Raw genomic sequence first — 542,891 nt, forward strand, 5'->3', positions numbered from 1 at the left:
ACTGATCTATTAGGAGCCTAGGAAATTTGGGACTGTGGTTGGTATTGTAACAATTCAAAGTGATTATTATCAGTTCAGTTAGACAAAAATGTAATCACTTCTATTGTAAGTTTTTCCAAAAGGCTAACATTTAGTGAAAGCTAAAATATAAACAGTTGAGTTAATGTATGAAAAATTTTTATTTTGGGATTCAGTGATTAAAATTGTATATACTAAAAAACCAATGAATTAAATTATTAGAAAGATTTTTTCATAATTCAGGTAAAGAATGTGAAGACTTTAGGCATTTTTCCATCGACGATGGCATAATGGTGTCTACTTTGGTAGAAGACAGGATATTCACAGACCTGTAAGCTACAAACATGTAATTAAAATAGCTAATGGCATTTTATTTTTGTTTCTTGATTTTAAAAGATGGTTTTCATACTATAGTCCTTCCTGATATTTCTGAATCTCCAATTGCTATTTACTTCCTTAGACTTTGAAACTAAAGAGTGCACTTTGTGAATAAACTGTCTTTGATTTCCTTGGCCTCAAATGTATTCATGGGCTTGTATTTCAGAAACACAGAATTGGAGCCTTTTCCTGGGGCCAAGGATAATGTTCTAGTTGAAATGGAAATAAAGTTGAATTAGTAAGTAGCTTTCAGTCAGTCTCTGCCTTATTTAAGAAATGGAATGACAATTAATGGAGCCTGAAGTTTAAAAAATTATCTTAAAGCAGAGGTCAGCAAAGCTGGATTGTCAACAGAAACCTAGTTGTCCCTTTAGCTTCATTCTATACTGTTCACTTGTTTGTGGGTTGCTGTTTCAGATAAACAGCCATTTTTAAATTAAGGCGTTTGAACCAAAACCACACTGATGACAGGATTCAGTCTGTAACTGTGTAAGTGGGGTGGAAATTAAAGTGCTGAGAGTTGCAAACTGAAGGGTGAAGAAAGACTTGATGGTGGAAAGATTACCTTTTTAGTCAGAGTCAGTAGACAGGTGTGACTAGTAAGCCTGGGTGAAGCAAGGCGAAAAGCAGATGGTGTCACCCAAGATGGCGTATCAGAGGAGTGGGTTTTTACATGAAGATGGAAGCGTGTAGTGATGCTGGAAGCAGCATTAGAGGCAGAGAGGATTCCTGACTCTCCTGACCCAAAGGAGCAGGAGTTCTATAGACAAACTAGAGAATAAACCCATCAGTTCTTAGCTTTTGACATTTCAAAAGCTATGATTTATGTGTGAATCAGATTTGGGAAAATATGTGACTATCTCTCTAGCAGCCTGCTCACTCTCATCCCCACCTCCCCAGTCTATGAGAGAACTAAGAACAGTGGCTGAGGACCAAGAAGAGGAGCCACCGAGACAGAACAGACACTGGTGAGTGTCTGAGAGGTGACCTGCACCTTGCCCCCCACCTGCCGCAGGCTGGGCACAGAAGTTAGGAGTGCAGAATTTGCCATACCATGTGAATATTGACATGCTGTGAGGAGAGTTCTTTTGCACTTTCCAGTTAAACTGTAGATTCTTTGAAGGCAGTGAACCTACTTGGTATCTTACACATCACTTTGTATAAAATAAGCCCTCAATTGCATTTAATTGAATTGATGCCTTAAAATGCTGCCAATTATCTTTGGCCCACAACTCAGGGCGATTCTTTTGGACACTAAATACCTTATCCGTCTAACATGCCACCACATCACGTTCTGTTTAATCAATTCAATCCGAAACTTACAGCACTGGCCCTCTTAACACCTGTGAACCGCACTGGGCGACCCAGCCCGGCGGGCGCCGCCCTGTGACGTCACAAGGAGGAGCCTGGCCGCAACCGTGAGGCCGTTCCCTCCACAACGGCTGTGAGAGGCCCCCATCACCCGACTTCGGCTGTGAGAGCCCCCCATCACCCGACTTCTGAGTGTCCCCTCAGGTCTAGTGTTGTCAGCTCTGTGAGGGCAAGGCGTGGGTGGCCTCTGAATTGACGCTATGTTGGAAGGAAGAGGCGACAACTTCGACGGTGTGAGCACCGACCGTCTTAAATTGGAGTTACCGGAAGAAATGCACCTGAGGTGAGTTGGGGACCGGCGCGCGCTCCCGCCGGGTGTGGGGGTCACGGCCACGCCGCCAACGCGAAGGCCGGCGTCTGTGGGGGTCCAGGGCTCAAGGTCGAAGCCCCTGAGGCCGATGTGACAGCTGCAGGGTCACTGATACCCGGGCAGAGCTGGTGCCATCTGAAAACAGTATAGATTCATTGACCTCGTACATTTGGTGTCAAAGAGGCAGGTTTCGAACTGCCTTCAGGATCAAGTCAAATGGCGTGTGCTGTGTGCATATGCTCTAATACTAAAATGTGTGTGCGCTTTTGATGGTCCAGTAGGTTCAGGGTTTCTGTTTCGGGTGCCAGACATTTTGTTCAGTTACTATACTGCTGTTTCATCCCTTGAGAAGCACTTAAGAATTGGTGACATTTTGTAAAAATGAAGCCCCTCCTATATATATACTTCTTAAAGTACCCCATATAAGTATTCTTACTAAAACTTTGGAACATTTTAAGCAGTTTTTGTTTTGTTTTGTTTTTTAAGGTTCCCCTGTCCCCACCAGTAGGCCACAGGAGGGTAGACTCGCCTGTGGAAGCAGTGGTCTTTATAGCTTCCTTTGATTTCCTCTCTTAACAGCTCCAAACACACTGTTTTAGTTGCTCAGGCATTTCTTGGTCTGATAATAAGCTGTAAGCCCTCTGAGGACGGGTTCTGTAGTCCCTGAAACAGTAGAGTATAGCTACCAGTACTTTAGAGGAATCCTGCACAAATTCAAATCCCAGCACTCTTCACTCAGCAACTACATGATCTTGGGCAAGTTAATGAACCTCTAAGCCGCAGTTTTCTCAAATCTAAGACTGTAGTAGAAATGTTTATCTCACACATCATGTGGTTGTTACCAGGACTAAATGTTTGTAAAGCACTTAGCATTGGCTTGTGATAAACATTCAGTGGAAGTTGGCTGCTGCATATTGCTGTTCTTACTGGGTGTATCTTCTGCACTTATCACAATGCCTCTAACATAATAGGCATTCAAAAATATGTATTGAATAACTGATTCTATTATATTTTGAGAACTACTATGCTTATTGATGTCCTAAATAGATTATCTCTGTAGTGTTATGTATGTATGTATTTTTTTTTTTTAGTGCTTCTTTTTTTCTGTTTATATCAGGTTGCCAGTTGTTACCTGTTGTCCTAGCTATTCCTTTCTATAGTAATTTGCAGCTCATCTGTTGGGCTTTGAGAAACAAGATAACCAAAAACTGTCAGACTTTTTGGGGTCAACTTTAAGAATAAAGAGTGTTAAGTGGTTACATGGAGAGCTTTGACCTTTAGTGCATTTGAGTGTCCTTCTGGACACAGATTATCAGAAGCCTGCGTTTTTTTCTTGATTCCTTATTCCTTATTCTTGATTCCTTACCAGACCATCAATGACTGATATTTCATAGTATGGTGTTTCTGAAGTAGTGAGTTACCATGTGTTATTCTTTTCATGTTATTTTTAATTGAGTCATAATCAACTAAATGTGTTCAATAATAGGGATATAGTGAAACTCTCAGTGCTTAAAATAAGACACAAGATTGCAGAACTGGAAACCAAACTCAATACTGATGATGAAGGTATATAAGTAAATATTTTTATGTATGACTCCTATATAGTTACTGTTCATTGTACTAAGATAGCTATAGTACATTACATATTTGGAATAATAGTGCCCAAATTATAGTGTTGCTTTTTGGCAGCATTAATAATAATTTAATATAGAGGCTTTAAAAATTGATTTTTGGAGTGTCAAACCTGTTATTTTATAATTATCAACTTATGAGTTCAAAATGTTCAATCTTCAATTAGAAGAACCTTTGTTTTGTGAAATCAATTCATTATTTCCTTGATAAATAAAAAATATATTTTTATTATATACAAATTAATATATAATATATATTATCAAGGAAATATTTAATAACATATTTATTAATAAATATTGATAAAGTTATTAGACAATATCTGATATGATTTATTACAACATACTAATATTTAATTATATTAATAATAAATATTTGTTTAAATATCACAAAGTTTTCTACATAATTTGAGTAATAACTTTTATACCTTAACTGCTAAAGTTGAGGTGTAACCTTAAAATCCTTATCTAGTTTTTGACTATTTGTGTTGGAAGAATGGGGGAGGAGCAGGCAAGAGTTGCATGCATATGGCACACCTAATACACAGGCATCCATATGTCCTTAAAATTTGTAATATATGTAAGATGTTAATTTGTTATACAAATATTGATTGAGATCCTGCCATATGTCAACACTTTGAATGGAGGACCTTCCTTTTCCCTTTTCTAAAGAGGTTCACTGACTGTTGGGAGGAAGTGTCAAATTAAAATATGAACATGACAAGTAATGTAAATTCTGCATAAGGAAAAATGGCACCTCAGGTAAGGGCAACCAAACACAACCTGCATGAGGGAAGGGGCAGTCTTGAACTGAATACTAGAGAACAGTAGGAGCTTATTAGGGTTATAGGGGTGGGCTTTGGTTCTTAAACCTGCTCATGCTGCTCTTTTCTATTGGGGAAGCTGTAAACAAAATGGATTAGCAGCCATATGACAAATATAATGCCACTTTTCATAATGCCCAGTGCTCTGTTAGAGCTTGGTTGGAGAACACTACTTTATCCCAAGGCTGAAGTAGCTTCCTCTGCCTCCCTGTCCTTAATGAAGCTGGCTCCATGGGTGCAGAATGTTGAGTACACTTACTGAGTACTTGCACTGTCAAGGCTGGCTGGAATTTCCTCATCCAGCTAATTACAGACAAAACAGGTCATGCTCACAGGTACACACACAATGCAATAACTTTGACCACTGGTAAAAAGTACGCCCAACAAGTTGTATTACCAACAGCTCTTCTCACGGGGAATAGCTGATTTGTGGGTATAAAGAGAAAAGGTAAAATGATAGGTGAGAAAGTTCTTTCCTCAGTAGGCCGAGCTAAAGCCTAAGATGGAAGGTGGAAACCTTTATGCCTTCTTCGGTATCAACTAAGGCCAGGAACTGTGTCAGCAGGGGTGACTATTATCCCCATTTAGGGAAAAATGAAGTTCAGGAATTTAAGTCGTTTGCTAAGATCACATAGCCAGGGAGCGGCAGAACCGTGACTTTATCCTAAATCACCTATCTACCACTACTGCCATTACCATGATGACTGCTGTCTCCCTGGTCAGTGCTCAACAGTTCTGGTTATCTGCTGTTGCACAGCCAATCACCCTGTGATCTGGGGGCCTAAATAACGTCTCTCTCACAAGCCTGTGGATTGACTGTCTTCATCTAGGATGTTCCTAATTGGGGTCTCTTGTGTGATTGCAGTCAGATGTAGTCTGGCACTCAGTCATCTGTAAGTTCAGTGGGGTTAGACATTCCCAGATGATTCACTCACATGGCTGGCATCTCATCCTGGGTGTTGGTTGGGAGCCCAGCTGGGACAGCCCATCAGAAGTGCCTGCTCTTGGCTGTGTAGCTTTTGCTTTTCATAACACGGCACCTGGGTTCCAACAGGCTGTACCCAAAAGCAAGCATTCTAAAAGGAGCAAGGACAGAAACTGCCAGGCTAGTTAAGGGCTACTCCTGAAATTGACAGTGTCATTTCCACTGTATTCTATTGGTCAAAACAATCATAGATTTGAGAGAATGGAGAAAATCTGTTTGTCAAGGTCACATTGCACAAGGTCAGGTGAGATGAGATAGATTCTTGCAGTCATCTTTGGAAAATGCAGTCTGCCATGAGTGAAGTTGCTCAGTCGTGTCTGACTCTTTGTGACCCTGTGGACTGTAGCCTACCAGTCTGCCATAGGGAGCATTAAATGTCTTTTGAGAACTCTAAAGTAACTGATGACGGAACATAGATTGTGACGAGAACGTGGCAGGAGATGAGATTAAGGTTTATGAAGAAGAGGAAGAATAATCTTTAATATGATGCTGATGTATTTTTATTTATCCTGAAGAAGTGAAGTGAAAGTTGGTCCAACTCTTTGTGACCCCATGGAATTCTCCAGGCCGGAATACTGGGGTGGATAGCCTATCCCTTCTCCAGCAGATCTTCCCGACCCAGAGATTAAACCCAGGTCTCCCACATTGCAGGTGAATTCTTTACCAACTGAGCTATGAGGAAAGCCCTTTTATCCTGAAGGCAATGGAATGATTAAAGGAGTTTTAAAAATAAATTCATTATTGCTCAACATTATAAAAGAAATACATGCACAAGTGATGACCATGATACATCTGTTTAGGTAATTCTTTCACACTTCCCCCTCCTCAAATCTTGTCACCTCTGTCTCCATTCTCACTCTCAGCTAGTGAGCTTACCTTTCTCTTCCAAAACAAGATAAGAAACAGAAGAGAATTTCCAAGTGTTTCTACTGAGAAGGCTACCCACTTACCTGCATCTTTACTGTGTGTTCTGTGTTCCTCTTATTTAAGATTAATCCCTCCACTTGTGCAGCAGATCTGGTCTACCCTCACCTCCTCCAGGATATAACTTCAACAATTGATCATCTTTTTTCTTTCCTGCACCATCTGTTTTCGCTGCTCCATTGGCTCATCCCCAACAGCACACAGACATGCCGACTTTATTTTATCTAAAAAACAAATAGCAACCCTCCTTTGGCCTCACATTTTGCTTTCTACCATTATCCCCTTTCCCCTTTCACTGCTCCATGTATAGCAAAACTCTTCAATTTTTTTTTTTAATTTCCACTCTTAACTCTTTATTCCTATTTAATCATTTAATCTACTTGGTTTGTGACAGGATTAACTTTTGGGCAAAATGGCCAACACAATGAACTTCAAAGGGATTCACATATTTTAGTGGCCTTTTGAAGCCCTTTAGGATTCATAGGAAACTATATGCAAAAAAGTGGTTTATGTTTGAAGTAAATCTGAATTTCACCATCTTAAAACTTGGCCACAAGGCAAGGAACAGGAAAAAAAATATCCAGGAGACTTAAGAAGTGAGAAGAGTCATATTGGTGTAGGGAGTTTGAGTACATTTTAAAAAATTAAAACCTCACAACTACCCTTTAAAAAATGTATCACCTCATTTTATAAATGAAAAACAGACTTGGGAATTTTCAATGGCTTTTTCAAGGCTGCAGAGGTGAGGAGGGACAGATCTGCAATTTGGATCCAGGCATTCTGGCATCAGTGCCCAAACTCAGCCTCTACTTCTTTCCACTGAAGTTTCTTAAGTTTGCTTCTCAAGTTTTTTTCATCTGGAGAAGAGAACCTTGATTTACTGAGGCTCTGGGACATTGATAATCTAGGCATAAAAATGGGCTGAATTTGCCCAGCACAAGCACAGTTTTCTCATTCTCTCTTGGACTTGATCATTCCAATCAGAAGTTTAACCTCTAATCTCCTGAAACTGTTCTTAGCAAGGTCATCAATGACTGTCAGTTTGCAAAATCCAGTGTCACCTCTCAGTCCTCATCTTGACTTGTTAACAGCCTTGCCACAGCTGATCACGTTCATCCTTGAAACCCTTTGCTTGTCTTCTGGGATGCCACATTCCCTTGGTTATCTTCATATCTACTGGCTACTCCTCACTTCTCTTCATCTACATGAGTTCTAAAAACTTGGAGTGCCTCTGTTCTCTGACTTTTCTCTGATGTATGCTTGCACTACTTAGGGGATCTCCTCTGGTCATATGGTATTAAATGCCATCTGTGTACAACACACAGACATATCTCCATCCCAGACCTCTCCTTTGAACTCCTTTTTTGTCTTCATTTATAGGCTGGTTTCTAGTTTAAAACTCTTTGGTTATTAAGTAAAATATTGGTAAATCAAAAAGTTTTTACAACTCATCTCAGTAAATGCTAAAATATGTTTTTAATAAAATTAATCTTCCTTATTAAAAGATATTTCTGTTTATCTTGATCAGGCATAATACTTAATGATGGAATGCTAGAGGCATCCTCATTCCTGGAAAAAAAGCAAAGATGCCACCTGCCACCATTAAAATTTAATGGTGTTAAATTTAATGGTATTAGAGAAGACTAGAGTCCCTTGAACTGCAGGAGATTCAACCAGTCCATCCTAAAGGAAATCAGTCCTGGGTGTTCTGGAAGGTGTCCTGGAAGGACTAATGTTGAAGCTGAAACTCAATACTTTGGTCACCTGATGTGAAGAGCTGACTACTACGAAAAGACCCTGATGCTGGGAAAGACTGAGGGCAGGAGAAGGGGACGACAAAGGATGAGATGGTTGGATGGCATCACTGACTCAATGGACATGGGTTTGGGTGGACTCCGGGTGTTGGTGATGGACAGGGAGGCCTGGCATGCTGCGGTTCATGGGGTTACAAAGAATTGGACATGACTGAGCAACTGAACTCAACTGAAGGTTCCAGTCAAGCAATAAAGTATGAAACAGAAATAAGAGTTATCGCTATTAGATAGGAAGAGATAAAATTATTATAATTTTAAACTTTTATAATTTGATATCTATAACTTTCCAGAGGATCAATGGAAAACTAGTACATTAGTGAAAAATTAGAAAATGGTTGAATACAATAGTGGAAGAAATTTTTATTAAAAACATTTTGTGTAGCAGTAACCAGCTGGAAAATAGTTTTTTAATATTGCACAACAGTTCCAGCCTAAATCATCAAATATCTGATAATATCCTTGATAAGAAATATTCAGGATCCATATGAAGAGAAAAAAGAAGACTGTGACTATAGTGAGGTAATAGCCATTCAGCAAGAATTCTCACTTATTTAACATGAGAAATTTAATACTGGAGAGAAACCCTAAAATAAAATGTAATTGGAGAAGTTATTAATGAGGTTTTATAAGAAGGATATAGACTTTTTCTATGTCAGAGAATTGGATTTTATAAATGTGCTCATTCTCATCAAATTAATTTACTCTTATTAAAACACCGAGCTGTTTTTTCTTAACTTCAATAACTGACTCTAAAGTTAATTAGGTGCATAAATAGACATGGATAACTGATAAGTATTTGTGTAGTGGGTGTCGACTGAAAAAAAGGTGTACAACTTGAGAGTTGTGAGTTAAGTTTATTTGGGGCAAAATGAGGACTGCAGCCCAGGAGGCAGCATCTCAGATAGCTCTGAGAGACTGATCCAAAACAGCAGTGGGGGAAAGTCAACATACAAGGTTTTGGTGAAGGGGAATTCAGTGCCATGAAGCACTCATTTTACAAAAGGTTTTTGTTAGTCATGAGGATCTGATGTCACCATGAAGGGATTTAGTGCTTCTCTAGATATGAGGAGATGCAAGGATTGAGATCATAAAAGTGAGTGAAGTCGCTCAGTCGTGTCTGACTCTTTGCGACCTCATGGACTAGTAGCCTCCAGGCAAGAGTACTGGAGTGGGTTGCCATTTCCTTCTCCAGGGGATCTTCCAGACCCAGGGATAGAACCCGGATCGCCCGCATTCGGGCTCCCGCATTCGGGCTCCTGCATTTGGGCTCCCGCATTTGGGCTCCCGCATTCCAGGCAGACACTTTAACCTCTGAGCCACCGGGGAAGCCCCAACAGAAATCATAAAATCTGTTCCTAAAAACATCCAACTATCTAAAGACCTGTCCCACGAGATTCCCTGGAGCACAGAGTGCCTCACTCCACTCTGAACTCCCTCAGGGCTTGTTGAATAAAGGTCAACAGCTATGGCAGCATGGGTTCAATCTCTGTAGAGGCAGATGGCAAATGCCTTTGTTCTTCTCTCGTTGGCAGTGCTCTTGGTAAGTGCCAATTTGTAGTTGACACGGGGTTGGGGGACTCCTGTAAAATAAAATAAAGCTATAATGACTAAAACTAGAAACAAATCAGTAGAACAGAATAGATAGTGTACCAGTTTGCTAAAGCTTCCATAGCAAAGTACTGCGGACTGGTTTATTTTCTCACAGTTCTAGATACTGGAAATCCAAGATCATGATACTGGCAGAGTTGGTTTCTTCTGAGATCTCCCTTCTTGGCTTGTATTCTCTGCAGTTTCAGTTAGAAAACACTGAAGTCCCAGTGGATAAATACAAGTAGAACATAGAGACAACTCATAAATATAGAAAAGGACCCAAATTGTTTTTAAGTTAAAGAAATGTGTTGCCTATCAAAAAAGTAGTTTTTTTGTGTTAAGTGAAATAGGAATGTTATACTGTACTGATAGCAATGTAGTACTACCCTTTGGGAAAATAATTTTGCAGCAAATTTCTAATGATAAAAATGATAGTAACAAAACCAGCTAACTTCTATAGCAATTTCTGTGTGTGCTGCACTGTCTTAAGAATTTCACATTTAATTAATCCTCTCAATACTCAAGAGGGTAGGGTCTTTAATTATCCTCATTTTACAGATGAGAAATTGAGGCACGGGAAAGATAACTTCCTCAGGATCACAGAAAGACACTAGTAAATGGTGGAGACATGACTTAAACCCACTAGTCCTTTGGAGATGTTTTTCCTTATGGAGTCTCTTGAAAATTTGGTTAGGGGGACAACTTTACCCAAAGGAGATACTCTTTGCACCATACTTCCCATTGGGACATATTGGTATTTTTATTCATGTAATTCTCACTGTTTGAATATTCTTATTCTCTGGCTTAGAATGGATGTCATTTCCCTCAAGAAGCATTTTCTGACCCTCTTCAATCTTGATCTCATTTCTCATTCCCTTCTGCCACCTTCCAGGTTGCATGTCCTTCTCTGTGTTCCATTACATCCAATTAACCGAAGACTCTCACAAATATTCTGGCTGTATGTCTCTCTACTCTCCATGCTTCCTAACTGTCCTACTGCTGATTGACAGCAGAGACTATGTCTATTTTAGTTTTGTATTCCTCGTGCCTTGTATAGTGCCACATAGTAAGCTCTTACCTTCCCTTGTTAACATTTTCTTATTTTACAGAGTTTTTTCAAGTTAATATAACTCCATCACTGTAATAAATATAGTGAACAACACAGACATGAAAGTGTATGTAGGGTCAAGTTTCAATTTAACTATGTTCTTTTTAACAATTAAAATATTTGGCATTGTTGTTTAGTTGGGCTTTGTTTGTTTTGTTAACATGCTATCTCTCTTTGGGGGAAAAAAAAAAAGTCCATATTGGAAAGGTAGGCCTCCACCTAATATTGTCTTGCTTTATGAACTTCCTCCTTTAACGTCAATTTTGACCATAAATCAAATTTCCAGTATTTTTCAATTTTTGGTGTGATTTTGCTTTTCACTGTAGTGATTCTAGCCAAGATCCCTCTTGAGATTACAAAGCAGTTTGATTTTTCCCCTCCAAAGTACAGTGCTTGTTTTTTCTTTGAGTTTAGAGTTACCATAAAGGCAATGGTTTCATGGAATTATTACTCAGGGTTCTTTTTCTCCCAAGAGACACAGATGTTTCTGCTAACCTTTTATCCTCATAATCTGTATTTTAATAATGACTTGTTATGGGTTCATCTTAGGCCTTGATAGGTTGGCTGCTGTTGTGCTCAAGGTCATGGATCATCTTTTTTGGAGTCATGTTTGTTGTGATTGTTTAATGACACCACCACATCTCTTATCTGGGCTGTTTTCAGATGGCTCTGGATGTTCCTTAGTATCAAGATTATTTCCAAAATTTGCCGTCTTGAATTGTTAATCTTATTCCCAGTCGAGAGCATAATTTAAATAGTATTGCATTTTAAAGACAGATGAAGACTTATTTTTCAAGAAATTTTGCAAAAACATTGCAAACCTCAGTATATTCAATACTTTTGGCTTATCACAGAACAAAATGTGGTAGGGAAAATAAAACTCAGTGTGCTCATTTTTTTCAGAAAAGTAAAACAGTTGATAGTAGGAAATTGACCAGATATTGGGGGTGAGGGCGGCAATACTGTTATGTAGCAAGAAAGCAAAAAAGTTGTTAATTTCCGGTCTTGCGGACCTCCATCCACTTGTTGAGTATTTGGATTAATGACTTTGGACTTGGGTATGGGAGGACATTCCTTCCCCATCTCCTTGTAGACTACATTTGCTTAGAGATGAGGGTGAGGGCAGGGTTGTGCAGCGTTGAAGACATTGGCAGTGATGTGAGCTAATGTCTTTCTGCTTAGACTCCTCCATCAACTATTGTGTAGCAGAAATTGCCTCATATATGTAAAGAACATTTAAAGTTTAGAAACAAGCTATTTTTTTCTCTCTTTTACAAAGTATGACTTTCCAGACTCAAAAACAAAAAAAAATTAGCTTTGAGCCTTAAAGCTGAAAAGGAGCATTGTGTATGTATGTGTGTACTTCTATTTTTTAAGTATTTTAATATTTTCTTGAAAAATTTTAAATCTCATTCATATCTTATTTTTTAAATCTTTGGTTTATTTTTTTAAATTTTTAAAAATTTATATATTTTAAATGAAATAAGGATGAATATTTTTAATGGTAAAAGATACAATTCACAAAGAAGATAGACATCATGAAAAGGAGCTTCTGATTCTAGGCTGTATCCTCCTCCTCTGCCTAGAGCAATAGGACAAATAGATGTATTGGCCTCAATAGCCAAAGGAATTTAAAGAAAACTGCTTACAGATAAGAAAAGATGCTTAAACAGGTGGTTAGATATATAAGTAGTGTTACCATAGCACAGAGGTTAAGAGGACACACTTTCAAGTCAGAACAAACTGGGTTGAAACCCCAGTTCCTCATTTATCAGCTTTGTCACCTTAAAATGTTATTTGACATCTCTGAGCCTGTTTTCCTTATCTGTTGAATGGATAACTAAATGTTTGTAACTAAGGATTGAATCTGTTAATATATATAAGGCACTGTGTGCTTTTAACACAGCAAACACATAATTTGTAGTTGTTAAATGGACTCAGAATTCTTTTGCAAAGAAAAAAAAAAGAATATTAGATTGGATGAGAGGCTAGTACTTTTTAGGCTGTAGCACTGGGTTTGGCGAAAAAGTTTGTTCGAGTTTTCCATAACATCTTATGGAAAAACCCAAACTTTTTCAGCCAACTGAATTATAGTTATTTCAAGTTCTGAGGAAAGAAACGTGGTGCTGATATTTCCTCTAATAGAATTCCTTATAAATATACACAAAGAATTCAAAGAACATAAGAGGGCGGAGAGTGAGCAGACTAGGAATCACAGCATAGTGTGAGGTCCAGGCCAATGGGAACCTGCGAGTCTGCCGTCTACACAGATCCTGTCTAACAGAGAGTCCCTCCTTAGACGTTAGTTCACTCTGGTGCGTCTGTGTTACAAATAAAGCCCAGTATAGTGACAGAGTCAGGCTGAACTGATTAATGTCGTTTTCATGAATAATGAGAGATGGTGAGGTGATCTTGATCCTGCCCCCCTTTTCACTCAGGTGGTGAATGAAAAACTCATTAGGAGACACAACTTGAACTAAATTATCAACTAGAAAAGCAAATTGTTTCTCTCAAAGAGAAAATGGAAAAAAATTGTGGAAGTCCTTCAGATATGGAAGCAACTATACATATGTATGTTTCATAAGTTGAGTAAAAACTGATAAAAGATCAATTACTTAAATTTGCTTTGTTGTAGACAGGCTGTCTTCTATTTGAGTCTATGAACAGATACCAGTGGTGAGTAAAAGATGGTTAAATAAAAGGAATAATAGAAGGAAATTATGTATATTTCCTGCCCCCAGGCAGATTCTACACAAAATTGTAAAGGTCCAAATAAAATACTTTGTTCAGTGGAGCTTTTCCTAGGATGTAAGGAATCCTATACATATGGCCTTGATCTCTCCCTTATAAACTTGAACAGAGATTCTGTTGCAAGTACAAACAAAATGGAAGTGAAAGGATCTCAGTGGTCAGGCTGGGGGGGAAACTTGAGTGTGTCTATTCCTTGCAATCTAAAGTGCCTGTGTGCTGTGTGCTAAATCACTTCACTCATATCCAACTCTTTGTGACCCTATGAACTATAGCCTGCCAGACTCTTCTGTCCATGGGATTCTCCAGGCAAGAATACTGGAGTGGATTCCATTTCCTCTTCCAGGCATTGAACCTCTCCCAGGGATTGAACCACGTCTCTTCATGTCTTCTGCATTGTCAGATGGATTCTTTACCACTAGCGCGAACTGGAAATAGCTCTCTTCGTACCCATCAGTTCCATCCTAGTTCCTCTAGAACACACACACACACAGACACACAGACACACACACACACACACACAATGTATAAAATCTAACAAAGAACCCATTCAGTTACCTTACTGGGCTGCTTTACCTACTTCGTTTGTTGGTTGCCTAGTGACATTGTTTTTCCTTTGAGAGTTAATTTTCAGTTTAGTTCAGTAGCTCAGTCATGTCTGACTCTTTGTGACCCCATGGACTGCAGCATGCCAGGCTTCCCTGTCCATCACCAACTCCCTGAGTTTACTCAAAGTCATGGCAATTGAGTCAGTGATACTATCCAACCATCTCATCTCCTTTGCCGTCCCCTTTTGCTCCTGCCTTCAATCTTTCCCAGCATCAGGGTCTTTTCTAATGAGTCAGTTCTTTGCATCAGGTGGCCAAAGGATTGGAGTTTCAGCTTTGGCATCAGTCCTTCCAATTCAGGACTGATTTCCTTTAGGATGGACTGATTGGCTCTCCTAATTTTAATCCCTGATAAATGAATTTATGTTTTATACTTTATGGAGCATATTCATTTGCATTTCATTCATTTAAATATTTTTGAATATTTGTTTAAAATGTAGAGGAGGCCCATAACATGACTTATGTTGAACTCTTGCTGTTTTTATTGCAAGAATACTCAGAGAAACATGAAAACCTTGTAAATAAATCAAGGGTACTGTGCATAAAGATGAAGATACAATACTCAACTAAATTGGCAGGACTTAACATTACTCTTAATAGTAATAATAATTTGTCCTTAATTAAACATATGTATATAATATGCAAATTAATTTCATATGCATTATTTCTGTCTTGCAACAAACCCCATGTTATAAAATTTACTATTGTTATTTTAATATATGTGATTCTAAGCTTAAAGAGTTTGATTTACCCAGTTTCACACATCTGGAAATGTGGATTCAAATTCTCTTACTCTTAAACCCATGCCATTTAACTCTGCTGTACCAACAGCCCTGTGATACTGCTGATCAGAAGCAATGTGTGTTTTAGTACCTGTGGTAAGGCACTAAGTGCCTGCTGTATTCCTGGGCATTTATGGAGAGTACTCTGAATAACTGCAAACCTTTAGCGAAAGGTATAGAAAAATCGTCTACTTTTGTTAATGAATTTAGGGATAAAGTAACTTTTTTTGCAAACCTGTTATGTGCAATCCAGAAATACCATTGTGACTGTGTTTTAGAAAGTCAGGAAAATAACATGATTTTTTTTGTTTGTTCTTGTTTTTTATTGTTGGAAAAGTGGCCAAGTTGTTTTCCTCTGCCATGGAGTCATAGCTCCATCTTGTGGTATTTAGAAATTGCTGCAAGGGCTGTTTTAAGTTTAGTGTTTCTTAACTGTCGGTAGAATTTTACTACTGCCTACAGAATATAAAATATCAAGTACTGCCTACAGAATATAAAACGTTCTGGCTTCCTTCTTCTAGCTAACCCACCCCTAGTCCTAGCTCAAGAAAAGAGGGCATCTAGCATTATGGGAGTTAGCAACAAAGTGCTGGTGTGACATGAGAGAAGCCTGCAGCACATCCAGGAGGGTTTCAGCAGCCTCCTCATTGCCACCCCAGACTCTGTGACATACTCATGTTCACGAAAAATGCATCTATTTCCCTTGATGAATTGCTATTCTTGAAGAAAATGTCATTCTCTAAGAAACAGAGAATTATATTTATCTTCAAAAGAACAAAAAAATGTTAGAACCAAGAGTGGGGCCACATACTAAGTAGAAAGGAAAGATAATAAAAGTTCAGGCTGTGAAGGAACTGACGCTCTCTATCCTCTGGGTAGGTACCCTGAGTATTCTGGTCTTCTTACACAGTGGAATTCAGGAGGGGTTTGTCTAAAGAGGTGGGATTAGGAATCTAGCCAGGGAGCTGGTGCTGGAAGTAGCCAGTGAAAATGAAAGTCGCTCAATCGGTTCCGACTCTTGGTGAATTCTCCAGGTCAGAATACTGGAGTGAGTAGCCTTCCCTTCTCCAGGAGATCTTCCCAACGCAGGGATCAAACCCAGGTCTCCCGCATTGCAGGTGGATTCTTTAACAGCTGAGCAAGGGAAGCTGAACAAAGGAAGCCCAAGAACACTGGAGTGGATAGTCTACCCTTCTCCAGCGGATATTCCCCACCCAGAAATTGAACTGGGGGTCTCCTGCATTGTGGGCAGATTCTTTACCAACTGAGCTATGAGGGAAGTTGGAAGTAGCCAACTGCTAAGCAAAAAAACTTGGGATCCTAGAATCCTGCATCCAGTCAAGAAATCTCTCTTTTCCAAGGACAGAAGAGATATTGTCTTTTTATTTTATTTATTTATTTATTTTTTAACATGAACCCCCCTCCCACCTCCCTCCCCATAACATCTCTCTGGGTCATCACCGTGCACCAGCCCCAAGCATGCTGTATCCTGCGTCAGACATAGACTGGCGATTTGATTCTTACATGATAGTATACATGTTACAATGCCATTCTCCCAAATCATCCCACCCTTTCCCTCTCCCTCTGAGTCCAAAAGTCTGTTATACACATCTGTGTCTTTTTTGCTGTCTTGCATATAGGGTCGTCATTGCCATCTTTCTAAATTCCATATATATGTGTTAGTATACTGTATTGGTGTTTTTCTTTCTGGCTTACTTCACTCTGTATAATCGGCTCCAGTTTCATCCATCTCATCAGAACTGATTCAAATGTATTCTTTTTAACGGCTGAGTAATACTCCATCGTGTATATGTACCACAGCTTTCTTATCCATTCATCTGCTGATGGACATCTGGGTTGTTTCCATGTCCTGGCTATTATAAACAGTGCTGTGATGAACATTGGGGTACATGTGTCTCTTTCAATTCTGGTTTCCTCGGTGTGTATGCCCAGCAGTGGGATTGCTGGGTCATAAGGTTGTTCTATTTGCAATTTTTTAAGGAATCTCCACACTGTTCTCCAAAGTGGCTGTACTAGTTGCATCCCCACCAGCAGTGTAGGAGGGTTCCCTTTTCTCCACACCCTCTCCAGCATTTATTGCTTGCAGATTTTTGGATCGCAGCCATTCTGACTGGTGTGAAGTGGTACCTCATTGTGGTTTTGATTTGCATTTCTCTAATAATGAGTGATGTTGAGCATCTTTTCATGTGTTTGTTAGCCATCCGTATGTCTTCTTTGGAGAAATGTCTATTTAGTTCTTTGGCCCATTTTTTGATTGGGTCATTTATTTTTCTGGACTTGAGCTGCATAAGTTGCTTGTATATTTTTGAGATTAGTTGTTTGTCAGTTGCTTCATTTGCTATTATTTTCTCCGATTCAGAAGGCTGTCTTTTCACCTTGCTTATATTTTCCTTTGTTGTGCAGAAGCTTTATTTATTTATTTATTTATTTATTTATAATTTTAAAATCTTTAATTCTTACATGCGTTCCCAAACATGAACCCCCCTCCCACCTCCCTCCCCATAACATCTCTCTGGGTCATCCCCATGCACCAGCCCCAAGCATGCTGAATCCTGCGTCAGACATAGACTGGCGATTCGATTCTTACATGATAGTATACATGTTACAATGCCATTCTCCCAAATCATCCCACCCTCTCCCTCTGAGTCCAAAAGTCCGTTATACACATCTGTGTCTTTTTTGCTGTCTTGCATATAGGGTCGTCATTGCCATCTTTCTAAATTCCATATATATGTGTTAGTATACTGTATTGGTGTTTTTCTTTCTGGCTTACTTCACTCTGTATAATCGGCTCCAGTTTCATCCATCTCATCAGAACTGATTCAAATGTATTCTTTTTAACGGCTGAGTAATACTCCATCGTGTATATGTGCCACAGCTTTCTTATCCATTCATCTGCTGATGGACATCTGGGTTGTTTCCATGTCCTGGCTATTATAAACAGTGCTGCGATGAACATTGGGGTACATGTGTCTCTTTCAATTCTGGTTTCCTCGGTGTGTATGCCCAGCAGTGGGATTGCTGGGTCATAAGGTAGTTCTATTTGCAATTTTTTAAGGAATCTCCACACTGTTCTCCATAGTGGCTGTACTAGTTTGCATCCCCACCAGCAGTGTAGGAGGGTTCCCTTTTCTCCACACCCTCTCCAGCATTTATTGCTTGCAGATTTTTGGATCGCAGCCATTCTGACTGGTGTGAAGTGGTACCTCATTGTGGTTTTGATTTGCATTTCTCTAATAATGAGTGATGTTGAGCATCTTTTCATGTGTTTGTTAGCCATCCGTATGTCTTCTTTGGAGAAATGTCTATTTAGTTCTTTGGCCCATTTTTTGATGGAGTCGTTTATTTTTCTGGACTTGAGCTGCATAAGTTGCTTGTATATTTTTGAGATTAGTTGTTTGTCAGTTGCTTAATTTGCTATTATTTTCTCCGATTCAGAAGGCTGTCTTTTCACCTTGCTTATGTTTTCCTTTGTTGTGCAGAAGCTTTTAATTTTAATTAGATCCCATTTGTTTATTTTTGCTTTTATTTCCAGTATCATAGAGGATCCTGCTGAGATATTGTCTTATTCTTTATATAAAAAGTAATATTTGTGAGGATCAGACATGTACCATTTGTGTAATGCAAACATTTTGGTTTTATGTTAATATTAGGTTGATAATCAGAGAAAAGGGCTTAAACTAGTTGTTTTTGTTTGTAAATTTACAGACACTTTATCCTTGTTGTAGATTGCTTAGTCTTTTGGAGTAACCTATACATGCATGCTTAAGAAACTGATGTTTCTTAGTTTGAATACTGATTTTGAGTAACATCAAATTGCAAGTTTGCTTATGAGCAACAAAAGGATGAACGCTGCTTTTGTCGTGAAGGCTACTAGAGATACATAAAACCAGTACACATAGTGCCTGACAGAGTGAGCTGCATGTTAGTTCCCTTCCTTCCTTCCTTTGATAAAAGAGAAGTATAATTTCATTGAAGCAAGTCTGTTGTGAAATTAACCTTGATCCACTTGAAGGAATAAGGGCGAGGGCAAAGCCCAGAGATGTGCAATCTGACTTACTAAGCTCTGCTGTCATACAAGTTATGAATCTTCTGGTACCTTCTTAAAGCTCTGGTAGAATTCTGTGGTTTTTTGTACCTGTCCAGATAGCAGGGACCTCTGTAGGAATTTAATGCTTCAGATAAAAAGTGTAGAACCTTTACTCCTCTTGGGCTAGCTGGGTTATACATTTTCTAGCCCCTTTTGTTTGCATCCACTGGAAACAGAACCTAGAGCCTCCCTAATGTTCCAAGAATTTTCAGGTGTGTCCCACAAAGATCTGCAGCCTTTCCCTGGAAAGCTAGAATCTGTTTTAAGTGTACCAAACAACTAAATGTTAAGGCTAATTAGGCTGTTTCACCTCTGATGAGCAGTAGCTAGTTCTCAGGTTCTGACCTGGCGCTCTGGGTTTCTTCATTAATCTCATTTAGGTAGGTTATGGAGCTGAGGATGCACTATGCTCTTTCTCAGAGCTTGATGACCTCCTCTATGCAGCCCCACAGATGGTTCCCCAGCAGTATGCTGAGCAATCTTTCAGTGCTTTACGGTCATGACTAACATTTGGCAATGCATGCCTTCTTTCCTAGGTTAGCTTCCTTAGGCCAAGTCAAGCTTAGTACCCATGACACTGCGCCACACACAGAAAGAAGATTGGCTCCTCTGCTTCCCAGCGTCCCTTTACTGACCAGCACTGCCACATCCTTAAGCTGCTAGCCAGTCTATCAAGTTGTGTTCTTTAAGTTTCAAACTCTGTAAGAATCACATGGATAATGTATTGAAAGTTTACGTTTTGGGGTTTACTCTAAGAGATCCTCGTTTCATAGGTCTAGGGTAAGCCCTGAACACTAGTATTTTTAGCAAGCATTTCAATAGGTTCTATTGCAGAGCACAATTTGAAGGAAAAATAAAAAAGATTTGGGGAATTTATATCCCTCAGAGAAAGAGCAAGACAGCCTGTCTTGTGACAAGAGTTACTATAAAGTTTTTATCACCAAGTTTCGCCATTTCCCTATGGCCCGCTCTACTGCAAAGTGGAAGTCCTAGTCCTGACACATTTGGAATCATGAAATCAATGATCCCTTATCTCAGTCTGGGCTGCTATAAAAAAAAAAAAAAACCCCACAAAATGAGTGGTTTTTAAGCAGCAGAAATTTATCTGTCACAGTTCTGGAGGCTGAGAAGTCCAGGATGATGATGCCAGTGGATTCAGTGTTTGCTGAGGGCTCACTTTCTGGTTCATAGATGACACCACCTTGTTGTGTCCTCACATGGTGCAAGGGGTGAAGGAGATCTGGGGCGGGGGGGTCTATTTCATAAGAGCATTAAGCCTGTGCATGAGGGCTCCACTCTCATAAGCTAAGCATTTCCCAAAGGCCCCCATCTCCTGACACCACCACATGAGGCATTAAGATTTCAGTGTATGAGTTTGGGAGAGGGACATTCAGACTGTAGCTCCCCTATTTCTCTCTGTTTATAATTTTCCCCCACTGTCCTCTCCTTTATTTTCCACTACATCCAAACAACTCGGACCCTTCAAGGAAACCTCTTGCCAACACATGTGTCTGTCAATCAGATGGTTAGAACACAGGAGATTCTGTTCCTAAAGCCAACAAGACGGACTGGTGGTGTGAGGCACAAGGAAGGGGGTGTAGAAACAGAAAAAAACATTCTTTAGGAAAATATTTGGTCCACCTCAGGTGTTCTCTGCAGGACTCTTGGTCAGTCTGTAGAAAATCAATTCATAGAAAGACAATTTGCCAAAATCCAAATCCTTATAATTTGTTCTATCTTAAGGCATTTTCAGGAAGGTTCAATTTGTTGAAAATGGTCTGTAGAATCAATATGAGGTATTCTGTCACAGACGTCACCAGATTTGTGTTCTCCCCAAAGATCAGAATGGTTAATTTGGAGACAAATGTAACCTCAAATCAGAAAAGTTATAACAAATTTTATATGTAAATCTATTGTAATAACAACGTTGTCCACCGGGGGGCGCATGACACTTAAGCGTGCAGAGCGCTGTGTTCATTGTTAACAATTGCCTTCCTTGAGAAGTACGGCATATCTACAAGTTGTAATTAACTGTTTTCTTAGGGTTTTCTCTTGTAAACATTCAATAGAGTGATTTTTCAAGCTTGTAGTTTTTACATGTTCTTTAGTATAGCAATTACCATTATTTAGAAAAATAGGTGGTTAATACTTTGGCCACCTGATGTGAAGAACTGACTCATTTGAAAAGACCGTGATTCTGGGAAAGATTGAAGGCAGGAGGAGAAGGGGACGACAGGGGCTCAGATTGTTACATGGCATCACGGACTCAATGGACATGAGTTTGAGTAAACTTCAGGAGTTGGTGATGGACAGGGAGGCCTGGAGTGCTGCAGTCCATGGGGTCACAAAGAGTCAGACATGACTGAGTGACTGAAATGAGTTGAGGTGGCTAACAGAGCCTCTTTTCTACTTGGGATAAAGGAAACGGACATGAGAAAAATCTAAGTATGTTTGATTTCAGGTGTGTAAATATACCCTGAAATTTCTTATTCTTACCCATTGTTTCAGTCTTCTGTTAGAAGGTGACTTTTTACAAACAGATTAAGACATGAATATAGGTGACGTATGATATTGCTTGCAATGCTAAGAACTGACTAGTTTCAAAAATAAAACAAAACAGCTCTTCCATAATAGGAGTAGAATTAATTGTGTGTGTGTGTGTGTGAGATTGGGGGGAGGTGGGGAAGGGGCATAATTTCTAGTGGAGTCTTCAGTTTAGCTGTAGCTTTAGTGTATCTTTCCAAGCTGCAGTTTTCTAGCATGTGACCACTGATTGTATAATCAGATAAAACCAGCTCTTTGGGAAGACCAAGAACTTGTGAGTATTCCAGTGATTTGGATGTGATGCAGTAAGAGACTGTGTGCCTTTGATAAAATTATTTTTAAATACTAGTTTATTTTGAAGTCAGTAAAATAAAGAATCAAAATCTAGAATGAACCTTAACATTATTGTAGTATGACTTTATAATTTTTAAAGGATTTCCAATGTGTATAATAATTTTATAAATGGAATCGCAAATGTCTTGCATTTAGTGGTCCATGACTAATGTAGTTTTCAGAAAATCCAGTATTTGTCCTCATTTTCTCAGCTCACTTCCCCTTGCTCTACTCACAGAAAACCAGCAGCCAGGATTACTCCTCACAGCATAGGAAATTGGGGGGTTCTTCAGTTGAGAAACTAAAATGCCCTTAAGAAAAGCAGTCAGTGTGTCCACCCAGAGAATGTATCTCACAGACTTCCCAGCACAGGGAGGTTCACTGACTGAGGACCCTTGGTGTTGGGCTTCGAAGTCCATCACTGCTTTTCATCAAGACCACACCTCCCACTGTTCCTACCGCATGGTCAGATGCAGGGGGGATACCAACGCAGACGTATTCCTGGGAAACACAGTTACCCCATTGTTGGTAACTTTGCCAGACTTTGCTTAGGCGGCTGCCAGCCTGGGCTGCTTCCGCTTTCTCCTGACCTCTCTTTCTCCCGTTCACGGGGGCTCACACTTGCATTACAATTGACTGCTTTCCCAGCCCTCTCCTGCCCCTTTCCTGTTTCCTTTCACACAGGCATTTCTAATAATGGATCATTTTCACATCTAATCCCATCTTGGTGTCTGCTTCTTAGAAGACCACATCTACAGCTAGTGGTACTGGGGGTGCTATGAGAAAACAGGGGTAACATGAGATTTGGGCCTGGCTCACTTACTGTGTGACAGCCAGAAGGTGTTGTCCTGATTAGTAGGTTGGCGCCAATGGGGCCTGGCTCAGTGTGGCCATTCAGTTGCTAAGGACTTCGCCGATGGCAACCATGGAAAATGTTCTTGTGGAGGAAAATACTGTGAAAGAAGCCATGATGCAGGCATTTGGAAAATACAGGATTATTACCAAGTTGCATTTTCATCCTTCATAAGGATAATGAGTGTCTGAGAATAGTTAGTAAGCCCTTAATACCTAACAATGAGAAGCAGAGAGCCTTGGTGTGGTTTTGTCTGAAAGAGGCTGTCTATACAGTAGTGAAAGGGCAGCCACAATAGAACAGCAGGGCTGTCCAAGCAGGCCTGCTGGGAGGGGCAGGGCCCTGATGGGAAGAGCCATGGATCCTAAACCTGTGGCAGGACATCTGGATGACTGCCCACCACGACTCTATCCCTCCACCCGACTGGGTGAGCAGAGGCAGAGGCGGCCCACCTCTAGCTCTGGGAAGGGCTGGAGCACTCATAGTCCTGGAAGCTGCTGCACAGGCCTCTCGCCAACAGGGCGACCATCTTCCCACTCTGGAGCTGTCCCCACCTCTTCTCCTGGCTGCCAAGACAATCAGCGAGGGTGTTGTTCAACATCAATAATTTTTAAAATTAAAAAGCTAAGAACAGAGGAGTGGAGGCTGAGGACAGTTAGCCTAGTGAAAAGCATGAGTCTTTCCTTATTTCCCAGAGCTGAACCAATTTTTAGATCCAGAAATCACCGACCAAAGAAGCGGCTGGGTTGCTAGAAGGAAGGACCCTGCAGTAGCAGTCCAAGTACGTATCATGACAGTATCTCCAGTCTGCCCCTCAAGAGACCTCTAACCACGTGCCCAAGTGGCTGTACACTGCAGGAAAGGAAATACCCAGGATGGGGGTCTAAGCCTGAAGTCCAAATCACAGTGGGCCATGTGCCCACAGACTCACCTAACCCCACAGTGATGATTTTCTCAGTCCCTGAATACCTAATGAAATACATGTACTTGGCAGTTGAAGCTAACCTTCCATCACGCCCTCATCTCTGAAGTAAAAGCTATCATGGTGCAGAAAACCAAATAGAAATGTGGGAAATGGTGCCTTCCCCTACCCAGGCCAAAATTGCCAAACAAAAATAATTTCTTATCCCAGGGAAGACAGCAGAGGGCTTAACATAGCTCTGTTTAATTTGCCAGTCTGACCTCTGTAAACCCTGGGTGTATCTTAGAGAAAGACTGTAGGTTACTGCAGACTCAACCAGTTAGTAGCCCCATCTGTTTTGCCAGGTGTGGTATCACTGCTCGAGCAGACTAGCAGTCCTTCAGTGTAGGGTGTGCAGCCACTGCTTGGAGAGTATACTCTCCATTCTGACTAGAAAAGGGAGTCAAGACCAATTTGTGGCTTCTGGTTTCAGTTCCAGTTATGTCTAGTGCTTGGAAGTCATCGATCTTGTCACCACAACAGCAGCAAAGATGGGTAACCTGAAAATCAGTGACTCTTCTTTACTCATTAAAAAACTGAATTTGCAGAGCAAATTCCCACCCTGAAATCTGTATAAACAGACAAATCCAGACAGGCATTGAGATCTGCTTAGCCTAGTATACAAACTGATAGGAACACTTAAATGGTAATTGTGATGCATTACTGGAGGAAGTATAGGTGCATCCATTATGAAAGTTGGAGACTTAACACCCCCCTGTCAGTAATTGATAATCAAAAAGGCAGAAAAATCAATAAAGATACTCAATAGCTTATCTGAATAGCACTATCAGTCAACTCAATCTGTTGACATTTATAGAATGTTCCATCCCACTACAGCAGAATACAGATTCTCCTCAAGCTTGGGTGTAACATTCACCAGTGTAAAGCACATTCTAGGCACCCTATTAGACTCTGAGCTTCATGAGATTAGGGTCTGAGTTTGTCAGTCTCACTGTGGAATCCCCCGCACAATGCCTGACACACAGGAGGTGCTTGATGAATATTTTTTTGCATAAAGGAATGAATTGTAAAATTGGGAGACAAGACAAGAAATCAGATCATCATGGGAATAGCACCAAGATACAGTCTTAACACAGAGAAAGCAGATGGAAAATATTTAAGCCTCAAAGGTTAAAACTGCAAACCCACACTGACAAATAACAGAAATCATCCTTTTATTGTAGAAACAACCACTTGATTAATATTCCTAAACCCCTGCTTTCATCATATCACTTCTTTAATAACTTTCAATAGCTCTGGTGTTTCGACTCCTGAACCTAGCATCCTAAGCCTTCTCTAACCAGGACCTTGCCCAGTTATCTTACCTTGCCTCTTATTAATTGCTCAGATATTTTGCTTCAGCTCTTGAATTTATCTATTTCCTATCTACATTTCTTGTATGAGCTTCTAGAGTTTTGGACCGTATCTCATTCATATCTCATTAATATGAAAATAATTTGTGTTCCATTTGTTTATTTGTAAATTAATTTCTTTCAGTATTTCAAGTGCATTTTTTCCATTGACTCAGTATTAAAAATGATTAGATTCTATTTACATCTCTAAAAATGTATTAACAAATGATGTAAGTGAAGCGTCTTACTACAGAAAGCCAAGCTGGGAATCCTTGGAGCAAGGGTCTATGTAGCAAAATTTTGGACTACATCCATCACTCCCTGATTGTCCCTTCAAAAACTCTTATTTTGGAGCATTGGTTTACTTCATAAGGGTTTAATTTTCTATAGAGAACTCAGTGCATTTATGCTCTTCTACTGATAGGGTTTTCATTGATTTTCTTCTGGAGCAAGTTTGTGTTTGGAGGCATGTATGTATGTGTGCATGCTCAGTCGTGTCCATCTCTTGCGACCCCATGGACTGCAGCCCGCCAGTCTCCTCTGTCCATGGGGTTTTCCAGGCAGGACTATTGGAGTGGGCTGCCATTTCCTCCTCCAGGGGGTCTTCCCAATCCAGGGATCGAACCCGAGTCTCCTGCAATCCAGGCAGATGCTTTGCCGCTGAGCCACCAGGGAAGCCTGTATTTAGAGGTGGGGGATTGGAAACCACTTAGGACACCAGTGCATAAGTTTTGAAGACAAGTAATGGCTGCCTGAGGAACACCACTGACCATGTTTAACAGAGGTAGTCAGCAAACAGTGGAGAATTGCCACTTCCAAAGGATTTGTTTCAGCATCACTGCTATTTTTAGATGCTAGAACTTGTCCTGTTACAGCTGACCTAATTATTCCCATTAATACAATTTGTTTACACTTCTAATAATTACCAGCAAGTATCTAAGGGAAAATCAGTAAGTTTTTAGAGAATGAGCTGAATTTCAGGAGGTGGGTATGAGCTCTAAAGTAACTTGCAGTTTTGCTTTGTGGCGATTTAAATCAGCTGCTTCCATTTTTATTTGAATGTTTCTTTTAATAGATTCGGTGACCCAGATCATGACCAGCAAGAGCTGTGTAGAATTCGACTTGGAGATTTTTAAATTTAATGTGTCAGAATATGAGAAATAATGGGAGTTATTGGGAAAGATCAGTTATTAGTTTAGGAATTAACATTCTAAACCCAATCTGTGTAATGCATTATTGTTCTGGTGCTTGGCTAACCCTTTTCTCCTCTATGCTGTTCACCTATTTGTGGTGATGGGTTGATGTCGTGGTTTCCAGAACTATTCTACTCTGCCATATTTTCACAGTTCCCTTGATTATCAACTTTACTGCCTGTTCTTTTTATTTATTTATTTATGGCTGTCCTGGGTCTTCATTGCTGTGTGGGCTTCCCCTAGCTGCACCAAGTGGGAGCTTCTGTTGTTGTGGAGCATGGGCTCCTGAGGGCCCTGGCTTCAGTAGCTGCAGCATGTGGGCTCCACAGTTCCGGATCCCGGGTTCTCGAGCACAGGCTCAGTAGTTGTGGCACAAAGGCTTAGCTGCTCCATGGCATGTGGGATCTTCCCAGAGCAGGAATCAAACCCATGTCTCCTGCATTTGCAGGCAGATTCTCTGCCACTGAGCCACCAGGAAAACCCCTACTGCCTGTTCTAACACTGTACTTTAGTTACCCTGATAGCAATTGTATGAATACACACATACAGTAATCATTTAGTGTGTATTGTCTTTGGAGTCAGATTACCTGGATTCTAGCTCTTCCATTTACTAGCTCTGTGCCTTTGGGCGAGTTATTTAAGCTCTATCAGATGCAGTTTTCTCAACAGTAAAATGAATATATTAGCCATCTCCATGGCTATAATAAGGATTAAATAATCTGTGGAAAGCATTTAGCACAGTACATGTATTATTGCTGAAAAGGTACATATTATAGACTTTTGAAGTCACAGAATGATATGGAATAGAAGGAATTTGCCAAGGAAGAAATTGGTGGTCCTAATATTATTTAAAATGTGAGTGCATGTAAAAATACTGTTTATACTTTCAGAAATCCTGAAATGCGTTACTTAAACAATTAGAGAAAAAAGGAATCTTGAAAATCAAGTGAAAGACTATGCACTGAGACTGGAACAAGAGTCAAAGGTTTGTTTTTATTCTATGCTAAGAAATTCCTTTGGAACTGCCATGATTTTTGGTATGTTATTAGAAACATACTATATAATTTTCCAGTATACTTACAAAACTATTTTGTATACTATTTTTAAAAAATAGAGACATAAGTTAGCAGTGGTCTTGCTAGTATTGTAAATCTTCTTTGATACCAGTTTCTTTACTTTTATATCTTTCACATAAGCTTGCCACAGGACCAACAATGAGCACTGTACATACCTTGCTAAAATGTCTCAGGTAACTTTTGTTTCTTTACCTTCAGTTTTTAAGAGGTACTATAAATTATGTTTTTCACTTTTCTAGGTTTTTTGATTGGTTTGGTTTAGTAGAGAAGCAGCTGTTCGAATTAAAGGAGGAAAAGTACCAAGTTTCTTTATATGGAAGGTGAAAAAGAAAATATAGAACTTTTATAAAAAGGTAAAAATAAGATATATGTTTCCCAAATCAAGTTTATATTTTGTGTGCTTGTTTCTTTAGTTGTTCCTTTAGTTTGATTTGTAATTACTAGAATTCAAACAAGTAGCTCTCACTCCTCTGTCATGAAAGTCAAGGCATTACTGCTATTGCTAGAAAGTGTGTACTTACAAGCGGCAGGACAGGGAAGTGATCAATGAATTATGAAAGACACTGCACATACTTTCCACAGTTTTTCATTTCCTTTTCCATTTTATTTATGATGTTGTTGGTATATAGAGTTTTTGTTTAGATGTTGTCAGAGCTATCTTTTATTTATGGCTTCTTATGTCATATTTTAAAAGACTGTCTTTGTCTCAGAATTTCATAACATTCATCACATCTCTTTAGTACTTATATGGCTTAGTATTTGATATTTAGATATTTAATCCTTATTAACTATTTGATATATGTTTTCAGGTTAGGATGCAAATTCAGTTTTCAATGTGCATCGTTTGAATGGAAGTGTCCAAAAAGGGATAGGATGTATGAATCTAAGAGAAAAAAATAAAAGATCAGGATTGAAGCAATGGATTTAGAACTTATTAGCATATAGATAGTAAATGACCCCATGTGAATGAATCAGATGCATCAGGGAGCATACACAGGGTGAAGAGATAGTCTGAGATACAGCCCTGAAGAGTTTCAGCAGTGATAGCCCGGGAAGAAGAGCCAAAAAGAAGGTCAGTGTCCTCAAGACAGGTACATGAGACACTGAGGTAGAGGATCTTGAGGACTGGTTTTGACATAAAAGTAATCAGCTGACCACTGATTTGGTGTTTCCAGAGGCTCAATGAAGGGACTGGAAGGAAGGGAGTTAGTTTTGGGAATTGGAATCGAGAATGGGATGCACAGAACAACTTGAGAATGAAAGTCAGGGTGAGGGGTGAAGGCAAGCTTGGACTTCTAGTGCCAACGAAGGTAAGTAAGAAATTGAGACAAAATTATGGTCTCTTACCCATGAAATGGACAGTCAGTCCACCTTTTTTAGTCCTGAATGCTTGGCTAGAAGCCCTGCTTCCTCCTGCTGCACCGCCATCCAGGGGCCTTTCCTCAGACCACACACTCTATCTTCTCAGAATATGCTGTTTCTCCTACATTCCAGTTCTGCCTCCTTTAAGGTGTAGCAAAATGCCCTCTCCTTTATGAGTCCATGATATGATGAGAGGTCACAGACTTTGGAGTCACTGCAAACTGGACTCGAATCCCAGATTTGTACCTACTGTGGTGTGACCTTTGGGGGCCTCAATTTCTTTCCTCCTCTGTAAAAGGGAAGTAGTTGGAGTATCCTGCCATGGATTTGTGAGGGTCTGGAGATATGATGTATATAAAGTGCTGAGTGAAATGCCTGGCGCATAATTGGTTCTAAATTCCAATAAACAGTGAATATTATTTTCCTGTTTTTCTTTCTGATCTCCCTAGCCCCTCCCTCTGTGACAGGGGCATCAGCATTTCTACTTGCCTTAGCCATCCTCCTTTAGCTTTGTTTATCTGAAAAAAAAATCATTTGGGTGGAATAACTCCTACTCTGATTATACAGGATCACTGAAATACAATCAAAGCCTATTTTAACAGCTTCCCAGGAAGATGTTAATCCTGTTTCCCTGTATAAATGTTAATAAGGATTTTTCACTCCAGAGTGAATTGTTAATCTTTATAGTCAACGATCGTTCTGACTATGTGGATACTATAGTGACTGGAAAGGTCAATGAATGATTTGCCATTCTTTCCATGCTGAATACATAAATAATTGATTCTTTAGTAGATAACTAGAGCTGTTTGCTGAGTCTGCTATTTATATTTCTGCTGGCTTCACAGTTTTGGCTGAAACTGAGTTTCCACATCTTAGGATTCTTCCAATTTATACCATATATGGACAGTAGGGACATTGCTTTTTAAGAATATACAGGCAATCTAGCCAATATTTTATAGTAACTATACAGTATAAAGCAAAATGAAGTGAAAGTATTAGTCATTCAGTTGTGTCTGACTCTTTGCAACCCCATGGACTGTAGCCCGCCAGGCTCCTCTGTCCATGGAATTCTCCAGGCAAGAATACTGGAGTGGGTTGCCATTCCCTTCTCCAGGGAATCTTCCTGACCCAGGGATCAAACCCAGGTCTCTTGCATTGCAGGCAGGTTCTTTACCATCTGAGCCACCAGAGAAGCCCCCCAAATGCAGTATAACCTGTAAAAATTGTCAATCACTGTATTATACACCAGTACAAGAAAGAAAGGAGAAGAAAAGATATACAGGCATACCTAGGAGATACTGCAGGTTTGATTCTTGATCATCACAATAAAGTAAAACAAATATTACAATAAAGTGAGTCACATGAATTTTTTGGTTTCTAGTCCATATTAAATTTTTTTTACACTGTAATGTACAGCAGCATTATATCTAAAATACGGTATCCATACCTGGTTAGGAAAGAGTTAGTTGAGAATTGACTATTCCTCAGGACTTCCCTGGTGGCTCAGATGGTAGTGTCTGTTTACAATGCGGGAGACCCGGGTTGAGTCCCTGGGTTGGGAAGATCACCAGGAGAAGGAAATGGCAATCCACTCCAGTACTGTTGCTGGAAAATCCCATGGACAGAGGAGCCTGGTAGGCTACAGTCCATGGGGTCGCAAAGAGTCGGACACGACTGAGTGACTTCACTTTCACACTTTCACTTTCCCTTATCTCTGAAAGCAATCAAGAAATAAGAGGATAAATGCTCAACTATTTGTATTTCAGATCTCTGGCTCCTACCAAGTTTCTCAAAGGAAACAGATGGATCAACTGTATAAAATGAAAGAGAAGCTAGTGAAAACGTGAGTCTAGATCTTTCCTTTCTAATTAATTACATTCAAATGTGAATGGTACTCACGAAACAGGTGTCCATTATATTTTGGAAACTTAACTTTTATAGCAACAATGTAAAATAGCAGATGGTAAGATAACTTAGAGAAGTTTGTATTCTCCATTTACTATTTATATATATCTGGTAGGTTCCAGAAATATTGTTCATCATCAAACATGATATTTTTTTCTAAGCTAAAATGATACTGTTCCCAAGTAGAGCTTAGAACTACACCATTAACAACAAATCCAATTTAATGATCTGCCTTAACCTTTTAGTTGTACTACTGTGGGTGAGAATTCCTTAGATGAAATGGAGTAGCCCTCATAGTCAACAAAAGAGTCCGAAATGCAGTACTTGGATGCAGTCTCAAAAATGACAGAATGATCTCTGTTCATTTCCAAGGCAAACCATTCAGTATCATGGTAATCCAAGTCTATGCCCTGTCCAGTAATGCTGAAGAGGCTGAAGTTGAATGGTTCTATGAAGACCTACAAGACCTTTTAGAACTAACATCCTCAAAAGATATCCTTTTCATTATAGGGGACTGGAATGCAGAAGTAGGAAGTCAAGAAACACCTGGGGTAACAGGCAAATTTGGCCCTGGAGTACAGAATGAAGCAGGGCAAAGGCTCATAGAGTTTTGCCAAGAGAATGCACTGGTCATAGCAAACACCCTCTTCCAACAACACAAGAGAAGACTACACATGGACATCACCAGATGGTCAACACTGAAATCAGATTGATTATATTCTTTGCAGTCAAAGATAGAGAAGCTCTATACAGTCAGCAAAAACAAGACTGGGAACTGACTGTGGCTCAGGTCATGAACTCCTTATTGACAAATTCAGACTTAAATTGAAGAAAGTAGGGAAAACCACTGGACCATTCAGGTATGACCTAAATAAAATCCCTTACTATTATACAGGGAAAGTGGGAAATAGATTTAAGGGACTAGATCTGATAGAGTGACTGATGAACTATGGATGGAGGTTTGTGACATTGTACGGGAGACAGGGATCAAGACCATCCTCAAGAAAAAGAAATGCAAAAAAGCAAAATGGCTGTTTGAGGAGGCCTTAAAAATAGCTGTGAAAAGAAGAGAAGAGAAAAACAAAGGAGAAAAGGAAAGATACACCCATTTGAATGCAGAGTTCCAAAGAATAGCAAGGAGAGATAAGAAAGCCTTCCTCAATGATCAGTGCAAAGAAATAGAGGAAAACAATAGAATGGGAAAGACTAGAGATCTCTTCAAGGAAATTAGATACACCAAGGGAACATTTCATGCTAAGATGGGCTCGATAAAGGACAGAAATGGTATGGACCTAAAAGCAGCAGAAAATACTAAGAAGAGGTGGCAAGAATACACAGAAGTACTGTACCAAAAAGATCTTCACGACCCAGATGATCACGATAGTGTGATCACTCACCAGACATCCTGGAATGTGAAGTCAAGTGGGCCTTAGGAAGCATCACTATGAACAAAGCTAGTGGAGGTGATGGAATTCCAGTTGAGCTATTTCAAATCCTAAAAGATGATGCTGTAAAAGTGCTGCACTCAATATGCCAGCAAATTTGGAAAACTCAGCAGTGCCCACAGGACTAGAAAAGGTCAGTTTTCATTCCAATCCCAAAGAAAGGCAATGCCAAAGAATGTTCAAACTCCTGCACAATTGCACTCATCTCACACGCTAGCAAAGTAATGCTCAAAATTCCCCAAACCAGGCTTCAACAGAACACGAACCATGAACTTCCAGATGTTCAAGTTGGTTTTAGAAAAGGCAGAGGAACCAGAGATCAAATTGCCAACATCCGCTGGATCATGGAAAAAGCAAGAGAGTTCCAGAAAAACATCTATTTCTGCTTTATTGACTATGCCAAAGCCTTTGACTGTGTGGATCACCACAAACTATGGAAAATTCTGAAAGAGATGGGAATACCAGACCACCTGACCTGCCTCTTGAGGAATCTGTATGCAGGTCAGGAAGCAACAGTTAGAACTGGACATGGAACAACAGACTGGGTTCCAAATAGGAAAAGGAGTACGTCAAGGGTGTATATTGTCATCCTGCTTATTTAACTTATATACAGGGTACATCATGAGAAACGCTGGGCTGGATGAAGCAGAAGCTGGAATCAAGATTGCCGGGATAAATGTCAAGATATGCAGATGACACCATCCTTATGGCAGAAAGTGAAGAAGAACTTAAAGAGGCTCTTGATGAAATTGAAAGAGGAGAGTGAAAAAGTTGACTTAAAACTCAACATTGAGAAAACTAAGATCATGGCCTCCAGTCCCATCACTTCATGGCAAATAGATGGGGAAACAGTGGAAACAGTGGCAGACTTTATTTTTTTGAGCTCCAAAATCACTGCAGATGGTGACTGCAGCCATGAAATTAAAAGACGCTTACTCCTTGGAAGGAAAGTTATGACCAACCTACACAGCATATTAAAAAGCAGAGACATTACTTTGCCAACAAAGGTCTGTCTAGTCAAGGCTATGGTTTTTCCAGTAGTCATGTATGGATGTGAGAGTTGGACTATGAAGAAACCTGAGTGCAGAAGAATTGATGCTTTTGAACTGTGGTGTTGGAAAAGGCTTTGAGAATCCCTTGGACTGCAAGGAGATCCAACCAGTCCATCCTAAAGGAGATCAGTCCTGAGTATTCATTGGATGGACTTTTGTTGAAGCTGAAACTCCAATACTTTGGCCATGTGATGCAAAGAACTGATTCATTAGAAAAGACCCTGATGCTGGGAAAGATTGAAGGTGGGAGGAGAAGGCGATGACATAGGATGAGATGGTTGAATGGCATCACCAACTCAATGGACATGAGTTTGGGTAAACTCTAGGAGTTGGCGATCTATAGGGAGGCCTGGAGTGCTACAGTCATGGGGTCACAGAGAATTGGACATGACTGAGTGACTGAACTGAAGTGAACCTTTTAGTGAGCAAGTATGGACACTGAAATAAATGTAGGCATCAATGCAGTTTAAACTATGTTTTCGTATGTGAGTAAAAAATAATTTAGGATGAATGAAGAACAGAGGAATATTTTAGGAGTTTAGGAGGTTATATATCTACACATGCTTTTCTCTGGTCCGGTACTAAGTACAGAAGAAATACTCAGGCAATTCTTGTCTTCTATAACCTTATCTCATGCAGATAATATATTCATATATAACTTAACAGTATTAAAATTATAAGCAAAGATATAAATTATCTATAGATCAGAATTCTTTTCAAACACAGGCACTCAAAGTACACGTAGTATAATAGGTTTCTTTGGTGGAAATTCATAGAATAGCAACGTTCTGTTCAGTATTTGGCTAGATGGATAAGAATTATTTATTCTTCCTTGAGTAATCATAAATACTTGAAGTGTACAAGATAATGAATAATCAATGGAAATACAATGGAGTTAAAGCATTTAAGTAAATTGTAGAAAAGGACTTCCTTCTGAAAAATGCTGCACTTCTGTGTTGAGAGGACCCCAAGATGACTCCCGTGTTCAGCGGTTCACTAGAACGACTCACAGGACTCAGCATCTATTTGTGCACACAGCTAAGATTTATTACAGTAAGAGGATACAAGCAAAACCATCAAAAGAAAGAGGTGTGTGAGATGAAGTTTGGAGGGAACCAGGCACAAGCTTCTAAAAGTTCCCCCAGTGAAGTTTCACAGAAACAGTTCCAGCAATGAGCTGTGAAGGTTGATTCCAGGGGCCCACATTAGATATTTAGTGCCCATATATTTGCTGGCTATCTGTATATCTTTTTTGGAGAAATAGCTATTCAAGTCCTTTGCCCATTTTAAAAAGCTAATGTTTGTGTTATTTTTGTTGCATTATAAGAGTTCTTTATGTTTCTGGTTATTGGACCTAATCAGATAAGTGATTTGCAGATATTTTCTCCTATTTATTGGTTTTTTTCCCATTCTTGATGATGTTCTTTGAAGAAGACAGTTTTGATTTTGATGAAGTCCAATTGATACTGGCTTCCTAGGATTTATTTTCTCAGTTGCTTGTGTTTCAGGTATCATATCTAATAAATCATTGCCTAATCTGAGAACGTACAAATTTATACATATTTTCATCTAAGAGATTTATAGTGTTAGCTCTTTTTCAATCCATTTTGAGTTAATATTTGTAGAGGATGTGAGATATATCTAATTTTAGTCTTTTGCATGTGTCTATTCAATTATTCTAGCATCATTTGCTGAAAAGACTATTCTTACTGAGTTGATTGCCTTGGCATCCTTCTAAAAATTAGCCATAAACATATAAATTTATTTCTAGGCTCTCAGATCTATTCCACTGATCTGAAAGTCTGTCCTTCTGCCAGTACCATTCTGTCTTGATGACTATAACTTTTCATAGTTTTGAAATCAATGAGTGAGTTCTTTAACTTTAATCTTTTTCAAGATTGTTTTGGTTGTTCAGAGTCCCTTTATTTTCCATATACATTTTAGGATTAGTTTGTCAGTTTCATCATAGGAATTTCACCACAGAGCTGAGGAAAGAGTGGAGTAGGGCAAGTAAAATAGCTACAGAGTTTAGTATTCTTACTGGATTTTGCCATGGGGGTGTGTGGGGGGGGGGTGTGTATGTATTAAATTCTCCAGGATTGCTGCAAGCCTTTAGTTAATTTCTAGAGTTCTAAAAACTTGCTTCTGAACATTTTTTTTTGTAAATTGTCTCATTTTTTTAAGGAGGAAATTATTTTGGGGGGGGTTCCTATTCTGTCATTTTAGCTGACATCACTCCCTGAGTAAAATATTTTTAAGCACCTGCAGGGAATTAAAGGTGGCTCTTACTTTATCAAGTGAGCACATGGGGAAGTTGTCCTTATAAAGACATATAAGTCAATGAGGGAAAGACAGTCTTGTGGAAATCCAAGAACAGGAATTCCAAAATAAAACTGGATCCACAGATACTAGAAGTTGAATTCAGAGAAGCCTTAAAGATCTCAGCAGATATTCATGGATCATCACTTTAGTGGTTTGCCATATTGGATAGTAATTCAAGGCACAGACTTTGAACTTTGACTTCATGGATTCAAATTCCAGATCTACTTACTTACTATATAACCTGTTTCTGTCTTCTGTCAGAGCTAACAGAGCTAATGATAGTATCTGTATCATAGAGATTTTGTGAAGTTGATAGTGAGTAAATAAATAAAATTTAGAACAGTCCTTGACTCTGATTATGAGCTCTAAGAATGTTGCTAGTATTATTTGTAGTATAATAGACCACTAGTTTATTCTCTACTTCATTTTTCTTCTCATTACCAACTGCCAATTTTACTTTCTACACTTTTACATTATAGACTCTAGTATATATCATAGTTTCAGTTTTATTGTAATTTTAGGTCACGCATCTTTGGCTTACTCATGGATTCTTATTTCCATCTTGTCCATGCTCTACCTCATGGATTGTATTTTCTTAGCTTTAACTCACATTTCCAGAGACAAGCATCAGATTGGTCCATCTCATCCCTCTTTGGACAAAACTTTCCACATTAGGCTACCTCATGGGCTACTTCTAGGCCTTTGGATTATTTGCCCTTGAAGGAGTTGTCTCTGTAACTTGACAAGATAATATGATATGCTGTAACATATGGCTGTTTAGGATTATACAGTAAACAGAAAATCTGCATAGAGAGATTTCTCTGTGAAGGACTGTGGGCTGGGGGAACTAGGAGAACTAGGTAGTTCACCCCATGTGACATACTAGTGTTTTTGTTGCACACAATGGTAACTGAAAAATCATGATTAATGCTTATCTTATTTCAGGGTAAGATGTAATTCAGTGACTCAGAAGACAATGAATGCCATGAGAGGACCAGTAAAAAAGATTTCAAGATCAAGCCATCTTTCAAAACTCAATCTGTAATTCCTGAACTGGATAGTTTATATTTCTTCCCTTTTTTCATTTTAATATTTAACTTGTGAAGTTAATGTTTCACATACTTTTCAGGGAATGAAATAGATAAGAAAGAGCTATCAATCTTATCTTTAGCTTTCCTTCTAGAAGTTTGTTCTTTTGTCTGTATGAAAGTAATTTTCTCAGGTGACTATAAACCATCTAATAGCATTCTTATGATTTTTAAAATATCCTAGTAAGCCTTAAGGTTGGCATCATTACACTTGCTTTTAATGATATACTCATGATCTGTTCTGATAGTAACATTGCTATTTTATTTGGATTCTAGTTAGCTGTTAGCTGAAAATGTGAGTTCATCAGAACGTTTTTGCTATTTTAGGCTATATCATGTTCAGCTTTTTAAAACTCAAGGTTTAAACAAAGCTGGAAATCAAATACATTTTAAACTTTAATTTGAACTATCATGGTGTTGTGGAAATAGCCTTCAATCAGGAATCAGCTTGGGTATAGTTACCACCCTGCTGTGAGCTTAAGAGATCTGGGGCAAATTCTTTCACCTCATCTTCATTTCCCACATCTGTAACTGAAGCAAACTATACAATTTCTAAGGTTTCTTATCATTCTGGAAAGCCAGTACTTATTCAACTGCAAATCCTGCCACTTAACACATGGCAGTTTAAGTCATTCTATAACGTGTATTAATTTATGGGGATGGCCTAGTTCTTCGGGCCATACTTTGGCCAAGTGTTCACAATACTCAAGTCTAGAGTGGAAATAGAACAGGGTATGAGAAGTGTTCTTTTAAGGCATTAAAAAAATTTATGAATTTTCTTATTTATATTTAGATTGTTTTCTTACTGTCACCTATGTCTGGAAGATACATATGATTTATTCCCCCTGCTTAATAAGTTAAATTATTGGATTTTATAGAAATCATTCAGAGGTAAGTATAGTTTCTGGTATTCTTACCTTATATCTGGTACCAAAACCTAAATTATATTCAGTATCACCAATAATGGATGCCGAATGCTTTTCTCTAACTATTTATAGATATTCACTTTCTTTAAATTAGAATACATACATTTCATATAGACAAATAATTATTCTATGTGACTTTAAAAAGTAATGCAGGGAAACATAAAGTAACTTCCTGTAAATTATTCCAAATAGAAACCATTTGGAAATATTTTCACCCGTGTTTAAGCTAGCTACAGATATATCAGGTACCATGACTCATTTTATGAAATAATTACTAGATACTACATTTTTATTTATTTACTTCTGTATACACTATTTCTAAAAAGGATTGTGTTACCTTTTACTAAATATAGAGATATATCTATAAATTGAAACAAGACCCATAAGATGAAAGACAAAAATAAAAGTTAATTTTGCTAGATTCCCAACTAAGAAAAAGCTCTATTTTAAGCTTCCTAGTAATCAGCACAAAGAAAGAGTGAATTACACACCTCTCTCTCTCGTTTTTTTTTAATGGAAGGGAAAAACAAGTTGAGAAAAAGTTATACTTAATTCTGAGCTCTGAAGATAATTTGTCAATGTGAAGCTTTATACAAAGTTGCAATTATTTACTGAAATAATCAGTATAAAATTTATACTTTGGGGTCTTTATTTAATTTAATATTGAAGTATGTATTAATATCAGTATTGATGTTTTTTTGAAGTGGTCACAATTCCTGAAGCAAAATATCAGTAAACAATGTTTATTTCAAAAATTTTAGCACCTATAAATGTATTACAAAATGTTAAAAAGTACCATTTATTTAAAAAAATGTTGCTGTAATTAAAAAGACAGATATAATGAGTAATAATGAGGATGTGGAGGAACTGGAACCCTCACACACTGGCCAAGTGTTCATAGTACTCAAGTCTAGAGTGGAAATAGAACAAGAGTATGAGAAGTGTTCTTTTAAGGCATTAAAAAAATTTACATCCCCTCATGGGGATGTAAAACTGCACCACTGCTCTGAAAAGAGTCTGTCAGTTCCTCAGAAGGTTAAACATAGAGTTACCATGTCACCCAGCATTTCTACTCCTCTGGATACACCCCAGACAAATGAAAACCAAGGTGCACATACAAATGTGTACACAAGTATTTATAGCACTCATCTACATAATAAATACCCATCAGCCAATGAATGAATAAATAGATTCTGGTATATCCAAAGAATGGAATAGTATTCAGCAGTAAAAGGAATGGAGTACAACATGGATGGACCTTGAAAACATTATCCTGAGTGAACAAAGCCAGTCACGAGAGATCACATATTATATAATTCCATTTATATGAAATGTCCAGAATAGACAAATCTGTATGGACAGACAGTAGATTAATAAGTTGCTGAAGGCTGATGGGGCTTCAGCATAAGCTGAAGGGGAGGGTGGGTAATGGAGAAGAACTGCTAATGTGTATAGGGTTTCTTTGGTGGCTGATGCAGATGTTCTAAAATTAATCATGGTGATGGTTGTACAACTTCATGAATGAAGTAAAAAATACTGAAAGCACTTTACATGCGTGAATTGCATGTAGTGTTATTTATACTTTAATAAAACTATTATTAAAAAACAATTAAACATATGTTAACCTTTTAATATAAATTGGCAGATGAATTTTAATAGGATTTTATTTGATCTTAGAAAATATGATCTTAAACATTAAAATGGGGTCACTAAGAGTCGGACACGACTGAGTGACTTCACTTTCACTTTTCACTTTCATGCACTGGAGAAGGAAATGGCAACCCACTCCAGTACTCTTGCCTGGAGAATCCCAGGGACGGGGGAGCCTGGTGGGCTGCCGTCTGTGGGGTCGCACAGAGTCGGACACGACTGAAGTGACTCAGCAGCAGCAGCAAACATTAAAATGCATTGTCATTAGTGCCATTGCTGAGTCAAGAGTATATTTTACCATAATTTTCGAATGAAGAAGCTCTTTCAGATATTACACTAGTCAGAAGGACAATGAAGCTTATATACTACTTCCTTGACTTCTTTTGAATAATCCTATCTTGTTTGATAACCTTGTAGAAATATTAATAAAGCATCTTTTGACATTTGACTAGGGTTAGGTTTTTCCCCCCTAATTTATAGAGAGCTATATAGGTTTTGTTTCAAAGACATTTTCTAGTTTTCATCATCTTCGTTAGTTTTATCATGTATAGCTGGAGATTCCAATGTGAAGTTACCTATATCAATTTTAGTACTGTGATGGTCATAATCCACTGCAGAAGAAATTATTTTGGACTAAGAATTATGTCTTGCAACAGAAGCTTAACACTTTTTGCTTTGTGTACCAAGTGAGGGCCTGTCTAGACCGTATATAACATGTCATTTCTTGGATAAATTGAGTAATTGAATAACAGTTATTTCAATGTGTAAATAATATACAGATTTTTTATTTTTAAATAGCAGAATAATAGACTTGTGACAACAAAGATACTGCGATTTTGGTATTTAAAGAGAGTAAGCATACCAGAATACTGAAAGCTGCTATTAAAATCACTGTGTGATTGAGATATGAAAGTATCTTTAAAATATAATATAGGACTTCCCATGGCTCAGACAGTAAAGATCTGCTTGCAGTGCAAGACACCTGAGTATAATCTTTGGGTCGAGAAGATCCCTTGGAGAAAGGAATGGCTACCTATTGCAGTACTCTTGCCTGGAGAATTCCGTGGCCAGAGAAGCCTGGAGGGCTATAGTCCATGGGGTTGCAGAGTTGGACACAACTGAGTGACTAACATTTAAATAATAAAGGTGTATTTAAATGCAAGATCATACCATTTTGACAGTAGAACACTATTTTTAAAACAAGTTAACATATTAATCCAACTTATGAATTAGAAAAAAATCTTGAATTTATAGAGCATCCTTTTAACATTATAAAGCAATTTCATGTTTCTGTATCAATTACAGAGAGCGTGTTACTATCCAGAGAGCTACCCAACAGTGAGTTTATTATCATCATTGAAATTGTTCATGCAGTGGCTAGGTGTCCCTTTGTCAGGGATGTTACAGAAAGGACTCTGCAGTTGGATGAATTTGATGACTGCCAGTGTTGCCTGGCAGATCCCATGGACAGAGGAGCCCTGGAAGGCTGCAGTTCATGGGGTCGCAAAGAGTCAGACACGACTGAGCGACTTCACTTCCATGCATTGGAGAAGGAAATGACAACCCATTCCAGTGTTCTTGCCTGGAGAATCCCAGGGACGGGGTAGCCTGGTGGGCTGCCATCTCTGGGGTCGCACAGAGTCGGAAACGACTGAAGCGACTTAGCAGCAGCAGCAGTATCCCTTCTGCTAAGATACTCTGATTCCCTGTCTATTCAGTCAGTTCAGTTCAGTTCAGTTCAGTCGCTCAGTCATGTCCGACTCTTTGCAACCCCGTGGACTGCAGCTTGCCAGGCTTCTCTGTCCATCACCAACTCCCGGAGCTTACTCAAACTCATTTCCATCAAGTTGGTGATGCCATTCAACCATCCCATCGTCTGTCATCTCCTTTTCCTCCTGCCTTCAGTCTTGCCCAGCATCAGGGTCTTTTCCATTGACTTAGTTCTTCACATCAGGTGGCCAAAGTATTGGAGTTTCAGCATTAGCATCAGTTCTTCCAATGAATATTCAGGAGTGATTTCCTTTAGGATGGCCTGATTAGATCTCCTTACAGTCCAAGGGACTATCAAGAGTCTTTTCCAACACCACAGTTCAAAATCATCAGTTCTTTGATGGTCAGCTTTCTTTATAGTCCAGCTCTCACATCCATACACGACTACTGGAAAAATCATAGCTTTGACCAGATGGACCTTTGTTGCCAAAGTAATGTCCTGCTAATTTTAATATGCTGTGTAGACTGATCATAGCTTTTCTTCCAAGGAGCAAGCATCTTTTAATTTCATGGCTGCAGGCACCATCTGCAGTGATATGGAGCCCCAAAAAATAGTCTGTCACTGTTTCCATTGTTTCCCCATCTATCTGCCATGAAGTGATGGAACTGGATGCCATGATCTTAGTTTTCTGAATGTTGAGTTTTAAGTCAACTTTTTCACTCTCCTCTTTCACTTTCATCAAGAGGCTCTTTAATTCCTCTTCACTTTCTGCCATAAGGGTGATGTCATCTGCATATCTGAGGTTATTGATATTTCTCCCAGCCATACTGATTTCAGCTGTGCTTCATGCAGCCTGGCATTTCTCATGATGTACTCTGCATAGAAGTTAAATAAGCAGGGTGACAATATACAGCCTTGACCTACTCCTTTCCCGATTTGGAACCAGTCTGTTGTTCCATATCCAGTTCTAACTGTTGCTTCTTGACCTGCATACAGATTTCTCAGGAGGCAGGTCAGGTGGTCTGGTATTCCCATCTCTTTCAGAATTTTCCACAGTTTGTTGTGATCCACACAGTCAAAGGCTTTGGCGTAGCCAATAAAGCAGAAATAGATGTTTTTTCTGGTATTCTCTTGCTTTTTCGATGATCCAATGGATGTTGGCAGTTTGATTTCTGGTTCCTCTGGCCTTTCTAAATCCAGCTTGAACATTTTGAAGTTCACAGTTCATTTTCTGCTGAAGCCTGGTTTAGAGAATTTTCAGCATTACTTTGCTAGCATGTGAGATGAGTGCAATTGTGTGGTAGTTTGAGCACTCCTTGGCATTGCCTTTCTTTGGGATTGGAATGAAAACTGACCTTTTCCAGTCCTGTGGGCACTGCTGAGTTTTCCAAATTTGCTGGCATATTGAGTGCAGCACTTTAACAACATCATCTTTTAGGCTTTGAAAGAGCTCAGCTGTAATTCTATCACCTCCACTAACTTTGTTGATAGAAATGCTTCTTAAGGTCCACTTGACTTCACACTCCAGAATGTCTGGCTCTAGGTGAGTGATCACACCATCATGGTTATCTGGGTCATTAAGATCTTTTTTGTATAGTTCTTCTGTATATTCTTGCCATTTCTTCTTAATATCTTCTGCTTCTGTTAGGTCCATACCATTTCTGCCCTTTATTGAGCCCATCTTTGCATGAAATATTCCCTTGGTATCTCTAATTTTCTTGAAGAGATTTATAGTCTTTCCCATTCTATTGTTTTTATCTATTTCTCTGCATCCCTGTCCATTATCAGACCCAAAAATGGCTTCTGAAAATATATGTTAATTGTGTCTTATAGGTTGTGTATCTGTAGACTGTAAATATGGACTTTCAAAAATGTTGTTGCTTTACCAGTATCCAAAACTAGCAAAATTAGGAGTAATATTATTATTGTCCATTCATTAAATGTAAACTAAAATTAGATACCATTTTTCATCTATAAAATAAACAGTGATTTTCAAAAAGACAATTTTCAGTGCTAATAGAGCTGAAGTTAAGAAGTTCTTAGCTTCCCTGGTGGCTCAGAGGTTAAAGTGTCTGCCTGCAATGCGGGAGACCTGGGTTTGACCCCTGGGTTGGGAAGATCCCCTGGAGAAGGAAATGGCAACCCACTCCAGTATTCTTGCCTGGAGAATCTCATGGACGGAGGAGCTTGGTGGGCTACAGTCCATGGGGTCGCAAAGAGTTGGACACGACTGAGTGACTTCACTTTCCTTTTCCTTTAAGAAGTTCTAATACACTGCATTTGGGAATATAAATTCATATAATTCTTTTGAAAGACAATGTTATATTGACTTAATGTTTGTATTTCTGGTAATCAAGTCTAATGAAAAATCCTGCACACAGAAAATATACAAGGACAATTACTGTATCAGTATTGTTTGTCATACCAAAAAATGCACAATTAAAGGGAAATGCATAAGCGGACTGTGCTTCTTGCACATGGTTAAATATTCTGCATTGGTTAGTATTTGCTATCTTATATTAAAATTATTTCTTCTCATATATCTCCATTCTGACGTACTTCATTGTACTTTATCTCCAGCACTTTAATATAATGAACTCTTTTATTCATCATTTGTCACCAGTTAGCTTATTACCTAGTATATGTGTATGCCTAGTACAGGCACACGATACATTTTGTTTGATTTCAATGGAGTTTGCAAAACAGATCATGAGAGGACTTAACGTTAGAAAGTTAACACAGTGATGCAAAGTCATACATAAAATATGATTTTAATTATTGGAAAATATAGGAGAGACTACAAAAATGGGGCTTTAGTCTACTGAAAGTGCCAAAAATGTGTTCTGTTACACAAATTTACTGTCCAGCTCTACAGAGGAAGATGAGGTAGGCTCCAAGTGATGATTCAGAAATAGGTGAAGAGGGAGAGTGCCTTGTGGAGTACTAGAAGGGAGCATGTTTTAACAATCTGTTTAACTTAGGAAAGTTTACATAACTTTCCTGTCTTAAGTGTCTTCTCTGCAGAATGAAGATGGAGCTAATTGATTTCACAAGAAAAATTGCTAAATTGGACAGGATGCTGGGGGCAAACCGCCCATAAACTAGGACTATCACAGTCACCTTACTTATTATCCCAGAATCTCTAAAACTTCCTTGTATCATTTCTCTGTGTCCTTCATTTTCCAACTTCCTATTCTTGGGTCAGTTATTTTACATTTTCAACCTTTGGGACATTTATTTCCATATTTTTAAATATGTGCAAACTGTTCTCTTGATTAAGTTTTAAAACATTATCGATTGACTTTGTTATTATAGTACATAAAAATTTATTTTCTCTTTTTATCCTTTTGCTACTCCCCAATATAAAAATCACAATTTTGCATAAATCTTGAAAAAAAAAAATAATGGATTTCAAAGGTACCTTTATGAGTATGTGATAGGAAAGAGGAATTTGAGACAATTTGAGACAATTCTGATATCTTAATGTGGTAGAAGTACTGAAATCATGTAGCAAATCCATTTCTCTTACCTTGCTAGCTCTCATTTGATTATGGGGTACATGGAAAGTAAATCTTTCTGTGAGTGAGTGACTATGTGAAATTACTGAGATTTGGATTTTACTTGTTCAAGCAGCCTGTGCTCACTAATATAGTATCAAACAATATTTTTAGTAAAGCTTACAAGTCTTTGGATATTGTTTTCAGCAGATAATGATATCTTTCTTTGAAACTACTTAAAATAAATTCAGCCTTTTATTGATAGTGATGGCCCCTGGCCTGCCTGCATCATTGAGTCGGATTCTAGAATTTCAGTTGGTATTTTTAAAGCGATTCTAACTCAGTGTATTTTCTAGTCCACTGAACAGACCAAAATAATTTTCTTTCTTTTTTTTCACTAAACAGAATCTCTTGCTCTTTCATCCATTGGTTTCTAGGATACTGCTCTTTAAGGGAAGGTTGCTTAGTCATGTCTGACACTTTGTGACCCCATGGACTATATAGTCCATGGAATTCTTCAGGCCAGAATACTAGAGTGGGTATCCTTTCCCTTCTCCAGGAGATCTTCCCAACCCAGGGATCAAACCCAGGTCTCCTGCATTGCAGGCAGATTCTTTACCAGCTAAGCCACAAGGGAGGCTCTTTAAAGCCTTGTGCAAGTGCCAAATACAGGTTGGACCCAAACAACCGTGGAATATAGCAATCTGTGTCTGAGGGGAACCCATAAGCACTTCCACTCAGAAAAGAAGACCGCACACCATCTCTGATCCATAACATTCATGGAACATTCCATTTATGGACTCCTATTAATGGGGTAGGTTCCTGGATCAGGCTGTGATTCCGCTTCCTGATAGGAGTATCCTTGTTTATTTTTCTCAACGGCCTCTAACTCTACTCCCTGAAAGATTCTTCCCTTTCAATCTTCTTGTTCATATTTGAAGTGGGCTTTGGGGGTTAGACACCCCATTTGGAGATGCACAGCTTTTAGAGCTCATTTTCTGTTAGAACAAACTTGGGTTCCCATAGACAGTGGCTTCTTAGTTCAAGTAGTCAAAAGCCTTTTAGTCCACGTTCATGGTTTCTTGGATAATATAGCTCTATTAAAATAGTAGTCAATTCCATGTATAATAATGACAGTTTTAGAGCAAGATTTGTTTCGTTGGCCTGTATCTCTCTACCTACCAGATGGCAGTTACCTTGCATCTATGGTTGGGCACAAGTTAATACCCACAGTCTAATCTTTGCCATAGGCTGTCCTGGTGACCTCTTGTTGCATACAACCATTCTAGGTCTTATTTCTTGTTTTTTAGGTCTAAAAGTAGTTGGCCTTTCCAACCCTTTCATGCCCCCAAATTTCTGGGCTCTCCTTGAGACACTCTCTATACCCTGTTCCTTGCAAACTGGGTGATGATATCCCAAGCTCATTTTTTCCTTCTGCCTGGTCAAAGGCAGCCAGTAACATCAGGCATGCATCATTATTAGTTTTCCCATCTTTTTTCCTTCACCCACAGCTTTGGAAAGCACTTAATCTGCTGTGTATAATAGGGGTCCCCAGACTTGGTGTCCCTCCCTCCCACTGTTACTGCTACTGCTAAGTTGCTTCAGTCGTGTCCGACTCTGTGCGACCCCATAGACGGCAGCCCACCTGGCTCTCCCGTCCCTGGGATTCTCCAGGCAAGAATACTGGAGTGGGTTGCCAGACCTGCTAAGTTAATGCCATGCCAGTTGTTTTAGTATTAATATTTTGTTAATATAGCACTTAATTTCAAGTTATCAATATCTGCATTATGACTATAAGAAACAACTCTAGACCTCAGGGGCTTCACACAGAGGCTTATTTTTCTCTCAGTACAATCCATTCAGGTTTCAGCAGTTAAAAAAAAAAAGATAAATAATATTTATATCTTGAAAGACAAAGGAGACCAGGAATGGGAGAGGCACTTCAAAGACTTCAGAATTATTGAGTGTCTGTTAGGTTGGGTGGTAGGTGCATATACACTCATATACTTTATGTTGTACATCTATTACATACATATATGTATGAAATTTTTCATAATAAATAAAAATTTCTCCAGCTGACTTTAACTCCTGTTAGTATACATGTAAGTATTTACAAGGAACGTGTGAACATCACTTTTTTCTCCTTCACCTCATCAGCCACCTTCACAATACCAGAGACTTCTTTAAGATTGTCTAGTATGTTTGTGATGTAGAAATTCCACAGGACTTTAAGTCCGCAGTCTTTGTGGCTTAGAGGAGGCTGTGTGGCTTTGTAACTACTGATCTCCTCAATAAAGCCATAATCAATGACTCCAGGGAAGCTGCTGTTAATGGTTCTGCTGTGTGGTTACCTGGAGGGACGCCCTCAGAACTATCACTGTGGCAGTGCCTACCCTCACTCTGGACCTTGAATGACGCAGTCCCCCTCATCCATAGTTAGAGTATCACTTTGGTTTAGCTCCACATTTCCTAGTAAAGACTTGTTCCATAAAACTAAATTCTGTTGTTAAAAGTATATTGGTATACTGGACGATGAGAAAACTGTCACATCTTAGTGTTATCGGCTGCAAGGCATCATTAAAAGTTGATTCTATTCTTTGACCTTCATCACTGCCTAAGAGCAATGGTTCTTAATTCACTGGGGAAAACATATTTACTGATCACCCTCTATATGCTGCATGCTAGAATACCAAGTGTAGTAAAGAAATGGCAACTCACTCCAGTACTCTTGCCAGGAAGGTCCCATGGATGGAGGAGCCTGGTAGGCTGCAGTCCATGGGATCGCTAGGAGTTGGACATGACTTCACTTTCACTTTTAACTTTCATGCATAGGAGAAGGAAATGGCAGCCCACTCCAGTGTTCTTGCCTGGAGAATCCCAGGGACGGGAGAGCCAGGTGGGCTGCCGTCTATGGGGTCGCACAGAGTCAGACACGACTGAAGTGACTTAGCAGCAGCAGCAGAATACCAAGTGTAGTAAAGAAATCTCTGTGAATAACTATTCACAATAAAGTCAAAGTGTGTTATTTTATATGTATAACTGGACCACTTTGCTGTACACCTGAAACTAACACATTGTTAAACAACACCAGTATAAAATTTAAATTAAAAGTTATTTTAAAGTTACTTTGTATTATAAAGATTATTTTTTTGCTTTTTCCTCCTAGCATTTCAGTGGCTTAGGCAAATACCAAAGCTTTTTAAAATTGATTTTTATTGGAGTATAGTCGATTTACAGTATTATGTTAGTTTCTGTTGTAAGCAAATCAAGTGAATCAGTTATACGTATACAGTTATTCTTTCGCAGATAACCATTATTTCCTGTGTTCTTAATGATTATTTTTTATCATATTATTTAAAGGAATGTTATTTTAAAGCATATACTATTACAGCTGAAATTTAAGCAAAATTAGGAAAAGAAGCAAAATGAACTGTTTTGCACCCAAACAAGACAATCTCTGCCTTATCATGCTGCTTAACAATGAATTTTAATTTTTGAAGCAGAGATGTCCGACAAAGTCGGGAATACCTTGGGAATTTTCCTGTTGTCTTCCCAAATTAACCACCAAAGGGAAGTTTGAGACAGAGAGTAGCATGGCAGAGCCCCCAAGCCAGGATGAATGAGAATGTTCAGGGGTAAGTGTACTAATAAACTTTACACTATGCAGTTGTCGGAGATGAGCCTTCAGGTTGGGAGAACCAAGTGAGCTAAACAAAGGCGGCATGGGAACAGAAAGGGTCCTAGCCTCTTTGACATAGGGATAACAGGGAGAGGTTTTTAGGCTGAAATCAGAACCAACGGATAAATGAGTCAGCAGCTGAGAAGGGTCAGAAGAGATATCCAGCATGGTGTCTAAATCAGTGAACTTGGTTCACAGTGGTCACTGGCCAACGTTGTTCTGTCCTTTGAAGGTGGCTCTGGGCTTCTCTAGGCTTCAGGTGATTCATCCCTTCAGCACTGTAGTCTCAAGAAAGAGGCCACTTTGTCTGGTTGTGGGGATCCTATGCTGGGGAGAATCCCAAGACACTGTCAGGGAATCCTGTTCACTTTAGTTTAATCTAGTTGACTTGATTAAAAGCTGAATCTTGAAAGCCAGATAGGGGCAAGAGAATGTGTGCCCTAGTGCCTCACTGAGGAATAAGAAGTTAATTTGATAAGCAGAGGAGCCTTGCCCACTTTAAATGAGGAAGGGATGAGATTAGAACTGACCTATCCACATTTCCTGTGCCACCACCAACACAACTGATACCAGGCCAACTTTGAGATACCAAGCTTGTCATTTTGGCACCTGCAGTATTTTTTTCCTTTCCTCTAAACCTTGTCTTTTTCTTTCCATGATGAAATGAGTGGCATTATGAAATAAAGGATAGGTTGTAGACTTGGAGGCAGAAAGACTGGAGTCCAAGTCAGTGTATACCAATCAACTACTGAAATGACTTTCATTCATTCATTCACATATTTAGTGCCTGCTATACAGAGCCAGGCATTTTTCTAGGCCAAGGTGATAATAGTGAATGATACAAATTTCCTCTTCCAGAGAGGGGAGAAAAACAAGTAAAAACATATATATGCTGTATAACATTAGAAAAATTTTATAAAGAAAAATGGAGGGGTTAGATTCTAATTGGAGTATCCACAGAGATGACATCATAACAGAAATCTACATGAAATGGAGAAAACCTGGGGAAGAGCATTCCAAGCAGAAGGATGACAAGGGCAAAATATTCTAGCTTTGCACTTACCTGGTATTTTAGAAAGAAGAGGTCATGAGAGGTCCTAGGAATTTTAAGAGATAAGGTTAATGGAGTCGGATGATATAAAGCCTTGTTAGACTTGGAAAATAATTTAAAAAATTTTTCTGACAGAAGGGTTTTGAGAAAGACTTAATACTCTGACTTTTATTTTAAAAGATTATTCTAGCTATTCTATGATGAACTGCCTGAAAGGAGATGGGGGAAAATGGCCAAAGTGGAAGCAAAGGTCACCTTCCTTAGTTACCAGTATAAAAATACCCTTGTTTACAATTCTGTAATGGAACTTAACAGTCAAGTTATGGTACACTCTTGGATTCAATATTCCAAAATATTGCAGGCACAGTGTTTAAAAGTATATGTATTTTAAAAGTGAATTTAGTGCATCTTGGAAGGAAAGTTATGACCAACCTAGATTGCATATTCAAAAGCAGAGGCATTACTTTGCCAACAAAGGTTTGCCTAGTCAAGGCTATGGTTTTTCCAGTAGTCATGTATGGATGTGAGAGTAGGACTGTGAAGAAAGCTGAGCACCGAAGAATTGATGCTTTTGAAGTGTGGTGTTGGAGAAGACTCTTGAGAGTCCCTTGGACTGCAAGGAGATCCAACCAGTCCATTCTAAAGGAGATCAGTCCTGGGTGTTCTTTGGAAGGAATGATGCTGAAGCTGAAACTCCAGTACTTTGGCCACCTCATGCAAAGAGTTGACTCATTGGAAAAGACTCTGATGCTGGGAGGGATTGGGGGCAGGAGGAGAAGGGGACGACCGAGGATGAGATGGCTGGATGACATTGCTGACTTGATGGACGTGAGTCTGAGTGAACTCCTGGAGTTGGTGATGGACAGGGAGGCCTGGCGTGCTGCGATTCATGGGGTTGCAAAGAGTCGGACACGACTAAGCAATTGAACTTAAGTATAAAAAAATATTAGTAAAAATGATTGAAATCAGTTAAGTCTCTGGCTTTCAATCTCTGTGGTTACAATCCTAGCTATTTAGGAGAGCATTCTTTGGGCCTCAGCATCTTTAAACAGAAAGGACAATCAGGTAATCCCTAGGTTCCTATCAAATTCTAGATTTCTCTGATTCTGAGAACAAGCCAAGTATAGAACAGTTTCTAGAAAATATCTGGATGGAAAATTTCCAAATATTTTAAGAATAGATTCTTCACGAGTTCATTTGAGGAGACCATGTGTACTGTACTACCTACAAACCTATTTATAATTTGAATATTGTGAGAAATACATAATTATAATTTAGTTTGGGTGGAAATAATGTAATGCATATAGCATATGAATGCTAATAATTTTAAATGATTGGAAAACTATTTTCTAAGGGGAATTTGAATTGTTAATTTTGAGTATGTTTTAAAATATATTTCTCTATATAGAATTATTCTATTATTTTTTGTATATTTTATAATTCTTGGTATTCAGCTTTCCATCAAGAATATGACTAGCATATTGTTACTCTAGGGGACCATAGGAAGAGTTCGTCTGTCCATTTATCTCTAGTAGTAAAAATGAGTATGATTCAAGAATGTTAATGGTGAAAAAGAAGTTAAATGGTTTAAAATTCTGTGTTATAATTCAGAAGGTTTATAGTAGAGCCTCTCAACCTCAATGCTAATGACATTTGGGGCCAGATAATTAATTCTCTGTTCTGGGAGGCTGTTCTGTGCACTGTATGACGTTTAGCAGTATTCCTGATGTCTGCTCATTAGATGCTAGTTGTGACAATGAAAAAAAAAATATCTCTAGATGTTGACAACTGTTTCTTGAGAGACAAAAATTGCCCCCAGGGAGTGTCATTTCGTTTCCATAGATGCCTGGTCATTTACAGAGTAAGCTTCTTTCTTTTAGGCTATTGGAAACTTCTCAAATATCTAAATTCATTCTTATGGAACCTGGATTCTTGTATTCTTGGTACTGAAGAGTTTTATCACCTTTTTGCTTCCTCCAACACAGGAAATGATTACTTCCTCTTGTCATCATCCACTCAAATTTTTTAAAAAAGCAATGACTGTGTCAGTTTCCACAATAGTTTCATCACTATTAGCATCAGACTTGCTAATCTAGACCTTTAGGTCAATGATAAACTTGATTACCAGACTGGGGAAGGTGCTTAATGGTGTCTCAATTCACCCCTACCTCAATGCCTGGGGATGAATTCACCTGTGTTATTATTGGGCAAGCTAACTGCTTCACAAATGTTTAGCTGAACACTCTTAGTTCCTGATTAATTGGAAAAACAATAGAGCCAAAATTCAGTTCAGTTCAGTCACTCAGTGTTGTCCAACTCTTTGAAACCCCATGGACTATAGCATACCAGGCTTCCCTGTCCATCACCAACTCCTGGACCTTGCTCAAACTCTTGTCCATTGAGACAGTGAGGTCATCCAACCATCTCATCCTCTGTTGTCCCCCTCTCCTCCTACCTTCAATCTTTCCCAGCATCAAGGTCTTTTCCAATGAGTCAGTACTTCTCATCAGGTGCCCAAAGTATTGGAGTTTCAGTGTCAGGATCGGTCCTTTCAATGAATATTCAGGACTGATTTCCTTTAGGACTGACTGGTTGGATCTCCTTGCAGTCCAAGGGACTCTCAAGAGTTTCCTCCAACACCACAGTTCAAAGGCATCAATTCTTTGGTCCTCAGCTTTCTTTATGGTCCATTTACAGCTTTCTTAGTATCTATTGAAACTATCTTCCAAAAATAATGCAGAATGATCCCATCAGAAATTTGTCTGCATTTTCTTTGCACGAAAATCATGGGCAACCACTGTTATATTTTTGCTCGCTGTCATGATCTAAATCAGAACCCCTCCAACATCTGCTCAGGAAACAATAGGCTTGCCCAGAGATGGGAGGTGGTGGGTCAAGTCGAGCACGTGTGTATTATGTGTTCAAGTAAGATCAAGGGTCTAGCCAAATACAAAGTGACATTCCCCCCACCCCCAACTTTTTAGCAATGAAAGAAACCAATAACAGTGATAAAGACAAGAGGAAGGATCCCTCAGGGGTCGGGGCACTCAGTGGATCTCAATAAAATATCTAGCAAGGCTGAACAAAGCAGGTTTCATAGCAGCCACCACCTGGAGATTTCTTGCTTGAGAAACGAGGATGATATTTGTTGTTGACTCACAGGACGTTTCTTAGCAGGTTGGAAAGAAAGCACCATAGTCAGTCTTCACCATCCCTATCCTTGGAATACTATAGGGATCCACCATCCCTTGGTCTTGGAAAAAGAAAAATCCAGTTGCTAATTCCTGATATTTAAACTTGAAAGCATTTCCATAAGACACTGAAGACTTTTTAGACATGTCCTTGCCCCAGGCCTGAGCTGTGTGAGGTTCCGGGGGAAAGGAATGGAACTTTTGGTGGGCTGCCTTAGTGACAGGGTCTCCTGAGGGCCCGCAGGGCACCTTGGGGCGGCCCATCGCCATCCCCCCCCCGGTTTCCCGGAAGTACCCCTCCCACTCCGACCTGGTCCTGCCGAGACTTGGAGCCAGGACGGGCGGCGGGGCCACTTTAAGGGCGGGCCGGGGGCGGGCGCCCCGCCGCTGGGGGCCCAGAGCCATTGGCGCGGGGCAGGCGGCTAACGAGGCAGGCTGGCTGCCAAGCTCCTCCCGCGGTGAGGCTGCTCCAGGACTCGCACGTGCGCAACGGGCCATGGCGGCCTCAATTACCGGCCCGGAGTTCGGCCAAACCCCAGGGCAGGTAAGAGGCTTAGGAGGAAGGGGAGGCAGCTGCGTTTATAACGGCGCGTCAGCAGGCGTGGGGCCCGTCGGGCGGTACAGCCCCGCTGGGTGCAGGCGAGCTCGTCGCGGGGACGGCCCGGGGGCCTTTGCGCGGCGCGAGCCAGTCCAGGACGCCTCCCTGGCAACCCGGCCGGCTCCTGCCCACCTCGAGGTCGAGGACGCGCTCGGTCACCTCAGGAGCGGAGGCCCGAGGAGGGAAGGGGACCAGGCCGTGTTGTCGTCACAGAGTCACCCCCTCGAGCTCTCGACGCTCGCCCATCACACTCATTTTCGGGGCCCCGGACCGCCGGTGGGGCGACCCAAAGGCGAGACGTCTTGGGCTAGTGACCAGATAAAACGGGAAAGGCAGTTTTTATGTTGATTCCACACGTTTCAGTTTGGATATGGAGACTTTTAGTCACCATCTTGATTACGGGAAAGTTTATCTTCAGGTCTCTAGTCTGCACAACTCGGGTGCCTTCTTTTTTCTTTCACTTTGCTCACTGGCTGGGTGGCCGGAGTGTCCTTGCACGCCCCCGACCCCCAAACCGGCTGACGCCTGTCGAGACCGTTGCCATTGGTGGGAAAAGACGGCTGCCCTCTTTCCAACGTCCTCCCACCATCCTCCCACCCTATTCACAAATCTGCCCCTACCCTGGCCTCGGTGGGGCCGGGGGCGCACCTTATTTACCATATCCTCGGCAGAAATGCAGAATCATTTTTGTGACTCATTTTCGATAGTAATGAAAGGCGATTAGCACCAGGAAGGAAGCATAAGCTAAACCCCACCCCACCCTAGGAAGCAAGGCTATCTGGCGTTGACTCTCTTCTATTTCACGTCTTGATAAATGTGAGAGGGAAACCTGGGCGGTGTCGAGTTTTGTACCCCTGAGAGTGTTATGCATACTCCAGTCTCTTCACTCCTTGAGAACAAGCTTTTGAACCGAATTACTACCACTTGGAAGTGGACCGTGTTTAAGAGGTTTCTGTAACTTTTTCAAAATGGAAGCATCTATCGGGCTTCCCTCGTAGTCTAGTCGGTAAAGAATCTGCCTACGATGCAGAAGACCGGCGTTCGATTCTTGGGTCGGGAAGATCCTCTGAAGAAGGAAGTGGCAACACATTCCAGTATTCTTGTCTGGCAGGCTACAGTCCATGGGGTTGCAAAGAGTCGGATACGACTTAGCAACTAAAGAGAGATTTAAACTCAGGAAAAACAGTATTTTGGGGGTGTGTGATTCGGCAGAGCTGCACACAATGGAATTCTGAATAAAATATCTGATGCCCAAGTAGTTAGTACATAGATAATTGTGGCTTTCCACCCTTAAGAGACCCCGAAGCCGCAACTGCACCCTTTGAGCAGCTTGCTCATTTCTCCAGCTGCTGTTGCTGCTAAGTCGCTTCAGTCGTGTCCGACTCTGTGCGACCCCATAGATGGCAGCCCACTTATCTGTCCCTGGGATTCTCCTGGCAAGAACACTGGAGTGGGTTGCCATTTCCTTCAATGCATGAAAGTGAAAAGTGAAAGTAAAGTCGCTCAGTCGTGCCCGACTCTTAGCGACCCCATGGATTGCAGCCTACCAGGCTACTCCGTCCATGGGATTTTCCAGGCAAGAGTACTGGAGTGGGTTGCCATTGCCTTCTCCGATTTCTCCAGCTAGAGCTGCTTAAAGCCCTGACTTCTGGGGAAACTGGTGGCCAGCAAGCGCCCTAGTCAGGGCATGAGCCCGCCCAGTTCCTGCTGATTGTCAGCGCTGCTTCCAGTGATAAGAGTGACATAAATAACAGCTCACTAAAATGCAGGAGCCGTTTGCTTTAAGCACTTAAGCACCTGCTGTTACTAATTAAGGGTTTAGCCTGCCACAGATTGCAAATGGAAATCCAGTGTTTTAAAAATGGCAGAGACTGGCGTGCCCTGCCTGTTACCCTGATCTCAGTAATCAGAGTGGATGAAGAGCGTGGGTGATGATGGTGTGGCATTGTAAAAAACTGCCCACACTTAAGGGAGCTACACCAAGGTGTTTATCCCTGAGTGCTGGAATTAAATGCTTTTTATTTTCTCTTTGAATTTTCCAACCTCCCACAATGAATATGTATTGCTTTTGTTAAAGGAGTGCAGTAAACAATTCAGATAGGAAAAAAAAAAATTCCACCAAATGAAGCCCAGCATCAGTTCAGGTTGTAATGCTCACAGGTGAAAATCTTAGAGATACTAAAGGCAGTTTTCCAGAGCTGAATATATGAGAACGTTTTCTTCATTTTCCTTTTATTCTTATCAGTGGATTCTTCTCATCACCTGTGCTCATATTACACCATCAACAAGATATTTTTAACTGTATAAATATTCAAATTTAAGTTGATTAGAAGCTCTTCAGTTAATATGAGTTACTTGGGGACAGTGGGGCAGTATTCTGATCTGATTTAGGAACGTGCTGATTTTGTAGGGCAGAGACGGAAGCTTTTGGCAGGAGAGCGAATCGGTTCTTCTCAGTACGGGTTTATTTCCTGCCCCTCTGTGTCCTGTTACAAGTTACAGAAGGGCCCATGAGGGGTACTTTGCTTCCTCATCTCTTTCAGAATCTCTTTCTACCTCTCCTCAGTTTTGCCCCAGTACCTGGGTTCTGCCCATCAAACCTCGCTCTTGACTTTTCTCCACAAGACTAGCTGAGGAATTCTAGATAACTTAGAACTGAGCCTTTGAGCAGAATATTGCGGTGAGAAGCATTAGAGCTAGCCAAGAAAGGGTTCACGTTAGTAACTGATACACATTGTTCAAAACTTAACTTGCATTACCTGTGGCTTAAGTAATGAAGACAGCAGTTTGGTTTAGGGCTATTTTCACTGCCTGATGTAGACACATTTTCCTTCTAATTCTACTCTCCCCTTCCCATCTCCTTGATTTGATGAGTTCCATGTGCTCAAATTTGGTGTTACTTGGGATCATAGGGCAGTACTACCACCTGCAGGGCATTGTACAAACATTTCTCCTTAACAACAATCCTGTGATTTAAGTATTATTACCCTCCCGGCCAGATGAGGACTGCATAGGTATATTACTCAGAGATGCTAGTTAGTGACTGAACAAGGCAATGGATGCTGTTATACCTACTATGAAAGCCTTTGCTGCAAACTATCAAGATATTAAAAAAAAATGTTGTATATTAACACATATATATGAAATCTAGGAAAATGGTACTGATGAACCTATTTGCAGGGCTGGAATAGAGATGCAGTCGCAGAGAACCCATTTGTGGACACACTGAGGGAAGTAGAACATGGGATGAATTGAGAGAGTAGCATTGACTTGTTTACACTATCATGTGTGAAATAGCTAGCTAGTGGGAAGCTGCTGTACAGCACAGGGCGCTGAGCTCAGTGCTCCAGTGGGGTGGGGTGGGGGGTGGGAGGGAGGACCGAGAGGCAGGGGATATATGTGTGCAGACAGCTGACTCACATTGTTGTACAGTAGAAACTAACACAACATTGTTAAGCAGTTATACTCTAATTTTTTTTTTAAAGGATCAGTAACAGCTTTAGTAGAACTGATCTTCCACTATTTGCCCTGTGTTGCAAGGATTAAAAGCCATTCTTTCTTAATAGCGAAAAGAGAAAAAAAAGATTCCTAGGATGTAAGAGAGCTGGTCTGTCTGTTCACCTTGAATTCCGTAGGGACTCAGGAAATACCAATGGTGAGAGTACTTGGACATCAACTATATTTAAGCAAATACAATAAAAGTGGCAGGAGGTCTTAAAGGAGAAAAGAAACTTTACTACTAGAAAGGTCTGCAGGTGGTTCATAGCCCAGGACATCCTAGTTGATATGTGTTTTTTAGTGTAATTAATAGCACCCCCTTTGTTCTCATGAGTGTCAGTTTGGAAGGTAAATTAAATGGTCACCCCATATGTAGCAGGCACGTTACTTTTGGACATTCATAGGTTGCTTCAGTTAACCTGGTTAATTGAAAAATGAAAATCTAGTTACTCATTTTAGGACCCCTTGTTAATGATTGTTTCACTGCTTGGCATTTGGTTCACAAGGGATTGTAATGGTATAAAAGAAACCCTGTGTCCCAGTGGAGATTCACAAATAACTCTTCACTCAAAAGCATCATGGTGGCTTAGAGTCCCACTTCCTCCAAGTATTAATGGAAATGAAGAATGTTGACAAAATTAAAAGGAAACACTCTAAAAGGGTCCTGATACTCTCTACTGTAGAAATTCTAGATTTCAGAATTCACTTAAGAGTGTTAATGCTGTCTTCTTAGAATGTAGGAGGACATGAAGCTGGTGACATGAGTTGATATTAGGCTATGAAATGCCTAATATCAAATAATAATATTGAATTGTTACTCTGTTTAAAATAGAGTGGGGCAGGAGAGTGGGATTGGCTCATGATGATCAATTAAGCACACCTATCGACATTCCGGCCTCCCCAGTCTACCTGGCAAGAGTTGCTTAACAGTGTGCTGATACCTTTAGCAAGTAAATATTGAAAAGACAAAAAAAAGCAGAGGTGGTATTCTAAATTAGAAGTCCGTGGAGACATATATTCAGTTCATTTCAGTTCAGTCGCTCAGTTGTGTCTGACTCTGTGACCCCATGAACTGCAGCATAGCAGTCTTCCCTGTCCATCACCAACTCCCAGAGCTTGCTCAAACTCATGTCCGTCAAGTCGGTGATGCCATCCAACCGTCTCGTCCTCTGTTGTCCCATTCTCTTCCAGCCTGCAGTCTTTCCCAGCATCAGGGTCTTTTCCAAGGAGTCAGTTCTTCGTATCAGGTGGCCAAAGGATTGGAGCTTTACCTTCAGCATCAGTCCTTCCAATGAATATTCAGGACTGATTTCCTTTAGGATTGACTGGTTCAATCTCCTTGAAGTCCAAGGGACTCTCAAGAGTCTTCTCCAACACCACAGTTTAAAAGCATCAATTCTTCAGCACTCTGCTTTCTTTATAGTTCAACTCTCACATCCATACATGACTACAGGAAAAACCATAGCTTTGACGAGATGGACCTTTGTCAGCAAAGTAATGTCTCTGCTTTTTAATAAGCTGTCTAGATTGGTCATAACTTTTCTTCCAAGGAGCAAGCATCTTTTAATTTCATGGCTGCAATCACCATATGCAGTGATTTCGGAACCCCCCCCCAAAAAAAGTCTGTCACTGTTTCCATTGTTTCCCCATCTATTTGCCATGGAGTGATGGGGCTGGATGCCATGATCTTAGTTTTCTGAATGTTGAGTTTTAGTCAACTTTTTCACTTTCTTTCACTTTCGTCAAGACGCTCTTTAGTTCTTTGTTTTCTGCCATAAATGTGATGTCACCTGCGTATCTGAGGTTATTGATATTTCTCCCGGCAATCTTGATCCAGTTTGTGCTTCATGCAGCCTGGCATTTCTCATGATGTACCCTGCATATACCTTAAATAAGCAGAGTGACAATATGCATCCTTGACGTACTCCTTTCCTGATTTGGAACCAGTCTGTTGTTCCATGTCCAGTTCTAACTGTTGCTTCTTGACCTGCATGCAGATTTCTCAGGAGGCAGGTCAGGTGGTCTGGTATTCCCATCTCTTGAAGAGTTTTCCACATTTTGTTGTGATCTACACAAAGGTTTTGGCGTAGTCAATAAAGCGGAGGTATACTTTTTTTTGGTATTCTCTTACTTTTTTGACGATCTAACGGATGTTGGCAATTTGATCTCTGGTTCCTCTGGCTTTTCTAAATCCAGCTTGAACATCTGGAAGTTCACAGTTCATGTGCTGTTAAGGCCTGGCTTGGAGAATTTTGACCCAAGCTTGCCCGTGAGTGTCCAGGAGTCTCTGGTGGAAGCGTGGGAGGGTGCTGGCCTGCTGCAGGGTTGGGGGCACTGAGTATATAGCACTGCCTGCATGGGACCTTGTGAAAGAGGTCGCCATTATCTTCATTACCTCCACCATAGTTTGGCCTCAGGTCAGATAACACAGGAGACCCAGTTTCGATCCCTGGGTTGGGAAGATCCCCTGGAGAAGGAAATGGCAACTGGACTCTAGTATCCTTGCCTGGAAAATCCCATGGAGCTTGGTGGGCTACAGTCCATGAGGTCTCAAAGAGACAAGACTGAGTGATTTCACTTCTTCACTTCAAATAACTGGGAGGGAACACAGACCCACCCTTCAGCTGAAAATTGGATTAAAGATTTACTGTGGGTGGCCCCACCCATCAGAACAAGACCCAGTTTCCCCCTCAGTCAGTCTTTCCCATCAAGAAGCTTCCATAAGCCTCTTATCCTTCTCCATCAGAGGGCAGACACACTGAAAACCACAATCACAGAAAACTAACCAATCTGATCACATGGACCACAGCCTTGTCTAACTCAGTGAAACTATGAGCCATGCAGTGTAGGGCCACCCAAGATGGATGGGTCATGGTGGAGAGTTCTGACAAAACGTGGTCCACTGGAGAAGGGAATGGCAAACCACTTCAGTATTCTTGCCTTGAGAACCCCATGAGCAATATGAAAAGGCAAAAAGATAATGACACTGAAAAATGAAGTCCTCAGGTCAGTAGGTGCCCAATATGCTATTGGAGATCAGTGGAAAACTCCAGAAAGAATGAAGAGATGGAACCAAAGCAAAAACAACACCCAGTTATGGATGTGACTGGTGATAGAAGTAAAGTCCAATGCTGTGAAGAACAGTATTGCATAGGAACCTGGAATGTAAGGTACATGAAGTGAAGTGAAGTGAAGTCACTCAGTCGTGTCTGACTCTTTGCGGCCCCATGGACTATAGCCTATCAGGCTCCTCTGTCTATGGGATTTTCCAGGCAAGAATACTGGAGTAGGTTGCCATTTCCTTCTCCAGGGATCTTCCCTACCCAGGGATCGAACCCGGGTCTCCCACGTTGTAGGCGGACGCTTTACCATCTGAGCCACCAGGACAGGTAAGATACATGAATCAAGGCTAATTGAAAGTGGTCAAACAGGAGATGGCAAGAGTGAATGTTGACATTTTGGAATCAGCAAACTAAAATGGACTGGAATAGATTCAACTCAGATGAGCATTATATCTACTACTGTGGGCAAGAATCCCTTAGAAGAAATGGAGTAGCCCTCATAGTCAACAAGAGAGTCCAAAATGCAGTACTTGGATACAATCTCAAAAATGACAGAATGACCTCTGTTCATTTCCAAGGCAAACCATTCAATATCACAGTAATAATGCTGAATAAGCTGAAGTTGGACGGTTCTATGAAGACCTACAAGACCTTCTAGAACTAACACCCAAAAAAGATGTCCTTTTCATTGTGGGGTACTGGAATGCAAAAGTAGGAAGTCAAGAAATACCTGGAGTAACGGGCAAATTTGGCCTTAGAGTACAGAATGAAGCAGGGAAAAGGCTAATAGAGTTTTGCCAAGAGAACTCACTGGTCATAGCAAACACCCTCTTCCAACAACACAAGAGAAGACTCTACACATGGACATCACCAGATGGTCAATACCAAAATCAGATTGATTATATTCTTTGCACCCAAAGATGGAGAAGCTCTATATAATCAGCAAAAATAAGACTGGGAGCTGACTGTGGCTCAGACATATATTAATAACAACCAAATGCAGTGCTTTGTCCTTAATGGGATCTTGATTTGAAGAGGATCTGAACATTAAAAAAAAAAAAAAATCTGCAGGAAAGCTTGAAATTTAGAAAGCAGATGGAATCAAATTACTACTAAAACAAAAGTAGAAAAAAACCCCACAGCTTAAAAGACATGGAGAAGAGAAATAAAGCCCAGGTAAAACAATTCTAGTGACAGTCCAGGCCGAATGTTTGCAGAAAGGAACATGAAATGGGCCCAAGGGCACTTCCCTGGTAAAGAATTAGCCGTCTGCAGATCCCTGGGCCAACTGGGACCCTGGAGTTCTTTACTCGGGACTCCCCCTTCATTCCTACTACAGCCAGAACATGGGGCTTACAAGCCAAGAGCCAAACCCAGGCACTGCTTTTTCTAAAGAAAATGAACTCTATCTGAGTCATGGGCTCCTGGTATTGGTAGTTTCCAGATGTCTACAGCTGACAAGAATGGAAGGAAAGCCAGCTCTCTCTACCCCGGAGGGGAAAAAAAAACCAAAGTGCTTGGTTTTTAGAGTAAAGCCCGCCTTTATTTAGACAAATAGCCAGTCCCAGTCTCGTTGCTGTCCAGCCTTTCTTCCACCATCCCTCCCACTCACATCAAGCCCACAGTCGGTGGTTCCTTTAAAAGAAATAGTAACTGGGGAAGCAGACCACCCCACCTTCAGAGAAAACTGCTCACACTGTTTCAACTGAGTCCTTGATTCATATTTATGTTTGGGTAACCAAGAATGGCAGACAGCTGTTCCAGGTATAGGTGATAAAGGTGGTAGGAAAAACTTTTAAAATTTATAATTTGTATCTTTAGAGGGGATATCATATCCTAAAAATTTCAAACTATGATCAATTATCAAAGGAAAAAAATATTAGAAATGAGCAATTCACATTAAATCTGGTAAAAATCTTTAGAATAGGATTAAAGCTTGAGCTACTAATATGAACAATAAACTTAAGTCTCTCAGAAGCTGAGACATGAAAGATCAATTTAGGATGCCCAGCATCTAACAGACTGTTCCTAAGGACAGAGACAACAGGAGGAAATGACCAAAGAAATAATAGAAGGAACTTTCTAGAGCTGAAGATCCATTGAGTGCCAAGGGAGCTGAGTAAGGCCCATACCCAGACACATCCTAGAAAACAATCAGAGTCCACAGCATGAGAGGAAAGCACTAAAAGGAAAACAAGGCAGCCTTTTCTTTTCATTAGCAACTCTGGATGCAAGAAGGCAATGACCCAGTATCTTCAGAGTTCAGAGATAAAGAGATTCTAACTTGTTAGAGTATTTTGATTAGAAAACTAGCATTGAATTGTGAGCCCTAATGCCACCAAAGAACATAAATAAGAAGTTTTAACTCTTAACATTGTAGGAGCAACAGGAGGGAAAAGGAAAATTTGCTCAGCCTAACAGAAAGCTTGGGGAAAGAGAAACAAAATTATAGTGAATGGAAAACCTGAGATAACAAATGAATAAGACCATTTCATGTTAAGTTATAAATGTTTTGCAGTTAATTAGTCAGTTAATTAATTACATTATATTGATTACCTTAATTAATGTTCATTAACTAGTGCCATTAATGTAATTACTTATTAAAAACTTAGTAATTATATATAAAAAACAAATCTGATGGAAAAAACAAAAATTCAAATATATGTTACTTGCAAAATTCATACAAAATCAAAATGATAAGGAAAGCCTCAAAATAAGGGGTGCAAAAAACTAACTGCTGAATATCAGAAAAAAATAAAATTTCAGATGAAAAGCATTAAAAAAATAGATATATTTTATATATAGTTTATTCTCAATATAATTAGCAATATATGATAGTTATATGTTAATACATACTGAATAAACATAGATCACTATATAGTATATATGAAGTATTACAGTTATGTATTTGTATGAATATATGACATTATTAGGAACTTTTATGTACCTAATCCATAGTTATACACAGAGTCCATAGTTATACAGAGTCTATAGTTAGAGAAATCGATGAATTGACAAACCATATTTAGAGAGGGACAATTTATACATCTGCTTCATAAACTGAAAAATCAAATAGACCTAAAGTAAATGAGACAGCAATGAACAAGTTTAATCTGAAAGCTATGTAAAGACTATATGTCCAACGGAAGTATGCAGTTTTTTTCAAGTATCCATGTAACATTGCTGCTGCTGCTGCTATCCATGTAACATTAAGCATCGTATATTAAGTCACAGAGAAAATACCAACCAGTTCTAAAAAGAAGTCATGTTGGGTACATCCACTGATGACAATGCATTGAAACAAGAAATGAGTCCATAGCCCCCAAAATTAAAAAAAAAACAAACCACTAACCACCTGACAATAACTTTGTTATACAGGTGTTTAAAATAACACTTATTTTACTAGTAAGCAGTAAGGAACAGGAAAGGCAGTCTAAAACTTAACTTTATGAAGTGACTTCAAGTCGAGATTTCACAGACAAGTTTTACCCAAACTTTAAAGTGATAATTTCTTCTTTTATAAAATATTCAAGACCATGGAACAGTTTTGAAGCTTTCGATTTCTTCAAGGCTGGCATAACCTTGATTCCCAAGCCAGATAAGTCAGTACCATAAAACAAAATTATATCCACTTTTACTTATGAACATAGATGCAAAAATCTAAAATAAAATAAAGGAATCTGTTTGCATTAAGCATAGGTTTATCCCAGTAATTCAATGATGACTTGACATTAGGAAATCTATTAATGTAATTCACTAATGGATGACAGGAGAAAAAAATACAATCATGTTGATACTGAAAAAGCTGTTGATAAATTTTAACACCCATTTCCGATTTAAAATTCTTAGCCTCCAAATAGAGAACTATTTAACTTGGCAGAGGGTATTGACCTTCAGTAGTGGTAAAAACATTTGAAATATTCCCATTATAGAAAGTCAGGAACAAGACAAGCATGCTCAGTTCACTACTGCTATTTACTGTTGTTTTGAATGTCCTGTGTGTGAGTGTTAAGTCGCTTCAGTTGTGTCCAACTCTTTGCAATCCTATGGACTGGAGCCCTCTTGGCTCTTCTGTCCATGGGATTCTCCAGGCAAGAATACTGGAGTGGGTTGCCATGCCCTCCAGGGGATCTTCCGAATCCAGGGATCAAACCCACATCTTTTACCACTGCTGCCTGGAAAGCCACCTGGAAAGCCCTTTGAATGTCCTAGCCATGCTTTAAGATCAATAAGTAAAAGACATAAATTCTGGAGACAGGGATAAAGATGTCATTTTTAAAAACTATATGATAACCTATCAAGGAAATCGAAGAATCAGCTAAAAAATATTGGAACTAAATGGAGAGTACCTTAAAATACTTGAAGCAAATTCCTTATACAGAAATTGATAGTGCTTCTCTCTGTCAGGTATAATCAATCAGGAAGTATAGTGAGAAAATATATCTCTCTTACGTTGATTCTGAATCTGGGAATCAATGTGTGAAGACACTTGAAAAATCTATGTGAAGATAACTAGAAAAGTGAAGCTCCAATATTTTGACCATCTGATGTGATGAGCCGACTCATTGGAAAAGACCCTGATGCAGGAAGAGACTGAATCCAGGAGAAGACTGTCCTAGAAGATGAGATGGTTAGATGGCATCACCGACTCAACGAACATGAGTTTGAGCAAACTGAGAGATGGTGAAGGACCGGAAATCTTGGCGTGCTGTAGTCCGTGGGGTTGCAGAGTCAGACATGACTTAGCCACTGAGCAATAACAACAAGAAAAATGAACAGCATAAGACCGGATTTCTCTGAGTCATACTTCCTAAATAGGGAGATGTAATACCATAATGATAGTCCCTAATTAATCTTAAAAATAAATGCCAACCTTAATCAAAATTTAACAGGACTCCTTATGGAACTTGACAAGCTGATGATAAAATTCTGTAGGAAGAAACATTGTGAGAAAATATCTAAGGACAAAATAGAAAAATAGTAAAGAGGCAACCATATGCTCTAGCAAATATAAAACATAAAGAGCTAGTAATTAGTGTGCTGTTAACCAGGAATAGGCAAATAGACCAATGCATCAGGATGAAGTCCCCCCAAATCTACATACATACATACTTATATAATACATATATATGGCATTTGAACTATTAAGAGAAGTTTAGCTTATTCATTAATGCTGTTCTTTGACATTTTAACTGGGTTGTATTTAATGTCTGTATAGAATAAAGCACAGAAATGAAAGGTGAAGATGGAAATTCTATTTTTTCTAACTAAATGTGCTTGAAAATATCCCCAAATGAAAATAAAGAACATTTTTTATTCCTAATCTTGGAATTTGAATAGCATGTATATTCCATTCAAAGAAAGGATTTGGTTTGAGTATTTCTTAGAATTGGGGGATTTAAATCTTTCTCTGTTCTTTGACATGTGTGTTTCATCAAAATCAATGATACATTCCAATTAAACTGTTTTAAATGAAAAAAAAAATCATATTTTCTCAACAGCATGACTGCAAAGGCCATGCTATTTGCTAAACTATCTTTCTGGAACCTTTGATGAAGTATTAATTTTCTATCTAAAAACATTTTGTTTTCTACTAATAACTTTAATTTAGATGTCCTCTAAATAGTAATCATTTAAAATAAGCATATAAACTTGTATAAACAAGCAAGAAAGTAGTATTAAGAGAGAAACAAATAGCTAAGCACCTAATAAATGCTTTCATCCAGGACATTCAACATCTTCAAGTAAAAATTTTGTGGCGAGTTCTTTCTCAAATATGAAACTTGTACATTGTAATCACTCTGTTAAATAAAAGCACATTTTGTACATATATACATGTATATACATATGTATATATATATCTATGCGTGCACATGCACACACACACACACACACATATATATACACACACATACACACATAAATCATGTGGAAGAGGCACCAGCATGGTTCTCTCATTAATAAACAGGTTTTCCAGCAGGGTGGACAACTGGATAACTGGACCAAAAGAATCTTATCTGTTGTTAATAGGATGAGAAAGAGACTTGTAGGACAACCAGAGTAGAATGGTATTTGCAAGCAAAACTTTTAAAAATAGCATGACTTTCAAATCTGTTCAATACCTAGGTTCTAAGGACATGAGATGAATAGCTTCTGCCCTTGATGTATGCTTATAGTTGGCCATTCAGTCCAGCTGAATAGTCAGTCATTGGCTGTTTGTAACCTTTATTTATTTTCTCGTACATGGTGACTTGTTCTCTATGCCTAGACATTGTGTGTCTGGTTTTTTTCCTTCTCTTTCAGGCAAATATAGACCTCTTATTAGTGGGCGATGTCACAGTTCATTACCTGGCTGATACTGTACAGAAATTATTTTCAAATATAGCAGAAGTCACCATCATCATTAGTGATGTGAAGAGGGCAGCAGCACTTGTGGATGACTGCACATTTGACATGGTTTTCCTGAAGCTGACTTCTCCACCAACTGCTGAGGAGCTGGAAGTGGTCAAATTACTTAGGTAAAATCTTGACTCTATATCTTTAGAATAGTTTTTATTAAAACTTGCTTCTATAAAAATCCTTAGAAGATGATACTATTCTACTTTAATTTTTAAGGTGAGAGATATTTTCAAGGGCAAAATCTCTATATATGCCTTTGTTTTTACGGCCAGTTTGGCATACTATTATAAGAATTGTCATTTTAACTTCAAAAGTAATAGGTGAGGGTATAAGAATTAATTGGTCATAGAGATTTATTTGGTATATAATGCTTCCCTTAATTTGATAGGCACTCCGTTTTAATAATGATGTCATTAGCATGGCATATCTTTTCAGAGTTCATGAATTGTTATAGCAGATACTAAAGCAGATGACCACTCTGGGTCATGATGGCTGTGGGCTGAAGGTGTCTCTTTCAAGAAATGTCCTGATGTGAAAGAGCCATGAGGCTCTCTGTATCCACTGAGTCCAAGTCAATACCGATTCCATTACTCTTGTTTCATCCAGCAGGTCCATAGATGTTCTTCTGTTTGACCCACTTCTATCTGGAGTCTAGAGGTGAAGAGTTAGGTTCTTCCTTGCCTGATTACATACGATTTTGAGTCATTTAGGATGTTTTTAAATAGGGTTAGGTGAGATTGAATGTGTTTCCCTTCTGTGAGAAGACTCAATGAAGAGTAATTGCAAATAAGATTGATATATGTTTAGGGACTTCTCATCATTACAGGAGAGGTCTTTCTAGACCAAAGAAGAAAGTTCAGAGCAATACTGTAATCCCAGAATGAAAAGGGGCAAGAATATTACATTAGGAGAAAAGAAAGATGGGACTGGGAAAAAGCCAGAGCCACTGGTTACTTGTTAAAGACAAGACAGAAGACAGACCCTGCTCCTGGGGTCTTGGAACTTTTGATCTTACGAATTTCGTTGGCTTTCTACTCAGAATATGAACTAAACAAACCAGGCAAATTACCTCAAATAGGATTTCACTTCCAAAACATAGTGTGTACAATCTTCTTTCTGAAGATATGCCTATTTTACTAATACATCTTTTCAAAAAGGCTCCTAAACATAGAGTACCTCTCATTGAAGGTGCATAGTAATATCTCACTTATATAGCATTTTAAGGAATTTACAACAGCTTTATGACAGCAGGGCTTCATCCTTCCTACTCAGCAGATTAGAAACCTGAGGCTGAAGTGACTTTCATGAGACCACATGGCTTGTGTTCACACAACTCGGACTAGAATTCTTTATTCTTCCCTTCCCTTTCTTTCTTCTAAAAGTCTGTAATGATCTGGCTGTTTACACCTCTGAGATACTGTAAATGCCAAACTTACTCTAAACTAAACATATTCTGGAAGAGCAGTGGACCAGCTGGGTGGCTGACCTTGCTTCATTCCAGGGGCCAGAGTCTAGCCGTGCTCCCCCAAAGGTGGTAAAGGCCTCATGTATGCGCATGATTGAGGCTACATTTTGAACAGGATAAGATTAAAGTTACGTTGAAGAACAGGCTTTACATCTAGTCACAGTTGTTAAAAGCTTCAGGGACAGAGGAGAGAGCCTCTGTGTGATCCTTCCCTCTGTGGATTCTTTCTCTGCTCTGAATAGCATAGCTTAAGATGTGTTAGCAGAGAGAAGAAGGCAGATAAAGGAACTATATATATAGACATGTATATGATAGTTCGGCTATTTTGCTGTAAAATCATTTTTTTTGAAAAAAAAAAAAGATAATTTGTCGAGTACACTTGAATTTGGTTTTCTCTCTCTTTTTTGGTCTCATTATGTTATTCTCAATATTCAGTTTAGGTATTGACTAATACTAGGTATTCCGTATTTTGCTCTAGGTATGGTGTGTGAGCATACCTCAGAAGGACCATGAGTCCTAACTTTTGTGTTCCTCTTTGAAAAAGGGACAAAGCCTTCTTTATGGAAGCTTTGTGTTTCCTGATACTGACCTCAGCAGCTGGAAATGTCTCTGAAATTCCCTTTCTTGTCCTCAGAACTGTTATGACTTTATGACTTATTTATACCCTTATGGACCATGTTTATATTTTTGAGGCTATACATTTTCTTAGGATAATGAGTCTCATGAACATCTTGCCCCATTTATAAGGCATTAAATCTTTATCTTTCCTAGAACACTTTATCTCATGAGTTTTGGGCTAACGTTAAGTGACTAAGCCAAGATAAAGGGTTTCAGCTTAGCTTTTATATGCTGTATTTTGGATTTTTCCCCTTAGAGCTTTGTTGTTGTTCTGTTATATCTCAAAATCTGGATAGGTTCAGGAAAATGTAGAAGTATTTACCTTACTCATCTCTCTTTGGGCACTTACGTGCCCTGCCAGTAAGTAAAGAACGGGTCCATGTGTATTTTCAGTGTCAGAGCACATGATCACAAATGTATGTATATCTATAATACATATCAATGTCTATTGAAAATAAGATTGAATGTACTCTGTTAGCTATATAAACTTCTTTTAGGATAAAATGCAAGCCAGCTCATTAAAAAGATTTTAAAATTTATTCTTACAGAAGAACTGTGGTTTTGGCCTGGGACTAATCATGAAACAGTTTTAAATATTCATAAAAATAATAGTACTTTATACCCTGACATCCTCAAGAATGATGGCACGTCTCGATTATAGGTTGACATTCCTAGTTGAGTTCAGTTAAGTCAGTCGTGTCCGACTCTTTGCAACCCCACGGACTGCAGCACGCCAGTCTTCCCTGTCCATCACCAACTCCCGGAGCTTGCTCAAACTCATGTTCGTTGAGTCGGTGATGCCATCCAACCATCTCATCCTCTGTCATCCCCTTCTCCTGCCTTCAATCTTTCCCAGCATCAGGGTCTTTTCCAATGAGTCGGCTCTTCACATCAGGTGGCCAAAGTATGAGAGCTTCAGCTTTAGCATCAGTCCTTCCAGTGAATATTCAGGGCTGATTTCCTTTAGGATGGACTGGTTGGATCTCCTTGCAGTCCAAGGGATTCTCAAGAGTCTTCTCTAACACCACAGTTCAAAAGCATCAATTCCTTGGTGCTCAGCTTTCTTTATAGTCCAACTCTCACATCTGTACATGTCTACTGGAAAAACCATAGCTTTGACTAGACGGACCTTTGCTGGCAAAGTAATGTCTCTGCTTTTTAATATACTGTCTAGGTTGGTCATAGCTTTTCTTCCAAGGAGCAAGCATCTTTTACTTTCATGGCTGCAGTCACCATCTGCAGTGATTTTGGAGTCCCCCCCAAAATAAAGTCTGTCACTGTTTACCCATCTATTTGCCATGAAGTGATGGGACTGGATGCCACAATCTTAGTTTTCTGAATGTTGAGTTTTAAGTCAACTTATTCACTCTCCTCTTTCATTAAGAGGCTCCTTAATTATTCTTTTTGATCTTGATGTCATTTCATGAATACATTCTTATTGAGCCAGATGAACTCAGATACCACCCAGTGGTAAAGTATTTTAAGATGATCTCAAGATTCATATTCTTGGTTCCAGAATTTCAGGAGTGTTTGACCCTTGGCACAGGTCAGTTCTCAAAACTGAGCCAAATTCAGAAGGCAGACACTTGGTAATTCAGATGCATCCAGACACTCTGTCTTACAAAGGCCAGGGCAGAACATCAGCGTATGTTGCAGACTCATCCACTGTGCTTGCATCCATTTTGGCATTGTGATATTCCAGTCCATGAACTCTCTGAGGTCCTTCAAACTCTTGTGATTCTTGTGAGCTCAGAGCAGTACAGCAATAGGGAGGGAACACAAAATGTGCTTCCATCTGCTCAGTCAGCAAATCAAGTTTGATTCTGTTTCATTTTTTCCCGTATAGATCCAGTTGTCTGATCAGTTAACTTATTACTTCATTTAGGAAACCCAATCTCGTGAGCCACAGGTTGTCCTGTTATGTTCCCAAATTCCAGGACATCCTTAACTTGTCAGTGCTGCTCAGAAAATCCGATTAGCCAGTCTGCATGACCTGAATTCTTGACAGTAAACACTGTAACAACAAAACATCTAAGTAGTTTTTCTGAAAGCATTATTCATAAACATAAAGTCATAGAATAAAAATTAAAAAAAAAAAAACATCCTATAAGAACTGGGGAACATTCTAGATGTTTATTGTTTCTAGCATCATGTCATCTGGTGAACCTGACTTAGGGTTGCAGCAGAAATTCTTCTGACAAAAAGCACACTTGTGAGCAGGGAACACCAGCCTTCACTATTGACTGGAAGAAATCATTGCATTTAATCACAGGAGCCCTATTAGTAGCAAGTAAACTCACAGTTTTCATATTTATAGAAAAACTCTTAATTTTCTCACAAAAATGCTTGTTGTTTTAATTAATTAATAAAGGGTATTACTTGTTACAAAGACCAAACTAGACCATGCCAGGTTAATTTGATTTCATTGGGCCCACAGGCAGCATAATGGAAACAGTTCCCAGAGAGGCTGCTCCTCAAAAATGACACTGGCTTTTGTCTTTTGAAATCCTTGTGCTATAAAGGAAGTGCATTTTAAAATGTCCGCTGGCTTCATATGGACTTAAAAGAACCTTTTGGTTCTCCTATTAGACGATAGATTTCAGAGGCCAGCTGGGCTTTCCTGAGGTTCTTCGATCATCAGAGTGTACAACTCAGCTCAAAACACCTTTGTATGATCTTTTTATTTTTTTGTTCCAGCTACCAGGGACTGGACTTGGAGATGGGGACCAGACTGGGGTGGGCACTGCTTCAGGGTGAGCTTATAGCAGCCTCCAATTGCAGAGATTGCTGGAGATGGACGTGTAGGGATGGACACTAGAACATCAACAGCCAGTCTTGTGTACAGAGGAAGCATCATGTCATTTCAGCAGCGTATGTGGTGAAACCAGGGGAAATAAAGTATCCCCAGCAAGCTGCAGATGTTTAAAATCTCAGGAGACCTCAACTGAGAAAGTGTTCGTAAGGTCTCAGAACCTGCAATTTGGCTTTGGCAAGTGAAAGAAGTGGTATCAGTTGAGGTGGAGGAAGGAGATTTTTGTTGTATTTTGGTGTTGCTTAGTTTTGCATTAAGGAACATTCATTTAGTGGAAAGAGGACCTTTTTTGGTGACCCTGGATACTAGAAACTCTTTCAGCTTATTGATTTGTACAGAATGTGATTGAGAAGCTGATCTGTGGACCAGAGTGTTGGATTCTGGGAACTCTATTGATTGCTGGAGTTCCTGTACAATTAGGGCTCCACCGGCAGGGGAAGTGTTTGGGTTGGTAATTGATTCTGTTCTCTTGACAAATCCAGGAATTCCAACTCCGTTTGTAAAGCTTGAAATTCATCAGGGCATAAAAATCCATATATCCAAATCTGACCTGTTTTCTAGTCAGTAAAATCAATTGAAAAGTAGAAACAGGATTATTTCTAAAAGGAGAGAATCTGCTTTTTAAAACTTCTCTAATTCTAGAATATTTTAACTTACCATCATGTATTTTTTCATGAACCTGGAAAGTATTTTTTATTTCAAAAGTTGGCCTAAACTACCCACTAAGTTTCTATCTGTTCAGTCCGTTTGTGCCTCCCACCTCATCCTGTTAGCCATACCCCTGGTATACTCTACACTTTTTCATCACTTACAAAATAGATATGAACAACTTACATCATGGCAGGGGTTATTCTCTCCTCCTCACCCCCACCGTACACACTGCTCCCCGCTGTCCACACCATGCCCCCGCCGTCCACACCGCTCCCCGCCGTCCACAGCACACTGTGTGCTAATGGGCCTTTCTTAGTGTCACGTCAGTCTGTGGTCAAATTCTACCTTCCGTCCCACACTTGCCTGTTTTGACAGTAGAACAACTTAGCTTTTCATTTCCTCATAGAAACCATATTAAGTTTCCTCTCTTCTTTCCTCTCTTCTCTTTCAGCCCACATTCTCTTTCAGAATTCATAGCAAAGAGTCAACCCTGAATAGATCTCAGTAGCGTGATTGTCACATTTTAGCAATATCCTACTTGTTTGACATAATTGACTTAGTAAATATTCTGAATCATTTAAAGAAAGTTTTTAGTATGTCTCAATAATTTTTTCTGTCAACTCTTGCCTGGATAGCTTACACTGTGGTCTCTCAGATGTATTCTGTGCCACCTTCTGTCAGTTCACCCCATTGTAGGCAGAGTGGTCTCCCAAAAATGCAAAGATAATCATGTTACTCCCAAGCTTAACAGTTTCCATTGTCCATCTTATTTTACTTTTTGCTCATTTTAATGAAATACTGTATCTTTAACTTGGCCTAAAAGGCCTGTTATAATCAGACTCCAGCTCTGCCTCCCTGTCTAGTCTTGTCTTAAGTGTTTGTCCTTCAGAAGCTCTGTACTAGAGCCATCCTGGACTTCTTTTACTTTCTGGAATTCACTTGCTCGTTGCACTCCCGGGCACATCTGCTGTTCCCTTTCCAGAATGCACTTTGCTGCTTGTCTGCTTCCCACTCTCCCGCAGCCCCTGCCTTTCATGTGGTTGCTCCTAGCCAGCTGGGGTTTCCCTGCCTGAAGCTGCAGAGCAGGTTGGTGCCCAGGCCTTGCTCCCCTCAGACCCCACGGCTTTCCTTTGCAGCACTGGGCACAGAGTCGCCACTGAATTACTCAGTTACAGGCATTTGCTCAGTGTCTGTCCTCCCCAAAAAAGTGTTGACTCCACAAGGACAGGGACTGGTCTTTCTGTCTGTTCATGGTATCCCCCAGAGCCAGCACAGAATTTGGCACACAGTAGGTTCCCAGTATGTATGGCTTAGATCTATATTCTATGTGTAATGTAATTTGGAATGTAGAATAGAGTATGTTTACTTTCAAATGCAGATATAAGATGACCAAATATTATTTATTGGGGGTTCTTCCAGGTCTTGTTTTAAGGAATAAATAATAACCATATATATGGCCATATACTAATAAATGATGCTTTACATATTTAAGAATACTTTGTCTTCAACAGTTTTAGCTGTTCTCTTTAAAGTCAGGTTCACAGTATTATTCTTCATGGGAAATCATTTTCTTTTAGCTAATATCAGTATCCACCAAAATATCAGAATTCCACCTTACTGAATTCCTAAGTATAATTAACAATAATGCCACAATTAAAAAAAAAAATCATGTTGGAAATCTTCAAGTGTATTAGAGAGAATAGTACAGTGAACTTCCAAGTGCCCATAATATTAATAGTTATCAATATACAGCCAATCTTGTTTCATACCTACCCTCTCCTACACCTCCTTCTCCAGCCTCCCATCCCTACTCACTGGTAGGTTATTTTAAAGGCAAGGTGGATAATTTTAAAGCAAATCTAAGACATCATTTCCTTTTATCCATAAGAACTTGAATATGTACCTGTCTAAGATAAGGGATCTTTAAAAAGCAATACCAATAATCACACCTAAAAAATTAATAACAGTTCCTTAGTATTGTCAAAAAGCCAGCTGGTGTTCAAATTTCTCTTGTTTATCTTATGATTTCTTTTTTAAACTGTGAGTTTTATACAAATGGAGATTCAATTTTCCTTTCCTTTTGATTTTTTTCTTTTTATCTTCTCTCTATGTGTTTTATAAAGGGGCCGTTTGTCTTATAAATTTCCCACATTCTGATATCATCCCCATAGCATCTTAAAAAAGATTCCTCTTTTTTTTTTTTTTTTAAATGTCTTGTAAACTTGTAGTTAGATCAAGAATCTGGATAAGGTTTTGGCTCTTTTTTTTTTTTTAAGTGAGAATAAAAGTGGTCCATGTTGCAGTCTACCTAGTACATGAGTGGTATTTTCAAATACCTGAGCTGTATTCCCCAAACTATCCAGATCATCAAAAACAAAAGTCAGCAAAACTGCCACAGTGCAAAGTAGCCCAAGTAGCCTGATCACTAAATGTAGTGTAGGATGCTGGATAGGATCCTGGCATAGGAAAAATAAGTACATTAGGAAAAACTAAGGAAATTGGAATAAAGAATGAGCTTAAATTAATAATAATGTATTGATGTTGGCTCATTAATTGTAAGAAATTTGCAAAACTAATGTAAGGTGTTTGCAGTATGGAAAATTGGGTTTAGAGTATATGGAAAATCTGTTTTCATATTTTTTTCTGTAAATGTAAAATTGTTCTAAAGTTAAAGGTTTATTTTTAAAAAGTCACCTCTCTCTCACTTACCCCTTGCCCAGTTTTAAACAGCCTGGCATTAGTGGTTGCTATAGAAATGAACTGTAAAAAGACTATTCTTATTAACAGAGTGAACTCCTGCTTGGAGAAGCCAGGGTTTTGACTAATGACTCAGAATTTGGATTTTCTTGCCCATTAAAAGGAAACAGAGAGGCTAAAGCATCTATTATATATAAAACTTTAAACAGAGCAAGCATGAGTTTCAGAATATCCCCTTCCCTTGTATTTTTCAAATAATCTGTAACTCTACTGCCCACCTCAGCCACACACTGCAGAGCCCTCTTCATACAATTGCATGAAATCAAAATGCAACATCTTGTAAATTGAAAGAAAAAATCCTTCTTATCAGTAGGGCTTCCCTGGTGTCTGAGGGGTAAGAATCCATCTGCACAGGAGATGCAGGAGACTCGGGTTTGATCCCTGGGTCAGAGAGATCCCTTGGAGAAGAAAATGGCAACCCACTCCAGTATTCTTGCCTGGAAGATCCCATGGACAGAGGAGCTTGGCGAGCTATAGCCCATGGGATAGCAAAGAGTCTAAACATGACTTTGCAACTGAACAACAGCAGTCTTTTCCCTCACTGATTTAAGATGCTGCTGTCAGTAAATTTCCATATTAACATCACCATTTTAAATTCTGATGAAATAAAGAAAATCACCCTAGTGTAGTTACTTCCTAATAAGCTAAATGTATGAATGCCAAGTTTTTTAATGTTGATTTTGCTTCATTTTAAACTTCTTTTTTCCCTTTCAGATTTGGTGAGGAAAAAAATACACATTTGCTGTTTGTTTTTATAATCCCTGAGAATTTTAAAGGTATGTCCCTGTTGGGTATATTATTTGTTTTTCCTCCAAGTAGAAATCATAAGGTCAATATTTAATACAAAGATTCTTAGGTTGTGTTTCAGGGCACGGAGCTGATATTGCTTTAACCGAACCACTAACAATGGAAAAAATGAGTGTTGTGTTGAAATACTGGAAAACATATTTCTCACGTACTGGTGAGTGGAAAACAAGTTTCCAAAGGTTTGAAAACTTGTAATTAAAATTCTATGAGAACTGTTTTTATACATTTGGTTTTCCACTGATACCTTTTAAATGTTGACAATTAACTGCATTCTCTATAGTATAAGGACCTATAATCCTTGTTTATCATAGTCTGAAGAAAACAACACACAAGAGACAACACTATACATGGGCATCACAGATGGTCAACACCAAAATTAGATTGATTATATCCTTTGCAGCTGAAGATGGAGAAGCTTTATACAGTCAGCAAAAACAAGACTGGGAGCTGACTGTGGCTCAGATCATGAACTCTTATTGCAAAGTTCAGACTTAAATTGAAGAAAGTAGGGAAAACTACTAGACCATTTAGGTATGACCCAAATCAAATCCCTTAAGATTATACAGTGGAAGTGACAAATAGATTCAAGGGATTAGATCTGATAAACAGAGTGCCTGAAGAACTACAGATGGAGGTTGGTAACATTGTACAGGAGGCAGTGATCAAGATCATCCCTAAGAAAAAGAAATGCAAAAAGGCAAAATGGTTGTCTGAAGAGGTCTTACAAAAAGCTGAAAAAAGAGAAGTGAAAGGCAAAGGAGAAAAGGAAAGATACACCCATCTGAATGCAGAGTTCCAAAGAATAGCAAGGAGAGATAAGAAAGCCTTCCTAAGTGATCAATGCGAAGAAATAGAGGAAAACAATAGAATGAGAAAGACTAGAGATCTCTTCAAGAAAATTAGAGATACCAAGGGAACATTTCATGCAAAGATAGGCACAGTAAAGGACAGAAATGGTGTGGACTTAACAGAAGCAGAAGATATTAAGAAGAAACGGCAAGAATACACAGAAAACTATACAAAAAAGACCTTCATGACCCAGATAACCACAATGGTGTGATCGCTCACCTAGAGCCAGACATCCTGGAATGCAAAGTCAAGTGGGCCTTAGGAAGCATCACTAAGAACAAAGCTAGTGGAGGTGATAAAATCCAGCTGAGCTATATCAAATCCTAAAAGATGATGCTGTGAAAGTGCTGCACTCAATATGCCAGCAGATTTGGAAAACCCAGCGGTGGCCACAGGATAGGAAAAGGTCAGTTTTCATTCCAGTCCCAAAGAAGGGCACTGCCAAAGAATATTCAAACTACCACACAATTGACCTCATCTCACACACTAGCAACATAATGCTCAAAATTCCCCAAGCGAGGCTTCAATAGTATGTGAACCAAGAACTTCCAGGTGTTCAAGCTGGATTTAGAAAAGGCAGAGGAACCAGAGATCAAATTGCCAGCATCTGTTGGATCATAGAAAAAGCAAGACAATTCCAGAGAAACATCTACTTCTGCTTCATTGACTACGCCAAAACCTTTGACTGTGTGGATCACAACAAACTGGAAAATTCTGAAAGAGATGGGAATACCAGACCACCTGACCTGCCTCCTGAAAAACTTATAAGCAGGTCAAGAAGCAACAATTAGACCTGGACATGGAACAACAGACCGGTTCCAAATTGGGAAAGGCTGTATATTGTTACCCTGCTCATTTAACTTCTATGCAGAGTATATCATGCAAGATGCCAGGATGGATGAAGCACAAGCTGGAATCAAGATTGCTGGGAGAAATATCAATAACCTCAGATATGCAGGTAACACCACCCTTATGGCAGAAAGCAAAGAAGAACTAAAGAGCCTCTTAATGAAAGTGAAAGAGGAGAGTGAAAAAGTTGGCTTAAAACTCAACATTCAGAAAACGAAGACCATGGCATCCGGTGCCATCACTTTATGGCAGACAGATGGGGAAGCAATGGAAACAGAGACTTTATTTTTGGGGGCTCCAAAATCACTGCAGATGGTGACTACAGCCATGAAATTAAGGCACTTGCTTCTTGGAAGAAAAGCTATGACCAACCCTAGATAACATATTGAAAAGCAGAAACGTTACTTTGCCAACAAAGGTCCATCTGGTCAAAGCTATGGTTTTTCCAGTAGTCATGTATGGATGTGAGAGTTGGACCATAAAAAAGGCTCAGTGCCAAAGAACTGATGGTTTTAAATGGTGGTGTTGGAGAAGACTCTTAAGAGTCCCTTGGACTGCAAGGAGATCCAACTAGTCAATCCTAAAGGGAATCAGTCCTGAGTATTCATTGGAAGGACTGATGCTGAAGCTGAAGCTCCAGTACTTTGGCCACCTGATATGAAGAACTGACTCACTAGAAAAGATGCTGAGAAAGATTGAAGGCAGAAGGAGAAGGGAACGACAGAGGATGAAAATGGTTGGATGGCATCACTGACTCAATGGACATGAGTTTGAGCAAGGTCTGGGAGTTGGTAATGGACAGGGAAGCCTGGCATGCTGCAGTCCATGGGCTTGCTAAGAGTCAGATACCACTGAACTAAACTGAACAGAACTGCAGAAAACAAGTGTGAATAAAATAAAGGGAAACATATGTTCTCTACCTGTGGAGAAAGTTTGTCTTCAAAGGTTTAAAGTGTGTTGCATAAGGACAAATGCAATGTTGTAGTTAAGCACAGGGTATTTTTTTTGTTTGTTGTTTGTTTTAGTAGCTGCTAAATCATTCCTTAGTCATTTAAATGGACTTATTCATGCTTTGTCATTGTATGATTAGGTAAAAACGAGTGCCATTAACCTTGAGTCTTGTGCTTTGGTAAACACTTGTATATTAATTATTTTACTTCTTTAAGTTGATAGAGTGGTTATCCTTTCTGTTTTAGATTTTTATTGTGTGTTACTTTCTTTTTTGTTTCTGTTTTTTTTTTTTTTTGATTTTTATATACAGATAATTGGTGTCAGTGCTTCAGTGAGACCTTACATTTCTAAATTCTTCATCTATACTGTATTATGTGTATTTCCAGCATCTGAACACTTAAGATAATTAAATTAGTTTTAATATGGCTTGTAAAAGGGCAGACTCCAATTTCTGAAATTAAATTCCACTGGAATCATTGTTGATCAGTGACTGTTTATGGTTTTTCAAAGCCTGGGTTACAAGCAGGAATCTATTTAAATTAAGGTATTTTTCTTCAAATGGATCTGGAAGACACTTTTGGGATTGCGATGGATAAGCTCATACTCCAGATGATACAAGATTCAGTACACCTCTCATTTTTTTTTTTAATGTTCTTCATTATGGAGGGAAGATGAGTGAGTCTGTTTTGTAACATTCTAATGGCTCCCAGCCACTGCAAGTGTCAGAGTTCTTCCTTGGAGAGAAATGGTAACCCTTCTGGACCAGGGTCCTTTGGTAATCTCTTCTCATTTTGGTTCTCATTGGAAATAGAACAGCTGCTCATCTCCACTTGTCTAGCACATTCCTATTGGTCATAACCACATCTCACCAGTCATCTCATCTCTGCTCTGAGGATAAGCAGCTGCAAGACAGCAAAAAAAGAATAACCCCCAAACCAAAAAACAACACAACCATCAGATGCTTTATTTTGACAATGTAGCTGCTTGCTGAAGACTCATATGCATTTTCTGCCTCTGACATTTACCTGTAAATAATAAATAAGCTCAGTTGAATGCATTTTAAGCACACCTATCACTAATTAGTAAAATCTGGTTAAAGGAGGCTGCTGTGGAGTAAGCTTTATGTAGTGTTGTAATTTTGCTTTCTCACCCGAGTTGTTCCATGCTTAACAGGCTGAAATCTATAAATTACTTTTTATTTTAAAAGCACTGCTTTGTAAAATCTATTGAGTGAAACATGGCAACTGTTTTTGATTAGAGCTTGCATGTGTGATTAACATCATCCCCGCCAGTGATTTTATAATTAAAATGGTTCCTTTTTTTAATTTGCAGTTAAGAATGAAATTTCTGTGAAGCCTGAACAACCTGAGTTGCCTCTGCAGAAGTCCTGCAGTGAACACCTGGGATATTTTTCTACTAATGTATTTGCTTGGTTAGTTTTTTTTTTTTTCCTTCACTTTTTCCTAATAGCAATTTTTACTGTGTACATTTCATTAAAAAACGTTTCTGGAGGGTTTATTGATTGTGGAGCAGCAGCTCCAGTACTGGGGTTGATGCAAAACAAAGTATCTGTTTTGTGGAAGAAGGATACAGCTTGTTCTGTATTTCAGAATCCTGAGCTGGCACTGAGGGTGCATGTTAAAGAAATATCCATCTCAGTATAAGGAAGCATTCCACCACCACAGGGGAGCAGGTTGAATTGTCAGATAGTAACTTACCCATCGGGCTTCACTGATAGCTCAGTTGGTAGCTCAGTTGGTAGCTCAGTTGGTAAAGAATCTGCCTGCAGTGCAGGAGATCCTGGGTTGGGAAGATCCACTGGAGAAGGGATAGACTACCCACTCCCATCACTGGACATGTTCAGCTAGAGACTGGGTTAAATAAAAGCAGTGATGTTCAGACTTTTAAAACAATGGAATCCTGAGCTGTTATCCATCTGCTGCTATGCTTTTCCCCAATGTCTTTTCCTGAACTATCACCCTGTTTATTGAAAATGACCCTTTAAAGACAGTCTCTCTGTCTGTGTCCCTCTGGGATATTAGAACTAGCCTTCAAACCTGCAGAGGCTAGGCCATTGAACTGAGGGCCATGTAAAACCCTTTCAGTTCTAACATTGAATGCTTATAAAAATTCTATATGCGTGAATTTCTTTGTTTCGCTTGAAGCTGATTTCCAAGGCGATTTTTAAATAGAGCATTTGACTATAAAGAATGGACAAAAGTGCTGAGGATTATGGGTGATGGCAGTAAGAAGTCTGAGTCACTTCCAGAATTTGTAGAATGTGACCATCTACTATTTTGTACAAGGAGGAGACTTGGCAACCAGTAAGTGTGGTTAAACCAGGGATACACTTACTTCAGTAGTGCAGAGTTAACAGCAGCTTTCTTTATCTTACTTAAGATTTTAACCTCAAAAAAAAAAAAAAAAAAAGATTTTAACCTCAAAGAAATTTTCTGTGTTAAACTTTTTTCTGAGAGTTGAGGTTGGGAAGGGTTTTGGAAGGCTTGTGTTACTTAAAACTGCTTTTTGAGCCCTCCTCATCTTGTATCTTTGTTTTTCCTCACAAGCCTATAAAAGTAAATTTTCAAATGAAGTCATTTGAAAGTCATTTTTTCATCTTCAAATGAAGAAGATAATATTAATTTGTAAGTTTCTTAGGGAAATATATTTTTTAAATCAATTAAAATCAAATCTAGAAAAATGGTAGAGCCAGAAAATATCCATTAAATGATGCATTTTTACATGGAGGGAAACTGCAGCAGTTGCTGATCAAGCTGGAATAGTGTATCTTGGCCTTCTCCTCCTCTGTGCTGTTTTCCTGCAGTGCACCTTTAGATACAGTCATGTAATTTGGAATACAGTGAGGTTAGAATATTTTAGTACTGTTTGTATCTGTTATTAATCGGTATCTTTTAGAATTTTGGATTGAATTTATGATAATCTTAATAATAAATTCTTTTGAAATAAGATATTCTGTACCAGTTACATAAGGTAAAATGCTTTGATAATTAATGCTATCAAAGCATTTACCATTTGGTTAATGCTTTGGTGATTATTTTACAATTGCCTCATAATTTTCCTTTTAAATATATGGTACAATTTGTCTCTTGTTTCTAGCTCTGAATCTCTAAGAAACAACATTGGATTTGATTTAAAGGCTCCATTGTCAAATTTTGAGAAAAGGAAAAAGATTTCTCTTCTTCATTCAAGCAAGGAAAAGCTGAGAAGGTAAATTTTGATACAGCCTCCCCCCCTTTTTTTTTTTTTTAGCATTATTCCTTTGTAGGAAGAAATTACTTTCATGAATTTCATAGTTTTTTATAGCATTGTTAAAAGTTAGTGTGAAGACTTCTCTTATGGTCCAGTGATTAACAATCCGCCTGCCAGTGCAGGGTACGTGGGTTTGATCCCAGTCCGGGAAGATTCTGTGTGCTTCGGAGCTACTAAATCCACGCACCACAACTACTGAAGCCCGCATGCCTAGAGCCCATGCTCCATAACAAGAGAAGCCCGGGCACCAGAAACTAGAGAGTAGCCCCCACTTGCTGCAACTACAGAAAAGCCTGCAGGCAGCAACAAAGGTGCAGCATGGCCAAAGAAAAAAGTCGTCACTGTGAAACTAGTTTATCTGGCAACGGAAGATATGCTGCTCACTCATTCTACTCATTTAGCCATTCAGCAAGTAGGTGTGAGTGTAATGTGCCAGAATATGATTGGAGAATTGAGATAAGAAATAAATTGTTGCCTTCAAGGAGGTCTTAGCCTAGTGCTCAGACAGACGTCTAACAAAAATATTTAGGAACAAAAATGCATAAAATACATGTGATATCTGTACAGTGGTCACTCAAGATATTGCTATGATAAACTAAAAACCTAAGTCTTGCATTATATATAATTATGAATTAAACTATTTATGTTATTAAGACATCAGTCCTCACTAAACTGAAATACAATTCAAATCTAGATAATATGAGTAGTTTTTTGTGTTTTTTTTTGGGAAAAAGTTGACAATCTAATTCAAAACTGTATGGAAAGGGCTCTGAATATAAAAGGCCTTAGAATAAAGCTATCTTGAAAACATCTAACAAAATTGGAGTGTGTAAGCTACCTGGCCTTAAGACCTAGTATACAGCTACATTTATCAATTATTTTACTAAAGTGAAGATGGACTGATAGATAATATAACACAATAGCCCAGTATTAGACCCACATATTTTGGTCTTTTGATTTTCAGCAAATTACCAGAGCAAACAGCTTGGGGAACAAAAGTCTTTTCTGTAAATGTTGCTGGAACAACTGGACATCCATATGAAACAAATGATGAAACTGGACCGCTTACTCATAGCATGTGAAAACTAATTCAGCATGGAGTATAGACAGGGCTACTGTATAAAGCTAGAGCTGTAAAGCTTCTAGAATAGGACTGTTCAGTAGAACTTTCTGCAGTGTTAGAAATGGCCTGTATCTGCTGTCCAGGAAGGTAACTGCAAGTCATATTATTGAGTATTTGAAATGTGAATATTGCAACTTAGGAAATGAATTCAAATTTTTATTAATTTTTTATGAATTTATATTTAAATAGATTAATGTGGCTCATAGGTAATGAACTGAAAGCTACAGTTCTAGAAGAAAATAAAGGTTAATGTTTTCACTAGCTGAGGGTAGGCGATTGTTCCTTATGACACAGAAAGCAATAACCACAAAAGAAACAGAATTAGGACTCCTCAAAATTTACAACTTTTGGTTTCGTAAGACCCCACTCAGAAAATAAATATGCAGACTACAGACAGGGAGAAAAGATTTGCAAAACAAATATATTGATAAAATACTGATACTAGAATATATGGAGAACTCCTAAAGTTCAATAATAAAATGACCTGCATAGGTAAAGTATTTGAACAGACACTTCACAAAGGAAGATAAAGTGTCTAATAAGCAGTGGAAAAAAATGCTGAATGTAATTTGTCATCATGGAAATGCACATTATAAAGCATGAGATACTACCACATATACCTCAGAAAGTCCAATATTTTAAAACTAAAACTGACAATGTTAAATGTTGTCATAGATTTAGAACAACAGGGATTCTCATACACTGATGGTAGGAGTGTAAAATGGTAGAATTTGGGGGAAAATTCTGCCAGTTTCTTCTAAATTTATAAAATAGCCCATTGATTCAATTTCTATACATTTACTAAGAGAAATAAAAATGTGCATTCACAAAAAGATGTATAGAAGATCTAGTAGTTTTATTCCTAATGATCAAAAATTGGAAATAGTGGAAGTGCTGATTAAAAAGAGCCTGAATAAATAAATTGTGGCATATTTATACTTTGAAATGCTATTAATAAAAAGCAACAAATTACTGACATAACAGATTATCTTGGATAAATCTCAAAAACATTATGTAAGTAAGAGAAACCTTACATAAAAATACACATGTGAAGTTAAAAGAGAGGCAAAAATTAATGTGAGAGGGAAAAATATCAGAAATGTGGTTGCCTTTTACGGGGGATGAGACTGACTAAGAAGGGACAGAAGGAACTTTCTGGAGTCATGAGAATGTTAATGAGGTGGTTTGTGTCACACAGCTTTGTGCATTATCAAAACTCATAGAATGGCACCCTTAAGATGGGTGCATTTTATGTGACTTTTACCTGAAAATAAAATAATTTTAACTGTAGCTCATAATGTGTTTAGGGGTTTAGTGTACTGAAGTCTGTAATTTACTTTGAAATACTTCAGTGTAATGAAATGGATTGATGTCTGGCCAGTGGGATAATTCATATATGACAAAGCATGGACAGTAACTGTTCACTGTGGACTCCAGGTTATAGGTATTTAAGCGTTCCCTGTACAAATTCTTAATTCTTTCAGCTTTTAAAGAATAAGAATTTTTAATTCTCTCAGTCTCCCTGTATGTTTGAACATTTTCCTAATGGAAGAAATGTTTAATATGATTCTTCACTATAAAAGTGATATGTGCCCCACAGATGCTTGGGAAATGTAGAAAATAAAAGGAAGAAATAATATGTTCTATAGTCCAACACTCTAGAAATAATGACTAATTGACACTATTGTCTCTTTTGGCCCTAATGGCTGTAATCATATTTTATATGCTTCTTCTATCTTCTACTTATAGCCTATAGAAATGCCCTATTTTTTCCCAGTAAGCTTTATATCCTTTCCACGTCCAGATAATATTCTGCTGAACTAATATCCTCTAGCTTACTTAAGCATCCACTTATTTTGTGTCTTTAGATTGGTTTACCTATTTTACTGAAAAGGAAAGTGAAGTTGCTTAGTCATGTCCAACTCTTTGCAACCCCATAGAGTGTAGCCCTACCAGGCTCCTCCGTCCACGGGATTTTCCAGGCAAGAATACTGGAGTGGGTTGCCATTTCCTTCTCGAGGAGATCTTCCTGACCCAGCGATTGAACCCGGGTCTCCTGCATTGTAGGCAGATGCTTTACCATCTGAGCCACAGGGAAGTCATTTTACTGAAAGGCTACCATAATGGATATCATTCTACAGGAAGTTTATTCTGTGTTTGTGATCCTTATAAGTGAAAGTACCCTATGGAAGGGTGTATGACCTTTCAAAGCCCTTCATCCATGTGTCAAATTGTTGACACTTCCAACCCTTTTACAGAAGCATCCCTGATACATTTCCACGGAACCCCCAAAGCTTAAAGTCCAATTAAAATACCACCCACTGGTCTGGAATATTTGAGTTATTCACTGGCTATATGTCAAAGTGGATTTTTTAATCCATTTATTTTTGTCATTCTGAGGTTCAGAAAGGTTTAGTAACTTGCCTATATCCCAGCTAGAAATTGGCAAAGCTACCCTTTGATCCCACTTATTGTCAGTATGGCAGTATTCAGCACAAAACATGCTTAAGAATGTTTATTAAATGAAAACATGGATAACTGAAGGTTCCAAAGGCTTCGGTCAATTTGGTGTTACATTTCCTATGTATTTCCCTTCAGAACTATGAAATACTTAGGTTGGTTTCTTTCTGGTATGAGCCTGGATGTCGTTCTCATTTGCATATCAGTTTATTTGTTTTGCTCATGTGCCCGCCTTGTGTAAAGGAAGCAGGCTTTTGATTTTCCTTTCAGAACATAGGTAAAGCCCATGTATTTCAGGATGCTTGTTGTGTGTTGTTGGAAATGTGGTCCGGATCAGAGTGACGGGACTATCCCAGGGACTCTGTCTTCCAGTTGTCTCTCGTGTGGTCACAAAAGGATTTACCTGTGTGGTGTGTGAGTCTCTCCTCTGAGGGTTGCGTCGCCTGTGGGTTTCCATAGGCAGAGGGGGTGTTCTCTGGTGTCCTCAGTGTCCGGGCATCCTGCACACCCACAGGGATGAGTGAGCTGGGTTGCCATCAGCACAGACACTGTACTTTGCAGCATGTGAGCTGGTGCCCCATGAAGCTGGGATTCCAGGGGCCATGGAGGGGCCTGCTGGCTTGTGGGGACATGGTCTTTCTCTGAATCGGACACCAGAAAGGGAGAGACTGGTTCCTTTATAAACAGACCCAGGAGGAAGACTGTTTGTCCTTGTGACAGGAAGAAAGTAGACTTATTATTCCTTACTTGTCGCACTTCTCTGCTCAGAGAACGAATCAAGTATTGCTGTGAGCAGCTGCGTACCCTGCTGCCGTATATGAGGGGGAGAAAGAATGATGCAGCTTCCGTCCTCGAGGCCACAGTTGATTACGTGAAGTTTGTCCGGGAGAAAATCCCTCCAGCCGTCATGGGCCAGGTATGCAACTCTCAAGCCCTTGAATTTTATCCTCGTAGACAATGCTTTAATGCTGCAGTTTCCTTTCTTTCTGTTTTATAATTGGAAATGTATGTCTGTTTGTATATTTTGAAAAACATCTATAGCTATGTATTGATAAAGTAGGTCTCTGTCTGTCTGTTTCTTAGATTACAGAAGTACTTCAGAGCAATAGGAGGTTTTGTAAGAAACAACAAATGCCCATCCAGCTATCCATCCCAGGCACGATCATGGCACAGAGGTATGACAGTCTGAATCTTGTGAATCCAAAGTTGCCTTGTTATTTTTCTCTGATATTAATGCTAGAAATAACACAGGCACTGAACCCACCCATACTGAGAACTCGGGCATCTACTAAGAATCAGTGAACTTTTCCCTTTGTTGATGTGCATCATTGAATTATAGTGGATGAAATATATAATAGTCTCAGGCCTGGGATCCCTTCATGACTTGACTCACTCTTAACTTCTTTTGTTGTTTCTTTAAACCAGACTTCACAAGTAGTGCCTGTGGTGACTGACAATGTATTTGTGGCATGATAGATTCTAGCATTCCTCTGTGACCAGGGCAATCCAGCCTCATTTTTTTTCAGTTAGGAGTCTTTAAAGAAGTTTCTAGTGTAAAAGGTGGTGTGCCAAATGAATGCTTCCTAATTTAAATTGATTAGAATATGTAATCCAAGAAGAACTCTTAACAAGGAAAAGTAAACCTTTCCTTCATGTCCTAAATACCCATCCTGAGTCCTAGTCTATGCTTTGCTCTAATATTTAATACAGAGTTTATCTCTGTGCCTTTTAGAACTTGAATGACAGAAGAGCAGTTCAACTCAACAGTGTTCATATCCTCCTCTTTGAGAAATGCCTAAGGAATGTTTTTTGTCTTCTCAGGGAAAACAGTGCGCTGAGCAGCACTCACTCACCTGCGTCAGGCATCAGAGTCCTGACTGATGAGCGCTTGAATGTGTACTCTGCTCCTGCCTCCCAGGACGCTGTGGATGAAGCTGTGAGAGGTGAGCTCTGCCCGCTGCTCTGCAGCTGTAGTATATGGGGGCTTCGGGGCGTCTCCTGCTCAGCCGGGGCTCCTGTGCAGCCACTGCCATAACCAAGGGATGAGCTGTAGCTGGAAGATTGCACCCGGGGTCCTCTGGTGCTGTCCGCTGGAAGGACACAGCTGGCCACAGGCATTGAATAGTGTTACCCCAGAGGGTGGGCTGAAAACTGACTGTCATCACCAGAAAGTTCATGTTGCTCACAGATGACGAGCACACTGGTGACTGTGTGTATTATGTGAGTAGAATCTAAAGCGAGGGAAGTATTCATGTTAATTCAGTGCTAAGAGTGTATAGGCAGACCGCAGATATATTGTGAGTTCTCTTCCAGGCCACTGAAATAAAATGAGCTTCGCAGTAGAGTCACACGTTGTTTGATTTCTCAGTGCATATAAACATTATGTTTGCACCATACCATAGTCTGTTAAGTACATGATAGCATATGTCTAAAAAAGTCATATGCAGGCCTTAATTTTAAAAAGTTTCATTGGTTTAAAATGCTAACTGTCATCTGAGTTTTCAGTGAATACTAGTAGTGATAGTAAAGATATGACACTGTCATTGAGGTTGTGTACATATTATGGGGACATAATGGAGACCACAGGAACAAATGGGGTTACTGGGATTGATGTCAAAAGTCAAAGGAGAAAGGGGCCCAAAATAGGACACAGCTCTCCTTGCTCATGTATCAGCCTCAGGGTGTTTGTTAGTCCTTTTAGACTTCTTTTTCCTGACATAGTAAGGAGGGAAGGAGAGAAGGAAAAAGTAGCCATGAGCCATGGATAAACTGCTTAGAGTAGCTCTGGCTGAATGTCACAAAGAGTGATTAAATCAGCCCAGATTAGATCAGAGAGGGGCCAGGCCACAGGCACATGCCTGTCAGTGTTACTTCTTACACAGACAGTACTTCTGCATTTTCACTCTTCATATCCTGCAGAATCTCTGAAACACTATCCTCATGCTGTGCGTTCAGGCCTTTCTGTGCCCCTGGATCTCTTGGTTTTGTATCACCTAAAGTAACTGGTCCAAGAAGAAACAAATCCACTAGGACCATAGGCTTATGTCAGGTTCAGGCTGGAGGAGACCTTGAAGGTCATTGAACCAAACCCCTCATTCTGATTTTATTTATATACATTTTTCTATTTGAAAGCAGTATTAGTCCTTTACTAAAAACCCGCTAGTAGTAGTCATGTACAGATGTGAGAATGGGACCATAAAGAAGACTGAGAACCGAAGAATTGATGCCTTCAAATTGTGGTGCTAGAGAAGATTCTTGAGAGTCCTTTGGACTGCAAGGAGGTCAAACCAGTCAATCCTAAAGGAAATCAACCCAGAATATTCATTGTAAAGACTAATGCTGAAGCTCCAATATTTTGACCACCTGATGTGAGGAGCCAACTCTTTGGAAAAGACCCTGATACTGGGAAAGATTGACAGCAGGAGGAGAAGGAGGTGACAGAGGACGAGATGGTCAGATAGCATCACCAACTCAATGGACATGAGTTTGACCAAACTCCGGGAGACAGTGAAGGACAGGGGAACCTGAGGTACTGCAGTCCATGGGGTTGCAAACAGTTGGACATGACTTAGCAACTGAACAACAAAACCCAGCTAACATAATAACTTCATTTTTTAATGTATTTCTTTCAAGTCTTTATATATATGTTTATGTGTATATATATATATTATATATATATATATATATTTTTGGTAGTAGTACTATAGTAGTAATCTTCTATAGTATTGGTCTTCCCAGTGGTCATGTATGATTGTGAGAGCTGGACCGTAAAGAAGGCAACATGCCGAAGAATCAATGCCTTTGAACTGTGGTACTGGAGAAGACTCCTGAAAGTTCCCTGGACAGCAAGGAGATCAAACCAGTCAGTCTTAAGGGAAATCAACCCTGAATACTCATTGGAAGGACTGATGCTGAAGCTGAAGCGCCAGTATTTTGGTCATCTGGTGCAAACATCTGTCTTATTGGCAAAGTTCCTGATGCTGGGAAAGATCAAGGGCAGAAGGAGAAGAGGGCGTCAGGGGCTGAGATGCCTGGATGGCATCATTGATGCAATGGACATGAACTTGGGCAAACTCTGGGAGATGCTGAGGGACAGGGAAGCCTGGCCTGCTGCAGTCCATGGGGTCACAAAGAGTTGTACACGATGGGGCAACTGAACAACAACAACATAGTAGTAATCATATCGGACCTCCAATTTTGTCTCTGACTTTTTTACTTAACATTGTGTCCTATACGCTTGGATTTTGTATTATGCAGCCTTTATCACCAGTTTAATGGTTTTAGTAGTTTATCCAATGATTTAGAGAATAGTTTTCTTGCTACATTTAGTGTTTCCAGGTTTGTGGGGAAAGTGATTTTATACATAGCATTTCAGAAAATGCATCCCTGTATATGGATTTTTCTCTATTTTGGACTTTGCCTTGGGCTGGACATGTGTACCTGGCCATGCATGTTGCAAAATGGTTTTTGAAAGACAAATGAAACAGTTGGAATCAGTTAAGTCTTTCAAATTGCACTTTCACCACTTAGGCCAGTAAATTGAAGGTTAGAGAAGTTAAGTGGCCACCTATGATCCCCTGCTTTCTGTGATAAATCTGACCTGTAAACCAGAAGTGCTGATCTTAGTCAGCGTTTAGACTTCATTAAGTAGCTTTTACTTGTCCTTTTCCATAAATTTATGTACACTTTTGCTGAAATGATTTTTTTTCACAAATATTCCAGGTCCATTTGTATTTAAAGTCGATATAAAATTATATTCCTTTATTTTCATTTCTGTTAGTGTCCAGAAGAAAATAAATATTCACAGCATACGGACTACATTGTTAACATTCACTATATATTAAACATTTTTTTCTGCCTTCTAGTTACTGTACAGAAGAGAGCGATACAGCAGTATAACCCACTCACTGATGGAAAAATCAGTGACCAAACTATTTGTGGCTGAATGGAGTTTTTCTTTCCAACATTCTTCCTTGCTTCATAGAAATGGTCACTTTTTATGATGAAAGACACACACAGGCATACACAGGCAGAGAGAGCTGATGTGTCTCTAAAATCTCTGTCTTTGAATGACAAGTGAACACTAATTTATAGTGTTTGTATTACACTAAATGTCACTACCAAAAAGTTTACTTTGTGTTTTCATCAGCATTTGAGTGTAGCAGCATCTTAAGTTTGTACCGTGGGGAAATGAAATAGAGGGTGATTTATTTCAGATATAGTAGGTCAGAGTTACCAATTTGCATATACTGATGGATACTCTCTTTTATTAAAGGTCAGTCCAGCTCTGCATCAGAGAACGCTATCGGTGATGTGTATAAAACCCGAATCCCCAGCACAGCTCTGTCTCTTAATTCCTTCCATGCTGTCAGATACTATTCTAAAGTGGTCCCTTCCTATGACGCAGCTGCCGTAACAAATCAGAACACTTCAGTGCGTTTCCCAACAGCTGTAGCCAAAGTCTCCAAGTTTCTTCCTCAGCACTGCAATTCTGTGTTGGGCCAGGCGTGCACAGCACACCCCAACTGTCTGGTAAGTTTCTTGGGGTCTGTGGGTCAGACCGGGCTCTTTCATTCCAGCCCACAGGGGCCCCTGACCTGCGTTTTGTTGCTGATGCTCTGGGTTAGAAATCTCTCGGACTGGGACCATGGGAGGCAGCCCAGGCACCGGTGCTGCACAATGGCTCTCTAGATACCCACAGTCAGTCTGGATGTGGCCCTGCTGCTCTCACCGGAAGTGACCTAATGGAACCTAATCTCCTTTAGCACCCCTCCTCACTGCTCCCCACCCCACCAGCCTCATCCTCTACTGGTCCCATGGCTGGGTTCTGCTTTATCTCTAGGCCCCAGTCACTTACACTTTATGAAAACCTGTTCTTGAAATGCCAACCAGGCTGGTTTCACATCCCAGGTGTCTGCATACCACAGATATTTATTGAGCACCTACTGTGTTCCAGCATTCTGCTAACCACCGAGAATGGAGTGTCTAGACCACGATCCCTGGGTTGCTGAAGCTGAGTCTCATAGGGTGCAAACATGGAAGCAGACAGTGGTGATGTGCATCGGAGCATGTAGAGGGAGACCCCAGTGTACACAGTGGGACGCAGATGCGGGCAGGGTTAAGGACAGCATGTCCCTGGAGGGAGTACTGACTACGCTGAGATCTGAAGAGTGAGAATTAGCCCAGGAGAGCAGTTAGGAATTGTGAGTGAGGAAGGGAAAAGCATTCCAGGCAGATGGTTCAGCATATATAAACAGTGGTATCTTCATTTTGGGCAAGAATTGTCCAATTCCAGAGAAAGACCCAAACCAGACTTGCCTGCTTAAAATAGACTCTCATAACCTTAATATAACTATCAGTACTTTTGCATATTAATAATAATTTGAGCACTCAGTAAGTAATGTGTCAAATACCGTACATGTTAATGTGGGTTATCTGATGAACCTGTGACAGTCATTTGAGGTAGGGACATTATTTCCATATGACATCTATAGAGTGGGAATAATAGTGACTTTCCCAAAAAATATTTATAAGAAAACTATTCTAGAGAGCATTAGACATTTTAAAACATGAAGTATCTACAGATATAATACTGTTGCTAATAATCATTAGTATACCAGTCCAAAAACTAGAGTAAATTAAAAAAAAAAAAGGGTTGCAACATTATTTTTTTAAATTGTGACCTACACTTAACTGTATGAAGTTTTTGTTGGAGAATTGTTTAGTAACTATGAATAATACGTATTTTAAAACCTGCAGGCATATTCACCTAAAGAGTTCATGGTTTTACAAATTATTTCCTAATGCTTGAGGACATAGAACACACATTTGTGTCATTATGAGTAAGAACAGGCCAGTATTCAATTAATGTGTTTTTTGTTTTTTCACCTTTGCAGCAACAGTTTTGGGCGTATTAATAGCACATGTTTGAAATTCACTCTAGACCACCTATTGGGTGCCGTTTGACAATACAGGAAGAATGGAACAAAGAATGATCTTGAAAGCTACACCCAGAGACCTAATATCAAAAGGGTTTGCATTGTATGGCTTCTTATAAATGTGCTAAAAGCTTCTGCAGGTAGAAAGACAGGCAGCAAGAGTGCTAGCTAGCCATAGGCTTTTATTAATACTTAGCTTCATACACACTTGGATCTCCCCCAACCAAGGTGCTCTAAGAACAAATGGCCTAGGTGACCTGGACACTTTTCATTCTCAAAACACATTCCACAATTTATGCAAAAAGTACATTATAAAGAAGATCCACAATTTATGCAAAAAGTACGTTATAAAGAAGATCCACATAGTGCATTGATGTTGCTAAGTATAGATAATGCAACTTGATTCTTATTTTTAGTATCACTGTGAGTTACTGTCACTTATTTCTAGGTGGTATCTTTTCCAAATTTGGCATTTTAGAGCACTTCCTTCATTATTCACACTAAGATACCTTAACTTGAGAGATGTGTTTACCTCCTGACTTGACTACTAATGAATAAACTGACGTGTTTATTTTTGCATTTCACCTTCCCTTGAGTGAAATGAGAACTAACATCTTTCTGGATCTTTAGTTTCAGATTACAGATTAGCAGATTTTCCTTTGTTTTCCATCTCCTTCTCCCTGTGGGCATTAGAAAAGATCGTTGGAAATAAGGGGAGAAAAATGTTTGTTTTATATTTCACTGAAATGTTCTTATGCATAAGTTTTATTATTAAAGGAAATATTCAGTTCTGATACTGAAAATGATAACCGGTTTTTGTTCTGTTTAATAAATATGTTCCCTCTTTTAGTAGTGCTGTGTAGGGAAATTAATTTTACTGGAGTTTTGAGCAGTTTAAAAATTAGGCATAGCCTACATTTCATGTTAAAATGTATGACTTTTCTTTGAGGATGGCAAGATGATGGAATTTGTAGATATTTGGCAAACTTGATAAAGGAACTAGAAGTTTCGAACTAAGATTCTGTGCTTTTAATTATAAACGTGTGCTTGACTCTTGCTGTTGGGAATAGTAATGGCTTTGACACTGTAGGAGAACCTGTTGAGCTGTTTTGAGCACTGGGATGACTTCCTGTGTTCACAGATGGTCTTAGTTTATACTGGGACTTGTTCTTTGCATCAGCATTTCCCTCAATACATGCATGGACCATGAGACACAGCTGTGGCTTGGAATTCTATAATACCTAGAAGGGTGACACACACATCCTATCCACCTGTGGTTGGCAGTCCCCCTTTTTTTTCTCTTTCTACATGAAGAAGAGGCTGCCAGATTCCTTTTTTTCAGTGCTGGTCCCCATGATCCTTCATGCAAGTGTCCAAAATCACTTCCAATACATGAGTTTTATTTTTAATAAATTATGCTCTTCTGACTAAATTCAGCTGTCAGCTGGGGTGGAAAGGTTAGTTGGGCCTCAGCTTGTAAAACTAGAACATGATTTTCCTTTGTAAAGTCAGGATGACTGGTCATGAGACAGTTGCAATGTTGTTTTCACAATGAAAAAGGGGCAGAGAGTTTGCTGAGAAAAAGTGGCAGCGTGCAGGTTCACACTGATGGTTACAGCAGTCCCTTCCCCAGATAGGGATTGGGGCAGAAGCAAATGTTTACTGAGCCCTTTCTGTGGCCCAGGCAGTTTAGGAGATACACCTTTGAGGAGAGGGACTTAGCTGTGCTAGTCTCTAGACCCTCCATGTCAGCCATCTGGCTGGTTAGATGGATGGATGCGCAGGTACTTGGATGGCTACCTGGGGGAAGGAGGAGCCAAGAGGAAGGAGGCATCTGAACATGGGTGATGATCCTGAGAAAGGAAAGCAGAAGACATGGTCAGGCACTTAGGGACCCACTTGAAGTCAAAAGAGAAGGAAGAGTAGAAGTAGATGCTTAGCCATCCGACGGTATAGCTTTTACAGAGAGTGTATCGCTACTCTGTTTACACTTATTTCCTGCCCCTCAGCCATGCTTTTCTAATAGATGAGTTGGATGGTCTCCCAGCTTACAGACATGGCAGTAATGGGGAGGGTTTTCAAACAAACTTGTCTGTTCAATGGAGAACAGTCAGATGTTGAACAACTCAAAAATCATTCCATTATTTATTAACTTTATTTATTTGGTAGACTTTGTCTTTTTTTTTTTTTTTAAGACTTCTTTTTTTTTTAATGTGGACCATTTTTTAAAGCCTTTATTGATTTGATACAATATTGATTCTGTTTTATGTTTTGGGATTTTTTGGGCCCCGAGGCATGTGGGATCATAGCTCCCAGCCCAGGAATTGAACCCACACCTCCTGCATTGGAAAGCAAAGTCTTAACCACTGGACTGCCAGGGAAGTCCCATGATAGGCATTGTCTTATATGCTGAGAAAACTATATAAGGCATTGTCTTTTTTTGTGTTCTATATATAGGCATTTAGAATCTGCTGGGAGGGACAGGTTGGCTGGAACTGCAGTAGAGTTTAGTGAGTGCTATGCAGGGGGAAATTATGAAGGTCTCAGAAGCATCGCACACAGCATTCTGGGGATTCACAAGAGGCTATGGAGGTGGTGATGTCTGTGAGTGTGTGCTAGGTTGCTCCAGTCATGTCAGACTCTGTGCAACGCTGTGGACTGCAGCCTGTCAGTCTGTGCTCTCCTTTAAAACTGGTAGTGAGTGACATGACCTATCTCTTGAGCTTGTTGTGAAAATTAAATGATAAAATATGTGAAAGCTCTTAGAACAGTGCCTGGCACATAGTAAGCATTTAATACATATTAATTCATCATATGATTGTCATCACCACAATTATAACAGTGATTAAGCTAAGATTTTAAGGGCCTGTAGGCATAAACTAAGCCAAGCCATGGAGATTTGGGGACTGGTTCAGGAGATGAGTTTTTAGGCAGAGAGAACCTCATTTGTGAAGGAACAAAGGAAAAAACAGTGTAACATGCCTGGAGAAGTGAAGGCGATTCTGTGTGGCAGTGAAGAGAGTTCAGGCGTGGGATCGAGGAAGAATGGAGCAGGGAGAGACAGGCAAGGGCCATTTGACGTTGCCCTGTTTGCACTCTGACTAGTCCTCATTGTTGTCATGGTATTGATGTCATCAGATTTGCATTTTAGGGTGACCATTCCGGTTTTGGTGAGTTAAGGCCAGAATGAATCAAAGCGGGGCTAAAACCAACTTGGCAGGGGAAGGACTGGCCTTCAGACAAGAGATGGCCTGAAATAAGTCACTGGCAATGGGAATGAAAAGAAGAGGCAAATTTGGTTGATATTAAGAAGGAAGAATTAGTAAGAGGTGGTAGATCATCCGATATAGAGGTTGTGAAGGAGGGCAAAGTAGTAAGAATAACACCCAGGTCCCGGGCTTTGGTTGCTGGACAGATCACACTGAGCTCACTGGGGGGACACAGGGAAACGAGCATTTGGAGGGATGGCGTTGGATGATGACAGTTTCATCTGGGAATGTGCTATGTTGGGTGCGTATATGGTATCCTAATGGAGGTGGCCAAAAAACACTCAGATCTGCGCACACAGAGAGGCAGGGATTAGAGTGAGAGATGGTTTAGGGTGTCTTCATCCTGAGGTGGGAAAATGTGGCCGGGGGTGGGGATTCAGTCGTTAAATGGTGGCCTGGGTGATGAACGAGGGCCTTCTAACCCTGCAATTCTATTACAGTTCATCATAAGAAGTCACTCGGTCAGGCCCCAAGTGTCGCATGACACTGCAAGTTACCAGTTTTGAGACATGGGTAGAACTCTAAGGCAGAGGGTACAACTTGCTTGTGGTGGCTGTGTTTACTGTTTTATTTATTTTTTCTTCTAGTTTTATGGAGGTGTAATTGACATATAACACTGTATAAGTGTAAGGTGTACAGCATAATGACTTACATACATCATGAAATGATGAGGACAGTAAGTTTAGGGAACATCCATCTTCTCATATAGATATGAAGTGAAAAAACAGTTTTCCTTGCAATAATGACTCTTAGGATTGACTCTCTTAACAACTTTGATATATAACATACATCAGGGTTATTTATATTAATCATGCTGTGCATTATATCCCTAGTGCTTATTTATCTTATAAGTTTGTACCTTTTGAAACCACCTTCATCCAATTCCCCCCTCCCCAACCCCAGTGAGAAATTAAATTTCTCTGAATTTCTGGCTTCTGAAAAATTCAAAACATAGGCAATACTGGATGTATTTCTGCTTTGGCAAACTAGCAGCACATTGCTCAGGTAAGTAGTACCTGGCCCTTTATATTGGGCATCAGGTTCCTTCTAGTCACATCTCACCCAGCTTGCTTCCTTCATTGAAATGGCTTGCCCAGTCCCTATGGGTATTCCAGTTTGTCCCCCACACTTGCGGGATGGAGAGTGGCAGCACATTAAAATATATATTCCCAGGCAGCGTATCCCACGGTCAGATTGGCAAGCTTGGTCATGGCAGTACCAAGGAATTCATATTATAACAACACTGCTCAAGATGTTGCCGGCATATGATTATCCTCCTTAAAAACACCCAGGGCACACAAACGGATGCAGATACCCAGAGGGGACATGAAACAGAATGTAAAAAGTGAAAGTGTTAGTTGCTCAGTCATGTCCAACTCTGTGACACCATAAACAAGATTCCTCTGTCCATGGGATTCTCCAGACAAGAATGCTGGAGTGGGTTGCCATGCCTTTCTCCAGGGGATCTTCCCAACCCCGAGACCAAACCCTGAGTCTCCTGCACTGCAGGCAGATTCTTTACCATATGAGCCACCAGGGAAACAGAATAGACATAGTAAAACGTCATCAACTTCTAAACCTGAAGCACTTGTGGATTTATGGAAACCATGCATCTGGGGGCTCCTGTCTCAGAGACTCTGGTTCCATAATTCTGGAACAGGGCCCAGTAATCAGCATAGAATGATTCTGATGCACTGCCAGGTTTGAGGGCCACTGTTAGATTTATTAGTCGGTTTTCCTTCTCTAGGGGATCTTCCTGACCTAGGGATCGAAGCCAGATCTCCTACACTGCAGGCAGATTCTTTACCAACTGAGCTATGAGGGAAGCCCGCTCTTAGATTTATAATGTGCTAGTGAAGTGTCGAGAGCAGATGTCAAGGAACGAAGCAGGAAGAACACAGCCTCCCAATTTCTGAAGCTCATGGGAGAGGATCATTACTGCCTCACTGGGTGATAGAAAAAGGTTTGCTAAGGAGATGAGTTTCAGAAACTGCTTTGGTAAGTTAAAATGATGATCAGGTCAGAGCATAGCTATGGGGCAATTCAAAGTCTCCGGGAGAGGACCCAGGGATGTTTCAGTAGAAATAACTAAGAAGAGTGAAAACCACGAAAGTGAGGTCTGCTTGGCTCACTTGCGCTTATCTTGATTGCATAAAAATTTGTATGAAGGGAGGTGCTTTCTCAAGTTTATTAAATGTTTATGCTTGTAAAAGTACAGGGATTGTTAAAAGCAGAAAGTCGCCTTTTCAATATAACTAACACCAGGAAACATCTCATGTCTCTGGATACTTATTATCACAAAATCCCTGAGACCAGATCTGAGCCTTCGCAATTTTCTATCCCTGGTGTTTTCCCCTTTGCCTATCTCCCTATTACATGGAATGAGGAAACAGGAAGCCCTTGGTTAATCAGGTATCAAGAGCTGCTTTCATCGCTATGGAAACGTGACACCCCTGTGCAAGACAGAGAAACCTCTTACCTCTGTTTTTCAAGGGGGATTTTTAACATCCCAGAATAATATCCTTTCTGAAAACAAAAAACAGGAAGATACACACACACAAACACAAAACTGCATTACATAATATGTTGTATGCTGCTGAATTTTACTCATCAAACTCAAGAAAAAAGCATTTTTCATTTTTGCTCAAAGCAAACATTTGTTTGAAGAAGAGGTCAGACTGTAAACTAGGTGGGCTTGAGTACTGCAGTGAAATAGACTTCTAATGTGCACAGATAACACTGGTTCTGAAAAGATGTCTGCTAAACCTTCTATCCCAAGAAGTCTTTGCAGACAGAAATTCCTTTCCACTTCTCACTTCCCCAGATAGGCTATGTGAGGGTGTTGGCAGTGGTGTGTTTTCTAAAACACTGAATTCCCCCTCCTGTATCCTGTCTCAAGCTATTTTCTTGTGTTCTTCAAAATAACCAAAGTTTTAAAAATTCTGTGACTTAGGACTTATGAGACTCCACACCATTTTTAAATCTCCAATAACAGGTCTCAACTTGGCAAATACCATGAAAACTCCTTGCAGGTTATTTTCTCCGTAAACCTAAAGTTAATCTCAGTTTTGGGCTGAAAACCATGGGGAAGTGGGAAATCTCTTCCACAGCCATGTATATATTAGGACAGGTTCACAGAAATAAGAATAAACTCACCCCCGCCTCCGTCTCCGCCATCTATTGGTTTGGACTAATACTAGTTATCTCATGTTCTGGTATTCTAACATTCCCAAATCTGTTGTTTCTAAAGCATTAAGAGTGGGAAAATCCATAGGAGTTTCCCTGTGGGATTACTAGTTTTAATACTTAAAAGATTTTATTTACTATAATAAAAAGGTGGCCAAGCGTGGTTGAAGCATTGATTTTCGTCACCTACTGGAGCACTGTGACTGAACTATCCTTCATGACATTTAACTAGTGAAATAATGCTTTAAGTTGCTAGGAATTCCCTGGCAGGCCAAGAGTTGGGATTCCATGCTTCCAGTGCGGGGGGCTTGGGTTCTGTCCCTGATCAGGGAACTAGGATCCCACATGCCGAGTATGGCCAAAAAGAAAAAAATGCTAAAGGATTTCAGTGTGAAAAGAAGTTAAACTCATACTGGGTTAGTGAGTCAGGACCTGGACAAAAATGCCTCAAAGCCATTGATAAAAGTTAAGAGAAAGAGTGAGATACCAATTTTTTTCTTTAGAAAAATCAGTTTTTGAAAAGTTTAATTATGAAAATATCCTCTTGGCATTATTGTTCTTACTGTTTAGTCACTAAGTTGTGTCTGACTCTTTTGTGACCCCATGGACTGTAGCCTCTACCAGGCTCCTCTGTCCATGGGATTTTTCAGGCAAGAATACTGGAGTGGGTTGCCATTTCTTTCTCCAGGGGATCTGCCTGACCCAGGAATCAGACCTGGGTCTCCTGCATTGGCAGGCAGATGCTTTACTGCTGAACCACCTGGGAAGTCCGTCTTGGCATAAAAAAGACTTTTTAAAGGGTTAATCCTAATCTTAGGCAACCAAGAAACCACTGCAGAATTTACTTTGAGCTCCAAATACTCCCCAGCTTTCTTGAGACGGGTGAGAAGTGTCGTATGCGGAGAAGGGAATTCCTTTCTTGACCACCCATGCCCTCACGCTGTGAAGCAAGAGCTGAGTTTCAACATAAATATTATTGCTGGCCAGGTCCTTTTAAAAAACCTCCCCACAGAATCTGACTGGCAGAGAATGTGTTTATTCTTAGCCTCAGCTATCAATTCTCCCTAAAATGGAGAACCTACAACAAAAGGGGCAATAAAAACTCAGCTCTCAGGGGCGGGATTCCGTCAGCTCCAGAAGCCGGTCCAGGGAGATCACGTGAAGGGATCTGCCCTTGGCCCTGGTCCAGTGAGGCTGGGAAAAGGCTCCCACTTCTCCAGCCCAGCCGCCGGTGATGTAAATTAACTCCTCCGGCCTGGTTTCTGGGAGGGGAGTGTGAGGGTGCTTGTAGAAATGATTTGCTTATCGGAGGCCCAAAGTAGTTTGCGAAAAGAAGGTGCCTGACTGCCTTAGAGAAAGAGAGTGAAAAACGTTAAGTCTCCGCTACTAGGATTGGCTTTGTGTCATTTGGGTATTTCGTTCAAACGCTAATCAGAGTTCAAAAACGCTAATCAGATCCCATTCGCCAGGCCAGGTCAGGCTTCCAGCTGAAAATTGTTTTTCACTGTCTACACACAGACATTGTGCTCCCAGTTAGACAAAGGCACAGCTGAACGCTGGTGATTGCGATCCTCCCCTGGCCGGGCCAGGCTCCCGAAACACAACCCTCCTGCTGCCATCTTCCTGGTCCTTATGGCCTCCTCCTCCACGCCTGATGCCCTGGCATGCTCGTTGGCTCCGGGCACTGGGCACCTACACGTGGGCCCCTCGGCCACCCAGAGAGAGCGCTTGGCGTCCTGGGAAGAGCACGCAGTTAGACGTGCGAGCCACGTGATCCTAGCGCAGTTCCACCTCTTCTTAGCTGCGTGTATTTACATAAATTACCTCTTCGGTAAAATAGAGGTAGCGGTAATCCTTGGGAGGATGGAAGATAATGTTTATCAGGTTCCTGGCCCACAGGAGAGCTCAGCCGCCCCTGCCTGCAGCCTCCGCCCACCAGGACGGCATGCCCAGAAGGAGGAGAATCAGCTTTCTCCACGTGTTGCAGAGCATCCTTCCCAGCTGTGCGGGACGCTAAACACGAAGGATGCTGGGCTTCCTCTGAGCTGTGGGGCTCCTTTGGCCCCTGACCTGTGACATATGAGGTCCTGACTCTGGGGCAGGATCTTCCCCTGCCAGCCTCAGGTGGAGCAATATAGAAGCAGGAAGGGAATAAGAGTTCATGTGGCTTCTCCTTAGGCTGCTGAGCCCGAACCAGCATTGGGGATCTCCAGACCCCAATTGCCCTTCCGTCACCCCAGCCACAGGGGCTGGCCTGCGTGAGAAGCAGCAATAGATCTGAATTGGCACCAAGGCTTCTGGGCTTTACTCAGGGATCCTGAGAAATCATTTTCCTCATCCTACAGAGGAGAGGTTGCCTGACCTCTGGGATCTAATGCCTGATGATCTGAGGTGGAGCTGATGTAATAACAGTAGAAATAAAGTGCACAGTCAATGGAATGCCCTTGAATCATCCCAAACCATCCCCAGCCCCCGCTTCTGAAACCAGTCCCTGTTGCCAAAAAGGTTGGGGACCACTGCTCTAGAGCTAATACCTAACTTGCCTAAGCCAGTTAGGCAAGAGCTAGAGCCCTAGAGCTAATACCTAAGTTTGTTCTGAGGATTTGAGAAAAGGCATGGGACCTGTCACTAAGGATAGCACCTTTCCCGTGGTCAGAGCTCAGCAAATAAAATGTCTGTTTCATCAGCCTTGCGGGTCCTAGTCCACAGGCTGTGCTGTGTCCCAATTTGCTGAAAGCTTGCGTCTCCCCTGGTGCATCTCCCCCCCTAACTTTCACTTCCCTGCCTCTTCCACAAACACCAGCAACAAACATTCATCAACGGTTTCTTTTGAAATAATATGTTAATTTGTGATAAAGTGGTTTGGGTTTATAAAATCTAAACCAAAACTATATAAAACAGTAAAAAATCCCTCTCCCTTCTTTTGAAATCCTACTCTTTGGAGGTAATCCCCCTTGACAAATCGGTGTTTCCTTCCAGACTTACAGAAAAACGTGAGCTGTGCGAATGGAGAAACCTTGAGATTTATAGGATTATGATCATATTCTCTTGTTCTGCACTCCTCCCCACCCCCTCAACTCATTTGTGGACATTTTCATGTCAGGATATCAAGACTTCCATCCTTTTTAATACTTGACACTTTATAGTCTGTGTTTCAGACTACCTCAAAATATATTTAATTTCCCAATGACATGAATTTAGGGGGTTTTCCCCCCATATTTAATTTTTACAAACATGTCAATTGTGTCTTTGCAGAATTATGAAAATATATTTGCATGATACATTCAGCCAACAAATATTTCTCAAGTACCCTCTGTGTAACAGACCCTGTTCTAGCAAACTCCCTAACTTCAAGAAGCTTAGGTTCTGGCTGGGGCGGGGGTAGGGGAATGCATAAAATAAAATGCCACATGTCAGTTGGCTGTGATACATACCTGAAGGAAGGAAGGAAGCTGGGGCAGGGTATAGCTGGAATGCTATTTCAGACAGGGAGGACACAGGAGACTCTGAGAAGCTGGCATCACTTGGAAGATGAGCAACCCGTTCTATGATCTGAGATGAGAGCATTTAAGGTAGAAGGCACCGGGACCACTAAGGCTCCAGGTGGGAACAGGCTTGTGTGTGAAGAGCAACAAAGGAGGCCCATGAGGCTGGCATGGAGCGAAGGAGGGGTGGGTGGAGAGCAACACGGTGTCCATCCTCAAAGTCCACTGTTAGGACTTTGGTTTCTTCCCAAAGGAAGGGAAAGCAGAGGAGGTATGGAACCCAGTGTGCATTATGAAAGGACCAGTCTGAGCACTGGGCAGAGCAGGGACCAGGAACAAAAGCCAGAGAAGATCAGTGAGATACGCTTTAGGCAAGTGAGGATGGTGCTTGATCTTGGGTGGTGAAAAGTAGTTAATGAAAATCCTGCTTTGGGAGGTCTGGTGAGCACAGAAGCTGGATTGGGGTGGTGGTTCATGGTTTTAGTCACTCAGTTGTATCCAACATTTTGCAACCCTGTGGACTGTAGCCCATGAAGCTCCTCTGTCCATGGGTTTCTCTAGGTAAGAATACTGGAGTGGGTTGCTATTTCCTTCTCCAGGGGATCTTCCCTCAGTCAGTCAGTTCACTCACTCAGTTGTGTGCAAATCCTTGTGACCCCATCGACTGCAGCACCCCAGGCCTCCCTGTCTATCTTTAGTTCCTGGAGCTTACTCAAACTCATGTCCATCACATCAGCGATGCCATCCAACAATCTCATCCTCTGTGGTCCCCTTCTCCTCCCACCTTCAATCTTTCCCAGCATCAGGGTCTTTTCCAATGAGTCAGTTCTTTGCATCAGGTGGCCAAAGTATTGGAGTTTCAGCTTCAGCATCAGTTCTTCCAATGAACACCCAGGACTGATTTCCTTTCGGACGGACTGGTTGGATCTCCTTGCTGTCCAAGGGACTCTCAAGAGTCTTCTTCAGCACCACAGTTCAAAAGCATCAATTCAAGGATTTGAAAGATGGTGGACGACGTGGACCAGCAACAAACTACCAACACTGTGGAAGAGCCCCTGGATCTCATCAGGCTCAGCCTGGATGAGCAAGTCTATGTGAAGATGAGAAATGACAGAGAGCTTTGAGGCAGGTTACATGCTTATGATCAGCATTTAAATATGATATTGGGAGATGTGGAAGAAACTGTGACAACTATAGAAATTGATGAAGAAACATATGAAGAGATATATAAATCAACAAAATGGAATATTCTGATGCTCTTTGTTTGGGGAGACAATGTTGTGCTAGTTGCCCCGCTGTTGAGAGTTGACTGATAAAAGAGTTTATCATGTGGAAAATGAGCGATACTGTGTGATTGCCTCTTTGAATGTGAAAGATACTCAAAAGAGATATTGATGCACATTTTGATAGTAAGAAATAACTAAGAATTCTTCCACTCCTGAAATAAGTTGATTTGTAGATAACTCAGATTCTTCAGCTAAACAGCGTTTTTATTTTTCTCCAACCCTTCCAATAAATGTGATCACCGTGATACAGAGCTTTTTCAGGAGTTGATTTGCTCCACTGTTTTTTGGACAATTTCTGGGTTTCTTCCTTTAAATTAAATTTGTCATTTTCTTTTTTCGTTTTTTGTGTTTTTTTTAAGCATCAATTCTTCAGTGCTCAGCTTTCTTTATAGTCCAGCTCTCACATCCATACTTGACTACTGGATAAAACCATACCTTTGACTAGGCAGACCTTTGTTGGTCAAGTAAAGTCTCTGCTTTTTAATATGCTGTCTAGATTGGTCATAGCTTTTCTTCCAAGGAATGAGCATCTTTTAATTTCATGGCTGCAGTCACCATCTGCAGATCTTCCCTACCCAGGGATTGAACCCGGGTCTCCTGCATTGCAGACAGATTCTTTACTGCTGAGCCACCTGGGGAACCCCGGGATGAGAGGGTTCCATGAGAAAATGGGAAGATGGAGAGAAGACAAGAGCAGACAGCTCTCCAAAGTGGGTGTTGAGGCCTGGAGTGGTTGCTGGGCACGTGTGGAGTTAGAATAGGGTTTTTTAAGGCAGGAGAATTTTTTTAATTTATTTTTAATTGGAAGATAATTGCTTTACAGTGTTGTGTTTCTGCTGCACAACAGCGTGAATCAGCTGTATGTATACATATACCCTCCTCCCTCTTGAGCCTCCCTTCCCACCCACCCCCCAAACAGGAGGAATTTTTGCATGACCATATGCCGATAGAAATGATCCTATAAAGGATGAAAGATTTATACGGAAGAGAAATGAAGGGTAATTGCTAGAGCAAATGTTCTGGAGTGGCCAGAGGGTGGTTCAGCTGATAGCAGTGCAGCCAGTGGTGGGTGATAGAGGGGAGGCTGCCCTCTGCGCTCTGGTGCAGGAGTGATTACAGATGTGATGGTGGGAGTCATGGAAGGTTGAGAGGAGAGGAGGGAGTTTGAAGTGATTTTCCAGGAGAGCAGGAGAGGGAATAAACCCTGCAGCGTGGGGTTGCTGTGCATGCAAGGGTTCACTTGAGGAACACAGTCGTGAATCTAAAGTAAGACCAGTCAGCATGTGTTTGTGTGTTGTTCTCCAAGCGGATCTAGCTACCTGGTGGCTATCTGAGTTGGCAGAGATATAACTGGAGAGTTGCACTGAGCAACAGAGAAGGTGGGGGCTGCGGAGTGGAAGGAACATGCCAGAATCACTCAGACAACGAACTAGAGAATTTTGGCCAGGAAGGAGGACGGGAAGTATACCTTAACAGGACCCATGCGTCGAGGTCTTGGTCCTGTCTGGTTAAAAAATCACTGGAACCTGGCACCAGATAGAGCAGTAAGACTAAGGGTAAGGTAATAGTGAGAGCAGGTCTAGTAGAGGTGAGAGAGGGGTTACTCAGGGTCCTGAGTGGGGAAAGGGTGCTATTACTGGTGTAATGACAAGAGTACTTTCTCGTTTGTGGGAAAGTCAGGTGTGATTATGAAAGGTTATTGAGAGAACACACACACCAATAACTGCAAGACCTCAGTTCTCCAGCCTTGGCAGCAATTGAGAATCCCATTCATATGAACCTTCCAGAAAGCAAATATGTAAAACATGTTTTATTTTAATAATTCTGATGGGATTCTTTCTAATGGCCAGTTAACTGAGTAGCTTCAGTCATGTTGCTGAGGGATGTTGTATTCAGTACTTGAATAGAATATGGGCAGGGAGCGAGAGACAGAGAGGGTGAGATAGAGAATGCGTGAGCACATAAAGGAGTAATTTACCATCAGCCAATATTCTCAAAAACCAGCCATTTCCAGGAAGTTAATAAAGTTTTCACAAGGTAAAAATGTTATTTTAATAAATGTAGGAAGAGGACTCAATTATTCGCTGATCTTGTTTACTTCCACTCAATAGCAATAAGCAGAAACTAATGTCTGAAAGATCCTGAAACACAGTAAGAGACTCAGATTAATGTAACCCCAGATTTAGAGCTCAGAGCCAAGGAGTCAGTGCCAAGTCGTGTATGCGCCAAGAAGGAGGGAGGGAAGTCCTTAGGTTGATAGCCTGTGACTGGATCCAGATGAGCCTCCTCTAGAACTGAGTGGTGAGTGCTCTCAAAATCAGGGAGGATAAAGTCGGCATTTCAAGGATGTTACGGGAAAGCAGATTATCCCAGAAATAATGATGGGCCCACTGCTAGCTCTCTGGGAGGAAAAAAACAGCACTAAAGCTTTATTCCTACTTCACTCAGCAAAAGTAATTCCTAATAAAGATTTAGGAATTTAAAAACTGAACCCAAAAGTCATTAAAGAAAACAGATGAATGTTTTTGTAAACTTGAAGTGATGACTTCTTTGTTTTTTTATCTTATTGTTAATTGGATGATAATTGCTTTACAATGTTGTATTGGTTTCTGCTGTAGTGATGACTTATTTTAAAGAATAGCAATGAGGTCCAGACCCATGTGATTAAACACACACACATACACTGTATAATTTTTCATGTTTCTTGAACACTGTAAATTTTCAATTATGAGTCACAAGTGGCAGGTTTCCCTAAAATAAAACAAAATAAAATAAGCACCTCTTTAAATCAATAAGGAGAATACAAGTAGAGAAAAATGGGCAAAAGTCATGTACAGCATTTCATAAAGATGAAACATAAAGGAGGTGAATATATGAACAGATGTTTTCACTAGTCATAGATAACAGTGAGCTATTTCTCACCTACAAGATTTAGCAAAGATTATAAACATTAACACAGTGTTGTCAAGAGGGTGGGAGAAAACTGTCCTAGGTGTGGAAAGGAGCTTGAATTTGCATCACTTCTTTGGCAATGTCCATCAAAATTTCAAATGTACATGCTTTTAATCACACAGTTCTATATCTAGGAATGCATTGTAAGTTCAAGACTTTCTTCTCCTCCAGATGGGCCATACAGGACATGAGAAGGGCACAAAAATACAATTTTCTTCCTCCTATTACAACACAGAATTGCCCCTTCTCTATAAATTGAAACCAACTCCTAAAGAGAGGTAATAATCTCTCCCACTTTTCCATGTCATTTAATACAGTTACCACCAGAAGTCTAAGCTTCCCATGTTCCTTTCCCACCGTTTTGACATCCCCAATGGGGACCCGGGCACTCCCTTACCCTGAACCCAGGCTCCTCTTAATAGAATTCAGTCATTGTCTGATCCTTTGTACTCTAGTGTGCTGCTTTCTAGACTCACCTTCTACTCCAGTCCTGGGTCTCATCCCCTCTCGATGAGGATGAGAGGCTAAGTCCCTTTAGCAAGTACCCCCTCCCTCTTGAACACTGGAGAGTCCTTCAGACAGGGTAGATCCCATAGCACAGTGAACATATCTCTCATTTTAACAAACCAACTCAAAAAATCTTTTGGCTTGACCTCACATTCTTTCAGTTAGTGCTCCATTTCTCTATCTCTGTTAGAGTAAAGCTTCTTGAAAGAACTGTTTCATGCTTTCCATCTTCACTTCCTCACCTCCTATTCTCTCTCTGGCAACTGTCTTTTTTTTTCTTTTTGGCCTCGCCATACATCATGTGGTGTCTTAGTTCCCAGACCAGGGATCAAACCTTCGCCCTCTGCAGTGGAAGTGCAGAGTCTTACTGGACCACCAGAGAAGTCCCTCTCTGGCATGTATTTTTACTGAAGTATAGTTAATCTACTGGGAGGTGCACACAGAGGAAGTATACAACTCAATGAATTATCATAAAGTGAACACACTACGTACAGACCCCCTGAGCAAGAAATAGAACACTGTGCGCATGTCGGAAATCTTGTTCCCTTTTCTTCTCACTCCTCCAAAATAACTACTATTCCCTCCTCCTCCAAAATAACTACTATTATTATTTTTAACACATGGTTTTGCCTGTTTTTGAGAAAGTGTTTTGCAGTAATGCCATGCGTATTTCTTTGCCATGTTTTCTTTTGACCAACATTGTATATGTGAGATTCACTCAAGCCTTGGAGTCGAGGTTAGTTAGATCACATAGGGCTTAAGAAATCCAGGTAAGAATTTTCAAAAAATATTTTTTTTCCAAAGGGAAATGAAGCCCTTGGAAGGTTTTAATAGAGGAGTGACATGATATGATGTTTGCACAAGAAGGTTCACTTAACTTCTACCCTAAGAACAGACTGTGGGCTGTAGGGTGAATGTGAAACCAGAGACACTGGTTAGGAAAGCTGTTGCAACAACCCAATCACACTATTAAATTCTTCAGCTTTAAAAATAAAAGGCATTTTAGGTCAGTCCCTCAGAGGAGCTAAATCAAAGCAGTAATAAACGGAGCTCAGTGTTGGACCTGCAATAATGAGGCCAGCTATCACAGTTTAGGCCCAGAAAATAATTAACACCTTCACAACAAAAGTAGCCACTGGAAGCAACTGTAATTTTCAAAATTAAAATAGGATAATTTATGGCTGAGAATAAATAGAAGCATTGATATTTTGAAACTGTGGGTCTTAAAAGTAAATACTTCATCAAACATAGAAATCAAACCCAAGGCTAGAAAAATCAATCTAATTTCAACTCCAAGGGGGAAGGATGGTATAGTAATGACTCATCAAAAGCTAATTGATAGGCAGTATTAAAGCTATGGATTGCTTAAACATACATAATTGGAGATACAGTAACACCCTGTCCAGCTGTAAGGTTTTGCATATGATTTACATTTATTCTTGCTATTCTCAGCACTTATGGTATCACAAAGATTTGTCTTCTAGGTACTTGTTTTCAAATGACTCAGTTGAAATCAGGGATTACCTGTGGCTGGATTCTCAGCTATAACTGCACATTTTTCTTGGTCCTGATAATCCTCATCTTTTGAAATGGAAGCTTTAACATTTTTACTTAGATTGAAATATTTGGTTCTGTGTTGGTTTTCACAGCACTCTGGGCAGAAAATGGGACTGGTCTTTGTCAGTTTCAAATCTAGGAACATGACAGACCCCTATCTTAAACTTATACAAAATACTCAAAATGCATTAAAGACTTGAACATAAGACCTGACACTGTAACACCCTGGCAGATACGTACGGATGAGCAACTCAATACTGGTTTTTGCTCTGAGCTTTTGGATTTGACAACAAAAGCTGTGATAAACAAATGGGATTACATCAAACTAAAAAGCTTCTGCACAGCAGAGAGAACCATCAGTTAACTGAAAAGGCAACCAATGGAATGGGAGAAAATATTCCCAAACCATATCTGATAATGGGTAATGTCCAAAATATAAAAGGAACTCAAAGCTCAATAGCAAATAAACAAATACCCCAATTAAAAGATGGTCAAAGTATCCCAAGGAAGATATACAGAAATGGTCAGGTACGCGAAAGAAATGTTCCAGATCACCAATCATAAGGGAAATGCAGGTCAAAACCACAGTGAGATATATACTTACACCGGTGAGGATACCCATTATCAAAAAGACAAGAGATAACAAATGCTGGCAAAGATGTGGAGAAAAGGGAATCCATGTGCACTCGGAAAACCACCTGTGGTTCCTCAGAAACTTAACACTTGGACCACCAAGTGATCCAGCACCCCCGCTTCTAGGTGTACGTCCAAAGGAAATTCATTCATTGAAGGAGATATCTGTATTCCCATATTCCTTTCAGAATCATTTACAATAACCAAGGTGTAGAAACAGCCTAAGTGTCTAAGTGTCAACAGTGAAGAGATGCAGAAAATATGAAATATTTTCTTGTTGTTCAGTCACTAAGTCGTGTCCAACTCTGTGACCCCACGGACTGTAGCCCCCAGGCTCCTCTGTCCATAGGGTTTTCCAGGCAAGAATACTGGAGTGGGTTGCCATTTCCTTCTCCAGGGGGTCTTCCCAGGGGAAGATCATCCCAGGGATCAAACTGGCATCTCCTGCATTGGCAGGTGAATTCTTTATCACTGAGCCATCAGGGAAGCCCTGTGTATATCACCATATTTTATAACTGAAATTTGCTAAGAGAGAACTTAAAACTTCTCTCTAAAACAAAGGTAAATATGTTAAAATCTAGGAACATGACAGATAATACCAGACCATTTCTCTGTCCACTGCAGATAATCTGTCTGGAGTAGTAGCACCAAGATTTATTTTTGTGGGGCAGCCTGGGTGCCTGCCTCATATATCAACATTAAAGATTAGAATTGTACCAAATGTAGTTTTCTCACTCATCTACCTATTAAAGACTTATTTCTAATGCATATATCTGGGCATTTTACTTTCCGCTTCTACCACCTGTGAGGAAATGCTCCCCTTTGAGGCAAAACTCTTTAAAAATGTTTTACTTTTTGTCCCAAATTTCTCTCTTGAATTCTCTCTTAAACACGCTTCTGCCCCCCAGAATGGTCTTGTCAAAGTAACCAAGAGCCTCAGTGTTGCTGTCTCTATAGCAACTGCTCAGAATATTTATTTTTTCTACCCACCTACTGAAGACAATTCCTTTGCCTGTATCTTCTTATAAGAAGAGTGATTCAGACAAGAGTCTGAAGCCAGGCTGCATGTGAAATCCAGCCTCCATTATTTCCTGGTGGGGGACTATGAACAGGTTACACTTCCCTCTCTGTCTTGGCTTCCTGATCTGTGAAAGTGAGGAGTTCGGAGAACCAGTCTCTCAAGGTTGTGGTGAAGTTAAATGAGAAGACAGGCCTGGCAGACAGGAACTGGGCATTATATGTTAGCTATATCATTATTGGTGGTGGTGATGATGCTATCGTTGTTCTCATCTGAGGCCAGTGGGCGCAAAGAAGATCTGTACCAATAGATTCCTGCCCGTGAACCCTTCCAGTTGAGCCGCTGCCACTGCTTCTTCTGCAGGCTGCTTTGTCCCATTCCTTGCACCCAATAACTGTGGGCACCAATCAATACCTGTGTGTGAGATGAGGGCACCAATCAATAACTGTGTGTGAGATGAGGCAGGGGAAAGTGGCTTTAAGAGGGGGAGGGTAATCACTGAAAAATGCTACCATTAGATTGGCCTATCGTTTGGAATCTCTAGGAACATTTTAAGCTTTGCAAAGGCAGTGAGGGTGCCCTGTATTTCTTCTGAGCCCCTGCACACCGCTGTCCTTAGGCAGCTAAGTCAGCAACCCTCAATCTCTTTTCTGTCAAATCACACAATGGCTGCCGTGCACGTCGGCTCTCAAGGGGATACTCAAGATTCATTGAAATTCCCAACACTGGAGCGAGTGGTAATTTCATCCTGTACTCTTGCTATGAGAGTGACAATAAGATAGGACAGGTTAGTTGGCTCCAATTCACTTTTTTTAAAAATAGATAGTACGCAAGCCTACCTTCACTGTTCGTAATAAGTTACTTTGGACAGTCCGCACTGACCACCTCCACCATTTTAACAAGCAACTTTCTGGGTACGATCTGATGGAACAGTGATGCCAGGGAGCTACAAGGAGAGCAGAGGAGGAGAGTGATGTTTATTCATGTTTCCCAGCAAGTCTTACGGGTCCTTTCTTTCCAGCTTGACCCTCCTGCAGGACCAAAAATTTCGTGCCAAAAAGGGCTTAAAGGTCTTGGTCTGTCTCTTTAATAGATTACAGCTGCATAGAAGACAATGTTCAGGTGAGAGCAGTGCTCTCAGTGGCTGGAGTCCAAGATAGAGAATAGTCCCAATGTCTTCATGATGCCAACTTTTGAAAATAATGTTGGACAAAATTTTCCTGCATAATTGGGATATGAAGCAGATGCAGAATAATTATGAAAGGGGGAGGTTTGGGGGAAGGAGCTGTATCAAGCCAAAGGAGAAGATGGTGAAAGGGGTTGAAGATCAATGAATATACTGTGCAAAAGAACATAGGCCTAAAGAGAGGATTCAGGGTTAAAGCAAAACAAAAGTTCAACTCTTTTTTTCTTTTACGTTATGGTTTATTACAAGATATAAACTATACAATAGGACCTTGCATATCTATCTTACATGTAGTGGTTTGTAACTGTTCATACCAAATTGCTAATTTATCCCTCCCCTCAGCCCTTTCCCCCTTTTGGTAGCTGTTTTCTATGTCAATGACTCCCTTTCTGATTTGTAGCTCTTCCCTGCTGGCTCAGATGGTAAAGAATCTGCCTTCAATGTGGGAGATCCAGGTTCAATCCCTGAGTCAGGAAGATCCCCTGGAGAAGGGAATGACAACCCACTCCAATATCCTTGCCTGGAGAATCTCATGAACAGAGGAGCCTGGTGGCCTACAGTCCACGGGGTCGCAGAGTCAGCAACTAACATTTTCACTTTCTGATTTGTAGATAGGTTCATTTGTATCATATTTTAGATTCCACATGTAAGTGACATCATATGGTATCTGTCTTTCTCTGTTTGACTTACTTCACTCAGGATGATGAGATGATCTCTAGGTCCATCCATGTTGCTGCAAATGGCATTATTTCTTTCTCTTTTATAGCAGGTTAATGTCCCATTGTATGTATGTACCACATCTTCTTTATCCTCTCCTCTATTGCTGGACTCTTAGGTTACAAAAGCTGAACTCACCAACCATTCCTCTTCCTCTCTCCAGTTCAGTTCAGTTCAGTCGCTCAGTTGTGTCCGACTCTTTGCAACCCTGTGAATCGCAGCACGCCAAGCCTCCCTGTCCATCATCAGTTCCTGGAGTTCACCCAAACTCATGTGCATCGAGTCAGTGATGCCATCCAGCCATCTCATCCTCTGTCCCCTTCTCCTCCTGCCCCCAATCCCTCCCAGCATCAGGGTCTTTTCCAATGAGTCAACTCTTCGCCATGAGGTGGCCAAAGTATTGGAGTTTCAGCTTCAGCATCAGTCCTTCCAATGAACACCCAGGGCTGATCTCTTTTAGGATGGACTGGTTGGATCTCCTTGCAGTCCAAGGGACTCATAAGAGTCTTCTCCAGCACCACAGTTCAAAAGCATCAATTCTTCGGCACTCAGCTTTCTTCACAGTCCAACTCTCACATCCATACATGACCACAGGGAAAACCATAGCCTTGACTAGATGGACTTTTGTTGGCAAAGTAATATCTCTGCTTTTCAATATGCTATCTAGGTTGGTCATAACTTTCCTTCCAAGGAGTAAGTGTCTTTTAATTGCATGGCTGCAGTCACCATCTGCAGTGATTTTGGAGCCCCCAAAAATAAAGTCTGACACTGTTTCCATTGTTTCCCCATCTATTTCCCATGAAGTGATGGGACCAGATGCCATGATCTTAGTTTTCTGAATGTTGAGCTTTAAGCCAACTTTCTCACTCTCCTCTTTCACTTTCATCAAGAGGCTTTTTAGTTCCTCTTCACTTTCTGCCATAAGGGTGGTGTCATCTGCATTTCTGAGGTTATTGATATTTCTCCCAGCAATCTAGATTCCAGCTTGTGCTTCTTCCAGCCCCGCGTTTCTCACGATGTACTCTGCATACCAAGCCAGAAAATGCGGTCATCCCTGACTTCTCTTTCTCTCATACCTCTGAGTTTCACAAGCTTACTAGAACCTGACCACTTCACCCCAGCTCCCCTGCACCCATCATGGTCCAGTCACCAGTATCTCTCACCTGGGTTATTGCAACCAGCCTTCTAACTGGTCTCCCTGCTTCTGCTCATGTCTCCCTACAATCTGTTTTTTTTTTTTTCATAGAATAGCCAGATGACCTTGTAAATATTTAAATCAGATGTCATCCCTTTGCAAACATCCAATAGCTTCTCATCTCATTCAGTAAAAACCAAAGGCTTTATCTCGAGTCTGAGAGACCTTGTGTAACTGTGGTCCTTGTACCCTTTCCAACATCCTCTTGGACAACTCTTCCTCTCTATCACTCTGTTCCAGTCTCAGTGGTCACCTGGATGTTCCTTGAACAAGCCCACCACAGGAACTCCGTGTTTCTAGTTGTTTTTGAATGAAGTGTTTTATTCCCCAGATTTGCTTGGCTAACATTTCATTCAGGTCTCTGCTCAAAAGTTCCATCACCAAAGAGTGCTGGCCCTTCTTTATGGGTGCCTTGATCCTAGGCATTCCTTCAGCAGCCAATGCCTGTGAGAAAATTGGCAATATCAAAATTTCTAGAAGGTGTTTTATCAGCACCTAAAATGGAAAGCTTCTGTCTCAGAGATTGAAGATAAAATATTTGCTCATTGTCATCAGTAAGTACATTGTTCCTTCTCTGCTTCAACTTCCTTCTTCATGGTTTTAAAGAAAGGTAATTTGGGAAATTAACTAGGGAAATTTGGAATTTAAATCCACTTTTTCACATAGCTATGTATTCTTGTAACTAAGGTCTTCCACACTGGCCCTGATTGTATTTTTATCCACTCTTAGTTCCAGAGACCTTTAATTACAAAAGTTACCCAGGGAAGCACAAGGTGAAGGTGATTGTATTGACGAGAAAGAAAACAGCAAATTAATAGAGCTAATGATTTGGAGTCTAAGATATTCAAGAAGGTTTTTTTTCCTCCCCACTTTAAAAACATAGGTAGGTGTAATGTTATGTGGAGTCGGGAAAGTCTTAACTTATTCTTACAGTTTAAACTCCCAGGGCTATTTATTTATGAGGCTTTAGACATTTTGTATGCACCTCACTCAATCACGTGGTGAAAATTATGCTCGGGTGTGAATATCTGCATGACCACGCATCCCCTTCTTGTGTTCTCACAGACCTTTTGCGTCTCAAGGGAGATGAGCAGCTGTTGCGGAGTCTGATGAGCCCAGATCTGGGTGAAAAGAGCCCCGAAGAGGCCCTGGTGGGGACAGAGGGAAGGCACAGAGGCTGTTTCCACATGGGAGCCTGGGGGAAAGCGTAGCACATGGTCATTGCAGCGCCTCCCACCGCTGGGGTGTGGCTCCCTGGCATGCTCCCTGGCAATGCTCAGTGCTCTGCTGGGGGCAGGGAGGAAGTGTGACCCTTCTAATGTGTCATGCCCTCTGCCCTTGGGCCTGACAGCCAGGCTCCCAGCCCTCCCATTCCCCCACCATTAATATTAATATTAAGTTCATTGTCCAGGTGTGAGGCACATGACCCAGCTCTCCAAGCAGCCTGTGAATCTACTGGAGATTCCCTTCACAGTCTGCTTTTGTATCTAGAAATCCATTAATGGTTATTAAAGTCGTAGGTTCAATTCCTGCCCCTGGGCAGGGGAGAGTATTGTAGCTCAGTCAACCAGTGCTCCAGGCTTCCCTGGTGGCTCAGACAGTAAAGGATCCGCTTGCAATGTGGGAGACCTGGGTTCGATCCCTGGGTTGGGAAGATCCTAGAAAAGGAAATGGCAAACCACTCCAGTATTTGTGCCTGAGGAATCCCATGGACAGAGGATCCTGGAAGGCTAAAGTCCATGGGGTTGCAAAGGGTCGGATATGACTGAGCGACTAAGCACAGCACAAAACAGTGGTCCAAGCAAGAATCATTTCTTTCTCTGCCCCCCGGGCGGTAGTATCATTCTCTCTTTTTGTTTTCCCGAACAAGGAGGCTATGACAGAGTACGACTGTAGTGGCTAGGGGAGACTTCCATGTTAGTTACTACCAACAGGTTGAATGCCAGCAATCTTCAGCTTCCTCAGTTGTAAAGAAAGAAAGAAAGAAAGTGAAGTCGCTCAGTTGTATCCAACTCTTTGTGACCCCATTTTGCATACTGGAGTGGGTTGCAATTTCCTTCTCCAGGGAATCTTCCCGAACTAGGGATCAAACCCAGGTCTCCCGCACTGGAGGCAGACGCTTTTACTGTCTGAGCCACCAGGGTAGTCATCAGTTTTAAAGGAAACATTTAAATAAGTTGTTGAAGTTTGAGTCCCTTTCTGAACACCTACCAAATTACAAAAATTGAGGAAGTTTCTCAGACTGAGATCAGTAGCAATTCCATCTGCAGTTTCCAAACAGCAGTGTCCTCTTCAATGTCAGGGAAAATTAACTGTGGTCGATTTGGCAGGTATCTATCTATTTTGGTAAAAATTTTCCCATCTTTTTTTTCCCCCCCCGTTAAGTATTTTCCACGCATTTTTCTTATGTAAGCTTAAAACAGCTGTGTGAGAAGTATTATCACTTTCATTTCAGAAATGAGACAAAACAAGATTCCTATAAGTTTTCCAAAATTTTAGCACCAGTGAGTCTGGTATTTGAACGCATTCTATGTGTAATTGACACTGGATAGGTTTAGTTCTTATTCAGGATCAGAATTCGTTATCTAATGGACTGTCCATACTTAGTCCATCTTCAGACTTTTATTCACTTTTCAGTTTGAGGATTTGACTCTTTTATAGATGATTGGAGGTATCAAAGTATACCATTTTAAATTGGCAGACAAAATAATAAAAGGTTAAACAGGAGAAAAGGGAGATTAATGGCACTGGAAATGATAAAAATGCAAAATGCCTACTAGAACAAAAATTTAGATCTTTCAAAACACCAAAAGTAGCATTTAAAAGAAGCAAGGAAGACACACCACATAAAGAATAGAGCAAGGTGAATATAACATAACACACATAAAAATAATATAACAGAATTGAGATCCAATGAATCAATCAATAAATATGAGTGGGTTTAACTTACCTATTAAAAGAAAAAAATTCAAATTGGCTCCTAAAGCAGAGCCCAACACTATACTATTTATAAGGAACATAAAGAAATGGCAACCCACTCCAGTGTTCTTGCCTGGAGAATCCCAGGGATGGGGGAGCCTGGTGGGCTGCCGTCTCTGGGGTCACACAGTCGGACATGACTGAAGCGACTTAGCAGCAGCAGCAGTAGCAGCAGCTAGAGCACCTATGTTTTAAGCCAAACTTATGGACTGGTCTGTTTAGACTCCACTCATTATGATGGTCTCTTGTAGAATTACTCAAACGGAAGTTTGCAGGTCCCCAAACAAACAGATGGGAATACCAGACCACCTGACCTGCCTCTTGAGAAACCTATATGCAGGTCAGGAAGCAACAGTTAGAACTGGACATGGAACAACAGACTGGTTCCAAATAGGAAAAGGAGTATGTCAAGGCTGTATATTTTCACCCTGCTTATTTAACTTATATGCAGAGTACATCATGAGAAACGCTGGGCTGGAAGAAGCACAAGCTGGAATCAAGATTGCTGGGAGAAATATCAATAACCTCAGAAATGCAGATGACACCACCCTTATGGCAGAAAGTGAAGAGGAACTAAAAAGCCTCTTGATGAAAGTGAAAGAGGAGAGTGAGAAAGTTGGCTTAAAGCTCAACATTCAGAAAACTAAGATCATGGCATCTGGTCCCATCACTTCATGGGAAATAGATGGGGAAACAATGGAAACAGTGTCAGACTTTATTTTTGGGGGCTCCAAAATCACTGCAGATGGTGACTGCAGCCATGCAATTAAAAGACACTTACTCCTTGGAAGGAAAGTTATGACCAACCTAGATAGCATATTGAAAAGCAGAGATATTACTTTGCCAACAAAAGTCCATCTAGTCAAGGCTATGGTCTTTCCTGTGGTCATGTATGGATGTGAGAGTTGGACTGTGAAGAAAGCTGAGTGCCGAAGAATTGATGCTTTTGAACTGTGGTGCTGGAGAAGACTCTTATGAGTCCCTTGGACTGCAAGGAGATCCAACCAGTCCATCCTAAAAGAGATCAGCCCTGGGTGTTCATTGGAAGGACTGATGCTGAAGCTGAAACTCCAATACTTTGGCCACCTCATGGCGAAGAGTTGACTCATTGGAAAAGACCCTGATGCTGGGAGGGACTGGGGGCAGGAGGAGAAGGGGACAGAGGATGAGATGGCTGGATGGCATCACTGACTCGATGGACATGAGTTTGAGTGAACCCTGGGAGTTGGTGATGGACAGGGAGGCTTGGCGTGCTGCGATTCATGGGGTCGCAAAGAGTCGGACATGACTGAGCGACTGAATTGAAACATACTACTGCTGCTGCTGCTAAGTTGTTTCAGTCGTGTCCGACTCTGTGCAACCCCATAGATGGCAGCCCACCAGGCTCCCCCGTCCCTGGGATTCTCCAGGCAAGAACATTGGAGTGGGTTGCCATTTCCTTTTCCAATGCATGAAAGTGGAAAGTGAAAATTGAAAGTGAAGTTGCTCAGTTGTGTCCAACTCTTAGTGACCCCATGGACTGCAGCCTATCAGGCTCCTCTGTCCATGGGATTTTCCAGGCAAGAGTACTGGAGTGGGGTGCCATTGCCTTCTCCATCTATGACCCCTAGATCCTCTCTGCCCAAACATACTGAGAGATGCTGAAATATCCTGTGGTATTTATTGCAGCATTTCCTAGAAATATTTAAGACTTTTAAAAATCCTACAGTATCCTTAATACAGAGCACCATGGGGGACATTCCTACCTTGCTTTTATTCTCAGAATAATTTTATGTTTTTTGAGTAATGTGTTAGTTTTCATCTTACAGTTAAGCATGACTCCTGGGAAGCTTGGCCACAAGTATCTCCATTGGAAACAAATGCATGTCATTATTTTATTGTTTTAGCCTCACCACTATTTTATTTTACATTATCACCTATGCTTTTCTTTCATAATTACCAGCTCTAATTTTTTTTTAATTGAAACAGAATTGACCTACAACATTATGTTAGTTCCAGATGAGCAGCATAGTAATTCATTATTTCTATACATTACAAATTGATGACCATGGTAAGTCTAGTTACCATCTGTCACCATAGAAAATTATTACAATGTCACTGACTGTCTTCCCCATGCTGTACACTTCGTCCTTGCGACTCATTTATTGCATAACTGAAAGTCTGTATCTCTTAATCTCCCCCAGCTATCTCACTCATCTTCCCACCCCTCTCCCCTTTGGGAACCACTTGTTTTTCTCTGTGATTCTCCTTCTGTTATGTTTGTTCATTTGTGTTCTTTCTTAGATTCCACATCTGATGGAAATCATACGGTATTTGTCTTTTTCTGTCTACTTACTTCACAGCATAATCCCTCAAAGTCCATCGCTATTGTTGCAAACGGCAAGATTTCATTCTTTTTACAACTGAATAGAATTCCATTGGTGTGAAGTTTTCTTTCTTTTTGACGCTTTGTCAGACAGAAATTGGTATAGAGTGATGCTGGTCTCTAGATTGAGTTGGGAATTATTCCCTTCTCTTCAATTTTCTGGTAGAGTTTGTATAGTATTAGTATTATTTCTTCTTTATCTGGTATAATACACCAGTGAAGCCATCTAGGTCTGGAGTTTCTTTGTGGAAAGTTTTTAAAGTACAAATTCCATTTCCCTCATAGGTAAAGGGCTATTTAAGTTATCTATTCTTGACAAAGCTTTGGTAGTTTATGTCTTTATTGTCCTTCTGTTCTAAACTGCAGGCTTTGTGGACATAAAGTTGTTAGTAATAGTCCCTTTTTATTTCTACAGTACCTGTAAAGTCCTTATTGCTATAACCTTTTGCATTCCTGATAGTGGTAATTTGTATGTATCTTCTCCCTTTTTTCTCATGGTTTCTTTAGATGTTTACCATTTTATTGATCTTCCTAAAGAACCAGCTCTGGTTTCATTGATTTTCTCTATTGTTTTGATTTTCTATTTTATTAAAAATAAATAAATAAACTTTATTTCTATTAATTTTCTAATCTTCATTATTTATTTCCTTAGGTTTTATTTTGGGAACCTAGTTAGAAAGACCAGGGGTATCTTATGTAGAATTTATAATGAAAATTAATTCCTTTTGTGTATATAGTTTTAGGAATAAAATTGACTTCTTAGAGAATAGGGCTATTTGCTACTTTATTAATTGCTATATTGAGAAGAAATGACAAGAAGAAGCATAGTATTGCAGTTTGTATAGCTTGTTCTAGAGTTGTATAAAGGCTATGCATACCTTCCAGATTTAGCATCTTGAATCTTTAGAGCTGCCTTTTACCAATGTGATGAATTATATAATTTCTACAATAGCTGATACTAAGAAAAAAGGAAATAAAGAACAAATTGCTTTCAGGGTTTTGGTAATTTCTTTACAAATACAATAACCGTTGTAGGAAAAATTATTTGTCATGCTGACATATTAGTTCAATTCTAGCTGTGAATTATTACATTATGTGACTCCACCCTTGAGAACATTTCTTTTTTGTTTTTCCTACCCACTTGCTTTTTATTCACCCTTCCTGAACTGCATTTGCTTTCTAAGTATTTTCTAGGCTTAATGGTTTAGTAGAAGGAACTCTGACTTTTGAGACAGATTTGCTCCCAAATCCTTAATCTGCCACCTTATAATTATGAGAACTTTGGAAAGTTATTTTATTTCATAATGAGTCCAATTTTCTTAATAAGTAAAAATGGAACTGAAAAGCTTATGTCAAAAGAATTGTTGTGAGGATTAAACGGTAGAATACATATTAAGTGGTTGTCATATAGTAGATTCTTACTAAATGCAATGCTTTTTTTCATTGTGTAATGATGAAAATACATTAATACAATGTTTTGATTTGAAGCTATGATATAATATATTTAGAAGCTTGGATTTACTCTTTTCTAATAAATGTAGCTTCCGTCATTACATGTCAATGCTTTTGTAAATTTCAACCTAATTTCAATCTCTTTGAAACTGATAATTCACACTTAAAGTTGAAATCCTGAGATGGTTCCTCATACTTGTTGCAAAGAAAGAATTTAATGTGTAAGTAGACTGATATGAAGCCAATACAGTTGGTGAACTATGCCTTCCTAATTGTATTTGTACAGTTATATCGAATATGAAAAAATAGAAAGGGGGAACATGACATTTACTTTTATATTACATGCTCCATAACTGGGAGGTAGAATGGTAGAATGGAATTAGAACATACTCTTTTGTCAGTCCTTCACTCTTGCTTCCTGTGGTCACTTCCCAAATAACTTTAAACCTAAATTCTAACTATTACATCATTTCAGTTGTCTTCATCCATCCTTTATTGAGCATCTGCATTAGACACCCAAGCCACCGGAAATCTTGTACTTCCCATCTCTTATTGTAGCTATTTTGTTGACAGTGAGTTACAAGCTCACGGGTTTTGGCAGAACATTTCCTGTGGTTACATGAAGTACATATTTTCTTGCTAGCATGTGACTGGGGACCACTCTCAACTTTGGAAAACCACAGTTCTTTGCAGTGTGGATCCACAGGTAATTCACAGCACGGCTATTTGCTTTGTTCCGGGCTGGTAGGAGAGCCCTGCTGAAGCTCTAGGTCTCTTTGACTTCTGTCTATGACTTCTCAAAGTCAAAGTGTTAGTCACTCAGTCACGTCCAACTCTAGGTGATCCCATGGACTGTAGTCCAGGCTTCTCACTGTATGGGGTTTTCTAGGCAAGCATACTGGAGTGGGTTGCTATTCCCTTCTCCAGGGGATCTTCCCAACCAAGGGATCGAACCTGAATCTCCCCCCGTTGCAGGTAGATTCTTTACCGCCTGAGCCACCACAGAAGCCTGTCTATGACCCCTGCTGCTGCTGCTAAGTTGCTTCAGTCCTGTCCGACTCTGTGCGACCCCAGAGATGGCAGCCCACCAGGCTCCCCCGTCCCTGGGATTCTCCAGGCAAGAACACTGGAGTGGGTTGCCATTTCCTTCTCCAATGCATGAAAGTGAAAAGTGAAAGTGAAGTCGCTTAGTCGTGTCCAACTCTTAGCCACCCCATGGACTGCAGCCTACCAGGCTCCTCCATCCATGGGATTTTCCAGGCAAGAGTACTGGAGTGGGGTGCCATTGCCTTCTCCATCTATGACCCCTAGATCCTCTTTAAAAGGAACCTAACTGATTAGGTCAAGCCAACCCACACTCAACAAGTGGGGATTATATTGAGTGTGTACACAGAGAAGCAGAAATCTTGAGTGGCATCTGAGAATTTTTCCTAGCAGAAGTTCTTATATTTATCTTTTAAAAAACTTATGTTGGTTTTATTTTGTTGTTTTCTTTTTAATATCTGATATTAGATGTTTAGTTCACTGGTTTTCTAATGTGTTTTCTAAGTGAGTGTTAGTTGCTCAGTCATGTAAAACTCTTTGCAACCCCATGAACGGTAGCCCAACAGGCTCCTCTGTCCATGGAATTCTCCAGGCAAGGATACTGGAGTGGGTTTCCATTTCCTTCTCCAGGGGATCATCCCAACGCATAGATTGAACTCAGATGTTCTGCATTGCAGGCAGATTCTTTACCATCTGAGCCACCAGGGAAGCCCCTGTCTTTTCTAAAATCCATAAATTTTTTTATTTGAACAGTGTATTATTGAAAGTATATTTGACAAGTTTTAAATGTATGGATTTTTAAAATTAATTTCCCTATAATAACTCATTTCTGTCTTAAATGCATTATAGGAGAGAATAGTGACTATATGACATCAATACTTGGGAATTTGTGAATTTTTTCCATTTTCTTATTATAATTCTGTCAATTCTTGACTTATATCATTGAGATCATATTTTGTTCATACCAACTCACAACGAATGTATGTTCTTGATCAATTGAGTCTTCATCACTAGAAGTTTTTAGCTAAAATATTTTCATCAGTGACCAACATATAATCTTATTTTATATATGTTTGTGTTAAAATATACCTTATTTAATGCATATTGTTGAAGCATTAACATTGAACTCAAGCCAACAGCACTGTAATCCAGGACTGAATGAAGCTTCCTTAACATGTGGATTTTCTCCAAAGGCACATCACGGCCTTCGTGCTCTTAGGGACACTAGACAGCACTTAGGCGCTAAGCTTGGGGGACATTTTCAATAGCAAAATCACCAGCAAAAAGCACAAAAATGGGGAAAATGTGGTACTAAATAGACTGTGAAAGGACACATGTTTAGACTGAGAGCTGAAATTTGATGGAGGGTCATTATACTTGACCTCAGCTGGGAACATCTGTGCAGAAACTCAGATATTTTGCCATTCTGTGCATGGCCATGAGGATTACAAATAGATTTTAGGCGGTAGGCAAATTTGCAAATATGAATTCATGAACATTGAGGATCAACTGTCGTTGGTCTTCTTTTTTGGTTTACGTGTGGATTTAGTTTAAGTTTTTGACACTGTTGGCTTCATAAATCTGGGCTTAATGTCTCTAATCAGTTCTTCAAAAAGCTAAGCCCTATCTTCTGCCGTACAGACATATCTGCCATATTGGCAGAGGATAAGATGATTAGATAGCATAACTGATTCAATAGACATGAATTTGAGCAAACTGCAGGAGCTAGTAGAGGCCAGAGGAGCCTGGCATGCTACAACCCATGAGGTTGCAAACAGTCAGCCATAACTTAGCAACTAAACAACAACAATAACAAAATATCTTCTTTGGATATTCCTTTTCCCATTCTCTTCTGAGACTCTATTTAGATGTTTTTTCTTTAAACTTTTTACTAAATTATTATTTATAACTCAACTATTACTTAGTATCTTTTGTCTCTTCATTTCTCTGTGTTGCATTGTGAGCAATTCTTTGGATCTCATTTCCAGTTTGTTAAATCTTTCTGTAGTTGTACAAATTTGCTAACCAAGCTGTTGCTCAGTTGTTAATTTCAGTTATTTTATTTATAATTTTCACAACCTGTTTTAGTACTTTTTTTCAAATACTCTTGGTCATTTTTTAATAATACCCCACTCTTTGCTTGCAAGCTGTATCCTTTCTTCTACATATATATATTTATATAACCCATTTAGATAATTACTTTGATTCTGTCAGAAATCATTTTGATTCTGATTCTATTTTTTTCTTCTTTTTCTAGTTCATACTCACGATGCCTTCTTAACTGATATATTTTGTGATTTTTCTTTTAACCCTAAGCCTATATTCTTTGAAGTTTATCAGTGGTGATCTTTGAGGCTGACGTTGAAGTTGGATTTCTTCAATGAAGATCTAGTCTGCTTCTCCTAAGTGCCTGGGCACCATTTTTAATTGAGAACTCGAAGGCTTTGGTGGCCCTAGGAAATTTGACTTTAGGCCACAAATCTACATGAGACCCAGCTTGTGTATCTAAATTCTTAGAAAATTGTTTCCTCCCCCGTCCTTGGCCCATCTCTTGCTCCTTGAACAAGCCGCTTCCCACTCAATTTTCAAAAGACTATTTCTTCTTGGAATCAGTCTTCCACTTGTTACTGGGTAACTTCAGGTCTCTTCTTAAATGTTACTTCCTCAGGGAAGAGATGCTCTCTCTCAAGCTTTTTGTTCTTTTCCCTCATGGTACTTAGCAATATTGGAATTAAAGAATTATTTGTGTAAGGGGTACATACCATCCTACTCGCTAGAGACTCAAGGTCATGGGCGGGGGACTTGCAAATGTACCTTGTGGTTGTACTGCTCCTTCCTAGCACAGTGTCTGGTACATTGAAGACACTCAAAAATTATTTATTGAATGAATGGATGAAGGAATGGAAACTTGTGAGTGATTTACAGTGATATCCATAGATATCCAGGATCTCAAAGTATCAACAGAGTCAAGGATATAATCCTAAATATAAAAATGTGAATTTCAGCCATCACCAGTTCTCTAGATACTTATTTGCTGTAGAGAACATATTCTTCTTTGCTGTAGCTAATGCAGCCTGCTGTGACCATGATCTGTTGAAAGCTTTTATCCACACAAGAGGAGGATGTTGGTGTGGTATTGATCAGGTTGACGGGAGGCTGGAGGGGTCACTGGCGTGTGATGGTGACATAATGTGTCTGGAAGGATCCCGCTCAACAGGTTAGAAAGGTGGATCCAATACAACACACAGTTTAACAAGGAAGATACAGAGCACTGGACTTAGGCCCTGTGAATCTAACTGAACAAATACGAATTGAGGGCCCTTAATTTTGGGCTCCAAAATCACTGCAGATGGTGACTGCAGCCATGAAATTAAAAGACACTTACTCCTTGGAAGAAAAGTTATGACCAACCTAGATAGCATATTCAAGAGCAGAGACTACTTTGCCGACTAAGGTCCATTTAGTCAAGGCTGTGGTTTTTCCTGTGGTCATGTACGGATGTGAGAGTTGGACTGTGAAGAAGCCTGAGCGCCGAAGAATTGATGCTTTTGAACTGTGGTGTTGGGGAAGACTCTTGAGAGTCCCCTGGACTGCAAGGAGATCCAACCAGTCCATTCTGAAGGAAATCAACCCTGGGATTTCTTTGGAAGGAATGATGCTAAAGCTGTAACTCCAGTACTTTGGCCACCTCATGCGAAGAGTTGACTCATTGGAAAAAACTCTGATGCTGGGAGGGACTGGGGGCAGGAGGAGAAGGGGACAGAGGATGAGATGGCTGGATGGCATCACTGACTCGATGCACATGAGTTTGGGTGAACTCCAGGAATTGGTGATGGACAGGGAGGCCTGGCGTGCTGCAATTCATGGGGTTGCAAAAAGTCGAACACGACTGAACGACTGAACTGAACTGAACTGAACTGAAGAGCCAAGCATGTGAGACACACGGAGATCTTAATTAACTGGGTGAGTCAACAGTGCAGCACGCCTGCAGGCACACTCATGTGGTCTTTGGCTGCTTTAACAGAAGCAGCGTGCAAAGGACAGTTGAAGTCGTGGCAGACGCCCATCACCATCCGGGTCCAGAGGCAGGTGTCGAGGGAGGTCCTGACAGCTGCCCACCACTGATGCTTCCAAGCCATGTCATCTGGGAAACAGTTGAGGGGCTCTGGGTTCCTAGTGAAAGTGGAGCAGAACTTGGTAGAATACAGTAGGGCTGCCAAGGAGAGGCAGGGCCCATTAGATCTGTCCTCTGTAGATCCAAAGAGAAGAGCCAGAACCACCAGGCAAATTTGAGGGAAGCGATTCTAGGTTTTAACTTGAGGCTCTGCCGACAGGGGAGTGGGTTGTGCTTAGCACCCCGTTCCTAAAGGAAATCACATCGGAAAGTGGGATGTGAGCTTTGGGAGGCTCTCTGTCCCCTTTGGGAGGGCCTCTTGGGGTGGCAGAGTCCCTGGCTCCTTTGTACTGGTCCAGAACTTGTGTAGTTTGGACCCATATCATCATGTCTGACGTGCCAAGCCAGAGAGAAACGGCCAGTTAAAAAACGTGTTAGAGATTTTTGTCCATCATATCTAGAATCCCCTGATCTATCCTAACTCTCAGAGGAGGACCTCATTTCTCTTCTGAATGTGCCATGTTCAGAAGCAGCCGAAGGGAGGCTGAAAGGCCCCTTGTGGTGGCAGGGATTCATGCGCAGGGTGGTGAAAACCAGACTGGCTGCCACAAGGCCCCTCATCAGGGAGTTGCTTTCATTCAGGAAGAAGGCAGAAGTAAGTGTTCTGTAATTAGAGGCGATTAGGGAACGCTGTGGGAAAGGCCATAAAGAGCCTTTACCAGATGGGAAGAAATACAAAGGACACTTAAAACGACGATCATATTCTACAAAACTATTTCCCACTGTTGTGGTGGGCACTGAATATGCTGGGTATCCCAACCCAGGAGCATGGCATGTCCCAGAGGACATGTAGAGGGCTGCATGGTCCCAGAGGAGGACTGAAGAGAGATGATGAACAGGGCAGAGTAAATTCCCCCTCCTAGAGGGAAAAACAGGAAGTGCGTCTTATTGCTAATATCCCTTATTCTGTAAACCTCTTTGAATCTGCATGATTAAGCACATTTTCTATGAAGAAGCCAATAAAAGGTATCTGAAAAAAGAAGTGTCAACTAAAAATTATTATTCTTTAGTTCTCTTTATCTTTCATAGCCTCACCTGAAAACTTAATTTCAAGAAAGAAAATGAAAAAGCACATTTAGATCAGATTGTCCATCAACTTTGTGAACAAGCATGAAGGGCAAATGTTCTCATGAAAAGTCTTGCTCAGAGAGGACAAGCTGATGGTACCCATCACTACAGAAAGCAGTGTTCATGAAAGCAAGAGTTGTTCTCGCTCTGTTACGAAATAATAAATCCATTGGTTAAAAAATTGCATTTTTCCAGAAGAGATTACACTTCATATTAGAATTTGGGATTGCTTTATAGGCCATAGCGATTGGAAAATTGACTTGAATCTTAAACACAGGAATTTTTTAAAAATGGAGTTGGACTTGAGATTTATTAGCTACATGACTTTGGGCAAATGAAGTAACCTCCCTCTGCCTAAATTCCTTCATCTCTTAGATGAGGATAGTAACGCCTACCTTGAATGGTTCTTAGGAGGATGGAAGAAGAAAATGTACAAAAGTCCCCCAGCACAGCAAAAAGCAAGCACTCAATTAAGAGGTGCCATCGACAAAACAATGTCCAAGCCATCATCATCTTGTGGGGTGCAGCTCTGTAGCTGGTCAGAGCAGCAGCTGGGGTACACAGCTTGAACAGCGTTAGTTTTAGGGAGTTTCAATGAGATCTCTGTTGCCTTCAGATTTTCATGGAGAAAAGGATGGATTGATTCCAGTCATGTCTTTGATCAGTACCCTGGTGATGTATAGAAAGTAACATCGGTTTTTGAAAATTATTTGAACAATGAGTTTCCTGGGTTAAATTTCATTTCAATCAGGAATTATTATTGAATAGGAGTTAGATATGCCACACTGGAATAATTTAGGCACTTCTATAGTTACCTGGGGGCTTCCCGGGTGACACTAGCAGTAAAGAACCTGCCTTCTGATGCAGGGGACACAAGAGACATGGGTTCGATCTCTGGGTCAGGAAGATCCCCTGGAGGAGGCCATAGCAACCCACTCCAGTTCTTGCCTAGAGAATCCCATGGACAGAGGAGCCTGGTTGGCTAGGTTGCTGCAGAGTCAGACATGACTAAAGCGACTTAGGATGCAAGCAAACCGTCTTCAGTGGGTTTTTTGTCTGGAGAATCCCCTGGACAGAGAAGCATGGCAGGCTAGTCTGTGGGGTTGCAAGAGTCAGACACGACTGCGTGACTAAGCACAGCACACATAGCTACTTCCATTAGGTTACTGGCTACCATTTAGTGCCAGCCTGCTATCCTGACTAAATGATATGACCAAAGTATAGTGGCTGATGGGTACTATTCAGTGTGCCCATCTATTTACTTATCAGTTACCCTTTGGTGTTGTGAAAGGGTTAATAATGCTCAACAGTTTCTAGTGAGAGCACATTACAACTGAGAGGATCAAACTCAAAGGTGTTTCTTTGGACATTATCTGCATATCCCAGGTTGAAGAGCTAGGAAAGAGGAAAGATATGGTTGAATTACTTAAAGTGCTTAACAAATGACCCTGACAGAATACCCATAGGGGTTAGGAGAGGGAATATATTTCTTGGTTTAGCATTTTGGCAGAAATCACTTGGCATCTGCCATTGGAAAGATAAACAGAAACTCTTATTTCCCTTCTCATAATACACTTGGCTCCTTACTTTCTTCACACTTACCCCTTGGCCTCGTTTTGATTAGAATTTGAAGGAGCAGTCTCAGTACTTTGCATGTAGTTAATTTAGTGAGTTTATTGTATTCATCCCTGGGCTATTCAGAAGTTCAAAAATAAATATGCAGCACTTGTTGAATATGTAACATGCATCTCATTTGAGCTGCATTTTATAACAAATGGTAATTATTTAGTATTTACATAATACTTCGAAAGTAATTCAGAATAGCTCTTATTAATAATAACTAGTCAAATATACATAATGGGCTCAGCTGACAGAAAAAAAATTGATTTTCCATTAAAAGGTGTAAGCTCAGGAAGAGAGAGAAATACCTGTGTATTTGTGTATGTGTGAGTACTTGGGACAAATACACGTCTCAAGGGGCTTCCCAGGTGGTGCTAGTGGTAACCTGCCTGCCAAAGCAGGAGGTATAAGAGACCCAGGTTCAATCCCTGGGTTGGAAAGATTCCCTGGAAGAGGACAGGACAACCCACTCCAGTATTCTTGCCTGGAGAATCACATGGACAGAGGAGTCTGGTGGGCTACAGTCCAGGGGGGTGGTATAGAGTCGGACATGACTGAAGTGACTTAGCTCACACACACGCACACGTCTCAGGGGACATGGCCCACAGTCAGGAGATTAACTGGACCTGAATTCAGGAAGCCCACTGAACCAGGCTAAGGTTTCACGGAAGTCTGCGACCTGATCCCACTCCTTGGACTTTTGTGCAAAATCTGGAGGAGGCTGTGAGCAGTCTGGGCTCTGAGAACATTCCTGCTCCGGGAGGGAAGGCTTATCTGAGTTCATGGGGCTTTCCAGCGCTGACCACCAACCTTGGCAGCCACGAGGTGTCCAGTAGCGAAACTTGGCCTCTAAGTTATCAAAGGCCTGCTGTGACATATTCAGCTCCAAGCAGAGGTCACAGTTTCAAGGATGACTCAAGTCCCGGGTTCCAGTGGAGTTGATGGGTGGGATCTATGCGCAGATCTGGCCCTTCCCAATTAGGGGGCCTGAGGGTGACACTCGTGTCTGTAGGTAGGGAGGGTCTGGGGATGGTCCTCGTGAGAGATGCTGCATGGATGTATCCTGGGTGAGAACTGATGACAAGGCCATCACGTTGGCTTCCACAGTTCTGGGAATGGCGTCAAACCATGAGGTCACTTAGAAGTGTGTGTACCCTGAGGGGAGAAATGCCCCTCCTCCCCCGACGCCCGGCCTGCCCTGAGGAGGGCACACCTCACGTCTCCGCCGTGCACGTTTCCCGGTTCAGACCCGGTCCACGTTCTCTCTCCCTGTCCCCAGGTCCACCACCGACCGCCCCCTGTCTCCAGACACCCACTCTCGGGGCCCGGGAGGTCAGGGCGTTTGTCCAGCCAGACGCACCGAGGTCGCGGGGGCAGGCTAGGGCGCGGGAGGCGGGGGCCCGGGGCGCAGCCGTGGTGGGTGCGCCGGGCCTGGAGGGGCGGGGGCGCGGGGCGCGCGCGCGGAGGAGGAGGAGGAGGAGCGGGGCGGGCGAGCGAGTGAGCCACAAGAAAAGGGAGCGCGCCCGCCGCCGCCGCCGCCCTCCTCCGGAGAGAGGCAGGAGTGAGGCTGTGCGAAGCGCCGCATTTCAATGAGGACCGGCCGAGGCGCGTCCCTGCTCTAGCGGCTGCAGCCCGGACGCCCGCGCTCCTGCCGCCGCCGCCCAGCCCCGGCCCCGCAGCCCCGCGGCCCGGCCGCGCCCAGCCCGGCGAGGACAGCGCACGAGGCGGCCCGAGCGCGGCCACAAAGACCCCCGGCGGCGTCTCTCCGCGGACCGGTGCGTGGTTTGCCTTCGCCCGGGGAAGGGAGCAGTGGGGAGGGCCGGCCGGGGCCGGGCCGAGCCTGCTCCTCCCGCAGCCGCGGGACACCGGGGGAGCGCGGGCACGGGGGGCCGGTGGGCGCCCCCTCGGCCGCCGCCGCCCCGCCCGCCCTCCTTTCCTCGAAAGGCGCTGCCCGGTCCTGCCCCGGCCGGGGGCGCTGTGTGCGGGCGGCCCCCGGGCCGCGGGCACCTGCCTCTTTTGTCTGGTGCCACCGCCGCGCTGGAAACGCGAGTCGGGCGAGCGGGGCTCCCGGCCGCCGCGTTGTTAGTGGAGAACCAGGGCGAAGGGCCGGGCGAGGTGTTGGTCATTGTCAGAACTGGCCGCGGAACCGGGACCAAGTCTGCGCCCAGAAGGAGTGGCCGGGCCAGGCCTCTTATTGTGTGTGCGCTCTCCCGTGGGCCCGGAGGGTGGAGGACGAGGGTCCGTGCATGGTGGTGGGGGAGCAGGGTGGATGTAGCAAGTACATTTGCGGGGTCTCAAGTTCCTTCGGGGACTGTGAGGCTGCCCCCTGTACAAATTAGTGCCCGCAGTGCTAAAAAGCCTGCGGAGAGGAAATGGCATTCTCCTAGTGGGAGCGCACGCACAGCCCCGCATTGCCCCACAAAAGGGGCGGCGGTGGAAAACCGGGTTTGCTCCGAATCACTGCTGGATTGGGCGGGGAGATGCTTGTGGGAGATGGAGCAGATGAAAGGTCTCGTTCAGACCGGCTTCCTCTCCCGGCACCTGTGAACGTGGGTCCAGATTACGGAGCACACGCGTTCAGCGGCCACGCCGCAGGGTGTTCTATGAATACGTTTTATGAATGTTCCTAAATATATCTCCTTTCCCCGGGAAAGTAGGACAGCGTTTTAAGTATGAAATGTCGCATGAATGCGGGTCAGAAAGGATTCTGAGAGGTTATGTGTAGAACATTGTGAAAGGTACGCTCGCATCCTGTGATAGAGCTGCGTCCAGGGTGGTGCATGCACTCTGAAGGTGTGTGTGCGCCTCGTATTGCACGCCTGTCCATCCCCCCCCCCCCCCCCATCCTAGTTCTACTGGCAAAATGTGCCTTGGAATTTCTAGGTCCAGCATCCATATAGATTTTATATAAATGTATTTAGAAACATTTATAAACACGGTGGTCTTTATGCCAGATTATTTCTTGGTCTGTGTGATGTGTGTGTGTGTGTGTGTGAGTGAGTGTATGAGTGTAATTTGTGAACAGGAACTCATGTGCTCATCTAGAGAAGGATGAACGCAGAGGTTCTTCATGATGGTGAGAAATCCCACAGAGAACCATCTAAAACGCTGATTTCTCAGCCTGGCAGTGTTTATAGGAAAATCTCTTGATAAGAGCCAGGCTGGGGTCTTCCCCACCCAGGCCTCTATGAGCTCCCTGGCTCAGGCCATGCGGTTACTTTCATGGTATCAGGACACACCTGTGCCCAGGCCCTTGGCCGCCTATGGTCTGTGACCATGTGGCTTAGTGCTCCTTAGCTGGCTTCCACAGAAAGCAGGGGAGCCGTGGAAGTCTGGTGAATCTTCCCCAGGTGCTCTTGATTCAAATAAATGACTAATCCATTGCTGAGCGAGGGAGAGAACACCTATTTTAATGCCACACATAATATCTGGAACAGGAGGATGTGTAGTGTGGTTTTTGACATTCATTTAGTGGTAGCTGTAGCCTTCAGAATGATTTCACTGGGAGTGTGGTTTTTCTTTGTCACCAACATCATTGCTTACTTTGGAGCAGGCTCAGTGAAGGGAAGTAAAAGATCTTGGCCCTGCTGTGGTTGAATGCCTGATCCACTTTGGGAAATGTACAAATAAAACAAAATCAACTTTTCTGTTCTAAATCGATGTTTTTTTTTGTGTGGGGGGGTCTGGTGTGGAATTCTTGGTTCTAGAAGCCTTTCCCTCAAGAGGATTCCAACAATTGCTAAATCATTTGACCCTTGCCAATTACAAATCAACAAGAGCCCCTTGGAATTAGATTTGCACTCTGGCAACACAATTGTACCATCCTTTCCGCATGTCCTGTGTATTTCAGTTTATTTGGATTTGAGACGAAACGCCTAGGGTAGGAAGAATTTTTTTTTTTTTTAGTTGCTAAGTCATGTCTGACTCTTTGGGACCCTGTGGGCTGTAGCCTGCCAGGCTCCTCTGTCTGTGGGATTTCCCAGACAAGAATACTGGAGTGGGTTGCCATTTCCTCCTCCAGGGGATCTTCCCGACCCAGGGATCGAACCCACGTCTCCTGTGTTGGCAGGCAGTTTCTTCACCGCTGAGCCACCAGGGAAGCCCCAGAAAGAACTATCACTGCCTTTAAAAATAAAATCTTCAACCACCAATCTGGCCTTTATACTTCACGAAGTTTGAGGAACCTAGTGGATTGGTATGACTGTTTGAGTACTGGCAGCGTCATTGCCCCAACACACACTCCCTTTTGGAAGACAAAAGAACGTCTTTAAAAACAAATAATTAATAAGCGTAGGAGCAGTTATGATATCATCGGCAAAATATTTGTTCTGTTTACTCAGTTACTAGCTATCTGAAGGATTGGATAGCAACTGATACTTGTTTTGAAGTTATCTAACTTCAGAATCAGTGAAACCAGTTCATACTTACATATGGCAAATATTTTTCTGGAAAATGCAAATTTATTTTTATTTTAATAAAGTTATTTTATTATTATTATTGTTAATTAATTTATTGGCCTTGCCTCACTGCATGTGTCATCTCAGTTCCTTGACCAGGGATTGAACCCTTGCCCCCCTGCATTGAAAGTGCAGAGTCTTAACCACTGGACCACCAGGGAAGTCCCTGGAAAATGCCAGTTTAGGCTGTCTGGGGTATTAAGTGGCATGGGGTAGTTTTCATGTCTGGAGGAAAAACGTGCTCTGAACTCCTCACTCCGGATTGAATTCCACTGCGATGCTCTTCCCCCCGCCCCGCCTCGGGGTGCGCAGCTGGAGACGTTGGAGGCCAATGACCTGCCTGGTCTCAAGCACACGGAGTCTCTCTGGCAGTGTAAGTGGTCTGACCAAGAGGAGCAAAGGCTTTCAAAAGCCTGCTTTACATGTGATGAGCAGCCGCTGGCAGGGGTCTAGGCCACTAGAACACAGAGCTCGGGTCAGAAAGGAGGCGGCGGGGGTGCCAGCTTCAGAGTCAGCTAGAGTACATCCGGGTTCAAGTCCCAAGGCCCTCAGTTAGGACTTTGGCACATGGATACAGCCCATACTCACCCTCAGTCACAATAACATCCCATCCCTCACTGGACTGTTGTGAGGTCTAGAGGGCATTTTTAGCATGTTGCATAGCAATTGATCGCCACTTAACAGTGTCAGGCACATCACAGACATCCGATAAATGTGAGCTTTTTCCACTCCATGCATTTCAGAAGTGCACAGTCTCTGGCAGCGCATGAAGCTTTTGAGCACGAATTTTTAGTTGCTCTGAGTGGATCAGAGGTCAGTTTATGGAGGGTGAAGAAAAGGTCAGGGAGGCTTGGCAGGGCTTTGGCATTTGGGTTGGTTTGGATTGACCTTCAGAACGGCGACATCGTCGTCATGGTGGGGTTTGGGGGGCACTGATAAAGTTCTAACTCCAGGAGGCGGTGGAGGACAGGGAATCCTGGTGTGCTGCAGTCCATGGGGTCGCAGAGTCAGACACGACAGAGTGATGGAACAACAACATAAAGTTCTTGCCCCCAGTTTTCATTTCCCTTATATTCTGTTTCAATGTGCCTGAAATTTTGTCATTAAGACTTCTTTCTTTGAATGCTGAGGTTTTCCAATCTTCTAGATTGTCCTATTAAAACACAGATCACCTGTGAAGGGCAATAGCACGAGCCTTCGTCAGCTAACCCCTGAGCAGGGGTGAAATAATCCCACGGGCAGCCTGCCCATGACCCAGCTCTGTCCAAAGTCAGATGGAACTGTGGGGGCACAGGTGTGCCTTCCAGAAGGTCCTGACGTGGAAATGCTGGAGGGTCAGGGGTGGGCACTCATTCGGATCCCCCCTTGCTGGAAAGGGGAGATTCTCTTCCTAGTAGTTCTTCCCGTGACAGAGTCAGGAACAGAAAAGCAAATTTTATTAATTAAAAATATAGTCTAGACATTACCCCAAGTGTTTCATGTGTATTCAGTTATTTAATAGCTGATATTAACTGTGAGGTAGGTACTATTGAGTTTCCCATGTGTGACGGAGGAAACCGGGGCTTAATGATGCTGAACAAGTAGATTTCTCCGGGTTACATACTTTGTTCTGGATCAAGTCTGGATCAGCGTCTTTAAGCCTCTGTTTCCTCCACACAAAGACAGAGAGAGTCTTAGTGGAAAGAAGGGCCAAGTGCCCCAAAGAAGAAGTAACTTTGATCCCTTTTTGGTTTTATTTTGTTGTTGCTTTTCCTTTTCTTTCTCCTCTTCCATCCCTCCCTCCTTCCCTTTCTCCCCATCTCTTCCTTTTTTCGCCCCTTTTTTAAAATCCACCTTATCTGAAGCATTAAGTATAAGTAAATGAGTTACTGTGAGTCAACTTTTCAAATAGATTTCAATTGACTATGTAGGAAATTCCCAGGTGGTACAGTGGTAAAGAATCTGCCTGCGATGCAGGAGAAACCAGTTCAGTCCCTGGGTCGGGAAGATCCCCCGGAGAAGGCCTTGGCAACCCACTCCAGTATTCTTGCCTGGAGAATTCCATGGACAGAGGAGCCTGGTGGGCTACATTCCATGGGGTTGCAAGAGTTGGACACGACTTGGCGACTAAATCACCATGTAGGAAAATCGCTTTTAAACCTATAGATATTTTTGCTCTTGGTCTGGTCATGGAGACTACAAACACTGGGTAAAATGTTTACAATCTGACTTTTTTAAAAAAATATTCATTCATTTATTTTTTGCAATATCAGGTCCTAGCTGCGGTGTGGGGGATCTTCCTTGCAGCCTGCAGGCTTCTCTCTAGTGGCGCACGGCACCTGGAGCCCGTGGGCTCTTTAGTTGCTGCATGTGAGCCTAGTTGCTCCCCAGTTTGTGGGATCTTAATTCCCTGACCAGGTATCGAACCCGCATCTCCTGCATTGGAAGGTGGATTCACAACCACTGGACCACCAGGGAAGTCCCTAAAATCTGACTGTTAAATGTTACCTTTCCTCTTTTGCAGAGAAGGCAATGGGACCCCACTCCGGTACTCTTGCCTGGAAAATCCCATGGGCAGAGGAGCCTGGTAGGCTGTGGTCCATGGGGTCGCTAAGAGTTGGACATGACTGAGTGACTTCACTTTCACTTTTCACTTTCATGCATTGAAGAAGGAAATGGCAACCCACTCCAGTGTTCTTGCCTGGAGAATTCCAGGGACAGGGGAGCCTGGTGGGCTGCCGTCTATGGGGTCGCACGGAGTCAGACACGACTGAAGCGACTTAGCAGCAGCAGCAGCCCTCTTTTGATTCCTGGTCCACCCCCACTGCTGTATGTTTTATATTTAGCCCTGGACTGATGTGAAGGCTCTTGTGCTACCTACCATCAGGATTAACCTGCAGGGAGCCTTGGAGTCAGACAAACCTGGGTCAGAGTTCTTGGTTCAAGCATTTCTCAACTATATTATTTGGAGAAATTTGGGAGAAATTTTTCTGTGCCTCAGTTTCTTTATCTGTGTATGGGGTTAATAATAAATAAACTTTGAAAGGTTTGTTGTGACTATCAGAAATAAGAGCGGTTCAAAGCCGGACGTTCTAGGTGGTCAACACATACCAGCCGTATTTTAACAAAACTGGGGTTGATTAGTACTCTGTTTCCACTGCGTCTGCCTTTCCTAAATATTTGTCTTTTCTCTCCCAAGTTGATCACTCGTATGAAGCATATCATCTGTTATAGCAGTGTTCCCATTGGCTGTTCTCAAGCTGAGCCTTCCCAGTCTGGATGCTAAAATAACACCTGTGTGTGGCTGTTTGTGTTTCTGTGCCTCCCAGGTTCAGCTCTAACCGCAGTCATGTCCTTCGGCAGAGACATGGAGCTGGAGCATTTTGACGAGCGGGACAAGGCCCAGAGGTACAGCCGAGGGTCGCGGGTGAACGGGCTGCCCAGCCCCACGCACAGTGCCCACTGCAGCTTCTACCGCACCCGCACACTGCAGACCCTCAGCTCCGAGAAGAAGGCCAAGAAAGTGCGTTTCTATCGAAACGGAGATCGCTACTTCAAAGGGATTGTGTATGCCATCTCCCCAGACCGGTTCCGATCTTTTGAGGCCCTGCTGGCTGATTTGACCCGAACTCTGTCGGATAATGTGAATTTGCCCCAGGGAGTGAGAACAATCTACACCATTGATGGACTCAAGAAGATTTCCAGCCTGGACCAGCTGCTGGAAGGTGAGCGCGGGGAGAGGCCTCCCAAGGGACCCTGGAGGGTATGGCCTCGGTTCCCCAAAGTTTGTATTATTCTCAGCATTTCTTGTTTGAACTCCAAGAGCTAACATCTAGTCTTGTGGGTGTGGTCCTTGTATGTTACACATTTGGAAGTTCACATGGCTGTACAGTAGTGTAAAACAAAACAAAACCTAGTAACATTAGATCAGGTAACTTATATAATGGACTGATGGAAAAACTGTCTTAATTCTATAGCATCCTCTCTATTTTATCTCATACCCATGCTACATTAATTTTAAAAGTCCATTTTTTGTATCTTTATTCAAATGGTTCATATTCATTGCTAGCTGCAAATTGAACTTTTGCTCCCACATGTCTGCCAATGCGTGAACTGAAAATAACTAATGATTCATGAAAATTTTGAGTTGAAAGGAATCTTAGATAGATATCAGAACTATTCATTTTGATCACTGTAGACCAAGGCCTGAAAATTCAAGTGATATATGTCTATGGTTACATGATAAGATAGTGGTGATGTTGGATCAAAAAATTAGGTTTGTTGGCTATTCTTTCCAGTATGATACATTTACATTTTAAAATTATTCTGAGGTTTGACTAATTCTAAATTTAAAGGATTGTTGTCTTTCGATGGTATTTGAGGAATTAATCTGCTCAGTTTATTTTTATTAAGTTTAACTGAGGTTAACAGTCATTATCTGTTTTAGACATTTCAAGTGGAAATAAGTCTTCCCAGGTGGCTCAGTGGTAAAGAACCCACCAGCCAGTGCAGGAGGCATGAGTTCCATTCCTGGATCAGGAAGATCCCCTGGAGGAGGGTGTGGCAACCCACTTCAGTATTCTTGCCTGGAAAATCCCAAGGACAGAGGAGCCTGACGGGCTACAGTCCTGGGGTCACAAGGAGCTGGACACGACTTAGTGACTGAGCACTCCCCAGTGAGAAGAGGACTGTCTGGGCCCACAGATGAGACCTGGTGTCTTATGCAAGCAGAGCAGGTTTCCTTCTCTGGAGTAGTCTATTTCAGGACTGATCCCATTTGAACTGGGCGGGAAGTCTCTGATCACCTTAGAAATCATAAGTGAAGCAAAATAATTTGGAGAGAAATACTGGGATTAAATTCATGCTGAGAGGTAAACGATCCTCTTTGGAGAGTAGATTTTTCTAAGTTGAAGTCTCAAGGTCCTGATGAAGTAATAGCACACAGGAACACGGAAAAGGACGTTGAGAAGGTGGGGAGAGCTTGATTTCACCCTGAGTTTATCCCTACTCCAGGTATATTTGCCAGGCCCTGTGGTCTGTCTGGACCCTGGACGAGTGCCATGCCCTGACTGCGCACAGGCAAGCACTCTGGTCCTCCTTTGAAACCAGAATTTGTATGTGATTCAAGGCTCAGGGCTTCCTCTGTCTTGCTCCCATTTCTCTTCCCTTGATCCCATGGCAGAGGTGCCAGTCCACTCACAGTTTGACTGCACTTGAGAGAAGCCTGGGTTTGGTGTATTTATTTTGTGGGAATTCACTTCTCTTTTCGATGACTCGTCACCCTGCCAAGATGCCTGCAGACTTGGCCTTTTTCCTTCTATTCAGATGCTGGAACTTCCAGTAAATTAAAGGGGAAGAATGAACATAAAACCTTTCTGTTATCAGCTTTGATTTTTGTGCCCTGTCCTTTTCATGACCTTGGAAAAGGCAGAATAAATAATACAGTGAGATATTTCAGGGGATCTGGATAAAGATCAACTGCAAAGTCAGGTGTGTGCCCAGTCACCTAAAGCGTCACTTTTAGGGCTGATGGTGTTGTAGGGAAGATATGCCAGAATCTCAGAGCACCTTCTTAGATATCCTGGGCTTGGCAGCCTCTGGTCTAGAGTCACTGGTGCAGCATTTCCTGGGAGGGGGTACCTCAGTCAGTTTATCACCAAGGATTGATCTGTACTCAGAAGTAGCAAAGATATTCCCATGATTCCCATCGACCAGGGAGAGGGTATGAGAGGTGGGACATGACAGTACTTCTTATCCGGGGGACCAGCAGGATCATGACATGTTGCTACCATCTTCTTGGTCAGTTTTTTAGTACAAAAGAATGCCTGCCCCAAGAGACTGCTGTCCTGAGCGGTGATACTAATGATCGCTCACAGATACGGAGCATGAGTATGGCGTATGTGAACCTATTTCATTCTTACAGTGAGCCTAGGAGGTAGGCACTGTTCATCACCCTCATCGTAACAGATGAGAAGAATGAGGCACAGTGTGCTTAAGTGATCTGTCAGGGCCACACAGCAAGAACGAATTGGGATTTGAACTCAAGAAGGCCGATGCCAGAGTCTGATCTCTTAACTGCCACTGACATAAGATACCGAGTAGGGTATTCTTCAGTTCAGTTCAGTTCAGTCGCTCAGTCGTGTCCTGTAGTGGCCTTTTAAAATTGAAGTACAGTTGATTTACAATATTGTGTTAGTTTCTGGTGTACAGAAAGCTGATTGTTACATATATATGTGTGTGTATGTGTACATATATATACATATAAAATAGTCTCAGTGGCTCTTAAATGAAATATTATTGTATTGGCTTCTTCTTGAAAACAAATGTTTTTTAACCTTGACTTAATTCCAAGAGTAGCAGATACTGCTCCCAGAAACACTTTAATATTCTCATTTGCCTCCAAACACTTTTCTCCTCAATCAATTTGAAGTAACTGCAGATGGAATAATCTGATGTTAAAAATTCCTTTTTGGAAAAAAATACTTTTCTGATTAAATAAATGGTAACATCAGTAAAGTAGGTAAGTTTGCTTATTGGCTGCATTTAAAATTTTTTTCAGTTTTAATGCGTTTTTTTCATCTATAATACTGACAATTAGCAGGCAGCTGCACTTAGTGTTGAAATAGCTGGAAATTCATTTAGATTTGCCTCTTTGTCAATTACGTTTTTGCTTACTCTGATAAAATGCAAGCCATTGCTTCATATTCATCGTTAGGTTCCTAGCTCCCACTTTACATACTAATTTTATGTAAAAGTCAATGCATGTTATTAGCGTCTCATTTCTCCTTCCATTATAATGATGTTTTAAATTAAATCATTTTAGTGGGAGCAGTGACAAGTATATTTGACTTGTAATTGTCTTTTGTAAGTTTGTTTGTTCTCACTTATCTCAGACTAGAAATCCTGACAATGACATATGTGAGTTTCTTTATTTATAATGGCTAATAGTCAGTTTCACTATTTAACTATTATTGTGCTTAAAAAAATGCCTAAGTTTAGCCAGCCAGGAATGAGCTGGCTCTTAGGCTGAAGTATGATTATATGAGTAAGGGTATGTGTGTGTGTTTGTGTGTGTGTGTGTGTGCGCGTGTGTATGTGTATGAGTAAGGGTGTGTGTATGCATGAATGCAGGATTGTGTATCTATTTGTGCATGTATGTTTATGTATGCACACATGCACACACATACACTTCAGGGTAGAACAGAGATGACACTCCTAATTGTTTGCTTTCAACATTGCCTTTATATGTTTGAAAAAAATCGTGATGCTCAATAAGGAAAGTTGAATTGCAGGTCTATTCCTGCAAGTGATTCAATATTGCCTCTTTCTACCCAGTTTTACAGTGTTTATATTCCACTGTAGGTGTGAGGATGTTGTAAGGATAAATGAAGGAGGAACATTTAAAACCTTTGAACTCTTAGGAGAAAGATGTAATATTATATACAACATGATACATAAATCCCAAGCACTGATTGATTGACTGTTCTTTATCTGATGCTCAAGCATCAGGGATGTGTGCTGAAGAATAGGTGCTCCCCTCCCCCACACTTTTAAATAGACTTTTATTATTAGTGCAGTTTTAAGTTGGGGGCAAAATTGAGCAGAAAGTACAGAGTTTTCCCATATCCTGGGGAACTCCCTGGTAACCTCAGCTGGTAAAGAATCCACCTGGAATGCAGGAGACCCTGGTTCAATTCCTGGGTTGGGAAGATCCCCTGGAGAAGGGAAAGGCTCCCCACTCCAGTATTCTGGCCTGGAGAATTGCATGGACTGTGGAGTCTCTGCTGCTGCTGCTGCTAAGCTGCTTCAGTCGTGTCCGACTCTGTGTGACCCCATAGACGGCAGCCCACCAGGCTCCCCCTTCCCTGGGATTCTCCAGGCAAGAACACTGGAGTGGGTTGCCATTTCCTTCTCCGATGCATGAAAGTGAAAAGTGAAAGTGAAGTCACTCAGTCGTGTCCAATTCCTAGTGACCCCATGGACTGCAGCCCACCAGGCTCCTCCATCCATGGGATTTGCCAGGCAAGAGTACTGGAGTGGGGTGCCATTTCCTTCTTCCTGTATAGTCTATGGGGTTGTAAAGAATCGGACACGACTGAGCAGCTTTCCCTTCCCATATCCCCCTGCATCCACCCATAAACAGCCTTTCCCATTATCACCAGAGGGGTATGTTTGTTACAGTCGATGAGCCTACATTGACAGGTCATTATCATCCCAAGTCCATAGTTTACACAAGGGCTCACTCTTGGTGTTGTACATTCTGTGGGTTTGGAAAAGGAATAATGATGTGTATCCATGAGTGTGGTATCATACAGGATAGTTTCACTGCCCTAAAAATCCTCTCTAATCTGCTTATTCATCCCTCCATGCCTCAATCCCTGGCATCCATTGACCTTTCTACTGTCTCAGTAACATCCTTTAATATCCTGTGTGAATGAAGAGCCAGAGTTTCCTTTAAGCAATAGGGTAGAAACACGCAAGTGTGCTGTCTTCTGGATACGAGTAAGTTAATATGTACATGACATCTGCACGTATTAGAAACAAGTCCCTGGGTTCCTGGGCTCCCAAACTGTGACATGCTGTGACATGCCCCCCACGCCCCTTCCCTCCCCCACCACACCATGGGCACAGCTTGATTCCAAATCCCCAGCCTAAGGGCTTTTCCCAAGTCCCCATCAGAATTAATCTCTCAGGAATAAACCCATACTTCACCCCAAAGTCAGGGAATCTCTCCAGTCGTGATTTCCAGGGCCCCCACCTCTCTTGGCAACTTTCCCCCGACATGTTGTTATCATCTATCAGTACTTTTCCCCTCTAATTTTCTACCTGACTCTATGCCTCTCTCTGCTCTATTTAAAGATTTTTTAAATTTAAGTTTTGAAAAACTGTAAAACATGCCTGTCTAAAATCCCCCTGTGGCCAGTAGTTAACTAGTTTTTTGAATTTCCATCCTCTCAGAGACACCAGTGTTTGTCAAGAATATGCATATCATTTGCCTATAAGTTAACGTTCCTTGCTCACATGTTGGCACTGTGCTTTACACGCTTAACCATATACCCTAACATGAGTCTAGAGCCACTGCAGTCTTTTTCCTAACCTCAGAGTATCCCTCACACAATGTGCCATTTTTTAATTTAACCAGTCTTTTAGCTATGGGCCTCTAGGTTGTATCCGAACCTTTGTTATTAGAAACAGTTTTGACGGGAATATCCTTGGATGTTAAATTTTCCACTCACGTAGGGGAATATGCTGTTGCTGCTGCTAAGTCACTTCAGTCGTGTCCGACTCTGTGTGACCCCATGGACGGCAGCCCAGCAGGCTCCCCTGTTCCTGGGATTCTCGAGGCAAGAACACTGGAGTGGGTTGCCATTTCCTTCTCCAATGTATGAAAGTGAAAAGTGAAAGGGAAGTTGCTCAGTCGTGTCTGTCTCTTCGCGACCCCATGGACTGCAGCCCACCAGGCTCCTCTGTCCATGGGATTTTCCAGGCAAGAGTACTGGAGTGGGGTCCCATCGCCTCCTCCAATATCCGGAATAGGGAAGTCTACAGGGACAGAAAGTAGATGCACAGGCTCAATTCCTAGAAGTAACATGGCTGGAGAGAGAAGTACAGGCATTAAATGTTTAAGAGCTATTGGAAAATTTCTCTTCATAGAAGTGGTACCAGTTTGTCCTCCCTATTAGTAATGTATGAGAGTGGCTGTTTTCCTATGAGACAGTGTGTTACCAAATGTTTTGTCATTTGCCAATCTGTTAAGAAAAGCATGTACCCTCTTATAGTTTTAAATTTCATCTTTCCCTGTCTATTTTTTTCTCCATAGCTTTTGTCCATTTTTTCTACCAGGTTGGGGTCTTTTGTTTTTATCTAATTGACTTCTAGAATTTTTTTTTATTTTTAAGATATTAGCCCTTTGTGATACTAATTTCAAGTATGTGTTTTTCCAGATTGTCCTGTAGTGATTTTGTTTATTGTGGGTTTTTTTTTGTGGGGGGGGCAGATTTAACAAAATTATATAATCAAAATGGATCAGTCTTTTCATTTATGGCTTGAATTTCATGCTTCTTGTCCTCTGGATTCAGATTATAAGATTGTTGCTCTCCTTTTCTTCTAATGTTTTTATGTTTTCATTAAAAATATTCTCATGGAAGTTGTATTAGTATACTATTTGAAGAAAGGCTTCAGTTTTACTTTTTGCAGGATGCCTGCCTCATTTTTAAGAGTTTTAGTTTTGAAATTAATTTGGACTCAATAGAAGTGTCACGGAGATGGCAGGTCAGCATATACCCTTGACCCAGCTTCCCACGAGGGACCATCTTGCACAGCCAAGGCACAATTATCAAAGTAAAAACTAACTTGAGAACAATCCTGGCAACTAAACTATGGGCTTTATTTGGCTTTCATTAGTTTCTCCATTGGCCTTTTGTTGTTGCCGTTTCAGAATCACACATTGCATTTATCTTTATTATTTTTTTTTTGAAAAATCTTAAAATTTTTTTTTACTGGAGTATAGTTGCTTTACCGTGCTGTGTTAGTTTCTGCTGTGCAGCAAAGTGAGTCAGCTCCATGTTCACACATATCCCCTCTTTTTTGAGTTTCCAAACATTGCGTTTAGCTATCCTGCCTCCTCCATCTCCTCCAAGCTCCGGCAGTTCTTAAGTTTCTGTCCTTAATGACTTGACAGTTGGAAGAGTACTGGTCAGTTATTTTGTAAAGTGTCCCTCAACTTGGGGGTATTTACCTGGCGTTTAGGTTGAAGTTACACATTTGTGGCAAGGATGCCCCAGAAGTGAAGCTGTGTCCTCCTTGGGGCATCGTTTCAGGAGTGCATGACGTGGCCTTGCCTTGTTGCTGGTGAGGTTAATCTGTTGGTTAAGGAGTGTCTGCCAGTTATTTTCACTCTAAAGTTACTCTTTTCCTCTTTGTAATTAATAAATATTTTGAGGAGGAACTTTGTGGCTTTTAAAATAACTTTTGCCTCTGAATGTTGGTGTTTCTTGCTGGGTTTTGTCTGTACCAATGATTATTAAGGTGTTCAAAGAGTGACTTTCTGTTTCCCTCTCGACTTGCCTCACCTTTAAACACTTCCTTCACTTTCCTGTCTTTGCATTATCTGCTGTGACATCATCAATTCCATCATTTTTACCACTCTTTTAAGGCCAGTTAGGAGAAGGCAATGGCACCCCGCTCCAGTACTCTTGCCTGGAAAATCCCATGGACGGAAGAGCCTGGTGGGCTGCAGTCCATGGGGTCGCAAAGAGTCGGACACGACTGAGCGACTTCACTTTTCACTTTCATGCATTGGAGAAGGAAATGGCAACCCACTCCAGTGTTCTTGCCTGGAGAATCCCAGGGACAGAGGAGCCTGGTGGGCTGCCGTCTATGGGGTCACACAGAGTCGGACACGACAAGCGACTTAGCAGCAGCAGCAGCAGTCCCAGATCAGACCTTTCTTCATCACTTCAGTTACCTGGATATATTCACCCTCTTTGTGGTGGTTCTGTAGCTATGTCCTGCCGGATTTTTTGCAACCCCATTGACTGCAGCACGCCAGGCTTCCCTGTCCTTCACTGTCTCCCAGCGTTTGTTCAGACTCATGTCTGTTGAGTCGATGATGCCATCCAACCATCTCATCCTCTGTCGTCTCCTTCTCCTGCCTTCAGTCTTTCCCAGCATCAGGGTCTTTTCCAGTGCGTCGGCTCTGCGTTAGGTGGCCCTCTCATCCTGAGTCCTTTCATCTTGTCACATACAGATGTAATCCCATTCTTTAAGATTATTCAGAATCGCACCTTCTTCTCATCTCTGGATCCTGTTAAATGGTGTCACCATCTGACTCAACATCACCCTTGGCTTCTCCTTTTCTTCATCCCACAGATCCAAGCTGTCGCCATTTACTGTTCATCCTTAAGACGCCTCTTCAGTTTGCTTGTTCCTTTTTTACCACCATTATTATATTTTTGAGTTCTCAATACTGTTTTTAAAATGTACTTTTTTTTTTAACTGATGGAGTAACACATTTTTATGCAGTGAGCATTATAGAAAGCTTTGGAAGATGCAGAAGTTTTTTAAAAAGTAAGTAATAACTCCTCATATTCCTGCCACTGACTTCTGTCATCTCTTCCCTGTACTGTTAGGCCCCTAAGCTAAAAGCATACACCGTAGTTTTTCTTTTTCAGTTTGTTTTCTCTTTTCTTTTGATAGCATCTGCATTTGCCCCTGCTTTCCATTACTATTACAACCTCTGTTTTTTCTTGGAGAATAATTGCTTTACAGTGTTAGTTTCTGCTGTACAACAGAGTGAATCACACACACACACACACACACACACACACACACACACACTCACACACACGCACACACATATCCCCTCTCTCTTGAGCCTCCCTCCCACCCCTCTATCCGAACCCTCTGGGTCATCACAGAGCCTGGAGCTGAGTTCCCTATGCTATACAGCAGCGTCCTGCTGGCTATCTCTTTTACACATGGTTGTGTGCGTATGTTAATCCTAATCTCCCAGTTTGCCCCTCCCTCCCATTTCCCCTCTGTGTCCACGTCCTTTCTCTGTGTCTGCGCCTCTATTCCTGCCCTGTAGACAGGTTTATCGGTATCATTTCCCTAGATTCCACATGTATGCGTTCATATACAATATTTGGTTCTCTCTTCCTGACTGACTTCACTCTGTATGAGTCTCTAATTCTATCTGCACCTCTGCAAATGACCCAATTTTGTGCACTTTTATGGCTGAGAAATATTGCACTGTATGTAGGTACCACATCTTCTTTATCCATCTTAGGCGAGGTCCTTTAGGACACGTGTCCCACACAGCAGGCTTCAAGCCAGTTTTCTTGCCGAGACGCCAGGCTACAGGCGAAGCATTTTCTGTCGCACTTTGCTTCGTGTCCACAGAGGATACAGCCCACGATCTTTATCATGTTTCTCTCTGTGGCTCCTGAGCTTCTGTCTGTTCTGGCCTGTCTCCCGTGACCCACTGATCTGGGCTCCGCTGCTCTCTTTCCTCCTGCTCCCCCACCTCTGGGCCTCCCCACTCTTGGTGAGGACGGCACTGGTGGGTGCCCTCCTGTGGGTGCACGGCCGTGCCATGGTTAAGCTGGGAGTGGCCCTGAGCAAACTGCCTTGCTCCTTGTGCGTCCGTGCGCCCTGGGAGAAGAGGTCTATTCGTTCTTAGCTCATCGAGTCATGGTGAGGATTGCAGGTCGCATCGCATGGGTTTCAGCAGGATCTGCTGATGGCAAACACTCAACCTGTTCTGCTATTAGCATCTCCCCGCTCGACCCCTCAGCCAGCAGACCTGCAAGTCTCTCACAGTCTGAACAATCCTTGGCTTCGTCCTGCTTACCTCTCAACCACAAGCTCTCCTCCATAGGGAATATTTGCATTTGCTGTCTCTACTTCCTCAACTTCCAGTCATACCTCAGCTCCTTAGTTAGCATCATTACACTTACTTGTCTTGTATCGGTGTTTCTGGACATCAGGGAGCTTGTTGGAGGCCTCGGTGTTAGCATGGTAGTGGCAAGAATGCAATAAATATCACTGAAAAAAAGAGGAAAGAGAGGCCGAATGGATGAATAAATGAGTGAGAGCAACCTGGCATCACTGCCCAGCTGAAGTGGCCGTTAGGAGGCCACACATGGCTTCCTCGTGGCCCGGCCGGTGGTCTGTTAGGAAACTTCGTTTTCTCCGCTGTTGCTGGAGCGTCAGATGCTGATGTCTGGGTCCCTCCCATCCGCGTCCTCACCTCCCCCTTACTCGCCATGGCCCCAGGTATCTGATCTCTCAGCTCCCTTCAACGGCCCCTCCGTCTCTGGGTGCTCTCTCAGTGCTGACGTTGCCCTGGACTTCACCCTGGCCAGCTGGGTGGGGTCTCTCTGAACATTTTCTTTAGTTCCCATAACTGCAGCTACCCCATGCATCCCCTTCTCATACCCTGGATCTATATTTTTAACTTCTTGCTGGAAAATCTCCAACCAGTTGGCTCCTAGGAACTTCACGTTCGATTTGTGCACAACCAAATTCATTTTATTCCTTACCGTCTAACCCAGACGTGTTTCCCTTCTCATTTGATCTATTGTAATATATGGAGAGTTGGCCAAAATAGAAGTTTCAGTGGCATCAATTCAGTGTTATCTTTGACTCTATTCCCATGAGGCTAGCATCCAGTCACTTGCCAATTCTTCAATTATAAGTTGATTCTGTCTGCTAAGTACTCCTCATAGCAGCCGTTCCTCTCTGTTCCTAATGGGGATGTGTAAAGTTTAGCTCTCCAGCTTCTTGCTTGGGCTATTAGAATAACTTTCTAACAGGCATCTTGACTTCTATCTTCCCATGTCCTGCTTGCAGCCCTGCCTTCACAGGACAGCCAGTGTGGTCTTTCTAAAAAGCTGGGTCTGGGGGACTTTCTGGAGGTCCAGTGGTTAGGACTTGGCCTTCCAGTCCAGGCGTGCAGGTTCTATCCCTGATAGAACATAAACAACAGAACCAATATCGTAACAAATTCAGTAAAGACTTTAAAATAAAATAAATAAAATAAAATAAAACCTCAATTCTGATCATGCATAAAAACTTTGGTGCTATAGCCTACTGCAGTCGTAGCCTAACTTGTTTGTCCCTGGAATGATTTTTATAGTTTTTGAGAAAGACAGGTTAATATCCAACAGACGATCCCCTTTACTGTACTGTTCAGCAGAGCGTATTATTATTTTATTTTTATCTGAAGTGCTGTCTTCTGCTAATGAGAATCTCACCCTCACTTCCAGGGCCAGCATGAATTCCATTTTTTCTTTATTGATCACACAGTGGGAAGTGGGAAATGATTTCTTTCTCTTCTGGATTAGGGTTGCCTGGACCACTTCTTTACCAATTATCACTTATTGTCTTGTGGTGGAATCTTTTCATATGCACATCTTGCTCGCAAAGCTCTTTGAAGATAAGGTTATGACTTAAAATTCTTTTCAGGTATTATGCCCATCATTGAGAATTTAGGAGGTTGCTTAAATTTTTTTTGATGTCATGGCTAATGCTGCTTGGATTTGTTGCAGTGTTGCTATTTGTTGCTCTGTTATTTACTTAGGAAAAAGTTTTAGCGATGTGAATATTTTCATGGTTCCAAATATAGTTTGCCATGTTGCTTTCCAAAAGGGTTGATATCAATTTATAGTGTCCCTAGTGGCATTTTCTATATTTTGTTTTTATTCTTTGTCATATATTTTAGTACCTAGTATTTTTGTAAATTATAAAAGGCTGTGCATACCATATTAACCCACTGTTGTATGATAGGTCATCCGTTTGTTTCCCTTTTTATTTTAGCTTCTCTAGTTTTCAGTTATATCAGTATTAAATTAAAAAATGTGTCCCTCAGTTTTTCCTTTATGTTATATTTTTTGCTGCTTTATATTTGAGGAGTTGACATTTTCCATAGACCTGATATACACATTCACATTTTATTTTCAGTAAGCTTATCTTTATGTACTACCATATTATGAAAGACTTCCATGGAAGAATGGTCTGTAAGTGCCTTTGGGAATCTTTTCTCTTGCCTTTGATAGCTCCGTCAAAATCATCTTCTTAAACCAGCACCTTCCAGATAGATTATGAAATGTTTTTGTGTACATCTGAGATAGGTTTATAAAATATAATATCCAGAAGGTACTTTATGATATTTTATTTCATAAATTATGTATTTCATGTAATTTAACTCAGTTCAGCTTTGGAGATTTCAATATACAGTTGAATCTGTCCCAGATTTTACTGTAACTCACAATAGTGAATTTTAATTTCCAGAGTTTTCAATAAGGAAGTTTTTACTCTGGAAAAATGGCATGCGTTACCCAAAGCCCTCACTTAAGATACTTTTGAACATGCCACATTCGAAAGTGGCATCCTAAAGGAGGTGGCAAGCAGCTTCAATAATGTGAAAAATGAAGATTAGGTCATTTTCAGACTGAGGTCGAGTGATGTCATAGTTGAAATTTACAAGTCTCAACCCTGAGCCTGTGAAAAACCTCTACCAATAAGGAAAAACAGGGCAAACATCTAGTATCTCCTAATATGGACTCTTACGGAGAAAGACCTTCCTAGCTGACTTCATAGGTCTGGTTACCCATATTACTGTAAGTTGTCCATAATGACTTTGAGAATTTCTCTTATGTGCAAATTCTTTAATCTTATAATGGGAGCCAGTGGCCAAGCAGCATTAACTTTGCAGATGTTTTACTAATAAATTTTGTTAGAGAAAATTTATTTCCATACTTTAAAGAATAGCAAAATATAATAATTTTAAAACGCATGTGTGATTTTTTTTTTTTTGAAAACAAACAATGACTCTTTGGTACTTTTGCAATAATCTAATATGCTTACACAGAAATTATTCTCTTTTCCAAGGTCCGAAAATACTTAAGACTTTCCAGGAAAGGTTACTGTGTTCTGATATTTTAGGAGTTATTGGTCAGATCCAAACATAATTTAATGCTTCATTTCCTTACCTTTTTTTTGCTTAACTGTTATTTTCTTTCTTTCTTTGGTTAACAGAAAATATTTGTTCTTTGGGCCTTTAAAAATACCATAGCTGTTCAGATGGATGCTGCTTCTGCAGTTCCCTTATGTTTATCACCAAATACTGAGTAGAGTTCTCTGTACTACACAGTAGGTCCTTGTTGGTTGTTCGTTTTATATATAGTAAAAGGTCAGTTTTCATTCCAATCCCAAAGAAAGGCAATGCCAAAGAATGCTCAAACTACCACACAATTGCACTCATCTCACATGCTAGTAAAGTAACGCTCAAAATTCTCCAAGCCAGGCTTCAGCAATATGTGAACTGTGAACTTCCTGATGTTCAAGCTGGTTTTAGAAAAGGCAGAGGAACCAGAGATCAAATTGCCAACATCCGTTGGATCATGGAAAAAGCAAGAGAGTTCCAGAAAAATATCTATTTCTGCTTTATTGACTATGCCAAAGCCTTTTACTGTTTGGATCACAATAAACTATGGAAAATTCTGAAAGAGATGGGAATACCTGCCTCTTGAGGAATCTGTATGCAGGTCAGGAAGCAACAGTTAGAACTGGACATGGAACAACAGACTGGTTCCAAATAGGAAAAGGAGTACGTCAAGGCTGTATATTGTCACCCTGCTTCTTTAACTTATATGCAGAGTACATCATGAGAAACGCTGGGCTGGAAGAAGCACAAGCTGGACTCAAGATTGCCGGGAGCCTTATCAATAACCTTAGATATGCAGAAACACCACTCTTAAGGCAGAAAGTGAAGAGGAACTGAAAGCCTCTTGATGAAAGTGAAAGAGGAGAGTGAAAAAGTTGGCTTAAAGCTCAACATTCAGAAAACTAAGATCATGGCATCCGGTCCCATCACTCCATGGGAAATAGATGGGGAAACAGTGGAAACAGTGTCAGACTTTATCTTTGGGGGCTCCAAAATCACTGCAGATGGTGACTGCAGCCATGCAATTAAAAGACGCTTACTCCTTGGAAGGAAAGTTATGACCAACCTAGATAGCATATTCGAAAGCAGAGACATTACTTTGCCGACTAAGGTCTGTCTAGTCAAGGCTATGGTTTTTCCAGTAGTCATGTATGGATGTGAGAGTTGGACTGTGAAGAAGGCTGAGCCCTGAAGAATTGATGCTTTTGAACTGTGGTGTTGGAGAAGACTCTTGAGAGTCCCTTGGACTACAAGGAGATCCAGCCAGTCCATTCTGAAGGAGATCAGCCCTGGGATTTCTTTGGAAGGAATGATGCTAAAGCTGAAGCTCCAGTACTTTGGCCACCTCATGCGAAGAGCTGACTCATTGGAAAAGACTCTGATGCTGGGAGGGATTGGGGGCAGGAGGAGAAGGGGACGACCGAGGATGAGATGGCTGGATGGCATCACTGACTCGATGGACGTGAGTCTGAGTGAACTCCGGGAGATGGTGATGGACAGGGAGGCCTGGCGTGCTGCAATTCATGGGGTCGCAAAGAGTCGGACATGACTGAGCGACTGAACCGAACTGAACTGAATGTGTGTATGTTGATGTTCACTCTTGCCGCCTCCTGTTTGACCACTTCTAATTTACCTTGATTCATGGACCTAACATTCCAGGTTCCTATGCAATAATGCTCTTTATAGCCTCGGACTTTACTTCCATCACCAGTCACATCCACACCTAGGCGCTGTTTTTGCTTTGGCTCTGTCTCTTCATTCTTTCTGGAGTTATTTTCGCACTTTTCTCCAGTAGCGTGTTTGGTACGTACCAACTTGGGAAGTTCCTCTTTCAGTGTCCTGTCTTTTTGCCTTTTCATACTGTTCTGTCTTTTTGCCTTTTCATACTGTTCATGGGCTTCTCAAGGCAAGAATACTGAAGTGGTTTGCCATTCCCTCTCCAGTGGACCACATTTTGTCAGAACTCTCCACCATGACCAGTCTGTCTTGGGTGGCCCTACAAGACATGGCTCATAGTTTCGTTGAGTTAGACAAGGCTGTGGTCCATCTAATCAGTTTGACAAGTTTTCTGTGATTGTGGTTTCCTTTCTGTCCATTCTCTGATGGATAAGGATAAGAGGCTTATGGAAACCGGGAGAGACTGACTGAGGGGGACACTGGGTCTGATGGGTGGGGCCATGCTCAGTAAATCTTTAATCCAATTTTCTGGTGATGGGCGGAGCTATGTTCCCTCCCTGTTGTTTGACCTCAGACCCAACTATGTTGGAGGTGATGAAGACAATGGTGACCTCCTTCAAAAGGTCCCATGAGGGCACTGCTACACTCAGCGCCCCCGACCCTGCAGCAGGCCACTGCCAACCCATGCCTCCACCAGAGACTCCTGTATACTCACAGGCAAGTCTAGGTCAGTCTCTTGTGGGGTCACTGCTCTTATATCTACTACTGTGGGCAAGAGTCTCTTAGAAGAAATGGAGTGGCCCTCATAGTCAACAAAAGAGTCCAAAATGCAGTACTTGGGTGCAGTCTCAAAAATGACAGAATGATCTGTTCATGTCCGAGGCAAACCATTCAGTATCACAGTAATCCAAGTCTGTGTCCCAACCAGTAATGCCAAAGAAGCTGACTTTGAATGGTTCTGTTATGACCTACAAGACCTTCTAGAACTAACACCAAAAAAAGATCTTTTTCATCATAGGGGACTGGAATGCAAAATTAGGAGGTCAAGAAACACCTGGAGTAACAGGCAAGTTTGGTCTTGGAGTACAGAATGAAGAAGGGCAAAGGCTAATAGAGTTTTGCCAAGAGAACCCACTGGTCATAGCAAAGACCTCTTCCAACAACACAAGAGAAGATTCTACACATGGACATCACCAGATGGTCAATACCAATATCAAATTGATTTTGCAGCCAAAGATGGAGAAGCTCTATACAGTCAGCAAAAACAAGACTGGGAGCTGACTGTGGCTCAGATCATGAACTCCTTGTTATGCAATTCATACTTAAATTGAAGAAAGTAGGGAAAACCACTAGACCATTCAGGTATGACCTGAATCAAATCCCTTATGATTATACAGTGGGAGTGACAATAGATTCAAGGGATTAGATCTGATAGACAGAGTGCCTGAAGAACTATGGACGGAGGTTCCTGACATTGTACAGGAGACAGGGATCAAAGACCATCCCCAAGAAAAAGAAATGCAAAAAGGCCAAATGGTTGTCTGAGGAAGGCCTCACAAATAGCTGAGAAAAGAAGAGAAGTGAAAGGCAAAGGAGAAAAGGAAAGATACACCCATCTGAATGCAGAGTTCCAAAGAATAGCAAGGAGAGATAAGAAAGCCTTCCTCAGTGATCAATGCAAAGAAATAGAGGAAAACAATAGAATGGGAAAGACTAGAGATCTCTTCAAGAAAATTAGAGATACCAAGGGAACATTTCATGCAAAGATGGGCTCAATAAAGGACAGAAATGGTATGGACCTAACAGAAGTAGAAGGTATTAAGAAGAGGTGGCAAGAATACATGGAAGAACTGCTCAAAAAAGAGCTTCATGATCCAGATAACCACGATGGTACGATCGCTCACCTAGAGCCAGACATCCTGGAATGTGAAGTCAAGTGGGCCTTAGGAAGTATCACTACAAACAAAGCTAGTGAAAGTGATGGAATTCCAGTTGAGCTATTTCATATCCTAAAAGATGATGCTATGAAAGTGTTGCACTCAATATGCCAGCAAATTTGGAAACCTCAGCAGTGGCCACAGGACTGGAAAAGGTCAGTTTTCATTGCAATCCCAAAGAAAGGCAATGCCAATGAATGGTCAAACTATTGCACAGTTGCACTCATCCTACACGCTAGCAAAGTAATGCTCAAAATTCTCCAAGTCTGACTTCAACAGTACGTGAACTATGAACTTCCAGATATTCAAGCTGGATTTGGAAAAGGCAGATGAACCAGAGATCAAATTGCCAACATCACAGAAAAAGCAAGAGAATTCCAGAAAAACGTGTACTTCTGCTTTATTGATTTTCAAAGCCTTTGACTGTGTGGATCACAACAAACTGTGGAAAATTCTGAAAGAGATGGGAATACCAGACCACCTGACCTGCCTCCTGAGAAATCTGTATTCAGGTCAAGAAGCAATAGCTAGAACTGGACATAGAACAACAGGTGGTTCCAAATTGGGAAGGATGTACATGAAAGCTGTATATTGTCACCCTGCTTATTTAGCTTCTATGCAGAGTACATCGTGCAAAATACCAGGCTGGATGAAGCACAAGCTGGAATCAGGATTGCCGGGAGAAATATCAATAACCTCAGATACGCAGATGGTACCATCCTTATGGCAGAAAGTGAAGAGGAACTGAAAAGCCTCTTGATGAAATGAAAGAGGAGAGTGAAAAAGCTTGCCTAAAACTCAACATTCAAAAAACAGATCATGGAATCTGGTCCCATCACTTCATGGCAAATAGATGAGGAAAATAGAAACAGTGAGAGACTTTATTTTTGGGGGCTCCAAAATCACTGCAGATGGTGACTGCACCATGAAATTAAAAGACACTTGCTCCTTGGAAGAAAAGCTATGACTAACCTAGACAGCATGTTAATAAGCAGAGACGTTATTACTTTGCCATCAAAGGTCCATCTAGTCAAAGCTATGGTTTTTCCAGTAGTCATGTATGAATGTGAGAGTTGGACTATAAAGAAAACTGAGGGCCAAAGAATTAATGCTTTTGAACTGTGGTGTTGGAGAAGATTCTTGAGAGTCCCTTGGACTGCAAGGAAATCAAACCAGTCAATCCTAAAGGAAATCAGTCCTGAATATTTATTGGAAGGACTGATGCTAAAGCTGAAGCTCCAATACTTTGGCCACCTGATGCGAAGAACTGACTCATTAGAGAAGACCCTGATGCCGGGAAAGATTGAAGGTGGGAGGAGAAGGGGACAACAGAGGATGAGATGGTTCTATAGCATCACCAACTTGATGGACATGAGTTTGAGCAAGGTCCAGGAGTTAGTGATGGACAGGGAAGCCTGGCGTGCTGCAGTCCATGTGATCGCTAAGAGTTAGACACAACTGAGCCCCTGAACTGAATGTGTGTATGTGTTAATCCCAAACTCCTAATTTAGCCCTCCCTACCTCTTTCTGCCTTGATAATAACAAGTTTCTTTTTGATATCTGTGCTTCTATTTCTGTTTTGTATTTAACTTCATTTGTATCTTTTTTTTTTTTTTTTTTAGATTTCATATATAAGTGGTATGATATGATATGTGTCTTTTTCTCTCTGGGGCTTTTCTGGTGGCTCACCTACCTGCAGTGCAGGAGACCCAGGTTTGATCCCTGACTCAGAAAGATTCCCTGGAGAAGGAAATGGCTACCCACTCCAATTTTCTTCCTGGAAAATTCCTTGGCCACAGGAGCCTGGCAGGCTACAGTCTGTGGGGCCACAAAGAGTTGGTCGTGACTCAGCAACTAACATTTTGTCTCTCTGGCTTACTTAGTGTGATAATCTCTATGTCCATTCATGTCGCTGCAGATAGCATTATTTCATTCTTTTGGGTAAATATACTACATTTGTTTTAATTCATTCATCTGTTGATGGACATTTAGTTTGCTTCCTTGTCTTGGCTGTTGTAAATGGTGCTGCCACTATCGTTGAGGTGTATGTATCCCATTCCTGGGATACAGTCAGAGAAAACCATAATTCAAAAAGATACATACACCCCAATATCTTGCTATTTTTGAATGGCCTTTAACACACATACCTTATGTTAGGTCTTAAACTAAAGCTGTTGATGATTCTGTAATCAAGAAATATAATCTTGACTCTATTCCCAGTTAAGGAAGAGATTAAACCCTGGCTATCCAAAGCCATTTAATCAAATCAAGACTGTTTTGCCTATTCAGAACCATTGCATTTGTTAATTTCCCATTATCAATGATATTAATACATTAATTAAAAAGCTTTTTTTTTTTAATACAAAATCAGAAGGCACACTCAAACTTAATTTAACTGCATTGTGACAGAGGCTATGTCTTCTATTGGGGAGAAGTTTGGAGTTATGATTAAAATAAAAGGAGCCAAAATGAGAGTCAAGGAAATTTAATATAAATCTATTTGTATAATGTAATGGAAGCTTATTAATACACAGAAACCCATCTTGGCATTTCCTGGATTCCTGAATCGTGAAATAGATTCTAAATGGCATCGCTGGATACTGTGTGACTTTGAGTTTGGTGCTCACTCCTTTCCCTCCCTTTAGCTGTCACTTTCTTCTTTCGTCTTTGTTCTTGTCTCACACACTTTCCCAAGATTTTATTCCAGTCTTTGATGAGCCAGAGAAGCCCCAGAGTGACAGCACCGGTTAAACACAAGTTTCCTCTCAATGTTGTTACTTGAACCAAGCCAACATTACTTTCTTTAAAATTTTTTTTGTTTTACAATGTTGTGTTGGTTTCCTCCATAAAGCAGCGCAAAGCAGCCATAGTTTTACATACATCCTGTCCTTCCCTAGCCTCCCTCCTCTCCCCCTTCCTGTCCTTCTAGGTCGTCAGAGACTGGGCTCCCTGTGCTCTACAGCAGCTTCTCACCAGCCGTCCATCTTACACCTGAGAGTGTGTGTGTCGATGCTACTGTCTCCATTCACCCCACTGTCTCCCTCCCGGACAAATCCATTCTCTGCATCTGCATCTGCCTTCCTTCAGCATTACCTTCTCAAAGTTGCCATGCTTTCAGAAATTTTCCAAGTGCTTTAAGAAGGTGTAAAAAAAAAAAGTATTTCTCTTTCAAAACATCCATTCCATACTATTATGTGAATACTTTAAAATTCCTCCCTTTTAACATTTTTTTATCCTAAAGTTAAAAATTATCCTTTGGTGAAATGTAAACCATTCCATGTTTTTGTTTTGATTTTTTTTTTTTTTTAATTTGACTGCACTGTATGGTATGTGGTATCTTAGTTCCCCTGGCGGGGATCAAACCTGTAGCCCCTGCATTGGAAGAGCAGAGTCCTAACCACTGGACCACCAAGGAAGTCCTCTTTTGTTTTGATTTTAATTATTAGCTTAATACATGAACCTACAAACAATCAGATAATTTCATATCTCCAATTAGCACAGAATTCTTGCAAAGACTGATTTTGTAAGCTGAGGCCTGTGTGCCTTGTTGGGGTACCCTTGGGGCATCCTCACACTGAGATGGCTCGCAGGCTGTGTCTACTGGTGACCATAGCAACAACGAACACCGTACAGTATAAGACCTGCTTCCTGCACAGTCAGTGTAGCGCAGCCTCGGGTGATCTCACTTGTGTAGCAGTCTTGCATTTGAGGTCACTTTGACCTTTCCTATCTAACTTGATTGTCACTAAAACCTGGTGAGATGAAAGTGGCCACTAGCATAGCCTTCACCTGCCTGGTGGACAGGTTCCCGCTGAGAAGACTAGGGGACGCACATGCCCGAGTCACATGCTGGGAGGCCAGGTCCCCAGCCTAGAGTTCCAGTTCCCTTCCCAGCGTGACATTCACGGTGTCTCTCCACCAAGCCTGCAGAAACAGTGCTCTTGTTGCAGCCTCCATGGAGGTGGTGTTGATAGCCACGTCATTGTTGTTTTAGTTGCTAAGTTGTGTCCGACTCTTTGTGCCCCCATGAGCTGTAGTCAGCCAGGTTCCTCTGTCCATGAGATTTCCCAGGTAAGAATACTGGACTGGTTTACCATCTCCTTCTCCATGATATCCACATAGATTTTGAGAAGAGCATAGTTGGAGCCAGTAACAATCGACTCAGTGACTGCTGCTGCTGCTGCTAAGTCGCTTCAGTTGTGTCCGACTCTGTGCAACCCCAGAGACAGCAGCCCCCCAGGCTCCCCCGGCCCTGAGATTCTCCAGGCAAGAACACTGGAGGGGGTTCCCATATCCTTCTCTAATACATGAAAGTGAAAAGTGAAAGTGAAGTCGCATCAGTCATGTCTGACTCTTAGTGACCCCATGGACTGCAGCCCACCAGGCTCCCCCATCCCTGGGATTCTCCAGGCAAGAACGCTGGAGTGGGTTGCCATTGCCTTCTCCAGTGCTCAGTGGCTAGAAACGTGGTTTACTAAATTTGTACTATTTGTACCACTACTAGTGAGACATAATGCATAAACACATATTGGAGCAAAGTAAATGTTTGATAACATGCATAATTGTGCTTTTCTATTTTTGAAACACTGGTTCAGTTATTTTTACGTGAATACCTATTCCATGGCCTTGGATGCTTGCACTGTTAATTTAAAAATAGGACAAGGATTTAGATAAAAGTAAATGGGCTGTGTAGGATTAGTCCTAGCTTACTTTACCTGCAATTATGAAGGCTTTTTAGCATTTTTACATATTCCCAGGTACAAAGACTTATCCAGAAAAAAGGCCATTTTAATTTCAAAATGCTTTGACCTAAGTTTATGAAAATATATGTAGAATTAGTCATTTTATAATTTGGTCATTGCTTGGTATGTGTGTTAACTTTTTATGTGATCCATATCTATTTAATAGTCTGAGTGTCCATAGTTCTTTTATTCATTAAGCAAACATCGGGTACCCCAAGGTGCCAGGCACTGGTCTGTCCTGTGTGCTGTGTATATATTAGCAGACAAGGCAGTAGAAGACCCTGCCAAAAAAAAAAAAAAAGTTTGAGTATCTTCATTAAACGAGTCTCTGTTAAGGAATAATTTTTAATAAAAATTTAACTTTATACATTTATTTTTTCAGCTTTGTTGGGTTATGATTGACAAAATTGTAAGATATATACAGTGTACCTTATGACAGTTTTACACATGTGTGTGTGTATATATATATATCAATTATATATACACACATATGTGCATATATATATATATGAAGGATTCCTCCTATCTAATTGACACATTCGTCACCTCAAATATTTTTCTTAGTGTGAACTTTGAAGTTCTATTCTCTTATTGAATTTTGATTGTATTATACGGTGTTGAGGCTTCCCTGGTAGCTCACCTGGTAAAGAATCCACCCACAATGCAGGAGACCCCGATTCGATTCCTGGGTCAGGAAGATCCGTTGGAGGAAGAATAGGCTACCCACTCCAGTGTTCTTGAGCTTTCCTGATGCCTTGGCTGCTAAAGAATCCACCTGCAGTGCAGGAGACCTGGGTTCGATCCCCGGGCTGGGAAAATCCCCTGGAGAAGGGAACGGCTACCCACTCCAGTATTCTGGCCTGGAGAATTCCATGGACTGTATAGTCCGTGGGTTTGCAAAGTGTTATCAAGTGCAGTCACCATGCTGTACGTTAGATCCTCAGATCTTTTTCATCTTCTATAATTATTTTAAAATCACTTTATAAAGCTTGTATGTTGACCACCCTCAAAATGTTTTATCTGTAAACAAGTATGACATGTGTGTGGATCACTGCGCATGGCTCTGTGAAGATGGAAGAAAAGGAACGGAGATGTTCTGCTTGTTATTGGAATTTTACTTAACTTTACAAAATGTTAAGCAAACACTCCCATCAAACTTATAAATTACACAGCTATTTTTAGAAGCAGTTTTCTGATCCATTTTCTGTTTTTAAATGATCTCAGGTGGCAAATGTCGGTTCCTCTGATTTTGACGCTTTCTCCTAATATAAATTTACCTAAATCCCCCCAAATACTTTCTATCTTGAATTCAATTTCATGTGTCTCCAAGGTCTATTCAACATCGATATTTCTGTCACCAAACTGAAGATGAAGAGAGGGAGAAAAGATAATTTCTCCCCCTTGAATACCAATCTGTTGCTGACTGAGCTAGATTAGAAGTCAGAAATCCTTTTTCATTAATTATTAATCATGCTCCCATTGTTTAAAAAGTCCCAAGTCATGATCACTTCCAAGTATCAAGAGAACAGGAAAATTCAGAGTGGGACAAAGGGAAAGAGTTTAGCTGAGTGTAAATTTCAATATGTCCCTCTCCTCCTTAGGAGAGAGTTATGTGTGTGGCTCAATCGAACCCTTCAAGAAGCTGGAATACACCAAGAACGTGAACCCCAACTGGTCGGTGAATGTCAAGACCACCTCGGCTTCGCGGGCGGTGTCCTCTCTGGCCACTGCCAAAGGGAGCCCTTCGGAGGTGCGGGAGAATAAGGATTTCATTCGGCCCAAGCTGGTCACCATCATCAGAAGTGGGGTGAAGCCACGGAAAGCCGTCCGGATTCTCCTCAACAAGAAGACCGCTCACTCCTTTGAGCAGGTTCTTACCGACATCACTGACGCCATCAAGCTGGACTCGGGAGTCGTGAAACGTCTCTACACCCTGGATGGGAAGCAGGTAAGTGGTGGTGGGGGGGCGACAGTGGTATGGCCTTGACTTTATGGGCAAGAACCAGGGAGTTGGGGGGTTTCTGTGGCATCGAGTGGGGACTCGAGATGTACATTCTACTGATATTGATGGGCTTGAGTCATCTAGTCAGCAGATACATAGCTGTTGTCCTCCAGCCAGTTCAAGGATAGAGTTAACACAGGATTACCTTAGTAATCAAGTACAAATATAGACCTCCGAAGCTTAAATGGTTACTCAGAGATTTCTACTTTTCCTATTATTAATTGCTTAACTTGGTGGTGCTTTCTCAGCCATCTGTGTTCAGTTCGGTGTGTAGTCATGTCTTTATCATCACTGCGAGTAGGACTGAAGTGTAGAGGTGAACTCTGACCAGTAGAGAAAAGCCCAAGTCCTTTCTGGGACCTCAACGATATTTCATAGTTTTATGTTTCAGTAATGTTCATAAGCAAGATTTATTTACAGTTTATATATTTCTGGGTACATATCTAAGGAATGAAATATTTCCATCTGGATGGCTCTTAAGAGGCATATTTCTAGAATATTATACATCTTTTATTGAAAACATACTTTCTGGATTCAAATGAAAGAGGGGTTTCTTTAGCTGTGGAATGTACATCGGTCGATTTGGGTGAATGGACATGTTAATGTGCATTGTTCAGATGAACTTAAAGGAAGGCTTGTGTGGACTTTTGCAAGGATTTAACAGAACCGTGATGGTGAGCTGAATAAAGAACACTGATATATGACATACGCACCGAGAAATTTGTTGATCGTTCAAAGTTTACCAGTGTCTTTTTGTTTCAGATTACAATTTTCAGTACACTGTCTTTACTTGAAATTTAGTTTTTATCATGGATCTGTCCACATGCATTTTATAAATTGAGATATAATTAAAATGATTTGTATAAAGAGTACATAGTAAAAGTCAAAACTAGATTCATAAATTAGAAGATTGATCTTATTAAATAGACTCTTCCAAGTTCTTGAAGGCGAACACATTCAAACTTGATGAATTAGAAATAGATGCAAATACTAGAGAGTGTTAGTCATGAAGAAATTACTCCCCTAGGGATCCATTCAAATGCTCTAAATTATAAATTCATTAGGAGAAAAAGGAAGATCTGCCAGTTGTTCATTTATATGCACCAGTCTTCTGCTTGTCTCATAAAACTTACCCCACGTGTCATGTGGGTAAGGAATCTTAGAAAATCTCCAGTCGTCTAGATCTAGGTGGGTGTAGCCTGAATGCCGCCATATATCAGGGATCAAGAAGTCCGTGGCTGCCTTGTAAATTACAGCAGCAGTAAGATGGCAAGGTTCACATTTAAACCCTTCATCCCTTCCCTTTGTAATGAATTACTCAGCTGTCTTGAAGATCTGCATTTTGGTGATTTTTTTCAACATTGGAGTTTACCTGTTTTCATAAAAATAAAATTTACAACAAAGAATACATAACTGATAAATCTTTCTCCTCTCCTCCTGCTTCAGAACTTTTGGGTTCCAATTTGTTACACACTGAGTCAAAAAAATCAGCTTTAATTATTTATGCTAAATTTTGCCATCAACTGAGCATTTATTCCAAGAATGAATTCCTAGAAGAGATATCATGATGTTCTCATTAGCCTTCATCTTTTTAGGATTTTTTATCTGGTGTCTGTATTTTGTAATAGATATTTTGTTAATGCACCAAATGTAGGTCTGATCTCCCGATGTGAAGCAAAGACGATCTACTGACACCAGCTTGTGGTGAAGGGAAGTGTAGCGTTTATTTCAGGGCAAAGCGAGGAGAATAGGCAGCTCATGCTCAAAAGACCCCAATGCCCTCATGGCTTTTAGGGAAGTGTTTTTAAAGGCAAAGTAAGGGAGAGGTTCTCAGGGTGTGTGATCAGCTCCTGTACACCCCTCTAATTGGTTGGTGGTAAGTAACAAGTTGGTATTTTGGAAGCTAATGTCATCAACTTTCTGGTTGCAATTGGTCTGGGGTCTATGTGCTGGTGGTAGGTTTGCAGGTAACTTCTTCAATTAGGTGGGATCTTTAGTGTCTGCAAACCAACTCAGGAATATGGTTTAGGGTATTATCTATAGTCTTTGAAGAGGGATTAAAGGTTTATGACATTGTTTTACGGCTAAATTATTCTTCTTTTGTCTTGCATGACTGCTTTCCTTTGTTTCTGCGTTTTGTCACTTCTCTGATTAAATTCTGTTTGGAAACTTGGGGAGGACCTAAGAGACTAAAGCTTTTCTAAAAGCAAGAGGCAGGGGACATGGGAGTCTCTTCCTGGAAGGCCTTGCTGGGTCCTGCTGGGTTTCAGTTTTTGCTTTAGTTTACATGTAAATAATGGGAAAGAATCCAAAGTTTAATGTTAAAAGACCAGAATTCAAATCCTGGTTCAGCCACAGATTTTTTTAGCAAATCACTTAACTCAGCCTCACTATATTCATCAGTAAAACATGGATAAAAGGATCACCTCTGTTTCACAGAGTGCTGGTGGGATCAACTCTGATAAATAAGTGAAAGCTGTTTTGAACTATAGTAATAACATGTATGCATGCTCAGTCATGTCCAACTCTTTGCAACCCTGTGGACTGTAGCCCTCCAGGCTCCTGTCCATGAGATTTTCCAGGAGAGAATAGTGAAGTGAGTTGCCATTTCCTTCTCCAGGGGAATCTTCCCGACCCAGGATTCAAACCCACATCTCCTGCATTGCAGGTGGATTCTTTCCCACTGGGCCACTTGGGAAGCCCATCAGAATAGCAACCCTAGTTTTATTGAACATTGTTCTAAATGCTTTGCATGCATTTGGCATGTTTACTGCTAACAACTCAGTTATTATCCCCATTTAACAGATTAGGCCATTAAGGCACAAAACTTGTTAATAAAAAACAGGTCCAAGACCGGACAGATATAAATGGTAGAGCTGGGATTTGAACTAGTTTCTCTCCAGAGCTTGCCCTCATGGCCACCGAAGCACAGCAGATGATAGTAAAACCAGAGATGCAAGTGTACTGAAAACGAATTTCCAAGTGAGTAATCTGTACAAGGGATATCATCTGAAAGTTTTCTGTTACGAATTTTCCCCGCTTCAGTCGTCCTGCTGACTGTCGTATCTAGCTCTTTTCTCGCAGGGCTGATTCCGGTCACCATTGTGGCCTTGCCTCTGTTGAGGCATGTTCTCTTCAAAGCAGGAGCAGTGAAAAGCTGCAAAGGAATCGGATGATAAAGTGGAAAGAGTGAAAGAGTATAAAGACTTTGTGCTTGGGTTCCCAGTAGGAACAAAGCTTCCTTCCTCATGGACCCTAGGAGTCTTTAGAATCTTTTTTGTTCAAAAGAGAATCTGCCCCCGCAAGCAGATCTCCCCCCTCCCTTTGTGGGAGGGATTCTTTAACAGCCAAGGCTGTGACCATGGCTTGATAAGCCTCTGAGAAAAAAAGCACTTCCCTCCAAGCCTTCCTGTGACGTGACGCTCTGACACAGTAGGGTGGCACCCTGTGCTGCCAGGGTCTCACCCTGCCCACCGTGGCATTGGGGACCACATGCTGTCCATGGGGCATCACCCTTAAGATCGCTTGTCTGCCTTTTTTTTAAATAGTATTGGGTTTTGTATCAAAACCCAATGCCCAGTAAAGCTTTTAAAGGTTTTTTTTTTTCTTTTTTTTTGTAGCAAGGAAATAGAATTGTTTAAATAATTAATACTTTGAGTGCTTTGGATAATGGGTAGAGGGGAAGATACACAAGCAGGAATGGCTTTTCAGATTGCCGTCAGGCAGCCTACAAGTGAATTTGTGGGAAGGGAACTGGGGACTTTGGGATTTCTGACTGTGGAACGGGGGAGCCCGTGCCGGCTGGTACGCAGGGATGGGCACTGACAGGTGTGGACCACGTGGCCTTCTCACTTGATCTCCTTGCACATCAGCCTCTTGGCTTTGCTTTAAGCCCTAGCCTATGAGTTCATTGGCTCAGACAGTAAAGAATCTGCCTACAATGCAGGAGACCGGGGTTCGATCCCTGGGTTGGGAAGATCCCCCGGAGAAGGGAATGGCTACCCATACCAGTATTCTTGCCTGGAGAATTCCATGGATGGAGGAGCCTGGTGGGGCTACAGTCTATGGGGATGCAAAGAGTCGAAAACAGCTGTGAGACTTAAACACTTTCATTTTTCATGAGTTCACTGTGCAGTGCTTTTTTGAGGTTTTTTGGCTGAGATCAGGAGATCAGCATATTGGAAATGCTGTCCTGTGTAGAAGGCATTCTGCAGAGAGCTGCAGTTTCCCTGGGTGGCTGTTGTGGTTCACGAGCAGCCTGTTTGTGAGTGAACCTTTTCTAATTATTTCAGCTCCATTCTTTATCCAGAGGCGTAGAAGCTCCAATTAAAGGTCCCCACAACCTCACCACCCCCTCCACACACCTTTTAGGGGGTCTCTGCTCACCAGGTGATCAGGCACTTTTTCTGGCATAGCTGGGGAGGTCAGAGATGGTGTTGCATCTTACTTTCAGTCATGCCTTATTGATCTGGGCATTGATTAAGGGCTCCCAAAGAAGGTCGGAGGGCATTTTCTAGTTGAAGGTTAAAATCACATCCCTTTTCTCCATATTCAGGCTGCAAGAGTCTTGCAGGGTCTGGATGTTGGGATTCTTCCGTGGGTTATTCTCTCACCCTGCTGGGCAGCTACTTCCAGAGGTCATTTGTGTGTTGTGTGCTAGGTTGCTTCAGTTGTGTCCGACTCTTTGTGACCAGATGGAACTGTAGCCCGCCAGGCTCCTCTGTCCATGGGATTCTCCAGGCAAGAATCCTGGAGTGTGTTGCCATGCCCTCCCCCAGGGGATCTTCCCAACCCAGAGATTGAACCCGTGTTTCATGTCACCTGGATTGGCAGGCGGGTTCTTTACCGCTAGAGCCAAGTGGGAAGCCAGAGGTCGTTTGAAGTGTGACTAATTTTTAAGTGATTAAAATAAGCCCGAAACGTACATGCTTTGCTGCAAAGATGTACTTGCATGTCTCCCTATTCCTTTCTTGGAACAGCTAATCAGGCTGTCTTGAACTGCTAAGTCTTCGACATCTGTGATTACTGGATTCTGGCTTAGAAACGTAAACAACTGAGAGGCTTGGAACAGCTAGTGCCTAAGCAGCAATTTATCCTGTACAGATCATAGATAAGGCTCTTCCCAGTGATCTCCTCTCCCCACTGAAATATGGTCATGAGAAACCAGATTGCTCTTTAAGTAGGAGATATATGCACATTCCCATCTTATCTACTCTTTGACATTGAAGATCTACATAGAATAGCAATATAATTTAGTATCAGAGGAAAAATTTACTCAGGGATATTGTATTTTTATCTTATAGGCGTTTCACATAGGTCATGCACTTTGTAAAATCCGCCATTGCTGGAGTGAGCAAATAACTTATTTTTCTCCTAATATGGAAAACACTGGACCAGCAGCTGAAGCAGAGGTGCTCATAAACCGATTTAGATGGTAAGCTGAGAGCAGACATCGTAGCTCCTCTTTTAGTCCATTAGGGCTGTGATAACCGGATGCCACGGACTGGATGGCCTCTATACAGAATAAGTCTATTTCTCCCAGTCTTGCAGGCTGAAAGTCCAGTGTCAAGGTGCCAGCATGTTTGTTCTGATAGGAGCTACTTTTCTGGTTTTGCAGTGCTCTCATATGTTTTAAAGGGGCTGAGAGCTCTGTGGGGCCCTTTCATAAAAGGGCGCTGATCCAGTTCATGAGGGTTTCTGCCACAGGACCTAATCACCTCCCCAAGCATTTCCCCTCCCAGTTGAATCACCTTAGTGGTTAAATTTCAATGTATGAATTGACTGGGGTCAGGGTGGACCCAAGTATTCTACCCAAAGCCTTGTAAAGGAAATCCCAGTTGCTGTCAATAATGTGTCTTTTCTGCATCTTTTGATCATTTATCCCCTCACCTGCTACAAATGTAAAGCCCCAAAGATGCTTATAAAGTCATAACATTCACTGCCATTTATTTTAGGTAGTTAGTATATGAGTTTATTGGCATTCAGGAAATGGTAATGTCATCAATAAGAATCGATCAGTTAGAAATTCCACAGTGGTCTTTGTGTGTGTGTTTTTTTTCCTTTTGGTTTTTTAATACCTAATTCTAATCTGAAGGGAAAAATATTTGATTCACTCTTGAGTTTAGAGACTTAGAATAGTTCTTCTCTGCACAAGTCACTAGTGAGAGAGCGGCGTGCATTATTAGCGCCTCTGACCTTGGCTGTAGCATCTAATGAGCCTAGAAGATGTGAAGACCAAAGGTTTCTGAATGAAAAGCACCAAACTTAGGACGTGAAAGGATCTGGTTGGACTGGAAACGGAGATTCATCTGGTGTTGTTTATGATAGCAATTTTTTTTTTCTCTTCTAAGTTAAAACTTCTGTGACAGCTCTAAGTTTCTTAAGCATATTTAAACCCTCATCCTTGATATATAGATTTTTTTTACTGTGATGATTTGGTATGTTATCCGTGGTATGAAAGTGAAGTTGCTCAGTCGTGTCCGACTCTTTGCGACCTCATGGACTGTAGCCTGCCAGGCTCCTCTGTCCATGGGATTTTCCAGGCAAGAGTTCTGGAGTGGTTTGCCATTTCCTTCTCCAGGGGATCTTCCCATCCCAGGGATCAAACCCAGGTCTCCCGCATTGTAGGCAGATGCTTTACCATCTGAACCACCAGGAAAGATGCCATCTGTGGCATGAAAGTAAATGTAATACCTTTTAGTATTTTGTTTCCACAAATGATGTTAAAAAAAAAAAACAGTTGATACAAATATTTTAGCTTATTACAATGTCAAATTAAAATTTCCTGTAAAAAGTCAGAGCACGCATTGAGACATCCTTATGACTTGGCAGAGGTCTGAACTGCTGGAAAATCTTAACTGTTTTCACAGAAAAAGGAGCTTAAGAATCATTGTGATACTTCATTAGGGAATTAAAGTGTTCAGAATGGAGTGTGCTTTTTTTTAGGCTCCATACCTTTTGTTGATTTTCCAGTATTCTTGCCTGGAGAATCCCATGGACAGAGGAGCCTGGCGGGCTGCAGTCCATGGGTTTGCAAGAGTCGGACACGACTGAGTGATTTGGACTTCACTTACTTTACAGGATTTATAAGCTACATCTCTCCTTGTGTAGCTTTTAGTTCCCCCAAGTTGGAAAGAGTTAAGTCCTTGTCTTCCATTCTTAGCTGCTCTGATGGTGTAATTAATTACGGGTGCCTGCTGTGGTGTATATTTTAAGGCTTCAGTTGGTCTGGGCAAAAGTCAGTTTTCTGGAAACAGAATTCCAGTTTGCTGTCAAATGAATTCCAGTTCCCCAGTGGCCCCCTGTTGAACTGAAGATGTGCTGAAGCCCTCCCTCCCGTGGGGGTGCTGGGCATGTTGGGGGCACTTTGGCAAGTTGGGGAGGGGCCTTTGGGATCACCTATGCTGACTTCTGCTTTTGCAATGTCTGGGAGTCTGAGTTGGCCAGTGAGCTTCCTCAGCCCTGAGGGAGCATGTTGGAATGAGGGAAGGCACTTGGATTTTCACATCAGCTGGGCCTGAGCTCAGATTTCAGTCTGAAAAATCCAGCTTGATCCAGTTTCTCATGCAGGCTTGGAAACCTTCCTTCCAGGCCTAGATGAGAAACTTAAGTGGTTAGTTAAAAATCCTGTAGTATATATTGAATTTACTTGTAATAAGGGAATTTGCTTGCATATTGCATATGTCATAGAAGTGTAGATATATGCAGTGATATAATATAGAAGAGAAACATTAGTTTTTATAGACTCATATCAAACACACAGTTCTAAACTGACCGTCTTGTGGTCAGGTCTGCCTTGTACTGCTGGTCACAGTGAAATATGCCCTCCCACTGGGAAGTTTAATTCTCTGATACTCCTCCGTTTTCTCATCTGCATAACGGGACTGATGGTAATGCCTGCTGTATAAGTTATTGTGAGGATTAAATGAAATAATGTGTGACAAGGTTAGCATTGCCTTAGGTACTCCACTAGTGGTAGTTTATAACCCTGAAAAGCTAAAGGTAAATTGTTTTTTGTTTTTGGAAAACAATTACATTTTGAATGTGTTGAGGGAACTCATTATTTAAAATTACCGTTTAGGGACTTCCCTGGTGGTCCGGGACCTACAACTCTGTACAGGGGGCCCAGATTCCATCCTTGGTCAGATAACTAGATCCCACATGCCACAATTGAGAGCTCGAACACTGCAACTAAAAAGGGTCCCACAGGCCACGGCTAGGACCTGGTGCTGCCAAATAAATGAATAAATAAATATTTGAGAAATAACAAAGAAAAACTTGCTTTAAGAAATAAAATTACCCTTTAATAATAATTACTTATTATATCTACCTTTGTAAATGTGTCTGTTCGCATGAAGATGCTCCATGGTGTTGGCCAAAAAGTTCCTTTGGTTTTTAAGTAAAAATAAAAACACATTTTTCATTTTCACCAAGAACTTTATGGAACAACGTATTCACCATTTTGTTCCACTACCTTCTGCCATTTTTCAGGCTACTTCATAATTCCATCTTCCCAAAACTTTTTCTTTTTGAGCAAAGACCTGTTCCAGGTTCCTTTTTACAGTCTTCCAGGGAATTGAATTTTTTTCCATATAAGAGAATTCTGTAAAGACCGAAATAAGTGGAAATCCAAAGGTGCAATGTCTGGTGAATATGGTGGAAGAATCAGAACTTCCCAGCCAAGCTGTGACAGTTTTTGCCTGGTTGTCAAAGAAACATGCGGTCTTGGTTATCCTGATGGGAGATTATGCATTTTTTGTTGACTAATTCCAGACGCTTTTCATTGAGTGCTGCTTTCAGTTAGGCTAATTGGGAGCGGTACTTGTTGGAATAAATCCTTTGGTTTTTCTAGAAGGAGCTCGTATTACAGGACTCTCTTCCAGTCCACCCTATGCACAACATCGCCTTTTCTGGATGGCCTTTGGTGTGGTTGTTGGTGGTTCATTTTGCTTGCCCCACCATCTCTTCCATTCCATTTTATTGTACAGTTTACACTTTTCATTGCCCATCACAATTTGTTTTTAAAACAGAACATTCTTGTTACATTTCAGTAGAGAATATCACATGCAAAATATGTGTTTTTTTTTTCTGCTTAACTTATGTGGAATCAAAATATCAAAGAGATTAACATACCCAAGCTGATGCAAGTGATTTTCTGTGCTTGTTTTGGATATTTTGAGTATATTGGCTATCTCCCACATAGTATAACGTTGATTGTTCTAATTTAATGTCTCAATTGGATTGTCGTCAGATTCCACTGGTCTATGCAACTGGAGCATCGTCCATCGAGAAATCTCCAGCAAGAAACTTGGCCAACCACTTTTGACATGTTCATCAGTCACAGCATCTTCTCCAGACACTGCACAAATCTTTTTGCATTTCAGTTGCGTTTTTACCTTTCTTAAAATAATAAAGCATGCTATGCTGAAAATGTTGCTTTTTTTCTTCCATCTTCAATATTCAAATGGCTACGCAAAAATTCACCAATTCTGATAATATTTTTTAAAATTCATGCCTATATGACAGCTGCCATAGTACAATCTAAAAAATTGTTTTGAATGAAGTTAAAGACAACTAAGCTTCCCTGGTAGCTCAGATAGTAAAGAGTCCGCCTGCCTGCAGTGTGGGAGACCCAGATTTGACCCCTGGGTTGGGGAGATCCCCTGGAGGAGGAAATGGAGACCCACTCCAGTCGTCTTGCCTGGAGAGAATTAATTCCATGGACAGAGGAGCCCGGGGGGGCTGTAGTCCACGGGGTTTGCAAAGAGTTGGACACTACTGAATGACTAACACTTTCACTTGACAAGTGCTGCTAAAGCCATCTTATGGATGAAAACATAAGGAACTTTTTGGTCAACCCAATATAAAGAAAAGAGCATAGAATTTGAATTGAGATGCTTGTAAGATCCAATCCTGACTTTACCATGCATTACCTGTGTGGCCTTTGTCAAGTCAATTAAACTCTCAGAATCTCAATTTGCTCTTTAAAATGGCAATAAAAACAGCATGCCTCATAATATTGGTGGGATAATTGAGAAATAGGTATTAATATATAAAGCCCTAGCTTGACATAAGGTAAGTCCTATATAACTATTAATATTTAGCCCTTCTGCCTGCTGTCTTCAAATTCCAGGCTTTCTTAAAAGCACAGGACACTTACAGTTGTATAATATTGTTGATGTAGAATTGATGATTTTGCATTGTTTCCATTATTTGTGCTGTAACTAAACTACTAACTGTTCTATTTTTATCCTTCCATTTATTGTCAATCAATTGTGAGTGTAGCCTAGATATTATATTCTTCCCTTTCTTTTTAATTGTGCATTATTAAACTTACTCACAAACCACTACACTCATGCAGTAATATTTGCATTATTATTGCTGTCATTGGCTGAACACCTTCCCCATGCCCAGTGCCATGGGCTACTTGTTGCATGTCTGTCCATCACATTGAATCATCACCACAGCTCTGAAAAGCAAGAACCTGATTATTTCTCAAGATTATTTCAAAGGCGGCCTTGTCTAAACATTTCCTGATTTCCCCATGTAGAACTGACAGCTCCCGCTCCAGGGGCTCCATCAGTCCATTGTAGACAGCTCCACAATTCTTGATGACACTGTCCTGTTGGCAGTTGAGGTGCCCACCTCTCATTTCAGAACTTATAGGATGAGGGTAGGGAAGGTGCCCTGTCAGCCTCTGAATCTCTAGGGCCTGCCCTGGTAAATGCTTGTTCAAGAAATGACTGAATGACTAGACCTTTGGCCAGTTTGCCATGACGTACCCCTTTGGTGTTAGCTCATTGCATCCAGTGTTCTGCAGGGCACAGATCCTGGCCATTTAGGACCTGATCGCTCACCCGGGCTGTGCTTCTGTTTGGCACTCAAGGTTGGTGCTGCCGTCTGCACTGAAACCACAGATTGTAAGGGGCTCATCACGGCTCTTGTTTTCTAGCTCCGACACCTGCTTCATTAAAGACTCTAGGATAATTAGACAAAAACTCATCTGCTAATTTTAGAGCGTTTTCTCTATTGAAAGGACTTTTATTACATGGGGAAACAATAGATACTCTGCTCAAAAATGTTCACCGTCTGAGTCTGGAAAATTGCTTGAAATCTTCCTGACATCGCCTTGTCCGTCCAGAGCATAGAGAGAAGAGCTAATCAATACATTCTGTGGATTTCAGAGTTGGTGATAGGCCAATAAGAGACTGGCTTGAAGAGCATCTGGCCCAATTACTGCACAGACGCAAACCTGCAGTGTTCAAGGGCATTCGCGGGGCTGAGTACAATATGTCGCAGCAGATTTTTCTGATTAGTTTAAATCCTGGAAACTAAATTAAATAAAAGGAGACAGTTTCAGAAATTAAATGGAACTTTAAAAATCTGATTTTAAATATGAACTGTGTTGTAAACAACATGCCATGGAAACAAAAGGACAGATGGGAGATTTATGTTCTAATTGGCTTTTTTCCATGGTAAGATCAAGGTACGATTGTTGTAAAGAATTTTGGAGCAAGTGGGAAAATATTAAGATAAATTAAAACGACCTACAGTCTCATTGACAAGATGGCTCTTGTTGAAAATTTGTCGTGATTTTTGCTTTTTCCTTAAAATATAATTCAGTTCCTTCCCCGAATCCAATTTGGTGTCTTTTATTTGTGTACATTCATGTGAGAAGGTGTCTTGAACCCGTTCCTCCTCTAACTGTGGTATTTTCGTGCCCAGTGTAAGATCCTTGGAAGGCGAGTTCTCCACGGTGCTTTCTTCTCTGGTAATTCATCAGCAGACCGTCTCCCAGCTGGGTTCTGACTTACGGCCGAGTTACAGGGTTCCAAAGTCAGACTGAGAGGCAGACATTCTATGGAGTCGTGACTCTGGAGTTGTTGTTCAGTGTAATTGGTCATTGGAGGTTAAAGTATCTCAGAATCCAGCCGCCCTGCCTAGACACTTCTTGGAAAAAAACTTATCATCACATTTCAAAACCTGTCTGATTAAAAAAGTGTCCTGTTGTTTCATAAATATGAGATCATTCAGGCTTTTTAGGTCAGTTGGAGCTCAGTCACCAGGATCCTTTACGAGTGTCTCCCTGAGGGAACAATACCAGAAATTCTCTGCCTGTGTTCCATCTGCTTGTGTTACAGATCTGAGCTTGGGTGAGACCAGAGCGTCCTGGAGAAAGGAGACAGTGCCGCCCTTTTAGTTGCGGTTCAGTCGCTCAGTCATGTCCAACTCTTTGCGACCCCGTGGACTGCAGCATGCTACCCTTATTAGATGCTTAATGTTTATGAAATGATGTTTCTTGATTTTAGCTCATGGCTCACATTCTGGTACGTAGAATCACATAATTATAGGACTAAGAGTGTCCCTATGAGAGATCTTCCTATTCTCTCTTTTTCTCTCCTTGGAAAACCATAAACTAAACTTATTTTAGCAAGGTAGAAAGATAAAATCAATGTTTTATTTAAAATAAGTCTCCTAGAAAGAAAACAATTCAAGGTAAGCATTATCTTGAAAAAAAAAAGAGAGAGGGGAGACTGATGGTGTTTCACAGTAATACTGTGGGAGCTAGTAACTAGTTATACAAAAGAACAGGCTGTAGAGAGTCCTTCTGTCTCCTCAGTTGTATGCCCCGTGTGTCAGTCACTCAGTCATGTCCTACTCTTTGTGACCCCGCCAGCCTCCTCTGGCCATGGGGTTCTCCAGGCAAGAAACTGGAGTGGGGTGCCATACCTCCTCCAGGGGGATCTGACCCAGGGATCGAACCCACGTCACTGGTGTTGCTTGTGTTCTTTAAAACCTTGTTACCAGGAGTGTTTAGAGGATGGCAGCAGCAATGCCACCAGAGAGCCTGTAGAAATGCAAACACTCAGGCCCCATCCAAGACCTACTGCTGAATCGAAACAGTATCCTCATGGGACTCACAGTCACATGAAAGCTGGAAGGACATGGCTCAGGTGACCGGACAGTATGAACAAAGCATCCGAATCTGAAGACCTAAAGCTGAAAAACCCAGGCTATTACTCAGTAGATAGACATTCATTTTAGCTGACTTAGCAGTTTTATTTGCATCCTCTCAGTGTCAGTATTAACATCAGGTGGCAAGGTATGATTGCCATCAGCAGAGTTCTGGGTAGCAGCCAGTCCATTTGTGAAGTGAGTGCCCCCTGCAGTCTTGCCTCGGTGGGCTGCCTGCCTGTGTGTGGACGATGGATGACTTCCTCTTTGGAGAATAAATGAGTTAAGAGATGCAGGGGAGACTGAATGATCACCATGGAAATGCAGATCCTGATGGAGGGTTTAATGTACATGGTTGCTGCAGAGTCCCTATGTGTGCTTCTCTTCATGGGTTGAACACATTTAATATTTTCCTCATGGTCCTTCTGGATAGCTTCCATGGGGATGCTTGGAAGTCATTAAGTGATGTCAGGGTGAGTCCCTACACATGAGAAATTTCTCAATATGGAAAATGTCCAGAAGAATACAGGGACATTTTTAATGCATGCCGGAAATGGAGGGACAACTTTTGGAAATAATTTCTAGCTAGCATACCTAGGAATTTAGTGGCCAAGGGTCTTTGGTATCACAGACCCAGCTGTTGAGAACCACCACAATGGATGGGGTAAGCTGGTGTGAAGTGCTCACCTAGTAATCAGAACTGGAGTCGTTTTCTTCCAATGCAGCCTGGGAGGCCAAGAGACTGGGGAGACATATTTTACTTAATTCATCTGTCAGCTGCCCTTGACTGCACACCACTTAGGGCAGACGTGGCTCTGCGAACAGCCGCACAACATCCAGGGAGCCCATCATCAGGAAACTTTTTTGAACGGGAACGTCAACTCTTATCTCTGGAGTTAAAGCTCCAAATGGGGAAAGAAAATAATAAGCTCTGGAAATAAGTGGGCCACGGAGAAGCAGTACAGATTCGTTTTTGTCACTGGTTGATGCTGTGGCCCATGGAAGAAATAAAATTGTGTATTTCTCAGGCCTTTTCAGGGATTGGTATGCTGGGAAAGGAAAAGAGGGCATGTTGGCCATTTTTTTTTTTTTTTTTTTTGGTTGGAAACGTCGTTTTCTTTTACAGCAAAAATGTTTTCCACTTTGTTTGCATTTCATCTCAAATTGGCAGATTCAGCCACTGTGTATTTAAAAAGTATGTTCATGTATTAAACTTTGTTTTTTTGCAGTTGGCAACAGTTATTTAATTTTATAGGACAAGAGAAAATCTAACGATATTGTATATTGATGCCTCTGAGATACTTTCAAGTGGAGGAAGTCGAACCAAATCCCATTATTTTATTGCATGGTGCCCGTGATTGATCGTTGTCATAGAAACAGAAGTCTGTGCCAGTGTCTGTTAGATGGGTAGGCTATCCACAGAGTCGCTTTGGATTTTGCCAAACTGGACCAAGAGTTTCACGTGGATTCTATTGAAATGGTCCTGCTTTAACTGTTTAATTCAAATGCCCTCTCATATTGAGAATATCCAAGTTCTCATAGATTTGTTAGATTAGCAGACATCCATGGAGCATGGGCTTGTGCCAGGAGTTGGGACGATGTCAGTTTTCTCCTGTTGGGTGGTGAGGTGGGGGAAGACTTGGAAGAATTCCTCACAATGGAGTCCTAAGCAGAAGGATCCCTTTAGGACCCCCTCAATTCACTGCTAGAGAAAGTTGCTTTCTTATGTTTGTATGTTCATAGTAAGTGTTCGGAGAAGGCGATGGCACCCCACTCCAGTACTCTTGCCTGGAAAATGCCATGGACTGAGGAGCCTGGTAGGCTGCAGTCCATGGGGTCGTGAAGAGTCGGACACGACTGAGCGACTTCTCGTTCATGCATTGGAGAAGGAAATGGCAACCCACTCCAGTGTTCTTGCCTGGAGAATCCCAGGGACGGCGGAGCCTGGTGGGCTGCTGTCTCTGGGGTCGCACAGAGTCGGACACGACTGAAGCGACTTAGCAGCAGCAGGAAGTGTGCTCAGTCGTGCCCAACTCTTTGCAGCCCTATGTACTGCAGCCCACCAGGCTCCTCTGTCCATGAGATTTTCCAGGCAAGGATACTGGAGTGGGTTGCCATTTCCTTCTCCATGTATGTTCATAAGTAGGTGTTGATTGGTACAGGTAACCTTGCTTAAGGATGTCCTTGCATTGTTTGGAAATATGACTGTTGAGACACTCTTAAGCAGCAATGGCTTTATATTTTAAATAGCCGAAAGACATGTTCTACTTTGTTCTTTAATTAATAACACTTCTAGCACATTCAGAATATGAATAATGTTGAAAGCCTACTTCTGTGTACCAGTGTACCAGTAAATCGCTTTACATTTATTATTATTATTATTATTTTTTTAATTTTAAAATCTTTAATTCTTACATGTGTTCTCAAACATGAACCCCCCTCCCACCTCCCTCCCCATAACATCTCTGTGGGTCATCCCCATGCACCAGCCCCAAGCATGCTGTATCCTGCGTCCCTGTCCTCAAAGCTTGTGGCATATTTTAGAAGCTTTGAAAATAAATGGTAAATGAGCTAGCCCTCAGTTTCAGTAGCTGGCACTTTCCCAGGGAGGTGCACTGGCAATCAGATCTGTAAACTGACCATTCCTTTCCTTACTTCAGTTGACGTGAGAGGGGAGCTATTTCCAAGATTTTACAAGAATATCACAATGTATGAGAACCGATTTGGGCTATTTTTACTCCACATGTGCATACTCGGGGGCATAAAATAATGAAGAGAAGGACTAGAGGAAAGGTTGACGTGGTTTTGAGGGTCAGCAACAGTAATGACACCTTTTTTTTTTTTTTCCCAAGGCCTTAAAATTACTTTTTTCAGAGAGAAAAATGAAGCCTTATCCCGTGTATTTAAGTTAATGCATGTCTCTATTTCCGACGCTCCATCCTCTGCAAGGACCTCACTGTAATGACTCCACTGTAAATGGATTCTGCTCATTTGACTTTTTCTTTGTCCTCTTTGCCTAATAATTTGGTGTAACGCAAATCGAAGAGAAAGTGTCAGACCAGTCGGGAATGTTAGCACCAGCTCTGTGCCAGTTTATGAGTGATAATGCATTGTGTAATGAATCACAAGTTGGAAGATATTTGCTATTGCAACAGCTGGAAAGGGTTGGCATGAGCATTGCTGAGTAATTGGGTTTCCAGGAAGGTAAAGAGTTAGAGCTGTCCCTGGGTGTGAGACTTTGTAGAAAAGAGAATAAAATCATCTCTATATTGGCCCTAACTCAGGGGTAATAACATCAGCAAGAACACAACAGCAGCTAGCATTTCTTGAATGTTTACGCCAAGCACTAACTAAGAGAGTTCCCTTTTACCACATTGACAGTATTATATGATAGACGCTATTGTTATCTCCAGTTCACAGATACTGAAACAAGGGAAATAACTGGTCAACCCAACTAATTAGTATGTGATTGACAGTCTTCATCAGAGTGCCATTTTTGGGTTTATTATGGTGTTTTGATGTTTTAAGTATATAAAATTCATGTTTATTCATTTTTGTGTGTGTATATAAGAACACTCATGATTCATTGCTCTGTTTTATCTACTTTACTCGCTGGAGTATAAAATTGCTTTTCTTCTGAAATTACCAAATTCCAGGGATCTGTCAACATTGTAGTTTGAATGGGTTGCCAAAAGCATAGTAACTGTTGTGAAAGTTACTACTGAAATGCCTAGCTATGATTTCTTCTAAGTTTTTCATGCTATTTTGATTGTTATAAAATTGCTTTGAATAATTTTAAAAAGCACCTGCTGCTGCTGCTGCTAAGTTGCTTCAGTCGTGTCTGACTCTGCATGACCCCATAGACGGCAGCCCACCAGGCTTGAATTTTGAAACATGTCAACTTAAAGAAAAGTTTGTAACTTTATTAAGGCATAATTTGCATACATAAAATGTACCTGCTTCAAGTGTAGCAGTTAGTGATTTCATACATTTATACAGCTGTGCAGCCATCGCACAATCCAGTGTTAGGACGCTTTCACCACAGAAGGTTCCCTAGTGCTCATCTGCAGTCATTCCCCGCTGGCCCCAAGACCGGGAACCACTGAGCTCCTTTTGTTGTGGTTGTTTAGCTCTTTCATGATATTTGCAAATGTTTTTTTTAATTAATTAATTTTAACTAGAGGCTAATTACTTTACAATATTGTAGTGCTGTGTGCCACACATTGACATGAATCTGCCATGGGTGTACATGTGTCCCCATCCTGAACCTCCCTCCCACCTCCCTCCCCATCCCATCCCTCAGGGTCATCCCAGTGCACCAGCCCTGAGCGCCCTATCTCATGCATTGAACCTGGACTTGCAATCTATTTCACATATGGTAATATACATGTTTCAATGCTGTTCTCTCAAATCATCCCACCCTCGCCTTCTCCCAGAGTCCAAAAGTCTGTTCTTTATATCTGTCTCTTTTGCTGTCTTGGATATAGGGTCATTGTTACCATCTTTCTGAATTCCATATATATGCGTTAATAGACTATATTGGTGTTTTTCTTTCTGACTTACTTCACTCTGTATAGTAGGCTCCCGTTTCATCCACCCCATTAGAACTGATTCAAATGTGTTCTTTTTTAATAGCTGAATAATACTCCATTGTGTATATGTACCACAGCTTTCTTATCCATTCATCTGCTGATGGACATCTAGGTTGCTTCCATGTCCTGGCTATTATAAACAGTGCTGTGATGAACATTGGGGTACACCTGTCTCTTTCAGTTCTGGTTTCCTCACTGTGTATACCCAGCAGTGGGATTGCTGGGTCATATAGCAGTTCTATTTCCAGTTTTTTAAGGAATCTCCATACTGTTCTCCATAGTGGCTGCACTAGTTTGCATTCCCACCAACAGTGTAAGAGAGTTCCCTTTTCTCCACACCCTCTCCAGCATTTATGGCTTGTAGACTTTTGGATGGCAGCCATTCTGACCGGCGTGAGATGGTACCTCATTGTGGTTTTGATTTGCATTTCTCTGATAATGAGTGATGTTGAGCATCTTTTCATGTGTTTGTCAGCCATCTGTATGTCTTCTTTGGAGAAATGTCTGTTTAGTTCTTTGGCCCATTTTTTTATTGGGTCATTTACTTTTCTGAAATTGAGCTGCAGGTGTTGCCTGTATATTTTTGAGATTAATTCTTTGTCAGTTGCTTCATTTGCTATTATTTTCTCCCATTCTGAAGGCTGTCTTTTCACGTTGCTTATAGTTTCCTTCATTGTGAAGAAGCTTTTAAGTGTAAATAAGTCCTATTTTTTAATTTTTTGCTTTTATTTCCATTGCTCTGGGGAGTGGATCATAGAGGATCCTGCTGTGATTTATGTCAGAGAGTGTTTTGCCTATGTTTTCCTTTAAGAATTTTATAGTTTCTAGTCTTACATTTAGATCTTTAATCCATTTTGATCTGCTTTTTAATTGCATCAACCTTGAAATGCTGACCCCGTCCTTCTGTGGGCTTCCCAGGTGGCACTAGTGGTAAAGAACCCACCTGCCAGTGCAGGTGACGTAAGAGACGTAGATGCGATCCCTGGGTCGGGATGATCCCCTGGAAGAGGGCATGGACCCCCACTCCAGCATTCTTGCCTGGAGAATCCTATGGACAGAGGAGCCTGGCAGACTACAGTCCATAAAGGTCACAAATGGTGGGACACGACTGAAGTGATGCCACACAGCACATCCTTCTATATGCATTTAAAGGAAAGACTTTTTTCCATCTTTGAAGTAGTTTGTGCAATTATGGGCTTACTAAATACATCATTTTTTAGCCTTTATTATGATCGTTCTCCTCTCCAGCTGAATGGCACTGGGGCTTATGAGGGTTTTATAAGTAACTTGTAGCAGAGAAGATGCTTCAGTCTGTTTCAATGCAGTGAACTGCTTATTGTCTTTGCACTTTCTGCACATATGGGATTTCTGAATTACTTCCAAACTTAGACAACTAGGAAAAGCATTTAGCGTTCATGGCAGGATGGAATAACAATTATCGTCCTCTGATGCCCCAGGGGCGCTCCCCAGACATCTCTTCTTCACTCCTGCTTCTCTCTGCTCCGTTTGGAGGTGCTTTCTCTGCTTCAGTCCAAAATACCATTTAGAGGCTGATTAGATTTCAAATTATATTAACATATTTTAAGCTGTATATCTTTTTGCTTTTTCATGGCTAAAATATGCTTTCCATGTGCTTTGTCTGTTTTTTTGGGTGAGATCCAATTATTTTGTAATCTCTCTCTCCCCTTCTCAAGGCGGTTTTCCCACTTGTCCTTTCATCACTTTACTATTCAAGCTCTTTGAGGACTTTATTATTATTATTATTATTATTATCCATTTCTTTCTTCTCAAGGAAGAGGACTTCATTGTGAATTTCAATATCCTGCTGTACAGTACAGCTGCACCTGGGGAAACTGTGCATTGAGCCATCATTGAGTGCCTTTGTAATTCAGTGTTCAGATACTGCTGGCTTTTGGATTCCAGAGAAATTTGTGTGTTCATTATCTATATCTATGTCTGTATCTATTTATGTCTGTGTATCCCTTTTCTTTATGTTCAAGGCCATCTCTAAGCCGAAAACAATGCTTGGTTTCCTCTGTGAGGCTTCTTACGGGGTGAGGAGATGAAGCTGGTCCCTGGCCAAGACCCATCTGAAAGCTGTGGGCTTCCTTCTAGGCACAGTGCTGAGGCTGATGAAATGCTGAGATTGCTATCGGTTCTCGCTTTCTTGTCTCCTTCTTGGTGATCTGTTCATCCACAAAACCAAGGATTGATGCTTTGCTGAGAATCATGTATAGAAGACCCTTTTTAAAACCAGTGGAACCAGTTGGCAGTTTTTAAAGCTCCCCATTTTGGCTGGTGTCTCACATACTAAAGCGAATATGAAAGTTGCTCAGTTGTGTCTGACTTCTTTGTGATCCCATGGACTGTAGCCCACCAGGCTCCTCTGCCCATGAAATTCTCCAGGCCAGAACCCTGAAGTGGGTTGCCATTTCCTTCACCAGGGGATCTTCCCAACCAGGGATTGAACCTAGGTCCCCTGCATTGCAGGCAGATTCTTTACCGTCTGAGCCACCAGGGATGTTGCTGAATGGTTTTTATCGTGATTTCCTTTAGCTAAAGCTGACAACTGAGAATAATAATAACAAAATGGAAAAAAGTATTGATTCCAGTGATTTAAAGTGAATCAAAACCCTGTATCTCTTTTGAATAGATATTTTATTTTTGAAAAAGTATTTGTATTTATTTCTTTGGCTTCATTGGGTCTTAGTTGCAGCATGTGGGCAGCTTGGTGACGTGTGGGTTCCAGAGCATGCAGGCTCTGTAGTTGCCCCACGGCAGCCCCCAGTCGGGGATGGAGCCTGTGTCCTCTGCACTGCAAGGGGCATTCTTAATAACTGGACCACCACTGAAGTCCCTGGACCCTGGACCTTCAACTGAAGTTTTCTTGTTTTAGCTCCAACATGCATGCTAAGTCACTTGATCATGACTGACTCTTTGTGACCCAATGGACTGTAGCCCGCCAGACTCCTCTGTCCGTGGGATTCTCCAGGCAAGGATACTGGAGTGAGTGGCCATGCCCTCCTCCAAGGGCTGTTCCCGACCCAGGGATTGAACCCACATCTCTTATGTCTCCTGCATTGGCAGGCGGGTTCTTTAGCTCTAACAGTGGCTCTTAAATCTGGGGGATCATATTCTCCTTTGAGACTCTTATGAGTGTTGTGATCCAGGGAAGCTGTCCCCAGGAGAGTTACACTTCACAGGTGAGCTAACACTCCCTTTTTCTATTATGTGCTCATCAGTGTTCCATCTTTTTATTCTTGTGTCCTTTTGAAGGGAATTTATACATCCTTGATATTTACTCATCAAGTGACAGAAATGAAATCTTTAGACCTCTTAGTTTGCTGGCGTTTAGTAGTGATTTTCTTGAAGCAACCTGAAGAGTGAGCCCAGAAAGAGAGATTCGAGGGTCAGTTCTGCCACCTGTGTCCTCTCATGCCTTTGATTACCAAAAGAAATTTCTGGTTCTTAACAAAACATTTCCCATGCATAATTAATTATTCAGTTCAGTTGGACATGGGAATTTGCTTTCTTTTACTTGTTTCTTTCTCAGAATAAGAGTCTGGTGCTTCTGTACAAAGGAAGCCACAAACACACGGTCCTTGTTCGGATCACCCTTGCTTCCTTTTTTCTCCTCCTTCCTTTCCTTTACACCTCAATTTTTACCTCCTTAATTTGAGCTTTTAGTTTATGTGAGGTAATTTCATTTTTCTTCTCATTTTTTTTTCACTTTTAGAAAATCATATTCCTGGCATTAAATTCTCCCTTCTTCTTCATCATGTTGGCCTGGCCAGTACATTTTCAAAATGGTAGAATGCTTCCAGCTGATGATTCTGGAGCCCCTAGCATACCCATGAGTGTGTCCCAGTGGTGGCATTTGTCTTATTATCTTGAAAAAAAGACTACAAATACAGGAACTTCCCTGGTGGTCCAGTGATTAAGACTGTGATCTCGGAGTGCAGGGCCACGGGTCCCATCCCTGGTGGGGAAACTTAAGACCCTCCTTGCTAAACAAACAAAACAGAAACAGCAAATACCCCCACCCAAAACTAGAAATCTAACTGTTGCTCAAGTGTTTTTCCCCTTAAACAGGAATCAGAGATAACCTGAGTGTATATCAAGCAGCCACCTTTGGCGGTTAGTGGAGATCAGGCCCCATGACCCATTTCTCGGCTGGCCTGTCATTCAGCGGAACACCACAGGCTTTAACATGATTTTGATTATTATGCATCTTTAAACTGATTTTGTTCTCAGCCATATATTGTTCAATTTATATTCATAATGAACTATTGGTTAAATATAGGAAATTAATAAGGGGCAGAATACTGCCACTTTTTATTTAGGTGTTTCTGGTACTTAAAAAATAATAGTAACAAAATATAATGATAATTTTTATCAAACTTAGTTTTTAATGACTCCTCACTTAGACTGTTGTTAATAAACAAGGTGGTTTTGGTGCAAAGTGTACCTCAGGTCACAAAAAGCAATTATTTTTTACATTAAAACATGTATTTTGATTTGTTTACATTTTAATATATATTTGATGATAATACTACATAATATATAGTCATTTAAAAATTTTTTCATGATCAATCATGTATTTACCTTATACATTAAAATTACTTGAAGATATATAACATAGGTTGATTGGGAAGAACAGACTTCATCTTTATACTTCATAAGTATTATCCAAGTTCTATTTATGTCGTTTCCAATTTAAATGGAAACGTTTCATTTAAAATAGCTATTGTTCAAAATGTCGAAATTATTTAAGAATTCCTCAGGATGTTCAGGAGTTTGAATAGTGCTATGAAGAGATTCTTGGAGAAAAATTGGAAGCCTGGGTACCTGAATTATGGAGGGGTGATTGAGGTTGGGGAGCAGACAAGAAGTTTGGGAATATCTTGGATCAAAGTGCCCTTAATAACATGGTAGTTGAATTTTGTCAGGCATTTGGTAAATGTTTGTTCTTTTAAGGTGTTTCCATTAAAGATATTTATTTATTTGGATGCCTCAGGTCTTAATTGTGTCACTTGGTATCTTTCGTTTTGGTGGCGAGACTCAATAGTTTTGGCACACGGGTTCAGTTACTCCAGGGATGTGGGGTCTTAATTCCCCAACCAGGGATCGAACCCCATTCCCCTGCATTGCAAGGTGAATTCTTAACCGCTGGCCCACCAGGGAAGTCCCAGGAGTTTACATTTCATATATGGTAGTTTACTCATTTAGCGTTGTTTTCATTTAAAAAATGGAAGTCCTCGTACAGTATATGGAAACTTTAGCTGATAACTTGTAGCTGCTATGGAACCCTCCTCCTGGAGATTCATTATAGGAAGATACTCCTTCCCCAATCCTGGGACCTAGTGTTACTGAAGGAAGTGTTGCTTTTACCCGCATAGTTTTTCACTTAGACTGACAGAAGTCACTATGCGATCCATTCCAAATAAGGTACATGTTGCTGACTCCTCCAGTCTTTCAAACAGTAGGTAATACATAAACCAGTTACATGTTTCAGGTTAGATACAGAAGAAGGAGTTTCAAAGACAGCTCACGCCCCATTGTGTTGGTGGTCTGGAGCACCACACTTGCTTCTGTTACTCAGGGGGGCCCAGTTATCGAGGATGTGAGGGCTCCTCTGGCGGCTCAGATGGTAAAGATTCTGCCTGCAGTGCAGGAGACACAGATTCCATCCCTGGGTTGGGAAGATCCCCTGGAGAAGGGAATGGCTACCCACTCCAGTATTCTTGCCTGGAGAATCCCATGGCAGAGCCTGGTGGGCTACACAGTCCGTGGGTTCTCAAAGAGTTGGATACAGCTAAGCAACTAACACACACACGTATCAATGATGTGAACCATGCCTTCCTCTCTAAAGCCACTTTTTCTCTTGACGTGTCTTATTTTCAAGGTCCCTTTTATTTAGTTCATGTGTATTTTGTCTGGTCTGGACTCTTGACCAGTAGACATGGGATACTTAGAAGGCAGAATTTGTAGAATTCGTTGTCTGTTTGGATGTGGGAAGGAGAAGCAAAAGTGAAGAAAATGCAAGGGAAAGAAGAGGTGTCTTAGATGCAGGAGGCATGTGTTTGGGCTGTAATGTGGGGAGTGGTGAGATTAAATGTTAAATAATACAATCTGCATAAAAACTGTGGACATATCCTCAACAATTTTTGTATGTTGATTACCTTATATGCATTTTAAAATGTATTCCCCTACCAGCCTTTTGAGGTAAATTCTGTTTTTTTTTTTCTCTTATAGATGAGGAAACAGATTTAGAGCGATTGTGTAATATGTTCAAAATAACCCAGCTAGAAAATAATTCAAAGGCCAGAACTTGATTACACTATTGCCTTCCAGTGGGAAAAATGAAGCGAGTTTGGAGTTGTATATAGTCGACAGTATCACATGCTGCTAAGCACATCACACTGTTTTCTTTATCTGCCTTGACTCATATATGTATTTATACCTCTGGGGAAAGAAATTGTGCAGACTAACTTTATAAACATACAGAGAAGCAAGCAGATGCTGCTGCTTTGAAGTTTGGGTTGTCATTTTTCTGCTTGCGGCCAAATGTAGATTGAAAGTTGAAGGTCAGGCGGTTGTCACAGGACAAGACATCGTGTGCCAGCCATTGAGGTTACAAAGATGAGTAAGGTCCTGTTCTGCCCTGAGACGCTCCCAGAACAAGGCAGGAGACCAGCCTTCCAAGGATGGGTTACAGTGCCGTATGCTAAGTGCTGAGTCCCATTACTGCAGAAGAGGGGGCCACCCATTGGTTTGGGGCAGTAAGGAGGCGGAGAAGCAAGACAGATATGATCACAATATCCTTATTCCCCTCCTCTGCTGTGTCGCAAAGTTTCCCTTTGTCTCATTAGAAACCCGAGCATCATCCAGACACCTTCCCTTTCTCTGCACTGTCCCCATATCCAGCGAGACCTTCAGGGTGCCCCCAGGAATGCTCTGAGAATCCAGTTCCCCGCCTCCAGGCTCCCACACTTGGCCTGGCCCTTCTCTGAAGTTCCCTCAGTTCAGTTCAGTTCAGTCGCTCAGTTGTGTCCAACTCTGCATCCCCATGGACTGCAGCACGCCAGGCTTCCCTGTCCATCACCAACTCCTGGAACTTACTCAAACTCATGTCCATCGAGTCAGTAATGCCATCCAACCATCTCATCCTCTGTCATCCCCTTCTCCTTTTGCCTTCAATCTTTCCCAGTATCAGGCTCTTTTCCAAGGAGTCAGTTCTTTGCATCATGTGGCCAAAGGATTGGAGTTTCAGCTTCAGCATCAGTCCTTCTAATGAATATTCAGAACTGATCTCCTTTAGGATGGACTAGTTGGATCTCCTTGCAGTCCAAGGGACTCTCAAGAGCCTTCTCCAACACCACAGTTCAAAAGCATCAATTCTTCGGCACTCAGCTTTCTTTACAGTCCAACACTCACATCCATACATGACTACTGGGAAAACCATACCTTTGACTAGATGGACCTTTTTAGGCAAAGTAATATCTCTGCTTTTTAATATACTGTCTAGATTGGTCATAGCTTTTCTTCCAAGAAGCAGGTGTCTTTTAATTTTATGGCTGCAGTCACCATCTGCAGTGATTTTGAAGCCCAAGAAAATAAGTTTGTCACTGTTTCCATTGTTTCCCCATCTATTTGCCATGAAGTGATGGGACCGGATGCCATGGAGCTTTTTGAATGTTGAGTTTTAAGCCAGCTTTTTCACTCTCTCCTTTTATTTTCATCATGAGGTTCTTTAGTTCCTCTTCACTTTCTGCCAAAATGGCTGTGTCATCTGCATATCTGAGATTATTGATATATCTCCCAGCAATCTTGATTCCAGCTTGGGCTTCATCCAGCCTGGCCTTTTGCATGATGTACTCTGCATATAAGTTAAATAAGTGGTGTGACAATATATAGCCTTGACATATTCCTTTTCCAATTTGGAACAAGTCCAGTGTGTCCGGTTCTAACTGTTGCTTCTTGGCCTGCATACAGGTTTCTCAGGAGGCAGGTAAGGCGGTCTGGTATTTCCATATGTTTAAGAATTTTCCACAGAAATTCCCTGGCTGATCTCTGCTTCCTGCCTCTGTCCCCTCCACACTCTCCTCCGTGTTGCCTCCAGAGGGCGCTCTCTAAGACACAGAGCCAATGAGGTCATCACTCCCCCTATTTTTGTCGGAACACAGCCAGTAAAACTCCAAGTTGTGGACTCGTTTTCCCTGTCCACCCTCATTTCTTGCCATTTCCCCAGGCGCACCCTAAGTCTCAGTTCCCCAGACAGCTTGTGTTTCTAACCTCCAGTTTTTGTAGTCCCATTCCCTCTGTCTGCCTGATATGCCTTCAGTCTGGTTTTTCTGGGGCTCCTCTCATAAGGCAGTTTTTTTGCAGCATTCAGGTACTTTCCCTGCCAGTGGAGAAGGAGCAGCCCCATCAGGCCAGAGGTCCAGCATCTTAGTGCTGTGAGAATTTTCCTCTAGAAAGCCCTGAATGTTCAGACCTCAAGATAAGTATTTTCCTTTTTTGTCTATATCCTTCACCAGACCAAGAAATATTGACTGATTTTTCTTACTACAACAGTAAACCCACAACTGTTAATGTCACCCCATTCTGAGATAAAGCCTGCTTTATAGCGCATTGCCAGATACCTGACTGTTTACAAAAAGTGCAATAAATTTTAAACATAGTAGTAGATGGTCAGCCTAATGTCTGCTCCTGCCAAGCACGTGGCACATTCAGGGACTCTCGTGGTTGAAATCTCGATCACTAACATGTGTTAACCTCCCCAGTTGACCTCAGTCATGATTCATCACTGGCAGAATGGAAAGCTTTGGTCCTCTCGTGTTGCCAAGTGGAGAAAAAAGCTCGTACCAGAGGAAACAAGACTCTTTCTTGTTTCTATCAGACACAAACTGGGCTAAACATTATTGGAGTGAGGCAAGAGTCAACGCCCCCCCAAAACAAAAAAGGTAGTTAGGGAAATTCGGTGACCAAAACTACCTGTTGTAGGTATTTTTGTGCAGAGAACAAATTTTTTAAAAAAGATAATTAAAATACAATTAAAAAAAAGGATATCTTTGCCAGAGAGTTGAGGTGGAAAGAGGAGGTGGAGGATATGGGGTTTGGAGCAAATAAGAACCTTTGACAAATGGACAACCCTGGCTTCCTGTTGGAAGACAGTCCTGCAGAGAAGGTGTTGAGAGCTGGGAAGCATTGAGAATGTGCTGGGAAGAAATGTATGCAGACTGACTAGGAACCAGATTCTGTTTCTGAAAGTCGTTAGAGATCTACGAACTGCATTAAGCATGCGGGCGTCCCCAGGCATTGGGCCTGTCCTGCTGGGTTTATAATGTAAAGTTTTCTGGTCGAGCAGGGGAGAGCTTTACCTGTTATTTATAAGTGTGTGAGATAACACCAAGGAGAAGCAATTTGAAGCAGGCCAGAAATCAGGCCTATTGAAGATTTTGGTAAAATTAAAACCAGTTCTTCTAGCATGGGCATCCCCGGTAACGCAGTGGTAAAGAATCCACCTGCCAATGCAGGAGATGCGGGTTCCATCCCTGGGTAAGGAAGATCCCCTGGAAAAAGAAATAGCAACTCACTCCAGTGTTCTTGCCTGGGAAATCCCATGGATGGAGGCTTCTGGCAGGTACATAGGGTCTCAAAAGAGTCAAACCCAAGTCAGCAATTAAACGGCAACATGAAGCATAAGGCTGATTTTGGTAAAAGCCATTTTAAAATGATTTCAGACCCCATCCCCCCCACAGGAAACTTGTGTTTATAAATAGCCCCAGTGATAGTCAGTAGATTGAGAGTGTTCTTGAAAACTATAGAATAAAAATGTATTTCTTTGATTGATTATTGATATTTCATCAATTTTTTTACTGGTTATTGATGTCTCGTCAGCTTTTTTAAAGTATTCGCAAACATTACAATCCATAGGAACCTTGAAATAGAGAGTAGAGGTGGGAAGGAATGTGATGTGCTGAGCAAATGGCTGCACTAGGAAAAAGTAAGGCTAAGAATAGTGAGCATTCTCGAGCTATTATGAGCTAAGACATAAATGGAAATGTGGTTGTCATGGGGCGTCTTAGCAGTGGGAGAAAGGAGTTGGCTTTGTCGAGAGGGACAGATACTTTCCTAGCACTGATGTTTCAGATTCTGCTGCCTCAGGATCTCCAGGGCCTCTGGGAAGTCCTGCATGTCCGGCAGCCCCCCACTCAGCTGGCCTGGGGGCGGCTGGGGCACCGATGCTGCCCACCCCCCTGCAGGGCACACTCCCCCGTCTGTCTTCCCACCTCTTTCCCGGGCTGTGTCTCCCTGCCCTGCACCACTTCCCCACACAACGTGGAAAACAGCTGGCCTTTCATTCTTCACAGCACAACTCAGGCCAAAAATGATATTTAACAAAAGTTTCCAGATGCCTTTTACATTAAAAAAAATTTTTTTTGGAAAAGCTGGTCTTGAAGGCCAGGGTCAAGTTCGTCTCTGGCGCGTGGTAGCTGCCAGCTCATCTGCTCATGATGGGGGTGCTCATCTTTGGATCTGGTCATCCCCCCTGGACTCCAGCCTCAGCCCTGAGAGCCAACTCTCTAAGCTGGATCAGCCTGCAGAGGTGAATTTGAGTCTTCAGTTATGAAGAAACAGGAAAACTCCATGAAACTGTACCATTTTCCCACATCATGGTTTTTTGTTTTTTTTTTTTTTTAAAAAGAAAACAACACTGTTGTTTGGATCCAGCTAAAGCATCCTTAATAAACGGGCACTCCAGTACTGCCCAAGGGCTCCCTTAAATTTTGTGCTAAAAGCCGAAAATGCAGGTTAGGTGTTTCTTGCTCTCTGGCCTCTGCCCCCCTTCACCGTCCTCTCCTTATCTCCTGGGGGAAGTTGGTCATCACTCCTGACAGAGTCCTGGGACAGGGTGTGCCCCCAACAGTATGGGGATCTCTGGTATTTACCCTTGCCTCCGCCAGCCCAGCCCCTGCCCAAAGGCAGTGAGGAGGAGACAGGAGCAAACATCATCTACCAGGAAGCTCCGCAGTGGAATAGAGATATCAGGATCCTTGGGCAGGCCCCGTGTGCCCGCATCTGCGTGGCCTCGCCTTCCAGCCCCATCTTTGTGTGTCTGTATCTGCCATTAAGCTACAGGTTTCTTGTAATCAGAGGACAGATCTTATCACGTGTCTGTGCCCACCAACGTATGTCTCTTGGAGGTGCTCAGAACTGATTATCAGCGTAATGTCCTAACACCTCCTGATTCTGTTAATCGCAACGTGGTAATCACAGGTCCCTTTATAAAGGCTTGTGTTTCTTGTGGCAACACCTTTGCTGAAGATCAGTGCCTTCTTTGGTTGCAAGCTTGGCATCCCACTTACAGAAACATGCAAACACACTCTGTCCCTCAGCATGTTTCAGAAGCTGAAGTAGAAGGCATTCAGGTCATCCTACGTAGACCTCTCTGGCAGCTGATCCTCTCTCCCCACGTGCTTTCTTTGGACTCCTGAGTTTAGGTGAGGTGTTCTAGAGCCCAGGGGATTAAGGGTTGTACAGAAGTGTGCTCCAGAGGGCTAGTGCAGGGAGTGTTTCAAGGCAGAGAAACAGCGCCTGGCACTGACATGGTCTGTTCAAGAAGCTAACTAAGTAATGCTGATAATTGCCAAATAGTGCTGTCCGATGAGTAAACAGTGTCACTGGTTGCTGAGTTTAATGGGGAAGATGATCTGATTGGAGCTGATGAAGGGAGAGCATTTAATACCTTGCATAGAGCAATAGTAGAATTTTCTTACTAAAAGCATCCAGCCTTGTGCTAAGTGCCATGAGATTTGGTTTGGGTAGAAATTTTTCTTGAAGTATTTCTTCAAACAAGTAATGCATTTTATTACTGGATAGCTAATTGAAAATACATGCTTGCATGCATCGACTGTTTGTGACCCCACGGACCATAGCCCTCCAGGCTCCTCTGTCCATGGGATTCTCCAGGCAAGAATACTGGAGTGGGTTGCCATTTCTTCCTCCAGGGGAATCTTCCTGACTCAGGGATCAAACCTGCATCTGGTATGTCTCCTGCATTGGCAGGTGGATTTTTTTTACCACTAGCGCCACTTGGGAACCTCCCAACAATATGCGAATGAAATATTCTCTTTTAGGTTCCTATCTGTCTATTCAAAGTTGCCCAAACACCAGGATAATAGGAATCCAAAGGAAGAGTGAAGGGAAGGAGAGCTTCAGGAGTCTGTGCCATAGTGCCCTTGAGATGTCCATCATGTATCTCTCTCTCTGGTTTGCCCTTTTCAAATCTTCTCTAGCAGCTGGCAAGCTTACTGTGCTTAATGGCAGACTGTAGTTTTCTTGGTTTATCCCAACTGTAATTTCACTTGATAACATCAGGATATTGATAGTTGTTTCCTCAGTTTTAAAGGATAATTTAGGGACTTATTTTTGATGAACGATGGTAGGGTAAATACAGAAAACATGAGCAGGCATGGGAACTTTATGGTTGAAGCTTTAAAGATAATTATAGATGGACTCTTGTCTCTTCGGAGCACTGGTACAGAGCTGGCTTCTGCCCTTTGTTTACCCTTAGTAATTTTTTCCTTTGTTAAAGCAATTTGCAAAATATGTACAGTATGGTTTCCTTCATACTTAAAAAGTTTAGGAAACACCACAGCAAATTGATGATATGTTACCTGTAAGAGAGAGGGTGGGATTGGACTCTAAAGCAGTGGTTCCCAACCTTTATGGCACGCAGGACTGGTTTCATGGAAGAGTTTTTCCACAGACTGGGGTGGGGATGGTTTGGGGATGATTCAAGGACATTGCATTTATCGTGTACTTTATTTCTATTATTATTAAATCAGCTCCACCTTAGATCATGAGGCATTAGATCCCGGATGCTAGGGACCCCTGCACGGATTCATTTGCTTTGTATCATTTGATTTGTTCACAATGTAAACCTACTGTAAGTATAAAGATAAAAGTATCCAAAGACAACTTTTACAGTGTGTAGTCTTCTGTTTCAAGCTCCTCCTAGGGAGGGAAATCAGTAGAATTTATTTATATAATTTTGAGATAAAAACCACATTATTTAAAAATTTTGATAAAAAATATTACTTTGGGAGCCCTCAGGCATATTAATATAGTATCCAAGTTTCTCTCAAAATGGATACTTAAAAATTCAGTTATTAAGAGTTTATCTTTGGCAATAAGGTGATAATTAAACATTTATTTTCCTCCATAGATGATATCTATTTGAAGGTTTGTTTTCAAACTCTTACCTTTTTTCCTAAATGTGAACCATTTTAAGTCTTTATTGAATTTGTTACAATATTACTTCTGTCTTTTTATGTTTTGGGTTTTTAGCCCCATGGCATGTGAGATCTTAGCTCTCTGAGGGGTTGAACCCATACTCCCTGCATTGCAAGGCAAACTCTTAACCACTGGACCACCAATGACATCCCTCAAAGTCTGATCTTGATTTATGCAATCATATGACATTTTTGTGGAGAAGCAATGGTACCCCACTCCAGTACTCTTGCCTGGAAAATCCCATGGACGGAGGAGCCTGGTGGGCTGCAGTCCATGGGGTCGCTAAGAGTTGGACACAACTGAGCAACTTCACTTTCACTTTTCACTTTCATGCATTGGAGAAGGAAATGGCAACCCACTCCAGTGTTCTTGCGTGAAGAATCCCAGGGACGGAGGAGCCTGGTGGGCTGCCGTCTATGGGGCCGCATGGAGTCGGACACGACTGAAGCAACTTAGTAGTAGCAGCAGCATGACATTTTTGAAAAGGGAATGATAATTTTTAATGGGAAAGCTATATATGTATGTCTATCCAAGGAAAAGATTTTAAAAAACAAAAGTAGATTCCATGTAACAGTAGTAGGGAAGACCACTTTGCATTGGCTTGTTGTTAATCTCACATTGGTTTTCACAGCTTATTTGGTTTTCATTTTTCTTAACGTGACATACTAATGGCTTGCAGGTAGTCTTTGTAATATTGATTTAGTGGGAACATAGAGAATAATAGCTGAATGGTTGTAGCTTTCATGAGTGTAATTAGCTTCTTATAAAAGTATAGTTCTTCAGAAAAGATCTGGATATAGAGTAACTATTTCCAGATTTGGGCTTTTATCCCTTGCCTTTTGTAAGTTCCTTCTACTTCTGTGCTTTCCGCTTAGTGATTCTTCTAAGATTTCTGAAGCTTCAGGTTTGTTTCCTGTCTCTCCCTTTTAGCTGTAACTCTCAGCAGACTATGGAGATATAGGTGCATAATTTCAAAAATTTCAGAAATTTTGAAAGACTTCTGTAAGATTTAACTGCTGTGCCCAGTGATGCATATCAGTCATTAGAAAAACCTGACATCCTGCTGCTGTCCCTTGTTGTCCAGTTTTAAACCAAGAATCACTAACTGTCTAGGGAGAAAGGCAATGGAGAAGATGCATCTAGCGACTGTATGGTGACCCTTGCATCTTGCCTTTTTCCTCACTCTTCATTCTGCCAGAGAACTCTCATTCATGGATGTTTACTGACATTTCTGTGTATGTTTGTAATGCCGCAAGGATTACCTGACTTTTCCTTTGTGATAGTCTAACCCTGCATGTCCATCTGCCCTTGTCTATTTTTAATGTCAGGGGACAAATAAGTTTAGTTTTCTTCCTTTCGAAAAAACAGTTGTTTGAGAAGTCTCGGTTGGACCCATCTCTGTGCTTTTCTTGAACATCCTAATTATGTTGCAAAAATAATAACAGCACAGAAACTTCAAAATCCAGGAGGAAATGAACCCATTGACTTGGAGATACATATATATGTAGGTATAGATATTTGTACACACACACACACACACATATGATCACTTAGAGGATCGGGGGTAGAGATAAGAAGCTGCACTATGAAGTACCACAGCAGATGGCTCATAGTACATTCTTATTAAATATTTGTTGAATTAAAAAAAGAGAGAATGAGAAAATTCAAGGGAAAATGTTGTTTCTGAAGGGGTTCTGTGTATCATTTATTTGTTATATGGTGACCTTACAGATTAAATGAGATGTGGACAACGCAACTGTATGTTTCTTAGAATCTGTTCCATGTCTGATCTTGGTGAGTCACGTCTGTGATGTTTACAGCATCTACATTTTAATGATTTCAAGGGTATTAACTGACAGCACAGGCAGCAGGCTTTTATTACCATTTACAACTTCATTATTGTCATCTGGATGGCGAATGCTGCCACTGTAGGCTGATCTTCCAGACCAGGGGCTGGAGTTGAGCTGACAAGGGACCCCACAGAGTCATCATAAAATGGAGAAGTTGCAGAGACTCAAATCCATGCGTTAGTTAAAAACAAGCTAGAAATTCCCAGCATATTTTAGAGAACTTCCTAGCCGTTTGACATCACTGACTGACACATTAAGTGTCTGACAGAGACCATTTAGGGCTTAAGGCCACCATCTTGATCTGTTAAGATGACGTAGTGTTTTCCTCCTTAAATGAGATCCTTTCTTCTTATGTCCGAATAAAGAATAGATTCTTTACTCTTCGAACTGCCCTTTCACAAGGACTTTTAAAATATCAGTTTGGAACGTGTCAGTCCGTTGTTTAACACTGAATGGATGGCTGGGGAGTTCAACTGAGATTTTAGAGATTCTTAGGCTCAAAGGATTAAAAAAATTTTGTTTGTGTGTGGTCAGAGCCTATTCCTTGTAACTGTAACTTTGATTCATCAGATTCTGAGCAGCTGAGGCAACTCTTGCCTTTTTTCTGATGGTGGCCATCTGCTATATTCCCTTCTTATCTGTGGGACCAAGAAAGCAAAGTGAGAGACGCAGAAGAGAAAATGCTAGATCGGTAGCTGGGGCTCATCTAGCTCAGGTGTTTGTCTAGTTCAGTGCATGGATTTCACTTTTTTAAATTTTAACTTCTTAAAGTTTATTTGTCTGCACCGAGACCAGCTGTGGCATGCAGGATCCAGTTCCCTGACCAGGGATCAAACCCTGGCCCCCTGTATTGGGATAGCAGAGTCTTAGCCGCTGGAGCACCAGGGAAGTCCTGGATTTGGCTATTTTTTTATATGGAAATATTTAAGTAACTTTAGTGCTTTCTGTCGACTTTGTTTCAGTGATATTGGGAAACTCTGCTCTCATAGGGTGGTTGAACCAAGAACTGTAACTGTTCTGCTGATATTTCAGGAGAGGAGGCCTTTGGAGAGTCCGTCAGGCCGTCTTGATGCAATATGTCTGGGAAAGTGGCTCCTTAGTACATGTCTTAGTCATTGTTAAAATAGCAACGCTGGAGATAAGGTTTTCTCAAGAGGACAGGTTGCATGCTCTCTGCGCTCTGTCCTCCCGAGTTAATGCTGAGCCAGAGCCCGATGCCAGTGGATCCTCCCAGTTCTCCAAATCATTTAGGTCTGAAGGCATTGCAGTTCCTCACTCCAGGTGACTGGAGCACCTGGAATGTTCAAGGAAAGAAAGCTTTCACTCAAGAGTGCCTGTGTAAATCAGCTTCTCTGCTTCATTTCTACAGTCTTTCTACTGAAGTTGAGTGCATGTTTGATTTTTCCTGGAAGAAGCAAGAGAGGACATTCAAGCAATGGCTCGACATGCTCCCGTGTTGTTGGTCGTGCCTTTGTGTGCCTTCGAGGTCTAGGTGGACGCAGGAGGTAGAGATGGCGGTTGGATTCCAGTGCTTTCCACCCAGGCACACAGGGTATAATTCCGGAACAATGAAATGTTCCAAGAATGCCGTTTCTGTGAAGTGAGTACCTGCTTTTTAAGACCTCATTTTCTGAATAGGACTCTGAAATTGGAACCAAGAAAATCTGCACTTCAATGCCACCCATTAGCCGCCCTCTATTCTTTTGAACTGTGGGTGGCCTTCTTAAGTGTATTTCAGCATACTTTTCTTTTTTAATATGTGACTTTGAATTTTGTTCTGCTTCATTACATCTTTTTTTATAATCTGACCAAAATGTTACTTAATTATGTGCCAAGTAATGGGATTGTGTCTTCAAAACTCACATTGTTTTTGTAAGGCTTTATAATATTAGACTATATTAATGAGATGCTAGGAAATATTTTTGGGGAAAATATACTTACATCAAATTAAATTCTTAGCTTCATTATGTTAATAATCATTTAATTCTGATTTTTTTTCTCTTAAAAGTTACTTTGATTTTAACTTTTTAATTACTGTTATACTAAATTTTGCTCAGTTGTGTCCGACTCTTTGCGAACCCATGGACTGTAGCCTACCAGGCTTCTCCGTCCATGGGATTTTCCAGGCAAGAGTACTGGAGTGGGTTGCCATTGCCTTCTCCAGGGGATCTTCCAGACCCAGGGATTAAACCCGGATCTCCGGCATTGCAGGCAGACGCTTTACCCTCTGAGCCACCAGGGAAGCTAGCCTAAATTCCTTATGCACCAAAATGGTGATTTTGTGATGAGTGAGGTCAAACTTCTCTCAAAAGTCTATAATTATTTAAAGCATGATTTTCAGCCTTGCACTTTTGACATTTGGGGTCACATAACTCTTTTTTGGGGGTTTCCCTGGTGGCTCAGATGGTAAAGAATCTGCCTGCAATGCAGGAGACCTGGGTTTGATCCCTGGGTTAGGAAGATGCCATTGAGAAGGGAATGGCTATCCACTCTAGTATTCTTGCCTGGAGAATCCCATGGACAGGGGAGGAGCGTTTCTGTGCACTGTGTTTGGGAGCAAATTTTAATTTTCCTTCCTTTGGGCAACAGAATATTTCTAATAGTCTTGTTGGATGTTGAGTACTCCAGTCTGTAAAACATGAAGTTGGACTGATGTCTCCTTTTCTCTGCTTCTCTTTGCCCTTGAATTCCTCATGCTTTCCTGGTCTTCATGCATACGACCTGCAATACTCCATGACCATAGTCTTGATGCTACATCACTGCCATTTTTCACAGGAAAGGGTATCATACCCTTTCCTCCATCAGGGACTTGTTGCAGCTCCACAGAGTGAGATTCTAGGCACTTCAACAGTTGCCCTCACGTGGCCTCATCTCTGCCCATGGATTTTGTTAACCAGAATGGGCTTTTCTGCTTCAGTGAGGCACATAGGCCACTTCATGCCATGTGTTTTGACACCCTGTCCTGTTCCTTTGTTTGCTTTCTCTCCCTGAGTGCCCCTTTCCTCAGAATGGTTGTCCATCATTGTCTGCTGTTTCATCTTCTCCAAATAACCTTCCGAAATGCAATGCGTCACATTTTGTAGAAGGGATATGTTCCTGAAGACCTAGGAAAAATTCAAAATTCACAAAGTCCAATCTTGATTTTTCTCTTAGGAAATGATTCACATTATGTAAAATTGTATGCACAAAATGACAGCCTTATTAATGTTTTATACCACAGCCTTTCACGTTAAAGTAAGGCCATTTGGGAACCCTACCTAAAGCTAACCTGAGTTCGTGTTTCTATCAGCACTTTGCCTACAGTTTGTGGTTTTTACCAGCCATTTGCTCCAAAACATTCTGAAAACTTTTCAGTATATCCAACTTGTAGGCTATTTGTATTAATAATTTGATTTAAAAAATCATGGTTTTCTCATGGCCAAGATAAAAGGCTAGTGGGAGAGTTCTGCATGGTTGAAAAGAAGCTACTGCAGATAACAGATTATTGCCAAGTTGGAGGAACTTCAGTTGCATACCCCAAGTCCTGATCCTATGAGCATCATTAAGATGCTTTTAACACACTTTGATCTGTGTATTAGAAGACATAAGGGGTAGACCTAATGTCTTGGTGAGTTTGGACTGTTGTAACAAGACATGACAGACTGGGTGACTTCAGCAGCAAACATTTATTTCTCACAGTTCTGGAGGCTGGGAAGTCCAAGACCAAGGTGCCACAAATTGAGGTGTGGTTGTTACTGTTCAGTCACTCAGTCGTGTCTGACTCTTTGTGACCCCCATGAACTGCAGCACGCCAGGCTTCCCTGTCCTTCACCATCTCCCAGAGTTTGCTCATCCTCATGTCTGTTGAGTCGTGATGCCATCCACCCATCTCATCCTCTGTCGCCCCTTCTCCTCCTGCCCTCAGTCTTTCTCAGCATCAGGGTCTTTTCCAGCGCCTCAGCTATTTGTACCAGGTGGCCAAAGTACTGGAGCTTCAGCTTCAGCATCAGTCCTTGCAATGAATATTTAGGATTGATTTCTTTTAGGATTGACTGGTTTGATCCTGCTGTCCAAGGGACTCTCGAAAGTCTTCTCTAGCACCCCAGTTTGAAAGCATTAGTTCCTCTTCGATACTCAGCCATCTTTATGGTCCAACTCTCACATCTGTACATGACTGCTGGAAAAACATAACTTTCACTATATTGACCTTTGTCGGCAAAGCAATGTCTCTGTTTTTTAATATACTGTCTAGGTTTGTCATAGATTTTCTTCCAAGGAGCAAGTGTCTTTTAATTTCGTGGCTGCAGTCACCATGGGGAGCCTGCTTTTTGTCTCCCAGATGTAAACTTTCTCCCTGTACCATCACCTGGCAGAGGGGGGGAAGCTCTGGGATCTCTTCATCATCATATTTTGGGGGCACTAATCCTATCATGGGGATTCCACCTTCATGACCTTGTCTGAACCCAGTTACCTCCCAAAAGCTCTACCTCAACAGTAGGGATTAGGGTTTCAACATATGCATATTGGGGAGGCGCAACGTTCAATCCATAGGACCTATTTACTAATGCACTGGTTGGTGAGAGAATCTGATGGTTATGATTTACTAAAATAATTGATCAGAGCTCATATAGTCATGGTAGAGTTTGTGGCTTTGCTAGTTCTCCATTTTTTCCCAATGTCAGTTATGTGATTATTGGCTCAAATTACAAACCAGTAATTCTGAAGGAAATCAACCCTGAATATTCATTGGAAGGACTAATGCTGAAGCCGAAGTCCCAATACTGTGGCAACTTGATGTGAAGAGCTGATTCACTGAAAAGTACCCTGATGCTGGGAGAGATTGAAGGCAAAAGGAAAGGGGGCGGCAGAGGATGAATGGTCTGATAGCATCCCTGACTCCATGGACATGAATTTGAGTAAATTCTGGGAGATCGTGAAGGACAGAGGAGCCCGGTGTGCTGCAGTTCATAGGGTCGCAAAGAGTCAGACATGACTTAGCGACGGAACAACAGCAAAATTATTAGCTGGGCCAATAACTTGATGGTATTGATTCATGGGAAAATGACATGGGTTTTGTTAAACAAATTGAGCCAACCAAGTATTAGGACTTGTTAAAGCCAACATAGAACAGGGACACATGTAACAAGATGTATGGTCCTCCTGGTGGGGGTGTCGGGGGTGGCAGTTTGGGGAAGAGATTGCATTCCTCCAAGTGGCCAGTCTGTGTTTGCAATGCTGGCCCCGTCTGGCCCTCCTTCTACTTTCTTTCATTATACCTTGCTTGTGCCTTTAGTATAGTAATCTTTTTATTGTTATTTTTCTGTTTCTGTGTGTGTGTGTGTGTGTGTGTGTGTGTATGTGTGTGGTAATAGACTTTTTAGCTGCCAGAGAACAAGGACTGTCTGTTCATTTCTACCCTCTCCAGTGGTTGACACTTAACATTCTGAGAGTAAACATTTAGTACATTGTCTCAGTGACCCATTTCTAAGGGGTTGTTGGCAAACCAGCATGCATCCAGAGGGGGACAAGCAGATTGCTGTGTATTCTTGAATCCCTTTTACACGAGGAGCTGATGAAGCTGGAGTTGTTTAGGTTGAAAAATAGTGGCGTTTGCGTTTTGTAGTCCAGATTGGACCACACAGAGCAAAGCATTGTGGTTAAGAATTAAAAGCAGTGCGACCTTTGGCAGGTCTCGGTGTAAATTTTGAAAAATCAGAACAGGGTGAGTCCCTCCTTGGCTGGTCGAGAAGCGCTGGCAACTGGCAAGGTGCTGCTCCAAAGTGCTGAGGCAGCAGCCACTCTCTGCTTTACTCTCCTCCTTCCTCTCGCTTTCTCCCCTTCACCCCCACCTCCCGCCCTCCATGGAGGGCCTTCCAGGAGGATCTTACCTATCTTATAGACATGGAAGATAAGGTTAGAGGGTTAAGTGGTTTGTTTGAGATTTCTTAGGAAGATGTGAAAGAAGGAACTGGATCTGGGTGTCTGTCCATTATTCTTTTTTGGACAGGATAATTGTCTTCAGACATTTGAGAGGGTGTCATGTAGGAGATGGAGGAGACTCAGAGAGCATCACTAAGTCTGTGTGTATTTGCACAGTCGTGTCGGACTCTTTGCGACCCCGTGGACTATATAGTCCATGGAATTCTCCAGGCCAGAATACCAGCCTTGCCCTTCTCCAGGGGATCTTCCCAGTCCAGGGATCAAACCCAGGTCCTTTACCAGCTGAGCCACATCGCATCACAGGGCAAAACCAGGGCTGATGGGTAGACATTAGCCATGTGAAGTGGAAACAGCAGAGGCGATCTGAACTTCTAACATTGGAGCTGCTTTTGGAATCAGCAGTTTCTCATTATTAGGAAAGTGTTCCTGCAGAAACTGAGGGATCAGAATAATAGCCAAAGGGGCTGGAACAAGGGGATTTCCTCGCTGGGAGAGAGAATTGTACAAGATGTCTCTAAGTCTCTTCCAAATTTAAAATCACATTATTCTTGTGTCTCTTTCCTTTCCTGGGTGGAGTCAGCCAATCACTGAATTAATATAATTACTGCTGACACAGGAACGGGGAGTCTTTATATTCCACCAGAGAGAACCAGGGTTTGAAAAGTTGCTCTCCCGTTAGAATATGTGGAGGGGGAGTTGTCAGGACGACATAATCAAAGTGGTGCTTGAGAGTAGAGATGGAAGGAGAATTCAGATGCTGTCGGAGCTTTTTTAGGATTCAGCAAATGACAACCCATGTTAATTTTCAGATTTTTTTTTTTTTTTTGAGAATTGGGCAGTCAGCAGTTTTCAGGAACTGGTTTCATCCAGTAGTGCAGACTAGGGCGGTAAAGATATTTGAAATTAAGGTGTGTGATGGTTATGAATGCGCCCATAATTACTTGTGTAAGTTCTGCCTGTTCCAAGGAGACAAGAGGAAGGTGATATCTTTCACATTATTAACCTACTGAACTGTACACACATCATTCGGCATTTCTTTCTATAAATTTTGAACCGCACCTTTCTCTTTGTTAAAGGTTTTGTCTTCCTACACAATTTCTATTCATTCTGTTTACTCTTAAGAAGAAAGTAGTCTTATGGATTAAAAAAAAAGTGTAATGAAGATAAGAAATATCCTTGAAGTGAGGGGTCAATAAGACAGTCTTCACATTTATTTAACGTCTCTACTGTCTTTGACTGTTATTCATACAGTCTCATTTAATTCCTATTAATTCTGTCCACATTTTATGGAAAAGGATGTGAGGTTCACAGGTTAAATAACTCACCCCAGGCTCTGCAGTAAGGAAATGATCCATCTAAAAAGGCAGACAAATAGATATTTTTGTAGAAATGGCTTATTCACTCTCTCTAAAATCATTTAGGAACTCTAAATTATAAGGCAGTTGGTGGCATATGGCATATGCTTGATTTCCCAATATAGTCTGTCAGATGTAGCTTGTAAGTAATCCCTGTATTTTATTAGTTGTATCCTCATTTGTATTTTCCCTTCATTATGGGCTCCTATCTATTACTCCCTACACGAGAAACATGTGATATTCAGGAAGCCGTAGTAGTAACATTAAAAGAACTAATGGAAATGAACCTGGCAAACAGACCTACTTGTCTTACACAGGAATAAAATCAATAGAATTCTGCTTGTGAATTGGAAGGAATTTACACTTGGCAGATGATTCTAAAAAATATTCTTCACCTTCAAGAGCAAATCTATGTTTTAAAAACACAAGTTTTTGATGCTAGTCCTCCTTAGAATCTGAAAAAAGATACAATTCACCGCCCTTTCACAGAAAGATGCAGAGGACGAGAGATAATTCAGTGTACTTTAAAAATGAGTTTTCTTCCTTGAACATTTAAAGATAAAATATTTGCACCACATCCCTGGCAGGAATTCAGTAGCAATGATAAGAATAGAGTCACCTTCTATGTCTAACGTAGCCTTTACAATGGCTTTGTTTCATAGTTTTATAAATTGGGCTTTCTGGTTTCCTTGGCAACCCAGTTGTCGACATTGGTTGCTAAGGAGCAGCTTCGGCTGCACAAAGCAGAAGGATCTGAGTCTGCTACCGGGTGACTTCATCCCTGGCAGTGACAGGCGGTGGGGATCTTAGTGCTTGTTCAAGTGAGGCCTCCATCTTGAGTTTCCTCCTGAAGGATTCCGATGGATTTTCGTGACTTGTGTCATTCTGACAGTTACGAGGACGTAGAGGTGCTCATGGGAACTGAGAGTCGTGCAGCCTGCACAGCGTCTAAGTTCTCAGCTCTGTTTCATCAATCACCTGAGGTCAGTGACTTAGTCAACAAAAGAGAATCTATTGCTGTAGTTACAAGATACCAAATAAGCCATCCTATCTTCTTTCTCAAATGCAGCAGAGGACACTTGAGAAAGGAAGCCAACTGTTCATCTTTGCAAATCAATGTGAGAGCAGGACACTGATGTTGGATTTCAGCTAAAAGAAGTAGAGATTTTCATGAACTTGAACCATGACCAAATGGTCAGTCCAGTTAAAAATAACCCACTGTCTTGGCTATTGTAAACGGTGCTGCAGTGAACATGGGGTGCACATATTCTTCTGGACTATGTTTTTCGCCAGATATATGCAGGAGTGGGATTGCAGGATGAAATGGTAGCTCTATTTTTAGTTTTTTATGGAACCTCCATTCTGCTCTCCACAGTGGCTGATTGTCAGGCCCAGTGAAGTCAGAAAAAGGGAAATATTGTATGATACCATTTATAATGTGGAATCTAAAAAAGTGATACAAATGATCTTATTTACAAAACAGAAACAGACTCACAAACTTAGAGCAAGAACTTTTGGTTACCTGACAGGGGAAGGAAAGTTAAGGAGTTTACATGTACACCCTGCTATATTTAACATAAATAACCAACACGAACCTACTATTCAAAAAATAAATAAATGGATAACATTGGCTGTCAAAAAAAATAACTCCCAAACTGTAAACAAATTTTTCTTAATCGACAGGTAAGAGATACTGCAGTTCTTACAGAAATACTTTGCTAATTGGGTGTATGCATATTTTTGAATGTGACGTTATAAGCTGTGATCAGCATGGTAATTTGTCCATAAATCTCTGTCGTGGTCAATGTGCCCATGTTTTGGGTGCATGTTGCATGAGGACATGAGTGATGTGTGAATCTTCGAGGTTAGAGGTAGAAGGTCCTTGTGTTCAAAACAGGTGCTCAGGAAGAGTGTAAGCGCCACTTCCACAGCTCAGGTGTGAGCTCAGCGTCTGTCCTTCAAACTGTCAAGCCCGGAGGGCTGATGAGGGTTATGGGGAGTGTTAATAGAGTGAGGGAGTACCACTTCTCCCCCTTGCTTGGTTTTGGATGGTCACATTCTACAAGTTGGTCATCTGGTATTAATTATCTTTTGGAGATCTTCAAATACAGACAGTTTAGCTTTGGAAGCCCATGTAATGAAGTAGGCTGGTGATCCTCTTTGGACACGTGAGTTATGCTCTCTGAGCCTCACATTCATTATCTGTAAAGTGAGTTGGTAATAATACCACAGGCTCCTCTGTCCATGCGGATTCTCCAGGCAAAATAGTGGAGTGTGTTGCCATGCACTTCTCCAGGGGGTCTGCCCAACCCAGGGATCAAACCGGAGTCTTCTCCATCTCCTCCACTGAAGGCAGATTCTTTACCTCTGAGCTCACTGAGGAGCTTGATAACCCGATTCAGACCAAACCCTTTGTAAGAAGTTAGAGCTGATACTTAGAGCGTAAAGCATTGTGATTCTGTTTTAAGACTCATGTTCCTCTGAAAGGGCACTCACTTGATTCAGTTCAGCCATTTTATTGAGCATCTAATACGTTAGTGATTTTTCTGGATGTTGGGGGTAGGTCTGTGAAGAAGGTAGGAGTTCAGTTTCAGGTGCGCTAGGTGTGAGATCTCTGTTAGATGCTGACAAGGCAGTCGATTCAAGTCTGGAATTCAGATGAGAAATCTGGGTTGAAGATATAAATTAGGAGGACATTTGCATGGAGTGGTAGTATTTAAAACCATGAAACTGGATGAACTCACCGAGGAAATGAGTGTCAGTAGAGGAGAGTTCCGTGAACTGACCTTAATTTTGGGGTGCTCCGAAAAAAAAAAAAAACAGACCAAGGGAAAGAAAAGGCACCACGTGGAGAAGGCAATGGCACTCCACTCCAGTACTCTTGCCTGGAAAATCCCATGGACAGAGGAGCCTGGTAGGTTGCAGTCCATGGGGTCGCTAAGGGTCAGACATGACTGAGCGAATTCACTTTCACTTTTCACTTTGACGCACTGGAGAAGGAAATGGCAACCCACTCCAGTGTTCTTGCCTGGAGAATCCTAAGGATGGGGGAGCCTGGTGGGCTGCTGTCTATGGGATCGCACGGAGTCGGACACGACTGAAGTGACTTAGCAGCAGCAGCAGCAGCAGAGAGGACTGAGAAGGGATAACTGGCTTTGAGAGAAAGCCAGCAGCTTGGGATATCCTGTAAGCCAAGAGAAGGCAGAGCCAAGAGGACTGAGTGACACCTGGGCGCGCACTAAGGGAAGATATGTCCCGAGAACTGATCAAATGTACTGACCTAGAGGCCATAGGCAATCTTGACAAGAGCAGCTCAGTGGAAAAGCGGAGTCAAAACCTGATGTAGGTTTGGGCCTTTAGGGAAATAATGTGAGGGGAGAGATTGGAGCAAACATAGCCAACTCTTTCAGGAAGAAATGGGGAGGAAGCTGGTGAAAGAAGTAGGATGATAAGGATGGATGGCTTTCATCAGATATTTGAATCTGCAAACATTGGGCCTTTGGTCTATGTCCACAGATTTAATTTCTTTAGTTTCTTTGCTGTGCCTGTCGTGATAGCCCATAATCATTAGTATTTTGTTTTTTGAGTTTTGATTTGCAAGTTCTCAGTTTCTACAACAAAATTAAGATATTGTGTTCCATATGGATTATTTAACATAAATATTTCCCCTGCAATGCCAAAGCAATATAGTGTAGTGGTTAACACCATGTACTTTATGTCATTCAGCTGAAATCTGAGTCTCAGTTCTCCTTAACCATGTGAGCTGTGACATTAATTTAGTTTTCCTTAGCCTTGGTTTTGATTTTTTTTTTTTCACCTAGCAAATTGTTGTTGTTCAGTTGTAATTGTGTCTGACTCTTTGCAACCCCATGGACTGTAGCACTCCAGGCTTCTCTGTCCTTCACTATCTCCTGGAGTGTGCTCAGACTCATGTCCATTGAGTCGGTGATGCCATCCAACCATCTCATCCTCTGTGGTCCCCTTCTCCTCCTGACCTCAGTCTTTCCCAGCATCAGGGGCTTTTCCAATGAGTCAGCTCTTCGCATCAGGTAGCCACAATATTGGAGCTTCAGCATTAGTTCTTCCAGTGAATATTCAGGGTTGATTTCCTTTAGGATTGACTGGTTTGATTTCCTTACTGTCCAAGGGACTCTCAAGAGTCTTCTCCAGCACCACAATTCTGGTAGCAATTCTTCCCTCGTAGAGATGCCATGAGTCTTAAATGAGCTGTACTTGCTCATGCATGCTCAGTCATGTCTGGCTCTTTTTGACCCCATGGATTGTAGCCCACCAGACTCCTCTGTCCATGGGATTTTCTGGGTAAGAATACTAGAGTGGGTTGCCACTGCTTGCTCCATTAAATGAAGTAATACAGTTAGAACTTTTAGGTCAGCACTAATACCTATGTAAACTTCCCAGTAAAGGTTAGCTATTATTGTAGCTATTAAGTTATATTCTGACATGAAGTAACATAAGGTAGGACCAGGTGACGGCACCCCACTCCAGTACTCTTGCCTGGAAAATCCCATGGGTGGAGGAGCCTGGTAGGCTACAGTCCATGGGGTCGCAAAGAGTCAGACACGACTGAGCACCTTGACTTTTACTTTTCACTTTCATGCACTGGAGAAGGAAATGGCAACCCACTCCAGTGTTCTTGCCTGGAGGGAGGATGGTGGGCTGCCGTCTACGGGGTCACACAGAGTCGGACATGACTGAAGTGACTTAGCAGCAACATAAGGTAGGAAAAAATAAGAGGTTGGGAATTGACCATACTTGGGTTTCTACTCCATTTCATTACTGTCTATACATCTTACTTAACACTGCTAAATTTGTTTCCTTATATCTAAAATGAAGTTAATAATCCTTAACACAAAGAAAATTAAATGATATATTTATAAAATTACAGTATAACTTAAAAAGTACCATACAAATATTCATTTCATTTATTTAAAAAGAAATTCTTTTTTTAAATATATTTGATCTCTTCCATTAAATTTGTGTACTAAGAAAGAAAAAATCTTAATCCATCTTTGCAGTTTTAACTTTGTAATTTCAGGCAAAGTTTGGGTTCCAAGGAGAATGAGGGTGTCCAGTGGCAATATAAGAAGATGTGTTACCATTGTTATTTTTCATAAAAAGTTTTGAAGTGTGGAAGATACTACAAAATAGAAGAACAGAAATGGGACTCTGTTACACATATATGCAGTTATTAAATTTTTCTCCCATATGGACTGGCTCAAGTAAACTAACTTACTTGGTGCCAAGCAGGTGTCTTTTTATCTTTCTGCCAGAATACTGTGTCCTTTAGGTGTTTCTATTAAAGTGGAGAAAAATGATCTATATAACAGCTGGTAAAAAAAAAAAAACAAAGGTGAAGGGGAATGAGGTCAGCTAATCATCTAAGGAAGCTTCCAAGTAAGAATAACCTAATGGGGAAAAAATGAGGTTAGTATGACCTTGCTTGATAAAAATCTCACCTGACCTCTCACAAATTCCCTGATCATAACCGAAGTAACTCCAATCCCTTTTGAGTCCCCTTGGTCATCCCTTGGGGCTTACCTGATAGCTCAGTTGGTAAAGAATCCGCCTGCAATGCAGGAGACCCGGTTCAATTCCTGAGTCGGGAGATCCCCTGGAGAAAGGATAGGCTACCCACTCCAGTATCGTAGAATGCCTTAAGGATGTGGAGGAGCTGTAGTAACTAGTGCTGTTACTGCTAGTTTATATGTATATACTTCTCAGATCTTTAAAAACAACAAAAACAACAACACTTCCTTGAGCTTTGTTGCCTATAATTTTTAAAACAATCCCATGAGATCTGTTTTAGAACTAGTGTTACATCCACTTTAAGAAGAAACAACTGGTTTCTGTGATTGCATAACTACCTTTGGGTCAAAGCTGGAACTGAGCCGCTTTAGAAAGTTGTTGGACGAAGTATGTTTTCCCCCTCCCGTCCCCCACCCCACCTTTCAGACACTGTGCAACAAATGTGAATTGTAGAGTTCTGAGCTTCTTTTGGGTACCTGAGGATTCTATTTTAGCTTTTAAATAATACATGTGTCTTGAATCAAAATTACATCTAAACTCACTGTTTCCACCAGACACACAGTTGGTCCTTAAGAACTCTCTGTTGGCTAACCAATCACAGTATTCTGTTGCAGCATGTGGTCATCGTCTAATTTATTGTTGCTGTTGCTAAACAGAATGCGCGGCAGTTATTTTAAAGGAGTAAGAAGAAATTCTGGCATTTAAAGTTTTTCAGTTGTATGCACGGAAGGCCTCTATGAAACACACATAACGTTGCTCTGAGAGCGATGGGGAAAAGATACTAGAGGATGTCCAAGAGACAGCTAGGAGATGATCCCGCAGCGACATAAAAATAAGCATTGAGGTTGTGTGTGACATAGCCCGAGCGAATGAAAGATCATGGTGGGTAAAGGCGGCTGATTCAGGGAGAGGCTGGACCCGTCTCTTGGAGCGGAGTCCAGGTCGTTGGGTGGAGGGGGGGAAGGGCGTTTCCTGGACGGGAGCAGGGAGGACGGTATAGGGCCGGTAGAACTGGCAAAGGGAGGTGATGCCAACCTGGTGAAGGTTACACTGAAGTCCTTTTCTGTCACTTGGTGATCAGATGTCACCTTAGAACAAGCTTTGTTGCTTTCACGTGGCCTAATTCTTAGAGCCTTCGGGTAAAAACCATGACAGAATTTAACAAATTGAGTCATGTTCTCACTGAAGCAAGAGTGGTAACTAGTAGACGTCTTAATTTCCCCATTCCTTGTCTTTATTCCTGTTGCTTGTTGGCAAAGCTATTTAGCTTAATTTGAATTTAATCTAATACTTGGATTCAGGAAGAGGCTGGTGCTTTAAAAGAATCAAGATCTCTTAAAGCCTCTTTCTCCATTTAAAATATAATCCAGAATATTTCCCAAGCATTCTTTTCTGAACTCTTTTCCAACAAAACCTTTTGCTTGGTTTCTTTTTCCATCGGTGCTCAACTCCTACTCTATCTTCAGTTTCTTCATCTGGCAAATGGAAATTAATACTAAGCATCTCGTGTGATTTTATTGAGTTAGCCAAAAAGTTTGGGTTTTCCCCTAACATCTTACAGAAAAACCCAGAGGAACTTTTTTTTTTGCCAACCCTGTTAGGAACGTTAAATTACTGTGATGTAATGTGAAAACTCTATACACTGAAAGGTGCAGAAGCTACTCTAAAGTGATCTCATATTATTAAGTATGCAACTCTATAATTTGTATTTGACTAAAAAGCATAGCTTTTATCTGATGACTGTATTTGGAAATTTTAACATACATTTTATTATTTTTCCTTTTGTCTTCCCTTGTTTTCACATTATCCAGTTTTCAATTCATCCAAATTAGTTTAGTGTGATTTGAAAGACCTAGTACTTCACAGCATTCACCACTTATGCTTTTGGAAAGAAGATTTGAAATGTCTTATTTTGAAACTAGTGAAATGGATTCTTTTTTCCCTGCGGCTTTTAAAAAGCATTTCAGAAGGTTGTTATGTTTAATTTGAATCACTGTGTCTTAGGACCAGTTACAAGAAGTTTTCTTTTAAAACTTTTTCTGTTGCTCAAGTTTGCTAGTTATTAAATATTAGAGATTTCTTTGTAAAAGAATTATGAAAATTTGCATGAGAGACTGCACTCTACCAAGATGCAGACAGATAAAAAGAGTAAAAATAAGAGTAAAATAAATAATAAGTAAATTTTTAAAAAATCTGAGGATTTAATTTTTGGCCTGTAAAAACTGTATCATATTAATTTTACAGAGAAGTCATTCAAAGCTGAGTCTTAAGGTTTATTTAGAGAGGCTTGTATTCACTGACTACCAAGCAGTTCTTTTCACTGTGGCTTTGTTTAAAGAGTTTAGGATTGATTTATGTGGCCTCTTATTTATAACCTGAGACCAAGACAGTGTAGCCAGCCAAAACAATGTACAGTGTCAAAAGCATTTTAACTAAACACTGAGAAATTCATCTTTGTTGCCAGCGTGAGACTAGCCAGGTCATCCACTGCCAAAATAATAGGGACAGCATGCTTTTACAGGCTTAGCACATTTGGCTCTGTTTGTAGCCATGAGTTTTTAGGAATCACAGTATAAAATGCTGGAATCCAAAGCTGTATTGTGGATTTTAAAAACGTTCAGCACTTTGATCATGTTTTCTAATTACATTCTTCTGAATACTTAGTTTTTCTCTTCCTATACTTTAAAAATAAGAACACTTTATGGAAGCAGTTCTTTTTGGCTCCCTAACGTCTCAACTGGTGATTTTTGTTTTCCACCTAAAGCAGATGTCCAGCGCCCCTGCAGCGCATCTGGTTTAAAGAACAAAACTGATTTATTTTCTTTGTTGGGAAGGAGTGCTTCCCATTAAGATAGTGGTTTTAGAGGTGGGCTTCCCTGGTGGCTCAGATGGTAAAGAATCCGCCTGCAGTGCCGGAGACCCAGGTTTAGTCTTCTGGGTCGGGAAGATCTCCTGGAGGAGGAAATGATAACCCACTCCAGTATTCTTGCCTGGAGAGTTCCATGAACAGAGGAGCCCGGTGGGTTGCAGTCCATGGGGTCGCAGAGAGTCAGAATAACACTTTAGAGGTGAGAGTCTACGTCCTTTCGTCTCCCAGGGCAGAGGGGACGGCCCTCAGGCAGCAGATAGGAAGCCCCTTGGAAGGACAGAGCCCTGGCATCTTAGTTGCCCCACGACTACCCTGAAGGACGCTGTGTGGTACCTGGATCCACGTTCCTCAGAGCTGTTGAGTGTGTTAATTTCTGAATTAGGATGCAAAAGAGAAAGGAAAAAAGGAAGGAGGCAGGAAGAAAGGGAGGAAAAAAAGGATGGAAGGAACAAAAGAGAGGATGTGAAGACGGAAAAGAAGAGGAAAGCGGGGAGGGAGGAAGACAGAAAATACTAACAGATTCACTATTACACAGACCTCCCAGTTTGCAGTAGAGGGGTAGCTGCCTGGTTCATTTGGCCCATGCTCAGTTCATTACAGCACTTCTAAGCAAAATGGAAACTTCCAAGAGGAATGTGCTAGAAGTTACTTCAAAGGCTAGTGTGATATCTTGTTTCCTATTTTGACAAGATCCGTTTGGGAAAGTGGTGTCATTTAAACTCATCTTACAGCGCAGGAAAATAGTGTCGTTCCCAGTGATTAACACGGCAGTTGCAGCCTTGGAGCCTCAAATTCCAGGTCCCGTCTGATCCGTAGCGCCGTCAGGGAAATAACTGTGAGCTGTGTCCTGGATGGCAAAGCTCTGGGTTGGTCTTAGACGCCTCTCCTTACCTTCCACATTATTGTGGAAAAGAACTCGACCTTCCTGACATCCAGGTGCCTGGTCTGCCAGGAATGTCTTGGGTTGAACACATTTCATGAAGTTATTTGAGGTACAGGCGAGGCCATGTATGTTGGGACCGTTAAAGTGAAAGTGAAAGTGAAGTCGCTCAGTTGTGTCCGACTCTCTTCGACCCTGTGGACTGTAGCCCTCCGTCCACGGGATTCTCCAGGCAAGAATACTGGAGTGAGTTGCCATTTCCTTCTCCAGGGGACCTTCCTGACCCAGGGATCGAACCCAGGTCTCCCGCATTGCAGGCAGACTCTTTAATCTCTGAGCCACCTTAACCCTTGGCAAATTGTAAAATTCAAATTTGTGACTGAGCGACAAATTCAAATCAGGGGTGATAAGTTGTGCTTATTCTGATATCTGGGACATATCTTTTATATTGTGTGGTTTTTTTTTTTCCCTGTGCAAACACAGCATTTGCTACAAAGAGGGGAAAAAAACCCCCAGCCATAATTGCACACCTCAAATCTTTACTATTTCTGTTAGCATTTTGATAAAATATTCATATATAAATGATTAAGAATGTCTATGGATATTCTTCTATATATTCAATCTGGCATCCTCTATGCCTTTTCCTTAATATATTGGCATATATATTTTTCCATTTTACAATGTAATTTAAGTGATTATTTAATTGTTGGCAGTTTAGGCTTTGCAAAATTTTTTAAAATGTATTGTATTATCCAGCAGAGTCTTTGTTCTGCCTAATTGTCTTAAGTCTTAAAGATAGGTTCTTACAAGCTGAAGGGCCTTAAGTTTCCACATCAGTCATTGGAAAGTTGTCTTTCCAAACCATCCTTCCAGCCCTGTTTTTCATCCTTATATAGGAAGAACAACTGAAATTCTGGGTTGTAGGACTATTTGCTAACATTTATTGAGAGCTTATTCTGTGCCCACTATATGCTTAATATCTAATATCTATAATTGTAACAACAACCCTAATTTAGCTGCCATTATTCCTATTATATAGGTGAGTACACTGGGGTACACAGAGGTTAAGTAACTTACTTAAGATCACACAGTAAGTGAGTGGGGAAGCGCTGGAGTTTGGGGCTAATTTCTCAGGAAGTCCTAAGTGCTACATGACACAGAAAGCCGAGAGACCATTTATTAGCCTGTCATGATCTGCATATTTTGTTTAACTCTTCGTATTTACAGTCTGTCAGAAGTCAAGAATTCCAGAGAATGACTTTTTTTTTTCTTTTAACGGAAGATGCGAGTGTTTGCAGAACTTTTCCAGCGTTGTTTAGGAGTCTGGTGAATCATTAGCACACTACTGCCCTTGCTTATGTAATTACGTGTGAGAAGAGAGAATGAGCTTAGAGTAATGGCATTGCAATCCTTTTTCTACTTGAGAATAAATTCTGATGGAAGGAGATCGGTACCATTATTATGAAATATATATGATGGTGCTATGCAGAATTGTCATGCTTCACTTCTCTTTTCTGGTGTAATAGACTCTGTAAAGAGTAAAGGTGAGGTTACCCTTTTCCTTCTTTGTTTCTTACGTTCTTATAAACTAGAATTCAGTGGAGCTTTGTCTCATCTGTAGCTTAGTGACATCAGTGTTGAACAAAAGCACATATACGATAAATTGCTATATATATTTCCTTCTAGCCACTTGCTCTTCTGCAATACACTCAATGATGCTTAAAGCTTTGTGGATTTTCAGATTAGCAGACGCATCATTTTACCTTATTTGTTAAATCCAGATAGTGCCTTTAGTCAGAGTCCCGTTTATGGCAGGAATGTGATATATGAGCCATGTTCATCAGATTTGGTGGGACTCTTCCCCAGTGTTCTCTCTCTCTCTCTCTTTTTTTTTGTGAGAGCTGTTTGGACTACATTTATGACTTTCATTTTAGTTGATTATTACAGCTTAATTATACCTGTCAATGTGCCCAAAGCTACCCTGTAAGTCATGTTTTTAAAAATGTAATAATCTCTTTAATGGATTTATGAAACTCTTAGTAGGGATTGCTTGTTACAACATCAACTCATCGTTTCACTTAATCGTGCAGTAAATATTTACTGCCCATATTTTATGACTGTGATTTGAAAGCCCTTTTAGAAAGGTTGAATTCGTAAGTAGATACTCTGAAAAATGCATATAGATATTGTTGTTCAAGGGCACAGTTGTATTTGGCTCTTTCCACAGGTAGAGAACAGTTCTGTTAGGTTCTATTCATTTTTTTTAAAAAGGAGTAGCCATGATCTTCCTTCTTAAGGTGAAAAGTGAGAAATTCCCTCACACTGACCCTGTTTCCCTAATTCTTGTCTAGCAGGGGGTGAGTGCTCTGACTAGTGTAGTAGCTTCTGAAATATTGGGCATGCCTGACTCTTCTTAGGCCTCTTTGCCTTTTTCTTAAGTGACGGATGCCGCCGCTTCTCTAAAAATAAGAATCTGAGGGCATTGAAGTTGCTGGGAAGCAGTGTGCATATTTTTTCCTTTCGTATGTTTCAAAAATGGCCAAAGTCTAACTGAAGCCATGATCCAGTGACCTAACTTCCTACTGAGGCAGAGAAGTCATTTGAAGGACAGACGATACCAAATCCCCTCTGGTTTCTCCTTTCTCGTCTACCCTTTGGGATGTCCTGCGAACGTCTGGGCGCACTGAGTCTCTAGCTTGAGAAGGTGACATCTAGAACCTTCCAGGCTGAGTCAGATCCTAAGGCACTTCACCGTATCCAGTGACACTGCGAACCTTTCTGTTTAATTATTTTCATTATGGCTTAGATGATGGAAATCTCAATCAGTAGCAAAATCGTTTTGTTTCCATGTGCACACGTGGTACTGTATTGGCTCCAGGAAAGTCAGATTAAACAGACCAGGCCCTGTTCTCACGGGACCTCGGGCAGCCAAATGGGCAACCAGAGGACATCACATGCAAACGTCAGCCAACAAGTGCAGCAAGGCCTCACATTGCTTGTGGCCATCGGAGGAAATAGCCTCATTAAGTCTTCAGCTGACGGCTGGGTCAAGGTCATTGACCTTTTGATTTTAGCTGTCAGTGTGACCTGAACATATGAAATTGGGATATCAAATTTGAATGAGGGTTTGTATCCTCAATTTTTATTTAAGATGAATCGAGTGTAATCTCAAAGAACTTTGTGCATTGACTCCTATCTGTGGTCAGTTTTCTTCTCTGCTCTTTTTTTCTTTTTAAATCAGCACCACCAGAGTTTTCATTTACTGTTTATCGCTATCAACATTATCATCTTAACTGTTCCTTGGGTATCTTTGTATGTCAGGCAGGCGCTTTATACGACTATCTTTTAAGTTTTACAAATGCTCTGCTGTCAGGTCTGATTATTTCCATTTTAAGAATCAACCCACAGGTTTAACTTTCAAAGGGGCATGTTAAGTAAAGTTGAGGCTCAGAATGTCTGGACCCAGCACCAGGGCTTCCCGGTATTATTCTCCACTTGTTGGGTTGTGAACCTTGACTGCTCCCCTGGGAGGTTAGAGGTGATTCCTTTATTCAGTCATTTAGCAGCAGTTTACTGGGCCCTGTTCTCAGCATTGGCGATAGAGACATAACCAAGACAGCCGGTCTCTGACACCATTATGGTTTTGCACATTCTAGTGGATTCCAGGCAATAGCCAGTAAGTCGTAGGAAGGCTTGGGAAAGAGGACATGGTTTAGGGTTGTCTCAGTCTTCCTACATAGAACCGTTGACGTTGTTGTTGAGTCACAAAGTTGTGTCCAACTCTTTGTGACCCCATGGACTATAGCCCACCAGGCTCCTCTGTCCATGGGATTTCCCAGACAGGAATACTGGAGTGGGTTGCCATTTCCTTCTCCATGGAATCTTCCCATCCCGGGGATCAAACCCTTGTCTCCTGCTTTGGCAGTCAAATTCTTTTCCTACTGAGCTGTCTAGGAAGCCCAGACCTTAGGTGAGTGAAATCAGAAAACAGTTCTGTAATCCTTGGGCTTCTCAGAATGCATGCAGTGTTTCTTAAACTTCAAAGTCATTATATAAATAAATGAGGATGAAAGAACCGGTGTGTTCCCAGACAAGAATGATGTTTTATAATGACAGGGAGCTCCACTGAAGTGTGAATCACAACCAGAACGCCAGCAGAGCTGTACCTGACAGAAGCGTTCCAGATTTACAGAGTTCTCAGCGAGCTCTTAATAGATGAGAACATCTGAAAAATAGGACTTTGGGGCTTCCCAGGTGCTGTGGTGACTGACGTGGTATTTTATGGAAGATGACACTTGGGTGAGGGCATGTTGAAATTTACTACAGTATAATTCAGTGTCAGGAAAACCTCTAGCTGCTGCTTAGTTTTGAGTAGATGCTAGATAACTTGATTAAATGTTTGGTTGTTTGTGATATCAATGTGTTAGGATCACTGGAAAGCACTGAATGGAGCCAACATACATTCACACGTCGTCAGTCACTCCTGTCTGGGTTGTGGTATTTAATTTAAACAAGAAACCATTTCTGCCAATTTTTTCAGATATACTATTAATCTTATTAAGCATCTGTGGACTGCTTTACCCTACTAGAATTATTTGGGAGTCATTGTTAGTGAAAGAAGAGACGGTAGCTTAAAAAAAATTCCAAGTGGAAATTTGGGGAAAATTGGGCCTTTAAAAGGTTTTAATGATAGTTTTAGTGCGCTGTTAGGTGCCAGAAGAGAAAAAGTATATGGTGTGAACAGCTGCCTATCTGCTATCCTAATTTCAAAAGAGTGTGTTTGCTTTTCGATGTCTGTCGGCTTTAACAAAAAGACGTGTATAACAGCGTACTTGTTTTTTAATGTGCAAGGACCTGTTTTAGGATTGGATCTCACACCTGGCTGGACATAGACGAGGAGAAATTTCAGTTCTCAGTTGAGGAAAGTTGGGGTGGGATTAATTAGTTCTCCACAGCTCTGAATTCACTGTTGCTGTGAGCTGGTGACCTCAGTTTTAAGAATTCTTTCCCTCCCCATTGCCTCACATCCCTTCCATCAACACCACCATGGTTACCACGCACACAGGCTTTCTCTTGGTCTTCTGGAAGATTCCTTTTCTGAAATGTTGATTGTGTTATAATCTATCCCACATGCTTCCTCCCCCATGTGGCCTTGTGCAACTTTATACACGTCATTCCTAAGCACATGTTACATTCTTTATGACTGGCATGAAGATTGCTTCCTCATCTGGCCTAGGGACCATTTCTGCTGGTTCCTGCAGTCTCTGCTGCATCCGGGTATTTGGGGCACAGGATGCATTTTTGTGCATCTTCCTTCCTGCAGTCTCGGTTGCCTGAGTTGTGACTCAGTTCAGTTCAGTTGCTCAGTCATGTCCAACTCTTTGTGACCCCATGGACTGCAGCACCCCAGGCCTCCCTGTCTACCACCCCAACTCCCAGAGTTTACTCAAACTCATGTCCATTGAGTTGGTGATGCCATCCAACCATCTTATCCTCTGTTGTCCTCTTCTCCTCCTGCCTTCAGTCTTTCCCAGCATCAGGGTCTTTTCAAATGAGTCACTTCTTCACATCAGGTGGCCAAAGTGTTGGAGTTTCAGCTTCAGCATCAGTCCTTCTGATGAACACTCAGGACTGATTTCCTTTAGGACGGACTGGTTGGATCTCCTTGCAGTCCAAGAGACTCTCAAGAGTCTTCTCCAACACCACAGTTCAAAAGCATCAATTCTTTGGCGCTCAGCTTTCTTTATAGCCCAACTCTCACATCCGTACATGACCACAGGAAAAACCATAGCTTTGATTAGACGGACCTTTGTTGGCAAAGTAATATCTCTGCTCTACTGAAGAGGCATAATTCTCTGATTGACATTCTTTGTCTTTATAAGAGTATGTTACTCATTTTGAGGGAGAAAAATGTTTGTGGCCATCTAGTTATAAAACTAGAAATGGAAACCCACTCCAGTATTCTTGCCTGGAGAATCCCAGGGACAGAGGAGCCTGGTGGGCTTCCGTCTAGAGGGTCGCACAGAGTCGGACACGACTGATGCGACTTAGCAGCAGTTATGAAACAGACATCTTTTAAATTCTTTCAGTATTAACTATCTTTTTGGTAATTTTGTTGCTCTATGCACTTACTAAGTGTAAACTTAAGAATAAACAACAGGGTTCTTAGAAATCTGTGCCAATCAACGCATACACACCCCTATAGTATGGCTTTGGCCAGAAAGTTCGTTCAGGTTTTTCCATATCACCTTACGGAAAGCATCCCAATAGTATGTAAATCACAGTTAATGATTACATGTATTTGTTGTTGTTGTCTAAGTCACTAAGTTGTGTCTGATTCTTTGTGACCCCATGGACTGTAGCCCGCCAGGCTTCTCTGTCCATGGAATTTTCCAGGCAAGAATACCATTTCCTTCTTCCGGGAATCTTTCTGACCCAGGGATCAAACCCTACAATGGCAAGTGGATTCTTTACCACTGAGCCACCTGGGAAGCCTGATTACATGTATGCCAGCCAAGTAACATATGAAGCGTCCTCTGTGTTTGATGAACATCTAGAACTCTGTATCTGCATATTCAAGTAGGGCACGAGGACTAATTGATCTGATTATGAGGAAGATATAACAGGAAAAAGTGTACTTTCTGGTCATTATACCACTGAAAGTGAGACTTTGGTTTTTAAAAGGCAGACAGTCAACTGTAGGTCTATGACAGTAATCTGATCTGAGGAAATGATAAATAGCTGAATAAATTGTTGATTAATAGGCACTTTATTATATTCAAAATAGAATTCACCAGAAACATGTTAACACACAGATACCCCATGTGAATTGAATATTAATAATCTTTCAAAAGAGGGAATTTTGAAAAAAAATTATTGACATGTAGTTGATTTATAATACTATACATATTTCAGGTGTACAACAGTGTAATGCACAGTTGGTAAAGGTTATACTCCATTTGTAGTTATCACACACATTGGCTATATTCCCTGTGCTTTAAATCTATCCGTGTGGCTTGTTTGTTTTATACACAGTGTTTGTACCTCTTAATCCACTACTCTCAATTTTTAAGTCATCTTTATTATGGAAATCTTTATGTACTACTGTGGAACACTTCTTTGTGTGGCGTTCTACAAGTCAGAAGGGAGTAACTGGTTTTGAACGATGGATAGTTTTTCCCTTATTCCAACTCCTTGAAGTCCATCTGTTTGCTGAACCTGTGGTGAGTGGGGTTAAGATTGCACTGGTTAACCTGTCAAAACCCACCTTCAGTTCTTCCTTCACACTCAACAGTTCTTCAGGCTGTCTGTATTCTAGAGTTAAATCCCTCCAACAAAGATGAGTGGTTATTTTTTGTGTTTCAGCTTCTTTTCCCTGAAGCTGGCAGCTAGCCACTGGGGTCTAGTGGAGCAAACAGTTGCTTGGAGGAACGAAGCCACTGATTTTATTTCCAGGCCCACTGTGATGATTTCACTGAATGCTGGCTTAGAAAACACTCTTGACTTCTTGGGAGAAAGGTATTATTTAAATGCCAAGTTTCTAACACGAAGATTTCTCTCTGCAGGAATAAATAGTGTGTTTGTGTTACTGTGCAAAGGGGGAGTTGGATGACAAAGGGGTGCAGTGCTGTTGGGAATTGGACGGAGAAAGGGTTCCCAGCTTTCATCTTCATCTGACCTAAAGAATATTTCTATACAAATGAACCCAAGCGTGGTCCATGGGCAAAGCCCCTAACTTTATTTCCCTCATCAGGAAATGAAACTGGATGGCTGCACCTCCATGACTGATGGAGTTTCATGGTAGGCTTTGCAAGATGTGAGTGTGATTTGCTGTCTAGTTTGGACAGGTCAGTCCAGCCATTCTAAATCTATGGGGTGGTCTTCTTATGAAGGTCGAGATTTAGGGGTGGGAAATTTTTTTTTTTTTTGAGAAAAGTAGAGGAATCAAATGAATCTGCCAGCCATGCAGGAGACCTGGATTTGATCCCTGGGTTGGGAAGATCCCCTGGAGAAGGAAATGGCAACCCACTCCAGTAGTCTTGCCTGGAGAACCCCATGGGCAAAGGAGTCTGGCAGGCTGCAGTCCATGGAGTCACAAAGAGTCGGACTCAGCTGAGTGACTAACACTTTCACTTTCAGAGGAATCGCATACCGGGTCCCTTAGTACCTGCTTTGACCATGGGTGCTAATTGAGAAAATGAGATTTCCTAATCATGAGTAACCTATTCCTGAGAATAATAATGGAGACCTGGGCCTTATTCCTAATCTCTCCAGAGAGGTATAGCCCTGTATCTGTGACTGACTGAATTAAATCTTGGCCCGGAGGTCAAATGCAACATAAACGAAAAGGCTCGCCCAAGTTCTCTTAGTGGCCTTCCTTGTCGGTGAGGCTCTCATTCTTGTAAGCCTCAAGTCCTTGAAATGATTCTTGCGGCTTCTCGTTCTCCAAATGGCCGCTGAAATACTCAAATCTCTGTCCAATTTTATGCTCTTAAGTCTCTCCTGGCTGCAGGAACCTTATTTTAGGCATTTCTTATACCCGTGGACCTCTAACATCCTCAGCTTGTTCTCAACTTATATCTAGAATTGCTTCACCTACCTCAATTAGTGCTTCACCCCCAGACGAATTTTGGATATTAGCTTCACATTTCTTAATTTGCCTTCTGGTTGTAGTGCTCTCTCTCAGCCCTCGGTTTTGGTTCTTTTTTGGCACTGATCTCTGGTTTCATCTCTTGCTAAAATTCATTCTTGCTCCTCACACAGCCCTGCCCTTGGTTACTCTGGGAAAAGTTCCCTTTTTTTGGTCCCTCAGGCTCCCAGAACCTGGTCTTGGCTCAGACACTGTAGCCAGTGTTACAGGGAGCTTGGCTCTGTGCTGTGAAGGGAACTGGACTTTATTCCCCTCCACAGAGATGCCGCCACCCCATGTGTGCTTGTGTAAATTCCACCCTTCTTTTCAATCTACTTCAAAGCCCATTTGCTCCATTAAGCTTCTCAGTACTGCCAACCCACAGATTTTCTCTCTCTTCTGAATACTTTCTGGAACACTTACGAGCTGTCCTATTTTCTTCATATGTACTGTTATTGTGTAGGATATGTCTAGGCACAAGGGTGATCAATGGTAAAGAATCTGCCTTCAGTGCAGGAGATGCAGGTTCGATCCCTGGGTCAAGAAGATCCCCTGGAGAAGGAAGTGGCAACCTACTCCAGCATTCTTGCCTGGAGAATACCATGGACAGAGGAGTCTGGTGGGCCACGGTCCACGGGGTCATCAAGGTTGGACACGATAACGACAAAACAACAAGGCATAAGGGTGAAATGAAATTACTATTTATATATATTCATGCCTCCCCCCAAATCTATAAGCATCTGAAGGACAGCAGTCACACTATGCATTTTAGCACAGAGCTGGACATTTAACAGACAGGTATCTCTAAACCTTTCTCAAAGCCAAGAGGTCATAGGAAGAAAGATAAACTGACCCTGAACACTGAGTTTTAAAATTCTTCCCTTCTCCCCTCACCTCGCCCCAGTACTTTATTCTGTAAACTAAAAGTCCACACTGGCTGACGAGCATGGCTGTAATCCATTGCATGAATTCAGTATCCTGAATATGGTCCTCATATGAACTCTGCACAGGCTGGAAAGTGCAAATAATTTTTTTCACAAGTGCATCACATAAAGCAAGGCTTGAGCAGATTTTGATCGCTAAGGCAGAAAATCTTGCAGCTCATTTTCCCTGTCTCAGGAATTTTTAGAAATTTATACTCCTTACTTGCCAACTTGACTTAATAATTGATGTTTGCCTTATATATTGCTCATTCCCAATATATATCGTATACATACGTAAGTGTGTGGTATATGTACATTTGAGTAAGCAGTTGTAGCTTCTGTTTCAGGATTTGTCAGGAGGAGCCTGGTAGGCTGCAGTCCATGGAGTCGCTAAGGGTGGGACACGACTGAGCGACTTCACTTTCACTTTTCACTTTCATGCATTGGGGAAGGAAATGGCAACCCACTCCAGTGTTCTTGCCTGGAGAATCCCAGGAACGGGGAACCTGGTGGGCTGACGTCTCTGGGGTCGCACAGAGTTGGACTTGACCGAAGAGACTTAGCAACAGTCCTTGCTTGCTTGCTAAGTCACTTCAGTCATGTCCAACTCTGTGCAACCCCATAGATGGCAGCCCACCAGGCTCCCCATCCCTGGGATTCTCCAGGCAAGAACACTGGAGTGGGTTGCCATTTCCTTCTCCAATGAGTGAAAATGAAAAGTGAAAGTGAAGTCACTCAGGCTTGTCCGACTCTTAGTGACCCCATGGACTGCAGCCTACCAGGCTCCTCTATCCATGGGATTTTCCAGGCAAGAGTACTGGAGTGGGCTGCCATTGCCTTCTCCTTAGGTGTTTTAAAAACTTTCCCTGTTCCTATGCCTGCAGGGTTTCATTTTGTTTTGTCCTTTTAGGAAAGTGGAGATTGGAGTGAAGTTACTTGTTTGGAAGATTAGATCCTTTTGAAGTGAAGAATAAGGGGTGGGGAATGTTGTGTTGCTGTCCGTGGTTCTGATTTATGTTGCTGTTGGAAAAGACAGATTTACTTGGCAAACACACCATGACTGTGGTTTACAAAGGGATGATGATAAAAGATAACAAGAAAGAACTACTTTAAAACAATGTTAAATTTTTAAATATTGACCACGTTTCACATGTGTGTTTGTGTGAAAGAGTGAGTCCATGGTAGTGGTTCTTAAGTGGCATATTTTGATGAAAGGATAATATGCCTCAAGGATAATATGCTGCCATTTGTGTAGAAAAGGAGAACATAAGCACACACTTAACATATACATACACATCCATACACATATGTAAACGTATACACATAATTTTATTACATACTTTCAAATACATTTGAGTGTTTGAATGATGTAACTTTATTACCTATTAAACCGTTAATTTTTTAAAGTTCATACTTTCTGTTTTTAGTATTTCCTATTTTAAAAATTCTGCAAGAAACTAGAATTGTTTCAAAATAGCAATGAAAGACCTCTTACTTGGCCTTTACCCCAGTGTGGTCTGGCAAGCTCTCAAGAAGTTAGAATGAAGTTAGGTAGTCCTACAAATGACAAAAAGGGATGAAATGTGACATGGATATATGACATTGTGGTGTCTGAATTTGTTATACCTAATGTAAGTAGGGAAGATAAATCGAATACCAGTGTATTGGTATTCTTTAAAGACCCATTGAGAGTGAATACCAGTATATTGGTATTCTTTAAAGACCCATTGAGAGTGAAGCACTGGGGAAATGATGCATTTTTTCTTTTATTATTATACAGTTCAAAAAAGAAAGAAAAATGTAAAATATATTAAGAAGAAATAGACATTGATTTCACATCTCAATTCATTCAAAGAAAGGAAGCCAGTTGATTAGCATCAACCAGCACGGCATGGTCAGTTTTCTTCTGCTGGTTTTCTAATAGGGTTCAGTGGCTGCGATATAACTAGGGTCTGAAGAAGATAAAAGTAGAAATAGGGGGCCCTGGTGGCTTAGAAGGTAAAGCGTCTGCCTGCAAGGCAGGAGAACCAGGTTCAATCCCTGAGTTGGGAAGATCCCTTGGAGAAGGAAATGGCACCCCACTCCAGTACTCTTGCCTGGAAAATCCCATGGATGGAAGAGCCTGGTGGGCTACAGTCCATGGGGTTGCAAAGAGTCGGACATGACTGAGTGACTTCACCTTCACCTTCAGAGGGCAGAAGAGCAAAGTCCACGATATCTCAAACCTGACGTGAAATTTCAAAGCCAGTTCAGCTAATGCATCAAGCTTGCTGTGCAGAAATCAAATAATTATTTCTCCGTTTACCCATCCTCCCTCCAGCCTGGCCCTGCTCGTTGATCCCGTTTCTGGTAATGGTTGTTCTCCCAGCCATCCAAGCTCAAAAGCTTTAATTTCTTTCTGACCTTTCTTAGTCTTTCAAGTGAACCCAGTAGTCAGTTTCCTGAGATCTTGCTCTCGTTATCTTTCTCAGCTTCCCTATCTCTCAATCCTGCTGCACTCCCCATGGCTCTGACCCTTACCTCTTACAGACATGGGTAGCCTCTCACCCGGCTGCCACGCCAGGTAGTAGAGTGCAGCAGTTGCAGTCAGATTCCTGGGTCTGCCTCTCCACTCCACTACTCATTAGTAAGGACAGGATCTCAGTAAGATAGAGTCTCTCTAGCTTCAGTGTCCTCAGCTCTTAAATAGACATCATAGTGGCAGTCACCTCATTTTTCCCCAGGCCTCTGCTTGCATTCACCTCCTTAGAGAGGTTTTACTTGACTTCCTTCTCTGAAATAGCATCCATATCACCTTGCTTTATTTTTCTTTAAAACATTTGTGATCACCTGACATTCTATTAGATGGTTGGTTGGTTGTCTATATTCCCCCCTCGAATGTGAGTTCCATAGACACAGTAACCTAGCTTATGATTTTGTTCATGGGAATATCTCAGTGCTAAAAAATTCTTGGAGGATTATGAGATTGGCCAAAAAGTTTGTTCTTGCTTTTTGCCCCATCTTCTAGAGAAACTCAAACAGACTTTTTGGTCAAACCAATAGTAGGTGCCCGATAAGTACATGCTGAATGAATGAATAGATAAACATACAGTCTCTTGTGAGGATTAAATGATATCTTGCATCCAAGTGCCTGCCCAGGGTGTGGACTTTCACAGTCACCATCACCATTTTCTCCTCTAGTTGGTCCTAAGTCCCCACTGATAATTTGACCTTGCCAAAAATTGCTCTGCTTCAAACCCAACACTGACTTCCTGTTGCCCCTCCCTGGTTGGGTGACAGGTTCTAGCTCAGTGCCTGGCTCTCACTATGATGAAGACCCAGCTATGCTGTGAGAGTCTGAGATTTCACTCTCCTTACCCCAGATTTCATGAGAGGGCTGCTACCAAATCTTTGTCCTAGAGAGAGTTACTACGTTTATTACCTGGACCATGAGACAGATTTGCCCTGTACCTCGTAAGAGACATCACCTGTATCGTCCACGGCTATTTTGCTATACATGCATCTTTGTAAAGAGAGTTTAGGACTCACTCCGTCACAAGTAGAAACTTCTTGGGGAACTGCTCCTTAATTCTGTCTTTCTACACTTATCTTTCTGACTCTTGCATTTTCCCTGTATTACCCCAAACTGAAGCACATGTCAGTTCCCTTTGTATCATGAGCTTTCCTTGCTGTTTGCTACATGTATGCTTTTCCTTCTAAGCACCCCCAGGTAAGACCTACTCATCTTTCAGATCCATCTTTTTCTCCATGAGATGTCTGCACAGTCTCCCCATTTGCTTCCTTGGGGTCTGTGCACTTCTTAGTGAAACCTTTCTCTGATCTAAGTAGGAGCCTGGCCCCGCCCGGGAATGCCCGCCCGTTTGTCATTATCACTGCGACTTGCAGGTACTGGTTTATGGTCTGTCTGCCCCTTCTCGTATCTAAGCTCCTTGGGAGTAAAGACTTTGACTGTTTGATGTTCTCCTGCAGCCTCAGCCCCCCTAATCAGGACCTGCCACAAAGTGTATGGTAAATCACTACTGGTTGATCTTGTGAGTTAGTTTTGTATTAGAGCCCAGCCCCCGCCCAGAAAAGTCTGAGTATCTTCATTAAACGATTCTGTTGAGGAATCATTTTTATTAAAAAATTTAATATTATAAATTTATTTTCTTTTTTCAGCTGTATTGGCTTATAATTGACAAATAAAATTATATATATATATATATGTATGAAGGGTTCCTCCCATCTAATGTACACATTCATCACCTCAAATATTTTTCTCCTTTTCCTTCTTTCCAATGAGAACATTCAAGTTCTGTTCTCTTAACGAATTTCAATTATACTATATGGTGTTACCAACCGTAGAACACCATGCTGTACATTATATATAATGACTATACAACTATAGTTGTATATAATGTATACAGCTGTAGTTGTATATGACTATAGTTGTGGCTGTATAGCTATGGAGTCACCGTGGTGTACATTAGATCCTCAGATCTTATTTATCTCATATAATTGTATTTGTTTTGGAGTCAGTTTATGAAGTATTTCACTTACTCCATGGCTCTGTCCAGGCTCCCTGAGGGGAATATGGTCTTTCCATCTGCTGAACCCTAATCCTGGTTTTCTTGTCCTCTGTGATGATGCTCCTGTTCTGCCTTTTATTATAGATGTTTATTCCTGATGAGACTGATTTTGAGGAGGACAGAGCCTTTCTCTTCCTCCGGGTAGCTTCTTGCACAGTCCCGTTAATGTAGTGGACACTGAATGTGGGTGCTCTGTATTTCGTGGTGAGTGAAGACCAAGTAGCCTGGAATTCAGCACTTGTTTTGATAGTAGTTTGCTTAGTTCTGCATCTTGGGTATTTGGAAGGCACTCTTCCTTAGAATTTGGAGGAAATAAGTGGTGCCAATTGGTAGAAACTGAGAGAAGAGAGATTTTGGCTAAATATAAGGGAAAACAAGGGCTTCCCAGGTGGCTCCGGGGTAAAGAACCCACCTGTAGCGCAAGAGATGCAGATTTGATCCCTGGGTCAGGAAGATCCCCTGGAGAAGGAAATGGCAACGCAGTCCAGGATTCTTGCCTGGAGAATCCCATGGACACAGGAGCCTGCCAGGTTATAGCCCATGGAGTCGAAAAAGTCAGACACAACTGAGAGCCTAACAGCAACAAGGGAAAACTAGTGGAGTTTTACAAAGGCAGTGACCGCCTCAGAGACAGTGCACACACTCTCTGTGAATAAACTCAGTCCCAGTCCTCAGGCTGGGTGATTAATTAGCAGAAGCTTGGCAGCAGGTTCAAGTACACACAGGGTGTGGGGAGTGTGGTGTGGTTTGACTAGGGGTTCAAGGAAGTCCCTTTCACAGTATGGGTTTTATGACTTTTTAAAATAAATACTTTTATTTATTTGGCTTCCTGGGTCTTAGTTGTGGCGTGCAAACTCTTAGCTGCAGCATGTGGGATCTAGTTCCTTGACCAGGGATCGATCCTAGGCCCTCTGCATTGGGATCTCAGAGTCCTAGCCATTCGACCACCAGGGAGGTCCCCTCTGACTTTGATGTGCATGTAATCTACCCATCAATCACATAATGACATCAGGCAACATATCCTGAGCCTAAAGGTACAGTAGTTTCTTTTCCATCCTTTAAGGTAGGGCGTTAGTTCTTTTGTCCTTTAAACCCCACAACATTTGGAAACTTTTCTCCTTTTATTTCAGTATTGATTTAAAATGCCTGTCTTTCTAGGAAACTGTGTACCCATTAAGAATGGGAAGGAAGTCCAAAAGGAAGGAGATACATGTAAATGCACGGCTGATTGATTTTGCCGTACAACAGAAACTAGCACAAAGTTGTAGAGCAGCTGTACTCCGATAAAAATTAATTTAACATTTTTTTATGGAGGCTTATCTTGTTTAGATTCCCATTCCCAGTACCTGACCTAGAGTCTTAGTTGAAGTTCACTGGATTTTTGTAGAGTGAATGAATTATCAGTCTGAGGTTGATCTTTTCTATATCATTGATGGTCAGCTTGTTTGGCTCTTTTGTGTGTGTGTGTGTGTGTGTGTGTGTGTGTGTGTGTGTGTGTGTGTGTGTGTGTGCTGTCTGATGGTCAGCTTGTTTGGCTCGTGTGTGTGTGTGTGTGTGTGTGTGTGTGTGTGTGCGCTGTCTGATGGTCAGCTTGTTTGGCTCTTTTGTGTGTGTGTGTGTGTGTGTGTGCGTGTGTGTGTGTGTGCGTGTGTGTGTGTGTGCTGTCTGATGGTCAGCTTGTTTGGCTCTTTTGTGTGTGTGTGTGTGTGTGTGTGTGTGTGTGTGTGTGTGTGTGCGCGCGTGTGTGTGTGCGTGCTGTCTGTACCCTTCTGAGTGGCCCAGAAATACTGCCTTTCTTTCTCAATTGTTATCCCTACTACCTTGCCTGTTCTAAAACAAATCCATCCTTGAACCCCTGATAATGGGCTGCTGCTGCTGCTAGTATCAATGCCTATCGAAGAGAAGGACAGTTCTGTTCTCAGAACAAGCAAGGATGTTCAGGAAAAAAGCATCTCAAAGTCTATGCATGGTGGGGGGGTATTTTAAAAATTAAATAGCAGTTAACTTTGGCTCTCTCTAAAGTGATAGGAATGGAGCAGCAGGTGGAATTAATTAATTTATTTTTAATTGCAGGATAATTGGTTTACAGTATCACATTGATTTCTATCAAACATCAACATGAATCAGCCATAGGTTTACCCGTCCCCTCCGACTTGAACATCCCTCTCACTTCCCTCCCCACCCCACTCCTCTAGGTTGTTACCGAGCCCCGGGTTGAGTTCTCTGAGTCATATAGCAATTTCCCGTTGGCTATCTGGTAATGTATGTTTCCGTGTTACTCTCTTCATTTATCCCACCCGCTCTCTCCTCCCCCCAGCCATGTCCATAAGTCTGTTCTCAATATGTGTCTCCATTGCTGCTCTGCAAATTAGTTCATCAGTATCATCTTTCTAGATTCCATATATATATATGCGTGAGTATACGATATTTGTTTCTCTCTGATTCACTTCACTCTGTATAATAGGCTTTAGGTTCATCAGCGTCATTAAATGAAAGTGAAAGTGAAGTCGCTTAGTCGCGTCCGACTCTTTGCTACCTGTGGATTATAGCCCACCAAGCTCCTCTATCCATGGGATTCTCCAGGCAAGAATACTGGAGTGGGTTGCCATTTCCTTCTCCAGGGGATCTTCCTGACCCAGGGATCGAACCCAGGTCTCCCACATTGCAGGCAGATGCTTTAACCTCTGCACCACCAGGGAAGCCCTTTCCACGTCATTAGGACTGACTCAAATGTGGAATTGTGTTTCAAACCACTGGGAGCCTCAGGTTTCCTGAGAATGACACCTTTGAATTCCGTGGAGGTAACGAAACTTTCCTTAAAGGTCTTTTCCCTCTTCTGTAAGATGGAGCCACTTTTGAACAGAATCCCCTTCTAAGGTTCGTTTTTGTGTTTTTTTAATTAATCAGTAAACATAGCTCTTAGATAGCTATCGCTGTAATAAGAAAAGTATTGAAATTCAGAAAGCTGCTTTTGAGAAAAAAGAAGGCATTGTACTTTTAGTCTCAAGAAGCATGAAGGTGAATAGTACCTTAGTGTTGTTCAATCTCAACTTGATTTTTCACTTCTTTAAAGCAAGCTTACTTTTCTTCTGCTTAAATCTGAGCAATTTCAGAGGAAAAACCAGTGTTGTGTGCTTGGTTGAGATTTAGTGAATGAATGAATAGAATTAAAAGAACAGTGGATTTCAGGAAATTGTCATGATTATTGACAAATTAGAGTGCACGTGGGTTTGGGGATGGAGATTAATAGACTCTACAAAGGCTTTTATGATCTAAACTGACAGGGATCAAGTGAGACAAATGTTGTTAAAAAGAACAAACATTAGTTTATCCATAAATGGAAATAATCCTTTGCCACTTAAAGATGTGAATACGGTTGAGCAGTAAGATGATTCGAGGCTAGTAATTCAATTGGAATGATTGGTGAGTTTGGCAGTTAAGGATTCATTGTTGCTTTTCTTTCTGGTGTGTTGAAGAACTGAGAATTCTCCAGAGATGTTGATAACCAAGAAAGGCCCAAAATGAATCCACAAAGATTATGCAAACATGAGCTGGAGGGATTAGTGTAGAAGGAGAGGATATTACCTTCATTTTCTAAATTTCTTAAATAGCTATTGCTTTGTTTTGTAGTAAAGAATATGAAAGGAAATAGCTGGACTGTCCCATTATTTTATTTTATAGTAAAGAACATGGAAGGAGATAGCTTGACTGTCCCATTATTTTATTTTATTTTATTTTATAGTAAAGAATATGGAAGGAAATAGCTTAACTATCCCATTAAGCACGTTTAGCTTTTGGGTGGAGGGAAACGTGTTTCTGCTTCTAGAGCACCTTCCAGGTATCACGGTTGGAGACACCTTGTGAAGCGTTGCTGTACCAAGTCTCGGGTTTTAACTTCCTGTTTTCTTAAGTGATCCTCCTCATTCAGATGGGCTCCTACCCAGTCCACTAGACTTCCAGAGAGAAGGGTATCTGTTCCCATCATCTTTGAATCTTCAGAGTCTGACATAGTTCCTGACAGGCAGAAGACACTCAGTAAATGTGGAAATGAACTGAACTGGTTTAATCATAAGGGACAGTGGTCAAGATGGTGTGCCCCCGTGCAAATCCCATAATTTGAAGGAAAATGCAAACCTCATGCGTAATGGAGGAACGGATTAACTTAATCCTTGGGTGGAGAGGGAACGTTCATTAAAAAAACAAATGAAATAATGGAGTCTAACGCTTACATGTCAAGATTGCCTGAATGGGTAGATTTCATGGCAGATAAAGGAATTGGTACTGGGATTCTTAAAGGCTGTGAACAAGATTATTATTTTGTCATCCTCTGAGGTGGGTCAGTCAGTACTTGATGGGTTAGAAGCAGTATTAAAATTAAAATAAATTTTTTCTTGATTCTTACTCAAATTTAATTTCTGCTACATCATTGCTGGTATTTAAGTCCACCAATAATGTAATAAATCCATCGGTGAACATTAGACTTAAACTCTATGCCTGTGTTGAGACTTCTGTTCTTGGATGTGCTTATTTTCCTTGTGTCTGCTCTCCAGTAGTTTTTTTAGTAAATCAAGATATTTAAGGTTGACTAAGAAATCCTATTTTTCTCTATTCCACGGACTTAATAGTAAATGGTCAACTATTCATGGGCCAGAAGAGTTTAATGATGACATGGGATATGTGGTAAATTTTATTCAATTATATTATGAAAGTTTAACAATGCATTAAACCAGTTATGTGCTGGAGCTGGCTTAAACCAGCTTGTTAGAACTGACTTAAAATTTCAAGAGTTTTCTGAGCCAGTTGTTCAACAGATGGTAGCTTGAGATTGGTCATAGATATCATGCTGGGAATATTTACACCACAGACATCAGCAGTTGCTTCAAATCAGGACTTCCTCACAGTCCCCACCCTGAAAGCCAGTTGTTCAGTGTTCCAGCTGTCCAGTGGCAGTGAGTCTTATTTTTATTAAATGATTTTTAAGTCAAGTATAATACTTCAGGGGACTTCCCAAGTGGCTCACTGCTAAAGAATCTGCCTGCAGCGCAGGAGACATGGGTTTGATCCCTGGGTCAGGAAGATCCCCTGGCGAAGGAAGTGGCAACCCACTCCAGTATCCTCACCTGGAGAACCCTGTGGATGGAGGAGCCTGCCAGGCTGTAGTCCATGGGGGTCTCAAAAGAATTGGGCACAACTGAGTGACTAAACAACAAAAATAATATGTTCAGTCAGTTCAGTCGCTCAGTCGTGTCTGACTCTTTGTGGCCCCATGGACAGGAGCACACCAGTGACGTCCAAAATAGTATGTTCAGTTCAGTTCAGTCGCTCAGTCATGTCCAACTCTTTGTGACCCCAAGAATTGCAGCACGCCAGGCCTCCCTGTCCATCACCAACTCCCGGAGTTCACTCAGACTCACGTCCATCGAGTCTGTGATGCCGTCCAGCCATCTCATCCTCTGTCGTCCCCTTCTCTTCCTGCCCCCAATCTCTCCCAGCATCAGAGTCTTTTCCAATGATTCTACTCTTCACATGAGGTGGCCAAAGTACTGGAGTTTCAGCTTTAGCATCATTCCTTCCAAAGAACACCCAGGACTGATATCTCTTAGAATGGACTGGTTGGATCTCCTTGCAGTTCAAGGGACTCTCAAGAGTCTTCTCCAACACCACAGCACAAAAGCATCAATTCTTCGGCGCTCAGCTTTCTTCACAGTCCAACTCTCACATCTGTACATGACTATGCCAAAGCCTTTGACTGTGTGGATCACAATAAACTGTGGAAAATTCTGAAAGAGATGGGAATACCAGACCACCTGACCTGCCTCTTGAGAAATCTGTATGCAGGTCAGGAAGCAACAGTTAGAACTGGACATGGAACAACAGACTGGTTCCAAATAGGAAAAGGAATACATCAAGGCTGTATATTGTCACCCTGCTTATTTAACTTCTATGCAGAGTACATCATGAGAAACGCTGGACTGGAAGAAACACAACCTGGAATCAAGATTGCCGGGAGAAATATCAATCACCTCACATATGCAGATGACACCACCCTTATGGCAGAAAGTGAAGAGGAACTAAAAAGCCTCTTGATGAAAGTGAAAGAGGAGAGTGAGAAAGTTGGCTTAAAGCTCAACATTCAGAAAACTAAGATCATGGCATCTGGTCCCATCACTTCATGGGAAATAGATGGGGAAACGGTAGAAACAGTGTCACACTTTATTTTTTGGGTCTCCAAAATCACTGCAGATGGTGATTGCAGCCATGAAATTAAAAGACGCTTACTCCTTGGAAGGAAAGTTATGACCAACCTAGATAGCATATTGAAAAGCAGAGACGTTACTTTGCCAACAAAGGTCTGTCTAGTCAAGCCTATGGTTTTTCAGTAGTCATGTGTGGATGTGAGAGTTGGACTGTGAAGAAAGTAGTTTGTTAGAGTGATTCTTTTCCATTTTCATTATAACAGTTCTATGATTATTGCTACTTTTACTGTCTTTCCATAGGATAAAGATCTATACCTTTTTTTTTTTGAAAAATACTTCTTAAAAACTGGAAGATTTTCTTCCCATCTTTAACTTTAGATACAATTTTCATGAAATGAAATCTGTTACACACAAAAATAATGTAAAAGGTTGATAGATGATTAAGATAGGAAGACAAGAATTTTCATTTAATCTTTAAAATAGTAGCTAGCTCAGAGTTCTGGTAGGCCACATGGGAGAGCCAGGGAGCTGTGTTAAAGGACTTGGAGCATTAAAAAGTTGCCTGGACCAAGAATTGGAAAGTTTGTTTTAGAAAGTAATACTTTAATGGAAGGGCTCTAGCAACAGCCAGACTCTCACAGTGCATTCAGTGTCTCCTGAAAGTTTGCTGTAAGTGTTCAGATAATCATCTCCCCTGTCAGGTCATTAGGGCTTGGGGATAGATTGGTGAATTCTCAGAAAATAATCAGAATACGCTCATGTTTCTTAGGAGACCATGCTTGCCTGTAATGCTCAGGTGCACTACCAAACAATGGAAAATAATACGCTCAGCCTGTTCAAACCAGCATCTTGTAATCAGCCAGCCCAGACGACAAAGGCTTTCTGTTTTCTTCAGTGCTTTGTTACATTTTCTTGGGCTTACCATTGTCTTTGGAAAGTGGTGTGCAGGAGGATAAGATCCAACGTGAATGGAAGTTATGAGATAGAGCTTAAAGGGAGAGGGAAGAAGCAGGGGTAAGAGGAGATAAACAGCGAGGGGCAGGAAGTACAGAAAACTGCTCCCAGTGCCCCTTGCTTCCAGCCCAGCAGGCCTGCTGAGTAGTTTATGAAACCGGGGCGTTTCCCCAGCAGAAGGAGGCAGAGAACTGAGTCTTGCCTGCAGGTACTGTGACCCCTGGCTGAAAAATACTGGAGAATATTCCAGTCATAAATTTGAATGCCGTGGGCTTTTGACCAGACGCGGAAAAAGAGTTGATTTCCCCCAGAGCTCACAGTTGATTCTTAGTAAAGCTGAAACGAATGCTGAGATGTCTTTTATTTCCTGACTTGGTGCTACTTCTAGTGGCTAGTGCCTTGTGCTTGTAGGGCGCTGAACTGAATGTATAACCTCGTTTTAAATCTACAAATACCCTGGGGATTGAGTTGAGTGAGACATTCTACCTCATGTCTCTAGTGGGCTCAGAGCCCCACCCTTGTGAGGGAAATACAAGACTGAGAACATACATACAATCCTTAGCATCAGGGGAATGTTCTGAGATCAGATAGCTGAAACCGGAAACATGCAGAAGGAAGTATGAGCAGAATCATTCCATGTAATTGACAGCTACCCGCTACTACCTGCGTATGTTCTCAGTCACTTCAGTCCCAATAAGATGAAAATGTTATTCGCTCAGTCATGTCCAGCTCTTTGTGAACCGCTGGGGGCTAGAACTGTAGCCCACCAGGCTCCTAGGTCTATGGGATTCTCCAGGCAAGAATACTAAAGTGGGTTGCCATGCCTCCCTCCAGGGGATCTTCCCAACCCAGGGATCAAACCCGCATCTCTTACGTCTCCTGCATTGGCAGGCAGGTTCTTTACCACTAACGCCACCTGGGAAGCCCCATCCAGAGCTATGTGGGTTTTCTTGGTGACTCAGATGGTACCTCAGTTTAAAATAGAGAACTAATAAGGACCTCCGTATCACACAGGGAACTCAACTCAATATTCTGTAATGGCCATATGGGAAAAGAATCTAAAAAAGAGTAAATATATGTGTCACTGATTCACTTTGCTGTGAAACTAACATTGTAAATGAACTATACGCCAGTAAAAATTTTAAAAAATAAAGATTTACTCCACATAAAGTAAAATATTGTCTTCAGGTACTTATTAGGATGTATAATAGTTGTTGGCTCCCCAAACAGTATAAAAAGAGTATTTTATCATTTTTTTTTAGTGGTTTATTTCGTGGACCAAGATGTAAACTATTCTGGAGAACTTTGGCAGTAAAGACTTCTTCCCTGGTTAATGGTTTCCAGTTTTAGCCCATATCCAGTGCTGACTATATCAGTTGGCTCCGTGTTGGCTACCACGGAATATTTAGCCAGAGAAAGCCATGATTTCAGCCGCGGAACGTGGGGTTTAGCTGCCTTGCAGAAATGTCTGTGGTTCTGGCAGTCCCTTCTGTGGGTAGATGCAGCTGTCTTTTCATTCTGACAGCTGATTTTCATGCATGTGAGCTTTGATTTTGTTTTACTCACTAACCACCACTGCTGGCCTTTTGGTGCTGTATTTATGGGTTTGGAATTTCCAATTTCAATTTCATTCTGATGGTCTGGTCTCATTAGTCCCAGTCCTTCTCCCTGAAGTTAGTTATTGCATATAATTCAAGTCAGGCGTTTCTAAAAATAGAAAGTGAAGAATCATTAACTTGAAAGGAATGGGGTCATCACACACTCCCTCGAGGGCCCTGAGTCTTGGATTTCTCTGTTAAGAAAATTTGATGCAGCCACTTTGTAGAAACGTCCCATTTAATTTTCTTTGCCATCACCTGTTCCTCACATGCTCTATGCTGGAACGGCCATCCGATTTCAGAGCAGAGGGTTAATGAGGTTTCAAGCTGCTGATTTACTTTTTGGCTTCTTTGGGGATGTGATTTATGGATCTGGGCAGTGCCACAAAGTCATGGGAGTATTTTAAGGAATGTGCCAGATTTAGCACAGTCATAAAATTACCACTGTTCAGGCACTCTGGCTTTGTATGTTATAATTTGCATTAATTTAGGTGCTGTTGAATGATTAGAGAACCATAAAGTGCCATTAAAATTACTTAGCAATTTGCATTGTGACATTCAAGTTAGTCACATGTTTCTAGCTAAATGTTAGGCCACAGTAAAGTATGTGTTTGCTTCTGCAAGCTTACCAGGCAAGGAGGGGAAATCATTAGAAAAGAAAGTAAATATTCATCCCAACCAGTTCTAATAACTTCTTTTATCAAGCCGGCCTTTAGAATTTTGTAATGATATTTGAGGAATCTTATTTAATTACAAACTTAAGATTCATTTTTAAAAGGCCACACTGCAAAATGGACACTAGTCATCTCTTTTAGAATTGGGGTGTGTTAACCTAAACTGTGCTAAAAAAGAAGTTTCCATTTATTTTAATATGCATTTACCAGGCTCCTTTTTTGGGCAAGGAACTTGTCTCTGAGGAACAATTATTTGATAAGTTTTAAAACTGAAATGTGCAGAGTCATATATTGACTGGGAAGATTTATACTGTTTGAAATGTTTTAAACTTCCATTTTAGCCATTAATTTGCTTGATTTTTATTTCTTTTTTTTTTTTTCCTAAAAAAATGTATATGTCTACTAAAGTACTTGTACTGGTACCTGCAATCTACTTGGAAATGCATCAAAAAAGAAGATGGATCTTGGGAAGATAGAGCAATGGCTAGGTAGATAGATCTTCATGAGACAAAATATGGTGAAACGTCAGTGGCAGAACCTCAGTGCTGAGTATGCAGATTTCTTTCTTTCAACTTGACTTATATTTGAAGTTTTCCAAAATGAAATTTTAGAAAAAATAATACCCCCATTCAGTTTAGAAATAGAATACTATTTCTTTCTCTGAAGCCAGTTTAATTTTAATGTAAGGAAGATATTTCTTTTTATTTGTAACAAAGTTATAAATATAGGTGCTTAGGAATCAAATAGTAATGTAAGATTTATTACAAAGCAGAGGGTTTGTCGATCCTGCCTTTCTGTGCAAGTCCTCTTCCCTAGGCTTTCATTTTTTAAAAGCTATTTACCTCCATAAACTTTAAAAATGTGCTGATTCTTCTATTTCTTGACTTATCTTCCTTATCGTTCGCTTTATTTTCTCCCTCATCCTGAGACATCCTTATCACAAATATTTATTAAGTCAGTAGTTAACGTGTGAATTTTATTGCTGAATCAATTAGCACACAATCGTTGTTTCACTTATTATACAATCTGCTGTTTTTGCTTAGAGTTATTAATTGTTGCATTAAAAAAATGCTTTAGTTTTCTATGTATATATCCAGATGCTTCTGGGATATGTGAAACACTAATCAAATGATTTTCCATCAGAGTATGTACTAATTCTATTTCTTTTGGAAACCTTTCTTAGAAACCTCCATTCTACTCATTAGATTGGGTTGAGCTATTGTTGGCCTTCTACACGACTATCATTCCCTTCACAGTTTCCTTGGGACCCTCCTTCTGACCTTTTAACTTCTCTATGGTGAAAATTGGATGCAAAACCAACTTAACTACTTAAATATTAAATGTGGGATGCTATCCCATTTAATTTTTCTTAAAAATTTTGATCGTGCTTTGAGGCACATGGGATCTTAGTTCTCAGACCAGGAATAGAACCCTTGCCCCCTGCAGTGGAAGCTCAGAATCACCACCCCTGGACCACCAGGGAAGTCCTTCCATTTGATTTTTAAATTGATCACAGTGTAATATGAGTAACCAAATAATATGCTTCTTTGGAAGAAAGTAACTCATCTTAGTAATTGAATATTAGATGTATGTTAAATGCATTTGAATGTCTTCTCACAAGAACTAATTTACCTCATTTACCGAAGAAGCTGATGAAAATGGAGTAGTATAAACAAAACATTTTTCCTTTTTACTTCATGCTTTGACTTCATTTAAAGTGAATGAATCTGAGTTCTATTATGATCTCCTTTGCTTCTTCCAGATACAGAATGCATCAGCACAGCTTGTATGAGAGGCTTCACTAGATGCCTCCTTGAGGGCTGTTCCATAAGGGAATTCGTCCCTCTTTCACAAGGGAAGCCCCTGACTTGGCAGTGTCGTCCTTAACATTTAGTTGTGTTTTATGGGTTCCTGGCTGGTTATGCCCTTTGGTTAGCCCTGTGCACAGCATCGTTATTTGAAGGTTCTCTCTCCTCAGTGATTTACAGTCACTCTCACTGTCAGTTCTTTTCACAAGTAAAAGTTCATGCGCAGAAGAGCAATAGCTAGTGCTTGCATGGGACAGAGAGAGAGAGGTCACTGAGGCTGGGTAATCGTGATTTTCTAAGGCCAGTGGTGGTTACGGACCTGGCCACTAGTTTCTCAACTGAGTTAATAGGCAAATATCCTTTCTCTTTTTGGAGGGGTGAGGCCAGGGGTGGGGGGAACTCCCCTGATAGCTCAGTTGGTAAAGAATCCGCCTGCAATGCAGGAGACCCCGGTTTGATTCCTGGGTCGGGAAGATCCCCTGGAAAAGGGATAGGCTACCCACTCCAGTATTCTTGGGCTTTCCTCGTGGCTCAGCTGGTAAAGAATCCACCCACAATGTGGGAGACCTGGGTTCGATCCCTGGGTTGGAAAGATCCCCTGGAGAAGGGAAAGACCACCCACTCCAGTAGTCTGGCCTGGAGAATTCTATGGACTGTATAGCCCATGGGGTGGCAAAGAGTCAGACATAACTGACCAACTTTCACTTTGATTTCCTGATGGCTGAGACAGTAAAGAATCTGCGTGCAATACAGGTGACCCAGTTTCAATCCCTGGGTCGGGAAGATCCCCTGGAGAAGGAAATGGCAACCCACTTCAGTGTTCTTGCCTGGAGAATTCCACAGACCAGAGGAGCATGGGTCGCAGAGTCAGACAGGACTGAGTGATTATTACTTTTACTATCCTTTCTTTAAATCAGGTTGCAATAAAAAGAAAGGAAATGTGAAAATTATTTTATCCTCACTTTATGTTGTGAGACATAATACACGTTTCTGCAGCTATCCAGAAGTTGTTTTTGTTTAGTCACTAAAGAGGGTTCGGATGAAACCTTCCGTAAGCCAAAGCAGCAGTTAACTTTGGAATGCGTGTTGCTCATGGGTGCACAGAGTAAATCCAACAGAAGGCGCAGATGCTCACAGACACAGTTCAAAGCTACGGCGACTTGAGGCTGAGACACCGAGTGTAGTTTCCAGGAGGGAGTCTGGCGGTGCCACTGTCTTACTGCTTCGGGTGTGCACTGCCTCTGTGAGAGCTCGCTGCAGAACGAATGCAGGAACTTCCCTGGCAGTCCAGTGGCTAAGACTCTACTCCCAATTCAGGGGTCCTGGGTTCGATCCCTGGTCAGGAAACTAGATCCCACATGCCACAATTAAGGGTTTGCATGCCACAGTGAAAGCAACAAAAGATCCTGCATACTGCAACTAAAAAACGGTCCCGTGTGCCACAACTTGCAACTAAGATCTGGCACAGCCAAATAAATAAATGCTAAATATCAGCAACAGCAACAAACGCTGAAAACTACTTTACCCTTTACGTTTTCTTCATATACGTGAAAATCCTTTATGGATTTCGCTCACTTAGTGGAAACAGAAGCTACTGTAGTTCTTTTGTAAAAGCAAAGTGACGTAAAGTGAACTTTGGAGAAAAGCAGAGCATACCTGTGGTGATTGCAGCCATGAAATTAAGAGACACTTGCTCCTTGGAAGAAAAGTTATGACCAACCTAGACAGCATATTAAAAAGCAGAGACATCACTTTGCCAACAAAGGTCAGTCTAGTAGTCAAAGCTATGGTTTTTCCAGTAGTCATGTATGGATGTGAGAGTTGGACTATAAAGCTGAGCGCCACAGAATTGATGCTTTTGAACTGTGGTGTTGGAGAAGACTCTTGAGAGTCCCTTGGACTGCAAGGAGATCCAACCAGTCCATCCTAAAGAAAATCAGTCCTGATTGGAAGGACTGATGCTAAAGCTGAAACTCCAATAGTTTGGCCACCTGATGTGAAGAAGTGACTCATTTGAAAAGACCCTGATGCTGGGAAAGAGTGAAGGCAGGGGGAGAAGGGGACGACAGAGGATGAGATGGCTGGATGGCATCACCGACTCAATGGACATGAGTTTGAGTAAACTCCAGGAGTTGGTGATGGACAGAGAGGCCTGGCGTGCTGCAGTCCATGGGGTCACAAAGAGTCAGCCATGACTGAGTCAACTGAACTGAACTGAACCTGTACAGACATCCGTGCTTGAGAAATTTTGACTATGCTTGGAACTAGCTTGTGACACTGCCACACAGTAACTCTCTTCGGTAAGTATATACAACTGGTAGTCGTGGTGGTAGTGGTGGTGGTTTAGTCTCTAAGTCATGTTCAACTCTTTTGCAGCCCCGTCAACTCTTTGGCAATCCCAGGGACTGTGGTCTACCAGGCTCCACTAGGCTCCTCTGTACATGGGATTTCCCAGGCAAGACTACTGGAGTGGGTGGCCATTTTCCTCTCCAGAGGATCTTCCTGATGCAGGGATCTAACCCATGTCTCCTACATTGTGGGTGGATTCTTACCACTGAGCCACCAGGGAAGCTCCATACACACCTGGAGAGAATACCAAATGACCCATCACAAGTGACTTATACTTGTTTTGTATGTCACCAGCCCTTTAAGGACTAAAGATCTGAGCCACTGAACCAGAGCTGTGGCTTTACCCTTTGTTCACAGCCCCCATCTGTCCAGTCATTAATTTGAAGTGGAAGAAGCAGAGTAGCCAAGGTAATATTACCCTTGCTTCCATTTTAGGAAGTAGCGAAAGAAGAGTAGAGAAAATAATTAAAATCCTTATAGTTGCAATCATTTTTGAGAGAGTACATTTTATATTTATAGCGTTTCTAAAGCTTAATGCTTAAAGCTACAGTTTATCCTGCTAGAAGTTAAACTATAAAATGTTTCCACAGGTGGATTTATAGGAACGTTCATTATAGGGGTTGGATTTAAGTATAGGTGTGTGGAGGGGGCAAGGTAGGAGAAGCATGGTGGAAAAACTCCATGACCACAGAGACTAAATACAGTCTTCAAAATACTTGCACATCTAGAATAAAATATAATTCTGTTTTAAATATTCTGGAATTTAGATTAAGATAAAGCAGCTTGCTACATTTAATTTTCCTTTCTTTTTAAAGTTCAATGGATTGACAAAATGATTATTACCTGTGAAACAACCTCCCTAATAGAGAGGGGGAAACAGTATTTCTGTAAGTGACTTAGGAAGTTAGTGGAGTCTGTAAGCTTCAAAGCAGAGGAATCTGTCCGTAAGCACTGGGTGTAGTTGATGAAGTTGTTTCCCATGGGGTAGAGGTCAACAGTTCTGATGCACCTACACATATGTTCCAGAACTGAACAGTAGGGCAAATGGATGGCCAATGATAGGGGCAAGCTTTCTCACTTGTTGGACTGGAATTTTACAGATTGAACAAGTGAAGAAGACAACCCACATGTTTATAAATTAGAGTTGGAGACACCAGTATAACTCATGCTGAACTTAATATAGATTCAGTGTGTGTGTGTGTGTGTGTGTGTGTGTGTGTGTGTGTGTGTTAAGTCGCATAGTTGTGTCTGACTCTTTGCAACCCCATGGACTGTAGCCTGCCAGGCTCCTCTGTCCATGGAATTTTCCAGGCAAGAATACTGGAGTGGGTTGCCATTTCTTTCTCCAAAAGATGCAGATGGTTACATATATTTATAGATATGTGTATATAGATGGGTTAGCACACATATACGTATTTCCTTGCTCTATCAGATGAGAAGGTTGGAAGCAACAGCAACCCTGTAGCAATGATGCCTCTAGTGCTCAGATCTTGTTTTTCCATTCTCTGATAAAAGGAAATCGTGATCCTTGGAGAAATGGCTGATTTTAAGACTGGAGCAGGAAATATATATATCATGAGTCTGGGGGCATACCTTCTATTGCCAGAAAGTAAGGAAGTGCTCCAAAAAAATAAAACAAACCCACCCCCAGTGATAGAGGTATGTCAGAGGAACATGGGAGCCCATGGAAAGAACTCCCAGTGACCAAGTGACATCAATTTGAGCAACACATTAAGTAAAGTGGTATTGGGTTATAATCCAAGGTACAAAGTGAATGAATCCATAGTGATATAAGTAATTAATTGCAATAAATAAATAAATGGGAGAGAAAGGGCAAATTTTCCATGCAAAAAAATTCTGAAAAATTTGCGTAGATACTCTCAAGGATATGGAGCACCAGTCCCAGGTTCTTTCGTGTGTGTGGGCAGCACGTAGTGACTTCCTTCCACAGGGGGCAGCATGGAAAGGAGAATAAAAGCTGAACTTTGTGGTTGAGAAGCCCAACACACATCACCTCAGCCAGGTGATCCAGGGCAACATCAACCGTGATCAATCACCTTGATAGTATACACTTGTGATATGTGATGAGAATGGCACATTACCTCTGCAGTCTTCCTCCCTCAAACCCAGAGCCCCAGTCTACTGAGAGGACCATCAGTCAATAAATACCTAGGCAGTACCCATCAAAAATGTCAAAGTCATCAAAAGCAAAGACGAAGTCTAAGGAACTACCATACCCAAGAGAATCCTAAGGAGATCAAGACTAAATCGCATGTGATATCATGGATGAGATCTTGGAAGAGAAAAAGTAGTTAAAGTTAAGAAGAAGAAAAAAAGAGACTCTGAATAAAGTATGGACTTGAGTTAAAAATATTGGCTCATTCATTGTTATATAAGGCAGGGCAAAATACTATAATAATAGTAATAACATGGGTGGGTGGGTGGGTTAGTCACCTAGTCGTGTCCAGCTCTTTGCGACCCCACGAACTGTAGCCAGTCAGGCTCCTCTATCCGTGGAATTCTCCAGGCAAGAATACTGGAGTGGATTGCCAGTCCCTTCTCCAGAGGATCTTCCTGACCCAGGGATCGAACCCAGGTCTCCTGCATTGCAGGCAGATTCTTTACCCTCTGAGCTACAGGGAAGATCTCCTTGGAGATCTTGGAGAAATGGCTGATTTTAAGATTCTTTACTATCTGAGCTACAGGGAAGATAATAACATAAGATATTAACAATCAGGCAAACTGGCAGTGGAATATATAGGAACTCTGTATACTATTTTTGCGTTATTTTCTGCAAATCTAAAACTATTCAAAAAATGAAGTTTATTTTTTTAAAGGTAGGTGATTAGATATTCATAGCAAAAATCCAACCAATCAATAATAGATGTATAGGTTTAATTTACATCTGAGGCTTTTTCTCTCTCGTTTAAAACTAGAAAAAAAACTAAAAGAATATTGGGGAGTCCGGCTGCTTGCCACTCAAAAGCCAATAAAGAAGCCAGGTTGGTGGAAAGAAAAGGAAAAGACAAAAAAAAAAAATAAATAATATTGAGGAAACCCCACTAGAAATATCCCATAGATTCCAATAGGTAGGGATCCATTCTAGGTTTCTAACTGGTAGGCTGAAAGTTTTTCGTATTATATAAATGTCTGCTGCTTGGTGGGACTATCTCAGTTTTAAATTTAGGGCAAGTAATGTATGCATTGTCAGACATTATTAGGTACTGAGTTCAGAAGACATTGAGTGCATGGTTCAGTCCGTGCAGCAGTGTATTTATGGCGCTTAGTCATACCTTCCGGATTTTGTGATAAAATTAGGTCTTTGTCTAATGGAATCAAAGAGTAATTTTTGGCCCTGTAACTTGTTTTGAAGCTGGAAGGGCAGTGCGTTGGTGTGTGTACATATGTGTGTACACACATACATGCTAACCATTTCTATACAACACTGTAAACAAAACATTTTACCAAGAAAATTGACAGACATTTTAAATTAAAAAGGAATTTTGAAAGACAGTGTTTGCCCTCCTGGTTGAGCTTTAGAAGAAACCAGTGCTGGAAAAAAAAAAAAATCACCAATGTTCGCACATTTTTGAAGAGTGTGAATTTTATTCACCAATTTGCTTTTTATACCAGAGGCCAGCTGCTGCCTTTGGACGGGTGCAGCGTTTCCACCAGAATTGTCTGCAGCTCAGTATAGCTCTAATGCCAGAAGAAATCCAACCGGATTATGTCCTTTGATTTTCACAGGTTTTCTTTGGAAGATCTGGCGATGGGTTGTATTTTCACACTTCAGAAATACACGGTTGGCCAGGAGTTATTTCTGGAGTTTTCTTTTAAAGCCTTATGTGTTTGTGAGATTGTCTGTGTTCCTAAATCAATTTCCTAGTCATTCTTTACCTGAAGTGAGAAGTTTATAAATATATATGTGGTTTTTTTTTTAAGCTAAGTCACTTTTAAAGTTGAAAACTGCATTTTCTAGAACATCTGAAAAAGTTCTCTCCTCTAGGCATCCTGACTAATGAATGCTAAGTCATGTAAACTACCTTCTTCCTTCGTAGACTATGGTGCTGCCAATCATAAAATGCTGGAAATAAATTCTGCCCCCAGGGGGTTACTTCCTAAAACAGTCGACCAAGGTTTTTTGCTCTGGAGCCAGAGGAGCTTCATTCAAGTCTCAGATCTGCCACATCCTGGTTATGTGAACTCGGGCATCTTTCCCTTAGCCTCTCTTTGCCTCAGTTGCCTCATCTGCAGAGTGAAAGGGAAGAAGAGTGTCTAATGCCAGAGTTGTCTTTAGTGTTAAGCAGGATAACTTTGTACCGTATTGTCATAGCACATAGTAAAAATGAAGGAAATGTCAGCTATGTTCATTATCATGACATTGACATCAATAGAAAACACGCCAGGACCTCCCTGAATAGTGCCGCCAAGTGTCTGACTTCTGAACGATCAACTGTGCATCCGTTGCTTAGGAACACAGTGGAGGAAAGCCTCTGAGACTCTCTGATTAAAAGAAATACTGTGTGTCCCAAGAAATGCCAGTGCTTCTTTGGATCTTGACGTACAAGAAAGCTGTGTCCCTTGAGCCCTCAGTATTCCATTTCTTCCCTCTCTTCTCTGACCAGAGCTGGGCTCTAGAACTCTTGTCACCGGACTTGGATCTTGGGGTTCTCTGCCTCCTTTCTTTACCCACTTAGCACACAGGATGGAAGATTCAACCACCCCAGAGCCCCAGAGTCAGCCTCGGGAGCAGGAGTGAAGCCGTGGCATGCCATCCATCCCCTTGACTCTGGTCCCTCAGGGCACTGAGCCCTCCTCCGCCTCTCTGAGCCACGCCTAAGGGCCATAAGCTCAGCAAGCAGGGTAACCTTGGTCAAGCACTGAGCTTTTCTGGGACCAGGCTTCCTCCTTTGTAAGATGACAAAGCTGCAAGAGAGGATGTGGTGATCTCTTCCCACTTCATCATCCTCTCAGATTCAGTAAATTATTGGACTTACATTAAATAAAGATAAATTAACGTCAGCTACATTCAAAAGGCTTTTTTTGTCCATGAGAACTTCCTTTCTCTGCTGCCTCAGACTACAGGTCACTCTATCTTATAACTCAGTGTATCTGTGATACACAATTTTGTACTTTCAGTTTGTATTTCAGTTCTCTAGTTGTTTCACGGATATAAGCCATAGTTCCTCAGTAACACTGGACCTTCTTTAAAAGTGGGGGTAATACTCTTTTTTTTTTAACTCCTGTAAGGAAACTTAAGATCCCCCAGAGAAGGAAATGGCAACCCCTGCCAGTATTCTTGCCTGGAGAATTCCATGAACAGAGGAGCTTGGCAGGCTACATTCCATGGGGTTGCAAAGAGTTGGACATGAGTCAGTGAGTAACAGGTTTAAGGAAACTTAACTGAAATTATGTTCAAAATGAACTTACTGTTCACTAAAATATTAACTCTGTATGTAATATTTAACATGTATGAAGTCTGGTAGCTTAACATGTATATGAAATGTGATTTTATACACACACACAGACATACCCTTTTTGGTTCAAAAGCATATATAAAATATAAGGAATAATTGTTATAATCTGCAGCAGATGGTGAGGTAATGTTATGGAGAAAATGAAGGTATTAGATTTACCATTCAAGAATTCCAACAAAAAGTATATCCATGGAAAATAGTGTATATTTTATAATCTTGATATTTTTATATATGTTAGCATATGGCCAAGGAAAGAGAAGTTCCATAGCTTTTCTGTGTTGAAAATATTTGTTTATTTGTCTGTTCTGGGTTAGCTGTGGCATGTGGGATCTAGTTCCCTGATCAGGGATCAAGCCTGGGTCCCCTACTTTGAGAGTGCGGAGCCTTAGCCCCTAGACCACCAGAGAAGTCCCCGATCTATAGCTTTTCTATGCCACTTTCATATAGCACTTAACTCAGATTTTCCTGAAGTCTATATTTACTGTAACCCAACACTGCTTTTGTAGGAGTTAAAAGGATACATTAAAAAAAAAAGTCAGCGGCATAGCTACCAATTTCCTTTTGCAACCAAAATATAAAAGCACAGGTTGAATATTTGATGAACAACTAGATTCAGTCTTTAATTGCTTGGACCCCCAGTACGACTTAATAGCCATATCAATGGAAAATGCTGGGAGAGAAAGAACAGGAGAATTTAAAAGAAGCCAGTTATCAAGAGTTTCATGTATGGTTATGGTGAGCAGAGTAAGATTGAAGTTTCTCTCTAAGTTAAATTTTCCATCTTGGGAGGTCAATAGAGACCTGCAAAGCTTATTCAGAATATGACTTTAAAAACAGTGTCAACTCGATGTTATTAGAAAAGAAGGGAGGGACGGAGATCTAGGGGGATGTGGGTAGAAAGGAAGATTGGAAAGGAAGAGACGGAAGGAAACCTAGCGAGAGGGAGTCAGGCATAGGGACAGAAACAGAGGCTGAGAGAAAGAGAGGTAGAAAGGGAGATGAGAGTCCAGAGGTGGATAGAGGGAGAGAAAAAGGACGGATGGATGGGGAAAGAACAGGAGAGAAGGAGGGAACTGGATTCATACAGTGAGGAACACCATGAAGACAGGCAGAGATGTAGTGGGCAGACGTGGTTGAAGGTGGCAGGGTTTCACACTGCTCTGTGACATTTGGCTGATATTTTCATGGTCAAAAAGGGGAGTAGGCTTCAGCTAAAGATGAAGCTGCATGGTGTTTATATTTTAAAGTAGAACCTACAGTAATTGACTGCCAACTCTCACAGGCTCTTATATATTTATCTTGCTAATACTTCACAGTAATCCCATATAGTAGGTGTTATTTACCTCCTCTCCCATTCCCTGAAGAGTTAAGTTACTTGCTCAGAGTTACTTCAGTAGTTAAGAATAAGTGATCTAAACTGTTTCATTGCAAAGCTTAAGTTCTTAAGCCTGCCATACATTATGTGATTTTGACCTTCTTGTTACTTTGGGAAGAATGCAAAGCAGGTATTATCACTGCTTTACAGGCTAGGTTTTATAAAAGGCTTAGGGGGGCACAAGTGACTTAAAATCTGACAGCTCGAAAGGTCTTCTGGCTGCATTTCCAGAGCTCCTCCCCGGATGACCACAGTTATAAGCACAGTAACAAAATTAAAATGAGGTCATCGTGTCTGACTTTCTGTGAAACTTTAGTAGGACATTATTGGAAATTCATAACAGCTTCTTCTGGATTTAATATAGACTGTGTATAAATGTTTTTAAGTGGTTCCTATTTCAAAAGCAAGAGTGTGGACCGAGAAAGAAATCTTCAGTTGCTGTTTCCCTGCTTCAGTCATAATGGGCTTGGCACAGAAGGTGTTCTGTTCACCAGTCCTTTTGCTTCTGGGGAATACCCAGGTCTCAGCCATCCACCCTTCTTCCGTTCCTGGGCCCCAGACTCAGGGAAAAGGTGATATTTCATTTCTGTTTGTTCATTTGTTCTTATTATTAGGAAATTATTCTTAATGACTTAAAAAGTATTTTATCTCACTCAAGGAACTTTTAGTTGCCCAAGGTGACACCTTGTATTTGCAATGAAAGGCAGCAAGAAAGTAGAAAAGGGGCAAAAATGCGGAAGAAGACATCGAAAGGGCGTTTGCCGAGAGGGTGTCCATTGATTGATATGGCTATGATCCTTGAATTTCCAGGATCTCTTGCCCCACTTTCCTTTCCTGGGGCACTTCAAGGGATCACTAGAAAGGGGGATTGTCCCTCCCTGGGGGCTTGCCAAGGGCAAGTTGGAGTCCAGTTGGCCTTTCCCCATCAAAACTGGCCAGCTAATGAAAGGGTTTGGTTAGAACAACCATTTAGAGAGTCATACTGAATGTCATGCTGTGAATCTTCAGTTTTTTTTTTTTTTTTTTTTCTGATGATCAGAGTTGCAGTGAATGCTGGGGCTTAAAAGCTGATTTTTAGAAACATAACACCTCATTTCCAGTTGACAGCCCACTGTTGGCTTCTGAGCCACCCAGGGCAGTGGGAGGAAGTCTCATCAGTGGGGTGGAAGGGGTTGACCCCAACCCCCGCAGACCTGTCCCTGCCTTTTGTTTTCTGCATCTGCCTCTCCTGCTGGCTGCAGGCTAGCCTCCTGACCGACCCTTCAGTCTAACAGGTGGAGCAGGAGCTGAGGTTCTGTCAGCAGGGGAGCGCAGCCAGGCTAGGCAGAAGCAGCGTGCTGTGACAGTCACAAATTCTAACCACAACAAAAGATTGCTCTGCAGTCTCACAGCACCCAGTCACCAGCACCTCCCCCTTAACTAGCATCTGTTTGTGTCACTGTAAATAAGGCTATGGTGACAGTATTCATCTTTACAACTTAACCAATGATATCCTTAAATTGTCTAATAAGAATAAGGAGCCTCTTTATGTTATCCAATGTATTACCGAGAAATAATGTAGGGCTTAGTGGCAATTGAATTACAGGACTGATATTTTAAAAACAAATTTGATGACATATAGATAAAATACATGCTCTGTATACATGTGGTTCATAGATAGAAGTGAACGTGTTAGTCCCTCAGTCGTGTCTTAGACTCTTTGTGACCCCATGGACTTCTGTACCCCGCCAGGCTCCTCTGTCTGTGGCATTGTTCAGGGAAGAATGCTGGAGTGGGTAGCCATTCCCTTCTCCAGGGAATCTTCCTGACCCAGGGATCGAATCCCGGACTCCCACATTGTAGGCAGATTCTTTACTGTTGAGCTACCGGGGAAGCCCCAATATACATGTGTGCACACACATAAATCTGAGTGAGCCTGATCCCTTTAAAACCATCGCCACTGCAGAATTCAGGCTTTTTGCAGCCACATTGTAGAAAAGCAAAGCATTTTTGAAGCCCTTCCTGTTTTTGTGGTTGGCATTGGAGCCAGTCCGTAAGCCTCATAAGAAAATTACTCTTGTGTATTTTTATTCTTTTAGTCTTAATGGAATTATCCAGTTCAGTCAGACATATTATTTGCTAATCTGATTTTGGCTAGTTTCCAAAGTCAAACCCCAATTCAGAGAATGATGAGTCAGCACTGTGCAGGGCTTTAAGGAAATGATCCTGGACTGTGAAGGCCTAGGACTCCGGAGATGGGGTCTGAGCATTGGTGGTGGCCTTGGGGATAGTGTGGAGGTGAGGGTTTTGTATAGAAGATAGACTGTTCATGCTCAAAAGTTCTTTAGAAATAAGTTCTATGGCTTTTGCAGAACATAGAGTACCAGTTTTTCTTCTAGGTGCTAAGGGAACAGAACCTCCGAAGACATCGAGGTCCGAAATACCAAGGCACTGGTGGTGTTATAGGAAGTTTGGTGTGGTGATAGCACATGAATGGTGAATTGGTTGAGCTGATTAGGTGGTGAGGTGCCCTGAGACCTGCTCCCTTCCACAAGCAGAAGGGACCTGCGCCCCTCCACAAGCAGAAAATCTGAGAAAAGAGACATAAAGATTGTCACTCAGGGTAGTAACTTTCTGTAAGTCTGATCTACAGCAGACTGGCTGCCTGGGCTGCTTTCTGCAAAAAAGGGCTTGGTTTCCTGGACAGTTTGCTGCAGGTAGTGGGTCAGAGTTCAGTTTAGATATTCGGTTTGGCCATTGTCTGTGTATTCAGTCTTTCAGTGGAACTGTCTTACTTTTTCTCTTTTCTTTTCCAGTGTCTTGCCCTGAACCAGGCAATATTTGTTGAATGAATGTGTATGTCTAATATCCCATTACCTTAAAAATTTTATCACCAGTATGCCAAGGTAAATGACATGCTCATTTAAGGTAAATGTTAGGTTCTACTAAAATAGAAACTGTGTATTACTTTGGAGAGATAGAATCCAAATTATCTCATAGGAAAAATATAGGATAATCGGATTGAGAAGGAGCTGTTAGGAGGCACTGGCTCTGTTTAGTGAAGTCGCTTAGTCGTGTCCTACTCTTTACCCCATGGACTGTAGCCTACCAGGCTGCTCAGTCCATGAAATTTCTCCAGGCAAGAGTACTGGAGTGGGTTGCCATTTCCTTCTCCAGGGGATCTTCCCAACCCAGGGATCGAACCCAGGTCTCCCGCACTGCAGGCAGATGCTTTACTGTCTGAGCCACCAGGGAAGCTGTGAGGCCACTATATTTTGGCTGTAAGTTTATTTCCATTGTTTAAACCAATGGAAGAACAAGAGTTGCTAGATGGAATTTGTATTTCAAGTAGCATTTTAGACACTTATGTGTTTAGTGATCGCTCCGTTACGTTTTGTTTTTGGGGAAATATTACCTGAGTGCCTCCTCCATGCCGGCATCGCCATGTTCTGACCCAAATCGTTAAATTTCTTCCTGTCCCCACAATAACCTGAGAGATGAAAATGATTAAACTAGTTTTACAGATGTGATCCAGAAAGGTTAAGCAACTTGCCCAAGATAACACAGCTAGGTCTCTGTTGAACTGTGGCATTGACCCAGATCTACAAATGCAGAGGCCAAGAACTCTTTCATTGAGTTGTAGGTACTTGAAAATGGAATACATTCAAAGGAGGCTTCGCCCATTCAAAATCTTGCAAGTGTTAACTGAAGCAAAGAGTTATGGCCTACATTTTTCAATATTAAGCCTAATGTAGAAAAATAGGATGTGCTTGTCTGAACCGTACTGTCTCTCTCTGAGTTCATGTTCAAGCATTTAAGAGTTAGTAAGTAGCCCACAGTCTCCTGCTTTGTTTCTGTTTCCCATTTCTTTCAAGTGAACTGAGTGGATATTGCTTAAGTAATAGGCGCCAGTATGTTCGGTTGTTTACATTGAGGGGAAAGTACCTCTTTGGCCCAGCAATCCCACTGCTGGGCATATACCCTGAGAAAATTATAATGCAAACAGACACATATACCCCAATGCCCATTGCAGCAGTATTAATAATAGCCAGGACATGGCGCCAACATAAATGTCCATTGACAAATGAATAAAGAAGATGTGGTTCATATATATGTGTGTGTGTGTGTGTGTGTGTGTGTGTGTCTGTATATATGTATGTGTGTGTGTGTGTCTGTGTGTATATATATCAGTTCAGTTCAGTTGCTCAGTCGTGTCCGATTCTTTGCGACCCCATGAACCGCAGCATGTCAGGCCTCCCTGTCCATCACCATCTCCTATATGAATATTACTCAGCCATGTAAAGGAACAGAGTTGGGTCATTTGTAGAGACATGGAGGGACCTAGAGTCTGTCATACAGAGTGTAGTATGTCAGAAAGAGAAAAAATATCATATAACGTGTGTATGTGGAATCTGGAAAATTGGTAAAGATTAACCTATTTGCAGGGCAGGAATAGAGACACAGGCATAGAGAATGGACGTGTGGCCATGGGGTAGGAAGAAGGGGAGGATGGGACGAACTGGGAGATTAGGAGTGATATATATATATATCCTTATGTATATATATACACACACACCTTTATATATACTACCATGTGTAAAAGAGGTAGCTAGTGGGAACCTGCTGTAAAGCACAGGAAGCTCAGCTCGGTGCCCTGTGCTGACCTAGATGGGTGGGATGGGGAGGGCGGGAGGTGCAAGAAGGAGGGGATACATGCATACATATAGCTGATTCACTGCATTGTACACAGAAACTAATGCAACATTGTAAAGCAATTATATTCCAATAGAAAAGTAAATATCCAACTCCAAAGCTACCTTGTTTATCAGAGAAAACCTTTCCTTTTTTAAAAATCCTAAAACTGTCCCATTCCTCAGCCTGCCTTTAAGTTTCTGCCAAACCACAAGCGACCGTTGCTGACTCCCTTTCTATGTAGTAAACTCAGAATAAATCAGACTGGCTTTTCTCATTTGTTGGTCCTCTTCTGGATTCACACCAGACTCTGCTGTCATGGTGCTGATAATCCCTTGGGGAAAACAGTCACCCATGAAATAGTACAGATACATGCATAACTGTCTCTGTGATGGGTGTTATGAAGGTGATATACCCGGTGCTGTCAGAATGGGCAACAGAGATTTGTGACCTGACCAAGGAGGTTGGGAAGCAATCCTTGAACTGAGGATTGAAGAAAGGCTAGGAGTCCGCTGAGTGAAGACAAGGTGAAGGCTTCCTAGGACAAGGGAGAAGCATGTCCCCAGGCAGGAGAAAGCCAGGCAAATGGAGGAAGCAGTGAAGTGGCACAGCATGAGTGAAACAGGACGAGCAGGTGGCCCCCTTGTGAAACTGGCAAGGCTGACAGAGATTGGACAGTGCGGGGCCCTGAGAAGGAGCAAAGGGAAACCACTGAGCGTTTAGGCCCATGAGTGATGTGTTATATCAGCATTTCAGAGGACTTAAGTTGGAGTCCCCACTAAGTCTGTTTGGAAAATCATAGTAGAGTATCTGTCTTGAACTTAGCCAAACATTAAATAATCATTCCACCATGCGGTTGAATTTTAGAGAAATCAAACCTGAATTGCATGTGGTTTATCGATTACAAATAGCCACCTAGCTGCTATTTCTGTAGTCAGGTAAGTCCGCAAGAAATGTAAATTTCATCTTACAATAATTTAAGAAAACCTGGAGGACTGAAAGATGAGTCTTTAAAAGCATCAACTTAATTAACTTAAAAATCAGATATGAATCCATGTTACCACCATTGTCAATAGGAAGTAGGTCATTGATTGCCCCTGCTGTTGTACTAGGTAAAGAGATATTTTTCTTCACATATAGAAATGTGTGGCACTCTAAATACTTATGCACCTGTTTTCTCAATACATGGACCCCAGAATGCAGTCATCATCTTGGAGGGTCAGCAGCTGACACATTCTTTCCAAAGAGGCACCTATTGAAGCTATAAAATTTACCCACTCATCCGAAACTCTGTAATATTTTCAAGGTCATGTCTTAGCGATGCATGTCCCATTTCATTACATTTAATATTAACATGGAGAATAATGTTACACGGCAGATCTCACTATGTGAAAATAGTTTGGAGCCTTAGATATTAGCTGCTATTTAAAATTAGAAAGCCAATAAATATTTTTAATGCATCTTAAATTTTTTAATAAGTAGATTTTATATTGTTATCCTAAGAATAGATAAGTCTCTATATAAATATACCTTATTTATGGTCAGTGGAGCATGCTAGTATATTTTCTGTTATGTTATATTAATATATTATAAAGTAATGTTATTTCTGACAATCAAGTAAATTATCCTGGTTCATGATAGTAATGCCTGCAAAGCTGTTGACTAAGGAGAGTCCTGCTCATATTGAATTTTGAGGAGTTTTGTTTCCAAGGAAACTAGTTCATTGTCAGCAAAAGATGCACCTAAAGCAGTACAAATATTTCAGGTATTTGCTGAAAATAATCAGTAAATTATAAAATGGGATTTCATGTGTCTCCCACAGCCATAAAGCAACAATTAGAAGAGACTTAGGTTTCCTGCAGAAATGACTGCGTTTGATAAACTCATCATAAAATGTATTTCAAACAAACATCAACGGGATACAAAGCAAATGATTCACCTTTAGGATCTCTCCACAGTTTTGCAAATTAACATCTGAGATGTAGTGTGGATTTGCTAATAAAGAATTGATTACACTTTTGCTTTTTCTACAGATAAATTTATAATTGTATGTCATGAAATTCATGGAATTGGATGTGGGTTGAGTTATCATTTATTTTTGTATAATCTATGAAGAAAGTCTGTTGATGCAAATTTCTTGACATATTTAAATACTCTTTTGCATGCCTGGAATTCAATATTCGCTACTCAAGGCAAATTTATAAAAGGTTGAAAAAGAGCTAACAAGTGTTGGGTCATTTCCATCTTGGACAGTGCAGAGCCAACACATTATTTCCTGATCAATGTTAAAGTCATCAAAGAAAACTCAAATTACCTAGTTCACACACTCAATTCAATAGGCTTCATATTTTATCTGTTATCATATCTGTATTATGAACGTATGAATAGGTAACATGATAGTTTCATTTAAAAATGCTTAAATATAGGTAAATTAACCGATCAAATAGAATTGGTGGGAGTTTTCAAAAAGAAGATGGCATATTCCAATTCATTTCTTTTACTGTCTCCTCTCTTGACACCCTAGCTCACACCTGAATCATCTCTGACTTTTAAATTTTGACAGTTTTTCTCCATTCTCCTCCATGTTGCTGCCAGAATAATATTTTGGAAACACAGATTAGATCTCCTTAGCTTCTGACTTTTTACAAACATTTAAAAACTTTTTAGTTCTTTAGAGTAACATAGACAATGATGGTGTTTAAAGCGTACCCCCACCTGTCTTTCCCATGCCACTCCCTTCATCATCCTTGGCATGTCCTGCTCTAGCTGTAACCTAGACCAAAGATGCCAAACATTTGCCTCTTCAGGGCATTTTCATATTGATGGAATTGTAACTGAAAGTGGCCTTCTGGGTTCCTACACTTAGCATATTTTCACCATTTTCTGCGTGTTATATTCTCTATCTGTACTTCATTCCTTTTTAAGGCTGGATAATATTCCATTGAATAAATTTACCTCATCTCTTTATCCATTACTGACTTGATGGACATTTGGGAATTCCACATTTTGTCTATTAGAAATTATGCTCTGATGAACATTCATGTACACATTTTTGTAGGGCCATAGATTTTTCAGTGGGAATATACCATCATTGGTATATACCATCATTCTTTTGCATGTGGATATCCTGTTGTCCCAGAACCATTTGTTGAAAAGATTGTTATTTACTCCATTGAATTGTCTCAGCAGCCATTTGAAGATCAACTGACCATAAATGTATTTCTTTACTCTCAATTCTATTCCATTGATTTGTATGTCTCTCCTGTGTACTATTCTATCCTGATTGATGCAGCTTTGTAGTAAATTCTGAAATTGAGAAATTTGAGTCTCTACTTTTATTCTCATTTTCCAAGATTGTTTTGGCTGTTCTAGGTTCCTTGCATTTCCGTAAGAATTTTAGAATTAGTTTGGAATTTCTCCAAAATGAAGCTAGTTTTCTGGATATTGCATTGAATCTGTAAATTGATTTGAGGGATCCCTGGGTTGGGAAGATCCCCTGGAGTAGGAAATGGCAACCCACTCCAGTATTCTTGCTTGGAAAATCCCATGGACAGAGTAGCCTGGCGGGCTATAATCCATGGGGTTGCAAAAAGTCTGACATGCCTGAGCACACATACAGTCATCCTAACAATATTAAGAATTCAAATCCATGAACACAAGATGTTGTTTCACTTATTGAAGTATCCTTTAATTTCCTTCACTGATGTTTTGAAGTAGTTTTCATTGTACAAGTCTTACACTTGTACAGTTCATTTACACTTCTATGTAAAAGTATTTTCTTTTTTTCATGTTATTATAAATTGTTTCCATAGATTCATTTCTGGATTGTCTGTTGCTAGTTTAGGGAAAGACGATTGGTTTCTGATTTGTAATTTTATGTAGAATATATAAATGCATGTCATCTACAGATGGAGGTGGTTTTATTTCTTCCTTTCCAATCTGAATGGCCATCATATCTTTTTGTTGTCTAGTTGGCTACTTAGAACCTCTAGTCCAGCGCTGAATAGACATGGCAATAGCAGTTATCTTTGTCATGTTCCTGAGCTTAGTGAGAAGCCTTTCAGTCTTTCAGAAATAAGTATAGTGTTTCCAGTGGTTTCTTGGTAGATAGTTTTTTAGCAGGTTGTGAAAAAAAGTCTAATCCTATTATTTTTTCCCTAGTGGTCATGAAAGAGTGTTGAATTTTGTCAGATGCGTTTTTTTTTTCTACAGATATTTTGAGATGGTTAGGTAGGTTTGTTTCCTTTATTCTCTTAATGTGGTGTCTTATCATTTATGATATAATATGGTATTTATTGATACTTGGACATCAAATCAATCTTGCATTCCTTGACGTAATCCCAGAGGGTCATGGTGTATAATCTTTTTTATATGTTGCTGGATTTAGTTTGCTAGTATTTTCGTGAGTAGTTTTATATCTATATTCACAAAGGATATTAGCCCGTAGCTTTCTTTTCTTGTGATATCTGTGTCAGTTACACTTTTTCAGGCCTGGCATTTGAGACTATAAAGATATATTTCAGTAGAAAGGTTCATGGCTTAAGATCTCCGTGGCCAAGATATTTGAAAATTGAGTTCTGTTTTCTAAATGGGTCTGAATGTTAACAATACAGAATGGTTTGTTTTTAATCATGGGAATCATCTTATTAGGTGCTATGATAGCTAAAAGAACACAATCTGAGAAGATATTAAGGTTTTGGAGAAAATGGCAGAAATAAATTAATTCAGAGGATGTCTTTGACGTCAGTCATGGGAAAAATGCAGCTCATTTTGATGGAGTACTTAGAAAACACAAAATGAGAATAAATTTGCATACTAATTTGATAAGAAGATACGACATAGACCTAAAGATAAATCTAAAATCCAGAAATAAGCAATTGAGTCTGCAGTGTTCTGTGATGTATCCATTTGCGTACATGCTAACTGAAGTTTTACTGAAAGGAAATGCGTTCAATCAAGGTCCATATGGAAAGTTCTATAAACTATATTCTCGTTACTAAACTGAACTTGGGGAAAATTATTCAAGTTCACTTAGAATTTGGATAATGTATATGAAAGTAAACTACATAGGAACAAGAAAAAACATTTGGATGGGAAAAGAGTAAGACTTTAATTGTTTAATATTTTATAATTGTTGATAGCTTACTTTTTTTCAGCTATTCTTCCATACATTATACCATATGGGAAAACTTTCACATATGGTCATAAGAAAATGTAGTAAATTAGCATGTTTGAAACCAAAATTGAAAACAGTTGGTTGTGTATCAAAGGAAAATGTAAATTTTGATTCATGAAATTTTGTTCAGTTGTGCAGGTATCTAAAAAATAATTATAAACCTTTGACAGACTCCACCGGAGATGGCTAAAATATAATTAATAATTTTTAAATAGTCTTAGGAAAATATTTTAAACTGATTTCTTCAGAATGCTTAAAATAATGATTAGTTAAGAGTTATAGTCTCTACAAGAAAAGGATTATAAATTTTAAGCCATAAATCAATTTTATTCCCTTAAGAGAGAGAGTTTGTATCTATATTTAATTAAAGTAAAATAATATAGAATCAATAGAATAGTTACATATTGAAGGTGGTTTCCATGTAGGGGATGTGTATAAACTCAATTCTCAGGCATACATGACAAGTTAGTTGTAATTTTCTAGTCATAATTGCCTAGTGTAATCACTGGACTGGAAGAAGTGCCCTAAGGCTTTGGAGTACTTGGTCAAATGCAAGAGTTTCTCCTGTTGAATAACATAATTTCAAAACCTTTGAATAGCTGGAAACGTTGTTAAGTTTTTCTGGCAATGGCAGAACTAGTGACCAAAGATGAACCAGGCACTTCCATTATCAGTGGCAGAAAGAATAAAAGTTGCCCAAATCCTAGAGTCAACCTAGTGAACTTGGGAAACTGAATCTCCCAGTTACTAATGACTCTCCCAAGTTAGAGATACCCCTAGCAATGGGTCCACGTTTCAGATCTTTTCTTATGACAAAGGTGTGCGAGTGTGTGTGTGAGCTCTGGTACCTGGCATGGTGATCTCTTGTGATTAGTGAAAATTTGCCCTGAGTATACTGTAGCAGTAGTTTCAGGGATGGAGAATACAGTTAAATAAGTACCATAAAATGATAGGGAACAACATTTAATATTTTCATGATTCTGAGGTCATCTCTGGCTCATGGAGTACCTCAGAGTAGTTGCCAACATCAGTTATTGAGTTATATATTTTTATAGCGGCCTTGAAGAGAATTCCAGTTTACCTGAATGTTGGATATTAAACTATACACTGAACAGGATTGTATTTGATTCCAAAGGTTGTGGACTTTTCTGATTGTGTTCCATTCTGTCTTTATCCATGCAAAATGACATTCCATTCCTGATATTCCATTTTCCTGTGTCTAGCCTTGGAGTTTCATCTTTTGGTTCTCTAAGGATGTGATTACTTCCTTCTGAAATGTGGAAATCCTGACTCCATGTGTAGAACTCGTAGTTTGGAGATAGTTATAGCAAGTGGCTCCAACTTTGTATTAAAAACTGCTATGACCTATTCCAGAGACTGAGAATTCAATTAAATTCTTGTAATTAGTAGTTGTCTTCCTCCTTTTTTATTATTTCTAAAATTTGTGCTACGTTTTCAAAAGAATATATCTTTGTTTTGACCCACATTCACATGTTACTTTATCAAACTTCTCCGTATTCGCTTCCTTAAGGTACCATGCAGTTGCTGGTGTTTTTCTGTAAGGCAAAAAGAACAATCTTTCTCATTTGGTTGGATGCTCTGTTTAGAGCTGCTCTGTCTGATGTGGTAGCCAGTAGCTACATGTGGCTCTTAAACACTTAGACTGTGGCTAGTCTGAATTGAAATGTAAGTGTGAAGTAGACACTTGATGTCAAAAGCCTCACACAAAAGAATATCAAATAGTTCAGTAATTTTATATTGATTACATGTTAGAATGATAACATATTAGATATATGGGGTTCAATAAAATATATGATCAAAATTGATCTCATCAGTTTCTTTTTTATCTTTTTAATGTGGCTGCCAGAGGCTCATGGGACTTCCCTGTAGCTCAGACGGTAAAGAATCTGCATGCAATGCAGGAGATCTGGGTTCGATCCCTGGGTCGGGAAGATCCCCGGGAGTAGGAAATGGTAACCCACTTCAGTATTCTTGCCTGGAGAATCCCGTGGAGAAAGGACACTGGCGGGCTACAGTCCATGGGGTCGCAAAGAGTTGGACATGACTGAGCGACTAACACTACTGCTCGAGGCTCAGTGGTAAAGAACCCACCTGCCAATGCAAGAGACGCCTGCTCAACCCCTGGGTCCAGACGATCCCCTGGAGGAAATGGCAACATACTCGGTACTCTTGCCTGGGAAATCCCATGGACATAGGAGCCTGGTGGGCTACTGTCTATGGGGTCGCACAGAGTCAGACATGAGTTAGTGACTAAACAACGACTAGAAATAGCTTACAGCATGTTTCTAAGAATATCTCTGGTTTAGGAATAATGCAAACTCATGTACTCAGGTTTTGGGGGGGACCATGATAAAACCCATGGGTTTACCTCAATGCACTGCACTCCCCCTGACAGGCTTCTTTGGAGAGATGAATGGTAGGGAAGGGGGAGTCCTGATAAAAACATGACTTGGGTAATTATTGGTCGTGCTCTTCTTTTCTATCATTGTGCGTGTGTTCAGTTGGTTAGCCTGATCTGGCTTGTGTAATTACTGGGTTGGGGAGGCTGCTTAATAGAGGAGGGAATGGAATCACTGGGCCCGTTAGGGCCACTCTTAATGACAAACTTTTGATCTTTTAATCATTGTTAGTTGACTCGTGACTCTGGGAAGCATGATGACGAAGAGGGATACAGAGGTTAGTATTAAAATATGGCTCAGTCAACTCTGAAATGCACTACATTTTAATGTAGTATGTATAGCTTCAATTTGTAAACCTTTTCTTCAGACCCTAGGTTCCAACACAAATGCAGGTATCCATGAGTCTGAATTATATGTATGAGAGAATAGGTTGACCAGATCAGTAGTTTCCTCTATTTTAACAATGACATATGTTTAATGTGTTTTAACATGAAATCAAAAAACATGAAATATGTTAACATCAATTATATCAGTTAACATCAATTATATCAGTATATAATTGGTCTGGTTGTTTACATTAATATCTTTTGGGAAGGCATCTGAAAGAAGTAAATTGTCCATGCTTCAGGCTAACAGCTGCTATGTAGATATTACCCAAATAAATATATGAAAGCTATTCAGTGTCCTAGCTACTGAGTGATTTTCTGGTTAAATGAACATTCTGACTTCTAAACCCATTTATACAGAGATTTTCAGAAGCATGGTGGAATTTATATGGCTGTGAGGGACCATCTTCTAAACAATTGATATTTTTCATTTCTAGTCTGAGTAAATACACTGAAGGCCTGACTAGGCAGCAAGGGAGATAGAAATAGCAGTTGCATCAAAAACACTTGGAAAGTAAACTCACAGCCTTTGGGGATGAGTAACCGGGTGTGGATGAAAGACGGTTGGTAGCGTTGGCTAAAGGCTGAATGCTGGTGCCTTTTCAGACTAAATGCTGCTTTAAGGCAAGTGGGATTAGAGAATGATTTGGGACAATCTCAGAGTTAGGAATGTTGAGATCATAACATCACAGAAGCTCTGAATTGGAAGAATACTTAAAGCTCATTGAGTCCAATAATTTATGATCATACTGGTAGTTTACTATTATATTAAATCCCTTCTGTTTCCAGAGTTCTGTGCCAAGCACTGGAATCCACCATTGGGGGGAAAAATAAATAAAAATGTCTCATTTGAAGGTTCTATTTATTCCAGTACTAGCTTACTGAGGTTTTTTTGTACAGCGACCTAGGATAGTCCCTCTTTTCTTCCTCCAGCACTAAGACTTGTCAGTAAGGAAGAAGTCATACCCAGGGGGCCATTCGCCCTCCAGCTAAACAGGAAGCCTTCAGAAAACACAGGCTGCAAACACACTGCTGATGAGAGGTGGCACTTCATATGTCTAAAGAGATTTGGAGGATGTTGGAGTAATTAATCTTCATTAATGTATTGAGTCACTGTGAGATGCCAAAGACTGGGAGTGTGTTGCTGAATGAAACAGACATCACTGGTCCATGGATCACATACAGTCAAATAAAGAAGTGGATAAGTGTGGGTGTGTGTGAGTGAGAGAGAGAGAAAGAGGGAGAGAAAATAGTTGGACATTAGAACATTAGAATGTGGTAGGAAGAGGCGATGTTTGAGCCAAGATCTGAAGGATGAGAAGCTGCTCACAGATCTGTGTGATAATCTGTGGGTTACTGAAAAGGGATAAGGTTGAAAATGTGAGTTTTACTTGAAAGAAGCATCCTGATGAGTCTGCAGTTTAAATTTAAACATCCACTTAAAAAAATTAAAATCTAAACATGCCGCTATATTGAATAATTTGATTCTTTTCCTCAGTAGTGTTTGTTCTTTCTGGAAGACTAAAATTTTTGCAGGGTAGTAAAATGATTGAGAATTACAATCGGTTTATACCCGACTTACCTGCTGCTTTTTTTTTTTTTTTTTCTGACAACTCCAGGAGGATTGCAGATGCTTTACTAACATTTCTCTTACAGAGAAATTTTCTGAAAACCATTTGTCAGGATTAGGTTTTCATCTATATTAAATTTATTAGTCATTCACAGATTGTTAAGTTACAGCCCTAGGTTACAAGTATTTCAGGTGTGACAAAATGAGATAAACGGCTTTTTAAAAATTATAAATGCAGCAAAATAGTTGCTTTCTGAAATATAGCTCTGAAGAATGCAAAATAAGCTTTATTTGAATTGTGAAGTCTTGCAAATGGAAAAAATTAAATTTGTTCATTCTTTTAAGCATGCATTTTTGTTATATGATCTTTAGCTGTCTATAAATGTTGGGGAGATAATTGATGTTAAAAATAGTGTCCTGTTTGTTATTAGTTAGTTGATTGGAATTGATCAAAACTGCAATGAAGTATAATCGGAAATATTTTCATTGTCAGAAGGAACCTAAACATATACATGGGTTTTCACAAAATAATGATTTTATTAATTACTCATGAAGGATCACTTCTACAGTATAGAAGATGCAATATTTATAAATGACACTCAAAATAATTATTTCTGATTTCTTAGAAGTCAACTGAAAGTGAAAGTTGCTCAGTCGTGTCCGACTCTTTGCGACTATTCAGTCCATGGAATTCTCCTGACCAGAATACTGGAGCGGGTAGCCTTTCCCTTCTCCAGGGAATCTTCCCAACCCAGGGATCAAACCCAGGTCTCCTGCAGTGCAGGCGGATTCTTTACCAGCTGAGCTACCAAGACAGACAAAAATACACTGAATATGACATAGCTAAGTATTTTATGGAGAAGGAAATGGCAACCCACTCCAGTACTCTTGCCTGAAGAATCCTTTGGACAGAGGAGCCTGGTGGGCTACAGCCCATGGGGTCACAGAGCCGGACACGACTGAGCAACTAGCGCATACACACGAGAATTTTATTAGATTTTCTCTAACGCCAAAGTGATTGGATACGCATGCTGTTCAGAAAAAAATCCGTTTCATTAGTTATTTGAAGGTAGTAATTGCTTCTAGTTTTAAGTGTCAGTGAGTTTTTGTTGTTGTTGTTGCTTTTTCTCTCTTCAAGCATTTCTTTATCCACGAATAGTATGAGATTGGGAGAATATTCTACAGGAAACCTTACTTTAGAGAGTAGAGTATACTCAGTGCTCTTCCAAAATGGAATATACTCTAGTTCCCTTTCTGTAGCTCACCTGCCTTCATTTGCTGCCAGTAAGACTATTTAGATACTTCGAGTATCAGTGTTCATCTCTATTCACAACCCCATCATGTTACGAAGATTTGCAGAAGAAATATGGTGGGATTTTGCTGGGAACGTAGAACACGTGAATAGAGATATTGCAAATACAAGGTTGGATGATTCTACCTTCAAATATGTGTTAATGCAGCCTTGTAGCCCATGAATCATATTCTAGAATATAGAAATTACATCTGCTGGCTGAAGCTTCTGCCTGTGAAATAATAGTAAGTCTCCATTAAGATTTAGTGATAGGAAGGCACTCTTGGCATTTATGGATTTGATAGTCATGATTTCATTGTTTGGGCCTGTTCCTAAAGGTTCATGGTATATGGTAATGTGAAATTTCTCTGAGGCCCAGCTGGAATAGTGGGCAGTCAATCTGTGCTTTTACAGGGCAGCCACATGCCGCAGGGTTGACAGAGGGCACTAGCTGGATACCAGGCATCACTGTTTTCTCGATTCTCAGGTGCCCTTACTTTCCCTAAGTGGTAAAAATTTGATTTCTTTGTGTTAACTTTTCATTGAGTACAAAACTACTATGGAAGTTGAAAACAGTTGTTATGAATCTGAGCATAGGGACCAGCAACTCAGACATTTCCATATTTACAAGTAGTTAAATTTAAGAGGCGCTGAAATATATTCTTTAAATATATATAGTCTTATCTAATTCTCAGAGTATTATCATTATTCCACTTTACAGATGGAGACTTAGCTCAGAAGCTATAGATGACTTGATGGGGTGAGCTAACTTTGTGCACCCAACCCAGGTCCCCTGGCTTTAAAACTTATACTCTTTTATCTCCCTTTATACTCCTGGATCCAGGTCACTTCAGACAGAACGTTCTTTGCCCGAGAGGTTGAAAGTCAGTTTCTCAGATGACAAACTGAAGGAGTTTTTTCTCCTCGTAGGTGTCTGCTTTCGAGGCTCTGACCTTTCCTTTGCCATCTCCTGGGAAGCTCTGCCCTCCTGGGCCTTTTTCTTCCCAGGAAGCTGCAAAATGGTTTTTGCGCAGCAGGAAAAAGAAATGTGTGGAGGGCCACACATTGTTTAAAAAGGGAATGTAAGTGTATATGCAAATCTGCTAACCTGCAAATCTGCTAATGTCAGATACAATGTGTTTCTGGCTTTATTTGATAGAGTCTCACAAGTATATGTGACTCTTTGCAGTCCTTGTTTCATTTCTCAGTTTAAAAGAGGTTCCCATAGTATTTCTCTAAACTGAGTTTTTATCAGTTTGGCCCCCTTATCACTCCCACCCCTACCTTTACTGTGCTTCCCATCCTTGTTATAGCTTCCTAGACAGTGTGCTTGCCTTTGGGCATCCTTCCTGTTTCTTTGTTGTTGTTCAGTTGCTAAATCCTGAGCGACTCTTTGCGGCCCCATGGACTGCAGCATGCCAGGCTGCCCTGTCCTTCACCATCTCCTAGAGTTTTCTTAAACTCACGTCTGTTGAGTTGGTGATGCCGTCCAACATCTCATGCTCTGCTGCCCCTTTCTCTTCTCACCCTCAGTCTTTCCCAGCATCAAGGTCTCTTTCAATGAGTTGGCTCTTCACATCAGGTGGTCAAAGTATTGGATCTTCAGCTTCAGCATCAGTCCTTCCAATGAATATTGAGGGTTGATTTCCTTTACAGTTAACTGGTTTGATCTCCTTACAGTCCAGGACTGTAAGAGTCTCAAGAGTCTTCTCCAGTACCACAGTTCAAAAGCATCCATTCTTCAGTGCTCAGCCTTCATGGTCTGACTCTCACATCTGTATGTGACTGTTTCTTTAACCCATAATTTCTCTAAGCATTTCTAGATCATCCAAACTTCCTTCCCCTCCTGCAGCCACACAGGAGTGCTGCTATGTCGTGAGGGCATTTCTGCTGTTTGTTATAACTTAGCCTGTAGCACTTAACCCTTTTGTAGTTGAATTGCATGTTTTCTTGGGTTCTTTCGTAACGTTTCCAAAAGGTACTTAAACAAGTGATAGTGGATATCTTTATAAAACACCTGGCCATATTTTTTTTTTTTTTTTTTTTTTAGTTGAGGCAACATTGGTTTATGACATTATAGGTTTCGTGTGTAAGCACTGCAATTCCATTTCTGTATACACTACAGTGTGCTCAAATTCAAAGTTGAATTTCCATCCATCACCATGCAGTTGACCTAGCTTTACCCATTTTGCCCCCACCCCTGAGCCTTCCCCTTGGTAACCACTGCTCTGTTCTCAGTACCTGCCTGTTTGTTTAGCACTTTGACATCGTTTTAAAAAGAGGATTTGATCTTTGACCTTTAAGAAGTTAGTTGACATATGCTTCTTGTGCTGCAAGGTTATGTGTTGAGTTTCTTGTTTGTTCTTGTCATTATGTCAGTATCTCCTGACCTCTTTGATAGTTGCCTTTGGGAATTGCTTTTGGGAGTTCTTTTCATAAAGTTTTATATGTTATTTTTAAAATTCAGAACAAATCTCCTTTATCACAATCCTTTCATATACTTACTCTTTGCCAGTACTTTAAAATTATCATCTATTAAAATCAGCAAGCACTCCAGCATCTTGCATGGATTTTATGACACATATGAAAATTATTTGGTTTAGGGTTTCTAAATAAGTGTAGATCTTCAAATGTATATTCTGTTCTTCTGTTGGAAGGACCCTACGTGACGGTATTTCACTTCAGTCCTGTGGGATTTAACAATCTCTTTGTATTAGTTTTATGCTGGCTTTCAATAATTCAGTGCCACAGTTTTGTCTATAAAGATACTAATACTTAAAAGAGTTGTTGTGACCATTATATTAGATAAACCCAGTACCTGGTATGCAGAAGACAATAAATGATAACGTTATTACTATTAGTATTTAAAATTTATGAACAGTTTTGTTCCTCTGTATTTTCTCTTTAAGAAAACAGAAAAATTTTTCGTATCTTTTACCTTCATCTTCTATCACACCCTTTAGCCCTTCTTTTTTTTTCAGCAAATATTTATTGAGCCCCAACTCTGTGAAAAGCCCTATTTTAGGATATGGAGATTTGGCAGTGAATGATAAAGCCCCTACTTTCATAGAGCTGATATTCTAGGACCAACGTGTGTAATGTTTTCATCTTTGTAGTTTTAAAAAGTTATTTGTATAATGTACTAGAATCTATTTTGTGAAGTAGTCTGTGGAAGCCCAAAGACAATGGAAGACTTTTGTAACCATGCATGAAGTATTAGAATCAGTTCAGAAGGTGATCTTGCTTTTTAAAAGATCAGGTAATACTGAATCTCTTGCAGTAATCAAGGAAAGACACATTATTAAGGCAAAACATCAGGGTAATGTATTACTTTGTTGTTCTTGTCAGGTACATGGTTTTTCTTAGGTAAATCTTGGATTTTTTGTTGTTGTTTCTTTTCAGAGCCAATGGCATCATTTTTTAAGACTTTATTGAAGGTAGTTCGGGAGCTTGGCTTTTAGAGCACACAAAGCAGGCCGATGAAGTCGACACGAAGACTCACGTTTGGTCACTCACTACTTTCTAACGAGGAAACTTCAATTTTTAGTTTCAGAAGCAGTTGTGCTCTACTAGAAAAAAACTAGAAGCTTTAGAAACTGCAGATAGTTAAATCTTAAAAGCCATAACTACTTACATAAAATATGTTATATACTTTCAAGGTTTTCAATGCATTCTACATCTTATTTTTTAAAAAGAGTAGTGTTCACATGGTTTTGTAACTTTTTCATTTATTAATGTATTATGCAACTTTTCATGCCAACAGTCAATATTCTTAGCACAATTTTTATATGCTTTATATTTTTTATTTCAGTTCAGTTTAGTCGCTTAGTCGTGTCTGACTCTTTGCAACCCCATGTACTGCAGCACGTCGGGCTTCCCTGTCCGTCTCCAAGTCCTGGAGCTTGCTCAAACTCATGTTCATTGAGTTGGTGATGCCATCCATCTATTTTTTATATAGATATAACTTAGTTTATCAATACCCTATCGTTACCTCTTTATTTCCAGGTTTTTCTTTCTTATAAGCAATCTTGCCATGAATTCTAGTCTCCTTGCAAATATTTTGTGTATCTCCAGACACTTGCTTTTGACAAATTATTAGAGGTTAAATGATAAGCTTCTATGGTTCTTGTTTTATATCATAAAATTGCTCTCCATATAGATTTAAAAATTTTGCATTTCTCCAGCAATGTCTGAGAATATGTTTCTCCAAACCCTTAATAATTGGAGCAATGGCCAATACACACACACAGAGAAAACTGGGAATGCAGTTCTCATCATCCCCTTCCTAGTCCCATCCTTTCCTCATGGCTGTCTGTGGCAGAGCAAAAGTCTTCACGGGCGTTTTCTCCTCCCCTGATCTCCAGGGCTTAGCTCCGGGAACAGAGCTTGAAAAATTGAACTCATAGTCACCAAAGTCACCTGGCACTGATTGGAATCAGTTTGGCATTAGAAAGTTCATTCAAGAGTTTATACAAGTGGCTTTCCGACATCAAATGAGATCAGATTGTTTAGACAATCTGGGCGGATGGCTGAGGACACAGAGCTAGCCTGCCCAGCTCCCTGGACCACACCTACCTGCTTGGGTCATGGGGTCATGGGGTCATGGGGTCACGAGGCAAGGCAGTGAGTGAGCAGAGGCCAGAGCTTTTCAGGGGTCTGTCCTGGTAACTTATCCTCTACCCCTGAAGCTGGAGCTTTCCTTACACTTCGAATTGTTCCTTTCTTAATTTCTTAAGAACTGTGGATCTTTTAGAATATATAATGTATCCAGTTCATCTTCCACAGGATTTAAAACGATGGATGGTGAAATCAGGCAGTTAGTTGCTACAGGGATGTTGGACTGTTGATCAGTAAATCCTGGAAGAAAACATATGCGTGGGCACGCAGACATGCACACAAACATACATACACATGCCTGCATACGTACACACGCATTTGCAGATGAGCTAAAATACAGCATTTTTCTGCTGATCTCAGTATTTGTTTTGTAATTCTTGATTCTCCAGTGAAGGATAAGTTTCCTTGTGTGGCCCATAAAACTGCACTCAAATTTTTCATTTCTGTTTATTGCTTAAAATGTTTCATCAGAAGAAAAAAATTTTGTGTAGCTTTAGCACTTGAATAACTTTTCAAATATTGAAAAAAAATTTGTACTCTCATCTTTCAACAAGATGTTGTTGGTACTTTGAAGAATAAGCGTACCTCTACGATTATTTTAGAATGTGTTTCAAATTCATTTTATTTCCTAGCACATGTTATTCTAGCAAATATTTTTCTCTAGGCCTCACTAAAGAAATGCTTTGACTTACATTGGATGGTACCAAGTTGAAACTCAAAACTATTTAAAACATTTAAAAGTTGTTATCTCATTTGCTAAATAAAGGACAGATCTTGTAAAGACCAAAAAGCCTATGTTTTTATATCTTGATTTTTGCCTAAAGGAAGCTTTTGGCTGATCATTGCCAAGAATGAAAATTAGATTTTTTTTCCCACACATTATACTCGGCCTTGTGAGTACCCCTGTTGTCTTTCAAGAGAGTTTTCCCCCAGCCAACCTCATCATACTTCTTTCTAAAAGGGGATAAGGTAGATAATCAAAGCTAAACTGGTTCTTTGTACAACAAAAAGGCAAGAATGCATCCAACCTTCATCTAGCTGATCCTGAAAAGAAATGAAGCAAAGCTTCCAATTAGCTTGATTTATACAATGATGTGCTTTCTTTCCCAGTTAATTAAGAGGGATTCAATAAGATCCAGACCATGGGTTCTGACCTTTCGTCTTCTAAGAAAAAAAGTAAAAATTACCCCACCAAATGAAAACAAACTAAAAGGAGAGCTTTGTTTAGAAATTTTCCAGGGTGATTAATCTTATATATATATTTTTATCTTGTTTTTCTTAAAACAGTCCTTCTCTGTCTCATAACTTGGGCATTTGTAGAATACACAGCATTTTTCATGCCTCACATCTTTTCCATTAAAACCCCCCCTGTTAATGAGATGTCCCCTGGCAAACAAGGGATGTTAGCTAGAGGATCCATACAATCTAGAATGTGAGGTTGGAGAGAACCAGAAGGGGATACTGAGTCTTAGAGAAGTGACATGACCAGCACAAGATCGTTGGTACTGGAGCCTGATCTGATTCCTGTCACAGCTAGTTCTTTCCACTAAACTCTGTTGCTTTGATGTTGCTAGAAGAATTAATGTCCATTCAAAAAGGTGGCACTGTGCTTTGCTATTGGGTGTTTCTTTCAGGTTGTGTGTTGTTCTTCTAAAGCATCACTTACATATGTTTATACTTTTATAGCTATGTGTAGGGTACATAGTTAATGCATTGAAAATATGGGTTATGTGAATAAAATTCATATTCATTCAGTTAACTAACATATTGAATGTCAGCTGTGTGCTAACAGCTGGTAACACACACACACACTCACACACACACACACGAAAAAGATCCTGAGGGCTTTTTGTTCTGTTTTCTATGATAAAACATAATTTGATTAACAAGATGTGATTATTCTAGATGGCTTCATTTTATTTATGACCTCTGGATTCCTCCATAATATATTTCAGATGACCTTTAAAGACTTTGAAGTTAGCATGCTTCCAAATATAATAATTTCAGCAATGGCATACAATGGTGTGTAAATGGAGTATAATGCCAATTTACATAATGATATTTAAAGATGAGTTCTCTTTGGATATTCAGCTTGGGCGTCCTTGTCTTCATGCAGCTTTGCAAACGAGAGTTTCTACAAGCAGACGGCAGTGCTGCAGTGTTGGCAGCTACGGATGTCTGGCTTAGTCAGATCAAGCCAGAGCAGAAGCCTGGATTCCTTCATCCCCACCCTTAGGGCCACCACCACCTGGGACGGCCAGAGTCTGGGCTAGGAGCTTGGGATCCGAAGAGAGCTGACTTGTTTCTTCTCTTAAGTTGTGAAGCTTTAGGACTCCCTGGCAAAAAGAAAAGACAGTCTGTAGACATTCAGTCCAAGGAAGGTTCTCAGAGGAGGGCATCCTCCTGAGTGGGGAGAGTGGGATCCTTAATTTGGCCCTTCGGGGTGTGGGTGGCTTAAGATTCACCTTGAGGATTAAATGAAAGAACTGAGGCAGGCCAGACACTTCAAATAGAGCGATAGTAGTCAAGATTAGGTGTTTCCCTGGTGACTGAACGGTAAAGAATCCACCTGCATTGCAGGTTGGGAAGATCCACTGGAGGCAGCAATAGCAACCCATTTCCAGTATTCTTGCCTGGAAAATCCCACGGACAGAGGAACCTAATGGGCTGCGGTCCATGCGGTGGCAAAAGAGTCAGACACAACTTAGCAACTAGACAACAGCAGCAGCAACAGGTCAAGGTTAGGAGTGAAGTGGGGACAGACCTTGTTCCACGTGAGGTTAACAATTACCTAGTTTCCTTCCTCTCCCAGCCCCTTCAGGTAACTCACTTCTCTTCCCGAGATCACTGTCTCAAATGCGAAAGCTTTGCTCCCTGGAGTTTAAGGCTGTGGTAGATGGGGAGATTTCAGCAATTAGTTGTTATTTGTGTTCAGTCAGTAGCTCTGTAATCAGCAGTCTAGGACTTGCTGACCGGAGGCCCCGGCTCCCTAAGCATCACTGTTCCAGGCCGCCTCCCAAGCAGAGAGGTCTGCTTTTACCAGTTTTCTCCAAGAAGGGTTAAGTACCCAGGCATAATAACACACCAGGTGTCCATCACAAGGACAAAGGAATGCAGTTTATTTTCATACTTCTGTTTTTACATTCCAACCTCATATGGGCTCTCTGTTTATGATGAGAAAATCAAAGCCAGAGAGAATGGAAGCCCAAGGCCTCAGGATAAAGGCTCCGTCTCCTTGGTAGTGGGCAGGAGGCCCCGCTCGGTCTGGTGGAAAGAAGGCAGTTTCGTGCTGGGCCTGAGATGAAAGGGCATGTTTTTCTGTTTCAAAATGTCCTTGAAGGGAGAGACACAAAGGAAGAGAAGGGCGAAAGGCTGTGGCCACTGATATCCCACTGACTTTCACCTTAAAAATCAGTGTTGGTGATGTTTGGGAGACGTGGGAGGCCCGGGTGCAGCTCCCGGGTCAAGCCCTGGTGGCTCCGTGGTGACAGCTGTGGCCACGAGGGCCGTGGGTCGTGCTCAGAGAATGTGGTGTCCTCCAACAGTGCTAGTGTTGGTAGCAGAGATCTAGTGGGGAGATTTAAAAATCATACCAGGAAGTCAAAATCCTTTATCACTGTTAAAATGAATAGCAATCCAACTTGGGCGTCCTTGTCTTAATGTCTCACTTCCATCTATTTTGGATTTGCTGCCTACAACGTTATAAATATTCAGTACGTTTTAGTAGTAAAACCTTGGGTAATGGCAGCTTCCTTGGGTGACTGCACCTCTTTCTATAAGACACATTTGTCTCTCCTCTGGAAATAGTTTAAAAGAGAAGGATACTTTTTCTTTTGAAGCGTAAGCCCAAGGCCATTATCTTATGAAGATTTAATAGTAATCTCTCAGTTTGGGCACTGCACCTTTAATGAAAATATTAATGATTTAAAAAAAGATGAAAGATTTTCTTATAACGCTAGTTTGGTAATGTTTCACTCATTCTTTCGTTCATTCAGACCCTGCTCTGTATGAGTGGGTGCAGGCAGGGAGCCCCTCATGGTGTAATCATTGAGTTGTGACAGAGCACGTTGTAGTTCTCAAAACCTCTAGGTACTATTCTATCGCCATTTTTAATGCTCATAATTTGATGTATGCCCCACAGGGTCTTTAATCCACATCCCCAACATACACTTATTGTGACTTTATTTCAGCAGATATTTATTGACTGTCTGCCACATGCTTGGCTGGATTCTGTTGGGGGAAAATGGTAGCCTAAAGGATAAAGAGAGAAGAAAGAACTGTCTGTGTCTGTGGAAGAGAAAGGAGGATGAGGGGTGGTGAGATGTCTCTTCCTTGACCCCCCAGATTTTCAGGAAAATCTTGGATTATCACAAGAAGCTGTTGAGAAGCCAGGCAAGGAGCAGACACATCCTCTGTAGGCACCAGGAATGCGGGGTGAGGTGTGGGAAGAAATGAGGGCAGGGGACACTTGAGCCTGTCGCATGTTAGGGCCCTAGACTCAGCCCCGGTGCAGCTAGCTCGGGTGTGCGGCTCCCAGTTGATGAGGGTGAAGAAGAAGTGTTGGGGAAGCAGATTTTCAGAGGTTGAGAGGTGAAGGTGGACAGGTGGAACGGACTTGTGTGCTCTGCAGGTTTGCTGGAGAAATGGAAGGAGCTCGGGGGGCAGGGAAGTTTGAGAGGAGAGTTCTTTCTCAAAGTAAGAGAGATGTAGGCCAGTTCACTGGCCAAGGAAGAGAGAAAAGAGAAAGAGGACTCCTGATGGGAGACACCATGAATGAACATTGACACTTTCACTTTTGGAAGGTGAAGGACAGGCCGTTTTCCAAATTCAGAAAGAAGGAGAAAAGCAAGTCCAGGAAATAAACAACTCTAGGAGATTCTAGAGGGAGAGGAGGTGAGCTTGAGAAGACAGTGCTGAATGTTTATAATGGTGTCGTAGGTAGGCAATAGCTGCTGAAGAATGATTTGTTGTTGCCCAGAGACAACGCCCACGGGGGCCCAGCCAACATGCTGTTTGGTTCCCAGGTGTGCACAAGAGACCGGATCCAATTTTGGCTTCTTCCCGTAAAAATTTTTTCCAACCAAAATTTTAAGATGATGCCGTTTACCTTTAACTAGAGATTATGAAAAATAATAGGTGAGAGATTCTCTGGCTGCTATGGAAAATAGGACAGAAACGGCCAGTCATGGGCCAAACAGAAACTGTGATGAAGCCATTATTATAAGGGTAGAGGACCAGTAAAGGTCAGGACTGAGGGGGGAGGAAATATGGAAGCCTGTGGACAACGAGGATCTTGGAGCTCAGTATCTAATACGTGCGATGATTCTGAGTGATTGAAGTGGAGTGAAAGGAAGAGAGGTGGAATTAAGGAGGGTGGAGAACTGGGACCCAAGAGGTAGGAAGGCTATCCATGTGGATGCTGACCTGCTGTCATGTCAGGTGATGAGTAGGGAGGAGGGCTGGCCACTTCCAAAACCCTTTTTTTAGGATGTTGTCGGTCATTCTATTCAAAAATGCTCTCATTTTAATGACTATTAAAGTTTTTAGTATTTTATCATGGTAGGAATATATTGGGCCTTATTTTTCTACTTTATCTGAAAGAACATTTGTAGCCAACTTTTTTCCTAAGACTCCTACAATTTCATACAAATTTTAATTTTATTAAAAAATTTTTTGTAACTTTAATTCACTTAAATGCATACAAAATGTCAAAAGAGGATCAGTAACTAAAGTCACTAAGGAAGGTTCAGATGAGAGGACGATACATCAAAAGAATTTATTGAGTGATACTTCCAGAACAATGGTCTGAAGCAGTGATTGAAATAAGAGAAATTATTGACTGTACTCAGCAAGAAAATAGACTGGTCATATTTTAGATACATTTTCAGTAATAAAGCTCTTAACACAAAAAATGGTTGATGTTGGACCAGTGGACCAAACTAATGAAAACACCTTTAACCTGTGCATTTGATTAGTTGAGGCGTTTCTGTATCCTGGAACAGAATAACTTTTAGTAATTAATTCAAAAGAAGTTCGTTTTTTGGTTTGTTTTGCCTCTGAATTATAACCTTACTTGAAATTTTCTGGATGAGAAAGGATATTTTTACTCCAAATGACTCATTTTTAATTTAGTCACAAAACCTAATGAGGCCAACGCCCTCCCATGACCATTGGTATTGAAAACTACTGATAGATGTAAACATGTGATTGGCTGTTGAGCTGTTTTCTTTTGCCAGAATGAAATCAGCCCTTGAAATCAGATCCGTGTGTGTTCCATTCACCCTGGAAAAAGCCAGGACAGTGAAAAATGTCCTTTGGCCCCAAAGCAAGTTTTCAGCCTTCTGCTCTGTTATGATTTCCCAGCACCCACCCACCTCTCGCCTTTAAAAAGAGAGATGAAGGAAGAGATTAGAGGCGATCGTATTTGTCTAGGTTTTGGTTGGATTGGGGCCTATCTTCATCAATAATATAGCTCCTATTTCCTCATCATTAAAGGAACTTGATCCAGATAATATGTGTTCATCTTCAGTGGAGAGGATCATGAGGTCATTGAAAATGGACTGTCCTTGGCTTTGCATTTGTATATGGATGCATCTGATCTTGGAATTAATTTTGATTTAAAAATTTTAAATTTAAAAGCCCCCAGAGAGAGAAGCCACTCTGGAAACCAGCTGGCATTTTCCATCCCACCTTTTAATCAAAGTTCCACTAGACTCCTTTCCTAGGGAGGAGGAGACCATTTTCCCTTGTGCAAATGCAAAGAAGTGGTTACTGAGCTTTAAAGGACTTTAAATGCATGCAAAATATATAGCACAAGAATAAGTGTTCCAAAAAAAAAAAAAAAAAAAGCTCAAATACCTATATAACTTTGTGGTCAAGAGATTAAATGCTTACTCTCAATATTAAGTGTGCAAAAATAAAGTTCTGCTGTCCATACTGATGAAAGCAAGATGTGGACAGAGGACGATGCAGAGTGGATAATAACCCTTCAGGTAATCGGTGTGTTAGTCAGAGTTCCCCGGAGAACAGAACCCCTAGGATGGGTATGTATAAAGAGAAAGAGATTTATTTTAAGGAATTGGCTCATGTGATTATGGAAGCTGGTAAATCCAATATCTTCAGGATGGACTAGCAGGTTGGAAGCCCAGGGAAGTACCAATGGTGCAGGTCAGGTGTGGGGGCCATCTGCTTGCAGAATTCTCACTTGCTCAGTCTTTTGTTCTATTCAGACCTTCAGCTGATTGGATGAGGCCCACCTGCATTAGAGAGGGCAATCTGCTTTACTCTAAATTACTGATCTAAATGTTGATTCACCCAAAACACCCTCACAGAACCATCCAGAAGAGTCGTTGACCACATATCTGGCTACTGTGGCCCAGCCAAGCTGACTCAGAAAATTAACCTTCGCAGGTAGGACTAGATGGCATTGCACAAGGTACCGTTTGCACTTCTGGCACAACGGAGTGAATGCCGAGGCAGGGACGTCTTCACCTGTTTCTTCTACTTAGAGCATTGATGACTTTCTTTAAAATCAAAGTAGATGAAAAATACCGGTAGCCTTAAATTCAGGAAAGTCAATTTAGAAGATATTTTAGGCCATCTGTTTTAATCTGGTCGCTCATGTTTGAAACATTTCTGCTAGGTTTGCATTTAGAACACCAATGAGGACACACAGATTTATGGAAAATATGTATGATCTCATATACCTGGATTAATTAGTATTTTTTCAGGTTGTAGCTCACCGCTAAGAATAAGCAATCTTCTTCTGTTATTTGCCCACCTGGGATTTAGTCAGAAACGCTGATGTATTCTGTCTAATGATTTAGAAGGAGGAAAAGTTTTTGTTCTGAATGATAATTTCCTGTTAATCATTGCTGACCTTGAAGAGCCTGCCAGACTGTTCTTCAAGGTTTAAATTGGTCTCGGTGAAAGTGAAGGAAGATAAAGAAACCTATAAAAATTACAAGATTCTTATTCATTCCAGTTTTGCTGATAAAATTACCAGAATTGGTTTCTTCCTTATCTCTCCCTGAATTCTTTTCATTATCTTGTTATATTTTGGTATGTGTCTATCTCATTAAAAAAGATTATCAGCAGAAATTAACACAACATTATAAACCAACTATACTTCAATAAAAAAAGATTGTCACATATTAAAAAATTTTAAATGTATATTAGATTTAGTATAAAATGAACTTAGTTCACTCAAACATTGAGTTATTTCCCCCACTAAATCGTTTTAGACACAGGAAGCTAGGTCTTATCTTTCCAATATGATATTGGAAGAAAATGAGGGAGTATTGGCAAGTTACTGTGAGAAAGGTAATCCTTAGTAGTTGCAATTGAATGTAGAAGCTTTGTTTTCATGGTCTCATTCTTCTAGGGCAAAGGTTTAAGGAAGAAACCCTATGACTACCACGCTACCTCTGAAAACACTGGGGGAGGAAATTGCTCACAACATGCACTATTTGATAAAAAGTCAGAAATCGCTGTTCATGCTTTCTGAATTTGTAGCATATCTGCCTTTTCAAACCGAATATGCTATAGCAGCTGTAACCTGTATGCTTTTGAATGGATCTTAAAGTCAGGCTGTTTCTTCCTGCCGTCTTCTTTGTCTTTCTTTTTGCTAATTTATGTCACTTGCCTTTAGCTGCATTGTGGTTTGGGGCAGTGGATGAGATAGCAATACCATCACATGTGGCTGCTTAATGAAGCAACTGCTTGAACATTTTAAAGCCCATAATAGCTTCAGGTCAGGTTCAGAAGTTCACATACAGTTCCAGGCATTTGAAGACTGAATCAGAGCCTGAGCTCTGCCAAAATAATGCCACATTTGTCCAGCCTGGACTTGTGCAGAAGCTGCTGGTTGCCTCTTATTCATCCAAGCCAATCATTGATAATGAAGCTTGAAGAAACGTGAAACACTTTTTTCTAAAGAAACAGACAACTCCACCAGTTGGCTGCCTTCTTTTATTTTTAGTATAATTACCAGGGGCAAGCTGTCTTGAAAAATTGGTACCTTATATTAGCTGAGAGTCTGTATCCTTGTGAGCTGACACAGGGGTGTTTTATTAGTTAAGACTATGCGGCTTGAGGTCAGTTGAGCATTTTTCTTGCAAGACTTTTCTTGTGGGCTGTAATGCGATTGATGATTCCGCAGTGTGGGACGCTGACAGAGAGAGAGGCAGCTTCAGAAGAACCACTTCCCTGCTTTTACACTTGCAGTATATCTGACTAATACATGCATCAACACACAGATTTCTGCTACATGGAAAGTTCTAGAACAGCTTGGTAGCTGAAATACCTCACCCAAGCATGCAGCTGAAATTGGAAAATGTGGGTCATTCCAAAATCACCATACCCTCCATCTACCCCCACTAAGTAGCTTAGTTTGGGGTTTGTTTTTTTTTCCTTTTTTTGGAGGTGACATGCTTTTTCCCACCTCATTCCTTTTTCAAAGGGCTCGTAATACTGGTTCCAGTATCTCAAAGAAATGTTTTGCAGGTGAGAGAGAAGGACGTGTAAATAGTCTAAAATGTTGTAAGAACTTAGACCCTTTAGTGGGGTCCGTCTCTACCTCCCTGATCTCCCTGTTTTTCATACTCAGTCAGCTGTTAAAAGACATCAGTGGTGAAAGAGGGAAATGAAATATGGTGGCCTGAACACCCACCCAGTGCCTGGCTCCTGTTTCGTGAGTATTCAGAGAAGGCAACTGAATGTGCATCCTGTGATCCCTGCCCAGGTGTAGTCAGCCCGGGTCCTCATGCTGAGTCAGAAGCATCATGTGATGTGTAGTTCTGACTAGACTATGGCTAGACAGCGTTATTGTTGTTGTTGTTGTTGTTGAGTTGCTAAGTCGTATCCGAATCTTTGGACAGCACGCCAGGCTTTCCTGTCCTTTGCTCTCTCCTGGAGTTTGCTCAGACTCATGTCTGCTGAGTCGGTGATGTCATCAACCACCTCATCCTCTGTGGTCCCCTTCTCCTCCCACCTTCAATCTTTCCCAGTGTCAGGGTCTTTTCCAGTGAGTCGGCTCTTTGCATCAGGTGGCCAAAGTATTGGAGCTTCACCTTCAGCACCAGTCCTTCCAATGAATGTTCAGGGTTGATTTCCTTTAGAAGTGACTGGTTATTATTATCATTGTCAAAAGTGTTGATTAACTCTCTATGTTGTAGGACTTTGTAATTTATAACAGATTCACTTATCTGCTCCTCACAACAACCTGGTCATGAAGCAAAGGCGGGTGCTATTACCATCCTCAACCCTGTTTTACAGATGTGGAATCTAAGGATGGTAGGCTCCACTCCTCCCCTGAGGTTTCACAGTCAGCAAGTGATGAATCTGAGACAAGCTGTGCTAGGTCCCTACTTTTCCTGTATTTCTTGTTGCCTCCTGCCTGCTGTGAGCAGACTTCGGTGACTGTTGAGGACAGAGAGAATTCTAAGGTTAGGTCCTTGGTGAATGGAAGGTCACCTTGGAGAGACTGAATAGAGGCACAAAAGTGATGAAGACTGTCAGGTGGACCCTGTGAGGTGTAAATCACTGGCCCAGGGGATGCCTGCAGCGGGGCCGTCCTGTAAAAGAGGTGACTGCAGGCAGGGGACAGCAGAGAAAGCTTTAAGGAGGGAGTAGAACTTGAGCTGGGTCTTGAAAGAAGGGTAGGTCTTAGATAAGAGAATGCAGGGGTCTTCCTTGGTAGCTCAGCTGGTAAAGAATCCGCCTGCAGTGCAGTTCGATTCCTGGATTGGGAAGATCCCCTGGAGGTACACATGGTAACCCACTCCAGTATTCTTGCCTGGAGAATCCCCATGGACAGAGGAGCCTGGCAGGCTACAGTCCATGCGGTCACAAAGAGTAGGACACAACTGAGCGACTAAGCACGCACACAAGAGAACGCAGCAGGCACCTGGGCAAAGAGGTCACAAAACCAGGTGCGGGCATGGGGGCAGGCTGAGTGAGCCGTTTGTGGGACTTACATGTCCTGTAAGGAACTCATTGGAAACAAGGTTGAAAACACAACAGAAGGGCCAGAATGTTGAAGATCCTGGATGCCTGAATTTGCACTTTATCCATTAAGTTACTCAAGGACATTGAGAGTTTTAGAGCAGTAGATTCGTGTGTGTTAGTAATAAGCGCCTGGAGATCACAGGAGAGGGCATATTCCATTGGTGCAGTCAATAAAAATGGGGGAGTTGAGCTTAGGGAGTGGATGACCAAGTACCACAAAGAAAAAAGCAACGAGATTTGGTGGTGAGGGTGAAAACAGTCATTATATAGTTTATTGTCTGGCTTCCGGTGGCTCCATGGTGAAGAACCCACCTGCAGTGCAGAAGATGCAGGCTCGATCCCTGGGTCAGGAAGATCCCCTGGAGAAGGACATGGCAACCCACTCCAGTATTCTTGCCTGAGAAATTCCATGGACAGAGGAGCCTGGTGGGCTACAGTCCATGGGGTCACAAGAATCAGACATGACTGAGCAACTAAACCACGACTGATTTAGTGTCCAATCAGGAGCTCTTCCCAAGACAGATACTAAACTGGTCAAGATGCTGAGAAAATGGGCACAAACTGGGACCATCCCAGGCCACACTGGACCTGTGATCATACTGGTCTAGAGAGGAGATGCTGAGGTTCTGAGACTATGGCCATGGTGTCGCTGGCAAGGGAAGGAAAGCCAATAAGGAAACTTGATTTCCTTGAATATTTTAGAAACTTCATCCCAGATGGACTGTAAGGAACTCATCATCAGTGTCTTTGGCTTGCTGAAGCACGGCTGTGCGCATTTTTCCTACATCGAAAATGTGCAGGGGATTATTTGTCTCCTAAGTGGATTCAGCCTGCTTTGAGTTTCCAGAAAAGCAGAATTGAATGTTGGCTATCACTGAGGCTTTTAGGAGAAAGAAGTGTGGACTGAGAAGTATAAACTTGGGAACCAAATGATTATCTGTGATTCTGTTGTGCATTAGAAAGAATTTGGCCATTTGTTATCAGTAGCCTTGAGATGTCTCAGAGTGACAATTAAACCAAAATTAATTCAAGCGAGTGATATCCTGGCACAAAATTTTCATGATTAGAGGTGTGATTTAGGTTTTCATTTGACATTTCAGGTGATCTGTGCGGTGCTTTTGAGCATTTATAAAAGCTTTATCCGTGTTATGTTTAAGATCTTCTTAGCTTTCATTCCAAATAGATGAATAGCCTATTACATGAGCTTAGCATGGGGCAGGCAGTTTGAAGCTCACAGAAGGTTCTTGAACCAGACCTGGATTTTTTTCAAGGAGAAGATAGCCCGCTTGTCCATTCCAGACCTAGTTCATGAGGGAAACAGAGGTGATCACTGCCCTTCACAGAAATTTGAAAATGTCATGCTCCATAGTCAGGTTTTTATTCTCCAGGCCATGATGTCTAAGAGAAGCCATCAGCTTCTAAATAGATTGAAATGTTCAGAAATAGCTCCCTAAAAAATATTTCCCAGTGTTGGTTGTCTGTTTAAATACCAACAAAACCCACTAACATGTGAAGTCTTCACTTGGAATTCACAACAAGCTTGGAAACCATCTGCCCTGACTTAATCAGGGGTGGTCAGTGAGTGTAGACAACTCCACCCAGAAGCTGGGATAAATCCAAAGTTTTTCTTTTTTTTTTTTTTTAAAGGAATCCTGGGTTTCCACACCCAGCCTAACGTAAAACACATTTGTTGCTGTTTAATCACTAAGTTGTGTCCAACTCTTTGCAACCCCATGGACTGTAGCCTGCCAGGCTCCTCTGCCCATGGGATTCTCCAGGCAAGAATATTGGAGTGGGTTGCCATTTCCTTCTCCAGGGGATCTTCCCGACCCAGGGATTGAACCCACGTCTCCTACATTGACAGGCGGGTTCTTTATCGCTGAGCTACCAGGGAATACACGTTTACCTGAGACTATAGATTTTGTGTCTAGGAACTGGTGGTGGGTGGAAGGGAAGTGTCTGTTACAGTGAGAGCCACTGTCTGAAGTGTGAGATTAAGTTCCAACAAGGGCAGAAATGTGTGGTGGGGAAGGGCCAGGAAGAGCCTGGGGTGGAGACAGAGGCTGGGGGCCTTGTGGCTGGTGAACAGAGGGACCCTGAGAAGCCCTCCAGGCGGAGTGGCTTGCAGGGGCCAAGGAGCCAGATGCTGTTGATGTTCAGGGGCACCAGAGAGTGTCCTGTCTGTGGGAGGTGGTATATCCCCGAATCCTGGGAACTACGGAGGCTTTCTGAGGATGCTGGCCACCTTCCTGCCTGGGCCAGGTGTGAAAGGTGCTTTCTGTCTCTGTAGGAAACAAGGTCCATTTCCTTTCCTATCTGTTGCCACATGTCTTGGGTTTCTTTCAGTACTTTCAAAGGACGTTGCTGCAGTCTAAACCCCTTTCCTACTCGGAAATGGTCTCTAGCCTTGATTTATTGGCAAAACTGCTAGCTCTGGAAAATCTTAGACTGCCTATAAAAACCTAGCAGCCTTTAGCACTCTCCAGGGCAGAATGTGGAAAGAATGGTTCCACGATATGAAGAGTAGGGGCTGTTGAGCTCTGATGTTTCAAAATATAGGTAATAAACTGATACCTTAATATTCTAATAATCAGAAAATATATTACACACAGATATTAGCTCTTTAAAAGCTTATATTTTGGTATTCAATATTAGTACAGATTGTATTCTGATATTAAGTCTGTTTTTATATTCTTGAGGACAGTTGAAACATGGTTTTGAAAGAGAGACATTATTGGGAACTAGGACCATAAATGTATTTTCTATGCTTATTACAGTCTCTTTTTCAAGAGTACTGCCCTCGGATACAATTTTCGTATTTTTATTAGACATATAGAAAAGGACATAATTAAGATGGGCTACTCAAGAGTTGTGGTTTCTTTCTTTTTTTTTTAAAGTAATTTCTGACTTAGACAATCCCCTTTCCTACTACAATTATTATATCTGGTGCCTATCAATTCTCACTTGCTGAAACAGTAAAGCACCCACCTGCAATGCCGGGAGATCTGGGTTCAATCCCTGGGTGGGAAGATCCCCTGGGGGAGGGCATGGCAACCCACTCCAGTATTCTTGCCTGGAGAATCCCATGGACAGAGCAGCCTGGCGGGCTACAGGCCATGGGGTCGCAGGGAGTCGGCCACGGCTGAGTGACTGACTGGTTATCATGTATCAGTTGTTTGTTAATTTATTTGGCTGCACCCAGGTCTTAGTTGCAGTGTGTGGGATCTAGTTCCCTGACCAGGGATCAAAACCCGGGCCTCCTGTGCTGGGAGCACAGTCTTAGCCACTGGAACCTCAGGGAAATCCCTATCGGTTATTTTGTTAAGATTAAAGATTATTTTCTTCAAAGGTGAAGAATGTGAAAAAGTCCCTATAGGGTCACATTTTAAAATTTCAAAACACGTTTCTTTTACAGAAATTAAAACTCACTAACTTTTCTAGTACGCATGTACTGTAAGGGAGTCATCATTGAGAAGAGCAGGGGAAGTCAACTCAGAGAAGAGCAGTACTTAGTGGGCTTTGGAGGGGGCGAAGATACTGTACCCCAGTATCCTCTAAATCAGTCGTCCGCAACCTCCTGTTCATGGACCATGAAACCAGTCCCCGGTACCATAAAGGTTGGGGGCCGCTGCTCTTAAGTCATGGGATAATTTGTGAAGTTCCTAACTTACGTTGAAAATCCAGATTTTCATTGTGGAAGACATGCCGGCAGGAGAGAGCCAGTGCGGAATTTCCGACAGCTCTTTAAATCCCAGAGCTGGCGTCCCTCCTGGCCGGGTGCTGGTGATGCCCCGTGTGCTGTCCTGGGCGGCCGTGCTGACGCAGGCCTCCTGAAATGTTCTGGGCTGCAGCCACTTCCTCACTGCAGATGAATAATGAATGAGCCGTGGGTGAAAGCCGATGGCTCAGGATGCCATCGGAAGCTCGCTGCAGCATGGGTAATGTTCCTTTGTCATCTCCATGGCAACTGCTATTTATCAAGACACACTAGTACTTCAGAAGACAGCGAGGAGTAACCAGTTTCGGTCACTTAGGGGCAGCTGATGAAAAAAAAAAATCCACAGATTGAGACAGAACAAGCAGAGAGAAGGCCCTCTGCGGGTGGCGGGGGAAACCCTGTTAGGCCATTCCTGGGGATTTTCATAAATGGTAAAAGAAACAGGAAGCTGTGAGATGTAGGTTGAAAAATGAGTTAATAACTTTTTCCCCAAAAAACCTCTGACTTGTCATCTGGGAGGGTGGCGTGGGGCGCAGTACTCAGGCATCTCCCAGGTGTCCTTCCTGGGATGCAGGAGCAGGGCTGGCATTGGGTACCAGGATGCTGAGAGCAGCTGGCTGCACAGCACTGGTACCACACGGGCTCCCGGCCTCCTGCGTGAGCGACACACCTCGCCTGCTGCCTGGGCACCTTGTCCCCACCGCGGGTGCTGATGTTAGCCTGCTGCCATCACACTCAGGGGCCAGTTCTGTGCTACTGCTTAGATAGCACACTGGGCCAGCTGGTCTACCCATGCCCGGAGGACAGTGATGCCCCAGTCCCTCGTAGATGGAGGGAGAAACACAGAGGCTGGCTGAGCTGGGAGGTGCGGGGAGAAAGGAGAAATGATGAGAAGGGGAAGGGAGTCCCTAAAAAATGGGGCCTGGAAGTCAGTCCAGCAGAGATTGGACCTCGAGTCACCAACACAGCCGGGCCCACCTGCCTAGGGACCCCCGAGGATGGGGGATGCACTTGGCCCTAGTGGAAGAGAAGTGGGAAGCAGTGAGGGGACCATACCATAAAAGCTCTAGACATGTTGGGACATGGGAAATACATTAGAAAAGTAACTCCAGACAGTCAGCTTTTGGCCTTGGAAGCGTATAGTATTGGGTTACCTAAAATCTGCAGGAGAAGCCAGTTTTATAGACTTGGATTCCCCACTCAGCTCCCCTGCTGTGGCTTCATCACTCAGGGCCGGTGAGGCATCTCCTTTCAGCCTCTTTCCACTTCATCTCTTAAGTGCTGGGCAGCGATCCTCCTCAGGGTCATTTTTAATATGAAATGAGACGTGTAGAAGAAGATGAAGCCCAGTGTCTAGCACCTCACCGCTGTGAATAAAAACAGAAAGGCGTTTCTCTTCACCGAGATTGTCTCATAAGTCTTCCCCCTCTGCCTCCTCGGAGAAGGGGGCCAAGAGATAGAACCTCAGCTCGCTGCAGGAGGCAGACGGACCAAACTGATCCTGCGGGAACGTACTTGGCGGAGGAAGGACCGTTTGGTCTGGTGCCTTGGCGCCTGCACAACTGTGTTGCCCCTGGGCTCTGGGTGACCCGCCCAAGTCCTTCTGGGGACCTTGGCCCAGCCGCCTGGGGGCACGGGCACCTGGAAGATGCCTGTCTTCTGTGCTCAAGTGAGAGGCCATTGGTTGGCCCTCTGTGAGCACGTCCCTGGCTGACGGAGAAGTCACCATCAGTATTTTATCTTGAGCCAGCCTCAAGGTCTGACTCACCTCGTCTCTCACCCTGCTCAGTCAGTGAAAGCACAGGGGAGGGGGCAAGTCACTTTGAGATCTTTCTTTGCAAAGTATGATTAGGAAAATGGAGCTTTCTTAAAAACATTAAACCTTCTCCATGCAAACATCAATGACTTAAAACATAATTACCGTCCAGACTTTCTTTAGGCAACAGAGCCTGCCTCCCTCCCAAGTTTCCCCGTCTTCTGTAAGGCCCCCTCCACACGCCCTATGCCTGCACATGTCGAACTTGCCATCAGTGGCTAGTTTTTGTTGTTGTTGTTAAGCCACTAAGTTGTGTCCTGCTCTTTTGCAACCCCATGGACTGTAGCCTGCCAGCTCCATTCTGGAAAATGAAGGGGTGGGTTCCTTACCAGGGTAGCCTGCTGCCTCCAGAAGGATATTGGTCTGTCTCTTAAGATCAGGAAGGTCCCAGTGGTATCTGCATTTTTCCTCCCGCTCCCTCCCACATCATTTATTTCCAGAAAGGTGGTTGGTACAGGAAGCTGCTAGTGATCCACACAAGAAACCATCCTGAGAGGTGGTCTCAGATGAACAATGAAAGCTGCAGTTTTTTATGAAAGAGGTGATTGGTTCTGCATCCGTCTTCAGCTGTTACCGTTCAGTCAGTCACTCAGTCGTGTCCCACTCTTTGTGACCCCATGGACTGACTGCAGCACGCCAGGCTTCCCTGTCCTTCACCGTCTCCCAGAGCTTGCTCAAACTCGTGTCCATTGCGTTGGCAATGCCATCCAATCATCTCATCGACCCCTTCTCCTGCCTTCAGTCTTTCCCAACATCAGGGTCTTTCCCAATGAGTTGGCTCTTTGCATCAGGTGGCCAAAGTATTGGAGCTTCAGCATCAGTCCTTCCACTGAACATTCAGGACTGATTTTCTTTAGGACCATTTGATTTTAGCTGGCCATTCAGATGTGATCAAAAGAGTCTATGAAGACCAAGATATAACAATGAATGCCTACCAGATAGCTCTAAGAAAGTGTGAGGGAAATAGACTACACTAGGACTTAAGGGGTCGCTTGCTAGACTGAGTTCAGGACTAAATCCCCAACTTCTCGGCCCTCCCTCACTTCTTGTAAAATAAGGATAATGTACTTTATCAGTTTTCCAAGTGCAGCTAGACCTTATGAACTGTTGACATCTCTGATTATATTTGCATTTCTTCATGTCTTCTGAAGTCTGGAGATACACAGGAATAGTGATACTGCTGTGCTGAGGTTGTGAAGTTTCTGCACTAAAATATCTATTTCTTCCATGAGAATATATTTTTATTTGAGGCAAGTATATATTTTAGAAAACGAGCCTTTAAGGTTCTGCTAGTTGGCGTTACCACCTGGCCAGAGAGGAGGAAGGTTCTGGAAAGGGAAGACTGCAGGCCCTGTAGGAGGCAGCATGGGCTTAGTGGCCCAACCCCAGCCCCTCCTCGGCCTGCAGGCCCCAAGCCCCTCTCCCAGGGGCCAGGCTGCCCACCGCCCTCTCCTTGGATAGGTGGGTGGGGCCTTAACTGGGAGATACCAGGCAGGCCAGTAACCAGTTCTAGTCCCTCCAAAGCTGTCAGTTACCTTTCAGCCACATCCCACTTCACTGATTGCCAACTAAGGGGACCCTGCAGCTTTGCTGTCTCTCTCAGCTTCCTCTCCTTTCCTGGTATTTATATTTTAGTTCCTTTTAAATTGCATTTCACTTAAGGGTTTCTAAATACTCCCTCTTCTCTCCTTTTGTATTTTAAGTGTCCTATTTTTTTTTTTTAAGCAGAGAACAGGGATCAGTGTCAGATTTTCTAAAAGTGCCAGTGCCACACCTGCTATTGTTGATCCTCAGAACCTCAGAATCCCTAAGGATGGCTAATCCCCCTTGCAGGAGCCATTGTTTCCAGGGAGAACTGGCTTATTGGCTTTCCGCACCCTGGTTAGGAACGACGGTGGAGGAAGGGTGGAAGCGAAGTCAGCTGGCAGCAGGGCTCCATGAGTAGGTAGTCAGAAAGGTTTCCAGATCTCCCTGATTGCTGTTTTTATTTGCAGAACTTCTATTTTAAGCGTGCACACTCACATGTGGATTGACGGGCACTAGCCACAGTAATGGCTGTGTCTGTCTGTAGTGCCTGCAAACGCTCGTTGCCATGGTGATGGGAGGCACTGCAGAGACAGGGTTATGGTGCTGCTGGGACCAGGGTGCTGACACGCAGGAGCCTTCTCGAGTGTGTCTGTGTGTGTCTATGTGTGTTTGGGGTCCATCGGCAGACACAGAAGGAAGGAGCTGGGAGGTAGGATAGGTGGGCGAGGCATTAACTAGGAGAGATGCCTGGGGGAGACCAGAAAGGTGATACCTGAATCAGGGGAATTCTAGAAAACCAAAGAGGAAAGTGAGTGCAGATGGGAAAAGGGAGGGCTGCATGGAGAATTTGTCTCTTTCCCTTGAAAGGTTTATGGTGGCAGGATTATCCCACGTGGATGGGAAAGGGAGAAATCGAATTTAGCAAGCAGAGACAGAGGGCCCAGGTGGTTTGAGTGTCAGTGTTTCTGAAACTGCGGAGTCGAGGGTCTGCTGTCTTCAGTGGTCAAGACCTCCTTGATTGTGGGCAAAGGGCACAACCTCTTTGAGCCTCCACATCCTCAACTGTAAAATGGGGTGGATGCAGATCTCTGCACCATTCCTGGCATTCCGGTGATGGCTCAGATGCTCAAAATCATCGATTTTTAACAACCAGAGACTGACAGAATAATCCCAGAAAGTTCCCTTTCAGTCGCTGACCCCAAGGGTGGGCATCTCAGAGCATCAGGGAGAGGAGCTGAACTTCTCTGTCTCACCCTTGCAGGATTGGGGTGTTCTGTGAAGCCATGACTTGGTCTCCCCAACACTGAGGGGGAAACAGCCCCTAAGGCAGTACACACCCAAAGCAGCCTCATCCTGGTTACAGCGAAGGACATGAAGCAAAGGATGCTTCACGTGGGTCTCACAGGGGCATGACCCTCTGCCAGAGACTTTGAGAGGAAGTCCAAAGAATCTAGAATATTAGCATCTGTTTTGTGGACACTGACTGAAGCCATCCCCTCAGCTAAAAAGACAGACGCCCACCCTTGAGGTCAGCAACCGAAAAGGAACTTTCTGAGATTATTCTGTCAGTCTCTGGTTGTAAAAGTCAACTATTTTGAGCATTTGAGCAACAACCAGTATGCCCAAGTGGTGCAGAGGTCTGTATCCATCTCATTTTACAGCTGAGAATGTGGAGGCTCAACGAGGTTATGCCATTTGCCCACAGTCTAGGAGCTCAAGTCAAACCCAGATTTCTGGGTTGCAGCTCACTGCAGTTCACTACACTGCCTCTTTCCACTTGCAGGCAAACCCTTATCTTCCTGATGGAAGGATTCAGGGCTAGGGAATCTTCACTGAACTTGGCTCTACTCCTGGGCTTGGTCATGGAGGGTCAAAGGTTAAGAGAAAGACGAAGAGGTGGTGACCAGGCCCAGCATGAGTTTGACCATGGTTGGCTCTTTGGCTGAAGTTAACCAGAGATTCAACCACCTTTGAAAAAGAAACTCTTGGAGAGAGATCTTCCTGGGTATCCCTTGACGTGTTGATATTTGGCAGAAACCAACACAACTCTGTAAAGCAATGATCCCTCAATTAAAAAAAAGAAAAACAGTTCTGGACCCTACAGGAAGCTTGGTAGGTAAAGCAGACAAAAAAGCCATTCACTCTAATGAATGGGCTTGGGAAATCAGACACTCCTAGGGTCATTTGTCTCTCCCCTCAAGAATGTGATTTAGCAGTCTGGATTTAGACCTTGAAACGCCATGTTCCTGATCTGAAGACTTACAGAAAAGCATTCAGTTGTGGTATTTATAGTCATTTTTGGTTTGTTCTTTTGCTCTTCGCATTGTGCTCTCATCGTGGGCCTGCTCTCAATTTAGCAATTAGTGGAACTTTATGAATTCTGACGTCACTAAGCTGGAATTCATTTAAGTTGGTTGCCCTCACATTGGTGGTCAGATTCCCAGTTCCTCCTTTTCCTTGTGGAAAGAGCTGGCCAGAGCAGGCTAGGACCCCATCAGACGGGTGCACTGCCAGTCTGACCCAGCCTCCTCCCAGAGGCTGGAGGCAGTAGCCGATTTCAGTCTGGAGGAGGAAATTGCAACGTGCTCCAGTGTTCTTGCCTGGACAGTCCCATGGGCAGAGGAGCCTGGTGGGCTACAGTCCATGGGGTTGCAAAGAGTCGGACACGACTGAGGGAGCACACACATTCCTCATAGTGTGCTTTTCTTTTTAAATATTTATTTACTTATTTGGCTGTGCCGGGCCTTAGTTGCAGTACGCAGGATCTTTCGTTGTGGCGCGTGGACTCCCTAGTTGTGTCACGCAGGCTTAGTTCCTCTGCAATATGTGGGATCTTAGTTCCCGAACCCGGGATTGAACCCACGTCTCCAGCACTGCAAGAACTACTGGACCCCCAGGGAAGTCCCCAAGATACATTTCTATAACCATTCAGTATTACCACAATGCTTGATTAATTAGGGCCTTTTCATACAGATTCAACCTTGGAAAGAGGTTTAAAAGGTTCACCTCACAGCGGCTAGGATAACTAATACTAAAAAAAAAAAAAAAAGCCACACATACACACAAAACTCAACAATGGAAAATAACAAGTGTTGGCGAGAATGTGGAGAAATTGGAACCCTTGTGCACTGTTGGTGGGAATGTAAAATGGTGCAGCTGTTATGGAAAACAGTATGGTAATTACTCAAAAAATTAAAAATAGATTTACCATGTGAGTTAGCAATTATACTTCTGAATGTACACCCAGAAGAACTGAAAGCAGGGTCTCAAAGAAATATGTGCACACCAGCATTATTTCACAATAGCCCAAAGGTGAGAGCAACCCACATATCAATCAGCGGAAGAATGAATAAACAAATGGGGCATATGCATACAGTGGAATGTTCTTCAGCCTCCTAAAGGAAGGAAATTCTGACAAAGGCTGCGCTCAGGGTGAACCTTGAAGGCTTTTTGTTAAGTGAACTAGTTCAGTTCAGTCGCTCAGTTGTGTCCGACTCTTTGCAACCCCATGAACCACAGCACACCAGGCCTCCCTGTCTAAACCAGTCACAAAAAGACAAAGATTTTCCCCCCGACTTGTATGAAGTATCTAGAAGATTCAAATTTCTCGAGACAGAGAATAAGATGATGGTTGCCAGGAGGAGCAGAGAACAGGGAGTTAAGAGTCCAGGGTTTCAGTTTTTCATGACAAAAAGTTTTGGAGATGGATACACACTAATATGAATGTATTTAACACACCCAACTGCTTGACAAAGGTTAAGATGGTAAATTTTGTGTTACCGTATTTTGCCAGAAAACGGGCTTCCCAGGTGGCTCAGTGGTAAAGAATCCACCTGCCAATGCGGGAGATGCAGGTTTGATCCTTAGGTTGGGAAGATCCCCTGGAGGAGGAAATGGCACCCCACTTCAATATTCTTGCCTGGGAAATCCTGTGGACAGAGGAACCTGGTGGGCTACGACCCATGGTGTTGCAAAGAGTTGGACACAACTTAGCAACTAAACAACAAAATTTTTTTTTTTACCAGAATTAAGAAAAATAATACACCGAAAGTTTTCTGCTTATAGTCCCAAGCATATGAAACCCCATTATATTTCCGATAGCAAGCTTTCAGTTGTGATGGGGTTGAGCCAGCCTGACAAAAGGACCAGTGTGCTCTGATCCAGCTGACTTGATGCCAGAGTCGCTCAGAGTATCCTCCACGTCTGGGAGAAGGGGGCCCGACCGCCCGCACACGGAGGCCTCTGTGGAGACAAAGATCATTTTCTGCAATCCAGCAGGGAAATGCATTGCAGACACCCTCTGCTCTCCAGCTGTTAAGACTCAATGAGGTAAATGGCCATGATCGGCCTTTCACCACCAGGATTTGTTCCCGATGAATCATCATCATTTGACCAAGAAGCCAACTCAGCATCTTTGAAAAGAAGAAGAAAAAAAATCTAGTCTGTTCCCTTTTAGCCCCAAAGGCTGTGAGTCAGAGCTTTGGCACTGGGAGTGGAAAGCAGTGAGAAACGGGCAGGCCCTTAGGGATCTAACGGGAAAGGCGAACTCTGAGAACAGTGTCACTTGTGGGCTGTCTCTGACGCATCAGCCAGGCGAGGGCAGGGCCTCTTTCAGGCTCTCTGCCCCCTCACCTGTTGGCACGTTCTCTTTCTGGATGTCTCCACTCTGAGCCCCCTGTGAGGATCAGCTGGCATCCCTGTCTTCCAGGCAGCCTCAGTGATTAGCCTTGGGTCCCCTGGTGCACGGACTTCTCTGGTGGCTCAGGCGGTAAAGAATCTGCTCTCAGTGCGGGAGGCTGGGGGTCAATCCCTGGGTCTGGAAGATCCCCTGGAGGAGAAAATGGCACCCCACCCCAGCATTGTTGCCTGGAGAATCCCATGAATGCAGGATCCTGGTAGGCTAGAGTCCATAGGGTTGCAAAGAGCCGGACACGACTGAAGCGACTTAGCTCACATGCTCCTGGTTCATGGGCTGTATATTATGTGGCCTGTAACAGTCGTTGGACAGCTGCTTGACAGTTTTCAGCCCTTGCACTACTGCCTTTCCATGGATGAAGCCCGTCTCCCGCTGGACCTTAGTCCTCCAGAGATCATGGCTACTACCCCCTGCCCGCCCCCCGACCCCCCACGCCCCTGGAGCCTCAGTGCTGAGTGGAGGTTGGGCACTGTGACAGCTTGGGACGTTACTGAATTCTGGAGGACTCAGATTCCTCATTTTAAAAACAAACAGATATAACTACCATTCAAGTAAGCTAGTGCAGTAAAGCTTAGATGAGACAATATGTGTAAAGCATTTAGCACGGTATCTTGCATTCGGTAAATGCTGGTTAGTAGTTTATGCCATAGTTATATATGGTGTTTGGAAGTTAACTTGAGTTTATGACCCTTTTAGAAAACAATCCCATTATTCTTCTACTTCATGCTGTTCTCATTTTGTAATATTTTTGTATGAAATGGGGGCATTGAAAGGGAAAAAAAGATGCAGGAGTCTGATGTAATCGCTCATGCTGAATGATTTTTTTTCCTGAAGTTCTAGTGACACCTAGTGGACACATTTGTTATTACAAATTTGGCTTTTTTGTGTTTTCTCTGTCTACTGCGTAGTTAACAATGGCAAATTATTCTGCTATGTATCGTTTCCGAGGTTCTCCCCCTTAATTATAATCTTGTTTCAAGGAGTAAGGTTAAAGAATGGAAAACTGATTATAAAAAAAGTAGTAGTGCATGTCGGCTTATTGAATCAAGGGAGTGCTGAATTGCACAGAGCAAAAGATTAGTTCTTAAATGGGCGAGTGTTTTCTTCATGTATTATTTATATCATGTCAGTACAGTGATGCATTTGAAATTGACACCAATTTATACTGAATCACTGGTAACAAGACACTAAGATTTCATTAAAAGCCAATGCCACTCTGTTTCACATTCCGTGCCCCAGACTGTCAATGGGGCCAGCATTTGAACACAAACAGAATTGCTGGCCATGCGGCGTAGGCTAATTCTGTTCCCAAAATTGTTTCTGAACTTTCTTCCCACCTTGGCTTTCCTCAGAAAAGAAATGAATGCACCTCCACCATTTTTTGCACTGCTGGGGCGACCTCTGGGTGTGGTTAGTCCTTGGGGATGGATTGTACATGTGGCTTTATTGTTACTTTATTTAAAAATATTTATCTATTTGGCTGTGTTGGGTCTTAGTTGCGCCATGTGGGATCTTCACTGTGTCATGCAGGATCTTTTGTTGCTCTAGAGCCTGCAGGCTCAGTTGTTCTGAGAAATGTGGGATCTTCGTTCCCCAACCAGGGATTAAACCCATGTCCCCTGCATTGCAAGGTAGATTCTTAACCACTGGACCACAGGGAAGTCCCTATTACTGCTATAGCTGCTGAGGAGCAGGCCAGTATTGGTGAACCGGCATTGTCCGATCCCAGTCATTCGTTGTTCTCAGCCTCTCTCCTCATCATGGCAACACCCATCTCTGGCTGTGTTCTGACCTCATAGGGATTTCCTCACTCTTGTTATCCAAGGTGTCCTGGGGCAACGCAACAGACGTAGATCATCAGAACACAGCTAGTGGTCAGTATTAAATGCACAGATTTCTAGACTTTAATCAGCAACTATTTAAAAGTGGGACAGTTTAGAAAAATAGCCTCAAATAATAAGTGCTTTGCAGCACTTAAACTCATGAGTTTTAGCAAACTCCAGGAAATGGTGATGGACAAGGAAGCCTGGCATGCTGCAGTCCATGGGGTCGCAAAGAGTCAGACACGACTTAGCAACTGAACAGCAACAAAAAGTTGAGAGTTGTGTTTTATTCAGCAAAAATTTTTAGGAGTTAGGCCCGGGAAGCAGCATCTCAAGTAGCCCAGAGAGAACTGCTCTGAGGAGGCGAGGGGAGGAGCCAGGTTATATAGAAGTCTTACAACAGAAGGCTGCTGCTGCTAAGTCACTTCAGTTGTGTCCAACTCTGCGACCCCATAGACGGCAGCCCACCAGGCTCCTCCGTCCCTGGGATTGTCCAGGCAAAAACACTGGAGTGGGTTGCTATTTCCTTCTCCAATGCATGCATGCATGCATGCTAAGTCGCTTCAGTCATGTCCGACTCTGTGCGACACCATAGACGGCAGCCCATCAGGCTCCTCTGTCCCTGGGATTCCCCAGGCAAGAACACTGAAGTGGGTTGCCATTTCCTTCTCCACAACAGAGGTCAGATGGTTTCAACATCAAAGGATCATTGTTAATGAAAGAAAACCAGGTATTTCAAGTTAAGGGATTTAGCACTTTTCTATGTGTGGGAAAATGAAAGAGTCTGGGCTCGCTAAAATCATTCCTTTCCTGTGCTCCTCGGCTGTGTGTCCTGTGTTTTTCACATCCTAAGCTCCCTTGGGGCTCACTGTAGGGAATGGCTGCGGCCTCATGGCTGCTGATAGCAGGTATTCTTCTTCCTGAGTGCCCTGGAGGGCTGGACTCTCAGGTGACTGTGACATACTTGTTTACTGATATGGCAGGAAGTACTCCAGTTCTCAATGCTGAGGATGGAGAAGCTCCTGAGGGCTTTCCCGCCCCAATGCCCCCACCCCACCCTGCTCTGCTGGTCTGGCCATGCCCCTCCTGTTGCCCCCACTGGCTGGAACAGGTCAGGACTGGGCTCCGCGCCCCCTCAGCCCCCAATTGCACCCCTATGCTGCTCAGAAATGAACCTCTCCTGTGTTGCATCGTCTCATGACCTAGCCTAGAACCTTTAAGGAGACAGCTTAATTGGACAAACATTTTATGCCTAGGATGCTTGGTGTCATTGACAAGGTGGTGTCCTGGTGAAGCCAGAGGTGGTCCTCTGATGGGGACCCTGGGCTGGTGGGCATGTCCCCTCACACATTGCAGGAAGGTGTTTGCCTTGGGTTGGAGGCTGGTGGCCTACTGTGAAGTTTCCAAGTCACATTAAGGAAGTGGGTCCTGACTTTGAGAGAGGGCGGGGCTGCCTACCCTGGTGAGTTGGCACGAGAAGGGCTGAGAAAGATTGGTCCAAACGACATTCAGTGTCAAGGTTGCACTGAGTCCTTGTAGGGAACCCTTAAGGTGGTTTGGCGGTAAGTTAGGACCACGACGAAATCAACAAAAACAAACAAAAACGTAAGCAGATCTGTGTGATGCTCCAGATGAAGGTTTTGAAAATGAACTCATACCCTTACTCAGGGGCTCCAGGCCTCCGTGTGTGTGTGTGTGTGTGTGTGTGTGTGTGTGTGTGTGTGTGTGTGTGTGTTTAAACTTTGAGAACCATTTTGTACAAAGAGACAGTGTCAGAATTCTTGGTAGAAAGCGGGGCTGAGGTGGTCGAAAGCAGCTCAGGCGGTGTCCTTGGCATCACCTTTGTGCTCCTGGAGGAGGAGGGCATCCTGAGCCCTTTCACTGCCTGCCTGGGCTCGTCCACAAATGATTAGCAGCCTCTTGATGTCGTCTGCCTGCAACCCCATGTTTCTGGCGTGGCAGGCTGGTGCCATGCCCCTTAGTCTGTCCCGTGGGACAGCCCAGCACAGAGGGCTCTCCAGCCCCAGGCAGGGCAGAGTCCCTGTCTGTCTTCTCAGTCACCCCTGGCTCTCCGCTGTGGCTCATGCGTCCCTCCCTGCACACCCTGGGCCCGTTCACCTTTGTCCTCTGCTGGGTCCACACTGCGAGCCCCGCCTGCCTTCTCTGCTCTTACCCCTGGCAGCTCGGTGATGTCCGAGAAACCATTCCTCATGGGGACTGATGCCATTCAGAGCTGTGGTTTTCTATCATGATGGGGTTGAGATAAGCCCTTACCCAGTCTCCGGCCATGAAGTGCATTGGAGTTTTGGCCTCTGGAGTGAGCTTGATGGGCTCATAGGCAGGCGCCGTGTCCTTGGAGACATCACTTCCTCACTGCAGACTAAGGATGGCCACAGCAGCAGCCTCCAGGGGCTGTTGATTTCAGTGAGATCACTGGGCTCAAGTTCGTAGTACCTTGCTTGTATTATTGAGCTTGGGCAACTGTAACAGTTCCAGAGACTTGGAGGCTTAAGCAGCAGAGATTTTTTTTTTGGTCTCATAAGTCAGGAGGGGAAAAGTCCCAGATCCAGGTGTTGGTACAGAGTTCTCTCGGTTTTACGCTCCGACCGTCTTTGGAATCTGCCTTCCTGTGTCCATCGTCGCTGTATTATTCGGCATTGCAGTCTGCCCTCTGCCTCCGTGGGTTCCCTATCCTCGGTTGGTTGGAACCTTGGATGCTGAGGAACCCATGGACAGGGAGGACCGACGACACCTCCTTCCCAGTCTGTGCCACCAAAGGTGTCCCCCAACTCCTGCCACCTCCCTAAAACGCCACCTGCTCCGATCTCTGCTTTGTGTTTGTCATCCCATGGTGAGTCCACAGTGCACACCACACCAAGGCAGAGTGCCTCTGCTGGGCTGGCAAGAACCTTGTCATCTGGCCCCATCCTCATGATGTGTTTGTAAATTCATTCAGAAATGTGTGTCGAGCATGATGTGTGTGGCTCTAAGGATAAGGCGTTTGTCTTCCCCACTCCATGTCTCATGGCACATACGTGGGCTGAGCACATAGGAAGCACTTGGTTAATAGACGGGCGTGCTGAGAATCTACACTGGTGAGAGGCATGCTGCTGCCTTAGTGGAGGGCAGAGGCCGTAGAAGTAACATTTGGGAAGACAACAGATATCCAAAAGGAGATGCTCTTGGGAGTGCAGTCAGTGAAGGTCTGGAAAGGTTCAGTCCAGACTTTAGAAAGGCAGCCCATCGGGTGGCGATGATCAGTTGTTAGAAGGTAGGAGCCGGTGTACCCCTGTCCCTGTCCTGGTGCCAAATGAGAACGAAGGGCACGGATGGCCCTTCCTCCCAGGGTTGTCTCAGCGGCTCCTGAGCCCAGCGTCGGGTCCCGGGAGGGTGCCTCTGGCACAGACTCTGCCCAAGGGTGGTCTCCTGCCTCAGCTTCCAGGGAGCTGTGACAGCTCCCAGCCTCTGCTCCAGCTACGTGGCTGTCCCTCGGGCTTTCTGTGTCTGGCTCACTACCAATAGTCAGGAAATAATGGGACCTAGAGATGATCATACAAAGTGAAATCAGTCAGAAAGAGGAAGACAGATACTATGTGATATCACTTACACGTGGAATCTAAAATAGGGCACACATGAGCACATCTGAGACAGAAACACACTCACAGACACAGAACATTCTGGTGGTGGCCGAGGGGGCGGGGCTTAGCGGAAGGGAGTCTGGGGTTGGCAGATGCAGGCTAATGTGTATAGGATGGATGAAGCACAAGGTCTTACTACAGAGCGCAGGAAACTATATCAATAACCTGAACTATATCCAATTCCAACATAGACAAACTATGATGGAAATGAAAAAGAAAAAGAATATATATGTGTGTCTACAAATAAACATGTATATTTGTAGACAAGAATACTGGAGTGGGTAGCCATTCCCTTTTCCAGGAGATCTTCCCAACGCCGGGATCAAACCCACGTCTCCTGCATTGCATTGTACGCAGTTTCTTTTTCTTCTGATCCACCAGGGAAGCCATATAACTGAATCACTTTCCTGTACAGGATGAATTAACAAAACATTATAAGTCAACTATACTTCAGTAAATTTTTTAGAGCTGATGAGCTGTGGATACTGCATGGGCTGAGCAGGAATGGAACTCTTGCAGGTTCAGTTGGTCCTTTGAGCCACATGATGCTAACAGCTGGATTTGATACTTTTTTGTTGTTAAACAGAACTGAGTGTGTTCCTGGGCTGTTTGCTCTTCTTATCAAGGACGTGACCTTCATAAGAAGGCAACTTGTTGCTCTGTTCCTCTGAAGGCCCTTTCCTGGTGGGATCGTTCCTGTGGCCTCGGAGGTCCCCGTGTTGTCCCGTCTCAGTTCTGTTCTGTTCTGACATCTGACAGTAACCCTGAAATGAGGCTACTCTTCCTGCTTTCCTGCTCTGCTCATTCTCCCCTAAATATCTATGAAATTAACTGGTTTTTTGCAAAATATTAGAAGCAAGATTGTCTAGGAAAATTCTAACTTTCAAAAAGAATGCAAATACCATTAAAGGCCTGGTTCACCAAAGCAGATGGTGTCAAATGAGGGAGCTATTATTCTCATCTGATGTTATTCTCAACAACTAATTCCTGGCTGGGGCCATGGGTGAAATGTTTTAATGCCTAGGGAGAAACTCTTTTAGGGGCCTCAGGAGCCTCCATTCCCTGTTGGATCCCTGGACTCCTACTCTGTCTAATTTATTACCTGATGGCTTAGAAGAAAGAGTGGTTTCGATTTTGAGATTTAAATGGAGATGTTTCATTCCACCCCCCGCAACTATATTTTTCTGAAAAACTTACAAAACCTTGACAATTTCCCTTAGCTTAATATCTTCAAGGTTCATCCATATTGTAGCCTGGGTCAGAATTTCCTTCCTTAAGACCGAATAATACTCCATTGTGTGTCTCGACCGCATTGATTCAGTCATTCCTTCTTTGATTGACACTTGGGTGGAGTCCACCTATTGTGGATAATGCTGCTGTGAACGAGGGTGTACAAATACCCTTTTAAGTCTTTGCTCATGCTTCTGTTGAGTGTATACCCCAGAGTGAAATCGCTGGATTATATGGTAACTCTGTGTTTAAGTTTTTGAGGAACCGCCGATCTTGTTTTCCACAATGACTGCACTGTTTCATATTCTACTAGTGTTGCAGGCTTCCAACTTCCCTACCTCTTTACCAGCACATGTTATTCTCTGTTGGTGTTTCTCGAAAAATAGCCACCCCAGTGAGTATGAACCAATTTTAGGTTTGTAATGAATTGTATTTTCAGAAAGTTGTTATGCTGCTGCTAAGTCGCTTCAGTCATGTCCGACTCTGTGCGACCCCATAGACGGCAGCCCACCAGGCTCCTCCTTCCCTGGGATTCTCTAGGCAAGAACACGGGAGTGGGTTGCCATTTCCCTCTCCAGTGCATGAAAGTGAAAAGTGAAAGGGAAGTCGCTCAGTCATGTCTGACTTATAGCGACCCCATAGACTGCAGCCTACCAGGCTCCTCTGCCCATGGGGCTCTCCAGGCAAGAGCACTGGAGTGGGTTGCCATTGCCCTCTCCAAAAGTTGTTATATTCACGTTTAAATTGTCCCCTCACTTTGAGCTCTCTCTTTCTCACATACGTATTGACAAAAACAAAATTTTCCTCAATTCTATGATATTATTTCAGACATCTATGAATTTGCCCTGTGGTCCTTTCTCTTTGAAATGAGAAATTCAAATAATTTATAGTCTCCTGTTGAAAAAAAAGATATTTTTTTCATCTTTTGGTCATTCTTCCTTTTATATGGCCCTGAAGAATATTTTTAAGGTCAATGCAGACTGAAAAAAATATGTGTGATGTAAAAGTTGAGATTTCATTTTATTCTGAGCACTTTCTGAAGACTTAAGGCAGGAAGACAGCCTCTTAGATAGCTCTGAAGAGTTAAGGAAGGACCTAGGATTTATAGGAGTTTTTTCAACAAAAACCAGGTAGTCCGAACATCAAACATGGAAAGATTACTGTTAAAGAAAATCTAGACAACGCAAGTCAATGAATTTAGCACTTTTCTGTGTTTGGGAAGATGCTAGAGTCTGGGCTCATTGAACTCATTCCTTTGATCTGAGCCTCAGCTGTCTGGGGCCAGTGTCCTGTTTTTCTCCATCTTGAATCCCTTCTGGGTGCACAGCCGGGGTGGCTGCAGGGGCTGATGGGTTGATGCCCCCAAGATCCTTTGCTTACTGATACAGCAGGTGCATCCTTCATCCATGCCAGTCACAGTGCAGGAGACCACAGTTTTAACAAGAGACAGAAAGTAAAAGTAAGTTCCTTTCCGACCCCCTGCCTGCAGATGGGGCCATGAAAACAGAGAGACTAAGTGTGGCTTGATTCTCGGTGGCTTCCAGTCAGTCTTGGAAAAAAGAGAGAGTGCAGATGGTTTCTTAACTGGCCCTTAGCTGATTCCAAATGAACTTTCCTTCATGGGAGGACGTATCTAAGTTTCACTGAATATGACTTTTTTTCCTCTCTTTCTGTGCTTTTACAGCAGTGGGTAAACTGAGATCGCTTAAAAAAAGTAAATATTTTTAAACGTGGAAACATCACTTACTCAAATGAGTAAAATTTGGCTGAAAAAGAGCATGTCAGTATCAGATGGAATGAAGGCCATGTGTACACAGAACAGAAGCTCCTGCCACTCATGTGAATTCAGTTAGAGTCAGAACAGAGAAAGGGTGGAGATGGGCGTTTGCATAGACTGGTCATATGGATACAGATGGTCATTGCCTGCCTAGACTGGACCATTGGTCTGAACAGAGTACCAAGCTGTTGGCATGTATAGGAAGATTTCTGTAATGCTTGCAGAGGAAAAGTTGTGTGTATTTATTTTTTTAAAAAATTAGCATCACTAATGACACATTTGTGAAGTACCTGCCTGTTGTCACAGGACTGTAGGTTTTGAAGAGTTAACAAATTGCACCAGTGACCTAGAAACAGTGCCTTCTAGTGTGTTGATTTCATGTCAGAGCAACTCACATTAAGACTTAAATCAGAGATGAGCAAGCTTTAACTGAAAAGGGTCAGAGAGAAAATGTGTTAGGCGTCGTCATACATACTGTCTCCGCCATTGTAGTGCTAAAGCCACCGTGTGTGTGTGTGTGTGTGTGTGTACTCAGTTGCTCAGTCATGTCTGACTCTTTGTGACCCCGTGGACTGTAGCCCTCCAGGCTTCTCTGTCCATGGGATTCTCCAGGCAAGAGCACTGGAGCTGGTTGCCATTTCCTTCTTTAAGGGATCTTTCCGACACAGTAATCAAACCCATGTCTCTTGCATCTCCTGCATTGGCAGGCAGATTCTTTATCACCGAGCCACCTGGGAAGCCCCCAAAACCACCATAGACCATCCCAAAATGTGTGATCATGGCCCTGTTTCAATAAAACTTTATTCATGGACACTGAAATGTGAATTTCATATCAGTTTCATTTGACACCAAATGTTATTCTTCTTCTGGTTTTTCTCCAGTGAATTTTCAAATGTGAAAGCCATTCTTGGCTCACGGGCTGTGCAAAAACAGGCAACAGGGTCGGATTAGGCCTGCAAGTCTGTTTATGAGCCCTGTAGAAGTCAGAGCTTCCAGGATTGTTTATTTTGCTGCTGCTATCTTCATATGTGTAGAAAAACTCAGTCGCAGGCAAATTTAAGTATGTTCTATCAAGTTACTCATGAAGATTTGAAAGTAAGTATTTCTTGCCACCTACCCCAGTATAATCTGGCTGGCTGCATTTGATGGCTTCAAGAAGGCAAAGATTTAGGGAACAAAGTGAGCCTGCCAGGAGAGGATGGTGGAGGCCCTGGCATTGTCTGTGAATTTTTAAATTGTGCATGCAGACGGTTGACACATTCTTTTCCTCTTTCATGAAATGTTTGCTCCTGGAATTTTTTATTAGCGTTATCCTCAGTGAAAATTGTTTTCTTTTTTTCCCTGCTCACAACCCTATGTTACAAATTCTCAAAACCTTGCACTTCGTGGCACATCCCTTTTGAAAACCTTTACTTCTGCATATACCTTCCTATCTTCTGAATTTAATTCATTTCCTGAAGTTCTGCACAGGACTTCCCTGGCAGTCCAGTGGTTAAAACTCTGCACTTCCAATGCAAGGGGCACAGGTTCAACGCCTGGTCAGGGAAATAAGATCCCACATGTTGCATGGTGTGGCCAAGAAAAATTCTTAAAGTTTTGCACAGAAAATGAGCCCTAATAATTCACAATTATTTCCAATTATCTTGTTATCATTTAATACAAGAGGATTTTACTACATTTTAAAGAGTACTTTTAATCGCAAAACATTGTTTTTCCCAAGTTTTAGTCAGTAATACAAGAGTGATTTTTGTGTCCTGGTTCTAGAAGTATTTTTTTGTCTAGACTAAATGTTTTTGTCCCCAACGTTCTATAGTGGTACAGCAATAACTGAACTATTTCATGGTTCTACAAACAGCCTAGAGCACTGAAGTTTTAATGTTATCATTGAATAGAACACACCAAAAATTTAGTAATAACCTTTTGACATTTCAGCTTAAAATCACTTCTTGACTGTCTCAGTCTTCCCATTGACAAAACATGGGAAAAACGTGGTTTTCGGTCTACCAACACATCCAGTAAGAGCACCTAATAATTTGTACATTAATCATATCTGTCCCCACTCTCCTAACAGTGAAAGTCAAGATGCCTTTTACGCTGGCACCTCAGGCTTAGCAGGCTTGCCGGAAACGTTGGCCTCCTTGGTTTGTCTGCGTGTGTCCCTTTGTAAATCATGAAACAAACAAGCCAGAAGAGGCACTGCTTTGCCTCATTTAGTATCATCACTCATTTTAGAGTAGATCAAACTGGCTCTCAGAGGCATGAAGAGCCCACTGAGAACGATTTACGGTCAAGATTAAAAGAATCATTTCAGTACTATTTACAATAGCCAGAACTCAGAAGCAACCTGAATGTCTATTAACAGAGGAATGGGTAAAGATGTGGTACATATATATACAATGGAATATTACTCAGCCACAAAAAGGAACACATTTGAGTCAGTTCTCATGAGGTGGATGAACTTAGAGCCTATTATATAAAGAGAAGTAAGTCAGAAAGAGAAAAAAAAACAGATTTTGTAGATTAATGCATATATATATATATGTGGAATCTATTAATAGGAAGTTGGCACAGATGAACCTATTTGCAGGGCAACAGTGGAGTCGCAGACATAGAAAAAAGACTGGCGGGCACACTGGGGGAAGGAGAGAGTGGGGCAATTGAGACAGTAGCATGGAAACATATACTTACCATATATAAAGCAGATAGCCAGTGGGAATTTGCTGTGTGATGCAGGGAGCTCAGGCTGGTGCTCTGTGACAACCTAGAGGAGTCAGATGGGGTGGGAGGTGGAAGGGAGGTTTAAGAGAGAGGCGACGTATGCATACCTACAGCTGATTCACGTTGATGCATGGCAGAAACCCACACAATGTTGTTAGAGCAGTTATCCTCCAATTAAAATAAAGCAAATGCAAAAAAAAAAAAACCCCTCTAGGTTTAATAGTAATCTGGTATGTCTCACACCTTTCTTCTTATCCTTTTAGTTAAAGTGAGATGATTGTGTTCTGTGGAAAATGTGTATGTTATTCTGTATTTTCGCGTGCATGAAAGATACACACCTGTATTGGTTTGCCAGGGCCATCATAACAGAGTATGGTGAACTGAGGGCTTAAACAGCGGAAAGGTGTTGTCTTATGATTCTGGAGGCCTGAGTCTGAGATGAAGGTCACCAGCGTGGTTGCTTCTGAGGGCTGTGACGGAGACGCTGTCCCCTCCCTCTCCTCTAGCTTCTGGCCACCTGCCTGAGACATTGCCACCCCTCGGCTTATAGCAGCGCCACTGTGACCTTTGCCTTTACCTCCACATGCTGTCCTTCCTGTGTGTGTGTGTGTGTGTGTCCACATTCCCCCTTTTTAGAAGGCCAGCAGTCACCTTGGATTAGAAGCCCATTCTCCTCTAACATGACCTTATCTTAACTAATTGCATCTGCAGTTACCCTATTTCCTAACAGGGTCATTCATACTCTGAGCTACTGGGAATTTGGATTTCAGTCTGTGAATTGGTTGAGTGGGGCAGAGGAAGGGTACAGAGTTCAAATCATAACAATACCCTTCACGGAGATACTGCAAAGAAATAAGATGACTGGTGCCTCCCTGGTGGCTCAGTGGTAAGGAATCTGCCTGCCAGCGCAGGAGACGTGGGTTCCATCCCGGATTCGGGAAGATCCCATGTGCCGCGGAGCCACTGAGCCCTTGAGCCGCAACTATTGTGCCAGTCAGTGTCCTGGAGCCGGGAAGCCACAACCGCTGAAGGCCGAGTGCCCTGGGGCCCGTGCTCCACAACAACAGGAGCCACCGCAAGGAGGAGCCCACGCGTCGCAGCAAAGAGTAGCCTCCGCTCACCGCCGCTAGAGGAAAGGCCCTGCAGCAGCGAGGACCCGCACGGCCAGAAATCGATAAATAAAATTACTTGAAAAAGTAAGATAACTGATCTGTTCACTGTATGGGTTCACAGACATTTCTTGAGCTCAGAATTTTTTGATAGTTTCAGATCTTTCTTTCTTAAATTAATTCTTATTAGAGTGTAGTTGCTTTATGGGCTTCCCTGTTGGCCCAGCGGTAAGCAGTCTGCCTGCAGTGCGGGAGACCGCTTGCAATACAGAGGTCACAGGTTCGATCCCTGGGTCAGGAATATCCTCTGCAGGAGGCAATGTGTTAGTTTCTGCTGTACAGCAGAGTAAATCAGCTTTGATGAACAGTTCTTGTGTTTGAACACTGAAGGGCAGTATAGCACTGTACATAATGCAAGAAGGTTTGTGGCTCCGTGACTTTAGAAATTGAATTGTAGTGATGGTTTTGTTTAAATTCATTTTATAAGCATAGCTGTCACGTCTGGTCATCTTAACCTCATTTATATCCGATGATACCAAATATTAGAGGTGGATTTGAAACTTTAGGTTGTCTTAATGACAGGGAGAGAACCTCAATGTTGAGGTTTACAGTGAATGGTTATACCTTTTTTATGTTTCTGAAACTTTAAATGACTGCTCATTGTGGCAGTTCACACTTCAATTTCATTTCCTGTAACATCAAGGAAGTTATGACTGACATGGATGAATGTTTTGGCATGGGGAGAATGTTCACTTGTCTGCTGGTCAGGTATTTCAAAAGAACGTGATTTTTAGGGGCTCTGAGGAGCTAGCTTATATAGTTACTGCACTGTATTCTTCACATGTGGAAGAAAACTGGATGATAAACAGATGGAAAGTAAATGTTATTTTCATGTACTTGAGTTAGTGTTGATTGCAGTTCTAATGTCTTGCAGTTGCCTGAAGTCTGACAGCCATTAGATGGAATAATTTTCAGTATGAAAATAGTACAAGGGGTAGACAGATTGGAAACTTATGAGGTCTCTCGCCTTCTATGCCTTGATCGTTGGCTCTTCTGAGCATAATCTTTGAAGTGTATGCTTCACCAGCATTAGCTTAAGGGATGCACACAGTCATTTGCCTTTTGCTGAACACTTGTTCTGCCTGACACATGTCCATACATGATTTTTATCAAATTATTTCCACCATTCTGGGAGATGGATGCAATAGTATTTTCATTCTCTCTGTGAAGAAAAGGAGATATCTAAATGTTGAGTAATCGACCCAGGTCACCCAGCTAGTAATTAATGGAATTGAGTTTTAAAACGGATGTTCTCTGACTCCAGACCTGCTCTTCAAACTTTTCATAACCCATCTAAAGCTACTGTTATATGATGTTTTGTACTGGTGTTTTGTGAAATGAAAATGAGACCATAACAGGTAAACAAAAACATGTCCTCATCCAAACACTGAAAGCATCCTCTGTGCATTTATCTAAACCTGTCCTTGGTAGATGTTCCCTAGATAAAGGGACTGACCCTTTCTATACTATTAGGGACATTCAGAGAGAATCATGGGCTTCCTTGGTGTCTCAGTAGTAGAGAGTACACCTGCCTATGGAGGAAACGTGGGTTCGATCCCTGAGTTGGGAAGATCCCCTGGAGGAGGAAATGGCCACTCACTCCAGTATTCTTGCCTGGAAAATTCCATGGACAGAGGAGCCTGGTGGGCTACAGTCCGTGGAGTCGCAAAGAGTTAGACACGACTGAGCAACTAAACAACATGAGCTAATCATGACCTTGTGAGAAAAGATCGTACCGTAAGACTAGTTTCTGAAAGAAAGAAGAATCGTGTCAACTTACTCCTCACTTGTGAACTATCCAATAACTGAAAAAGCAGCCATTACAAATGACTTGTGAAAAGCTTTGATTTTTATCCTCTCACTTTGATGTCGTAGACCCCAGATCTATTTCCCCAGATGGCTGAGTCTTATTTACTCTGTTTCCTTCCAATGAGAGCTAACATTTCTAGTAGTTTTTAATCGCCTTGGTTATTTTCACATTTGGGCAGAGCAGATGTGACCAAGAAAAAATCACTGCCTATGATTGATTCTGAGTTTTAAGAGAGACCTTTCCTTTGGAAGGTGAAGCCAGCAGCTTTTCAAACCAAGATCAGCCCTTGTAACCAGGGGAAGACTTAAGGAGCTGGAGAGTGAGGCAGTATGCTTCTGGCCTCTATCGAAGGGATTTAATTGTGTTCCATCTCTACTGAGCTCATAACGTTTGCTCTGTAATTTCCTGTTATCGATTCTCTGCATCATCTGCTTCTCTCCTCTTCTCTCTCAGGAAGGGGGAGAAGAAAGTCATGATCAAAGCTCATGGGGATGAGAGGAAGGACTCAAAAAGCAATCTCAGTTGGAAAATCCACCATTTTCCCAGCACACCAGAGTAATAAGCACATGAAGATACACCCACGTGTGCCCACGCACACAAGCGCACACAGGATTGATAATACTGGGTTTTTCATGGGCTCCAGGTTCCAGAAGTGGTGGGTCTTGAGTGCAGGCTGCCCTGTCTTTAGAAATTACAGGAGTTGGAGTGTGACAGGAAGCCTGGTGGCCGCCCTGGACCTTTGGCACAGCCGTAGGGACTGGCCCTGAGCACGTGAACCACAGCTAATGGCTACTTAGTGTGGAATTCTCTCCCAGAGAGTGAAAACTGTTTCCCTGTGGGTTGAGTCCAGGACATATGTGTGTTTTATTTGGAATGTATGGTGTTTTTTATTAAAAATGAATATATTGCCAACATTTTAAAATTGGGGACTTTCAGATAAAAACCTGATTTCACTTTCTCTTAGGAAATCAATCGGTTTAGCCACAACTGGGGGAACCTTCCTGTAGGATAAATGTTAGTAGGCATCCCCTTTAGGTGAGGGGGAGGTTGTGGTTTACTACAGTTATATTTATTATAACTTCCTGTTGACTGCCTGTGTTAACTGCCATGTTTCACCCCATTTGCACTGGGTTTAATGGTGCTTGGCCCGCTTCAGAGTTTGTGTTACCTTCTGGGCCTCTGTAGGCTTTTGAAATTGCTCACACATTGTGGGGAAATGGCAGCCAGTTCCATGTTATTCACTCAAGTCTGTATGTAAATAAAAAAGAATTATAAAAGCTCTAATATACATAGTATAGGATGAAACATAGAAGAAATTTTGGTGAAGACTATTTTGGTCTCCATGTATAAATTTTTTAATGGCCACTGAATATGGAACATCTCCAAGTATGTGTTCATAGTTGTATACTTACATCAGCATTTATTTATAAAAACGAGGGATTGGGGGCAGGAGGAGAAGGGGACGACAGAGGATGAGATGGCTGGATGGCATCACTGACTCGACGGACGTGAATCTGAGTGAACTCCAGGAGTTGGTGATAGACAGGGAGGCCTGGCGTGATGCGATTCATGGGGTCGCAAATAGTCGGACCCCACTGAGCGACTGAACTGAACTGAACTGAACTGAATGTTTCGAGACCAAGCTTTCATTTTGGACTATAAAATTCCTTATCTTAACTCTTGCCAACTTTTTGTCCATTTTACTTAGATTGCAACACAGTTATGCAAGACAGTATTATTATTCAAATAATTCCAGAGATTGTTTTCATTAAACATTTTAAAAAATCAATTATCAAATATAGTTTTGGAAGAATAAGTATTTTTTTCTCCAATAATGTTTTTTAATTTTTTTAAATGTGGACCATTTTTAAAGTCTTTCTATTGAGTTTGTTACAGGATTGTTTCTGGTTTATGTTGTGGGTTTTTGGGCTGTGAGGCATGTGGGATCTTAGCTCTTCTACCAGGGATCCACCCTGCACTGGAAGGCAAGGTCTTTTTAAAAATAATTAATTAATTAATTTTACTTTACAATATTGTATTGGTTTTGCCATAACTTGACTTGAATCCGCCATGAGTGTACAGGTGTTCCCCATCCTGAACCCCCCTCCCACCTTCCTCCCCATCCCATCCCTCTGGGTCATCCCAGTGCACCAGCTCCAAGCACCCTGTATCATGCCTCAAACCTGGACTGGTGTTTCATTTCACATATGATATTTTACATGTTTCAATGCCATTCTCCCACATCATACCACCCTCACCCTCTCCCATAGAGTCCAAAAGACTGTTCAATACATCTGTGTCTCTTTTGCTGTCTTGCATGCAGGGTTATTGTTACCATCTTTCTAAATTCCATATAGATGCATTAGTATACTGTATTGGTGTTTTTCTTTCTGGCTTACTTCACTCTGTATAGGCTCCAGTTTCATCCACCTCATTAGAACTGATTCAAATGTATTCTGTTTAATGGCTGAGTAACATTCCATTGTATATATGTACCACAGCTTTCTTATCCATTCATCTGCTGATGGACATCTAGGTTGCTTCCATGTGCTGGCTGTTATAAACAGTGCTGCGATGAACATTGGGGTACACGTATCTCTTTCGATTCTGGTTTCCTTGGTGTGTATGCCCAGCAGTGGGATTGCTGGGTCATATGGCAGTTCTATTTCCAGATTTTTAAGGAATCTCCAGACTGTTCTCTATAGTGGCTGTACTAGTTTGCATTCCCACCAACAGTGTAAGAGGGTTCCCTTTTCTCCCACCCTCTCCAGCATTTACTGCTTGTAGACTTGGATGGCAGCTATTCTGACTGGCATGAAATGGTACCTCATTGTGGTTTTTATTTGCATTTCTCTGATAATGAGTGATGTTGAGCATCTTTTTATGTGTTTGTTAGCCATCTGTATGTCTTCCTTGGAGAAATGTCTGTTTAGTTCTTTGGCCCACTTTTTGATTGGCTCTTTTATTTTTCTGGACTTCAGCTGCAGGAGTTGCTTGTATGTTTTTGAGATTAATTATTTGTTAGTTGCTTCGTTTGCTATTATTTTCTCCCATCCCAAAGGCTGTCTTTTCACCTGCTTATAGTTTCCTTTGTTGTGCAGAAGCTTTTAACTAGGTCCCATTTGTTTATTTTTGCTTTTATTTCCAGTATTCTGGGAGGTGGGTCATAGAGGATCCTGCTGTGATTTATGTCGGAGAGTGTTTTGCCTAGGAGTTTAATAGTTTCTGGTCCTACGTTTAGATCTTTAATTCATTGTGAGTTTATTTGTGTGTATGGTGTTAGAAAGTGTTCCAGTTTCATTCTTTTACAAGTGGTTGACCAGTTTTCCCAGCACCACTTGTTAAAGAGATTGTCCTTTCTCCATTGTATATTCTTGCCTCCTTTGTCAAAGATAAGGTGTTCATAGGTGTGTGGATTTATCTCTGGGCTTTCTATTTTGTTCCATTGATCTATATTTCTGTCTTTGTACCAGTACCATACTGTCTTGATGACTGTGGCTTTGTAGTAGAGACTGAAGTCAGGCAAGTTGATTCCTCTAGTTCCATTCTTCTTTCTCAAGATTGCTTTGTCTATTCGAGGTTTTTTGTATTTCCATAAAAATTGTGAAATTATTTGTTTTAGTTCTCTGGAAAATACCTTTGGTAGGTTGATAGGGATTGCATTGAATCTATAGATTGCTTTGGGTAGTATACTCATTTTCACTATATTGATTCTTCTGATCCATGAACATGGTATATTTCTCCATCTATTAGTGTCCTCTTTGATTTCTTTCACCAGTGTTTTATAGTTTTCTATATATAGATCTTTAGTTTCTTTAGGTAGATATAGTCCTAAGTATTTTATTCTTTTCGTTGCAATGGTGAATGGACTTGTTTCCTTAATTTCTCTTTCTGTTTTCTCATTGTTAGTGTATAAGAGTGCAAGGGATTTCTGTGTGTTGATTTCATATCCTGCAACTTTAATATATTCATTGATTAGCTCTAGTAATTTTCTGGTGGAGTCTTTAGGGTTTTCTATGTAGAAGATCATGTCATCTGCAAACAGTGAGAGTTTTACTACTTCTTTTCCAATCTGGATTCCTTTTGTTTCTTTTTCTGCTCTGATTGCTGTGGCCAAAACTTCCAAGACTATGTTGAATAGTAGTGGTGAGAGTGGGCACCCTTGTCTTGTTCCTGACTTTAGGGGAAATGCTTTCAATTTTTCACCATTGAGGATAATGTTTGCTGACATAAGGTTTGTCATATATAGCTTTTATTATGTTGAGGTATGTTCCTTCTATTCCTGCTTTCTGGAGGGTTTTTTTTTAATCATAAATGGATGTTGAATTTTGTCAAAGGCTTTCTCTGCATCTATTGAGATAATCATATGGTTTTTATTTTTCAACTTGTTACTGTGGTGAATTACATTGATTGATTTGTGGATATTGAAGAATCCATGCATCCGTGGGATAAAGCTCACTTGGTCATGATGTATAATCTTTTTAATACGTTGTTGGATTCTGTTTGCCAGAATGTTGTTAAGGATTTTTGCATCTATGTTCATCAGTGATATTGGCCTGTAGTTTTCCTTTTTTTGTGGCATCTTTGTCAGGTTTTGGTATTAGGGTGATGGTGGCCTCATAGAATGAGTTTGGAAGTTTACCTTCCTCTGCAATTTTCTGGAAGAGTTTGAGTAGGATAGGTGTTAGTTCTTCTCTAAATTTTTGGTAGAATTCAGCTGTGAAGCCATCTGGTCCTGGGCTTTTGTTTGTTGGAAGATTTCTGATTACAGTTTCAATTTCCATGCTTGTGATGGGTCTGTTAAGATTTTCTGTTTCTTCCTGGTTCAGTTTTGGAAAGTTGTACTTTTCTAAGAATTTGTCCATTTCTTCCAAGTTGTCCATTTTATTGGCATATAGTTGCTGATAATAGTCTCTTATGATCCTTTGTATTTCTGTGTTGTCTGTTGTGATCTCTCCATTTTCATTTCTAATTTTGTTGATTTTATTTTCCTACCTTTGTTTCTTGATGAGTCTGGCTAATGGTTTGTCAATTTTATTTATCTTCTCAAAGAACCAGCTTTTGGTTTTGTTGATTTTTGCTGTGGTCTCTTTTGTTTCTTTTGCATTTATTTCTGCCCTAATTTTTGAGAGTTCTTTACTTCTTCTACTAACCTTGAGGTTCATAATTTCTTCCTTTTCAAGTAGCTTTAGGTGTAGACTTAGGTTATTTATTTGACTTTTTTCTTATTTCTTGAGGTAAGCCTGTATTGCTATGAACCTTCCCCTTAGTACTGCTTTTACAGTGTCCCATAGGTTTTGGGTTGTTGTGTTTTCATTCTCATTCATTTCTATGCATATTTTGATTTCTTTTTTGATTTCTTCTGTGATTTGTTGGTTATTCAGAAGCCTCCATATGTATGGATTTTTAATAGTTTTTCTCCTGTAATTGACATCTAATATTACTGTATTGTGGTCAGAAAAGATGGTTGGAATGATTTCAATTTTTTGGAATTTACCAAGGCTAGATTTATGGCCCAGGATGTGATCTATCCTGCAGAAGGTTCCATGTGCTCTTGAGAAAAAGGTGAAATTCATTGTTTTGGGGTAAAATGTCCCATAGATATCAATTAGGTCTAACTGGTCTATTGTATCATTTAGAGTTTGTGTTTCCTTGTTAATTTTCTGTTTAGTTGATCTATCCATAGGTGTGAGTGGGGCATTAAAGTCTCCCACTATTATTGTGTTATTGTTAGTTTCCCCTTTCATACTTGTTAGCATTTGTCTTAATATTGTGGTGCTCCTATGTTGGGTCCATATATATTTATAATTGTTGTATCTTCTTCTTGGATTGATCCTTTGATCATTATGTAATGTCCATCTTTGTCTCTTTTCACAGCCTTTGTTTTAAAGTCTATTTTATCTGATATGGTTATTGCTACTCCTGCTTTCTTTTGGTCTCTATTTGCATGGAATATGTTTTTCCAGTCCTTCACTTTCAGTCTGTATGTGTCCCCTGTTTTGAGGTGGGTCTCTTGTAGACAACATATATAGGGGTCTTGTTTTTGTATCCATTCAGCTAGTCTTTGTCTTTTGGTTGGGGCAGTCAACCCATTTACAGTTAAGGTAATTATTGATAAGTATGATCCTGTTGCCATTTGCTTTATTGTTTTGGGTTCGATATTATACACCTTTTCTGTGTTTCCTGTCTAGAGAAGATCCTTTAGCATTTGTTGGAGAGCTGGTTTGGTGGTGCTGAATTCTCTCAGCTTTTGCTTGTCTGTAAAGCTTTTGATTTCTCCTTCATATTTGAATGAGATCCTTGCTGGGTACAGTAATCTGGGCTGTAGGCTATTTTCTTTCATCACTTTAAGTATGTTCTGCCATTCCCTTCTGGCCTGAAGAGTTTCTATTGAAAGATCAGCTATTATCCTATGGGAATCCCCTTGTGTGTTATTTGTTGTTTTTCCCTTGCTGCTTTTAATATTTGTTCTTTGTGTTTGGTCTTTGTTAATTTGATTAATATGTTTCTTGCAGTGTTTCGGGAAGGCAAGGTCTTAACCGCTGGACTGCCAGGGAAATCCCTCCTATTGGAGAGACTTTATATTTTTGATATAAATGTTTATCTTAGCTGCATTTGAGTTGGGGTACAATGAAAGTAATTTGTATAATTTTAGAATGTAATTTTCAGTTGCATTTGGACTAAATATTACTGGAATCATTATTCTCAATTAGAAGTGGTTAAGCATCCACCATGCAGAACACTGACCACTGTCAAGACACAAATTTTAAAACTGTGCAGTATCTTAGGGGCACTCCCACTGTGGAAGTGGTGATGGTGGTACCAGTGGCGATGATGGCCACGGAGTTGATGGTCATGGGGCAGATGATGATGGTGGTGATAGTAACAGTCATTTTAGATCTCAGATTTATGGGAACGTCATCATTTGGGGAAAAAATGTTTACTTGAGACTAATTTGAAATGTATATAAAAAATCTTTTAATGTCAAGCTATAAATTTAGACAAGTAGATTAGAACTAGAAATAGATTGAAAGCAATCAACTCTACAGTTTAATGTCAAGTAGTTTACAAATTTCTTGGCAGAAGTGTGCTTCCATGAGTTTGGGAATATCGTTTTTTGCCTGCAACCCCAAGTGACAAGCCAGTGCACAAGAACGTAAAAGGCGGAGTCTGTGTTTTTACCCTCAAAAAGCTACCAGTTCTTTGGATTGTGATTTTCTTGCATGCCTTTAAAAAAACTCATGTTTTACCAAAGGGCACTTGTGAGAAATCAATGTAATGATGTTAGTTACAGCTCTCTTCAGGGCCTGGCACATCTCAGGCCTTTGCACTGATTTTGGGCTCCTTCTGCACTGTTGAGAGGGAGGGTCACAGCACCAATTGATTGGCATGTGCACATTGAGTTAGAAGAGTCCATAAAATTGCAAGAGAGCAGCTAGGTGCTTTAAGTACATTTTAAACTCCTGACCCAGAGAAGCTACATCTGAGGGTGCTGCCTTGCACAGGTTTTGTGGACTGGGTTTGGTCCTCTGGATTTGAAGCCCAACCTTGGCAATCTTAAGCTTCCTAATTTACCTGCTCACGAGGAAATCCGCCACAAAACATATTAAGCTACCTTTTCAGTGACACCTTTCCTTTGTCCTTAGTTTCATTTGCCTCAGATGTGCACCCTGTTCGTGGTATTTCCCAGAGTTCTGAACGCTTAGTGGAAGCATCTCAGAACATCAGCTCTTTGGCCTTCATCTGTATGTTCGCAAAAGGTGACCACGCTCTACCGCAAACACAAGTGCATAGAATAAACACGGATGAAGGAGCATACTTTCATAAATCTTTTTTCAAAGTGTAATTATTGTCAAGGAGCTTTATGTGGATGTTTCTAAATCAAAAGTTGTGTGGACTGAATCCAACCCAGAGGAGCCTTTTGTTGGTTTATGTGGTGTTACAGATATATTTTTTAATTGAAAGTGTTAGTCGCTAAGTCCTGTCTGACACTTTGAACTGTAGCCCACCAGGCTCCTCTGCCCACGGGATTCTCCAGGAGAGAATACTGGAGCAGATTGCCATGCCCTTCTCTCGGGGATCTTCCTGACCCAGGGATCGAACCTGTGTCTCCTGCATGGCAAGCGGATTCTTGACCACTGAGCCACCAGGGAAGCCCTTCCCTCATCTGTGTTCTCTACCAAAGCCAGGCTGGACCTGTGTTGTGACTCTCACCAAGGGCAATTGAGCACCTCTCAGCCTTGACAGTGAGAGCTTGAAGTGTTTTTCAGACTGGTTTGAAGCTCCCATTATGCCCAGCACCTCTGTTCAGACGTTAAGCAGACAACTAAGTATTAACTGTTGCGGCCACATTTTCCTCTTGGGGATTGTTATTCCTCATCTGCTTTGAAGTGCTCTGCATTTGTTGGCTTCGTGTATCACATACTGATTTTATTTCTTATTTTTCCAATGATCATAGTCAATGTTTCTGCCTAATTAGAAACCAAGTCACAGTCTCCACTGCCTACTTACATGGATCTTTTAGAAGATCCTCTGAGTGACAGCATATTAAGTTGAACTCTTGCTAGTCCTGAGAAGAATGACTTGAATAATAAGGTTGGTCCAATAAGCCAGTTTTGAGGCATGGCAGCCCTCAGCTTGAACATCCATTGTCTTAGCCCGTTAGGGCTGCTGTAACAAGATACTGCAGTCAGGGTGGGTCATAAACAACAGAAGTTTTACTTCTTACAGTCCTAGAGGCTGAGGAATCCAGGGTCAAGTGTCTGGTGAGAGCCTGGATGGCCGTCTTTTTGCTGTAACCTCACCTGGTAGAAGAGGTGAAGGAACCTTCTCAGGCTTCTTTTATAAGGACCCTAATCCATGACCTCATCATGTCCCAAAGGCCCTGCTCCCCAATACCATCGCCTTCGGGTTAGGATTTCAGCATAGAGATCTGGGTGGACACAGATAGGAGCAACCATCTGGGGTTGGGTGAACCGTTTGCTTCTGAGCTCAGATCAGAGATTATCTGTACCCTCTTTAAAGAGAGAACTGCGTGACACTTCCACTTTTCTTGGACTGTGCTTCCCTTCCTCAAGTGGAATGGCAAATGCCTGCGTGCATGCTCACTCGCTTCAGTCGTGTCTCTTTGTGACCTTATGGACCCTCCAGACTCCTCTGTCCATGGGATTCCCCAGGCAAGAATACTGGAGTGGGTTGTCATTTCCTCTTCCAGGAAATCTTCGCAACTCAGGAATCAAACCTGCTTCTATGTCTCCTACATTGGCAGGCAAGTTCTTTACCACTAGCACCACCTGGGAAGCTGGTGGCAAGTAGAGTAAGCTATTAATTTTTTTTTCAGTTAATATATTTTGGCCGCGCTGAGTCTTCATTGCTGCATGGGCTTTCTCTAGTTGCGGCTAGCGGGGGCTGCTAGAGAACTAGCAACTAGGCAACTAGCAACTAGGGCTGTTCCCTAGTTGTACCGTGTGGGCTTCTCCTTGCGGCGGCTTCTTTTTGCAGAGGAAGGGCTCCAGGCAGGCACAGGCTTCAGTAGTTGCTGCACGTGGGCTCAGTAGTTGCAGCTTCCAGACTCTACAGCACGGGGTCAGTACTTGTGGCCCACAGGCATAGTTGCTTCGCAGCACTTGGGATCTTCCCCAAACAGGGATCGAACCCATGTCTCTTGCATTGGCAGGTGGATTCTTTACCCCTGAGTAAGAAACCCCCAGAGTAAGCTATTATAAAGATGTGGTAGTCCACAGGGGCTATGTCTCACAGGAGCAACCAGACAGAGCAATGGGATTGAGGTTGCGTTAACTTGTCAAGAGGGCAGAATTGAAAGCCTCCAAGGTCAGCTCTGTTCTCCATACCTCTCTTTCCCAGATGTTCAAAGGTTTTAGTATTCTGTTCTTAAAAAATAGTCCCAGATTCCTCAGCAGGATGCCTGGTCCAGAGACCTGCTCTAACCAGTGCCAGCACTGACAGGAGCAGCTGCTCACCCCCTGTGCAGTCCCTGTGGGCCAGGCATGGTGCCGAGTGCTGAGAGCCCCATCTTACAGATGAAGAAACTGACACTTGAGGATACTCAATAACTGCCCAAGGTCACACATCTGTTAGGTGGCAGAGCCAGTGCACCTAGTCATTCCTGGGTACTTGTCGTTGTTCAGTCTGACTCTTTGTGACCCCATGGACTCCCCTGACCAGGAGAGTCCTGGGTCCCCTGACCTCCACTATCTCCTGGAGTTTGCTCAAATTCATGTCCACTGAGTCGGGGATGCTATCTAACCATCTCTTCCTCTGCTGCCCCATTCTCCTTTTGTCTTTAATCCTTCCGAGCATCAGAGTCTTTTCCAATGAGTCAGTTCTTTGCATCAGGTGGCCAAAGTATTAGAGCTTCAGCATCAGTCCTTCCATTGAATATTCGGGGTTGATTTCCTTTAAGATTGACTGAATTGATCTCCTTGCAGTCCAAGGAGGTATTAGATGGTCATTTTATAACTAAAAAAAAAAAAGAAGAAGAAAAAGAGATGTTAATATTAAACAAAGCAAAACAGGATATGTAATGAAAGATGAGTCATTTAGATAAGGCAACCCTGGATGAAGAATGCCTTCCTCCCTCAGAGAGGCTCCTCTGTCCATCACAAGACGTCCATGTGAGCCAGAGTCTGAGAACACACTCAAGGAATACATGCACTTTCCATTCCTTAACTGTTGGGATTTTTTCTGGTTGACCCAGCAAATTAAATTCCTTGTATTTCAAAAGAGAATTTTTTTCCCCCCATTTCTTTAACCATCAGCATGTTATTCCAATGTTAGCTCCTAGCCAACTCTGAATTTCAACAATATTATCCACTTTTCCAAAAAAAGAAAAAAAAAAGAATGTTAGAACTTCAAACTTGTAGAAAGCAGTTTGAGGATCTTTCCTTATCTGTTTGTTATTTTACTTTTATTAGAATAATTTATTACTTTTTTATTGACTATATTTTTTTCTAGGGAAGAATCAGACTTTCTTGAAAATATTTTTCTTTTTTTAGAAATGTCTAGCTAGAGGAGCAATTTTAAAATAAATCGCTATTTGCATTAAGTTTCTCATCAAAGAAATGAGGAGGTGATAAAGGGACTATACCTAACATATACTTAATAGCTGGAGATAAACTAATTGTAGACATATTTCAGAACCATAAATGTATGGAATTGCATGATTTAAAGAACAGGAAAATTCACAACGGTTGACTTACAAGGCATGTGGCGTAATGATACTAAGATATGAGGAAAGAAGCCAAGTATGGAATGAAATTGGAAGAGAAACCTTCTCAAAATTAAGTTTTGGCAAGAGGAGGGGGCCTTTGTGTGCCAGATTTTCACTGAGAGCTAATTATATTGGTCACATTGTGAATTGCGTAGAAAGGAGATTGTTGCTTCTGGTACCTTAGATACACAGGTGACTGAACTTTTTCTTTTTTTTTTTTTTAAGGTATAAGCTTTCCTTTTGGTAAAGATTACCTCATCAGAACGTAGTCAACAGAGCCTTTAAAGCTATGCTCTTTGACTGGTATCAAGAAGAATGAGGAATTATAAATATTTTTTAGGAAAATAATATTAAAACAGAAAGGATAGACCATAATCAGTGATGCCAATAAACGGACTGAATTTCTTGGCTTTTATTTTTGTAGTTGCTTGTAATTCCATTGAAAATACACTAGTGTGTCTAACACAAGCTGGTGTGGCTTCAAACGAGTAAGGCCATGGCTGCAGAGATATCCCTTATTTCATTGCTAGAGGGTGCTCTTGTAAAGAAAATCTCATCACACAAGCACTGCTGAGAATCTCGCCCAACCTGGTGATGTCAGCGTCACCATGGAGATCTCATTCCAGTGAGGGGAAGTGGATTCCACAGTCCTGCATTGGAAATGTGTAAATAGCAGATGCTTTTATTGCCTTTGTTTGAATCCTTGCCCTTGCAGAGCAATTCAAACCGGAAGCTCAGAGGAGAGGAAGTCCATATTTTCTTCAGTGTTTGTTTGTTTGTTTTTTTCTCCCCTCTGCAAGCAGCTTGGTCCCCTGTGATGAGAGTGCATGATGGCAAGTTAATGGGAAAGATATGATTTCAGATTTCACATAAAGAATGTCAGAAAACTGAATATGTTTTCCTTGAGTCAAAGAAATAATTCCAACTTGCTTTAAGATAACTTTTCATTATACACTATAGGATAACTAAGTGGTTTTATCAGCTGTAATTTATAATATGTGAATGCAAGGGTATGTGTTTCTGTGCATTTGAATAGTCTTGTTTTCCTGAAACTTGGCAGGTAAAAGCCTGCCTTTGAATTCGGACTGACCTAGTTTCAAATTCCTATTGATCTTCTGTTTAATCTGGCTAAGTTTTTCTAAATCTGTAAAGTATGGATACTGTGTGTGTGTGTGTTTGTGTGTGTGTGTGTGTGTGTGTGTGTGTGTGTGTGTGGTCAGTTGCTCAGTTGTGTCCAACTCTGCAGTCCCATGGACTTAGCCCGCTAGGCTCCTCTGTCCATGGGATTTCCCAGGCAAGAATACTGGAGTGGGTTGCCACTTCCTACTCCAGGGGCTCTTCCCAACCCAGAGATCGAGCCCAAGTCTCTTGAGTCTCCGGCATTAGCAGGCAGGTTCTTTACCACTAGAGCCACCTGGGAAACCTGGGAGGGATATTAATAGCATCTAAACTGTTAGCTGCTCAGTCGTGTCCGACTCTTTGCAGCCTCATGAACTGTAGCCTGCCAGGCTCCTCTGTTCAGGGCATTTCCCAAGCATGAATACTGGAGTGGGTTGCCATTTCTTTCTCCAAATAGCATCTAACTGTTGTCTCATAGTCTGTCTCCATAGCCAAGGGGCTTAAATGTAATAATGTATATTGACTATTAAGTGTAATAATGTATATGGAAAGGTTCTTGTTGCTCTGTCACACACACGCACACATATCTTTTCTTTATATCTTCATCACATAACTACTATGGTAAAACAGAGAACCATTAGAGAAACTGATAAGAGAACTTAGGTAACTGGCCCAAGTCTATATGACTCCCCAAATCTGTGCCCAGAATCTATGTATCATGACCTTCATTCAAAGGCTTTTTCCAGCATATCTGGCAATTACAATCATCCGTCTTTTTTGAGATATGGATATGGTATTATGCTAATCATCCCCAGGGATAACCTCAGATGTAATAAAGTGTTTCTGTTTGGGATTGGATTTTCCACCTGATGCGAAGAGCTGACTCATGGGGTCAGACTCTGATGCTGGGAAAGATTGAGGGCAGGAGGAGAAGGGGGTAACAGAGGATGAGATGGTTGGATGGCATCACCAGCTCAATGGACATGGTCGATTTTGAGTGAACTATGGGAGATAGAGAGGTACAGGGAAGCCTGGCATGCTGCAAAGAGTCGGACGCAACTTAGCAACTGAACAACAACATATATTCTTATAATAACCAAAGCATTAGGTAAGAACTGAAAATTGATTGATGGCACCTTGGGCCGTAAACTGATTACCTCCTTTATAAATTGCATATAATGCCTTTTCTAGTGTAGGGACATTTTGACAGAGGACACTTTTCTCAGAGGAATACGCATCTCCAGCTTCCACAAAAACTAAAATTTGGCCCCAAGAGTCCCTGATTAAGACAGTGGTTCATAGAACTATATATTCATGTGGTCGCTGGTGAACATATTTGCAGGTGACTTTCACAGCATCATTTCAGTGGAAATCTGGGGCGTGAACCCAACTTGCTGTCAGCAACTGCAGCTGGCTTCGTATCAGCTCCCTGATGCTAATTCAAAGTGTGCTTCGTGGGACTTCCCTGACAGTCCGGTGGCTAAGACTCGGGGCTCCCAATGCGGGGAGCCCAGCTTTGATCTCCAGTCAGGAACTAGATCCCACTGGCCCAACTAAAAAGATCCCGCATGCCACAGCTACAGATCCCACCTGTTGCAACGAAGACCTTAAGTAAATATATATTTTTAAAAGTGTGCTTTGCTCCAAAACGATTGACCCATAGGACCCCCTAGACCCAAAGTGAGAAGGGGCGCCCATATGCTACCTTTGACCCAAATCTACTTTTACAACAGAAGCCTGTTGTGCCGGGAGCTATCTGCTGCATTTTTTAAATTTATTTTTTTGTTTATATTAGTTATGCATTTGATTTGTGCTTATTTGGAAGGAAAACTGTATTGGGGCTAATAAAAATAGCTAAAATGTATTGAGGGTTTATCCTCTTCTGAGCCGCAGTCAAATTCTTAAAACAACCAAAACAATAAACAGAGGCATGAAGAAATTAACATCTGAGGGGTGGAGCTGGATTAATGCAGAACCCCGGGCTTTTACGACCGGGCTGTGCTCTTGGAGAATTGTCCCAGAGTGGACGTCCCTGTTGGGCTGCAGAATGCACTCAGGGAGGCACCATCTCTGCCCGGAGTTTAGGATCTTTAGAAACAGGGGTTTCCTGACTTGCTCGGGTCAGTGGTCATGGCAGAGCAGGAGCCGCACCCCAGCCACCTGCCTCCAGACCCGCGACAAACTGCTGGAAGGCGCTGCAGGTTCCTCTCCGCTGAATTTCCAATTCACTGCAGTGTGTTAGGAGTTCCTTGGAGTGCCAGTCTGTTCTAAGCACTGGAAATGAAGAGGTGAAGGCTGAAGGCAGTCCTGTCCTCAAGGCCTCACACAGTGGTGCCCAGAGAACGCTTATGGAATGATGACTAGGGGTTCAGAGCAGGGGTGAGTCACTTTGGGTTGGAGTGTAGATAGAAGGTAAGGCTTAGATCTTCCATGGAGGCTTGAGTCATAGAAGGGATTTGAGTAGTCAAAGAGTTAATAGAAGGGGATACCTAATGGGAAAAAAATTGTTCCAAAGCCACACACACATAAGATAGAAGAAGTCCTTTTGAAGGAGAGAAAGTAAAGCAGATAAATTGGAACGTGTTTCATGTTAGAGCATAGTACTTAAATTAATCCATCCATCTATCCATCCAACCATTCATCTATCCATCCATCCATCCACCCACCTGTCTGTCCATCCATCAATCCATCCATCCAGCCATCCCTCCATCCATCCATATCAACACTTATTGAGTATCAGGCAGCATCTCATGGCTGAAGCTACCATGAACTTGAAAGCTAGGTTTGGAGCAGATTTCGAGGATTCTGGAATGCCACGCTCAAAGATGAACTTCAGTGTGATGATAAGTCATAGGTGTTTGTGTGAGCCATGGAGAGAGAGACTGAAAGTTTACTAAGAAGAAGGAGATTAAGAGAATTAAGTAGGATCAGTGGGAGAGAAAGGAGGTGGGAGTGAGCAAAACCATGGTCCACAGGTAGGAGGCTAAGCTGTGGACTGAGGTGGTGATGGGGTTGCTGAGGAGGGGCAGGGAAGGTCTGGGTTTGGGAGACGGTGCTGGGGCAGCATCTGTGGCCATGGAGACCACAGAGATAGATGGACACTGACTGTACCACCTCTTCTGGAGGCAGGAGTGACGGTGGACAGGGACAGGCTGGACTGGACTTCCTTTTCTCAAACGTCATCTCTCTGCCTTTGCATCTTTCTTGGACCCAGTCTTGATGGATGCTTCCGATACCTGATACCTGTTGACTCGAGATTTCACAGAAGAGAAGGTCAACTGTCACTATCTCTTTGTAGCAAGGAATGTTGTTGTTGTTTTAATCCATAAATGGGACTTGTTTCTCAAAGCTGGTTACCACACTGACTTTTGAGAACCTCAGACTTCAGAAGGAATAACATTGCATAGATGTATCAAATCAGATCATTACGCACAGTATCGGTTTTACATTTCTCTATCTTTTCTAATCCTTTGATGTCAGAAAATACTATAATGCCTCAAGGAAAAATCTCCAAGTATATTGGCCTAGAAAAAAGGGTTATAAATCGTCCTCTGTTGTTAGATGGGATAGAATACATTTGTAGTTACCTCCAGCTCAGTGATCGAGAGTGAGAGCACAGACCGTCAAAGTGCATAGATTATCCTAAATCCATCTTTATTGCAACCTTGTGTTTAAGCCTCCTTTGCTATCCACTCTTTTACCAAGGCTTCTAACAGGGAGCAGTTTTCTAAATTTGAACTTGATCTACTGACCCTACCCACCTTCTCTGGGTGGGAGTTTTATAAGCAGGGAAATGGATAAATGATGCCAGAGCAGAGAGCATAGAAAACATCACAGTTTCTGACAGTTGAACAAATTCTTTGATTTCACTCACTGACGATTGAGAGGTAAATGGATACATGTTGCTTGGCATTGAAAGGACTTCTCCCTGCCTTCTTTGTGTGTGTGTGAGTGATGACAGTTACTTTTCCATAGCCATCACTGTGTTCCTTTTATGTTCTTGGAGTCCTGGAGTTGGAAACAACATCAAAAGTTCATCATGTTTCAGTTCCCACTTGGAACAGAATTCTATCTAAACCCTCCAGTTTGTATCGTTGTCGCTCTATTTTCTGAGTCTCGGGCTGGGAGGATGGTCATCTGGATGTGATGGATGGGAGTTGGCTGGCAACCTGCTCATAACGTGTTATAGTTTTGGTAGTTATTTGTTCACTTATCAGTGGCATAAAGTAGCCACCGGGAGAGAGAGGTGATCTGGTTGGCCAACTGACGTTCTGAAATGCAAATGATGGGAATATGTGGAATGAAAGGGCATTTTCTTTCTTTTGGAAAACAGTATTTTTCAACCATTGGAGCTTTGTCATCATAATGTTTGGCACAGAGCCTGGCACAGAGTAGGTCCAGCTTAAATGTTTGAATGAATTTAAAATTCTCTTCACTTAACAGCTGTCAGCATAGCCTATCCAATAAGGGAGCATACCATACAGGTGAGGAGAGTTCCAGAATCAAGGAAGTCTGGGACTGTATTTTTGTGTCTCCTCTGTGGAGTTGCAGTGTGCTTAGCACATTCAGGGTCTTGAGACGATCGGAAGGAACAAATGCAGGTGGCGCTGGTGGTAACTCACCTGCCAGTGCAGGAGACGCAAGAGACATGGGTTCGATCCCTGGGTCGAGAAGATCCCCTGGAAAAGGGAATGACAACCCACTCCAGTATTCTTGCCTGGAGAATCCCATGGACAGAGGAGCCTGGCGGGCTACAGTCCATAGGGTCGCAAAGAGTCGAACACCACTGAAGTGACACAGCACAAAACAAAGAAGTCTGTTTATGTTGGAGAAATATTTTCCAAATCTCTTTGGCCATAGGACCCTGTGGGGCACAAATTCTATTAATCATTCTCACTTTAGGAAATACTGCTTTTTAGGCTAATTGTTCACGTTTTTGCCTGAATAAGACATGGTTTCCCATTCCTACTCATTTTTATATGCCTGTGTGCTGTGTGCTAATGGACAGATAGTCGGCACAGTATGGACCTACACGAGTAAAATGACAACGGCCTGGGCGGGGTTGGTTCAGATGACTCCCGCGATGATCAGGAAAGCAGGGGTCGCGGTGCTGGGGTGCTGTGTCATGAAGATACAAATGAAGAGAGTCATGGTTGGAATCTGACAGAAAGGAGTGTAACAGAGAGTGGGTTCTCAGTTCAAAAGGCCTGTTATTAACCCAAGTAGGCGATCAAAGCTTCTGAGTGTTGAAGACCTTCCGTTCATCTTCCTGGATGATTACAGTGTCCCTCTTAAGTCACCTGTGTTTTCAAGCTTTTAGAGACAGAATAAGCACTGACCACCATGGATGTCCGTCACTCACACTTAATGCTCACTATCAAACTGTGAGAGAAGTATCATTCTGAAGACCTCAGCCGAGTGGTTATTTGTGGGGATTTTGTTGTTGTTTTTTAATTTTTATAGGAGTACAGTTGCTTTACAATGCTGTGTTAGTTTCTGCTGTACAGCAAAGTGAATCAGCTATGTGTGTTTGTGTGCGTTCCGTTGCATCTCTTTGCGACCCCCATGGACTGTAGCCCTCCAGGCTCCTCTGTCCATGGAATTTTCCAGGCCAGAATCCTGGAGTGGGCAGCGATTTCCTTCCCCAGAATCAGCTATAGTATGTCTATTTCCGCCCCCTTTTCAGACTCCCATTCCATTTGGGTCACCCCAGAGCACCGAGTAGAGCTCCTTGCGCTATACAGTAGGTTCTCATTAGTTATCTACTTCATACGTAGTAACAATAGTGTGTATATGTCAATCTCAATCTCCTAATTCGCCTCCCTTCCCCATTTGGCATCCATATGTTTGTTCTTTACATCTGTATCTCTGTTTCTGCTTTGCACATAGGTTCATCTGTACCATTTCTCTAGACTCCACATGTATGTGTTAATATATGGTATTTGTTTTTCTCTTTCTGACTTCACTCTGTCCAAGTAGTTGTTCGGGAATGAGGGATTATTGAAGAAAAACTATCTGATGCCTCCACAGCATTGCATCTGGGGCTCTGAACGATGCTATCCTTCCCCACCTCACTTCTGTAAGCGCTCCAGCATCTTTGACTTGTCAGGGTCACGTTACGGGAACTGACAAGGAGCAGAACCCCAGAACCCCAGCGGTGCTCTGCGTATGAAGTACCAGTACATAAGGGAAGGGGTTCACAGGAAGCACAGACCAAAAACCTCTCACACATCAGACACAGGAAGGCTTGTCTCTGATCCTCAAATATCCAAGGGAAAATGCAATAAATAAATACGAAAGTCTGTTTCACGCAGCTCTGAATGGTGCCTTCAAGTGACCGCTTTACAATCTGCTCCAAGTGGTCAAAAAAAATTGAAAATAGATAGAAATCAGAAGCATTTCCGGTGCCTTCTGCTGGCATCATACATACTGTGAACAACAACAGCAAAAGTATTACCCTGCACATCCACATATTCAGAGAGAGCTCAGCAAGCTCAGAATTATTCATCTGGACTACATTTACTTGAAAAGCGGCATTTAGCTTTCAAAGTTCATGTTGGAGAAGAAGTTGAATAAAATATCAAAAGGTTGTTTTAAAACTTTCCCTTTGTGTGACCACAAGCTAGGGAACCATGGGAATGTTAAAGTTCAGCTTAGCTTGAGATGAGGGATACAGTTGCTTCGTCTCTGTAGCTAAATCTCCGAAATAACTGACTTTTTCTATTATTCCTTTTATGAAGGGCACCACTTTTGCTTTAGATAGAGGTAGACGTGGTCTTGGGCTTCTCAGGTGGCTCAGTGGTAAAAGAAGCCTCCTGCCAATGCAGAAAGACGCGGGTTTGATCCCTGGGTCAGAATGATCCCCTGGAGGAGGAAATGGCAATCCACCCCGAGATTCTTGCCTGGAGGACCCCATGGACAGAGGAGCCTGGCGGGCTACAGTCCATGGGGTCACAAAGAGTCGGGCACGACTTACACAGCACAGATGGGGCCTAAAGGAGATTGTGCTATTCCTGTTAGGGTACAGATATTTTTCTCTAGTTGTTGCCCCAGCAACCATCATCATGTAACTCTGGCATCAGTTACTAGAAAACACATTTGTTGCTAAAACCAAAGGCTGACTTTTACTGCTCTCCAGGACAGTTACAATCAGAGGAGTGAAGGAGGGCTCCTTTTCTACAAGTTGCTGTGTCCAGTCTGTTGTGAAAATAAAGGGCTCCTGCCTCCTAGCCTATTGCTATGTCAGGTCATAAATGTGAGTTATCGGTTCTATGTCCCTTTTCCCGCCTTCCTGCACCACTGAAACGGAACATGTTTCTTACTAGTAACAGATGCTGGAAAACCTCCCTTTGAAATTCCTCCGGAGGAGCGGCCCTGTTGATTCCATTAGCTGGGAAGTGGCTGTATGCAGATGTCCACTGGCGGGGATGCTTTGCTGTAATTGCTGTTCTGCTGACCCCTTGCTGAATGCCACGCTTTTCTCTTGTAGGTGATGTGCCTTCAGGACTTTTTTGGTGACGATGACATTTTTATTGCATGTGGACCGGAGAAGTTCCGTTACCAGGATGATTTCTTGCTAGATGAAAGTGGTAAGGAAACAAAAAAAAAAAGTTCAAAACCAGGGGAAATTTGAGGCAGCTTTCCAAAATGAGCTGCACTCGGGCCAAGATTATGTCAACTCGAAAGCTACCAAATCAGTTTCAGATCCTCAGCCAACATGGCTTTCCCATATCTCGAATTTCTTTGATTTTTTTATAATATAGGAAACAGATGAAATGATCATTTGAAAGGTTAAATCATTTAGAAGAGTAAATTACCAGTGACTAATTTATAACCATTTTGTTAACTACATTGGTGTTCTATAGAAAAATCATGGTGCTAATGTCTACATTTTAAATTACATATTTATATCAAAACTCATAGTTGAAAGATGTGTTATCGTGAAGTTATTGAGCATATGTCTAGACTCAGCTTTCACATGGCCTCCTTTCTCCTGTAGGTCCTGAGAAAGATGGTCTTGTGTCCTTTTCCTTTAAATATGTCAGAATTTGTGTGTCATTAGGATCTGTGAAGGATCAGAAAAGAGCATCCTTCAGTTGAAAATGAAATGTGGTTTTTTTCCCCAATTGATAGAGAAGGAACCATTGATAAAGAGGGAAAGATACATCTTGGGAAATGAATGTGAAAGGTTGTAACTTCAAGAATGATGTTTTCTGATACCGTAAATCATCTCAGAATCTTAACAGCATCACAGGAAAGACGATTGCCCTGAACAGAGAGACCTTTCCTAAGTCATATGACTTCTGATTTAATTAGGGACATACTACATATTTATTGTTAATTCAAATCGTTGCTACTTGGAAGCACTTTTAGAAGTGATAATGAATTTCTTGCCTAGATAAATGCAGATAAATTAATGAGCTTTTGACTAAGTGGGTGGGAAATACTGGAGCTCCAAATATGGCTGATATACATTCACATAGAGTATCTATATTAAATGTATATGTGCATATCAGTACATGCATTTAAACACACTACAGTTATTTCATCATTTTAAAATATCTTCAGGTGTATAGGGGGGGATAAAAATAAGAGAGGTTGCCCCTTTATCATTAAAACTTTAAATGCCTAATAAAAGTTTTTGCAGCTCTATCACTTGAAGAGATTTAAGTTATTGATGTTTTGGTTGAAAAGGCTGGGAGAGTGGTTTGGTACCTCTTTCCCTCTAAATAAGTTTTCTGTAAATACTTTGCATCTTTATCTCTGACAGACTCTCCTTGGAGACAGAAATTGATGCAAATCTATCACTCATGTGAAGGCCAGGGGCGGGCTCCCCCAGCCCACCCCTTTTTCAGATGAGACAGCTTAGCTGTTGTGCAAAAGAAGTGAAGGTTAGAAGTCAGGCAGAAGAGCCGACAGCACAGTTTTGAAAAGAATAAACTGCCTTGATTTCCAATTTAAAGAAGATAGCTGTTTCTAATGGGACGGACAGAGAGACCAGATGCGTTCTGAAATGAAAGTTTGAGTCTGCTGCTTTGATAACAGAAAAGCAGCCTGTCAGGCTTGAACAGGAATCCAGCTTGGTTTCAAATCAGCAGAGCTGGCCTGGGCTTCTGCCGCCCTCCGTGTCCCCCCAGCCACCAGGGAGACTCAGGGCTTCTCCCCGACCTTGCCTCTCTTGGTGTGGCCTTGGGGCTGGACTTTCGCCCTTGACAGTGTTCTCTCAACCCAGGTGGCTTCAACCTACTCGTGTTCATCCGCTGTGATGGGCAGGCCGGTTTTCTGAAATGTTGAACAGCAAAATCCCCATGATTTCCCTGTAGAAGCCTTTCTCATGAATAAGAATGCATATATATACACGCACACTCGTGCACACGCGTGCATGCACACGCGGGAGTCGGGGGATGTTGCCCATGATGTGTGGCTTGGCCCAGTGAAGGGCTGCTTCAGACTAAAACTTGAGTGATGAAGGGAGAACTGCACATCCTTTCCTGGGATGAATATACCCCGAGCGTTTCTTGGTGTGAAGTACATCTGCTGAGTAACCGTGTACTCCCCCATATCCTCCGGGAAGCACGTGGCTTGGGGGTAGGGGTAGAGACGAAGTCTAAATTGAGATTTTTTTTTTTACTTCCTGGCATGAACCTACCCCGAGACTAAATTCACACGTTGACAACTGCAGTTTCCCTGTCGCTTGTACAGCATGTTCTGGCGCTAATGTATTAACATTTGAATCTTTTTTTTTTTTTTAAGTGCTCTGAGCATGATTTGCTGCAGCTTATCTGTACTTGCTAAACGATATTTGCACGTTGCGGCTTCCTTTGGCCCCTTCCATAGGGGCTTCCTGAAAGGAGGGGCAACGGGGAGCAGGGGAGCCAGCAGTGACTGAATTAATATTGGTGCAGAGGCTTTGCTTGATTTAATGGCACCAAGAAGCGGGCTTTTGCCACAAGGCAGCACTTTTATTTTGTCTCTTGAAATTAAGCCAGCTTGCAGTGAGTTCAGGATTAGCAAATGATACCTCCCCTGATGACTGCTGGGTAAGCTCCTGGAGATGGCTCTTAAGGTCTTTCCAGTGAGACATTGTGACTTTATAGACGTTTATCTCATGGGACTACAGTGGAGCCAGATCAATATTAGAAACTGCGAGGGGGCTTTCTTCCTCCCCCGTTTTTACAGAAAAAAATACTTTCCTTCTTCCAGCTCCAAATGTAACCATTTTAGCAATATCGTCATCAATCACTGGCTTTTTAGCACCTTCTAGTGTGGTGGATGAAGGACTATATAGAGAGACACAGGCCAGGGGATCCTTCCTCAGTCATGGCTTGCAGTCTAATTTAGAAATGATGAAACATAGTCAAGGGAAATGCCAAGTTGGAGACAGGAAGCTTCACACAGTTTCGCTTGTATGTTGAAGATAAACTGACGAATTTATAATTTGTTGCCCTTAAAAAGTGAGAGGATTTTGTTGAGAAATGCCTACCTCTACCCAGGAGGGTAAAGCAACTCCTTGGTGAGGAGCCTGTCACAGGATGTCACCTTCTGTCCACCCCTCAAAGCCAACACCCCCCTAGAGTCGCTTGGCCAGTTTCCTCACCTGCCTACTTCACCCCTGCCAGGCCTGACACCTGCTCAGGAGTTTCAACCTCACTCATCCTTTTTTTAAAAAATTAAAATTTAATATTTTTATTGAAATGAGTTGATTTACAATGTTGTGTTAATTTCTGCTATATAGCAAACTGTTTTGGTGTTACACACACAGACACACAAACACATACATATATATGTGTATGCATGTGTGTATATACACACACACACATTCCTTTTTATATTCTTTTCCATTATGGTTTATTTCAGGATTCAGGATACTGAATACACGTTGCTGTGCTATACCGTGGGGCCTTGTTTATCCATTCTGCATATACTAGTTTCCTCTGCTAACCCCACACTCCCAGTCCATCCCTCGCCTTCTCCGCCCTCCCCTTGGCAACCACAGGTCTGCTTTCTGTCCCTGAGTCTGTTTTGTAGATAAGTGCATCTGTGTCCTATTTTAAATTCCACGTAGAAGTGGTGTCATATGGTATTTGCCTTTCTCTTTCTGTTCATCTTCTCTGTTTACCAGTTCCCCTGTGCCCTTAATTCCTTAATGTTAGTAGGCATTAATGTTAATTCCTTGGTGTTAATAGGCATGACTCCAGACTTACATATTTTTGTTTGGGTGTTGTCTATCTGTCTCCTAAGGTTGCTGTAACAAAAGAGTCCTGTCTCTGGGGAATGCTGGTCCAGGTTCCTCCTGCAGTAGGCAGACCCATCTGGAGTCTAGTGTTCTTCCTGGGTATGTGATTTGAGAAGGGACGTTTCCTCAGCTTTCGGTTGTGGACCCGATGGTATCGGGTACCCAGGACCCTCTGGATACATGTTCCCAGAAGTATTCCATCCTGACCTTGGAAACAAGGACTCAGGTCCTGAATGAGGTGCAGCAGAAGCTACATCAGGCACGAGGCACCACAGCGTCCTCATTGCTTTCCCCAGCTCTGGGTGATGAGAAAATCGGGTTAGAACCCAGCACAATGGAAGCAATACTGGACAAGGTTAGGAGACAAAGGTCTGGCCCAAGCTTAGTGCCCTGCTTGCTGTGTGGTCTCTGCATCTCCAAGCCTGCTTTCCATTCTGTAAAACACCTTTCCCCCCTTTCCCGGGTTGTAATGGACCTCAAATGAGATAATAAATGTCAAAGCACGTTCAAAACTGTGTTCCTTATTACTTAGTGAATGATGTTAGTGAATGACACCTCAGCTGAAATACACCTCCTGGTGGACTGCAGCTGGACTCAGCCACATAGCTGCGTTTGCAGGGCTTAATCGGAGGCAGATGTCATCAAGATGTGCTGCCGGGGCGCTTTAGAACAAAAAAGTGACTATCTATTGCTCTTTTCCCACTCTCAACTTCTATTCCTGTGGTGGAGGTGAGAGGAGATGCAGCAACCTTTGAAGATACCCACCCTTTTCTGGAAGGAATCTCTGGAAGATTAAACCAAATGACATGTAGACCCAGTCAGATTTCTAAAACTGCTAATGTTCAGGAAGTCCCAGCCCTTAGGTCCACATTGATTTGGGTTAGAGGGATTGTAATGGATCTGCTGCTTTGTCCTGGGGCTGGTGATACCAAGAAACATCACAGGAAACAGTCCCCAAGGTCACTGGGGACACCAGAAAGATGCATAGTGTCTGCATTGACCAGACCTCCTCACACAGTGGCTTTTGAGCTACTGCCGGCAAAAGTCATTCATTCTTTCATGAGGAGCCTACCAGGCTCCTCTGTCCATGGGGATTCTCCAGGCAGGAATATTGGAGTGGGTTGTGATGTTATCCTCCAGGGGATCTTCGCAACTCAGGGACAGTCTCCTGCATTGCAGGCAGATTCTTTACCATCTGAGCTACCAGGGAAGCCCATTCTTTCATACATCCATTCATTTATTCAGTAAGCTAAGCTAACTTACCATGTGCCAGGCAGTGCGCTAGACACAAATAATTGTCGACAGTAACACTTCCATGAAATAGGACCCTCCTATGACTTTTAATATTGCTTATGTCTGAAGCTGTCAGAGGATCTTGGCTGCTGAACTTTGACTCAAAATATTAATTTTTGCTTGTATATTTTATCTCTTTGGAATAATATTGTGGTAAAATATCTGATGGGTCACAACAGACTGACAATTCTTTATAGGTTTAAATTTTAATTGGATGATGTGGCCAGTTTAAATGGAATTTGTGAGCAGATTTATTTCAGATGTGTGGTACCTGATGCTGGAATACTTGATAGGTTCAATAGATTTTGATCTTAGGAATGGACAGTTCTTATTTCAAAAAAAATTATAACTGTAGTGGTGAATAATTGCCAAGCTTCTGTGACCTTTTCTTTTTTAATAGAAAATCGGGTATGCATTTTTATTAGTTCTGAACAGAAAGCCCATTGGGTTACATGCTTTGCTCTTGTCAGTAAGTTCTCCATTGCATCTTAGCTGTAGGAAAATTGAAGGGGTTCTGGAGACTTCCTCCTCCATGGCTACATTTTAGCTCATGCATAAATATAAAGTTCCCCAGAACATAGTGGTATTTTCTCATTTGATTCGCTGCCAAGCTGTGGAGACCTATAGATACTTTGGTGACATGTAGAGACGCATTTTACTTTGGAGACAGAATCTAACTAGAGTACCAGCTAGTTCCTTTTCTATGAAAATATGATTTTTCTCCTTAGGAAAGAAAGACATTGTATTAATATAACACATCTTTTCTTTATGTTTTCTCTTCCAGTCCTCATGGGCTTCTTTTTCTTGTATTCGGTAGCAGTGACACCTGAATTGTTGACATGAAAAAACCAACAAAATATAGCATTGAGAATGGATGATATACATGAGGCGTCTTGGAAACCATGGGTTTGCAGTCCCTCCTGACAGCATTGCAACAGTTGTTCATCTATCCCCAGCCAAAACACTCTGTTTTCGCAACTTACACCTTTATAAGAAGGCCAGCTCCACTTTCCACTAGTGCTGGTTTTAAATAAGTTTTTTCTTATATTGACCCTAACTAAATCTCTCTCTGACCTATTCACAGTGGTCCTAATTCTGCCCTCCAGAGTAGTAAAAACCACCCACTGCCTTCATTTTTAGAAGATGAACTTTGCTCATAGAGCACCAGGATGATCAAAGCCAATTCACAGTAAACTATTTTGTTTCCTTGTCCTTCTAGATCAAAATGTCCCTGAACATTCACTCATTTTCTCCCCTCCTCCCATCTTTCAAAGGAAGAAGAGTCTTTCTTTGGCAATGATAACGTTCTTGACTTTGTCTTCTCTGTTCTTTGTGACCTTGCCTTTTCAGCATTCCCTTCCTGCTGTTCCTGAACATTTGTTGTTTTACCTCGGTTTTATAATCTCTTTCTTCTCAACTCATGACCATGCTTCAATTTCCCCTATCCTAAAGGAGCTGTTGATCATCTCATCACACCACAATGCCTCTCTGTCTCTGCCAAACAGCTTTAAAAATACTGTCCTTGAAACCTCCATTGCCTCATCTTGACTCACTTTTATACCTTTGGGTAAATGGTATGCTGAAAACACAAAAGTTTTTTTTTTTTTTTTTTTAATTTACAAAATTGTCCTCCACTATCTTTTAAATTTGAATGATGGTTAAAGTTCTTCTTTTGTCACTGAATGACACCTGGGAAAATCTCTCAAGACTTTTCTGTTCCCTTGGGACTTCCATGATGGTTCAGTAGTTTAGCCTCTGAGCTTCCAGTTCCGAGGGTGCTGGTTCAATCCCTGGTCCATCACCTCTTCCTAATTCACTTTTTATACCTTTGGGCAAATGGGATGCTGAAAACACAAAAGTTTTTCTTTTTTTTTTTAATTTACAAAATTGTCCTCCACTATTGCTTCGAAAAGTTATGATCAACCTAGGTAGCATATTCAAAAGCAGAGACATTACTTTGCTGACTAAGGTCTGTCTAGTCAGGGCTATGGTTTTTCCAGTCATCATGTATGGATGTGAGAGTTGGACTCACACTCAGTGAAGAAGGCTGAGCGCCGAAGAATTGATGCTTTTGAACTGTGGTGTTGGAGAAGACTCTTGAGAGTCCCTTGGACTGCGAGGAGACCCAACCAGTCCATTCTGAAGGAGATCAGCCCTGGGATTTCTTTGGAAGAAATGATGCTAAAGCTGAAACTCCAGTACTTTGGCCACCTCATGTGAAGAGTTGACTCATTGGAAAAGACTTTGATGCTGGGAGGGATTGGGGGCAGGAGGAGAAGGGGACGACAGAGGATGAGATGGCTGGATGGCATCACTGACTTGATGGACATGAGTCTGAGTGAACTCCGGGAGCTGGTGATGGACAGGGAGGCCTGGCGTGCTGTGATTCATGGGGTCACAAAAAGTCGGACACAACTGAGCGACTGAACTGAACTGATTGCTTCCAGTGCAGGGGATGCAGGTTTGATCCCTGGTCAGGGAATTAAAATTCCACATGCCTTACAGTGAAAAAAACAAAACATAAAACAGAAGGAATGTTATAACAAATTCAATTAAGACTTTAAAAATAATTATCATTATTTAAAACTTATTATTGTCAAAAAATCTGTAAAAAAAAGACTTTTCTATTCTTTCCTAAGATAGTAAAAAGTGTTATGAACTCTTCTAGCTACAAATCATCATCTCAATCCAGAAGAGGAAACATGTAGTCCTCTGTAGTAGTCACTCCAAATTGGAATGGTTTTTCCTTATGGATCCAGGGCCCAATGTAGTGAGTTCTTTCTCTGCAGGAAAACAAAAAGTGGGATTGATACCTTCTCTCCTCTTTACTCGCCACCTCTCTGCTATTGATCCTTCCAGGGTCGGAGTAGGGAAGGGGGCAGTGGAGGTGGGTGATGAGGAGCGGGTGGTGGGTCCTCATGACTGTGCTGTGGTGGCCCAGCCTCTCTGGGCATGAGAGCAGGTGCTCAGCAAAGTCTCTTGTTGAGTGTTTGCATCGGGTCCTCAGGGACTCTCACTGGGAACATTCAGCTCTTCTTCGATGTGGTCAGTTCAGTTTCTTCCAGTTTTGGCTACTTCTCCCTCAGTCCTTGTGTTCCAAAGCTCTGATTGTTGGCCTCAGATGATCCTCTTGAGAAGAATGTAAATTATCTTCATGCCAGCTCACTCCCTCAGATCTGTCACTGCATTCATATGTCTTTTGCCCCAACCACAGGCCACTCATTGCCAGCGAATCTCCTTTACTCTGCTGCCAGAGGTTCTCGGAAGAAAAACCAGACACTCAAACACCAGTCTGTTATCTCCCTCCATCCATGGATGACACTGACTGAGCTCTTCAGATCTGCCAGGGAAGCCCCAGCTGGGATGAGAGGGAGCATCTTCCCTCCTTTGGGGTTCAGAGATTCACAGCACTGCTCTTTCTAAAGAGATCTGTCTCAGAAGTCCCCTTTCTCTCTAATGAATTAAGCCTTTTATACCTTTGAAATTGGGTAAGAAGACTTAAGGCCGGCAATCAATCGTTTCTTTGCATCTACGTGGACTTTTCTAGAAGCTTATCCGTCTCACAATTCACTCTGTGTATCTGATACACATCCTTTTGGAGTTTGGATGAAAATCTCCTTTCCCCTTACATAATAGTTTCACTGAACAAGGATGATCATCACATCACTATATCCCGTATTCTCCATGTTTTTCCTTCCTGACTCCTTGGAGGTATTTGTTTTGTCTGTATTTTTTTATTGAAGTATAATTGCTTTACAATTTTGTGTTGGTTTCTGCTCTAGACAAAGTGAATCAGCCATGCCTCCACAGGTATTCCCTCCCTCTTGGAGCACCCCCACTCTCCCCACCCATCTAGGTCATCACAGAGAAGTTCCCTGTGCTACACAGCAGATTCCCGCGAGCTGTTTACATTACCCTTGGTAGATAGTGTATTTATGTCAAACCTAACCTCTTAATTCATCCCACTCTTCCCTTCCCCACCCCCCCAGCCCAGCTCCTGAATCCATGCATCCAGTCTCTACATCTGTGTCTCTACAAAGAGGTAGAGATGAACATAGTTCCAGGGCAGGAATAGGGACACATTGGACATTTTTGGTGATGCCCCTCGTCCTTCGTGGTCTGTCCTGTTCTTCTGCCCACTTCCTTGACTCTTCCTAAGATTCAAGTTTATTCTAGTGTCATATAGCCCCTCATAATTGTTTCCTAAGATTCATTCCTCAACTCTTCTTTTTTCTACTTAATTGCTGTCTGTTCCTAGCCAAATTCATCTACCTTAATGGTTTCAGCACTGATGGTTATGGTAGACAGTGACGGTGACAAATGGCAACCAGATGGTATGCAATAAGCAGAGCCTTTGAAGTATGTATAATTTTCCCAATTTTACAATTAAGGAAATTAAGGCTTTGATGATAAGCAATTTGTCCAAGGCCACACAGCTAGTTAGTGTGGAAGGCAGAGTTCAAACCCAAGTTCGTTTACGTTTGACAACACATGCTTCATCTTTGAGTGTACCTCCTCTCAAAGCTACATCTCTAACCCTGAACCATATTTCCAACTTTCTCTCATGAACTGCTTTCCGATTTTTCCACAGCCCCCTGAAATTCAGCACAGCCCGCAGCTGAGCTTATCATCTTCTTGGTCACCTGTGCTCTCCTCCTGTGTCCCCGTTCCAGTGCCTGGCCTCGGCCTTCTGCTTAACCCCAGGGTTGTCACCGTGAAGCTGCCTGCTGTTGTCCGCTCACCTTCACTCCTCCCGTCCGACAGTTTGTTCTCCTGGTTTCCGTTGTCACTGCCTTCATCTTGGGTTACTTTCTCATAATCTCTTGCTTAGACTTATAAGATTCTTCGCTTTGGTTTCCTGACGCCAGCCGTGTTTGCACACAGATTGATTCTCCTAAGTTCCCTTGACGAGCCTTCCACTGCCCAGGTCCTCCTTGGCATGCAGTTCTAGTCCTCCCATGCAGTAAGTCAGCTTCGTTGTGTCTTTGTAGAGCGTTCTCATCACTTGCCTCTTCCCGTGTCTTCCAGCCATAGTACTGCTCACTGGTCTCCCCAAAGACTTGTTTAATTTTTTGCATCTCTGCCTTTGCTCATACTGTCCCATCCATCGGGAATGTTCTTCTTCCCTTTCTCCTGTGTCACCCAAGACCCAACTCCCTTCTGTCCTTTGAGGTTTCATTCAAAAGTGGCCTTTGGCGTGTGGAACTCTGCTCCATGTTATATGGCAGCCTGGATGGGAGGGTAGTTTGGGGGAGGATGGATGCATGTGTGTGTATGGCTGAGTCCCTTTACAGTTCACCTGAAACTACCACAACATTGTTCATTGGCTCTTTGTGGTTGTAGTTTAGTCACTAAGTCATGTCTGACTCTTTGTGACCTCATGGACTACAGTGCACGAGGCTTCCCTGTCCATCACAATCTCCTGTAGTTTGCTCAAACTCATGTTCATTGAGGTGGTGATGACTACAAAGTAAAAAGTTCAGTGTTAAAAAAAAAGAGTGGCCTTTGTGTTAAAACCTCCCCCATCTACTTGGTTTCAGTCAGTTACTAATTTCTCATCCTTTTTATCCATCTTTATCTCATTTCATTCTCAGAAAAATTCTTGCCATGTGGGCCTACAATGTCATTAACAGCAGATAAGAAACTGTTCAAAATCACATACTTAATAGGTAATAGAACTGGAATAAAAGCTGGGGATCCCAGACTCCTCATTTCATCTTACTTAAGTGCAGGTGCTTCAGGCTGGTCCTGTGTGTCTTTAATCTCTATAACACAGCACCTATTGCAGTGCCCTGAATATGGTAAGTGCCCAAGAAATGCTAGTCACTCCGTCGTGTCCAACTCCTGCGCGACACCACGAATTGTAGCCTGCCAGGCTCCTCCGCCCGTGGGGATGCTCCAGGCAAGAATCCTGGAGTGGGGAGCTCTTCCCTTCTCCAGGGATGGCTGAATCCATGTAGGAGTCTGCTCCTCCTGTCAATGCTTCAGATACTTGAGGACTGAGGCCCATTACTTCCCCCAAATTTTTATCCAGGTTTCTTAGGCAAAGCTTTCTTAAGACCACCCTACTATCCCGGTGACTTTCTCTGGGTATTTTGTGGTCAGCAATATCCTTAAAATAAACCCAGCACTGAATTCTGTACTCCTTGGGAGCTTAGAACAGTATAGAGAACATGAACTTACTTAATAAAGGCATCTAGTTTGTTCACATGCAGCCTCAGAGTGACGATGACCTGTTTAAACTATTGCCCAACAACGCGGGTTCATGCTCAGCTTGTGGCCTGCTGAATTCCCTGGGGCTTCCAATAGTGATGTCAAGTCAGGTTCTCCTTTAAGTGCATATTTGAACCTCTGTCCAGGACTTTCATTGCTTTCATGCCAGCCAACATCTTATTAATGTTAGCCAATAATTCTGGCCATTTAAGAGCTTTCAACATCCGAATTCTGCCTGTGGATAAGTAATGGCAGAGAATAGAGTTGAAATGAGGTCTGCCTGGTTTGCTGGCCCCTTCTCCTGCCAACTGAGTTCTGCTGCTAGGGGCCTGTCTAGCTGAAGACCGGCAGTAACATAGCTGCCTGCAAGCTCTCAGACAAAAAGAGAAAGGCCTGAAAGGCTATAATAAACTTCATATGTTCCTCGGGGGTGACAGTGGCAGACCAGCCTCAGACTCAGTGTCCAGCTTTGGTTGGGTCATTCTCTTCCTGCATCTGGGTAACAGCCCTGCAGAGGAGGACAGCATGTCCTTTTGTCCCCCACCCTGGACCCGCCCCTGTCCCTAGTACAGTGGGGTACAGTTCGAGCTTTCTTCTTAATGTAGGTCCACAGGGCATGTGCGCTCAGGGTTTTGTTCCTGTGTGAAATCTACAGACTCAGTTCCCGCAGCAGGAGTGTTAAGAGACTTCTGTATGTCAAGGATTCTTGGAGTTTCAATAAAGTTCTGGGAAGTTAAATGTCTATTTCCTGGAAAGCAGATGAAGTCCAAATTACTAAAGAGAAATACTTGGTGTGAAGGTGATTCTAAAATCAGGTTTCAAAATTGGGTAATTATTTGATACAAGTGTGGATATAGGTTGTCTTTACAGATTTTCACTCCTGTAAGTATTTGGAATAACTGGAATATAATAAGATCCTGATATTATATGAGTCTTTGCTCCTTACAGCTAGATTTTTTCTTTCAGTGGATCTGGAAAATAAACAAATGGATAAAACTCTTAGTAAAAAAAAAAAAAAGGAGTGACTTGTCTTGTGTATCAATAAGCAAGTGAAGTGAAGTGAAGTCACTCAGTCGTGTCCAACTCTTTGCGACCCCATGGACTGTAGCCCACCAGGCTTCTCCATCCATGGGATTCTCCAGGCAAGAATACTGGAGTGGGTTGCCACTTCCTTCTCCAGGGGATCTTACCAACCCAGGGATCGAACCCAGGTCTCCCGCATTGCAGGCAGACGTGTTAACCTCTGAGCCATCAGGAATGACTTATCTTGGTGTATCAATAAGCAAGGTCATTGTGAAATCAGGAGTCTTCACTCTTTTTGGAGACCTAAACAAATCTGGGGCTTCCCTGGTGGCTCAGTGTTAAAAAAAAAAAATCTGCTTGCCAGTGCAGGAGGCATGGGTTCGAGCCCTGATTCCAGAAGATCCCACATACTGTGGAGCAACTGAGTCCATGTGCCACAACTGTTGAGCCTGCGCCCTAAAGCCCATGCGCTGCAACAAGAGAAGCAACCACAGTGAGAAGCCCGTGTGCAGCAACTAGAGAAAACCGCCTAGCACCGAAGACCCAGCACAGCCAATAAATGAATAAAATTATATTAAAAAAATATAACAGCTCTGAAGGAGTTTCTCTAAATTCATATGAATCTTATCAGATCATCAGAACAAAGTCCAAAAAACTCAGCAACCCTGTCAAGAAGTACCAGCAATAGAAATAAAAGACCCTGCATCTCTGGATGCAGAGGAGGGGATGAGTGAAGGAAAACCATGGTCCAGTGGTCAGAGGGAGAGCTAGCATTCTTCTTCTCTCAAGACAACATCAATCTCCACCTTTAGTTTAATGATCAATCTCTAGCTTTAGTACATCAGAGCCCATGGCTCAGTAATTATCTTTTGATCACTTGTAGGGTTTCCCACCAATATGACAGCTGGGTCATTTCTCTGGTAGAACCACAAAACTCCCTGCTCAACTGTTGAGAACTGAGGTGGTAAATCTTTCGAGTTGATGATCACTGGAAAAAACAAGGTCTCTCCTTTTATAAGATTGGTCCTCAACTTTAAGGACAGTTTAGCTAAACCTGTTGCTGTTGTTGTTCAGCCACTAAGTCGGGTCCAACTGTTTGCAACCCCATGGACTGCAGCATGCCAGGCTTCCCTGCCCTTCAGTATTTCCCAGAGTTTGCTCAAACTCATGTCCATTGAGTCGGTGATGCCATCCAACCATCTCATCCTCTATTGTCCCCTCCTCCTCGTGCCTTCAATCTTTCCCAGGATCAGGGTCTTTTCCAATAATTCAGCTCTTTGCATCAGGTGGCCAAAGTTGGAGCTTCAGCTTCAGCATCAGTCCTTTCAGTGAGTATTCTGTTTTAATAATTTTTGGTTGTTCATTTCACAATTGATTATCTTTCAACAGAATGATTCTGAAAATGCCATTTAAAGTCAGAAGATTAGGTGACATTAGGATTAGCTTTAAAAACCTATGGAAAAAAAAGGAGTACTGCTGTTTCTTCTTCCTCAAATGAGATATAAAATGGTACTATATACAGTGGATTTCACAAATATGAAAAGTAGGATTGATGAATATACTTTGGAGGGTTTAGAGACAGCATGAATTCAGCTTATTATGTCCAGGATTCTGATCTTATATGTGTGTATGCATATAGGTATAAATTCTACTGAATTTGACTGCTATTTAGTGAATGTCTGTTGGAGAAGGAAATGGCAACCCACTCAATACTCTTGCCTGGGAAATCCCATGGACGGAGGAGCCTGGTAGGCTGCAGTCCATGGGGTTGCTAAGATTCAAACACGACTGAGAGACTTCACTTTCACTTTTCACTTTCATGCATTGAAGAAGGAGATGGCAACCCTCTCCAGTGTTCTTGCCTGGAGAATCCCAGGGACGGGGGAGCCTGGTGGGCTGCCATCTGTGGGGTCGCACAGAGTCGGACACGACTGAAGCGACTTAGCAGCAGCAGCAGAATGTCTATGTGCCAGATCCCATTCTGAGCAGCAAGTATTTATCAGTAAACTAAAGTGAGAAAAAAACTTTTGCCCACATGGAGCTTGTATTCTGGGAGAGGAAGATATTTAATAAGCAAGCTCATAAGTAAATGGCATAAACATCAGAAGATAAGTGCAATGAAGAAGGAAGTAGGGAGGGAAGGGAGAGATGTGGGGTGGGGTGCACGGAGGTTGTGGATGGGAGTGCAGTTGTAAAAAATGCACAATTGACTGGAGCAACGTGGGACTTAGGGGCACCAACCCCACATGGTTGAAAATACATGTACTGCTTGCTCTGCCTCAAAAACAAAGACACCGATGTCTGACTCACCAAGGGTAGGACACCAAAGCAGTCTGGATAGAATCAGGGCTCAAACCCTAATTCTTTTGATTCCACCCATTGAGATCTCTGATCAAACATAGGCCACCCACACTCTGCAGTGTGATTTTCATGCACATCATCTCATTTCATCTGACTCTGCAGTTCTCTTTCCTTGCCCCACACACCTGGCTTCACATACAAACTGCAGGTTTAGGTAAGGCATAGTGTCCTTGAGATTTCAAGCATGGGAGACACTAATGCAGAATAATTCTGCATAAACTTGAGGTTCAGTGTGGTCGTACTTATCTGGTGTCTGCTTGCTTTGTTCTCAGTGCATGTATTCAAGTCTGTATACATAACCTGATCTGCCTGCAAACAGATCAGCATGATGAGAGCTATCCAAAACAACCACCAAAATACACAAAAAAGATTCTTGACTTAAAGATAATGCAGTTAATATAAAGAATGCTTTGAACAGGGAGATATGCAACTTAGACCACATTCAAATGGAGCAAGACTTTTTCTTAATCCAAGGCCCAAGAAAAGTTTTTTGTCAAACTGACTGATAGTATTATTTTGGAAATACCCTTTAGGATGTTTCTCTTTATTTGGACCAATCTTATAGACTAGTTAATAGATGGCATCATTTCTGCAGCTTGGCCTGAAAGTGGTGATAGCATTAGCATCTTTTATACAGTCCCTTAAATGCGCTGCAGCTAATTATATAATTTCTCATCTTTGGTTTGTAGCCAGCAGCAGGACTCTGAATTATTTAGAGTGATGATAATTCTCTTGCTTAACTGTCTCTTTGTTAGCAGTTTGCAAAGGAAGCTTGGCCCAGGCTGCCTGTGGCAGCGTCCCCTTGGACGAATTCTCAGTCGTCTCTCTCTCGGTTACTCCTCTGTCCAGCATATTTCTAAGGAGGACAAGAGGAGGGGTGTCTGGAGCCCATCAAGTAATCTATGAACTTGCCAGTTAGGGCAGGAAACTGATTCAGAGATTAGATGCTCACCTTTGGATCTGAATGGTGAATTATTCGCAAGCAACCATCCAAGTGCAGTGGATGATTCTAAAAAAATATTGTCTAGGGATTTCCATGGCAGTCCAGTGGTTAGGACTCTGTTCTTCCAGTGCAGGGGACATGGGTTTGATCCCTGGTTGGGGAACTAGGATCCCACATACTTGGAGGTGTGGCCAAAAATAATTTAAAATACAGTCTAAATTGGGGGTCAGCACCTTTTTCTGCAAAGAGCCGGATAGTAAATATCTTAGGCTTAGCAAACCATGTGGTCTTTGTTGCCACGCCTCAGCTCTGCTCATGCCGTGTGAAGGCAGCCTTAGATAATACGGAAGTACACAAGCAGGGATGTGTTCTAATCAAACATTTTTATCTGGCTGTGGCCTGGTTTGGCTTGCAGGCTCCAATTTGGTGAGCCCCAGTCTGAATCATTGATTTTTAATCTCCTGGGGAATATGTTCCTTCATGAGGACTTAATGAGAGGTATGGACCCTACTCCAGAGAAATAAACATTTCCATGCACAGCCACATGAACACACACATACATGCATGTGCATACACACAAGTGCCTTCAATTTCAAGAAGTTACATATCCTCAAACCTAGGATCCAGAGTAATAGCTCTTGGTCTGGGTGCATACAGGTTAAGAATTCTTGGTTTGAATGGTGCTTTCCTGACAGACTTTCTTTCTGGTGCCGTGCTGGATACCCTGTGACAGCCATCCTTTTAAAAAGAAGAGAAAGAAAAGAAAAACAGAGCTGGTTTTGTTCCTACACATCCGAAACTGCAAGACTCTGATCAGACCCTGCAGTTCATGTGGAAAAACAGAAGTCTTGCACTAGAGGGGCAGCTTGGGGCTTCATAGGGAAGCAGCCTGGACACATTGTCCAGACAGGGAAGTATATTTTTATATATACATATGTGTGTGTGTCTGTATATACACACACATTATGTATATATGCCATTTCCTTCTCCAGGGACCCCAGTATACAGTCCACTTCAGTATTCTTGCCTGGAGAATCCCATGGACATAGGAGCCTCGTGGGCTACAGTCTATGGGGTCGCAGAATTGGACACAACTGAGTGACTTAGCACATATATATTGTTGTTATTCAGTTGCTCAGTTGTGTCTGACCCTTTGCGACCCAATGGACTGCACTACGCCAGGGTTCCCTGTCCATCACCAGCTCCCTGAGTTTATGCAAACTCATGTCCATCGAGTCGGTGATGCCATCCAGCCATCTCACCCTCTGCTGTCCCCTTCTCCTCCTACCTTTGATCTTTCCCAGCATCAGGGTCTTTTCTCATAAGGTGCATGCAGTGAGGCCGTGTGACCCTGCTGAACAGGTGTCGGGGGCAAATCTCACTCATGGGGTCCCGTGTCCTGGCCACCTGGTGATGCTGTCCTCTGTAAGCCAAAGTGGCGCAGCTGTCTGTGGGAGACAGGAGGTGACGTCTGAGAGTCGATATCCCAGACAGCACTGCCGTGGGGCGGTGATGGTGCACACGTCCTCTAGCACGTGGTCCAAGCACTGGTGGGAGGAGGACCAGTCAGCTCTGCTGGGTCTGTTTCCTGAATCTGCTTGACCTCAGAGAAATGGCAAGCAGCTCGGATGCTGTTCTAGCATTCAGATGACCTGACTACCTCCACGATCAGATGGACACAGCCTCCTGGGAGCTTATCTTTGCCTTGAGGTCATCTCTTGTTATAACTCTCGGTAATTGAAAAATTGGCCCAGATGTGCATTGCGTGACTTTTAATTAATGTAAAAGTTCAGCTTCTATTAAATGATCATTGGCGGTGGTGGCTCTTTTTGCTTCTGATGATAAAACAGCGACCTTCTGCAAGTATACCTCCCTGGCCTTTTCCAAAACACCGTCTGAGGCTGTGCTTCCTGCTCACAGACTCTGACTCACTGGTGAATCAAGGGGGCTGAGCCAGCCCCCATCCTTTGTTCAGTGCCACCAGCATTGTCATTTGTCTTGTAGCCTCTGCCTCCCACTGCTCCCTCATAAACCTCCCAACACCCACATGGTTGACTCTCTCCTCCCTCGCTGTGTTTCTCAGGCCCAGGGCAGCCCACCAAGGCCTGGCCGCCCTCCCAGTGACTCAGATGCACTTTACACAGCTCAGGGGAAAGGAGGTGAGATAGTAAAGCTGGGGCATCCGCGGCACGGCCCCTGAACCAGGGCGGAGTCTGGTTTCTTTCCTGAGCCAGACTAGAGTGTGACCTCAAGCAGGTCATGGAGGGCCTCCCCCAGGAGCCCTGCACCCTGGATTCCAAGGTCCTCCTTGACTGTCCGCATGTGGGGATCTTAGTTCCCTAACCAGGGATTGAACCCTCACCCCTCGCAGCAGAAGCTCAGAGTCTTAACTCCAGTCCCTCCTTTCTTTATTCCTTACCTGAACACAGAATTGGGGGAGATCTTTCAAGCTGCCCCCCTTTCTTAGGCTCTTTTTCATTCTTTCGCTGGTTAATTTACTGGCGGATCAACCTCTCTTCATGTTCCTTAAGGTCCTAGTTGACAGCAGTTACTCCAGTTCTTTAGGATGGCAGTGGGGAAGCCCAGTCATTTTCTTTCAAAGGAAAGAGCAGTGGGCTTTCCATTTTGAGAGGCATGGTTTTCAAGCTCTGTTTCTATATGTTGGTCCAGGCGGCAGCTTTCTGGGCTTCTGCTTCTCCGGGTCCTAACCAGAGCTTCGCAGGGCCCAGTGGGAACAGCAGGGGGCTTGGAGGTCAGATATCCATTTTGGCACCAGTTGGGCCACTTGGAGCTATGTGACTTTGGGGGAGTGTCTCCCAGCACAGGCTTCCCCAGGTAGCACTAGTGGTAAATAAAGAACCTGCCTACCAAGGCAAGGGACTTAAGAGACGCAGGTGCGATCCTTGGGTGGGAAAGATCCCCCGAAAGAGGGCACGGCAGTCCACTCCAGTATTCTTGCCTGGAGAATCCCCATGGACTGAGGAGCCTGGTGGGCTGCAGTCTGTGCGGTTGCAAAGAGTCGGACCCGACTGAGTGAGTAAGCAAAGCACAGTAAGTGGTAGAGTTGGAATCAAGCCATTTAAAATCGAGTCTAGTTTTGTTTTTTTTTTTGGTCCTCCTTTCCCTAAAATATGACCAGAATCCATAGGAAGTCACTTCAAGGAGGTATAAGTACAACACTGGAAATCAAATCGACTTTTTGTGTTTCATCTAACAATTCAGTGTTTGGAGTGCTCTCTTCCGTTGCATAAGCTTAAAGACTCCCCCCCTCCCACTCACCCCCGCCGCCCACCCAGAGTTCTTCACTCCACATCCAGGTTTGAACCTGTACCATCTCCTAGACAATGGTTCTGCCAGGTGTTAGCTATCATTGTGACCACCTATAACAGTCATATGCTCCTTTTATTATAAATCTTGATGCGAATTACAAACCAAGCTGTTATCGTGATGACTCCAAATCTGTTATCCAATGCCTTTGAGAAAGAAAAATCAAGATGTTTAGAGTTGGTATGAGTTACATGAGGCTATACAGTGGATTTATTTGTTTCTGCTTGTCACTCAAAATGATCACTTCTTTGTACGCCTGTTAAGAATAAGCATAGTGTGTGTAAGAATGTTTAGGGAAGATGGTTGTGAAGATCACAGGCAGGGTTTTGGCCGTGGTCTGTGTTTGTTTTCTCATCCATCTGGCTTTAAGGGGTGCGAGCTGGCGGGGTCCCTGCACTGGCCGGGGCTGCCTCACTCTGGAAGTCCTTCGAATTCTGAAATGTGCGCGAAGCCAGTTGTGCAGTCTCCAGCCAGCTGGAGGACGCCTCCCAGCTGGCGCTCCCCACGGGAAATGCTGTGCTAATCTCTGCTGAAAATATTCTCAGGATAACTGATGACTTTAAAGATGCCACGTTACCATGGTGCTTGAAACATGTAGGTGGAGGGTCATGCCGTTGGGATTCAGTCTGAGTCTCCAGGTTATAAGCTTTCATTTTCTTTTCAGCGTGTATTTAATTTGAAACAATGAGAACACAACACTCCCAGGCTCGGCTGGCTTCCTTTTTTTGCTTTTCTTCATCTTTGCATCATTGCCCTCCACCTCCTAAATTCTTGCTGGTGTTTTGTTTGGAGTTTGGACTGGATTGTTTGAAAACCTCCACATGAGGTGTGGGCAGTTGGACTGGAAACCAAGGGCCACAGCCATGACAGAGAACCCCAACACAAACTTTGCTTCATCCAGCTGTTTCAGTTCAGTTCAGTAGCTCAGTCGTGTCCGGCTCTCTGCGACCCCATGAATCGCAGCACGCCAGGCCTCCCTGTCCATCACCAACTCCTGGAGTTCACTCAGACTCACATCCGTCGAGTCAGTGATGCCATCCAGCCATCTCATCCTCTGTCGTCCCCTTCTCCTCCTGCCCCCAATCCCTCCCAGCATCGGAGTCTTTTCCAATGAGTCAACTCTTCGCATAAGGTTATATGCAATCCAATGGTCAGTCATGTTTTAAAGGTCAGGATAGACAGATATTCAGCATCATTCAGTTGACCCTTGGAGAACATAGGTTCAAATGCCCAGGTCCACCTATACACAAATACATTGGAAACATTTTTTGGAGATTTTCAACAATTTAAAAAAACTCACAGACAAACCACAGAACCTAGAAATATTGACATATGAGAAATAGCTGTGTTGTGAATGCACTAAATATATAGCAGCTATGCCTATAACATACAAAATATGTGTTAATTGACTGTGTTCTCAGTAAGGCTTCCAGTCGTCAAGTTTTGGGGAGGGGAAGTTGTACATGGTTTCTCTATGGGGGTCAGTGCATGTGGCTCAGGGGTCACCTGTACATTTACAGTAAGCCCCCTACATACAAACCTTTGAGTTTCAAACTTTCAAAGATACAATTGTGCATCTGGTTCCAACAAGGACCCGGAACCTGTGCCATCAGGCGTGAATGAAACTGCAGCTCCCTGGTGTCTTGGAAATGTAATGTGGGCCTCCCTCTCAGCATCAGTTAACTTACATACTGAGACCTGAAGTCTTTTTGGCCAGCAATGAGCACTTCATCACCCAGAGCCTTGAAAGATAGATTTAGAGTAAAAAGTCCCTTGACCTGCAGCTCCCGGTGACTTCTGTCTTTAAAATCAAATCCCCTTGATTTGCTCGCTTGGTTACTTGTTTTAAAACACTTATTCTTCCTTGCAATGTGTATATACACATATGCCAGAGGGCTTGAGTTAGCTTTAAATAAAGGTTACCCTCGGTGTTTATTTGGTTGTAGCCTCCCTAGGTTAGTGATAAATCAAAATGTAAATAAGGTAATAACATTTCCATGAATGCATAGCTTACTTTCCTTTATGTTGCTCTTTTGCCTTTTTTATTACACAGTTGAACTTTCAGAATTTAGCTTTGAAAATGCTAACCCCAGGAGTCAAAAATAGGGGATATTGATCGGAGACCTGAAGCCTTTGTAGTTGATAATCATAAGGAGGCTATGGTTAAAGGAACCTCGGTGGATATCACTTACAAGTTATTTCCTTCAGCGTGGTTTTATTGTTGACCTCGAACTATTGAATCTCTGTGACTTTGAAAAAAAAAAAACTTTGTTTCTTCAGTCTGCAGAACAATGATGTGTTCCAAGGATTAAGAAATGAATTGCTTTAAATGCTTACTATGATACGATTATACTTAGGCTTAACTTATTTTTATGTTTTCTCATTCACTGAATAGAGCACTTAACTTCCTCATGGGAAATTTGGGGGATAATTAGTAGAGATTCCAAAGCATAATGCAACAATAAATGTTTCTTTTCAATATTTATTTGCTACTTAGGGCCTCATAAAACCATTCCTAAAATCACTGGCTCTCTCCAGTTATCTTCTTCTCATTTTTCAAGTCATCTCCTTCCTGTTTATTTGATTGAATTAAGAGATTTTACTAGTTGCCAGGCACGAAACTAGAAGCTGGGGATTCAATGATGAGTAAGCTATGACCTTGCTCTCATAGAATTTTTTTTTTTTTTTAATGAGAGAAAACTCATAATCAACTCAGAATCTGGCAGCCTCAGAAATGCTAGGCTAAGATTTTCATTAACAATCATTTTGGTAATGTACCTTTTTAGTCTCTCAATATTCCTTCCTCTTTCCTATACTGACAACACCAACTTGGAATAAAAGTAATCTAGCCTGGAGAAGGAAATGGCAGCCTACTCCAGTGTTCTTGCCTGGAGATTCCCAGGGACGGCGGAGCCTGGTGGGCTGCCGTCTGGGGTCACACAGAGTCGGACACGACTGAAGCGACTCAGCAGCAGCAGCAGCAGCAGCAGCCTGGAAATGAAGGAAAAGTAATCATCTTCTCTGGTCAGTGCCACGATCAGCTGTGTCGTATCTGGTCACCTGCCAACTGCAAGTTCAGTTCAGTGCTATGAAGTCCTTGCCAGTATATTGGGCTTTCGGTGACTCTATTTTCCTAGGTGCATGAGTGTAACTTTTTCATATTCCAAAATTTCTCAAACATCCAGTATGTATTATTAGTTAGGTAAAACCGCTTAGCAACAATTTATACGTAGAATTATATTTATCCTTTGTCTGCTTCATATTGTAAAGAGAGTCTGGGCTATCAGAGTTTGAAGAGAAGAAACGAAAAGTGACTTAGTGGGCAACTTAAAACAATAATAGCCAAGAGGCTATGCATCTAACATTTTTCTGTATATCTCCTTTAAAAATGGGCTTTCTTGGTGTCTCAGCTGGTAAAGAATCCGCCTGTAGTGCAGGAAACCTGGGTTTGGACGATCCCCTGGAGAAGGGAACAACTACCCACTCCAGTATTCTGGCCTGGAGAATTCGGGGTCCCAAAGAGGTGGACATGACTGAGCCACTTTCACTTTCTTTCCATTAAAAATAATTCATTGAGAAGATGGGTAGGGAGAGAAAGCAAAACAAATATTTTAAAACTCTTTATGGAGCAAAGGTACATACTAGACGGCCATGTGGGGAAGCGCTAGGGCATCCGTGGTTGGACACAGCTCCATGAACATACTCATGAAGATATGAAGTCAAAAGGAAATGTAGCACATGAATACTGCATCCCAAGGGGCAAAATATGTTTTATATAGGCTCTGGCGAAAGAATATGCCGTTGTTCACGGAAGAAAAATACACAGCCTTAAAGTTGTGGGTTATCTTTTATTCGGAGACCTTACTGAGGACTGTGGTCCAGGAGACAGCCTCTCAGAGAGTTCTGAGAACTGCTTCAAAGAGGTAAGGGAGGAGCCAGGATATATGCAAGTTATCTGCTAAAATAAAAACAAACATATAGTTGAACATCAAAAGATTTTATCACAAAAGCAGATATCTCTTGGGCTTCTCAGGTGGCACAAGTGGTAAAGAATCCACCTGCCAATGCAGGAGATACAAGAGATACAGTTTCGATCCCTGGGTCAGGAAGATCCCCCAGAGAAGGAAATGGCAACCCACTCCAGTATCATTGCCTGGAGAATGCCACGGACAGAGAAATTTGTAGGTAACCTCAGATATGCAGATGACACCACCCTTATGGCAGAAAGTGAAGAGGAACTAAAAAGCCTCTTGATGAAAGTGAAAGAGGAGAGTGAAAAAGTTGGCTTAAAACTCAACATTCAGAAAACGAAGATCATGGCATCTGGTCCCATCACTTCATGGGAAATAGATGAGGAAACAGTGGAAACAGTGTCAGACTTTATTTTGGGGGGCTCCAAAGTCACTGCAGATGGTGACGGCAGCCATGCAATTAAAAGACACTTACTCCTTGGAAGGAAAGTTATGACCAACCTAGACAGCATATTCAAAAGCAGAGACATTACTTTGCTGACTAAGGTTCGTCTAGTCAAGGCTATGGTTTTTCCAGTGGTCATGTGTGGATGTGAGAGTTGGACTGTGAAGAAAGCTGAGCGCCGAAGAATTGATGCTTTTGAACTGAAGAAGACTCCTGAGAGTCCCTTGGACTGCAAGGAGATCCAACAGTCTATTCTAAAGGAAATCAGCCCTGGGTGTTCTTTGGAAGTTTCAGCTAAAGTTGAAACTCCAGTACTTTGGCCACCTCATGTGAAGAGTTGACTCATTGGAAAAGACTCTGATGCTGGGAGGGATTGGGGGCAGGAGGAGAAGGGGACGACAGAGGATGAGATGGCTGGATGGCATCACCGACTTGATGGACGTGAGTCTGAGTGAACTCCGGGAGTTGGTGATGGACAGGGAGGCCTGGCGTGCTGCGATTCATGGGGTTACAAAGAGTAGGACACGACTGAGCGACTGAACTGAACTGAACTGAAAGAGGCCTACTCATGTTCGTGAGTATATGGCCCAGAAACACTGTCCAGGAGGCCAGTCTTGGAGTGAGAGCTGGATAGGGCCAGGCAGAGGGGCCGCCAGCAGCTGTGTTGTCCATCCCACAGCCTCATTTCTTTTTCCACAGCATAAAATGGCCGCTTCTTTGTGATATGGAGACTATGTGCTACATGTGCTGACTGACATTTTGTGAACATTCCTATGACCAGTGCTCGCGATGGCTCAGGAGCCTGTCTGGGCTTAGAGAGTTGCACAGACTTCTGGGAACAGGTTTTCTAATTCCCCAGGGCTGTGTAGAGGTGTGGTTTTTTTTGTTTTGTTTTTTCCAAAAGCTTTATGGTTTCTTGTGAGAGGAAATCTGTGCATCTGAATACTATCTCTTAGCACAAAATTGTAAGGAAAAGAAGTGTCTTTTTGTGTGTGCTCAGTCAACAATAGGAGTTGATTACGTGCATCCGTGCCCCCACAAATTACACCAACAGCAGGGGTGAACTGAGGAGCCTCTGTTGTCTAACCTCATTTAGTATTAGCATAATTCATCCTCTGGTTCTTTGTCCTGAACCTAACACAAAATGGCCTGTCCTGTTTGGGTAATAAGAAATCTCTCATCTTCTGTGGAGAAATAATAGTTAATATTGATTGACATTTCCTAACCCCTGTGCCTTCTTCATAATGCCTTAGATCTTCTATACTAATACCTATAACAACATTTTATTTCCTTCCACAATTTATCTGTTCTATGTTACCCATCTTCGATTAATTCAAAACTCATCAGGAAAAAGAGAAACAAAGCTTACTCCAACCATTATTCCTTCCTGATTTGTATTACAATGTCAGCACAGCCCTATTTTAAGATCCTAAGCTCAAAAGCTCATTTGTAAGGATGTGAATCTGTCTAGACTAAAATCTCAAAGCAGTCCTGGAATATAGAGGAAAAAAATTAATGTTCTTAGAGATGTTATCTTTAAACTTAAAAATAATTTATATAATATACCAACTTTAACTACAAGAGCTCCAACCGTTTTGATTTTAGGCTGTTCTTTTGGGAGAAAAAGTATTTTTCCGTAAAAACGTTAGTAGAGGTGACGGTTAGGGCCCTAGGCTCACAGAACGCTGTTTAGCCAACATGGAGCCTGAGCCCCCATCTCCGCTGAGCCCTGGCGTGGTTGGGGGCAGGAGCAGCAGGGAGTCAGATGCCTACCTGGTGTCCACAGAGCCGCCCGCCCTTCCCAGCTTCAGTTGCTGTGACCTGTCTCTTAACCGTTCCTCAGCCCACCACCAAAGGCCACATCCGTCAGTTTTTCTTCCCACCCTGCCCTGGTTATGCCACTGTGTTGCTTGAAAGTCTTCACTGAGTTTCTAGAGACAGCTGAATCGAGAGCGAGATTCTGAGTCCTACACAGCCTGTCCCAGCTCACTTTTCTCGACTTCCTCAGTAGTTTCCTCCTTGCGTCCATACCCACCTGGGCCAGCACAATTCATCAGGTGTAACTCAGGGTCGCATTCTTGGCCTTCATCTCTCTTGTCCATCCTGAGAGTCCAGCACAAATACAACCTCTGTGAAGTCTTTGCAGACCTTCAAGTCAGAGATCACCATTCTCTCCTCAGAAGCCTCGTCGACCTTTAAATATAGCTCTTGTGCATCGTTTTCATTCAGATTTGTACTCATTCAACTAAGAACACAAGGCTTTGCTGTCGTTCTTTTGTTCCATTTCAAAAAGCGGGATATTTGACCAACAAATCAAGTGAAAATTAGGGACTTCCCTGGTGATCCAGTGGCTAAGATTCTGCATTTCGAATGCAGGGGGTCCTGGGTTCCATCCCTGGTCAGGAAACTAGATCTCACATGCTGTAACTAGACCCAGCACAGCCAAATAAATAAATATTTATTGAAAAAAAAAGAAAATTGGAAAACACCTACTTCCTAAACTCATTACAGTGATTGAGTTTGTTTTGTATGAATCCCAGTTATAAAGATGAAGAAAGCAGGATGAATCTGTGTGGTTGGTGGCTGTTTTCCTCTCTGGATTATTAGGTGAGAACACTGAAGCACATCTGTGTCTGTTTGCATTTTTAAGTGAAAGTATTCTTGCTGCTGCTGCTGCTGCTAAATCGCCTCAGTCGTGTCCAACTCTGTGCGACCCCATAGACGGCAGCCCACCAGGCTTCCCCGTCCCTGGGACTCACCAGGCAAGAACACTGGAGTGGGTTGCCATTTCCTTCTCCAATGCATGAAAGTGAAAAGTGAAAGTGAAGTCGCTCAGTTATGTCTGACTCTTAGCGACCCCATGGACTGCAGCCTACCAGGCTCCTCTGTCCATGGGATTTTCCAGACAAGAGTACTGGAGTGGGTTGCCATGGATTGGGGAGGGTTAAACCTAATTGATATTGGGCTTTTCCTCGGTTAATGAAATAATACCTTGCTGGGACTTATCTTGGGAAATGAGACTTCTGGGAGGGAATGTCAGCAGTAAGGGAGTGCCACCTTGGGTAGTCTTCAAAGCAAGAGTCTGAATGAGTCCAGCAAAGTGGAGAATCCAGCAGGAACCCTGAAGTGGATTTGACCAGAGGTTAGCAAGGTCCCAAGGATGTGGCTTCCTTTCTTTGAAAAGCTCTTGACCTTGTGTGTGTGCCAGCCTTTACCTAATGGGGGCAAGATGGCTGCCAGCAGCTCTTAGGGCTCCATGTTTCCCGACTCCTGTGGAGGAAAGGGGAGGCGGGGACCGCCTCTTTCCCCAGCCATTTTAATTTTACCAAATTATATCACATATCTCTTCTCTCCGATTGCACCAAATGGTATCATATGCCCACCTCTACACTGTGCCAGGAGAAAGCTATGACTGGCTTCATCCCATCAGGTCTGGCCTCTGGGAATGCAGATGGTATTGATCCCACCCAGAAAACACAGACATCGGTGGGGCCAACAGTGTCCATTGCGGGCTGGGAGGGAGGGTAGGACTGATGGTCACTGTCCTTGTAAGCTGGGGAGAAGAGGCAGGGAGGAGGCAAGGAATTTGTCTCTCAGCAGCCTCTTATCAAGTATTGCCATGTACCAGGCATTAGTCCAAGTGCCAGGTTGCAGGGTAAACGACACAGACCAGGTCCATGCCCTCATGAAATGTAGAGTCAGTTGAGAAAGGAAATGATAAGCAAACCAAAAAATTAAGTCAATGGGATAATTTCAGATTATGACAAGTGCTGGGAAGGAAATGGTGCTGACTCACAAAAATGGAAGGAGAGTATTTGAGAAAAGATAACAAGATTTCAGAAAGAAAAAGAGGGCAAAAAACCAAACTTTGCCCTTTTGCAGTTTTACTGGGAGTGTTGACTGACTTGCCCCCAGAGAGGGTTGTCAATGCCTGAGCTGAGGTGGCCAGACCCATTTGGAAAGTCACAAAGGGAACTTCCCCCACTTCACTGGGTCTTTGAAGTCTGGCTAACCCAAATCAGCCTTTGTGCCTCCCCATTAAAGTGTCTCCCTTTCTTGGTCCAGCCTTTCTTTTGGAAGCACAGAAAAGAAGGAAAAAGAAATAGAAGAGAAGCTGAGAAACCATAATCCCCGGTCCAACCAGCACCTCCCCACCCTCTTTTTTCTTATCAAAGAAGCAAGTGCAGTGTTCAGTAGAGACTCCTGCTGAACAGAACTTTGAGATTTCCCTACCGAAGTTACTGCTTGTTGAAATTTCCTTATTCCCGGAAATGCTCTATGATATTTTGAGCCTCTTGAAAGGCCATTTTAGTAGTGTTTGGTTAAGAATATCCATAGCTTTATGATGCATTCTATACCCTCAGCACATATACACATAACTGTTCAGTTCAGTTCAGTTCAGTCGCTCAGTCGTGTCCGGCTCTTTGCGACCCCATGAATCGCAGCATGCCAGGCCTCCCTGTCCATCACCAACTCCCGGAGTTCAGACTCACGTCCATTGAGTCCGTGATGCCATCCAGCCATCTCATCCTCTGTCGTCCCCTTCTCCTCCTGCCCCCAGTCCCTCCCAGGATCAGAGTCTTTTCCAATGAGTCAACTCTTCGCATGAGGTGGCCAAAGTACTGGAGTTTCAGCTTTAGCATCATTCCTTCCAAAGAAATCCCAGGGCTGATCTCCTTCAGAATGGACTGGTTGGATCTCCTTGCAGTCCAAGGGACTCTCAAGAGTCTTCTCCAACACCACAGTTCAAAAGCATCAATTCTTCAGCACTCAGCCTTCTTCACAGTCCAACTCTCACATCCATACATGACCACTGGAAAAACAATAGCCTTGACTAGACGGACCTTAGTCGGCAAAGTAATGTCTCTGCTTTTGAATATGCTATGTAGGTTGGTCATAACTTTTCTTCCAAGGAGTAAACATCTTAACTGTAAGCTTGTCAAAAATTTGTGTGATTGAGATCCTTTCTGTGGATTTATACCTAGCAATAAAATATATAAGACCCTGTTTGATCTTTGCTTTACTGGAAATGAAACTAACCTTATGAAGAATTCTAAAGATCTAAATATTCTTTCATATATATGTAAAATTCACTAATAATGAGAAAAATTGATATTGGTAGGTCCATTGATGAACTTGAGGGATGTTTTGTTGTTTTTGTTTTTGGCAAGGGAAATCCTGGTGACTTTATGCTTTTGAATAGAAATTCTATTGTCTGTGGTGTCAGTAGTCTGTCCCAAGAGCATATTTGAAGTGTTGATATTATTTTGTTGGGCTATTAATTAAAGTTTGGCTTAGGAGGACAGTTCCCAGACATGTGTATGTGTGTATAGATAGCCTGCAATATTTTTTAGATTGAAATTAGTTCTGAGAGCATTAACTACAATATCCTGTTGCTTAGAAAATATTAAAGACTCTTTGGCTGACATTAGCCATATGGTGCCAAATAAGATCATTATAGCTTGATTTTATAACTTAACCAAGACACTCATAAAGTGGATGGCAGTGAAAGGGGAAGCGACTAGCTAAAGATTAAAAAAGAAAGGCCAAGATGAAACATTAAATGCTAAATAATAGAAAACACATCTGTTTTGAGGTTAGGAAATAGTTCAACAAGTTGCCTATCAAGGTTTGCATAAGCAGTATTCCTGCCTCTTAGTTATAACCAGACATTTTCCATGGTGTTCTGTTTAATTTGCCAAATGTGTCTGACATAATAAAACGTAAGGCACATCGTTGGGCTGATAGAAAACCTTGCATTGTTAATCTTATGCTGAAGGACAAGTGATGGAAGCAGTTCATCCAGATTCCCATTAAATAAAAACATCTTGTCATGATTAAGCACATAAAGGTTTAATAATTTAGTTTGTAGTTTTATAGAACGTCTTTCATCATTCTCAGTGAGACTCAGAAGTTGTTAAAGAGCCATTTTCTTTTCACTGCTTCCCTTCTCCTATTTAAATGGAACCTGGCACATAGGAAATCAGGTTGTTTTTTTTTTAATTTGGTGATTATTTGAATTATAGGAGAATATTTCTCCCCTTGCGAAATGATTCACAGCAGTGTCCTTTGAATCAAGACTTTGGAATGTCCTTATTGCATCTCTCCTAAAAGTGTTTGGCCAGTATCTTTTGGACATGTACCTTTAGGATCCACAGTTCCCATTGTTTGTGAGGCTGAGATCACCAGACCCATTAGGAGGTCCTGCCTTTTTCCCTCTGAACAGCCTCCTTCAGCTTTGACTGTGATGGCCTCCTTTCTCACTGTGAATGCAACACCTCTAAAATCACGTCCACAACGCTACAGCTCTGCGGCTGCTCCTTCTGTTAACAGTGCCGCTATCCCCCTAGTCACCCAGGTTTTAGCTTCTTAATCATTCTTTTTTTTTTTTTTAATATTTCACATTTTTTTGGCTGGGTTGGGTCTTACTTGTGGTGCACAGGATCTTTGTCGCGTCATGCAAAATCTTTTGTTGCGGCTCATGGGCTCAGTAGCTGGAGCTTGTGGGCTTAGTTGCCCTGCAGCATGTGGGATCCTAGTTCCCCCCACCCCCAGAGATCGAACCAGTGCCCCCTGCACTGCGAAGCAGAATCTTAACCATTGGACCACATAGGAAGCTCCTCCTTAGTCATTCTTAATGTACTTATATCCTTCCCTCCTGCTGCATTCACTCCCACGGCTGTGCTGGGGTGCTCAGGCGTGTCTGACTCTTTATAACCCCATGGACTGTAGTCTACCAGGCTCCACGTCCATGGGATTCTCAAGGCAGAAATACTGGAGTGGGTTGCCATGCCCTCCTCCAGGGGATCTTCCCGACTGAGGGATGGAACCCGGGTCTCCCACGTTGCAGGCAGATTCTTTACCATCTGAATTACCCAGGAAGCCCACTCCCATAGCTCCCAAATGATAATGGTTCTGCCAGCAGGGCATCTCAACCCTGTCTGCTTCCTTTCTCTTGGCCAGTTAGCACAGTGCACCTCAGGACACAGAAAAGTTGATTCAGGGTAGCCCCCTGGAGCCCTGTTTTCAAAAGGATCCTGAGCCATATCCATGCTCTAGGTAGGAAATTGATTAGCAATGTCTGCAGTGGTAAAGCAGTGGAGAGAATGACACGTGGGCCACACATTTGTTACAACTAATGGAGTGGATTTTGGACTTTGGAATTAAGGAGACTTCAGTTTCATCCTTGGCTCCAAAACTTGCCACTGGATCGTAGGCAAGTCACTTGTCTTCACTGGGCTTCAGTTTCCTTTGACTGATATAGATATGACAGGTTAACTTGAAGTCAATAAAATTAAACCGAACTAGTATTTGTTAAGTGTTCCCTGTTCATGAAGCAAATCTAAATGTGTTGTTGATGGTTATAAGGGATAAAAAACAGGTATTATCCTTCAAAGTTTTATGCAAAATGTAAGCAAGAGCTGTTATGTTCAGTTCTTCTGCCAATGCCCTAACATAGGCTCTCATTACCTTTCTCTTGAAGTTAACTTCCGGGCTGTTCTCCACACAAATGCTCCCTCACCGAAAAAAGACTGCTGTGTGTGATAAAGCCGGGTGTTGACCCCAGCATTTCGCCGGTTCCCAGCCTTTAGTGTGTCCCTGCTGCTCTCCTGGTAGTGATTCTCCCCTGCTTTCTAGCCTCCATCCCGACCTCCTCCACCGGCTCATGGTCCAGCCCTGGGAGGAGGATGTTGGCAGTCTGGGTTGAAGGATGCTGAGCTCGGGTTTGAGCGGAAAGAGACTTGAGAGGAAGTGAGAGTGAGGGCCAGGAGGTGCTCCTCTTTTAACTCCTGATTGGCCTGCCTCTCTTCCTTCTCAAAGTTTCACCCCATTTCCACCCCCACTGCCACCCCACCTTTGCCATCTTATACATTCTCACTTTTTGTACTTAGGTCTCCTCTATCTGATCTTTCAGTTTTCATCTCCCTATTTCAACTATAATACAGAACTGAAGTATATTTTTAAAAATTTTATGTCCTCTGTTCTCAATTTTACAAGTCAGAGAGAACATTTCCTTATTTCTTGTTTTTTTCCTCACTCTCTCAACATCTCCCTTTAAAAAAATTAAATAAAACAAACTTTGTTGAATTCTTTTTCTTTTGCTGAGTTAATTTTTTGATGTGGCTTAATAATTCTCATCAAAGAAAAAGTTTCCTATTCTCCTTTAAAATAGGGAACTTGGCTAAAGCATTTCAATTTTGACTACATTAACAGAACTTTTAATTTCTGCACCTTTCCCCACATTTATAAAGCAGTAGTTCCCAATGGGGGTCAGTTTTGTGGACGCGCGCACACACACACACAGGGACATTTGGCAATATGTGGAGATGTTTTTGCTTGTCATTATTAGTGGGAGGTAACGCTGCTGGTATCTAGTGGATAGAAGCTAAGGATGCTGCTAAACATCCTACAGTGCACAGGGCAGCCCTCAGGATAAAGACCTATCTGGCCCAAAATATCAATATTGCCAAGGTTAAGAAACCCTACTCTAGGGGCTCCTGTGGTAGTTCAGTGGCAAAGAATCCGCCTGCTAATGCAGGAGACTCAGGTTCCGTCACTGGTCCTGGAGGATTCCACGTGCCGCAGAGTAACTGAGCTCCTGCACCACAGCTATTGGGCCTGTGCTCTAGAGCCCAGGAGCTGCAACCACGGAGCTCACATGCCACAAGTCCTGAGGCCCACGCGCCCTCGAGCCTGTGCTCACAACAAGAAAGGCCCCTGCAGTAAGGAGCCTGCACTCCACAGCGAGAGGGTAGCCCCTGCTCCCTGCAGCCGAGAGAAGCCCACGCAGCAACCAAGACCCAGCACAGCCATAAATAAATGCATTTTAAAAAAGAAAAGGAACCCTGCTGTAAATTAGGATAATTCTGTACAGTGCTCATACAGGAAAATTGGTGAATAATTTCTATTAAATGTTTTTTCGTTGAACCTAAAGTCTCTTAAAGCTAAAGGAATTGGCTGATGCTGTCCCCTACATTGATATAGCCATATTATATTACCCAAGTTTTCTAGATACTTCCATCAGTAGTACTCAGTGAGCCTTTCCTATTTATATTCATATTACTTTATTTTAATTCTTGTTAAGTATTTTCCCACAATGTTGTGTTAAAATTAATGAAGAAAAATGCTTAGTAAATGTATTTATTACTATTTATTATAGAATGGGTATCTTATTTTTAGAGAAAGCATGAGGGTATTTTCAATGGCTTTTGAATTTATATTTTAAAAATACTTGTCATATTTTTTAAGGAATTTGATTATAAAATTTTCTAGATCTTTATTCTAATGCTTCCACTTTCCCTAGACTGTCAATACATCTAAAATAAATTTCATGTAGAAATAACTTGTGATATAGAACAGTGAGTGTATTTTTTTACCAATAGCCTCCTTCTTGTTCTTATTTATAGATGTCATTTTTTTTTCAAAATTATCATTACTTTAAATATTCGTTTGATTCCTTCTTCACTTTGTCATTTCACATAAGCTTCCACAATTTTAAGTTAGGAACCGATGACCATTTTAGAGGAGGATAAATTATGAAGAGATTATGAAGTTTGATTATACATTAAAGTTCAACCTTGTTAAAATGAGTACAAGTTAATCAGATACATAGTTAACAATTTACGTATTCATCACTGTGCTGCCTGGAAACTAGGGCATGTGGTACACAGCTCAGAGAAATTACTGTAATCAGTATTCTTTCTACACAGCCAAACCATGTTTTTATCAGGTTGCTTGCTTGTTATTTTTTTTTCCTATTTGCTTAGTTTGCCAGTGTCTGTAATCATTGTTGGTTGACATCTCTCTCTCTCATAGTACTGTGTACACTTAATTATTTTTTCTTTCACACACACACACACACACACACACACCCCTCTTTTTCTCATTCACACATAATTACAGGAAGCACTAGCATGCTTAAGCTGTTCCCTCTCTTGTATTATTATCTGGGGGGCTGGGAACATCAGGCATAAGGGAATGATTGGGAGATGATAGTAATCTTTTTTATCACTATTTTGATAATATAGTTGAAATCATCACTTATTTGGGAAAAAGGAGGGTGTGGACTGGAACCCAAGGTGTACCTTAGTGTCAGCCATGGTATATGTGTATCCCCTCATAACCAGGGAGTCATTTTTGGCTTATAATTTAGGAAATAAACTGTCATGTTCTAAAGCTTAAGAACTGTAGCTGTAGCTAGGCTGTGGCACACGAACAAAATGGCGCCAAGGGTCATACCAACCAAGGACTGACTGCCTTGGGCTTATTTTATTTTATGCATTGGACACATCTTAAAGCTATAATTCACAATTTATTTCAAGCCAGCCAAGCTGTATGATCTATTTTTCTTCACTGTTGTTGCAAATATACTATAATAATAAGACTACGGCCAATTTTGATTCTCTATTTACAAAGTTTTGTAGTATAGGAAATGTTTTCTGCTATTGTTTCCTCTTACTCATTAGTAAGAGCCAAGACTTCCAGACGTTTCTGTGTATACCTATACTCAAAAGACTTCTTCTCAAGAGCTTAGTAAACCAATACCTAGTAAACCAGTTCTCTAAAACGTCAAATACAGTTTTAACTGTTAACACTCTCCTTTGTCAGATGTGTATGTTTTTATAGTATTTTCTAAATCAACTTGATTGTTATTCTCAGTTTTATTTTTAAGAGGGTGATTTGGAATGCTTATGTTTCAGTTACATGGGAGGGGAAGACTTAGCCCACTGCTCACCATCACCACTAATAAAATTCCCCAACTAAATAATGATAAATGTTAGATGATATACTACTTTATTTTTTAATATTTGTCTTAATTAATGTATTTATTTGGCTGTGCCAGGTCTTAGTTGCAGCATGTGGGACCTAGTACGCTGACCAGGAATGGAACCTGAGCCCTGTGCATTGGGAACTCAGAGTTTTAGCCACTGGACCACCAGGGAAGTCCCAGATGTACTACTTTAAAAGTGTGTTTGTTTCTCATTTTCCTTTCTCTGGTTTATTAGCCTTGGATAGGAAAGAAAGGTTTCCTACAATATGCATCATCGTGACTGCCTGCCACAGCCCAAACAACGATGCCCAAGCGTTCATCCGGCACATGGGCTCATTCATCCATTCCGAATTCTCTGCTCTTACTCATACTCGCTCGCTCAGCTGTGCCCAACTCTTTGCATTGTTGTTGTTAATGTTGAGTTGCTAAGTCGTATGTGACTCTTTTGAGACCTCGTGGACTGTAGCCCACCAGGCTCCTCTGACCATGGGATGCTCCAGGCAAGAATACTGGAGTGGGTTGCCATTATTCTTTGAGTTCCTGAAAAGTCATCTTCACTTTTCCTCATCCACTATCTGATTCTAGCCAGTTTGACTCACACTTGGTCCCTGCTGTCCGTTCTTTTTTCTGTGGCTGGGTCAGGGTATTCCATATTTCTCATCCCCTGGCCGGTTTCTTATTTCCAGCCTTGCACTCCTCAATGCTAACCTTCGCATTGCATATTAATGTTCTCCCTAAAATGCAAATCAGATCAAGTCAGCCTCTTTCTTTAAAGCATTTCAGTACCTCCTTAACTGCCGCTTTCTTATTCCCTAAGGATAAAGTCTGTGCTCCTTGTAATGGTCCCAAAGACCCTGCATCATCTGGCCCTTAGTTGTTTCTCCAGACTCCTCTTCCTTCATTTTGCAGTTGTAACTGATGACTCGGTAGTAAGTGGTATAAGTGGTTTTAGTTTTCCACTTCATACACTCCGTGCTGCCTTAAGCCCTCTCCTGCCCTTGACGATGAGTTCTGGAGCCTGGGGCATCTTGTCTTGATCTGGTTTGTATCTGTAGGTTCTTCAAATTCTACTTCAATGAGCCTTCCATCCACAACCAGATGGAGTGTGTTCCTTTTCTGAGCATCCAAATCCTACACACAAGTCCCTGTCTCTGTCCCAGCACACCTGCCACTGAATGGTGAAAATGATCTGAATGGTGAAAATGTCTTTCCCTCTAGTGGGAGAATTAACCTAAACTAAGGACCATACTGCAAACCAGTCCATCTTAAAGGAAATCAGTCCTGAATATTCTTTAGAGGGACTGAAGCTGAAGCTCCAATACTTTGGCCACCTGATGAGAAGAGCTGACTCATTGGAAAAGACCCTGATGCTGGGAAAGATTGAAGGCAGGAGGAGAAAGGGACGAGAGAGGATGAGATGGTTGGATGGCATCACCGACTTGGTGGACATGAGTTTGAGCAGGCTCCAGGAGATGGTGATGGACAGGGAAGCCTGGCGTGCTGCAGTCCATGGGGTTGCAGAGTCGGACATGACTGAGAGACTGAACTGAGCTGCATGACCATACCCCCTTTGTCTCAGTGCTAGTGCTGAGCTCATGAGAGATGAAAGAGAATTCCTCTGTGGAGATTTATTGGATCCTTTGGTGAGAAGAGAATTGCTGTTTTCCATATTCTTTCAAACAAAACAGATCATTGTCACTTGTTTTTTCTCTGTATATTGGGTTCTAATAGCATATTTCTATGTATGTATTGTTTCATTTATCTTACTTTTCTTTATGGTTGCTGTATCCAGTCTAATCAAAGTCTTTCAGAAACTTGAATATTTGAGAAGCAATTTTCTACCCTGTTTCAAAATAAACCTTTGAAGTGTTCCTTTCCCTTTGGAGCAGATGTATGTTTAACCTCTCTTTCCTGAAGTTTCTCTGAATGATGATGTCAGGAGTAATGCACCATGTTTCTGTTCTTCTCAGGATGACTGGAAGCAACAGAACATCATTAGTGAAGTTATGGAGGAGGAAGAGCAGGTTTTATTAAAAGAGGTTTAAGTCTACGGGAGCTAGAAAAAATATTCATGAAAAGCTCAAGCCACCGCTAACAGTGACCTACAATTCTGATAGTCCTTTGGAATGAAGTGTCTTTCTTTTGGGTATCTGTAGAATTATTTTTAAAAATTTGAGTAGTAGATGTAATAGCCCATTTTTCATTAAAAATAATTTATCCTACTTTATCTGAAACCATATTCATTATTCTCAGTGAGTTTATCCTTAAGTTTATATAGTTTATATAGGCAACCCCTGATTTTTTTTTTTTCTGTACTATATAGATTTTTCTTGTTTCGTCATTAAGTCATGTCTGACTCTTTGGGACTCCATGAACTACAGCACTAAAGGTTTCCCTGTCCATCACTATCTCCTGGAGTTCACTCAAATTCATGTCCATTGAGTCAGTGTTGCTGTCTAACCAGCTCATCTCTGCCACCCTCTTCTCCTCTTGCCCTCAATCTTTCCCAGCATCAGGGTCTTTTCCAGTGAGTCAGTTCTTCGCATGAGGTGGCCAAAGTATTGGAGTTTCAGCTTCAACATCAGTCCTTCCAATGAATATTCAGGGTTGATTTCCTTTAGGATGGACTGGTTGGATCTCCTCGCTGTCCAGGGGACTCTCAAGAGTCTTCTCCAACACCACAGTTCAAAAGCATCCATTCTTTGGCTCTGAGCTTTCTGGTCCAGCACTTATATCCGTACATGACTACTGGCAAACCATAGATTTGACTGTACAGACCTTTGTCAGAAAAGTGATATCTTTGCTTTATAATATGCTGTCTAGGTTTGTCATAGCTTGTCGTCCAAGGATCAAGTGTCTTTTAGTTTCATGGCTGCAGTCTCCATCTGCAGTGATTTTGGAGCCCAAGAAAAGAAAGTCTGGCACTGCTTCTACTTTTTCCCCTTCTATTGGCTGTGAAGTCATGGGACCGGATGCCATGATCCTAGCTTTTGAATGTTGAGTTTTAAGGCAGCTTTTTCACTCTCCTCTTTCACCCTCATCAAGAGGCTTTTTAGTTCCTCTTCACTTTCTGCCACTAGAGTGGTATCATCTGCATATCTGAGGCTATTATTTCTTCCAGCAATCTTAATTCCAGCTGGGCATTTTGCATGATGTACTCTGCATATAAGATTGTATCTGGGACCATTTATGGGGCTTTCAGAATACTTGATAAAATTTGTGTAATTGGCCTCTTCTGATTAACATTTTCCTTAGTCTGAGGCACACAAAAAAAACCTCACCAATATATATATGGGATGGAAAAACTTGACAGTGTTTTCCAATTATGTGTTAAGGATGATTCCAAGGAATTAAATTAGTTTTAGAGATTTTTGCTCATCACTGACTCATTGCATATCTGTGCAAGAGAGAAAGACTATTTACCTTGATTTTTGACTCATACTCTGGGGGTTAAAAATTCAATGATGAAGGTAACAGTCATTCAAAGCTACTGGAAATAATATACTAATACCTGTAGTTTTATTCTCTTTATTATGTCTTAGTGAAAGGTCTTCAAGAATAAAAAGCAAAAAAAGTCTACCAGTGAATAATCATTGTAGGTATTTAGGAGACAGGCGGAAGAGATTCTGTAAGAAGTAGTGATTGTATAACTAATTGTTTAATGTGTTGGGTCACACTCCCCTCAGTAAGATGAGAGCTCATGAGAGCGTGGAAGTCCCTTAGGATGTGCCCCAGCTGGTACAAGCCAGGCTAAATTTCCTTGAATCATCCAGGGCTAACCTGGATGGCTAATCATCTGCTAACCCATATTGTGGCATATCAAGTTCTAGAGCATTGATTGACTACACTGAGGAAGAATGATAACCCCAGTGGCTAGAGGAGTAACAAGAACATAGGAGAGGAGGTCAGAAAATGCCCCTCCATCTGCCCTGGCTTCTACCCCAATTGTGAGAATTTGAAAAGAGGGCAGATCAGGGAAGGAGTCTCCAAAGATAAGCCCACTGAAAACCCATTTCCTAATGGAACTGTGTCCTAGCTGGTACAGAAGATGCTGTGAGCAGTGAGCTGACAAACCACAGTTATTTCTTTTGCACACAGCTCCACTCAAAACTCACCACATTTAATATTTCTTAGTGTTATTGAGACAGGACTCACATACCACGCAGTTAACCCACTTAAAAAGTGTACAATTCAATGGCTTCTGGGTTGTTTACAGAATTGTGCAAACCTTGACCATGATCACGGTCAGAACATTTTTGTCTCTCTAGAAATAAACCCCGTAACCCTTAACTCAGCAGTGGCCACAGGACTGGGAAGGCTCAGTTTTCATTCCAATCCCAAAGAAAGGCAATGCTGAAGAATGCTACTGCACGATTGCCCTCATCTCACACGCTAGTAAAGTAACGCTCAAAATTCTCCAAGCCAGGCTTCAGCAATACATGAACCACGAACTTCCAGATGTTCAAGCGGGTTTTAGAAAAGGCAGAGGAACCAGAGATCAAATTGCCAACATCCACTGGATCATGGATAAAGCAAGAGAGTTCCAGAAAAACATCTATTTCTGCTTTATTGACTATGCCAAAGCCTTTGACTGTGTGGATCACAAGAAACTGGAAAATTCTGAAAGAGATGGGAATACCAGAGCACCTGACCTGCCTCTTGAGAAACCTGTATGCAGGTCAGGAAGCAACAGTTAGAATTGGACACGGAACGACAGACTGGTTCCAAATAGGAAAAGGAGTACGTCAAGGCTGTATATTGTCACCCTGCTTATTTAACTTATATGCAGAGTACATCATGAGAAACGCTGGGCTGGAAGAAGCACCAGCTGGAATCAAGATTGCCAAGAGAAATGTCAATAACCTCAGATATGCAGATGACACCACCCTTATGGAAGAAAGTGAAGAGGAACTAGAAAGCCTCTTGATGAAAGTGAAAGAGGGGAGTGAAAAAGTTGGCTTAAAACTCAACATTCAGAAAACGAAGATCATGGCATCTGGTCCCATCTTTTCATGGCAAATAAATGGAGAAAGAGTGGAAACAGTGTCAGACTTTATTTTGGGGGGCTCCAAAATCACTGCAGATGGTGACTGCAGCCATGAAATTAAAAGATGCTTACTCCTTGGAAGAAAAGTTATGACCAACCTACATAGCATATTGAAAAGCAGAGACATTACTTTGTCAACAAAGGTCCATCTAGTCAAGGCTATGGTTTTTCCAGTGGTCCTGTATGGATGTGAGAGTTGGACTGTGAAGAAGGCTGAGCATGGAAGAATGGATGCTTTTGAACTGTGGTGTTGGAGAAGACTCTTGAGAGTTCCTTGGACTGCAAGGAGACCCAACCAGTCCATTCTGAAGGAGATCAGCCCTGGGATTTCTTTGGAAGGAATGATGCTAAAGCTGAAACTCCAATACTTTGGCCACCTCATGCAAAGAGTTGACTCGGAAAAGACTCTGATCCTGGGAGGGATTGGGGGCAGGAGGAGAAGGGGACGACAGAGGATGAGATGGCTGGATGGCATCACTGACTCGATGGACGTGAGCCTGAGTGAACTCTGGGAGTTGGTGATGGAGAGGGAGGCCTGACGTGCTGTGATTCATGGGGTCGCAAAGAGTCAGACACGACTGAGTGACTGAACTAAACTGAACTGAATCTGTAACAGTCCTACGGTTCATTTTTATTCAAACAGAAGGAGAAAAATCTTATATGTATAAACCTAGATTTATAATATAGTTCTTTTGTTGTACAAAAGTAATGTTAAAATTGAGGGTAAGGCAACTGTGATTGTTAAACATTTTTATTATTAGTTTTTTTTATTGTAAATTTCGACATTTTGTGCTATTTTCTTGAGACAGAACTCCAGTGTAGAGTCTACCTAAGTTATGTGCATTTTTGGTCATTTCCAGAACCTACAATGTCACTCACCTAATGAAAATGTTCCTTGAAAATACTTTGTGACCTTTTGTTTAAATTTCTTATTGGATGGGTTCTTTACAATAATTAATTCCCAGAACCTATAAAATAAAAGTTTCTCTAATTACAATGCAAAACAATTAATTATGTGAGGCAAAACACTATAAAAATGTAAAGTCAGGAGACAAATTAAAAATAGTATGTTTGTTAAACCTACCCTATAAAGGACTAAATTTTGTAGAAGAGAGAGTATTTATCAAGCAGTAAAGAAAAGGACGAACAACAAAAAATAGTTGAAGGATATGGACACGCAGTTCAGAAGCAAGAAATTTCCAATGATTTATAAATAAGGAGAAGGACATGGCAACCCACGCCAGTACTCTTGCCTGGAGAATTCCATGGACAGAGGAGCAGGACAGGCTACAGTCTATGTGATCGCAAAGAGTCGGACACGACTGCGTGACTAACTTTTTTTTTCAAGCTTTCAGTTTGCTAAGTAGTAATGAACTGAAAATGAACACAACAGTGAAACCCCATTTTTACTTAAAAGGTAAAAAAAGCGTTGGGAAAGTATGAAGGAAGACTCTCTCATGCAAAGTTGATAAGAGATTGGTGAGTGCCAGACAGTACCAGTTTGTAAAAATTTTAAAGGCATATCTGTCTTTGATCATTGATCTGGCAACTGTGTCTCTAGAAAATGTTGTGCACAGATGCACAGAAATATATTTATAAAGGTTATTGTAGTTTGTTTGTAATAACAGAAATCTAGAGAAAAAAGTAAAAGCTATCAGTCTAGCCAGATAAGTAAATGAGGATACTATGCTGTCCCTAATGAGCATTAGGTCAACCCAGATGGGCCAATATTGTAACTTGTCCAATATATATTGCTAAGTAGGAAAAAAATCAAAGTATCAATATTGTGTATTATATTCTACTTTAATACAAAAGAACACATACATACTCATTTGTACACATGTACATATTTATGTGTGCTTGAATTTTATAACAGACTACCAAGAAATTGTTATCAGTTAGCACCCCTGGGTGGGTGCTGAACTAAGATAGGAAGTGGGAGGAAATAATTTTTTATTGCATGCCCTTCTTTACTATTTAGATCCATGCTTAATATTTGAATTTTATAAAATTTCAGAACATTTTCGCATTTAAAGGGCAGCACTATGTCATACAGAAAGTTGGAAATGCAGAAAAGCATAAAGAAAAAGTTAAAAGCAATTTCTTGACCTAAGATTTGGAAAAATCATTGTTAAAGCTATTCAGAAATATTTTTAAAATATTTATTTGCATGCATGTGCACTGGAGGAGGGCATGGCAGCCCACTCCAGTGTTCTTGTCTAGAGAATCCCATGGACAGAGGAGCCTGGCGGACCACAGTCCATGGGGCTGCACAGAGTTGGACACGACTGAGCAACTGAGCACACAGGCATGCTTGCACACTATGCTCTCTTTTTTTACTGATAAACATTCCTTATCATTAAATAGTCCTTCACAGTACTTTTAAAATAAATATGTCATTATTAATTATATGGCCATGATAACGTTGTTAGTGCATTTTCTCTTCATAAATTGAAAGAAAAAATATTTGAGAGAGATTGGTAATCAAGGTGGTAAGAGGTCTGTAAAAATAAAAATGCTATAGACGAGGACTGGATGGTGAGTCAGAATCAAAAGCCAAATTCCTTTTTAAAAAACAGCATATATCATGCAATCTTAAAAAAAAAAAAGGTGAGGAAATGACTCAAAATTATAGCATGTTTTCTGCTGTATTCCTAATAAAATTGCCAAAATGTAATTTAAATAATTAAGAGGAAAATGTTAAAAATCAATAAATCATCAATCACTTTCTAATAAAGAAAGAGGAACAAATCTGGCTTATCAACTCTAAGAAGTGGTTGCCAAGGAAAAACAAAGCAGATTCTAGTGTGGCAGAGCGTGGCACAGCTCCTAACTCCTGTTTGGGATGATTTACTGCTTTCTTTTAACTTTTTTGCACTTTTAGAATTTTTATAATAGTTATAGGTCCTATTTATAAAAATAATAAATCCATCAGAAAGCATTTTTGGTAGATTATTTTCAAAGAAAAATTATGAAATTAGGCATTAAAATTTGAAATTTCTATGTATAACCATGTTTTCTCCATTAAGTGGGGTCCAGTAGACCTCTCTAGAATCCTATGGTTGCTAAGAGACCATCCTGTTAGATATCTTCTCTCCTAGCCTACAAGATGCTTTAAGTTTCTTTAAAAATAAAAATTATCAGGTACATGATGTGCCAGGAAGGATGGGGAGAACAAGCTCACTCATCTGTTTTCTAACTCGAACAGATTTTTAAAAATTATTTAAATACATTTCTGCTAATATTTTTGGAAAGGAAAAAAATCTTCTCTATGTGAAACTGAATGTCTTTAAACATGGCTTGACACTTTCCTCTCTGTTTTGGAAATAAAGAGTCAAATTCACCACAAAAATGCAAGTTTACCTTAGCTCAACATTGCAGTTTACTGAGTAAATATTTGAAGATGATAAATCTAGCCACAAAAAGCAAGTTATCTACTGAAGTGATTTAGTGAACTCCTGGGCCAGAGATAGCTACCTTGTGGACTGCAGTAATGACTTATTTGTTTGATGGCTAAGGGCCAAATGCAAAAAAATTATCTGATTTCAGGCAGCTTTCCAGCAAGTCTACCCTAATGTCTCCCTTCTAACCAGATCCCTTTCCTTGAAAGACCACAATCCCTCTAAAATCCTATATACTGTCATATTAGAAGGCTGCCTTCATGTGACTACAATATTTATTAGCTTTGAAATACTATAACCCAGGGACTTACATAAGTACTGAACAGGGAATTCATTTCAAGCTGCATTTGACCCCTTGTTTTAAAGGTGATCTTCAAATAGGTTTAAGGGGAATAAATCAAGATTTCAACCCAGAGTCTGCCTTCTCCTAATAAAACAAAAGAAAAGAGGCTTTAAATGTTTCTAACCTTTTTCTTCTTTTCTTCACTCTGGAATAGGAGATTAATCTCATCTACCCAGAGATGTAATTTAATGTCTGTCATTTGGAATAGAAGGGAAAATAGATAAATGGCTCGTGAAGGAGGTGCTTTCAAATTAAACTATACAACCAAGGATTTTATTAGGCAGTTGATGCGAAGGATACTTCTCATTAAAAGGAAAGTCAAGTAACAAGGAGACATGAGAAACGGTAATAAATATGACACTTTGGGGCAAAAGTGAGGAAAGGAAATCTTAAGTTTTCAGAGCAGAGAATTACCCAGAAGAATTAGCTCACTCTTAAAGTGTCTCCCTCATGTTGCATGAATGTGAAAGAATTTAGAAAGAAGAAATGGTTTAGAAATGTGTTTGATCCAGGAAAACTCTGCCATTCATAACTTTACATTCTCTGAGTACGTGTGGCTGAAAATTCATCCCTTTCCTATTTGTACAGATGTCAGTTCAGTTCAGTCATGCAGTCATGTCCCCTCTTTGCGACCCCATGGACTGCAGCACGCCAGGCTTCCCTGTCCATCACCAACTCCCCGAGCTTGCTCAAACTCATGTCCATCAAGTTGATGTTGCCATCCAACTATCTCATCCTCTGTCGTCCCCTTCTCCTCCTGCCTTCAGTCTTTCTCAGCATCAGGGTCTTTTCCAAGGAGTCTGTTCTTCACATCAGGTGGCCAAAGTATTGGGTTCTAGCTTCAGCATCAGTCCTTCCAATGAATATTCAGGACTGATCTCCTTTAGGATGGACTGGTTGGATCTCCTTGCAGTCCAAGGGACTCTCAAGAGTCTCCTCCAGCACCACAGTTCAAAAGCATCCATTCTTCAGCGCTCAGCTTTCTTTATGGTCCAACTCTCACATTCATACACAAGTACTGGAAAAACCATAGCTTAGGCTAGACCAACCTTTGTCGGCAAAGTAATGTCTCTGGTTTTTAATATGCTGTCTAGGTTGGTCATAGCTTTTCTTCCAAGGAGCAAGTGTCTTTTAATTTCATGGCTGCAGTCACCATCTTCAGTGATTTTGGAGCCCAAGAAAATAAAGTCTGTCACTGTTTCCATTGATCCCCCATCTATTTGCCATGAAGTGATGGGACTGGATGCCATGGTCTTAGCTTTTTGAATGTTGAGTTTTAAGCCAGTTTTTTTACTCTCCTCTTTCAGTTTCATCAAGAGGCTCTAGTTCTTGTAACTCTGTCCTAAACAAATGTCTGAGCTGTAAGAGGTCAGGGATTAAGCTATGCATACGGAGATGAGCTCCTAGGTAATAGTCTTCCCCCGGTTTGCTTAGTTAGAAACTGGCAATCTTGGTTGAAACTGTTACCAGTGGCTCCCTCTTCCCAGATCCCCTCCCATTTCCTTATCATTCTCCCCATACCACTTCTTTCTCCTGGACACTGACTCACATGAAACAAGGTGAAAGGGAAGGTTTGAGAAGTGAATACAGCATCCTTTGTGATCTGTGAGCAACCCAGATCACGCAGCCAGAAATTCAATGGGTCACAAAAACTATGGGAAATATCTTGTCTGGTTGTCCTCTTGTTTTAATGGTTCCATCCTAAATTCAGAGACCCATGTGAGCTGCTTAAAAGTGCAGGGCCAGCAACAGCTGAGAAATTCACCAGGAATGCCCATGTCATGTTGGTTCCCCCATTTTCGGGTGTTCGCCCCACCTCCTTGCTCATTCAGACAGTGTGGCACTTGGACAACCTGGAGTGTCCCCCAGGCCTTTAACATGTAGCCTTCTTAGCTGTATTTGACAAGCGTGTCCCCTACGTGATTGCTAACTGTAAAAGAGCAGGGTTTATCTACTGAAGCAAGCTCTTCACTTTGTCAAAAACAGAAGCAACAGAGCATTTCTTCTCTGTAGCCGTGTTGCAAGCTAAACGGTAGGGGAGTTGCCATCAGCTGAAAACACAGTTGCCTCCTCAGAAGGATTGCAGGGATGAAGTGGGGTGGCCCCAGAGAAGCTTAGACTCTATTAATGACCCTAGAAAGTGGAGCACCTAGAAAGATATCTCATAGTTCTATTAAACCTGTGAAACTTTGTCTCTGAGCTTTAAGTCGTTTTTATCCTATTTAATCTCTCAATGAAATAACCAGACTTGCTATTTTCCCTGAAGCCGTGGAATAGTCAAAAAGCTATTGACAGACTATAAAAGTTGCCCTGTTGTGGGCAGTGTCTATTTTCTGTACTGATTATGAAAAGATGGAAAGAATGTACTTCATCCCTGTGTCCTGGGTCTCTCATGCTGCTGATCTTCAAAGAGTACCCTGGACACCCACAGGCATAACTGATTCCCAGAAAATGAATTTCTGTGCAGCACTTAAGTTAATTTCTCCGGTGAGTCTCCCTGATGGCACTCTTGGAATACTCTTAGCAGAAAAGTGTTGCTTGTATGGTATCAATGGGGAACTTTTACTAAGAGCTTTTGTTTCTTCGGGGTAGGTACTTCCATGATACCCCTAAGAAGTCATTCATTCTAAAGCCTGCTGATGGTTAGAACAATATCTAAACCATTGTGGGAAAACCATTGGCTGCCATGCTTCTAACTATTTCCTTGGAAGGAAATAAGAGCTTTCTTAAGAACCTAGTCAACTTTTATTATCCCGGAGAAGGAAATGGCAACCCACTCCAGTATTCTTGCCTGGAGAATTTCATGGACAGAGGAGCCTGGCGGACTACAGTCCATGGGGTCACAAAGAGTCGGACACGATCGAGTGACTAACACACACACAGAGCATTTATTATCTAGCAGCTTTTCTTTATGTTCTGATTTTTTGTGTTCTGAAATGCACATGTTTCTGTTACCTGTTCCTTCCCCGAAGCAGCTGAGTTTTGTCAACCTCTGTGATTGTCCCTGTTCCTTGAAGGCAAACCCTCTAAATTAAATTCTTTCCCACTGAGACTTTGCTCGGAAGTAGATTTGAATCGTTACTCTTGAGCATCATTAGTCCCTTCATAACCATGTAACTTCAGCTTGTCATTTCTCATGACAGTCATTCTGCTGATTACTTTCTTCTGCACCAGAGTCTGAATCTTTATTCCTGGTCTTCTAGTTAAGACTTTTTCCCCCTTGGTTTCTCTGTTGATTTTTAAAAAATTTTTTCTCCTTGAGATGACAGTGCAGATTCAAAGATGATTTTGTTTGGATAATTATCTTCTCAAATCTTTACTTTGCCTTAAGACATGAAAGAGAGGTGACCCCTAAGTACCATTTACCTCATGTTGACATAGGTTTGAGTGTCTTTTCTCAGGAAGAGACTTAGCTCATTATTCCTCAAATGCAGGAACTTCTTCCTGGTGAAAAATCTCTGTTCCCAGTTAAGCCTGGTGTGTACTCCACAGAACATTTACATGAGGGTAGATGACTTTTTGGACTTACCAGGTGGCTCAGCAGTAAAGAATCCACCTGCCAGCACCGGAGATGCAGGTTGGATCCCTGGGTGGGGAAGATGCCCTGGAGGAGGAAACGGCAACTCACTCCAGTACTCTTGCCTGAAGAATCCCATGGACAGAGGAGCCTGGTGGGCTGTGACCCATGGGGTTAAAAAGAGTTGGGAACGACTGAGCATGCACGCGTGCGTGTATATGACTTTGTGGAAACTTCTTTGGTACATGAGCCCTTCCCCCCACCAAGGACCTAGTTCTTCTGCTTTAAGCAACAGGTGGTGAGCTGGCCAGGACAGGCTCGCCTCACACGATGCCCTTCGCCATTGTACCATGGATATTTCCCGCTAGAGCAGTGCACCTAAATCTCTTTCAGTGCCACCCAGGGTACTAATCAGAAATAGAAATTCCCAGATCCTCATCCTGAGTTACTGCACAAAACATCTGGGGAAGGGGTTTGGGAGGTTGTGTGTTCAACAGTGACCCCCAAGTGATACAGTACAATACTGCCCCTCAGGAAGATGCTGGACTATGTCTGTTACTTAATTCCTTCCTTGAGTTACTGATTATCATTTTTTACCATCTATGGCCTGTTTCTTAAGTTACCCTTTGAGTGTAAGAGGCATAATCATCTGAGGTGCTTGTTCAAGATGCAGATGCCTGGACTTTGAGATCAGAACCTCTAGGGCCTGGATCCAGGGAACCTGTTGTTGTTGGTTTACATGCTCCCTTTGATCAGAATAGGGCACCCCTGGATAGTTCTAGAGTGGTTCTTCTCAAGCTTTAATGTGAGTCCAGATTTCCAAGAACACTGGAAAAATGCACCTTCTGGGTCAGTAGGTCTGGAGTGGGGCCTGAGATTCTACAAGGTCTCAGGCGATGTCGAGGCTGCTGGTCCATGGACCACATCAGCACGAGATGCTAGCTGCTGCTGCTGCTAAGTTGCTTCAGTCGTGTCTGTGCGACCCCATAGATGGCAGGCTCCTCTGTCCCTGGGATTCTCCAGGCAAGAACACTGGAGTGGGTTGCCATTTCCTTCTCCAATGCATGAAAATGAGAGGTGAAAGTGAAGTCACTCAGTCGTGTCCAACTCCTAGTGACCCCATGGACTGCAGCCCACCAGGCTCCTCCATCCAAGGGATTTTCCAGGCAAGAGTACTGGAGTGGGGTGCCATTGCCTTCTCTGCAAGATGCTAGAGAATGTCCCTAAACAAGATGGCCTAAACTCTCTGACAGCACAGAGCCCGTGACTCTGTTTTGATGGGAGGAGAGTAACCCCATCTAAGCTATGACTCGTCTTGATCTCATGAAGGCGGCACAGGACAGTTCAGAACAGAACCTCACCCGTTGTGAATGGCACACGCAGCATTATCAGCGTCATCACTGTGGGCTGCCCTGTGACTCTACACCTTTCCCTTTCTCAGGGAGCCCCATGGGGACCTCCTGACCCCTGAACCACTTGGGCCTGGGCTGGAGCCACTGGACCAAAGACGTACACTTATTTCTGCAGGAGTGGGATAAAGTCAGGCATAAAAGGAGCCTTACTCTTCAGGACAGAGCTATGAAATTTTATGTCGATTCACCTTCCATGTTTTTTGTTTGTTTTTCTCTCAGAGAGATTTGTAATTCACTTTTTTCTTCCTTTTGGTCCTTAGGTAATTTGTCTGTTTCCTACCTTTCAGATCATTTCCATCTTGTAACTAATGATAATCAGGTGGTTATGAGTTGTTAATAAATGTGAACTGCGGTTCTTCTTTCAAAGTCTACTTTCGGCTGAGCCTCAGGGCGACAGTTTGTTGTTTTTGAAAATTTGAGTTAGGACCAGATCTAAGTAGTCTGGATACTTTTTGTTTTTTCAAGGCTGATTTATCCTGCTAATCTCTCTCCTCAGACTGTTAGTTTAATCCTTTGTTCCAAATGCCACATTGCACAATTACTTCAAATGCTGAGCCTCTGTATTTTTTTTTTTTAAGTGATTTTCTTTTCTGTGGACCAGAGTGGCAGAAAGTTTCTGGTCTGTGGACTGATACTATCGGGATCACCTGGGGATTTTTTTTTTTTCTTTTTAATGCTTCAGGTTCCATCTCCAGTGATTCTAATTCAGTTGGTCAAAAGAAGGACAAGAATTCTGCATTTTTAGAGTGGGAAAGTCTGTCCTTTATCCTGAAGGGGGACCATGGGCCTTGGTAAACTCCTGGTCTCTCCTGCCTTCAGCACATGAAGCCACTACGTTGTGCAGACCAGTCAGCAGGTCTCAGAAGTACAGAAGTACGCTGGACAAAGAGCGTGTAAGCAGGGGTGACCTGCCCACTCCCCACACCAACCCCACCGAGAGCCCCCTCAAGCCTGGGGCTGGACCACCACACTGTATGTGAAGTCCTCCTCGTCCGTGCATTCTATTTCCTGTGTCCTGGTCCAAGCCACCGCCCTTCCTCACCTAGGTTAGCCCCAAGGTGATAGCAGGAGGAGAAAGGGACGACAGAAGATGAGAGGCTTGGATGGCATCACCGACTCAATGGGGGTGAGTCTGAGCAAGCTCCGGGAGTTGGTGATGGACAGGGAGGCCTGGCGTGCTGCAGCCCATGGGGACGCAAAGAGTTGGACACGATTGAGCGACTGAACTGATCTTTCAGACTCGCAGGCCTGAACATTTCAACGCTTTTGTTTAAACTCCTCTGTAACTTTCTTACTTCAGTAAAATCCAGACGCCTCATTTACTCTTCCCAATCCTGACTCTCTCTGGCCCCTGCCTCCCTCTTTCCCGTAATCTACCAGTGGCTGGTTCCCTCCTGTGTTCGGAGCTCACCTTCAGTGTCCTCTACTTGCAGAGCCCTTCTCTGGCCCTGTACACACTGGCCCTGTCCCCCTGTAGAGGAACCACTCGCCCGCCACTCGCTGTCACTGTCACAGCGTCTTCTTTCCTTGACAGAGTGGTTAGAAAATCTGCTCTTGCTCTTGCTTTTGTGTTTTAAGGCCCATTTCATCTCCTACAGTATAAACTCCCACCAGAGCAGGTGCCCTGTCTCCTCATTCACTGCTGTATCCTGGCTCCTAAACAGCAGGAACTTGGTAAATATTTGAAAAATAGATGAATAGATGAACAGGGAAGGATGAGGGGAAGTGAGACAGCACAAGGGTGGAGCTGTTCCTCCTGCAGGGAAATTAGTGTTCTCTAAAGGCCAGAGGCAGGAAGACACTTAGTGTTTGTCAGAAACTGCAATAGTGTGTACAGAGGAAGGAGGAGAGAGGAGATGAGGTGGGCAGGGACCTTACAGGCTGTGCTCGGCATGTTCTCAAGGAGCAGCAATGAGTCCTAGAAGGGCTTTAGGTGGGGGAGTAACAGCAGAATCCTGACAAAAATTTTCAAGAAAGGTTTGCCCTAAAGTTGCATCACACACACTGTGGTAGGTTGAATGACCACCCAAGAATGGCAACTTGTAAATGTTCCCTTTCTTCATGGTCCATTGTAAATGGACCATGAAGAAAGCTGAGCACCAAAGAATTGATGCTTTTGAACTGTGGTGTTGGAGCAGACTCTTGAGAGTCCTTTGGACTGCAAGGAGATCCAACCAGTCCATCCTAAAGGAAATCAGCCCTGGATATTCATTGGAAGGACTGGTGCTGAAGCTGAAACTCCAATACTTTGGCCACTTGATGGGACGAGCTGACTCATTTGAAAAGACCCTGATGCTGGGAAAGATTGAAGGCAGGAGATGAAGGGGACAAGAGAGGATGAGATGGCTGGATGGCATCACCGACTCAATGGACATGAGTTTGAGCAAGCTCGGGGAGTTGGTGATGGATAGGGAAGCCTGGCGTGCTGCAGTCCATGGGGTCGCAGAGGCGGACACCACTGAGCAACTGAACTGACTGACTGACTGAAATGTTCCCTCACTTAGAAAAAGCTTCTCTGCAGATATAATTAAGTGAAGGATCTTTAGATGAGGGGATTATCTTGGATCATCCAGGCGAACCTGAAATACCAGCCTAAGAAGGAGGCAAAAGGTTTTGACACAGACACACTGAGGGGAAGTACATGTGAAGATGTGGGCAGAGGTCTCCGTGATGCGGCCGTGAGCCAGGGAACACCTGGAGCCACCAGAAAGAGGAGGAAGCAAGGCCAGGGTTCTTTTCTAGAGCCTTCGAAGGGATTGTGGTGGCTCTGTAGCACCTTGATTTCAGATTTCTTCCATTTTCCAAACTCTCAATTAAGAAGCCACGAGTGTTTCAGGGTCCCACGTCACCGTGTTCTCAGAGACAGCAAAGCAGTGCATGCTGATCTGATTTCAACAAACAGCTGGAAGACTCACAACATTGCCAGTCACGTTATCTTCATGCAGTGGATCCACAGATACCCGAAACTATGAGTCCATGTTGGCCAAATCTACGGAATGTGCAGAATGCATTGTTTGGGGGCTTCCCAGGTGGCACTAGTGGTAAAGAACCCGCCTGCCAATGCAGGAGACATAAGAGACGCAGGTTTGATCCCTAGGTTGAGAAGATTCCCTAGAGGAGGGCGTGGTCATGTTGGCCCAATCTACGGAAAGAATGTGCAAAGTGCATTGTTTAGGCCCCCATGCAGGTGGTTGTTAATAGCTTCATTAACACCCTCAAGGAAGAATTGAAGAATTTATTGAAGACCATTGGGAACATTGCTAGTGGAGAGATCCAGAAATGATTCTCAACCAGGGGCTGTGGCAACGTGTGGAGACATGTTCTGGTCGTCACAACTAGGGAGATGCTACCGGCATCTAGTGGGTAGAGAGCAGAGAGTCCACTAGCGCCCGGCACTGAACAGCTCAGCTGATGTGGGAAAAAGGAAAGACCCAGATTCGCATCAGGAAGGAAAGATCTGGTGCAGCGAGGCACGCAGCAGCCTTTCCTGTCGAGTACTCGGAAGCCTTCCTCTTTTTCTCTTTTCCCCAGGGCTGAACTTGATGATGGTGCGATGAGCGGGCTGGACTGTGCAGAGAACACTCAGGGGTGACAGACAGGACCGCAGGAGCCTGGGTTACCCGCAGTCTCCTAGAGCACCAGATACACTCAGCTGTTACGCGGGGAAAAGTGCTTTTTATTTGACTCTCAGGAGAAAAAAAGTATTTGGGGAAGAGAATCGCTCACACAGTTAAAACAGTAGATCTGAGTGGTGACTCCCGAGATGTCAGGACAGAGCATGCCAGCACAAGAAAGCCTCCTCCAGATGTTATGGAAGGGTCAGCACCCAGCCAGCAAGTGCTCCCGAGCTGATTCCTGTTAGTTTCACAGCCAGCAGCCACACAACATCACGCAGAAACACGTGTGTGCCACCTGCCATTCTGAGCTGGGGGTCCTGAGGGTTGTGGTGGGCCAGTCTAGGTGCTGGGTTTAGATACACAGAGATATATTTTTAGAAGGTGCTTTAAAAAATCTCAGTTTCTGGGACTTTATTCTCCAGTGAAGCCACTCCAGCCGGCGCCTTTGCTTCCAGTCCAATCTGCTACAGATTTTATTTTTTTAAAACATCTATGGTTTAGGGTGTTTCTGTCTCCACTGCTTTTATGCCAAGACCTGCTGCATTCGGAGCTTGGGAACGCTGGTTCCAAACCCCACCGTCAGTAGGAATGGGGGTTTTCACTGCGGTGTCAGAACTGACTCTGAACCTAAGTGGTGTGGAAAAAAGAGAATGGGCCTCAGTTCTCAGAGCCTTCATCCCCACCGGGGAAACGCAGCAGACCAGCCCTTCCTGCAGGAGCCTACTTTTGTGGAAGTTTTTGCTTGTTTGTTTTTTGCCTTGGTGTGAGGCTTTCAGGATCTTAGTTCCCCTACCAGGGACTGAACCTAAACTCTGTGGAGTCCTAACCACTTGGCCACCAGGGAGTTCCTTGGAGCCAACTAAAAGACTGCCCTGAAGTGTGAAAATTATTATTCCATAGGAAGTAAACTTGAGCTGTCAGTCACACCAGGAATGGTCTTCCAGCTCATCCACACTGAAAGCTGGAGGCTAAGCAGGATGATCAGAGCTTCAACAGCCAAAAGGCTGAGCCAGAAGGTGGTGAATACCCCAGGCACTGGAGGTACACCAGAACGATGCTGGCCAGCCCCTCACCAAGACAGGAGGGGAGGATATTCATGAATTGAGGACAGCTTTGAATGGGTAACCATTTATAACCGTGGTATTCGCAGGTAGGTCATTCCAACCCAGAGCATCTGAACATGTAAGACGTACTTTTGTTGGACAGTTAGACGCCAGAATTGGAGGTTTTCTCTTTTGGTCACTGAACTTGCGCCATATTTGTCAAAAGTCTCTAGAACTAAATGGGCTCCCTGACTCTCTGGCATGTAGCCATGAAGAGGAAGTAAAAGAAAGTGAAAGTCACTCAGTCCTGTCCGACTCTTTGTGACCCCACGGCCTGTATAGAATACTGGAGTGGGTGGCCGTTCCCTTCTCCAGGGGATCTTCCCGACCCAGGAATTGAAGCGGGGTCTCCTGCGTTGCAGGTGGGTTCTTTACCGCCTGAGTTATGCGGTTCCATTTGGAAGCTTTGTACCTTTGCCAGGTTAGTGGGGAGCCTGTCTTTGCTATCAGGATGGGCAAGAACGCACAGAGCATCTACTGCTGGTCTGCTGGTAACAGATGCTTCGAGATGGGCGTGCCCATCTCATGAGTAGCTCAGGACAACTGAATTTAGAGTAGTGATCACTGAGAGGTCTCTGCCTGACAGCGATTTTATTCCGCTGGCTTTACAAAGAGATTAGAGGAGTAAAGAAATCTCTTGTTTAGAGGGTATTCTCTAGCCAGCTTGCAGCATGTCCCTAAGGCTGCTTAGGCATTGAGGGGACATCACCTTGTCCTTCAAGGTTTTCCAAAAGATACTATCAGGCTCTGTTGAATGCGTGAGCGTCTCGGCTGTGTGAGCTCAGGTGAGCTGCCGATGCCGGTGATGGAGTTCTGGAATTGTTCCTGCTCTCTGGCACCTTTCATTACACATCAGCCTACACTTCCCAACTATTTCTGAGTTGGGGAGAATCTGCTCTAATGGGGCAGGGTTGGGGGGAGGTGGTTCTCATGCCACTGGGAACGGGGCCGAAGGGTGTATCCTTCTCCAGTTTCCTCCCTCTGCGTTCACAACCTGGCTGTCTAAATCTGGCCGTCACAGAGCACCTGTTTCATGAGTCGGGGTCCAGGGTGAAGGTGGGAAACGTCCTAACTTCTCTTTTACCAGATTATGAGAACATCTGTAAAGCTAACATTAGTACAGACCATATGGAGAATGGTACTCTCCCCCTCGCAGAGCTATGATTATAGGGACTTTCTGAAGCAGAGATTTAATCAGACTTTGCTTGCTTACTTGCTTGCTATGGGAGGTCCAGTCATAGAGACCCAGTTAATGTATTTCATCTGATTTTCTGTACTTGGGTAAGGTGTGACCATCAGTGGCAAGAGAAATTACTGTCCTGAAGCTTCTTTCAAGTGGCTTACTACCTACAGCCCTTCAATCTCATCTTCCTCAAGAAGTGTCCCCACAGCCAAAGGAAATGCATCCCTCTTAATAGGAAGATGCCAAAAATATCAGAATAAAGTGATTGACTCCAAAGGCAAATGACTCCAGCAGAGAGGGGAGGGTGCTCTTTGCTTCCTTGCCAGACACTGTGAAATGGCCTTCGTGAGAACAAATAAGGTTTTGTACTTTACTGGCCATTTAGATCACATTAGTCACAAGCTTTCTAAATTGTGCTTTTAAGCTGACAGAAATTTTGGCATTCTCTCCAAAGTAATGAAGCATTTGTCCTTCTCCACGGCATCTTTCACCATCATAAAATACCATTTCCATTTAAAGTAATTAAAATCTAAACTGTACTGGGAAAAATGATTGGAGTCCTTTGTTTTTTGTTTTTTTTTTTTTTTCTCTCTAATTTATGGCTATGCTGCAGGTGTCTTCACTTGCTTTTATTTTGACCCTGGGTGGTGGCAGGGGCGGAGGGTGCCGTTATTGTTGCGTGTCTGTTTTCTGTTATTCAATCCTAGCCTTTCAGGACTATGCTAATCTCCCTGTATGACTCATGAAGCTTCAGTCTTATCCTGAAGGCAAGTGGCATGAGATGTGTAATTATCTTTCGGACTCCATGATCTCCCAAACGATTATTTCCTATAATTCCATTTTTGAAAGAGAGTTCCTTGTTTCTTTTTTCTTCTGATGCAGTAAGTGTGCTGATAGACTCACTTGATAAGACTTGACCGACTTGATAATTTGAATTTAGTATTTAAATTTTAATTTACTGATTATGAGAATGGGTTGCTTGCCTTCCCTTGCATTATACACCACCACCCACTTGTCTATCTGCCCCGCCCATGGTCACTGATAATTGCCAGTCTTTACTCACAATGGAACAGGCCACCGCACCAGATCCTGGGGATGTGAGGATCCGAGAGGCTGGGATTCCATTGCAGACCATTTAGCCTCTGAGAGTCTCATTTGCCTTATCTGTAAAATGAGAGGTTGGATCATTCTAGCAAATAATAGTTAAGAGTTCACACAGGCGGTAACAAGATGAGTAACAATGTGGGCCAGTATTTATTGAGCAACTATTATGCGCTTTTAAATATTCCAGGACTAGGTGGTACCCAGTTCAGTCAGTAAAGAATCTGCCTGCAGTGCAGGAGACCTGGGTTCGATCCCTGGGTCGGGAAGATCCCCTGGAAAAGGAAATGGCAACCCACCCTAGTATTCTTGCCTGGAGAATCCCATGGACGGAGGAGCCTGGTGGGCTACAGTCCATGGGTTTGCAGGAGTCAGATACAGCTTAGCGACTAAACCACCACCAAGGGCGTTGGGGATGGGGAGGCAGATGAATAAATGAATCCTTTTGATGGATTAATAATATGGTGAAAAATGAGTTCAAGAGGAGCCATAGGCGCTGTAGAAGCACAGCATGAGTCCACAAGGTTTTTCCAGTACTCCAAAAATCAAACAGAACGCCTACATTAGCTCTGGTAAGACTGAGCCGCCTGACAAAAATACCCAGTTTCTTTCTGGTGGCTGGAAACATGTCAACTTAGTGTGGTAACAGCGGTTCTATTATGCTGCTCCAGAACCCTAGCTGGTAGGTGGAGCCCAGAACTAGCAATTTCTGGCACCTGTGGCAAACAGCATGCGACAGACCCCAAAATCAACTTTTTAATTCACTTTGCGGCTCACAGATGGGTGTTATTACCAGTGTGCACCATCTGGTAGCTTTCTATTTTAACCATTCATCCCTGCTAACTAGATGCCGGGCTTTTTTAAATTATTATTTTAAATTCATGTGACCTCTAAATGTTCACGACCTAGGGAAAAAAAATCCTAGTTAACCTGCCCCCCTTGTAGTCCTGGTTTTGATTTACAGTGAGAAATGTATTATTATTTTGTGCAATTTGTTTCATAAGCCAACATTTTTTCAAATATGAGGCCCACCAAAGAAAAACTAGCCCTCACTGGTTAAAAGATTCTTACCAGGTGGTTGGTGTTTCTGGTTCCAAAATCACGTGTGTTCTCCACCAGGCCTGAAGAGCTCACTGCCTGGCATGGAGCGAACACTTGGGTAAAAATGTCACTGGAAGCATGCCAGTGGACAGGCAGCATTATATCTGTCCGATCTTGTTCCTAATGTACTTCTGAGAGGCCAGACCAATGTCTGTAGGCTGGGACAGACTCCAGGAGGTGTTGTCAGTGGTGTGGACAGAGCCTTGGGCCAAGTGGATGTCCTTGTCACATGGTGGAAAGATCTGTTTTGTGAATTATGTGGCTTTCATGTGGCTCAGACAGTAAAGAATCTGCCCCCAGTGGAGACCCAGGTTCGATTCCTGAGTCAGGAAGATCCCTGGGAAGGGAGGGCATGGCAACCTACTCTGTTATTCTTGCCTGGAAAATCCCAAGGACAGAGGAGCCTAGTGGGTTACAGTCCATGGTGTCGCAAAGGGTTGACACAACTGAGTGACTGACACTTTACTCTCTTAAAGAATCATAGTTTATGCATTTTTTTTAAGTGTCTCTGTGTGTGCATATATATTTTTTTTTCCTTTTTTTTTTTTTTTTTTTGGCCACACTGGGTCTTAGTTGCAACATGTGGGATTTAGTTCCCTGACCAGGAGTGAGCCTGGGTCCCCTGCATTGGGAGTGGGAAGTCTTAGCCACTGAACCATGAGGGAAGTCCCCTGTTTTGTGAATTAAAACCTCGAGACACACTCTCAGTCATTATTAATATGGTGGTTCTGATCGTATCTTCTAATATTGTTTCTTGCTTGTGTCTACCTTTTAATTTGTGCTGATATGTTTTATGCACTCTTGTCGATCTTTAAGAAATGGGAATCTCCTGCAGGGCCACCTGGCCAGGCCAGAGCAACCACTGGGGGTGGTGGTTCAGGGCGGGTGGTTCTGGAACCAGATCCCCGTGAATACAGACGGACAACTGCATTTAGCTCGATGTCTAAGATGTCCACTGTGCCCTTTCTGGTCTTCGTCTTGGTTCTGTTGTCATAGACATGCGCTGAGCTGTCAGGAAGCACGTGTGACCGAGGAGGGCTGTATATTTCTGATTCCAAGTTTATCATACATTTCAAATGGTACGCGCTGTGCCCCTCTACTGACATGCGGCCTTTCTTCTTTCCCCAGAATGTCGAGTGGTGAAGTCCACTTCCTACACCAAAATAGCTTCATCATCCCGCAGGAGCACCACCAAGAGCCCAGGGCCTTCCCGGCGCAGCAAATCTCCGGCATCCACCAGCTCAGGTAAGGCCGCGGAGGAGCCCGGAGCGACTGCTTTGTTTGTGACGCATGCTGAGCAGAAGGTGTGTGAAAGCCCAGAGCGTGAGGTTTCAACGGAGTGCAGATTCCGGTTTATAATTTTAGAACATGGTAAGCTGGGGGAACAGATTTGCCAGAGTCTAGCATGTTGGCTGTAAGAAAAAACATCGGGTTCAGGAAAACTTAATGAAAGATTCGGAAAACCCAGACTTGCCCACAAAATAGGAGTACGCTCCTGACTTGCATCATTTCTGCTCAAAATAAAAGAAGTATTTTTTAGGCTCAGGGGCCCCGACTCCAGAAACCTCCATTAAAGCTTCTGTTCCACTTGTGACTGGCTGGTGAGGAGGCTGCTGTTTGTGTCACGGAGTCTTGATCAGCACACTCTCACTGTGGCCCCAGCACAGCCCTGGGGCCACAGGAACTGCAGTGACTCCGGGCCTGGCTCCTGTCTGTCCTGCGCTCTAGTGCAGTGCTGGAGCAGGATGTGGACTCATAGGATGAGCGCCTCAGCTCTGCCCTGTCTTTCTTGGGCCTTAAACTGACACAAACTAGTTTGTCTGTCTGTGTCTTAGGTAGAAGATCTATTTCACGGTGGTAGGTGATTATTTACTAAGTGCTCTAAACTGTTGAATGTGAATTATTAAATGATACATCCATCAGAGTTATCGTCACCTGATTTCACAAAGGCAGGCAGGGAAGCTCTTATAAATAGAGACCAAGACCTTTAGGGTCTACACGGAGGCCTTCTTATACTCAGCAGTGTGGTCCCAGAGGGATGTGAGAAGATCTCTAGGCGGGGGCTACAGGACCTCCCTCAGGCATGACTGCCCAGTGTGAGTTACAGCTTCCCTGTTTAAAAGTGGAGACGCTGTAATCTTTTTTTTTTTCCTAATTAAAACGGAAACTTCTGAAACGAGTCTTAGAAGAAGGGACTCTTAGTTGGCTGGAGCGGGACCATGTGGTCCACCTTGGTTCTCTAAGAGGTGCTTTTCCCTGGGGGCTTTGCTGCATGCCACAGTCCATAGGGTTGCAAAGAGTCAGATGCGACTGAAGCGACTTTGCATGCACGCACGCACACTCTTCCCTAGCAGGTCCTCCAAGACCTTCTTCTCACTTTGTCCCCTCCCCACAGCATGGTTACAGCATCTCACAACACAGCTGGCCCTTGAGGTGGGCTGAGTGTGCCTCACCTATTTTCCGATGGACTCGGAGCTCCTCCCTTATTGTGTCGTTAAGCTCACCTAGACTGGACGGAACACTGATGTCAGGCTTTGTTAAAGAGTAAGGTGATGAGCTGGCTTAAAGCTCAACATTCAAAAAGCTAAGATCATGGCATCTGGTCCCATCACTTCATGGGAAATAGATGGGGAAACAGTGGCTGACTTTATTTTTTGGGGCTCCAAAATCACTGCAGGTGGTGATTGCAGCCATGAAATTAAAAGACGCTTACTCCTTGGAAGGAAAGTTATGACCAACCTAGATAGCATATTCAAAAGCAGAGACATTACTTTGCCGACTAAGGTCCGTCTAGTCAAGGCTATGGTTTTTCCAGTAGTCATGAATGGATGTGAGAGTTGGACTGTGAAGAAAGCTGATGCCGAAGAATGGATGCTTTTGAACTGTGGTGTTGGAGAAGACTCTTGAGAGTCCCTTGGACTGCAAGGAGATCCAACCAGTCCATTCTAAAGGAGACCAGTTCTGGGTGTTCATTGGAAGGACTGGTGCTAAAGCTGAAACTCCAATACTTTGGCCACCTCATGCAAAGAGTTGACTCATTGGAAAAGACTCTGATGCTGGGAGGGATTGGGGGCAGGAGGAGAAGGGGACGACAGAGGATGAGATAGCTGGATGGCATCAGTGACTCGATGGACGTGAGTTTGAGTGAGCTCCGGGAGTTGGTGATGGACAGGGAGGCCTGGCGTGCTGCAATTCATGGGGTCGCAAAGAGTTGGACACGACTGAGTGACTGAACTGAACTGAACTGAAGGTGATGAGACTCAAAAGTTTAAAGTTCATGAGAGTCATTTGGGAACTTGGTATAGAGTTTGCCATTCTTACCCCCAAACTCTCTAGATTCTGACAAAGACAAAAGCCTGTTTTACCCGGTATTCCAGGCAGTTCTGATCGGGTGATCCCGGTCCCAGATTTAGGAGGACAGACAGGTAAGGAAGTGGTTTCCAGAGTGTGGTTCCTGCTGCATCACCATCCCCTGAACTGGGGCCCAGCAGTCTGGGTTCTCACAAGCCTTCCAGGTTATTCTGATGTTCACCTAAGTTTAAGAACCCCTGGATTGTGGGTAACAAAAGGAGAGATAAATATGGGGAGTCACTGACTCTGGACCGTCAAGGGTGGAAGACGAGGCCTGCTCGTCTTCATCTGTTGGCATAACAGAGACTTCCTTCCTTCCTGCCCCCCCTGCTTGCCTCCGGGCAGCAGTGTCCGTCTTTAGCCCTCGTAACCCGGCGCTGTGGCGTTTAGCAGTGCGCAGAGGAGAGTGGCCGGTGCCAGTCTCCTTTTCTGCCTCCTCATAATGACCTGCTTTCAGAGAGCCAGTCCCCGGGGAGAAGAGAGAGCTTCTGTCTGAAGATCCCCTCTTCTCTGGAAGTTGATACTGGAGAAAGGCTCTCCCTTCCGGGGAGATGCCACCTACCTGCAGATATAGACTGTAAGAATGGTGGGGTGATGACAGAAAAGCTGCTGGTGAAAGCTCCCCTCAGGAGTGGGAGCTTGTTATTAGTCAGCCGACAGGTTCCAGTGGGGCCCTTTGGAGGATGATCAGTCTTGACCAAAGAGCAGTCCTCATTTTTTCCAATCAGACCCACCTGGGCTGCAGGATGAAGTCCCACAGAGCAGGAAGGAAGAGGAGGTGATGGGCCTAGCCAGCCTGTTTTCCCTAAAATTGTGGCTATTTGGTACAATCGTGAAAAGCTGTAGAGAAACAGGCCTCACATTAGTTGGAATGTTAATCAATACCACTAAAAAAAAGTCTATATTGAAAAACAATATTTGTGCCCTATCCAACCCATTTTGATACTGCACAGCTTTACTTAATCTTTCCTCTCTCCTTCCTCTTAGTATACAGCATGGGGTATGGGACTTCCCTGGTGGTTCAGTGATTAAGACTCTGCCTCTATTGCAGGAGTCTTGGGTTCAATCCCTGGTTAGCAAACTAAGATCCCACATGTAGTGGGGCGAGACCAAAAAATCAAAAATTCAAAAAGTACTTTAAAAATATCAGGTTTGGTTGAGGGGGAAGTATCTAATAATGAGAATGAGAGATTAGCTGAAATCTTACGTCTCTTAATATCATAGATACTTTAAGGGAATCAATATGCACTTATTGCTATTAACTTTTTGTTATTACCTTTGGGGGTGGTGTTTTTAAGAGCTGTAGGCAGTTAGAAGCTCTTTGGTTTGGGCAAGAATTTCTCTTCTCTTTGCTTGTCTCCATAGGTCACAGAAGGTAGTGGGCAGGTCAGATTCTTGTGCGCGTGTCCAAGGACCGGCTCCTGACACCAGGAGCAGTTGTCGTCTGCAGCTCAGGTTTCCACTGCAGATGCAGAAGTGTCTTCATGCTTCTGTCTGTCTAATCGTGGCAGCCAGGACTGAACAGGGTCCTCCCATTGGTAATATAAGGCCAAAAGAAAAGGAAGAGAGAATTTTTGCAACTCAGAAAAAAATAAGCTTGTAAATAATGACGAGCCTATTTTATTTCAAAAAAGGAATCTAAAATTTCAGTTAAGGAAAAAAAAAAGAGCCATCACTCTAATCTTAAAAAGATAATTATGAATACAGGAAATTGTTTCACTTTGGAATTAACTGGTCACAGAGTCACTATTCAGCATCTCTTAAGATTATATAAATCTTATAAATGTATTTAATTTTAATCTTATAAATAAAGATGACTATATCATTTACCAAAAGTAATTCTGGAAACTCAAAAATGGAGATAGGCAAATGTATTAGATGTATTTGAATTTGTCACTGCCAACGTTTGGAACCATTCTCTTTAGAAGTTTAAAATGCATAGGATACATTACCTCAAAATCAATAGGTTGCTTCGAACAAGCATTTCTATTTTCTGCTGTTTCTCTGAATCCCTTTTCCACCAGTTAAAACCTGGTTGATTTGACCAGAAATCACCTGGAATATGTGATAGGTACACCATGCCAGGTAATTATCATTTCTATTCAGAAAGCATAATCCAATCCATCCTAAAATCAATGTATTCTTGAAAAATTAACACTTCATTCAAGGTATCTTTAAACTTCTAGGTCAAAAGTAAAGAAGAACTCATCATGTTTTAATATAAGCCTTTTATGCATATAGTTTTCAACTCCCTGCTTTTTGATTTAGAAGATATGCCATATAATCATTTCCTGGTTATATAAGAGCTTATAATATGTGATGACTGTCTCTTGATTCTGACTTGCTACCAAATCTTCCCACCTTCCTCTGGATGATTCTTATTTGAGAGGGTTTATAGAGCAGCAACACCCAGACGCACATGCATGGATTGCCTCAAGGAGCTCTTTTCCCAGGACCTAAGCCCAGGGTTTAGAAAGTTCAGAGGTGTCTCCATGTCTTTTGAGGGCAGGTGTTCTTACTGGATGTCAAGGGATCGGCTGCCTTGGTCCTCTCCACTGAACTAGCCTGAGACTCCTGCCTCTACTCAAGTTTGTCTCTTGAAAACGTGGAAGGGAGCAGTGAATTATCTCTGTATTGACTGCATCTGAACTTTCTTAAAATAGCCTGTATAATATTTTTCATAAATTATAGGACTGGAATGTGAATAACTTCCCTTTCATACTCCTGGAACATTGATGTCCCCCACAGCCCCCTTTCCACCATGAACCTGACTTTGTAACATTGAGGAATTTTTGTTTCTCCTCCTTACACATTCACCTAAAGTTTGAACTGGTTTCTCCTTCAGTTTTAAAATTTCTGCTTCCAGTATTCACCTTCCTGCCTGATACAAAGATTGGAGCATTGCATGAAGTTGAGATTTGTAGGTCCCCGTGCTATCTGTGATTGTTTTGTTGACTTTGCATTTATTTTTAAGAAGTTTTTTAATGATCTCCTTACCACTTTTAGAAGTATTTATTTATCTACAGCCGCACTGGGTCTTTGTTGCTGTGTGAGGGTTTTCTCTAGTTGTTGGGGGTGGGGTGGGGGGCTTCTCTCTGCTGCGCTGTGCAGGCTTCTCATTGTGGTGGCTTCTCTTGTTGCAGAAAAGGGACTCTTGGTGCGCAGGCTTCAATAGTTGCAATTCACTGGCGTAGTTGCTCTGCGGCACGTGGGATCTTTCTGGACCAGGGATCAAACTCATGTCTCCTGCATTGGCAGGCTGATTCTTAATCACTGGACCACCAAGGAAGCCCTGGCCTTTACATTTAAATGAAACATCTGAGTTAACATAGAACTTTAATCTCTTTATTTTTCTCTCCCAACAACAAGCAAGACAAGACATTATTCTCTGTTATATAATATATACTCTTATCTTTTAAATGAGGAAGCAGGGCCAGGGCTGGGGGAACTGCTTGGCCCAGAGTCACAGGGATAATGTGTCTGCTCAGAACAGGCAACTGGGGCTTCCGGTGCTCTGGACACAGCAGGCTGGCCATTCTTGATACCTGTTTCTTCACCTCTGCTTATTAAAATTTTGATCTTCAGGAAATAACTGATGCAGTACCTAGTTTAAGATTGAGATTTACAACATCATAACCCTTTGCAATAGAAACCCAAGTGTTAGTCCCAGGCAGGGACATTCCAGGGGGTGGAAAGACTCACTCCAACTTCATGATGTTTGCCAGTAGTAGACAGAAGTCAAATGTTAGAACAAGAATGAGACTCCTCAGTAAATCTTTTCTTTGTTCCTTACTCATTCCTCTTCTCGAGACTAGGAGAAGTTAGAGGTGATTTATTACTGTAAGGTGTTCATTTACACATTCAGAGATATCAAGTTCAATCCTGCTAGTGTCGAGCACTTGCTAGACACTAATAATGCAGAGATGAAAGAAATAGCCCCTCCGGTCAAGAAGCACACAGGTTAAGCCCCCTAACTAATTTATACATAGCGTAATTCACAGAGCTGTTGAATTATTATTAGTCTCCATAACAGAAAGGGTCCAAAGAAGGCAAATTGGAGCTGGAGAAAAAGTCTAAACAAGAATAAGGAGTCCCCAGACAATTGTGTGCTGAAACACTGAATGAGGTATCATTAAGAAATGGGGTAAACTTCTCCAGTAGTCCAGTGGTTAAGAATCGCCTGCGGATGGATGCAGGGGACATGGGTTCAATCCCTGGTCCAGAAAGACCCCACATGCTCAAGGAAACTAAACCCATGCACCACAACCACTGAGCCCTATAGCTGTGCGCTATAGCCCGATAGGTCTATGTACTAGAGACCCTGTGCTCCACAACAAGAAAAGCCACCACAGCGAGAAGCCCGCATACCATAGGGAAAAGCCGAGCACCGCAGCGAGACTAGCCCCTACCTGCCCCAACTAGAGAAAGTCCGTGAGCAGCAATGAAGACCTGGCACAGCCAAACATTAATTAGTTAAAAAAAGAAGTGGCGAAAACTGGTTTCAGTTCCTTCTTAAAGAAACAGGAATATGTAAGAGCATCATAAAGAGAGTTTCGTGTGGATTGAAGTTGTATTCATGTGTCTCTTTGGAACATAGACATCTCACAACATGTGTAATTTTAAAGGTGACTTTCTCGTCAACAAATTCCTTTATCTGCACGAGGAAATTATAACAAAGTCTGTTTCCAAATAAGAGTATTTTATGCATCCATTCAATTTCAGTAAGAATGGATAAGCTTTTGTTTTGCTTTATTTTGTTTTCTTAATGTTAAAAGTAGAAGAAAGCTATGTTTACCTATCTTGAATCATCATTGCTGCAGTCCTCCTTAAAAACTTAGAGATTTCAAACTTTTGGCCTCTTAGATCCCTTATAAGAACTTTGAGAATTTTGTTTGTTTTAGAGTTTTATTCCCAGTCAGGTGGATGGCCATTTTTCTTTCGTACATAGTGACTGCCTCTGTTTAGAAGCCAGAACAAACATAACTGAGTCCCCAGTGGATGCTTATGCTCATCAATTCAAGCATAAACTGATGCACTTTCTTGCCCTCCAGAAGCTTATCGTCCAAGACATTCATTCATTCAGTATGCACTGAAACCCGCCAAGGACCAGTGATGCGAGAGATGCAGGAGTGAACATTTAAAAGAAGGAAATGCTAGATGCCTTAGTTGATGACCTTCTACCACGATGGAAGCATTATCTTATATTTCTCAGGCTTAAAACTTACTTTAATGTGACTTTGGAAATCCTCAAGTCTTTTTTATTTATGCTAGTCAAATTTTACTTTTTTATAGTTATATAAAATATTTTATGCAACATATGCAGATAAGGATCAAAGCTGGGGAAGCAAAGAGAATTTTAATCAGCATACCGGTCCAATTTGTCAATTTTTAAAACTTACAGCAAGCACCATCAAAGGCAGATGGCTAGCTATTAATTTTTAGCTGTCTTTTTCCTTTAGTGCAGAGATTTCAGACATATACATTCTATAGAGGATCTTTTCTGCTTTGGCATTCCAAGAGAATCGTTGAAAACAAAATGCAGCAAGCAAATCCAGAGGGCTGATGACTCATTCCCTGTGTTTTTAGAATTTTCTATTGCCTATAGAGCTGAATCCCCCTTCCATTCTCCTTCCCTGCACTCATCAACTGCTGCCCCCCTCCCCCACCCACCGCCCTGCTCAGCAGGTGAGTACTTCCAAAGATACTCTTTGAAACTTTGAACCATTATCTTGACACACTATCTGTGGGGGCAGCACCCTATGGCAACTGCTTTAATAAATCCTCACCGCTACTGCCCCATGTTAATTAAATATATCCAGGACATTAACTGTGTTCCAGGCATGTATGAGGTTGTAGGGATACAAATGTGATTAAACTGCAATTCTTATCTTCAAGCTGGGAGACAAACACATATGTTACTTACTATAATAGTGTAGTAGGCGCCATAGGGCTACATCTCATTAATAGGGTCAGAGAAAAAGACTTATAAATTGGGACTTGAAGGGTCTTGCCAGGATAAGAAGGGCCCAGAGGGCATCAGCACCTGAGAAGACAGCGAGTTAAGGCACAAAAGCATGGAAACGTACGGCACATTTAGGGAGCAGTTGCTAGCCCAGTAGAAATGGATGATAAAATTCTCGGAGAGGAAGAAGATGGTGGTAGCCCAGTTGGTTATGCTGAGATTGCACCGTTCATTATGCCATGAGAACAATGTTGTGTGTATTAGGGGGTAAAAGGTGACTTCTAGTAAGGCCATGATTAGTTATTTATCTGAATTTATATACAATGGCACAGGGGTAGAAAGGATGGCTACACAGCAAGGACTGAGGGCCAGGAAGGCTCTGTGAAGCCACCCGGGAACGAACTGTTAGGACAGAATTTAAACAGTTTTTTAAAATGCGGGACAGGCCTTCCCTGGTGGTCCAGTGGTTAGGCGTTTGCCTTCCAATGTTCAGGGGGTGCAGGTTCAGTCCCTGGTTGGGGAGCTGAGATCCCACATGCCTTGTGACCACAAAGCAAAACGTAAAACAGAAGCAATATTGTAATAAATTCAATAAAAGATTTTAAGAATGGTTTACATTTTTAGAAAATCTTTAATAAAATAAAATGTGGGGAACTTCAAAAGGGAAATGAAACTAAGAATTTAACTGGATGTGAGGCCAGACGAAGAGAAGGGGATCAGAGGTGATTTGCCCATTGATGAGGGATGGGTCCCCTTGTAGCCACGTCCACGTGAGATGCTCCAGAAGCATCAGTAGGCAGGTAGGAAGGAACGGTGTGGAAGTCAGATTTGAGCTTTCTGTGTATGCACTGGGGAGACACTGATGTAGTGTCAGTAGTGATTTAAATAATAGAAATGTAAAATGCACCTCCCCTCAACCCAAGGAGAGATTGGAACTGCAGGAACATGTGCAGTTATAAGGGTACATCAGAGGACATGAGTGAAGTAAGTCAGAAAGAGAAAAACAAGTACCTTATATTAACTCATATATGCAGAATCTGGAAAAATGGTAGAGATGAAGCTATTTCCAGGGCAGGAGCAGAGACGCAGACTTGAAGAACAGACTCGTGGGCACCGGGCTTGGGCGAGGAGGGAGGGATGGTGGGATGAACTGAGAAAGTAGCGTTGACATATATACACTCACACGTGCAAAATAGCTAGCTAGTGGGAAGCTGGTGCATCGCACAGGGAGCCCAGCTCGGTGCTCTGTGATGACCTAGAGGGGAGGGATGGGGGGGGGGGCTCGCGAGGGAGGGGGCATGTGCACACACACAGCTGATGCACGCTGGTGTGCTGCAGGAGCGAACGCAATACTGTAAACCCGCTAGCCTTCGATTTGAAAAAAAAAGCACATCAGAAAAGGCGAGGGCACGGTGAGTGCGCAGGAGCGGAAGTCAGAGGGGGCAGAAAGTTTCAAGATGGAGGAAGAGGCCAGAAATGTTAACATGAGGGCAAGCAGAGTTGAGGACTGAGGGGACGCAGGACTCGGCAGTAAGGACCCATTGGTGACCTGTGGAAAGTCCCCTTCAGCGGGCACTTTGTCCCGGGGGTCATTCCGGGGCTGCCCCCGGGGGCGGACGCCCGGGCTTTACTCCAAGCGGAGGCCGCCCTGCAGTACCTGGCAGGGTGGGACTCAGGCCCCAGAGCCCCTCCCCACGCTGACCCCTGGTGGCGCCTTTAATCACCTCATTCCTCCAGAATGACCAGCCTCTTCTGCCCTCCCCGCCGACAGATTTTCATCATTTTAAATCAGCATTCCAGATGATGCTGTCTTGTGAAATTCGATCTCTCTTTCCTTTTACCGTGAAAGCATCTTTGACTCCTTTTCTCCTCCTCGTCCACCTTCAGTTTGTCACGTGTTCTCGGCCCTCCTTTGCTGTTCTAGGACTCCGATTTCCTGCAGCTGCGGGAGCAGCTCGCCGGCCCCCTCCCTGCCTCTGACCTCTGCTCTTCACCTCTGTCCTGGGGGCTGTTAGACGTGTTATGGTTACTTGTGTGTATGTGTGAAGTTGCTTCAGTGGTGTCCGACTCTTTGCAACCCTATGGACTGCAGCCTGCCAGGCTCCTCGTCCATGGGATTCTCCAGGCAAGAATTCTGGAGTGGGTTGCCATGCCTTCCTCCAGGGGATCTTCCCGGGCCAAGGATCAGACCTCCACTTGCACACGTCTCCTGCACTGGCATACGGGTCCTTACCACTGGCATCACCTGGGAAGCCTGTTGCCATTACCTACTGTCAGCTAAATCGATTTTGAACTCTTTATTCTAGGATAAAGAACTGTCTTGCGTTGCCACAGTCTTCCTTTCCAGCTGTATCTCTCATGTTTCCTCTGGACTTGTGTTCTAGCCTGGAAACCAATTTAAATTTCCACCAGGAACCCCTGGAGCTCTCCCACCTTTATTCCTGTCACTTTCTAGAAGCCTTTGCTCTATCACTTCTGGTCAAAAGTACGCATGCCCAGTGTGGCCCAGCTGACCTCTGTGAGGGTCTACCCCTCCTCCCCCATCCTGTGACAGTTGAGTTGGCTCCCAGGCTACAGGCGACAGGTCAGGCTGTGTCACCTGACCAAGTCAGGGTTTCTGAGGGCAGGAGTTCTTTAATGCATCCTACAGTGCCTTCAAGTTCATGGTCACTGCTGAGTAAATGTTGACTGGATGAGTGAATTGAGGAACAGTGGGATCTTTTCAAGTTGCCTAGATCTCCTAAGGTTCAAGGCCCCATTTGTAAATATTAAAAAATTGGTTCACAGAGCCATGCTCCTCTCTCCAACCCCCCTGTTTCTATTGACCTCCTGCCTTGCTGTTGTCCACAGCAGATAAGACAGTCCTTTTGTCTTTTGTGGGGGGGCATGCCCCGTGATATGTGGGGTCTTAGTTCCCTGACCAGAGATAGAACCCATGCCCCTCCAGTGCAAGTGCAGAGTCTAAACCACTGGACTGTCCCAGTAAGGTGAAAGTGTTAGTCACTCAGTCATGTTCAACTCTTTGTGACCCCACAGCCCGTAGCCCACCAGGCTCCTCTGTCCATGGGATTCTCCAGGAAAGAATACTGGAGTGGGTTGCCATTCCCTCCTCCAGGGGATCTTCCTGACCCAATAAGATAGTCACTCTGAATTGGACCTACTGTCCCTGTTTAAGAAAATGCAGACGGATGGAGAAAATCAGGGTTCCAATTCATCTATGAAGTCAGCACCTACGAAGATGAAACGAGGAAAAAGCATTTTTCTCAAGAGTTCTCCCACCCATCAGACACTTGTCTGTTTTGTCTTTGCCTAGGTTGACTCCATCTGCTTTTTCCTTCTTTTTTTCCTTTCTTGATAATGTGGCAGGCAATGGACAAGGGCTGGGAAAACATATTTTAGAGTATCTACAGCCTCCTCCATGATCAGGGAGTGAGGGAAAGTCTAAGGCAAGCAGCCAGATCTCCCGGGAAGCCTGCCTGAATCACCACCCCCTGAACACACAGACGGATAGATGGACTCACATGCATGCAAACACATTCCCTCCTCCCATGCCTGCAAGTGCAGCGGCATAATTATTAATAAACGAGCCACCTGAGTGCAAAATGAAGATAGATAAACAGCAAGATAGCTTTTCAGGTCCAAAAGGTTAGTCACCTTGTAATGAGATGGTCTTGCATGGAGACTGTTTTAGCTTCCAGACCAGTTTGAGACATTCAAGCATTTGGTTTTCACTTGCTGTCTGAGCCTTTTACTAATGAAACAGTAAAGGGGAAAAATCCTTTAAGTTTACAAAGGGTTTGCTAAATTCAAACACACATGAGTTTAAAGTCATTTAAAAGGAGCAATGAATTTGAACAAGTAAGCCAAGTATTTCCTGATTCTAGACTTTTTTTTTTTTTTGTAACTTTCATATTCAATTGTAAGCTTTGGGAGAACAGGGACCATTAGACAGAGTCAGGCACGTGTTAAGTGGCAGCTGCATGTGCTGAAGGGTGGATTATAGATTCCTGAATTCATGGCTCCAATGAGGGAGAGCAGGATCATCGATCTTTGATAATGAAGAGGTGAGGTCGGCTCTTTCATGAGGAGTCATGGTCTGTGTCCAGTTCAGGCTGCTGTGTCCTTGCTAGGCTCAGGCACCCCCGAGGGAGGATGGACTGGAGATGGTAGAAATCAGCCCCATAGATTTCTTCTACAGATCTTTGATGGCTAGTTATGAAATTGATCATCACAGAATATGAGAATAATGCAGCCCAGAGTTAAGCACTTCTCATTCAGGAGGTAAAAATCAGAACAAAGCATACAGCATTTAAATTGTATCCAGACAGATGTGAGCAAAGGAAACCAGAGCTGGATCTAAGACAATGGATCTGCTGGGTCCTTCAGTAAATCAGATGTTAGTGACTTCCAACTGAAATAACTAATTGTTGGGCCTGCTTGGCCATTTAGAAACAACCATGTGAAGTGAAGTTGGATTTTTCCCATTCAAAATAAAGAATTGTTTAGTAAAGGCCTCTGCAGTACCATTTGTTAGTTGACTTTTAATGAGTTCTGTTAAATAAGTGAGAAAACCCTTTTTATTGGCACTCAGGGATTTCTGGTAGGACAGGATTAAAAAACAATGGGACTCAATGCATGTGTCAACCTTACTTATGAAACAAAATTACTTATCCCAGTAGGATGAGGAGTATGATGCTTTCTGGAGGTCAAGAACCAACTTAAGAAGTTGATGGTGCTTTTTAAGTGGCCAAGAGGAAGAGTCTGTACAGAACTCTGACCTTAACAATACAGGTCGTTCCCAACTTACAAGCAGATTGTGTTCCAAAAATGTTTGACTGTCAATGACTTGTTTGGCACTTGAACTTCATTTCTCCTGAGAGATGGCAAGACAAGTAGAAGCCGTGAGCTAAATAAAGGAGGCAGATTCGAGTGCCCCAGTGAGAGAGAAGCCTATACATCCTCAGCTCCACAGACAGAGTGATAGGCCTGGACGTGTTCTGATGAGGCCACTCACGGGAAGAGTGCGCAGCTCTTTGAGTAGGACTGAATGAGACTCGTTTCTAGCTCTCTCACGTTCCAGCTGCAGTTTCCTCATAGCAAACTGCAAAAATGACACCAATTTGCAATGCAAATTTTTTCCCTTTTTTTATGCCGGCCATGTATATCAAGATACATACAATGATGCTTCAGTTCAGTATGTCCAAGCTCTATGTCCTTCCAAACTCTCTCCTCTTCTAGCCTTGTTGTTGTTCAGCCTCTAAGTCTCGTCTGACTCTTTGCAGCCCCATGGACTGCAGCACACTGGGCTCTCTTGTCCTTTACTATCTCCCGAAGTTTGCTCAAATTCATGTACATTGGATTGGTGATGCCATCTAACCATCTCATCCTCTGCCACTGCCTTCTCCTCCTGCCCTCAATCTTTCCCAGCATCAGGGTCTTTCCAGTGAGTCAGCTCTTCGCATCAAGCTGAAGTATTAGAGCTTCAGCTTCAGCATCAGTCCTTCCAATGAATATTCAGGGATTATTTCCTTTAGGATTGACTGATTTGATCTTCTTGCTGTCCAAGAGAGTCTCAAGAGTCTTCTCCAGCACCACAGTTCAAAATCATCAATTCTTTGGCACTCAGCCTTCTTTCTGGTCCAGCTCTCACATCCGTACATGACTACTGGAAAAACAAATAGCTTTGACTAATATGGACCTTTGTCAGCAAAGTGATGTCTCTGCTTTTTAATATGCCGGCTAGGTTTGTCATAGCTTTTATTCCAAGGAGGGTCTTTTAATTTCATGACTGCAGTCACTGTCGGCAGTGATTTGGGAGCCCAAGAAAATAAAATCTGTCACTGCTTCCACTTGTTCCCCTTCTATTTGCCATGAAGTGATGGATCAGATGCCATGATCTTAGTTTTTTTTTAATGTTGAGTCTTAAGTCTCTTCCCTGGTGGCTCAGACAATAAAAAATCAGCCTGCAGACTGGAGACCTGGGTTCGATGCCTGGGTTGGGAAGATCCCCTGGAGATGTGAATGGCTACCCACTCCAGGAGACTTGCCTTGGAGAATTCCATGGACAGAGGAGCCTGGCAGGCTAAGTCCATGGGGTCGCAAGGAGTTGGACATGACTGAGGGACTTTCACTTTAATCTTCTAGCCTTAATCCTTTTTACCGATTGATTACCATGTCCTATTGTTTTTAGTTTTTAAATCTCTCTGAAATGTTTCTTTTTCCCTCCACCTCCACTGCACTCCCCAAATAGAGCCACCCCATCTCTTTCACCACAAGACCCTTAAATGTGCCCCAGTTTCTCCCACTTGGACATTTGACTAAGGGATGTCCTGTTCCCATTACTATTCCCCTCTCATCCATTCTTGACAGCTTAAGAGCTCTTCAGAGCTTTTTAAAATGCAGATCTGATCCCCTGGGTTCCAGCTTAAAATCACTCAATAGCTTCTCATGGTGCTTTGGATAAGAACCAGACTCCTTAACTTGAATTTCAAAACCCTGCATTATGTGACCCCTGCCACCTCCTCCATCGGCATTCATAAGGTCCTTCCTTCCGACTCCACTTGCTGCTATGCTCATCTGTTGAGGTCCCTTCAGAGTGCCTCCTCCATGTCCAGCCATGAAACAGGTGGTCCTCTTGCCTTGGAGCAAGGCTTACCTTACTTACCTGGCCAACTGCTACTAACACTTAGATCTGACTTCACTACCTGCTACCCTCTCTGTATAGGTTGTAGGCTAGTCTTGACCCCATAGGTGATTGGAGGCCAAGAGCAACCCCCGGTGCTCCCCCTCTCAGAATACTTTGTTGTGATTTCGAGTTGAGTTGTGTGGTTTTCCTTCAGGTTAGAGGGCTGGTGTTGTAGGGGAAGGTGAGGGTAACGAGTACACGGATTTCAGTTCCACGCTGTATTCACTGGGGCTTCCCTGGTAGCTCAGAGGGTAAAGCGTCTGCCTGCAATGTGGGAGACCCGGGTTCATTCCCTGGGTCGGGAAGATGCCCTGGAGAAGGAAAGGGCAACCCACTCCAGTGCTCTTGCCTGGAGAATCCCATGGACAGAGGAGCCTGGCAGGCTACAGTCCACGGGGTTGCAAAGTCGGACACGACTGAGCGACTTCACTCACCCACTGTATTCACTGGCCAGGTTATCATCTTTATGCCTCCGCACCTGTAGAACAATGCTGCTTGCCTCACAGAGTTACCCTGAGAGTTCAGTGAGATAACACTGTGTGTGTGCACGTGTACACGTGCAAATAGACAGTAGGTGCGTGCATGCTCAGTTGCTCAGTGGTGTCCTGCTCTTCGTGACCCCATGGACCCCGGAGGGCTCCTCTGTCCATGAGATCTCCCAGGCAAGAATACTGGAGTGGGTTGCTGTGCCCTCCTCCAGGGGATCGTCCCGACCCACAGATGGATGCCATCCTACATTGGCAGGTGGATTCTTTACCACTGAGCCACCTGGGAAGCCCCGTATATATGTATATGTGTATATATATAAAAGGTTTAAGTGTGTTAACTAGTCCATGGAAAGTAAGTTTTTGATAAGCTGAGATGCAGGCATAGTGAGTACTTAGGAGATGCAAACTTTTTGTTGTTTTGTTTTTGCTATTTTAAGCTGACTGTTCCTAGGACAGTTTTACTGGGCATGCACTTTATCTTTTTTTTTTTTTAATGTTCCACTGGCTGAGATTAGAGTCCCAAAAGTAAAAAATGTGAGTACTATGTTTGCTTTCCCATTTGCTCATTTTTTTGCCAGTCTGCGTAGGGGTGATGTAAAGATGTAAAGTGATGTAGAATGTGGGCAAAGATGATATTCCCAGAGCCTGTTTTCAACCCTAAGGCATCTCCTGCCTTATTAGCTGTAGATTCTGCCTCTGCCCACAGTTCCTGAGTCCTTGCCTGTTTCAGACCCCTTCCTGTTAGAGTCACCCTAGGCAGCAGGCTCATTCAACAAAGGCAGGACCAGAGAAGGCACACGAATCAAAGCATTCTTGGTGGTGCCTACTTCAATCTGTTAAAAAAAAAAAAAAGGAAAGTGTGTAGTTGCGTGTGTTTTAGATGGAGTCACCAAATAAATTTCAAAGGCAAAACACAAATTAGTACAGCATGAGTTCTGTGACATTTGTTAAAGGTCTTTGGAGAAGATGACAAAACAAGGAACTTCCCACATGCACGGGCCCTGAGCTTTGGTGCAAACATTGTGTGTGAAAAATCAATAAACAGGTACCTCGCCACTGAATTTTTCTGAGGGTGGACTTATTACCCCTTGTTCCCGGAGAGTCACCGGGCTTCGGAAGAGGTCTTGTCATTTTGATTTTCATATGAGTCACTAGGGCTCTTGCCCCCAGAGGCACTTGGTTATGATTCAGTGTGGAGCACCCTGAAAGGACTCGGCTTCCGGGAGGCCGTGGTGCGGTGGGGGTTGCAGTGGTTCTGCGTTGGCATGAGGCTTAATTGACACCTTTGATGTAGCCTAAGACAGAACCCGCACCTCCCACTGCTGCCTAGAAGACGTCAGCCTTACGCAGGAAAGGCATCTGCTGATGAATCCTGCATCTCATTCAGCCTGCTCTGGGAGCAGCCTTAGCCATCCCTAACTAATCCAGCCGCTTCCCTCCTCCCTCCGCGGTGCTGGGTTTAAGTGCTGAGAAGGGATTTCGCCTCTTGCTCTTGTCAGGTTAGACACTGAGACTGTGTCCATGTTAGAACTCATAGAAGGTAAGTTAAATGCATGATCGCTCTCTCCCTCATGGAAAAATGTTTATGTTGCACCCTGGAGAATGTGTGTGTCTCACTGCTAACCCGACTTCCTTGGCTGTGGATGTAAAACATGTAACAAAAGAAAAGTTGACATTTTTATAGGCAGAGTAGTGGCGGACTCGATACATCTTTGTAGAGTCACGTCTTTAAGTGTTTTGTCAGTTCTTAGAGGGGCTGCTACAAAGAGAAAAGGATGCCTTACTTGAGTTCTGTGACTTTGACTCAGTCTAGGGATAATGTGTAGCAGTCTTGAGAGACAGGTTGATTCTGGTGATTTAAACCTATTTAAAAGAAAAAAAAACAGTTTTATCTTCAACAGCAGGACAAACTAACTGAGGAGTTTCTGAGTGTCTGTGCCAATTACTTCGTCCTGCTGGAGTCAGGTCCTTCCAACTTAGGCTGGGGGAGGTACCGGGCACAAGTGGATGCAGAAACTTAACTAGAATCGATTTCTTAACTCTTACAAAGACAGCCATCTGCTTTCACAAGTCACTGGGAATATCGCTTATGAGCTGTGCTAATACTTACTCCCACTGGCTTGTACTAGGAAGCTCAACTAAAGAATTAAGCATGAATTTCATTGAAAAATGTCTCAGAACCACATGCCTCATATCTCTGGGCACAGTTAAAAGCATCATTAATAAATCACCAGAAAAGTTGTGCAAAGTACTCATATATATATATATATACACACACACACACACACACACACACACACATATATATATATAACCTGCTGCTATATTTAACGCAGGATTCACAAAACAAGTAAATTTCTGAAGAAGGTTTCTCCCTGAAGCTAGTGTTCAGGACTGTAGATAAAAAGGTGTCTGGAATTTTAGCAAATGTCCCTCTTTAATTGTTTGTTGCTCTGTGAAGCTGATTTGTCAGGGGAATTCTTTAATAAGCCATTTTTTTTTCTCTCTGTGATTCTCTGTGCTTCCAGTTAATGGAACCCCGGGTAGTCAGCTCTCTACTCCGCGCTCGGGCAAGTCTCCCAGCCCATCACCCACCAGCCCCGGAAGCCTGCGGAAGCAGAGGGTAAGAGAATAAGCGAGCTCCCCATTTAAGACCTGTCCACGTCTTTGTGCAGATGGCACGGTGCCAGCAAACAGCCCTCTCGAGTTAGGGCTGCTTGTCTCTAAGGAAGAACCAGGTGAGGGCAGGAGGTGACCGACAGTGGGTCACTGGTTTTGGCTCTGGTTTCTCTTAGCTAGGACTTGGGACCTTAAGTTTCCCAGTAAAAATTGTCCTGATCTTCATTCCAAGAAGAATAGACAGTTGTTGCTTCACTTTTAAACACCTTTCTCTTTTTGTCCGGAACACACAAAGACTTCAGTGGCACTGGTTTGTAAACTTCCTGGGCTGTGAGGATTTTCACTGGAGGCCTGATCGCTGGTCACCAGCCTTCCTTAAGAAGGGAAAGTGCCTGGTTTGGAGAGGTAGGCGGGCCCTGGCGGGACTTGCTTTATGGCAGAGGATGGTGATCCAGAGCCACTGAGGGTCTGTGCTGCACAGATGGGTATGTGTGACCTGTGTTTTTGTGAATGAATCCCACGCCGAGCACCTTCTCTTTCATCACGACCTGCGTGTTTCTTGTAACTTCTTGTGTAATAATGGAGACACTGATTGAGTTTGGAGATCAGAGTCCCAAGCTACCGGAAATGGTGTTAGTTTCTCCATCGCTAAGGGAGAGGCTGGGGGTAAGCTCTTCTTTCTGGATAGGAGAGCTGCTGTTTGGATCCGCTCACAACCTGATTTATCCTTTCCAGTAGGATGGAGGCAAGAATAAAAGTAGTGGGATGGGAAGGAGGCAGATGGTACAGTGGAGGCAACAGGGGGCCTTTCAGTGTCCTGATTTCACAGGCGAGGTGGGGAGGGGTGTGTGCTCATAGGAACTCTGAGGATGCTGTTCCCTGAACACTTTAATAAGTGAAGGCTCCTTGACAACTTTTGAACTCAAACCTGGATTCTTGAATTTGGTCTCTTGTCCTGTGTGCTTTAAAATGAGACTTCTACGTTCCATACATTTACACTGCCTCCGAGAGGGAAGCACCCCTTTGCAAGCCTCCTGCCAAGGTTGTGTTCACACACCCTCTAAAGTGGTGGGCAGGGGACTTGAGTCAACCCCTAATCCGTTTGGAGCCTGGCCCGCCAGCATAGCAGGTTGTATTATCCTGCTCCGCTGAACCTCCGAATGTCAGGTGTGCCTTGTTTAGATGATCCAGTGAGGCCTGGAGCTGGGCACCAGTTCCTCTACTAAACGGCTGTGTTATCGTAGGTAAGTCTGCGGTCCTCTCCAGGCCCCCTCAAAAAACAAAACAAAAGACTCTTTCCAGACAGAAAACATTATCATTCTACTCCAGTTCCATCTGAGTGTTATACCTATGCTTTCTTCTTGGTCACAGGATAATTTGGCATTTTAAAGTATAGAAATCATTAGTGACCTACTACAAAAAGAAAGATCCAGATTCATTTAATCTCCCAGATGTCTGTGGTTGAGTGGAGGAAGGGGTAATGAGTGGTTCTTTTCTCATAAATGTTCCCCAGCAAGGCCCCTGTCTATAGGGGCAAGCCATTAGAAATAGGACAGGGACTTACTTTCCTGGTGGTCCAGTGGTTAAGACTCCATGCACCCAACGCAGAAAGCATGGGTTCAATACCTGGCTGGGGAACTAAGATCCTGTATGCCCCACAGCAAGTCCAAAAAATAAAAGTAAACTTCTAATTTAAAAATCAGTAGGTCAGATGGGGCCCTCTCGCATAGAACAGTCTCTCTTTTGAAGTGTATACTCTGGAGAGTACGCCTGGCATTGAACTCTCCCGTCATCCTCTGGACTAATTACATTAGATTCAGGATTCAGCTCATGCTTAGCTGTCGAAGTTAGATTAGAGTGTTTCAGACTCCCTGCCAACAACCTGAGCATCTCTCCTGCTGGCTATAGGGAGGAGACTTCCATCTTGGGGATATGAAACGCTTGGCACAGCTGTCCATTTGTTGGCAAATGAGGTTAGAATGTGCGCCTGCTTCCCTCTATATTCCCTACTTCCCTATGACTGTGTCCAACTGAGGCAGAAAATTTCCATCCAGCTCCGAGCAGCTGTGTGGCCGGTGGCTTATGTAATTAACACTGCCAGCGCTTGGGAAGTAATTATAAGGGATGGTCCTCTTAGAGAGTCTTCATTTTGTCATTTAAGCTACCAATGCCAGACCCGTACTTGAGAGGGAAAAAACAATCCCGTTTGTTTTAAGGAGACAAAGGTTTATCATCATCTGAAAACAGTTATTAAGCACATGTTGTGAGCAGAGCATGAGATAGTTTAGAGATGGTTCAGTTTCCAGGCTTTTGAATTTAGGCCATAAATGAACATCCTCCATCCATGTACCATGTCAACGAGTGGAAGCATTCCCAGCTGCTTTAGTGAGAGGAGCTTTCATCTTGGTGTGGAGGCAACTACATCAAATAATCCCTCCCAGTTAAAATGAGCCTAGAATATCCCTAAAAACTGATCCTGTTTCAAATTTGGTTAATATTCTTCTCAAATGGTTGGCTGTACTCCTATGCAGGAAATACTGAAATAAGTGAAAGATGGCAAGTGCTAAAAGAAGACACTTCAAAGAATAAATATAACTCCTTTTATTGCAAATTGGAAAACAGTAGCTACTTCTATTTTTCCTTCTGTGTTGCCTAGCAACATGGCCAGGAAAATGAGTTGGCTGCTTCTCTCGCCAACACACACACACACTCACACACACACTCACACACTCACACACACTCTCTCACACACTCACACACACTCTCTCACACACTCACACTTCATACCTCATTTTGAAACACAGGAATGTAAGTTGCTTTTTTTTAAGAATTATTGAAACATTTGACTGCTTTTTCACAAATTAAAAAAAACTTTATTTTTATTTATATCATTTATGATGGTTTAATCAGCTTTTTTTCCTTCCCTTAAAATTACATTTTGTTACCTCCTTCCGTATTTTAGAATAGTCCTATACAATAGGAATCTGCACGCCAGATACTTTTCTTGATGAAAATCCCGATGGCAGTGTACCGAGTAACTGTCCTATTTTTCCTAAACACTGTCATTTAAATTGCTGTCTAGAAGTGTTTGGTCACAGAAGCAGATCCTGGAGGATCTCTTCTATCCATGAACTTTCTGGGGTCTCATTCCTTAATACATCAGGAAGAAACGTGTTACATTGTGTAGGTCGAATGAAGCTCCCCATTATACTCCCACATGGCTGACTTTTGTAGATTATCTGATCAGTCAGATGATGTGAGGAGTGGGTGGTTCAAATTAGAAAGGAAGCCAGGATTCTAGACACTCTCTGCAGATATGAGCTGGTTGCCTGGCGACCAACAGAAGGATCTTGTAGCAGAAGGAGGCGGAGGGAAGAAGAGGGGAGGTAATGGGTGAGCCTTTGGATAACCAGGAAGAACTTTGGGAAGGGAGTAAGGAGGTCAAGTTCGCATTCTTTCTGTCTTCCACACATATAGTTTTGAAAACGCAGTGTTTATTGGGTGTATGCAGTACACAAATGGTAACCCTTGGGTTGCTGCTATGGGACCGGAATTTGCTGAATGCCCGCTGGGGCTCCTAGTCAATTATTGTGTGAGGCAAGCATGTTCCTCTTCTTCCCAGAATGGGATGGAAGTGTCTGAGGAAGAATTGCCTTGACACATAGTAGCAGGGTGGCACTGACAGACCTCAGGCTGTAGAACTCAACTGCACAGAAAGGAAGGCAAAAGCTCATGAGCAGCTCAAGCCAAGAAGGCAAAAGAGCATCCTTTGCATCTGTTTAGATGGTTTCTCAGCTATGATCTTTCCTCTCATCCAAATGTGGTGACTTTAGAAGGTCTGATGACATTAGACACCAAGGATGCCCATTCGGTGTTGCTCCACTCCTAAGAGAGCCTCAGGGCACCTAAGAAACCCAAGTAAACAAATCTGTACCGCCCTTCATCTTACAGGACCTGTATCGCCCCCTCTCTTCGGATGATTTGGATTCAGTAGGAGACTCAGTGTAAAAGACACAATGGAGCAGTGTATATGGTTTGTGGTTGGGTGAAGGTTTCACGTTTCCTAAGCGAAAGTCTAACAGCGAAATACACAAAAGAGTTTTGCATACCTTGAAATGATAAAGCCCAAATCATATAAAAGGAAATATCCAGGCATTTCATACTAGTTCTTGAAGGAGATTATTTTTTTCCTATTGAGAAGATTTGATTAATTTGATTGAGGAGATTGAACACAAATGGGCTCAATTGGTGAGGGTTTTGTGCCAGACCTGGCTTTAGATGAATTTCATATATGGGCCCGATCTTAGTGTCAGAACACACTAATGGTGTAGCAAGACAAAGTCATAATTTCTTTAGATGGGGCTTTCTTTTTAATCAGAAGTAGACATGTAGATACAATTTTTCTGTCCCTTTCTGTGCAGATTTTCTGGCCAAGCAGGTTCAAATGGTACTAAGCAGACATTTTCCCCTAAAGTTATATAGTCTTCTTAAAATTTAGATTGCTGATTTTTAAAGTACTTTTATTACAAATTAATAAAAGTGTTTGATTAGAGTTCTTTTTCTTCCTAGACAGTATTTCAGAGCTACTTATCATACTCCTCATACGTGAATTAACGTATGAGGAGAAACTGTCATGTGAAATATACAACTCGTGAAGACTTACATTAAGCATTAGGAACTTTATTTTTATTGTTAAAAGTAAATTTTACTCTTTATACTTATCTTTCATTGAAAACAGCATAAGCATAGATTAAACATGAAAAACTTGTTTAATGTCATTACTATAAATTATATAATTCCTCCTTACAATCATGTATGCAGTTTTTCAAATGTATAAAGGCTGAAGTTAGGAAACTTTTTTTTTTTTAAACATACAGACCTAAAAAAAATGTGTCTGGACTTCTTCCAAAAAACCAATTTGAAAAGCAAAAATTCTTTTAAACAGTACTATATAAATCAGGTCCCAAATAGCCAAATCTCTATTCTGATATATTCTAGATGTTACTGGTATTTTGGAAATTTTCATATGCAAAACTCCTTTGTGTTAAACTAAGTCTATGATTATAACCCATTGTTAAGCATTAACCTACTAATTCTGCTTTCCTAGTCCTCTATTTAGAAATTATAGTCAGCTTTGCTTAAACATAAAACATTTATTTTTAAAGCTGAATGTTAAGAATGAATTTAATGTGTATGGTCTGTTGTATTTAAGCCACGCCCTAGTGATCATTTAGTGTTACTAGTTCAAACACTAACGACGTAAGACTTGTGTAGCATGGTTTTGCCATTTCACAGGCTTGACATATCTCAGTAGGTGATAAATTCACAATGAATGATGCCATTTGGAGGTTTGTGCTTGTTTTTTTCCCCAAAATTTTACTTGAAAATTGAATTTAAAAACAAAATGTTGATTCAAGATGGAGAGAAATTCAGTTGTCATATAATGTTTTAAATGTTATCAATTTATCTCCTTGATAAATTGCTCAACTATCAAATTTTACCATCTGGTTTATAGTTACATATGCTACTATCTCACTTTCCAAGTGAATAAAATACTCCAACCATAAGAAGAATATTTTTTAAAAAGTCCAGGCAACCTAACAGCATTTGAAAATTTAGCCTTGTAATAATTAGTGCCTTATTATCCTGTCTGTTGGAGAGAAAGACACTTCTCTGGCAGGTTATTTGAGAACCGCAAGCCGAACCATTCCATCTTGAAAGAACAGTTCATAATAATACCTGATCCAGACTTCAGGTTTTAAAACTGTTTCCAATAGAAATTGTGAACAGAGACTCCTGCTGAGATCAAAAGGCTGCTTTGTTTTAGCTGAAACAGTAAACATCTGTGAGGTTGCCTGTGCTGGTGTCTGTTCTAGTTATGTCTTCGTAAAATGCATTACTTAATACAGTTGAGTCCATAAAAGATTAGTATGTATTTGACTGAACTGTCAAAAACGCAAAGAAAGCAGTGAAACAGTTACCTTAAATCTGGTGGGGGTCAGATAGTCCAGAACAAAAATAAATTCTAGTAATTTTAACTTCCCTGAACTGTCAATCTTTTGGACAGCTACTGCTTAGAGAGGTCCAATAAACGCTATTTGTTCTGTGTAAGTGGCAGATATCGCCAACTGATATGAAGCCCAGGGCTTTGTTTAGACATGGCAAAAAGGAACTGGACTTGTGCTAATTGCCGATAGATATCATGGCCAACTCTCCATTCAAGCGGTTCTGAGGGAAATGCTATTCCACGGCATTTCATCTTTTGAACATATGACTTTTATTAAAGGACTGTTCAGAGGCAATATATATCATTTACTTTTTGAAACTAAAATCCCTCAGAGATTGAAACAGCACACCATTTATAGACTTTGAGATCTCTTTCTATGCAGAGCATAATTCCATTATACTAAAACAGAAATATATATGAAAAAATCCTTAGCATCAAACTAGATGTTTTCAGTTTTTTGGTGAAACTGAATTGATGGTTTATAGGCACTTAAGATTTACTTACTTACAGAATTCTTTTTAGAATATTAGACACTGAATTTTTAAATTGTTCTCCTGGGCAGAAGAGACCTCCAGGAAAAGCAATGCATTTTTGTCCTTATGGTAAACCTGAAATGTTCTGTGAAGACACTGCACTCTAGGTAAAAATTGGATACTTTTGTTCATTTGCACTTATTCTTTTTCCTTTAGTCATCATAGAGAACAATGTAATAAATATACTCCTGCTTTTAGCATTTTAGAAAGGCAAATCCTAATCATTTATCAAGTATAAACTTCATTGTGAACTCAAAAGACTGGTTCTGAAAGCCACATGGCTGTTTCTTCTTTGTCTTGCTTAATTAATTAGGTGGGGGTGGGATGGGGCAGAAATTTCCATGTTTTCATACTGTCGTAGACTTTTAAGAAGTTTCAGGTCCACCCATTTACACACACCCCTGTGTTCTTAAATTGGCTCATCTAAATATTTTAAAAAATCAAGTATCTTCTAAAAATATTTTGAACCAGCATTCAATTGCCATATGGGTTCCCTGTGTTAACCAGCAGAGGTTTTGGTTACATCCAGTGTAAATCTATACATGTTTATTTTTTTCATTTAAAAACAATGAAATCTAAAAACCACATTTCTTAAATAAATTAATATATAGAATAATATCCTTGAAAAATAATTCCATACATTTTAGCTATTGAACTACTAAATTTTTCATATGTGGCATATATCTACCCAGGTGTGTAGGCATTCGTATAAATTTGCAAGGGTCAGTGTGTATATGGGTGTGCTTATGTAAGTATTATGTAAGTATTGTGTAGACCATGAATAGTAAAGTATGGTATTTGTGACACAGCCTTGTAAGTTACTGGCTCTTGTGGAATTGTATGTAAAACCTTTCTGTCATAAATCATTACACATGACATATTAATTGGGGCATGTTTAAGTTCAAAGGTAGTTTGCTAAACTAGTATGGCAAAATGGTTCCAAATAATAGGCAGATGTACTGATTTAAACAATTTGGAAACCAGACAAACAAACAAAAAATTTCAAATTCAGACAAATTCAGTGTTTTATTAACTATTAAATATAAGCATTCATTAATACTTATATTGTTGTGACTTGATAGTCAACTATTAAAGTGATTATATACTATCACTGATGTTTCTCTAATGTGTATGATATGTGGCAATTGTCAATCAATATTCATTTAAAAAGCTGATTTAAAGGGTTGTGAGTAGCTGGATATTGTACTGAAACATGAATAGAAGAAAATCCAAACTATATTTGATTTGAACTAAGTTTCATAATGGAGCCAGATAACCTATAAGGCAGGTCTGTATGTTCTTTCAAACATGATTCAAAACTGCTCATGTATTTTCAGTAGTAACCTTACTATACTTGCCATGTGTGTATATATCTGTATAAATATATACACACTAGAAACTGTTAACTGAGTGAATATACTATATATGCATACGTTGTCTATTTATGCATATTTGCATTAGCCTGATTAGCATCTCTAATTGTGCATGTCAGTAACAACAGTATCCCACAGAAGTGTACTGTGAAAATTAGAGATATACTGAGTTCAATATACCAGTTGCCTGATGCAGTTTGTTATACTGTCAGCTGAAAAATACTTGTAATTTTGTACCTGTAACACATGTGGAAAAGATAGGAAATCTGAGGCCCTAGCTATAATTTTTCAGGGTGCATGATATATAGTGTCTTTAAAATGTGGTTCGTTTTAGTAAAGATGATGGATAAATTCCAAGATAGTGTAAATGATGCATGTAATACATGGGTGTTTATATTATATATGGCCACAAAATGGTTTTGAAGCTAGGGTAGAAGGTATCTGAAAGGTCACAGACAAAGAACTATGAAATTTAATTTTCTTGTGATTTTTCTTTGAGTTTATATTCATCAGTAAGCAAGGAATCGAGTTTATTCTCAGGACATTTAACTTCAAAATACACTATGAATGTTGCAGATTTGGATAAGATTTTTATAAAGAGGTTGATATAGTTCCTGCTTACATTTTGAGTTGCCTGGATATGTATTCTCTTTAAAAAGAACATTTGGTGTTAAAAATGTTTTAAACAGCAACAGGTTTTAAAAATCCGTCAGTTGAGGCCATCAGCAGGGTTTATAGAGTGCAATGCTGAAATGTTCCATTGAACTACCCGGTTTTGAAAGCTCCATCAGTGTGCTGTGGTTTCATTGTAAAATGTTGTACTTTGTGTTTCCCACTGGACCATGTTATTCCTCTCAACGTTAATGTTGTTACGCTTACCCCTTAGAATAACTATATAATAAACAGGAAAAACTGCCTATGTTGTTCAGTGACTTTCTTTCAGAAAACTTGGTAAGTAGACACTGAAAATGAAATGACTGTGTGGAGCAACGTTTACCTTCATTATCATATTTATGGTGTTTTGTGACGTGATGAGCATCAGTAGGTGAGACTTAAGATACTGCAGAGTGATATCGCATGACATCCAAAGTATCAAATGCTAGCAGTAACAGTGAACCAAGACTGCCTGGCGAAGAACTCTGTTTTACTTGATTAGAGTAAAATCATTCCTTTCCTCTCAGGTTTGCCTTAAGAGTGAATATATCAAACAAATTGGCAACTGTTTCTCCTGAAAAAAAAAAAAAAAGAAATTTTAAATATACTTTCTCCTAGGCATGAAGGCATTTTTCCCAAGGTTGCCTAATTTGCAGGGGGAAAAATGTATATGTCTATATAGGTACGTGTGTGTGTGAAAGTTATTTTAAAAGCACCAAATGATATTATATATTTATTATAAATAAATATGTAATGTTTTATTATATATTTATATAATATAAAAGTTAAATAACTATAATAAATATATAAGAAAATACTTGATTACCCAACTTTAATATAGAATTAAAACCAATAATCTATTTCATTCATAATATATTATACTGGCCTTGTTGGAAAAAATAATTTACATTAAAATTATAGAAGTCTGAAATTCTATATAAGTTTTAAATCTAACACACTTTTACTAGGTTCATTTTAACTTTGAAAGTATAATTTGCTTTAATTGGTTCTCTTTATTATTTCCATGGACACCAGATATAGTCGATGCTGAAAGCAGTAATTGGTACAACTGGAAGGAATGTTTGGAAGTGAAAGTGAAGTCACTCAGTCATGTCCAACTCTTTGCAGTCCCATGGACTGTAGCCTACCAGGCTCCTCCGTCCATGGAATTTTCTAGGCAAGAGTACTGGAGTGGGTTGCCATTTCCTTCTCCAGAGGATCTTCCCGACCCAGGGATCGAACTCAGGTCTCCCGCATTGCAGGCAGACACTTTACCGTCTGAACCACTAGGGAAGTCCCACTTTCACTTTATGAATGAAATAAATTCCAAATTGTGCTTTACTTTCTGAATATAGAGTTTAAAATAAAATGGAGCACGTGCCTGAAAAAGTAGTGACTAGCTTCCTTCTTTACAGGCTGGGAATCCAAACTGAGGAGTAAATTATGGAGGGAATTATTTTATTGGGAGGGTATAAACTAGATGGCTTCTTGGTCCCTCTTCAAACGATGATCTCACAGAGTGCCCCTTCTAAGAGGAGCCCTGGTGCCAGCCAAGACCAATGGTTGCGATTCGGAGTGTATAGATCCTGGCTTTAAGTGAGCATGATGACTAGCAGCCGAACAGTGGAGGCAGAGCAGACTGCCCGACAGTCATAACTAAATACATTCACTTTTGATATCTTGGCGCCCGTGGTTTCGCTATCATGGGTTTAATGCCAATATTCTCATTTTCTTTTTTTCTTCCTCTAAGTAAACCAGTTTCATGAATACCAGTTCTATAGTCTTTTAAAAACTTTATGATAAGCTTTTATATGTTTCACTGTTCATTCTGAGTTATGCACATGGTTGCCTGTGCCATAAACGTTAGGTTTAAACATACTATGGAGAATGCAGACAAAGGAATTTGGGAAAAGAAATTTGTTTTGTGCCTTGTTTCAAGTAATAGAGCCTTATTAATTATTACATATTGATGTCATCAGCTTATTGTCGTTTACCCATTTGCAAAGTAAATGTATGATTTTTCTGTATGCACACACAGTCCCTTGGGTCTCAAGCTCTCTGCACCAAGATTATGAATTAATTTTGCTACATGAGGTCATCTTTAGAGATTCTACAGACCTCAAGTCAGGATCACCAAGACAATTATAAGAGTTTGTTAACTATTTGTTGGTTGTGTTTCCTTTATAAAATTGATCCAGTTGATGTTTAAATTCTTATACTGCCATTTTCCAAAAAAAAAAAAAAAAAAAGAGTACCAAAGTAATAACCATACACCAAGACAAAATATGAAATGGAAATAATACAATTATCAAGACAGAACTAGAGTTATCTTGTGAAATTTTTCTCCCTTGCTTACACCAGTCAGATCGATTGGATATTTCTGTAATCTTTATTTGGTGTGGACCCCAGCTGAGTAACACCAATAATATGAATACAAATGGCAGGAGTAACTCAGACCATTTATATTTGAAATGAACTTTTTTCTCACATAGTCATCAGATACATCTTGGTAAAATGTGGTTAGAACTGTTATGTCAGCTTTCTCACTTACTTCAAAAAGTGTGGTATGTTCTCCATCTGTTACATGATCCCAAGCTAAATAGCTACACTTAGGATGTGTTCTTACTTAGGGCAGTGCTTTTATGAAGGTGTGCCATAAAAGCATCCAGGTGCCAGCAACCTGTCCACCTGGTTCCCATTAAATCCGCTTTGAGGTGATGACATTTCAAATGTCACAGTATCTCTTAGAGCAGCTAATTGTATTAAATTCTAAAATAACTATGTTTTTCACTGTACACCATATGCCTTGGAATTAGCAAACTGACTGAAGCAAACACAAAATCTTATGATCGTGTATACTATTAAATGGTTTATGTTCTCTGAAAAAAATTAGTGAATTGATTTCATTTATAAGCATGGCAAAATATAACTGGACTCTTCAGCTCTATGTAGGTCATAAATAAAGACTGATTCATCTCATTGGGTTAATTCTAAAGAACATGAACTACACATTTCCCCTGTATTAGGTTCAAAAACCTTCAATCAGACTTAAGGCAATAATCAAAATGTTCACAGTCTGTCTAAGGTAGTATATTTAGGAGTAGTGACGAGGGTACATAGAGGGCCATGATGATTACTGAATGGCTTCAACTGAGAGAGTGCAATATGTTAGGTAATAAACTGAGAATCCAGAAAATAACAGGCTGGAAGGATAGGAATGTAATAAATTCGACATTAACAGGAATAATTGAGAAGTCTTCGACTCGACCCAACATACTAACCTCTCAAACACAGAATATGGAGATCTGACACCATATAGGCTTCAAAGTCATGTTGTTGCCTGTAAGCCAATATGATCTTAAAGTGCATTGGTATTCTAGTCACAAAGAAGAAAACACTACCCTTCTCTGTTCTGTGTTGGTCAGGGCACACCTAGAATATTTCATTTGCTTTGAGCACCAGCATTAACCAGAGATATCGACAAATGGAGAATCAAGGGGTCATGGGGTCCTGTCTTACGACAGATAACCAGAGAGACTAAGATTACTGAAATTGAAAAAGAGAAGACACAGAAGGGGTTCTGTGGCTCTTTCCAAATTTTGGAAGCCTTGTCCTATTGGGAAATGCACTGTACTGGGTGGCTCCAGAGGTGAGAGATTAGAATGACAGATGGAACATAACTCACCTTATTAACAATTAGCGGGCTGCCTCGGGAAACAACGGGTTCAGTACTGGAGCTGTTTGCACAGAGGCCGTTTGACCCTGTGGCTGGGATTTTTATAGTGGGCATTTGGTCTCTCAATGGAAGTAGGATAGAAGAAGTAATATTTAAGGTCCATTTCAGTTCCTGCAATTCTTTGAATCCATGAATGGTCATTGTCCTGGAAAGGTGTATAACGTGTAACCACTTTACTTCTTTGAGGAAAAGCAGAAGTAACGAGAAATTGAATGCATTTATTTCACTGTATTTGAGCATGGTGGATGAATGAGAACTTTCCATTTTTAGAGTTAAATGTTCTCTTACAATTGTTACTTTCAGATAGCATGAAATTTGAAATGACCTGGAGTACATTTTGAAAAGTAAAGTTGAAAATAAGCAATTTTAAGCATAAGCAGACTTGTGTTAACCCTACTTTTCTTTTTTTTTTTTTTTTAAACCAGAGCCTAAAACCTTGAGGGGTTTTGTTCATAAGGCAGAGAAAAACACAGCTGGCACTGTAGCAAGCGTTCAGGGCATCAGACAATTGGTGGCATTGTTGAAAATGTAATTCATTAGTTGATAAGGCAGTTTAGTGAATAATATCCAGCAAGTTTATTAAACATTACAGTTTAAAAGAATGCTTTCGGATTATTTGGGTGAGTGTTCTGTGTTGAGTGTCTGGTGTTCTTATTAAAAGAACAAGATTTTGGAATCGAGTCCATAAGTTGTAGGCATCTTTGCTAGGAAATACGCTACTAGTCTATTAATTTGAATGCTTGATTCTGAAAGAATGTGTCTTTGTATTCTAAAACACCATATGATGGGACAGCACCTGCCACCCCAAACCACAATGTGTCTGCATTATTAAACACCATTTGTGATGCTGGAGGAAGAAATTCAAGGATTGAAAGGCTCAGAAGAGAAAGTCTACATTGTAAAGATTTCTTTACTGTTTTTCTGCTTGGAACAGGATTATGTCTACAGCAAAAGCAGTGACCCCAGGGATAAAAGATCTTCCTGTTCTGGAAAACACACACCTTCCCCTCAAATGTGGTAGCACTAATGTTTCTTTTCTCCAGACCTTGACCTTGTAAATCTGCCTTGTTTCAGCCTCCTATTCCAATACTATAAATACAAGGTTTTCACAAACAGACATTCATAAAAGAGCACGCTCAGAGGCTCAGACATTCACAGTGCCTTGGAGAGAGCTGGCTGTGGCTACAGTTAGTGTCAGAGCCATCTGACAGGGCCACAGTCTGAATCCCTCTTTCTGACTTGACAGAGGACGAATGGGCACTGCTGGCCACAAGGGGAGGCTGAGTGAGAGCGGATGGAAACAGCTCAAGTTACCAGGCTAGGCTGATGGATGGGGGATTCTTACGATCCTGGAAAATAAAGGACACACGACACAGACTACCACCACACTTCTAGACTAATCACAAAACTTCTAGACTAACCACCAAACTCCCAGACTAACCACCAAACTTCCAGAAAGTCTTAGGAGGAAGCAGATGTGTCACAGCTGTGAGTTTGACTTTTGTCCCCATTATGGCAGCTGTCAGCTTGGATGAACTTGTCCCATGGAACATGGTCGTCTTAACACACCACGGGGAATGCTGTGCAGTTGGCCCAAATGGCCCCACAGTGACTGAAGTAGCATTTGCCCAGTTATATTCATCCTTTGGGTGAAAACTGAAGTCTCTGAATTTGCCATGCAAGGTGCTGTTGGGCACAATGACTCTATGTGAAACTCTTCCTTCCACCTTTGTGCACACTTAAGGCTGGAGGGCATGGGGAGGAGGTTGAAGGGAGACAGGTAAGCAGAGGAAAAGTAGGTCAACATTGCTTCTTGCCACTTCATTATTAATTCAGCTACAGATTCTCTCTCCCTTCTCTCTGCTCCACAGACAGCCGGCACCCCGAGCCAATGCCGCCCCCTCACCGCCTCCTGGCTCCCATCAGGCCAACCAAGTGGATAAACCCAGGCAAACAGAAGGAGGATCTTTTAGGACAAGCTGTGTTCATTACTTAGAAACAGCATCGATATGTGCACATTGTCTTCTCAAGGAATAGATGCAGAGATGGAAAGATTCATTGTTAAAATACTGCCTCGTAGCTGATCCCAGTATTAAATATTTGGTATTGTTTTGTCCTCAGAGCTTTATACCCTGTAAGAGGGCATAGCAGCCCACTGCAGTATTCTTGCCTGGAGAATCCCATGGACAGAGGACAGAGGAGCCTGGTGGGCTACCGTCCATGGGGTTGCAAAGAGTCACACACGACTGAAGCGACTTGGCACACGCTCTGAGCCTTATAATACAGTTGTTACCCTGTTTGCTCTCACGAATCTTGAGTCCAAATACACCCAGAATTTGAATCACAAGGCTTAGGCTTTTAGTTTCTTCTTTGCCTCAGGAAGAAAAGTAATTATGATAAGTAAATGTTTCTTGTTACATAACATTGAACGTATCAATAACTTGCTTCGTGCTTATGTCTTTATCACAAAGTGGAATTAACAAACCTACTCTTTAATCTTTCCCCAAGGATGTGGCAAAGCTGAATATTTTTTTAAAGGATATTCCATAAAAATCAAACTGAAGAAAAAATTTTTCTATGGTAAGAATAAAAAAAAGAGACCAGACTGACCACTTGTAAGAAGCCTGTTTGCAGATAGACTATGGAAGAGTGAGGTGAGGCACCTCAAATCTGCCAAGCCTAAACAGTGAGCAAAGGATGCTAATTTTGAGAAAATGGAATGAAAGTCATGGAACGTCCAAATCGACAAGGATGAGCCTGGGACAGTTAACACCACCCACCGTTGGTTAAGAAGCTGGTGGGGCGCGGTAGTCCCCCTTGAGTGGTCCGAGCGCCTCCCTTTCTGGGCGTGGAGACCAGTCCCCTCCGTGGCAGTGGGCACAGTTGCTGCCCGAGCTTCTGGGCCGGGCACAGCACCTGCAGACATGGGGCAGGATCCACAATTTTTATTCTCTGTTTCCATTTTCCTCCAGAGCTCTCAGCATGGCGGCTCCTCCACTTCACTTGCATCCACCAAAGTCTGCAGCTCAATGGACGAGAACGACGGACCCGGAGAAGGTGGTAAGCTTGGGATGTGGTGTCTGAGGAGAAGGCGTAGCTTGTATCCGGACGGAGAATGGGTTGGCTAAATTTAGTCCAGAAAGCTGACATTTCTCCAGCAGAATGACCCTGAAGCAGCTCAGGGTCATTGCAAGGGGGTAGGACCGAACGTGGCTCTTACCAGGAGTGGTATCTGCTCTCTGGGGCTGGGAAGAGGGAGTCAGCCAAATGTGGAGACTTTTCCCACCCTCCAAAGGCGTAAGCATTCTTAGAAGGCCAGCTCTTGCCTTCCTTGCAAATAAAAGGGGCTAACTGTTGCCTTTGTTTTCCAAATTCAGTGCACTTCTGTAAAAAGAGAGACATGTTTTCTCTTTGACTGAGATAGCCCTGCAGAGGCACTCAGACTTCAGTAAAGTCAATATGTGAACATCTGGCTTTACAAAAAGACTGAATTGGTGGCAAATGGCAAAAATATTCTTTGGACCTCCAGCAAATTCACTTTAGCAAGTGGTCACGTGACTCGGGTTATGGAATGGGTGTTTCCTGCTAACTCCTGAATTGTTTTGGATGAGCCTTTCCTGTCCTTTGCATCTTAGTTTTTCTTCTGTGAAATGGAGATTGTATCCTAATACATGCTTGTTTCCTCCCTGGATGTTATTATCAGGCTGAAATCAATTATGGGAAAGTATTTAGGAACTCAGGTATAAAACTGATACAATCAAGCCACTGTTAGAGAACCAGTACCCCTTATTTGTTTGAAGGGATAGGATTTAATTTTCCAATAAAGTCCCACTTGGGGGAAACACTTCATTATGTTACATGCGATACATGACTGACCCAAGGATTATTTCCTGACTGCCATGCAATATCAGACTTTTTTGGTATTTCCAGAAGGGTGAAATTCAGCCATCCAGAAGTCTTCTTTTGTTCCAATGTGTTTTATTTACTTAATGAAACAAAATGTCCTTGACTAAGCCCGTGGCTGTCTTCTTAATCAGAGGCCTAAAAGATATATTTTTATATAGTCAGGGGGAAAAAAACCAAGCCATGTGCTCCAGATGGGTGTCCCTTCATGGAAACATAGAACCATCTCCTTCCATTTCCCATCTGAAACCAGACTTGCCTCCAACGGATCAGGATGGTTACTTTTATTATCCATGCAGGAAAGAGCCTTAAGACCGTGTCATCCGAGAGATGTTTTGTAAATTCGGGTGCTTTACAGTGGCTTTGAAACTTCTCCAAACATCTCCTGTAATAACCGTAGGCCAGACAAAAATCCCTAGGCTGCATCTTTCAGACAGATGCAAAATGACAGCTTCTTTGGGGTGAGATGGAGCAGGGAGTGGAGGAAAGGCTCCAGCTCTTGCTCTCTCCAGAGACCTCTGAGATGGCTTCTAGTGGGTTAAAAGTGAAATGTCACCTTTAAAGAGGTGAAGAGGTTGCAAAATGCCTAGGACAAAAGCAGTAGCAGCAAATGTCCTACATTTGTACCATGCTTTCCAGAAATCGCATCCACTCTAGCATCCAGAGGGGTGCAGGGTGGAGATGATCGCAAAAACAAAGTAAAGGTTCCTTTAGAAGATGCCTGCCAGTTGTGAGCTTCTATTGCCCGTTCTCCAGCCCTGCAGACTAAACTCAATGAGAATATGAAAATCGCCCAGAAAGCCCTTTTGCCACCTAAGGTTTTAATTTTATTTTGAGAAGAAATGTTTAGTCTCAGTTTGTAATAAAGGTCAGAAAAGGAGCATATTTAGAAAGCGCACTAGGCTTCCACCACATTTTGTATTCAGGTTGCCTGAGGGAGAAGCCAGGATTTATAACTTTAAAGCATGTAAATTTTAGGGCCCGGCTATAAAAGGCTTTTTATACCCCTAAGATGTTAAAGGTTATCCACTATATTTATGTGACCTAAGTGTGGCTTATTTAGTTTTATGACCTTAGATATTTAAAGCATTATTAGGCATTTGTAAAATATTTCAAAATGCATTTTAAGGGGGAAAATGCGTTGTGTTAGTGGCACTAACATAATTGAAACTACAAAACTGTTCTGTTCGCAGACATAATAGATACTGCAATTTTAACTCAACATCTGCTATGCAGGTTGCTGGTGAGAACATTTGTCCAAAATCTGCTCATTGATACTGGGGAGGGGCGGTGATCAGTGCTTAGTTCTAACATAAGGAATTTTACGGAGATCTCTATTTCAGGATGTAGTAAAGCTAAGTGTCCAAACAGCAGGCATTTTTCATGCTTGTATGGTGTCAAGCGGTCCAGAGTCCCTTACAAACTGCATTTTCCTCCCTACCTAGGAATGTCATGTCTCTGAACACCATGGGTATTCATAAATGCTATTGATCAAATTGGCATGAAATGAAAAGCAAAACTTCCTCCTCAGACAACCCGCTTCAGCAGAAGCATTAGCTGGTCTTACATAGGTGGGAATGGACCCCATAGATTTTACATTTTCTTTAAGTTGATCATTTGTTTTAGTAGAAACAGTTGATTTTACAACGTCAGCAAGGGGCTAGAGGTGGGAGACTGGCCTGCCTGTCCAGAAAATGACATATTGATTCTGAATCAGTGCCAGTCTATTAGATGATACTTCTAAACGTCTCCTATGCACTACATCTGTGTTCCCTTTTCTACCAATAAAAACATACTAATGATTCTTTCAGAAGTGTCAGAGGAAGGCTTCCAGATTCCAGCCACAATAACAGAACGATATAAAGTCGGAAGGACAATAGGAGATGGAAATTTTGCTGTTGTCAAGGAATGTGTAGAAAGGTGAGAAAGATATTATTTGCATCGAGCTTTAAAGGAAACACTTGGGGTTATGTTTTCCGAGATTGTGTCTTTATTTGCGGTCTGAGGCACATATGGAATAGGTTAATGTCTCAACTCCAGATGTTAAAAAAAAATGTAAAAGAAAGAACAGCTCATCTAACAACAGACTTGAAAAATGTAGTGATTTCTGGGGACAATCTATAAATTAAGAGCTTTGATTTTTCTTTTTAATGTACTCAGCAAAATGTTGCCAGCTCTTTCAGGTAAGTCCTTTTATTTTGTTTTAAAAAAAAAAGCTTAATAGTTTTTTCTACATTTTGGGGAGACATTTTGTAAATGTCAGAACATTCTTTGGTGTATTATTTCTCACATGTATATGTCATAAAATTAAATAAAAGAACTTCGAAAAGCTTCACAATGCAACTGTACTGATCCCCACAAAAAATAGCATTTAATACATTAAAATGTTTTAAAATGAATGAGCCAGGCGCTCTTGTGGGCCAGAGGGGAGGGCTTAGAGTGAAAGGTTTATCCCTAGGATCTCAGTACCTAATCAAGGACAGTAGCAGGGGCTACTAGTTGGAGAAGTGAACAGTAATAGTTATAGCCCAGATTAAGGCCACCTCAAACCCTGAGTCCAGCGTTAGATTTGCAGTTCCTTACTTCAGGAGGACCCGATCAGCCAGCAGCTTCTTCTCAGGGCTGGTGAGCAGGGTACTGGAGAGCCAGAAGCACTCCCTCTCCTTAAGGGAGTGTGTCCGCTGGCTTCCAGGGGCTGGCTGGGGTGAACATCTTCCCCAGTGTTCTTTTCGGCCCGCCTGCCCGAGTTCTCAACACAAAGGCTTTAAGCTCTGCCTCTATTTGAAGCAGATGCCTCAGACTAAAAGTTCTAACCTGCAGAACTCGGAACTTATTTTTCTGCAAGGCCTTTGACTTAGAAACGAAGATTCAAGTCACCTTTGAGCTGGACGTCTGCCTGGGCCTCAGACACGAGGGTCCTGAGTTTGGCCAGTGTCCACTGAATTGCTTCCCTTCACCCTCTGCCCAGCTAAGGCAATGGAGCCCCCGTTAGGCTCCCCTGGAGCAGTGGGTCTCACACTGTGCCCCTCCCAGCATACCAGCTGGGCCAGGCCACTCCTGCAGACGTGGTGGCACCCGCCTTGAGCAGCCACTCCTTGGTGGGGAGAGGCAAGAGTGGCGGGCAGCTTGAGAAACGCCTTAGCGGACCCTCCCAGGCCCTCTTCCCCTCCTCCTCTCTGCCCCACTCCCACCACAAAGCTGGACAGTTTGCTCCGTGACTGACAAACGTAGAAAATGCCCCATTACTTTTCTGGGCCTCAAGCCTCCCCAAACAGGAGCAACCACTGTTTACTGAACAGAAACCATATACAAGGTCCTTAACTTAGGATGCTTTATTGACCTATCATAATAATACCATGGCATTGGAACTATTTCCATTTTATATAAAGAACACCTGAAGAATCTAAATGCCTGTCAGTAAGCATTCAGATAGTTAAGTATTTCTATTTGGCAAGGCATGGACGCTAGTTCAGCTCCAAACCCCGCGCCAATGGACCACTCTGCTCCACTGCCCCCCGCCTCCAACCAGGGCCAAAGTCGCACACGTCACGTTTGTCCCTGTACGAAGGAGACAGAAGTGACATCGGGAAAGCCATTCTCAAAGTAATGGGTGGAAGTGTGTGTGTGTATAATTTGGTTTTTCATTTGTGCTTTTACTGATAGGAAAGGCAACCCCTTTAAATGTAATGTGTGCTGCAGCAGAAAATCCCGAGTTCAGCATCGTGGTGCTCTTCCCCCGTGGGGGCCTGGTTCCCTGCCAGGGGCATCATCTGTTGAGTCTGGCGTATGCCCGTCTTCAGATCATGATGGCATCTTAGTCCCATGGCCCTGGTCTTCCCAGATAGAAATTTCTCATTTCTTCATCCCGGATTAATTTCTTTCTTTCTGGTTTAGATTGCGTCCGTTTTGCAGGAGTTCACATCTCAGGTCTTGTCGTATGCGCCTTCAGAGTCTAAGCACCAGGTTGCTCCCCGAAGTGTTAGTCTTCAGCTCCCACTGAACCAGAACATATGGCAGCTGCCCCCTCTCCTCAGAAGTATCCTGGAGTGATCTTTTAATACTTTCCAGAGGTCCAGGAAAATAAAAGGGAGCTAAGAATGTTTTGAGCGGCACACACTGCTTGTGTGGGGACATTCTGCTGTATTTGGAAGGATGGATGTGGATGAACGAGACCAGGTCGACCCCTCCTGCTGATAGTGATGTGTCACAGGGGAGGGTTTCCTGCAATGGTGGATGTGGTGGCATCGCATCCCTCCCCTGATTCTGTGTCAACACATCCCATCCTGGGGCCTGCCAGGCCCATTTCGGTTTCCACTTGTCTCTCTGTAGCACTGTCTCCAGTGGCCTCGGGATCCCTTAGGATGTGCTGAAGGGTGCTGGCGAACTTTAGAAGCTGTTTTGTGGAGCCTTTCGAGGCCTCAAAGAAAACTCACAAAGCTGAAATGTGCTTAGAAGAGGTCCGAGGATGGATAGAGGGCTTGAGATGAGGTGCCCTTCGTCCCTGGCTTCCTGGCTCTGTGTAGATTAATTACCGGTCAAGCCACGGGTACCAGTAACGCGGCTGTGAGCAGGCATGGTGTCTCGGGTGGCTCCCGGCCCTCCTCCCTACCTGACTGCTTGCATGTTTTGGCAGCACAGGATTCAACTGGGTTAAAATTGTAGCCACTCCTGATTCCCTCTCTCCCTGCTCCACCTGGAGATGCAAAGAACTACACGTTGAGGGCTTCCCCAATGGTCCAGTGGTTAGGGGTCTGCCCAGCAGTGCAGGGGACGCCAGTTCAATCCCTGGTCTGGGACAATCCCACGTGCCACGGAGCAGCTAAGCCTGTGCACCCCAACTACTGAGCCAGCGCTCTGGAACCCACGAGCCACAACTACGGAAGCCCCTGTGCCCAAAGCCCATGCTCTGCAACAAGAGAAGCCGCTGCAGTGGGGAGACTGCCCACCTCAGTGAAGGGTAGCCCCTGCCCACCACAGCTAGAGAAAGCCTTTGAGTAGCAACAAAGACCCAGCACAGTCAAAAAAATAAATAAAATTAATAGGATAAACTCAAAGAACCACACGTTGAAAGCACTGGCTCTGGCAGTGGTGTGAGACAGGCCCACACCCACAAGAACAAGCTGAGACTGCAGCATCGTCAACATGGGTGCACCCACCTAGAAAGTCCTCAGGCGTTTGAAGAACCGTGCACCTATAATTGGAGGCATTTGCTTCTGAAGTGGGATTTGGAGGATGAATCAGTGGGAAAGATTTTAAGTGTCTCTCAGCTGACAGTGTTCTTTCCTCCCTAAGGATACTCTGGCCCCTGATAGCCACAAGGCCCAAGTTCACATTTAAAATACAGCTCCACTCCAGAGATGTCTGACAAGACACTTCTGGGGTGCCTCTGTTCTCTGCTCACAGAGGAGGCTGAGATTTAGCTTTGATTACTGGGTAAACAAAGGGTGCTATGGATTCACTCCTCAAGGAGACAGGGTCTCCCTGTCATGTTCTAAGCGCCATCATCCTCTGGAGTTCTCCCAGCTCCACCAACGTGTTTGGAGGCCCTGCTAGTTCAGGCCTCTGCTGGGCATTTCTGGGGCACAGAGAGAGTCACACCGCCGCTCTGCTTGAGGAACTCATCCATTTGCAAAGGATCACCATGACAGTCAGTAAAGGCTGTGGCAGAAAAATGCCTGCGAAACCGTGTTTCCTCTTCCACATAATCTTCATAAAAATCATCAAAACAGAGCAAACGACAAAAATCCCTTTGGTCCAGAGTGCCCTTTTAATTAACATTCTGCTGAGGGAAGGGGTGAGAAGACTGTCCTGGGGCCCGGAATCATTGCGCTAAGCAAGATAGTGTTCTCCAAACCATCATCAGTACAACCCTGAAAGGCTAGATTTAGTTCCAATTTGTAAAGTTCAGACATTTCTCCCTAGTAGTTCGAGCTCTAGCCTGGGATCAAACTGAATAGGAACGTGACCTTACACACTGAGCTCCTACGGACAAGGAGGAAACCCAAGCTTGTCTCTTTAGCTGTGGCCTTTGAGGTCTCTCTGATTGCGTGAGTGGTCAAGGCTGTAATTTCAGGAACATATGCGCGAACAGCCTAGATGTTCCCCAGCAACCCAGGTGTCTTCTCTCCTCCACACACCGAACTGTAGACTCCTTGAGGTCAAAGGCCAGGTCTCATCACCCGTGTGGCCGACAAAGAACCACACTCCTGCTTGCTGGATGCTGGCACGGGCACAGCGGTCCTCAGTTCACAGAGTATGGAGGAAGGCAGATACTTTGAGGTTTTATTTCTTGCCAAATGTTTTCTTTTACCGACTGAAAGCAAGCCATGACATGTTTATTCTTATGGTGGACATTTAATCCTAACACCTGTTTTTAGTCTTATAGTCCAGATTCATCCTCTTTCCTTATAAACATGCATTTCTAGTAATTAAGGATTTTATTATGACTTTATAGTTCTATTCTCAAAGAATCCAGAAAAAAAAACAAACTTGCAGTATTAATTTTGGTGGTTCCTTCACAGGGCTCTTTGATACAAAATGTGGGTAAATCTGAGTGAGTGTTGACTCCTATTTTGTAAGATTCTGGGTAGTCAACCCACAAAGTCCTCTTCCTAGGAAGCTATGGGCCGCTGCGGCTCAGGTTTGCTTGCATTTGCCCCTCAGCTGGAAGCTCAGCATGCAACCTGGTTGCCTGGTGTCCTGGAAGCCAGCACACTCACTTATTTGCTGAGGATTCTGCTGCTTGTGTGTCTGGCTGTAGAGGAGGAGTCAGCCTGCCTGGGTCCCACTCCAGCTTTCTGTTTTGAGTATAGCAAAGCTTTAATGTTGCTCATTCCAGGGAAATGGAGGATCAGGTGGTAACCATGGGGAAGACACAGCCAAGAAATTTCCGCTCTTCTAACCAGCACCTTCCCAAGCACTGTCCTAGCTCTCTCGCCCTGCCTGGTACAGCTGGCTCTTATCAAAGCTTTCAGTCCTGAAGTCCAGATTCCCTGCGATCAGATGAAACATCCCAGACTAGATTCGAAACTGCTCATATATTCCAGTCTCAGATTTGCTTTATTATAATTTTGTGTGTGATCTGTGAAATGCAGAACCCAGAAACACTTCAGCTTTTACTTTTCCTCTTGATTAAATATTTTCATGGTTGCAGATGAAACTCTTCAGAAGCCCCTTAAAAAGTGCCGCTTGGAGAGTCCCTGCGATCCTTCTGGGATGTGAGTCTCCTGCATTGGCAGGCAGGTTTTTCACCACTGCTCCACCTGGGAAGCCTCTAGACTTTCTCCTTAGATACAATTGTAACAGTTTGGTTAATGTTTATTTTATTCTGCAAGCTAGTACAGTGAAGGGTCCTGGAAGTGCAGTGGGAGAAGGAGCTTTGGAAGTAAATGTTACAGGAGGATTTCCCTGGTGGTCCAGTGGCTGAGACACGACACTCCCCACGCAGGCATCTGGGTTCGATCCCAGATGCCACAACTAAAGGCCCCACATGCCATAACTAAGACCTGGCACAGCCAAGTAAATAAATCAATACATATTTTAAAAAGAGAAGCAAACAACATGAATGGTTTCTAAAATGCTTGAAACACATTGTTACTATCTGGTCTCTTAATTTATAGGCACATAACTGTCTTGCTCTTACCATAACATACGACTAGGAAATTCCCCTTTGATTCTCCAAAGTGAAAATTTTAAAACCCTATTTTGAAATTTTGTTCTTAATCAACTTCGCTCCCATTGGATTCATTTGGATCTCTAAAACTGGCCTTTATCTATAGGTAAGAAGCTGAACTCTCTTGGATTCCCAACTAGATCTGAAGTAGAAATGATTGTGAAGTAGTGGTTCCCGATGACTGTTAAGAATGCATTGTGTCTTTTGACAGTGGACCGTCACTGTTGGCACTACAGTATCTTAGAAATGTTCACACAAGTTAGGAAGCTATTTAAAGGTTCAGTATGACTAAGCCCTCCCGTCCACACCCATGATGGAGGACGGGCAGTGTTGGCTGGGCTATAAGAGAAGCAGAGACCCCGAAAACTCAAACTCTGATTTAGCACTGCCAGGTGGCTTTGGGAACGTGAGCTGTTTATAATCGTCACCTCCATTTAATTTCTATTGAATGAGAGGGCCTGTGGCTAAGACTCCACACTCCAAATGCAGGGGGGCCTGGGTTTGATCCCTGGTCAGGGAACTAGATCCCAAATGCCGCAACTAAGAGTTTCCAAGCTACAACTGAAGAACCTGGATACCACAACGAAGATCGAAGACCCCTCGTGCCACAGCAAAGACCCGGCACAGCCAAATAAATAAATATTTTTTTGAAAGGCTCAAGAGGTCACAGGATGCTCAGATAATGACTGTATCCCTTGCTATACTCCTTGAACACCTCATTCATGAGCTCCACCAGAACACACAGAGCTGCACACAGCCCAAGTCTACAGAGGGTGAACTGCGTCTTGAATGTTATCAGTGTGACCATGAGAATCATTCAGAAAACTGTCACTTCATGGATGACCTCAAGAGAAATGGAGAAGAAGGGCAGAAGCTCACCCCTATTTCATGTCCACTTTAGAGGAAGGAACAGGGCACAGCCACCTGCAAGGGGGAGTTACCCATGGGGGTAGCAGTAGCAGTAGCTTTATTACAGTTACGACAGCCTTAACAGCTTGTGACGTTTCTGAGCTATCATGTTTGTTTTGTCCTTACACTTGGTCAACCCCTTAAAATTCACATATTTCTTTTAAAACCGGAAAAGAGAATTTTTTACAAAATATTTACACCGTGATGCCAGATCAATGGGGTACGAGTGAATCCTTAACAAGATGATTCAACACATCGGAAATTACATTTATTAAAAAAAAACAAAAACCTTTTTCTTTGCAGGTCGACTGCTAGGGAGTATGCTCTGAAAATTATCAAGAAAAGCAAGTGTCGAGGCAAAGTATGTATAAGGTTTTCTTCTTTTGAAAATATATTATTTTGGAGGGGACCCCCAAATAAACATAAGTTCACCCTGGGAGTTGTGTTTTGGTAGAGTAGAATGTTATATACTTATTAGGATATAATTTTATTCTGTAATATTCCTGGCATCAAAGTCAGTTGAAATGATGGGATATTATTTCAGTTCCTTCTCTGTTCTTGTATTTGCTTCTTCTCTTACTTTTGTGATCTAAGTTTCATTTCATCCTTCTACATGCAGTTATAGTTAACCATGGTAGGCTCTGAAATTACAAGCATCTTCTAAGGATCTTCAATATCTTTTGCCAATTCTAGGCTATATGACGGAGAAGGCCATGGCACCCCACTCCAGTACTCTTGCCGGGAAAATCCCATGGACGGAGGAGCCTGGTGGGCCGCAGTCCATGGGGTCGCTAAGAGTTGGACATGACTGAGCAACTTCACTTTCACGCATTGGAGAAGGAAATGGCAACCCACTCCAGTGTTCTTGCCTGGAGAATCCCAGGGACGAGGAAGCCTGGTGGGCTGCTGTTTATGGGGTCACACAGAGTCGGACACGACTGAAGTGACTTAGCAGCAGCAGCAGCAGCAGGCTATACGAATATCAGAATTTAAGATAGACGTTATATTTTAGCAAAATATATCTCCCTTGATCTTTAAATAGTATAAGTTAAGTGTTAGTCGCTCAGTTGTGTTCAACTCTTTGTGAACCCATGGACTGTATGTAGCCCACCCAAGCTCCTTGGTCCATGGGATTTTCCAGGCAAGAGTACTGGAGTGGGTTGCCATGCCCTTCTACAGGGGATCTCCCTGACCCAGGGATCGAACCAGGTATCCCACATTGCAGACAGACTTTTTACCATCTGAGCCACCAGGGAAACCCTTAAATAGTATGACTTTGTTAATTTGAGTTAGCCCTTCATTGTTTTGCTGTGTGTCTTGATGGAGATAACTTTCTCTTGAACAGGAACACATGATCCAGAATGAGGTGTCTATCTTGAGAAGAGTGAAGCACCCCAATATTGTTCTTCTGATCGAAGAAATGGATGTGCCAACTGAGCTGTATCTTGTCATGGAATTAGTAAAGGTGTGTGTTTTGGAAAAAGAGGTAAACCTATATATGGCACCTCACTCTCCTGCATGATAGAGCTCTCTCCTTCGTTTCCTCTCAGCAGTATTCAGTCTCACTGCTGTGCACTGGTGTAACGGTTAAGAGTCTTCACACTAGAATTATATCCCCAAAGTTCAAGTCTCAGCCTGGACCGAAATAGTCCCTGACCTTGGGTCTACCACTCTGTACCTTGGGCCCCTCCTGTGTAAAATGAGATATTGCTAAGAGTGTTCTGAAGGTAAAAGAAATCCCTTTCACCAGCTTCTGTGACACAAAGTATTAGATACCAGTATGATTGTTGTTACTCCAGCAGAAACTGCTAACTTTTCCAGGAACTATCATAAAAACAAGCTCTGAACTTTTAGACTGCAGGGTAATAGAAAAACAGCACCCTGTTAATAATAATGTGAATACTGCCTCTCAGTGATGGGTACAATCTCATCCCGCCACATAAAATTATGGTTTTATTCTATTCAATCATATAACATAGGAATGGCCAGATGTTGATGATGGTTGAATCTATGTGAAAGGTAACCCACCTATTTCCTCTGCTTCATATGTGAAATTTTCTTAATTAGAAGTTTTTTAAAATTGAATGTTCTATTTTCATAAAGCTGTACTTTGCTCAAGGCTTTTCTATTATGCTAATCTGACCAAAGGCATGAGTAATTCTTACTTTAGTTGTGAATGAGTCAGATCATTGTCTCCATCAGGGGTGTGCCAGTGAGCCCCCGGGGTTCCAGGAATTCTACTTAGAATCACTCGGCTGAGCTGGTGGCAGCTGGAATGTGGGGTTTCCTTCTGTAAAAATTTCAGGCCAACAAAGCAATTAATCAATCATTTACTGTATAGAAAAATGTTCATTCTAGGGACTTTAAATTCTCATTCTTCAGACTTCCTTTGTTTTAGATCTGTTGGCCTTCTTTTAACTTAGTGATTAATCTATATTTGTAGATAAAGTCTGTTTTCTTTCTACTTCAAGTTCAGACTTTTTTTCTCTGAGGGTGAAGCCTTTTTAGTTTGTACTAACACCAGGTTATGGTCATGGTTGAGATTGAGGGAGATAAAAATGTTAATCGCTTATTCCAACCAAGAAAGGTCAGTTTCATTATTCAGAAAATTTTCATATTGATGCTTTATTACCAAATAAAGTTTGGTAATTATAACATTGTAAATTATACTTTATCTAGGACCAAGAATAATAATTTTATGATGACTTTAATTTTTAAAGCAACAGCTTCAAATCATTCCTGCTACCCCTCTGGGTGCCATTAAAAACTAATTCGCAACCCCCTGTTATTGGCTGGGTTTTGGAAAGCTAAGACTAAATTAAATTTGAAGATGAGATATAAAAGAGGAAAAGGCTTAATAGTTCAGAACACAGTTTGTGGGAAAGCTTAATCCGATTGTCAGTAATATGCTTAGTCAGGTGACAGTAGCAACGTACCACTTAGCCTTTGTGGATCCTCTCGGGGTGACCAGTCTAACAAGCCTGGACTGTGCCTGCAAAACTCAGCACTGGGACTGTTCAACTGAGCCACTGGCGGGGGGTGGGGGTGGGGGTGGGGGTGGGGTGGGGTGTGTGTGTGTGTGTGTGTGTGTGTGTGTGTGTGTGTGTGTGTCGCTCAGTAGTGTCTGAGACTTTGTGAGCCCATGGGCTATAGCCCACCAAGCTCCTCTGTCATGGAATTCTCCAGGCAAGAATACTGGAGTGGGTCGCTGTTCCCTTCTCCACCACTGTATCGTACCCTTGCGTTTAGTCTGGCCGAGAATGGCTGTGTGACCAGGTCTGGAAGCATCTCAGAAGAGAAGACCAGCCCCACGTTTGACCTGAAAAGCTCCCATGACACCCCCCTGAGGAATTTAGTTTGTCAAACCCTGAGAGTCCATCAGGGCGCCCAGGATGGCCTGATGGCATTGGATAAATAAGGTCTGTGTTCCAGAAAACAGTGAAGTGGGTGAACAGTAAAACCATTCTTAAGGGTGAAGTACCAGCAACGGGACTTCAGACTTCTAGCTGCAGAAGCGAACGTGTGCACACTGCCTGCGTCCAGAGCAAGGAGGGCCTTGTGCGGGGGCAGCCCTTGGGCCGGCACTCAGAGACCAGCAGGAGCCAGAAGGACAAAGGGCGTGGAGGGGACTCTCGGATGAGCTTGGAGTGCGGAGTCGGGGAGGGTTCAGTCTGTCTGGGTGAGCAGGGAAGACTCACGCTACGTGGAGCATAAAGGCAGCTGCCCCAGGTGAGACGGGAGATGAGGCTAAGCAAGTTGGAGTGAAGGCTGGGGGCAGAGGGGGGAGCGCCATGGGAGCAGAGTGCTGACTTCATGACGAGTGACAGATAGGAACCGCTGGCCTGCGGTGTGGGAGGTGACGATCGTACACAAGGCCTTTGCATAGAGAGCCTGAGACGGCCCGGAAAGCTGCGTCAGAGGCAGGTCTTAGAGCAGGACTAAGAGGATCTGTTGACTGCTTTGTGGAAGGCGAAGAAGAAGGAATGAGATTACAGGCTGTCTTGAGTTTAGACCGTGAGGACAATGGTGGAGTCTGGCAGGGTCACCTCCTACGGCCCGACACATGGTCAGGGGTGCTGTCCACGTGGACCGCCGTGCAAACCCCATCTCCCCGGGTGGCACGGGAACAACCTGCAAAGCTGCACAACCTCACCTTTGAGAGACAGAACACTGAGAGAGACAGTGTTCATTTTGGAAAAAAAATGTATCTGCTTAGTTTGGGAACTGCTGAGGCTGAGGGTCAGTGGAAGATACCCCTTTCCCCGAGCGGGGATTGTACAGGGTCACAGAGGGCCAGGTTAGGGAGTAGGATTTGAAAATGGTCAGCCTACAGGTGCTCTAGGTTGTGTTTGCTATTAAAACAACAACAACAAATTAAATCTCTTAGCCCTTTAGGTAGCATGAACACAGTCAGCCTCTGGCGGGGGGAGCTCGGTTCTTTGGGGCCTCGTGTGCAAAAAGGATGCACACATTGTCAGAGAAGCCCGACTTCTCTGAAAGGGCTTCAGATACATGGATCTAAAATTGGAGCCTGAAATCTTCGCTTCACCAAATAACAATAAATTAGCCCAGAACAGTGGAAACAAAAGTTCAGATGAGTAATGGACCTGGAAAACTTTCTTTGAAATGTCTCCGTCCTCCTCCCTCTCTTTCTCTTTCATCTCTGGGGTGACAGTTTCTGGCCCTTTTCTCTGTTCCTTACAAGGAGGCACAGTGTTGAAAAAGAAGACGTGACGCCCACTGCAAGAGACCTAGACTAGAGAATGGCGAGAAGTGTGTGTGTGTGAGGCTCACAGGGCCGCAGGGCGTTTTGTTCAGGGTGCATCTGTGGTGTTTCTCGTTCCAGGAGACTTGGGATTATGAGTCTGAGCTTCTGCTGGCAGTTGGTGTAGCACATGCCAGCAGGATAGCCAGTGCCCCAAGGTCTCTGCCCTGGAGACCCAGCTCCGCTTCCCCACCCCCAGCTGGGAGTTTAATGGCAGAGTCCTCTCCTCCTTTCTTTGAGCTCTGGAGGAAATGTCACTGGCTCTTGCAGTGGGGGCAGAAACCACCATAGGGTTCCTGGGCCTTTGAGAGGGCGGTGACAGGGAAAGCTCTTGGAACCCAGAAACCCGGCGCGCATAGCGTGTCGGGTGCCTCTCCAGGCCGGGCCCCACCGGACCATCTGTTAATCCACTTTTCCTCCTGCTGTGCTCTCTCAGGGAGGAGACCTCTTCGATGCCATCACCTCCACTAACAAATACACTGAGCGAGATGCCAGTGGGATGCTGTACAACCTGGCCAGCGCCATCAAATACCTGCACAGCCTCAACATTGTCCACCGTGACATCAAACCAGAGAATCTGCTGGTAAGAAGGGTTCAGACTTCAGGGTGTCCTGAGCTCCAAGCACTCATGCATGAGTGAATATGAACACTTCTTTTCCTTCTTTTTCGTTTTCTTAAAGAACAAAACAAAAAACCCTTAAAGGCTAGTTTCCAGCTGGCCTTCAGTAACTAGCTGGAAACTGGTCTTTTAAGTTGATCTGTCAGGGTTAATGTACCATTAGGAGCACTTAACTTATTAGCAAATAAAAACCCGAGGCAGGGGGACAGGAAAAGAACTCAGGAAATCTAGGGCTGTGGTTAAGACCATGGACCAGGCCAACACAGTCACAAGGAGCATTTACGCTTGCATGACTTATCGATAGCACTTTGGTGTTAGAAAGCTTTTACTTGGAGAAAAAAAAAAAGAAGAAAATGGAAGGCCTTTTAGACTTAGTCTCCCAATTTACATCCCAATAATCTGATCTAAAAGCTAAAAGGATAAATTTCATTGTGAGTTTTCAAGACACCAGCCCCTCAGCATAAAAATGATCATGACGAAGAAGACTGATTTTACAGATCAGAGACATTCTTACCACCACCCCCGTGCTCTCTTGATCCCATTGTTAAGGGGACGGTATTGAAAGAATTAAGGGGACAGAGACTGGGCATCAGGGAGCTGTCACTAGTGAATATGGGAGTAATATAAATTTTGTTGGCTATTCAGGGTGGAATTTTAATGAAATATATTGAATTTCTCCCCGTCTCCAGATGCTAATTGTTCTTTTACTTTCATTATCCGACCCAAATAGTCATGTATTACTTGACTATTAGTTTGTCCATCTCTTCGGAAATCTGGGAAATGAGGATTCCCTTTTTAAAGCAGTGTTTCTCCAAGGGTGGTCCAGAGACGCCCTGGATCAGAATTACTCCCAGATGCTGGTTGAAAATGTAAATTTCTGAGCTTCCCTGCAGCCCCACCAAATCAAAATCTGGTGACTGGTGACAGGGTGCAGGTCTGCATTGCCACCAGCTCCCCCACGTGATCTCAGTGAACTTTCAAGTTTAAAAGCAGATGAACAGGAACTTCCCTGGCAGTCCAGTGGCTAAGACTCCAAGCTCCCGATGCAAGGGGCCCAGGTTCAACCCCTGGTCAGGGAACTGGATCCCGCATGCCACAAAGACCCAGCGCAGCCAGATAAATAAATATTTTTTAAAAATACAATAAAAGCAGAGGAACAACCCAACTCCCAATCCCAGTAACGACTGCTAAGATCTGCTGCTATGGAGAATCACCTCTGTGCTCACCCCATGCTAAGACTTTACACTCAGTATCTCATTTCATCTTCACAACAGCCATGTGGGGTAAAGTCAGTTACTGTCCCATTTCACAGGGGAGCAAACTGGGTGCCTAGAAGTTGAAAGACCCACTCAAGGCCATCATCACTCTTAAGTGGAGGAATCAAGGTCACATCCTCGCTCTGCTCCACTCCACACCTCAGACTTTTGACCACTAGACTATGTAAAATGTGAACTGGGGAGAGAGGTTTACTGCTTGTTTGCCCTATGCCAGGGACTGTGCCAGGGAACAGGAAGACGCATGCCTCCGTGGAGGGACATTCAAGTAGGAAAAATAGGCATTTAAAAAATATGTACACAGGGACTTCCTTGTGGTCCAGTGGCTAAGACTCTGAGCTCCCAGTGCAGGTGGCCTAGATTCAATCCTTGGTCAAGGAACTAGATCCCACATGCTGTAACTAAGACCCGGCATAGCCAAATAAAAATAAGCATTAGAAAGAAAAGAAAGAAATACATATACAAGCAGTTAATTGCAATTAGGTTAGTGATCTTGGAGCTGCTGGCTAATGAAGGTGGCAGAGGTCAGATGATGGACTTCTGACTTAATTGGCCCTCAAATTCCACATCTCCACAGTAGCCTAAACATTCTCTTCTGCATAGCTGCCTCCATAAACGGCAGCAATTTCCCCTCGTCTGCACTCATTCTTCCTGTGTCCTGACTTATGTAGGATTGTCTCACGGGAGCGGACTTACAACTGAGCCTTTGTTTAAAAATTTCTCTAAGCTCCGAAAATTCAGTGATGGAAAGTTAAAGTCTCATTTTCCTTTCCACTTTTGCAGTTCGGTTTTGTGTACCCATTGTTCACCTGCTTCTCACCAGAGCACTGTTTCTATAAATGACATAAATGGTTACAGAGCAGTGTGCTTTTACAAATGACAGTTTGCAGGATACTTTGAAAGTACTGTGCTTGTTTGAACATATTTTACTTTAAATTACCCAAAAAAAGAAAAAAAAATTCTCTCCCTTTTTCCTTTCTAATTTAAGAATGAGAAAAATATGTATGAAATGAGAAAAATATGTGTATATATAAACACACAATTGCAGTCATTCATAATTCAGGTTTAAAATCTATATATATATATGAAAAACTAAAGTAATTCTGCTTCTCCAGTATAGTCATTTCTTTCTATAGGAAAGTAGTAAGGATTGGTGAGCTTTGCAGGGATAAAGCTATTATGGCATAAACTAGGTAGAAGAATAGAATAATTTTAACAAATTAGGATGACATTACTAATTGCCCTTGAGACTTCTATTAATTTCACATTCTGTTGACCTTTCTGTAGAAATAAGAAGAATCATCATGGGAGACACAAAATCACATACTCAGGATTTATAGTCAGATGGACAAAAGTTCAAAACCAAGGGCTTTACTCTTACACTGGCTGATCCTTTGACCTTGAACAAGATACTTAACTCCTTTGGGTCTCCTTTAAGGGGACTGTATGAAGATAAAGAGATACCATGCGACTATTCCCTTCCTTTTTTATTCCCCTTTTATTTGTAATAAAAATTAAATTATCCCTAAAAATGAAACTGTTTAAAACTGTAAGTTGTAACAATCACCTTTCATCATTTTTGACATTGCTTTTAAAGTGTCACTGTTTACCCAGGCATGGATTTACCATCTAATGGAAAAATGTGGAGCCAGAGACTATCTTTGGAAAAATGCTATAATAAATTTAATTCAGAGAGTTTCAATCCATGTCTAACTACCGGAAACTTAAAAAAAAAGGCCCCGCTGCACACTTTGCATTACTATTTTATGAAGAGAGCACAAAAAAAAAAACAAAAACAAAACAAAAACCAACCCTAAATTGTTAGACTGCTGATAAACTTTTGCTTCATAAGTGTTTAGTGTTTATAATAAGTAGCAAAGAATTATGTATTACATTTGTAGGCATTTCAGCTATAGATTTCATTTTATATAATATCGTATAAGCAAAAACTTTGAGAACTCTTTTATTTTTAATTCTTAAAGAGCAATATAAAAATATTGTAGTTTGGCCTTCAGATCTGTATTGATCCTATGAATTATTTATTCAAGTCTGAGTACTTAAAGATCAAGGCATTTTAATGAAAAAAAAACAAACATGTGTACAGTCATGTTTCCAGTCATATTTTAGGTAAAAACTGGAAGCTGACCTAATAGAAATAGGTCTTATAATTTTATTATCACATTGTTACTAAGGCCTTGTTTTATTAATTAGTATATTGTGTCAGTGATTTTATGTGATTCTTTTGCTTTATCAGGCCTGGTCCTTAGATGCTGTGGATGAGTGACAGGTGGATGAGAGGGTGGATTAGATGAGAGGGTGAGTGAATGGCGACTCCACACTCCCAATGCAGGGGCCCGGGGTTCTATCCCTGGTCAGGGAACTAAATCCCACTTGCCACAACTAAAGATCCCACATAACACAACTAAGGCACGATGCAGCCAAACAAATATGGCAAGCCTTAGTCATTTCTCAATTCATCAGTTACATTAAGGATGCACTCTGGCTGCAGACTAGACCTTTCTGAAGGGAGGGGAGTAAGTACAGAGCTTCCCTAGCTGCGTTTATGCATAAACCATTATATGTATCGCATGTGACGTGAACTTTTTGCTTTAAAACAAAACAGAAACGGCCTAAGATCGACCGCTTTCCATTTACACGAGCCACCGCTAGATGGCAAGCTTGTACCCTTGGCAGCAAAAAGCATCAGTAAGCCTGTTTCTTGTAGTGAGGCTGGGACCGTCTTTTTTAAATGTATACACAGATGCCTTCTCCTTAGGAAAATTACAGTCCTACTGGCAAAAATATAACTGACATCACTGGTTTTTTATTAGATTCCAGAAATAAACAAAGTAATTTTCTTGAAATATAAAAAAAAAAATTTCTGTTCAAAAGTCTTTTTGCTTCCAAACTCCTAAATACTGTTTGGGAAAAAGCAGTTTCTCAGGGAAACTGCTTCTCTAGGTCAGAAAATCCCTTTTAGAAACTTTGTCAAGGTGTTTGTGCCTGTTCCTTGCTGCCCATCAAAGTGGCATGTACAGCTAAATGACCTGCATTTTCACAAAATGGGTTGAATCTAGGAATAGATTATCTTGTTTTCCCCTAGTGATAACCAGAGGTTGTGTTCCTGCTCTTCTTAGTTTCCAATTCAGGTCAACACTGAGTTTACCAAATAATGGATTTTCTTCTGTCTTAATCCTCAAGTAAACTCATTTTGTGGTCAGATAGCTCACTCCACTGGTGGATAAAGCCAGTGCCGCAGATGGACAGCAGAGGTCATAAACAAAGACAGTTAAATAGACCTGCAAGATGGACTTGAGCCACCAGAACGTGGATGAACAGACTGGGGATCACCCTACGGAAGGGAGCCACGGCTCTCACAGGAGTCTGTCACTGGCCCCACCCTTATCACCATTACCACTGAGTTGACTTGAAGATGTAGTCTATATAGTAAATAACAGAACTGAGATCTGCAACTATCTTTGGCTCCATAAAGGTCCCAGACCAGTAAGATGGAATTTAATGAGAGTTAAAAACACAAGTCCCTAAGGACTAGGTCTGTTTTGGCGTGGTTGTTTTAATGACCATTGTGGAAAAACAGTAATGGGAAAATGTGGGCTAGTTTAAAGCCTGTTCGCTGACCATAACAAGTTCGTTACGAGAGCACATGACTGCTAAAAATACCAACGTGCCCTTAGACGCTTTCCCTGAAGGAGCGTCACTCTCAAGAGAGTCCTCTGTGCTGCTGGTGAGCTCAGTGGGGAGGGACCGAGACACGTGGAGAGAGCGCAGCAGAGTGGCCCAGCAGAGGCTGCCGGACGGAAGATGGGAAACCTTTTCTGTGCTGCATATGAGACACTGAACTCAAACTAAGAAGACGTTAATGACAGATATGAGATTGACGTAAGGAAAATCTTTCTAACAATTACACCTGTTTGAAAAGTCAGTAGCTTTTAATCACTGAAATCCCCCAGAAGAAATGGAATGCTTGTTTTTCCAGGTGGCACTAGTGGTAAAAAAAAAAAAAAAAAAAAAATGTGCAGGAGATGCCAGAGATGTGAGTTTGCTCCCTGGAACAGGAAATGGCAACCTACTCCAGGATTCTTGCCTGGAACATCCAATGGACAGAGAGGCCTGGCAGGCTACAGTCCATAGGGCCGCAAAGAGTCGGACACGACTGAGTGACTGAAAACGTTAGGAAAGAAAAAAAGTCCTTCTATCTGCATTTGGATAAAAGTTGAAGGAAAACAGAAGAAAAAGAACATTTTCTCCAAACATGATTTACTACAGTAATATGCCAGTTATTGTACTAAGCATTCACTGAGGGCCCTTCTCCAAGGGAAAAGCTACCCAGTCCAATATTCTGGCCTAGAGAATTCCAGGAACTGTATAGTCCATGGGGTCCCAAAGAGTCGGACACTACTGAGTGAGTGACTTTCATTCACTTCTGCAAAAGAAAAGTGAAGTCACTCAGTCGTGTCTGACTCTTTGGGATCCCATGCACTGTAGTCTACCAGGCTTCTCTGTCTATGGGATTTTCCAGGCAAAAGTGCTAGAGTGGGTTGCCATTTCCTTCTCCAGGGGATCTTCCTGACCCAGGGATCGAACCCAGGTCTCCTGCATTGCAGGCAGACACTTTACCCTCTGAGCCACCAGGGAAGTCCTGTGATTCCGCCAGGGGAAAGAAGACAGGAAGTAAAAGTACAGTGTCTCGGGGCGGGTCAGCATCTGTCTGCTCCTCCGCCCATTCCTCTGTCACTGTGGTGTAGAATAACATCGTTCGCTTCATTTTAACGGGCTTCGCTGGTGGCTCAGTGGTAAAGAAACCGCCTGCCAATGCAGGAGACGCAGGTTCGATCCCTGACCCAGGAAGCTCCCGCATGCTGCAGAGTAGCTAAGCCCGTGCACCACAGCTGTTGGGCCTGCGCTCTAGACCCTGGGAGCCTCAATTTCTAAACCCTCGTGCCACAGCCACTGAAGCCCGTGTGCCCTAGAGCCTGTGCTCCGCAAAGGAGAAGCCACTGTGATGAGACGCCCACACCCCGCAAGTCGAGAGCAAGCCCCTGCTCGCCGCAGCTGGGGAAAAGTCCCCGCAGCAGCCAAGACCCAGCCCAGCTATGAGTAAATAAAATGACTGTTTACATGACACGGTCTTATTGGACTAGCAAAGATTAATAATAAATAATATGCAGGGTTGGCAGACTTAGGAAGATACCAGTCATCTCATATGACTCGGTACAAGATTAACTTGATGGAACTCTTCTGGAAAGTAGTTTGGTAATACGTAACTACAGCCTTAAATAATATGAACTCTGTGGTCAAGTAATTCTACTTTTAGAAATGTGACCTAAAGAGAAAAAAATATCAGATATGTATACATACAAAGGGATGGTCATCTCAGTGTTTTTTAGCATGGAAAGGAAAAATGTATATATAGAAATAACTTGGGTCAGGGCACTGATTTTTTAAAATATTGGCATAATGGGGCGGCAGGAGGACACACTGGTTAGAATCATGGACTTGAACACGCCCGAGCTTAAGTTCTGGCTCTACCATTTATTAGTTGTATAACATTCGGCAAGTCACTTAACATCTCTGAGCCTCAATATTTTTCATCTGCAAAAATATCAGTGATAGTACTTAACAGAGTTGTTGTGAACGTTAAGTGGGATGTTAAGCATGAAGTCCTCGACATGAGGCCTGGAAGGGGCTCGGTAAATGGCAGTGGGCGGTAGTCTGGCGGGTTATTACTTTGGTGCACCCATACAATGGACTATCCAGCAGGCACTGAAAATCGTGATACACATGTATGCTTATTCACGGGGGCACGCATTCAGGGTATGCTGTCCAGTGAGAAAAAGAGAGAGAGAGAAAGAAAGCTCTGGAAGTTCATACGCCCAAATGTTTAACGATGGTTATTTCTAGGTGTCAAGATTGCGAGTGAGTTTAATTCTTTTCTCTCTGTAATGTTATCTGTCTTTTCCAGTTTTCCTACAATGACATATTGGATAGTACTTGTGTGAGTACTTGTGTGACAAAAATGTAAGTTTTTAAAAACTGCAGTGACACTGAATTCCCAGTTATAACAGGGTTCTGGGATGTACAGTCACTGCAGAGTCAGGGATGCGCATGTTTGCTGTATCTCACTGCAGCTGCATAAAACTCCTTTCTAGATAGTTTCATAACTGTTTTAAAGAACGGATGAGAGTCAGGTTTCCTGGAATTTCCATTCACTTCTCCATCTTCATGGACATCTCTAGGGTAACACTTTGAAAAGCTATTTTATTTTTTCTTCTTATGTTGCCACGCCTCTTCTGACTTCTATACACATTTTGTTATTTTTATTATTTCACATAATTTTTGTTTCATAAAGATTTTACATTGGTATAAAGTGAATTTGTTTTTTTAAGAATTAAGTTTTTTTAGCAGGCTTAATTCTAAAGTATGTGGAGCATAAAATACATTTTGCTAAGTAATTCCCTGCATAAATGTTGTTATACTTCACTTCTTAAAGGTTTAAATTTAATCCACTGCTTTTAGAAAGTGTCTTAAAGGCCATATTCTGTGGCTAGAAGAAAAATCAATGTCTTTTTTAAAGGATACCATATTTATTAAAAAAGTAAATTCACTTTTTTGTCATGCCTTTGTCAATTTCATGCCAGTTTTGTTAAATTCTATCTGGTGAAGTAATTTTTAGTACCTATTGATCTCCTCTGTGAAGAAATCTCAGTGGTTCCTGACAGTTCATTAGCCAATATTTCAACAGGGTTATCCTTGAATTCATATTATTATTGAAAATTATGTTTGTTCCAACACATCTGTTATATTAGTCAGCTTTTAGTTCTCTATTATGGGAATCTCAGAAACCATTTGACTGGGTTCAGGTTATCTGTGAATTTTCATATTATTTTATGGCCACCGGCTGCATTTTATGACTCTGTATCAAACCTTTTACTTTTTCAAATAACTTTTTCAAATGGTCTTAGTTTCTCATCCAAGCGAGATCAGACATATGTCCCAAATCTACTGTTCAGCAAGTTACAACTACTGCAAAACCCCAAATAAATGAAAAAGAAACAAAAACCTCTCCTTTAAAAAAAGAAAATCCTGTGTAAAATAGCAGAATACCAAAAACCTAGGTACCTGACCTTTCACTAGGTCTATTCTTGGTAGGACATGCCTTCAGCTTTTAATTGGAACCTTTTTCATAATTGTTGCCATTTAACACATTTAGTCTGTCAAATCATGGGATGTCTTTATAGCCATATAATAAACCCTAGAGAACAACTTTTCTGACTGTAGCCATCTGCAATGATCACAAGAGTAGCTTACAAAATACTGACAGTCTTTATGGTAATAGGATACATATGGCAACCCACAATTATGTGTGGCTGCATTCAATTAGTGTTGTGCAATTACACAGTTTTATTGCTTAGTTAAAACAGTGAAAGCACTACATACTGGGTAATTTGCACTAATCCCCATCTCTTTAATAGCCCCTCGGTGTTTAAAATGTGGAGGAACATCTATAGTATTTAAAGGGCCTGGATGAACATTAAATTATATCTCATGTTGTGAATACTCTTTGATTGACAATTAATGCACCCCCACCTCATGTGTGGGGCATGTTTTATGGAGACTTTAAAATACAGTTACAGCAAAAAGTTCTTCAACCAGAACCCCACTTGCTGGGTCAGGCTGCCCAAACTTATACTTGCAGGCTGTTAAGGGTCTTTCTGAAAGAAGGTCAGGATGAGGAGACAAGCTAAGGAACTCGATTCCGGGAGTGGGAGACGCCATGGACACCATGTTTTTGACGTGAACATGTTAGAAGCTTTTCCAACTCCTAACGTTTAATTAAAAACTTAGTTCAAAGTGAATTTATAGCTGCCATTTGGTGAAATACTTTCTGGAGATGGTTTTGTGAAGATTGTGTGTGTGTGCTCACACACACACACATTTGAAACACATGCATTTCACAATCAGTGATTTTTAACAGAAGTTTTGACTACATTTTAAAATGGCCTCATTCCTGCCCTGCTCCGAACGGCTGGGGCAGAGGTGAGGAGAGTCCAGCTCAGGCAGCAGCAGGAGCTCTTGGGAGCCCAGCTGTGAGACGCCCGTTGGGATGGGTTGGCCAAAAAGTTTGCTGTATGTTCCTACAGAAAAACACGATTTTTTTTGGCCAATCCAATAACACTTAGGGAAGGCGCTCTCCAACGGGAGGAAGGGAGACACGACAATATATTCTATATCCTTCTCCCCAAGTGTTGACAGAGAAAAACCCAAAGCAACCTTGTTTCCTGCCCTGCCTGATGGTAAGCTAAACAGAATTCCAAACGAGAGGCCTGGACATTTATTCACCTGCAAAAACATTTTGCTGAAGCATTTCAAATGTACTTGGGTCTATAAATGTTTTCAATTACGTGGATTAGGCCTTTGTCTCTTAGCTCTTATTGCCTTTCCTAAACATCACTTTAATCTCTTTATGTGTTCATGAAAATTCTACTATATGGTTTTCAAAGTTAAAAAGAGAGACAGAGAGGCATAGTAGTGATTAAAGAGAGATGAAAACATGAAAATGATCGATTCTATGTATTTCATTTAAACGATGCTGGTTTACTTTTATATTTATCATTAAATAATCTTCATTTTCTTTATTTTAGGTAAGTCTTTAGTGGTTTTGCTTAGTTATTGAAGCTTTGAACTTTATTGCTTAGCTATATTAAATATAATTGGCATATGGCTATATGTAAGATGGAATTCCTATTAAAATGTAGATGCTTAAAAAAACCCTTGGGTACATGGAGGAAAATTACATGGTCATATTCAGAACTAAAATGTTACTTATGACTGCATCTGCCAACACCTGCCTTTGTCCAACTTTTGAATAGAGTTGGGTGATTATGGATAGTATGTTTAAAAACAAGCCACAAAATCTCTGTGTAAATGGAGTTATGTAATTTGAAATCTGCACAACCTCACAAAACAGGCACCATGAATGTTTGGACCTAACAGAACATCAAAGCAAGAGGTTATTTTGCATTTCGAAGAGATTGCTGGTAACAAAACGGAATTAGGGAAGTAAACGATTCTGCTCTCTCTGGGAATTAAGCTAGACGATCTACTAGGTGTTTCCAGCTCAGATTTCTTTTCATGAAAAACATTTGCTTGTCATTTGGACGACCTGAATGGCTGACATGCTAAGACTACAATTTAGGGATTTCTTTTGCCTGAGAGCGTTTAAGTCAGGGAGGACATTATGTTTTGCATCTCTGATACTTCAAAGGCCATGATTCAAACTTGCTGATGCCGACCAGGGCTGGATGGCTGCTTCATTAAAGTAGGGACGATGGTGTCCATCTCAGAGGACAACTGGGCAAAGCCACATCCTTGGGGGACATACAGCTGTCCTTGCCCTAACAGCCCAAGTGCAGGTGCACCCCCCCCAAGCCTCTGGATACCTGCCTAAGGGCAGCCCTCACTTGATTGTGGCTGAGCCCTCAGGGAGAGGACTCGGTGTTCCGAGTATGGAGAAAATGTGAACAAACATTTTCTGCCCAGAAAAGACAGCCTCTCCAGAGAGGAGGCTCTGGCTGCCTTTTTTTCTGCCAGAACAGTTAGATCCAAATGATCATTGCTGATACTGCAGCTTAGCTGGCCAAACATCTGCACTTGATGCTGCAGTAAATGAGAAGTGAATCTTTTTCCAAAGGAGGGCAGATGCGGTGTGTGAACGGTAGCCATGCTCCTGATGGGTGGAGATGTGCCTTGCTGTGCGCGAGGTTCATACCACTGTAGCAAGTACGGATGATCACAGAGCAATAACAGGGGCACAGGCAGGCCTTGATGGGCTGGAAGAATTATTCTGATGGACGTAGAGAACTTCACTGTTCCCTTGAGGCATCTCCTGGCGACTGCCTTCTCTGGGAATACTAGCCTTTTACTGTGGCTCTCTTTTCTGTATCTTATTGATTCCGGTGGAGGGCTCTGAATTAAAATTCTGAATGTCCTTTGATACTATCTTTAAAATAACAGACGTTGTTTGGGATACTGTTTAGAACAGATCCATTTTGTTTGATTGTGGGCTACAATTAAAGAAGTTAAATACTTGCCTGTGGTCACATGCATCCTTTTCTTGATTTGTTGGGTGAAAGATTAGAGAAAGACTATAATAAGGTGAAAGGCTTATTACTGCCTTAATAAGGAAAACTGGACAGAATGCTGACTCTGCACCTGATAAATCTTTCAAAATTGCCACAGGTGAAATGAAATGTTAATGCCCCTTTCAATTATTAATAAAAAATATAAATAGATCTTGTTGGAAACATGGGGCACTGAAAATAAAGTGTTTTAATAGATGTGTAGTTTTTTGTTCCATTTACTAAAGAACTGCATCTTTAGAGCTTCTGATACATTAAAATGAAGACATAATTATTTTCATAAATGGAATATTTTGCACTAAACACAAAATCTATATTTTTTGGTTTTTAGCACAAAATCTATATTTCTATATTTCATTGTGTTCTGCAAATCAATTTGAATTGCAGCAAACATCAAATATAGAGAATCAAAAGAAAAAAAAATCTCCTATAATCTTACTACTCGGAGACAGACACACCAATATAGTGTCCTTCCAGACATTTTTCTTAGTACATATTTTTTTCTTCAATAGACATTTTATGCAACCAGTCAGAAGTCTGTCCTCACTTCCCAAATCTAACTCATTTCAATAAATGTAAACTCACATCACCATTCAAACAGTCTATAGCCTCCCATTGTATGACCATACCATAATTTAATGAACTTTCATTTCCTGGGTGTTTGCCATGTTCTTAATTCTGCAGTAATATAAAGATGTTCTTGTATGTATATCCCTGCATAGTTGCCTGAGTTTTTATTTTATGAAAAATAAATATTAAGAAATTGGTCAACCGAAATCGCAATTATTAATAGTCAGTGGACCAGAAGGGGGAGCTCTCATGTCCTGTGACCATAATTGAGCCCAACAGGAAGAAGAGAGATTCCTCTTCTTTCCTGGCAAGGACTCAGCCAATGAAAAGCCATGGACTGTTTGTTTCCATAGTCCTCCCACTTCCTGTTCCTCTCTGTAAATGTATTTCCTTCCCTTGCCATGTGGGGACTTGGAGGTAACTTGCCGTGGGTACAGACTTCAAATTGTAATCCTCTGCTGATCCTGAATAAATCCATGTTTGCTAGAGAAATATCTGGCAGTCTGTTTGTTTTAGGTCAACATATATTATATTTACACCACAATGTCCTTATTTTTAAAGGCATTTTCACTTTTAATTTTTGTTTTAGGTGTATGAACACCAAGATGGCAGCAAATCGCTGAAGCTGGGTGACTTTGGACTGGCCACCATTGTAGATGGCCCCCTGTACACCGTGTGTGGTACCCCGACATATGTGGCTCCCGAAATCATTGCAGAGACCGGGTACGTGCTTTTCATGGGTTTATTGCAGTGATGTGCTTGCAACATAGTCTGCTTTGAGAATAGATGACATAGTGCTGTGTTCCATCCAGACAGAGCTAGCTATCATCTGCTTTTCACTTTTTTTTTTAGCTTGAAAAGTGGAAGCCATTTTTTCTGTTTTCCCAATCAAGTTGCCAATTACTGCAGTCTTGCTTAAGCCTTCCTTTTGGCCTTTATTAAAGGTAGAACAGCCATTATTAACCCCTTAGTAAAAAATATTCAACTTAACAGAGAACCATAGAGTGGTAGTTAGCTTTGGGAGATAAAAGAAACAGACATTGCTGTGTGGGGTGAGTATAGCCCCTGCGGTTACTTCTCCTAGGCTCTCCTTATCCTCCAGTTCCAGTCCTACTTTGGTCCACTTAGCAGCTCATGGACTGTCTGTGCGGCACAAACACCCTCAGGCATCAGAGGGCCGCTGGGAGTGCAGCCAACAGAGATTAAAGAAAATCTCTAGAATCAGGGGAGATGGTAGGGTTGCCTAATGCTTACTAATGACCTAGTACCATATGCCAGGTGCTAAACTCCTTTATTTAATTCTTACTCTTGCGGTAGATGATATAATCCCCATTTTGCATATTAAAAAACTCTGTCTCTGATGACTGATACAAGCTCGTGACAGTAGCTGAGTCAGCATTTGAACTCCAGGTCTAGGTGGGCAAATGGCTCTTTCGGTAAGCCCCATTTCTTGCCGAGGATTACTGGCAGGGTTCTCAACGCTGTCCTTAAACAGAAGGAGGGGGGAAGGGTGGGAGAGCAAGAAGAGACAGCCCTGCCAGTTCTTCTCACGAGTGGCACCAGCCCACACCTAGCACTCTAGATAGTATCTTCCCCTGTGGCGGCTGGAGGTAGTTTTCCTACTTGTACTATAGATGCATAGACTGGAATGGCAGAAATACAGAACAGATGAGAAGAGAAATCCCCAGTGCAGGGTAGTAAGGACTTTCTTATTCATCAAATTTGACTGGGAGCCACATCTGTGGCCACGCCTGACCTCCTCCGAGGCACCACCTCAGGCGATGCTCCGGCGGGTGCTCTGATGGCCGCTGGGGAGGAGTGGTGTGGGGCAGAAGATTTTGGTTGTATCCTGAAGACGTTGGTTGGAATTCAGCTGTGCCACCAATTGTGTGATCTTGAGCCAAATTGTTTACACCTCTGAACTTAGGTTTTCTTTCTTATAAAACAGACAGTAATACTTGTCCTGTACAAGTTACAGAGTTGTTGGGAAAACAAAATCAGATAATGTATGCCAGTGCTTTGTAGATTAGAGAATGTCTTATGTGTAATTATTATTTCTAAAATTTGGGAGCTAAATCGTCTCACGGGTCTGTCTCTGTCTTAAATCTGATATAACTAGACATAGAGAATGGACTTACAGAATGGACTTACAGGGGATAAGGGAAGGGTGGGACGAAATGGGAGATTAGAATTGACATATTAATATATACACTACCATGCGTAAAACAGGTAGCTAGTGGGAAGCTGCTGGCTAGCAAGGGAGCTCAGCTCATTGCTCTGCGATGACCTAGATGTGGGATGGAGGCAAGGTGGGAGAGAGGTCCAAGAGGGGGGAATATATGCCTACATACAACCAACTCACTTCATCGTATAGCAGAAACTAACACAACTTTGTAAAGCAATTATACTCTTCATAAAAAATAATTTAAAAAACAAACTTGATATGACTATAATAGGCATTGTTACTGAAACTGTTCACTTACTGATATTTAAATATGACCCTAGCATTACTTTGATTTTTAATCATGTGCCTTAAATTGTCTCTTTTTAAATTATTATTCTTTTCTTGAATTTTGTTTAGCCAGTGGGTTGTATGTTAGTGCTAGTTGTGGCTTTTTAAAAATTTTTGCTTGGTTTGCTGTTTGGTTTATGATAGCAGAATGATCCATTTGACCATGCTCCATGATTTGTCCTGGCCCGACTTTGCTAATGGCGGCGTCACTTACCTTTTCAGATATGGCCTCAAGGTGGACATCTGGGCGGCTGGCGTCATTACTTACATCCTGCTGTGTGGTTTCCCTCCGTTCCGTGGGTATGGGCAGTGATCCTTCATTCAGCACCCACAAGGCATTTGTCCATTCTCTGAATGATCCATTCAGCCTCCATGCATAAAGCAGCCTGTAGCAGGAAAGAACGGAATGCTGTGTTAAAGAACATAACTTTACTACCTTTTGCTTAATAAGGACTTGTTATTTTTTCCATGTTGTGCACGCTAGTTTACATGCCTTCCATAAATCTTTCTCATATAATTTAAAAACTCATTCTTTCTTAATTTGCCAAAGCGGTTCCATACTGACATTTTGAATTGCTTAAAAACACACATTTTACACATTTACGGGGGAAGGAAGGCCTCCAATGCATAAGGATACCGTGAGGTGGCATTTTCCTGTGTTTATTCCTTGTTATTGTCTTTCGTCTAAACAGAAGTGGTGATGACCAGGAGGTGCTTTTTGATCAGATTTTGATGGGGCAAGTGGACTTCCCTTCTCCATACTGGGATAACGTTTCCGACTCTGCAAAGGTAGGTTTCGGCTTCCAGTGCCTTCCTCTTCCTCATAGCCTGTGTCTCTGTGCAGTTATTGATTCTGAATCATCCTGTGTGAAGAAACGAATGGTATGGTGAATATGCTTTCTGTGTGCATGTCCGTCGTAATTACTGGCCTCCCCAAGCGCTCCCAGTCTTCAGGTCATCCACCTCGCCGGGTACCTCTGCTTCCCTGGCTCATCACTCACTGTGGCCGCTCCAGCTGCGCTGTGGCAGCCTTCAGCTGTGCTCTGCCCACGCCAGGCTGGCGCCCACCTCAGATTCCGTACAGGTTATTGTTTCACCTCTTTCAGGTCTTGGCTTGATGTCATCTTCTCAGTGAAGCTTTCCCAGAACATCTTATTTCCAGCTGCAGCTCTGAACCCCTGCCTGGCTGACGTTATTGTCCTTTGCTTCGTATCCCTCTATAACACTTACACTGTTACCTCCATCTGGTCTACCGTCTAACTACCTGTCTGTATCTGTCTGCCTACCTAGATAGCTACCCACTCCAGTATTCTTGGGCTTCCCTTGTGGCTCAGCTGGTAAAGAATCCACCTGCAATGCGGGAGACCTGGATTCAATCCCTGGGTTGGGAAGATCCCCTGGAGAAGGGAAAGGCTACCCATTCCAGTATTCTGGCCTGGAGAATTCCATGGACTGTATAGTCCATGGGGTTGCAAAGAGTCAGACATGACTGAGCGACTTTCACTTTCACTACCTAGATATAGCTAGGTGGATATATCCTATTTATGGAGTTCGTCTTCTAGCTCTCCTCACTAGGATGTAAATTCCATCAAGACAAGGATTTTTGTCTATTGTATTCATTACTATACCTCAGTGCCTAAATAGTGACGTAACTGATACTCAGCGTATACTGAATGAATGGATAAAAGAATGAGGGAATTAAATGATCTGTTAGACAGTCAAAGTGAAGGTGCTCAACATGAGTTAAAATGACCAAGAAAGACACCATGGGGAAGTTATGGTGTAACTTGGACCTGGAAGACAGCCAGGATTTAGACACGACAAGGAACAAAGCGTATTGTTTTTGTCATTAAAAGAGCAACCTCTAAGAAAACTATGAAACTCTTACACAGAGAAATTAGTAGACTCTGAGATTAAAAAAAGAAAACTTTTTAGTTGATTCCTCAAGTATATGTCTCTAAGCATTGACTTAAATTTTTGCAAAACTGATGTTGGCAACTAATTATCTTTTGGTTATTCAGTGTACTTGTTTTCTTCTTTGGCTGTATCCTGAGTGTAAGTTCAATTTTAAATCCGACTCCTTAGGCCTGGCCACTTTCCATAGAAAATGGTGCACAGTGGGCCCGAATCTCTCATTTTCTTCAACTATCCAGGAATCGACCTCTGGACATAGGAAAGTGTGTGGAGTTGAGAGAAGTGTCCAAGAAGAGCCACAGAGGTGGAAGGAGATGGGATGATAACGGCTGCAGAGGTGGGGGTGGAGAAGTTTTCACCTGTGAGCAGGCTCTTTGGCAACGTGCCCAGGTCCCAGTGCTGTCACTCCGTAACTGGAGGGCAGAGGGCATCTCCTGCACCCCCTCAGCACCCTGCAAAGAGCCTCACACACAGTAGTTGCTTTAGTTAAGTCCTGGCCCCCTGCTAAGAACATCACACACACAGTAGTCACTTTAGTTAAGTCCTGGCCCAAGTTAGAGAGTACAGGTTGAATCTGTACATCATTGGGAATAAATGATTCCCGCTGTGCTGCAGTACTCAGAGTCTGTGCAGGTGAGGGACCAGATAATACGTTATCTAGCCATTTTGTTGCATGGGAACTTCTAATCCAGAGGAGACAAATGTCTGACAGATTTCATCATTAAACCCCAAGCTGTGCTCTTCTGGTGCAAAAAATTTGAGCTCATGGCAGAGATGCATTAATTTCAGAACCATTCAATAGTTTGTTTCTTAATGGTTCTATTTTACTTTTATTGATTGTTCTGGAAATTTATGAATCATTTTTAACATATTTCCTCTGAATTCTTTGGCTGCTAAAGAACAGTTTCTATTTTACCAACTAGCTGTTGGCAATCCCCTACGTCTTTCCTCATTCCTTTCTTTCAAACCCAAATATGCTCTTGCAGTTAGGAGAAGAAAATCCATTTTTTCTGTCAGCTGGCAAAGTGAAAAGTTAGTTAAGAGGTTTCTAAAATGTGATTTCTATATTTAAGTAATGTTCGACTCTGTCTTTAAAGTGCAAAATGCTAGACGAAGAAAGGAATATTCATTCTTTCACTTGTGTACTTTATTTCCTTCTACTAAAAACATTTTTATGAAATTAATTTTAAATATTTCACTTTATATTTTTCCCTCAACTACAGGGTGTATGTTTTTAATTCCAAATATTCACCTTTCCTTTAAAAGGTGGCTACAGGTAAGTTGAGTTGATATATTTAAGGTTAGAGCTTTTACAAATGGTTTTCCAAGATAAAAGAGAACCTCTGCATTTGAAAACACGCCATTTTTTACTTTCAGTGTTAGACACAGACAGCATCAAATGTTTCTGTTCACAGGAGCTCATTACTATGATGCTGTTGGTGGATGTCGATCAGCGATTTTCTGCCGTGCAGGTCCTTGAACATCCCTGGGTTAACGTAAGTGACTCCCTCCCTTCCCTGTATTTACTCCTAAACCTCCCTTTCTCAAATCACAACTTTCCTAATGATGTTGCCCCCTGTTTCAAGTGTTGTGTTTGCGTCTGTTCCTCCCCCCCAAACATGCCAGAACAGTTCCAGGATCTCAGCCTTGTTCCGCGAGGGCCTCTGATGTATCTGTGCTGACATGTGTTCTCACGGTCCCTTGCACAAAGCATTTCATTTGATTCAGATGGGACTGCCTTCTGTGGGGGTGGGGGTGGGATTGCACATGGTCGCCACCCCCGACCCTGCAACCTACGTTCTCTGGTCCAGATTAGAACTGAGTCCATCAATAAGACAGAGCAGATTTTCTGAGTCAGTGCTGCTTTTGCATCATTTCTAACCAAAAATGCCAGTGACCCAAGGGTCTCTGCACCAGCCCCGGGGTTCTGCAGTGCAGCACTTCTCAAACCTGCCTGTGCTCACAAGTCACCTGGGGGTCTTACTAAAATGCAGATGGTAATGTCGGACATGTGACGCTCTAGATTTCTAAAAGCTCCCAGATGCTGCTGCTGCTATTTGAGTACAAGGATCTGATGACATTCCTTTAGCTGTGAAAGAAGTCTCCAGAGTAGAGTCATTATTTTTTGATCCTCTCTCTCTAACTGATTGATATGGTTTGTTTTGAATCATCATCATAATAAATACTAACAGAGTGTTTAGCTTATAGTGTCTGCCCAGGACCATTTTAAGCATCTCACATAGATTAATTTATAACCCCGTGTGCATGCTCAATCAGTCGTGTCCGACTCTTTGCAACCCCATGGACTGGAGCCCACCAAGCACCTCTGCCCATGGAATTTTCCAAACAAGAATACTGGAGTGGGGTACCATTTCCTATTCTAGTGGATCTTCCCGACCCAGGGATTGAACCTGCGCCTCTTAACGTCTCCTGAATTGGCAGGCAGATTCTTCACCACTAGCACCATCTAACCCAGGGGCAGTTACAGCCCTTATTGACATGTGTGGAAGTCCATTCTTGGGTCTAACGATTCTTGCGGTCAGAACAGAAGACAGACATAGATTTGGGTATAGATGCAGACACAGGCAGGTGTAACATCATCAGTTCATTGATATGAATTTTGCCAGCTGCCTTGAGGGATCTGGCTGTAAAATGAAGGCAACAAAATGTTCCATTGCTCTGAATTACCACTTTGGTGATTGGTTGGGTATGTTTTCCCAAGATAACTAGTGACTGAGGATGAGGTTATGATCGAAGGCACAGTGTTGAGACAGATTCTACCCGAGGTGGACAGGAGCTTGGGGTCCTGTTCATTTTCTGCCACTCTATGGCCATGGGCCTAGGTTCAGCACTTTACACATCTGAACCTGGCTTCTCCCACCCCACAGGGAGGATTTTGCTGTTTTTTTAATTGTATTTACTTATTCTTTTTTCTTGGCTGTGCTGCGCTTTCCTTGCTGCACATGGGCTTTCTCTAGTTGCGGCAAGTGGAGGCTGTACGCTCTGGTGGGTGGTACCCAGGCTTCTCATTGCAGTAGCTTCTCTTGTTGTGGTGCACGGGCTTAGTTGCCCCGCAGCATGTGGAATCTTCCTGGACCAGGAAACAAACCCGTGTCCCCAGCATCGGCAGGTGGATTCTTAACCACTGGACCACCAGGAAAGTCCTGGGAGGCTTTATATCTATGGAGAATATATAGGAATGTGAGCTTGTGTGGGTATATGGCTAAGATTTGTTAACTGTTTGGACACAGCAGAGCTTCCCAACTGATGTACAGATGTGTAAAGATGCATCCTTGCAGCCCTTGGTGGGGACAGTCAGACAGAGTCCAGGAGCCGTTATCTCCAGCTTTACAACCTTAGGATTTACCCCTATGGTGCTAAGCAAAAGTTCTCCTTTTCCATAAAGCTGGAAAGGTTAGGAAGCACCTCATGCAAATCTAATAAGGAGCCTGCAAGAATGGCAGGGTGGGTTTTATTATGCCCATTTTACAAATGAAAAGACAGAGGCTACGAGGGATGACTTTCCCAAGTAGCTGGGCTTGTGACTGAAGCACGATTCGCAACCAGACATCCTCACTCCAAGTCCTGCACCACACTGCATCTGCCCCTCTCTCTGTTATACAAGAAAGCACTGTGAATGCCGCAGAAGAGTGCATGCTGTAACAGTTGCTCACGCAAGGTCGCAGTCTTTCCAAAGTGGGTCATGGTGCCTCTCTCTTAGCTGTCCAGGGTGGAAGAGGCACAGGCCAGCTGCAGGCTCTCCTGGTGGCAGCAGTTGTTTGGGACTGATCTGTGTGCTAATTAAAAGCCCATGGTCCTCAAACTGTCACCCTGCATGTTAGCACTGGAAACATTCAGAGTGTGACCACACAGAATACAGTGGAAAATCTGAATTTGAAACACCGCCTTGGAAGGCTCACAGAGAGCCATGCAGGAAAGAGGTTCATAGGTTACAAACATCCATTTTAGATCCGAAATACATTTTCATCAGAGGACCACCACCTGCCAGGCCAGCCCTCCAGGAGCTCAATCTGATAAAGCTTGGCAGTGGGAGAAGGACCACCCCCGCCAGGCTCTGTGGGGAAGTTGGATGGAAGGCTTCCCTGAGGACACAGAGTCAGACCTTCTTCCTGGAGGAGGCGGGGAAGAGACATCAGGCAGTGCCAGCTGAGGCAGGATATGGATGTTTGTTCTAGGAGAACTTTGTGAATGGGAGCAAATTTGTCTTTGTGAATGGGAGGCACATGTGAGGTGCCTGAGATGCTACTGGAAACAAAATAATCCCTCACCCTGATTGCAAAGCGAATGACCCTTCATCAATATATTCCAACTCAGTTGGGTAGAGAAACGAAATTAAGACTTCCCTGGTGGCTCAGTGATAAAGAATCTGCCTGCCAGTGCAGGGGACACAGGTTCCATTCCTGATCCGGGAGGATTCCACGTGCCTTGGAGCAGCTAAGCCCGAGCACCACAACTGCTGAGCCAGTGTTCTAGAGCCCGGGAGCTGCGACTCCTGAAGCCCACTCGCCCTAGAGCCCGTGCTGCACAACGCGAGAAGCCGCTGTGATGAGAAGCCCGCACTCCACAACTAGAGAGGAGCCCCTGCTTGCCGCAAGTAGAGAAAAGCCCAGGCAGCAGTGAAGAATAATTAAAAATAAACACACAAATGAATAAATTTTTTAAATAAAAGGAGGGATAACATTTAAGGCATTATCTAGGAGATTTAAAAATTTTACATACCTTTTAATATAATTCTAACAGATGTTAAATTCCAACAGAAAATAGCAATTTTAGCAAAAAAAAAAAATGTGTAAAGTGATTGCTTAAGTTTTGAAATTATGTAGTAACTAGTAAAAAAAACTGATTCTTTGTCTCACAATAACAAATGGAAAAAATATGTATCCAAGTGTTCACAGCCAGCATTTAGTATTTGTTGGGGTCTCTGAGTACAATGAATGAACAACACCGATCGAAATAAATAAATTAGGAATGTAAAAGGAAGCCCAGTTAGCAAGACGTTTTGCATTTGGCGATCAAATTGTATCTGATCACTGCAGCAGATGCCACCTAAGCGAGGGGCAGGGAGGGGTGGAGAATGTAATAATTTTAAGGAAGGAAGCCCTAAGGAAGTCGTCAGAAAGCTCTTCCCACATTCCCATTTGTCCTGATTTTCTCTATTGCTGTATGATGCCCTTTGCACCTGGCACACTCGGAACTGAAAAGACAGCTTCTTATGAAACAGAGAGCAGAGCGTGAGGGCAACAGAACTGGAAAAAAAATCTAGTCAACAAGAGTCACTTGTTTGAACGTTACTCAGGGTACGTCCTCTAGGCTCCCATTATTTTTTGTACACTCTGGGTGCTCCTTGGTGTCTGGACCTCTGCTCTGCTGTTGAAAGAGTCATGAACGAGGTCTCTCAGTGGATGGTGCCCAGGAGCCAGAGGGATGAAGGCAGCGGCAGTGTGCAGCCAGGTGTCTGGGAAAAGGCTGCAGACCCCTGGAAGGAGCGCTGGCTGACCGTGGGCAACCTGGGGATGGTCATCTTACACCACCGTCCGCATAGCTCGGCTGGCAGAGAATCAGCCTGCAATGTGGGAGACCTAATCCCTGGGTTGGGAAGATCCCCTGGAGAAGGGAAAGGCTACCCACTCCAGTATTCTGGCCTGGAGAATTCTGTGGACTAGACAGTCCATGGGATTGCAACGAGTCGGACACGACTGAGCAACTTTCACTTTCACTCTCTTTCACCATATGTGAAGGGCCTGAGCAGACAGTCTTAGGTGCTTGTACTCTGTAGGTACTTGGTAAATGTGTGGAGACTTTGAGTCTGAAGCAGGCAGTGACTCTATCATCTGTGGCTACGTACTGATGAAACGCAAACTGTGATCAGCACAGGCGTATGAGAAACTGGATTAAGGACAAAAACCCGTCATCCAAACAACGAGCCTGTTTGTGTGCTCTGGACTCCGCATAGATCACGTGATTATCAGCTCGCTGTGTTCTCCAGTGTCACAGCCTTCTCTTACACTTACTGCCCTGGCCAAGGTTATCTACCTTATTCCTCCTCTAGTGGGGAACCATGATTTAGGCACATATGAGGGTGGAATAGACAATGTTATATCTGGACCATTCTAGGGAGTAGGAATAAGGTTGAGTCACTTTTTCTCCAAATGACAATTTGTTAGTAGAAAAATGCAGGTTAGTGATTCAGTTCATAAGCTTAAATGACAGTGCCAAAGTGCTTTCTTGTTTGTAATTAAGATTATATTATCAGCACTGTATTTCAAATAGATTGTTGTTACTGGATTTAAAAAAAAAATCTTTATTGAATTTGTTAGAGTATTTCTCCTGTATTTTATGTTCGGTTTTATGGCCAAGAGGCATGTGAGATCTTAGCTCTCTAACCAGGGATCAAACCCACATCCCCTGCATGGGAAAGATGGTGAATTTTTAACCACTGGACCGCCAGGGAGGTCCCCTATTATTTGATTTTTATTTTCAAGGTTTTGATATTTTACCTCATGTTATTCTCCTCATACCATAGGTGAAGGTGCGTCTCAGTGCTATAAATCTACAAATCTGTGTTCTACCTTCAACTATTTTCCTGATGATGAAACTGAGGCTCAAAGAAATCTTTAGCACAAAGCTTAGTAGGTCGATAGGATGCAGTCTGATGCCTGGGTTTTGCCTCTAGAGATTCTGATACTGATCCTCACTGGCCTGGACATCAGGAATTTTAAAGGCTGCTGCTGCTGCTAAGTCGCTTCAGTCGTGTCCGACTCTGTGCGACCCCATAGATGGCAGCCCACCAGGCTCCCCTGTCCCTGGGATTCTCCAGGCAAGAACACTGGAGTGGGTTGCCATTTCCTTCTCCAATGCATGAAAGTGAAAAGTGAAAGTGAAGTCGCTCAGTCGTGTCTGACCCTCAGCGACCCCATGGACTGCAGCCTACCAGTCTCCTCCGTCCCTGGGAGTTTCCAGTCAAGAGTGCTGGAGTGGGTTGCCAGTGCCTTCTCCTAGGTGACTATAATGTGGGGCTTCCCTAGTGGTTCAGTGGTAAAGAATCCGCCTGCAGTGCAGGAGATGCAAGTTCCATCCCTGAGTGGGGAAGATCCCTTGGAGAAGGAAATGGCAACCCACTCCAGTATTCTTGCCTAGGAAATTCCAAGGACAGGGAAGCCTGGCAGGCTACAGTCCATGGGATTGTAAAAGAGTTGGACACAACTTAACAACTAAACAACAACAACAAGTTATGATGTGAATCCAAGATAGAGAACCTCTTGTCTAGAGGAAAGGGCAGGTTTAAATAAGTCAAGGGTAGTTACCTAGTCCATGCAAGACTTCCTATCACCTTCCTGGCCTTTAAATTTTTACCTCTTTTTTTTCTCACCCTTCTTTTGAAAAGATACTATCTTGCCAAGATATTCAAAAAGAAAAAAAAAAGAGGAAGGAGAAAAAAACAAGAACCTAGATAATATGTTTTTTCTTCTCTGCTCATAAAATTCAGTACTACCCATACAAAGATAAATAGGCATTCATCTAATTGTTGCTAGAAATTAAGATGAGTCCCCAATTATACAGTAATAATAAATAAAACCACCTGTCTGTATTTGTAAGTTGTAAATGAGGACATGGAATTCTACTTTCCATTTGGGCAGCTTACCCTCTCCTTCCTCCAAGATAGATATTAATTTACTTCACATTTTCTCCCCAAGAGCAGTGTGAACTATGGACACAGAGGATACAAAGGGCTGAGACAAGGGAGTCAGAATCCAGAGATGTTGTCCAGCTGGGAATCGTTAAGAGTCAAGGGCTGTGAAATGGACCCACTATTGGAGAGTGTGCTAATGGATTTGGGATTGCTTAAAACCAAGTCAGGATATTCTGGTAGTGAACCACTCCAGACTGCCACCCTTCTCATAAATTTACAGGTATTATTAATAATAGAATCTGGCAGTGAGTAGACCGAGAACCAGATCCATGATTCAAAAACAAAACTCCGTGAAGGAAGGAAGGTTTCTACAGCACGACCCCTGGAATGGTTTCCCTCGTAGAGAGAGGAATTCACTTCACTGAATGACTTCACGACTGAGCCCCACACCCCTTCAGACAGCTCCTCCCCAACATCCGCTCGAGGAATGGAGAGCAGGAGGCTAGGTCTCCTGCAGACAGCTGAGGGAGTTCATTTTCCATTTTGCAAACTAATTTTGTTCTTGTCAGTTGCAATGCTCTGCCAAGTAGTGGACGGGAATTTCTAAATCAAAAACCACTAACCTCAAACCACAACCAGCCCGTGTCAAACTTCAGAAACTACTCCTGGAGCCTACATACCAGAACGTATGGTAATAATACTATAACTATTCGTAGCATACTGCCAGGCTTGTCACGTTTGGGAAAATTCATAGCACATTTTTTGGCACATCGTCTATTCAGGATAATGGCGATGAAGATATATATATTTTAAAAATGTATCTTTTTAGTGGCCCTATTTATTCTACTGATGCAAGATAGTAAGTTAGCTAAATCTCCATCATCAATCTGGATGCCTCAGGTGCAGATTGAGGGCTCTGCAAAGCCAGTTGCTTGCCTTTTAATCCAATTATGCTCAAAGCCTTCAAAATTGATATAGAGACTGCAGACTTTTTAGTTGTGTGTGTGTGTGCACGCGTGTGTGTGTTGTTCCTTCTCTAGCAGAGACACCTTATTTCATTGGGGGAAAAAAAAAAGCAACCCTGAAAATGTTTTAAGATTTATGAAGTCAGAAGCTTCCCTGACAGCTTGTAAGGTTGTGTCACTACTTTCATTGCTTCAGCATGAACTCGTAACCCAAGGGAAGCTGAAACCTTCAGCAGAATTTAAAGCTGGAGGCCTGAACCCCAGGCCCCAACATCTGAAAGAGTTGCTAGGAGTCTGACAGGGGATTAGGACCAGGACAGAGCCGGGAAATGATCACGAAGCCCACTGTGTGCGTGGTGAGAGAGTCAGCTCTTAGCTGGAAAACAGGCAGGTTAAAAGAAAAAGAAGAAGCCAGGTAAAGAGAAGTTTCTAGCAAAGATGGCAGTGGTGGGCAAGTGAGGAGATGAGACTGCAGTAAGGCTGATTCTCCCTTGGGAAGTTAAGTAGAGGCTGCTCCCTTGAGTCCCCACTAGCTGTTTCCTTCATGTTTGCACGCACCTGTCACAGGCCCACACTGCGACCCGGGGCACCTTCCTGTCACCCAGGATCAGCTAGGCCTTCCAGCGCTGCCTGCTCCACAGACGTTTCGAGAGCTCAAGGGATCACCTCCCCACATCCCAGCTGAGTGGATGCCCAGTGTCCCTAGACTTAAAAGTTTCGAGTTTCTAACTACATTCCTCTGGGCCCCCGGAAGTGCTCAGCATCCTGTTTACTGACCTCCATCCAAATTTTTCTCAGCCTCCACTGAGCCCTGCCCATGTGCCCTCTGGTGTCTTCGGCCCCTGATGCAATCCTCCTTACCTTCGTACTACTTTCATCATGGAAAAGCTGACTCACTGAGCCCTTCCATTTAACAACTCGGGACCTCTGTCTGGAGCTAACACCCTGGATGCCTTTGAATGCCCTTGACAATGCAGCGCAGTGTGGTGGGAAGACGACAGAGTTCCAACCTGGGTCAGGCTTGAGTCAGCCAGTTTCTAGCCCTGTGACCTTGAGCAAAATTTTAACCTTTCAGAGCCTCAGTTTGCTCATCTTCAAAATGGGACTAACAGTGCACAGTGTAGAAGGTAATCTGGGGACTAAGGAGATCCTAGATGTAGAGTTAGCACGGGGCCGTGCAATGGTTGCCTCTTGTCACCTTCCTGCCTTTCTCTGTTAACTCTGCTCGCTCCTTACCCCTTTCTCTCCTTACTGTTTTATAATCTAGTGCTGTGCTTAGTCTCTCAGTTGTGTCCAACTCTTTGCACCCCCATGGACTGTATCCCACCAGGCTCCTCTGTCCATGGGGATTCTCTAGGCTAGAATACTGAAGTGGGTTGCCATGCCCTCCTCCAGGGGATCTTCCCAACCCAGGGATCAAAACCAGGTCTCCCACATTTCAGGCAGATTCTTTATTGTCTGAGCCACCAGGGAAGCCCAAGAATACTGGAGTGGATAGCCTATCTCTTCTCTAGGGGGTCTTCCCAACCTAGGCTTCAAATCAGGGTCTCCTGCATTGCAGGAGGATTCCTTACCAGCTGAGCTACCAGGGAAGCTCATTTTATCATCGGAAGCGCATACAAATGGTGTTGCTTTACATAGCCTGGAGCTCTATTAAGAAATGACTGGAGGGACTTCCCTGGTGGTCCAGTGCTTAAGACTTCACCTTCCAATGCAGGGGTTGTGTGTTCAATCCCTGGTGGGAGAGCTAAGATCTCACATGCCTTGGGCCAAAAACCCAAAACGTAAAACAGATGCAATACTGCAACCAAATTCAATAAAGATTTTAAAGATGATCCACATTTAAAAAAATCTTAAAAAGGCAATGGCAAATCCACTCCAGTACTCTGGCCTGGAAACTCCCATGGATGGAGGACCCTGGTAGGCTGCAGTCCATGGGGTCACTAAGGGTCGGACACGACAGAGTGACTTCACTTTCACTTTTCTCTTTCATGCATTGGAGAAGGAAATGGCAACCCACTCCAGTGTTCTTGCCTGGAGAATCCCAGGGACGGGGGAGCCTGGTGGGTTACCGTCAATGGGGTCTCACAGACTTGGACACGACTAAAGTGACTTAGCAGCAGCAGAAGTACCCATATAATTTGGGAAGTGACACTCAGTGAGGTACCACTCTATCTTGCTTCCTCTGTCCCTTCAAGGCAGAACCTCAGATTACACCAGAGATAAGACACTTGTAAGACATTCAGTAAAGACACATCATTTCATTTCATCTCATCAAATGTTTAAATCCTCCTCAGATTCTAACTTAGATTCCAAGGCTATTGTTTCATTAACCAAAAAAGAAAAGCTGTTTTCCATGTATCTCTGAGTTTGCTCTTGTGTTTAAAACTCTAGAGCCTCTAATGCTAATTCTCTGGGACTGTCCCCCAGCTTCTCTTTCACCTGTTGAGCTGGGAAGTGAATAAAGGGAGGGTGGTCCTTCATGCATCCTGCATTTGCACCCCTCTTAAAGAGCACTGCTTACTCCGCATTGAGACCAAGGCTTCCAACTCCAGATCTTCTGGGCCTCATCCTTGACCAGTCCTCCCCTGCTCTTTCAACTTTCTCTCAGTCTCTCTTCCACGGAAACTCTTAACTAGAAGGAGAATAGTTGACTAGTTGTTTGGCAAACATGCCTTGTGACTTCCCACTCAGGCCCATCTCTGCACCAACATCGCCCCGCCACACACACACCTGTCAGGACACTCTTACCAGCAGGGACCTAGTGGGATCCTGGATTCCTTGTGAAGTCGGTGCTCACTGGAAACTCATCCTCTCTCCCCAAAACTCCTTTGGTGTTTCTCGCTGAGCCACGTGGCTACACTGAGTGCTAATAGCTCTTTTCTTACCTTATTGGCCTGTTTTACTGTTTGGTGTGGTGTGTGACCTCTGCCTCCCAGTTAGCCCGGGAGGGTCTGGCAGATGGCAATGCTATCTTTTCCCCGCCTAACCATCCCCAGCACAGCCCTGCACAGAGTGGGGACTGCACACAACACTGTTTCCATTCAGGTATCATCCCACCTAAATTTACTCCAGTCGACCTTCACTTCATATCTCTTTCCACAATACAGAATTTAAAAAAATTTTTGAATTCACCCTGCATCATTGGAAAGCCCTCTTCGTCTAGATTTGATTTCAGATGTGTCTTAATAAGCAGGATAAGTGTTCACTCTCCTAGCCATTAATAAAGCAGCACAAGAAGGGCATAAATTGAGCATCCACTGTGTGCAGGGCGCTGAGCCAAGACTTGCACTAAAGATTACAGAAAACATGAAAGATGTGGTACAAGAGGGCAAAGATTCAGTTACACATAAACTTACCTGTGTGTGTATATACACACACTCACAGGCACACAAACAAGGTCACCTAACACCAAAGAGAAGAGAAACAGTGCAAATATATATAATGAAAAAGCATTAGGAGCATATGGAAGAACTGTTGTAATGAATGGTGCTTAACAGATGGGACATGTTTTGGAACAGGTGATTAGGACCCAAATTTTGAAGAAAGAGAAGGACCACAGGGTCCATAAGAGCAAAGCCCGCGCCTGTTTTTGGTCACTATTATTTCTTCATCACTTACTGTAGTGCCCGGCCCATTGCAGGCATGCAGTTACTATTAGCTTAATAAACAAATAGCTGAATGCTGAAAAAAGGAGTAAATCCCATGTGGAGGGACCAGGGAGCAAGCTTGCTGTGCTTGGAAAGCAGCAAATTTATTTTCCTGGGTAGAGCCAAGAAATTCCATGCAAAATTATGGAGAGGAAGTAGGGAAGGAAAATGATGAATGCTGCTGAAGTCTTGCCAGAATTGATAGCAACAATTGTATATTTATTCATTTATCCCACAAATATTTACTAAGCATCTGCTATGAGCCACAGTACATGCTAAGACCTGGGGATTCTATAGTGCACAAAACACACTTTCTGTCTTCAAGGATCGTGCAGTCTCTTCAGCACGTGCTAGTAAATGGTGGCACATAATTTTGACCCTGGTTCTTATTATTCCAACAGTAGTTAGCAAAGGAGAGAAATCAGTCCAATCTTCATTGTAAATGGCTCTGGCAGAGAGGAGAAGCCTTAGTTCAAGTGAGCTCCACTGTGGAGTATGTCAAGGGCAGCAAGGATTAAAAACATAAGAAAGGGGGCTTCCCTGGTGGCTCAATGGTAAAGAATCTGCCTGCCAATGCAGGAGACACAAGTTCAATCCCTGAGCTGGGAAGACCCCGCGTGCCATGGAGCACCGAAGCCCGAGCACCCTGGAATCCGCTGCTCTGCAACAGGAGAACCCGTCACAGTGAGAAGCCTGCGCGTCACAGCTAGAGAGCAGGCCCCAATCTCCGCAGCGAGGGAAAAGCCTGAGCAGCCAGGAAGACCTGGCACAGCCAAAAATAAGACACAGAAACGCACACAATTAGAAAACGTAAGGAAGAACCTTCCCCCTGGAAAGCTGCCTGGGATTATGGAGTGGCTGATCAAGTGGCTGTGGAACCAGACTGAGTTTATTTAGGGGTTCCTGCCTGAGCCCAGGTCCATCAGTTTCCTCTGGCTGCAGGACAGAATTATGGGCTAAGAGAATAAAACTCTTGTGTTAGGGGGGAAAATTTTTTTTTAGATTCTTTTTTTTTTTGGTTGCCCAGATTAACTTGCTCTTTGACATATGTCTCTAGAGTGATGACTGGAATCAATTTTACTAATAACCAAAAACAGAAAAATTTTATTTAGGGACAAAGTAAGAGGGTGAAATGACAGAGCAAATTAATTTCAGAGCAAATGTGAACAAGAGGGAGCCCTTGGAGCAGTACTTCCAACAACATTGTTTAATGAGGGGACACTGGTTGGTTTCTTCCTGAAACATTATGAATTTTAAGATCACTGCCTGTTACTGGAATATCTTGGCCTCATTTCCCATTTATCTCATTTTTTTTCTTCTCCTTTTTTTTTTTTTTATTTCTTTCCTCCAGGACGACGGCCTCCCAGAAAATGAACATCAGCTGTCAGTAGCGGGAAAGATAAAGAAGCATTTCAACACAGGCCCCAAACCGAATAGCACAGCAGCTGGAGTTTCTGTCATAGCAGTAAGCATCTGAAATATCCACCTATAACTTTTTCAAAGCAATCCACCTAAGAGACAGGCATTACTCAGGAGATTCCACCCAGAGACAGCAGAATGGGTCATTTCTTTAGACAGCTCGACCATGGAAAGCACTGGGGGAGGTCTGGGGCTTATATATATATGATGTGTTTTTGCTGATCATTTCCGCGGGAGTTGCATCATTATCCAACACCTCCAGGGTGCCTTGCAGTATATATTAATTTCATGATTTATTTTTTAAAGCAGAAAACTTCCCCCACACTGGACTCTGTGCCAATGCAAACTTCTGGGCTCTGAGAAAAAAAGAGTTCCTAGTGTCCTTTTTCCAGGACCTGGGAGGGAAGGGGAGCTGAGACATGGCAGAGAGAGGTTGGAACACTATAGATCTTTGTACAAGACTTAAACGAAGGCCAAAAACATGGCAGGATGCTTACCCACTGAGATTTTCAGTGAAACTGAATTGCTGTGAACACCCAAAGAAATCACGATTTCTTGCTCCTTAGAAATGTCTGTTTTCAAAGTGGAGAGTCTTTTAATATTTACCATTTTGTTGATGCGGCTGCACAAGGCTTTTTTTTTTTTTCTTTCCCTCTGTTCCATACATGCAGACATATACTACACGCAATTTGATAGCAGCTCTAGGCAAAGATTAAATTGGGCAGAGAAATAATGAAACCTCATACTTCCTGGTGTCATATTCCAGAGTAAATATATTCAAGTCCCAGACTACTTGAGTTTTTAATAATTTCCTTTTTTTCCCCCCCAAGTGTGTACATTTTACCAGTGTATTCATTGTGAAATCACTTGAGCTGTTTTTCTTTTCCAAACAAAAACAACTTAGGCACTGTGTCAAATTTTTAAAAGTTTTTGTGCTACTAAGTACACATCATTCTTGTCAGCAATACTGAATATTTAACTACTTCTACCGGTGTTTTTCTTTCTCTCTCTTTTCTGTTTTTGGTTGTTTCAGAACTCCAGAAAAGAGACAAAGATAAATGAATAACCTATTAGATACAAGCAGTCTCAGATCTGGGTTACTGAATATTTGAGAGGAGCTTCCAGAATTTGCAGGTGGCACGAGGGCATGCATACACTTCCCTGGACTGTTCGCATATCATGATTTTTGACTGAACCCTTTCAGCAGGGAGTTACATGACTATGAGTCAGTGGCTCACGAGCATACTGACAGCGCTAACTAGAATGCGTCCTCTTTCCTGGTGCTCCTCTGTGCTGCTGGGGGTTTAGTATACAAGCCCTTGTTCTGGCCCTATCTCTCTGGTTCTTTCTAAGGAAATTCAGTGTAGAAGCACAGTGTCCTTTCTGTCTTCATCAGTGTTCTTTGTTATCAGCTAACATTCAGTCAGTAATTTTTGAAAGTAACAATCTCATGGTGCTTCTCAGGGAAACCAGACATTCTATCCTCTGCTTTCATCATTCATTCAAGACATAAGTCTATTCCAAAATGTTTGCTTCCACAGTTTCCTTTTGGAATGGACTGCCAGCACGCTTGTCCATGAAAAGAACTGCTTTTCTGCTCCTGCTGAGGGCTTACAATCGCTAGAGAGGGTGCTTTTCCCACCTGTCATTCTGGGGTTTGTTTTCGTTTTTCCTGGCCTTTTATTTTAATTAGTCTTTGGTTAAGTTTGCCTTGGTTGCTCAAGAATGCTTTGTGCACAGTATTCTGGGAATCTTATGGAAATCTTATAATGACTGAGAGCAGGAACTTCAGGGAAATTCTCCAGTGGACAGACAACACAGATAAGAGGGGAAATCCTACTTTCATCAAATATGGATAAATTTTGAAACCTATTCCATATGAGTTTATTAAAACTTCATCTAAGTAGATCTCCCCCAAAACCTTCTGTTAGTATTTGAAGATTAAAAGTCCACTGATACCTTTCTAAATATCATGACTGGACCATTTTGAATGCAATTTAGTATCAGTTTCTCAGTTCATCACTAACATATTTCCATGGAGATTGTACCAGCTGGTAATAAACTTATAAACTGTAGAATGGGCTGTGTGATGCTGAGTTGTGCATTAGTTGCAAGCTGATTTAATCTCTTTATCCACTACAAAGTTGTGAAAAAAATCATCCACTTAACTCAGGTTCAAAATAATTGACTTTTTAGAGAAATAACTGAAAAAGTGCCTTGTCAAATTCTAAAGCACAATTCATATGTTGACCACTATGATTGATATTTCAAATGAAAGAGAATATGGCTGTAAATTTCAGAGAGTATTTCAGGAGGCGCTCACGGGCCATGATAGATGCATGTGTGCATCTTCTCCAGAATGCTTCTCCCTCATATAAATGTCCACACCCTCCATAGAAACCTGAGGTAGGTCACCAGGTACAGGATGGGAGTTAGAAACCAGCCAGTTTGACTGCCTTTGTGCTTAGCTTTCAAAATGGCACTGGATAAGTTAATGTATGCTCCATATCCATGTTCCCATTCTTAAAGTGCAAAAAATTAGACTCAGGGGACCATCGCCCGGTGAAGGAGCCCTGGCATTAAAAATATCCCAACTCAAACTAAAGTTTAATTGCAAAGGAATGACATTCTGCTGTGAGGCAGAATATAAGTGAGAGGTAGAAGGAATAGCTTTCATAAATGATGCGTTCTATAAAGATCATTTGACAATTTAATAATGAATATAATTATTGATTCACCCACATGATAGAAATTTCTGTAATAATTACACTGTAATGACTTCTATTTGATAGGTATAGGGGAAAAAGAAACTGATTTCAGCATAGATTTCATTCAGACAGAATTTTTTTCTCATGGGCATGTATGCTTTTCCTAGAGGCTATCAAATGATGTATTTTCTTTTAAACTTCCATGATTATAAGACTATTTTTTTAGAAATTATATGCACCCTTTAAAATTCAAAAATATATATACTGTCTAGAATGGTGTATCAATTGGCTTATTGTTTTTTTTTTCCTTCAGAAAATCAGCAATTAAACTATTGGTCTTTAACTGGTAATTCTCTTCCCTTAGTTAAAAACCTCACTGTTAGAAACCTCACTATCTGCTCATACAGGGATTCATGACACTTTTTCTTTCTCAGAGTGACAAAGGAAAAAAGAGCATATTGTCATAACAAACGGACTCTAGTCACAGCTATCATTTATGACATGAGGGTAGTTTAACACGCATTCATGGTTCTAAACCTTAATGTTTTCTGTTCGTGTTGTCATTTTCTTCTTCTCTGCCTCCCACCCCCTACATGATTAAGACCAAAGACAGGACAAATGATAACTTTATATTAAGGTCCTCGAGTTGGTTGGGAGAGTAATTACCCACTGGAGGCTCCCAGGGATCGCAGGGCCCTTCTCAGAGGAGGAGAGGTGTCTGGCATTAGGTTAGATGGCGTGACTGGGTGGAGCCCACTGCTGTCCTTATAACTGAGACACCCCGTCTCCATTGTTCCCTGCTGCCTCACTACCTTTCCCAGTAGTTGGGGGATTGAAACAAAATCAAACCAAAGAAACCCAGAACAACCAGAGAAAGGGAAACAAAAGGTTATTAAAATGCAATTTATAGACGTAAAATGGAATTAGAGATGACATTTTAACGGTGGACTTCTTGAGAGCCGAGGGAGGGGAGGGAGGCGTTATTAGATTTGCTCAGCTTGATGAAGAACCGATGACTCAGATGTCAGTTCCAATTTATTTTTCCTCATTTAGTGCTGTTTATTATTTTAACCGGTAATTTTCCTAATGCTTTCAAGTTCTTATTTTGCATTTTGCTCATGCAAATAGAGAATTTCAGTCTAATTGAACAAATCCATACTAATCAGTGTACTAATAATTGTGATAGTGGGCAGCTTCCTTCTGAAGGCGGGGACCCCTGCGCTGGAGCCATTTCCGGATGCGGTGTCATGGGCCGCCTTGCCTGTAGGTGGCAATAGAGAGCCAGTTACTGAGTAGCTATCCCTGAGCTGAAACAGAAATGCAGGCCTTCATCTTCCTTCCAGTACACAGCAAGTGTACTTCGATTTTTTTTTTCCCTACATAAAACGAACTGTACTTTTTTTTTTTAAAGATTAAAATCTCACAGTGCTGTTCTGTGAATACTGGAATAGCCTAGTTTGTCATCAGAATACCAAATCTTCTGAGCAGTTTCTAGTTTAAATGACGGGTGCCCTGGCACGTTTCTGAAATGCCTTTGTGAATTTTGTAGTAGAAACTGTCCTCAGCATCATTGCAGTACCACACTTTAAAGCACTCATGAGGCTCTCCAGAAAGAAAAGTGGTCAGTTTGCTTCCTCTCATGGGCAGAACGGGGAGTCGGACGTAAGGCGTGATTACTGTTTCTCAAATTTGGGGGATTGAATCTTTTCTTCCTAGGAAGCCAAAAGCTAACATCTTATTCCAGGAGGGACAACCTTGAGAACTTATCCTGTCTTCTATTTATTGTACCTTTTGTCATAAGCACTTACCTGTACATGTGCATTTTTAATATACAGTGAAAACTTTCATTTTATTTTCTATAATTTCTTAGAGAAAATTTACTGTTTTATACTGTATCTAGTTTAGAAATGTAATTTAAGAGTAGCTTTGCTTTTGAAGATTAACTCTGAGAGAAATCCGAAGTGCTGTGATTCAAAACTCGATTCCTTTCATCTTTTATTTTTTTTATGAAGGCCTCAAATTTAAGCTTGATGGGGTAAGATTTTTTGGCGGGCGGGGGGTGGAGGTACCAATCTGCTTTCTCTTAGGTGGCTAAAGCTGATTGCAACACTTTATGGTAAGGCATTTAACACTGCTCTAGAATATGAAGAGGTGTTTGTCTTTTGAAATTGAGAGGATATTATTAAATGTGCATTCAAAAACTTGTTTGACAAATTAGATCTTTTCTAACAAATTGGCCTCCGAGATACTCATGAGGGATTAGTGTCTTTTCTTGCCTTTTTATTTTCAATGTATAGATTTAGGGTATTAGCTAGTCGCCCTGCACAAGAAGCGTCGTTATTTCTATATACATATATAGTCAGTGAAGAACAGCTTGGTCTGGAGTCTTAATCCTTTAGCACAATGTCGATCCACTGAGTTGCCCCCATTTCTCTCTGCTCAGCTGGACCACGGGTTTACCATCAAGAGATCAGGGTCTTTGGACTACTACCAACAACCAGGAATGTATTGGATAAGGTATGAGATGGTGCAGCTCAAGTCAGTGTTTCCATGGCAACGTGCTGGCAGTCTCCATTAACCAGTTCCTTCAGTGGATAAACATGCTTTTGATTTGTTATCCAGTCCATATGCTGCTTTATCAGTTTCATTTTAATCTTGATTGAGATGCCACACCCCCTCATTCCTTTTTTTCACCCATTATTCACACTGACATTTGCCAGCTTTCTTTCCATTGCACATGCTCAGTATCAGTTCTCCTTACAGTTAAAAGGACAGTATATTTAGTGTTAATGTCAAAGCATTTTCCTGATGTTGCTAATTAAATCGATGATTTCTAGTGTTCTTCTGTCCCTTAACAAATGAAAGAAAAATAGTACCTTAGTATATATTCTATAGAAGTATATACTGTCATTTTAAAATCATCAAGCCCGACCTTGACCTTAGTAGATGGATGAAACAATGCATTTACACCTTAGTCATAGAAGCTCCTCTAAAACACAGTGAGCTATAGAATGCATTGTGTGTGTTGGTAAGCTTGTGTTTTCAGATTCTCCACCTTTTTGTTTCATTTTGTTTCTGTTTTATTGTTACCTCTCTCCCCTTGGAAATCCCTCTATGTACTAGCTATTGCATGAATTTATTTTTCGATATTTTGTAACTGTCAGATTACTTAGCTGGCTTATCTGCTCAAGCAAAAGGGACTATGGGAGGTATTGATTTTTTTTTTAACTGGGTTAAGAATTCTATCCAATCGTTTTCTATTCTGGTCAACTGCCCTGGCATTTCCTTCAGAGGGCATTGTTTGTGTCTCTTTAAGTTATCCACAGGCAGGATGAGTTTTGATGATTTGAGAAATGAACTCTGAGAAGTCCTAGGCAACTTTTCTCCTCCATCTTAATGTTTCTGAAATGATCTCCAGGTAAAGCTCCACATTTTAGCATTTGCTAAGAAGAATTCTACTGGGTTTGGCATTTCCCCTCAAATGACAGTGCCTTATACTGTTTCCAGAAATAGACTAACTCATTAAAAAAATAAGAATAATATGTATAATAATATATAATTTTAACCCCCAGTTATTACTCTTTTTTCTACAATTAGACAATAGGATCAAAGCCCTTAGAGAAGCAGACAAAGCTAATCTTTGACAAACTATCCAACTATCTAAGATTGTGGCCATTTCTAAGCCTGCTAAAAACAAAAAAATACTCAAATTTCAAGAAGTGTCTTAAAGTCAGTTTTACACAGCAGGCATTTGTATCTTCTGGATGGATGTACATGCAGGAGTTGCACTCCTTTTTATTTACCTAAGTAAATAGCTTTATAGATACAGAAAGAACTTTGTTTTATGTTTAACCTTTTTTTTTTTGATGGGCGGATGACTCAGTCATGGTTTGTGCAGACTCTTTTTACATGGAAGATGATGCATCCAGTTTTTTACTTTTTCCTGAAATGTAATATACATTCTGAAAAGTGCACTCGAGTGCACATCTCAGTGCATTTTCACAAACAGCAGCCCCGAGAGGAGGCACAGAGCATCTCTAGCGCCTCCAGAGGACCCCTGCCCCCAGGGCTCTTCCAGGAGGGCCACATAGCCCCGAGGGCAAGCTCTGACCTGGAGTCTGCCCGCATTAATTAGTCTTGCCTGGTTTTGTTCTTTATATAAATCGAATCATGCGCCACCCTTTTTTTAATCGTGTATCTCCTAACCTCAGGGATATTAACCAAACATATATGAGTATAAAGATATACAGTTAAAGATAGGTATCAAATGTGTCTAATTACAGTTGTGCCTATTTGTATAACGCAAATGACAATATATATACATTAATTTTTAAAAAAAAATCTCCAGATAATTATATTACTAAATTTGTGGGCTTGAGGGTGGGTGCAAAACCCCAAATAAACACAATAATTAATAGATGTAGCCAAGGCTAGAAAAGGCCATTTAACTGAAATCCTAGCAGTGGTTCCCATCAGCAGACAAAACGACACATCCCTGAATAATGGGCAGGAGCAGATGGGAGATAATCTCTTTTTCCTTCCACACATAAACTGCTCTGTTTTCCAGCTGGGGGCAGTAACAACAATGTTTATAGTTAATGCTGTACTAAACAGCACACCCAGTATGTAAAGCTAAATTGGAGAAATGATGCTAAAAACTCATCTGCGTATATGCTTAATTAGGAAGTTTTATAATGCCATTTAGCTCCAGAACGAACACACTCCCCTCACTGATTGCAAATGCTTGCCTTTTATCTCCACGGAAGTGGGAGCATTTGTCTAACCACGGTGGCAGCCAACTCGCAACATAAACAATCATTTCGGGCGGAATGTCCCCGCTCCCAATTGTTGTGTTTACAAGTGCTCCTGGCTGTTTTCACTGCTCTGAGCAGAACACTCAGAGATGGGCTTGCATTTGGTAAAGCAGCTCACATCAGGGCAGAGGCTGAGCGAGCATCTCTTCAAGGTGCCCAGCATTGGCAGTGTCCCTCTTAGGAGGCTTATTGCTGATGGTGGAGAAATGGGGGAGGGGAGCTTGTTCCTCCTCCTCTCATTCGGTCGCCTGCCTTGAACACAGAGATGCTTCCAGGCTGTGGCCAAGGGAGCCGCATCCTGCAAGGCTTCTTTTTCCAGGAGACCTTACTCTTGTCCTCCAGAGCCTTGGGTGACCCTCTCCCAGGAATGGGCTGGCTGGGCCATTCCACCTTCTCATGGAGGGGACTCCAAAGGCCCTGGAAAACACTGACATTCTGTTCCATTTTTTCCTGCCTGAAAATGCAACCTTATCCAAAGGGGAAGCAGTCATCCCCATCCCTGCTTTTCAAGGGAAGCTGCCCCCTGGCAGGTGCTGTGCCCAGCAGCACATGAAGAAGAATTCCTGCGTCTTCTGCACACAGAATGGGGCAAGAGCCAGAAACCAACTGAATGAAACAAGTAGCAAAGCAAGACACACGCTAAGAATGCCACATAACATAAAACGCGGAGTAGAGCTAGGACGATAGGGGGCTGGAGTTCCAGCCCTGACCTGACTCATGTGCACCCTGGATTCGAGCGCCATCCTACAACAGTGAGTAATGAGGCAGAGCCGCGGCAGCCACGCAGCCCTTGTAGCTTATTCAATGCTGCCGTGCGCTGCTGCTAAAAGGAATGGGTCAAAGGCATTTTGCTCGGTGTAGGTTTGAAAGATCAGTTCCCACGAAAGCCAGAGAGAACTCCTCACAGGGTGAAGTAAGTAAGTAAGTGAAGTTGCTCAGTCGTGTCCAACTCTTTGCGACCCCATGGACTGTAGCCTACCAGGCTTCTCCGTCCATGGGATTCTCCAGGCAAGAATACTGGAGTGGGTTACCATTTCCTTCTTCAGGGGATCTTCCCAACCCAGGGATCAAACCCAGGTCTCCCGCATTGGAGGCAGACCCCTCCAAAGACACATGAGAGGTTGCAATAGGTTGCGAAAGTTGGCTTGGCCTTGCTCTGCCCTTGAGAAAAGTACCACAGCCCCCAAAGAGTGTCAGAAGTGCGATAGGAAGGAAGGGCAGGGGTCTTAGTTCTAGCAAAGGATTAACTACTCTCCCCGACCCTGGCCTGGGCCTCCCTCAGCAACAGAAAGTTTAACACACAGAAAAGGCACAGACTTAAACTTCGAAACCACCCAGACTGTGATTACAGAGAAAAGTATAGAGAAAGTATGAGGTCTGGTTTTACACCTGTCCCATGATACTAAAAAGTGAGTTATTAGGTTCAAAAGCTGAGCAACAGTACTTTGTCTTCTATTGATAGTTCCACAAATGGTCATTAAGAGAAACACAGAACTAGTGAGACATCTGTATTATTTTACCAAGTCAAACAGGTTGCTCACTATCTGAGATTTTATTTTGTTTCATTTTATTTTCAGAGCCCCTTTGAGAGAGGATCCCTATATATACATATATACATAAAATCTTTTTAAAGCTTAATGTATTTTATATTAGAAAAGAGAAATTTGCATGGCATTCCAAGACTTACTGATTGTGTATAAACTGAAGTGAAATTTTATGTTTTCCTGAAAGTCTTGGTAATTTGGTATTAATGGGAAATTTTGTGGTATTGTACTTATTTTAATCTTGCCTCAGCACCTCTTTTCCTCTTTATGATTTAAAAAGCCATATACCTTCTTTTATATGTAGTTGTTCCTGAATATTTTGATTCCACATGTTCGCCAGTGATTTCACTGATAGAATGTAGGTTTTATGGGGTATAAACATGTAGGAAAGAATGATCGTAAAGAACTTAATTGAAAGTATTGACACACTGTTATTTTGTTAAGAAAGAGTGCAAAATATCCATATGATGAAGTCAGACAATTCTCAAATACATGTCAGACACGCGACACTCCTAGAAACTAAGGAGCCTTGAAAATCGAGATGATCGCAGCTCGATTAAAGATGGGCAGCTCTCTGCATGGAGAGCCTGTGGCCTTGGTGTTGAGAAGCCCTGTTTTGGATCCAGCTGGCAACCCACTCCAGTACTCTTGCCTGGAAAATCCCATGGACAGAGGAGCCTGGTAGGGTACAGTCCATGGGGCTGCCAAGAGTCGGACACGCCTGAGCGACTTCACTTGTGCTACTTCCCTGTGTTGTGATCTCAGGCAAGGCATGCGTTCCTTCTCTGATCTTCAGTTTCCCCACCTATAAAAATGAGATGGGTATTATCGACCTTCCACATCTGTGGCAAGAATTAAATGAGCTGCCTGTACAAAAGTGCCTTCACAGACTCAGCCCAAAAGAAGAGTCCAGAAAAGACTGCTCCAAGAGAAAGCCATCCATTCCACACAAGAGAGAGATTTTCCTGAGAAAACTCATCTCTCTGCAGAGCAAAGCATTTATTATTAAAGTAGAACCATGACCTTTTTTGATGCTGTGATTAGAACAAACTTGAATAAGCTATATGTTAGATTATTCATGAATTGAGGGGCATTAAATTTCACTTAAAGTAGTCTATAGCCCCAAATCCTGATGAAGTATATGTTTGTTTGTTTTTTTAAGTATATGTTTAATTAAAAAGTTATCCTCTAGGACAGAGATTGCCATGTTATAGCCAATTGCCTGAATCTAGTGCACTGCCTGTTTTTGTAAATAAAAGTTTATTGGAACACAGATTGGAACACATTGGAATGGATTGGAACACATCCATTCACTTATAACCAACCTATGGCCACTTCCACTCTACAACGGCAGAATAGAGTAGTTGTGTCAGAGAACTATAGCCTGCAAAACCTGAAGTATTAATTATTCACCCTTTCCAGAAAGAAATTTTCTTCTCCTATTCTAGTAGGAAAAGGTACCACCTGGTGGGCTTGTTAAAAACTGTATAACCACCACCTAGTGGAATAGAATGCCTGGCACAGAGTAGGTGCCTCAATAAATATTTGCTAATAAATAAATGATTGAATTTTCCAAGGAGGGGACCATTAATAGAGAAACCTTGAGTTTTTGAGAATAAATGTGTTTTTTAAGAGTTTGGGATATCTGAGAGCCTAAACAATCAAATCACATATGAAATGCTCCACAATTACATCAACCCAGGAGTAACAAAAAATTCTAATAAAAGGAGTCACCCCTTAACCCACTTGCTTAGTAAGTTCTAAATTTCCATAGATTTTCTTAAGATAAACTATGCCTGCAGTTGTCCTTTAGTTTATTAGCCTGATGAAGGAAGAGCAACATGGCAGCCCAGCTTAACTTCTGCTGTGAGACAGTCAGGGGTCATAGAGCAGAGGAAGCATGTGAATTCACCCTCTAGAAGCCTGAGCTCAGCAAGGGGCTATCATTTTAACCTATGGATAGGAGGCCACTAGAAACCCTCTGAAGAGCTGGACAAGATTCTGTTAAGAACCAGATCAGCGGGAGGAGCCTGTGTTTATGAAGCGGTAGAGAAACCTGGGGCACCCCTACCCCAGGACATGAGAAACCCCATTTAAGAGGCTGGTGCCTAGGAAAGAGCTTCAGAGGCCGACAGTTTCATTCCATGAAGCCCTCTGTTATCTCCTTCACTTCAGGGAAATACCATGTCTCAGTCCAGATACTGCACAACGCCTGGCGAGACCCTCAACGGATATTAAAGCAAAACAAAATAAAACTGTAATAAGTATGGCCGCACCCAAAAAAAGAGAAACAAGTAGGGTGATACATCAATTGAGGTGTCAGCTTAATTTTACTAGCAAGCAAAACATTTCCAAAGTGGCAAGCGAATCATAACTCAGTCCCCACAGAGTAAGGGCGAGCGAAGGAGAGGGTTCCTGAGATTAATGCCCCAACAGCTGCATCCCCGGCTCACTCTCCTAGGTGGTATGAATAATGGATGGGCTCAAAGGCAACATGCACAGTAATGTTCTTTTATTAATGAAATGAAGACTGTTTGTGATAGCTAGCAATAAATTTAGAAATGTAAAAAAGGAGGAACAGTAACTGCTTGCCTCTGAAAAATGCAGTTACTTAAATCCAATAATTACTGCCACATCAGAAAGCATCGCCTCCAAACTTAAATGAGGTGTATCTCTTGCAGGTCCGCCATGACAAATACTTTTGATCCACAGACAGAAGGCCTGTTGTTTACCGAGAGAAAAACAGAACCCGTTCTAGTAGATAGATGGTGATATTAAGCATATTCATGGCATTTCATAGGTGGAAGTTCCCCTGGGGGTGAGGCACTGTAGCACCTCCCATCATTCTCTGCACTGCGAAATAGCTCAACCGACGTGGTGGTTAGGAAATGTGCCCAGGGTCACATAATCAGCTGAGGCAGGACAGAAGGCTGCTCTCCCCAATTCCCCCTGCTGCTGCTACCAAGGGGCTTAGGCTACAGCTACCAGGCAAGGCAAGCATTGCACAGATGTGGGTGACTCAGCCTGGCAAAAACAAAGTCACACCCCATCTCCTGTTTTCACTTCATTTCTGACCTTCCGCCCCCATGCTGTATTTTTCCCATAACATAGGCCAGGTGGGTACAGCCTAGGTGTTCATGCTGCTTTCCAAATTCGAGGTCAGAAAGAAGGATTTCAAAAATCTGAGTACCGTCTAGAGTAGTTTTACTGTAATAGAAGCCACCACTGGCCAAATTCATTTGGTGAATCTGTTGTTAGAATACATTTCCTTGGTCTTATTCAAGCACTGTCTCTCATTTGTGCATGCCTGGTGTTACAGGCACCAAAACATGATCAGTCTGAATTTCTTTAAGAGCTTCAACTGCTATGTGCGTCCGCCCATGAGCTGCTGAGGTAACCGGCATGATTTTACCATTCCTCGGGTTTCACATTTCATCCAGCAGCTCCTCAGGACACCCTGATCAGCAGGGGCTTGCAGTCTGAGGTAGGAGCATGTAGAGTCTCTTCTGTGTAGAACACGAGTACATTTGTTACTCCGTCTCACTTCCTTTGGTCCGTTGTTGGTTCTGTTTATCAGGATCCCCCAGTCCGCTGTTAGCTGGCTGTAGCCCCGTGCACTACAGCCGTCATTGTTGAGTTCATGTGTACAATAACTAGATCAGAGCTTCCTATGTGGTTACTACTGGTCAACTCCAGCATCTCAAGAGATTGCTTGCTCACCTCTAACCTGTAATAATTAGCACCAAAATGTGATAATGCAGGCTTCAGATTTTCTTACGAGCGCTTAATGAAGTGATAACTTACTGAAGAAACACTTGGGAATTCCACAGCAAGTCCATTCATGTCTATTGCACAGAGCTGCAAACTGTGAGCAAAATAAACTCATGAAATAATAAATCCGTTAGAAAGTCTTAAGTTTTAAAGGAACATCAAGGCTGGGGACAACCTTACCTTATAAAGACAGGTGTTAGGGAAGAGAGACCCTATTTGCTTGATATCTGGGAAATTTTTGTGATTGAGAAAGAGGAAAGCAGGCTTTCAGAAATGGTTGAAAGAGCCTGGAATTTAAATCTATGAGGCAGCACTTTCAAAGGGAAAATTATGAATGTTTTCTGGGGAGAAAATGACCAATTGGATAATAAATATTTTTGTAGCATTATTCTTAAAAATTACGTATTGGCATATTATTCTTATTCTTTGCAGAATTCATCTGTCCTTAACTACCTGTAGGGGCTACAGAACTTAGCTGAAAAACTTGAGCAACACAGATTTTAGAGGAAAGTTAATTTTATAGCCACAATTAAAATTCCAAAGAGATCATATATGACAGAGCTTATTGTGATAAGAAATTGGACCACGACCTAAGGTTATTTAGTAGATTAATAGGAGTATAAGAGATTATTAACTTTATCTGATGTAAGCATTTGATCATATCTAAAACATAAACTGCATTCTTAAATAGTAAGACTCACAATATTTTTAACTTCTTACTCTTTTATACTATAGAGTTGCTTGGGGTTCTGTTTTGTTGTTATTCAGAAAGTACATAATCATCTAAAATAATTTAATTATGTATTAGCTAAGAGATATTAATATACCCTTCAATGTGTGCCACAATTGGCTAGGCAGTCTGGAAAATGCAAAGAAGGAGCTTGCATAGGATTTGAAAACGATGCACAGAAAAGACCTGGGTGTAGTAAATGTCAAAAGTCTGGTCAAGCCAATACTTGCCTGAGGGATTTAGAAAGAAAAAAGTGTGATGTAGAAGGTGAGATTTGATGAAATCTTAGAAAACAGAAATGTGAGTGGGCAGGAAGCGAGAGAGGGTGATGTCAGGTTGGTGAAGGCCTTAAGCCAAGATGCAGAGACGAGCGTGACTGAAGCATCTGCAGAGAGCTATCAGTTAGCACTGTTGGGGTCTCACGTGAAGAGAACCCAAACCCAACTGGCTTTCAGCAAAAAGGAGAAGTATGATTTTATACAACCTGAGAGGTTCAGATGCGGCTGTGGCTTCAGTCATGGGTGGACTCAGTTGTCAGCAGGCTGGCTCTTTCCACCCCTCCTCTTTGCCTCCCTGTAATGGCTTCAGTCTGGAGCTTCACACGGTACCACCTCCAGCCTGGCCACCCTCTCAGCTGGGAGTCACTGTGAGTCCAAATCATTGGGTAGTCTCCTCTGGCCTAGGAACTGGGTGGGGTGCCCATCCTGAACCAACCACGGGTCCTGGGGAACGCAGTCAGCACAGGCTTGCTTCTGGGTCACAAGCAACCCTGCCCCGCCCTCTGAGATGGAACCACAGACTGCGGGAGCAGGGGGTGTCTGAAGGGAAATAGATATGGTTAACTACAAGCAGAGCAAGCGGGTGCTGCGTCTGCTAATGGGGACACTGAGTGTCCTGATGTCACAGGATCATTCTGAGTAATATTGAGAACTAGACGCTGGGAAATTTATTGTTAGCACATTGTGACTGCTAGGACAAGGAGTCTGACTGTACGAGGAACTGTAAATAAATCAGTCCTGGGCAGACTGACCTGTCAGCTGGGTGCGGGACGGCCTGGGGTGTGCAGGAGGAAGGGAGTGCCAGGACCTCTGTTATACTCCCCCACAATTAAAAAGCTGCACGTCTGAGAGCATCTCCTTTGTGCTGTGAACTGTGGAGACACAACAGACAGGATGCCCAGACCTGATCCTAGCGTCCGCAGCGTGGCAGGGAAGACAGTGCTTCAGAGTCAGTCACGGTACGGGCAGGGTGTGCGGTGATAGCTGTGCTGGGCTTCATGGGAACGCGGAGAAGTTCTTAAAGTGAAGCTCAGTCCCTCGAGGTGGAAGCAGAGTGAGCAGAGGCCCAGGGAGCAGAGGCCTGGGGGCAGTGGTGTCCTCTGGGTCATCTCTGAGAGCAAGTGTGTTGGGAGCCCTAAGCCTTGCTTGTGGAGCCTTTGAGAATACTGAGCAGACCTGGGTGGGCTGGAAACTGCCCGCCTGTCATCATGCCCAGGTGTCCCTCAAAGTTCGCAGGCCCAGAATGGGACTGCATATGCGGGGAACCCTGGCCTGCTGTCCCTGAGAGAGTTCTCGGGTCTCTGGCACAGGAAAGCCCTGGGCTTTTGGCCTTGGATGCTGCCTGTGGTCTGTGTCTCCGCCCCAGCTCACTGTGGCTGGGGACTGGAGAAGGCAACCCCTGGAGTGCTGCGGCTCCTTCGAGTTCTGTTTCAATAGGCTTTAGAGTCAGCGGGAAGGAGCTGCCCGAGCCCGGAGGAGAACCAAGTTCTGTCCCTCTTTGGTGACAAGGGCGGGTCTCTCTGTATGTCCGGGCCCAGGCAAGGCCCCAGGCAAAGAATGCTTTACAAATGCTTTCTCAAAGTGGAGTCTGTACATCCAGCAGAAACAATCATCACACCCTTTTCCATGACCTGTGATCATGACATGCTATGTTTTCAACAATAGAAAGTGAAAGTGAAGTCATTCCGCTCAGTCATCTCCGACTCTTTGTGACCCCATGGGCTGTAGCCTACCAGGCTTCTCAGTCCATGGGATTTTCCAGGCAAGAGTACTGGAGTGGGTTGCCATTGCCTTCTCCAGGGGATCTTCCCAACCCAGGGATCGAACCCGGGTCTCCCGCATTGGAGGCAGACGCTTTACCCTCTGAGCCACCAGGGAAGCCCAGGAGCTGCTGTCAAGATCTTGGAGACTCAGCACAACTGAAAGCCCAGCAGCATCTGAGCGCCAGGGCCGAGCAACAAAGGCCAGCGTTTAAAAGCTGCTCACTAGGGAAGGTGGCAGGAGGGGCCAGAACTGACCGCTTAAGAGGGACAAGCAAAGGGCTGGCCAGGCAGAGGGACAAGGAAGGGAGAGAATATGATTTGCCCCGAGAGCATCTGGAGGAGTGAACGTAAGGGAGTGGTGCCATCCGAGCTGTGAGCGCACAGACGGGGCATTACGGTGTCGGTGGGGAAATCGCCTGTCAGTGGCTGCCGCCAAGAGCAACTTGGAGTGGGTTGAGTCCCTGTGGGGAGATGAGGTAGACGTGGAGAAGGTGCTAGTGAGGGAGAGAAATACTCTAGGTTCTAATGTGAGCTGGGTTCTGCACCGCTTTCCTCTGACCTGTGCAGTGCCTTCATTTTAAAACCTCTTAGATTGAAAAGAGAACAAACAAGCCACCACCTTATTTTCCTGGGAGTCTTTGCTATTTCTATTTTTACCTTTTAACAATGCAGGAGGGCGGCAGGGGTGTGGGGTTATCCTTGCTCCTTATTTACCTGAGAACTGAGTAAATGGTTCCCACAACCCGCAGTGGACTGAGAGCAGGACTCCAAATTTCTAACAAAACCCAACATGCAATTTTCTCGGCAACACTGGGGAACCTCAGTCTGCTAGTCAGTATTCAGTTTGATGCCAAGTGATTTTTTTCTTTCTCAAGAAGGTAGAAATAGAAATATTTTTTATTACTAAGAGAAGAATTTATATTACTCTTGAATTACCTACAGGGTGGTGTTTATGTACATCAGACTAAATAGACTCCTGCTTTTTTATGTTCAGCTCTACACAAACACAACATTTTCAGTTTACTTTGAAAGCAAAATACCATGTGTTGTAACTTAACAATGTTTTAAATAAAGTTAGGAATTTAGGTTTATGATGCTGAAAAATATCACAAAATCGGCGGGTATAAGACCAAGAGGGCCTCACGTATAAGTACATGAGGGCCCTTAGAAGTTCAAGAGGTCGGTGAATCAAAGGTAGGCATTTCAACACACCAGTTATTGAATTATTGTATTAACAAGCCAGTGAAATGAGAAGTGAATTATTAAAGTTTATCTTCCTTATTGATTTGTAACACTGTTACTCAACGTGTGGGTAGCTTTTAAAGCCGAGCCGTTCAGCCTAACGAAGCCATTTACTGTACTGATTCTTCACACTGCCTCTCTTTCTCTCTCTATTACTTCATTTTGTAACTTTGATTGCCCCCTTTTAGATCTAAGATTGCTCTAATGCTACATTGCAATTGTATGAGGGGCTTAGTTTTCACTTTGTTCTCAGAACCCGGCTGGCTATAAATTTATCTCTGTTCTTTGAAGAAGTTAACAGTAAATTTCCAAGAGGAAAAATGGTGGTATATATCCCTGTAGAGGAAAAGTAATCTCTTAAAAGCAGAATAACCTCCAGGCTACATCCTTTTAAAGAGGGACTTTCAAACAAGGATGCCTTCAAACTTTTATGTGTGTTCTGGATTTTTCTTCAGGCTTTGTACCTGCTCTCTCTGTAAGGTCTCTCTGTAATGAGCCATCCTGCTCACACCCATTAAATCTGTAATGAAGCCATGCCCTTCCCAATCCTGATGTCATAATAACTTCCAGAGCACATCCTGGAGACGATCCCGAGGTTGCCTCCGGAAAAGGAGGCAGGAGTTGGAATCCTTGACGCTGAACCTCAGTTCCGTAGATTCCCATGTACTACAATGAAAATGAACTTTGTAGAGGGAAATCCATGGGAAGGTTTCCATCAGGTTTAATTGCATTCAGAGCAGTTTTCAACGTCAGGCGCTGGTTCATTCAAATTAAACCCACCCGTCCCACACTCCCTCATCAACAGATAATAAGATCATTTAGAATGAGGAGGTGCTAAAATAACGGGATGAGCTTGTGGCTCTGTTTCCGAGTCTGACAACTTCATCACCTCTCATCTTTTATTATACAGCTGCCTGGAGCTGCATGTTGATGAACGAGGCACTGCCCGGTGTCCTCGCATGTCAGACGCACAAGCCCTGGGCTCCCGTTTACCGGCGGGGCTGGGGGAAGGTGGGGGCGGGTGTGTCTCTGGATAGGCTGAGAGCAACCAAGGGTCACAGATGTGGAGCTCAGGGAAGTCTAGGGAGGGCGGGCGAGAGGCTGAACCCCCACATCATCCATCCTGCCTGTGCCTGCGATGTCACCACGAGGGGCTCGCAGGAGCTGCGTCTTGGGGAGCAGAGGGCACCCCAGCAGTGGTGACTGTGGGCACCATAAGTGAGCCACTGGGGACGGTGAACTTTAGCCAGCATATTTTTCTGACCTCAGAAAGTTCCATCAAGTATCGTGTGTTTGTGTGTGTCTCTGTGTGTGTGTGTTCGCCATTTCCTTCGGCCTAATTGTCCTCTTTCTCATTTTATGCCCCTGCTAGACCACCGCTCTTGATAAGGAGAGGCAGGTTTTCCGACGAAGACGCAACCCGGATGTGAGGAGCCGGTACAAGGCCCAGCCAGCTCCGCCGGAACTCAACTCGGAGTCGGAAGACTACTCGCCGAGCTCCTCCGAGACTGTTCGCTCCCCAAACTCGCCCTTTTAATAAGACCCTTTTACTCGAAGTCCTAGCTTAACCCTTTGAGACTCTGAGGTTTGTTTCCCCCCACCCCCAAATTTATGTCAAACAGTTTCATCTGATCTACCTAGCACTCAATGCTTGAATGGCCGAGCAGAACAGTGTGTTTTTCTGGTATCCTTGTAGCGGTTTCCTTTTAGCTGAATGAGACTGTGACATGTTGTTGGTGAAGATGACAACTTGCTGCTAACTGGGTCCTCAAAGGGTTAAGGCTATCTTGCGACTTTTAAAATGTATAAGCAATGAATGTTTTCATCAGTGGAGCTAGGCTCTGCAGTATGTAACACAGCACGTGTTAACCCTCTGAGTGCATGGGATTTTATGGAGAATGCTTGAGGGAATCTTTCAGGCCTCGGGAGTTGTATGCACGTTTCTTGACTTTGCTAAAGATTAAGGCGTTATTAGATGCTGAGACGTCCAGACAGGAAGAGTGCCTAGCATGCTGTCTTGCTTGTCCTGTTTTTGTGGGCTTAGAACATGGCAGGTTTATAACTTCAGCATCAGCATCCCTTTCCTCTTCACAACCCTATTAAGAAAGGGGCTTTTTTAAAGAAAGAGGTCTAACTGCCAGCTGCCCTGAGTCCTGCATCCCAAGGGAAGGGACCTGGGTCTGTGGCCAACAGCCTGACCCAGGATATAGACGGTGGACCCCCTCCCCCAAATCACCCCCATATGAAGACGTGCTGATGATGCCCCGGAAATGCTGCTTCCATCTCAGCTGCTGCTACTGCCAGTGCAGACCCTCAGGAAGCCACCATAGCTTGCCCTGTACATGGTGAGTCAGGGTCTGCCTGCTCAGCATGAAACATCTACAGGAAAAAAATAAACAAACTGGTGGAAAAGCAATAAATTGCCAGGTGCTCTACAGGGCTGGAATGTCAAACAGGAAGAGGCAACAAGACCCTGTCCTTTGTCTCATCTGCTTTTTTCACACAGTTCAGTCTTCATTGTGAGATCCACACAGAGTATGAAGTCTATACACAGAATATGAATCCATACACAGGAGGAGCGCCCGGGACTAGGCGCCCAGAGGCAAGTGCTTTGCAAGGTGGCCAAGGAGAAAGCAGAGAGGACCAGCAGTCTAGAAGAGTCTCAAAATGCTTTTTAACGAAATAAACCATCAGTGAGATGATTCCACGTGCACCTTTAGGTTCCTTACATATAGTCTCAGGGAGAACAGGATGGGAGACCTAGAGGGTATCCCTGAGGATAAAACCTCCGCTCCCTAGGATGACCTTTATATAGCACTGTCTTTAGCTGTCCAGAGAGAGATGCTATTTTCTTTCTTTGGTCCAAGTCCTGTCCAACAGCTGTATTTCACTCCTGTTTCCAAATCTTTCTCCCCAGCCCTGTGTCTCCCCTGGAGTGTGTTATGCTTGGAATGGGGGCCTGCAGCAGCCTGCGGTCACTGCTTAGGTGCTTAGGGAAGAGGCTGGCCGGGGTGTTTGGCAAGGCGGGGTTTGTCCCAACTCAAATGTCCTCCTAAGGTTTGCTTCGCTCCCTGGCCCGGAAGACAACCATGATGGCTCATGAAATTTGCATCTAGATGGCTGGATAGCACTCACTGTCTCTGCTCTGAGGTGTACTTCGACACCTGAAAGTCTTGAAATGTGTGTGCGGCACTTCCACAGTCAGTTCAGACACAGATCGGTCTTCAGTGACCGCCTTTTACTCTTCAGCTGATAAATGTATGGTCTCTATTACTATCGATTTTAAAATCACAGCATGCCGTGACTTCTGCACCATGGTCCCCACCCCCCCTCGCCGCCCCCCGAGTTTTTGACTCTTTCACGTTTAGGTTTATCTCTTCTGTGTTGTCTTGCCGTGTAAATATTAGGTCATTTACTGAGAGCACCCCCACCTGTTTTTTAAGAGAGTCCTGAAATCTAACACACAACATCACAAAGTAGCACAAATCAGTTGGGTTTTCTGGCGAAGAGGGGGCGGGCAGGACACCAGGAAGGTATGGTGTGTAGGCAGATTCCAAACAGAAAAGTGCTCAGAACTGGTCAGAAATCACTGCTTTCTCTAGAACTCTAAAGCAAAGCACTATTCAAAGTAAGACGAAGGAGCAGCTTCCTAGATTGGCCTCAGTTAGAAACGTGTGAATATGAAGAAAGCCTGTGTGCGGAGACCTACCTGCAGTAAGACTGTGGTTTTCCTTGGGCCTCCCTGGTAGCTCAGTTGGTAAAGAATCTGCCTGCAATGCAGGAGACCCCAGTTCTATTCCTGGGTCAGGAAGATCCCCTGGAGAAGGAATAGGCTACCCACTCCAGTGTTCTTGGGCTTCCCTTGAGGCTCAGCTGGGAAAAAAATCCGCCTGTAATGCGGGAGACCTGGACTTGATCCCTGGGTTGGGAAGATCCCCCGGAGAAGGGAAAGGCTACCCACTCCAGTATTCTGGCCTGGAGAATTCCATGGACTGTATAGTCCATGGGGTCACAAAGAGTTGGACACGACTGAGCAACTTTCACTTTACTTCCCTTTCTTTCTCTGAATTACTGCTTTTCCCGTGGGCACTGTGTGTATGATGCCGGCATCTAGCGTACAGACCTTACAGTGCATGGCTCAGGCCTTTTCCACCCAAGTCTTGAAGGACTGTGGACTGTGTAAAGCTGTGGTGTGTTTCCCACGACACTGCAGAGGGGCCGCTTGGAAGAATGCAGGGCCGTTCAGCATGGGGATCCCAGCGCATCGCTGCAGAATTTGAATGATCTATGCTGAATAAATAGTGGAATGCGACCTGTCAAGTAGAAACATTGAGTAATCAGATGGAATGCAATCTTTTCAGCACTAAGCTATCAAGATCCTGAATGTCAGAGATGTACTCAGAGGGTTAACAGACAAGCACAAGGCATGCTGATTACGTGGGTGTACCCAGACTGCTTTTGCTTCTTAGCCAGTGCTAATTTTTTTCACGACATTCTTGGGATAGTTCAAGTTTGAAATAATTAAGTGGTGGTGTTCTTTAAGGAATTTCTATAACCAAATTGATCTTATTTTTTATTTCACTTTATTAGAGAATAAATATGTACCATTATGGCAGTGTATCTCTGTACTTATCAATTTACTCATTGCCACAAGTGTCCCCATATTTTTCTTTTCTATGTATTTAATATAGCTTTTATGGTGGTGGCCTGGTGATGGGGACTGTCTTTCCTCTACTGATACATGACCAACCATATGGTATTTTCAAGGGGAATTTTAAGATTCCTTTTGTTTCAGTTTTGGTAGTAGACTAGTTAAGGAAAACCTCTTTCATTACTTGCATCCTGTAAACCATCTCTGTAGATGAGAACCGTTCATATTGATGAACACATTTTTTTTTTTCTCAGCACTGTAGCAGAAACCGTTTATTCTCATAATCAATGCATATGTGATTTGCTCCATATCGTTAGAAGGAAAAGTAAGATTTTGGTCATTGAAAATGTTTTTTCTGTAGCCCTCATCTGATTTTACACGTGGTGCATACTAAAATAAGCAGAGGAAAAAAATGCAAATAAACTACTGAAAATGCTTGGTGTTCTGTATTCAGTGAGACCTTCCTAGAACGTGCTCAGCACCCCCATGGGTGGTGCTCAACAGGCCCGTCAGATATTGTTGAAAGAAAGCAATATATCCATAAATGAAAGCTAAAATTGCAATCCTTTACCCTTTGAGGCATATTTCAGTTGGAAAAAAGAAAAGAAAAGAAAAATTGGCTTAGCTGAGAGGGTCACGGAGCTACCGTGTGGCCAAGGCTCACGCACATTAAATCATGGTTGTCTGCTGGCTAGTGGTGCCCATTACACAACTCTGTCCCCGTGCTGAAGGGCAATTGCGCTTGAGGGAGAGCTTTCTTCATATTATTGTGTTGCCCGATAGCCCTTCTCTGGGTCAGGGTCTGTCAGCATTTCCATGATAAACTTCTGATTTCAAAGGTTTTTAATTTGATCATAAAAAGGTGCCCCAGGCTGAAGTTTGCTATAGAGGGCCTGTTCCAAAGAATGAAGGTTCACTGCCTTCTTTTCTCTGCCCAATTCTGCAGAGAAAAGAATAACCAAAAATAAAAAAAGAAAATCTGGTATGTCTCCCCTCTTTCCTTGTAATTTCAGAATTGTGGAAAGCACCAAGATCCAAGATGGTAGTTTAATATAATTATTCATTTGGGTGTGGGTTAAAAAAATTAATGATTCACTTGGCATATATTGTAGATAACATATCTTTTCTATAATTTGTAAATCATTAATTTTTTAAACTGCTACATGATTTGGGAGGGGTGGGGGTGGGAATCCAATCAAAGATTTTTTTAAAACTTGAAGTTGGTCAGTTCAAGGGTTAGCCTTTCCTGTGTGTTGTCTGCCATTTCCATTAGGAGTTTGGGGAAAAAATACTCTCAGACAGACCCTTATTTTGCATGCAGTGATAGAGGGTCAGATATGTGCTTCTTTGGGAGATACGGATTTCTTTAATCAAGTTTCATGAAGCCATTCTAGTCTGTTGGGGAAAATAGTGATTAAAAGCACTTCCAAAATTAACATTTTTGTCAATTCAGATATGATAAGGCGTGCATCAATGGACACACTTCACACATTTTTTGGTTTTAAGACAAAAAAAAACACGAAATCAACGAAACTTGAGAACACATTTGATCACTGCAAATGTGCTTTAAAAATTGGCTCAATGGTGCTTATACATGAAACAGTAACAAATGGGGTCCCTAGGACTGTCAGAAGGAATCTTTCATTTGTATGTAATTACATACTTGAGGAGGAGGTGCTTTTAAGGCAGTCTTTCATTTTTTAATCATCTCAAATATGCAACCATCCGTCCAGTAACATTAAGGGTCATAAACTGGTGGGAAACAGGAAATTCAGTGTAGAAGCTTAGGATGCCTCTGGGTGAGGTGGTCTTTATTTCCCCCTTCGGTTTTTTTTGTGTGTGTTGCTGTTGTTGTCGTTCAGGGGCTTCAATGCTGAAGCTATGCGATCATTTTTCAGTGAGTGAGCTTCTAACTGGCAGGTGTTTGGATCACGGGGTTTGCAATCTCTTGCCCTTGGAGACAAGTGAGGGCCCTAGTTTCATTCTTTTTCATAAAGGAAGTGCAATCTCTGTAATTAAACCCTACCTGTAAATTTCCTCGACATTCTCTTTTGGTCCACTGACATGAGACCCTTAATGTTGCTTCAGTGTAAAATTGTATATTTTTGTCTGTGATATACTTTATTAACTTAAATAATAGTTCTAAAAGCCTTCACTGTTGGTATTAAGAGAAAGTAGGGTTTTAAAAGTGATGATAAAGATGCTATAATGTCAATTCATTCCAGTCCAATTGAATGCGGTAAGAAAAAGACCTTGAATAGTTCTCTAGGGACAATTTCTCACTGGCCATTGACATTAATCTTTGATGTATTCTTAGAAAAAAATTTTAAAAAACTGAAACTGGTCCAAGTTTAGAGTCATATCCTCGATAACTTTTTTTTAAATTTTATTAGGAAATTAATAATAGTCTTTTTCATTCTGGGTGAAAGAAAATTATTAAAAGATTAGCTGAGTGTGAAATTAAATAGCATTTTGCTCACGCATACTGAAAAGGTGGGCTTGGAACTTGATGCATTTAAACAAGTTTCTGAAAGGTTTCAATTTGGTGCAAGAAAAAAAATTCAATGTTTCCTTTGAAAATACTGAATTTATCAATTGCTGCATGGATCAGATGGCACAGGTTAATCTTTGATTTTCAGAATCTTAATGAAGTAACTATCAAACGATTTGTATCCATGATTAAAGCTGGAATGAGATCTGATTTTTTTCCTAATCTCTCAGTTTAAGCTAATAAATGTAGGTTAATGTGGATGAAATCATCTGTGATATATTATGTTCATTTATCAACTGAGCTTTTTTGATGTTGCCTGTTTTTATGTAAAACATGTTCTTAAAGGTTAATAAAAGAATAGTACTTGGTGTATGAACTACTACGTAATACCCGAGCTCCGATGTCCACTCCTCAGTTCACTCTGCCATAACGGAGTAAAATTTCATTTTAGTTCAGTTCATAATTGACACATTCAGTCCACGAAGGAATAACCCAGCTGTGTTCTTGGGGGGAATTCTCTCTATGCAAGGCTTTAAAAATTAGTCATGCGGTCAGAGTGTAGCTTTCCCACATGTCCTTCGTAGCAGAGTGTCTATTTCATGAGCATAATTCAAAAACAACTATTCCAAAAATGTCCCTTTTCATATATTATCTTCCCGCCTGGGCCAGTGACTCGGATATACACAAAGAAATCAAATACCATTCAGCCTGATTTTATCCTTCCACCTATCTGCCCCAGCTCTCCAGAGTAGAGTGTTGTTTTATCTGCTACCCTGTAATTAGCTGCTGTTTTTTTTTTATAGTGATGTCCCATTAGGCAACCCACGTGTGATATTGACCTGAGAGAAAATTGCAAAAATGTACAGCGGAATCAAGTTCTTTCCTATGTGAGTTGTTCAGAGCTAAGAGATTGAAAAGTCGGCCAGCAAACGTGACTGCAGGTCCCCTGGTGTCCTATGAAGGTGCCAGAGGATCTCGGAGCACTTGTGAAATTAGCGATCCCCTTCCCGGCCATCTACATGCGGCTGCTGCCGCTGCGGCTGTTGTTTCGCCTTTCGCTCCTCTGCAGTGAAATTGCTGGGTCCTTTCTAGGCTTTCAGGGCACCTGCTGTGAAACAATAGCTAAAGTGATTGTTTCCTAAGGACCATTACCTTGTTTTATGAGGCTGGCAGTTTCCCCAAAAACCTGCTATCAGAAAAAAAAAAAGTGCCCTGACACAGAAACATCAAACGCTACTGGCATCTCTGGGACTGAGGAGGATAACACTGCCATGTCAGGAAACTGGGAGAAGAGCATTCCAGCGGGATGGGACTAACATTCAATTAAGGAAGTTTTGCACACAGAAGTAAACGGGTAACAGGGAAAGCGCCATCCCGGGGAATTCCTCACACACAAGAGAGGCTCTGCTCTGTCTTCGAAGGTAGCCAGCTTCCCCAGCTCCAGAAGGGGCACCGAGGGAAGACGGGGAGCCCCGCCCAGCCAGCTGGACCAGCCAAACCCACGCTGGCCGCCAGCTCAGCGACAGATGTCCTTGCCAGCTTGCCTGCACATCCAAATCGTTTATTCAAATGTTTCTTGAGTAAGTGCCAACACCACACTTACTGGGGCACTTCACTGGGGTTTAGAAAAGAAAAGGGAAACTCTGTTGTCCGTTTTCATTTTTACTATGATCAGAAGATGTTTAAGACAAGGACAGGGGTCTCCAGAAGAAAGCTTTGCTATTTATTCTGAGACTCCTGGTCTGGGGTTCAGACAACCCGGACATCACATCCCATCAGACCCTGTGGTTACGGCAACTTGGGTTCTCTCACTTGAGGATGTGTTTGCCATCTGCCTGTTTGGTGGTGCCCACACCCTGTGATACCCTTGGCTCTGCTCCTGGCCCTCTGAGGTAGAAGGCCTCCCAGAGTCCTCTCCGCCCTTCGTAATTAGCATGCGATTTACAGCTGTCCTAAACTAGCACATGTATTCAGCAAGCATCGTCCAGAACCTACAGTGAGTGGCGCACCGTGGAGGCGGAGATGAACAAGACACAATTCCTGTTCTTGAGAACCTCAGATCTGGTGAGAACTCTTCTCTGGATGCCCACAAGTTGGGGCACCTGATTTATCACTCACAGATGGCCGAACTCCAGTTTGTTGGGGGCCGAGGCACCCCTACCAGCCTGAGACTGGCCCTCGCAGCCTGCTGAGTCTGCAGGCCAAGCTTCAGTCATGCGCACATGCATCTGTGGCTTGCTCTCTTATAACAATTCAGAGATCTGTGTGTTGCCCTTAGAAAGCCCCTGGGAGGAGGCAAAGAAGGGAAGGAAAGCGGGGAGCGAGAATAGGAGGAAAGGGAGGAACGATAGCTGCCAAGACTGAAGCTGCCCAGGTCTTAGGACCGAGCGTGTCGTTTGAGGGTAAGACTACTGATGTCTCACAGAAAAGTGAAAGTGAAGTCAGTCAGTTGTGTCTGACTCTGCAACCCCATGGACTGTAGCCTACCAGGCTCCTCCATCCATGGAATTTTCCAGGCAAGAGTACTGGAGTGGGTTGCCATTTCCTTCTCTAAAGGAGCTTCCTGACCCAGGGATCAAACCTGGGTCTCCCGCATTGCAGGTAGACTCTTTACCCTCTGAGCCACCAGGGGTGTCTCACAGTGTGCTCCTCAAACCCAGTCCGAGGATGTGCTCTGTAGAATCACAGGGCATACCTTCCTGTAGGCTGAACATGGCTTTGGTCTCTTCATCCAGGTGAGCAGTGCCCCCTTCCCCGAGACAGGATGAGCAATAAGATCCCACCAATGGCAACGTCAGTGCATCTCTTTAGGAAGCAGAAGGTGAGGTGTTTCCCAAGAATGGTCTAATTCTCACACCTCACTGCCCATTCTCTCCTTGACTTCCGGGAACTTCTCAGAGGACCTGGTGACGGGAGTGTCAGCCTGGGGGACCCTCTCTGCCATCCGCCCTCAGGGCACACCCTCTAGTCCCATTTCCAGCAAGCCCCTGTCAGGCGCCAGTCCCTCCGCTGGATGACAGGATCCATCCTGGGATCACGAGATGGAAGATCTGACCGCTGGGGTCTGGTGTGGGAAACCTGCCAGCTAAAGGGCAGCACCCAGCACGGTCAGGGCTGTGAGGAGAGAGCCCAGGGTGCGCCGTGGGCACTCCAGAAATTCACCTCACTGAGATACAGGGCTGGGGGGACTCAGAGGAGGCTTCCTGGATCCAGTGGCCCTAAGGGAGGGTCTGAAGGAGAAGCAGGAATCAGCCAGGAGAAGGAGAAATGTGTTTCAAGCCATGGGAACGGAGAGAACACGGCGGAGCTCAGGGTGGGTAAGATGGAGGCTACGGCCGGGCCTGAGGAGGCCAGGGTACAGCCCAGGCAGTGGGCCCCTCAGACCCTCAGCTGGCGCGCAGAACAGGCGTGCGGGCCGGCCCATGTGGTCCACTGAAAATGTGGTGGGTAGAAACGAAACAGCCCAGAGGCTGGGTCCCCAGGGCTGGTTAAAGGAGGAAGTGAAGCCGGGTGAACAGCACTTGAGGGGGCAGTAGAGACCCTTCCTTTTCTGAAATAATACGAACCCTGATGGATCCCTCACGGCAGTGACAAGAGGGCAGCCTCCCTGTGCAGACAGAGGGGCTGGTCATGTGTTAATGCCTTCCTACAAGAGTGGAGTCTCCAAATCACAAAGCTTCTCAGATCACAGCGGGGAAAAGAATCACATCTTTCTCTCCTGTGTTGCTTCACCACTGGGGAAAAAAAAAAAGGAAAAGAGAAATCCACTGACCCTGAAAATAGCTGTCTCCTCCCTCCCGGACAAATCCACATTATCACCTTTCCCTGCAGCGGGGTGATAATTAATGTTCCACCCGAGAGAGGTTTCGTTATTCCATCAGAATTACCTATTAATTTTCTGGATTCTTCTGACTAAGCGGTGAACTTGTCATGAAGGGCACGTTGTTCAGAACGTGAAATATCCTTTCATTTTCAACAGGTAAATCAAGGCCAAATCAACCTAGACATATTTAATTTCCTCTCTCGACATGGTTCCCTCTGTTCTCACGGCTGTGGATGTTTCTTTTTTTCAAGAACATTTTCTAAGTTCTCTGCTCTCCTGCTGGGCAAATCGTTTGGGCTTCACCAGTAGCTTCTATTGTTTCCTAGCTTCTCAGTAGAGGAAGGTCCACGCTATTTTCTTAAACTGGAAAACTGAACATTTCCTGCTCAGAATGGGAGAGAGACCTCATTCCAACACTTGCATGCACTGATTCTCTCACGGGACTTCTCCTGCCCAGTGGTTTTGTGGGTTCTCCCGATTTGCCCACACCTTGGTGTGCTTCTCTGCAAAAATGTTGTTGGTGGGTACGTATACCTTAATCCCTCTGCCTCTCACAACAGGGCTTCCCTCTCTCAACAAGTCTGTACCAAAAATGTCTGAGGAGAACACGCCAAGGGCAGCCCTGCTGGAGAAAAAAAAGTGAAAGTCGCTCAGTTGTGTCTGACTCTTTGCAACCTCATGGACTATACAGTCCATGGAATTCTCCAGGCCAAAACGCTGGAGTGGGTAGCCCCCTTCTCCAGGGGATCTTCCCAACCCAGGTATTGACTGCATTGCGTGTGGATTCTTTACAAGCTGAACCACCAGGGAAGCCCAAGAATACTGGAGTGGGTAGCCTATCCCTTCTCCAGGGGATCTTTCCTACCCAGGAATCGAACCGGGGTCTCCTGCATTGCAGGCGATTCTTTACCAGCTGAGGTACAAGGGAAGCCTAGAAGGCAGGCAGTTGTCACCTGAGTAATCAGGTCTCTGGAATAAAAGAGCTTGAAGTCTTGCCAGCCTGGAGGTCTGCTCACTACTGAGCCTCAGTCTCTTTAGTGTCAGCCGATCAGAGCCTCCATGAGTCCCTTTTACAGTAGCAAAGGTGCCCTCAGACTTAGAGGATCATTCCTATCCATCACAATGAAGATTATCCAACTCAGCTCTGCCTCCCACTTGCCAGCAGGGAAGAACTTTCTAGGTGCGAGGAAGGCGAGGGTCTGTTGGGCCAAGTCAGGCCTCCCTGCACAGGCTCTTACCTCCTCCCAGTGCTTGGCTCCACTTGTCGGCGTTCCAGCAAAAACAGCCCCATAGACCCCTTCACAGCCACATTCATTCACTCCAAGCTGTAACCTGTGCCCCTCCTCAGAGGTACATCTGTCGCCTGAAATCCAGGCAGTCGCTCCACTATAGGTGCCCAAGGTTTCGCTTCTCCTTAATGTGGCCCTATATCCAGACTGACCTCTGGGCAAACTCGACCCCCATCATAAGCCAGTGGGCCTGCTAGAGATGGAGCTTCTCCATTCTGACATCTGCTGCACCAACATGTAGCTTTAAGAGCTCAGAACCAGAACCACCGCGGCTTTTGCGCTGCTGAGGTTAGCAGGCTCCTTCCCCCTCACTCCACAGCATCCACGGTGGCGGCCGGCATTGGAGTTCCTAGTGGACTCACCACAAAGTCATCCTGAAAGTGTGTATGTGTGAGTGGTATGTGCAGTGTATGTATCTATATGTATGGTGTGAACAGGCAGTGCGTGTGTGTGCAGGAGTGTATGTGTGTATGTATGTGCCACGTGTGGTGTGTGTATGTGGTATGCATGTATGCATGTATCTGTGTGTATGGTATGAATATGTGTTATGTGTGTAAGCATGTATGTATGCATGAGTGTGCAGTGTGTATACATGTATGTGTGGTGCAAACGTGCTGTGTGTGTGTATATTTGCATATGTGGGGGTGTGGCGATTAAAACACGAGCCCACATCACAGAGCACAGCCAGCTCCCCGCTGCAGGCAGCTTAAGTGTCCCAGGCGTTTGCCTTTGTATCACCCCCGTAAAGATGATCCCGACTCCCACAGCGTCAGGCTTCATAGTCTGCCATGACACGGGCCCAGCTCCTGGCCAGAGCCGGCCTCCTAGGGCTCTATTTACTCTCCTTTACTGTCATCCACTTCATCCTTTGCTCCCAGCGCAGGAGGACGCTGCAGTAACTTTAGATTTGAGCAGTCAGCTTCAAAAGTCTTGTCGTCAATCAGGGAGGTGCGACCTGGCACTTGGAAAATGAGACACCCTTTCCTCCACTCTGAGCTCCTATATTTTCAGCTTCAGGTGGGAGCACCCTGTCTGCCCACCTTCCCCCTACTCCACCACTCTTCACAGATATCTGATGTGAAAAGCTGCCTGCTGGCTATTGGCACCTTAAAAATGTTTACGTGTGAAATCACCAGACCATTATCTTTCCTCCACTTGAGCCCAGCTCTAACAATCAGCTGTTGCCCTCCAATATTGACTTTCTTTCTTCCTGTTGCTTTGGCTGACAGAAGGACGCCTGCTGGGACCCTGGCCGTGTCTCTGGAGAGTCGGGGGGAGCCCACTGTCTCCTTTACCCTCATGTGGTGACAGGGTCACAGGAGGGGGAGGGCCACATTTGTAAGTATAAGCAAGGACTCATTCTGTGCAGCTGATGAAAACTTCTGAGGGTGAGAGTCTGAAACTCCCCTGCTCCAGGGAAAGCATCTATTTCTTCTATTTGGTTCCATCCACCTAAAAGCCAAGTAGAAACCAGGGCGTCCAAAAAAGAGAATTCTCAAGTTCATGAACCACAGCTAATTGAATCCAACATGGCCCTCAGGCTGGCGGCTGTCTGAGCAGAGATCTCTTCACAGGCGTCAAACTACTTGCTGTGAATGTTCTGTCAGGACTGCAAGCTAAGACCGCAGGTCACCTGTGAGGAGGGCATCATCAGAGCTTTCCCTCCACCTGGCACACATCACTGCACATGCTCGGGGTCTCAACAGTGTGTCGCGTCTACCTAGGACATTAAGTTCCATTTCACAGGAAATGTGCCTGGTGAGTCGTCACGGGAGCCAACATGCCTTATGAAACAGTCAAGAGGCAGTGAAGGGTTTGGGGAAGGGCGTGGCATACTGAGATGTATGCTTATAAAACATGGGTAGAGGCTTGTGTGAAAGGGGACAAGCTTGGCAACTGAAAACTCATTAGGGGACTGGCAATATTTTAGGAAGACACAGTAAAGTCCTGACATGGGCAGTGGTGAAAGGGATGAAGAAGAGGCAGTAAGGACGTGTTTAGGAGGCCAAAGCAACCAGTGGAATCTACTTATTTCTCTGGGGTGATCTGGTGAGGGTGGCATGACTAACAGCGGGGAAGATGACAGGGCGAGTGTGCTGGGGTGGGAGACCAGCTTGCTTTGGGATATATATATATAGTTTCGGGGACTGTGGTGCATGTGGAAAGGGACAACCTGCAGAACAAGTCTGGGCTGCACACAGGGGTGAGGGAGTGGACCAAAAGTGGCATTTAAAACTTTAAAGAGCAGATGCCGCCGCTGAGCAGAGCTAAGAATGTAAGTAGAGAAGAGGGCCGAGGAAGTTGCCCTCAGGTGGGGAAGAAAACAGGGAAACTTCTGGTTATGAATCAAGTTCTGGTCATCTGGGGCGGGTTGTTATAGAAGTTATGGCCCAACCTCCTGAAGTGTCCCTGGGGATGGTGATCTGAAGCTTCCAACAAGTCTGATGGATAACAGGCTGGCTCCTGGGGTTGCTCACTGTACATAAAGGATTGGTTTCCTGGGCTTCTTGCTGAAGGTTGCGGGTCAAAGTTCTGTTTTTATATATGGTCTGGTATTGTTCATCTGTCTATTCAGTCTCCAGGGGTGCAGATTTAGCTTCTGGGAGCCTTACTGAAGGCAGTTTCAGAAATGCCAATAGAGCAGAGAGTACAGGGACAAACAGGAGGTAAGCACATGTAGACTGAGCATGCGTCCCCTGCCCTTTCAGGGGTATTCTGTTACGAGCAGGAGTAATGAAAGGGTGATAAGGCTCCAAGCGCGTTCAATTTTTAAAAGAATGAACTGGGACCTTGCTAACAGGATGAGAAGAAGCCACCACGAAGAGGGCTGAAAATATCAGATCGCCTGGTAGATATCTCATATCTCATGCAAGACTCATATGGACCTCTAATTTCATCAGATCCAAAACTGAGCTCACTTTCTCTCTTGCTGCAAACAAGTTTCATGCCCTGAACAGCCTGGATTAGTGGGCACTCCCCTCCAACCAGGCATCCATGTCATTGAATCACTGAGTTCTATTGATTCAACCTTCTAAGCACCATCAGGCCCATCTCCTGCTCTTCAATCCCACGACACCTCTGGTTTACGATCTCATTAATTTTCAGTTGTACTATTGTGGCAGGTTTCAACCTGGTCCTTTAAACCCCTGTCTGTCCTATCTTAAAACTGCTGAGTTTTCTTTTTTAAATTCAAATCACCTTATTTTTCTGCTTGCATTCTTTCAATGATGCCCACAGGATAAACAGCCAGCTTCTTAGGACGGCACTCATTCATTCTCTCCACAAGCAGTTCGTAAGCATCTACGATGCACCAGCCATTGTGTGGGGTACTGAGTAATAATAGGAAACCAAATAATAATAGGAAACCAAATAATAATAGGAAACCAAATAAATCAACCCCCTGGTTCTTGAAGTTCACAGTCTAGTGGTGGATAAACATTAATCAAATAACTGCACAAGTAGCGTTTTGGCTGTGATGAGTATTATATAGGGGTACAATGAGAGAACCTGAGAGGGAAATTTGATGGAGACAGGAGGTCGGGGAAGGTGTCGTGAGGTGAGATTAGGAGGCTGGGTTAGAGTTAAGTAGCAAAGAAGAGGGTGAAGAGCATTTTGGGACGAGTTTATGCAAAGCCTCAGTGGTGGCAGTGAGCATGCCAACCCAAGGGACAGTGTGGAGGAAGAAAGGTGTGAGGCGCCTGAGAGACAGACAGGCGTGGTGGGCCCTGTAGGGAGAATGGTGGTTTATCTTTCTCCTCAGAGAAACTGACGGGTTTTTAAGGAAGAGGTGGAGGTGGTGATGGGATCAAATGTTCATTTCAAAGAGATTACTCTGGCAGCAGTACAAGCTTTAAGGTGGGGCTGAGAAGACGGGTAGAAGGCAGTACAGATAAACTCACGCTGGCAGTGAGTGTGCAGACGGGGACTTGGGTATTTAGGAGCTATTCTTTTTTTTTTTTACTTTATTTTACTTTATAATACTGTATTCGTTTTGCCATACATCAACATGAATCCACCACAGGTGTACACGTGTTCCCAATCCTGAACCCCCCTCCCACCTCCCTCCCCATACCATCTCTCTGGGTCATCCCAGTGCACCAGCCCCAAGCATCCTGTATCCTGTATCGAACCTAGACTAGTGATTGGTTTCTTACATGATAGTATACATGTTTTAATGCCATTCTCCCAAATCATCCCACCCTCTCCCTCTCCCACAGAGTCCAAAAGACTGTTCTATACATCTGTGTCTCTTCTGCTGCCTCACATACAGGGTTATCATGACCATCTTTCTAAATTCCATATATATGCATTAGTATACTGTATTGGTGTTTTTCTTTCTGGCTTACTTCACTGTATAATTGGCTCCAGTTTCATCCACCTCGTTAGAACTGATTCAAATGTATTCTTTTTAATGGCTGAGTAATACTCCATTGTGTATATGTACCACAGCTTTCTTATCCATTCGTCTGCTGATGGACATCTAGGTTGCTTCCATGTCCTGGCTATTATAAACAGTGCTGCGATGAACACTGGGGTACACGTGTCTCTTTCAATTCTGGTTTCCTCGGTGTGTATGCCCAGCACTGGGATTCTTAACAGGACTTGACCATGAGGGGTTTAAGCAAGAGTTGTTAGGGGTAATTTCCACTTTCTGGCTTACAGAAGGGATAATGGTCCCTCTGATTCCTTGAGTTAGGAAACTCTGGAAGAGAGCCAGCTTGAAGGAGTGGAGGTAGATGCTGAACTTAATTGTAGACATGTTCTTTTTGAGGTGACTCCTTCACGTCCAAAAGACCTCGAGCATGCTGTAGGATATACTAGCCTGGAGCCCAGAGGAAACATAAATCTTCAGGCATCCCTACATGGGAACCCACTGACGGGTGAGAATGCCTGAGACAAGTGTGGAGTAGGAGGACAGGGTCCAGGACTGAGCGCTTAAGAGCTTCAACCTACAGTGGTTGGATAGAGGAGAAAATGTATAAGAGAAGAGACAGAGAAACAGCTGGAGAAGCAGACAAGACCCAGGAGAGGGCTGTGTTGTGAAAGCCAAGGGTAGAGAGTAAATTAAAGATCTTTATTTTTAATGTTGGTAGAATTTTGCAATGCAGAGGTTATTAGGGATCCTCAGCAGTATTTCTCAACCTTCTGTCACGGCAGAATGGAAAAGAATCCCTGCATGATCCCAAGGGTAGCCAAGAAAGGCTAGCAATTCCACTCCTAGGTGTCTATGGTCAAGTTACTGTGGAACCGAGCAATTCCACTCCTAGGTGTGCATCGAAGAGAATCTGCTTTTCAATGCAGGGGACTCAGGTCTGATCCCTGGTTGGGGAACTAAGACTCCACATGCTGTGGAGCAGCTAACCCCTTGCGACACAACTAGAGAGCCCGTGAGCCACAACAGAAGATCCTGCGTGATACAACAAAGCAGCCCTGTGCTGCAATCAAGACCCGACATAGCCAAATAAAATAAAATAAAATAAACGAACATTAAAAAGAATAGATTCTGTGAGATGTGAAGTGAGACAGATCTTCCTAATCCTGCTAAGTGAGGGGGCTTTTGCACAGCTGGGAACTGGTCCTCCAAGGCCGTGACACCTGGGCCCCTGGGCTGACAAGGGACACCAAAATGCCAATGCTCTCAGTGAAAACAACCGTATCTTGGTAATGTGGTTGTTTTTTTTAATTAAGACTTTTTATGACCCTTTTCTCTTCTGCCTCACCTGCTGCTTGTGACACTCCCCTTCCTCGACACCTTCTCCTCCATTTCTACTCATCCCATAAGACCCCATGAGTGCATCTCAGTCTTGGTGAAGACTGTGCCAACCTCACTCACCTCCACCCCAGTGACTAAACTGGGTCACCTCTGCTTTGGGCACTGCTATATATTTACTACTACTTATCATTAACACTCATCTCACTAGAGGACGATTATATGTTTGCAGGCCTGTCTCGCCACACTGGAGCTTCTTGGGAGAAGCTCTCACCCATGTTTTTCTATGTATCACTTAGCACTGCGCCTAAAAAGAAGAGATGCTTAACAGATATTTTAGGGCAAAAGGATGGACTGACAGAGAGGAAGAATGCCTCAGGAAGCAACTGGGGTGTCAGTGAAGAAGGGAAAGCTTTCAGATTGTTATAAAGTACTCTAGTTTTCTACATTCAAATTAAGAAACAACAATTACTGTGTCTATACATTGGCTAAAAGTTTGCCAGTGATGAGTATTCATCAGTAATGAACAAATAGTGGGAGTGTTACCCTACAACCTTCTTCAGCTTAAGGGGTTGTTTATTTAGTTAGCATAAATCTGACTTTTAATAAGTTTTGTAGAAAGGATGTTTAGCAAGAAAATTTTACCCTGAGTACAGAGAAGTCAACATAGGCAGTGTCTTGATTCTCTAACATTTTGATGCCATTTTGATGTAGTAATAGCTGCAGATGAGAATTGTACTGATCAGGCAAGAAGAGATGTTAACTAAATGTTAGCATATCTGGAACTGAAATAGTCGATTAGGATAATCTTTGGATAACAATTTCAAAAGACTCAAGCCCTAAACGAGGAATTATTCAGGGTTGATACTTTTCTCTTGCAGTTAAAACAGCTGTATTATTAGCACCATTTTTTTGTTTTGTTTGCGTGCTCAGTCATGTTCAACTCTTTGCAACCTCATGGACTGTAGCCCACCAGGTTATTCTGTCCATGGCTTTTTCAGGCAAGAATACTGGAAGGGGTTGCCATTTCCTCCTCCAGGGGATCTTCCCCATCCAGGGATTGAACTCCTATGTCTCCTGCGTTGCAGGGGGATTCTTTACCTGTGAGCCATCAGGGAAGCCCATTATTAACACTAGAAACCCCTGAAGCCAGAAACATAAAAATAAGACCCCACCAAGGCACTGAGGGGGTATCACCCCTAAGGGTAGTGGCTAGTTGAGTTACAATTTTATTGCTTGCAAAGATTAAGTATTAATACATCAAAAATGATTTTTAAATAAAAGGAAGGCTTGTTTATTGCTGAATTTTGGACATCATAAGCAAAGCAAAAGAAGGGGGAAAAATTCCACCCCGATGAAGACCTCAACATGTGTCCGCTGGTCTTTCATATAAACAGGATTATCCTGCACTTACCTACATATAAGACATTCAGCTAATATTTCTTGAGCTCTTTAGGCAGAGGAGACGGTCACATAATTAAAACGAAGGGGTGGAAAAGCCCTCTCTTCTGAAACTTGTATTTTACTTAGAGGGAAATATACATATAAGTATAAACATAATAAGAAAATCATTCATTGTTTTTCACTTACTCTCAGACACCAGCAGTATCAATCACCTCTGTCTGCATAATAAAACACATCAAAGGAAAGGCCATTCTTTAGGTCATTCCGGAGATCAGTAATTTTGTCTGGATTCAGCTGATGGTACTTCTGGTCTCTTCTGAGATGACTTCTGCATCCATAGTCAGCTTCCTATCAGCAAGGGAACTCTCCTGGCTGTCAGCTGGGGCAGGGGAGGCAATTGGGCCAATTGTCTCTCATCACCCAGCAGGCCAGCTTATAGGACCGGACCCAGAATTCCAAAGGAGAGACGGGATATACACCAGACCTCCACAGAACCAGGCTCAGAACTGGCCCCTCATTTCTGCAACAATATGTTAATCAAAGCAGTCCACACGACTGGGTAACTTTCAGGGAGTAGGAAAATAGAGGAGCTATAGAGTCACATCAAAAAGCATGGATACAAGGAAGAAACCAATCGCAATCATTTTTTGCAAGCAATTCCTCACTGTTGATGGTAAGGTCCACCATCAGCTCATTCACCACTACGAAAGATAACAGCTGCCAACTCATTGGACGACATATGTGATTGCCAGTTGCATCTCAATTTCATAGATGTTTAACTGTAGAAAAAAATATGCGTCACAAATAAATGAAAGATGATAGAAAGCCATAAGACAATGGGAAGAATGTAAAACTAGTAAAGGTGATGAAGCATGCCAGCAGTAGGGACACGTGATGGAATGTTAAATAAAGCAGTCAAAGGAGACTTTGCTGAGGTTTGAGCAAAGACTGGAAGTAGGTGAGGAAGGCGCTATGCAGGAATATCTGTGAACATCCAGCAGAAAAGCCCTGAAGTAAGAGTTTGCCTGGTGTGCTCAAGAAATGGGAAGTGTGGCTGGGGAGGGGAGAACAAGGGGCAAAGGAGTAAGAGACGCAGTCCGAAAGCTAATGGAGAGGGCGTGGGGGGCTGTGCAGGCCATCTCCTGTGTCTTTGACTCTGAGTGAGACGGGAAGCAGTGAGCAGAGGCACTCCGTGAAGAGTTTTAATGCCTAACAGGTTCCCTCCACTGCTGTCGGAAATAACCCGTGAGGCGTGATACCAAGAAGAGGAGAGAGAAGATGTTGCACCAATGCAGCTGAGAGATGGCAGTGGCCTGCCCTAGGGTGGTAGCCATGGCTCCTGTGAGGCTGAGATTCTGGGTAGATCTTGAAAGTAGAGGGTCAAAGGACATCATGATAACTTAGACTGGCTGTGACAATAAAAAAAAAGGACATTGAAATTCTGTCCTGAGCGACGGGAAGGACAGAACTTCTGTTTGCTGTGGCAGTAGCCACCGGTAGAGCATATTCGGCAAGTGGGTAGAGAGAGACTTTCTACTTCTTAAATTGACAGGATTGATATTTTTATCTATTAAATATCCAAGTGTGTTTTAACCTTGATTTCTCAATTAAAATGTCATGCAGGGACTTCCCTGGTGGCACAGGGGATAAGAATTTGCCTGCCAATGCAGGGGACACGAGTTTGATCCCTGGCCTGGGAGGATCTCACATGCTGCTAAGTCCATGCACCACAATACTGAGCCTGAGCTCGAGTCCCCGAGTCGCAACTACTGAGCTCGTGAGCTGCAGCTACGGAAGCCCACACGCCCTGGGGCCCATGCTTTGCAATAAGGGAAGCCACTGCAATGAGAAGTTCAAGCCCCAAAACTGGAGAGTGGGCCCCACTTGCCACAACGAGAGAGAGCTGCACAAAGCAATGGAGCCCAGCAGAGCCAAAGATAAATAATTAAAAAAAAAATGTCATGCATATTGTGCTTGTCATTCAGTATTCTTCTGCAACACCTTTTAAAAACAGCTGTATACTACTCCTTTTATGGATAGACTATGATCTTTTTAATTATCACCTACTGAGGAACATTTAGATATTTTCAATAAATTATGAATACAAACATGGTTTCAAGTGAACAGTAAAATCTTTGGGTAGATCAACTATTTCCTTAGTATAAATACCTCCAATTGGAATTGCTGGGACAGAGAGCTTATCTATTTTTAATATACATGTGGTCAAATCACTCTCTGGAAAAGTTGTATCAATTTATGTTCCCACCACAATGAATGACTGTTTTCTTAATCCCTTAAATAGGTCTTTATAGTCAGAGATTCAGATTAGAGAAAATATTTCCTGAGATGAAAATAATTTTACTCTAAATCCAACAAACCCTTATGGCATACCTACTATCCCCTGGATGTGTGTTCTATATGTCTTGCTCTAGGCACAACTTTATTGAATTCCCAAAACTGCTAAACAATTATTAAGAACTGAGCCCAGAATCCAAAGTCAGAAAGTGACCATGTCAGGGTGTGAACCCTAGGTCCAGTGGCTTGTGTACTGAAGGGCAGCGACAACCTTGCTGCATTTGGGCCCTCTGAAAGCCACAGGGCACCTGTGCGGGCTGACAAGAACAAAGATTAAAGAAACAAACATGCAAATTTCCAAAAAGAGCCCCATTATTCCTGAGGGTGGGAACCAACCAACATGCAGACCATCAGAGTGTGAACAGTAAAGCTGGAGTCAAGAGAGAGGAGAACGGCTCACCCTGCGAGCACTGATATGCAAGTGCTGTGGAAAGAAATCAGTGGCTCAGGGAGCTGAGAAGAGAGCCTGAACATGCCCGCAAAGAAAAGAAACAAGAGCTTGAAGTCATGTCCTTCCATCGTTGTCCCACAATTGTACAGAAGAGGAGAAACAAGACAGTTGGCCAGAAAATATACACTGTGTGGAGAAAGGAAATTATGATGTAACCAAGGCCATGGAAACCAAGCCAAGAAGGCTGGGTGATTAAATTACTAAGGTTGAACCCCCAGCTGGGAGGAATCCAAGAGGAAGAAGGAGGTGTGTCCCTATGTGTGAAAAGAAGGCATTCCACTCACAGACATTTTCAGGAGGCCCTCAAAGGGCAAACGGCAACCACAGCATAGTAAGACCAATGTCACGCTGAACACTGCCAAGCATTTCAGACATAGGAAACATTGCGGATTAGGTGGAGGGGTGATGAGGCAAGAGTGAAATACGCTATTATACGGTAAAAGTTAAATAAAGAGTAACTCTGAGGAGGCAGACAGCCATAGCAAAGAAAGTTATGGAATCCTATTCACCTCGTCAGACATGTCAGTGAGGCGCACAGGTCAGGGTCCTGCTGGGCTAAGAACGTGGTTCTGGGTCTAATCGTCTGCTCACGCCTATGGCTTTCACCTCTACTGTGCGTTCTTATAGGAAACGTGACCCCGCGGCCTTGATTCAAGGTTATTCTCAGAAGACCTTGAATCTCGGGTATGGAAGTGCATCTTAGTCCAGCAAGAGGCCCAAGTGACAATCAGCTTTTTTTTTTTTAATTGACGTGACATTTGCATAAAAATTAACCACTTTCAAGTACATAGTTCTGTGGCATTAAGTACCTTCACAATGTCCTACAACCACCACCCTTGTCCAGTTCCAAAGGGCAATTCGCTTTTGCTGAGTTTAGCAGCTGTAAGAGCTATTTGCCATCTTGACCCTTCACCGCGTGCATCAGATGAGCTCATATATTAATGTGTGTTAACTTAATACAAGTGTACCCTGTCTGTGCTTAGAACCTGAGCCAGATACTTGGCTCTGTTAAAACACACTTGGCGTCGGTTGCTATTATTTCCCAGAGGTTTAAAACATGAGGCATGCTCTATAAATGAGGTAGGGAATGGTAGGAGAAGAGGTCATCGCTGTATTTTGTTCTTTTTCGTTTTGAGCTTAAAATAAAAAGGAAGACCAATTACTTGAATGTTTTCCAGTGTATTCTAAACCTTTGAAAGTAGGGACCCTCTCACTGTCTTTGTATTCCCTATACCCAGCAGACCGTGTTCATTCTGTTAGTTAAACAGAATGAACCATTCTACACACCCATATGCACATATTTCCCTCATAATAGGAAAGCTCTATTTTTCCGTGGCTGGTTTTGGATTTGTTGTTGTTTTTCCTTAAAAAATTATATATATTATAAAGACGAATAATAATAAGAAACAGTGACAGTGAAAAGCTGGGTTTAGAGCTGGAAAGGACCTGAGAGAACATTTTATACCCTTAACTGACACGTAAGTCTATAGAGAACTAAAATCATTGCAGCCTCACAAGAGAAGCCATCTTCCCAGGGTTTCAGAACTCGCATGGAAAGTCAAGATCCACGTCTCCCCTCTCACTGAGCAGAGTCAAAGAGGGATTAAGTTTCCGAGGAAGAAAGCCTCATCCCAAAGGGGCCCCCACCGTGGAAGTCTCGCTTGTTTGGGGGTTACGTTGGCAACCTTGCACTGTTTCACCTAGAAGGAAACAGGCTGAAGCAGGTCGGGAAGGAGCAGTGAAAGCCTGCCTGCTCTGCGCCCCGGCCCGCTGCCGGCCTGGTTTCTGAGCGGACTCCTCTGCAGTTCCATGGACCGCGGAGCTTGGCTGCTGCTGCTGCTGTTCAGTCACTAAGTCAGGTCTGATTCTTTGTGACCCCATGGACTGCAGCACACCAGGCTTCCCTGTCCTTCACTTTCCCAGAGTCCCTCAGGATGCCCCAGGGATGCTCTGAGATCCAGTTCCCTGCCTCTGGGCTCCCACTCTTGGCCTGGCCCTTCTCAGAAGTTCCCTCAGTTCAGTTCGGTTCAGTTGCTCAGTCATGTCTGACTCTTTGTAACCCCATGGACTGCAGCACGCCAGGCCTCCCTGTCCATCACCAACTCCTGGAGCTTGCTCAAACTCAAGTCCATCGAGTCGGTGATGCCATCCAACCATCTCATCCTCTGTCGTCCCCTTCTCCTCCTGCCTTCAATATTTCCCAGCATCAGGGACTTTTCCAGTGAGTCAGCTCTTCACATCAGGTGGCCAAAGTACTGGAGCTTCAACTTCAGCATCAGTCCTTCCAATGAATATTCAGGGTTGATTTCCTTTAGGATGGACTGGTTTGATCTCCTTGCTATTCAAGGAACTCTCAACAGTCTTCTCTAGCACTGCAGTTCGAAGGCCATCAATTTTTTGGCATTCAGTCTTACAGGTTTCCCAGGAGGCAGGTAGGGTGGTCCGATATTCCCATCTCCTTCAGAATTTCCCACAGTATGTTGTGATCCACACAGTTGAAGGGGGAGCTTTACAACAGAAATTTATTGTTTTCAAAATAAAAATAAATACATCTATTTCTCAGAAATGTATTTTCTTGGACTTGGTGGTCAAGAAGCAACTGTTAGAAACAGACAGGGAACAACACACTGGTTCAAAATTGGAAAAGGAGTACGTAAAGGCTGTATATTGTCATCCAGCTTATTCAACTTCTATGCAGAGTATATCACACAAAATGCCAGACTGGCTGAAGCACAATCCTGGAATCAAGATTGCCAGGAGAAATATCAACAACCTTAGATACGCAGATGATACCACTCTTATGGTCAAAAGTAAAGAGGGAAAAAACAGCCTCTTAATGAGGGTGAGAGAGGAGAGAGACAAAGCTGGTTTAAAACTCAACATTGCAAAAATTAAGATCATGGCATCCAGTCCCATTGCTTCATTACAAATAGATGGGGGCAAAGTGGAAACAGTGGCAGATTTTATTTTCTTGGGCTCCAAAATCACTGCAGATGGTGACTGCAGCCATGAAATTAAAAGACGCTTGCTCCTTGGAAGAAAAGCTATGACAAACCTAGGCAGTGTATTAAAAAGCAGAGATATCACTTTGCCAACAAAGGTTTGTATAGTCAAAGGTATGGTTTTTCCAGTAGTCATGTACAGATGTGAGAGTTGGACCATAAAGAAGACTGAGTGCCTAAGAAGTGATGCTTTCGAATCATGGTGCTGGAGAAGACTCTTGAGAGCCCCTTGGACAGCAAGGAGATCAAACTAGTCAATCCTAAAGAAAATCAATTCTGAATATTCACTGGAAGGACTGATGCTGAAGCTGAAACTCCAATACTTTGGCCAGCTGATGCGAAGAGCTGACTCATTTGAAAAGACCCTGATGGTGGGAAAGACTGAAGGCGGGAGAAGAAGGGGAGGACAGAGGATGAAATGGTTGGATGGCATCACTTATCAATGGACATGAGTTTGAGCAAGCTCTGGGAGATAGTGAAGGATGGGAAGCCTGGTGTGCTGCAGTCCATGGGGTCACAGAGAGTTGGACGTGACTTAGCAACTGAACAACAGGAAGGGTTGATGTCTGGTGAGGGCGCTCCCCTTGGGCTGCACATGGCTACCTCCTGTGTGCTCACTTCACTGCGACTGCTCCCCAGTGCATGTGCAGGGAGACAGAAAGAATGAGGGAGAGCGCGCAGTGTGGCGTTTCTCGTTATAAGGACACTAATCCTGTTGGCTCCAAGCCCCACTCTATGACCTCATTGAATCCAATTACTTCCTTAGAAGTCCCGTCTCTAAACTCAGCCACACGGAGGTTAAGCTTCCAACATTTAAGGTTTGGAGGAAAAGCGCACATTCAGTCCATGAGGCAGGCGTGCAGAACTTGCATGGCTCAGAGCAAGGGGCTGTTAGAAAAGCAAACAAGAATCCACATTCTAGACCACAAGAGGGATGGTTTTCAGTGCAGCCACAATCCTGTAGTTTTGGTTTACCCAGGCAGTAGTGTAACAAGCTGGGTTTTGCTCAAATTTGGGTTTGAGTTTTTTTTGTTGCTGCTGTTTTTTGTTTTTTGGGTTTTTTTGCTTTTGGGCTTTTTTTTTTTTTTTTTTTTTTTAACCACAGCAAATATGTATGAGGTGGGCCCAGGGCCTTCTGCACTGCCACGGTAGAGGCAGAGAATCAACATCTTCTCCAGGCCTTTCCACCAAATTTGAAGCAAATGCCAAGTCTTTAGACACCAGGTCCAGGCCTGGAAAATCTCAGTGAAACAGATTCTTCCAATTTCAGTAAAGGGATTTCTTCACAGCTGGGAACTGTGTCTCCAGGTCAGTGACACCCAGGTCCCAGTGGTCAGGCCCAGGAAGGGCCAGAGACAATGGACACTGTGATGCCACTGCGCTCAGCTAAAGCCACTTGGCAGAGGGCTGGTGACAGGCTTCCAGTTCACCAAGAGACAACCCTGACCTGACCCTTGGCCCTGTCCTTCCCATTGCAGTGGGGACTCCAGATACCAGTACAGGAAGCTAGGTGGTTCTACTTATTTTGGAAAACAAAAACCTGGAAAGAAAAGATGAAGAGAGCTGTGTTTACTCTCACATGTACGTGAAAAATGAGACATTCCCATCTCCCCACTGAGCATTTTTTGCCAGGTCACCCTCCTGCAACCAGAAGTGCCTGGAATCACTTTCCTAGTTGTCCTCTGAGTCTCTGCTATTAAATAGAGAACACGCACTTTGGAGGGGAGGATCATTCCTTTGTATAAAGAAAAGTTCCTTTTGGAGTAATCCTGAGTTTCTTCCTGGGAGTACGGGGTGCCTCTCCCACACAGTTCTTCATAAGCTCTTTCCAGGAGCTATTTCCACCTCTGGACACACACTGAGATTTTGCTCCCAGATCTGATGATGATTTTCTAATGCCACATGCATTACAGAACTTAGTCCCTGCTTCCTTCATAGTCTCCTCAGCCTTAAAATGAAAGCAAATCCTTTTCTTAGCCATTTCTAAGCATGGAAATGTCTTTTGCACAATCTTAAAGATGGTTCTCATACAGAATACATTATTCTGATCAAATATGAAAAATGCACAGTGATGTCAAGCCACTGACTCAAAGACTAGAAATATGAAAGGAAGTATTTTTACAAAGGACTTTCATTTAGGGAAGCTAACAGAAATCCACAGACGTTGAACACATGAGATTGGGTTGAATACGTTTTAAGACTATGGACTTTAGAGTCATATAGACTGGAGTTTGAGCTTGAGCTATGCTATTTACCAGCTTTGAGAACTTGGGCAAATTACTTAAATTCCCAACTTTAGATTTCTCTTGGGTAAAAGTAAGATGGTAATTCAACCCTGCAAGGCTGTTAAGAATTCAATGAGGTTATATTGTGGGCTTCCTTAAGCCACAGTGCATAGAGCAATCAGCTGGGAGCTGTTAAAAATATAAATGTCTAGGCTCCCATAGTGGACTGAGTAATGCCCCTCCAAAATTTATGTCTACTTAGGAGCTCAGAAAGTGAACTTGTTTGGAGAAGGATCTCTGCAGATGTAATGATGGTAAGGATCAAGGCGAGATCATGCCGGAGTAGAGGAGACCCCGAGCCCTTATGAGAGACAGAAAAGGACCCAGAGAGACACAGAAGGCAGAAGCAGAGATTGTACCGATGGGTCTACAAGTCAAGAAATCCCAAGGAGCTGGGGAAAAGCTGGGAGAAAGGCATGGGGGGATTATCCCTGTGAGCCTCTGAAAGGAACCAACCCCGTGGACACCTTGATCTTGAACTTCTAGCCTCCAGAACCAGGAAAGGATATGTTTCTATTGCTTTAAGCCACCAAAATTCTGGCGATTGGTTACTGCAGTCCCAGGAAACACAGAGAGAGACTCTGATTTAGCTGTATTTCTTAATTCTGTGCAGGCACCTGCCATGTGCCAACAAGTGTTCTAGGTCTGTGAGGGCTACGGTGCAGCACATGGCCACTGAGCGCTTGGCAGGTGGCCGGTGAGGACTGAGCTGGTCTACAAGTATAAAACGTCATGGATTTCAAAGACTGAGCACAAAACGTAAAAGGCCTCATTAATAATTTTTATATTGATCACATGCTGAAATAACACTTGGGGTATATTGGATTAACGACAACAGATATATCTGCTTATGTAAACCAGTCCATCCTAAAGGAAATCAGTCCTGAATATTCACTGGGAGGACTGATGCTGAAGCTGAAGCTCCAATACTTTGGCCACATGATGTGAAGAGCTGACTCATTGGAAAAGACCCTGATGCTGGGAAAAGACTGAAGGCAGGAGGAGAAGGGGACGACAGAGGATGAGGTGGTTGGATGGCATCATTGACTCAATGGACATGAGTTTAAGTAAACTCCAGGAGTTGGAAATGGACAGGGAGGCCTGGCATGCTGCAGTCCATGGGGTGGCAAAGAGGTGGACCCGACTGAGCGACCGAACTGAACTGATAAATTAGGCTAATTCCACTTGCTTCTCTACACTTTTAAAATGCAGCTACTAGAATATTTTAAATTACATGCGTGACTCAAGTTGTATTCCTCTTGGACAGTGCTGTTCCAGGCTCTGGGGATACTGTGATGAGCAAACAAGTCCTCGTCCTCAGGGGCCTCACATTCTAGCACTTTCCCCCAGGCAGGACAATGGGGAGTGGTCGGGAACGGACTTCCCCTTGGGGTAGGTGGTGACAGGACCTGACAGGACCTCGATAGTGGGACAGTTTCTCGGCACCTGCTGGCTTGAGGTGCCACGTCCCCAGCCTCAGGAAGCCCGGGGGACACCCCTCAGCAGGGACCCTCACTTCATTAAAGGCTCCATTCCCCACTAGCAGTGCTCAGATGAACCCTGGGCTGGATGTCGGTGACTGGCCCATGCTTCCTTCCTGCTTCCTGCCAGCTTGCTGGTGCCAGGGAGCGGGGCAGACACACCTGGTGCCACTCACAAACTCTGCAGGGCCCACCTCTGTCTCAGTCAGTACAGACTCAGGACAAGGGTTTGCCCACTTGATTTACTTACTAGTTACGTGAAAAACTAAAAAAAAAAAAAAAAAAGAAAGGACAGAGAGTCCCTATGGTTTAAGCATTGTGCCAATTCCACTCTAGAATTTATCTGAAAGAATTATTAATTTAAAGGTAAAGTTAACCAGAATTCATGGGAATGTTCTAAGGCAATCATACTATCTGCAAATATAGATAATTTTACTTCTTTCTTTCCATTCTGGGTGCCTTTTAGATAATTTTCCTGTCTCACTTCCCCAGCTAGAACTTCCAGTACCTATTGAACACTTCCTCATGGGAGGCACCGTAAATGTTTAATGTGCAATATTTCATTAAAGTCTCTAAACACAATAAGCAAGTGTCATTACCAACCACATTTTATCAACACGTTAACTTGGCCTGAGAAGGGCTAAATGGCCTACCAAGAGTCCCCAGGTAGTAAGTGACTAGTTAGCTAGTAAGTGAGGGAGCTAGGATTTGGAACTGTGTCAGTCTTAGTCCTCGGTCTTAAGCTATCCTCGCCAGGCTGCCAAAGCTAAGCTTCCTCTCAGCCAAAGGGGAGCTCCTCCAACCCTCCAAATGCAGACAGGGCTGCAGGGCTCCAAATGCCTTTCCAGCTGAACTTGAGACCCAAATAGTTGGGCTGCCACGAAGACCATACTGCAAGTCTGACCATACTGCGCGGCGTCTGCCCAACAAGGGCCCTCTGCAGCCTGGGGTAGGGTCTTCCTAAGGACAGAGAAGGCACAGGGGGAAGAGAAAGGAGAACCCCGGAGAGAAGGGGCAGAGCGAGGAATGAAGATGCTCAAAGCGCCGGTTCTCTTTCCCGGCAGTCCTGACTCTGAGTTCACTGTGGCTGAAGACTCTCTTGACGTGTTTCGTCCGTAAGAATTACAGAGACTATACCACATGTCCACACAGCTAAATCTAACGCATCGTTATTTCTGTCGCAGGAAAGGAAACTGATAAGCCCCGAGCAGCCACTTTCAACATCTGCTGTGCCTGTTTGAGCCACATGAGCCTTCCAGCAGCCCTGTGGGAGGAGCAGCTCCTGCACATTCGCTGTAAAGAAGAGGGGCTGAGGGCCAGAGAGGGTCCTTCCTCAGCACAATCACACAGCTAACCAGCGGCGGAGCCGGAGCCTGCAACATCTCCACTCTCACCTGGGACCCCAAGGTTTCGGATGGCTTCCCTGATTCTGCCCCCCAGAAAGAGGAGATAACAGTGCACAGAGCGCCACTGGAGACAGTCGTCTTCAAACTGAAGCGCAGGTCCCAGTCTGACCCTCTACCACGGTCTCTCCTTCTGCTACCCGCCTGTGGGTGATTTCAATTTCCAGCTCCTCAGCTTCCATGAGTTCTCTCCTGAAAACGGACTGGCCTGAGGACAAGTCTTTGCTTTTGTCCTTTGCCATTTCCACTGCCACCATATGCCTTCCTCTATTTTACAAAATAAAAATAAACTAAAAATCAATCCCCAACCCCCAAAATTTACTATGCTGTATTTCTCCAGGTGTAAAAACCTCCGGGGCCCCAAACAAAGAAACAATGAAAGACACAGAAATACCCTCCCATCCTATTAATACACAAATTCAGTAAACTTCTAGAGCTTTATGCTTATAATTATTTTTCAAAATTTGCAAATCTTTATATTGCTGTGCATATGTGGTCAGTTGTGTCTGACTCTCTGCGACCCCACGGACTACAGTTCACCAGGCTCCTCTGTCCATGGGATTCTCCAGGCAAGAATACTGAAGTGGGTTGCCAATTTCTCCTTCAGGAGATCTTCCCAACCCAGGGATTGAACCTGAGTCTCCTTCGGCGCCTGCATTGGCAGGCGCATTCTTGACCACTGAGGAACCTAGGAAGCCCCATATTGTTGTGGTCAATTATTTATTAACAATTATAATAATACCTCAATTCAGAAGAAAATGTTGAAACCTATAAACTTAAAAATATACATATATACACACATATATATCACAGAAATATGTGAAAGAGCTGTTGTAAAACACAAGCACAAAAATATAATTAACTTGGATAGTTCTTAAAGAGAAGTAGAATGGAAATGCAAAGTTGAAGAGAAGTGTCAGTACTTGTATTTTAAAATGAATGCTGGTGGACATTAAATCATTCAGTTGGACACATTCAAGAGAGTTACTAAGAGCTATATTTTGAATTGTCAAATTGTACAATATGCCAGAAGTTACATCCTTTGCAATTACTTTGCAATTACTTATGATGAAAAACTTATGATGAAGAACTCAGAGGTCAACTGCATAATATGGGTGGGGTTACGAAGTTTTTCAAAATTATTTTAACAGGAATGTAAGCCAAAAAGTTCACGGGTCATTGCTTTAGGATATTCTCATTCTCTGAAAACTGGTCCTCTATTAAAAAAAAAAAAAAAACAACTGTCAACCATACCCACCTACCCTTAGTTACTCTGCAGCCAGTGAGTACAGAGGGAAACCAGGAAACCACAGGAAAATGCCCCACCCACCGGCCAAAAGAGCACCCAGGCTGCGGGGCCGCCTGTCAGGCCTGCGTTGTTCTCTTCCCAGGTGGCTTTGGGGCCTAATCCCTCCGAGGGCGGGAATGCGACCATTGTGTTGGTGCTTTCTCACCATTGTCAGGACCAGCTCCACTCCGCAGAGCAGCCGGCACAAACGATGCCTCACAGGTGTACCGCCATGGAGCCCCGGACCGTTTGCAAAGATCTTTGAATACTCTGAATGCAGAGCGCTCTCTTTGTTATTCTACCCCATTAGGTGTGTTTTCTTTTGTCCCTGACAAGCACAGGGCTTTAACTTCTGGAATATTGAATTTCACTTGCTTCTGTCTCCTCCTTCCCCAGGCTACTGAAAAGGGGTGGTGGTCCTCTGTTCCCCACCCCTACTCGCCCACCCCAGTTCTTCTGGTCACAGTGAATTTGGATCTGCAAAAGCCTTCTATCAGCCTCAATTATTTCTTAATATAAGATACTATTGGTCTTGGCACCCAGGCTTGTCAGGAAGGCTCCCTTCTGCTTTCTCTCAGTGAACTAGTTGCTCCTAATCACAGACCTCTCTTCTGTTGCTTTTTCAGCCTGAGCTCAATCTGGTGTGAACAGCCTTCCCTTGGCCTTCAGGTTCACGTTCTGGGCACAATTCAGGATAATCACATGCTTTGTCACTCTTCCTTATCAAATTCTGACAATACCTTGGAAATATGTGTTCTGGTAAACATTTCGAGGCCAGTTCTAGATTAGAGCGGGGTTTCCAGGTGGCTGATCACCTGAGGTTTTCCCAGAGAAAGACTGACTTTTCCCTGGATGACTTCTGTGCTAGTTCTGTTTCTGGTACAGGAGGGGCCTTGAATTACTAAAATGATGCACTGTGATCGGATCACAGGCCTGCGTTTGGATCCTGGCTTCTTCATTCATCAACTGTATGATTTGGGGCCTCTCTGAACCTCAACTTCCCTATTTGGAAAATGGGAATAATAACTCCTCCTTTATGTGGATTAACCAAGATAATGCTTGTAAGCACCTACTCCAGTGCCTGATATCTAGTAAGTACCCAATCAACGGTGGCTGTCACTAAGGGGGTGTGTCCAACAGATGAGTCAAGATTTTTGTAAAAGGGTTCCTGTTCCATTTAGAGGAAAATGTTAGGGCTTCCCTGGTGGCTCGGTGGTAAAGAATCCACCTGCCAATGCAGGAGGCATGAGTTCAATCCCAGATCCAGGAGGATCCCACATGTTGCGCAGCACCACGTGCAACACTACTACTGAGCCTGTGCTCTGGAGCCTGGGAGCCACAGCTACTGACTGCACGCACTGCAACTACGAAAGCTCGAGTGCCCAAGCAGCCCATGCTTTGCAACAAGAGAAGCCACTGCAATGAGAAGCCCGCACACCGCGACAAAGGGAAGACCCGCTGGCTACGATGACAGGAAAGCCCGCACAGCAACAAAGACTTAGCACAGTCAAAGATAAATAATTTAAAATTAAAATATTAATATCTCTTGCCTCAGCCAGATGCTGTGTGCTACTATTTTACCAATATTACCTTTTCATGATAGTAAAAATTCTTGATTGAAGTCTTTTCTATCCTTTTTTCTCCATTGCATACTGAATTTTGTAGAATCCCCAAATTAAAGTAACATTAGCTTTCTTTTAACTGTTCTAAGCAAAATAATTTGTGTTATTTCTGGAACTTGAGTCTCTGTTTCAAGAGCTAGATTTTGTGGACTCCCCCCCAGGGTTCCAGGAGTCCCCGGCCTGTAGAAATCCCAGGACGCGCTTGTCAGTGCGTGCGTATTCAGTTTTCAGAAAGCATCTGAAAAAGTTCCGTGTCAGAGATTGATGGTTCTCAGCTTTCAGCTTTGGTTTCTCTCAGTCCAAGGACCATTTGGATGCGGGCCTAAGAACATAGTCACACAATGTCAGAGTATTAGTATTAAGTAGGCAATGCCCCTCTTCCTGCCTCTCGGCCTCATTTAGAAGAACACGAGAAAATAAATCTAATCTTCTCACGGTTCCCTTGGGCCACACCACAGCAGGAATATTATATGATTCCGAGTTACTTATTAGAAATATTCCTATGGGTATCATGTTGAGGATTACTTTTCTAAGGTTATTATGGTGCCTGTATCATTAGGAAAACAAAGTGTAATTCTACCTGCTATCTCGTTCTGAAGGCGTCTTCTACGTCTGGACAAAAACCAACATCTAAGTCAGGGAGTGGGACTCTTATCTTTTGTTTCACTCTCACTTTCTGCCACATTTTGGATGACAAGAGGAGGGTGGGGGGGGAAATCACTCTCTCAAACCATTTGCTTCTAATAATAGAGTAGAGGCTTATCTCTTCTTTCAAAGGAGATGATGTGAACCCAGAGGGAGCTGAGCGTTTGAAAAGGCCAGCACCCGGAATGGAATTGTTAGAAGTTTTGCACTTGCACTCATATCTGAGCAGAAAATAAGAAAGAATGCCTATGGAACTAATTCAAGGCAATGCCATGTCCATATTGATGATCAGAGGACCGCAGTCATGGAGTCGCTTTATGGAGCAAATCTGGAGAGTGGAATGCCTTAGTGACCTTGAGAAAGTCACTTTACCACTCCACATCAAAATATCCTCTTCCTTTGACTCTCTCTTTGTGTATTTGTTGTGTGTATGTATCAGTTATCTGCATTTTGGTGTACCTGAGGCAAATCTTTCAAATCCATTGACAGCACTTAGCATTTAATTATTTTCCAAGTTGACAGCTACCCCTTTCAGCAAGAAACACTAACATTTCAATTCCTTACTTTACTGACATGTCGATCCCTTCTAGTTTTCACTTGCTTTTTCTGCAGCATCCATCCTGGCTGGAGAGCCCCTTGCAACATAAATCGCATTGCCATTTTTGCTCCAGGGACATTTGAAAGGGCAGTATGGTAAACATTTCAGGGCCAGCAAGAAGGCTCTGCCTCTCTCCATCCCAAACCCCAGGTTTTATTGAGGTATAAACAAGAGATGATATGGGAAAGGAAATCTCTTTCTAGCTCCTTCTAAATCAGTCTTCAGAGCAAGATTCCATGCTTTGTGGGAAGTGAACTGTCCACAACACTTTCAAGCACTGGATCTGATTAAGAGCACAAACCCATTTCCAATCCAAACACCGGCGAGTTTTAAAATGCTTTCTCTTGGTGCAGAAAACTGAGGGGGACTTCATTTGCATCCACTCATTTCTGGTCCTTGAATTTGAAAGCCGTACTTTCTCTCTGCCTATGAAACATGGCTGATGCTGACCTGTCCAAAAATGATAAATCACTCCTTGAAAAGCTTTTGGAGAACCTGAAGAGGTCAACATTTCTCTAATCCCATGACTACGCCTCCTCAGCTACAACGAAGTAAGAATATTGTGCAATTATTTAGAGGAAATTCGGGGCCTTTGGGACAGTCAATCATATAATTCAGGCAAAAGTGGATTTGGGGCCCTGACATTTGCAGATAATTGTGCAACCCTCAGCTGTGTGAGCCGGTCCTAGGAGAGCTCCCACCTTCCACTCGCCCCTTTCTCCCGGCTTCACTTTCTGCCTCTTGATTAGTAATAAAATGAATAAATCAAACAGACCCTGGCTTGGCTCTTGTGAGCTATGCTAAGAGAAACGAATATGAAAACTGTAAAATACCAAAGTAAAGGTGTCCTCCTCAACCTCATTTCTCATTTAAAAAAAAAAAAGAAAAAAAGACTCGTTCTGCAAACATGAGCTTCCAAGCTAAGGCTTGGCCCAGATGTTATTAAGTATAAATATTTATAAGACCCATAAAGATCCTGGCTAAGCTCAATTGTGCCTTAATGCGGTGAATGTTTCAAATTCGGCTCTTTCACTGTTTGAAGCCTTTAGAAGGCAGGATACAGTAGAAGACGCATTGCTGTTGGGGAAAGGAGGGGAATTTCTCTTTCATGTTTTATGGCCAGTTTTTCATTGGGGGGTATTGCTTTTCTCAGAAATCACTTCTCAAGGCCTGCCTTTTCCAAGAAGCCAGAAGAAAGGACGTTTGCTGCAGCCCTGAATTCAAGGGCCCTGGGTAAGGCACACACGTGATGAAACGTGCATCTTCCTTGTAAACTGATGGAGGAAAGCCAGGTTCCCTTTGTTCTAACCCCATTTCATGAACCATCCAGCAAGATCCTCAACATAATCATCCATTAAATGGGTGTGTGACTATGATAATAAATGGAGCACATTTAGCTTATGTTTTAAAAACTTTGGTTAACAAGAGCGTGCTTTTCCAAAAAGCAAAACTCTTAGCTACACTGTATAAACAACCCTGTTGGAAACTTTTAGAGGCATAAGCAAAAGAACTGTGGAAGTACAAGCTGTAATTCTGAGATGAAACAGTTCAAACTACATGATTGTTTGGGCTCTGGACTGAGTTTGGTCCCTCCAGGTTCTTGAACAGAGCTCGAGGTAGGAAGTCCTTAGTTTTAAAATCCATTTGTTTAATGGTAAGAAAAAGCTTCCCACACGTCTTGTCTACCTTTGGACTGTGAAATGCCTTGGGATTCTAAAACCCCTTTGGTTAAACTCATCACCTTAACACTTAACTACCTGGTGCATGAACTGTAAAAAGATTTAGAACTTAACAGGATGATTCATCTATGTATGGGACTGAAAAGAACTTCGGGTTACCCCTTAGGACGGGTCCTAATCTGTGAACCGATCCCCGTGTCTTTGGGAAAGTCCTGCAGCTCTTTCAGAGCCAACTGGCCTGCCTGGTCTGGAGCCCCTCCCCCCACTGCTGCGGTAGGGGGTCTTCCTGCTGCTGAGAGCACAGGAGTGGAGACCCTGGCTCCTCCCAGGCACCTGGCTTTGATGGCGTCTCCATAAGTACTCCAGGAAAGGCTACACCTCCCTCCCTCCCCATTCTCACTGCTCAGCCCGTTTTGGCTACCGAACCTGACAATTAATGTTGACCCTGGAAACACTGACCTCCTCAGTGGAGGCCTTCATCTACTGGGCGCATCTGGCAAGCGGTCAGTGGTTCTTACCTGGATTCCCTGATTAATGTAGATGTAAAGATTTTATCAAGCCTTCTGGCGGCCGGGCTTCAAGATGTAATCACAAAATCAATCCACATAGACTAACTGGGCATAGACTCACTAAGAAGACATCCCTCGATGTCAGGCACTTAATTAAGGCACCGCGGCTCCGCAGCCCCCGATTGATTCTTTTCTTTCCCTAACAGGTGATGCTGTTCCTCTGGGTGTGGACACACCGTTCTCCACTGGAGAGGACCCTGCTTTCGGAGCCTTGCAATTTGTAGAAAGACCACCAGGGGGCACCTGCGCATCATCCCATTCCCCAGGGACTGGCCCAGGGACCGGGAAGATCCCTGTTCCAGGCTCCAGACGAGCTTCAGGAGGCAACATCTGTTCTGCTGCAGTCTGTTGGGCTCCATGGTTCTCTCTCAGCCTCAGGCGTCCCTGGAGGACAATTATGAGATCCTCACTTCCCCTCTCTTTCCCTTCCCACTTACGGCACCATAGTGCTTGGTAGAGAAGGACCGCAAAGAGCCTCTGCTCTGGCCTGAGCATCTGGGAATGTCAGCCAGGTTTGGCCCACTTGACAAAGATGTTTCCTACTGAAAATTCAAAGACTTCAGCAATGGAGATTACTGGCAGTGCAAGCACCTTGTGAAAAGTAGCACAGCTCAGAGATGATCAATTCACTGCCTCTTGATGATGCTGAGCTCAGGCTGGGTAGCGCTGCCTGGCCTTGATGGGCCGGGCTCATCTGGCCTGATCTTAGCATGTTATCATTTAATTCCTCAAACATTTGCCAGGCCCTGTGCTGGGGATACAATTGCCATACTTTAGTGATTACAGATTAGTGAGGGAAGAACGTCCATAGGCCTATAAAACAGGGTGCCTGGGCAAGAGCTGGGGGGGAAAGGCTTTCAGAATAGGGCGCCATCTCGTCTGCTTCAGCCCTGGGGGATGAGTCATTGGACAGTCCCTTAGGCATCTGGGCTAGAAACATCCCCAGCATCTCTGTGCCTGAGGGCCTGGCTGCAGAAGGGCAATTCTATTCCCCTGGAGCGACCAGGGGCAGGCAGAAACTCCACAGAAGCTCCGACATTCATCCAGTCATTAACACGGATGGAGCACCTGCAGTGTGCCAGGCAACAAAGCGAGTCCCAGTAAACCAGGCTGGGGCGGCATGCCTCACCACACAGCGAGGCTCCCCGCCCCGTGGCACCCACGGCGGACACCGGGATCATGACTCCAGTTAGTCAAGCAGAATCCACCTGGTTCTGGGTGTGAGACAGCAACCCTGGAAGACCTCTTTGTTGAACTCGTGTCTATTATTAAGCTGCTAAGATTTGCTTGAAACAACTGACCCGTGTTTTGGAATGGGAAGCAAAAATAGTACATCATTTACTAGAGTGTTTTCCACATCCCCATCCCTCCTCACAAAGGAGCCTCAGCCAGTTTGATCAGAATGACTCTGTTTTCAGCAGAGATGTTTTTCCTTTGCTCGATTCTCCTATTCTGCCTCTCTGGGTCCAGCCAATGGCTATCCTAGCGGACACTCTGCTGGGCTGGCATCTTTTTTTAAAAAATACTTATTTTTATTTATTTGACTGTGCTGGGTCTTTGTTGCAGCATGTGGCATTGCAACCTTTTTTAATTGTGGCATGCGAGATCTTTAATTGCACATGGGATCTAGTTCCCTGACCAGGGATCAAACCCAAGTCCTGTGCACTGGGAGACTAGAGTTTCAACCACTGGACCACAAGGGAAGCTCCCAGGCTGGCATCTTTGACATGGGTTCGGGCTACTGTCACCAGGCTTAGTCTCGTCCACAAATGCAGTGGTCTAAAAAGTATAATTTAAATATTTTTTCTATAACTTTTAATTTCCACCTGATGGTCAGAAACATATTTTCCATTTATTCTGATTCCTCTCCCCTTATTTCCAGGGTGGTGTTGTAACTCCACTGGTTGAATCTGACAAGTGTTGAGTGAGGCTGGAGGAAATTCAGTTCTTGAGTCATGAGTCAGTGAAGGTCCCCTCTGAGGTGTATACTCAGCCTGCCCACAGAGCCCCTCGGGTTCAAGGCTGTCTTTGCTGAGCAGAGACATAGCAGTGAGTTCCCTCTGCCACAGCCCAGCCCAGCCTGCAGACCCTTTCCAGGGTCTCAACTTCTAGGGCTGACTCTGTCCAGAAAAATGGTCAGGGCAGCCATCCTGGGACTCTACTTCCAGTCCTGGGGAATGCTTTTTAAAGACACTAGAGAGGGAAACGGAGAAAGCAATGGCACCCCACTCCAGTACTCTTGCCTGGAAAATCCCATAGACGGAGGAGCCTGGTGGGCTGCAGTCCATGGGGTCACTAAGAGTCAGACATGACTGAGCACCTTCCTTTTCACTTTTCCCTTTCATGCATTGGAGAAGGAAATGGCAACCCACTCCAGTGTTCTTGCCTGGGGAATCCCAGGGACGGGGGAGCCTGGTGGGCTGCCGTCTATGGGGTCGCACAGAGTCGGACACAACTGAAGCGACTTAAGCAGCAGCAGCAGCGGAGAGGGAAAACCATTTTTACCTTTGAGGATTTTTCTTTCAAGGAACTCCCTGTGCCTTCAGGTTAGCTTTGGAGGCACATAATGAGATGGTTGGATGACATCACCGACTCGATGGACTTGAGTTTGAGCGAGCTCCGGGAGTTTGTGATGGACAGGGAACCCAGGTGTGCTGCAAAGAGTGGCAAAGAGTTGGACAGAACTGACTGAACTGAATGTATTCTTCGTGGGTTCAGGCTTTGGGAAACCGAGATGAGGCAGCTCTTCCTTCTGCCTTCCACACCTTTTTTTTTTAAAAAAAGAAAGTGTTAATTTTCATCAACCTTATTTCCATTTTTTTGTTGTTGAAGAGCCTAAGGAAGAACAGCTAAGACCCATCTGTGGTGGCTCCCCCCATTCAGTGGTCTGAGCGGCGGGAGTTGCAGTCCCACCTTCATCCGACGGCTGAGCGCTCTGGTCCTCGCTAGGAAACCACCGAGCCAGCATAGGAGGCTCTGGGCCTGTGGCCCTGTCTGTGACCTCAGACCGAGCAGCAATACAGTCGGGAGGTGGTGCAGATTCCGTTCACTCTGACACCCCTCCTCGGTCACAGCCCTTCCAGCAGCGACCTGCTCTGCTTTTTCAGCCTCCTTGGGAGCTCAGCAGAAGCAGAGGTGAGCCGTGACCTCCATGGGTGTCCACGCGGTGTGCTTAGCTTCCCGGGCAGCGTTCACCACATCAGATGTGCTGAGGGCGCTCCTTTGTGGTGGCACGGATGGCAGTGTCCACATGGCCCAGGGCCGAGGCTGTGCTTCGCGGGATGACGGGGCTGGTTAATGGAAGAGCCCCTGGGAGAGGCCGTTGGGCAGTCCCTGGGGTCAGGAACCCACCAGAAGCTGTGGCTCCCGGAAGCCTGCCGGGATCAGATCAGCTTGCTGGCCAGTTTTCCTGGAGCATGTGGTGCTGACATCAGCCAGGTCTGTAAGGGCAACAGTGGTGCAAGCTCCAGCAGAAGCTTCTCCCAGGTCCACAGGGTATTAATGGAAGCTGTTGCTTCTCTGTAGATGCACCCTTCCATTCAGAAGTCAAGGTCAGTGCCACTTGGGTGGGTTCCTGCTGTGAGGAATTTGAGGACATCTTTCTCCTAAATTGGCATCAAGGGCTCCTGACACCATGAAAGTTTCTCTTTAAGTTACCATGGGAACCCAGGACTACGCTGTGTGGCTTCCTCTCTGGGAAGGAAGGCAAGGTGTCTTCTACATTTCTGCATTTTCCCAGGCTGCCACCTGTACCCCAGGCCACACAGAGTAAGGGAAGACAAGGTCTGAGAAGGATCACCAGGAGAGAGATGAGTTAATATCTCAAAAATGTTACTCTACCACATTGATGAGCTTCCCAGGTGGCGCTAGTGCTAAAGAACCCACCTGCCAATGCAGGAGACATAAGAGACACAGGTTTGATCCCTGGGTCAGGAAGATCCCCTGGGGAACGGCACTGGAACCCACTCCAGTATTCTTGCCTGGAGAATTCCCTGGACAGAGGAGCCTGGCAGGCTATAGTACATAGGGTTGCACAGAGTCGGACATGACTGAAGCAACTTAGCATGCTGCTGCTGCTGCTAAGTCGCTTCAGTCGTGTCTGACTCTGTGCAACCCCATAGACAGCAGCCCACCAGGCTCCCCCGTCCCTGGGATTCCCCAGGCAAGAACACTGGAGTGGGTTGCCATTTCCTTCTCCAATGCATGAAAGGGAAAAGTGAAAGTGAAGTCATTCAGTCATGTCTGACTCTTAGTGACCCCATGGACTGCAGCCCACCAGGCTCCTCCATCCATGGGATTTTCCAGGCAAGAGTACTGGAGTGGGGTGCCATTGCCTTCTCCAGACTTAGCATGCATGCACTACACTGAGGTGTTCTTATCCCTAAACAAAGTTCCAAGTTCACTTTAAGAACTGTCTTTTATCTTCTGGCTTCATTTACTGCCCCTGGGTGGCTCCACTGCCCGCTTTGCCAAAGGTTTGCTCCCAGCTTTACTGCTGCTCCTCTGACCCTGTCCCTCAGTCCCTAATGGAAAATCTCAGCCCTTCTCCAAGGCAGCGATGAGGTGGATATGATGTAGCTTGTTGGGAAAACCACAGAAGCTGTGCTCAGCTGATCCTTTACCAGCCCCAACTCCACCACGCGTCTCTGGGTCAATCAACCACCCCATACCTCCCAGGTTGCTTCCCCTGGCGAACATCACTGGGTAATTCGCTCATACCTCCCGTGAAGGGGATTTATTAGACTCCGGAACACCAAAGATGAAAGGCACAGGCAGGCCTGCCCTCAAGGAGCTTCAGCCACAGGAGGAAAGGGAACAAAATGTGAGATTCAAGGTAAGAAAAGGAGCTTTGAAAACATAATGTGTGACTGGCAGAAGTTTCTGCAGCTGAGGCTGAAACCTTTAAGAGATGGTGATGATTTAACAGTGATGTGGGTCAAGCCACCACCACAAAGAACTAACTCATCTAATGCTGTCCATGTATGTCCCAGCCCTGGTATCTTCACACACGTCATCGCTTTGAATGAGGTTGTAGATATCATTATTACCCAAAGTCAATGTGAGAAAACCTTACACAGTTTCAAGAATATCTCCGGGGCCTTGAAGTTGGTTGAGAGGCTAGGGTTCAAGGTCAGGCTGAAGGGTTTCAAGTCCAAGCTCCTAACCAGGGTGCCACACGGCTTGCCCAGGTGACAGCGTTGTTACTCCTGTGTCCCCACTGTTCTGTTGTGAACAACTTGGGGGGGCAAGTGCCAACCTGTGCTTCATGGAATATCTCAGAGCACAGTGCAGATGTGGCCTCTAGTCGGTGTCATCAACTGGATGACTGCTTAAGCCTCCTTCTTCACTCTCACTGTGAAATGTTACCTTAGAACTTCAATTTAATTCCACAGAATGTTGCTGAACATCTAAAGAAGGTGGAAATGAGACTGTGGTGCAAAGATAAACAAGACATAATCTCTCGTCTTGGGATCATTCTGATTCATGTGTGGGGAGGAGAGAGAAAGAGGAATAGAAAACCACCAGACCCAGTTTGTGCCCTTGTGCAGGGACTGAGAAACTTCTGGACTCCAGGCCAGGTTGCAAAGCCACCGAGACCTGTGGCAGCCTCCGTCAGATTCAGTACACACCTGACTTCCCCACTGAGCACAGCAGAAGAGTGCCCAGGACCCATGACACTTTCTGGGGCCCCAAAGCTACTTCTACTTTTCTTTTAAAATCAGAAAAGAATAAAAAGCAGTAATAATGAACCTAGCTTGGATTATATTTATCTTATGCCAACAGAGGCATAAACAATATGTATTTAGTCATTTTCATAGAGGAAAGAGCCAAGGAAAGTTAAAGTGCCTGGGCCCACAACAGTCCTCACTTGACTCTGCCATAATGGCCCAATCCCAATCATTCGATGCACCCTGGATTTTATAGGCTACAGAGAGCTGTGCTTGACTTGAAGTGAATACTCTGAAACTTGTGATAATGTCTTATTGATGATCTCAAGAAGGGATTCAACATCTTAAGATCTAAATGTGAGGGGGAAATGATTTTAGAACCATGAAACTTTGCCTTTATTATATCAGGGAAAGAAGATCTAATACCAGCATTCCTTCCATGGACCCCAGCAGTATCACTCTGATCCCTAGAATCAGAATGAATCAGTTGCTAAGAAAGCAGCCTGATCTGTTTCCCAGGCCTACTGAGCATGCAAAGCATAAAAAGCAAAAGCCACACTCTGGAAATGAGTGAGTAACCCATGCTCTCTGCTGGAGAATCCAGAAGGGAGGTTGCACCATCTCACCTGCTAAAACCTCAATGCCTGTTGATGGGGGCAGCAGGCAGGCCCCCTAGTCCATGACAGCTGCTGGCAAGGGAGACAGGCTCTTGTTACCAACCAGGGCCTCCCTGAGAATACTGGGGGGCCTCAGAGGAGGTGCCAAAGCTGAAACCCAGAGCATACCAGAGGAGTGGAGAATGGAATGCAGGCCCCTCCAAGTGCTGGTCCCAGAGGCAGTGGGAAGGACAGGGCGGTCAGTGGAACCCAGACATCTAGGACCCAGCCTGGAGGACTGCCTGCTCCCCCAATATCGCAAAGGATGGCCCTGGGTTTTAAGCTTCTTTCAAAATCACCATGAGGACTTGGAATGAGGGAGAGGGCAGCTTAGACAACACCGAGAGGGCTAAGATCAGACGATGACTCATGCTTACAAATGCTGACCGAGTCTACCTCCTACCTGAAGGGCAAAGTGACATTTCTCATCCTTTCCCCAAATAAATCTTCCGTGCGCAGCGTTCTCTGAGGACCTCAAGGCCTGTCAAGGACTTGGCCCTGAGCTCACTGAAACCACAGTAATTGCCAAGTTTTGCAGATGTTTGCACTGACTGCTTTATGTTTTGCAATATTCCAGAGCTGTTCCCAAGTGACGCACATCCATTCACCAAGTTAATGCTTAATAAGAACAATCTACAAAGGGTGATTGAAAGATGAGGAGAGTGAAGACAGCCTCCAATGAGCATGGACGAGCAAAATAAATAAATAGATGCCATGCTGATCCCGACAGATTGAGGTGCAGGAAGGGGAGCTTGCACAGCAATTTTGGGGTGCAGGTGGGGAAGAGGACAATGTTTACTTATGGACATGGAATGTTTCTTTTTCTCAGGTGTGATGTGAGATCCCACCTGGGCTTGGGATGCTCCTGCCAAACTCAGGTTGAGATGAGTGTACAGATGAGTCACACTTGAAATATACAGAGATGAGCTATATCTGAAAGGTACATGGATGAGCTATACCTGAAATGTACATGGATGAGCAGCTATACCTGAAATGTACATGGATGAGCTATACTTGAAATGTACATGGATTGGCAGCTATACCTGAAATGTACACAGATGAGCTATACTTGAAATATACACAGAGGAGCTATACCAGAAATGTACATAGATGAGCTGCACTGCTCTGTGAACTGTGCAAGGTGAGCTCTTACAGAAACACACATTGATTACACAGCCAGGGAGGGGTTAGTTCCCGGGGAAAGGCAAGTTTGGTTAACTCTGAAGGAAGCACAATGATCACAAAGCTACAGAAATGAAATAACCAGTCCTACTTTTTAACCTGCTTTTGTCTATATCATCTCATTTAATGTTTGCAAAAATCCTGTGGGCACCAGTATTAGTATCTCTGCAAAACAGGGAAAGAGGTTAAAGGATTTTCCTGAAGGTCAGTCAACAATTTAGTGATATATTTGGGATTCAAGGGCTTCACTGGTGGCTCAGAGGTTAAAGCGTCTGCCTCCAATGTGGGAGACCCCGGTTCGATCCTGGGTCGAGAAGATCCCCTGGAGAAGGAAACGGTAACCCACTCCAGTATTCTTGCCTGGAGAATCTCATGGATGGAGAAGCCTGGTGGGCTACAGTCCACAGGGTCACAAAGACTCGGACACGACTCGGACACGACTGAGCGACTTCACTTTCCGTTTGGGATTCAAAGACAGGTCTTTATTCTTTCCCAGCATTTACATGATGTATAAAATGCTATATCTCCTTTATATTTAACATATATATATATATTTATATAATTCAGTTCAGTTGATCAGTCGTGTCTGACCCTTTGCAACCCCATGGACTGCAGCATGCCAAGCTTCCCTGTCCATCACCAACTCCTGGAGCTTGCTCAAACTCGGGTCCATCGAGTTGGTAATGCTATCTAACCACCTCATCCTCTGTTGTCCCCTTCTCTTCCTGCCTTCAATCCTTCCCAGCATCAGGGTCTTTTCCAATGAGTCAGTTCTTCGCATCAGGGGGCCAAAGTATTGGAGTTTCAGCTGCAGCATCAGCATAATACATATTTTATATTGCAAGTTCTGGGAATTCCCAGGTGGTGCTAGTGGTAAAGAACCTGCTTGCCAGTGTACGAGACACAGAGACATGGGTTCGATCCTTGGATTGGGAAGATCCTCTGGAGGAGGCATGGCAACCCACTCCAGTATTCTTGCCTGGAGAATCCTGCGGACAGAGGAGCCTGGTGGGCTACAGTCTACAGGGTCATAAAGAGTCAGACAAGACTGAAGCGACTTAGCAACACGTGCACATGTGTTACACACAGTGTATGTAATCCTCACCTCGATCCTGCAGAAGTGGTATCGTCATCTTCATTTAAAGATGGCAAAATTAAGGCTCAAGGAGAGAGATCACACAACAGATCTGAGGTCACAATTAATTTCACCAAATTTTAGGCCTTGCTATGTGCCAAGCCAGGGTTTTCTCAGCTACCAACAAGAGCAAGCACAATTCAAGGGGGGAAAATGACCACAAGGTCTCAGACATAACAAGTTGAATTTTTTAAAATGTTTTAAAGGGCAAAATAATTGTCTGGTGCACTGTTTTTTTTCTTTTTCCTCTCCTGCTAACAGGCTGAATTCCATGTACGAATGGGAGCAATGCCATAATTGCACAGAGGATTGCAAATGTACGCTGGCTCGTTTTATTAATTAAGCAGGCCTGGATGCTAATTTAGTTGCTATGGACCACAGCTCCCAGGAGATGCACGTAGAGGCAGAACCTTTAAGGGGATTTATAGATAATGCAGGTGGGAATTTTTGAAGAGGAGGAATGTGATTGCACAACCATGTTAGCACAGAATCCAGCTACTTCAAGAGCGATGTCCATGGACTGTGCTATCCGCCAGCTGGAGGGCTTGGGGACGGACACTGGGAGTAATTTTAACAGCGAGAGAGCAATTTTCCTGTAACTCTGGACCTGCCCTCTTTGCAGGAACCCTAGCCCGCCTTCGTCCTCCGCATCTCCCCTGGGGCTCCAGGAGACTTGTCACCGCAGTTCACACCAGCTTCCTCCTGCCCCAGGTCTCCCACCGCATCTCCAGTCTCTGAACCTGCAGAGCTGCTGATGCTGCTGGGGCCTGACGTCGCCCTGCAGCTGGAGGCCGCCCTGGCTGACCCTCAGCTGCCCTGTCCCTGTCTCACTCCAGAGACGGGCCTCGGGGGCAATCTTGTCTTTAACACGCGGCCTCCTCTGTTCCAGGGGTCACAGAAGACCGCCCAGAGCTCACCACGTCTCACAGAGATTTTAATGAAACAGCTCTTCTATTTATTTGTGTTGCTGCCTCCAAGGCCTGGGGCCATGACATCAGTCCCTGAGAGGGGAGGCCAGGGCTCAGGGGGACATCATGCTTTCTGTTGCTTAGGTTCTGACACTAACCCACCTTTTCTGCTTCAGTCCTACACTCTTCCCTCTGATTTTTCTCAGGCGTGTCTGAATCCTGGGGTGAATACCGTTTACCTTGCACCCCTGTGGCACTTGCTAAAAGTAAACAGGTTTTCCCTGAGCGTTGGCAATTCCACCAGAAGAACAAAGGTCAATGCAGTCATACGGAATCTGATTAACACCAAGCCGCAGAAACACACCCCTGGATTAGATGCTTTCCCAGCTGCCCCTGCCCTTTGGACAGAGGAGCCGTTCTAGCTGGTGTGCAGGAAGCAGCTATGCTTAGCTCACTCAGTGGGAATGTGTTAACCCACATTTCAAGTTAGGTTTTCCTATTGTTATTTTTTAATTATATGTACTTTAAGAGTGATGTTATCATTTGAATTTTAAAAAATGTATAGAAAAAAGTTTTATTACATTGGAGTAAAAGAAAAAAGAAATTTTAATCTGGTTTACAGAGGTATAATTTACATTCAATGAATTCCACCCTCTTTAGTGGACTGGGTGATGTGGTGTGCTGAGTCACTCAACTGTGTCCGACTCTTTGTGACCCCATGGACTGCAGCCCACCAGGCTCCTCTGTCCATGGGATTCTCCAGGCAAGAACACTGGAGTGGGGTGCCAGTTCCTTCTCCAGGGGATCTTCCCAACCCAGGGATCGAGCCTGTGTCTCCTGCATTGGCAGGCGGGTTCTTTACCACTGAGCCACCTGGGAAGCCTCAACAAAGATACAGACAGCTGTGTAATCACCACAGTCAAGATTCCACTCCTTCCCACCCAAAGGTGTCCTGTGTCCCCTTGCAGTGAACTCCTCCCCCAACACCTCCAGGACGCCCAGCCACTGATTCGTTTTCTGTCCTTTTAGTTTTACCTTTTCTAGACTGTCATATTGGAGAAGGCAATGGCACCCCACTCCAGTACTCTTGCCTGGAAAATCCCATGGATGGAGGAGCCTGGTGGGCTGCAGTCCATGGGGTCGCTAGGAGTCAGACACGACTGAGCGACTTCACTTTCACTTTTCCCTTTCATGCATTGGAGAAGGAAATGGCAACCCACTCCAGTGTTCTTGCCTGGAGAATCCCAGGGACGGGGGAGCCTGGTGGGCTGCCGTCTATGGGGTTGCACAGAGTTGGACATGACTGAAGCGACGCAGCAGCAGCAGCAGCAGCAGACTGTTGCATAAATGGAATCATGTACTGTACTGGTCTTTTGTTCCTGTTTTATTTCAGTAGCACAACGCCATCCAGATTCCTCCACGTTGCCGCAGGTACCAGCAGCGCACTCCTTTTACTGCTGAGTGGTATTCCTTTCTGCGGATGCTCTGCAATCTGTATATCCATTCCCCACAGACGAATATTTATGTTGTTTCTAGTTCTTCTCTATTGAGGATCAAGCTGCTATGGATATTTTGTTTATAGGTCTTTGTGAAATCAAATGTTTTCATTTAATTTGGATAAGCAACTCAGAGTGGGGTTGCCTGGCACTCGTCAAGTAATACGTAGGACTATTTTTTGAAGAAGAGGGGAGTTTAAGAATGCCATTGGGTAGTTCATCCAAGGAGTAAAATACCAAGGTGATGAATTTTAAGATAAGTCAGCTCAGCTCTGGGCTCCATCCCACCTTCCAACGTCTGGAGGTTAGTCAGTTTACTGCCTTACAGGTCTAGGCACGAAGGCTGGGGCAGATAACTTCCATTATCTGGTGGCTCCCCCCCAGTTTAGCAATGGGCAAGTACTTAAGCTCACCATGCTTTTGCTTCCTCCGCTGTAAAATGAGCATCAGCCTACACAGATGTGCTGTGAGCATTTAGAGAAGTGTGCATGTAAGACCATAGAAAATGCCTGGCACATAGGGGGTACTCAATAAACACTGCCTATTTAAGGTCTGGGGGGAAATCAGAACTAGCCTTTAAACTGAAAGATTAGCACAGAGATCATTTGTCTTCCTCAAAAATTCTGATATTTTGAATGAAATATGCTCACCAGATGATGTGGCAAGACATTTATTCATTTAACTCATATTCACGGAGTGCCTGTTGAGTGCCAGATGAGGCTAACGGGCAAAGTCCCCATTCTTATGAAACTTAAGGAGAGGCAGGCACAATGAAAGGTGTGTGCTATATTTAAGCACAAACTCTAATGAGCACAGTGAAAGCAAGGGGGTGGAGTGTGCAGCCCTTTCCAGCTTCTAATTCATCTCAGTTATGGACCCTGCATAGGAGGAACCAAAGACCAGCCCTTCCTGGTCTCCTTCATTCATTAATCATCAGCAAACATTTGCCTGATGCCCTTCAGAATCCGCACTGAGGATGCATATAGACAGGAATCAGACATCACTTCTCCTGCTGGGGAGTTTACAGCCTCGTAGGGGATGAGACCAGGATGAATATACAGCGACAGTTCCTCTTCCTGTTGGAACTGCTCTGATGAAACGGATCATGAAACTTTGATGAGTCCACAAGAGAGGCAGCTGAGCACTGTTTCCGCTGGCCTAGGTTTAACAACGGGATGATGCCGTAGGGACTGAAGGCACCAACATGCTGTTTTGGGTAAATGGGATCCACAAACGTGGAGAGCCTTCTCCTTGGGGTCCCTATGGAGAGGTTAAAGCCCCTGGAGGAGGAGGCAACACAAATCAGTCCCCTCCCTGCAGCCAGCTGGCATTTGCCAGAGCCTTCCAGAGGAAACAGTAAGAACAAGCAAGCGCTGCAGTGCAGATACGTAATATGTCTTGGAAAATAACAACTGTTTCAGAAAACTGGAAAGGCACTGTGCTGAGAAGCCAGTTCCCACGTGGAGGAGTCACAGGGACTGACAGATCTGCCCTTCTCTTGGTCTAAGGCAGTGGCTGGACAAGCAGTAGAGTTCATGCCACCTGGATGCCCTGCTCCAGTTCTTACCTGGCTTTCAGCTGTGCCTATGACTGCCTTTGAAGTGGCAGGCAGACTGCAAGCAGCCCTGTGAGGGATCCAAGATGTAGCCATGGGGCCCGCAGTTTTCAGCATCCCAGTTATTTGGGCACCCGTTCCTCCTCCACCCCAATCATGCAGTGCTGTGGGGTTACGCATCACAGTTTCATACCCTCCTAGTCAATAGATGGTCATGACGTTCAGGCCTGAATATTCTGCCCCTTCCCCTGGTGGCTCAGAGGTTAAAGCATCTGCCTCCAATGTGGAAGACCCGGGTTCGATCCCTGGGTCGGGAAGATCCCCTGGAGAAGGAAATGGCAATCCACTCCAGTATTCTTGCCTGGAGAATCCCATGGACGGAGAAGCCTAGTAGGTTACAGTCCATGGGGTCACAAAGAGTCGGACACAACCGAGCGACTTCACCTCACCTCCCCTGGTGGCAGAGGTTGGGCTTGGTGTGGCCTTGTGACCTGTGCTGGGCCAGTTAGAGACTTTCCCTGGGACTTGTGAATTTGCAACCATGGGTGTGACAGCTTTGTGGTGGACTACTGTCCTACACAACATTTCCCAGAATTCCCTCTCCAGTACGTTTTCAGACAGGGTGGGCTACAAGGGATATTCTCTTCGGAGCATGAGGACAGGAGGGAAGCAGCTTCCATATACACCACTGCTCCCAGTCATTTGATCAAACACTAACATGGGTGTTGCTGTGAAGGGGATTTTCCCTTTGGACTTAAAGTCCTTGATCAGTTGACTTTAGGTTAGGGAGATTATCCTGGGTTGGCCTAACCTAATCAGTCAGAGAAAAGAAAGCTTAAATCTGCCCTGGAAAACAGCTTCCATCCTTGCCTGTAGGTCCAGCCTACTTCTGATTTTCCCTTTCTAAAGGCCGCTCTTTATGAACCCACTAGGCTCCTGTGTCCACGCAATTATCCAGGCAAGAGTACTGGAGTGGGTTGCCATTTCCTTCTCCAGGGGATCTTCCCGACCCAGGGGTCAAATCCCAGTCCCTACATTGCAGGTGGCCTCCTGCATCCTGGGCAGATTCTTTACCAACCAAGGAAGTGCCCTGTATGGGCTTAGCCAGCCAATTACTCATGATAAATCTGAAGGGGTGTGGGTGTGTAGGTGTGTGTGTGTGTGTGTATGGGTGTGTGTGTGTGGGGTGTGTGTGTGTGTGTGGGTGTGGGTATGTGGGTATGGGTGTATGGGGTATGTGGGTGTGTGTGGATGGGTGGGTGTGGGTGGGTGGGGTATACGGGTGTATGTGGGGGGATGTGGGTTGGGTGTGTGGGGGGTGTGTGTGTGGGTGGGTGTGTGGGTGGGTGCGTGTGTGGGTGTGTGTGGGTGTGTATGGGTGTGTGGGTTGGGTGTGTGGGTGTGTGTGTGGGTGGGTGGGAGGGGGTGTGTGTGTGTGGGGTATGTGTGTGTGGGGGGCGGTATGTGGGGGTGCGTGTGTTGGGGGTGGGTGTGTGGGTGTGTGTGGGTTGGGTGTGTGTGTGGGTGTGGGTGGGTGTGGGTAGGTGGGGTATGTGGGTGTGTGTATGTGGGGGTGTGTGGGTTGGGTGTGTGGGGGTGTGTGTGTGTGGGTATGGGTGTGGGTGGGTGGGGGTGTGGGTGGGTGGGGTATGTGGGTGTGTGTGTGGGTGTGTGTGTGGGTTGGGTGTGTGGGTGTGTGTGTGTGGGTGTGTTGTGGGTTGGGTGTGTGTGTGGGTTGGGTGTGTGGGTGGGTGGGGTATGTGTGTGTGGGGGTATGTGGGTGTGTGTGTGTGTGTGTGTGTGTGTGGGTGTGTGTGGGTGTATGTGTGTGTGTGGGGGGGTATGTGGGTGTGTGTGGGTATGTGTGGGTGTGTGTGGGTTGGGTGTGTGTGTGTGTGTGTGTGTGTGTGTGTGTGTGTGTGGGGTATGTGGGTGTGTGTGTGTGTATGGGTGTGTGGGTGTGTGGGTGTGTGTGTGTGTGTGTGGGTGTATGTGTGTGTGTGTGGGGGTATGTGTGTGTGGGGGGGTGTGTGTGTGTGTGTGGTGTGTGTGTGTGGGGGGTGTGTGTGTGGGTGTGGGTGTGGGTGTGTGTGTGGGTTGGGTGTGTGGGTGGGTGGGGTGTGTGTGTGTGGGGTGTGTGTGTGGGTGTGGGTGTGGGTGTGTGTGTGGGTTGGGTGTGTGGGTGGGTGGGGTATGTGTGTGTGGGGGTATGTGGGTGTGTGTGGGTGTGTGTGTGTGTGTGTGGGTTGGGTGTGTGGGTGTGTGGGTGTGGGTGTATGTGTGTGTGTGGGGGTATGTGTGTGTGTGGGGGGTGTGTGTGTGGGGGGGTGTATGTGTGTGTGTGTGGGTGTGTGTGTGGGTTGGGTGTGTGTGTGTGTGTGTGGGTGTATGTGTGTGTGGGGGGGGTATGTGGGTGTGTGTGTGTGGGTGTATGTGTGGGTGTGTGGGTGTGGGGTATGTGGGTGTGTGTGTGGGGTGTGTGTGTGTGGGGGTGTATGTGTGTGTGTGTGGGTGTGTGGGTGTGTGTGGGGGGTGGTGGGGGTGTGTGTCCTATTGTTTTTTCTGCTTGCCTGGTTGAATCCTGACTGGTGCGACAAAAGACAGGGCTTTGTGTTCGGGTTATTACTGCAGAGTCTGCTGGTTGTCCTGTTTCTATTCTGTTCTCTCTTTATAGCAGAATCCTTGAGTTTTAGCTTGGCTCATAGCTAGTCAGGGGTTCAAAATCCAAAAGGGAAGTACTGACCCATGAGAAATAAGAACATAAAGCCATAGAAAGATTTCTGTGCTAATATTTGTAACACCTTTTTTCATAGTAGCTAAGAACCAGAAACAACTCAATTATCTATCAGGAAGTGAACAGATATATGGACCAGGTCCATCTGTATAATGGAGCCTTACTCAGCAATGAAAGGGACTAACTGCTCTGTACAAAACAACAGGGATGAAGCTCAAAATCATTCAAAAACTAAGTAAGCCAGTCACAAAAGGCTACATATTTGCAAGTCATATATCTGATAAGAGACTTGTATCCAAAATATCCATTCAATTCTCATGACTCAAAAATAAAGACATATAACCTAGTGAAAAAGTGGGCAAATAATCCTAGTAGACATTTCTCCAAAGAAGATAAGCAACACCAATAAACACATAAAAGGATGGCCAACATCATTAGTCATTAGGAAATGAAATCAAAACCACAATGAAATACTCTTTCATATACACTGTGCTAAGGTGCTTCAGTCGTGTCCAACTCTCTGTGACCCCATGGATTGTAGGCCACCAGGGTCCTCCATCCAAGAGATTCTCCAGGCAAGCGTACTGGAGTGGGTTGCCATTTCCTCCTCCAGGGGATCTTCCCAATCCAGGGATTGAACCTGCATCTCTTGCATTTCCTGCATTGGCAGGCAGGTTCTTTACCACTAGCACCACCTGGGAAACCCTTTCATATACACTAGGATGATTGAAAGAAGAGAGACAGACAATAGCAAGTGTTGGCAAGGATGCTGAGACACTGAGAATTGAAAATGAGTACCTGTTTTTAAGGCAGAAAGAGGAAGTGGAGTTACCAACAGAGATAGAAGTATTCAGAGGTAGGAGGTCCTTTGTATTCCAAGAGAGGAAGGACTCTGGAGGAAAAGTCCACAGACAGCTGCTTCGGGTGCTGTCAAGAGGTCAGTGAGGATCCAGACCAGTAAACAAGTGCATGGGCCAACCAAGTCATCAATGTCCCCCAAGAAAGCCCCACTGACTGCACCATACCACCATGATGTGCAGAGTTGTGGGGGCCACAGGGGAAAGAAGAAGAACCTGAAAAAGTGGGCAGGACTGAATGCTGCTCTTTAGGAAGACTTGGATGTATTTCTGGGAAGAAAGAGCCTCCTCCCCAGAGTGCACAAAGTGGGAAGAGGCCACGAGCCAGCAGGATGGTGTGGGTTAGATAAGGAGTAGGGTAGGGCTTGGGGTCCTTTCCCAAACTATAAGCCCTCCTCCTCCTTCTCTGGTAAGGATATTGGAAAGCTTAGTTTCTCTGGCTTAACAGCCCTTTGGTGTGATAAAAATAATTATCTGTTTTATTACAGATATTGGATACAAGCAGGAAATGGTTTCACTCCTCCTAGTAACTCCTCCTTGAGAAGGTCCATGTTGGATCCTCCTTTCTCATCAAGGGCCAGGTCCCTTCCTCTCATGACTCTGACCAGATTGCATACATCTCCATCATTCCTGGTAACTAAAATAGTTTAAATTTGGCATTTAAGATTCAGTCTTTATCGTTTAAAATGTCTGCATTCTTGAACTGGGGGCATCACTGCTGTGAGTGGAGGAGGGGTGTGATGTGACTCTGAAATTCCTCCCGTCCAGTTAGAGCCCCCGCCCCCCCTTCGGGAGCAGGAGAGGGGTAGGGTCTGTGCTGGTGACTGTCACGGGCTGTGCCCCTGGCCTCACGTGGCTCAGCCTGGTTCTGTCTGCTCTGTGGTGGCCTCCCCTGAGGTGGTTACCTCCACATCGGTACTGTGGGGGTTCTTCCTGGAGAACTCTTCGGTTTCACCTCCACCCCCGAGAATCGTTCAGCCTCACCAACAGGAACTGTTCCTCATCCATTCTCCAATGGGGCATCCAACTGACCTTGAAATGCCCCTGGCTCTTGTGTGTTCTGTAGCTGCTGAGTTATTTCACAGCACCGAAACACTGGGCTCCTCTTCCGCAACCTATGAGGGCCGTGACCTTCACTCTGGAGGCCAGGCTGGGCTTCCAAAGCAGCAGCGTTGAGAGATAAAATATAGGATGCCTGGATAAATCTGAAAATTTCAGACAAACAATAAACTGGTTTTTAGCATAAGTATGTCCCATGTGATACTGGAGACACACTGAAAAAAAATTATGCATTGTTTATCTGAAATACAAATTTACCTGGGCATCCTATAGTCTTATTTGCTATTAATAAATCTGGCTGCTGTACTAAGAGGCAGACTGAAAAGGAGACTTGGATGCGGGACGTCTGGGGATGGTTATTCTCAGGATGGACACCCATGGCGGGAGTGAAGCCCACAGAACTGGGTAGAGAAAAAAGTTCAGCTGCGGGGCAGTCACAACAAAAGACCTCGGCCAGCTCGCCAGGGAGCTCTGACGCTGGGATGGTCCTTGAGAATTGCCCTACAATGAGGGGAGCTGGCTGCTGCTTCATTCTCCCAAACGGACCAGTGGACCAGTCTCTGGCTGTAGGCTGATCTCAGAAGGAGGTGTGGCCCTGGGCAAGGCTGGGCTCTTCTACAAGAGAAAATCTGTACCTGAGAGGTTCAGCTGCGAGCTGGGAGTGCCCAGCACTTCCGATGTATGTATATTTCATCTCCAGTAAGTGGAAACCAGGTGCCTTTGGAACGCATCCCACAAAGGGCTGACGTAGATCAAACAGCAACGAGCGGCAGGAGAATTCAAATTGTCATGAGGATAGAGGGCAAGAAGCCAAAGTGAAAAGAAACTGCACTGCATTTGTGACAAAAACAATGGTTTTCTTTCAGCCTAACACCCTTATCAGTCACGTCAGGGGAATACAATGTGCAGGAGACGGTGGTTTATCTTGGTTGAGAACGGTAAGGCTAAAGTGTTTGTACGGAGTTTGGTACCTCTTCACATTGAACCCTGGGGCTCCAGCAGAGTCTTCTGCCTGTGACAGAGGTGTGCGCCAAGCCCACATCCAGAAGCCAGGCCGGAAACCAGAGTGGGCTCTCCCGGGGCACTGCTTCTCTCTGGAAGCCTGGCCTCTACCCCTGCCAGCGCCCCTCCTCTGCTCGCCTCTCCTCCCTCCTCCTGGGTTAGCCCTGCGGCTCACTCACTTCCTTGCCTCTCGCTGGCTCCCCCGTCCCCGGGCAGGATCTGTCTTCTAACACACTGGACACGATTTTGGCTCGGCTGTGGCTAAGGGCTCCGAGGTGGGGCTTCCTCCTCTGGTGTCCTGGGATGCCCCACTTCACTTCCTCCAGCACCGCTGGCTCCACAGATTCGGCCGCTGCACCCACAGCCGCACCCAGGTCTTGTCATCACCAAGCTGCTCCTCAGAGACGCTCCTCCGTCAACCCACCCGGCGGTCCGGTTGCAAGCTCTGATTTCCATTCTCTCCCTGTCTTCGCCCCCCAGCCTGTGTTCTCAGCCTGCGGCCTGGGGTCCCTCCCTAGATCACAACTCATCGCTGCAGTCTTGCTCTCACCTCAGCCTCCTCACCCTTTCCCTCCCATCCCGCCCACTCCGGGCCCCGCACCCCTTGGTCTCGTCCCCTCTCCCCGGGCTGCTGGGGCTGCAGGAGAATGCTCCCCCACCCCATCTCCCTGCAGAGTCAGAGCCCCGGGGTCAGCTGCCTCTCAAGGCCCCTCCCCAGGCCTCTCTGAGAAGCTCCCTCACTCCTTCAAGAGCTTATCTGATCCCTGCTGCCCGGCCACCCCCGCCCCCCGGGTGCCTCAGAGGAAACAAGGGGGCCCCTGAAGGAGACACCTCAGCCTCCTGCCACGCTCCCCCAACTCCCCCACACCTGGCCAGCCTCGTCTCCTCCCTCTTGTCTCGGGGGCCCCTCCCTGTGACGTGCTGCCTTCCATCTGGGCTCCAAATCCTCTCCTCCACACTTTCAGTCTCCTGCTAATGATTCCCCGTCTCACCAGACCTCTCCCTTTCTGCTGGCCCTGTGTGCCTTTTCTGATGAACAGACATACTCAAGACCCTCCATGGTTTTCAAACATGATTGATGCACCTTAAACTTCTAAGAAGTGCTACTGGGTCTCCGTCCTCTACTGGTTTTCAAATTTCCTACAAGAGTAAGCGACACTTCAAGGGCCCATGTCTTCCGTCCACAGTTCACATCCCAGAAATACGCCTCCTGCTGCCGCCACGCCTTCCCAGTGATGTCTAAACCCTGGGCCGTTTCCGTCTCCATCTTACTGGTCTCGCTTGCTCCAGGGTTCTTGGTTCTGTTTTCGGGTCTCCCCTGAGACTCTTCTCAGGCTGCTCTTCCATGGGTTTCCCCACCGGTGACTGACCCTCAGCATTGTCAAGGGTTCTCTGCTCCATCTTCTCCCCTCCTCTTTCAGCTCCTGCTCATTTTCCCAGGGTGGAATCCTTTCCAAGCAGGCCCTTGACTCGCAAAGTGTCGTCCAGCCGGTTCTCTTCTGGGAGCTCCAGCCCAGACACCCAGCTGCTTCTGAGACTCCCTGCTTCAGCATCCCAGGTGGAGGGCAGTTCCTTAACCCAGAGCGGCCTCAATGCACAGATCTTCTTCAAGTAGGTCCCCCGGCTTAACGTTCACACCACCTTCTACCAATGGGCTCATAACCAGAAGCCTCAGAAGTGTACTTGCTTTCTCCCTCTTTATATCTTGTCTGGACAGAAAACTAATACACCAGACTGCGGGCCACCACCTGAGGCCACACAAGATGATACCTGGAGTTTCTCAAGTAATATTCTTATACTATGACTCGCATCTGAGCATTCATTGCAGTGTTTATTCACCCCTTCATCCTTTCCCTCACGTGTTCGTCCAGCCACCAGCCAGAGCTGAGCATCTTCCACAGCTGGCACTGTGCTCAGTGTGGGATGGGCTCAGAGTCCTCGCAGCCAAGAGCAGAGAGCCCTGGAAACATGGTAACTGTCGTGTGGACAAGCACAAAGGTGCTCAACAGATACAGACAAGAAAAGGATACAAGGATATCCTTGTACACAAGGATGATGCCATTTGTGCATTTTCTTTAGAAAAGGTCTATTAAAATGCTCTCTCAATTATTTAATTGGCTTGCGTACATGTGTGCATGCTCAGTTGTGTTGGACTCTGCGACCCCATGAACTGTAGCCTGTCAGGCTCCTCTGTCCATGGGATTTTCCAGGCAAGAAAACTGGAATGGGTTGCCATTTCCTTCTCCAGGGGATCTTCCCCACTCAGGGATCAAACCTGTGTTTCCTGCATCTCCTACAATGCAGGCACATTCCTTCACCACTGGGCTGCTGGGGAAGTCCATTTTAATTGGCTTATTTATCTTTTTATGTTTGAGTTGTAACAGTTATCTTTATATTCTGAATACAAGTTCCTTGTCAGATATACGGTTTACAAATACTGTCTCCCATTCTGTGGGCTGTCTTTTTACTCTCTTCATTTTATTATTTTCAGCACGAAAGTTCTGAGTATTGACACAGTCCAAGTTATTCACTTACTATTGTCACATGTGCTTTTGATGTCATATCTCGGAAATCACTGCCTAATTCAAGGTCATGAACATTTACTTCATTCATTGCTTAAAGTGTTTTAGTTGCCTTTAAAGTCTGTGATTTTCATATATATATATATATATATATATATATATATATATATATATATATATATAGGCTGTGTTGGGTCTGAGTTGCAATACTTGGAATCTATGTGGTAGCCCTCAGGCTCCAGAGTGTGTGGGCTTTGTAGCTGTGTGCACAAGGTCAACCTCCCCACAGCATGTGGGATCTTGGTTCCCCAACCAGGGATTGAACCCATGTCCCCTAAATCAGAAGATGAATTCTTAACTACTGTATCACCAAGAAGCACACATCATTTTCTTTATTGTACAGGGTAAGGGGGGTCCAACTTCACCCTTTCCCCCACTTGAATTGCCTCAGCGCCTTCGGTAAAAATTAGTAGACTATATGTCTGTGTGTGGATCTATATTTGGACTAACAATTATATTCTGTTGATCTTGATTACTCAGTCTTGATTACTTTATCTCTGTATTCAATTTTAAAGTTGGAAAGCATGAGTCCTACAAGGTTTTTGTTATTTTTCATGGTTGTTTTCACTGTTTTGGATAGCTTGAATTTTCATATGAATTTTAGGATCAGCTTGTCACTTTCAGCAAAGTGGCTAGCAGGTCCTAGAAGATGATATAGGAGAAAACCTACCTGACCTTGAATATTTTAATGGCTTCCTAGGTACAACACCAAAGGCATGATCCATGAAATAAATAATTGATTAGCTTAGACTTCATTAAAATTAAACACTTCTGCTTTGCTAAAAATGAATGTCAAGACAATGAGAAGACAAGCACAGACTGGGGGAAAATATTTGCAAAAGACATCTGACAAAGGACTTTTATCCAAAACATCCAAAGGACTATCAAAACTCAACAACAGAACAAATAACCTGATTGAACAATGAGCCAAAGACATTAACGGACACCTCACCAATGATGTACAGATGGCAAAAAAGCACAGGAAAAGATGCTTCACTTTCTACGTCAACAGGAAAATGCAAGTTAAAACAACAGTGAGATACTACTACACAGCTGTAAGAACGACCATGAACCAGAACACTGACAACACCAAATGCTGGCAAGAATGTGGAGCAACAGGAACTCTCATTCATTGCTAGTGTGAACAAAAAAGGGTGCAACCACTTTGGAAGACAGTTTGGCAGTTTCTTACGAAACTATACATATTCTTACCATATGATCCAGCAAATGTACTCCTTGAAATGCACCCAAAGGAGTAAAAACCTGTATCTACACAAAAACCTTCATGAGGATATTTATGGCAGCTTTATTACAAAGGCTAAACCCTAGGAGCAAACAAAGTGTCCTTTCAGCAGGTGAACCAACAGATAAGTTGTCAAACATTCAGACAATACAATGTTATCCGGTGCTAAAAAGAAATGAGCTGTCAAGCATAAAAAGATTCAGAGGAACCTTAAATGCATATTACTAAGTGAAAGAAACAATGTGAAAAGTCTTCATACTACACACCTTTATGGAAAAGGCAAAACTGCAGACAAGATCAGTGATTGCCAGGGGTTGGAGGAATGAGGCTGTGAAGGCATGAATAAGGTGGAGCACAGAGGATTTTTAGGGCTGTGGAAATACTCTGTACAATATCATAATGGTGGATATATGACATTATACATTTGTACAAATCCACAGAATGTATAATACCAAGACTACACTATAATATAAACTGTAGTCTGAGGATTACGATGTGTCAATGTAGGGGCATCAGTTATAACAAAGGCACTGCTCTGGGGAGGAATGTTGGCAATGTAGGAGGCTATGTATGGGGGCAGGGCAGAGAATATGCAGAAATTTTCTGTACCTTCACTTCGATTTAGCTATGAATCTAAAACTTCTCTAAAAAATAAAATCTAAAAAAACAAAAAAGTCAGGAGGGATTTGGTAGATATTGCACTGAAGCTGTACATCAATTTAGAGAGTATTACTATCTTAATAATGTCAAGCCTCTTAATCCATAAATACACCCTCCATTTATCTAAATATCCTGTAATTTTTTTCAACAATGTATTGCAGTTTTCAGTGTATATGCATTGTATCATCTCTTTAAATGTATACCTAAGTGTGCTCTTGTAAGTGAAATTGTTTTCTTAATTTCACTTTCAGATTGTCCATTGCTGGCATATAGAAACACAGCTGGTTTTTGTATATTGAGTCTTTTTATGATGTAAGAGTTTTGGATTTTGTTAAATGTTTTGTCTGTGTCCATTGAAATGATTATGTGGTTTCTGTTCTTTATTCTATGGTTTATTACATAAATTGCTTTTTATATGTTGAGCCAACCTTGCAGTCTCAGAATAAGCCCCACTTGGCTATGGTGTATAATTATATATATTGCTGGACTTGGTTGATTAGTACTTTGTTAGGATTTTTGTATCTGTATTTATAAGGAATATTGGTCTGAATTTTTTTTTAACTTGTAATATCTTTGGCTGGTTTTGGAATTAGGGTAATTCTGTGGCATTTTTGCCAAAAATGCATAACTCACTCAACGATGAAGTAACATCAGACATACCTAAATTGAGAACAATTGTATAAGACAGCTTGCCAGTGTTCTTCAAAAGTGTGAAGGTCATGAAAGATAAAGGAAGCCAGGAAAAACTGGCCCACAGTAGACTAGGCTGATATGACAGCTGAAAGCAAAGCATAATAGCAGACTGGGGACTGTAACACAAGAATGACATCAGTGGGGCAATTACTGAAATTTGAAGTAGATTAGATAATAACATGGAATCAGTGCTATGTTTCTGATTTTGATAATTACACTATTTAGGGAGGATGTTAACATTTGGGGAATTCTTTGTATCATTGTCACCAACTTTTTGATGTCTGAAATTATTACAAAATGAGTTAAAAATTATTTTAAAAAATGTAAGTATATGTGTATGTGGTATTCTTGGTTCAATGAAGGAAAGAATGTGTTTGAGAGCCAGGGAAGCATGAAAATCAAGGCTGTAGTTCAGTATTTCTGGCAACAGCAAGTGCTGAGTGTTTCTGGAACAGAAAGTGTGGGGAAGTGGATGAGACCACTAGGAATGAGCACACCCTGAAGGCTGTGGGGAGTGTGCAAGGACTGGGCCTTGAGCGCCCAGGGGGAGACCTGGGAGAGGAAGTGATACAAATGGGGAAAGTTACAAAGATTGGCCAAGAACTTGCAAAGAGAAATTCTGCCCAGGGATGTTATAGTCTCCTTTTAGAATTTTATTGCAGATTTTTAAAAAAATCTAATACTGGAAAGGAAAATAAAAGGCTCATGTTTTTATCTAGAACAATAGCAATGTTCAACCCCCGATTCAATCTCAAGAGGATTGAGCCATTTGCTTGAGGGGCAAGAGTTGAAATGTGGGCTTTAAATGTGTTACTGCAGGAAGGGCTGAGGTGGGGAATTTCTTCACCATGCTAATGAGATTGAATCTAAGGGTCCGAAGATCCAGTTTTTAGGAGCTGAAAGCCCTTTTACTGGGGATGGAGGAGTCTCGTGCTGGCCTCTAGAAGAGACTTGAGGAAATATCTGTCAGACAAGAGCTAAGGCAAACTGAGCAAGCGCTGCCCTGACTCTGAGGAAAACAGTGTGAGCAGAGAACTCAGGAGCTAAAAGGAATCATGGCTGGTAATGGGAAGGGCAGGGTAGAGAACGAAAAGCGAGGGGGTGTCCCCTCTTCAGCCAGATCCCTGGAGGTCCAGAGACTCCTGGAGAAAACGTTGAAACAAGCTCACACACATTTTGCTGTATTTTAAAATGTTTATGTCCAAGAATTTTTTTCCCCCTATATTTCAACTATATCCACTGGGTTGAACCATATGAAATTGACAAGCCAGTGGCATTGAGTTGTCAGGGAAACTGGATGCTAATATGAGACCAGAAATGGCCTGGGTAGGACACAGAGGATGCAGGTAAGAGACCGTGAGAGCCTGAACTGAGGCCGAATCTGCTTGCTGGGTAGACTCCCTGGAACCTGAACGCTGGATTGGCTGTGGAGAACTGGATAAATGAGAGTCGAAGGAAGAGGAGATTCCAGAGCGAGTGACCAACGGAACGATGTACTTCTGCCAGGAGACACAGCGACTGAGAGATGCCAAACAGATCTGTCAGTGGGGAGCTCTTGGAGACTGTTCAGTTTTCTGTAGCTGTCATAATAAAATCCCATGAACTTGGTGCCTTAAAACAATACACATTTATTTTCTTAAAGTTCTGGAAGCCGGAGGTCTGAAATGACTCTCTGTGGGGTAAAGTCAGGGTACCAGCAGAGCTGGGTCCTCCGGAGGCTCTCGGGGAAAAATCTCTGGGGGTGGGGAGTGGAGACACTGGTCACTGCGGTCTTGGCTTACACTGTCACACTGACTTTCCCTCTTTTGGATCCAATTTCCCTCTGCCTTGCTCTTATGAGGATGCTTGTGGTGATATTTAGGGTCCACATAGATAATGCAGGATAAGCCGCCCACCCCAGGATCCTTAACTTAATCACACCTGCAAAGTCTCTTTTGCCCTGTGAGGTGACATCATGGCTTCCAGAGATTAGGATGGGCGTATCTTTGGAGACTAACACTCAGCCTACCGCTTGGCAAGAATATTTCCCTGCAGCAGCTGGGGGGTACAGCCACAGAATGCAGAGGGCTGACAGATGGCTGGGGCCTGGGCTGGACGGCTCATCTGAGACTTGAGGTGGATGTAGGAGGGAAGATACCAGCCCCCGAGGATGGGCGAAGGATAAAAGTATGCACAGGACAGGGAGAATTAGCAGTCACAGAAGGCAGAGGGGAGACAGGGTGTGGGGAAGCTCAGAGTGGAAGGAGATTCTAGAAGGAAGAGGTCAGCACCATCAGGCACCACAGAGAGGATGAGAGATGGACCAAAAAGAACCCACTGCTTTTGGCGCTTAGAGGCCATGGATAAGCTGCCAGGGCAGGGGGGAATAGCAGGGTGTGGGGCAGGAAAGCTCACTAACAGAGGTCTGTATGGGAACACGAGGTGAGGCCATGGAGACACGAACATAGACTATTTTTGAGGAACTTAGCTAACGTGAAAATAGGAGCACAGTTAGGATAAGAATGGGCTTCACTGCAGCACTATTCATAATAGCTAGAACATGGAGGCAACCTGGATGTCCATCGACAGATGAAGGGATCAAGAAATTGTGGTACAATGGAATATTACTCAGCCATAAAAAGGAACACATTTGAATCAGTTCTGATGAGGTGGATGAACCTAGAACCTATTATACAGAGTGAAGTAAGTCGAAAAGGGAAAGATAAATATCATATTCTAACACATATATACAGAATCTAGGAAAATGGTACTGAAGAATTTATTTGCAGGGCAGCAATTGAGAAACAGACATAGAGAACAGACTTGCAGACATGGGGAGAAGGGGAGTAGAGGGTGAGATGCATGGGAAGAGTAACATGGAAGCTTACATTACCATATGTAAAATAGATAGCCAGTGGGGATTTGCTGTACGGCTCAGGAAACTCAAACAGGGGCTCTGTATGAGGAGGGAGATGGGAGGGAGTTTCAAAAAGGAGGGGATATATGTACACCTATGGCTGATTCATGTTGAGGCTTGACAGAAAACAACAAAATTCTACAAAGCAATTATCCTTCAATAAAAAATTATCCTTCCCTTGTGGCTCAACTGGTAAAGAATCTGCCTGCAATGTGGGAGACCTGGGATTGATCCCTGGGTTGGGAAGATCCCCTGGAGAAGGGACAGACTACCCACTCCAGTATTCTGGCCTGGAGAATTCGATGGACTGTATAGTCCATGCAGCCGCAAAGAGTCAGACACGACTGAGCAACTTTCACTTCACTTCACTTAGGATAAGGATGAACGGTCCCAGGCTGTTAGGAATGGAGACAACATCCAAGTCTGTGAGAAGGCAGCCGAAATCTCAGCCTTTCAAGCTGACAAAGACATAGATAGACAAGTTATGGTCCTGAGTGCTTTCACCCTTACTGCTAAGACATTCTATCTTCCATGTGCACAGTCTTAAAGCTCTGTAAAGACAGCATAAAATGACCAAGAAAATTCTGAGGATGTTCAGGTCTTTGGGCGGTTCCCTCTGGGCACGCAACACCAGATAATTAGGAAACAGAGAGTTTGCAACCATGGGCCCCAGAGATGGGACAAGATGTGCTGGATGGGCAGCCAGAAAGATGCCCCTTTCTCTGGGCAAGAAGTAAGTCAGGGAAGAGTTCTTTCGAGAATAGAAGCTCTCTGTGTGCCCCTGTATGGACAAAACACCTTTCTTTCTCTTTCTAAGCACCTTTGAATGTTGAGGGCGTAGCAGATGTTTGAAAGAAGGTAGGATATTCAACATCTCTCGTTAATCAGGAGAGACCACAATAATTTGATCTTGCCTTTCTGGGATTAGTTTTCATTGTGCCTTTTAAAAACTGAAGCAAGTCTCGCTTTCTTCGCTTTGTGTGCCTTTCTCTTTCTTCTTCCTGGGTTTGCTTAGCCTCCTGTTCTGGGAGAGCCCTGTCTTGGGCTGTGATGGCTTGTGTTATACTTCCACCTTCTGCTTTGCTCCCCACTCTCTTTATTCCTGCCCCCCCAACCCCGCCCACTTGTCCTCTCTTATCGCTTTGATTCAGGAGGAGCTGCTCCCTGAATATCTGAGAATGTCTTCTGTCCAAGACATGCCAGGGAGACCACCGGCGTCCCTGCCTTCAGAGGGAAGGAAGGCCCAGGCCGGGCTGGCGCCCAGCAGGGACAGGGTGGGAACCCTCATCAGCCAGAGGCTGCGGGATCCCAGAAACACATTCGAGTCTGTCTTTGTGAAAGAAAATGATACTTCTGCAGGCAGGTGGTACTATTTTGGGGAACATTTTTATGTGCAATTTAGAGTGCACATTCTACGTACAGCTCAGACAGAAATAATCAGTTTAATGTGTGTCTGCACCATCATGTGGTCAAGCTGTAGGTGAGAGCAGATTTACACACCGAAATCAAAAGGAAATAGCAGGAGCCGTCTTCTGCTACATTCCTTGACAACAAATGGTCATGCGATGGAGGGCGGCCAACCCAGCGCTCAACTCCTTTCACTCCTTCCCAGAAAGGGCTTTGAGTCTGAAAGAAAAACTAGTTTCCAAGGTGCTTGAGTGCATCTGTTAAATATAGATTTTTATTAACAGGGGGCACGTGTAAACAAAGTCTACATAAACAGAAAGACGCCTGGCAGCCAGGGGGAGTATGCTCAGTGTCAGGGAGTTTTTCTTAACATGATGTGTAAGGCAGTTTATGGGAATTCTTGAGCCAACATTTCAGTTCAGGAAGACATCCTGCTTCTCTGATGCCTGCTACAGAAGATGGTCAGACCGAGGAGCTTAATTTCCATGGTACCGAGTGGTTGTCATTGTGTGTTTTCATTAAAGAGAAAGGGGTTTGTTCTCTGAGGGGCCAGGATGCTGGAGGAACCACAGTAAGAAAATAAAAACAAAACATACTAGGGTTCACTGTGTAATTTTTCAGAAAGTTCAACTTGCAAATGAAAGAATTGTATTGAAGATTGTCTTTTTTTTTAAAGTAAAAGTTCCACTGAAAGCAGCCACGTGTGAACACCTCAAGAAGGAGAAGCGCTTTCAGTCAAGCCCTATGCAGATCTACACCCAGGGTCACATTCAAAATATGTATGTGTCACCCCTTGGCTCCCCAAGCAATGAATCAGTGCAGGCTCTGCAAAAAAAAAAAAAAAGCAGCTGTATTGAGTCTTCGAGTCACCTCAGCCACAGCTTTCAGAGTTGGAGAGAAGAAACTTTGAGATTAAAGGGAAACATTTTCCCTCTGAAATGGAATAATTGTGATATGGGATTTGCTTTTTTTTTTTTCCCTCCAAGTTTTGAAGAAAAACAATGTTCTTCCTGCTGTGATGAATTTATTCTGAGGTCTGAAAGGAAACCCGTGTCCCGAGAGGAGGCGGGCCCTGAGTCAGGAGGGTGAAGGCTGGCCTTTCAGCACATGTGTTCCCGTTTATCCAGGGGCGGCGCTGGGGTGTGAAGGGGGGAATACCCAGGGTGAAAAGATTCAAGGGGATCAAATTATTTTTCCATTTGTCTCAGAATGAAAGAAAGAGAGGAAATAAAAGGGGGAAGGAAAATCATTTCATTATGTGGTGATCCAGTGTAACCTGGGGTAGCAGGCGAGTGGCAACTTTATTTTTCAGAGAAGCTCGCTCTAGGCTACCCTGAGCCTCCCAGGGTGCGGGCCAGGACTGTGGAATCCAGACGCAGCAGGAGCACGGGAACAGGAGTTGCACGGATGTCTACACTTGTCATCTCTCACATGACCTCTGGGCTGCCAGCCTCCCTCACCCCACCTGGGTGGATGCGGTCAAGGGGAAAGAGGAAAGAGAAAACTGTTCAAGCTAACATTCACTACATGATAACGTGTTACCCGTTTTACACACATGGTCTTCATACCATCGCTGTAAGTCTGAAAAGCAGAGACAGCTATTGTTGTTGTTTACTTGCTAAGTTGTGTCCAACTCTTTTGCCGCCCCATGGACTGTAGCCGCCAGGCTCCTCTGTCCCTGGGATTTCACAGGCAAGAATACTGGAGTGTGCAGCCATTTCCTTCTCCAGGAAATCTTTCCGACCCAAGGATCAAACCTGTGTCTCCTGCATTGGCTGGTGGATTCTTTACCACTGAGCCAACAGCGAAGCCCAAAGTAGAGGTTACTGTCCCCATTTTAGAGGCAAGCAGAAAGTTTCAAACATTTCTGTGGGCCGTTTTCCAAGTGCCACAGCTGGCGGTGGAGGGGGCATATCTGTTACCAGACTCAAGCTCTTCTTGGCTTTGATGCACTGACTTCCCGCCAGGTGGCCTTGGTATGTGAAGCGGTGGTTGGAAGGTCCATTTAGCATCAGAGGATAAAGGCCACAACTATTTCCCCCCACAGCCTACACGCTATTAAACATGGGAAAGCAAAGACCAAGTGAATGTGCTCAAAGGGCAGGAATGAAAACAACGCAATTAGGACTCATTTGGGGAACGGGAAGTGTGCCTTCCAGTTACTGCGGGGAAGGCTTAATGAGGCCAGTCCTAGGGGCTCCCTAATTCACTGGATAAAAGGTGGGGGGACAGTGATTCAGTGCCCACTGGTGATCAGCTCAGCGAGGCCCCACTGCTTGAGGCCTGCCTGCACTGTGATATTTCAGCCATTTCACACTGGCTGATGATCAGCTGCTTTGCCTACATTTGAACACACATGTGGAGTGAAAAGCCTCAGGCCCTGTGGCCTTTTCACCTGCCTGTCCCCTTTGTGTCCCCTCGTCAGGGGTGTGGCATCCTCATACAGGAACTCAGCCCCAAGCTCTCTCAAAGCCCGTCCTCATCTCCTACAGAGCCAGAGACACAAGAGACAGTCCTGCTGGCCCCACAACCCAGAATCCATCACGTGGGTCACAGGCTAGACTTCAGCTTGTCCTCGAGCACAGGGTCAGAGAGAGAGGTGTTCTGCACTGGGGCTCCCCATGACAGCGGGGAGAGGGGTTGAGAGAGCTCTCTCAAAGCCCAGGCCTCTTAGGAGTCTCCCACTTGCCTTTGAAGCTTAAACGTGGGCCTACTGATTTCTCCCGATCACAAGAAGCAGGGTCAGGAGAGAAAGACAGACGAGGAAGAGGAGAGAGGGAAGGCAGCAGTCATGTCAAAACAAACAGCTGAACATCTAAACTGCTCAGAAGGTATGTCGACGCGGCTTCACGGTTGCCGGGGGAGAGAGGGGAGCAGGGCAGGCCCCAGGAAGACTGGTCATGCAAGCTGGCCCTGCAGGCCAGCTCGAGCCCCTGCCTACCCTGATCACCAAGGAACAGACCAGGGGCGGGGGAGGTTTCGAAAAGACTTCAGGAGAGCCATGAAATGCAGTCACTGAGAGACCGAGAAATGAGGCCCTCAGGGTGGCAGCTCAGGGCCTCCAGGTGACAGTGACCTCTGCTGACCGCCTGCTGGGGTCAGGGGTGGCCCACACCCACAATACATGGCCACAAGCCACGGGCTTGTGTGGTCTAGAACCTTCTCAAGATAACAGAATTAAGTGTCTGGGAATAAAGGTGAATTGAGTGACAGCTCACGACCAGGCTTTGCATGTGTTACAGCAGCACCAGGGCCCCCCGTGGCCGGGTCGGGGTGATCCCTGCGGTCTCACCCACAGACACCGCCTCTGTGCCGAGACACAATCTCCTGGAAGGAGGACCGCGTGGGCACGGCCTGAGGACACCATGGGTCGGGGGAAGTGGGGCTGCTCTCAGCCGCAGGAAGAGCAGTGGCTCCAGAATCTGTGCCCCCCAGCATCGGGGTGAAAGGCCTGCCCTGGAGCCCAAGGCTTCTTGGAGACAGACGAGCCGGGAGGAACTCTGGAGTCCAGTACTCTCCATTCATGCGTCAAAAACATGGCAGCTCAGGAAAGAGTCGCCCTGAGTTCAAGACCTCCTGAATATTTAGCTGGCGGTTTCCCCGTCGTAAGGATGGAAACAGAATCCCTGCCTCTGGCGACTGTTGTACCAATTGCATGAGACAGCACAGGAAACCACCTGAGTAGGCCATCACCTTGCAATCATCATCTGTCATTATGCAGACAAAAACAACTAGGGAGTCCCATATAGGTCACAGCCCTTCCCCGAGCCAGTCCACGGAAGGGCTGGGAAAGTCAGGGGTAGGCAGCTCCCAAGACGGCCCACCAGATCCTCCCTCCTGGCAGTAATTCCCTCCCACACTGTATTCACAGAAACAGGAGAAGTGACTTTATATTGCTTCCAAAGTGAAAGTATTAGTCGCTCAGTCGTGTCTCTTTGTGACCCCGTGGACTGTAGCCTCCAGGCTCTTCTGTATATGGGGTTCTCCAGGCAAGAATACTGGAGTGGGTTGCCAACCCCTTCTCCAGGGGATGTTCCTGACCCAGGGATCGAACCCAGGTCTGCACTGCAGGAAGATTCTTTACTGAGCCACCATATCACTTCCAAGATGAGGTTAGAAGCGTCTGCAGCTCAGAGTGGAATGGTGGTTGCCACGCAGGGGTGGGGAATGGGGAGGCAGGAAGTTGCAGCCAGGCAAGGCGAACACATTTTGGAGAGCTAACTTACAACTCAGTGATGACAGCTGACAATACTATATCGCACGCTTGAAATTTGCTAACAGGGTAGATCTTGAGTGTTCTTGCCCCCCAACCCCGAAAAGGGAAATGTGTGAGGTAGTGTTCTTTAGCCTGACTGCAGTGATCATTTCACAGTGCATACATGTATCAAAACAGTAAGTTGTACACCTTAAATATGTACAGTTCTGTTAATTATACCCCCTCCCACAAGGCTAAAAACCCCAAATAGACTGTGGCCGCCGTCTTAGGCTCTGTCTTGGGCAACCAGAACCCGTGTAGACCAAATATGAGGAATTATCAACCCCCCCACTGACCCTGCCCCAACATTTCTACAGATGAGGAGGAGGAAGACTTTGGGTTGGAACTGCATTTGTTTCCTGAGGCCGCGGTAACAAAGTACTGCGCACTTCAAGGCGTAAACAGTGGAAATGCATCGTCTCCCAGTTCTGGAGGCCGGGAGCCTGCGGTCAAAGCAATGGCAGCCGGGCTGGTTCTCCTGTGAGGGAGACGGTCCCCTGCCTCTCCCCCAGGCTCTGCTCGCCGTCTGCAGTCACTGCCATTCCTTGGCTTCTGGAAGCATCGCCCTGATCTCCGCCTGCATCTTCACATGGCGTACCGCCTGTCTGCGTCTGTGTCCCAATTTCCCCTTTTTCTAAGACACCAGTCATATTGGATTAGGGCCCACCCTAATGATCTCATCTTAACTTGACTGCCTCTGTATAAACCTTATTTCCAAGTAAAGTCACTGGGGGTTAGGACTCCAACAGATCTTTTTCAAGGGGGGGATGCACAATTTAATTCTTAACAGGGATGCTGTTGATTATTGGGATAAATTAAAGGAAGCCTTTCAGAATTACCCGGAAGTCCATGAATAATTACAGTGTCCAGATGGTTTTTACAATATGCCCTGGGCAGTGAAGGGGGCAGAAACTAAGCAATTCCCCTGGTATTAGAGTGAGAAACCATATGATTCTTTCCATTTGGGGGCTTGCAAGAAAACAACCCATCTTTAATGGGTGATGTGGGCATGGTTTCTCCAGTACTCAATTAGTTTGCGAGGATGCTCTAACAAAATACTCCACACTGGGTGACTTAAACAACAGAGGTGTATTTTCTCGTAGTTCTGCAGGCTGGCAGTCCAGGATCAAGGTGCCAGCAGGGCTGGCTTCTCCTGACCCCTCTCCGCTCTGCTTGCAGATAGCTCTCTCCTGTCTGTGTCCGCACGTGCTCTTTCGTCTGTGTGCACACGCCCATGGCTCTATTTCTATAAGGACACCAGTACCATTGAGTCAGGACCCGCACTAACAGCCTCTTTTTAACTTAGTCCCTTTTTAAAAACCTTATGTCCAAATATGGTTACATTCTCAAATACTGGGGGTTGGTTCTTCAACATATGACTCTGGGCTGGGGGGTGAGTGGTGGACACAAATCAGCCTGTAACGAGCAGCTATAGAGGAAGTCGGTGTCATGACTTGTTAAGGAACAGGGCGGTGGTTTTAGGTTGGTCTTTAAGATAGGATGGATGGCTGCCTCCAATCCCTGCCCTGAGGAGTTGGGGGGAGATTCCTGGATGGACCTGCCTTTAATCCAGGCCACCCCAGAATGTCTCCTGACTCTGTAAGTCCTGTCCCAGCACCCGGCCTTTTGGCGTGTGGGCTGCTCTGCATGGCAAGCTCCTGCATCCATCCCCAGGTTGGAGGGAGGGCTCTGGGCTCTGAGAAGGTCCTTCTTTGCTATCAGAGTGGAGCGGCCTAGGGTCCCTCTGGCCAAGCCAAGAGGACTTCTGTTTTGACTCTTCGTTTTCTCACATTTTCCCTTTAAACACAGCCTGTCTTATATCTCTCTTTCTTATTTTTGTTTCTAACCCCCTCTGTTCCTCTTCAATGTAATTTTAAAGTGAAAACACATGGCCGCAGACCCGCGTCTCCCCATTTACTCAGCTGTACCTACTTATTCAATTTAAACTGGAAGGCTAGTTTACAAACTTTCAAAAATAAGTCCTGGGCCAATGTGGAGAACTGTATAAACACGGGTCTAATTTCATTTCTACTTGTTTTTTTTTTTTTGGTCTTTCTTGCAAATGACCTTCCTGGTATAAAAGCCAAAACATATGCATGCGAACACACATACACACTTTTTCCTTCTGGAAGTTCCTCCTTGATTTTGAATTCTGTAACAACATAAACAGGTCCTGAACAGAAATTGAGAATTTTTAAGAGACAGTTTCCAACAAACTGTCAATTAACATTAGTGACATCATTCAACACAATATCAGTTTAAAGGGCTTTGGGACAGAGTGTTTGAATGTTAGAAAAATGACTGAGTAAGTGAATTCTGCTTTCTCTCCATGAAAGACACATATAGACTAGTTTGTCTGTTAATCCTAATCCTTTTTCACTTTTGGAAGAAAGAGGAAGGCAGTTTGGGAAATAGGGAAAAGGACATAATGTTTGAAAATAGAGCTGTTCAATAAGGAAATAAAGAAGAGCCAGTTTTAAACGTTTAGCAGAAAATATAGCAAGGAGGAAATCTCTTTAGAAATCAAGAGAGCCAAAATGAGAAAATTAACCCTGAAAAACTGGAAATCAACTCAAGTGGCCTTTTGCTAAAATGACCCATACTGTAGTCAGGTTACATTCCTTGTCGCACTTTTGTTTGCGAGCATACAGAGCGATCAAAAAGTCCTGCTGAACTACAGTGTGTTAGCTTTCACCTGCAGGGCTCAGGACTATACATTTTCACATAGATCTTATGTGACCCTCTTTAGGGGCTTGCCCAAGATCACTGCAGTAGAGAAGCAGTAGAAGATTCAAAGCCATGTCTTATGAAGGCAAAGGGAAGGCTTTTCCTCTCAGCTGGGAG

At 42.7% G+C, this 542,891-nt stretch overlaps 2 protein-coding genes across 2 annotated transcripts; both read left to right on the forward strand.

Annotated features, from left to right (window-relative positions):
• The first annotated feature begins 52,886 nt into the window (after positions 1-52,886).
• Positions 52,887-91,476, forward strand: SOHLH2 (spermatogenesis and oogenesis specific basic helix-loop-helix 2). The gene is made up of 11 exons (XM_052650367.1): positions 52,887-53,264; positions 65,852-66,066; positions 74,965-75,026; positions 75,107-75,211; positions 79,039-79,138; positions 80,824-80,934; positions 85,328-85,475; positions 85,643-85,734; positions 86,381-86,502; positions 89,835-90,091; positions 91,456-91,476. Exons 1-11 carry the CDS (start codon positions 52,887-52,889, stop codon positions 91,474-91,476), a joined length of 1,611 nt encoding a protein of 536 aa, XP_052506327.1.
• A 37,447-nt stretch (positions 91,477-128,923) lies between these two features.
• Positions 128,924-472,866, forward strand: DCLK1 (doublecortin like kinase 1). Its single transcript, XM_052650125.1, has 17 exons — positions 128,924-128,965; positions 134,956-135,351; positions 158,034-158,380; positions 319,153-319,252; positions 376,200-376,316; positions 394,086-394,180; positions 409,452-409,539; positions 412,194-412,302; positions 419,267-419,324; positions 420,309-420,428; positions 424,165-424,311; positions 436,941-437,074; positions 439,086-439,163; positions 439,556-439,652; positions 442,193-442,273; positions 454,395-454,508; positions 472,685-472,866. Exons 2-17 carry the CDS (start codon positions 134,976-134,978, stop codon positions 472,847-472,849), a joined length of 2,226 nt encoding a protein of 741 aa, XP_052506085.1. The 5' UTR covers positions 128,924-128,965; positions 134,956-134,975; the 3' UTR covers positions 472,850-472,866.
• Positions 472,867-542,891: the final 70,025 nt, after the last annotated feature.

Source organism: Budorcas taxicolor, chromosome 12 (assembly GCF_023091745.1).
Source record: "Budorcas taxicolor isolate Tak-1 chromosome 12, Takin1.1, whole genome shotgun sequence".
NCBI classification, from domain to species: Eukaryota; Metazoa; Chordata; class Mammalia; order Artiodactyla; family Bovidae; genus Budorcas; species Budorcas taxicolor.

Excerpts from the sequence above, each read along its gene's own strand:
- SOHLH2 (XM_052650367.1), top strand. The coding sequence starts at position 52,887 with ATGGCGGCCTCAATTACCGGCCCGGAGTTCGGCCAAACCCCAGGGCAG. Across the intron at positions 53,265-65,851 it reads TTCGGGGCCCCGGACCGCCG|GCAAATATAGACCTCTTATT; the intron begins GTGGGGCGACCC and ends CTTCTCTTTCAG. Across the intron at positions 85,735-86,380 it reads GGCACGATCATGGCACAGAG|GGAAAACAGTGCGCTGAGCA; the intron begins GTATGACAGTCT and ends TTGTCTTCTCAG.
- DCLK1 (XM_052650125.1), top strand. The coding sequence starts at position 134,976 with ATGTCCTTCGGCAGAGACATGGAGCTGGAGCATTTTGACGAGCGGGAC. Across the intron at positions 376,317-394,085 it reads TCCGGCATCCACCAGCTCAG|TTAATGGAACCCCGGGTAGT; the intron begins GTAAGGCCGCGG and ends CTGTGCTTCCAG. Across the intron at positions 439,653-442,192 it reads ACGTTTCCGACTCTGCAAAG|GAGCTCATTACTATGATGCT; the intron begins GTAGGTTTCGGC and ends TTCTGTTCACAG.